The sequence below is a fragment of the Colossoma macropomum genome, unplaced genomic scaffold, assembly GCF_904425465.1.
Source record: "Colossoma macropomum unplaced genomic scaffold, Colossoma_macropomum, whole genome shotgun sequence".
Taxonomy (NCBI): Eukaryota; Metazoa; Chordata; class Actinopteri; order Characiformes; family Serrasalmidae; genus Colossoma; species Colossoma macropomum.
Genome location: NW_023494798.1, coordinates 7,594,448 through 8,171,163, shown reverse-complemented (window position 1 = coordinate 8,171,163; position 576,716 = coordinate 7,594,448). Strand labels below are relative to the sequence as shown.

Genomic DNA, 576,716 nt, shown 5'->3' with positions numbered 1-576,716 from the left:
TGTTGGGGGGTCTCGGTGATTGTCCTTCCGAGAAAGATCCCAGCGGGGTCCAGATTGATCACTCTGTGGCCGGCCACAGTTTATCACGTAACCTGTGAGAGTGAAGAGAAATGGTCATTTTCATTTGCCAGCAGTGAAGAAAAAACTAGAAGAACAAAAAAAAAAAAACAACTCTGGTTCACCTTCCATCGGAAAACAATAAGAAAAGTGAAGTCTGGGAGGTAGAGTTCTTTTTGAGGGTGTTTTATTGAGTTGTGTTTTGTGGTCAGAAAAGGTGGGTAGAGTAGTCTAAACCCATACTCCAGAAAAAAGTACTGTAACTTCAAAGACATAATGACTGAAGTGGAAGTAAAAGTAGCCTAGTAAAAAACAACAAGTAAAAAAGTAACTTATAGAACTCTAGAGGAACTTCTTAGTACATCCAGCATCATCTGGGGAACTAAAGTTTGTTATCAGCATGGGGACTGAAGTTTCTTAGGCTCTATTCTTCTCATTTTGCAATCATTTTGGTCTAAAATAAAACACTAAAGCCCCAAAGTGAGAGGTGTGAGTCCAGTTATATAACCAACAGAACAGAATGAAATTAGCCCCCAAACAGAGAATTATGAATAAATATGAATGGCTAAAAGTTTCCTCATATATGTATATATATATATATATATATATATATATATATATATATATATATATATATATATATATATATATGTACTTCAGTAGAATTAATACCATTCAGAAGTGTTTTCCATTCACTCACTAGTCAATACAGACCATATATGAAAGTAAGTTACTAAAACAGCCTGTTTTTTCACAAAAATCCATGTATATACATATCTCCACCTATTTCACCTACAACAGTTTAGCTCCACCCATGTATAGTGATATAGTTATATGGAGTGTTTTAGCCCTCAGGCTCAACACAGGACAACCAAATCAGAGTTTTTTTGTTTTTTTTTTTATTTTTGATAATCATGTATTTATAGATATAGATATATTTCTAGAGGATGAAGAGAGAAAAATGGTAATGTAAAAGTTAATCACAGTACTGTGTAAAAGTCAGAGACCACCCTTCATTTATTTAATTTTCAGTTAAAATGGCCATTAAATACAAGCTATTCATTTTCGTTGTCATGAAAAATGAGGTAACATTTTATTTGGATAGTCCTTTAGACGCTTTGTAGAAACTTAATTTACTTTTGAGTCACATTCAACTAAATATCTACTTAATGAACCATAATTTTCTTTAACTCTGGCCCAAATCCTAACCCTAACCCGACCACTGTTTAGAATCAACTGAGTTCCAGCAGATCATTTTTTAAACTATTTGAACAATTGAATGCAATATAATTTTTTATATCGGTATTTAGTATGTCCACCTTTTCAGAAGACACCACCACCAAAGCTCTACGTATGGAAACTCCTACTTTTTCACTCGTTTTCCTTTGACTTTCACTTTCCTTACGAAACTGGGTTTTTTTGTAATTGCACACTGCAAAACAATGCGCACCACTACTGCATCTCCAAAATGACAACTTTACAGGAGAAGGAAAAAACATACATTACTTTTATTGTAAGTCAATGTAACCAGACCTCTTTCCAAGTAATTTTGGGTCATTTATTTTGGTCCATTCATTATGAAATTTAAGCACAACATAAAGGGCTACAGTCATTTTCACATTATGTAAAAAAAAACCCTAAAAAACGCCAAAAATTTTATTCTGACAGCAGCAATCTTATTATTATTTTTCTGTTGGATTTTTATCTGCTAACTTGTTGAGTTAACGACACCCTCCTACCTCTGGAATGTTTGGTCTGATCAAGAATGGTGTGCTTGTGTAGAGGTTTTTGATTTCACGTCTGTTTTTGTACAGTTATTGTTCAATGTCAAAGAGGAATGAATGGGGCTACAAAAGTTTGTGCACCCAAGTTATGTCATGAAGTCCATTAGCAACACCCTATTAACTATGTGGGCAACCATAGCAACCACCTTGTAAGCCCCTAGCACCCACCTGGAAAACCATAGCAACACCCTAGCAAGCACTATGGAGCTGCTAAAGCTGTGCAATCACTGCATTTTCTTCAGTAAATGCACTTTTCGAATCCTACATCTCACCTCCTCAGAAATATCTCCTGTAAAAGTAATGTAAAAGTAAATGTAGCTAATTACCACCCACTTCTGCTTAGCACTATGTGATTGCAAGTCATGCAATGATTCAAAAGCAGAATAGGCCATCCAAGGTTCATAAACTTCTGGAATAATATTACAAATCCAATTCCACACAGCATATCTCATACTTTGTAATCAAGCCCTTGTAGACATTAAGGCTCGGGGTGTCCCAAAAGCATCATAGCCCTAGACTTTAATAAGACGATAGGGCAAATATAACATGATATATAATTCCAAAGCTCTCTCTCGACCAGTTAAGGTTAGCTTGAGGCTATGACGCTTTAGGGAATTTTATGGTAGAACCAGGAAAAAAAAAATCTCTTCACAACCTGCACTAAATTAGTGACCTAGTCCACATGTGTACTTTCCTAGCTGCTGCTGGGTCTTAGTCTTACCTAGTCTCTCACCTGACTCTAAATTTGGTCTAGTCAAGCTAACTAACCCCTTTGTTTCTAAAATAGCCCCTTTGGGACTGGTTCCTCCACTCTTATCAGCCTGGAAAGTGGACGGCATGCAAAGTCTAGGGCAGACATCCACCGCTCCATTTTCTGATAAAGCCCGTTGCTGGTGACCCCTCTTCAACCCCTTTAAAAGCATGCCTCTCAGGAGCTTATCAGAGCCTCGCAGCACCTGTAATTCCAGTCCGGTTTGGAAAACTCTACGAAAGCGACAGTGGGGGTGATACCCCTGAGCTGGCATCACACACAGCAGGTGGCATACATACTAAGTACCAGTGACTACTTCAAAACATCAAAATGAAGGCTAACCATTACGAGTCTAAGCTAAAATGTGAAAAATGTGGAGAAAATGTGATGAAAATGTAGATTTCAAATTTTCAATCAATACCACATTTTGTTGAAAGTTGACAGGAAATGTTTTATGATATGTGTTTGATTAAGTTGTTTATAGTTCTGTTTTGCAAAAAGAACAACTTTCCTTCACATTTTTGCATAATTTATTTATTGTTTGACACTAAACCAAATGGAAAGAGATTGAAAGTGGAACATAACCTTATAAAAGGGAATAAATATTGAACATACTATGATATGCAAAAGTTTGAGCACCCTTGGTCAAATTACATTTTGTTGAAGTGAAAAAAAAACATCATCTACAAACATATTTCTGCACATATTATGTACAATTACTGTTTATTTGCTGTTTTTAAAATATTGGAGACAAAATGTGGCCTGTGCAAAAGTTGACAAAGTACTTTTATATTTTATGTTTTTTTCCAATATGTTAAACTGCACATATAAACAGAAATTGTGTGTTAGAATTTGCAGAACAATGGCCAATAATTTAGGTTGTTTTCTGTAGATGATGTTATTTGACTGGGGTGTTGAAACGTTTGCATGAAACGGATGCCCAGATCCCATTTCAAAGAATCATAATCATAGCTGATCCATGCAAATTTTAATGGCTCAGGTAATTGGTTATATCAAGCCCTATCCAGTTCTGAATACTTTCTTTTTATCTTCTACTTACACGACTGTCACAGCTAACCAGAACAATAAGGCAAGTAAACATGGACCTCTGACTGCCAAAAGCCTTGGGAGACCATAAGGTTCGAAGTGGCTCAAAAACTGGGAACAGTCCATTGCAGATGCAAGCACATACAAACCAATAGCTCTTGCATGTGTAATGACTAAAATTAAGGCCATGCCACTATATTATTAAAAACAACTAACACCAAAAATGTGCTGAAATATATATTTTTTTTAGATATAGATTTTGCTGTTATTTTCAGAGTGTGGGGATCCTCCATAGACGATTATGCATCCATCCCTGCAGTGGGCAACTATGTTACAAAGGACCATTAAAGCATCTCCAGCATTAGCATTTTGACTATGTCAACATCTTATTTCTGCTACCAGCCACCAGCACCATGTAGAAAATGAAGTTTGCACCACATTTTTTAATTGCAAAAAAAACAAAACTATCATAGAAACATACAGTTTTATTGGTTATACTGCTTCTGATTTTAAACCAGTGTTAGCAGAAACAGCACAAACAGAACTAAGAGAAAGCAGCAGGCTACTTCTTATGCAATATGAATATAAGCTGTTGGCTGGATATTTTTGTTTGGTGGACTATTCTCAGTCCAGCAGTGACACTGAGGTGTTAAAAAACTCCAGCAGCACTGCTGTGTCTGATCCACTCAGACCAGCACAACACACACTAACACACCATCACCACGTCAGTGTTACTGTAGTGTTGAGAATTATCCACCACCCAAACAACACCTGCTTGGTGATGGTCCTGTGGTGGTCCTGACCATTGAATAACAGGGCAAAGTATGTAGGGAAATATATTTTCTACAGTCTGTAATTGTAGATACATGGGTTATACTACAGAAACATCCATTTTTGTGTCCCTACAGATTAGAGTTTACAGATATATGACACTTGAAAAACATGTTTGGGTTACAATTTATTTATATTTCAAAATAAAACAATGTTATTTTGACAATTACACCTTCTTGAGCCTTAATTTATTCCAAGCACCACAGAAGTGCTCGTCCCCACAGTCATGTGTGAAGGGTGAGGCCATATTTTGAAGTAAAAAACATGTTTTTCTGCTATTTTAACTACAATAATCTATACATGACCATGGAATATTTAAATCAAATGACGTAAAGAAAACAAATGCCAAATAAATATTATAAAATATATAATGAAAGTCGTTGTCCCCAGGAGTCGAGTCACTGGTGTTACCGCATAACAAAAAATCTATTATTTTCTGAGGATCTATGAAGAAAACCACATGGTGAGTCCACTGTGTCTTTCAGTTATCAGAGATTTTCTCATTCAGCTCATGATTTCATATGAAGCTTTTAGCTGACGTCACTGGTGTGACCGACTTTATTCTGAGGTAATTGAGAAAAAATAGAATACAAATGGATTAATTTACATATTTTCGTGGATATTCTGTGATTGACGACATGTTGTTTGATGTTCTGTAGCAGCCATTTTGCAAAATGCATTTTTCATTAAAAATGTCTCTGGTGTTACCTTTATTGTGTGTAACACCAGTGAGGAGCGGTAACACCGGTGACTCCTATGGAGAGATAGAAAAGTGGACGTTTTTGTAGAATGACCCATATACAAGTAGGTGTATGTTATGAAGTCAGTCAGTGTGCATGTCTTGTGTTGAAAAAGTATTTTTTTTCATGAGCTCTTTTCAATAGTATAGCAGTACAACAGATGTTGCATGTTTTGAAGAATGAAAAACTATCCATTACATGTTATTTTCACGTTTCTGTCTTTGATTGTTTGACATTGAAACAAATAGAAAAATGTTACAAAACTCAAATCTGTTCATACACAAACAAACTGAAAGCAACTACATACTTAATTACGTAATTATATTTAAACACTGGCAAAACTACAGTAATAACTCTTAACATATTGGTTAATGCTTTCTGTCTCGTATCTTTCTTGATCTGTGTTCCCATAAGAGAATATTATATTGTAACTTCACTCAGTTGAAAGAAATCAGACAGTGAATGAAAAAATCGTCTAATATCCACTCCACGGTTTGTGGCAAGTGCTGGAAAGGGAAATTAAGAGAAGCTGTCATTGTAATCAACAAAGACGCCTGGGAGAGGTAGGCAAAAGGTGTTTGGACCCCCCATGGGATAGGTGGGCCATCTCCAGGCCTTCATCCTCGCCTCATGCACTAATGTGCCTAAGTGGTTTTTTGGCTTATGTGATTATGGACCTTGTGGCTGCAATGACAATCACCACATTGGCAGGGGACTGTCTCTGTTGGGGCTGGTGAAGAGCTTTACGTTGAGGGGACAGAAACAATAACTCACTGACTCCCCCCACGGGAGCAAGCCACTGCACCTTCTAATCTGATTTAGACTGTGGTTTTGAGTGGCCAGTTGAGAGCTTAGTGCAACAAAAAAGTAGCTTTTAACTGGGGAGGCCTCACTTTACGGGAAAAAGAAGTGCTATATGGAACCATTTGTAACCTTTACGGTGATTTCATTTTATCTGGAAAGCTTCTGTTTGGAGGCATAAAGGATGCAGTCTGATCTGTGAGGTTTTTATAATGGGTGAAAATAAAGGTTGAACTCTGTGATTTGTGGATGGTTGGCTCTGTAGAACAGGAATGAAGAGTAGAGGAATAAAAAAAGAAGGAGAGAAGTGAAATAAATGCTGGAATTCGTTACATGAAGCTGAGACACATCACGTATCATAGCTACAGGATGGCACTTGGAAGGAATTTATCAAGAATTTCATACTTTCTATGACGGCTGTGTGAATAGGAAACTATGACTACATTCCTAACTATGTATAACATTCATTAAGTATGATAAACATGGCTATGAAGATTTGAAAGCTTTTGTTCCAAAATACATAAATGCTACTTCCATACATTTTCTTTCCATTCATTTAGTACAGTACAATGCAAAAGTCACCGACCATTCTTATCCAATTTATATTCCTCTTCTACTTCTATGTCTTTTCCTTACTCTTCTGCTGAGTTTTTCTCTGGAATGTTCCATCTGAATGTGAATGATGTGGCTGTTTATAGCTTTCTGATTGGACCTCATTATACAGTTTTCATACAATGATCACTTGTGTTATACATCATGATAACACAAGTGCACTAACAATTCCCAAGCATCCATTAGTAACAAGGATCCAATAGTAACAACCTATCCCACACTCTTGCAACCACCTTGAATACCATAGCAGCCACCTAGCAGTGCCCTAGCTACCACTTGGGATGCTATAGCAACCACCTAGCAACACTTTAGCAGCCACTTGGGATACCTTAGCAACCACCTAGGAACACCTTAGCAACCACTTGAGATACCATAGAGACTGTTCAACAATACCCTATCAATTACCTTGTATACCACAGCAACCAGTTAGCAACACCTCAGGAACCACCTAAAGTACAATTGTAACCATTTAGTAACACATTAGCAACCACCTCAGAAAAGCTTAAGCTGCACAATCGCTCCAATTTTCTTCAATAAATATATTTTTCTATTTAATATTTCCTGTGTCCCCCAACAAAAGTTTCCCAAAAGTGTCACTGACAATATGGCCTCTATTATGCTGTTGAGCCAAATGGTTCTCAGGGCTATACTGTGCTGGCTGCGCCAGTCCGGACTCATGTGACTGGTTATGGTTTCTTTTCTGAAGAAAACTGGACTTTAATTTGAGCGGTCCTTTGTAGATGATTAATAAATACTTAATAGATTATCAGTAACACATCAACATATCAGTGAAGTAACAGTCGTGAAGCATCTAAATACACTGACGTGAATATCTTGAAGATGTTCTGTCAATACATTACTTACATTAAGTAGATGTTTTTTTTGAAATGTGACAAGAAGTAGACTTGTATGACATGAAGTAGACTATATGGTACTTACATTAAGCAAAACCTTACCAAATCCTAACCCTAATTCTGGCCCTAATCCTAACCCTAACCTTAACCTCAACCCAAAACCTAATCCTAAACCTAACCTTAACCAAAACCTATTCTAGTTGTTGTCCACTTATAGAATCATGTCTGCAGTGTGTCTATAACAGCTTTTTGAGGTTGTTGAGGTGGTCTGTATTTTAGCTGTTACATGTTCAGTGACCTCTCAGGTTAAACATCTACTGATATGAATTTGGACTGCTCAACTGAATTCAGCAGATTATAAACAATTTTTATTTACACAGTTAATTAAAAGTCTCTTGATAAACTACAGAATGTATTCACTGCTGCTACCTCAGTGATATGTTGTTGATATTTCACTGAGAGTCTGTTGAGTGTTTATGTCACCCAAAAAGGACCACTCAAAATAAAGCCGCCAAAAAGATACATCACCTCCCTTCAGGGGCTCCGTAATTCTTCATCGAGTCAATGCTGAATTAAATAAAACATTCCTAACATATATGGTTGCTACTGAATGTTTATATGTGTGGTTGATTAAAATTAAAAGCTATAACATCTATTTGTTGTTTTACTCTAAAACTCTAGTCTTTGAGTGATATGCCAACCATTACCATGTTGGGGCTGGTTGGTACAAATTTAATCATGAATGCAATAATTTCCAGAAATATTTTTGGACAATAAAAATGTCTAGCTGAGGTGTTCAGCTTTCGTTTATCTCTATTTGAGATACTCTAATGTTTGGAATGGCTAGGATATATAGCAAAGAGTGAAAACTGTGTAGGAGAACTTAGATTTCCCACCTCATGAGGCCTCTTGAGGCTCTGGGCCTCCAAACAGCTGCTTATAGGGCTCTTATTAATAACAAAATAAACAGAGAAATTCAGTCAGAAATATGCTGCTAAACCTCCAATCAATATGGCATTTGTGTTCATAAGTGGAAGAGGAAATATTTTGATGATGATATTATGATTTGAAATTAGTAAAGTAGATAACTTTATTGTATTTATCAGTTTATAGTCCAGTGCTTTGCTGAAAGAAAGTATGCCTTTTCCATTTTGGAAATGGTCAGAAATGCAGACATAAACCTGTGAATATAGAATAGAAATGCAATGTAAATGTACATTTTATATACCTATGTTATTAATTATGTAATTGCACAATTACATTCAAATAACATAGCACAATGACAAATGCACATCTAAAAGGTAAGAATTTTAATGCATGCACTCTACAGACTCTATAAAACATCTATAATGCATGCAGAATCTGCTTATAAATGATATATAGAAATTTATGAACGCTTATGAAGATAACTGCGGGCAGTATAGGCATGTGCAGGCAGCAGTGAGCCTCCAGCTGTGCACATAAGCATTCGTAAATGTCCATGCAGGATTCATGAGTGAGTTATGCATGAATATTTGTATGAATATTTAAAGGCTTCGAGAGGACGTTCTAATAAAAGGGTTACCCCATCCTTTTCCAGAACAATTGTTTTTATTGGTTTTCGAACAGGCCGGTCAAAACTAGTAATAAGAATGAGTCATTAATACATACATACATTTACACATATCTGCCCTGATGGTTTTATTACCTGCTCCCTGAAATATGAATAGCAGCTGATTTATGGTGAGGAAGCAATAAACCTTTGCTCCTCGTCCACTCACTCATATCTAATGATATTTCTAGGAGGCTGTTTGCACTTCATAACAATAAAAGTGGTCTAATACAATCATTGGGATTCAAGCGGAGGCAATGGGGGACGAAACACACTCCACTCATTAAATAATTGCCGGTGTCTCGTTCAGCTCGCATAATGATTACACTAGCATCTAATCTGATCTTTAATGCAGCTCCGTGAAATTCCTTTACAGAAGCAGGTGCGAGGGGAAACACCTGGTAGCTCATTCTACAGTTTTAAAGGAATACGCTGGTGAAAAACTCCAATCCCTTTCCCAAAAATGTAATTTTTCCCAAATGTTCCCAACCAGCCATAATATGGGGTATAAGTTTGAGCTTTAGTTTTGCACTTGAAATATGATGCTAATGTAGCTAACAAGCAATGGAAGTTTATGCTGTGTTTGATCTGGAAGTGGGAAGTAGTCAGAGATCAGAATCGTTGTGTTTTCAACCTGAACATGCTTAAGGCCACAAAGTTATAAAGGGGAAATATTTGGCCGTCTGATTGAAAATAAGCATTTTTAGCAACCAGCTTGACAGCAAATGTTATAAATGTAACGTTCGCGATGTATTTACCTTCTAAGACACCAGCCTGTATGTTATAAACTAGAATACTGCAATTCAAAGGTTGGGATTCCTGTTTTCAAAGTGAATAAATAAATAAAATAAAAAGTTTTGTGCAAAAGGCTGAGCACTTTAGCCCCAGGCTAGATTAAACAATTTGGTGATTTTTGAAGTGAAAAGAAGTAAACACTTGCAGAGAACATTTTGAAAAAAAAAAAATACACTTTTTTGCTAAAGTTAATGTACTGTTACTTTATATCTGATGAACTTATAAAAGAGAGAAAAAAGAAAATAGTAATAATGGCATGTGCAGACTTTAAAAGTCTTAGAACTTAATTAGTTCATTAGGCATTAATTGACTCATTAGAACTGGCTGATGACAATTCCAGAGCATAATAAATTGTCTGACTCTTCAGAACTTGTGCTAACACTCAACAACTATGAGCTCATCAAATCAGCTCACTAAGGATCTGATAATAAAGCTAATTGATGCCTAAAAAGCAGAGAAAGCTATAAAAAGATATCAATATGCTTTCAGCTTATAATTTCCACTGTCTAAAATATTATTAAGAAATGGCAATTAAGGGGAACTCACTGTGGAAGTCAAGGCAAGATGTGGAAGACAGGCAGAACAGTGAGATAGAATGCTTGTGTACTGGCCAAAAAGGCAAAGCAAAACCCCCATATAACAGCAAAAGACCTGCAGGAAGGTTTAGCTTTGTATATCAGGGGGATCAGCAGGGATATGCAGTCATATGCAAAGGTTGTTGATTAATGTAAAAATAAGCACATCCTCTACAGAGAACACACTTCTGCACATTTTCATTACACAATTACTAAACAATTTTCCTTCCTAAAAAAACAAAACATAAAATGTGGCCTGAGCAAAAGTTATGGCACATTTTAGATTGTGTTTTGTTTGTTTGTTTGTTTGTTTGTTTGTTTGTTTGTTTTTGTTTTGTGTTTTTTTTTCTTTTTGTCCAATAAGTTTTTCTGAGCATTAAAATCGGCAGAACAATGTCATATTTGTGCTTGTCTATTTTCACTAAATCAGCAAAACATGTAATTTGACCAGGGATGTTCGAATGTGTATCAACAGCACCCATTACTTGTTAGCTACATTAGCCTTGAGCTCCAGCGAAAAACTAAAGAAGCAAACTTCAGACATCAATATGTCTTGGATGATGGATTACATTTAGCTAAGTATCTAATGGAAATTTGTGTAAATTTGATGTTGTGCCAAATCATCTCTTTAAGAGCAAGACAGAGCTCAGAGAAGCTAGAAAGTAAACTTTTTTCAGGTACTGCAGTTGTTTACAATGCATGTTTTTACAGAGTGAAGCAATAATTGGTGCAGGTTGTTGGGTATAATGACGCTGAAAGGCAAATGCAGCTTGCGAAAACGAAGATGGACCGACCTTGCGCCTCACATTTTTAAGGCAGGTGTATGGAGAAAATGCTCCATTCTCCCGCGCCTAATAAACATCCCTCATGGTTGGACTTAATGATATCTGCCAGAGAAAATGAGTCGTCATTAATTTAAGTCACCAGTCAGCAATTTTGACTGACCTTGGGAGACTTAGTGAAAAGAGTCGGCCCTTTCTTACAAAATAAAATAAAATAATAAATGAAAAGAAAGACAGCTTTTCAACTCCTTTTTCCTCATGGAACACTGGCCATTCATAATATGCGTTCTCTCACCCTCCCTGATTTCATTAAAAGACGGTCATTGTAAGAAAAGAGAGATAGAGATGGAAAAATGCATAATTCATCTCGCCTCCAGATGCTTTCAGGACTAAACTTTGCCAGTTTGACGGGACACAAACTCTCGGACGGCGCGGAAAGAAACAAAATAAATAAATAAATAAGAGGGGATGGTTTAATTAAAGTGCCGATTCGGAATTAAGATTCCTTCGGATTACTGGACCCTTTGAGGTCAGCAGGGAAATGTGTGTGTGTGTGGAGGGGGGGGGGGCAGTCTAAGGCTGCTTAATCTTCCTCTTTCTGGGTGGAGGCTGTAATTAATCAAGGCATAACTAGTCAAGAAGCATCTGCAATCTCACAAATCTCAAAATAAAAAAAAAGAAAAAGAAAAAGACAAACAAAAAAAATGCTCCTTTAATTCCGGCCTTATGTTTTATGACTGCAGCCGAGCTTTCACTACGTGCTCTTTTCTCTCCTTAACTTTCCCTCCTTCCCCTCCAAAATCTCCCCTTTCTTCTGCCACCCACGCATCTCTTCACCTTTCTCGCTTTTTTTTTCTCTCTCTCTTTTTTCTCTGTCTTCCTTCGCCGTGTTTTTAAGGTCTGATCTATATTCAATGACAACTTAATGAGCATTTTCCCGAGCCTCTTCACGTCATTAGAGGTAAAAGGAAAGAAGAAGAAGAAGAAGTAGAAGAAGAAGAAGAAGAAGAGGAAGAAAAAAAAAACTCGAATGAATAATACATCAGAGGGGGAGACACCCACGGTAGCGACTCACCAGGGCTGCACTGGTGGAACCGAGCAAGGAGGAGGCGAAGCACTTTTGTTTTACAGGCCCGAGTCTTCCTGCTAATTATCAGGCCCTGGCACGCACTCCGCTCTGTGACGGAGTACGACCGGCGGAGCGAGAGAATGGAGGCGAAGTAGAAAGAAAGGGAGTGGAGGAAAACGCTAGCATGAGCACAATAGGCATTTCACTTCGGCTATTGTCTTCTGGGAAGCCGTGGGGGCCTTTTTCGGAGCCGTGTGTTGTCAGTTTAAACCCTGCTGGGTCTGTCGAGTGGTCTAATGTACCCTGTTTGCGCGCACACACACCTCTTCCTTTCTCACACTGGTTCCATCAGCCTAATTGGCCCACTTCCCATCGGCAAGGTGCCATGGCCCGTTTTAATTGGCTCCCTCTCAGGCATGCCTGCGATCCCATTGGACGGTCGCACGGCAGGTCGCCATGGACACGTTGAGGGAACCGCAGAGAATCCCAGGACAAAGGGGCCATCAGATCCTTTCTTTTGCCCCTGGCTTGACCCCTTATACCCCTTCATAATGATTCCATTCTATTCCAGCTCTTTAGGAAATTATTCAATGTATCAATGCCATCCAATTTGATTAGAACATGCTGAATTCACAAACCTGACTTGTATAACAGTGAATTGCAGACAACAATAAAAAAAAAAGCTGTGGTTTCGAGTTTTACATTTGAAAAAGCCTAAGAATTAGTTGAATCCTGCTACATAAAAGTCTCCCAGCAATCTCACAGGTATGGTAGACTGTTGGTGTTTGTTGGGTCGAGGTGCTCTGATGCTTTTAGGTTGGAAGCTTATATTTAAGGGTAGCTCTGATACATAAAAGCAGGTTGAATTACAGCCTTATTTCAGTAAACAACATCAGTAATGTCTCTTGCCAACTTCAGAAGGTCCTGCCTGGTGAAAAAAGAGCACTCTAGATCTGTGTGAATAGAGAGAACAGTGGAAATGGGGGCAGGCAGTTCTGAAAGGATTGACCATTCTAGAAAAGTGTGAACGGAGGGGAAAAGTATAAAACAATGGGTCCCACTTTATATTGTGTCTCTAATAACTGTGTAATTACATGTGAACAGCATATGCAACAATAATGTTTTAGTCACTGTTAGAGATGGATTACAGGAGTACAGCCTATGTAATTACATATGTGTATCAACTTCAGTTTGATACACATTATATATATATATATATATATATATATATATATATATATATATATATATATATATATATATATATAACCTACATAACAACCAAACAGGAACTGTCCACTTATTTTAAAGTGTAACTTTAACACTACACAACAGGAAAGTGGGACCAAACAATATCAGTGTAGAAGAACATCTACATCCTTGTGACTGGAGGGGGGGAAACACTCCAGAAAAGGTTAAAAGACACAACATTCTAAAACAGTGTGAATCGGGAAAACTTTCCACAACCATGTGAATAGAGAACACTCTAGAACAATGTGAACTGGAAAAAAAAAATAAAAATCTAGCAGAGTGTGAATGATGGAGAACATTCTGAAACATTGGGAATGGGTAGATAGCATTCTGGAATAGTGTAAATAGGGGAGAACATTTAAGAGTAGTGTGAATTGGGAGAAGAATCTAGAACAGTGTGAATGTAGAAGAACATCTACATCCTTCTGAATGGAGGAACAACACTCCAGAACAGGGAAGAAGACACAACATTCTAGAACAGCGTGAGTCAGGAAAACTTTCCTACAACAATGTAAATGTATAACAGAGTGAACTGAAGAAAAAAAAACCTTTCTAGAGGAGTGTGAATGGAGGAGAACATTCTAGAACTTTAGGAACATTCAAGAGCAGCGTGAATTGGGAGAACAGTCTAGAACAGTGTTAATGTAGAAGAACATCTACATCCTTATGAATGGGGGGACAACACCTTCGAACAGGGAACAAGACAGTATTCTAGAATAGTGTGGATTGGGAAAACTTTCTACAACATTGTGAATGGAGAACAATCTAGAACAGCGTGAACTGGAAAAAAAAAAAACTTTCTAGAAGGGTGTAAAAGGTGGAGAACATTCTGAAACACTGGGCATGGGTAGATAACATTCTGGAACAGTGTAAATAGGGGAGAACAGTGCAAAGGTTGGAAAACATCTAGATGATTGTGAACTGGGGGAACAATATACACTGTAAGCCCAGATAAGCCGAATTTACTTAAATAATTTGAGGAAACCGGTTTCCTTAAAAATATTAAGTAATGTGTAATGAAAACTTGAGTTAGAATAGCTATAATTTTTGTGTTAGGCTAACTTAAACACATGTTTGTGCAACTCATAAATTCTAATTATTTTAACTTAACATCTTAAAACTGCAATTTAACTACACGTTTCATTAGGAAATTGAGATTTTTTTTTTTTTCTAATTAAGTGATATTGACCACTTTGACAAACACTGAAGAGTTAACCTTCACAGTGAACATGGCCACTGACCAAAACAAAGGCCCACTCATCAACAAAGAGAACGATAACTTTCACTCTTAGCCAACAACACAATGTCAGGCAGCTGAGTAAAGCATTTATAAAACACATACGCCTGAGGAAAGGCAGCCTGGGTGGAATGAAAGCACACTGACAGTGAGTAAAACAAAGGGAAAGAAACACTCAATATGCTAATAGATGGAGCCAGGAGCCAATGGGAAAGAAATATACGTTTAATCTAACAAGATCGTGTTAACAAAACAAATATGTAACTGTATTTTACAGCTTACTTAGCCTCACTCAGTTTCACACATTTGTTCAGCAACTTTAGTGAGAAAAAAACAATTAAAACCAGCAAAAATGTCATCATTTTTTGAATGTAGGGTTTCAAACGTTGCCATAGCAACAGACTAAACAAAATAGCAATAAGTTCATTCAACTCAAAAATGCCATTTGAGCGTCCAAAATCATCAAAAACGTCCCCTTAACTTAAAATTGTTGGGTAATATGTGGGATATACTGAGTTTTATGTACAACAGACTTAATTTATTTGAGTTAAAACAAAGTGCGGGATTACAGTGTAGAAGAAAATGAAAGTGATGATCATTACAGAACAGTGTGAATGGACAAGAACGTTCTAGAGCCGAGTGAATGGAAGAGAACATTGTAGAGTCTCTCAGCATCTCAGATCAACCCAGCATTTACATCGGTCGGTGTTTGTTTGGTCGTAGCGCTTTGGCCTTTGGTACCTTGATTTTGGATGGAATGTTGGACGAGCTAGAGCCTGGATACTTTTGTAGGTCGGGAAACTCACATTCATGGTAGTTCTGACAGCACATAAAAGCAGCTTGAGTTGCAGTCTTCTCTCAGCAAACATCATCCGCAGTGCCCCTTGCCAGCTTCACGAGGCCCTGACTGGTGGCAGATATGTGTTTATTTGCCACGGCTGTCTCATCGGATGAAAAGCCAGGTCTCACGCCCCCTCAGCCCGGCTCTCTTAGGGTATCCGGCAATATAATGCTGTCATACCGGAATTATAGGAGGTGCCAAGGAAGTGTCAGTCGCTACAGAGGCGGAGGAGCTGAAGGTAGACACTCGGCGTGTTTCCATTGTCGCCCATTGACAGCGATGTCACAGTGATATATGCCTCAGCCCTAGCTGGCCCGTCTCCGACACCCCATAATGAGCGTCTGCTAACGTGTGTTACCCTGTATGCTACAGCTCGCCCTGTCTGAGCTAATGAGCTTCTACAGATAACACACTTTCTCTCTCTTTCTCTCTCTCTCTCTCTGTCTCACTCTCTCACACACACATGATCCGACCCTGTCACCCGGGAGCATAATGAATGCTCTGAAACACCTTCCCTTCCTTCATTCCTGGAGATACTGCTGCCTCCTGTCCCTAGCGTCCCCTGCCTGTCCCCTAATTGTTCGCATTTGTTTGCGCCAGCGCGCCGCCGATTTTTTTTCAGAGGCGGCTGCTATACAAATTCCTGGCCCCATTCCAGCTGCCTGAAGCCGCTCCGGAGTGTCCATGGTGACACATTTTCCACCAAGAGTCCATTTGCTTGGGCTCAAATGTGGCATTGGGTGAACTTTTTGCCACAGTGCCAGCCGAAAGTTTGGAAACACCTGACTTAATGTGTGCTCACAAACTTGAAGACATTTAGTTATGGCCAGTTCCATCTGCTATCTAGGTCTTCTCCATCACACAATGCTGCTAAACTGTGAGACTGAAAGACAACACATGCTTTGTCCCCATTCACACTGTTCTAGTATGTTCTCTCCTGTTTCCACTGATCTAGACTCTTCTCCCCAATTTATGCTGTTCTAAAATGTTCTCACACATTCACACTATTTTAAAATCTTCTCTTCCTATTTATGATGGTCTACAATGTTATCTCTATTTGTGCTGTTCTAGAAAATTGTCCTGGAGAAATATGTTTCTCCATTCACACTCTTCTAGAATGTTCTCCCTATTCACAATGTTCTAGAATGTTCTCTCCTATTCCCACTGATCTAGACTTTTCTCCGCAATTTATGCTGATCTAAAATGCTCTCACACATTCTCACTGTTTTAAAATCTTGTCCACAATTGACACTGTTCTAGAATGTTCTCTTCCTATTTATGTTCTTCTAGAATGTTAACTCCATTTGTGCTCAGTTTGTTCTAGACAATTGTCCTACATTCATACTCTTTGAGAATGTTCTCCCCCATTAAACTGTTTTAGCATGTCTTCCTTTTTACAATGTCCTAAAATCTATGCCCCATTCACACACTTCTAGAATTTTCTCCATCCATTCACGTTGTTCTTGAGTCCTTTGTCCATAGACACTGTTCTATACTGTTCTTGCCAGTTCATGCTACTGTAAAAAAAGTTCTTCTCCACTCACATTCTTCTAGAATGTTCTCCTCATTCACTCTGTTCTAAAATGTTCTCCCTATTCTCACAGTTCTAGACTCCCCCCCCAATTCATGCTGATCTAGAATGTTCTTCGACCATTCACATCATTCTGGAATGTTCTCTACATATCTACATAAACACTGTTCTCCCCAGTTCTTGCTGTTCTTGAATGTTCTCTCTCATTTACAGTTTTAAAATATTGTCCAACATTGAAACAGTTCCAGAATGTTCTCTTCCTACTCGTGTGCTTGAATGTCCTCTCCATTTAGAATCAGAATCAGAATCAGAATCAGAATCAGAATCAGAATAAGAATCAAGCTTTATTGGCCAGGTATGCTTACACAAACAAGGAATTTGGTTTTGGTTACAGGAGCTCACAGTGCACAGTATCAGAACACTCAGAATACAGAGTATTTACATGTAGTGAATAAAATAAAATAAATATAAAATAAAATAGAATAAAATACAATAAAATAAATGTAAAATAAAATAGAATAAAATACAATAAAATAAACTAAAATAAATAATACAATACAAAAAATAAATAAATAAAACATGCATTCCTACCATCACTCACTCATACACACACACACACACACACACACACACACACACAGTCATATCTGTAACCTTTGCATTGTGCAAAGTATGGGTCTAAGTTAAAGTGCTGAGTGCAGCAGCAGTTAAAGGGATGTATAATAGCAAAGAAAGGGATCAATGAGGTGACAGTCAGATAAGTGGGGTAATATGGCAGGTAATTAAGATGCTAGAATAAACACTGGTCTGAGATGGTAGTTTCAGAGGATGGAGTTGAGTGTGACACTATATACCAGTATTTTAGAAGTGCAGTTTAGAAGCTGTAATATTTTAACTGTTTAACAGAGTGATGGCTTGGGGGAAGAAGCTCCTTTGTAGCCTGGGCTGTCTTGATCCTCATCTGGCCGAAAGCGCCAGCCTGAGGGAAGGAGCTGGAACGGGTGGTGTCCGGGGTGGGACGAGTCAGTGAAGATCTTCTCTCCATGCTTCCTGGTTCTGGAGGCATGCAGTTCCAGCAATGTGGGCAACTTAACCCCAATAGTCCTCTCTGCAGACCGGATGATGCGCTGCAGTCTGTGGAGGTCATGTTGGGGCAGGTTGAACTTTCTCAGCTGACGCAGGAAGTACATCCTCTGCTTGGCTCTCTTGGTGATGGAGCTGATGTTGCTGTCCCACTTCAGGTCCCTGGTGATTGTTGTGCCCAGGAACTTGCAGGACTCTACTGCCACCACAGTTCTGTCCAGGATGGTCAGTGCTGGCAGGGTTGGAGGGCTCCTCCTGAAGTCCACTGTCATCTCCACTGTTTTCGCTGTATTCAGCACCAGGTTGTGGTAGCTGCTCCAAAGGACCACCTGATCAACCACCCGTCTGTAAGCAGACTCATCACCATCTCGTATGAGGCCAATGACTGTAGTGTTGTCTGCATACTTCAAGATTTTGACTGAGGAGTACAGTCATTCGTGTACAGCGAGAAGAGCAATGGTGAGAGTACACAACCCTGTGGAGTGCCCGTACTGATCATCTGGGTGTTTGAGGTGAACTTTCCCAACCTCACCTGCTGCTCTCTGACAGCAAGGAAGTTGGTGATCCACTGGCAGGTGGGGGTTGGCACACTGAGTTGGAGTAGTTTGTTGTGTAGCTGTCCTGGGATGATCGTATTAAAGGCTGAGCTGAAGCGCAAGAACAGAAGTCCCAAACTGCAAACTGCAGGGGGTCTAGCAGAGGATCAGTGATGTTCTTCAGATGGGAGAGCCCCAGTCTCTCAAAGGATTTCATGACTACAGAGGTCATGCTGTTTTAGCAAATTCTCCTTCATTCAAAATGTTCTATAATGTTCTACCCCACTTATGCTGTTCCAGCATGTTTCAATACTCATAAATGTTCTAAAACGTTCTTAAATGTTTTCACACTCTTCTAGGATGTCCTCCCATCCACATTGTCATAGAACATTCTCTCCCACACTGTTCTAGAATGTTCTTCTTCCCATTCACACTGGTTCATTTGGCTTATGTGTTCTTATCAACATATAAAATATGAGGCAATTGCTGAGAATCGAACTCACAGTCAAAGGCATTTTGACCTAAGAGATTACATTTAAATGCTGGGAAATCCAGGGCTGTTTCTAATATGTTTCTAGCACAAATACAAGTAAAGTAAGACTGATATCTAAGTATTTCTAAAACAAACAAGCAAAGAAATAAACACAATTAAAAATCAATAATCAACTGTGCATAAGAAGACATTTCTTCTTAAAACCTACTCGCACAGTTTTCCCTAAAAGTCGTTCACCAGTGTTTACTTATTCGGGATTTGTTTTTAGGTAAAAACAGAATCTTCACACACTCAAGAGCACAAAGGTGTGAACAGTTCTGTGGTTTAAGAACATGTCAGGAATCTGATATATACTTTTTTCTCAGGACTTTTCTCAAGAACATATTTAAGAAAATACCTATGACTATATTGGTGAATGAGGCTCAATCATTTTAATTGCCCCCCCCAAAATACATTTTCAGCAGCCAGTAAAGTTTCATCATTTATGAATCTTCTTAATGCCAGATCTTCATGAGGAGCTGTGTACATGTATGTTATTTCATAGCTTTGATGTCTCCACTGTAATTTAAAAATGGGTAAAATATAACAAAAGAGCAAAACTCTCTTATCAAAACAAATAACCTTCCCAAAAATGCATTCTTTGGATTGATGCTACAGAGTACTGTGAACAGATATGAGAGAACATGACCTCGAGACCAATAATAAGACTTGTTATTCAGAAGTCTAGAACTCTAGTTATTCAGCAACACAGTTATGCATGTGGCAAATGACTGAAACCCATGTGCAGGGGTCAAATCTGCAGCTCAACAATCAGTCATAGACTTTCCAGATCATTACAGCGCTTGCTGAGAGCCATTTAGCATAATGTGCACATGCACAACACAGTGTATACATAGTCATATGCAAACATTTAAACATTCCCAGTCAAATTACATGTTTTGTTGATTTTCGAAGTAAAAAAAAGTTAATACATCATCTGTGGCAGCAGTTCTCAAATGCATACTCCCAGGGGTACACCAAATGATGTTGGGAGAACCTAAAAAAAATACTGATGTTTGACATCTGTGCTTCATTTCATCTTCATTTCATTCCATTAGCAGAAAGCGCAATTACACAAGTTTCTCCCAGATACAAACACCACAAACTCTCCTGAACCAGAGAACTGGAACTGCTACAAGTGGATCTTTGAATGCTGAGTTCAATCAAAAACCAATGCCAGATTTCTTGATAGCTTTGTGTACTGGCATACATGGATGAGTGATGAGTGAGAGGGATATTTATAACATCTAGCATATGAAAAATCCTGTGCTCTAATACTTCGGTATTTCACGCTTTATTTATTTATTTGTATAAGCAGTTGAGCTGGAGAAGGTGTTGCACTCTGACCTCATCTGCATGTCCTGCATTCAGGAGAAACATTACAGTTCATTTGTCCACTGTTGTCTAACTGTAATAAGTGAGTATCCTTTGCTAACTGTTTAAGGTCTGTATGATCTTTGTCAGTTGAGTATTTGAGTTAGTTTCACTTTCAAAGATGTGCTTTAGTTCTCAGTGCTGTTTTTAGCACTTTGTTGTTAGCATTTTGTTGGCATGTTTGTAGAGCTGCTTTGTGTCTAAATTGAAAGAGATGGTGTCACTGTTTGCTGTTATGTGCCGTTCAATTTATAGCCGCGGACTTTTTCACCAATGCATGTGCTCTTACATTGACCACTACCTGTGCTGCTGCCTTTGGGATAACAAATGAGGAAAGTCCGTATCTAACATGATTACAAATGTTCATATCTAACATTACTTATTCAGAACTATTCATCTGGTGTGAGGACTCATTGTCTCATATACATGCTTGATGTTTTAAGTTGGAATTATTTCACACAGTCAAAAGTCTTGCATATGCATCATAACAATAGGCGCAAAGGTATGCAGCAGGAAGTTTAATGTTTGAGAGGGTATAGGACTGTCAAAAGTTCGGGAACCAGTGTTTGATGGGGAAAAATCTTGCATTTTCCTGCAAACTTTAGTACGCAATTTCTGTTTATTTGCTGAGTTTAGCATGCTGGAAAAAAAATAATAACTAAATTATGAAAAAGGTACCATAACTTTTGCACAGGCCACAGTTTATGCTTTATTATTTCAGCAAATAAACAGGTATTGGGAATTAAAATGTGCAGAAGTGTGTTCTCCGTAGAGTCAACCTATTTTCACGTAGAAAATCAACAAAATGTCATTGGAATGGGGTGCCAAGACTTTTGCACATGGCTGTAGCTTGTTTTGGAACTGTTTTTAATTTTTTCCTAAAAAAAAAAAGTTTTTTCTAGAACCACATGTCTGAAGCTAAGAACCATTAAGGCACTTTAAGAAACGTGCTACTAAATGTTCCATGGACACGATTCTAAAACCACGGCGTCTGAAGTATTCAGCTGTAGCTGCTCTAGCTTTAATCATAACTTCTTGAATGTGGAGAGGAGGCAGGAGGGGTTCTGCCAGAAAGCTGAATGGGTTTTGTGATTTTAATGAGCGTTTCTGCTCAAATTGCCTGGAATCTGATTCGTTTAGCGGAGTGTCCTCCTTCCAAATGGCAATCTATCAGGCTTTGAGAGCGGCTCTCCTCGGCCGCTGGCTCGTGGAGGGCCGCTTCGCTTCCAATCCCACTGCACCCTGATGGATCGTGCTCCCAGATTGTTTTTTCCTCCTCTCTCTCACTCCCCAAACATGTTCTGTTTTGCGCAGAATGCCGAGCACAGCAAACTTATCAGTCCAGCTGAGGGAATCAATCACGGTCGCTGCCTCTCTGGACTCCGAGCCCTTGTTTGCGAATCTGTTGTCTGTGGCGCCTTGAAAATCCCTCTATATGATTGCCGGGCCCCTCAAGGTGCAGGCTCTTGGAGTTATTTTTCATTTTTGGTCTATCTATCTGTCTCCTTCACTTTATCTCATTCCTCCCCACCCTCGTTCGACCATCTCTGCTCCCTACTGTAACATTGATCTGGCCACTGTCAGCATGATCAGTCTTCTGCACATCAGTCTTCGGCGGAAATTCAGTCACTTTCGTATGGAGCTGATTTTGTTCCAGAGGTTTTAAGCAAAATCCTACAGTCCAAAAGCAACTTATCCCAAAAATGAACCAGATTAGGGAAAATATTGATATCAAGTGCAGTTGTGTTTTATGTCATCTGTATATGCTGACTTTATTAATACAATAAATTAAGCTCATGAAATTAACATTATTGGAATGTATCAAAGTATCAAATTGTACTAATTCTTTTGCATTCACTTAATCACATTTCATTTTTCGTATTTTTTTTTATACTCATACCCTTTGGTTGTCTTTTTAGTCATTTATTTGTTTATTTATTTATTTATTTATTTATTTATTTACATTCCTATTTCCAAAAAAAGCTGTGACACTGTGCAAAATGTAAATAAAAACAAACTGCAATGATGTGCAGATCATTTAAACCCTATATTTCATTGGAAATAGTACAAAGACAACATATCAAATGTTACAACTGTTACAACAAATTTCATTGTTTTTTGAAAAAAGAATTGACCATTTTGAATTTGATGCCAGCAACACATTCCAAAAAGTGGTAATGAAACAGTGTTTTTTGAAACCTGTTGTTGGCATCAAATTCAAAATGGCTACATATTTTTCAAAAAACAAAGTTTCTCAGTTTCAGCATCTGAAATGTTGTCTTTGAAGTATGTCCCTTTAAAAATATGGTTTGCATGATTTGCACATCATTGCATTCTATTTTTATTTACATTCTGCACAGTGTCCCAACTTCTTTGGAAATGGGTTTGTATTTATGTATTTATTTACTTATTTCATTATTTATTTCCATTTGAGTTGCAGAACAAGCATTTAAAGTGTAGTATTTCACTGACCTATTCTACATTTATCTTGTGTTTAATTGGATTGAAAAAAAAACAATTATATGATACATGCAAAAAACATTAATACAATAAGTAGTGATTTTATATTTGTCAATGTGTTTGTTGAATAATTTCCAAATCTCTCTTCCTGGAAGCTCATTATTAATTGTAGTTATCATCCAACACCTGGTTTGGCTAATCAACGCTTCATTAAATGATATCAATGTGCTGCTGATGGAATTTAAATCCACATGAAGGTGAAGATGTCAAGGAAAAATCTGGAGCAAAACATTTTTTCCTCAAACTAATTTACATGATATTTTTGAAAAATAAACAAAAATGCTGCCGTTTTACTTTATTTCTTTTTATTTGCATTTATTCTTGTAATAAATTGTTTTTCACAGGCACAAACTACTGCTGAGATAAATGGTTTTAAAGGGAATCTAAATCTGTGTTTCCTCAGATGAACAGTAAACATGTAGTAAGTAAACCCTTTGAATAACGTTCCAATGACCAATCAATGACCAGTATATTTCACCATATTTCTCTCATCTTGATGTAAACTAGGTGCTCCTGATCTTGAGTAACACTTCCATAATCATTCTCCTGACCAATCACAAGGCTGATATCTCTTGCCCCACCCACATAAAACAGTTTCAGAGTCAGAGAAACTTGAGCTAAAGCTAACCCAGCATAACCAAAAGCTAGCAAGCTACAGCACCCAAACAGTTCTCAGATAGATCTCATCAGTGGTTTTAAGTGTTTTAACATATTTACATTTTGCATTTTTCATTCAAGCTTTGCTGATTGTTCAGTATAACACTCAAGTTTAGTGTCATACAAACATTTTTAATATTTAACATTTTTCACTATGTCCCTTCTAACTTTAAATAATGTGCTTAGTGAATAAGACTTTACACAACACTGTATATTTATCAAAAAATTACAAATGATTTTTTAAAAATATTTACTTTGTCCACTCTGCCTTTATATAGCTTCTGTTTTTTTCAGGAGACTTGCTTTCAGTTCATTAAAGAAATATGCAGGGAATTTTTTTCACTCCTCTAAAGTTCAGTCTCATAAGTTGGTTGCATTTTCTGCTTCTCTTGATCCGAGTAATCCCAAACACACTCAGTGTTGTTGAAGTCTGGACTCTGGGGTGGCCACTTCAGTCCAGTCTAACACCAGAACCTTTTTTGTTTGATTTACAAGTGTCCTTTTTTGTCCATTTACTTTTCTTAGTAAGGGCTTCTTGATGTCTACACATCCTTTCAGACCCATAGTGTTGAGTTATCTTCTCACGGTGGAAGAAACACCTGTGGATCTATTCAGATCTGAAGTAAGAGCGCTTGATTTTTTTTCCCTCTCTGTCAAAGACCAAAATGTCCAGTACTGGTTATCTGATGGGGACAGTTTTCATGTCTACCAGGTCTTGCAAGGTTGTTAGGAGTCCCATTTTCTCTGTATCTCTTAATAATTTCTTGAAGTCCAGTTTTTTTTTTTTCACTTATTTTCATTTGATTCCTTTGATTTTCCTTAAATGTATAACTCGCATACGTAATGACTGTTTTAACCAGAAATTAAATAAATTAGAAATTGCGAAGTACTGTATAGAAATGACCTCCAGACCAGTCCAGACTGAAATCAACCTTAATGTGAATGAGTGGGCTACAGGCTTAATGGATGGTCATAAATAATTATTTTAATGGTTGTGATAGAACAACCAAAGAGCTTTATATTTTGAGACTTGTTTACTTAATACATCAAATTCTTTTATTTAAAAAATGCCACATCCAAACAAATAGCCACAAGTCTACTTCACCAAACAAATTTTTTCCATTTTGTAATTTATGAGAATAATCTTTCCTTTTCCGGCTTTATTTTCCCTCATGAGGAGACTCAGGCTCTTTGTGGCTGCCTATGATTAGAAGAACTCTGACAAAAGCAGCAACACATATTTGCAAAGGGAGAGAAGAAAGGCTCCTTGAAAGTTAACTTGTCACTGTCAGGCCTGATCTTCTCGCCGCTGAAAGCCAAACACAACAACATCCCCTTCCTCTGGTGGGAAACACAGCTTAGGCCACGTTTTGTTTTGTTTTTCTTTTGGCAAAGCAGTTCTTCTCAAGTTCTCCGGGCCCATGCGGTCGGCTGATTGAGTGGCCGACAGTGTTAGATCTCAGACTCCATTAAGATACCCCTCCTTTTGAAGCCGGTGGGGCTACTGTGTATGCCCTCGCCCCCTGCAGCCCATCGATTTCGCCAACACTCGCAATCCACTTCAGCAAGACTGGGTCACTGTTTAATTGGTTCTTTATCAGTAGATTGCTCTATATGTTCTCTCTCTCTCTCTCTCTCTCTCTCTCTCTGTGTATGTGTGCCTGGCTCTCTCTTTCACACTTAGGACAAGTGGGTAAGGATTGAGGGTCCTGCTTTTGACATGTGAAAATAGCATATGACACACTAAATTTACATCCTGGCACTAATTCATTTCTTCAACCTCAAAATATTTGGAGTTGAACCCTGGAAATGACTGAGTGTGCAGAATGATCTCACTTCTGGTTTTATTGTTAAATTACATGCTGTCAAGTAATTTAATCATGGCTGTGTGAAGTTTCCCTTTTGTCTCAAAAATAGTGCTCTCAGTAGCCTGTCAGCTAACTGCTGTTCGTTTTGACAGTAACGTTGATAATGTCACTTTCAAACCATATCAGTCTAAACCAGAAGGCCTTAACCAGTAAGGCTTTAATGGGTCATTCCAACAAAGTGGTTCCACATCAGGACTGCAAAAACCCATTTTTTTAAACTTGGGATACAATTGCAGGGATGCACATAGACACACATTCATAGATGCCACACTGGGTTCAGTCACGTTCACCAACAGCACCACCATTTTGGGGCGGTCGTCTTCGCTGCCAGACAATTGCAGAGCAGCAGTTTAAGAAAGGTACCATCCAGAATTATACTATTTAAAGAATGATGCACTCCGAAATGGGTTTGGATTACAAAATGTCGAGAACACAGCGATCGACACTCATGTTGATCAAGTGTGGTGTATATGAATAAATATGGTTTGAGATTAAGAACTTGGTATAATTGTTATTCCTCTGGTGTTAGAATAATCTTATTTCATTTAATAACCTATCGAGCAGGGTTCAGCAACTGCCCTGTTGTGGCTCCCTATCAGAATTAGATTTGTAGGTACAAATAAAATAATCTTCCTTCGCAGTAAAATAAAGCTCTGATGATCGTTCTAACACAGTTTTAACAATAAATGGTCTGAAAGGTTGGAGTTAATGTACATCTGCTAATTCACCAACCTTTAACTCTGAAGGTTGGCTTGCAGACAGCTGGTCACCATAGCAATGCAGACAAGAATCTAGCTAGTAGCAAATGAAAAGGCAAAGAAAAAGATTTAAGTTGAAAGACTAAATTGACTTATTTGCATTTATAAGCACTCCAGCTGGTTTGCTGATACTTTTAATCTGCAATGAGAAACTGCAAAACAATAAAAAGTCGCAAAGCTGAAGTCAGTTTCTCATTTGCCAGCTTCATGTTCAAATTTTCCCGTTCGACCTTAAAAGTGCAGCAGTTGCCTGAGGTGCCATTTAAGGTGGAATGGGAACATTCAAACAAGAAGCTGGCGAATGAGGAGCTGACTCCAGTCTCATTGAGAGACATTCGAACGTTGAGAGACATTTCTACTAATCTATTTTTGAGGAAAAGTTTCCTGCTGGTGAGAAAAGCAGCTATAGCTGAGCTTCAGTTTAAAGCAGTGAATATATATGTTAGACTACACGTTGATATATATATATATATATATATATATATATATATATATATATATATATATACATTAGACTAGGGCATTACCAGCACATATTAAGACATATCTTCAGCCAAGATGATAAAACGTTACATAAATAAAATGGACTTAAAATGTTGTGGCTCCCTCGGTGGTTAGATTTTTGTTGAAAGGACAAAATGGCTCTTCTTAACATTTGGATGGTGACCCCTGATGTAGAGGGTCTTTTCTTGATGTGGAGCAGTACTACTATTTTATTTACAATCATTGTCAGTGCTGGGTGTGCATTTTAAGCGCCAGCTTGGTTTAAACATCGAGGTGTCCAAAATTGAATTTTACATCCGACAAAAGATGTTTAGTTTAGTGGAAGCATATTGAAGAGCAGGAATCATGAGTGAATATATGTAAAATAATTTATCACATTATATATTATTTTGTGCATGTTATATTTATATATCGCTGTTGTCGGATCTCCTCTACCTCGTATCTCCATTTTTGATGTTTTTAAGTTTTTGACATAATTTGAAAATGCCTGTTACCCTTTACACTGTATGTTAATTTCACTATGAATGGCCTAAAAGAAAAGACCCAAAATGACTTGGAAAAAAAGTCTGGTTCCATTGACTTACATTAAAAATAAAGTAGGTTTTTTCCTTCTCTTGTAAAGTTACCATTTTGGAGATACGAGGGTTTCTTCTGACAACAACGATATGTAAAATATTTGTTGTTGTTTTTATACACTTTTCAACATTTGTGAAAAAGCAGACAATTTGATTGCTTTGCATTTCATTCTCACTGTATTAGAAGCAGATCACATACCAGAAAAATGGTACGTGAATAGCTCCTAATGTTCATCCCAGCAGTCACTGGGCGGAAGGCAACAGCTATATATACATAAAATGTGCAGCATACATTAAACTGGAGTGCATGAAGATTAGAAGTGATTCACACATTTATGGACTTGCTGATGTCTGTGAGAATAGTGTGTATCTACCAGAGCTCATGCTAAACGTGTGTCATTACAACATCAGCTGCAGACTGAATATGCTTCCTGCTGCAAAAGAGAGCAATCTGTGCAACTTTGACACCTATGTGTTATTTTTCATTTATTTATAGCTCTCCGTATGTGCCCAAGTGTAAACAAATTGGGAATATAGAGAAATCTGCATTGCACTTTTGATTGAGCTCTACCACAGGACTGTAAATACACTTTAATTTTACATCTGGTAGTTTGTTTTTTCTTTTTTTTTATGACTGCTAGTTTAACATTAATATTCAGATTTTTAAAATTTAGATCATAAGCATAGTGATTGTGATGTGTTTGATCTGGTGTATCTTTGCTCAAGAGAGATCCCATCACTGCCTGTTAGCGTCAGATAAATGTAAATTTAAATATTCATCATGTATCAGCGTCCTCATTTAAATTTTGTTAGAAACAAAAGCGCAGTACAAAAATAGCTCCATGTAAATCATATGTTTAAATAATCATCAACATGCAGAAATGTCTGAGGGTTAAAACGAAACAAATGGGTGAAAATTGAGTAATATAAAAGTTATGGACGCCTTAATCATAAGAACATATCATACTTCTCATATCTCAATACATGTATTGGTTTACAAAAAAGATCTTGACCTCTCCAACACAGTGGACATGCAGACATGTTGCCTCTGAGCAAGAAAAATAGACAATGGGGATGCAGCTTCAATTTCTGCTTTAAAATGCAGGGGTGTGGCTAAAATAAGGCTCCACCCTTCGACTAAAGGTCTTTGTGTTTCGATAGTGACATGTAAATGTGGGATGTTTTTTAATTAAAGAATTAAACTAAATCTTTCAACTTCTTGCTAAAAGTAATCAAAAAGATATTTTTAAAAGATGATCATTTCATAAATATTTAGCTCAATGATATTTTAATTAATACCTTGGGTTGAAATAACATAATTCTTGTTAATATCTAAAGGGCTGAATATATATTTTATATATAATATTTGCTTATGTTTGATCGAAAAGAAATGCTTTTTCCATGTGTTATATATATATCTGAAATAATTTAATGCCTTAAATAATTCAACATGAAACTGAACTTAAAGTCACATAAAACTTTTTTAATTAAAAAGCTATTTGAATTAGGGATAGATTATTATTGCCATCCGTGTTTGGTCACGGCTGAGTACAATGAAGTGGGATCATTTCATGATAACCACAGAAATTAATAGCCACCTATATTTTATTTTAAAAAAACATATTTTTGTACTTTCACACAATAAATAACACAATTTGAGAAAAGCAAAGACTAAAAATGATTGACACATAAATTGTACATCCTGTAAAATGTGATGCAGGATTCACCAGGGGTGACTTCTTCCCCTTGGTAGGTGGGCATCTTTCCCCAGTAATGTGGCAATAAGCCACTTTTAAACTTTTCCGTCCTACAAAAACACAACAATCTGCTGTTCCTGTTCATTTTGCTGTACTTTATGAAACTGCATAGGCTAAAACTCACATACAGATATGGTTTAGATTTAGAGTAAATCGACATTGGGCCTCATTCGTCTTCCTAAATTTTATTTATTTTTTCTCAAATTTATTCTTGAGAAAGGTCCTAAGAAAAAGTCTATGTCATGTTCATGATGTGTTCTTGAACGGCAGAATTGTTCACATTTTTTGTGCTCTTCAGTGTGCGTAGATCCCTAGAACTAATCCCAAATAATAAAACTGAATAAGTGGCTTTTAAAGAAATTTTTTTTTGGTCTCACTTTATTTGTATAGCCCACTATAGTCCCATATAGATCATCTACAGATGTTCAAACCGTTAACAAAGAATCTGTTGAAACTCAGTTGATTCTAAACAGTGATGGGGTTAGGATTATGATTTAGACCAGGGTTAGAGCTAGGACTAGGATGAGGGTTGGGTTTAGGTTTTGGGTTGAGGTTAAAGTTAGGGTTAGGATTAGAGCAGGTTTAGAGTTAAAGAAAATGATGGTCAATTTAGTAGATATTGAGTTGAATGTAACTTGAAAGTAAATTGAGTATCTACAAAGCATCTAAAGTGGACTATCCAAATAAAGTGTTACCAACATTTCTTCTTAACAATGGTTGGTAAATGAAGCTCATTGTTCTTAAGGGGGGCATTTCCCCCATTTCCCCCCTGCAATCAAAATCACGCTAGGCTGTACTGGTGTCAGTACGATCCTCTGACACACATACTCCAGCCCAGGAGCTTCAGAAGCTTCATCTTAGCCAGAATAGACAGAGGACAGAAAAGAGGAGGGTTTTTATTGGAGCTGTGCGTATTCAAAGACATGACAAGAGATTAGCTCCAGTAATCTGCATAATATGAGAGGATGGAGGAGTGCATTAGCATGTTAGAAGTGATACATGTAGCTTTGCGGGACAGCTTTCTTTATCCCTGACGTGCAATCGAACTAACAATAACCACGGCAGGTAAATTAATTAGCCCCACTGCTGAGCTCTCAGAACTCGCTAATCTGCAGACTCCGGTAATTACATTAATTTCTCCCACTTTAGCAACACAAGAAGCCGTATCTACTAACATGCGCTGTTTAGCGTCGGTAAATTTAGAGACTGCACAGATGGTTCGAGTACAAACCTAAAGCTCCACCAGGATCACCGCCTCCTTTGCTGCACAATTCCAGCTTTGCTAGCATTCACGAGTGTAGTCTGCATTAGCATGCTAGCCCAATGCCCATAAGCAAGAAGGTGCATTGAGACATTGCACCTCTGACATTGCCTTAGGCTGTGTAACAGATGCATACTACACTGAGGGAAAGACATAGACACAACCACAGTCAAGGCACCCTGACCTCATGTACACATAAAGCACAAAGGAGCATGGCTACATGCTAGAGTGGCTAAATCTGATGCTGCCTCTGGAGATCTAAGCTCCTCTAGAGGTTCTCCTCCAGGGCATGGATGCCTAGACCTGCTCCTGGATATGTACACTCCTCTGAAGCTTAGCTGCAATCTGATTTTCACACATATGGTTATTCATAGCTGGTTGTTTATCTTTTAGGGTCCACACTGAAGGAACGTTTCAGTCAGAAATGCTCCAAGCAGTTGCTAATAAGGAATGGCTACTATGTTCCAAATATTGTTCAGCCTTGTTATCATGCTTGGTCAAGTCATCTTTGAATGGGTCATTCCGGCCTAAAACTTTATAATGTTGTTTATAATGTTGTTTGTCATATTATGCAGTATTCTGTAACACAGCATTGTGTCCCTCAGCCTCATTTATTTAGCAGAATCCACAATTTTACATAATTTCTATATTTTCGTTCATTAATATTCTCTCACTGCAATACCCAGCATGCATTACACAGATGCATCATACTACCATTGGGGATCATTGTGGTGTCAACCAGTTCTTGCTGTTAGCCTAGCCGCCAAGCTATAGGTGAATATATCTAAGCTAGCATTAGCATAACTTAAAATCATGAAGAAAACTGCTATTCTTATTTCATTCAGCAAATAATGGACACCAGAAAGAAGTTTTATACCCTGTAACCAGAAAAAAAGAGCTGAAGTGAAGTAATATATTTAGAAAATCTGGCAGCTACCTTGCTAACTTTAGCTTTAGCCAAGCTACAAAGCTATGGGCTAATAAATATATCCAAGCTAGCATTAGCATTACTTAAAATCATGAAGAAACTGATATTTTAATTTTATTCACAAACAATGGATACCAGAAACAAGTTTTGTACCCTGTAACTAGAAAATAAGAAGCTAAACAGAGATAATGTATCAAGAAAACCAGGCAGCTACCTTGCAAACCTTAGCTTTAGCCAAGACACCAAGCTATAGGCTAACAGATATATCCAAGCTAGCATTAGTGTAACTTAAAATCATAAAGAAACAAGTTTTGTACCCTGTAACCAGAAAAAAAGAGCTAAATTGAGATAATGTATCAAGAAAACCAGGCAGTTACCCTGCTAACTCTAACTTTGAGCTTGATCACCTTAATGATGAATCATTGCTGTATTTGAGTGATATTTTTTCTCTCCACTGTAATGATGATCAGTTATGTGGCTGCAATAAGGTATTCGGATTGTTGACGAGTGACGGGAAGAGGGATTGTGAGATCAGCCGCAGGCTGGGACAGGCGGCGGCAGTAATGCCGTCACTGTACCGGACTGTAGTGGTGAAGAAGGAGCTGAGCCAGAAGGCAAAGCTCTCTGTTTACCGGTCAGTCTATATCCTGACCCTCACCTATGGTCATAAGCTGTGGGTAATGACCGAAAGAATGAGATCGCAAATACAAGTGGCGGAAATGAGCTTTCTTTGCAGGGTGGTGGGCTACATTTTACTTGATAGGGTGAGGAGCGCGGCCATCCAGGAGGAGCTCAGAGTAGAGCTGCTTCTCCACATTGAGAGGAGTCAGTTGAGGTGGTTCGGGCATCTGATCCGGATGCCTCATGGTGGGGGTGTACCAGGCATGGGCTACTGAGACAAGACCTTGGGGTCGTCCTAGGACCTGCTGGAGGGATTATAAGTTGGCCTGGGAGCGGCTGGGGGTCCGAGGGAATGAGCTAGAGGAAGTTACGGGGGGACAGAGTCACTTGGGATTCTCTGCTCTCCCAACTGCTACCACGACCCTGGATTAAGTGGTTAATGATGATGATGATGATGATGATTCCTAGCAGTAATGCTAACCATCTGCCTTCCTTCTGCATTCAATACAGCAAATAAAAAATAAAAACATTTCAAAACAGCTCACTCTCACAAATCTAGTAGCAATAGTGGCTTTTCAAAAGATCTGCCCACCTTCAGTACACATCATCAGAAGGGGTTTTTCCTTTAAACCAGAAAATCTCACATTTAAACCAAAAAATCTCACCTTAGAGACGACGTTGGGGCTGGTGTAGGATAAAAATAAGCATGTTTACAACAGAACTATTTTTAGTGTCTAGAGACTGTCCATTGTCCAGGAGCAGGGCCAGTTACTCATACACTCAATTACTCCAGCTTGGCCATTAGCATGGAACATTTAATCTGAATAGAAGTTATCAAGAGCCGTCTGTCCAGGCAAACGGCTTTTAACAGCAATTTAATCAGGACTAACCCTAATCTGTACATGAAAGCAGACCCACACACAGCCCCACATAGCAGTGACTTGGCCAGAACTTTATTTGAAGAGCCTGGTTACAGGTTGGTGGGCCCAGCCAGCAAGAATTTTCCACAGGTATTGCTATAGCGAAGATGACCACCACCAACTAGCCAACTTCATTAACTAAATCTAACTAAATCATTAGCTAAATCTTTAGAAAATTACCCAGACCTTTACAATAGGCAGAGAGAAACTTTTGAATATTACATAAAAAAACAGTCAGATCATTTGACTTGTCTGCATGATTGCTTAACCTCACATTAACTAGCCAATGTTAGTAACTATAGCAACTGGTAGCACATCACAGCAAATTAAGGCTAATTAGAAAGAGTCTTACCTTTTACAGCACTAAGAATAGATGTTTAGAGCAAATGGTTGAAAACTGTGTTTTCACAGCATTACACTTTGTTTCCTTTATCATCTTTAACTACTACTACATATGAGCTAGATAAGTAGCCTGTAGAACTAGCATAGCTAAGCTAAGTTCTCACCCTCAGGACAAACATCAGGTGCAACATCAGGTATATTATCAGATGACCTAAGAAGTGCTTAGTGATTAACTGTAACTATTACTGGTAGGCCTACTACGAAAAAGTAATGTCTGCTCGCTCCTCTATGGGATTCTAAGAATATGTTAGCGCAATATTTAACATATTATCTAATAATATGTTAACAATTCACATGAACATGTTTTGGCCATTCTAGATTTAAGTCATATGTTTTATTTAAAGCTTGCAATAGACATTAACGGTAACACTTTCTATGAATGTCACATTTGTAAGCATCTATAAACACATTTATAACATGTTATAATGTATTCATAAGGCATTATAAACATGGTTATAAACATTTATAAAAAAAGAATGACACTGAATTACACTTTATAGCCATGTTTATTATACATTATGAATTATTAATATAATGCATTATAAATAGTGTTAATAACATGTTATAATTTCAGTGCCAAAGAAGTCAGTCCCAGCTTGGAGAGTGTAAAGTAAAGACAAATACCAAGCTAACGGTGGTGTACATTGACTTTCCCACATTGGGTAAAACACTGATGACAGCACTGGTTTAAACTCTGACATTTGAAGCCTGTAATGTGCTTTATTATGTCTGTTTTAGTGTTTCAGTAAATCCTTCAGTAAATACTTCAACTTGAAGCCTCACTTTTAACACTGGAGGAGGCTTTAGTACAGTACGCTTCACTTTACTTAGAGCAGACAAATATGACTTATGAGCTCTTATAACTTGTTATGAACAGTACTTATAATGTATTATGTTAACAATTCATAATGCATAATAAACATGGCTATAACGTATAATGCATTTTTATAAACATTTATAGCTATGATTATAATGTCTTATGAATGCATTATAACATGTTATGAATGTGTTTATAGATGCTTACAAAGGTGACATTCATAGAAAGTGTTACCACATTAACTTATATTTGACCTTGTATGTCAAAGCTTCACAGTGACTCTTTCAGTATAGAGCACTCATTTCTAATATCTGACTGAAACCTGGTTAGGCTACAGCTCATATTCACAGTTAGTCATGTATCTAGGACTCCAAGAAGGTTTAAAGTATGTTTTTTTTTTTTTTTTCTCATAAAATTAGTTGCATTGGAAATCAAAACTTTAATAGTGTTAGTTCCTACTTATGTCAGTGGTTAATCCAGTGCATTGTTACTTCTGTTTGGTTCATGAAGGCAGGCCTGGATCATCTCATGGGGTTCATAGACATGTGCCCAGGGGCCCAAGCCACTAGGGGGCCCCATGGGCAATAGTGAGAAAATCTATACAGCTGCTTTGACTCATGGTGGAAACTTACTAGCACAAATTTGTTATGTCTTTCCTGAAAGTCCCATTGATTTTCTCTTTAAATCACTGCTTAGCAGCTGTTCCACTATCCACTATTACTTCAGTTAAGCCTTTGGGTTTCATTTAGCTGTGTGCTAGTGCTCCTTTGAATGTACATTGAATTTGAAGCTCCCGATATTTAAAAGATGTGACCTGTAAAAGTATGACCTGACATGAGACAGAGTAGATGATGCCCATCTCCAAAGCCAAATATGAAATGTCAGCCACCCAAGTTAAAGAAAAAAGGTTCCTAGCGATGTGAGAACTGTCTGTTCCCATGCATAAATTCATCAAAGGTAAGATATAAATAAAAAAGAAAACAAAAATATGGTTGAACCATACACTTGAGCTAGGGTGCTTGTCGATTTGAGCATTTTAATCTTGCTACTTTCTTCCATCTTTTAATATGTCCATTTCAACTGTCCAATTGTAATTTATTCATCTTCATTTAGGTAAATATTTTGCTTGTCAAGAGCGAATGCGTGGTTTATGAAATGTTGCAATGGTTGTTGGATTAATTTGAACCTGTGCACTTGTTAGTGTGTAAGCAATCTTGCTATTGTCTTGTATTGTCGCTTATAGTGGTGTTGTGATCAACACTGCGGTATGTTGCCATTGTGGTGCTGCATAACCCTCATGTAACCTGCTATGATATCTTCATTCCCTGAACATTCAAAAAAAGGTAGGCAGGCAGGTGACCACCAAACATTGGTCCCCTGGGGCCATTAGAGGCCTGCCTGTATGCTTAACCAATGGGAGAGGTAGTATCTATTTTAAAATGATCTGATTTTCAAACAATTAAATAAGAGTAGAACTAGATTATGTACTACAAAAATGATGATTATAGAAAGGAAAAAAAATAAATATTACAGACTTATTTACAATGTCTCTGAAGGCCTAGAAGGCTCTGAGCTTTCTCTCTGGTACATACTGGTCACATGTGTAGCAAGTCACAAAACCTTCAGAGGGGGAGCAACAGTTACCCATTCTGCAGAGTGAGGAGGCAGTTTCTCATAGCTATAGGGCAAAAAGGTCAAACGTGTTACGGCAGCGGGTTTCGAGCTAATTTAACATTTCTTCCAGTCAAGTGATTTTAATTTACTTCCTCACCACTTCTGCCTTTGATTCATGTCCCTGGAAAATTTCAAACCAATTAATTTGATGTTTATCAGATTAATCATTCTGCCTAAAATAGCTAAACGAGCCTATAATCAGCATGTTCATTGTGTGCCGCGTCGGATGGATTCTGAAGAACAATCAAGAGTATCCGTGAAAATATGGGGAGGAGGCATTTCACTGAAAAAGTGTGGTTTTCCCGTGCGCCCGTGTGGGCGGGCGTGCTGGGCTGGTGTGTGTTTGAATTCCAACGTGGTATGATTGATGATGTCAAACTTCTCTGTAAATGGTATGGTCATCCATCAATTACTTCAGCTGGTTCTACACAATTTTGACATACTTTAATTAAAAGCCTTCATTTGCATGTACACAAACACCCACATACACACACACACATGCACGCATGCACAAATCTATTAAAGACCCATATTTTGGCGTGATGAACCCACTTTAAATCTTGTTTTGAGAGGGTGGAGGGTAATTGGGTGGAATATTGTCAACATTTGGATAGAGAGGAACAAGAGAGAAATCCAGACTAATTACAAGTCAAAACATTAACACAGAGTAAGGCCCAGCTCTTTTAATTACCTATATTTGTCAGCTTGGGCTGGGGAGAGCACATGACAGGCTTTTCATGTTGTTTTTGGGAAAGTGTTTAAAAGATTTCAAGCTATTTCAAGCTATTCGCCCACTCAACCCAGGCGTCAGTTTTTGTGCCCTATACTTTCAGAGTTATGCCAAGGGTTGCCAGGGAAATTGCTAAATAAGCCAAAGTCTGCATTTGCTGCCCAACTGTCATAACCCACATTGTGGAAATTAGAACGTGGTCTGATTGATAACAGCTTAAAAAAATATATACTAAGGTAGAACTACATCATAGATATATGAATCAGTGGGCTACAGCCATTTCTGTGCTTGCACAACACCCATTTTCATACTTGCACTACATCCATTTCCATGGTTTCATCTACACATATTTCCATGGTTGCAATACACACATCTATATAATTGGACTATGTCCGTTTCTATGGTTGCGCTACATCCATTTCCATTGTTGCACTACATCCATTTCCATTGTTGCACTACATCCATTTCCATGGTTTCATTCACACCTATTTCTGTGGTTGCAATACACCCATCTAAATAGTTGCGCTACATCCATTTCCATTGTTGTGCTGCACTTATTTCTGCTGTTGCACTGCACCTATTTGCACGGTGATGCTACACCCATTTCTGTGGTTGTGTTACACCCGTATCTATGGTTACTCGACTCCCATTTCCATGGTTTCACTACTTCTATTTCCGTGGCAATTCTTCACCCATTTCCATGATTGCTCTACACCTGTTTTCATAGTTGCACTACACCCATTCCCATGGTTAAGCTATACCAATTTCCATGGTGACATAACCCTATTTCCATGGTTATGCTACACTAATTTCCATGGTTACACTACACCCATTTCATAGTTACGCTACACCTATTTCCATGTTTTCTCTACACTCTTTTCAATGGTTTAGCTAAACTTATTTCACTGGATCTGCTACAACTGTTTCCATGATTGTGTCACACCTCTTTTATATAGTTATATAGTTAACCCATTTCCATAGTTATGCATTTCCATGGTAACGCACCACTTGTTTTTTGTGGTTGTGTTACACCCTTTACCATGGATGCACTTCACCTATTCTCAAGGTTGTGCTACATCCATTTCCATGGTTGCACTACTTCCATTTCCATGGTTTCATCCACACCTATTTCCTTGGTAGCAGTACACATATCTGTATAGTTGAACTACATCCGTTTCTATGGTTGTGCTACATCCATTTCCATTGTGCTGCACTTATTTCTGCTGTTGCACTGCACCTTTTTGCATGGTGATGTTACACCCATTTCTGTGGTTGTGTTACACCCAAATGTATGGTTACTTGACTCCCATTTCCATGGTTGTACTACTCCTATTTCCATGGTAATGCTTTACCCATTCCCATGGTTGCTCCACACCTGTTTTCATAGTTGCATTACACCCATTTCCATGGTTAAGCTACATCCATTTTCATGGTTGCGCTACATCAATTGGCATGATGATGCTACACCCATTTACATGGATGTGCTATACCAGTTTCAGTGGTGACATAACCCCATTTACATGGTTATGCTCCACCTAATGCTCCTCTTAATATAGTTATGCTGAATCCATTTTCATAGTTATGCCACACCCATTTCCATGGTTACACTACATCCATTTCTATGGTAATGCCAGATGTAACAATTTCTAAGACACCCAGTTCCTAATCGACAGCTATTATTGTAATTTTTGTAGATGGACAGTAAGAGTAGATGCCCAGTTATGCTCTTCTACAAAGGTACAATTCTAGCTCCTATGGCTAGCTACCTAACGGTTGCCTAGTGGTTATCTAAAGGTTAGCTACCTAACCTTTTAGTAGAACTTTTCTACATATGCATTCCCAAATTAATTGTGATAAATAGCTAATGTTACCTGTTGCCATATATAAAGAAACTATACTCTTGCTAAGCACACACAGTTTCACTTGGCAAAACAATACCAGTTGAGACATTGTAGTCCACTTCTCTGAAACCAAATTAGCAATACTTTCTCTCAAACCTCTATTCAGACCTCCTCCTAAGAATATAATATTCTCCACACGATGGCTGCAGGTGAATTAATTGTACGCCTCTTTATTCCCCATGGCGTCTATTCCTGTCTCTTTTATCTTATATGTGGTTCAGCATGCTCTGACGACTGCTCCTCGGAGGTCATTCCTGGAAAAGAAAGAAAATTGCACAATCTTGAACTTAATGAACACAACTTGACGCAGAAAGGTTACAACATAACCCCTCGCAGTTATATTTTATGTGCGGCTGGGATTTAACAACAATTGCAAGGTAAATAGGAGCCATTCGCCTGCGGCCCCGCTGTTGACTTTAAGCTGTTAACCCGCGACTCTGTGGGGGGATGTAAGGGGCTGCGTTGCACTTAGAGAGATATTCTGCTTGATTCGGGGCAGTGTAAATGTTGACACAGGTTACCGTGGCGACCTCCTCTATCAGCAACCATCTCCTATCTGTGCTTATATGAGAAAACCACAAGCCACGGTGAGGTTGGGGGTTGGTGGAGGGGTGGTGGGCTTGGTGGTGGGAAACACATGGCACATCATCTCAGCTCTCAGAGGTGATATATTCTCAGCTCCGGCTTCGATATGCGCAGAGCCGTGCATCACTTTCTTCGTAAAGGGTGTCGAGTGGGGGACGAGAATGAGAAGGCAAGAGATGGATAGAGATAGAGAGAGAGAGAGAGAGAGAGAGAGAGAGAGAGAGAGAGAGAGAGAGAGAAGAGAGAGCGAGAGAGAGAATGAAAGAGTTTGGGAGGGAGAGAGTTCGAGTAGGCCTTGGCAGAAGGTGACTCACTGCTGATTCCAGTGCCCGCTGCCTACGCCGCTCTGGCGCCGCTCTATTTGTGGCCGAGAGCAGCCGTGTGGAAAAACCCATCATCTGGGCCAGTAGATGTGGAAATAGAGTCCTCGGCAGGGTCAGCCCAACCCAGGACCCTCCTGCAGGGCTGGCTGTTGGGACAATAGGAGCTTTAAGCATCAACAGCTGCACTGATAACTACACTGACCGGAAAAAATGTGCTAATTTGCACAAGTGCTGATTTGATTTGCTGCTTCCTGCTTCCATAGCCTACAGTAAAAACTCTGGTGTAGTATCAACAACTAAGATTTATTTAGTGTTTATGACAGGAACCGGGGGTTGCAACATCTTCAGCACAAGTATAATGATAACGTGACCTGTAAACCTACTCAGGTGTTCTAACATTTTGTATGTAATGCTGCCAATGGTAAAATAATAATATGTACATTTTCTCTGGGGACGAATTTGCTTTATAATGCCCTGCATTTACTTCTTCACCACAATAAAATGTTACCCCAGAACTAACAAAAACAATGTTGCTAGCATCAGACAGAATTTTCATAACAGTTTCATGTAATAACTTCCTGTGATGTAGCTTTTAGAGGCAATGAATGCTTTAGACGTCTGGTTTCCATTACCACCACTGTGACAAGTTTCTTTATAATGCATTTCACATCACTTTTCACTGCCTTTGTTTCCCTTTTTAAGATTGATTCATGTAGAAATCATGTAGAAAAGTAACTGTAAATTCATGGTGTACTATAGCAAAATAAATAAATAAATGAATAGATAAATAAAATGTTGTTAAAATAATTTAAGCAAAAAACAGAATGCAGTGATGTGCAAATGCTACAGTAGTAGTAGTAATAGTAGTAGTAGTAGTATGTAATTACATACTTATAATGGATAAACAGCTGTGTTGCAACAACTATTCTGAATATAACGTGTTTTAATTATTCATTATGATAAACTTCAAGACATGCTCATGTAATTAGATAATCTGTGCGTACGTATGCAGTTATAAAAGACAATACAAAGTAGGACCTTTTTTCCTGAATCACATTAGTGTTAGAAAAAAATGGTAAAACTGTTTGAGGTCTATGTTCATAGGGACTTTATTACTAATGCATAGGCAATTAAAATGTACTAATAAAGCAATACTTAACTTTTTTTTACAAATGATGCCAGTAACCACAAGATGACATAAAATGCTTTATGAAGTAAATTATGTACTGCATTAACAGCCCTTAAACGGAATAGACCAATATTTGTTCCAGTCATAACACTGCAATGAAGCATCATTCCTAAACATTAGAATCTGTTTACACAATGTCATATACTTCAGAAAACTTCATAAAATCACTAACATGAGCTGTTCATAATTGCAGCTTCATGTTCAAATTTTTTTTAGTTTTTTTAGATGTTATTCATTGCTTATGCATGCTTTATGAATTCCTTAAGTAGGTAGCACTGTACACCATTATTCCAATAGGTATCTGTTGTAGGTTTATGTCAGCTGTCGTGATAAGCTTGTGTATGTGTCATAGCCTTATAAATACAGCTCCAACATGTTTCCCAGATGCATTTCCAGTTGCCGTATCCATTCTTAAAACAACTGATACTTAAAATCCCTAATGATTTCCAGCCAGAAGGATCTACAACTCTCTGCCTGCTATTTTCTCCAATGTGCCTACATGAAAGCTATGCTTCCACCTCAGGGTGAAGTTCCTCTAGGCTGCAGGGCCTTTTTTCTGATGCCACATTCCAGCCTGAAACATTTGAATTGCTAAATGATTAGCTGGAGTGGAAGCTCGCGGCTGAAATCGATAAGTCATTGTGATGCAGGGGAGCGCGGCCAATTAAAGCAAAGCTCAGCCTCGGACGAACAAAGTGTGGGATCCATTGGAGTTGCAATGCATTTATGCAGTCATATTAATTTTCCATGTGGGATTTATTTTAGACTTACCTGTGTTCAATTGTCCACTTCACCTTCTGCTGGTTTGCTGCTCGGTGCAGCCAGAAAGGCTTTTGAATGCAGAGGTAGTAGACGGGGGATTAGACACAGGTGAAAGAGTTCAGGGTTTCTATGTGGCTGTGTTACAACTTTGGCAGTGTTAGTTTATTGATTGCTAGACGCTTGGAGATGAGTTCATCTCACCAGCATTATTTCAGTCAATGCGACAGAATGATAATATGAGCTTGATGAAAAAGCCTGTAATCACATCACGTTTGAGTGAAGGCTCGCAGTTTATAATTAGCATCAAAAGTGCTTAAAGCTGTTGAAATAATAGAAAATACTGTAAGTGTAAGTTTGCCTTATGTTTCAAATAGTAATAAACTCAACAATCCTTTGTCTAGAAAAAGTAAATCCAATTACAGTATAAATTATTTATTGATTTGCCCAATTTTTGTCTTTTTCATCATTTGTTCTCTCAATTCAGTCATTCAACTCTGGATTTACTTAAATAGACTCAGCCTTACTTGCACATGCACCAACAGTTCTTTGAAACCTGCCATGTTTCAAGCCACTGATGATGCAACATTGCCACTATAATATTGATTCATGTGCTTTAACGGAAGAGTCAATAGGGGAAAGCTTTGGATGGTACCCTAGATGGTTGCTAAGGTGTTGGTAGGCTACTGCTATGGTGTCCCAGGTGATTGCTAAGGTTTTGCTATGCTGTTGCTTTGTTATCTCAAGTGGTTGCTAAGATGTTGACAAGCTGTTTCTGTGGTATCCCAGGTGATTGCCAAAGTGTCGCTAGGCCATTGTGATGGTATCCCAGGTGGTTGCCAAAGTGTCGCTAGGCCATTGTCATGGTATCCCAGGTGGTTGCCAAAGTGTCGCTAGGCCATTGTGAAGGTACCCCAGGTGGTTGCTAAAGTGTGTTTTTATATGTGTGCTAGTATGTAAGTTATCCTATATGTAATGCATATGACATCATTTGTGGCTGTTAGACTCAACATTCCGCTGTCCATTCCTAAGAGGAATGAACTCTGTACGAAAACCGTAGCTACATATAATACAATGACAGCATATAATATCTGCATAACTTAATGATAAAGATGTACACAGAGTCATTCAGACTGTTTTAATGTGAAATTCTCTGCTTTTGATTTGGCCACAGTGGTGGAGATAGGAACCAAATTTCTGAAACATTTAACAAAGATATGTCAAAGAAACTTGGGTCACACTTTATTTGGATAGTCCACTTTAGATAGAGATTAGATGCAAGTCACATTCAACTCAATACCTACTAAATTGGCCATAACTTTATAACTCTAAACCTGGCTTTAATGCTAACCCTAACCTTAACCTCAACCCAAAACCTAAACCCAACCCTCACCCTGGTCCCAGCCCTAACCTTGGTCCAAATCATAACCCTAAACCCACCACTGTTTAGAATCAACTGAGTTTTAAAAGATAGTTTGTTAACAATTTGAACATCTGTAGATAATATATAGTGGACTATCCAAATAAAGTGAGAACAAAACTTGTAAAATAAAATATGAATGAATACACTGCATGATGACATACAATAGTATACAACAGTTTTGATATAAGATTTTGGCCTAAAACATTCATGACAGAGAGGTACATGCAGGATTTTGTTCACAGCTCAACAACTGAATTATGCAGAAAGCATAATAGCTCAAGAATAGCTCAGAGACCTTCCCTAATACTGTGTTTCTCTTCTGGAGGGAAAATGAGTTGGAATTCCCAATTCATTTTGCCTTTATGCACCTCAACACACTAGCAGGAGAACACTAAGCAACTGACTTGACAATGCCACTATGCAGAGGCGGTGGAATGGTTCTCATTTTCCCAAATGAATTATATCCAGCAGCTCACAGCACAGCTGAGACTCAAACTTTAGCACCTGTAGGATATACTTTGTCACTACTGTTACACTGCTGTGACCTGGGCTGGACATTCTTAGACATATACACATCTAAGCCTTTCTTTTATGATCTGGAAAAAGCTTAAAATTAGCTTAAAATTTGTGTAGCCAAATTGGTCGCAAATAGCAACTTGCAGCATGCTATTGCAATGAAACATACTATTACAGATGAGTTGCTTGTGATTGATAGATCATTAGAGATGAGTTCATCTCACCAGCACTGTGTCAATCTTTCTGGTAGGATGATAATATGAGCTTGATGAAAAAGCTTGTCATGTTTGAGTGAAGGCCCGCAGTTCATAATTAGCATCAAAAGTGCTTGAGCTGTTGGAATAATGGTAAACACTGTAACTGGCTATTTTTCCTTATATTTCAGATATTAATAACTCAACAGCTTTTTGTCTAGAAATAATAAAACTGATTATATTATCTATGTTAATTTGTGACACAGTAGAAAATATTCCCTCTTCTTATATCTGTGAAAATCAGAACCAAAATATTAGATTCCCTCTGAACTGAGTGGGTATTATATGATTGCTCTCCAAAAAAAGCCTTAGTATCTGCATCTCTTTTTTCTTTTTTTTTCCATCATTTGAGCTCAACAGTCACCCTTTAAACTGTGGGCAAAGTTTGTGCTGAATGGACCAATATAAATACTCAAAAATGACTTGGAATACAATTTCTTTACCTCAACTTACACTGAAAGTTAAGAATATTTTTGGCCACTCCTGTAAAGTTACCATGTTGGAGATACCTGTTTCTTTTCTGACCAATCATGAAAGGAAATTCATTAATGTTAATAATGGTTTGCTGACTGAAGATGCCAACTGATCCTGTTTTGGAAGCAGAATTTTTTTGCCAGTCCTCCGTTATACAAGTCATCAGCTTGTTATTTTTACCACTCATAATGCATCAGACATTTTCAATTCAGACACTTCTCAGCTGCAGATAGTCTAGCACTCTCTGATTTTGCAGCTGTGCTGTGGCAACATGCAGACTGTGGCTTGATGTCGTCATGTTAAAATGAGCATGAATGTCCTTGAAAAAGACGTCATTTAGAAGGCAACGTGTAGCTCCAAAGTGCCTTTCAGCATTGATAGCGTCTTCACAGATTTGCAAGTTACTCATGTCATGTGCACTGATACACCTCCATAGCATGGCAGACCATGACTTTTGAACTTTACATGGTAACAGCGTAGATGGTCATTTTCTTATTTGGCCTGGAGAACATGATGTTCACTATTTCCATAAACCTTTCAAATGAAAGGTTGACTCATCAGACCACAACACACATTTTCCTTCTGCATGAGTGTATGTCAGATGAGCTCAGGCCAAGGGTAGCCAGCAAGTATTTCTGGACTTTATTGACATATGGCTTTCTCTGCGCAGAGTACAGTTACCCTGCGTTCACGTCATCAGCGTCTTTTTGCCCCTTGTTGCCCAAATAGCGATAAAAGTTTCAGAACTCAAGCTGACTGTTGGTTGCTATGGTTTCACTGATGGCAAGCACAAAATAGATGTATAGTGCATTGTTGTCTGTGTTGTGGCAAAAGTACTGCTGCCATTCCTCCACCTCTAGTAGGAATAAATATCTAGGAACCATAAAGGCACATAGTGTTTCACAGTGGCAGAGACAAAGCAGGTACCACTCTGCTCAATTCCCATTGGTAATTGTTTCACTCCAAATTTGCATAAATTCACGTCACTCATTTCAGCCAGCTCATGTCACCAACATTCGTACCACCGCCTGTTGGCAGATGTTAGCTGATGCTAGCTTCACTGGCCCCAAAATGTTTGCATTTCTTTTGGAAATGCTCTTTTGTAGTTTGTAATGCCTTCTTCCTCACATTAGCTGAGATATTACACATCTCCTTTAGTGTCTTTGGTTTGATAAATGAGTAACAATTCACAGTTTCCACCAATTTCAATGTGCTGTGGCACATTGTAAAGTTTTTCAGAGGTATCCTGAGCAGAGTTACAGTTGCTAGGCTTTGAATGAACAACTGGGTAAACCAGTCTGCTGCAGCACCACCCTGAGACCAACCAGTGCAGCATCTCTAGTTAGTTAAGAATATTAGAGACATAGATTTGATGATTGTGGTTGAAGCAGGCTAAGCAAAGGCCTTTCCCTGAATTTGTATTTGAGTGTCTTTTTATTTTCCAGCATTATGTTAAGACAAGCTTATTTTCAGAATGGTCATATATTTACAAAATACAATCACACTGCTGAAGTATAACACTAAATATTTTGTATTTGTACTGTTTTCATTTATATAGCAGGCAAAATGGATTCACTTTAGCTTTTATTTGAAGAAGTAAAACTGCTGAAAGATAATATTCTGATTCCTGAGGTCAAGCATTATCTCAGAAGCATTTAGCAACAACCAAATCGACGGATGTGAAAAAACCCTACAAAGGCATGAATATATACATGCATGTTTGTGCATGTGATACATATGATCGTACTGTATATGGTGATTACATATTTCACACCTTCACAGATGTCCAAATCAACAAATTATATCAGTTTTATAATATCTTTCTATGAATGTCACATTTGTAAGCATCTATAAACACATTTATAACATGTTATAATGCATTCATAAGGCATTATTAACATGATTATAAACATTTATAAAAATGAATTACACTTTATAGCCATGTTTATTATACATTATGAATTGTTAATATAATGCATTATAAGTAGTGTTGATAACGTTATACTGTCAGTGCCAATGAAGTCAGTTCCAGCTTGGAGAGTGTAAAGTAAAGACAAATACCAAGCTAACGGTGGTGTACATTAACTTTCCCACATTGGGTAAAACACTGATGGCAGCACTAGTTTAAACTCTGACATTTGAAGCCTGTAATGTGCTTTATTGTGTATGTTTTAGTGTTTCAGTAAATCTTTCAGTAATACTTCAACTTGAAGCCTCACTCTTAACACTGGAGGAGGCTTTAGTACAGTACGCTTCACTTTACTTAGAGCGGACAAATATGACTTATGAGCTCTTATAATTTGTTATGATCAGTACTTATAATCTTCTGACAAACACCTCCGGATGAGATTTTGTTTGGCTTCCACTACAAGCAAAATCATTGTAAGACTAAACTGCTACAAATAACATTAAATAAACTGTTTTCTTTTTCTTCTGGTTATTAAAAAGCTAAACTTGAAAATGTGGACTTGAGCCAAAGCACGTTTCATCTTCATCATCTACAGAGGGTCTGGCAGATTAAATCACCTGCCAGTCATCCTTTCTAAAGATGCACTTATGCACAATGGAAAAGTCCATTCAGAAAGCTATTAAATGTTTCAACATGTCATAATATACTTAGCTCTAAACATCCCAGTCACGTCCCCAGAGTCCAACTGCTTCTGAATGAATGGCTGTAGTGAGCTAACTGTCATTAGAGCCCTGTAGCCTATATATACAAGTTATGTTAGCCGTCCTCTGGCCCTTCATCAGTGCTCAGTTTCTGAACATAGAGCTGCTCTTGGCTGGACATTTTTGGGAAGTGGACCACTCTTAAGCTAACCCAGTGGCTGATACACTTGTATCAGTACCACGTACTCTACCATGGCAGTGTCAAAGCTGTGCTGGGACCGGTCCACTACTTGAATATCTGGGAAACAGCAGTCCTGAGGTCAGAAACTGACCAGTGATGAACGCTGTAAAGGGTGTTTGACAATCTGTATATGACCACAGATGGGCTACAGTCTGTAATTGTACATTTATATAGTGGACCTATAAGGTAGAAGCTTATAACCACAATTGTGAGGAGGTACAAAGAAATTTCTAATAAAGTGGCCACTAAGTGGAAGCACAAGGTGTTTCTAATAAGGTGGCCAGTGATTGAAACCACAAAGAATGTGTTTCTAATGAAGTGACCAGTGATTAGAAGTACAAAGGATGTGTTTCTAATAAATGAACCTAGACAGTGGAACTAGATGTTCCTAATAAAGTGAATGGTAAGTTTATCAATCTACACTGTAAGCTGAACTGTAAACTGAAAAAAGCATATCATATAAAAAGTAAAAAGTAATTTAACTGTTTTTATTCATCATTACATTAAAATGTAGCACAGCAAAATAACAGTTTAGATGACAAAAAGCAAAGTTTCCCAATTAAAATCGTAGAAACATTTTGAATCACCTTTTTTACTGTTAAAATAACTATTTATCTATCTTTATATTCATGCTGTTATCTTCACTGACTATCCACCTTATTAGGACCTTACCTCGTATCTCCATTCATTCATTCAATGTCCATTTTATCAGGTCCATGTACCAGATTGGTGCACTTTACCCCATTCATTATTGGTCAGGACCCCCACAGGCCCACTAACCTGAACAGGTACTATTTGGGTGGTCAGGGCATTTTTCCACTATATGAAGAGCTGTGTCCTCCTCTGTCTCTGTAGCACTTTTCCATTTGACTGTAAACTCTCTAAACACTATTATATGACAAATAAGTGCAGCAGAAAGTAAACTATGATGGTATGTTGATGTTGTGTCAATTTGTTGTGTGCTATTTTTTACTAAGATAACTACAACCTTCACAAGACTAGACTAAGGGTTTATTTACTCATTTTCACACTTTCCTTGAAAAATATATATATATATCTATATCTATATCATATCTATCTATATATATATATATATATATATATATATATATATTATACATGTGATTTACATTAATATAAGTCATATAAGTCATCATAAGTCATCATTATTAATGACTTACATTAATATATAATATTACATTTATATATATATATATATATATATATATATATATATATATATATATATACATATATATATATATATAAATCTTGTATCTCCATTTTTGTCATTTTTCAGTTTTTGGCATAATTTGAAAATGCCTGTTGCTGTTTATATTGTAAGTAAGTTTCTTGATGAATGGACCAAAAGAAATGGCCCAAAATGACTTGGAAAGATGTCTGGTTCTATTGACTTACATTAAAAGTAAAGTAGGTTTTCATTCAAAAGTAAAGTTATCATTTTGGAGAAATGATGTTTTCTGCCGACAACATATACATATGACCACAGAACAGTACGATAAATTATTTCATATCAGCCAATATGTTAAGCTAAGGATAACAATCAAGCGCGTTAGCTAATTAGCCAAATTAGACACTTTACAGTAGTATAAAATGACCAAAAAGGAAAGTGCCATCTCCCAAATAGGTGGAAAAAGAAATAGAACTGTCTGTCTACAAGTAAACATCTTTGTTTACTCTGCCCAAAGTCTTGTTTTTGTTCTCACCAAAAGTGCCTCAGCGTCAGTCCTGTGGCTGCTGACGTCCGTTCGCTGACAGTATCGGGGCATGTAATGAACTATCCATTCCTGCAGAGTGTGCCAGGTGTCGACCCGCGGAGAGAGAGAGCCTCGCTCCCTTCATCACGCTCAGCTCCGCCAATGGCCTGAATCGGAGGGGCACACAGGTAATTACACACAGGCCCGCGTCCCCATGCTGGACTACTGCTCCTCATCTATCACTGAGAGCGCCCAAGATGGGGGCTGGGTGTGGAGGATGAGAAAGGAAGAAGGATAAAGAGCGAGAGAAGGTCACAGGAGAACTATTGTGGCCTACACACATAAACAAAGAAGAAAACAGGATTTCCTAGTGAATAGATTTGTTTGAATTAGGAATGGGATGGTATAACATCATCATTATCACTGACCAACGCTGATTTTAGTATTTTGACAGAATAGTGACAAATGCAGTGAATATGTTGGGATAGCTGCAAGGTTATGACTATTTTTCTCCATGAATTAGCTATTCGCTAAGCCCTGCTGCCTTGATTATGTCTGACAAATTGATTATGTCTGACAAATTATGCAGTTCTCAGTGCCAATGGAAGAAGATTTGTCCTGTGAACTTGTGAAATTCAACATTTCAGGAAGGAGCAGACAAAAAGGTCCCCAGTCTTCTTTTGAAAACTGCATACATAACATCTATTGGCAGTCTATTAGCACGAAAAGGATAAAGATAGAAGCTAAGACTGACAGTTTAAAGCAATAGTTCAGTGCAAACATCAAATTTACACAACTTTCCACATATCTCAGTTGTACTTGATCAGCCAAGACATGGTTGGTGTCCAATTTTGCTTCTTTAGTTTGGATCTGGAAGCAAAAAGGTTTTGGTAATGTTAGCTATGAGGCTAACATTGCCAATACACTGCAAAAATATCTTAGCAAGTATCTTAGTAAGTGTAATCATCTTAAATGTAGTCAATAAATCTAATATTTCTCATGATGAAACTGTTGTTAGAATATTATAAGATTATTTGACCTGTTTCTGCACATTTTTACTTCTTTTAAGTGAGTTTATCTATTAACAGTTTCTTATTCCGTCAGCAGATTGTTTTACTTTTTTTTGAGAAATATTGAACATCATTTTGCCTATTTGAAGAAATAATGCTTAAAACACAGAAAATGATCTGCCAAAGGAATAAGATACCTTTATAAGATATGGCTCATTCTACAGAAATGTCCACTTTTCTATCTGTCCATAGGAGTCACTGGTGTTACTGATCCTCATTGGTGTTACACATAAGAAAGGAAACACCAGAGACATTTTTAATGAAAAATGTATTTTACAAAATGGCTGCTACAGAGCATCAAACCACATGTTGTCAATCATGGAATATCCACTAAAATATGTAATTTAATCCATTTGTATTCTATTTTTACAGTTACCTCAGAATAAAGTCGGTCACACCAGTGACTTCAGCTAAAAGCTTCATATGAAATCATGAGCTGAATGAGAAAATCTCTGATAACTGAAAGACACAGTGGACTCACCATGTGCTTTTCTTCATAGTTTCTCAGAAAATAGGTAACACCAGTGACTCCTGGGGACAACACCTTTCATTATATATTTTATAATATTTATTTGGCATTTGTTTTCTTTATGTCATTTAATTTATATATTCCTTGGCATTTGTTTTCTTTATGTCATTTAATTTATATATTCCATAGTCATGTATAGATTATTGTAGTTAAAATAGAATTACCTCAAAATATGGCCTCACCCTTTACAGATGACTGTGAGGATGAGCTCTTCTGTGGTGCTTGTAATTCTAGATAATTGATTAAAAAAAACAATATTGCTAAATTAAGGCTCAAGAAGGTGTAATTGTTAAAATAACTTATTGTTTTATTTTAAAATATAAATAAACTGTAACCCTAACATGTTTTTCAAGTGTCATATATATCTGTAAATGCTACAGACACAAAAATGGATGTTTCTGTAGAATGACCCATAAAACTGCTTAAAAACAAGTAAAAAATCTAGAAATAAGCAATTTGTACAAGAGTCTCATGATGAGAGATATTAGATATATTGACTACATTCAAGATGTTTACGCTCACTAAGAAAACATTTTAAACACTAAACATAAATAGACACCCAAATGTTTTCTGTAAGTACATCTTTAATCCTTCTCTCAATCCACTCAACTACATGCAGGTCTTCATTAAGGTGCCACAGAGTTGTAGGTGGTTTAGTGCAGTATGACTTACTGGGACCTGTGAAAATGAACAAAGCATTGCCGTGTAGTTGAATGCTTCAGGCAGCCGTTTTGGACTGTAGGTGTTGTGCTGAAGATTGAGTAAAGTACAAAAGTACAAATCTTACCTAGTAGGTACCTGTGTACAGGGTGTCCCTAAAAATCGACATAATTTGAGATGCGAATATCTGAGTAACTACATGTCCTGGCAAACTAAATTAAATAGGCTTCATGTTGAATAATACAATATTTATTTATCAAAATTCGAACAAGAAATTCAGAGGGATGTAGATTTTATAACTGATTTCACAGCTTCACAAATGTAATATCTTCCGATACTGCTGGTCGTCCAGATCCCTTTGTCCTGCACAGACAGCCTTCCTCTTTGAATTTTTTGTGCCATGTCCAAACCTGCTTTCCAGCTGGTGCATTTTTATTGAATTTTCTCGAAAATTCATGCTGCACACTCTTGTTGGACTGTGTTCGAGCATATTGTAACACACAAAATACCTTTTCATTTCTAGTGAACGCCTTCTTCAACCTGCAAAAAAGAACATTAAAAAGTAAACTTGGTTAGTTTTTACACATTTTGTTAAAATTTGAGATCATTTGAAGGAGAATTGACTATGTTATTAGCCTACAAATGATGTCAATTTTTTGGGACACCCTGTATTACTATAGTACATTACATTGAAACTTTCTGTGAGTATATTTGCATTTACCACATTCTTATGCTAGATATTTATGATATATTTTACTAAGTTACTATGTTATAATTATTTCAGTGTAATTTAGTTAGACTGCCTGGGCACTGATGGCCATTTTACCTAAAATAATAACACAGTACTGTAACTTTCTCAGAATTTTTATGCTACTCGAAATAATGATCTAGTATTCCTGAGTTTGTACCTCATAGGGTGTTTTCACACTAGCGCTTTTTCCAGACTCAGGACCACTTGCTGCAGGAAAAGGATTGCTGTGGACAAGAAAGCACTGTTCTCTGCGCTGATTGAGTGTTTGTATCCAAAGAAAATACTAAAAAAGCAGCAGACAGATAAAGTTAGTGCAACTATTTTGCAAACCTGCATGCAGAAAAGTGACGTCTGGAATTGTGCAATCGATCAATATCCCTGACCTGCATATTCTGGTGTTTGTTCTAGTTTAAACAGCAAATCAAATAAGACCTTCTCACATTTAGCAAGAAAAACAACAAAACACACCGGGCCAGGATTGGGAACCATCCCATTTAGCCTACTTCAGATATATGGACAATACCAACGTCTACATCACTGTTCTTTTCTACAGCCACGCTTTCTTTACTCGGTTTATCCACTTGGCAGTGGCTTTATGACTTCTGTTTCACATTTAAACTGCTAGATGGAGGGTCTATTTAATTTACTGTTATTGCTATTCGCTCGGTCCAATACATATTATCAGGAGACTCGGCAGGTCATTTATATACCTCATTAAAGAGCACACTTTCCAATTTTTTTCTCCACACTTTATCTCTCACTCTCTGGATAGAGGGCAACTCTTGTTGGAAGAGATGGGAATAAAATTATTCTTAACATTTCACTTAGAACAGCACTATTGCTTTTTTTATTCTTATGCTAATTTCACCATTAATGCCAAGGCCATGCTCGAGAGCGGCAATATAAAAAGGGTCTATGTGAACGCTCATATATGTGTAAGTCTATTTCCAGACAGTCTGTACCACTCAGTAATATTTTTAAGGTGAAAAAGAACATGGGGGAAACTCTTAAAATAGTCAACTTCAGCCAGAAACTGAAGGAGCCCGTAAGTTCAAGGCTTGTGCTTTTATGAACAACACTGAATACTGGCTTAAACTAAACAATGAGAACATTTGTCCTTATGTAATCTAAAAAAATGGGGCTAAAAAGCTTGTGTACACCTCTGTATGTGAAAGCTAGTGAGTGCTGCATCATTAGGCTAATATATAGTCTTCTGTTAAAATGAAATAATACAGAAACTGATTTGTGGACAAAGTAATAATAAACTATTGAGGTATTTAGATTTATTCATCATTAATTAACATATTATCATTACTACGCCACCCTCCCCTGTCTCCCCTCATTCCTCATCATTAGTGCTTCCAACTGTGTGTAATATGTTACTCCTCCTTTCCCAGGTGGTTTCTATTCTTGTCTTTGGTATAAGTAGCTCTTGTGTATCAGCTGGTGTCATTTCCTTATTCCAATATATGTTTTTGTACTATGCTTAATTAAAATAACTCACACCAACATCCGTAATGGTGGTCTGGTCTTCTGTCGCAAATGGAGGTATCAAAGCAGGATGGATAGGAGTGTTTATTCAGGTTGTTTATTAACTAGTATCTCCCATTCTAGGATACTGGAGTGCTTTTCATGAAATAACATTTCCTATTGTAATGTAGAGGAGTAAACGAGAAGTGTTTGCTGAGGTTGTTTATGGACTAATATATCCTATTCTAATGAAGCTGGTAAATAATTTGTGGGCATATATATATATATGATAGAAACTGGATTGATTTCACTTTATATGTTGCAAAATTGTTGCAGACTGTTGACACATAGGTACATCAATTGTAAACATGACAAAGAAAATCACTGCTGTCAATGTTTATGAAATCATTTGAAAACCTAGAGGTTTTTAGCATTGTTTTGATTGGAGTTCACAAAAACACACTGCATTGGCAGCCAAAACCTTTTAAATGTTTGAGCTAGATTAATTGAAAGGTTTAGTGAGTTATGAAATTTTTGGTTCTAGAGAAAAGAAAGCTGATTTTGAGAAAATAAAGGTTTAGGTTTCTTTCTAGAACCAACGTAACATGCAGGTTCTTTATATTTTAAAACTTGAAGATTTTTTATACTCCACAGCTTATTTTCAAAGGTGTTTCTCTAAAGAATCATCTATTCAAATGTTCTCCAGGGAACCAAAAGTGGTTCTTCTATGGCATCACTCCAGAGACCTCCTTTTAGCACCTTTATTTACAAGAGTGTAATAAAAAGTTAGATTAATATGTTATGAAAAAAACATCTGGATTGTCTTGTAAAGGACTGAAACACTTTTATATGGCATGTGCTACTTCACAGTCTTTATTCAGCCTTAAATCTGAAGTTTGAATCCATGGCTCTTTAACAGTGTTTTGAGGAAAATAGATAGCAACACCCAGTAGCTAAAGAATAGCTGACATGAACTTTTACTTCAAGGCCTCAAATAGCCATAGCCATTTAAAGGATGAAAAGCTATTATACAGGAAAAATGTTTCAGAGATGGAAACTGTGTCCAAGAATTTCTTGTTTCAAAGTACATCTGAGCTCTTGAAACCATAGCAGAGCAATTTCTAAATGTCAGCTGTTTCACAGAGACACACACGCAAGACAAATAATGAAACAAATGGAGAAAATATAAAACACATTTATTTTATTTCTGTTAATATATTAAGGTTTATTGAAAGAGCAAAGGACATAGGGGATGAGAGGGACATAGAAAAACAAATTAACCAAAAGCTCGACTAAACAGGTAAGTTTTTAGCCTAGACTTAAAGATGGAGGCTGTATCTGAGTCCTGAACACAGACTGGCAGGTTATTCCAAAGCTGGGGGGCTTTGTATGAAAAGGCTCCTCCCCCTGACGTAACTTTATTTATTCTGGGTACTAATAATGAGCAGCACCTTTGTGATCTAAGTGGGCGTGTCGGTTGATAATAGGAAATAAGGTCACTGAGGTACTGAGGATCAAGGCCGTTCAAAGCTTTATATGTCATTAGAAGAATTTTGTACTCAATGTGGAATTTAACTGGCAACCAATGTAAGGTACACAAAATTGGGCTAATGTGGTCGAATTTCCTGGTTTTGCTGAGAACTCTGGCTGCAGCGTTCTGGACTAACTGAAGCTTGTTAAGGTTTTGGCTGGAACAAAGCAGAGCGTTACAGTAATCTAACCTGGACGTGATAAAGGCGTGAACTAACGTTTCTGCATCCTGTAGCGACAGTGCATTTCTTAATTTAGCGATGTTACGCAGGTGGAGGAAAGCTATTCTGGTAATATTGGTAATATGCTCATCGAAGGCCAGACTGGGATCGATCGTGACACCAAGGCTTTTTACAGATGTGCCTGGTGCAATTGAGAAACTATCGAGATTAAGAGTAAATGTAGGCAGATTATCCCTAGCAGCTTTTGGACCAAGAAGAAGGACTTCTGTTTTGTCCGAATTTAGTAAAAAAACTAGTTCAACTGCTTCTTACTACATGAAGTAATTTTTTTCAAAGGTTGAACTGATAAGACTTTTTTTACAGTCCACTCTTGAGACTTGCATGCCTGACATTCAAGGTTTGACTTGAGACATGCATCCCTGAGGCTCAAAACTTGATTTGGGCTCACACCACTAGAGGCTTGGACTTGAACCAGATGCTTAAGACTTGCCTCGGACTGCAGAAACCCAAAATTTGAGATGCAACTTGGACTTGAACTCCAAAAACTCAAGACGCGACTTGAATTCGAATCCCAGAGACTAAAACTTGACTTGGACTTGGACCACAACAACTCGTTTTGGCCACTAACTTCAGAAACTCAAGATTTGGACTTGACCTCCAAAAACTTGAGACGTGACTTGGACTTGAACTCTACAAACTCAAGACTTGACATGGATTTGAATCCCAGAGACCAAAAACCTAACTTGGACTTGGACCACAGAAACTCCTAACTCAACTTGGCCACGAACCCCAGAAACTCGAGATCCAACTTGGACTCAAACTCCAAAACCTTGATACCTGACTTGGACTTGAACCACAGAGACTCAGCACCCAATTTAGATTCACACCCCAGAGACTCGAGAATTGACCTGGATTTAGATTTAGAATCTTGTGACACAACTTCAACATGAAGCCTAGAAACTTGAGGCCTGTCTTGGACTAGAACCTCTAAAACACGAGACCTGACATGGACTGGAACTCCAGACGTTCAAGACTCACATGACTGTGAAAATCTCTGGTTGTCAATGGTGGGACTCGGGAAGTGGAATATGATGTTGTTGGTTAATACTGGTTTTCTTTGCCAGCTGATGCATGGCGACAAAATCAGATGTAATCAGATGTTTTCAAGGCAGGCAAGTCAATACACTTTGATCAAAGACTATGGAAACATAAGAATTGTGCATGAATCTGCCTATTATGACCAAAGACATGGGTAAAAAGGTCAGTTTTTATTTTAGGTTGTCTTCAGTCAGCTGTAAGAATGCAATGAGCTGTGAACTAGTTGGTATTCTGGTAGTCATGTTCAGAAGACTCATCTGTCTCTGCTTGCTGAAAGCGAGGAAGGGCAAATTTTGTTTTTATTCTGAATGTACAGAGTGAGTAAGCCAGTGACAGATGGCACAGCCCTGAGTCTGCATGTGGACACGTAGTTTCTGTCATACGGGTGGCTGACAGCAAACAAACTATATGAGGGGTGATGTGTATAACACACACGCTCTCTTGTAAATTTCACCAAATCTGACAACACCCTCCTCTTGCCAGCTGCTGAAGGCAGTGCTTGCAAACTGCATGTTGGCCTAAAATTCTCTAGGGCACTTGGTAACATGCAATTTGTTTACTACATCGCAATATGTCATTTAGAGTACACATGTAGCGAAATTGCTCCTTTCTTAATGGCATGTGGGAGATACTCACTCGGTAAGTAACAGGGTCCTCTTTTGAATCTGTATCATCTCTGAAATACTTAACAGCATATTTTTGACATGAATATGCCTATTCATTCCCTGTCCTTCGCCTGCTGCTCATGTGCAGGGTATCATGCTAATGGACATGGAAATAACATCACATTCCGACCTCTCAGGGAATCTATTGCGGCCTTGAATTTGAACTCAAAATGTAATTTGTCTGTCAAGCCAGATACACTAGTAATGAGCTGTTATACTGAGTCACTCTCATGCTTTGACCTCAATCAGAGAAGAAGAGAGTTCGCTAAATTTCACAATTGCGTTTTTTTCCAGAACAGAAAAGGAGGCAAAACATCTGCAATTTGATGAGTATGGTGAGTCACCTACAATAAAAAAGGAGCCATTTCCATTTCAGTACTGTTATTCTGAGGCTTAGTGAAAACATGATTTACCTAATGGGTTCATTTGTGGGCTTATATTCTGCTTTGAGCTTCTTGTTATTAGTTATTAATGGGCACCACAGTAAACTGTCTGTCTCTAGTTTAAGAATGGTTTCCAGATTCATTTTAAGTTTCAAACTGAGCTTGAAGACCAGTTTAGGTAGCGCAACAGCAAAGGCTTTCAAACAGTTACGGGTCTACTGAGCTTCACAATGCATACAATTATCATGCTACCATATTAATGAAGTTAAAACTTGTCTTAAGGGAATAAGTGTAAGGGCCCAGCCTGTGCCGCTGGCCACCAGCAGAGGGCGATGGCAGTGAGGCGCCACAAGATCAGGGAACTCCAATTCACAGAAGCCCTTGGGCATATTAGACCCAGCCTGACTCACCTGTGGACTTCTCTACTGAAGACTGTGGCAAACAGCAATGCTTTGTTACACCTTTGTAGAGGGGTGACCGGTACGGTACTTAGCCCAGGTGGGTATTTAAACAAAAAGAAAAGAAAAGAGTGCTGGAAAAACAAGAGAGAAATTGGCCCAAAGCTATTTAAAAGCCAAAAAGAAGGCTTGAACAAGAAACGGCTCCAAGCCATACAAAAGTGTTTGCTCCACAAAGAATAAACAGGTGAAACATAAAGCTGGCCTTCCTCTCATAATTACAGAGGAAGTGTCTTTTTTGGTTTCTGATTATCTTTTATTTCACTTTTCTATCTCAGCCTTTGTTTGAGCACACTGCTTTCAGCGTCCCCTTTGTTTGCCTTTTTTCCACCGTCTTTTTATTTCCCATTTGTTAAAGTGTTTTACCTGTTTCTGCCTGTGCTTCCCGAAAGCACAGCGGTAACTCCTCAGACTGCCAATCAGTACATCGGCGGTTTGGGCCTGGCTCTGAGCCACCTCAACCCCAACATGCATACTCACCCAATTCACACTCCCTTACCTCAATAAATTCATTTAATACCCTTTCTCATGGGTTTTCCTCTCTGCACTTGGGTCTGCCTGCCTGCCGTCCTATAGCAATAAGAGGCCAAAACACACAGAAAGTGCTACAAGAAATCTGTATACTTTATGTGGACACTATCCTAATTATTGAGTTCAGGTGTTTCAGCAACAGTCACTGCTAACAAGTGTATAAAATCAAGCACATATTGCATTCTCCACAGACAAACATTTGCAGCAGAATGGATCAAACTGAAGAGCTCAGTGACTTTAAATGTGGCACTGTTATAGGATTCCATCTGTGCCAGTTTGTGAAATTTCTGCCCCGCCAGATCTGCCCATTTTAACTTCAAATGCTACTGTTGTGAAATGGAAGTGTGTAGGGGCAACAACAGCTCAGCCACAAAGTGACAGACCATGTAAACTCACAGACCATGTATCTCCTGCAGAGTTTTAAACTGCCTCTGGAAGCTACATCAGCACAAGAACTGTGCATCAATAACTTCACAAAATGAATTTTTGTGGTCAAGCAGCTGCACACATCATTAAGCATCAGCTGGACTGGTGTAAAGGACTGCCACGGGACTCTGGAGTGTTGAGTTGTCTTTCATTATCTGGCAGATTGTTGGACAAATCTGGGTTTGGCAGATACCCCGATAATACTACTTATCAGAATACAAAACGCCAGCAGTACAGTTTGGTGGAGGAGGGATAATGGTCTGGGGCTGTTTTTTAGGGTTGGTGCTCAGCCCTTTCCAGCCCGTTCCAGTGAAGGGTAATGTTAATGCTACCATATACACAGACATTCTTGACAAGTTTGGTGTGAAGGAACTCCAGTGGTCTGTACAGAGCCCTGATCTTAATCCTACTGAACACCTTTAGCATAAATTATAACATCGATTCCAAGCCAGGTCTTCTTGTTCAACATCAGTGCCTGACCTCACAAATGCTCTTTCGACTGAACGGACACAAATTCTCACAGACACAATCCAAAATCTTGTGAAAAGCCTTCCCAGAAGATTGGAGGCTGTCTTAGCCGCAATGTGGAAGGGGGTGGGCAGCGGGTCGACCATGTCCGACCCCTCCATTGGGGGTGCCAACTCCACATTAACACCCATGGTTTTGGAACAGGACGTCCAACAATGTCAAGTGTGATGGTCAGGCTTCCACATAGTTTTGGCCATATAGTATATTGTGGACAGAGCCTAAAATGCTAATGTTTGTCCATAAAGTCTCTCACCCTCTCACTAATGTCAGATAGCAATGGTAGACAAGACAAACCACAAGCAGTAGTTCTTCCCTATGTCACAAAGTTAAAATTGCATGACCTCAGATGACCCCTAGGGACGAGGGATATGGTATTCTTCAAAGAATCAAGCACTGCAAAAACAGGCCTCACTTTTGTTACTTATCCTTTCCTGCCTCCTTTTACAGACTACTCCATAGTGTCATCATCTCTTGCAATAATATAACCACGTGTCTTTTATTTACTGCAAGGCCTCGTCCCAGATCCCCAGCTTGTACAGAATTGGGTGCATCCAGAGAAGAGTCGGACCACCGCAGAGCTGTGGAGGAGCTGATTTTTATCTCGCTGCTGAGCAGCACCAAAGCAGCCTCGACGCTGACAGCATCATGATAACCAAGCTTAACAAGTCAGACTGCAGCCAAGACTCTTGCAGTGGAAGTGCTTTCTTGCTATTCTCTAAATGTTGTTTTTCTTTTTCTTTTCTTGAACAAAACTTTTAGCCGAGAGGTGGATGGGTGGAGAATGAGTCTGAGGTGCTTATTCCTTCGTTATGTCTCCGTCTCCAGCAGCTGCACAGGAGTAAAAAAAGAAAAAGAAAAAAAAAACAGCCAGAGAGCCAGTCGTGAAGCAAAAAAGTGAGCCTACTAGGAGTGGGCGGGGTAGGAGCCGGCGCAGCGGAGCGCTCCCACGGTCCGTGGCTGCCAAATATAAACCTGCAATTAGGGCCGAGAAAGGAGCGCGGCAGAAATGCCACGTCTTGGATGTACCTGAGCTCAGAACAGGAGAAAAAGCACTCCTGTGGCGTCCCGGAGAGTTCTGGGAGAAGGCGCGCCGCTCCCCATCTCAGGGAGAGGGGATTAAACGGTTCAAAAGCAACAAACAAACTCTCGGGTGGTAAAATAAGTGAACCGTATTTCACTCCACAGCTCAGAAAGGAAAAGAGAATTGGGTGTTGAGAGCTTGGAGGAGGAACAGAAGGAAAAGATAATGAACAAAAGAGTAGTAAGCTTAAGCTGACACTGTGGAAGTCAAGATTATGCTTTATTTTGCTGTAAAAAGTAGTTAGGATGTTTATATATATATATATATATATATATATATATATATATATAAATATATATTATAATATATATGTATGTATTATAATAAAGGTGCCAAAAATGATTCTTTATAGTGATGCCCTAAACACGGGGTCTCGGCCCACTTCAAACGAACTCTGGTTCCGTTCACAGCTGATGATCAAAGGAGGGAATTCAACAACAGAGCTGGCTTTTCTTCTCTTCTAGAGGCACGTCGGCGTGGTACAGTCAGCATGGCGACTGTTTTAACAACTGACTTTTACAGATTCTCAGCACAAAGCTGCTGTTAAAATTATTATAAAATAATGGCAAAGCAAATGGGTTGGATTTCAACTCATGGATTGTGGAGCGTATATTTGAGTGGTTAAACTCAAATTGCTAAACCACTGACAAAGAAGCAGATGTCGAGTAAGGTTTATGATTATTGTTAATTGTGACAATGCCAAACCAAAAGCTTGGTGAATGAAGTGTGGTTTATTTCAAATGAATCACAAAACCCGTCAAAACTATAGAGACATCTCAAGACCAAACGATTACTCTTTTGGAAAAGCTAGTGGAGTGTTTTCAGTGAAAACATGATGGACCGCAGCTCCAAATCACCGTCCACATCTACCTCATACATGTTTATTCTTTGTTTCTCCTCCTTTGTAATATCACTACAACCAATTTTAACGTTTTAACATACCTGCAAATTTTACATACCTACTGACAACCAGAAAGACCAGCCTGATCTTTTTTAGGCCCTAATTCTCAGCTTGTTTATTTATTTATTTATTTATATTGTTAATGTTGATTGTGGGCCACTATGCTTTGTAGTCATACACAGGTGGGACTTGGGGTGGAAAAGGTTGAGAATCTGTGCCCTAAAAGAACTGCTTTTACTTTCAGTGGATGAGTTTTCAACCATTTTTGTAAATGAGTGAGTGTAAAAAACCTTTTTAAACAAGTCCTCAGGGTAACCAGTTAGTCCTTTCTTCTACGTTCCAGCTCCAAAGCCAAGAACACAGAATAACTAATACAGGTGTTTATGAGCTGGAACACAATTTTATGGACTGTTATTGGGCCTCCTAGGACTAGTTTGAAAAAAGAGAGCCAGCCGTGAATTACAAAAGCAAGCTTGACAAGAGTGGGTGGAGTGGGAATCTGTGCAGTAGTTCAAAGAACCTTCTGCATAAACTGAGGGTTTTTGTTTTTTTTTTTTTCCTGAAATTGTACATCCAAGCCAAGAACCATTTAGAAACCTTTCTTTTTAAAGGAGAATTCCACCAGTTTATTCAAATTTCTGCATAATTCAACCATTGAGATGTAAACAGTTACTTCAAGTGGCTTGATGAGGAATAGTTTATTGTAGAGACATTTTCAATGGTGGTGATCTTACCTTCATGTAGCTCTCCATCACAAATATATATTTAAAAGATAAAACAACTATATTTTAGGCCAAAATCTTCTCAAAACTATTGTCCAACAATGTCCCAGGCATTGGTCACTGTCTTTGTAACCCTTTCTTGTAATAACTTTCTGTAATAGAGCTTTTAGAGGTTTGAAACACTTTGAACGTCTAGTTTCTATCACCATCACTGTGAACAATTCTGACTGTATATTATTATGTTGAAATTATGATGAACTTTTGGAAAAGAATGTAGCATTTCTTTCAGGATGGACCAAAAACACACGAACAAAATGAATTATCTTTTGAAGAGGGCATCGTAGAGCAACAAAACTCTCGAGTGGTAAAGTAAGCAAACTTTATTTCCCTCACACAGCTCAGAAAGGAAAAAAGAAGAGGTTGTCAGGCGAGAGTTGGAAGTGTAGATATCGAACAAAATAGTAGCACATCTAAGCTCGTTCTCTGGTGAAGAGAAGTGTGGATGAGGGTTCTGAATTACAAGAGCCCAGCCAAAGCATAGAGACGAGCAAACTACAGCTTTAACTTTAACTACCCACTCAGCTTCATGTGCTTTATTTGGCTGTAATTTGTGTAGGAGGAGGTGATCTTATCATTGTTTTATTCAGGCAGACCATAAGCTGCGGAGAAATGATTAGCTGTATTTTACACACATTGACACATACACACTCAACCTCATAAACAAGAAAACAATCTGCAATCCCACACGAGGCAGAGAGAAAGATCGGTTGAAAGAGTGGTTGATGGCGAATGAGGCCTGGAAGACAAAGGTGCTTTTCCAAGCCACAGCTGTTCTGGGAAAAATGAAAGTTAAAAAGATGCCAGTGTTTTTCTGCCACAGCGGTTTCTTCAAGGGTTCTTTGGTAAAGAAAATGGTTCTATATAGAACCATGAACACAAAAAAACCATTTGAATGATTAAAGGGTTCTTTGCATCATGAAAGAGATCTTCAGATTGATGGAGACTGTGCAGTAGATGGATCTATATAGAACCTTTTTGAAAAGCGTTCTATATAGCACCAAAAGGGTTTGTCTATTGTAACAAGCTTGACATTGTAACAATAGCAGAACCATTTTGGGTGCTATATAGAACCATTTTCAAGCCATGTACAGCACATTCTTTATCAATCTGAAGAATACTTTCAATATGCAAAGAACAGGTTCTTTGCATTCATGGTTCTATAGAGAAGCATTTTCGGTAACACTTTCTATGAATGTCACCTTTGTAAGCATCTATAAACGCATTCATAACATGTTATAATGCATGCATAAGACATTATAAACATAGCTATGATTATTTATAAAAATGCATTATACATTATAGCCATGTTTATTATGCATTATTAATTGTTAACATAATACATTATAAGTACTGATCATAACAAATTATAAGAGCTCATAAGTCGTATTAGTCCGCTCTAAGTAAAGTGAAGCGTACTGTACTAAAGCCTCCTCCAGTGTTAAGAGTGAGGCTTCAAGTTGAAGTATTTACTGAAGGATTTACTGAAACACTAAAACATACATAATAAAGCTCATTACAGGCTTCAAATGTCAGAGTTTAAACTAGTGCTGCCATCAGTGTTTTACCCAATGTGGGAAAGGTAATGTACACCACCGTTAGCTTGGTATTTGTCTTTACTTTACACTCTCCAAGCTGGGACTGGCTTAATTGGCACTGACAGTATAACGTTATCAATACTACTTATAATGCATAATATTAACAATTCATAATGTATAATAAACATGGCTATAAAGTGTAATTCAGTGTCATTCTTCTTTATAAAAAATGTATAACCATGTTTATAATGCCTTATGAATACATTATAACATGTTATAAATGTGTTTATAGTTGCTTACAAAGGTGACATTCATAGAAAGTGTTACCACATTTTCTTTATTAAAGAACACTTAAAGATCTTTTTTAAGAGAGCGAGGGTTGCACAAAGCCAAAACCACCTTCACCAGCTTAGAAACTAGCACACACTCTAAAAACAGGTACCTAAAGAGTTATATGAGATGCCATAGAAGAACCACTTTGTTTGAAAAAGCGTTTTGTGACGTGACGATTTGTGATGTGACGATCCCATAATGTAAACAGTCTGTACCAATTAAATAGTTGTTCCTAGACACTTTGCAGAAAAATATAAAATTTAAGTTGTGAACGGAGGATGTGGTAATTTATTTTCACTCTGAAATAAAAAAATAATCATTTTAAACTTTTGCACATAACTGTAAAATCATTTTTTTCAGAATTTAGCACCTTTTCTATTTATCACATACTTATTTTTCCTTCCATCCTGCTTTCAGTTTTTTTAAGAAAATCTGCAGCAATATTTTTCCACACTTCCAAAGTTCAGTCTTAGAAGTTGGTTACATTTTCTGCTTTTCTTAGTCAAAGTAATCCAAACCCATTCAGTAATGTTGGTGTGGACTCTGGGGTGGCCAATCCAACTTCTTTGCTTGATTTGCATATGTTCTTCTATTTTCTTTTCTCAGTGAGGCTTCTTTACAGCTACACATCCTTTCAGACCCATAGCACTGAGTTCTCACAGTGGAAGGATGAACCTGTGGATTTGAATGAAATCTGAAGCAAGAGTGGAGCTTGATTTTATCCTCTTTCTCAAAGACAAGGTTCTTTTTTGTCATTATTATTAGAAACTCATGTTTTCATATCTACATACTTAAAGATCAAAGTTCTTCAAGGGTGGTTTTAGTAAAGAAAATGGTTCTATATGAAACTATGAAGACTTAAAGAACCATCTGCATGCTTAAAGAATTCTTTTCAGGGTGACTGATGCTTCAGATTGATGGAGAATGTGTTGTTTATAGGTCAATATAGGTCCCTTTTCAAGGAGAATATATACAGAACCTTATACAACACATTCTGGGGAACCATCAGTCTGAAGAATTATTTCACCATACAAAGAACTGTTTAAGGATGCCAATGGTTCTTTGAATGTTTATGAATCTATATATAACCACTGTCTTTACTAAACAACCCTTTAAGAACCATCTTTTTTAAAACTGTAATTGCCTCAGAAATACCGCCTGAAATATGAAAATTCTGGGGATTTTGTTTTTTGGTACAATTGCAATTACAAAGTATTTACATGTGACAGTCACACATGCCATTTGTTGTTATTTTCAGTAGACCCTGGGTTACTCAGATATGCCATTGTTTGACGTGTAAATGCTAACAGAATTTTGATATCTTTATGATTTTAGGTTATTTCTGATCAAATGTTTACCTAGCACCTGCTAAATTTAGCATTTTTTAATTATAAAGATCTTAAACAAGTGCAGTTGTAGTTATCTTTGCAGAAATTGTTAGTCTGGAGTGTCTGTGAGCTGAAAGTGCAGTAATTTTGATGGTGATTCATTCTATTGGTTATTATGAGTAAAAATAAACAATTAGCGTAAGGCGGACATGTTTTTTTATTGAGTTTCTGTCCTCTTGGATTCATGCTCAGTGCTAAAACTCATACACAGTAAGACAGCCTTTGTTTTTAATTAAAAATTGAGTTGCATATTTAATGACATTTTTAATACTCAAAATCAATGTAAACTGAAAGCCGTTTGTTTATAATATGAAGGCTAAAAGTAGAGATGTAATATAACAGTAGCGAGTGGGTTTGGGTGATTTTGGAGCTGGATCTCTGGCTGATTGATGGTCACAGGTGGATGAAATCACTCTGGATGGTGAAGCAGAGTCAGATGATGATCTGATGTGTGAATCATGTTGCTGTTTTGTTGGAATATGAAGGCCAAACAGCAGAGCAGTAATATCAGGTTTTTTGGGTGGTTTTCCGAGCTGAATTACTCACTGATGCTGATGTCACAGCTCGATGATGTCATGCTTGCTAGTTAGGGGCGGGTCTGCTGAATGTCCTGATATGTGGATCATGTTTATCTTAAACTGTTCTGAAGTTATGAACGCTAGAAGTGACCTACCATTTTCTCTGGGTCCTAAGGGTTAAAATAAAAGAACAAAACAAACAATAAGGTTCTCTGACTTGACTTCTGCACAATACTGTAGGTTTAGGCTGCTCTATCAATCAGTAACTATTGTTAGCAGTGTGAGTGGGTCTGTTCACTTGGCCTGGAAGAATGACAAGCAATTTTGTGCCTTGTTTGAAGAAAAATAAATTGTTTTCTACTATGCCGTAGTAAACTGTAGCAATTTGGTACCCTCAGAAAAGTTCTACATGGCCACACTGTGCCCATTTTGTCCATTCTTATCCTGAAGAGTTGACCATGTGACACTTCAGCTGGTGTGGTGCATTTAACGTGATGTCCCTTTAGGTCCTATTTCCTTCCAGAGCAGCCTGGTGGAAAGTGGTTCTGTAGCTGCAGTAACCTCTAGCAGATGGCAGGGGAACTGAGGGACTGAGGGTAATAAAAGGCTACATACTTTAACACACACACACATTCAGAGCCTTTGGCACAGCAACTTTGACAGCAGCCACTAAAGCGCTGTTGTTTTGAGGAAACATCCTCTCTAAGCTGATTCATCAGAAGAATAGAAAACATATCTGATCTCCTCACAGTTTGAGTTAAATATTGAAATCTTTATAGCTGATATTTTTGGCTCCCAGGACTTTAAAAAAACGTCTCTCTGCACCAGTAAGGCTCAGCTTACTACACTTTCAATTTCAATGGTTATCATCATCATCATCATCATCATCATCATTATCATGTTTATTTATATAACACGCTTCATTTAAACTAGCAAAGTACTGTAACTATATTGTTTTGGTTCTTTGAGAAAAATATAATAACTAAAAATTGATGCAGCACTTTTTTTGTTCTTCCAGTATGTCATTTGGTTGTTAAATTAAACAGGGCATACATCAGGAGTCTGAATAAAATCAGCAATGATGCAGAACCTAAGAAAGCGATCCAGTTCATTGTCTGGACTTGTGGACCGCAGATTAAAGATGCAGAAAACACGGAAAACCTTGGAACCTCAACTTCACACTCCCTACGGTCCCACCCTCAGTAAAGGCCTGGAGCGGGCCAGGGCGAGGGGCAAGTCTGCTTTTCTGAGATAAAGAGGTGCTCACCGCACTCCCCCCAAAAACCAGACGGAGCTTTCTGCTCAGAGCCGACTCTGGCACTGACACCGAGAAAGCGAGAGAGGAAGATGAATGGATAATTGGAAAGAGAAGAAAAGTAACTGAGAAGTTGAGGAAGAAAAAAACAAAGGCAAAGAGGCAGAAAGAGACAGAGGGTTTATGGCAGGTTGCGAAAGGAATGAGCGAGAAGTTCAGCTCACTCAACTTCAGAAAATGAGAGAGAGAGAGAGAGAGAGAGAGACAGAAAGAGAGAGAGAGAGAGAGAATGACAGAAAGCCAATAGAGCCTCTGATCTCCTTTAACTGCTGGCCAATTCCAACCACCTTTCCATCCACAACGCTCTTCTGGCTGAGTGCAGAAACTGCCTGCATTCTTTTACAGAGACAGAGAGAGAGAGAGAGAGAGAGAGAGAGAGAGAGAAACAGACAGACAGACAGACAGATGGTGAGGGGAGGGGACAAAGGGATGCAGACAGAGGAGAGACAGTGATAGAACAGAAGTAAGAGGGGGAGAGAGAGAAAGAATGAGAGACACCGAGGGAAAGAAGAGAGTGAGGAGGGAGAAAGAGAAAGAAAGACAGAGAGAGAGATAGAGAGACAGAGTGGGGGGGGGTGAGAGAGACATTGAGTGAGGTTGATTGAAAGAGAGTGAGAAAGAGACAGAGAGATGGAGCGATGGAGATAGAAACAGGTAGAGTAAAGGAGTGAGAAAGAGACTGAGTCAGGGTGATCGAGAGAGAGACAGATAGGGAGAAAGAAACAGGTAGAGAAAGGGAGTAAGAGAGAGACAGGGAGAGAGAGAGAGAGAGAGAGAGAGAGAGAGAGAGAGAGGAAACAGAATGGGGGGAGCAAGACAGAATGAGAGAGAGAGAGAGAGAGAGAGAAAGAGTGATGGAGGTAGAGTGAGGGAGTGAGAAAGAGACTGAGTCAGGGTGATCGAGAGCGAGAGAGAGAGACAGATAGGGAGAAAGAAACAAGCAGAGAAAGGGAGTAAGAGAGAACCACTGGGTGAGGGTGATCGAGAGAGATGGAGAGAGAGAGAGAGAGAGACAGAAAGAAACAGAGTGGGGGGAGCAAGACAGAATGAGAGAGAGACACTGAGTCAGGGTGCTTGAGAGAGAGAGAGAGAGAGAGAGAGAAAGAGAAACAAGTAGAGTGAGGGAGTGAGAGGGAATGACTGTTTCTGAATCTCTGCACAAAAGCTGTGCTGGACCTTCATCTCTGCCGGCCAGGAATATGAACAGATTTGTCATCGTATCTGAGTTAACAGGTAAAAAAATTACTGCAGCTTTGATCCACGGCAGAACGAGCAGACAATCCATGTGGATGAATGTCTGTTTGGCGAAAAATGTTTGGCTCTTGCCAGAATCGATGCGGTTCAGCGTGCTGCCTGACTGACTAATGCTCTTAACTGAAAAACTGTCACAATTAAATTTTACCTTTGATGACCAAATAGGTGGAGACTGGAATTTCCCCAGCAATGCCAATGATTTATAAACTGGGTTTCTTCCTATATGCAATCAAAAAGGAATAAAAAGGTTATCACTACAGTCATGATTTATTTATTGCTATTTCACTTTTGATATTTCCTCTAGCTGTAAACTAAAGACATATTCAGACCGTTTTGCTATTGTTTACTATTTGTAGGGCTTATTTGAGAATATCCGCCTAGGAAATTGCCCATGAAGGTACTATAAATTTTGAAGGAACAATGCCATGTTGTCTTGCCGTCATTGCCCTGGTGTCTTCAGCTGCCAAACTTCACTTCTCTCTGCTCTTTTGTGAAGTCAGCCTACATGCCAAGCCATGTCCTTCTCTCATTGATTGCACAGTTTAATGTGTTAACTTTTCCAGCTGACTTGCCAGACACCTGCAGCTAATGTGCTAATAGCACACCTTTGAAGAGGTCAGGTCAAATCTGCGTAAACCTGCTAATGTGGGGGAACCCAGAGGAAAGCGAAATCCAAGATGAGATTTTTTTTTAAAGCTCCTCTGTATCTCCTTGACTGCCTATACTATTTATAAGTTTAACAAAATTGAGCAGGTTTCACAAATTTGAGATTTACAACCTCTTCCCATTCAAATGTCCTGAGTTTGGGCAAAAACAAAAGAAACGTATTTAGAAATAGGTTGAATAATCTTAAAATGTTATTTTTATATCACTTGTACTTCTGAAATGTAGTATATGTCCAAAAGCATGTGTACACGCCTCCTAATGATTGAGTTCTGGTGTTGGCAGGTGGATAAAATCAAGCACACAGCCATGCAGTCTCCATAGACAAACACTGGCAGTGGAATGGGTCATATTGAAAAGCTCAGTGACTTTAAACATGGCACTGTCATAGCCTGGCACTTTTGCCACATGTCAGTTTGTGAAGTTTCTGCCCTGCGAGATCTGCCTCGCTCAACTGTAAGTGCCATTACTGTGAAATGGAAGCATCTACGTGCAACAACAGCTCAGTCATGAAGTAGTAGACCATGCAAACTTGCAGAGCGGGGCTGTCGAGTGCTGAAGTGATGAGCGAGCTAAAATCGCCTATCCTCTGTTGCATCACTCTCTACAGAGTTCCAAACTGCCTCTGGAAGCAACATCAACACAAGAACTGGAGCTTCGGGGAATGGGTCTCCATGGTTGAGCAGCTGCACACAAGCCTAAGATCAATATGCACAATGCCAAGTGTCAGCTGGAGTGGTGTAAAGCACACCACCACTGTGCTCTGGAGCAGTGGAAACGTTCTCGGAAATGAAGAATCATGCTTTACTATCTCGTAGCCTGACTAATGAATCTGGATTTGGTGGATGCCAGAAGAACACTGCCTACTAGAATATATACTGCCAGCAGTAAAGTTTGGTTGAGGAAGGATAATGGTCTAAGGCTGTTTTTCAGGGTTTGGGCTCCTTAGTTCCAGTGAAGGGTGATGTTAATGCTACAGCATATAAGGACATTTTAAACAGATTTATGCTTCCAACTTTGTGGCAGCAGTTTGGGGAAGAGCCTTTCTTGTTCGAACATGACTCTGTGCACAAAGCGAGTTCGATAAAGACATGGTTTGAGGAGTTTAGTGTGGAGGACTCCAGTGGTCTGCACAGATTCCTGACCTCCACCCCACTAGACACCTTTGGGATGAACTGGAACATTGATTGTGAGCCAGGCCCTCTTGTCCAACATCAGCGCCTGACCTCACACATGCTCTTTTGATTGAACTGGCACAAATTCTAACAAACACACTCCGAAATCTTGTGGAAAGCCTTCTCAGAAGAGTAAGGGCTATCATAACCACAGAGTAGGGGGTGGGAGGGGCAACTCCATCTCAATGCCCATGGTTTTGGAATCCGAAGTCCAACAAGCTTATATAGGCATGATGGTCACGTGTCCACATACTTTTGGCTGTAAAGTGTATACACATGCCATCTGAGGAAGATTTTCAACATTCTGAGCTCAGCTTAAGTTCTGCAATGGTTCTGATGAGTTGCACCATAATGAAAAATGTAACACTTGGTTTTAGGCATCTATACCTGAATTTCTGAGTGCCTCTGCTCTCTACAGTGGAAAAAAAGGTATTAGGATTATATCTGGATAAAGCTAAGTCAATAAAAATGCAGTGTAAACACACCCAAGATGCATTTAAAACAGATACAAATCCAATCGCTCAAACCACTTCAGGAAGTGCTTTAAGATGCATTTGAGCCACATGTTCTAGCAAACACATCCATCTCTCCAAGACACTTTCAGTAACCAGACCCTTCCCAGTACAACTGAAACTCCTCCCCATGAAGTACATCACTGGGCACTTGATCCATGTATATGAGGAAGATAATCATGTAGGACACACATGGTTTGGCACAGGATAAAAATGAAATGCTTAACAGCAATATGGACAGACACTCCTGTGAAAATCAAACTGCAGATGACCTAATAAACAACTGGTAAGTGGTTGCTGCATATCGACTGGGTTTGCGTATTCCATTCCACACAGCATTCAGATTTCAGTCTGATTAACTGGAGATGCATTTGACTACCAAGTATATGTGCATGTGGCTGAAATCCTATCAGGACAAAATCTAGACACTAGTCACATAAAGTGACCAGATGTAAACAGAATCATTTTTTTATGTAAAGCATGGAACATGGCTTTGGAACTCAGTTTCATAAGCATGTGTGGCAGTCTAAAGTTTCTCCAGTGTGGTGCTATTAGCACACTTGAGGCTGTTATGTGCAGCATTTAAAGAGAAGAAACACGAATGCATACATTTTTGGTCAAAACATTTTAAATGTTTCTTAAAGTTTTCAAAAAATGTGTTACTAAGTATTGTTTTATTTAACATTTTTCATTATGGATTTTCATTAAATCACAATGTGCAAACGTAAACATACAGAGAGATTCACTTGAAAGAGGCCCTAAATATTCTGTAATAACTCTCACTAGGATGAAGCAATCTGAACCAAACAATGTGCAATGTGTTCCTCAGTATATGGAGCTTCGAACAAGCCGGGATGCCCCTGCGTCGGAGCGATGTCGGACAGCCGTCGTGACATTTAACCTCCGTTTGCAACTGTGCATACCCCCCCCGTACCCCTTCATGTGTCTGGCAGAAAACGGAGATCACATATAGCATTGCATGTAATGCAATCGATTACACCTACGTCAATGTATGTAGCGTATTTTTTTTGGTTCAGGTTGCTTCATCATAACGGGAGTTACAACAGAATATTTGGGGCCTCTTTCGAGTGAATCTCCCTGTACATAAAATCACTACTTCTTTATTAATGTTAATTGTACCTATTCTAATAGTAGTGTTCTGAATTGAAATCGAATCAGATTTTCAGATGCCTACAGATTCCCACCTCTAATATACATGCATGCATAGGCTTATATAGACAAATCAACCAAATTAGTTCAAAGTCAGAGTTTAAAAAACATGTCAGACTTTTAACTGACTTGGGATTCAGGCTCAAATTCTTTCGCATTGAGAGATCCTATACTTTAATTATGTTTATTTTATTAAAACAAATGACTGAACATTCCATTTTTGTCACTCACAAAACGATTTTAACACCTTCAAAACTCAATCAAACTCTATCAAATGTTTCAGTAGACAATTTGAGCTAATTATGAGCATAAAAATGCTAGCCAGTACATGGCTTGCAAATACCACTTTAAACAGCTGTACACACACAAAATCATATTTTTTATTAAAGTACAAAATGTTTCCTTAATTGCAGAAAATATGTGTTAGTGACAATTTTTAACGCTCCACACTGATTTTCATGTTTTGGGACTAATTTACTTTTAAACAGTGGGATCTAACTGCTCACTATGTGTGCTTTAAACTGTGGTGGTGTGGCTAAAACAAGGCTCCACTTATTAAAACAGATGATAAATATTTTTAGCTTCACTTTAAAAGAAATTTAGAAAAAAAAAATAAAACAAAGGGTTAGGTATTGGGACAACCACCCTATAAATCATTATTTTGCACATATTTAGTATATTGCTGCGTTGCGCTGGTGCGAGTGGATCAGACACAGCAGTGCTGCTGGAGTTTTAAAACACTGTGTCCACTCACTGTCCACTCTATTAGACACTCCTACCTTGTCAGTCCACCTTGTAGATGTAAAGTCAGAGACGATAGCTCATCTGCTGCTGCACAGTTTGTGTTGGTCATCCTCTAGTCCTTCATCAGTGGTCACAGGACGCTGCCCACAGGTCGCTGCTGGCTGGATATTTTTGGTTGGTGGACTATTCTCAGTCCAGCAGCGACACTGAGGTGTTTAAAAACTCCAGCAGCACTGCTGTGTCTGATTCACTTGATGATGTATATTGAAGGTGGGAGGCACTTTTAAAAAAACTGCTTTGTGGTGGATTTTTGGAGGTGGGCTGGTTTGATTATTTATTTATCTTTTTTTAATTCCTTTAGTCTAAATAGACCATAAGTATCCCTGTAAATATGTAAGGTCTGAATACTTCTAAATACTAATTCAGTAGAATGGAATGGTCCATATAGCAGTAGGCCTATAGCACACATGCACATATGGCACATATGTACTTGGGCATACAAATTCATGCACAAGCAGCACATATGCACAGACAGTCTTCAGTGACTGTAGCTCAATATGTGAGTGCTCGGTCTTTATGCTCAGACAGCACTGCTTTAATTTTCCCAGCGAAGCCCGTCCTAGCAGCCTCTCCTCCGGGGATATCAGTATCCAGCTATAGTATTAGGAAAATCAATGGTGGCTGAATACATGAGTACAAATCTCTCTTCCAGGGCCATTCGAGCTCTTTGATTCAGAGCCACAGTGACACACACGCGAGCTGCCGTGGCTGTGCCATCGACATCATTATGTTTTATGGCCAGCGGGCCACGCGACCTAAATAATAAGCAAAGAGTCACTTTTCTTTTGGATCCGGGCCCAGTTTTGTCAAAAGCTCACTAGTGTCATAAGTAACTACGAGAGATAGAGTGTTGTAGGTGATGTAAGTGGTTGCGCTACAAGAGTGACCTGCAGAATATTTTTACAGCAGGTAAATTGTGGCTGGACTAGCACAATGTTGCTTTAACTTAGCACTATTGATGCAAACGTAGTGGCCGTTTTTTTAACCAATGTTAAAGCTGCAGCCTCGAAGAAATGATATGGAAACAGGCTGTGTTGTTATTTAATTTTATAACTGGATATTTGTTAATTGGTCACACTTCATTTGGATGGTCCACTATCGATGATCAACAGATACTTAAATCATTAACAAAATTTCTGGTGATACCAACAATATGGTTAGGTTTAGGCCTAGGAGTAGGTGTAGGTTTTGCCTTGAGGTTAAGGTTAGGTTTAGTGTTAAGAATAGACTTGATACTTCAAGCTCAGTTGCATTTAATAGATTTTTAGTTGAATGTTACTTAAAGCCATTCGGAGCATCTACAAAGCATCTACAGTAGACCATCCAAATAAAGAAAAGTGTTACCTGTTTATTAATAAAAATGAATCAGATTCAGCATAAACGACATATTCAGCATATTCAGATGCCAACTCTCGGGCAAGGTTTCCTTTTGATGACTCTTCCATGTAGATCATATTTGTCCAAGCAATGCTGCACAGTAAACAGTGCTTCATTGAGCACTTCCAGTGCACCTTCCTTTGCTGCCATTTGAAGGTTTTGATCTGCCTTTCTGGCCAACACCAGCAGGTGTTTTGGTCAGTCTTCTAAATCTTGTCTTGACCTCCACAGTTCCCCTTAACTGCCATTTCTTAATGACATTTCAGACAGTAGAACCATTCACCATCACTCATGAGGTCAGCCAAACCTTCCTGAAGGTCCTTTGCTGATATGTGGGTCTTACTTTGCCTTTTTGACCAGCAAACTAATGACTCTATCTGAGAGTCTTCTAGATCTTTACTTGACCTCACAACAAGTGGACTGCACTGTCAGTGAAGAACAGGGTAAAAGGGGGCTAACAAAGTATGCAGAGAAACAGATGGACTACAGTCTGTAACTGTAGAACTACAAAGTGCACCTATATAGTAAGTGGAGCTGATAAAATGGAGAATAAGCGTAGAAACAAAGAGGTGGTCATAATGTTTTCGGTGTATGTTTTCAAACTTTCACAAAGTTTACCTAACACATTAAACTTATTGCAGAAAAGCAAAGATATTTCTTTTTTTTTTTCATGATAAGAGAGTTGTGTGTATTTGTATCTGTATTTTTTTCTCCTCTGGTCTCCTTGTGTTCTCCTTGAATTCCTCCAGTCGACATTTGTTGCAATTAAGTTAGAAAATAAGAAATGTTTTGTAGTCGAATGTGTGCAGAAGGAGAGCATCTTATGCATATTAGAATCTAAACACTAAAGCAATGTGAATAAAAAAAAACTGTCTGAAGTGTCTTCAAACTGCAAATGTCATTGAAAGTTCAATAGCTGAAGTACTGGAAGAACTTCAGAACTTCATTAGCCTTAAGTTAGCTGCCTAGACTATTCAACTCCTGTAAACAAGATTGTTTTCATGGGCCTGCAACCTTCTGAAGTCCTAATCATAGCTGATATTGTGCAGACTGAGGCAATACCCTTGCAAACATGTGCTGGGGTTTAACCCCGCTCAATGTCCTCTCCTCATTACGTATTCAGCTGTATTGATCATCCATGGTAGAAACACTGTGATGCATGTGATACATTATTTCTAATGCCTCATCATTTCCAGATGCTATTTTTATTTTCATGAACTAATTCAAAGCAGTGAACGAGTGCGAATTACCCTCAGGCAGCTTCGCTGAACTATTTTATCTCTTAGACTTTGTCATGGGCCTTGCAGACCGAAGTGAAAATGTCTGAGCTTTAATTGTTATATTTAATTTACTCATGAAAGCTACAGAATCTATTAAAATTGATTTAATAAGCTCAGTCTGCCAAAGGCCTCCTGCTCATGCTATTTAGATATAAATAAATATGTAAACTGAGAAAAAAATACAGATTTAAAGTGTGAACAAGCAATACATGAATAAGTTGGTTTACAATAAATAAATAAATAAATAAATAAACGACTAAGTGAAAGAAAAAACTCATAATGAAAAAAAAATATTTATTTAAAAAAAGTATATGGTATAACGTATGTATGAAATAAATAAATGAGTGAATAAATAAAAAAAATAAATAAATAAATAAATAAGTGAAAGCAAAAAACTAATACTGAAAAAAGTTTATTTGATAAATACATCGATAATAAAGTGAGCAAATAAATAACAGGAAAGTAAATAAATAAACAAACATATTTAAATAGTTAATACGTAATACAACAATAGATGGATAAATGTTTAAGAAACTAAGAAAAAATATATGTGGGGTATGTATGAAATAAATAAATGAGTGAATAAATAAATAAATAAATAAATAAATAAATAAATAAATGAATGAATAAATAAACAAATAAATAAATAAATAAATAAATAAATTAAAGTAAATAAATAAATAATAAATAAATATATTGGATGGTGGATACAATAGTTAGTAAGTAAATAAATAAAAACAGTAATAAATGCAATTTATTTTCATTAATTAGTTCAGTTTAATTTAGTTCAATTAACTGAGACATTTTATTTATATGACCAGACCAAACAAATCAAAAGTCAGCTTTACCACCAGAAAGAAAAAACATCAAGCCATTATGTCCATGGTAACCTGAGAAGCATGAGAAATCATTTAATCTTAAAAAAGAGAAAAGAAAGAGAGAAAAAAAAAAACCTTTAAATGAAGGCAGACTGCCTGCTGCTCGGCAATGGAGTGTGCCTCCATCCCTCTGCATGTCTACATATTAAGCCATGTTGCTCTGTGCTCATCTGCACAAGCGCTTGTATGTGTGTGTGTGTGTGTGTGTGTGTGTGTGTGTGTGTGTGTGTATTTTAAATAAGTGATTTAGCGCAAATTCATTATATATCTTAATTGCATTTATGTAATTAAACACGCAGCTGTGACTGCGCCGAGAGCGTCATTATCCTCCTCGCATTCGCTTAGCTGTATTTTCCTCGGCCTGCAGGAGCTTAAGTTCCACACTGAGATGAATTGCAGGATACACAGAAGATCAAAGCAATCTCGGCATGCAATAAGAAATACATCCCCCCAGCTAATTATTGATTAGTTGAAAGCTGAAATGCGTTTGCCTCGTGTGGGTGTGTGGCTCTCGCTCTTAAACCCCAGCAGGTGAGGCATCCAGGCATCATCAAATGAAAAATCTCATGATCAGAACCTTTTTTTTCCTGTTATGTGTGGATGATGAAACGCATTTCCTACCTGATTTGCTCTGCTAGTTCACAGCACTGGCTAAATTGCATATTCTCTATAAAGAATTCCTCCCGCTTAATCTTAGAACTGCAGGAGCTCTGACTCGCCTCGTGTGGGCTGTGCAACAATTGAGATTCTGGGAGCTACTTCCACCGTCGGCTGGATAGCACCTTAGTTACTCCACCTGTCATTCTGTCCAAAAACGCTCCTCTTTCCCGCTAACTACGAGCGCTCACTGATGGAAACAAGCTGACCTGCATTGCAGCGATTCTGCCAGTTCTTTTCTCCTAAACTGAGATTCACCCCAAGTGTGCAATATTCACCCAGTGTGTGCAATATTTTGGCATTGTCTTATCAAAATCTTGTAAAGGAGGTACAAACAGCTCAGCAAAGCAATCCACAAACACTATTGTTATCCGACAGGTTATTATTAGTGATTGCGCATCGTTATCTGATTTATATTCTTCTTCTTTTTTCTTCTTCTTCTTCTACCCATTTCTTATTCTTCTGCCGGATTTTCGTCCCACAGTTTTGGAAAATATCAACACTGTTCCATCTCTGAAATGTTCAGTATGTTCAGAAATGGTGTGATTATATGCAACTTTTAGATCAAATGTATTGTTTTCATATAATTATCATTAAATGATTTTCTCATAAAGAGTGAAAGGGGGTGCAAACTTTTGTGCCCCCAGGTTATATCATGATGATAGAAATCTATTAAACACCCTACTAGCCATCTGGGATACTGTAGAAACCACCAGAAACCATGCAACACCCAACCAGCAACCTGGGATACCATAGCAGCCATCTAGCAACATCCTACCAACCACCTGGGATACCATAGAAACTGCATAGCAACACCATTCCAACCACCTGATATACCATAGCAACCACTTAGCAACATCCTAGCAATCTCCGGGAATACCATAGCAGCCATCTAGCAACACCCTAGCAACCACCTGAGATACCATAGTAACTGCATAGCAACACCCTAGCAACCACCTGAGATACCAATGCAACCACTTAGCAACACCCTAGCAACCACCTGGGATACCACTGCAACCACATAGTGACATCTTAACTGGCTTTAAGCTGTGCAATCACTCTGCATTTTCTTCAGCAACTGTACTTATTTTTCTTGTTATTTTACTGTTAGATTTTTGCCCACAGTTTTTTTTTTTTCATTTTGACACCGTTCCTACTCATTTTGATTGGACATACAAATTTGTGTCATTTTTTCCCCATAGGAAGTAATAGGGTGCAAAAGTTAGCGCACCCAACTTATGTCATGTTGATAAAAGTCCAACACCATGTAAACCAAGGGGAGAACCATAGCAACCACTTTGCTTTTTTTTTTAAATAAACTTTATTGAGTTTTTGTCACAATACAAGAAGCAAAAAAGGAACAGAGCATAGAAAATCACAGTATTATAATTTTTTAAAAACATTCTATAAATTAAAAGAGTTCCACAAGTCCGAATCCTTAAACAAAATGCTCATCGTCTTCGGTCTTTTCAGTCAGATTTTTTAAAAAAAAACATTCTCATTTGTAACAAAAAGTTGATCTATAGTCATCCTGCAACTCGATTTCCAGAGTTTTGACTTCACCATACAGAATACGAACCAGAACAAATCACGTTTGTCCTTTGTCATCATTTCATTAAAAATCCCATAATATACAGATTTCATATTTATTTCAATGTTGAGTCCAGTAGCTTTAACTTTATCCTACACTTCTAGAGAACGGTAACACTTTAAAACAAAGTGCTCTGAAGTTTCCTCCTCTCGGCGGTTCGGCATGGGGCACAAGGTTGTCTTAACGAAACAGCCCCACTTCACCACAACTCTCAACGGACGTCTCCTCACTGCTATCAACCAAGATGAATCTCTCAGCTTTTCTGATATTTTTTTGTTTAAAAAATTATTTATACACTCTTCATTTTCTTCCTCTGTAAGGTTCCTAAAATCAACCATATTTCCATACACTTTATTAATTATTAAAATGTAAATGCTTTTATTTGAATCTTTTACCCAGTCTATATCTAAACTTTCATGCTTGTTAACAAAATCTCCATACAGTAGTTCATAATATGGTACTGATATTCTAATTTAGGTTTTATTTTCTAATGTAAACAGACACAAGGTTGCGGCCCCAGGCCCTGGCTGATGGATCTTCCCTGCCTTCTTCTCTGTACTCCTCTATTTCTCCTGTCATTCTTTCCTCACTCTACTTGTTATACTTATTAAATTTTTTATTGCATTTCTCTGGGATCTTGTATTGTCTGAGTTCATCTCTTGCTAAGCTCTCCTTGTTTTTTACCAGTTCTGTGCCGCTGTCTTCTGCAATACACAGAAACTCTTAGTTGGGCCTCATGAACTGCTGTGATTGCTTAGCACTGCTTTAAATTGATTTACAAGAGTAATTAATTATAGGTACCAAATGTAAAACAACATCTCTGTTTTTAAGAGCCTATAGGCAACAGATTTGTGGCAAACTAGTGTAAACCATGTGATCCATATATCTGGATTATAAAATAATATAATATAATAAAGCAGTCGGTCTCCTCAGTTCCCAAATACTTACAGTGTTGTTAAAAGAAGAGGTGATGTAAACAGTGGTATACATGCCCCCGTCCCAACTTTTTTGGAATGCGTTGTTGGCATCAGAATCAAAATGGGCATATACTTAATAAAAAAAAAATAATAATAATAATAATAATAATAATTTCTCAGTTTCAACATTTGATATGTTGTCTTTGTGGTATTGTCCTTTCAAAAATATGGTTTACATGATTTGCATATCCTTGTATTCTATTTTTGTTTACATTCTGCACAGCATCCCAACTTTTTTGGAAATGGGGTTGTAGACAACACACTTTTTTGGATTTGAAAAAAGCCAGAAAATATTTTTCTAGGTAAGACATGAGCCTATACCTTATTGAGTATTTTCATAATTTGTTATAGTAAAATTAAACAAACAAGGTTGATGTAGTTGAATTGCCATCTTTACATTGATGCCTTGATGCATTTTTGCACCCTGGCTAATCTACACAACATTATGTTTCAACAGAACAAAATGCTGCACACCAATACTAAAGCCTCATCCCATCTGTGAAGCATGGTGGAGGTAGTGTCATGATGTGGAGCTGCATCAGGCCTGAACGGCTAGTTGAGGGACCGATTTCATTCATACAAGGAAGTTCTATAGCTGAATATTGTGGTGTTTATAGCTAATAATAAGAGGTTTGTTAATGTAACATGACAATTATCTAAAAAACAAGAGTAAATCAACAAAGTGGCTCAAAGAGGAAAATTATGTATTTTGAAAAGTAATGTCAATGCCACCATGATATGTTTGGTGTTATGTTTTTGTCCTTTTGAAAAGGGTTCTATATTGCACCCAAAGGGTTCTTCCATTGTTACAAGCTTGACACAGTAACAACAGAAGAACCCTTTTGGGTGCTTCATAGAACAATTTTTCAAATGGTTCTATATAGAACCATCTACAGCACATTCTCCATCAGTGTGAAGAACCCTTTCATGATGGAAAGAAGCCTTTAATCATGCAAAGAACCATTTTTTTTAACAAAGAGCCCTTTAAGCACCATCTTTTAACCCTGTAATGTTCTGCTCAAGCATGTTTTGAGTCATTATATAGGCCACAAAGTGCAATCTCGACCCTTTGGTAGATGTGAATATTTTAAAAATTGTGGGGTCAAAATTGCTTTTATTATTGCCCAAAACAAAACAAAAATAAAATAAAATTCCATTGCTTTTTTCTTGGTGAGAACATTTAAAGGGTTAAAAAGTGTAGTACCAAAAATTGGAATGTTTGGCAGGAAAAAAATTCATCTATAAAATTATTAAATGGGTGTGAATCTTATACAGAATATGAACTTATTAGGCTACAATAACTATTTTAAGTCCTAACAAGCTTGAAGTGTTTTAAAATAAAGGACTAATGAGGTCGATAATTCACTTTCATCTTGGGAGTTTGTTACCAGACTATTAGTAATAGTAATCAGAACTGGCTTCAGAGAGCTTGAAAATGACAATGTGTGCCTGCAACAAAGTTGGTTTAAAGGTGTAAACAGTGGCGCGAGCACCTGATATTTTACAAATGAAAGCCCACAAGGAACAACACTTCCTCAAAAACGTTCTCAAGAAGTAATCAGTTCTAATCACCCTGATTGCTCTCAGCAGAAAATTAATCTAATTTTCTTCACAAGCAGCTGCCAGTTATTTAAGCACTGATTTCTCTCTCTCTTCTCTGGGCGGTGATTAATTAAAATGGGGGACAAAAAAAGTGGGATATTTAAAGATCTGCTGTCAATAATTCAGGTCAACTGATTATTGCACTATTTTTGTTAATAAGAACTCTATTTTAGCCAAACACACAACTGTGCTGGCGTGGATTGAGTCAAGAGGTAAAGGGGACATCCCTTCTAGGATTTTCATTTTGTTTTCAAGGCAACGATCACAATGCATCATGGGAAAAGTATTCTATTTCATCAAAGTAATTGTAATTTGTTTGTAAGCTTGTACACCAGGGCTTAATTTGTGCTGGAACAAGCTGGACCTGCATGCTGCACCTCCCAGTTTAGATCCCGCACCTATTTTAGTGAATATAGAACCTTGTTCAGATATCAAATACACTCATGAATCATCTCTAGAGATTTCATGTTTTCTAAAAGATAACTTATACAGCTATATGTAGCATAATTTGGGCTGGAACGTCGCCAGTCTAATCCCCTGAGCCGACAGGACATGACTGAAGTGCACTTGAGCAAGGCACCTAACCCCCAACTGCTCCCCAGGTGCTGTGGATAGGGCTGCCCACCACCCTGGGCAAGTGTGCTGACTGCCTCCTAGTGTGTGTGTGTTCACTAGTGTGTATGTGGTGTTTCACTGCACGGATGGTGATTTTGTGGGATTAATAAAGGGTAACTTAAACTTGATTGTTTTACTTTCAACTTCTGTTTGGGTGTGCAGTTACAAAAATAGTCATTAAAAACAACACAAACGCTGTTTATCACTTGCAAATGAGCCCACTAACGCTGTCCCTCAAAATTACTCAATAACTTGATAAGAACGCTGAGATAAACCACTGTCTTGAGCCTAGTAGCAGCACTTTTGCTGTGGTTTTGTATAGACATGACCAATTTGCAGGTCAAATCTCAGCTGGCAGCTACAATGAAGCAACTTTGGGGAATCTATTGGCTTTGACCTCAGAAGAGGAAAAAAAATGAAACAGAGATATATACAGTTATTTTAAAAAATCTAAATTCTTTTTGCATAATGAAGCTCTCTGACATAAATTTAATATTTTCGCTGTCCAAAGCATCTCCTTTACAATAGAGGACAAAAATTTGCCTTTCCTTTTAATATAAGTTAATGTGAATAGATTTTATTCCAAGCATTTGTGCTGGTCCATTCATGATGAAATGTTCACACAGTGCAGAGAGCTGCTGCCTTGTTCAAATGATGTAGAAAAAAATTGGAGATACTTTTTGTTTGGACAGCGATGATAAGCACATGATTTCTTTCTATTATTCTGGCCTTCAGATTTATTGAGACATGTTCAGAGTTGGACAACTGTGCTTATTGTTTTTATGTAATTTTATGGTCTCCTTGGTTACTTTTGTGCTTTAAATAAACAATGTTTATGCAGCCAGTATAAATGTGGCAGCAATGTTTTTTTTTTTCCTTTTTTATGATGTACTTGTACCTGTTCTAAGGTCTCAACACTTCTAAACACAACTTCTCATAGTTCTAATAAGTGGAAGGAATTTTGGACAATATCAAATTTGGGTCAATGTCAAAAATAGAATTCCCAATATATCATTTTTTTTCCTACATATTAATTATTATTTTGATATTGAATGTAAATTTGAGCAGTCAATTTGAGTGAGCCAATGACAAAAGTGGGTGGGCCTATACCCACTACGTTCAATCATCCTGCAGCCACTGCTTGTGACACTGATTTACTGATTGATCATGCATTAGAAACTGTGTTTAGTTTGGGGAAAACTATGTTTGAGAAAATGTACAGTGCTTAAGAACACACATTAGTTGTAAGATCCAGCATTATAAGTAAGGATCACACTTTTTTGTTGTTCTAGGACCCCCCTTGCCCCACTTACCTGCCAGATCCATCATTATTCAGTGTCCCAGGACCCCATCATTTACAAATTAAGCTGTGTTGTAGACTATGAACAGCTTGTGTAATCTCCATGGAAATGCATTGCCAATAGAATGGGACACTTTGGAGCAGTCAGATGTGAGCCTACGGACACCAGATCCAATGCTAAGCAACAGTTAGAGGGGTAGAAAGCCCCCCAGCATGGAGCAGTGGACCTGTGTACATGACCTCACAAATACTCTTGTGGCTGAAAGCGATCAAATCCTCACAGCAGTGTTCCAACATCTAGTGTAAAGCCTCCCCAGAAGAGTAGAGGCTGGTACCGCAGCAAAGGTGAAACAAAGGGTGGGACATCCTTTCTAGGATTTTCACTTTGTTTTGAAGGCAACGTTCAAAATGCATCATGGGAAATGCATTTCATCACAGTTATTGTAATTTGGTTGTAAGCTTGTACACCAGGGTTTAATGTGTGCCAGAACAAGCTGGACCTGAATGTGGCACCTCCCAGATTGGATCTGGCACATATTTCAGTAAACATGGCACCTTGTTTAGATGTTAAACATCTTCTCTACATATGTCTTAAGAAAAATCTTAAAATATGTCCTATAATATTAAAATTCCTATTAATAACCTTGATTTCAGAAGAAACGCTGGATAAGCAGATGTCTACAAACTTTTGGACCTACACTGTGCACCAATCAGGCATAACATTATGACCACCTCCTTGTTTCTAAGCTCATCGTCCATTTTATCAGCTCCACTTACTATATAGGTGCACTTTATAGTTCTACAGTTACAGACTGTAGTCCATCTGTTTCTCTGCATACTTTGTTAGCCCCCTTTTACCCTGTTCTTCAGCGGTCAGGACCCCCGTGGACCGCAGTGCTGCTGGACTGAGAATAGTCCACCAACCAAAAATATCCAGCCAACAGTGTCCTGTGGGCAGCATCCTGTGACCACTGATGAAGGACTAGAGGATGACCAACACAAACTGTGCAGCAGCAGATGAGCTATCGTCTCTGACTCTACATCTACAAGGTGGACTCACAAGGTAGGAGTGTCTAATAGAGTGGACAGTGAGTGGATACAGTGTTTAAAAACTCCAGCAGCACTGCTGTGTCTGATCCACTCAGACCAGCACAACACACACTAACACACCACCACCACGTCAGTGTTACTGCAGTGCTGAGAATGATCCACCACCCAAATAGTACCTGCTCTGTGAGGGTCCATGGGGGTCCTGACCACTGAAGAACAGGGTAAAAGGGGGCTAACAAAGTATGCAGAGAAACAGATGGACTACAGTCTGTAACTGTAGAACTACAAAGTGCACCTATATAGTAAGTGGAGCTGATAAAATGGACAATGAGTGTAGAAACAAGGAGGTGGTCATGTTATGTCTGATCAGTGTATATTTAAATCCCATTTTCCGCTTTATTCTTATAGCTGTTTATGTTCCCAACAAAAATGTAATAGATATGCAGATCAGTTAGATCATTTTCGTTTCATTCATGTCCATCTGCCAAAATGGATCTGAAAAAAATAAAATAAAAATCACAGCATCTTCTGTCTCCTTTTCCTCCCACCATGTCTCACTGCAGTGTAGCTGCCATGGCTTACTAATGCTGATGGATCAATAAAGTTTATCTCATCTTAACTTTATTGTTATTGCTGTTAATAGCAGCCCTGAAATGGTGTTCCAGTGAATGTTACTCAAATTCTGATTGCGTAATCATCCAGTTCGATTGAGTTCTAGGAGACTTTCCCGAGACTTTCCACACAAGTCCGTCTGTCAGAATGAACTCCTTATTTAAATCACTTTGCACAAAACCCACCTAGAAGTGTTCTTTTTTCTTCCTCCCCCACCACGTCTCGCTGCAGTAGGGCTGATACGGCTTACTAATGCTGATGGATCAATAAAGCTTCTTGCGTAATCTTAACCCTTTGAAGTGTGGAGCTATTACCATTGTGCTTTCCTATTTCAATGTAATAATACTTTTCATTGTTGATTACATACTTAGTCACATAATGCATTACATACACATGTCGTTTTGGCAAGTTTGAGCCTGCATTTCAGATTTTTATTTGTTTAAATGTCAAATGACAAATGCAGCAAAACTAAGGTATGTTTTTTGTTGTTTTTGTTTTTTCTTTCAACATAACAAAGCTGCACAGAACTTTTCATGAAATATGACTAAAATAAAATAAATGTGGCATTAACTGAAAGTTCTGAATGCTCATTCCTGACAAGTGAGAAACATTTTAACTACATCATGCTTCTGTTATGGCTGGCAAAACCAGCGACTTCTATTGTTGTTAATAGCAGCCTTGAAAATGCATTCCAGTGACTTTCTCTCAAATTCTGATTGTGCAATCATGCAGTTGATGGGGTTCTAGAAAACTTTTACATTCCACACTTCTGTCAAAACAAACTTTTTAAATCCATTTGCGCAAAGTATAACATCTAAATCTGTACTATAAACTGTAGTTTATGGATTAACTGTATTGATCCTTTCCATGAATAAAAATGGCCCCATATTGAGGTTCATTGAAAAAGTATTTCCATGCAGAAAGACTCCTAAGAACTGAATAGGTGGAGATGTGTAAATATGTGTGTTGGGCTGGGCTTTTGCTACTTCAGTTCCATAAATGAAATGTGTTGAATAACAGTTCATGTATCTGCTGAATAACAAGTCTTATGGCTGTTATACACCAAGTATGACATGAATACACAACACAAGAGTGCAAAGTATTTGAACCCAATTTTTTCTTATCAAATTTTAGTTTTTAATAAAAAACAAATCAGTTTTAAGTGTTTTTATTTATTTATTTATTTATTTATTTATATTTATAATTTTATAATTTTATAATTCATTGCTGTCCCAAAATCAACTATTTCTGAAATGGTAACTTTACAGGAGACGGCAAAAACGTTCTTTACTTTTAATGTAAGTCAATGTGAAGTTATTTTATTCCAAGTAATTTTTGAGCTCTGCTGTTGGTCCATTCATCATGAAATGCTCACAATATATAAAGGACAAGCACTGTGTTTAAATGCTGTAGAAAACTAAAAATGGACAAAAATAGAGATACGTTTTTTCTTTGGACAGCAATCATATCTATCAGAAGGTTGTTGCTTCCCAAAAAACACCCAAGCTGAGACAGAATTCTTTCCCCTTTGGAAGCATGAAGGTAGAACAAAGAGTTTCCCTGCTTCATTCAGGAGCTAAAACTTAGTTAACTCTTTTTCACACAGCTTTGATCTCTACGTAGATCAGTTTAAGCTGCCTATAGATGTGGCTCCATATGAGAAGAGGCACAAAAGGGTGGAATGTCTTCAAGAGCAAATCATTTTCTCTTTTGCTCCTCACAGAACAAGAAAATGGTGACAATGGACTGCTCTCCATCTTGGGAAACCTAAAGTAGTGTGAATAGCTTTATGACTTTGTTTAGAGGCTAAAACGTCCATGTAGGCTATAATGGGGATGTTCAAAGCTCAGGTCTTTTTGATGTTTGCGAAAAGTTCTACTTGCTGGAATGCAGCTGATTCCTCTTCTTGGTTGTCATCATGCCAACACCATGATTGGTCAGTGGGTTCATATCACCAGCGACAGTTTGTAAAAATCACTTTTTGTGTGAAAAATACCAACAGTTACATAAATGCTCGAATTAATTTACTGTCATCTGAAAAATTTGCAGAAATGAATAATGATCTGTGTGTACAGGCCTTTAGTATATAACAGAGGTGTGGACTCGAGTCATATGACTTAGACGCAAGTTACAAATTCATGATGAAAAGTACAGCAGTATCATTCTGGTGCCTCACTGTGGCTACAAGAAAGGTGGAACAAAAAATACAAGTAAAAAGCCAGTTTCAGCTTCGTTCATTCTGCCGTCTTTTCTTTTAAATTCAATCCAAACTAGTGGTTGTTTTTCGTTCGCTAGGCTATTTTTAGTGCTGAGCTAGGTTTTTTTTTTTTTATTCCATTCTCCCAGTGATCCCAAATATTATTACCTTCAACTATAAAGTTTTTTTTTTATGCAGTAGTACTTCAAAAATTATTTTTAATGTGTAGTTGTACTGTTCTTTTTGTCTGTCATGGTTATCCATGTACCATGATTTTTCTTTTTTTTTAATATTTGGAAAGGTAAAAAGAAAGGTAATATGCATCCACACACCAATAACATGCTGTCATTAAAGTTATTCACTGTTACAATCGTTTGTTGTGTTCTGTGTTGAAATTGCATTAAATTTGCTGAAGAATTCACTGTTGTTTAGACTCAGACCTCATACCTGCCTGTATTGACTTGGGCCTCAACTTAAGACTTACCTGTATTGACTTGGGACTCGACTCGAGACTTACCTGTATTGACTTGGGACTCGAGACCTATCTGTATTGCTTGGAACTTGACTTAAAACTTATGTGTATTGGCCTAGGACTTAACTTAAGACTTGCCTGTTTTGAACTTGGACTTGACAAGAGACTTACCTGTATTGACTTGAGACTCGACTTGAGACTTACCTGTATTGACTTGAGACTCGAGACTTACCTGTATTAACTTGAGACTTGACTTGAGACTTGCCTGTACTGACTCAGGACTTGAATCGAGACTTGACTGTTTTGACTTGGGATTTAACTCAGGACTCTAGGGTCAAGACTAGTGACTTAGTGACTTGTTCCCACCTGTGGGATGTAATAACCCTAAGTCAAATTTATTCTTATTGCTTATTAATTGCACCCCTAAATACCTGTTTAAGCAAGTTTTACTCAAATCCTAATTGTGTAGTCATACTTTTTAAGGAGTTTTTAAAGACTTTTCCATTCCACACAAGTCCATCTGTCAAAATGGACTTTTCATTTAAATCACTTTGTACAAAGTACAGCATCTAGAACAATTTGTCCTTCCTCCTCTTTCCTGCCTCACAGTAGTGGAGCTGGTATGGCTAAGTAATGCTGATGGATGATCTTAGCTTAGCTTGTCTTTCTTCTTGTTAATAGCACCCTTAAAAATCTATTTCAGTTAGTTTTACCCAAATGTGATTATATAATCTTGCCGTTAAGGGAGTCACAGCAGACTTTCCCATTCCACATAAGTCCATCTCTTCAAATTTAAATCTAATTGCACAAAGTACAGCCAGAACTTTTCGTTTGCCTTTCCCACCACTACGTCTCGCTGCAGTATAGCTAGTATGGCTTACTAATGGTGATGGAGCAGCTCGCTCACAGTGCTGACCTAATTGGCAGCACCCCCATCGCCGTGGAGGAGGCCGTGCTCAGCACAATGCTGCCATTGTGTCCGTCTGAAGCCCTGGGCTTGTTGTCATTCTGTGGCAGCGAGCGATTCTCACGTCTGGGATGGAGGGAGGGGGGAGTTCCCATCCATCCCCGTCTCCGTGTCTTCAATCACTCCAATTGTCCAAGCGGGTGACCCGGGCACAGCCAAGCATTCTGATTGTGTTTGTAAACAATATGCATGCACTGAATCCTGGGGCCTAATTAAGACATCGGAAAACGGCGGTTGGCTGGGAAGGCGTCTCGAACTGGAGAATGCAAGCTTCTGGGACCATACAGAGCACAGCATGCCAGTGCAGATGACAGGAAGACAGGACTGGGATGGTTTTATAAATAGATGCCAGAGTCGATTTGTGCAAATCTCAATCTGCCCCTGCTTGGAAGGAAAAAGTCGTAAAGAAACAGCAAGATGCTGACTGTTAAAAGAAACTTGGAGTCGCACTCTGAACAGTGCATGAAGTTCTTCATATAAAGAGTCTGAAATAAAACTGTGGAGTTTTGAGTACAATACTGTTGCTGTCACAGCAAAATCTCAACTCCAAAACGTTAACTTTAAGGTACTGTGCAGAAATCAGAGACCACTTTTTAAATTCGTTTAATTTCCAGCCAAAACAGCAAGTTTGTTATTCAGGAAAAATCTGCAGGGATATTTTTACCACACCTCCAAAGTTTAGTCTTAGAAGTTGGTTGCATTTTCTATTTTTCCATGATCCAAGTAATCACAAAGTGGCCAGTCCATTATTCTGAGAACACCTGCAGCTTCTTTGTTTATTTTTCTTCTTTTGTTGTCTAGTTCCTTTTCTCAGTAATGGTTTCTTGACAGCTACACATTCTTTGAGGCCCATAGCATTTTGAGAGAGTTGTCTTCTTAGAATGAAAGGATAAATGTATTTTCTTTTAGATCAGAACCAAGAGTTGATCTTTTTTTTTTTCCTCCTATTTCTCTGAAGTACCGTTTGTCTGATTACCGGTGTTGGTGGTCTTGCACGGTTGTTACAAGTCCCTATTATCTTCTATCTTCTCAGAAAAATGACTGACTTGTATTTGTTTTGACTGGAAATGAAATACACGAAGTGTGGACATTTGGTCTGTACTGAACATTAATAGAAGGAGATTTTAACAAACCATTTCCATTGGTCTATTCATGGAGTGTTCACACGTTAGGTCAATGACATGATTATTTTGTGTCCAAGTCCAAGATTTTCCAATTAAATAATTTAACAAATCAATCACATTATTTTACTATACCTCTTTTCTGGAGTACATTTCAGCGCTTCCAAAGCCTAAAAATATGAAGTGGTCCAGTCATATATAAATAGTAAGTTTTAAAAGAGTCCTTTTGTAATATTTATAAATGAAAATGAAATACGAGCTTATGCTTAAAACTTGTAAAAACATGATGGCAAAAAGGTCAGATTTAAAAGTGGAAAAAAATCTTTGTCCAGAAACTGTCCAGATTTTCTCACGTCTTGTAGCACAAATGTCCCTCTCCAATACCCTACCCACTCTTCCTTAACAGAGACTAGGCATTGCATTATAAGGGAGATGAAAAAATACCTTCCTGATTTTAAAAGATGGTTCTTTAGAAAAGAGAATGGTTCTATTTAAACCCGTGATTTCTATATAGATCCAATTCATGCTCAAATGGTTCTTTGCATGGTGAAATTCTTCTTAAGAAAAAAATGAGAGTGTCTTTGAAAATGGTCCTATAAAGCACCCCAAAAAAGGTTCTTCTCTTGTTATAAGCTTGATATCATAACAATAAAAGAAACCTTTTTTGTTTTCTATATAGAACCGTTCTTGAAAAGGTTCTGGATAGAAACATATACAATGCATTCTCCATCAATATGAAAAGCCAGTTTTAAATAGAACCATTCCCTTTACTAAAGAACACTTGAATAACCATTTTTAAGAGTGTATGACATTTTATGGGTGGTAACATTTGATGATTCTGTTTAATCTTAAAATCCCAGGCTTATTACATGACAATTACAAAGTTGTTATTCTGTAACTACATGGACTTCAATTCAAACTCGTTGAGTTATTCTATAGTTATTGAATTTTGTAATAAGTGGCCTGCTGGTGGGCCCTGGCCATGTAAGCGGCTAAAAAAAATATTTTTTGGCAGTGAAAAAGTTATGAAAAATGTATCAGAAGTTGTAAATACAGCAAACAAACAAACAAACAAACAAATAAATGTTTTATGAGGTTTTGAAATGACAGAAATACAATGTTGATTATCTAATTACAATAACCCGTTAAAATATGCAAATTAAATAAAGGTCTGATGTTGATTCTGCGGTACTGAGGCAGCAGTTGTTTTGTGTGTCTTTCTCTCTGCACTTTGTGGTTTTGGCGATGGATGGATTTTTATTGAGTTCTGAGTCATGCTGTAATCAATATGTTGGTACCACAGGGCATTTCAGTCATTGTTCCTAGCAGAGTTATTTTGATGTTCTCGCACTAGTTCTGAACTCCCCTCACAAGTTATTTTCTTCCTTTTGTTTTTATGCACATATATTTGTATAGAATAACTGATAGATCCTGACTATATGCTAATTTTTGTCTTATGTAATATGAGCTTACATAAACTATGTCTACATTCATAATAACAACTCAAACACAAACTCTATCACAGTCTTCTTGGGAACAAATGGTTGTAAAAATTGCAATATAAGGCAGAATGAGGTTCAGGTAGGGAATCGAAGTCCTGGAATCTTTTCATCTACACCCAAGATGAGATGTTTTGTGGGAAACAATGACAGAAGAATGTGTTCATTAGATGTACAAACATCCCATATACACTCTTCAAACTCAAAGTAGACTTGCTTTATGTGAAAGTTCTTCAAACCCTTTAAAGGTTCTTCACATTTTCATATCTCTGTTTTAAAGGGGCCTAAAAAATGGCTTTGTCCCAAGAACACTTTGTGGCATCATTTTTGTTTTTAAAGAGTGCAGGTCAGCCATAAAGGGTTCCATGAAGAACATTTAAAAAAAATAGTTATTTAAAGAATCATTTTAATTGAATCGTGTAACTACGAAAAATATTTTTTGAAACATTAAGGAACCTTTCTGTACCAATTAGAACCTAAGCCTAAAACTGGCTCACTGGATATGCAGTCACATTCAAAAGTTTAGGTGCTCCTGTCAAATGACGTTTTGTTGGGTTTTGTTTTCTAAGTGAAAACGTTACACATAGTCTGCACAGAACACATTTTAATTCACAATCACTGTTGATTTGCAGAGCCTAATATAGTGAAAAACACATGAAAAAATAAAATATGGCCTGCGGAATGTGTTATGGCACACTTTAATGGTTTATGTTTGAACTATTTCCAATATGTTAAATTCCAAAAAAAAAAAAAAAAGAAAGAAAGAAATTTTGCACTATACAATTTACAGAAAACTTCTGTTTCCTGTAGAGGAGGTGTTCACTTATTTTCTGCTAAAAAATCAACAAAACCTGTCAGTCCATATGACGGTTTCTTTATTTGTGACTAAATTATTATAATGATAATTATAATGTTACAATAAATTATAACTCATTGACACAAATTAGCAATGTTTAGGGCAAAAATAATATATGAATGTAACCACTATAATTAATAGCTTAGAAAAGTCACTTTCTTGCCTGTGGATTCAGGTCTTTTCTCTCAGCTCTGTCAATAAGTTTTTAGTTTGTTTTGTTACTGGTGATGTACTGCTGTCTAGCTGTAGCGGTAGCTGTCTTACCTCCACATCACTGCTCTCAAAAAGAATTTGTTGTATTCCTTTCAGAAAGTCTTGCTTACAGAATTAGATATCAGCTGTTTTGAAGTTTCCAAAAGTCACACTGAAATGTATTGCTCGTGTACCATTATGTCAGCAGTCATATTTACCAAACAAAGCCTCAGTGGTGTGGGAGGGTCTCTAAAGCCTAATCCCTGCTTTGATTGGTTCTGCTAGAGGGTGTATTCAAATGTTGTTTTTACTTATTTTTATTGCATATACATCTCTCTCTCTCTCTCTCTCTCTCTCTCTATCTATATATATATATATATATATATATATATATATATATATATTTTTGTTATATCTGTTATATGTATTATATGTAATACAAACAGGGGTGCCCAAAACTTTTGCATACAACTGTATATTTGACAATCAAAAATGCACAAAATGAAAAAAAAAAATCAATAACTTTTTAAAATAAAAAGCAAATACATATAATAAAATAATAAGTATGCACAAAGTTATAAATTCCATACATTAACATACAAATGTTAAATTACATCTTAATACAAGGGAACAATATACATGACGTAAAATTATAGAGCATATATTCCCACTTTTGTGGCTGATATTATCCTGCAGGATATGCAGCCTGTAATTTACTATTCTTTCACAATCCATGATACTTTATAGCTCAAGGACGGAGCGTTCAGATATTCGAATTGACACATCATTAAGCTGAAGTGTGATCTCCTCTCTCATCTGAATTCAGCGTGGCCCTTACAGATGTGGAGTGATGAGTGATTTGATTAGAGCTCCCTGGGGGAGCTGGATCTTTGCTAATGAGCTGCAGTGGTCTGATAGAGCAGGTTAATTATGAGGCCACAAGGTTTCGGTCTGTGGGGACGCGTCGACTGCCGCTGACCTGAGACGAGGGTCACTAACTACGTACTGCCACTGAGGAGGAAGGCATTTAAAGTGTTTTGTGGAGTAAGGGAGAACTTCCACATTGAACAGTGGCTTAAAAAGACTGCTGAATATTAGAGTGTCTGAGATATTTAGAATGGTCTTATGACAGAATATGGCAAAGGTAGATGATAAATTACTTTTGTAACAGTACCTGAGTGCATTTTTCTTGTAACTAATATTCTAAGTGTAATTAGTTACTTCATTGCAATTAACTGACTTTATCTCTAAATATTCTTAGCTACTTAATATTTTAAATTAAAGCATACTTTAAAATAGAAAACTGAGGGGAAAAAAATGTGCCTTTATTTGAGTGGCTAGCTAATCTTAGCTAAATAGCCACTGTGTTCTTTTACTGTTTTTGTTTATTTTGTCAATTTAGAACTCGAGCCCTTTTTTTTACTCTTAAAGCTATAGTTTGTCTTTGGTTTCTCCTACCTGCTAGCTAGCTAACGTAGCATCTGTAAGTTAACATTCAAAGTGAACTAAAGAGGATAGCTTAGATAGCCAGACCTACTGAACCTACTGCTTTTACCTTATCATTGCCTTAAAGGGGGGATTCCTGGTCTGCAAAAATGTTTATGGAGGTGGCCATGTCAAAAAAACCAGTACAACACTGACCAGAGCATCACACTCCCTCCATCAGCCTGTCTTCCTACAGTGCATCCTGGTGCCATCAGTTCCACAGATAAATGGCGTACACAGACGTCATTGTCCACATGACATTAAAGAAAATTGGACTCATTGGACCAGATGCTCTACTTCCTTTGCTCCATGGTCCAGTTCCAATGCTCATGTGCTTATTGTACATGCTGTCAGTGATGGACAGGGGTTAGCATGGAGCTACCCAGCCCCATACTCAACATGATGCAATGCACTGTGTGTTCTGACACATTCCTCTCTTAACCATCGTTAAAAATATCTGTGTCTAGTGCCACAGTAGTCTGTCGGTTCAGACTAGATGGGGCCCCCAAATTCCTGTCACTGGTTTGTGGTTTATCTCTTCAAGGACCACTGTCTATAGCAGACCAGCAGGAATGTATGAACCTTGGTTTTGTAGATATGCTGCAACCCAGTCCTCTGGAAATGATAATCTGACACTAGTCTATGTGGTAACACTTTCTATGAATGTCACCTTTGTAAGCATCTTTAAACACATTTATAACATGTTATAATGCATTCATATGGCATTATAAACATGATTATAAACATTTATAAAAATGAATTACACTTTATAGCCATGTTTATTATACATTATGAATTGTTAATATAATGCATTATAAGCAGTGTCAATAACATGTTATACTGTCAGTGCCAATTAAGCCAGTCCCAGCTTGGAGAGCGTAAAGTAAAGACAAATACCAAGCTAACGGTGGTGTACATTACCTTTCCCACACTGGGTAAAACACTGATGGCAGCACTAGTTTAAACTCTGACACTTGAAGCCAGTAATGTGCTTTATTGTGTATGTTTTAGTGTTTCAGTAAATCCTTCAGTAAATGCTTCAACTTGAAGCCTCACTCTTAACACTGGAGGAGGCTTTAGTACAGTACGCTTCACTTTACTTAGAGTGGACACATACAACTTATGAGCTCTTAACAGTTAACAGTTAACAATTGATAATGCAAAATAAGCATGGCTATAACATGTAATGCATTTTTATAAATATTTATAGCTATGTTTATAATGCCTTATGAATGCATTATAACATGTTATGAATGTGTTTATAGATGCTTACAAAGGTGACATTCATAGAAAGTGTTACCGTCTACGTCGCTTGGGTCTTCACGGCTCCTCAGTTTGTTGACTACAAGAACCAACTATTCGCTTACCATCTTATATATCCAGCTTGTTCTTTCTCTCTAGTCACAAGATGTAAAAATGCACAAATATTTAATGTTTCATATATTAGCACATGGACATAGATGTTTATAATTAATGAGTTGAATGCATGTTAAAAACGTTGTGAAATTTTCTTTGTGATTCAAATAGCAGGAATGAATCCGATTTCATGATGAAGTATTTTGATGTGCACCTGTTAAAGAGTTAAATTGTTTAATTGACTTCTTGAATGAAATTAAAACAAACTAATCCAAAACAAAAAGTAATCAGATTTCATTATTTCAGTCTTTTGGATTAGGTTGCATTTAACATTTACAGTAAACTGCACCAGTTCTGGCACACTTGCTTCGAAGTCTCCACTTCTGTTTTTTACAAATCTTTTATGCATCAAATTGTCCAGCAATATGGTGATGCAATACACTGGCACAGCCTTAATGATCATCTCATTTGCAACATAAGCATGACTGAGCAAATGCTGGCAAATCTTTGCATTCTTACGTTCAAAGCCTTGTCGCTCTCCACAGAAACATCACAATCCCAAACACATGGTCTTGATAACACGGCAACTTGAGAGTGTTACCTTTCAAATGGGAGTAAGATCATGACTGTAGCGCAAAGTGTGTGGGAACAGTCCTCCTTTTACTTTGGGTATGCAATGAAATAGCCTCTATTAGAAGGCAATTGAACCTTTTTATGATGGCTTATCTAGATGATTTTGACCACACAGCGCACTGGAAGCACGACCAGAGCCTGTTTCCTTTCAAATAAAATGTATGATTCTGAAAATGAAGCCGGAGATTTGCAGGAGCAGTTGAAGTGATTGGGTCTGACTGAGGACAAGAAGCCTCATTGCCATGAATCGACTTTGCCAGATTGCTTAGCCTCCTCGAGAAAACAAAAGAAATCATTTAGAGGCTAATGTATGCACCACATTCCTGACAAAAAAGGTTATCAATATGCACACTCCATTTCAGTTTATGCTGCTCTCTTGACTGTATGAATTTCAATCTACTTTGTTACATAACGGCATTTAAATATTGGTTCTCAGATCATTTTCATAATTCAGCCCAGCACTCGACTGTATACCCAGTCTATTCGGCAGTGGAAACTTGAGCAGAGGCAGCTCAGCGGAGGACAAACGAGAAAGGGGGAAGAGAAATATGAACAGGAGACAAAGCAAATGTGGAAAATATCAGAAAATGGATGTGAATATTTGATTTGTTGAAAGGAAATTGAAAAAGCATGATAGGGATGAATTGGCTAGGCAGTTGTTTACAGAAGCACACATACACACACACACACACACACACACAAAACACTCTCCTAGGCTTTTTCATGCTGAAAAACAGGAGAATGTGATGAGGCTTGTGCTGAAAGTCAGGACATTTAAAAAAATGCAGTCAGCAGGGTGGGGGTTGATATGGTGACATTTTCATCAGTAAGTGTGGTTGGTATTGGAATCTGATTGAAATTTTGCTAATAAGTGGAACTTCTATTTGTGCGTATGAGCAAACAAAGGACTGTGATTTTACTCCCGGAGACTGTAAGTGTTGTTGAGTCCTTGAACCCACAGATGTTTTAAGGTGTAACATACTAACATGTATGTGCAAAGGTCCAGAGAGGATATGAAGTAGTTGTAATTTTCTGTTCTGATCTCAGGATTACAAAAATGGTTTTCTCTAGATAAGCATTGGGAGTAATGTTAGCTAGCATGTCTTTTTAAAGAAATGGGACAGGAAAATGGGACTGAAAAAAGACTAGGAACGTTGATGCTTGGATATAATAGGAGCATCCAGGAAAGGCCTAAGCCTTTATGAGCTTTATGAGTTGAGGCTTGCTAGTTTACTGAAAAATTCATCAGCTAATAATCAAATAATGTCAGAACCATAGACCTTATTCACCAACTGTTTCTAAGAAATTTCTTCTTAAAACCCACTTATAGAATTTTCACAAAGACTCTGACATTCACAGATGTTTTCTTATTTGATATTTGTTCTTAGGTTAGAATAGAATCGTCACACACTCAAGAGCACAAGGGTGTGAACGGTTCTGCAATTTAAGAACACATCATGAATCTGACGTAGGACCCTTCTCAAGAACAAATTTAAGAAAAAAATTAGGAAAATATTGGTGAATGAGGCCCAAATGTTCCACAATGAGCAACTGTAAGGATGCACACTTTACAGTGCATGATATCATCAAATGATTCAGGGAATCCTGCAAAATATCTGTGTGTAAATGTCAAGGCCTAAATCTAAACTGCAACTAAACCTGACCTTAGATTCCTCAGATGACCCTGCATCAATAACCAGCAGGCTTATGTGTGAAGGATATCACCACATATGTTAACCAAACCGCTGCCAATAAATGGCAATCATCTGTGCATCCACCCATACAAGTATATATATATATATATATATATATATTATATTATTATATATATATATTATTATATATAGAGAGAGAGAGAGAGAGAGAGAGAGAGAGAGAGAGATTCACTCAAAAGACCCCACATATTCTGTTGTAACTCCTGTTATGATGAAGCAATCTGAACCAAAAAAATACACTACATACCTTGAAGTATGCATTACATGCTGAAACTGATCTCCGTTTTCTGCCAGACACACAAGGGGTACGGGGGTATGCACCCAGAGATGGCAAACAGAGGTTAAATGTCACGATGGCTGTCTGGCGCCTACCAGCTTGTTCGAAGCTTGTTTCGTTCAGATTGCTTCGTCCTAGAGAGAGTTATTGCAGAACATTCGGGGCCTCTTTCGAGTAAATGTGTGTATATATAATATATATGTATATATATATATATATATATATATATATATATATATATAAGCTCATTTAAAATGGACTGAGGGGAAGTGGAAAAGTGTTCTGTGGTCCAACAAACCAACATTTGAATTCTTTTTGGAAATCATGGACACTGTGACCTCTGGGCTAAAGTCCAATCAGCTTGTTATCAGCGTACATTTCAAAAGCCAGTATTCATGATGGTATAGGGTTGCATTAGTGCACATGGCATAGATGACGTGCACTTCTGTGAAGGCACCATTAATGCTGAATGATATATACATGTTTTGGCAACATATACTGCCATCCAGATGACGTCTTTTCCAGGGAATGCCTTGTTTATTTCAGCAAGAACATTGTCAAACCACATTCTGCATGTATTACAAGGACATTACTCTGTATTAAAAGAGTCTGGGTGCTAAACTGACCTGCCTGCAGTCCAGACCTGTCACCAATGAAAACAATTGGAGGGTTCTGAAATGAAAAATCCAAAAACGAGCCCCTGAACTGATGACCAGCTGAAATCCTGTATCAAACAAGAATGGAAAAACATTGCACTTTCAAAACTACAGCAGTGTCTCCTCAGTTCCCAAACGCTTACAGAGTGTTGTTAAAGAAGAGGTGATGAAACACAGTGGTAAACAGGCCCCCGTCCCAACTTTTTTGGAATGTGTTGTTGCCATCAAATTAAAAATGGACATATGTTTTTCAAAAAACAATAAAATTTCTCAGTTTCAACTTTTGATATGTTGTCTTTGTAGTATTTTCATTTAAAACTATGTTTTATGTATATAAAGCAATTCCATTAAGTAAATTAGCTGCAATGTTTTTTTTATTATTATTATTAAGTAAAAACATCTCAAGGCAACATGTCTAAGAGTAGCTTTCATTTCTTAAAAGAAAATTGTCTATAAGTGCTCTGAATTTGATTTCATTAGAATTATCTGGAAATAATCTTTATAATTAATAGCAAATTAATGGAAATATTAGACAAATTGTTCTTATTTAAAAAGGAATGACAGACAAAACATTGCCATGGTTATAGTCGCCATGTGGTCAGAAACACACACATTCCTCATCAGGCAGAGCAGAAGAATTTTTATAGTTTTAATCTGACTTTATTGATCATCAGCATATCTTTAGGGATGTTGAGTTTTGATATTCAGAGTCAAGTTTTCAGACCCATTAATAAGCGGCAAAAACCAAGTGGAGAAGATGAGGGCAGAGTTTTCTGTTTACTAACGAGCTAAATCATCATTAGTTGAGTAAAGAGTTTAAATAATAACACTTTTTCACTGTGATGATTTAATAGAACATTAATTAGGATCAGATGTCTTGATTCTTGCAATGAGAAAACTTGAATATACATTACATTTATGTATCAGATCTGTGTACAGAGCACAACAATATTAGAGTTACTTTGTCTGTAATGGCATTTTTATATTTCCAGAAAAAAAAAACTTGAAGTTCACTCACAAATGTCCTTTGGAAGCACCTCTGCTTTCCCTGCCCTTGTCAAGTCTGTGCACAGATTTCACATCTGAATTATACATGCTGTAAAACTTAGATGAGAAATTGCCTCAAGATTAATCAGGGGGACTATATATATATATATATATATATATATATATATATATATATATATATATATATATATATATATATATCGCTGCTGTCGGAAGAAACCCTCATATCTCCAACATGGTAACTTTATAGGAGAAGGTAAAAACCTACTTTACTTTTAATGTAAGTCAATGGAACCAGACATTTTCCCAAGTCATTTTGGGCTGTTTCTTTTGGTCCATTCACCATGTAATTTACACACAATGTAAAAAGTAACAGGTATTTTCAGATTATGTCAAAAACTGAAAAACGACAAAAATTGAGATACAAGGTTTTCTTTAGACAGCAGTAATATATATATATTATATATATATATTATATATATATATATATATTATATTATATATGGTAAAGAGTTTAAATAATAACACTTTATATATTATATATATATATTATATATCATATATATATATATTATATATATATATATATACATGTGTGTGTGTGTGTGTGTGTGTGTATATATATATATATATATATATATATATATATATATATATATATATACACACATTACTGCTGCATGGATATATAGTATTATCATCCTTTACAAGCTAAACTCATGCACAGATATGGTTTACCTTTACTATAAATATGCTTTCTCCTTAAGGGGGGCATCCTCCCTCCCATTTACCCCTACATACATAAAATTCCAGCCTTTGCAGTTTATGCTTTATTACATCAATGTTGAACTGAGCAACTGTGGCTAAGTAATGCAGCTCCATAAAACACACTGCTCCAGAACAGAACCTTCAGCAGGTCACCATTAGCAGCACTAACAGCTGCATGTGGACCTATTAGGGCTGACGGGAGCGTGTCTACAGTGTAGCGGTGGGATACGTGGTGTGGGTGTAAGGGCTTGCTCTGGGCCTGTTTAGCTACCTTGAGACATCTGCTTCACAGCGTTTCAAACACTGCACGGCCCTGTTTCAAACAGGCGAGGCAAACAAGGCAATCCACACGAAAGCAGACGAGGCGGCACGCTGGAGGGGAACGGCGAGGCCTGACTGAGTGTGTCTGACAGCACGGTGCAGCAGGCAGGTGAAGAGCACGCACCAGCAACCGCGCTCCAAGGTCCCCTTGAAAACATCGACCTGTTTGCTGACAAAACCCCCCAAAAAAGAGACACATCACATGTTGAACACAACTGGGCCAAAATCCCTGATTAAAATGTCGAATCTGTATATTATGTTCAGCAATCCTGTGGAGCTGGGACGCTCTGTTGGAGAAATACACTGCTGTCCCAAGCTTGGAATTGTGTTCTTTTTTCAATAATGTGATTCCAATACTGTCAGTAGATGTCTACCACAGCATAGTGGCATTGAAATGAAATAATGTGAGCTCAAAGTGCAGACTTTCAGATTTGATTTGAGGATTTTCCATCCAAATCACATGAACAGTGTAGGAATAACAGCCACTTTTATACATAGTCCTCCTCCATTTTTAGGAGCTCCAATATAATTAGAGAAAGTAACACAATCATCAATTAAATTAAACACTTTTAAAGACGCAAATCTTTCCCCCCCTTGGAATCCGTAAACACCTCCAGATGCTATGTGTCTTCCCTGGTGATGCTGTCCTCAGTTTCTGGTTGTTCTTGGAGAGTTTTACCTTCAGTTTTGCCTTCAGCAAATGAAAGGCCTACTTAGTTTGAGCTTCTATTTGTTCCCTAAAAAAGTAAAGTATTGAATAAAATATCTTTGGTGTCCAGTTTATGTTATTTCTACATTTTGTATCATCATTAATTAAAATAACATTATTACTATGACAAATGGTCCCGAACTTTTAGTAGTATTTCCACTGTTTTTGACAAAAACATAATATCTCCCATATAATGTAGGTTTGGTGTCGTAAAATTGCAATAAGTCAAATGGAGACTTACCGCAATTTCACTTTTCCTAAGGGAGATGGAGAGTGAGCCTGAAGTGACATAAATAATAAATATTCATGCTGCATGCCCTCCAAAATCTTTTTTGAGGACCAAAGGAAACCATAACTTACGGAGTGCGTGCTTGACATGCATTTTTAACTGTATTTCTCATCATGATGGTTGGCCACCTTGTGTGAAACTGATGAGCACATTAGCAGCATTGCCAATATGCATAATGATAATGGGCATCTAATGCAATGCGGTATGAGGTTCTTATTACTAGGAAATGGATCGGGAGTGGACGGAAAGGAGTCTGTCAGGGCCGAGGGAAGAGAAGCGGCATCCGCTCCGTCCTCTGCTTCATACCATCACGAGGCACAGATCCGCAAACTCGCATGTCTGACTCATCTGCGTCCGCCTCGATTCTTTGCATCTCGGATAAATGAGAAGTTTGAGTGAAAGTTCTTAGCGAAACAGCTGCGAGCAAGCCTTTCTTTCAGCTTTTTTCAAAAACAACTCACTCAATAGTGTAAGTGCATTATGAGAGAGTGCAAACTGAGCTCAGCATGAAAATCATTCTCTGCTGTAATCTTGAGGTGGGCCCACTATGGAGGCAAATCAATAAGAGCCATGCCTTTACCCAACAGCATCAAGTCGTGGGCTCACGCATACGAGAATAGATTGGCTCCGGCCTTCTGTTTTCTTTTCTTTATTGCCAGGGTAGGAGTATGCAGAACGCTGGCTTTGGGGGGAGATTTCTCATCGGTTTTGCCCAAGCTCTGAGGATGCCTTCCTGAGCTTGAAACACAAACCGCGCACAATGATAATAAACTGATAAAGGAGTCCTAATCAATGGCGCCAGAATCTAATAAGCTTGACCCCTGTGGCAAATTATATCGATTTTCTGGGCTGCAGAAGGGAAATGGAAACTGGCCACACACAACAGAAAGGGTTCACATTAGTATTAATGTGCACTCAGGCTCGCAGATTTGGCATTCCACTTGGCGATTTCCAAAGTTGCGCCGTTATTGCACCTACCTTCCATGCGATCCTCCATCACAAAGCCTCTTGCTGAACACTGCTATTTCAGTGAGGCGTCTGTTTACTTATTTATATATTTCCTTAGTTATTTATTTTGACTATTACATAATCTCCACGCTGGGTATTACAGTAAGCCTCTCGGATCAAGAATTACAGTGCTGTCTGGAAGTAATTGGACAGTGACGATTTCTTTGTCGCACTGGCTCCCTTTCTTGTGTGAGATAATTACCTCTGTGCCAAATGGCCTCAGTGATGAACTCGTTTGAAAGCCAAATATATCAGTGACGCTTTGTTTTTTGCGTATGCAAGAGTTACTTCAGTGCAATCCTGGCCATGTCCACTCTACAGTTTATGTACAGTGGCTGTGAATATTGAAATGAAATACCATGAAATAGAGCTTGAAATATTGGCCTGAAGTATCAACTATTCATGTCAGATTTAGACATTGTTTCTCATATATTTGTTGGGGCCAGGCTCAAATTTCATAATTGGGTTTCTCATAGCCATTCTAACATCTTTAATTGCTTTTGACCTGCATTTCACTGTTGTCGGAAGAAAACCTCATATCTCCAAAATGGTAACTTTACAGGAGAAGGAAAAAACCTTCTTTACTTTTAATGTAAGTCAGTGGAGCCAGGCTTTTTTCCAAGTCATTTTGGGTCAGTTCTTTGGGTCATTTCATCATGAAATGTACACACCATGTAAAGGGCAACAGGTATTTTCAAATTATTTCAAAAACTGAAAAACAACAAAAATGGAGCTACAAGGTTTTTTTTCCGACAGCAGCAGTTTACTTATGATTTAGTTGGCACAAAGACCCACAAATCCTCTTTGTGAATGTTGTTTGAAGGCATTGATTGATTAAAAAATGCATTTAGGAGGAATTTAAACTTTAAAGTTGAATGTAAAGTTAAATGTTTTGACTTGCTGAGACAGAGTTGTGTGAGGTCACAGTTCAATTTTATCAAACTACTGTTAAGTTGGAACCGGACATTATTGGGCAGCAGTTAAGTTGGGACAGATTTTTGATGTGCTACAGTTAGAATACAATACAATAAATATAATATAGAAAAAAATAAATAAAAAAAGATAGCCAGATGTGGAATATCTGTATGTATGCAGTAGACATATACTGTAAAAACTATATTATACAGAATATTACAGAATGATATTACAGAAAAAAAATTACTTTATACAGTATTGCAAATAAGCATTATGGTACAGAAGGAGTTGTACTGTAATACTATAAAAGAGGTTTGTTGGTTCAGTTTAAGTCTAAAGTGTGAAGTGTCCAAAGTAGTTGATGAGCACTACAGCTCTGGGGAAAAAGCTGTTAGCGTGTGGTTGTGCTGGCTTTGATGGGCCTGAATCTTCTACCAGAGTGGAGTGTCTGGAAGAGGTGATGTCTAGGATGAAAAGGGTCAGCTGTTATTCTGCCGGCACGCTTCATCACCCTGCTGTTGTAGATGTCTTGAAATGTTGGCAGATACATCCAATGATCCTCTCAGCTGCCCTGATTATGTGCTGTAGTTGGTCTCGTTCTTTCGAGGTGCAGGAAACAAGCCAGATGGTTATGAATGGTGTGAGGATGGACTTGATGAATGCTGTGTAGAACCAGATTGTCAGACTCTGCAGCAAGTCGAATTTCTTCAGCTGTCTCAGGAAGAACATTCTATGCTGAGCTTTCTTGGAGACCGTGTTCCTCTCCCACTTCAAATGCTTTGATATGGTGGTGCCCAGGAACTTTAGTGACTCCACAGTGGGAAACACAGAGCCACTGATAGTGAGGGGAGGTAGGGAGGGTGGTCCACCCCCATCTCCACTGTCTTTTCCGTGTTCAGCAGCAGGTGGTTGCGGCGGCACTAGGAGACCAGCTGCTCGACTTCCTTTCTGTAGGCAGGCCTATCCCAATTGGGGGGCACCATGGTGGTGTCATCTGCAAACTTCAGGATCTTCACAGCTGGTTAATTAGAGAAACAGTCATTGGTGTAGAGGCTTAAGAGAAGGGGTGAGAGCACACAACCTTGTGGTACTCCAGTACTGAGGGTCCGGGCGTCTGACATGTTTTCCTAGCTGCATCTGCTGTTTCCTGTTTGTCAAGAAATCCATGATCCGATTGGCATCTGGCACTAACAGCAGGGACAATTTGACCTGCTGCAGTTCTGGCACTATGGTGTTGAAAGCCAAGCTGAAGTCCACAAACAGGAATCTAGCGTAGGTTCCAGGACTGATGAGATGTTGTTGTATGAAGTGCACGGCCAAACTTACCATGTCGTCAACAGACCTGTTTATCTCTGTGTGCAAACTGAAGGGGATCCAGCAAAGGGTTTTTGATGATCTTCAGGTGGGCTACCAGGTAATCAAAGACCTTCATGACTACAGTGGTCAGTGCTACTGGCCTGTAGTCATCTAGTGCAGTGTTCTTTTTTAGGGGACTGAAATGATGGTAGATATTTGGAAGCATGTGGGCAGAGTTCAGTGTTTCAGAGTTCAGCAGAGTTCCAGTGATTTGTTGAAGATGTTGGTAAAAAATAGGTGCTAGTTGGTCACAGCAGTGCTTTAGGGTGGATGGAGAGACGAGGTCTGGTCCTGGGGCTTTTCTCATCTACTGTCTGCTGAATAGCCTGTTAACATCCTGCTTGTTGATGGTGAGATGAACAGGGGCCAGAGGTGAGAGAGCCAAGGTAGGGGAGGAGGGTGAATGACTGGTAGAGAAGGCTGAAGAATGTCTTTTGTGCAATCAAACCTATAGTAGAACTCATTCTGGTCATTGGTAAGCTGGCAGTTGTTCAGGAGAAAGATCTTTCTCACCTTGTGCTTAGCAATCTCTTCAAGGCCCTTCCTGACTGATGCTGGGTCATTAGCAGCAAAGTAGCTTTTCAGTTTTTCTAAATATTTCTTTTTTTGCTGCTTTAATCCCTTTCTCCAGCTTGTTCTTGGCCTCCATATAGAGAATTCTGTCCCCACTCTTGATTGCTGCCCCTTTTTCCCTCAAAAGCTGTCTGAGGTCAGCTGAAAACCATGGTTTACTGTTGCTGTATTTCACCAGCGCTGTAGTTGAAATGCAGCGGTCCTCACAGAACCTGATGTTTGACCTCACAGTGTCAGTATATTATTCTAGGCTCTCTGTTGTCTCTTCAAAAACAATCCAGTTTGTGGATTCAAAGCAGCCCTGTAGCTTTTCAGTGTCTCCTTTGGTCCACCTCTTTACTGTTGTGACAACAGGCTTGCTTGTTTTGAGTTTCGGCCTGTATGTGGGGATGAGATAAACAAGACTGTGATCAGAATGACCGAGACCAAGATCCAAACTGTTCCCTTTTTTGTGGCACAGGTGACATACTGTCTGTACCTGGGCATTTCTTTAGTTAGATTTATGCTGTTAAATTCTTCCAGAATGCTAAGTAATGAGTCTGGATTCTTTCTTTCTGCTTTCATTTTCTGACTGGCCAGCATGTACTATGCATCATTTATGCATGCGTCCAGTGGATTGTAAACACTAACCAGAATGAAAGAAGGAAACTCTCTGGGAGAGTGGAACGATTTGCAGTTGGTGAAAATTTACTCTAGATGAGAAATGCATGATTTTAACAGTACTGTGATGTTTCTACACTAACCTTCATTGACATAGAGCAGATTCCTCCGGTTTTCCCGGTGAGCTATGTCTCTGTCCAATCTGTGCAGCTGGAACCCAGGAAGGTGCAACATGCTGTCTGGGGTCAAATCAGAATGCCAGGTCTCCATAAAGCAGACGACAGATGCACAATAGATGACATTAAGAAATAAAAATAAACAAAAAAATTACAAAGTCTCCTTAAAATGTATATATTGTTCATAGATTATCCTTTGTTTAATATGAATATATTTGTAGAGAGGATTTTTTTTCTCCTTACATAGGTCCCTCCTGTTTCTATATGTTTTGTATATTTTATGTATATTTAATATATTTCAGTTTCAGTATTTTCTTGCATTTTTATTTTTACTTTGTTTACTTTCTGTAGAGTGATTAGCTGAGCCTCGCCACAAGCATTTCAATGCATGAATGTCCTGACTGTTGTGCAAATGACAAATAAACTTGAAACTTGAAATTAAACTCTCACCGACAAAAGCCACCTTGAACGTGAACTTAGGACGTAATTTTGTGGGGCCACAGTTGAGTTGGGAAAGAATTTTGTTGAGCCACAGTTGGACTCAGATTACAGTCAAATTGAGACAAAACTGGGCTGGTTTACAGTCAAGCCAAGGGAGAATTATAGTTAAGTTGGGACTAAATTGTGTTGTCCTACAGTTAAGTTACAACAGAATTTTTGTAGGGCCACAGTTGAGTTAGGACAGAATTTTGTTGAGCTAAAGTTTGGGCTCAGACAGAATTGTGTTGGTTTATGGTCAAGTTGAGAGAGAATTTTGTGAGGCTGCAGTTAAGCGGGACTGAATTTTACAGTTGAGATTGAACTGAATTGTATTTAAATTGTATTGGGCTACGGTTCAGTTAGGGCACTTTTTTCAAGCTATAGTTGAGTTAGGTAGAGAGCTCAGGCAGAATTTTGTAGGGATGCACTGACATGGTCATTGTGGGCAGATGCTGATATCCATTTTTTCAGGTACATCTGCCCATGCCACTGCCAATATATAAACATGTATTAGCATTTATATATATTGCATATTATGTTTATATATATTGCATATTTAGACAGAAGTTTTCAGGCTACAGCTGGGTTCGAATAGAATTTTGTTGGGCTACAGCCAAGATAAGACAAAATGTTGTATCACTGCATGCAGGCAACTTTGTCAAGATTAAGTTACTGCAAATTTAAAATCAGTTTTTACAGTGTGGTGTCCAGAGTGTAAGCTACTTCCTACCAATTAGCATCATGCATACCTCAAGCCTAAATTATGCTACACTTGCCTAAAACCACATAGAGTTATTAACTAATCTTGGACAAACTTGATTATGTGGTTTCTGACAAGTTCTGCAACCATTTTGGACGCTGAAATTTGTACTCCATAAGGGAATGCACTGTAAATTTGATTATTTCACCAAACTATGACTATCAAAGTCAAAACACAACTAAATTATGCAGAGGCGATTTAGTAATATATCAAAAGATTAGAACTTCACATCTAGAACCCCAACTTATTGCAGCTAGAGATCTAGGATTGGTTTTGCTGACCTGCTACTGACCACTGTTAGATACAATTAACCCCAGGTGTTAACTCTAAGTCATAGTACCCTTGTATAAACATTTCTGTGTGGAAAAGTCTTCAAAAAAGCAAGAAGTATTCAGTGGCCAAAAAAGAACAGAAGGAAAGGTCTCCATGATGCTACTGTGTGTATAATTACCATGGTAATCACTAAGTTTGAGGTTTGTTTCCTTAGTTTTGCACTGGAGATATAAAGCTAATGTATCTAACACGTAATGAAACTTTATACTCCACCAATTAACAATTCAAAGGGCTTATACAGTTTCTGACACTGTATGATGTAATGTTTTCACAGAATATAGACGCTTGCAGATAAAGGAAAATTAGCAGGCTTTAATGTTGAATTTGGAATCCAAAAATTGTTATCAAAAACAGGCAGAAGGTCAAAGCACAAAAAACCAGAGATCCAAGGCAAACAATCCAAAAGGCAAATCCAAAACCAGAGTCAGAGAAATGGGGAAACAACAAATCATACACGGGAATTTAATCGAAAGAAGGCTCAGTAGTTTTCAGACGAAACAATACCACGTGACTAACTACTGCTAAAGCCCAGGCTTATAAGCTAAACTGATAGAGTCATGTGATCATAAAAACAGGTGGAACACATTAGAATTCGGGTGATCTTGAATGCTGATAGGAGCATGTGTGGGAACCTGTAGTCAGCTGATCTAACGGTGCACTCTGGGAGATGAAGTCCGTGTGTGTTTCAGGATGTGATAAGGTCATATGATCTTGAGAGATTGAGTCCGTTGCTTAATTCGTGACATATGGCATACTGTTATCTATAAACATGGACAAAAGTACAAGATTCAATTTGGCTGCTATGTCTGTTCTTAGCTATGTTATGCACTTTTGCCAAGTCATATATTGTCATAAATCTCAAACTATTCTTGTTAACACGTGAACTCTGCCTTAAACATGTCATGGCAGATCTCATGTACCGTCATAAGCTGTCATGAAAGATTTTGTCTGCTAATACAACAGTATCATGTTAGTATTTCTGTTGGTTGTCATGGCAGATGCCATAATGCTTTATGTCATGACAGCTTGTCCTATGCAAATTTTTGCTGTGTCCTCTAATTAGCTTGACATGGCTATGCTGGTGTTATGTAGCAAAGTTCAAGCAAAGTTTTACCAAAGTCTATTTGAGTAAATTGGATTTTCTTGCTAGTATATTCCTCTATTTCAGCTCTGGTTACCGAGAGCAGGATAGAGCACTCCTGTCACTTGTGCAGAGTGCAATTTGAACATAACACCTTCACACAACCCTACATTTCACACATCCTTACTTCCACTGACAAACTAGCTTCCCTTTGTCACACTACACATGCAACACATTTATGTAAACCAAGAGGTAGACAAGACTGTGTGCTCAATAAATCACATCAGATATAGAAAACACAGCATTGCTGGTTTCAGAACAGTTTAAATTGGATGGGTGCTTCCCTGAAAGCTGTACCTGTTTCACTTACAGTTTTAGAGATTTTGTTTAATGGATGTTTGCCCAAGCAGATTTTAGTTTTCATCATGTATACAGTTTTAAAATATATATTTTTATGGGAAGGACCTTATTAAAAAGAGATATTAGCCTCAGTATGTTTAGTTTCCCATCAGTAAGTGCTTATATATATATGTTATATATATGCTATGATATTATAATTACACATTTTTTCTCCATACTGTTGCCTCTTCTCCCTTTCCTGCCTCCTGCCTCCTTTTCTAGATTCTGAAATCAGGTACGGCTCTTTTCCTTTATGGATCTGTTAAAGCCTGAAGTGTTTTCTTAAGCATCATAGTTATGTCACTGCAGCAGAGTAATGTCAGGGGCAGATCATGGTCTTGTGACCATGGTCAACACTCCAGCAGGAATGAATAAATAAATATGCGACAAAACCTCAGATCTACAAAATGGTAACTTCACGGGCAGAAAAATGTAAGTCAGTTTGAATAGAATTTAATAGAACAAGACGTTTTTTTCCAAGTAATGTTGGAGCATTTTTGTTGCTCAATTCATCATGAAATTTTAACAATTAATTAAAGAGCAGCCAGCATTTTTTTGAAATTCTGTAAAAAGTAAAAGAACAGAGATACAAGGTTTGGTCTGACAGCAACGAGATGTATATGTAATTTTACTGGGGCTGTTCTGGGGCAACTTTTGCAAATTACTATCCTATTGTGTCTACATCATAACAGTTTGTGTGTTTGATATATAGAAATATAGTGATATAGTGGTGCTTGAAAGTTTGTGAACCCTTATTTTCTATATTTCTGCATACATTTGACCCAAAACTTCATCAGATTTTTACACAAGTCCTATTAGTAGCTAAAGAGAACCAAATTAAATGAATTGTTGCTCATTGTTCCCCTGATGGTCAACATTCACATTAGCCACTGTGAGACAGGCCTTTAGTTGCTTAGAAATCACCTTGTGTTCCTTGAGACCATAACAATGGTCTTGAATTTCCTCCATTTGTACACAATCTGTCTGCCTCTCACACATTTGTAATATTGAATCATTTCCCCTTAATAAATAAATGACTAAGTCTAATATTTCTGTCTCATTTGTTTTATGTGGTTCTCTTTATCTACTACGAGGACTTGAGTGAAAATCTGATGAGGTTTTAGGTCAAATTTATGCAGTATTGTAGAAAATTCACAAACTTTCAAGCACCACTCTAAATGAAGGCTGGTTTCTGACTTTTAAACAGTACAGTATGTTTCATATGAGGATAAAAGAGAAGAGAAGAAACAGGGTGTCCCTATCCAATACTCAAATGTTGTGTTTATTTCTTATTATCAGAATAAAATCATGACAAAAACATGTAGTGTCTTTATTCACCATTGATTATGGTGTCAGTGATGACCTACACTTGAATAAAGCATATAAAGATACATTAATAGAAAGCACAGTTATTATGATTGTCAGACAATGGATCGCATTGAATATTTAATAGTTTAAAACCCAAAGGGTTCATTTTTACACAACTTAGTTACAAAGTAATAATGACTGAATTAAAATCATTTTTATTTATCTGAATTGGAATACTACGTCTTTAAGACTAATAAGTGAATAATAAGCCTTGAGTTCAAGGAGTTAAAAGGACGCTGGCCTTGAGTGCAGAAACAGCAAAGAAGCTTCCATTCAACCCAGCAGTATTAGCACATAAATGTGACTGCATGCTGGAATATATTGACTCTGCCAGGCAAATTATGTAAGAGTGGAGAAATTCACAGTGCAGCCAAGCAGAGAAAGAGAATATGAGAATATAAGAGTCTATGAGTAGGAGTTAAAGGTTAATGAACAGGCGGAGATCGAGTATGCCATGTCGAGGGCTGCGCTGTGCTTCTGCAGAATGTTCCAGAAGAGACAGGTGTAGGACAATGTAGAAACACAGGCCTTAACCTTTTTTTTACTCTGACGACCTTTGAATTCTTGGGTTAAAGTTGCTCGATCATGTATATACACTCTTAAGAAGCATGTAATTCGAAAGATCAGTGAATGGTTCATTGCTTCCAGACTGATTGAGTCAACTAAGGTAGAGCTTCATGAATTCCCCTCCTCACCTTCTTGAATGGACTGGAGGTTTTATGAGGGGGTTCTGAGAAAACAAGCCACAGCGAGGTGATAAAAGACGGCAGGATAATCAGTTGCATTTCGCCACAGATTGTAAAGTAAAGCGATTTGTTTGTGACAGCGCTGTTAAAGGAGAGTTAGTGTGTTGTATAATAATGTAATAACAGCTATTGACTGTGTCTTCGGCTTGTTTGCAAGTGCCGGTCGCTAGTCACCGCTGTGGATGCGGTACACGGGAAGCACGATGTATTGATCTCTGGTCAGTTGGAGACTTTAGATGAAAAAAAATCTTTATTTTATCCACGTAAAATATAGACCGATATACACTGATCAGGCATAACATAATGACCACATCCTTGTTTCTAGGCTCATTGGCCATTTTATCAGCTCCACTTACTATATAGGTGCACTTTGTAGTTCTACAGTTACAGACTGTAGTCCATCTGTTTCCTCTGCATACTTTTTTAGTCCCCCTTTTACCCTGTTCTTCAGTGGTCAGAACCCCCATGGACTCTCACAGAGCAGGTACTACTTTGGGTGGTGGATCATTCTCAGCACTGCAGTGACACTGATGTGGTGGTGGTGCGTTAGTGTGTGTTGTGCTGGTCTGAGTGGATCAGACACAGCAGTGCTGCTGGAGTTTTTAAACACCTCAGTGTCACTGCTGGACTGAGAATAGTCCACCAACCAAAAATATCCAGCCAGCAGCGTCCTGTGGGCAGTGTCCTGTGACCACTGATGAAGGACTAGAGGATGACCAACACAAACTGTGCAGCAGCAGATGAGCTATCGTCTCTGACTTTACATCTACAAGGTGGACTGACAAGGTAGGAGTGTCTAATAGAGTGGACAGTGAGTGGACACAGTGTTTAAAAACTCCAGCAGCACTGCTGTGTTTGATCCACTCGTACCAGCACAACACACACTAACACACCACGTCAGTGTTACTGCAGTGCTGAGAATGATCCACCACCCAAATAGTACCTGCTCTGTGAGGGTCCGTGGGGGTCCTGACCACTGAAGAACAGGGTAAAAGGGGGCTAACAAAGTAAGCAGAGAAACAGATGGACTACAGTCTGTAACTGTAGAACTACAAAGTGCACCTATATAGTAAGTGGAGCTGATAAAATGGACAATGAGCTTAGAAACAAGGAGGTGGTCATAATATTATACCTGATCTGCATATTTCAATGGGAAAATGCACCAATAACTGGCATTTTAGGAACCGAGGAAGTAAGTAAGCCAATTGGAAACACTGAAGATACCACTAAAGAGAGCTCAGTTTTGATTTTTCCACTTATTTCAATGAGCTATGAGAACTAATTAATATCAAATTAAAACATGCTCTTGTTATTGCCAACAACAGCTCTGACTTCGAAGGATTAAAAACACGCGCAAATGCCCACAAAAGGCATCGCATTCTAAGCCTGATCCCTCTGTTTCCTAGCAGGATGAGATGTGACATTTAGATAGCACAGGCAGAGCGGCAAGCTGCATCACACTGGCTCTGCAATCGTCCAGCACTGATATAAACAATGACCATTATTTGACTTGCGGCAGGAAGACAAGAAGAAGGAGAAAAAGAAAGAAGTGTTGCCACGTCCTCCTCCAAGCAGACCCTTATTATTTTATTTAAGAACAGATGAAGGCCCCAAAGGAGCAGGATGTTTTAAGGATCTGTGATTAATGAAACATTAATCATGAATTTTGTAGGAGAACAGGAAGGCTTGTCACTTTCTATTTGGGCCCAGTGGAAGAGCACGGGCGAGGGGGTGGTGTGGAACGAGGGAGAGGGGGACGGATGTCAGGGGAGGAGGGCAGAGAGGGGGCGTACCAGTGAAAAAAAAAGCCTTTGTAATTCATACAATGTTGTCTCTGGGAAGGGCTTTGAAGATAGAGCTTTTTTATTTTGCAGCAGATTTTTTTTTTGCTTTCTGAGATTTTACTGAAGGAGTGAATGACAATGAAGTGAACACTCACTGGACACTTTATCAGAAACACCCACCTTGTTCTTCCTTGCTTCTTTATGAGAAACACAGACCTTATACTTCTTTTCATTGGTCACCTTGTTTTTCCACTCACTGTCCACTTTATTGGAAACACCTACCTTTTACTTCCTCTCACTGGCCACTTTATTAGAAACACTTAACTTGAGCTTCCAATCAGTGGCCACTTTATCAGAAACAGTTTCTTCATGCTTCCTTTCATTGGCCATTTTATCCTATGTTATGCTTCTGCTGACTGACCACTTTATTAGAAACATCTACCTATCCTGTTCTTCCACCTAATGGCCACTTTATAAGAAACACCTGCCTTGTTCTTCCACTCACTGGCCACTTTTTTATAAAACACTTTATTAGAAACATCTACCTTGTACTTCCACTTGCTGGCCACTTCATTAACACCATACTTAAAAACCTAAAACTGACTCATGGGCCAGTTTATTAGGAACGTGAATGTCCTTTCACTGGCCGCCTTATAAGAAACATTTGTCTTTTTGTTTCACCCACTGGCCTCTTTATCAGAAACACTTATCTTGAGCTTCCACTCAGTGGCATTTTTATTAGAAACAACTATCATGAGCTTCCCCTTACTGGCCACTTTATTAGAAACACAACTTGTTCTTCCAAACATTGGCCACTTTATCAGAAACAGCTTCTTCATGCTTCTACTGACTGACCACTTTATTAGAAACATCTACCTATCTTGTTCTTCCACTCAATGGCCAGTTTATTAGAAACAATGCTTTGTACCTCCTTTCATTGGCCACTTTAGTAGAAACACTTACTTCCAGTCACTTGCCAGTTTAATAGAAAACACCTAACACCTAACTTGTTCTTCAAACATTGGATATTTTATCCTACTTTATGCTTCTACTGACTGACCGCTTTATTCAAAACATCTACCTATCTTGTTCTTCGACCTAAGGGCCTACCTTGTACTACCTTTCATTGGCCTCTTTATTAGAAACACCTGCCTTGTTCTTCCACTCACTGCCCACTTTGTTAGGAACATCTACCTTGTATTTCCTTTCATTGGCCTCTTTATTAGAAACACCTGCTTTGTCCTTCCACTTACTGGCCACTTCATTACAAACACCTTGCTTGTATGTACAACTGACTCATGGGCCAGTTTATTAGGAACACCTATCATGTATGTCCTCTCACTGGCCACCTTATTAGAAACACTTCCCTTGTACCACCACTACTGGACACTTCATTGCAACTCCAGCTTTGCACTCACACTTGCTGGCTCCTTTATTAGAAACACACACCTTGTACTTCCACTTGCTGGCCACTTTAATAGAACCACTTACCTTGTATGTCCACAGCTCTGTGGTCAGAAACTGGGGTAGAGGATGCCTAGCACAAATTGTGCATCAACTGAGGGGCTACAGACTCTAACCATACACCAGATACGAGGTAGTGGTTTTGAATATAGTGACTGTAAAAGGAAAGTAAACAGACTCTGGTCTTGCAAACCTTTTCCCATATAGGCAATCGTGAAGGAACACAGAAGCATGAAGTGCAACAGTAGCTGTGTATACAGCAATTTCCAGCCTGAGTGCCCAGTCCTCTTTTGTTGGCAAAAGCACAGTATTTTCACTACTACAAAGGAAACAGATGCCTGCACAGGATTCACTAAAATATTTGTCTGATCAAAGGGTCAAGCCAAAAAGACTTCCTTGTGTTCCTTATATGACAAAATAAAGCAATATGTGATTCAGCATTGTAACAACACTGTATGCAATTGGGTTGGGATCTAATAATGAAGATCACAGCATATGCTTTACATAAATTTCATATTAAAACCATCCAGTAACACCTCGAGCTCTGTGGATGGGAAATTGATATCCTGGAAGTGACCACTCCAAACAGGATACAAAAAATTCATCAAAGGATAAAGGTGGTCAGACTAACTTTGTGCTGATCTTCAGTGACCCCTCCCACTAAGGCAGGAGTGTCCAATCTTATCCGCAAAGGGCCAGTGTGGTTGCAGGTTTTCACTCCAACAAAGCAGGAGGTCACCTGATGAAATGTTTGAAGACTAAGACCAGCTGATTAAACAAGTGCAGTCAGGTGAGCTCCAGCTTGTTTGGGGAGAAAACCTGTAGCCGCACTGGGCCTTTGCGGATAAGATTGGACACCCCTGCACCAATCGAACCACTGAACTCAAACCATAGCAGTAAAATGGCTACCATAGAATAACTGGACCCTCTTACTGTAGGGATCAAGCATTCTGGCCTTGGTGTATGCCATCATGCACTTTCTTGTGGAACTTGTGGAAAAAAAATGGTGAAGAATGACTCGTCTGACCAAATCACTTTTTCCAAATCTCAGTCGACCAGTTCCAATATATGTTGCACCAGTGAACTTTCAGAAATGCATTCGTCTTTCTAATGAGGCGCTTGTACACTGCATCTCTACCATAATCTACCTCTGTAGTTGTGTACAGACTGTTCTTGCTGATCACACCCTGCATTGACATCCTCAGTCACCTGAGGAACAGTTGCCCTTCTGCTTTTCCTTAGATATCACACTAATGCACAAGCATCGTCGTCACTGCATGTGGTCTTATCAGTCACTTTAATCACTGTTTCTATCAAAACAATAGCCAGTTGTGACTAAAGCTTAGTGCCCCAATAATGAACCTTATTTCACAGTCACGTAGATGTTCTCCTCTTGATCCAAAATTAGGCCTGCTTAGCATTTTTAGACATCATCCAGTGCATGGTAGGATATTTAATTGCTGAACTGTATTGTTTGGAAGCATCTGCACTTCTTAGGTTTCGTCGCTCATTCATTCAGGTATTTTTCTGTCATCCATCTATATGTGCAATGTTGTTTCTTTTGGATTTAGTTTCAAGGTCATTTTAGAGGAATGTCGGATTTCTCACACTCTGTTTGTTCAGCACAAACACCAAAAACAACACACAAGTGACTGGAAAGAGGAGTCTTCGAAGTATTGATGCCTTTGAGTCAACACTTGTGTTTTAAAGGGTCTGGTAAGAGGGGATATGGGGGAAGAAGAATCCAATAAAGTAAACATCACAGCTGGTAGTCTTGTGAACTTCTGTGATTTTACAGCTCCAGAAATTTGACAGTGCTGGCACCATTGAGTGACTGTTGATAACACAGCGGCACACTTTGAACGAACAACACAACTAGCAAATGCCACCACTGAATACTAATGCGGAGAACAGTCCGTAGCCCGGAACACGGCCCTGCTCTCGCTTTCTTTCCTTCCCGCTCCTTCTCACCCTCCATCACCGCCCACCTCCTTTTCTCTCTCTCTCTCTCTCTCTCTCTCTCTCTCTCTCTCTCTCTCTCTCTCTTGCATGGTCTGTCGGAGGATGGGGAATGGGTAGTGGTGCTTGCCCTTGCAAAACACTCATGTACACACACACACATGCGGGTGTGCCTTCAGATATATTTGAGCCCAGATCTGCTACAACTTGCACACACCACAAATACATACACATACTTGAAATTCAGCTCGCGTCTGTAGTGGAGTTTTACCCTCCCCAGGCGATTTAAATCTATTGAAGCATTAAATGCTAATGAAAAAAAAGTGAGAAAGAGGAAGAAGGAAAGGAAGAAGAAGAAGAAGAAGAAGAAGAAGAAGAAGAAGAAGAAGGAGGTAGGGATAGAAACTGAGCACCAGTGAGTGAAATATTGAAAATAAGTTCACTTTACGTTAGCAATGGCCACCTCTGTGGTCATCTTTGAGTTGCCACTGGCAATAAGACAAGATCAGTGTTGGCCCATATGAACCAATAATCAGAAATACGTTCGTAATATTTCCTCTTTCTCTGAATAGGCCTAAATGCATTTGCATCTGCTTCACATATTGTGCCCTATCAAAGTGCTTAATGCCTAAACTTGAGCACCATCCATCACTGTGCAAGGTAGTAATGGGGTGGATCACAACGAGAGGTCTCCTGAAAATTTGAGACCCTACCTGAACCTGCTTGCACTTACTAACAGGGAAGCATTACTGCAGACATGGTTTTATAGTGCTTTTCTTTGCTGTTAGGTGCTTGAGTTGAGCGAGGAAACATGTCATGCTGGGATAAAATACTATTTTGCACAACACATAAGTATATTTTTTTTGGAATTGCTGATGGAATTACTTGGCAGAGAACAGCATCCACCCTCCTCTGATCAATTGTTAGCACCACTGCAATGAAGTTCCTCTTGCTACACTGTCAAAGGGAAAATGAAATCCTGCAAGGTACAAACATTGTAAAGGTACTCTCAAAGGTGCAACATGGTCCATAGCCCCTTAGAATCCCAGGCTATTTTTTTGTTTGTGGGAATAAGTGAATCTGGTCATACTTGTCAAGTAGAGTTGCTAAAGAACAGAGTCACATCCCTACAAGATAGGCTTCCACTGGCTACTAATGGCTGTGGGGGGATTGGTAGAGGGTGGGGCATGAGGGGTTTAGCATTGAGTGTGACTAACTTTCCCCATTCCTTTGCTCCTCTCCACCCCTCAGGACTTGGGAACAAAGCCATGGGAGGCCAGGGTCCAGGAAAGTCATTTCCTTCTGACGCCATTCCACAGGGCCACCAATCCCATATCTGCCCTGCCACAAGACCTCGCAGCCACTTAAATGGCGGCCTGCCATCCCAGCAACCCCTGCTGCACTTCTGAGCCAGGCTAGAGCGGATTGGTCATGCCTAGCCAAGCGCGTGACATCAAAGGCCAGGGCCGGGCCTGAATCTCCTACCCAAATCGTCCCACGCTGAGGGACGGACCATTGCAGCTAGCTGCCACCAAGACTAAAGCCTCTAAATACCATAGATATTAAACAGAGAACAAGCCACTCTTACTAGCTACAGTGGAACATCATGTAAATAACAGAAATATCAGCAATGACAAGACTGCATATTATTCATCACAAAGAAATGATGAATAAACAGATTTGTGGTTTTCATAAATCAGTGATATCAGATCACAATTAGAATGAGATTAGGGAAAGTGACACTAGTTGATGGCTTGGTCTAACCTTAGCTATAGCAAGCTACATAATGATGAACATACCAAGAAACTGAGCAAATTACATTTATTGGGTAAACTATCAACTCACCTAGCATGGTATGGTTGTTGTTGTCTAGATAGCAAGCTTACAACTTTCATTCACATTATAGTTCAAGTGCAGTTGTGTTTAGCTTACTAGCTAGCTGGTTAACATTAATGTTAGTGACAGTCATGAGATCATTTAAACCATATATTTCAATGAAAATAGTACAAAGAGAAGATATCAAATGTTGAAACTGAGAAATTTGATTGTTTTTTGAAAAATATTTGCCCATTTTGAATTTGATGCCAACAACATGTTCCAAAAAAGTGGGATGGGGGCAACAAAAGTCTGGTAAAGTTGTGTAATGCTAAAAAACACCTTGTGGTTGAGTCTTGCAGAAGTAAAGATCAGGAGGGGTTCACCACTCTGTGAAAACTGCACAATCAAACAGTGTAACAAATCAAGAATAATGTTTCTCAACGTAAAATAGCAAAGAACTTGGGAATTTCATCATCTACAGTACATGATATTATTAAAAGATTCAGAGAATCTGGAGAAATCTCTGTATGCAAGGGACAAGGCCAAAAACCAGTATTTGCTGGCTGTGATCTTTGGGCCCTCAGGCAGCACTGCATTAAAAACAGACATGATTCTGTAGTGGAAATCACTGCATGGGCTCAGGAACACTTCTGAAAACCACTGTCTGTGAAAACAGTTTGTCGCTGCATCAACAAATTCAAGTTAAAACTCTAAAATGCGAAGAGGAAACCACATATAAACAGGATCCAGAAATGCTGCCACCTTCTCTGGGCCCGAGCTCATTTAAAATGGATTGAGGGGAAGCGTCCTGTGGTCCAACAAATCAAAATTTGAAATTCTTTTTGGAAATCATGGACACTGTGTCCTCTGGGCTAAAGACCACTCAGCTTGTTATCAGTACACAGTTCAAAAGCCAGTATTCATGATGGTATAGGGGTGAATTAGTGCACATGGCATGGGTGACGTGCAAATCTGTGAAGGCACCGTTAATGCTGAACGATATATACATGTTTTGGCAACATATTCTGCCATCCAGACGACGTCTTTTTCAGGGAAGGCCTTGATTATTTCAGCAAGACAATATAAAACCATATTCTGCATGTATTACAATAGCATTGCTCTGTATTAAAAAAAAGTCTGGATGCTAATCTGACCTATCTGCAGTCCAGGCCTTTCACCGCCAAAAACAATTGGCTCATTATGAAATGAAAAATATGACAAATATGATATTTATGATGTTGATGATAACAAAAGCATGTTGTACTTTGATATCATTTCTCAAGTGAAGCTCTTTGAAACAAGTAAATAATTACTGTCAACAGTAAATGATCAGTATTACAAATGTGTTCAGTAGTGGAAAAATAGATTTTCCAAAGCTTTTCACAGGTCAAACTGTTAGGTGTTTTTTACTGTTTGAGGGATTGTGCGCAACACATAATGCACAAAATGATACTTTTCTTATAAATTTGCAATGTTTTTGTCATTTTGTCATTAAAAAATCCAGGAAAAGTAAGAAGTACAAATTACAACCTTTTCATATATAATATTAATGAAATGTTAATGTATGTCAAGTTATGACTATGTAATTATTATGTAATTGCATCTAAATAATATAGCAGATTGATGGTAATAACTCCAGACTTCTAAAAGTCAAAACGGCTGGGCTGTCAGATGTGCTTTTGTACAGTGTACTCCCGTCTCCCTGCCTGTGCCCATCAAACGGCGTGGTCATGTTTTATTACTGGAAAGCCGAGTCAGACGCACCCCCCCACCACCGCCTGCTCTGTAGCGCTCGACGTATCAAAAGCAGAAACATAATATGACAGGGATTTATGCTCTTATTCGATGGCGTGCCCACATTTGCACAACAGAGGCTGCGATGCTCGATCTGGCATTGATTTCTTTTGATTTATCCGTGCCCAGCGTCGGCAGGAGTCCGTGTTCATCGAGCCCTATGCTGGCTCTCCCCATTGTTTATGAAGGGAGGGCCCAGGCTGCCTATTGAAATACAGTAGTAAGGCAAATCAACGGCCTGAGCCTTTCCCCAGGATGCTCATTTAGGCGTTGACCAGCTCAATAACATCAAGAGCACTCTGCACTGTTTAAAAGAATGCCCTCCTATACACTTTCGCTTCCAGATATATATTTTTTTCTTCATTCCCCACTTTTTTTCCCATTAATTCTTGCTGACCAAGCTTGCCTCAACCCCTTGATCACAGCACAGAGTCCGTGCACAGTCTGGCCAGCAAGTACAAGGCAGGCCTTTGGGGCCGCGCATGAGAGAGAATTTAATTTCACCTCTCAAGGCACGGGTCATTTTGATTGAGCCTGTAATTGAATCAAAGGTACTTACGTTAAGAGGCGACCCGTGCATTCACTGCAAGGCTGTTGACACAGAAAGCAAAGGAGTCACACAATGCCCAGAGTTACTGTACTGCTTGCTATTCATGTCACATGCAGGGAGGCAAGAATGCATTTAAGATAAGAGACCATCACTGCAACTGTATCATAAAAAAGAAATCTAAGCAGCAGTTTTGCTGCACCCGGACAAAATGCTGAGAGATGCGAATTAGGCCCACTCCACAATGACTTTTTGGTGAATGCAATGAATGACTTTCTAACAGATCTTTGAGGTCTATTCATAGGCCTTGGCTACAGAAATAGAGGCCTGGAATAAGTGAGGCTCATTGAAGCAATGAAATCAGTTGTGTGCCTATGAAGTCATTCCATGAAATTTTGCAGTAAAGGATGTCCAAAACATGAATAACAGTGTTAAACTGGGTTCACAGGTAAGAAAAGTCTCCAAGAGGCCAAATTCCTCTGAGCACGTGTCGTCTTTTTGTAGGTCACTGTTAAGCATTGTGATTAGCCCTGGGTTTAAGCTATTTCCGTCTCTTGAAAAAAGTGAATGTTGTTTTGGAAAGTTCCAAAGTCTATGCGTTTTGTCTTACATCCATCCACATAATGTATTGGAATTGAAACATTTTATTAAGCACAGCATACAAGAGGTGTGATTATCATTTAGACAAAAACTCTTAGAGCTGGAGAAATTGTTTTGGGACCATCGCTGATTGCAAATGGACATGCAGTCTTGGTGGTCTAAGAATTCCAAGTAATTTCATTAAAAAATCAAATTTAACTAATTTTTCCCTTACCACAAACATAGTCAATCAGCCAAACATTTTTCATATCCAAATTTGGTGACACTTTATTTTGAGTGGTTCTTTTAAAGGAAACAAACACCCAACAGAGTCTTAGTAACATGTCAAAAAACACTTGAGGGTTAGGATTAGGTTTTGGGTTGAGGTTAAGATTAGGGTTAGGATAATGTCCTCATCACAGGTCCTCATCACGATCTTGCCATCTCATTTGAGAACTCTCTGATTGTTCCGTCTGAAGAGGCAAGAAGTCTTGGTGTGATTCTAGATGGCCAGTTATTGTTCTCAGCTCATACTGCGAACCTTACATGGTCATTAAGGTTTCTCCTGTACAACATCCGGAGGATTTGATCCTTTCTCACTCGAGAGGCCACCCAGGTGCTCGTTCAGTCTCTTGTCATCTCAAGGCTTGACTACTGCAACTCTTAGCTGGTCTTCCTGTGGCCATCATACCTCTGCAACTCATCCAGAATGCAGCAGCACGGCTTGTCTTCAATCTTCCTTCAGTCACGTCACTGCACTGCTGTGTTCTCTTCACTGGTTTTCTGTAGCTGCATGCATTAGATTTAAAACCCTGATGCTTACCTACAAAGCCAAAAATGGACCAGCCCCCCCCCTACCTGATGGCAATGGTCAACTCGAACTATACCTCGAGCCCTTCGAGCTTCAAGTACAGCTCGGCTCGACCCACCATCCTTCAAGACACGTGGAAGACAAGCATCGAGACTTTTCTCTGTCCGGCATCCAGGTGGTGGAACGAACTGCCACTGGCTGTCCAAACAGCAGAGTCTTTTATGGTCTTCAAATGCAGACTGAAGACGTCTCCTTACACAGCACTTAAGTGAGCACTGAGTTAAGTATTGATTGTAATGCATTGTACTGAACTTATTGAAATGTGTTGCACTGCGCTGTGATAAATCATCTTCCTTTTTCTCTCTGTATCAACATGGGCTTTTGTTTCTAGCAGTGTCTGAGCTCAGGACTGGCTTTCTCTCTAACTTATTTGTAACTAGCAAAGATACTTTCTCTAGATAGACAAAGCACTTTTTGTAAGTCACTATGGATAAGAGCGTCTGCTAAATGCCGTAAATGTAATGCTGTAAATGTTTTGTGTTGAGGTTAAGGTTAGGGTTAGGATTAGGGCCAGGGTGAGGGTTAGGTGTTGGGTAAGGTTGGGTAAGGTTAAGTTTTGTGTAATGGAAGTATTAGATGTATCAGAAGCATTAGAAGATGTTAATGATACATCTACTTAATAGCGAGTAATAGTGAGTAAATTGTCAATAGAACATCTAAAAGATATTTACTTCAATGTATTCAGATGCTTCACTACTGCTACTGCACTGCTAAGTTGTTGATGTGTTACTGATAATCTGTTAAGAGTTAATTAATAATCTACAAAGGACCACTCCAAATGAAGTGTTACCCCAAATTTAACTTCTTTAGTTCTGTAGTTCTGGAGTTGAGCCAAAGTCTAATGTAACTATCAAGTAATCAAAGGTTAATTATCAGTGCAAACTGCCTGCCTAAATCATCACATACTTATTATAAGTAATCTCAAATAGACTTGCTTATGTGGTTTCAGATACAGGCTCACATGCTGTTTTCTGCAAAACAAGTTTTCAGGATGGTTGCTTTCAGCAATGCATACATTTGTCCATTTTCATAGGTATGTCGTACAGTGTAAGAAACCAATCAACCATGACTTTTGAGATATTTGAGACATTTGGGGCAGGAGCTCAAGGGGAAAAAAACAAACAAACTGAAAAACATGAAAAACGTAATTTGATTTACAGCATATGGCACACACTTTTATCCAGAGAGATAGTCAAATCAGGATTCAGATGAAGGCAATGAAAGATAAGGTTATAAATCTAATTAAATATAGACAGCCTAAAATAACATACTTACATGCTGTTGTAAGAGCGGTCTTACCAAACCATCAAACCAGCATCTCATGCAAGGCAAGTTTTTACCACTCTATTTCACTTTTATACAAAGTTAAAAATTCTGATATACGTCTCGGAGCAGATTAAAGAACTCCAAATTCCTGTATTGACAATAACAAAAAACTCAGTTTAACATGTTCTTTGCGTAGATTAAAGTCAGTACTTTGTTTTGTTGTTTAAAATGAGTACATTATGGAATGTGGTGCTTTTTGAACAGACCTTATCAGTGCATATTCAGAATTTAACACGCTGTTGTGATCTGATCGAAGTTACAGGAGGTCAAATTTTCATAGATGGTGGGTAGACTCTCAGAAAAAGGTGCTGAACTGTCACTGGGGTGGCATCCTTAAGGATATGCCTTGTGCACCTTTAGTTAGGGACCATAACTGAACCATAATCTATTGCAATTATGTGAATTATGTTCATTTGCAAAAACAACATAACACCATCCTTTAGCTGACTGTGGTGAGTTATTCTTAACTCATAGCACATTCTGAACCCTAAATATGTTTTGTCATAAAAGTCTTTCATTGTCAAGGAACTGCAAGTTTATGTTTTACACTAAAAATGGTCAAACGCCAGTGTTGTTCTTGAACAGAGCCTGATAAATCCATTCAGCCAATCAGTGTGCAGTATTCCTGTCAGGTGATGCAACACTGCCGCAAACTGCGTTAGGCAGAATTTTTTTTTGGGTTGGGGATAAGAGGGACATAGTTAGGAAAACAAATTAACCAAAGGCTCAACTAAACAGGTACGTTTTTAGCCAAGACTTAAAGATGGAGGCTGTGTCTGAGTCCCGAACACAGACTGGTAGGCTATTCCAAAGCTGGGGGGCGTTGTATGAAAAGGCTCCTCCCCCTGACATAACTTTATTTATTCTGGGTACTAATAATGAGCAGCACCTTGTGATCTAAGTGGGCGTGTCGGTTGATAATAGGAAATAAGGTCACTGAGGTACTGAGGAGCAAGGCTGTTCAAAGCTTTATACGTCAGTAGAAGAATCTTGTACTCAATGTGGAATTTAACTGGCAACCAATGTAAGGTCCACAAAATTGGGCTAATGTGGTCAAATTTCCTGGTTTTGCTGAGAACTCTGGCTGCAGCGTTCTGGACTAACTGAAGCTTGTTAAGGTTTTGGCTGGAACAACCAGAAAGCAGAGCGTTACAGTAATCTAACCTGGACGTGATGAAGGTGTGAACTAACGTTTCTGCATCCTGTAGCGACAGTGCATTTCTTAATTTAGCGATGTTACGCAGGTGGAGGAAAGCTATTCTGGTAATATTGTTAATATGTTCATCGAAGGCCAGACTGGGATCAATCATGACACCAAGACTTTTTACAGATGTGCCTGGTGCAATTGAGAAACTATCGAGATTAAGAGTAAACGTAGGCAGATTATCCCTAGCAGCTTTTGGACCAAGAAGAAGAACTTCTGTTTTGTCCGAATTTAGTAAGAGGAAGTTACTTGACATCCAGTCTTTAATGTCTTTTACACAGTCCTCTATCTTATTAAGTTCAGTTTTGTCCTCTGGTTTAGCTGAAATGTACAATTGTGTATCATACTGCTTCTAAAGAGAGCACAGTGTCTAATAGAGACTGTTTTTGTCTCTTTACCTATTAAGCACTTGATCTACTTGTTTTACGTTAAAGAATTAAATTTAATGGAACTTATATCCATTACAGGAGCGGCACGGTGGTGCAGTGGGTAGTGCTATCACCGCACAGCAAGAAGGGCCTGGATTTGATTCCTGGCCAGGTGACCAGAGTCCTTTCTGTGTGGAGTTTGCATGTTCTCCCCGTGTCTGCGTGGGTTTCCTCCGATTTCCTCCCACAGTCCAAAGACATGCAGTCAGGCCAATTGGACATGCTAAATTGCCCCTCGATGAGAATGTATGTGTTTCTGGCCTGTAATGGACTGACAGCCTGTGATTTGTTTAGCTTTGAAACATGAAATGACCATTGGAGTTATCTGCTTTCACCCCAAAACAAACGTTTAAGAAAAAAAAAAGAAAAAAATTCAAATTTTAAAGAAAGTTTAATTTTAACAGTTACCTGTATTTGTGTCATTTTTACTTAATCAATACAACCCAACTGCAGTTTGACTGAGTCATCTATCTTTGCAAATAAGCTCATTTGTTTTAAGTAGTATTGATTTTATACACCCTACCTTGTTAGCCTTTTTGTTTTATTGTTCTGTTATAAAACATTATTGAAAAATTACAGATATGTACCTTTCTTCAGCAAAAACTTTTTTGAGGTATGCAGTTGGACCTCTTACATTTACATTGCTTGATGAAGCAAAATTTACAGTACCATTTTTTTCTTACAGTCTACTTCTACTAGAAAGGATGCCCAAGAGGGAACTGACCCACTGGCTCTATTTCTGGGGTGAGCATGAGCCTCACAAATTGGATCTTGAATGATGGTGGAGTGCATATAAAATGCAATTATTATATATGGTGACCGGGAGGGCACTTGTAGGGTCAGAGATCAAATGAGCAGGAGCTCAAGCCCCTTCTGGGATCAATCTGTGCACATGCCTGAATTTGCACAAGGGCTAATTGATATAATATAAGCTTTCATTACTTTTGCATTGTAGCTCCAATGCAAAACTAAAGAAAACAGTTTCAGATACTAAACATGTCTTGGCTGAGTGACTAAATTCGGGACCAATCTAATTCTCCCCCAAACTGTCGCTTTAAAACGAGATGTCATGCTATTTTCTTCAGTGTCGTGTCTACATCGTGTATTTGTTGTGTTACTGTAAGTTGCAGTGGAAAACAAACAGCATGCCAAGGGGGCACAACTTGTAGCTATAAGAAACAAGAAGGGATGCAACATGTAGATGAAGAAACAATTTATTTAGGCAGGCAAAACACAACATCAAAAAAGTCACTCGCAGCACATCGCCTGCAGTGGCTTTTTAAGGTTGCCCTCCTGTTATGAAATTACTTAATGGCCAGTGTAGAAACTGGATGTAAAGTTACTGACTAAACACATTGGGCTTGCCAGGGGGCGTCAGCTTGTTTTTCCTTTTTTAGTTCCCTTTGAAGCCAAGAGAGAAGCTGAGAAGCTCCTCTCCACCCCAGTTTTCTCTCTCACTTGTTTTCTGTATTTCTTTTCTTATTTGTGTGCTACCGTTAGCAGGGAAGGGTTTGGAGGTTTGGAGCACACAGTGTCTGGAGAGCAGGACAGAGCACTGGAGGTGAATTGCAATACAAAGTGTTTTTGTTCACTTCTCAGTCGACTCCCTGAGGGGACCCCCTTACAAAATCCGAAGGGGACCTAATTCACCCTTTGTGAACCTGCTATTGAACACCTCCAGTTGTCTCAACTGACCTATTCATGATCCGCCCATAAATATGCTCTTTACTTCAAACTGTTGCCTGGTTAAACAAGTATTGCAGAACAAGCTGAACCCCTTAACAATCCAGGTTTATTTCATACAAAGGCTTATAGAAGTGTGTAATAAAACTTCAGGGCAGCCGGTGGGCCCGTAGCTTATTAAGGGGTTAATAAGAAATTATAGCAATCTCCTGTTTTTAGAGGGTGGGGGGGGCAGGTGGGCTATGAATCACCTTAGTGTCTTATCTTATCAATGCATAATCACCTCTGCTTCTTAGCAGATTAAGCCCCGTCTCATTTGCTTAAGGTTATAATTAAATCAAACCCAGAATGAAAACACAAAATGCTGTAGTAGGTGACATGTGACCTGGGATTTCAGTCAGTCTATTGTGTTCAGGATAAATGGACAAATACTAAGTGTCAGTTACCTCCATAAAAATATTAAAATTATCTTCTAATTTTTCCCCAGAAATGACAATAAAAGCAGTGTTTCGTATTTAATTTTTTCTCTCTCACTTTTTAACCATTCTGCTGGGTGGGTGTGGACCCCAGTGGACTGATTGACAGCCTCTGCTTCAAACGTAACCACCCAGTTAGTCAGTATGGCATGTTTTTATGGCCAGATTTCTGTGTGTTAGTCAGCGAATCAAAGGTTTGCATTTTAACTGTACTGCCAAAACGAAGCTGAAATAGATTCTTACTCACCAGCCTCTTGTTTGAATTTTCCCATTCCACCTTAAATGATGCAGCAGTCACATTGTGACAACTGAGGCTTCTTATTCAAATATTCCTGTTCCACTTTAAATAGGGCCAGGATGTGACTGCTGCACCATTTAAGGTGGAACAGGAAAATTTGAACAGAAAACTGGCGAATAAAAAAACAACTTTAGCCTCATATTATTTACTATAAATTTGCAAGTCCTACATATAGAGAGTGACCATTCTCCCTCTTGCATCCAGAAACTCCTAGTCAATGTCTGTGGTACTGTTTGCGATTGGTCATAGTGTCTAAAGGGAGGCGCTAAAGAAGCCAGGACAATAGAAACTCCAGTTCAATGGCCACACCTTTGTTAGTTCCCAGGAATCACCAAATACGTACACTACTTACAAGTGACAAAGGCAAAATACAAAATAAAAGCTGAAGCATAATGTACAAAATACATGAGGCTCAATGAAGCCTTTTTTAAGCTATATATCTCCCTTAAACTTGGGGCTTGACAACAATAACCACAGATTTATGCTATGAGTTCTGTCCTCACACAAATGTCACTGTTTAATGACTGCAGGACTCTAAGTAAGACTAGTCTGTTCAGTCCACCTCTTTCCAGCTTCAAGGAAGCTCCCTTCTGAGTTATGCACTCCTCTTCCCACCAAACATGAGTGGGCTGTACCACTCAGCAGTGGTAACTTCTTTTTCTATTTATAGGTTCATAGAAAGAGCTACAGAAAACCAAACCGCTCCCTCCCTTGTGGAAAATGCCACATATGTCCTCCCACATTTGACAGTTTTCAACAAGTGCATGCCCTTTTGAATTTCTTTAGAAGGTCTAAAGGTAAGTATACATTTTCTTTATTGTTCTCTTTTATGGTTTTTAATATTCAATATATTTAATATTAATGTTCATTAATATTCAATGTATTTTAAAAGTAAAAGTATGCACCGCCTGCTCATTTAAATGAACATTTGTGTCCATATACTCTGTTATGTTTTCCAGTGAGGAGGTGTGGCCTCGTTAACCTCGTCTGGCAATGGGGGCTTGGTGGCTATAGCATTACGTCAAGTGGAGCAATGTGGGAGAGTCTGTTGATTTCACAATTCATGAATAACGGATATATGGGAGCTTACGATTCACTAGTCAATTAGTGTTATCTGTGATGTCTAAGATCATGCCAAACAAAACAAAAACAAAAAGAGACTTCATTTTGTTCTCTCTGCACTGCCCAGTAACGTTGGACTGAAGTGGAAGTATGAAGATAATCACATACTTTTTGCTAAAATACATTTTGAGCAAGGAGGAAAAATACTGTGCTGGGCCTTTAGGCTTAAAACAGTGAGTTCGTAAAGAGTTTATTAGAGGATAACAAATATCACTAACTCATGTTGACAGTTTTATTTCATTAAATCTACACATGTAGAGTATAAAGTCTGTTTTTATTGGCTCGTTTCTGCATTGCTTCTGCATGGAGGAGCTTCTTGTCCAGTATATGGTAGCCCTCACATCTCTACTTAGCAACCACTACTGTCCAGCATTACTATCATCAAGCTTTTAGTTCTCTGCATTTTCCAGATAAAAGGAGATTTTAGAGACGCTTTGATATCGCAACCGACTGGAGTGTTTTGTTTTCTAACCATTTCCAAAGCTGAAATAAACAAAAAAAAAGAACACCAGATTTGGATTTGTCTGCCTGTGAACCTCACGATCAGCTGAACTCCTTTATTTGCTGAAAAGTGAGTAATGCACCACCTTTTATTAGGTTTCAACTATTTGTATTGTATTTCGCTTTGCCACTACTGTGGATTGTGGTCTTCTTAACAGTTTTGTGCACTCTGCCGTAGGCCTAATGGTTTTGTTACAATAATAGTCTCTAAAACATTTATTGGAACTCATGTCTTCTAATCAAAAAAAAATGCCGCTATTTTCTGTGCAATATTTTCAATGCTCTAGTCACCTGAGCACTTTATCACTATTCACCACTGTCAAGTTTATATTTCCTGTCACACTGTGCAATAATACCATCAACAAGAACAATATATCATATTTTTCTATACAATGTGCAATATATTTTAAATATTACATCTTAAATTGTCTTATATCTGTCTATGCTGTTTAGTATATCTATGTTCATTTATCTTTATTTTATATTTGTTATATTTAGCTGTACACTGCTTGTTGTATACTCTGAATGCCAGTGAAGTTCACTTTGACTTTGACAAAAAACCTCAGCGTTATTCAACTTTAACATTAAATCAGTATTTAAGTTTTGTTTATAAATCGCTGCTGTCCAAAGAAAAACAAGTAAAAATAGTCCAAAAATAGTCTCCAAAATAGCAACTTTACAGGAGAAGGCAAAAACACTCTTACTTTTAAATGTAAGTTAATGTAAAGAGATTTCATTCTTAGTGATTTTCATTCTTAATGATTTTAAAGCATTTCTATTGGTCCATTCATCATGAAATTTTACTCAACATAAAGGACAGCTGGTGTGTTGAAATGATGTAGAAAACTAAAAATCAACAAAAATGTAGGTACATGGTTTCTTTAGAGAGTGACACAATGTAACTAGTTTAAATGGAAGTGGGTCACTGTGCCAGTTCTGCTCTTTTCACCTGATGCATACTTTTGACGTCTGTTTGAAAAATGCTTGAAAAATGCTTTTTGTAATACATTTCATGATTTCTATCATTATATCATAATAAGCTGCTTCCATCCTTCCATTGTGAGAAGACAACCCAATGCCATGGGTCTGAAAACATTTTCAAATCAAATGCATAAGCTGCTGATGTTCTGGGAACAATAGAATGGCCACCTCAGAATCCAGACCTCAACATCATTGAATGTGTTGGGATAACTTGAATGAGAAGCAGAAAATGCAACCAACTTCTAGGATTGAACTTTGGAGGTATGGAAATATCCTGTACAGAGATATGTGTTATCTTATTTCCACTCAGATGATTAAAAAGCCTTGTGCCATTCTCAGTCCATCAGTGACACTAGAAAAAATATCCAGCCAAGAACAGCTCTTCAGTCAGTAGCTGTCCATTAATGTGGAACAGATGGGCTGTGGTCTGTAACTGTACACCAGCAAGGTCGTGATTCTAATAAAGTGACCAATGAGTAACACATTCTGTACATAATATGTTGTATTATCTGTGTTTCTTGAAGTTGAAGAGAACAGATTGAGATGACTTATATCCTAAAATATCACCAAAAGTTTCATGCAGCACAGACCAGAAACTCCCAGCTGTTCAAAATAATCTGCCAAGGCCCTGTTTAGTGTGCCTGAGAAGCTATGTTCAAGAGCAGAAGGTGCTAGAAGCCTACTGAGGTTTACTTCAGCGAAACATGTGTGTAAATGCCCAGTTTTAAAACAAAATACACTATTTTCGAGTATATAGGACTTGTCCTAGACAATATGATGTTTGATGGAAGTAGCGATGCCATTTGGAGCCTTCTGTTAGAAACCATATGCACATGGAGAAGTAAATAGATTTGCAGCCAAGCTTTCTCTATAAAGCAAATAGCAAGGCTCAACACAAATAGCAGAGACATAAGGCTGTGTGAATTATAAAATGAATCTCTCTAAAGAACAATATCTGGCTAATATTGCAGACCACCTAAAATGGTCAGTTCAGAAATTGGTATATCTATCAGTTTGTTAGGGCTATACTAGGCCTGATGGGATTTTTCTAGAATGTTTTCCACTGCAGGACCTTGACGTCTACTCACATTACTCATTTCAACCTGGCAAATCTTTAGGAGCCAATAAAAAAACAGACCAGCAAACCAGTTCTGTAGCAAAAGCATATCTATAGCATGATATAAATAGCTGTAGATTGATAGACAACAGGCTAAGTTGTGCCCCTAACCGATTTTTGTCCCATATAGTCATGACAACATCACAATTTAGCACTATTTAGTGGAGAAACCTCCACTTTAGCTTTCTTTCATCAATTTACCATAATGATAATGCAATGCTCATTTCTCCAATATGTGATTTCCTCCACACAGTAACACACAGTCATTTTTCCACAGTGGGTTCAGCACTATTTGAAGATTGATCTTGTAAGCTTGTGCGTTCCACTCACTGTGCCTGTTTGATTCTGTTTCATTTCATCTTGCCTCTTGTCCAGTCTCTTGTCCACTCACATGTCTGGTCCAGTGTTTTGTCTAATGTTTGTCCTGTCCAGTTCCTGCTTCATTCTATCCCAGTCTCATCTCAGTCTTTTCTGTCCAGCCTCTTGTTTGTTCTATCCAGTCTCTGGTGCAGTCTTCAGGCCAATTCCCTGTCCTTTTTTTATATCCAGTCCCCTGTCTTTTCTAGTGTCCAGTACCTTGTTCAATCCCCTGTCGAAGTGCCTGTCCAGTGCCCTGCTCAATCCCTTGTCCAGTCCGCTGCCCTTGTTTGTATTTCAGATCATTCTTCACTCTGGCTCCCACCACTTTCTCTCACCTCGGCCATTATGTCTTGTTTTTATCCCTTGTCTGTTCCTGCCTCAGTCATTCTGTCTATAGCCACTTGCTGTTGTTGTTTTGGTTTCTGTCTCATCCCTTGCCCTGCCTCTGTGTTATCTGTCTCGCCTATGTCTTGTCTGTAGCCCCATCACCTCATCAATACTCCCAGGTGTGTTTTGTCTGTCCACAGAGTATTCATTCCCATGTGCTTGCTTAGTGTTTTTATCTGGCATATTGTGTCAGTCTGTGTTTGTGCCTTTTGCCTGCTTTTGTGTTTTTTATGTCTATTTTAGTCTTTTGCAGTGTTTTATTTTCAGTATTTAGTTCAATGTTTATCTATTTTCATTGGATTTACTTTCTTTTTATTTTTGTTTGTTTCTTTGACTATGGATTTTTACACTCTACCTGTTTTAGCTAATCAATTCTTGGACTCAGTGAAAGCTGGAGTAAATACATCTCACTCACACTCACATTCAAGCAACATTCTTTACATTATAAGTTGCAATTTTACGGGGAATCCTAACGTGCTTCAGTTCAAAGCCTAAGACTGAATGTTTGTAGAGGAATCAGCAAGTATGTCAGCTAATATGTTGTTTAATCTAGTTCTAGTTGTTAGGAAAATAAGGTTAAACAAAGCCAGGATCTTCCATAGAATATGTTTAGTACTGTTTTAGGACAAACACTTCATGTACATACTGATTCCTGGTTCCATCTACAGTGACATTTCACTCAGTTTGCCTTAGTCTCTGGAAATAGACTGTTGGGACATTGTTTGTGTGGTACACTACGCAGGGTTCATGATTCTAACACAATTCCATGTTCAACAGCCACCACAGTGTTCAGATCCAGCCCAAGTCATGTTCCAATTTGTTTTTTTTTTAGATTTGGCACTTCAGCCTTGTGAGGATCTGGCTCCTAAAACGCAAGATATAGACCCATACCCAGCTCCAACTGTAGCTCCAGCCATAGCCCTAGGATTGAGATTTGCATCCCTAGGACCCAGTGGAGTCTAGCCTTAGCACCAAAACTGGCTTTTAACAGATCAAACCCATTAAAAGCTTTTTTGGGCCTCAAGCCTTAAGGACTTTTGGTAGCCTTGGGATCTTGACTTTGAGGCCCAAAGGTCCCATTATGCATCTAGCATCTGTGACCTCCATAAATCCAGGCCTTGGAATTTTGGCTTTGAGACCTAAAAACTAGGACCTAGGCATCTATTAAAAGCTCTAAACCAAACCTCATTCGATTCTCATTCTACATTCACAAGTTTTAGTCTGCACTTCTGACTTTTCTGTGTTTCCTTTGATGTCAAGAAATTGGCAATTGTATTTTTTTTTTCAAACAATAATGTAATCAAATTCTATTCTTGATAAAACATCCTGTCTTTCATACAAATGCTGTATGGATTGAAAGTTTAGAATCTGCACTTTCAACCAAATTTTGCCGCTGGTTGCAACAAGCTAGAAGTGAGAAATAATTAAACAAAATGGAAGAGGAGTTGTTTCAAGTCATATATGCCATGGGGAAGCTAGGAGGCTCACATTAAAAGACATTAAATGGGTCAAGCACATTTTTTGATAGGGATGATTCCAAAACTAGCAAAAAGTAAAGAGATGAGTGTATGGGAAGCATCTCAATGACCCAGAAATGAGTGATGTTTTATCATATATGTATTTGTCAAGATGAGAAAACAAGAAAGGTGACATTATGAACGATGACGTTACGTGACTTTAGAAGTGTATCACCTGTATTTCTTGTGTGCTTATGTGTTCGATACCTAGTGTTTCCTGGTATAGGCTAGATTTTTTCTGAATTGTTTAGTCTTTGCCCCAGCTTTTGCAAAACATCTTTAAAAAAAGTTTATATGTAATTGTTATATATATATATATATATATATATATATATATATATATATATATATATATATATATATACATAATTGTTTGTCTTTTAATTAAAGTATATTCCTTGCACAGCTATGTTGGACATACTAGTCTTCCTGCAATGCTTTAGTGTTGCTTGTACTTCTTGTACTGTTGGTCTTCAACCAGCTATTCAATTCACTGTGATTAGCTGGAGACGGATGGTTTGTGTCATGCCTGAAAGGCCTCCTAGAACATGCTTAGTAAAAGCAAGCTCTCTCTTTTCTTGCCATTTCTTTTCCTCGCTGAGATTCTGAAGTGGTCTTAAAGAAATACTTAAGGATTTTTCATTCTAATCTCTATCTAACATGTCTGTATCGTTATTTCAACTATTACCACTGGCAATAGTTTAGACACAGTTCAATGGAAAACCAGAAAACTTGGAATCCACTTATAATAGAGGGCAAAGCGCAGTTTTGTTTAGTGGTATGATTTTAGTGTAGATGCCTGAACCTGAAAAGATTTTACGAATGCTTAACTTTGCTCCAATAAATGTTAGACAACATAACAGCCTGAGTGAGACATTCTCTCCTGTTTGTCTCATCCTAAGACCTATACTTTTAGACTGTAATGATTGGCTATCACATTGTTTTATGGATCTGCTGCATATGCTTTGTAGATGCTCACCTTGTCTTTAACTGACATTCAACTAAATATCTATCAAATGCAACTGAATTTTTAATTGAATATAGTAGATTCTGTTAAATCTATCTGTAAACCTAAACTTAACGCTTACCTTAACTTCAGGTTATAAAGCTGCAACAAACTGGATTGGAAAAGCTGTAACATACCTTTAATAATTGGTACGTTTTTTTCTTTGCTCTTATTGCAAACTACTTTGAACTAAGGGGATTAGGGCCCAGTTTCCCAAAGATCATCTTAACTGGTAGAGAGAGAGAGTGTTCAGTGTGATGCTTGCGCTACCATATAAGAATCATCTCTGCGCTAAGATGCTTTTAGTAGATCCAGCCTTGATCATTATTTTGCCCTGCAGAGCTTTTTTCCTGTGTTTGTTTTCAAATTATTTCCCAGAAATGCTATGTATAGAGTTCTGTGCAAAAGTTTCAGACACTTGAGAAAAATATATTTCCAAAGCTATTTTTCCTGCACAGTAATTGCCTGTTTGCTTCAAAAAACACATACAATAAATAGAATTGACATTAATATTATACACTGAAGAGCCAGAACTTTATGACCACTCTCAGATGAAGTGAACAACAATTTAACAGTACATTTGAAGGTCTGGGATATATTAGATGGTAAGTGAACAATTAGTTCTCATAGTCAATGTGTTGGAGGCGGATATATGAACAGGTGCGAAGACCTGAGTGACTTTGATATATAAGGGCCAAAAAATTGTTATGGCCAGATGGCTGGGTGGGGAGCATCTCTAAAATGGCAAGGCTTGTGGGGTGCTCCCAGTCAGCCATGGTGAGTCCCTATCATCAGTGGTCCGAGGGGGAACAAACCACAAACTGAGGATAGAGAGTTGGGCACCCAAGGCTTATCGATGCATGAGGGAAACAAAGGCTCTCCCATCTGGGTCCAAACTGAGAGAAAGGCTACTGTGGCACAAGTCTGAAAAATTTTAATGATTGCTACAGAAGCTGGGGGTTTATGGGAGTATGGGTCTGCGTAGCCACAGATCACGTTAGGGTGCCCATAGTAACTTCTATCCACTGATGAAAGCACCTTCAATGAGCATACAAGCATCCCTTGGACTTTGGAGCAATGGAAGAAGGTCGCCTGGTCTGATCAGTCCCATTTTCTTTTCTATTATGCAGATGGCTGGGTACAAGCTGTTTACCTGGGGAACCTAGGGAAGTGATGACACAAGGATGCACTTATGGGAAGAAGACAAGCCAGGCTGAGGGAGCTGAGGGATATTCTGGGCAATCTTCTGCTGGGAAACCCTGGGTCTGAGCATTCATGTGAACATCAGTTTGACACAAGCCACCTACCTAAACACTGTTGTGGACCAGGTACGGTGCCCTATTTCAGCAGGATAATGCACCCTGCCACACTGCACATGTTTTTTGGGGAATGGTTTGACTTCAAGGTGTTGCCTTGGCATCCAAATCTGTGGGATGTGCTGGAACAAGAAGTCTGATTCACGGCGGCTGCACCTCACAACTTACAGGACTTTAAGGATCTGCTGCTAATGTTTTGTGCAAGATACCACAAGGTACCTTTAGAGGTTTTGTAGAGTCCATGCCTTGGTGGGTCAGAGCAGTTTTCACAGCATGTTGAGGACCAACTGCATATTAGGAAGTTGATCATAATATTTTAGGTCAGTAATGTAAGTAGTAATTTTATGTATGTCAGTGTGTTCGCTTAACCATTTCCAAACTTCTACTTTCATGATACCAGGTTTGGCCAATCAGTGCATCATTAAATTAAATCAGCTGAACCAGAATTTACAAATCCATGTGACAACTGGGCTACCAAGGAAAATTTGGGCACCAAACTTTGCTCTTTAAACTAGCTCACAAGGTATCAACAACTTATTGAGAAACAAGAAGTTCTTGTTAATCTTTTACTGCATTGATGTTAGTTTACATTTATTTTAATGATTCATGGTGTTTGTAGAAGCAAAAACACATTTATTGCCCAGATAAATGGTTTAAAACAATTTGCTTGGGTGCCTAAGACTTTTGCACAGTACTGTATATTATGTGATATACTAGATCCTATTTCATAGCTGTCTAAAGCTTGCATTGTGTTTGAAATACAAATGGGCCTGAGACATGTTGCATAATCAACAATAATATGTCATTTTAATATTTTATGAAAACAAGTGATTCATTCAGCACCATTATTATTGAACAGGCGGTACTGGCAGCAATGGCGGTTCACTTTAAACACCGTTATGAATTTGAAATATGATTATGAGGCTCCTAGTGCAGCTGTAGAGAGCTAGCTGGCTAATGAAAAAAAGGACTTGACCCTTCAGTACTAATAACTCTGCTATGATCTTAAGCACACTGGTTTAATTTGCATGTTGTCACAAAGGCCACTTAGAGTGCTTGGCAAATGCTGACACAAAACCCACTAACTTGGGAAAAAAAGTTTATGTATAGTGGACCAGCTTTTCCCTTTGGATTCTTGGGCATGTAATTTTATGGAACCACATTTGAAAGAAAGTTATTATTTAGTAACAGTTTTTTTGCTCTGTGCTAGCCCATTTAAAGCCTTCCTGACAACACCATGCTTATTTACGCTGTTATATTCAGTGGTGGGTAGCAGCCAGTCACATTTACTGGACCTGCTGGATTAGTACTTTCTTTCATATTTATAATACTTCTCAAGTGTAGCTTTTCTCAATTTAAAGGAATTTTTGGTCATTAACATTCCTTTTATTGAGCGGGGAGCCCTCAGGGCCTTCTAGCCCTTCAGAGATGGCCTAATCACTTCTGTGAGATAAATAAATGTATGTCTTTAAATTTTAGCTTTTTTAAAACAAAAGGGTTAAATTCGTGAACATTTCCAGTGAGAATTTTAGGTAGTATCTAGGTAGATATAAACAAGCCAGCTCTAGACCTTTAGGAGCTGGACTGTTTGCCTAATATATCAGATTAACTTTGAACATAATCAGGAATTGCCACTGAAAATCAACCAGTCAAGTTTGATTTCTAAAGGGTGGGACAAATTTTGTAAGGAAAAAATGTCTGGAAGTTCAAGATAGGTCACTAACTGTGCAGAGTGGTAGCTTGACCAGTGCATTTCAGTCAGATTTTCAGTCAGAAATGGCAAACAGTGGACACTCTATGCCACAATAAAACCTACAGGGTTAAGGCTCATGTTCCCCAGTAAACTGTGTCTAGTGATGTCCCTGGCCAGACTAATGTCTGACTAAATGCAGCGTTTGGCTACACAACAAAACCTGCTTTGAAACGACATTAACTGAAGTTATTTTTGTATTATATTTACATAAAGTTGTGAAAAAGGCTTCAGGTCACAGCTGATCTCGGCAGAAATAGCCCTGTTTGGTACCTGCCTTTTTGTGTCATGTTATCCTTGAGGCTTATTAGTTTAGAAGATACTCATTTAGTGCAAGTAAAGCGGCAATCAAAGCCCTTGCCACCAAGTCTGTAATTAACCTGATGCTTCTATTGGCATTTCTAAAAGGGATTGAAATATTTGCTTTAATGGCAGTGTAAAATTAGGCAGCATCAATTTATCACAGGTGTGATAAAACCTCACACTGGCCATTCAGATGATAAAAACAAGTATTTTGTGGTTAGTGATGTGGTAATTTCCATACCACTTGCATGTCTCTCTGTGTTTCCTGAACTGTAGGCCTCTTTTCTTCACTGCTCCCTCTGAATACTTTGCCTGTTTGCTCAGCTCATTACACCAAATTTGTTTACGGTCATTAGAGTGTATTGCCATAGTGATTGCATGCTTTTTTTGCATGGGCAAATGTATCCAGGATTGTTCTTGCTGCTTTCAGAAGCAGCTGCGGTGCAATCAGTTGAATGGCCCAGATCTGGCATGCAAAGAGCCTAGGCTAAAGTGAACCTACTCATGGCAAAGACCTAACCAAGGCATGGAAATGTATCCAAACTCCCTGGAAGTGGCTGCAAAATGTAATTAGGTAGAAGTTATTCATTTTCAGCAGATGTTCCTAAGGAGATTAGATACAAGATAATTCACTTGCATAATGAAGGGGAAAATCAAAGGAAAATAGGTGAAAAAACAGAAGCTTCCAAATCTGCAATTTAAAAAAAAAAACTGGGCAACAGGAAAAAATCAATATCCACTCTTGCTTCAGATCTGAAAAACCCACAGGAGTTTCTGTCCATCCTTCCACGGTGAGGAGACAACTCTATGGGTCTGAAAGAATGTGTAGCTGTTAAGAAGTTGTTGTATAGGGTGGTGTAGAGCATACTGCCACTAGACTTTGGAGCAGTGGAAACACATTCTGTGGAGTGATGAATCACACCTGGCAGTCTGACGGATGAGTCTGGGTTTGGTGAATGCCAGGGCAATGTTACCTGCCTGACTGCATTGTGCCGACTGCAAAGTTTGGTGGAGGAGGGATAATGCTATGGGGTTGTTTTCAGGGGTGGCCTAGGACCCTTAGTTCCAGTGAAGGTACATCTTAATGCCTCACCATACCAAAACATTTTTGGACAACTGTATCTTCCAACTTTGTGGGAACAGTCTGGGGAAGAACCTTTTCTGTTCCAGCATGACTGAGTCCCAGAGCACAAAGCAGCTCCCTAAAGGCATGGCTGGGTGAGTTTTGTGTGGAAGAACTTGACTGGCCCTCACAGAGCCCTGACCTCAACCCCATCGGACACCTTTGGGATGAACTAGAACAGAGATTGCGAGCCAGGCCCTCTCATCCAACATCAGTGTCTGACCTCACAAATGCTCTTTTGGATTAATGGGCAAAAATTCCCACAGACACTCTCCAAAATCTTGTAGGAAGCTTCCCAGAAGAGTGGAATTTGTTATAGCTGCAAAAGGGAACCAACTCCACCTTATTGTTGCCTATGGATTTAGAATGGGATGTCATAAAAGCTCTATTATATATACGTATTAGCCATTGATGGGGTCTCTGAAGGGTCTCTGAAACTTTGCACAGTACTGTACTTCTACTTAATTTGTTTTATTGGAAAGGTTCCTTTGTTTCTAACAGTACTGTTATTTGACACAGGCTACTCAACCCACCTCTGCTTCTTGTTTATAAGAGTATGCATAATGATTAAAAAGCCTCATTGACTCTAAAAGATTGTGAGTTTATGTCTAGTGGTTATTCTTTTCAAAGTTCAAAACAGTTGTTTACCTAAACAACACCTGCTCATTTACCAAAGCAATTAATTAGTGAGAATTTATTGTGTTGCATATTAAAATGAAGTCAGTACAAGATGTGATTCATTAATGTTCTAAAGCTTCTGCATTCATTCATTGTATTCTAGCAGTTAAGAAGTGATAAATTGATCAAAATGATTAATTGTCACACCCCAAGTGGATGGGATTTACCCAGAGGCAGGTGGCCAATTTGGCCCTGTTTTCTACCTACACTAACATTTTTTCCTGGAATTTTGTTGTTTTCAGAGTTTTTCAGAATGCATTAGTTAGATTTCAGTGAAATGTGCTTTTAAAGTATGATACAGCTCAAAAAATACCTCCTACAGTCAGGGCCAGGTTTGGAATACAGTAGGCCCTGGGCAAGATTTTATTTTGGCTTTTTTTAATGGCTTTCATTGCAGTTTCTTTAAATTCTCTGTATTTTTTTTCTATGATTTTGGTGCAGGCCACTAAATGATGTAATGCAATGACTAGACATAATTAGAAGAACTGCACTTTTACAAGAAACTAATGATGAGGCAGCAAATGCAAAACATTGCAGAGAAATTAAATCACACAGAGCAGTGGTCACCAACCTTGTTCCTGGAGATCTACCCTCCGGCAACCATAACTGACCCCACCTTATGCATCTTATTATTGCTTTCTGGAGTCCTTAATTAGCTAAGTTAGGTGTATTACAGGTGGGTTGGAGGTGAAACCTGAAGGAAGGTAGATGTCCTTTTTTGTGTCTGTAGCATTTACAGATATATTACACTTAAAAACCATGTTAGGGTTACAGTTTATTTATATTTTAAAATAAAACAATGTCATTTTAACAATTAGACCTTCTTGAGCCTCAATTTAGCAATATTGTATTTTTTAATCAATTATCTTATTATTCCAAGCACCACAGAAGAGCTCGTCCCCAACGTCATGTGTGAAGGATGAGGCCATATTTTGAAGAAACAAAAACACATATCATATCAGTCGTGTCACTGGTGTTACCGCATAAATAAAATCTTTTATTTTGAAATGAAAATCACACTGATGATGTCACTTTACTTCCTTTTACCTGTTTTCTGAGGATCTATGAAGAAAAGCACATGGTGAGTCCACTGTGTCTTTCAGTTATCAGAGATTTTCTCATTTAGCTCATGATTTCATATGAAGCTTTTAGCTGACGTCACTGGTGTGACCGACTTTGTTCTTAGGTAACTGTGAAAAAATAGAATACAAATGGATTAAATTCCATATTTTAGTGGATGTTCCATGATTGACAACATGTGGTTTGATGCTCTGTAGCAGCCATTTTGTAAAATGCATTTTTCATGAAATAAAAAATGTCACTGGTGTTACCTTTTTATGTGTAACACCAGTGACGATTAGTAACACCAGTGACTCCTATGGACAGATAGAAAAGTGGACGTTTCTGTAGAATGACCCTTCCCTGCTTAATTTATCATCTTTCAGTTCTTTATGAATATTTCTGCTCCGTAGTCACCATCATAACATTAGCAGTGACATTTACACTCTTTGGAAAGGGGAGGAAGGGCTTGTCAATTCAGAGCAATGATGGGGAGGCCATAGGCAATTGCTTATTTTGGCTATTGTTGATGTTGGCCCTACACATAGATTCCTACAGAACATAGAACAGCAACTATTCTAGAAAGTTTTGTACAATTAACAGTCTGTTAAAGTTATATTTCTGACTTGTGTGAGTTGCTCATGAGTGTTTTAATGTTTATTAAATCCTTTAGCCTATCATTATCAGACACTAGCTTGCTAGCTAGCACTAAGCAACACCAGCTTCAGTGTTCATCAACCTGAGGATTTAAGTTTCAGTCAGCTCCATAATGTCTGGAGTCACCATTTTTAACTGTGGTGGTCAGGATCCTCTCTGTACAACCATCCTTTCATTTATGCCAAACCTACCTTAAATGTTTGTTACCAAAAAGCTGTAACCATCTGGTAACCATCTTGCCCATAAATATGAAGGGTTCCAATAAATATGGGGCTGAATACATAACTACAAGCAATAAATAGCAAGTCTAAGATTACAAGCAGTCTGCTTTTTGTTAGGTCTTGGTACAAACAATGGAAATGTACTATCAATGGTCCAACTCTGGAGCAGCTTCCTTAACATGAGGCAAAGGTCATTGTGATCAATGCCAAGTGCTGCTCATAGGCGTGTGAAGTCCCCCAGCATTGGGTTGTGGAGCAGCAGAACTGTGTGATCTGGAGTGATGGCGCTCCATCCAATATCTTTGGGATAAGTTAGAGGGGAAAAACAGATCATCCAACATCAGTACTCTCTGCTCCTGTGGCAGAATCTTCACAGCAATGTTCCAACATCTACTGTAAAGCCACAGAAGAGTAGAAGGCTTTATACGCCTGGATTTGGAATAAGCATTTGATGAGCAGATGTTTACCAACTTTTGGATATACAGTGTATTTCCAAGTCCAACTAACCCCCCCCCCCAAATGTTTTTTAATAACTGTTTAAAACAACCCTGGAAATGTTTAATATTTCGGAATGTTCCTTTAAGGATGGACTGCTTGATGGTCACTGCGCACAGATCAAATTATACAGTCTGTCAGACTGTAAAGCTAAATTTGAGATTATTGTTCTATTAGATGGCTATCCAGTGAGCAAATCTGTATGACTATATTATATTATTTTTACCTGGTATATGTGAAAACTGAATAAAATAAGGCATAGAAATTGGCAACATCTCATATACACGTTCAGTAAATACCAGTCTGCATATTTATGGAGCCTGTAATGTGTGATTATAGTTGTAATATGCTGAATTATTCAATGTGACTTTCAGTGCAAAGCTATTTTAATAGTGCCAGCATGGCTAATTCCTGCTTACCTTCGTTGTTTGATTAAGGGTGCAATTAAAATTAAGACTGGTTGAGCTTTAGTTTGTCTTAAGGGTCAGAATAGGTCAATTTCTCCCTGGTGATAGCAGCCTACTCACTCAGCCTACACGTGTTCCACCTTCTATAATTTGGGTCATGGAGCATTCTTCTCTTTTTAGTGCACACTAACATGAGTAATATGTGTTCGCAAATATATATATATATATGTTACACACATACACCAATCAGGCATAACATTATGACCTCCTCCTTGTTTCTATGCTCACTGTCAGCTCCACTTACTATATAGGTGCACTTTGTAGTTCTACAATTACAGACTGTAGTTCATCTGTTTCTCTACATACTTTGTTAGCCCCCTTTTACCCTGTTCTACAGTGGTAAGGACCCCCATGGACCCTCACAGAGCAGGTACTATTTGGGTGGTGGATCATTCTCAGCACTGCAGTAACATTGATGTGGTGGTGGTGTGTTAGTGTGTGTTGCGCTGGTACGAGTGGATCAGACACAGCAGTGCTGCTGGAGTTTTATATATATATATATATATATATATATATATATATATATATATATATATATATATATTTACTTTTATACAGGATGCAGTTTTGTCAGGTATTTGCCAGTATCTGTGGTACCACTAATGTCCTGCTTCAGGCTAGTGACTATATTGATGGCTGATGCTTCAGAAGTCATTGCCATTGATTCAAGAGATTCTTTAAAACACTCTCGTCTCTAACCCCTTTCTGTGACACCAAATGTGTTCTTGCTAATGCGACTAATCTTTGGGGTGTTTTGTGTTGAAATGAGACTCGACTGACTCCTATTTTGTGGCCAATATTCTTTTTTCTCATACTTGAATGCTGTACAAACTTTTGATTTGTGCTCTATTCTGAAACTCCCTGCGTCAGATCTCTCCTCACTTGACTATCCCCAATAGAGGATATTAAAAAGCTTGGCCCGCATCAGCATAATTAATTAAAATTTAAGGAGCGAGCGCCTGGCCATCAGGAAACTTTTCAGTCGAAAAGCACAAAAGCAGCCCTGTCAGAGCTCCCTGACAAGGCCGCATTGTTTCGAAACACAGGAGACCGGTGGGCTTTGTTCCAAGCGATATTGGCTTTTTATTAATTAAACCCGCCTCTCAGCTCTGGGTTGACCGTGGAGCGGGGGATGGTTTCTCTTTCAGGCAGAGAAGAGCTTTTATTGTCTTCATAAGTGACTCTTTTCCCTGCTTTTTTCGAATCGGAAGTGTGGGAACGCAGCGAGAGGGGGCTGTGATGGACTGGCCCGGGGGAGTCCATTAACAGGTCAGGAGGTGGCAGGGAGAGCGCGGGCTAAATTCATTAGCGCGCCACAGCTAGCCTGTGAGTGGATTGAGTGGCGGAATGAAGCGCTGTGATTCAGGTGTGTGTTTCCGCCTCGTGTCAGCCGGGCCGCTCTTAATTCAACTTGATGCCTCATCTTCATCCGCTCTCTCAGTTCGATATCTCGCTCTCACGCTCTCTTGCTTTTCATTTGGTCTCCTCTCTGCTGTACCAGAGACATCTAAATTAAGCAACGGTACAGCATGACTATTAATTGTTCACTGTCATTCAGAACATGTCATTGCGATTCTTCAAGGCTGCTATTAGACAAGTTTGACATGCGAATCTTCTGAGAACACATTCGGTTCTCAGGCTGCACTGACCATTTATTGCTCATTGAAGAAATCCAGATCCTGACATCTGAGAACTTCTACGCAAACTTCAGGCTATTCTCTGCTAGTCTAAAAGTGGTCTTGCCTAAGAAAGCAAACAGTGAACACTACACATGTCTTTGGGGATAACAGGAAAATTGAAGCATTTCACTGATTCCTTTACCTATTTCTTGAATTATTTCAGTGGAACATTTACACGACAGTATCATACGTTTGGCAGTATCGCAAGTTGGACATAATAAGACAAAACTCTAAACCTGATTAATTTGAGCTTATGTTACTCCTTGTAGTTGAAAAAGAACATGCCTTGTAGATCTTGAAAATAAAGGTGCCAAAAGAGACAAGGCGATGCCCTGGAGGAACTATCTTTGGCTCCTTGAAGAAACTTTTGGTAACACTTTCTATGAATGTCACGTTTGTAAGCATCTATAAACACATTTGTAACATGTTATAATGCCTTCATATGGCATTATAAACATGATTATAAACATTTATAAAAATGAATTACACTGGATTACGCTTTATAGCCATGTTTATTATACATTATGAATTGTTAATATAATGCATTATAAGTAGTGTTGATAACATGTTATACTGTCAGTGCCAAAGAAGTCAGTCCCAGCTTGGAGAGCGTAAAGTAAACACAAATACCAGGCTAACGGTGGTGTACATTACCTTTCCCACATTGGGTAAAACACTGATGGCAGCACTAGTTTAAACTCTGACATTTGAAGCCTATAATGTGCTTTATTGTGTATGTTTTAGTGTTTCAGTAAATCCTTCAGTAAATACTTCAACTTGAAGCCTCACTCTTAACACTGGAGGAGGCTTTAGTACAGTACGCTTCACTTTACTTAGAGTGGACAAATACAACTTATGAGCCCTTATAATTTGTTATGATCAGTACTTATAATGTATTATGTAAACAATTCATAATGCATAATAAACATGGCTATAATGTGTAATGCATATTTATAAATATTTATAGCCATGTTTATAATGCCTTATGAATGCATTATAACATGTTATGAATGTGTTTATAGATGCTTATAAAGGTGACATTCATAGAAAGTGTTACCAAACTTTTCAATGAATGGCTCTTTAAAAATGCATTATGCTACCCAGTTCCTCCAATGTCTCCAACCAACCTGTAAACTCCAACTCCCATGATTCATCAGGTCCTGACATCCTAGCCACTTGCCCTCTACTCACCAATCACAAAGAGTTGCAAAGATTTTCTTCCCCCTATGTTCTAACTGCCTGCGTCCAGTTATCTCTGCATCCATATATACCTGTTCAGTGTCTCTTGTCTTTTGCATACGCATTTTTTTTTGTTTTGTTTTTTTGTTTTTTTTTCCCTGTTTGTGCTTATTGTGCTTTTCTCACCCTTTTATGCCCCTTGTTTTCTCTTTTGGCTCCTCTATTTTATTTTATTTTCAGGTTGTTTGTTATTCTGTCTTTTTACCCACATATGGTTAGTCACTTTACTCTCTTTACTCACTCCTTATGTACCCGGTTATTGCTCTCTGACCTGGCCTTGTTTATTGACTACTGTTCTAGTGTGCCCCTTTGAAAATAAAACACACTTATTGCTTTACCTCTACGAGCATCTTTTCTTTCTGCCTTTCATGACAAAATGTCACTTCAAACCACTCAAATTAAAGTTTTTCTGAAAACCAAAAGTGGATCTTTTTTTGCAGCGATGCCATGGAAGCCCTCACCAACCCTCCTCCTAGAGATCTACCTTACTGCAAAATGTCACCTCTTTCTCAAATCCAGCGCCTTTCTTTCAGCTAACCAAGGACTTCTGAAGAAAATAATTAGATGGATCAGTTGGAGTTGATTAGGTTTGGAGATAAATTCTGCAGTGAAGTGGATCTGTGGGAGCAGGGATGGTGACCACTGCCTCAGAAGAACAATTTGAGATGCTGTCTTGATCAAAAATGGGGACCATCTGGGAACCCTTAAGGAATAGATGGAGAATAATTGCCCTAAAGTAGAGGTCTGAGTGGGACTATTTTGTTTTTCAGTCCTGCCCCTGCCCGCTACTGCAAGATTTTATCCTGCTCCCACCCTCAACCGTAACATTTTGTCCTGCTCCCACCCACACAGTTCCGTCAAGACGAACTGACATCCAATATCTGACATTATCTATTCACAAATGCACTATTCTCTGATGAAATAACACAGCGGTCATTGTCTTCAGGCTCACTGTCAAGTCATTTCACCAAATACCATTTATTGCCAGTAAACACAAATCAGGAAACGATTATGCAAATTTGCGTGTTGTTCACATGATCAGTTGCTGTGCAATTTTTTAAATGACTTCATTCATTTTAACCGGTTTACTGTTATCCTTTTATATTGTTTGAATATATGATTTAGTGATCAATCTATTTTGTTTACTCTGTTCATTCATTTGTGGGATTTCCCTTAATGCATGCTTTGGCTCGCTCCTGCCTGCAGTGGGCTGCTTTCCTGCCTGTGCAATCCTGAAAATTCCACAGGAGTGTATGAATGGTTCTTTAAAATAAAAAAAAAAATCCTTTGAAACTACACAACTAAAACATCCTTTCATAAACAAAACACGGATCTTCTTTGAAGAGAGGAACCATTTTTGGTTTCTTAAAGCTCCAGAACAAAACCAAAGAAGCAAACTTCAGACACTTAACATGTCTTGGCTGATTGAATATATTTGAGGTAAGGGGAAATTAGGCAAATTTTCAGTTATCACTTTAGTTAATTAGAGAAATGTTTCTACCTTGGTTGTTTTAGTTTTAAAATTGATTGATTTTTGGGTCTTGCGCTCTCTTGCAAATTAAGGTGCCAAAAGGGGTTATTTGGAACAAATGTCAGACACCAAGCATGTGTTGGCTGATCAACTACTTCTTGGGTTTGGGGGTTCAGTTTGGGGTGGGGTTGGGGGGATTACTATGCAAAACTAAAGAAGTAAACTTTAGGCACAAAACTTGTCTGATCGCATTTGGGGTATTTTGGAGTAACACCATTAAGGAATCACTATTGGTTTTCTAAATAACCTTTGAATAAAAATTTCTTAAGAAAACTCAGTTGAATTGAAAGTAACCACTTTCGGTTCAATTAAGCTCCAGTGCAAAATTAAAGGAGCAGACTTCAGACACCAAACATGCCCTGGCTGATCAATTGCTTTTAGATTGAGAGGAAATAGCGCAAATTAGATTTTTTGCTACTGCTTTACATTAATTTAGAGGAATTTGTAAACCTTAAGATTCTCAAATGTGCTCATGCTGTCATAATAAGGACAATTCGTCAAGGTAAGTATGTGCAGCAGTGGCATTCTGTCATTTTGATGAATTATGGCATTATCTTGCATAGACAAAGTGGTTTTGAGCATGTGATCAGCTTTTATGGCAAGTTTGATGACATTTGCTGATGTCACGTGAAAGCCCAGGGTCATTTTTCAGGTTGTGCTGGATTGGTGTTGGCAAATCTATTAATACAGAAAGTGAATTATGCTTGCAGAACTTCTGTAGAGCTAACGCCTTCTTAATGATCAAGGCTATTGAGTCGGGATAACAGTCAGGTGTTCTGCCGTGATAGAGCCAGTCTCAGAAACAGGATTCCAAGCCCATATTAATGATGAGATAAGGAGCGGATCAGTATGAAAATTAATGAGCAGTTGATGTGATACACATCGTTACAATGGCAATTAATCACATTCTTTACTTTATTGCCCTTTCAGAGAGCTAATTATCCCTGATAATTTGCATTTAAGCATGGCCGGTAGACGAGAACTAATTTTACCTGGGATCTGTAAAGGTAAACAAATGATTTAAAAATTGATTTATCATGGAGGGAGGAAGACATACATCACTCTATGTCAGGTTGCTGAAGCCTGACAGAGCCTGTCACAGAGTCTGGAGCCACTGCACACTGTAGATAGTGAAGTAAAGGGGAGATTTTGAAGCACTTGTGCTCAATGTGGGCAAGGAAAAACAAACTGTCCAATATTACTTTTGGTTCCAGATCTCCGTAAATGTTCATTTAAGCAAATGTATCAGTAGTGGGAAGTCCACTCCCCTCATGATATAAAAGTAGACCAAACAATGCCAGCAAAACACCCTCAACAGCATCACAACTATGCCTCCTCACTGGCAACACATGCACTTACCTACTTGTGGAGGATATGGTGAAGGATGACTCATCTGACCATAACTTTTTTCCCCATTTTAGTTGACCAGCAACTATGCTTTCTGCACCAACTCATATTGTGCCTTTGTCTTTGTAATGAGGAATGTATGCACTGCAACCCTACTATAGCTGTCTGTGTAGTCGTGGACAAACTGTTTTTGGTTTGAACAATTTGAATGGCTTCTACAGTTAAAACAAGCACAAAATTCACCATAATTTTGCTCCATTTTCTTTAGATGTTTGTTCATGTTGGCTGTATTTGGTTTCTATTGTTTGTAGTTTAATTAATTTCAAACTAGTGGTTCAGCTACTTTGAGTCACTATTTATTTCAATGCATTCAAAATCACAGAGCTGACTCTTGGTTTGTCTTGCTTGCCACAATTGGCAGTTCTGGCTGACAATAGTCATCTAACCTGTTAGTAAGCTCTGTTTATGCTTGCCACCTAGCAACAAGTGGAATACTGGGGCTTTCAAAAATGATCCAAATTTAATCTTTTTTTTAAACCATAAAATAAATTAAATTGAATGAATTTCAATTCAATAGTACTTGAAAATTGGTTGCTTTTTATTTTATGTGTAGTTAAACTACTATTTGTGTGTCATAGTTATCCATTTTCCATGGAAGTGGTCATCTTGGAAGGGTAATAAAAAATAAAGTCTTTAATGTTAACTTAGTATATCGCTGTTGTCGGAAGAAAACCTCGTATCTCCATTTTTGACGTTTTTCAGTCTTTGACATAATTTGAAAATAGTTGTTACCCTTTACATGGTGTGTAAATTTCATCATGAATGGACATAAAAGAAATTACCCAAATTTACTTGGAAAAAAAGTCTGGTTCCATTGACTTACATTGAAAGTAAAGTAGGTTTTTTCCTTCTCCTGTAAAGTTATCATTTTGGAGATACGAGGTTTTCTTCCAACAAGTGATATTATTCTATGCTACTAATATCCATCCATCCATCTTCTAAGCTGCTTATCCTCCTGGGTCACAGAGGGTGCTGAAACCTATCCCAGGACTCACTGTAAACACCCTGGACAGGTCGCCAGTCCATCACAGGGCAGAGATACACATTCACACCTGGGAGCAATTTAGTATCTCCAATTGACCTGACTGCATGTCTTTGGGCTTTGGGAGGAAACCAGAGACACCAAGAGCAAACATGCCAGCTGGGGAAATCAAACTCAGGCCCTTCTTGCTGAAAGGGCAACAGTGCTACCCACTGCGCTGCCGTGCCACCTACTACCAAGGCTATATTACCATTTCCATTGTTTTTTGTGTTCAGTGTTAAAAAGGCAAACATTTTTTGATGAAAGCACTGACTTGTTTACAGATTTGCTTCTCTCAACCCAGGACTCGACTTCAAATCTAACTTGGGACTTGAATTGAGACTTGGCTGTCTTGATTTGGGGACTTGAGCATCAAGATTGGAGATTTAAAGAAGATTTACACTGTACAATTTTTGTCATGATACTGCTGTGTAAAATTGCAAGGTGTGAAGGAATCCTTTGATCTTGAGTCTCTGAGCGTTTAATGTGACGTGCTTCTCAGTGGCCAATTTAGTGTCTTTGCGTCCAATGATAGCCTGTGAAAGAGAGAGAGGAAGAGGGAGAGAGAGATGGAGAGAGCTTGAACATGATAAATTAAGGCAAAAAACTTTATTATTCACAAGTAAGAAGTTAGAATACATATGTTAACATGGCCCAGCTTTCAGCTCACCAATAGATTGAAAAGGCAGAACTGAGGACTATGCAGTGGACGGAAAAAAATCCCTCACTTTGGAGAATGAATATTCCCTGTTGTCCTCTTCACCAGCCATGGACGACTCCAAACTCTGCCTCTTCACTTTCTAATGTGTGTTTTTTTTTCAGACAAAATATAACATCAAGACTTTTTCTTGGTTGTATAGCTTTAAAAAAGAGAAGGTGTGCAGAATGTTGTTTTCTTGCATCTCAGATCCATTGACAGAAAATCTTTATCATGTAATCTGACCCTCAGCATGACCCTTAGTGCGGCATGAAATCTGGCCATTTTATTTGCAGTGTGTTATGCAATAAATGTGTAAGACGGCTGTTATTGCACACTCTGCAGTGGGCTTTACTTGTTACCTACAACTCATTGGCTTGTTCCCACCTCTAGTCTAATCATCTCATTGACAATGTCAGTCATCTTGGGAATGGTTGTGTTTCTGTTTTTCCTACATATTGCATAAATGTGCAAACATCATGGTCATTCCGCTACAAATTCCAAAACTACTGATGTTCTTCCAACAGATCTGAAAGCAGAGTTCAATTTAGTTACTCTTCCTGTTAAAACACTAGCCAATTGAGCAGTCTGACTGAAGTTCCTTCCATCTGCACTCCAAAAATGAACCCTCTTTCAGAGTCACTTAGATCTTCTCCTCTTGCCAACTGTTGAAGAAGCTTGATGGCCACATAGATTGATGGTACTTGGGTGTACCGCACCTGTTTGAGAGACATGGGCCACATCCGTGCCAGATTAGGGCCATAAGTAAACCACACAACTGGGCCTAATATGGGCCAGAAGCTGACCACACCAGACTCATTTCAAATGGCGAAATTATTCTGCCGCAGATTTGGCCCACATCCCACCCCCATTTTCATCCAGCCCACTTGCCCACTTGCCACAGGTGTTGATGGCACTTGGGCAGACCGCTCCCGACTGTTAGATGTGGGCCACATGCGTACCAGATTAGGGCCACAAGTCAGCCAAAAGTGAACCACACAACTGGGCCTAATCTGGGCCAGACACTGGGCCATATCTAGAAAATTTCAACACAGCTGATGTTCTTCCCTCAGATCTAAAAAGCAAAGTTCACTTTAGTTACTCTTCCTATTAAAACAGTAGCCAATTGCACAGTCTGACTGAAGTTCCCTCCATCTGCACCCCAAAAAATGAACCCTCTTTCGAAGTCACTTAGATCTTTTCCTTTCCCCAACTGTTGAAGAAGCTTGAGCTCTCATATGTGTTCATATTGTAACAGTTTGGGTGAGTCATCAGGGAAAGTGCATGCAGCATTATGTCAGTTTGATGAATTACTGTGCTATCCCGCATAGACAAAGTGGTTTTGACCATAGTGTTGCTGTCCAGAGAAAAACAAGTCCAAATGTCTCCAAAATGGCAACTTACAAAAGATTCTTTACTTCTAATAGAAGTTAATAAAATAAATTTTATTCCAAGCAATTCTGGGGCATTTCTATTGATCCAGTCATCATGAAGTCTTCACACAATGTAAAGGATATCTGAGCCATGCCCCGTTTCCCAAAAAGTTGGGATGCTGTGCAAAATGTAAACAAAAACAAACTTCAATGATGCACAAATCATTTAAAATTATATTTCATTAAAAATAGTACAAAGACAACAAATAAAATGTTGAAACTGAGAAATCTTATTGTTTTTTGAAAAATATATGCCCATTTTGAATTTGATGCCAACAACACATTCCAAAAAAGTTGGGACGGGGGCCTGTTTACCACTGTGTTTCATCACCTCTTCTTTTAACAACACTCTGTAAGTGTTTGGGAACTGAGGAGTCCAGTTGTTGTAGTTTTGAAAGTGCAATGTTTTCCTGTTCTTGTTTGATGTAGGATTTCAGCTGCTCATCAGTTGCGGGTCTCATTTGCAGTATTTTTCATTTCATAATGCGCAAAATGTTATCAGTGGGTGACAGGTCTGGACAGCAGGCAGGTGAGTTTAGCACCCAGACTCTTTTAATACAGAGCGATGCTGCTGTAACACATGCAGAATGTGCTTTGCCGTTGTCTTGCTGAAATAAACAAGGCCTTCCCTGAAAAAGACGTCATCTGGATGGCAGCATATGTTGCCAAAACATGTATGAATCATTCAGCATTAATGTTGCCTGCACAGATTTGCAGGTCACCCATACCATGTGCACTAATGGCCCCCTATACCATCATGAATACTGGCTTTTGAACTGTGCACTGATAACAAGTTGAGGGGTCTTTAGCCTGGAGCACACAGTGTCCTTGATTTCCAAAAAAAGTGGTTTTGACCATAGCGTCACTGTCCAGAGAAAATCTCCAAAATTGCAGCTCTATAGGAGATTACAAAAGATTCTTTACTTTTAATAGAAATTAATAAAAGACATTTTATTCCCAGCGATTCTGGGGCATTTCTGTTGATCCATTCATCATGAAATCTTCACACAATGTAAAGGATATTTGAGCTCAAATGATGTCAAAAAATGAAAAAAAAAGGAGATACCTGTTTTTTTGGACAGTGATAACATGAACAGCCTTTATTGCACATTTGAAGATTAAGGCTCAATTTAGCATTTGGAGAGTAACTGAATGATAATTTCTCCTAGATCTATAAATATAATGCATTAGGTGTCACTTTTTAAATTAACAGCTGAATGCGATCTGGACTGATTCAAACTCTTCTATTTGATTCTATTCGTTTTTTTCTCTGCTCATATCCGCTATTCAGATTTTGCCCATGCATAGCATGTGCAACATGTCTTCATTCATCAACAAGACATTCCCTTTACTTAATAAATATCACACCTTATCCGTTTGGAATTTTAATTGTAGCTGCTGCAGTATCATGGTCCGCAGCTCAAGCTATGATTTGTTTTTCCAACCCAATCTTTAGCACTAGCTGTCAGAACTGTCATTTAGAAAGTGATCAGATTAGACGTGCATGTTGGGGCGGTGTGTTCATTTTCTGGCATGTCTACATTGGTTGCTATAGTAATGAAGTGGGCTTGGGCAAGGTTGCCTGCTTTTACGTCTTTCCACCACAACTGGCAATATGGAGCGAGCTGGCAGAGTGCTGGGGATTTGGCCCTTACTTATGTTCTGTATGGCAGGGAACTGGCCTTGGTGCTGAACTACTATGTTCTGCTTTATTTTCAGCTGCCTTCATCACCGTTGAATCTGTCAGACCGGATGAATTACGCTGTTATCTCGGATAGATGAAGTGGGATTGACCATATGATGAGATTTGTTGTCAGGTTTAGATGTTTGAGACCCAATATAACATCAGATTATATGGGCTAGAATACCTGTATATCCACTTCTCACAGATCGATATTAGTTGATGTGAGTTCTGCTAAGTAAGAATCATGTTTCAAAACATCTGATGAATGTAGTCTGGATGAGATTAAAATTGGGAAAGTATGTGAAATCATAATGAAAACAGAAGTGAGTGCTAAGTAAATTCTTTTTGACCTGTATTATATTGAAAACAGTAGAGGATATTTTGTTGTATCTTATGAACTTAACTGTATTTTGTAAATTTATGCTTATTTTACATTTGATGCCTGAAACACGTTCCAAAAAAGTTGGGACAGGAGCATGTGTGATATATGTGCTATATCACCTTTACTATTAATGACACTTAATAAATGTTTGTAGACTGAAGACACAACCTGATCTAGAAGTTTTTTTTCTTTGTTTTGTTCTTTTCTTTCGTTCATATTTTTCTGTTATATAAGTCTTTAGCTGTGCAATCATACAGGGCCTTTGTGGTTGTATTTTGAGCTTAAGACACACATTTTCAAAGCACAATAGTTCTGGACTGCAGGCTGGCCAGTCTAGCACACACACTGTCTGATTATGCAGCCATGCTGTTGTAATACATGCAGGATGTTTCTTGGTGTTGTCATGTTGAGATAATCATGGACGTTCCTGAAAAAGATGTTGTCTAGAAGGCAGGATATGTTGCTCCAAAATGTGTTCAGCATTAATGGTGCCTTCACAGATGTGCCAGTTACCCACTAATTACCCCCTCCATACCAAGACAGACCTTGACTTTGGAACTTTATGCTGGTAACAATCAGGATGGCTCTTTTCTTCCTTGGCCCAGAGAACAGGACATTCAGTTTTTCCATAAACAATCAGAAAGGTTGACTCGTCAGACTGCAATACACTGCACCAGTCAATTTTGGATGAGCTTGAACCCCATGACATCGGTGTTTCTGGATGCTGTTGGTTAATGACTTTCACTGTGCATAGTACAGTCTTAGTATCCTTAGGACTTAATGTCCTTGCATTTGTGGATGTAGTGACATACATAATTGAAAATGGTTTATTCCTGAGCCTAATGTGATGATATCCATCTCAGAACCATATTGTTTTTTTTTTTAATAAAGGGCTGTCTGAGGAGTCAAAGGTTATGGCCACTTATTTGTGGTTTTTGGCCTTGTACTTTATATACAGAGAGTTCCCTGAATCGTGTGATGATGTTGTTTTTAAACTTTTGTATTTTTTGCTGATGCATCACTGCTCATAGCGGACAAGGCCTTTCCTGGATGTTTTCCTTTTATATCTAAGCATGATTGCATCACCTGTTTGAGATGTTTTTGAAAATGTTACAGTGTTCCTAGTCTTAAATTGACCCTCAATTTGATTCTCATTTGTTTGGGACTGGTTTCAGGCATCATTTTCAGAATAACAGTATGTTTACAGAAAATCAGTGAAAGTAATAAGGAAAAGATGAAAGTCCAGAGAAGCCATGAGCTGTTGCTATAATTGTCTGCATTGTTATCTTGAGATAACAAGTCAATTATCTTGTGAAGATAATAATTTTGTTATTATGAGATCACAAGACTATGAATTCATCTTGAGATAACAAATAGTTAACTTATTTCAAGAAAACGTTATCTTGAGATAAAACAATGATTTACTCATTATCTCAAGATAACTTTAGTTATCTCAAGATGATAATTAACTTGTTATCTCAAGATAACAATCCAGAAAATTTAAATATCCTCATGGCCTCTCCAGACTTCTGTAATAAAACACTACTTTCTGTTTTTTTTTTTTTTTATATGCATTTTATCTACTGTCCCAACTTTAGGTTTATACTAATTATTAAACCTAAGAGCTGATTTACACTCATCATTTCATGCATCCCTAAAAAACCATCAGCATAATGTCCAGATCAGATTAATGTTAATTCTATTTACACCTGGCCACTTAAACTCGTCTCTGTTGCAGATAAAAATCTCATTTGCATTTGCATTCATTTTTTTTTTTTTTCTCATTACATGTAAATCCATGACAATATTTTATTTATTTATTTATTTATTTAAATATTTCTCTGCAGTGATGGATTTTCTAAGAACTAAATTGAGGAAATGCCTCTAGTGTTTATGGAGATTGTGGTGTAAAAAGGCCACAGGAGCATCTTTTTTTGTTCAGTCATGATCCGTTTTACCTAATAATCTAGTCTGGCTTAGTAAGTAAAGATCATGTATGTGGCTTGAAGAAACATATACATTTACACTTGGCTCTGCTGGGTCTCCAACCCCCTACTGAAGCATTGACTGGACAGCAATGCATTTTTATGGCATTTACACTTGAATTTTTCTTAATCAGACATAGAGTGGAATGACTTGTGGAAAATATGTATTTGAGAGTTTTTGAATAATACTGCAATTATGAATCTTAAATTAAGCCTTCTCTGCCAGGAAGACCAGCACCTTCATTTTTGGGTTTGAGGTTTTAATGATGAATATACACTGTAAATTGTAATAAAATGAGCACATTAAGAAAAAGTCAGGAACCTGAGTCCCTCAGAATTCCCAAGTGAAGTAGCTCATTTGTTTCGTAATGACAGTACACCTGAGTACTGCTAACCGCTAAAATGTCAGTTAAGGAAACCTAGAAACTTTTCAATTAATTGCGCAGTTTTTCCACTTTAACCCAGTGTGGATAAAATATATCACTGGTGTAATAAATGTTAACATATTTCCCAAAAAATCAGTTTAAAGATGCATATTTTTGCACTGACAATGTTGTAGAGGCAGGTTCCTTTTGAACATTAAAACTAAAGCGCTCCTCTGTGGCTTCAACCTTGTCATCTGTGCTACTTGCCTTTCAGTGTTACCGTCCAAGTATGCATACCATAAACAGGATCATAACTAGAATGTTTTCAGGTAAATTTGGGAATAGCAATCTAGCAGGTGTCATCTCTCAGTTTAACTCAATTATCTTTGCACATGAGTAGAAATTGTGGTAATAAAACTAATACAAACTGATTTATTCAATAGTTCTACATAATCAAATGATTTTGGATGTAAATACTCTCAAATGAATGCTAACAATTGTACTCATATTCATAACTTCACTTCAACTCCATGGTCTGGTGCAGGTAGCATAACAATAACTTTGTCAATGTCTAAAAATGTATGGACCTGACTGTAAGGTTGTGTGTCAACACTGATGATGTCAAACAATATCATTTCAAATCGTTGATTTTACACATAATAAATTCTCTCTCTCTCTCTCTCTCTCTCTCTCTCTCTCTCTCTCTCTCTCTCTCTCATTAGCTTATTCATGTCATAAAATTGTAACACAGAACAACAAAAAAATTGCAACAGCCAAATTCAAAATACGAAATTGACCAACTGCTGTTTGTCAGTATTTCCTATCTTGGCTGTTTCCAATCATTCATCCTTCGTTTTAACAGCTGCCTCTGCCAGCATTTGTTCTGAATTATTAACCTGCTGTATTATTAGCTGCATGATGAGGGTATTATGTTTCTCTTTCCTTGACAAATTGATAAAAAAAATGCAGATCAAGTCAAGTCAAAGTTTATTTATATAGCACTTTTTACAACAGGTGTTGTCACAAAGCAGCTTTACCAAAAAAATCTGGGTCTAAGTTCCCATGAGTGTCGCCAGTGGCAACAGTGGCAAGGAAAATCTCCCTAAGAGGTAGAGAAGAAACCTTTAGAGGAACTAAGACTTAAAAGGGGAACCCATCCTCCTCTGGTCAACACCGGATAGCAAACAGCGTTAGAATAAAATATCAGAATACAAAATGGGGAAAAACAGGTGGAGCAATGGTTAATTAGGTAGTTTGAGTTCATGCAGCAGCAGCAGCAGCAGCAGGAGGAGGGTCAGATCATGCAGTTGATGTTTACACAGCTTTGTACAGCATGAAGCTCCATGATCAGCCAACGGAGATGGAGCTCTGGTGGCTCCCATGTGGCGACTCAGACAAAACTCAGGAGATCAGGAGCTCAAATAAAGGGAGAGAGAGAGAGAGAGAGAGAGAGAGAGAGAGAGAGAGAGAGAGAGAGAGAGAGAGAGAGAGATTGATTTCAGAGAGAGAGAGAGAGAGAGAGAAATTGATTAACAGGACAGGTCCGTTTATGGAGAGATATTAGAGAGTTAATAATGCAAACAACAGATATTAGCAAAATGATTGTGCAAACAGGAAAGTTTTGAGTCTAGTTTTAAATGTAGAGAGTGTGTCTGAGTCCCGAACAGAGGTTGGGAGATGATTCCAGAATTTTGGGGCTACGTAGGAAAAGGCTCAACCACCTGCTGTGGTTTTCCTAATTCATTGAACTGTCAGCAGGCCTTTATTTTGTCAGCAGGCTGTTATTTTGTCAGCAGGCCTTTATTTTGTCAGCAGGCCGTTATTTTGTGAGCGGAGCGTACGTGTGGGTTCATATGACTTAATTAATTCAGTAAGATACTGCGGGCCCATTTAATGATTTACACGTTAAGAGAAGGATCTTATATTCAACACGAAATTTAACAGGTAGCCAGTGTAATAAACGTAGGCTAAAAACATATTGCAGATGACTGGTTATAGCCAGAATTATGCAATACGTGAAACATACCAGCTGCTAATATTGCTAACTAGTATAATATTGATTTGTGTTGTTTGTTACTATGTGAGATTTTAGTTGACTTGTTTCTTGTAGCTGTAATGTCTGGAAATTATGTTTCACCTGCAAGTAGTTGCATGAAAGTTTCATCACACACAGCCAGCCTCAGATTCCTCGGTAATCTCCTGGAAAGTGTGTTAGAGAGTTAGAAATGATAGTGGTTCTCAATCATCCCCACTTACACCAGAAGCGCATTAATCTCATAACAATGTTTTATAGCTCATGTCTTTTGGGGGATGGGGGAAGATGCTCTAACTCTGCCTGAGAGCAACATGTGATCGGTGCCCCTGAGGTCTACCATATTAAACCCCTTATTCATCTGTTGACAGAGGAACTAGGAGTGAACCCAGGCCCAAGGAAAGACACCATTGTGCTGCTTTTGCATGCTAGCTGATTCCAGACTGAGGCTCTTGGCGAGGGGCTAATTAGTGGGCTTTGACCCTCTCTGACTGTGACTGTCTGCTGTGGAGTGTTTGTGAGGCTTCTGTTCGATCGGCAAGGGCGGCCTTGATGGAAGCTAAAGCAAGATTTAAAAGCAAGCCGTGGTGCAATTCTCACTGCGTAGCAGGTGCTAACAGATTTACTGACCTATGCATAAAGTCTGTAGCAGTTTTCACGCTTGCACTGTATTGACAAGCAAAAAACGTCTAACTATTTTCTGTTGGTCTTTGTTTTTGGCTTTTACTTTATGACAAGGCATCTCAAGTTGCATTGCCTCTAGAGTTTTCTCTGCTCTGTTTAGCTTGCGAGCATGCTTTTATTCAGTGCAGGGCCGAGTCAGAATGTTTCATAGTGGTGGTGAGAAGAACCAGATGTCAGACTTATTTAATGCCTCTGAAAGCTCACACAGAAAGGTATTATGTCTAATGCTGACGAATACGCTGCCTGATGTCCCAGTAGTTTTGAGATGAGATATTGGGCTAAAACGGCTTTGTGGAGAAGTACATGCAGGGAGTTCTAAGGCTGAACAGTGCCCAAAGAAAACTTTCAGGTTTTCAAATTTAACACCATTCTGTCAATTTTCACATTACATAATTCAGCTTTACATCAGAAGACACATGTAGGTTAACTAGTCATTTTTATAACAAATAAAATGGCTATATTTGTGTTGTAGACATTGTAACCCCTGGTTTCTGTTACCTCTGCTATAAAGAAACAGGTACATTTCTCTACATTTACCTTTTTCCACATCACCACACTCTGAATGATATTCAGTTTGTATGATTGAATTAGGCATTGATGTTGAAAAATCAATGAAATCCCGATTGAAAGCAGCCACAATATTGAACCATGCATTGTTGAGGCTCTTGCAAATAGGATACCTGTTGACTGCCTTGGTAAGAGTAGCATAGTATGTCCATAATATACACCCAATGGACCAAGAAATACAAAAAAACATATAATCTCTCAAAAAGATACAGATTTTATGGAGCATTAAAATTATAAATTTGAAATTATTTTAGAATTCTAGTGTTTTACAGTTTTATCATTTGTTTATATTATGCTTCTTAGACAAACACCTCATACACCTTGAGTACAAAATTCTTCTACTGACATATAAAGCTCTGAACGGCCTTGCTCCTCAGTACCTCAGTGAACTTATTTCCTATTATCAACCGACACACCCACTTAGATCACAAGGTGCTGCTCATTATTAGTACCCAGAATAAATAAAGTTACGTCAGGGGGAGGAGCCTTTTCATACAAAGCCCCCCAGCTTTGGAATAGCCTACCAGTCTGTGTTCGGGACTCAGACACAGCCTCTATCTTTAAGTCTAGGCTAAAAACGTACCTGTTTAGTCGAGCTTTTGGTTAATTTGTTTTTCTAACTATGTCCCTCTCATCCCCCCTCCCCTCTACCGCCCCCCTTCCCCCTCCCCCTCACTTTCCCTGAGCTGAGCGGCTGCCTGTCCTAAGAGGGTCTGACCTGAGATGCGGCCGGTGCACTGCACAGTGGTGTTAAACTGTATCCACTATACTGTTTTGTGTCTGTCCTCTTATCCGGTGTCGACCAGAGGAGGATGGGTTCCCCTTTTGAGTCTGGTTCCTCTCAAGGTTTCTTCCTCCTTTTGAGGGAGTTTTTCCTTGCCACTGTCGCCAAGACTTGCTCACTGGGGGCTTGGACCCGGATTCTTTGTAAAGCTGCTTTGTGACAACACCTGTTGTAAAAGGCGCTATATAAATAAATTTGACTTGACTTGACTTGACTATTCAAAAAAAAATGTTACCATAAAGGAGTCATCTGTATTTTTATATTAATAATGTCATCAAATAATCTTACCTATGTATTTATTTTTTTCATTGTCAATTTTTTTACGGAATTTTAAAACACGGTCCTTTATAAAATGTTAAAACTTCATGATGAATGGACCAATCAAAATGCTCCTATATTATTTTGGGGTAAAAAAAGTTACACTAACATCTCAAAATTAAGGATGTTTTTTTTTCTTTTCTGCAAAGTTATTTTGGAGATATTTGGTTTTGTCATGACGATGGCAATATACAAAATGAATAATAGAATCGAATCATAGAATTTCTATATTTCTAGCAAATGCCTAAATTTGGGGAAAAAAAAATAAAAACTGACAATGTTTATTTTCAAAGATGAAAAACTATTACATTTCTAAAAAAAAAAAATGTTCATAAGGTAAAACATTACATAATGTGGTTTTGTAATGTTTTCAAATTAACACCAGTCAAACAAAATGTAGTAATCACAGCTTTCTGTTTTTATTGGCATTTCAGACACTACCCCAACATTTTTGGAATTAGGTTTGTACCAGTCTATTCTTTTTTCACCTCAGATCGTTCAGCTCAAAAACAGCGAGTTTGTGAAAAGGTAGCAAACTGATGTCAAACATGATAAATGATGTTGAAAGTTTTATTTCATTATATTTACAAGAGTAAAGCATAAAAATAAACTTGAGCTTGATGTTTATCGGCTTTGCTGCTATTGAATGTCGGCAGCGAGAGCCGATAAACGTTCAGTTCAAGTTTATTTCATTAAATTTGAGTAGAGCATGAAAATAAACTTGACATTTATCGACTGCATTCTAAAGCAGTACTTTGCTATGCGGCAATACACAACACTGCGCAACACGGTGCGTCCACTATACGATGGCCTTAAGAATCATGTGTATGAATGTTATACATATTATGTATATGAATGTAAACATCTTAAACTTTGATTTCAATTTGCCAAAACAGCATTACAGCAACTCTCTACTTACAGAAATTGGAAGAAGTGTTCAAAGAAGTTTTGTGAGGTTGTGCCTTCAGAGTCTCTGGCCTTCTACCTGCAGCAAATTCCTGACCAGCTTTGAGCTAAAATCAAACTTTCTTTATGTAACAGAATTCACAGCACCTCCATACTGTATATAGATCGTACCTCAGCAGCAAGAGAGCACATTTTGAAGGTCCAGCAAGTTTGAATTTGATCCATAATCTCTCAGAAGTGTCGAATTCGGTATGAGTAAAACATTCATTAAACTCTCCTGAGACTGTAGAGGGGACTGGACCAAACAGAGCCTTGCAAACGATGTACTGGAACAGCATGTAATATGCTTGTTAACCATATTTTACCAAACATAGTGCACATATGTTCAGAAACAGTCTTTGTCTCCTGTAACTCATTAAAATCAGCCCACAGGGTAGTTGTACATTGTGTATGTCCATGTTGGCCATAGCAAAATGGATCAGCATGTGAAATTTGAAGTTTCTGTGCGTCTCAGACATTTTACTTCATGTACACACTCAAATTGCAGGTGAAAACATGAGTTTCATGCATTGATGCATTCTCTAGGTTGAACAATGTCAGAAAAAATAAATAAAAATGAAAGATAATGCATAATTCTTTTATTTATTTATTTTCAGACTACACATACCATTTCCAAATACTTAGTGTAAACTATATCAACACTAAGATGAGTTACACATGTATTCAAATAGCTGCATTCAACTCTATGAAGTAATGGGCCTAGATTAGGTCATATTAGTCATGACACATACTTTGACATGGACACTTACTCATGAAATGTCTTGACAGGCTATAAATTAGGTATTGTTGCAGGAAAATGTAGTGCAGTACACCATAACACTTTTGTTATGTCTGAGTTTTTGGAACACACTGCTGGACTGAGAACAGCCCACCAACCAAAAATATCCAGCCAACAGCGTCCTGTGGGCAGCGTCCTGTGACCACTGATGAAGGACTAGATGATGACCAGCACAGACTGTGCAGCAGCAGATGAGCTATCGTCTCTGACTTTGCATCTATAAGGTGGACTGACAAGGTAGGAGTGTCTAACAGAGTGGATAGTGAGTGGACACGGTGTTTAAAAACTCCAGCAGCACTGCTGTGTCTGATCACTAACACACTAACACACTACTACCACGTCAGTGTTACTGCAGTGCTGAGAATGATCCACCACCCAAATAGTACCTGCTCTGTAAGGGTCCATGGGGGTCCTGAGCACTGAAGAACAGGGTAAAAGGGGGCTAACAAAGTATGCAGAGAAACAGATGGACTACAGTCTGTAACTGTAGAACTACAAAGTGCACCTATATAGTAAGTGGAGCTGATAAAATGGACAATGAGCGTAGAAACAAAGAGGTGGTCATAATGTTATGCCTGATTGGTGTATATGCTGTGTAGCTACATACAGAAGTCTGGAGTTAGATTTGTGAATAAAGTAATTCAGCAAGCAAGTGTTCTATGTTTCTGTTTTGATCTTATCTTCGAGTATTCCCACGGCTGTAACTTACACATACGGCTCATTTCGTGTATGTTTGCAGAGATGCCTTGCTAAGCACCATAGTGCTAGCCCATTTGTACATTGTTTATTAATGTTTGTTCTTAAATGGATTTTCACAGTGCGCCATATGCAACCGCCAAAACCCAAAGGTACACATTGTCATATTTCTGTTTATGTGGCTGGAAATAAGTTGTACGTGATAGTTTTAGCACTTTTAATACACTTTGGCTGTGACTTGGTCTGTAGAGGCCTAGAGGTCCAATAACTACACGAATTTCATTACAATGCAGAGGCCTTCAAGAAGAGGGGAAGAGGAGGGGAGATGTGTGTATCTGTGGGGGGAAACGGCTCCAGTGATTATGGTATCGATTGCTTTTTTTTTTTTCTCTTTTTTCCACAAGCAAGGCTAGTGTTTGTGTCAGCCAGTATTGGAGATCGGATCACATCCTGGGCATTTTCTCTGTCCCACTGTCATTGATTAAGCAAAGCCCAATTAGTGGGGAGGCCTCGTCTATTCATAACTCTGCAGAAATTGATTCGTTCTGTTCGCAAACAGGCTCTCGTGCCAGTAGGGCCTGAGGGAAACGTATTTAGACATTTAAATTGAAGCGCTCGCTATCAACATCGTAACAAAGTATTGAGTGATGTCAAAATATTCCCCAAGGGGAGGGTTTTCAAATCTACTCGGTCAATCAATACGCAAGGTTGCAAATGCCCCATCCGTGGAAAAATCTGAGCGCTTGATTTGTCATTCGACTTTAAAACGTAGACGATGCTGTTATTAGCGGCCATAAACCTCTGTAATCGCGTCGTCATTTTGTAGCCGTTTGCAGTATGAACATGTGAGGCCTCGAGATCTAAGCTGCTTTTGTCTATGAGAAAAATGAATGGTGTTCTCGGAATTTGATGTTATATGTTAAAAGTTTTGTCCTGTACATTTTTTTTTCTCCAAATATCACACAAAATATGAATATTCCTACATGCAAGCTAATGCTTATTTGCATGGAACTGATATCATCAGTAACCTCACCAAAATCCCCCATGCAAATCAATGAGCTTTGTCAAATGTGGTGGTTTAGTTGCTTTGACAGTAGTACACAGTTTGAGTAGCTGGTGTTGTTATACACTCTTAAACAAATGGTTCTTTAGTAAAGATAGTGGCTCTATGTAGAACCATGAACACTCAAAGCAACATTTCATGCTTAAATGGTTCTTTGCATGGTGAAGTGGTTCTTCAGATTGATGGAGAAAATATTGAAAACCCACAAAGTGCTAATTGGCTGCAAAACTTGAACTACTAAAATGTAATTTTCACATATGCAAATTGAAATCCAAAGTTTACTCTAAATAGAAATTAAATTCAAACATGTAATTAGAATCTTGACATGTGAAACTACTTCTCACTTATTTAGATTACAAGCTAAACCTACTTACCATACAGGAAGAGGATTCACTAAGTGTGGAATTTAATGCAGAAAAAAGAGGCTGTTTTAAGAACAGTGCCAGTTAAATCTGAAATCCATCCATGTCAAACAAGTTTTCGTCCTCCTACAGCAACAGTTAGCAAGTTTACCAGGTAAAAATTGACACGGAGTGGTTCAGGTGTTTTTTATTTGCAGCAAAATGTAATACTGTGAATCACTGCTATCACCTGTAAATGAGATAAAAATGCAGAAAAAACATGGCGATAATTCTCATTAATGAATGAGCAAATGTGTTTTACTCAAACGCTGATTAGTATAACGTCATGCTAAATCTGATTTATGTGGTTTATGAATCTGGCCAGATTTTTGGGGGATACACTGTATGGTGTGGGAGGACAAATCAGCAGGTAGATTTGATTAAACGGTTGGACTAAACCTGGCTATACTAACGCAGTGTTCGAGTCACAAGATCATGCTATATAGGGACCATCCATAGCAAATCCCACCGGTGGGACCACACTTGTGAAAGGGTTTTTAACATATTTAAACAAAAAACAGCAGCAAAACCTCTGCACATCTAAGAGTTCATAGAGTCCAGCTGTTTTTATTAACTTTATACTTTAGCAGCTATCTCTCCGCTTGCCTTAGCGCAATGTCATGCAAGCGTCCCCACATTCACTAATGACTATGAAATGAGCTCACGGTGAAGGCGGCACACCTGCAGCTAGAAAGCGGCGCAAGTGAATCGACGGCAGCTTAAACCGTTGGAAAACTCAGACGAGAGAAAAAGCATCTGTAGAAGAATAGCCATCCTGCAGTTCTCTCACAGCATGAGCCGTACACGAGGGTAAAGACACTGTGGGGTGGATTTCAGAAGTTTACGAGAGATGAAATTTCTGTTCCTTGAACATAGTTAGTGATGTTGAGGTCTGGACTCTAGGGTGGCCAGTCCACTGTTCTGAGAACACCAGCAGCATCTCTGTTTAATGTTCCCCTTTTGTTTTTTGAGTATCAGTAAGGGCTTCTTGACAGCTACACATCTTTTCAGAGTTGAGTTCATTGAGTTGTCTTCTCACAGTTGAAGGATGGACAGAAACACCCATGTTTTCAGATCTGAAGCAAAAGTGGAGCTTGATTTGAACACCTTGCTTTTTTTTTTTTTATTGAACTCCAGTTTTGGAAACTCTTTTTACTTACCCTGGACTTTCCTCTTCCTCATGAAAATGGATTATCTTACATCTCCTCGGACATATTTCCTGTAAATTAAATAACTAGTACTTATCTTGTGCTGTTTTGACTGGACATTAAACATTAAAAAAATGAAGTGGTCTCTGACTTCTGCACAGAACTATACATATAAGCATCACACCTACAGTAGCTTTATGACATCCCATTCTAAATCCGTAGGCATTTGGAGTTGGTCCACCCTTTGCAGCTATAACAAATTCCACTCTTCTGGGAAGCTTCCTACAAGATTTTGGAGAGTGTCTGTGGGAATTTTTGCTCGTTCATCCAGAAAAGCATTTGTGAGGTCAGACATTGATGTTGGACGAGAGGGCCTGGCTTACAATCTCTGTTCTAGTTCATCTCAAAGGTGTTGGATGGGGTTGAGGTCAAGGCTCTGTTAGGGCCAGTCAGGTTCTTCCACACCAAACTCACCCAGCCATGCCTTTATGGAGCTGCTTTGTGCTCTGAGACTCAGTCAGTAAAGGTTCTTTTCCAAACTGTTCCCACAAAGTTGGAAGTGTACAATTGTTCAAAATGTCTTGGTGCTGAAGCATTTAGATTTCCCTTCACTGGAACTAAGGGTCCTAGGCCACCCCCTGAAAAACAGCCCCATATCATCATCCCTCCTCCAAGAAACTTTACAGCTGGCACAGTGCGGTCAGGCAGGTAACGTTCTCCTGGCATTCGCCAAACCCAGACTCGTCCATCAGACTGACAGATAGAGAAGCTGATTCATCACTACACAGAATACGTTTCCACTGCTCCAGAGTCCAGTGGCGGCGCTTTACACCACTTGGCATTGTGCATGAAATGGATACCCATGCCACATATACATATATATATATATATATATATATATAATTGTGTGTGGCTATATGAACATTGCCAATGATGGAGGCCATGTCTGAATGATCTGATTATATTTAAGTGTAATTGAAAACAATAACAAATCAGACACATTTAGCACTTTCAGTGTGAAAACATCTGTTAATGAAATATGTTACCATGAGAAAACTATTAGCAAGTCTGCTTGGTTAAAATGACAGGCAATCTGTGCAGAATTACAAGTGCCATATCAACAAAGGAAACTGGTCACATTCCACACACTGGTACTGATATTAACATTTTGGTAACACTGCTGCATAACATTGTCATAACCATGCCTTAAACACATCATGTTAGACGTCGTATGCTGTTATAAGTTATAAGTCATGAAACATTGTGTTCAGTAATACACCAGTATCATGTTACTATTACAAGTAATTGTCTTGACACTGACATAAGATTTGGTGTCATGGTAGCTTATGACTCATGCTATTTGGTGATTGTATTCCCGGTAGCCATTATGACATTAAACATAATGACCTGTAAAGGTAACATAAATCTATTATATTACTGGACATAATCTCATGATCTCATGATTATGTTCAGTAATATTAAGTCTAAATATGATGAAAATTCATGACATGCCCAACAACATCTGTTAGCGCATGTTTATAGCATGGCTATATAAATTTTATGTAGCAGAGTTACCAAGTTTTTAGGCAGTTATCTGCTAATACAGATGTAGTGCTGGGACCTTATTATTCCTGACAAGATCTGACAAGGTCAGTATATGATTTTCCTCAAATTCTTATTACAGAAGCAAATCTTATCTTCGTTTAGCAGTTATATCTTATAAAGATATCTTATATCTTTAGTAAATTTATTATGCTACCTGTAACAGTGTTCTTAAAACAGTTACACTCTCTTTTGAATAGAACAACGAATGGTAGAAACAGAGGCTTGAAACAGAATTTATGACATTGATGGAGTTATTCTAAAGCTAAGATAGTAACTTCAACGGAATAAACATTTAGAAAAACATGGATTCAGTATCAGTTTTATTTGCCAGTATGTGTCTTGTACATTGGCACATATGAAGCTTCTGAAGTCAAAAACACAGTACAAGAAGGTGCACAATGAAATAGATGCAGGTAAGATTCATTAGAGAAGGGAAAGATTATTATGCAATATGCATTTTAGATCAAATAGAACAACATGCCTCATTTACAATCCACAAAAATACAACATAAATTACAGTTGCTTACAAAACAGTACAGTTTACAAAAGACAATATTGTTGTATATGCAGTAGTAGTAGTAAATATGTAGAGGGTAATAGTCCTGCATTCATATTGAAAGGATGCAGTGATGGCAGATATGTATTAATTTACATAATTCAGACATAATAGCAGAAAATGGAGCAAAGTTAATTTGTTGTTCTTGACCCATTTGTGCATTTCAAGCTGGTTGATTAAAAAGCCTTTTTATTATACAGTTATGGTTTCATGTTGCACTATAACCCATAATAGACCATCCATGTCGCGAATGCCAGCATGCAAAACTTTGATCATTACGTTTTTCTTCATTATCCTGTAATTTTGTCTTTAAATACTGTTATCAGTAGGACTTCTCCTGTAGCTCGTCGGGACACTCTCATTTGTCAGAATAAAAGTAGCTGGCGAAAGGATGTCCTGTTGGGTTAATGCCAGGCTGCCAAAATATATAAAAATATATATATATTAAAATGAAATAAAGAAAACAAGAATTCCTTTAAAGAGCCATATACTGTACATCATGTGAAACCAACTTTTCCTCACTTTTTTTATTTTTATTTTTTTTTAATTTTTACCCGATTTTCTCCCCAATTTAGTCGTCTCCAATTCCACCCGCTAGTTAGGACTCCCCAAATCACACGATGCTATCAACGCTAGGAGGGTGAAGGCTAACACAGGCTTCCTCCGAGACCTGTGAAGCCAACCACCGCTTCTTTTCGAACTGCCGCTCACGCAACGTCACTGGACAGCCGAACGCGCTCGGAGGAAAGCGCCAACCGCCAGATCTGTTACGTCAGCTAACAGACGCCTGCACTGACTAGCATCGCGCTGGGTGATGGGGGGAGAAGGAGGGGCCATCCTACCCACCCAGAGAGAGCGAGGCCAATTGTGCTCTCTCAGACTCCCGGCTACGGACGGCTGTAGCATCACCAGGGATCGAACTCGCGATCTCCTGATGATAGGGCCAACGCTTAGACGGTTGCGCCACTCGAGAGCCCCTTCCTCACTTTTTTTAATGAAAGTGCTATTGAGATAAAGTGTTGCTTGACTCACTATATAAGTAAATATGTAACTACTAAGCTACTCAACGTTAAGGGTTAATAATGCATTAATGTGATAAACTGTTAACATGACTATTCTCTTCAACAATGCATTTTGAAGCCCAGCTGCTTGTGCACTGTATGTTGTTATGATAGAACCTGCAATTGAAGCTCTTTCAATCAAATACAGCCTCTGTATGGCTTTTAAAGCAATATGATCAGCAGCTTTGTCAGACTACAGTAGACAGTGCTCTTTGGCTAAATCAATGAGCAGCAAACTAACAAAAACAACAGCAAAGTGGAAAACTCCAGGACCCCTCAAGAGCCTTCACTGTAACAAGAACCCATGAGCTGAATGAATGAGCCAAGGCCATTTAAGGAGTTAAATGCGAGAAGTCAAATCTTTCTTTAGGGCCAAATTTGAGCAAATAAGTGTGATTCATTACTTTAATTCCTTAAAATCCCTGTCTTATTACATACTAAGGCTTTTTATTCAGTAACTACAGGGACCTCAGTGCAAACCTGCTGAGCTATTCTTAGATTACAGAAGTGTATAACTAAAACTTTGGGCCCACCAGCGGGACCTGGCCATTTAAGGGGTTAATATTTTGACAGCCCTAGTTATTATTAGAGTTAAAGCATAATCAAGAGGAAAGCTTGATTATGCATTTTTTTTTTTTCATTTTGCACATCTGATCACAATTCCTAAACATAACTGTCTAGACATCACCTCAGACTTAAGTGAAAAGCTTATTGAAAAAGGCTTGGAAGCAATGAGATCCATATTAAACTCAATTAAAATCACTAAATAAGTTAGACGGGAAAGGCTAAACTGCAGCACCTTGGCCCTCCAGGACTGAAGTCTGAAAACCTTGCTCTAGGCAATAGTCAGAGAAAACTTCCCGCTGAAAAAGTGTTTACTTGCTGTTGAAAATTGGGGGCTTCAGCACAAAGGATGCTGCCTCTACGATGTGACACGAATTTGACCTAGAGGAAGGGCTGGAGAAAAAGAGCAAGAAGAAAAAAATAGGTAGCTATTGCCCTGAGGTGAGGAGAACAGGTCTGAGAGAGGCCGCTATAGGCCTGACCTTTTTCCATTAGGCCAGGAAAACTGAAGCTGGGACTGCCACCTCTAAAACTGCTTTCTCCATGTGCCCCCTCTCACCTTCACTGCTACTTTTGGAACCTGAGAGCAGTAAAGAAAAGAGCAGTAGCTCTTGCCTTGAACTTAAGGTTCTAGAAAACTTTTAGCTATATAGACTCTACATTATGTGGAGGTTTTTTAAACTTTAACCTCTTAAAATCCCAGGATTATTATATACTACGGCTTATTATTGAGTAACTACAGGGACTTCAGTGCAAACCGGTGGTGCTATTCTTAGGTTATAGAAGCGTGTAATAAAACTTTGGGCCTTCTTGGCAGATCATGGCCATTTAAGGTGTTAAAGATGTTGTTCTGATTCACATGTCTCATTTACAAATATGATCCACCAATAACTGTCCACTGAAAGGTTTTTAGGAAGGTTCCTCTATGGCCATATGGCAGAACTCTCTTTACCACCTTAATTTTTACCATGTGCTATCCACAAATGGAGTAGATGTCTAAAGTTTCATTCCTTTTTATTTTTGTACCCAATTTTCTCCAGTTCCACCCACTAGCTTTGTCTCTTCCTCCCAAGACAATACCAAGCTGGGAAAGAAAAGGCCCACAATGACCTGACAAGAGGTTAACACAACATATGGTCGTGCCACTCGAGGGTTAATGTGCGATTCTCATTTTAATACATGACTGTACTCTGAGAGACGAACGAGAAATGAAAAGACTTACCTTTAAGTCCACCATGTTACATTTACTGGGTAACTTCTGATTATACAGAATATACAGAATGGGTTTCCCATGTTCCTTAGGGTGTTAAATAGTTGGGCTGCAACAAATGCACTATTGAAGCTTAATGAGTTTTTATCAGATGAGGTTCCATAACGTAATCTGTAAGGGATTTCTGGCCAGTTTGGCCAGTTTGCACAATGTCAAGTATCTGTGATTTCCATACGATTACCATAGACAGTTTAGCGCTACATTCAATAACAATAACAACACAATACAATGTCTATAAGCAGGTTTTGCTATGTTTTGTTACACATATCATTAGCTAGATTGGAGAATGACTTCTGTTACTGCAGAGCTCCAGGTTCTGATTATTACATTAAATGATAGAAAACAAATTTTCACTTCCATTACAAAATTTTATATACACCCCCAAACTAATTCAGTCTGAATAGGGCTAAAGTCGACCAGTCATAGGCAGTGTTAATCCCTATTAAATAGTCCAGACAGCCTTGTATCATCACGTCTGAGCTTAAAGTACTGCTGAAAGCATTCTTAGCAGGGTAGGCACCTGACTTTTAAAAGCATTCTTTCCCATCACTCATTGTTAATGCCCTTAAAATTGCATTGAGAAAAGTGGAGTAGCCATAAAAGTCTGCAAAAATGGCTTACACCACAGTAATTTGATAATATAACTAGCTATATAAAACCATCTTTCTTTGTTGCTCTGCTGTAGTCGGCTTCTTCGCTCTTTAGAAAGCCCAATGCCACTAAACTGCAAAAGCATATTAAGTCTATGTTCATTATTTCACAACGACATTATCCTCCCTAATAACTGGAAGCCAACATGCTGTTTATATTGGCTCTTTTGAGTGTAATGCGGCATATTTTCTTGAAGCAGCAGCTATCGTTTTGAAATAAGATGATTTAATGTCTAAATCCTCTCTCATAAGATACCCATAGCAACAGACACCAGCATCAACGTCCCTAATCATCAGGGGTCTTCCCATGCACCTGATAAAGAGCAGCGTGCTGTATCAGGCTTAGTCTCTTCCTCACTCTCCCTCCTTCGTCTCCAAATGGCTGTGAAACGGTCGAATTTCTGGCCCTTTTGGTCAGCATCTCAGGGGACCCACTAAGAAAAGAGTCCGCCAGCCACGGCATGTAACATTTCACAATTTAACCTCCTCAAATGATAGTTCAAGGTGGATTATAGCACATTATTATTAGGAGGACACTGATTTTCAATTTAAATGTAAATCAGGACCTTTTTTCAATTATTTTAATGCTGCTGAACTTCTGGCTGAGGAGAGGAAAAAAATGAAATGGGCCACAAACTTTGAGAGGATCTCTTAAAATGGATGGAAAGCCTTAGAGAAAGAGAAGAGAGAGCAAAATAGTGAGACACCCCAGCCCAGAGTGAGTTCAACAGTAACAGATGGACACAACCTGTTGAATTAAAGCACTAAGCAAATGGACCGTTCTGTTTCTTTATAAGGACGTCTGTCCTTCTTGAGTTCTCCATTTAAATGTAAAACCCTGTTCATAATGCTGTTTTTTGTGCAGTTTGTAAAAAAGCCCAAAAAGCCTGTGCGTTCTAAACCTGCGCTCTTCGCTTGCGTTTTCTATGAGCCTAGCAGCTGAATTATGAAAAAATAAATACATCGCTTCTCCAAAACTTTTGGATAAAGCAAAATAAAGGAGGCAGTAGTTTTTCAGTATGTGGTCACGGAATGAACAGATCTATACAGTTGAAAGCTTTTCCCTCTATAATTTGTAACTATGATGAAAATATGATACTTTCATTCAAACCATACTGGTTTTCTTTTCACCTTTGCAGGGTTTTACTTACTTCCCTACGTAAAGCACATTGAGATTTTGCAAGTAAACTAAAAGTGCTGTATGAATGAAGATTTGTAAAAGACAGAGAGAGAGAAATCACTGCTAAATTGGTCATGGAGTGGAGCATGCACTGCTCTTCGCTGTAGAAAATGGTTTAACCAAAAAATAATCCATACACTGTTAGAAATAAAGGTTCTGTTCAGGTACATCTTTCATTCAAGGTACAAACTATGTAAATGTACCCTCAAAGGTACAACAGTGGTTTTTAAATAAGTTTTTCTATGTGAAAAGTACATATTTGTACCTTTTCACAGCTGAATGTTTTAAAACAGAACAATAAAATAACAGCCTGGAGGCGAGACGGGGTGTGTTGTGTCAAAACAACTATATGATATAATTTCAATGGTACTGGTATAATTATGGTACAGTTATGCTCCCTGACTAAAGGTACTCAGGTGTACCTTTGAGACCCTTGAGGGTCCCACCCCAGTGACAAGAGGGGCACTGCCCCAGTCACAGTTTCTTAACTTTTTTCTGAGAGTGTATGGTAACAACCAAAATTTTTAGTTTAGATGATTAGAAGTAGTATGGTCCATCAATGTAAGGGCTTTTTTTTACACTAGAGTTTTATTCCAGACCCAAGACCACTTAGCATCATGAGTTTGGTGCGTTTGCTCAAGTGTGAAAGCTTTTTCGACCCTGGGAGTGGTCTGGAGGACCGTTCTCTGGTCCTCCTAAAATCAGTGGTCTGGGGTTCACTTCCACCGGACTCGGCTGCGCGTGTGGAAGCTATCTGCTCCCAGAACTGTGTACAGGTTTGCGGATTGGTCAATTTTGTAACATGACTGCTTTGACTTATTGTGTCACTTCCCTTTTCTAGTTTCGTGAAGGTGGGGCTCCTTAGTTCAGATGGAATTCTTGTATGGAAAAGCAAACCAGTGATAATGAGCCCTCCCCCGAACCAGCCCAGAATCAGTCCTGGGTGCAGACTCAGGTATTCGAGTGTGTGCTGCCCAGGAAGTCTTTTTTCACATTTTAGACTGACATTACTGCATGAGCCCCAGAGATGATGGACAACATGGAGGAATCTAACTATGCCTTCATTCCTGCATTTTTGTTTGTATTTGCAGTACTTTGCAAGTCAGAGAGCAGTCAAATCAACCAATACTAATTTTTCAGTGTCAGAAAAAACACAGAAAACATTTATTTGACCCCTTAAATGGCCAGGGCCCAACATTGGGCCCAAAGTTTTATTACACACTTGTATAACCTAAGAATAGTTTAACCAGATTGCAATGAAGTCCCTGTAGTTACTGAATAATAAGCCTTAGTATGTAATAAGACTGAGATTTTAAGGGGTTAACAAAAATTACACAGTAGCCTCAACAACTAAATACAATATCAAATTTTTCCATAATTAGTGTATTCACTATTTGATCTTAGTGCAGCTTCGGTTGTTTTCAGGTTTTTAAAGAAATCTGCAAGGATATTATTCCACACTCATAAAAGTTCAGTCTAAGAAGTAGGTTGCATTTTCTGCATCTCACACATTTAGACACATCCGTCCATAAAATCTTCCTTTTCTCAGTGAGGGCTTCTTTATAGCTGCACATCCTTTCAGAGTGTGAGAAGGATGGACAGAGTGTGACAAGGATGGACAGAAAAATCTGTGGATTGTTTCAGATGTGAAGTAAGAGTTTTCTCCTCTTTCTCAAAGATTAAATCTTCAAGTACTCTTTATCTGACGGACAGTTTTGGTGGTTTATCATGCCATTTTCTCTGTATCTTTGAATTATGTTTTGAACTGCATTTCTTGATTTCTGCATTTTTCCCTTTACTTTCCCCTTCCTTATGCAAAAGATTTGCCTTCCATTTAATCTACTCATAAATATATATATATATATATATATATATATATATATATATATATATATATATATATATATATATATATATATATAAAAAAACCTTCCCATTTTGACTGGAAATAAAATGAATAAAGGGTGGTCTCTGACTTTTGCAAAGTACTGTACCTCACCAATTTGCTTCCATCAACTCTTCACAGACAGCCAGATGTCTATTTATCTCGCTCTTATTCATAACGCATCTCATCCCTGGTAAGCTTTTTAAATGAATCTTTTGCAACCTGTAACTTGATATAATCATTATTTATAATAATTATCTGAGATGAAAATATGTGGGTTGCACAGTAAGAGTTCTCTGGAATCTAATGTAACCATTTTATTTGGCCAGTGTTGTGTCAGACTGCTAAATATGATGTATAATTATTGAGCTCCAAATAGGAAGTCTAATGCAAACATTAAGGTTAACATGAAACATAGTGGGTGGAGTGGCATGTCTTGTACCAACTTGTTGCTCCTAAGATTCTAGTTATGCCACTGAGCTGAGTTTATCAGTATCAACACCAAATTCCATGATGCTGAAGCAGATGAGCTAAACTGTTTCTTCAATTACTCCTCCTTTCCTCCACTCTTTTACATTCTTCTTGAACAGGAGAAGTGCAGTAGCAAGCTGGGGTGCAGGAAGGTGTCCCATTTGGGGGTTGCTAAAAAAATGTAAGTGTCACATCTGTAACATAGGTTTAATCCCATTTTTACCCCTACCCCTTGCTTTTGAGTGTCTCCTTACCCCTTGGAACTGAGTTACAAGAAGTAGTGGTTGAAATCCTCCCCTATGAAATGGGACCCTCAAATAAAAAAGAGCATCACTTTATTAACAGCTACTAGCGATGCTCTATAAGCGACCCTGCCAGTCTGCAGTGACAGCAGAGGAGGGTAAAGTTCAGCTGCTCACTGCTGGGCTTTAGTTACATTTAGGGCATCATATGCCTTCAAAGAGGGGGGCAATTATTTATTATCACCTACCCCTAATTCTGCAGTGATATGAAGCTGAAGTCTGCTGTTCCACAGCTTCTCGTTCGAATTTTCCTGTTCCACCTTAAATGGAGAAGCAGTTACATTCTGGCATTTCAGGCATCAGAACTGCTGGACTATTTAAGGTGGAGCAGGAAATTTAGCTAGCTAGCTACTGAGACATTAGCATCCTATCCATATATTAGCAATTGTTTATGCTTGTTATGAAGAAAAGAACCACAATGCATTGAAATGACATTCAACTATAACAAAGTACAGTGGTTATCGTATTTATACCTGAGAAATACTTTCATTTGTGGATTTCTTAGGTCGCTTGTGCAGCCATCTTGCTGTTTTTGAGGGCCTTGTAGCCCTAACACTTCACCCTACCCCTCCATGTCAACAAAAATTGGGACACCCTACCTCTAGATGTCAACACGCAAAACCGAGGGCTAAGAGCTAAGTGATAGGGGCAAGAGGTGAAATGGGATTGAGCCATACTCTGTGACATCATGCAAAATTGATCTGCTAATTTTTTCTTCTGTTTTACTTTTTTTGGACAATTTACATCGAAACAGAGTTGTTGGAAGAAAACTTTGTATCTCCAAAATGGTAACTTTACAGGAGAAGGAAAAAACCTACTTTACTGTTAAAGTAAGTCAATGGAACCAGACTTTTTTCCAAGTCATTTTTGGGTAATTTTTAGTCCATTCATCATAAATTTTACACATAATATAAAGGGTAACAGGTATTTTCAAATTATGTCAAAAACTGAAAATGTCAAAAATGGAGATTTTGTTCCGACAATAGCGATATGCTATAATGTGGCATTACATGGCAATATTCATATATAGCTGACACATCAAACTGCTGCTGCTCACTCTGCTTTCTTGTTCTTGGTTAGGTTTCCCTAAAAGCATCTTAGCACAAAGACTGTTCTTAAATGATAAAATGAGCTTAACACTTAATACTTTCTCTCCCAGTTAAGAAGATCATAATCACCTTAATATTCTTTTGGGAACCTGGGCACTGAATGAACTTTATGCAAATCAGTTAAGCGGCAACTAATCAGAGTGCTGATATCAGGCGCCAGGGGGCTGCTAGGGGTAAAAATCGTTCAGCACCCAATTAGGACCCCCTAAAATTGTTGATTGGCCTTTTCATACAAATTATGTGCATTTTATTAGACTACCAGTTCATAAATCCTTTCCACATCCCACAAGATATGTAGACATGTGCAAAACTCATGCATACCTAGGCTGCTGATACAGTATCAGTCATTTTAGAGTACTCTCAATCACAATAGCAACTGAGACCCTAAAAAGCTGACCTTTAGTCAGTCTCTTAATATATATTCACTACTATTGTGAGATTGCCACAAGGGATTATTAAAGTCATTTAAACACAGATCATTCTTATTCTTCCTGGAAGACAACAAAAAAGGTCAGAACTAAACAGCTATAGTACCTACTGCTCCCACTTTGAGGCAGTGTCTTCATCAGTTACACCCCTACTTCAGTATATTGCCATAGCCTGGTCATCTTTAGAGCTACAAGGACAACTACAACATTGCAATGATTGATCACAGGGCCACCCAATCAAATGAGTATGGGATATTTATTAAGCTGCACTTTTAAAGATAATGAAGTTCTTGTTTTCTGTAAGTGCTGTCACTGTATTGGTATCATGGCCCACCAAATCAGTAGGTTTTCCGCCAAGCTCCACCATATGTTTATCGGCCCCCCAGTCACTGCTTAGAAACTGTTGCTATCCACCAATGTGTACCCATCCCAAAGCCAAAAAGCAGATTTTCATGTCTTTGTCAGCAGTTTTTGGTGAATTTGGTACATACGGTGCTCTTTAACTAGCCTAGAAAACTAAAATGTTCTTTCTAAATTCCAAAGCCAATGTTTTACATACTTAAATGCATCGAGTCATCAAAGGTAATACATATGTATTTTTCCATGCCTGCTGTGGCAGTATACCTTAACTAATGGTGTCTATGCTTAAATTGTTGTTAAAGTTGGCCTATTGTTTTTCTTGTCTTTGTGTGTCACAGCTATTAGACTGATTTTAATGCAGTTTTATCATCTTCATCGGGCAGTAAAGCATCGGGATGCATGCTTTATAGTGAAGGGTGCTGTTCATTAGTCAAACGTTGGCAGTATTCATGTACACTGAAAATTTTGTTTGCTATTGTTTTGTATCATTATAAGGTAGAAATAGTTGAAATAGTTAGGATGATGACTGCACTGCTGTTAGCAATAGGCTATAGCCTGATATAATGAGATTGTGGCATGTAGTGCATTTTTAAATCGTACCATATTAGCCAACCCACTTTTTCACAGGGCTACTCAGAAATTTATCTCTGCCTATGCTACTGGTCTGACCACTTTATGGATCAGTGAAATACAGCACATTTAGTTGTGAAAAGCAGAAGTACATGCAGAGTTGAAGACTAGTTGATGAGCAGCAAGCCTCAGATGTGCACTCAAATATTGGAAACTTAGATCTTCTAGTGTGGGGCCAGACTATGGGTCAATATGGATTAATAACTGGCCACCACCTCCAATGGCTGTAAGTATAGCACCTCCTTCAAATGCTTCAGCATTTTCATAGCACCCCTGTAAGAAAAGATTCTGGCACAATCCTGGCATCCTGGCTGGTATTGGCACTGTGACCAATTGTCCCATATCTGTAGTCAAGCTACATGCTTTATTTATTTATTTTTTAAATTATTTTTAGCAGTTGCAGTTAAATAATGCTGAAACCTGAGTGTCCTGCACCTCCTTGGTACCCCAGTATGGAAGTGTGGAGGATGGACGGAGGGAGAAAAAGAGCCCTAGCAAAGGTTTCCAGATGCATCCGCTCAGGCAAGCACACAGATGCCCCCAATTTTGGACTGGTTCTCTCTAGAGGGAGAACTTGGAAAGAAAAACTACATTTCTTTAGTCCAAACTGCAATTATTCCAAGATTGCTTTCTTTTTTCTTTTTCGTCTTCTTTCCTAAAGTACGTAGAAAAGTGCAGTCCAGGTTGTCAGCGTTCGTATCCTAAATCCATGGCCTACAGTAAATCTTCCCGGCTTCTGAGGGCCTTTAATGACCCGCCTTGTCCCCTTACATCACTTCCAATCTGATTATTAGAGGCGGCTGAGGATGGGAGGCTAATTGAAGTGTCACTCAGTGCCCCAGCGCATTCCTTCCTTCTTCCAGCCCCTACGATGTAGAATCATCCGTTTGAATAAGGGCTTGTCCAACACCCTCGGAGAGATGGTCACTGATTGTGAACAGCAGGGAGTCTTAACTGTAGAATGAGCGGCAAGCAGGGGCCTTCACAGTGTGGAGGAGATTAGGGACAGTAATCGAACTCCACGGACAGTGACGTATAATTATGTGCTTTTGTAGAGCGATAATTAAAGACAGTCCGTCATTTTGAAAACGCCATTGGAAGGCAAAACCATGGCCTGCTAAATAAAGTAATCTCCTTTTTCCACCATTCCAATAAAGTTTGCTAAAAAACCTCATTGATTTGGAGCTATCCAAGTCTTTGTTCGCACAAAAACCAAACCAAATTAGCTAAAGCTAATTCTAGAAGCATTAGAAATGTACATGACAGAAAGCTATGAAAGCTACCATTCCACTGACTTCGGTTTCTTCTTTAATTGCACTTGCAGCTACTGGTTCAGTGGCTTTCTAGTTCTGTTAAAGTTTGTACAAGAAAGAAACTCAAAGAAACTCAATGATTCGAAAATATCAAAAAGTCTTTTCCACATAAAAAGCAAACTAAATTAGAATGAGCTATTTCTAGGAATGATGGTATATGTGCAAGGCAGGAGTCTCTAAAATCCACCGTTCTCCTGCCATGGCCTAATTTTTCTGTGGAATTTGCAGCTACTAATTCAGTGGCTTTTCCATTCTGGAAGAATTTGCAAAGGAAAACTCTTATTGATTTGACTGAAATCATCATACAAAATCCCAAACTAGAAGTCTCTCGCATTGGGTTCCCCAGTAGAACAACCACCTACAATTTTGAATCGTCAGAATCACACGTTCAAATCCAGGAATTGCTGCAACCAAGAAAAATATTACCAATATTTTCACTGATACTAATATTTTATGACTCTCATGCTTCACAAATCTTGAAAAGTTCATTCTAGAAGCATTTATAAATATCCCAGTATGGAAGCTGTCTCCTAAAGTGACCTCAGTTTGCTCTGGAATTCCATTTGCAGCTTCGAATTCAGTGGTGTTCAGCAAAGAGTAGATGAAAAAAGAGTGAAGATAAGCACAGTTTTGTAGGTTATTTTCTGTCTTTGTAGACATGGTGAATGAGAGTCCTTTTTTTTCTTTCTCCAGAGGCCATTAATCACACAAGGGCAGAACCACGTGCTGTGGCAGCGGGCTCCTCTCTCCGTCACACAGGCCAGACCCAAATAAAGCTCCCATTGCTCTGAGACCAGTGCCCAGAAGCTCCCAGGATTAGCGTCAGCGAAAAGTAACTGATGTTTGAAAACAAAAAGCCACTCATATGCAGGCCTCATTTGTGGTAATGAAGGGAAGAACAGGGCAATACCATGTTTGGCAATAATATATTGGCACAAACTCTGAGACTGAATCAGTGACAGATCTGAATGTTCAAAATATACATAAATCAGAATCAGTTTGCCAGGTATGTGACACCCACGGTCTATTAGCAAATGTTCAAGAGAGCTGGGAATAACCTGAAGGCTCTTGTATATAAAAGAGACTTTAATTAAACATTCATAGACTTATATTAGTGAAACTAATATTCCATCTCTGATTTACCAAACCAACAAAAAAGAAAGAGTTCTTAACTTCAGTTAGCATTCATATTTTTATATCAAGTAATTCTGGACAATTTTTATGGTCCATGCATCATGAAATTATGTCTACATAATATAAAATGCAACCGACACAACATAAAATATGAAAATTTCAAAGGTCTTGTTATGACAGCACTAATTTACTGTACTGTAAAACAGCTGTTCTACATTTATCCTTTTCTCCAGCAGGTTATGTGAGGTTACCAAATTCCAGAAATACTTGCGCCAACTCTGATTCTGTTTCCAAGTGATGGAAGGTTCCAAGAGTTTGACATAATATCCTTTTTTACATATCGCTGCTGTTGAAACGTAACCTCAGATCTCCATTTTTGTCATTTTTCAGTTTTAGGCCTAATTTCAAAGTACTTTGTTCTATACATTGTCTGTAAATTTCATGATGAATGGACCAACATAATGACCCAAAAGTACTTGGATAAACATCTGGTTCCATTGACTTTTATTAAAAGTAGAGTATGTTTTTTTTTCTTATTATATATATATATATGTATATTTTCAGCAGGAACAAAAGCGAGATGGAGCTAAGTGAAAACACAAGCTGGAGTCTAAATGCAGATTGATGTGGCATTTTACCTGCACAAGTTCTAGCAGAATTCCCCTTCAAATTACCAGGATGGCTGAGGTTAGAACAGAAGCAAACATATTACTGAAAAAACAGTGACATCTTAATTACAAAGCGGAATGTTTCTGCAAAGATTTCTCTTTTTAATGTGTTGGATTTTCAAATATTGCAAGGAAAAAGACAGCAGCAATGTGCATTACATACACAATGAATGTTGTTTATTTTTTACACGATTCTTCAGAAGCATGATTCTAGTACAGCTTGAGTGAAGCTGTCACTGTATTAAGTTGATCCCAAAAGGAATTTTTGGGAGCATCGTCTAGCCCTTAAGGTTCTATTGTATATTCACATTGACCTCTTTTACATTGATTTCACATTGTATTTTTTTTTTCTAAATATCCAGATGTGATAACACCTGTCAGCACTGTACATAGCACTGGTCAAAAATTTGTACACACCTGACTGAATGTATTTCACAAAAGTCACGAGTTGTTGGCTCTTACAAAGTGCCTGATATATCCCTGACCTCCTCTGGTGAAACATGCCTTTAATTTTAGAGTATTTCATTTCATTTCATACTCTCAAATGTGGAAAAAAGAGGAAGAGTGAACATTTTTAACAAGATACAACATGTAATTACATCAGTACATTGTGCATGGCTGACCATCATACACTCTTGCATCTGTTTGGGCCTTTTGCTCCAAAGCTGTTGTACCAAAATTACCATTCAACCTCTGCAACCATTTTAAAGCAAATTGATTGGGCAGCAAAGTGTTTATGGCCGAGCCTTCTTTACACTACCTTTAATGAAAATGTGAAGGTCGCTTATTTCTCCTTGGCAGTAACGCTGCATATAGTGTAGGGACACTCATATCTGAACTACTTCTTTTTTGGAAATACTAAGATAGGGTGCATTCGCAACATCCTAATGGGATTGTTCACACCTGCCTGTCCTTCAAAACAAAAAGAAAAGACTTTTGCTTTGAAAATGTGATTTACATAGAGAAGGAAACAACAAAGGCTTAATCCAGACAATGAGGGCAGACGCGTGTTAAGGCAGGGAAAAATATTATTTTCTAGCCGGTGCGCTTTGTGAATACGTTCCAATGTAAACAACAACCAAGCAAATGCTCAAAACAATAATCTGGCAAAGTGCTGGCAACCGCCTCATATCTCTTCAAGATGTGGCCGACTTTCATTTTCTGTCCAAAACACACTGTGTGATTGTATATCAGAAATGTATCATCGTATTGTTTAAAATTGCACGGCTTCACAGGGAATTAATTTTATTCCAGCAAACATTATGAATGTATTTTAACATAGTTTGGTTGAGAAAGAAGGGCAGATGCATTGCATTCAGTATATATCAGAATTTGTGGTCACACTTTATTTGGATGGTTCCCTGTAGATGGTCTACAGATGCTTCAATCATTAACAAACTTTCTGGTGATCCTCAGTTAGTTATCAACAATGTTATGGTTAGGTTTAGGAGTAGGTGTCGATTTTGCCTGGAGGTTAGGGTTAGGGTTAGGTTTAGGATTAGGTTTACACTGAATAGAATCTCTTAGGCCTTATTCACACATGTTACCTCTGTGTGGCAGATTAAGTGCTACAGCTTGAACGTGCTGGATTTCATAGAAACAGCATTTGGGCTACGAAGCGGAGCAGCGAGAAACTTATACAGACATTCCTTTTACCCGATGGATAAATGGTCATTTCAGTCTCTCTACTCAATAAAAATATCATTTATAAATGTACATAATACATTTGTTTGTCCTTGACAGCATTCTGACTTGTTATTAGGCAGAAGCTTCAAGCCTGGTAGATCAAGTGGGAATTCTGTATGCAGCACGGAATGTTTAACTAGTATTTCATCATGAATTATTTTGAAATAGCATTTTTAAGTTTGTATATTTTGATTTTCACTGATTTTCATGGCTTATTTTAGTACATTTTGCAGAATGACATACACAAATAAAAAAAAAACAGGCACCAGGTTTATTCTCTAAATACCACGCCACTTCAGGGTGGTGTCTGGGACACTCTGCCACTTCGCATGGCAACTTGTGTGAAAGCGCTGAACACTTAACACAGGCGCTGAAATTGAAAGCAAGACTTTCCACATTGCTCATGCCACACAGATGCAGCATGTGTGAAAAAGGCCTTACACTCAATTTGAGGGTCACTTTGCATATAAAAGATATTTAGATGAATGTTATTTAAGGATAAACTGAACACCTGCAAACCACCATTGTTACTGAATTTGTTGCATGTATATCAGTGTTCATTCCACAGCTTTTGCTCTGCCTTGGGGTGTTTCTAAGATAAAGCCTAGTGAACAGACTTTGTAAGGGCCTTTTCCGTAGCATCATTAGCATCAGCATGTGTGTAAATAGCCAGTAGTTTGCATCAGCATGTACACTGCTGTGATATCAGTTGAGCTAAAACTGTTTGCTAGCTGTTTGATTGTGCAATCTGTATGAGCATGCGAGGCAGACAGTGGAACACTTAAAAAAATATGCCATTTTGCTGATCCATATAGGAGTTATAAATGAGATTAGACAGTGATTACCCAGAAAATCTGCTTCACCTCAGCCCTTTGTTGCAATGGCTGTGATTGGCTAACGTCTAACTGTCTAACAGCCTCTGTAATAGGAGACAAATGCCAGACAATGGTGTCAGCGGTGACAGGCTAGAGAATCATTGTAGCTTCACAGATTACCCATCTGCTCAGGTTCCCAATTTACCCCGAAGGCTGAATGGAAATCCCTAAATTGACCAAATTGGCTAAGATTGAGTCTGCTAAACTTGTACGGACAAATGAGATTTGAACCTGAATCCAGTCGGCGGCTGCAGATTAATTTGGACAGCGTCCTCCGAGTACAGAGTAAAAACTCAATTCTCTGTTAGATTTATGGATCACTGGCACTGTTGTATCTTTCTGATGCAGAATACAAAGACAGCTGCAGAAAAAGCCATACGGGCTTTAAGTCGAAAGAAAGTGCCCTAGCATTACCAAAAAATGGACAGTCGCCAGCAGTGTTTGCACTCGTTCTGTGCCCATTAGTCCTGATATAAGATTGCTGGTATTGCTGTGTTCCATGAAAAGGAATGCTTCTACCTTCTGGTCACTTTTGATTGGTCAGTGACGGATAACTTCTGTTTCAGCAACAATAAACAAGAAGGAATGCTCGTTCTTGCTCAGAGGCTTTCTTTTCTCAGAGATGTTTTTATAGAGAGCTCTTAAGGACCTCATCTCTCTTTGTCTCGTTTTCTGTCTGGTTCTGTTTCAAGGAAAAATGAATGTTCCTTGTTTTGAAATAAGTTTGATGTACTACATAAACATTGTGAAAGTTTCAGGAACATACAGTTCTCTTCACAACACTGCCAAAAAGCCCATTTTCAGTGAATTGTTTTACGTACTTTGAACTAGGTAAGCAAACGTCTAAGGCCCCCCGTGAGCCAAGGGCCCCAGGAACAAATGAGATACACTGTGTGTGTTGATGGTAGATAACCTATTTCAAAATATGTTGCATATACAGTCATCTGAGAGCATTTGAGAACACAAAAAGAGATAGAAAAGCAAAAAGTTTTCCAAATTCCCAAAGCTAACTTTGTTTGTTTCAGTCAGAACTGAGTGCTGCATGGGCTTAACAGACATTACATAAATGCTAGTAATGACTAGGGCGGCATGGTGGCGCAGTGGGTAGCGCTGTCGCCTCACAGCAAGAAGGGCCTGGGTTCGATTCCTGGCCGGGTGACCGGGGTCATCTCTGTGTGGAGTTTGTATGTTCTCCCCGTGTCTGTGTGAGTTTCCTCCGGGTACTCTGGTTTCCTCCCACAGTCCAAAACCATGCAGCCAGGCTGATTGGACATGCTAAATTGCCCTAGGTGTGTGTGTGTGTGTGTGTGAATGTGTATGTCTGTCTGTCTGCCCTGCGATGGACTGGCGACCTGTCCAGGGTGTATCCTGCCTTCCGCCCAATGACAGCTGGGATAGGCTCCAGCACCCCACCGCGACCCAGAAGGATAAGCGGTTTAGATGATGGATGGATGGATAGTAATTACTCCAAAAAATAATCCATCACTAATTACGTCTCTTAAAATGTAATGTGATTACTTGATACAAGTACCTATATGAGCTTGTTTGACATCCTATTCCAAAAGCTTGGATATTGATATGGAGTTGGCCCCGTCCTATCTTTGCTATATAATTCACAGAGGATGACCGTACGTCCTCTTTTTCTTGTATATTGCTGCTGTCAGAACAAAATACAGAATATGTATCTACAAAATGGTAAATTTGCAGGAGAAGGAAAAAATATTCTAAACTTTGAATGGAAGTTAATGGAACTAGATTTTTTTCCGAGCATTTTTGGAGCATTTCTGCTGGTCCATTCATCATTGAATTTTGGCACACTGAAAAGGTCAGCTGGCATTTCAAATTCTGTAAAAAGTACAAAGCGTCAAAAATGAAGCTACAAGGTTTTGTTCCGACAGCAGCAACATGTCTTCTTTTTTGGGACAAAAAAAGATATCCGGTCAGGATTTCTAAATTGCCTAAAATGTCTGGGATTTGGCTCTGCTTTCATACTGACATTTGCTTTCTACAGACCACCCTCCTGCTCCGAGGGGTACTCCATTTGGAACCCAAAATATGATCACCACTTACAGTTACAGTTATATGCTGCTCCCCGTAAAGGTTAGAATGAGATATTCCTGCATCTTTAACTACTGTATTGACCATTTTACAGACCCAAAGTGAGCCTCATGAAAAAAAGCCTTCAATAGACTGCAATATTAGCATAACTTCCAGCCTTGTTTATTTCTATCAAATATGTGTACACACGACCACAGATTGACAGCCATCTGGAAGATTTAGGTTGCTGAATTTGAATAGTTGTAGCTCTTATTTCATCATACATGGGAATAAACTATTACAATGACACTGGAAGTTGGTTAACATTCAGGCTTCTTTGTTAAAAGACACGTTTTCTTATGGCCACGTTATGATGACTGACACAAACAAGTACAGTGAGTCATTGTGTAGGAGACGAGTATTCAGCTCGTCAACATAAAGCGTGGTTAAAGACTGAAAGAAAAAAGTTATGTATGCGTGTGACCCCAATAGCAGCAGAGAGAGGGGCTGAAAAGAGGCTTTCATTGTGTTTGGAAATAGGACTATATACTGTGGGCACAAAAGAAATGGCATCGAGAGAAGAAAAAAAAAAGTTGTCAGTCTAACATGAAAACAGCAGCAATTAGTCCACAGTGTTGATGAGCGAGGGGAGAGAGAGAGAGAGAGAGAGAGGAGTGCTCCCACTGTAAACAGAAAACTCTGCAGTATATTTCAAGCCGCTGCTTTGCAACTGCTGTGAGAAAGGGGGACAATTAGGCTGTTAGAGCATTATATGCCAGCCAGTACACAAGAGACAAGAAATGAATACATTATCCGTTCGCTAGCAAGGCTTATTTGATCCTTTCGAAGACGCACGGATGACCTAATTGCATTGTTACATACCCTTGTCCGGTGTACTGTATACAATCAGCAACTGCAATGACCGGTAAACCACAACTGATGAGAAACATAACAACCTCGCTGTCATCTTTGCTGTTTCATTGTTTTTCATGTTAGGGGTGTTTTTTATTTATTGTTTTTTTTATTTATTTATTTTTTTGGGGTGGATTCTTGTCCACAGTTTGGTTCAATTGATGTCCAGATGAATAATTTAAAGCAATGATTAATAGCATTTTCAGATTCAAACGCATAACTGCATCTCTCATCTGAGACGAGGAACAAATTTCAAAGTGCGTGTCAACTTACAGAGCTGATGGGGGAAAAATTAGAAAAAAAAGTCTGCTTTGGAAAATATTTGATGTTGATGTGATCTCTGCGCAGTGTACATTCAGGCTGTGCTGTGAACTTTCAGTGCTGATGTGTGCATGTATTTAAACTGAATTTATTAGAATGTATACTTCATTTTGCCCAGCATCTCAGATGGTTTATGTTGAAGGTGGTTCTTTCGAAGGAATACTTCACCTAATCTCTATCACTGGCCTGAAAAATTTGGATAATCAATTATTTGTTTAAGTTCTGCTTAAAAGTTTAAGCTTTACACACTTTATTTCGAGTGGTCCTTTTTAAATGAAACAAGCACTCAATGGACTCTCAGTAACATGTAAAAAATATATGAGGGTTAGAATTAGGTTTTGGTTGAAGTTAAGGTTAGGATTAGGATTAGGGCCAGGGTTAGGATTAGGTTTTGGTTGAAGTTAATTTTAGGATTAGGATTAGGGCCAGGGTTAGGATTAGGTTTTGAGTTGAGGTTAAGGTTAGGATTAGGGCCAGGGTGAGGGTTAGAATTAGGTTTTGGTTGAAGTTAAGGTTAGGATTAGGATTAGGGCCAGGGTTAGGATTAGGTTTTGGTTGAAGTTAAGGCTAGGATTAGGATTAGGGCCAGGGTTAGGATTAGGTTTTGAGTTGAGGTTAAGGTTAGGATTAGGGCCAGGGTGAGGGTTAGGGTTAGGTTTTGGGTTGAGGTTAAGGTTAGGATTAGGATTAGGGCCAGGGTTAGGATTAGGTTTTGAGTTGAGGTTAAGGTTAGGATTAGGGCCAGGGTTAGGATTAGGTTTTGAGTTGAGGTTAAGGTTAGGATTAGGGCCAGGGTTAGGGTTGGGATTAGGTTTTGGTTGAGGTTAAGGTTAGGATCAGGATTAGGGCCAGGGTTAGGATTAGGTTTTGGTAAGGTTGGGTAAGGTTAGGTTTTGTGAAATGGAAGTAACATATTAGCAATACATGTACTTAATGTAAATAATGTGTCAACAGAAGATCTACAAGATATTTACTTCAGTGTATTCAGATGCTTCACTACTGATACTTCACTCATGTTGTTGATGTGTAACTGATACTCTGTTAAGAGTTTATTAATCATCTACACTTCAAATAAAATGTTACCCTTTTCTTAAGTTAACTCATCTTCTGCATAGGTCCCTCAAATCAAACTTCTTAGTTTAGTCAAAAGTTCTCACAACTCACATTATTTAGTTCTGCACCTCAGAACTAAATGTTGAGGGTTTATTTCATCTAAAAAGGACCATTCAACATAAAGCATTACCAGTATTTGTTTCTGTGTTGAGTATTTGAAAGCTTAATCTTTTATAGGCAATGAAAACTGCAGCCCAGGCACATGGACAATCCTCTTGCTTGGCATATATAATAATTGTACTTTATATGGCCATTTTTCAGGTTTAGTTAGGGTGAGGCTCAGCACAGCCTTGCATCAGGAATAGAGCCTGTGGGTTGTTTCAGTTTCCAAAAGCTTCATCACTCTTTGGCACCCCACAGGAATAGCACTGACCACCTGTGGAGATTTCCCTTCAGTAACTCTGACCTGCCATGAATGCATGCATCACCACATAGTTGGAAATTCTACTGATGAAACACTGATAATCTCAGTAAGAAGGCATCGCATTTCATTTCATACGCCATTTTGAACAACAACCAAACATTGGCTACATTCAAATTACAAGCCTCGTTGCTCAAATCTGAACTCTCCAACATGATGATTAACACATGGTTGAGTAAGTGACTCAAGTCTGTCATTCATGTGAATGAACTAGCATCCTGAAATGACCCGCATGTGCATATCATAATCAGTAATGTCACGTAAATGAATCAGGTGTGCCATAATGAGCAGAACAAGCCTTTGCTGTGAAGACAAGTAGCTCTGAACAGCTCTCAGCAGTTCATTATTAGGGCGAGATAAAGGCAAAAAGGGTGAGATGCGCTGCTTTTCCACTGTTTACAGGATTTAACTTTAGATTAGCCGCTGCTGCCATAGTAACGCTGAATGGTAGTGCATGCGCAGTGGAAAAAAAGGATAAGAATTCCAATTTGAGCGTTCTCAGTAAGGTCGCATGGCCACGAATCAGATGCATGTCTAATTTAAAAGCACATATGAAAGTGGCTCAAGTCAGATTTGAAAAGATCAGATTTTTGTGACCACACAGCTCTGAAAACATGAGATCTGCAGAACATTAGGGCAAAAAATCTGATAATTTGCAAAATCAGGTTTTTTGTTATTGTGAAAAACAGCTTTGTTAGGCTCCTAACTACAGTTATATACTGTACTCTTAGCTGTTAAAAAGCAGAGTGGGTAATATTTCTGCTTTGTAAACTGAAGGTGAGAAGTTCAAATCTCTGTATAGGTGCAATTACTTTTGATTGCCTTTGGAAAAGCTCTTAGCACTAAGCATAGTTTCCTGTGAAATATGACTGTTACAATGTCTCTCTTGATAAGAGTGTTTGAAATGTGTTGGAAATTTAATATCATTTAATAGCCTTTTTGCATACGCTGTCACATCATTGCATTGTTGTTGTGTGAACTGCAGATGAAGGGCAGGAAGTGATTTTCTACATAGGAGGCAGCATCACAAGCTCGCAACATGTCTATGGTTTGCACTGTATATGGTAGCAACCGAGAAACCGACCAAAAAACACCACCAAAAAGGTTTGCAAAGTCAAATAATGTATGCAGTGACCACTTGTCAAAGGCCCATTGTGTTTCACGAAGTTCCAGACCTTTAGTGGCATTACACAGGGGTTAATGTGAAGAGGCACCACGGTGTAAAATGTTGTTTAGTTAATCCACAGGACAATAAAAGAAAAGAAAGTCTCCCTGGCAAAAACCAAACAACAGCACCTTAGTACTGAGGTCATGGACCCAACTGCTAACAAAAAAGTTGTTTACTTCCATATTGTTGTCTGCTTTCATTTGTTTTCTTGAGCTGAAGGATGTCTGGAAAACAAGGTAGTTGCTTACTGCTACTGCCTCAATAGCAGGCAGGTCTTTCAATTCAGTTGAAAACACGATTCCTCTTCATATCTTCGTATCACGTCCAGCATATGTTGTGATTTTCTGTATGTACCTTTCACTTGTAATATTATCTGTGCTAGTATAGTCTGGGCTTGCCTCCATCTTGTCCATCCCGCTTTTCACTTCTTGCCCTCCTATATGGATTTTGTACATTATTGGAATCACGTGACTGCAAACGACATGATCACTTTATGGTCATGTTGTCCTGTTTTTGATGTGCACAGACCTGCTTGAGTATCATATAATTCTTAAGTATAGCATTAGCTCTGTCACATAACTGTTGAATATCAGCTCGTTTTCTCTGCTATTTCTTTTCAAATTAAACAGTTTTTACTGCAGGATTCTCCAGTCTGCCGTTCCCCTCATTTGTTTCTGCCCCAGTCCAGTCCGTCTCCGGTGCTATGCACTTTTGTTATTGTTTTGTTTTTTGTCTCCTCCCTTGTCCTGTCCCCTTTTGATCATCCTCACCTGAGTTTAGTTTATTAACCCACTTTTTCCAACAGCAAGTAGTCCCTGAAATGTGGTATCACATCTTGTCACAAAGCCTGCAGGATGTCTACACTGGAAACATCAAGTGCTCACGTTCAAACGTAAACAAACCACAGACCTACAAGAAAATAGCTTGAGACTGCAACTAATACAGGGTGAGGATCCTCACTATGCTATTGTTTTGGCCAGCTCTGCTGTATCTGCAAATCATCTAAGTATACTTATCTATAGTTATTTTATCTGTGACACAAAACAAACAGTAAATAACTACAAGTTCCAGCATTTTCATCTCTAAGTTGTTTCCTTTCTGTTAACATCCTATTAGCTGGAAAAGTTGGAGAGATCCCTCTTTTTCTCCACTTCATGGTTGAGTTTCCATCCCTGTTTTTGAAGTAAACTGGCAAAACATCGCAGCGCACTGTGCTTTGTCACTTGCAGCTGGTGCAGACAGCTTCATTGATTATAGTGGGAGTGTTTTTGTTTTGCCGTTGTCGCTCGTTTTGCCATTGTTAGGATATATATATATATATATATATATATATATTATATATATATATATATATATATATATATATTCATATTGGAGACACAAGGTTTTTTTTTAGTTGTATTACTTATATACTTCATCACAAGTTTAGGTCAAAGCTTAGTGTTTTTCCGTTACTTCATGTTTGTTCATCTTGTTTGAAGGAATTCCCTGCACTCTGTGTTCCTGCCTGCCTGCTTGTCTCATGTGAATTATGTCTCCTCTTCTGCCTTGCCAGCCCCAACGTTACAAGATTAGCCTCTGCACACAGTTAGTACAGTGTAGGAGATGCTTGCCAAGTACTAGGCCACCAAGATTATTACATTTTTATGAATTATTATTGGAAACCTAGTTCAGAATTCTATAGAAAGTGACAGTCTATGATATGACTAGAGTTTTTGCTTCACTCCTGCACAGGAAGAACTCAGGAAGACTCCGAATTCCACGGATTCTTCAAATCTTCGATATAATTAAATAATTGAGATGTAAGTCATTCAGAGTGGTTTGATCTGAAACGCGGTGTTCTGGAGAAAATTGTTTACAGTGGTGGTGATAAGAACCATAATTCTGACAAATTTAACCCTTTGATGCACAACATGCGTCAAAAATGCCCCGGCTATTAATTAATTTTATCATTCAGGATTCCATGAATTTCTCAACTAACTTGTTTTTGATCATCACAAATCCTTATGTTGACTTTTTTCTTACTTTCTGTATAAAAATCTTTTTTGTATTATTACATCAAGTTTATATACTTGGGTCAAAAATGACAAATGACACAAGTGGGATTAAAAAAAAAAAACATACAAAATAATACATTTAATATTTGAAATATGTTTATTGGTTACTTTGTCACACACTATATACATATCACTGAACTGTAGGGTAACAGTAGTGAACTGTGGTAAATGTGACTGAAGAAAAGATAAATATAGCAATAAACTGATGAAATAAGATCACATGGATACAGCACAGATTACAATCTTAGTGCTCACATGCCTCACAAATAACAACTACATGTTTGTGCTCTTTGCACACAGGCTTATTTATTTACTCTTTCATTCAGTCACATCCACCACAGTTCACTACAGTTCACTGCTGTTACACTACAGTTCAGTATCAGTGTTATTGATTTTCAGTGATGTGTATATTATGTGTCAAATGTGACAAATGAACATGTTTAACATATTAATTGTATTATTCTTTAACTAAATCACTAATAAAGCAAGAAGAGAAAAATGAAGCAAGAAGAGAAGAATGAAAACAATAATTTGTGGTCATTAAAAACCAAAATATTTAATGAACACAGAATATTTAATGATGAAATAAATTGATTTCAAAAGATATAGCAAAGAAACACTCAGTCATGCATGAAACAACATTGGACACTAACAAGGGTCCTTTTTGACCCATGTTGTGTATTAAAAGGGGTTTTCATGAAAAAAGGGGTTGTTCATAAAAGAGTGAATATCTTTAAAAGCTACATCACAGAAAGTTATTATATGAAATGATTATAGATGCAGTGCCTTACAATAGTTTTGAAATTAGGTTTTAGCCTTGATTTTACCCAACAAAAACTTTTTTGTTTTGTGAGTTAGCACTATTTCACCATTTTAACATTATATATAAAAACTCAGAAGACGTGTAGGCTCACTGAATATTTTGGATAGTGAATATAATGGCTATGCTAGGACTGTAGATATTGCAACCTTTGGTTTCTATCTGAGCTGGTAAATTTCTCTATAAAGGACTAATGCACATTAAAGCACTCTGATAGACTGTATTGTATCTCAGTAACTACATTACACAATTAGTGTTTGGGCCCATTTAGAAATACTGCTCATTTAGAAAAAAAACACTACGGGCCAGCCCTGCTTATATCTGCCGCAGCTTTAGCTTCTGGTTACCATATCCAAATTTTAAACACATTTCCATGTACATGGAATGAACAGAAAACCTGTTCAATTAAACCACACTCATAATAGAAGTCAATGGGCAGATGACGATATTTTCCATTGATTTATATTATAACAAACATTGTATCTCCAAAATGATAACTTTACAGGAAAAGGAAAAAAAAACTACTTTACTTTTAATGTAAGTCAGTGGAACCAGACTTACAAAGTCATTTTGGGCCGTTTCTTTTGGTCCATTCTTCATGAAATTTACACACTGTGTAAAGAGAAACAGGCATTTTCAAATTGTCAAAAACTGAAAAACGACAAAAATGAAGATTTGAGGTTTTCTTCTAACAGCAGTGATAAGCATGTTTTAAGTGAACATGTTTTCTTTTCTTTTCTAAGTACAAGAAAAAATATTGTCCTCTTCACTTGCTTGCATGCTAGAGATGTGGCAGAGATTTGGTTGAAAAAACAGTGCAGTATTCCTTTAAAAAAATGAGAGCAAATGCAGCACTGCCTGTAGACTCACAGCTGGAATTTTCCCAGGGTAACCCTGGACCGAAGGCAAAAGGTGGGACCAGGTCTGCGTGAGCAGAAGCTGAGGATAGAAGCTGTTGCTCACTCTGCTTCACTTTGCATTTTCAATTGGGACCACCGGCAAAATACTTGCAAAGTGAATATTAATGTATGCTAATGGCCCACTGAGTCAGCAAATTTCATAATATTTTGCTTTGATGTCATGCGGCACAAACATCAGCGTTTTCATCCGCAAATGATCAGGCCTACCACCGCCCGCCCCCACCACTTGCATTCCCTTTTGCCCCAAAACACACACACACACACACACACACACACACACACACACACAAATTTATTTAAGAGATGTTATACAAAAACATTTCATTTGCACCAACTTTGTTGCTATAACACGCAGCTAAAGCAGAGCCAGCAGCTACTGTTTTTTGTTGTATTCAGTATAAGAAAAACATGGTCCATATACACCAATCAGGCATACAATTATGACCACCGTCCCGTTTCTGCGCTCATTGTCCATTTTATCAGCTCCACTTACTATATAGGTGCACTTTGTCCACCTGGGTGGTGGATCATTATCAGTACTGCAGTAACACTGACGTGGTGTTGGTGTGTTAGTGTGTGTTGCACTGGTACGAGTGGATCAGACACAGCTGTGCTGCTGGAGTTTTTAAACACTGTGTCCACTCACTGTCCACTCTATTAGACACTCCTACCTTGTCAGTCCACCTTGTAGATGTAAAGTCAGAGACGATAGCTCATCTGCTGCTGCACAGTTTGTGTTGGTCATCCTCTAGTCCTTCATCAGTGGTCACAGGACGCTGCCCACAGGACGCTGTTGGCTGGATATTTTTGGTTGGTGGACTATTCTCAGTCCAGCAGTGACACCGAGGTGTTTAAAAACTCCAGCAGCACTGCTGTATCTGATCCACTCAGACCAGCGCAACACACACTAACACACCACCACCACATCAGTGTTACTGCAGTGCTGAGAATAATCCACCACCCAAATAGTACCTGCTCTGTGAGGGTCCATGGGGGTCCTGACCACTGAAACAGATGGACTACAGTCTGTAACTGTAGAACTACAAAGTGCACCTATATAGTAAGTGGAGCTGATAAAATGGACAATGTGTGTATAGTCGTATATGTCTCTTAATGACTCATGTTGCATGCCACTTGTCTACCATGTTAAAGACATGTACACTGAAAAAAGCTGTCATAGTCTTTAATTAATGGGCTTATCTGCTGTTGCACGCTGTGAACCAATATGGCAATCATTTTACCACTGCGAAACAAATTACCACCACCTCTATCAGGATATGGCTCATTGGAAATCAAGCATGCGTTTAATATATTGTTCTCCACGCAGGCAATTACTGTATGTTTATGTTTGTTGGCCAGAGATTGGAAGAACAATACACTTGACATTAGCCCATTCTGCTGGAGAGACTGAGCGACAGCTAACACTGCAGAAAGCTGTGGCAGAAAATGAGGACTTGGCTGTCATTTGATGTTTTGCTGATTTTGATGGGTACCATGAGGATCTGGATGCAGGGGCTGTTTGTTTTTGGCCTGTGCAAAAGGGCACCACCTGGCAGATCACATGTATAGTAGTGTACAGTATTATTAATTTATTTATTTAGCAGGTAAATGCTGATTTTTGACCAAAAACCCCAGCAAGCCTGGGTAATGTAAAGTCCAGTAAAAAATACACACTCATATTTTAAAGAAAATATATTTGATGTATAATACATATAATACCATGACCCTACTCATCGAAAAAAAAGGACTTTTAGTACCCCAAAAAATTTTGCATAGGCCAGTGTCCAAAGAAACTCGTCACTGTCCAGAGAAAAACATGCATCTCCATTTTTGTTGATCTTAGAAATGCTCTTGGAATAAAATACTTTAATACTGCATTAAAAGTAAACAATGTTTTTTCCCTCTCCTGTAAAGTTACCATTGCATATATATAAAAATGGAAAGTTAAAACAGAAGTTAGGACACTGTTGGGTTTGTCCTAAAGTTAAGACTTTATACTTTACACCTTATACTGAAATTTTGTGTAGTTAGGATGCTTCTGTAATACTGTTTTCTAATCTGGAGTCTGGATAAGATTGTAAATTTAAGACATGTTGTTCTGTAATAACTACTGTCCTAAATTTTGTTCTATCTGAACTTATCATGTTGACTAAAGAGATAATATAAAATTTCAGAGTAAAAATGTTTCTGTTCACAATATCTACACCACAAATATAAGATTAAATGGAATAACAAATTCTAGTGGACCTTTCAGCAAGATAACGACCGTTAAAATCCACACAGAAGTTTTGCAACAGGCCTCTCTCAGTTTCCAGATTTGAACCCAACTAAAAACTTGTGGTGTGTGTTGAAGAGGCCAAGCCAATGTAAAGTGTTAACCAAGAATGTTTTCCTCCAGAACATTGCTTATTTTCATGAACAGTGTCAATCATTCAAGAGTCGGTGGTATACTTTGCTTATAGACCTATGTTTATTTATGTTGGCTGTATGTGGAAACATGTTCAGTAATCATTTGAAATGAAAGAGTTTCATTCAAAATGCTGTTAGGAAGTTTTGATAAACAGAAAATAACAGATGATATTATGCACATAGCCAAAACTGCATTTGTATTTCTCTAATGAAGGTGGCATTTGTCATAATGTAGCACTGATTTGCCTTTAAGTCCACTTCTGACACTATACAACAAAGTATATCATTAAAATAGTAATACTAATTATAAAACTGGTGTTTGATGTGATTTGAAATGAAACACTTCATCTATTAATTGTATGTGTTTATTAATTAATGACTGAAATTCTTTACTATTGTTCTTAAAACTTTAGTGAACAAATCCTCTACAGCAAACATTCTTAAATATGACATTTCTATGAATTTTAGCGCACAATTAGTGAAACATATTGGAAAAATACAACATAAAATGTAAAATGTGCCTTTGCAAAGGACACTTGTATGTTAACCCCTCAAATGGCCATGGGATAAGCCTATTAAATCCATATTAAATGATTAAATATGTTAAAGTCAGCAAATAAATGGTAATTGTGCAGTAATATTGTGCAGAGATATGTGCGCTGCAGAGGATGTGTACCTGTTTTCAATCAAGAAAGCATGTGAGGGTGCTATAAAGGTGTATGCAAAAGTTTTAAGGATGCGGGCAGTACTGTATGTCAAAGCCTAGCAATAGCAATAACACTATCAATCACCATTAAGGTTGATTAGAATAGGGTGATGAGGTAATGATGAAGAGCTGTAGATAAAAATGGCTGGGAAAGACATTCATCCACTCAAAAGGTGAAGGATAACAAACTTGACTTATGCAAAAGCCCCTGACCCATGGGGTCACATTTATCTAGAGCGCAGCCTGCTGAGCCAGCCATTCGTTCGCCTGCAACCAGGCCAGGCTAAGGAAAGCTAATCTATACGACCTTTGCATATCACAGGGCCTAGTTTGTCTTCGCTTGTCCTCATGCTTGAATGGAAATGTTAGTCAAATTAGGTAGAACACAATGACGCTGCACCTCAGATTAATTAGGAATTGTACTGCAGGTGAGGTGACCTAGGTGACATCCAAGGGTCCAGAGGTGAATAAGGCAGAGCTGATCATTTTGCTGAGACATCTTCTCCCTTCCAAATAAATAAATAAATAAATAAATAGTATACTTGAAGTACACTGACCGGTCACTTCAGTAAGTGCACCTACTTTGTACACTCTTTGTCCATTTTTTCAAGTCCATTTACCAAATTGGTGCACTTTGTAGTTCTACAGTAACAGACTGTGGTCCATCTATTTCTCTGCATACATTGTTAGTCCCCTTTTACCCTGTTCTTCAGTGGTCAGGACCCCCATGGACCCTCACAGAGCAGGTATTACTTGGGTGGTGGATCATTCTCAGCACTGCAGTGACACTGAAGTGGTGGTGGTGGCACGTTATCGTGTGTTGCACTGATGGATTTAAACACTGTGTCCACTTACTGTCTACTCTGTTAGACACACCTACCCTGTTGGTCCACCTTGTAGATGTAAAGTCTAATCTATTTTGTGTTGGTCATGCTCTAGTCCTTCAGCAGTGGTCACAGGACGCTGCCCACAAGATGCTTTTATTTGGATGTTTTTGGTTAGTGGACTATTCTCAGTCCAGCAGTGACACCGAGGTGTTTAAAAACTCCAGCAGCACTGCTGTGTCTGATCCACTCGCACCAGCGCAACACACACTAACACAGTACCACCATGTCAGTGTCACTGCAGTGCTGAGAAAGATCCACCACCTAAATAATACCTGCTGTGTGGTGGTCCTGTAGAGGACTTGACGATTGATGAATAACGTAAAAGGTGTACAGTTTAAAGGGACACATGGACCACCCCACAGTCTGCAATTGGAAAACTACAAAGTGTACCCATATATATGAAGTGGAGCTCATAAAATGGAGAAAGAGTGTAGATGTAAGGAGGTGTACTTTACAAAGTGGCTGGTACATATATGTATTTTATTAAGTACATCTACTTACATCTATACATACATACATCTTCTAAACCGCTTATCCTTCTGGGTCGCGGTGGGGTGCTGGAGCCTATCCCAGCTGTCATTGGGCGGAAGGCAGGATACACCCTGGACAGGTCGCCAGTCCATCACAGGGCAGACAGACAGACATACACAGTCACACACACTCACACCTAGGGGCAATTCAGCATGTCCAATTGGCCTGACTACATGTCTTTGGACTGTGGGAGGAAACCCACGCAGACACGGGGAGAACATGCAAACTCTACACAGAAAGGACCCTGGTCGCCCGGCCGGGTATCGAACCCAGGGCCTTCTTGCTGTGAGACGACAGTGCACTTTGTAGTTTTACAATTACAGACTGTAGGGTGGTCCATCTGTTTCCACCCTTAAGTGTATTAAAGTATTTTAAAATGTGTCTGATTAACACAAAACAAATTCTTAAATAACTTAAACTAACAACCAGTCAAATGAGTTATGTTATACCAAAAAGTGTACATTTAAAATACTTCATGTAGTAGAATTTATCTTAACTATTACTTAAGTTGACTTCATTGCAAAATAAGATAAATTTAGAAGATAAAAGCAAAAGTAAATGAATAAATAAAATGATAATAATAATTTAAATAAATAAATAAATAAATAAATAAATAAAAGCCATTCACTTACTTGTTTAATGTACTTACATTTGTTTATTGACATTGAAATATAAAATGACATGTAAGTGCACTTTACTTGCAGTTATAATTAACACTGAATATATATATATATATATATATATATATATATATATATATATATATATATACATAACTACATAAATAAATTCACTTAAGCACCTATACCTATATACCTGTTGTCCTTTACATTGTGTTCAAATTTCATGATGAATGGACTAACAGAAACGGCCCAAAATGACTTGGAAAAAAGTCTGGTTCCATTGACTTACATTATAAGTAAAGCAGGTTTTTTGCTTCTCCTGTAAAGTTCTCATTTTGGAGGTACAAGGTTTTCTTTCCGACAACAGCGATATATAAAATCACAGTGTGTTTTAAATACACTTAAAGTGTCATAATTCATCCCAAAATAATGTTTAAAATAATATTTAAAAAATACATTTAAAAAGTGTATTTTTCATAAAAAACACACTTTTAAAACACACTCCAATGCATTTTTCTTTCACAAGGGCTACTCAGCTCAACTCTACAGAAACATAAATCTCCATTAAGCTCAAAGAGAAGCCTTTAGTTATACAGTGACTCCTCCATTTTTAATCTCCGAGCTGAACCAATCCAAGGACGTCTCAATCTTTTGCTTTCTGACCGAGCGCCTGACAAATCAATTGTGTTTGGCTTAGCCAGACACCCTTTTTGTAGATCCTGGGTTGATCAGAATAGAAGAAATCAAATGGGCTTTGTGCTTCTGATTGTCTTCCTGCAGTCACAATTGCAGACAGAAAGAGAAGATGTTAAGACCTGCTTTGAATAATAATTTGTGTACTTGCTCATTGCTTGCTTTCCTCCAGCTGCTCGCAAAAGCACACATCTACCTTCTTCGTCAGCACTCCTTCAGCCCGTTGCCTTTCTCTTGCGGCACGTTCTAGTTGGTAGCGGATATGTAGGCTCCAGACAAATCAACAGACGTGTCACTTTCCATTTGAGTCAAACTGTGACTGGGCCGTCAATCATCTTTAAATACCTCTGTCTCACTGTGGGGGCCTCACCTCGGGCCTCGGCTCATTTCACGTCCGTCCAAAAACAAAACATTACCATACACTTCATCAGGTGATGCCTGGAGTCGGGTGCTGTGCATCACATACCGTCTTCCAGCCCTGATTCCAATGCTATGGGTTTTGTGTACTCTTCATGGTTTGCAAGCGTTGCTTTCATTATCGATTGCCAGGCTGGAATTCGAATTTGTTAACACTTGTATGAGCAGCAACCTCCTCATGGCCTCATCCAAGGTGTGGGGGTCACTTTGCTATGATGGCATTTTAAGGCCACTGTTAATAAAAATAAAAATAGTAGACTTTGAGAATAAAGTCGTAATATTTCGAGAAAAAAGTCTGAATGTTTTGAGAAAAAAAGTCATACTATTTAGAGAAAAAAAGTTGTAATATTTCGAGAAAAAATGTAATATTTCGAGAAAAAAGTCATAGAATTACGACATTAAAGTGCCATTAATACCAGGAAAGGTTGCAATATTGTGGCCAAAGTCTTTGCAAAGGGAAGGCAGCACCTCCTCGTGTTAAAATAAAGGGCAATGAGGAGTTGGTGGAGTTACACTTTCATATCGATTCACCCATAAAGAAACACTCAGTCTCCCTGTCTCTCCTGCACATCAGCACCAGCCTGTTATTAGTATAAGAACCGGCTGAAACGGCTGAGCAGGAAACTGTGTTTATCTAGAATAAAGAGCCAGACGGACTCGGAGGAAACTGTCTGTCTGTGTTGTTGAAGGAGAATCTCAGGCAGGGTCGTCTACACGGCTATCGGCACTACATCTCTCCCCATTCAAAGAGGGCATGAAGTTTCACAGACAGTGAGAATGATGATCAAAATGATTGATCCAAAAAGAGACAGGAGTGAGTGGAACTCCAGCACCAGTACAGCAACCGAGACCCCAACACGTTATGGCAGCCCCCTACAGTTAGCCCACTTTATCCTCCAAATATTATGACTTCTCCACTATTTTTATTTTTATTAACAGTGGCCCTAAAACGCCGTTGTACTTTGCTGTCATACAACAGTTTTAACAAATAAATGTTCTTAAATGTCGTATATATGTGTAACTGCTAATTCACTGATCTTTAACCCTGAATATTGGCGTGCAGACTGCTGCTCACATAGCTAGCAACGCAGATAACAATCATAGCTAGTAGCTAACAAAAAAGCACAGAGAAAGATTTATGTAATATATCATTTGGAGGCGAATTGACTTATTTCCATTTATAATCACTCCATCTGGTTTCCTCATCTGTTTAATCTGCAATGAGAAACTGTCAATCTCTAAAAAGACCTGAAGTCGGCTTTTTGTTCTCTAGCTTTTGTTTGAATTTTTTAGTTCCACCTTAAATGGTGCAACAGTTAGCTACATAATTAGCTACATTCTGGTGCCTCAGGCACTATTTTAGGTGGAATGGGAAAATTCTAACAAGAAGCTGGAGAATGAGAAGCTGAAATCAGCTTCATAAAAGTCAAATGTTGAGAGACATTTTACATGAAACTATTCTACTTTTGCAGCAAAGTTTCCTGCCAGAGATGTGAGAAAAGCAGCTATGACTGAGCTTAATCTTAAAGCAGAGCAAAATAAGTCTTTTAGCCTGTATTAGGACATTAGTACATACTGAAGCATATTTCCAACCAATATGGTAAAACGTTACTTCAGTAAAATGGACATGTAATGTTGGTGAAGGTGGTTTGATTTTTGTTGAAATGGGACAAAATGGCTCTTCTTAAAATTTGGGTTGACGACTTCTGGCCTAAAATCACCATGCATGATGCTAAGCGTTGACTAGAGGAGTATAATACCCTCTACCATTGGGCTGTGGAGCAGAGGAACTGCATTCTCTGGAGTGATGCAGCTTCAGCCAATACCTTGAGGCTGTTCACGATCCAGAACTAATCATCCAACATCAGTATCTGACCTCACTAATGCTCTTGTGGCAGAATGCAAACATCTTGTATAAAACCTTCCCAGAAAAGTAGAAGCTGCTACTGCAGCAAAGAAGGAGCCCCTATTAATACCCTTGATTTCAGAAGAAACACTGGGAATGTATGTGTGTGTCTACCAACTTTTGGATGCATGGTGTATCATTATTCAGTGCTAAACGCTCCCACCAGGAAGTTGGGTAGTGTCTAGTTTCACTTACAATAAAGGGAATTTCACTGATTTTTCAAGATATGCTGCATAATTAAATCTAAAAGCTCCCTCATAGAAAGCTATTATATGGAATACACTGCCTGATGTGTAGTATTGTTTTACAATAGTTTTCAGAAAGGGTGTTCTCTGAGTAACTAGTGTCCACAGATTTGACATCATTTTGCCATTATTAACATTTTAAACTTTTAAAGACTTATATAGTGAATAAAGATGGCAAATAAAGTTGCTATATTGGTGTTGAAGACATGGCAACCCTTCCATTTTATCATCACCTCTGTAGAGGAAACTGAGTTGGCTTTTCTGCAATTAACTATTTCACATCAAACCACTCTGAATGACTTTTACATCTCTGCTATGAAATTATGCAGAACTTTATTTTTAAAAAAGTCTAATTCCTCTTTAAGAAGAATTTTGATGGATTTGTACTATTTGACCCCTTTCTACCTTTCTCACTTCAGTTTTAGTCATTTATAAATAATTTTTAATTCCTTTTTTCTTTCGATCTTTAGCTTTTTATCTTAAACCAAAGTTTCCCCATCAAAATGAGAAGAATACAGTGTTTAACCAAAGTCAGATCCTACATTGATAGATGGCGGATGCACTCAGAAGTTCTGACTGAACCTCTTGGGGACTGCAGGGAATATTTCTTGAAGTGATTTTTGACCTGAAACTTTTTTAGCCCTTTTCAAGTTGAAGCTGCTTTTGTTTCTACTTGAGAAGCTATTTTACTGAAGTAAGAATATTTTTCTCTAGGTGGGTGGAGTAGCCTAAAACCATATCCCCCTAAAGTATTCAAAGTACACTTTTGATTTTATGAGGAATGAACGATCAAGAAAAGCAAAGAAAAAAGCCTGTCAAATTTAGTCTACATAGCACATGTCTATGTGTAATCTAAGTGACCATCACAATTGAAATAGCAATTGGTGAACTTGGTAGACCTACAAAATTTTTGAGGAAAAAATGTATGTAAAATATAGAGTATTGTGCAAAGCCTTACACATATATAAAAACACCATGAAAAGCATTTTATCTAAGCAGTAGTTCAGTATTCATTTGTTTGAATGTATATATATATATATATATATGTCATTATGACCACCTCATTGTTTCTGCACTCATTGTCCATTTTAGCAGCTCCACTTACTATATAGGTGCACTTTGTAGTTCTACAGTTACAGACTGTAGTCCATCTGTTTCTCTGCATACTTTGTTAGCTCCCTTTTACCCTGTTCTTCAGTGCTCAGGACCCCCAGGGACCCTCACAAAGCAGGTACTGTTAGGGTGGTGGATCATTCTCAGCACTGCAGTAACACTGATGTGGTGGTGGTGTGTTAATGTGTGTTGTGCTGGTACAAGTGGATCAGATACAGCAGTGACACTGAGGTGTTTAAAAACTCCAGCAGCACTGCTGTGTCTGATCCACTCAGACCAGCACAGCACATACTAACACACCACCACCACGTCAGTGTTAACTCTGTTTACTTACTTTATTAAATAATTACAGTGACCTCTCAATGACTCTTAAACTGTCCAAAATGTCTTGCATCAAGTCATTGTCTGTCTACACTGTGAAGCTGATACTTTGAAGCATGTGGTAGAATCTGATCTGTAAATATAACCCTACACTTTAGAATGCATCCTGCTGCTTCTGTCAGCAGTCACTTTAAATTCAATTAATGAATTTAGTCAAAATCAACAGTAAATTCAAGGGAACCAGGTATACTGGCAGCCTTCACTATGTCATAACACTACCTCCACCATGCTTGACAGATGATGTGCTTTGGATCATAAGCAGTTCCTTCCCTTCTTATGCTCTTTTTGTTACATCATTCTGGTATATGATGATCTTTGTTTCATTTGCCCATGAGTTGTTATAGAACTATACATTTCATTAGCACTGACAGTTTTTTGGACTTCTTATTGAGCATTAACAGCAACAACAATTGCAAATGCCACACTTGAAATCAACACTAAATCATTAATATGTGGAATAATGATATATAATAATAATAACACACATCTGGCCATGGAACAGTTGAGTAGTCAAGTGTCCAGTTATTGTTTTTTAAGCCTGTGAAGATGGGGCCAATATATATATATGACAATAGCTTTCATTCGCCCAATTTGGATGTAAATTTTGAGGTCATATTCATTAGTTAATTTTAGCTTCAATATAAAACAAGTATAATATTTGTGGACATGTATTTTTGACCTAAGTCAACTCAACTTTTTTTTTAAAAAAAAAGACTTTAACATTAAAATAAATTCAAATATTTAATAGATTGTGATTTTCTGGGCATTTGCACAGTGCTATATGTACTTTAGTACTTCAGTATAGAAGCTGGAGGAAGAGTTTCAAAATAAATTCTCTAGAAACTTTATAATACCCCAGAATTTGAGCACCTGTGCCTCAAAGAGTCTCGGCACATCCCCTGGTCCCCACTCACCTCAGCATTACATTTTCTGCTCTCTTTCTTCCCCTCTTCTCCCACCCTTCTCCTCCTCCTTTTATTTTTTACTGAACTGATGCTCAATTTGTTCCAGGTAATTTTTAAGCGTCCGAGTTTCAAAGGTCACTTTGTGGCTCCGTGTAATTAATTAAATTAGTCCTGGGCGGGGGCCGTGAGATGTATGTGTTGTGCGGCACCTTGAGATGAAGGCATGAGAAAGTGCTGCATAAATAAGATTTATAGCCCTGTTCACCCCAGCAAGAGAACACTGCGCCGGCTGCCCGCAGAATGCGGCTGAGCTGCCGAGACCGGCCTAACACCGGGATCAATTTCTCACGGCTGCGTTCGGCCCTTTTGTCTTTAATAACACTCCTTTGGCATTTATGTATTTTTGCCTGACACGTTTATATGGCAATTTGTTAATGAGGAGAATCCCCAAAGTGAATGCGAACAGCTTGCATGATGAACGCTCCAGGTTACAGTTTCTCAGTTAGCAGGACTCATATGTGATGATTAGCTTATGCTGAGATAATGGCATAAATTCAGTATTGGAGTGATGGAACTTCCATACCTTTTGGCCACTGTGCAACTCAAGCATGAATATTTCGTATGTAGGGCTATAACTATTAGGCTAGTTGACGAAGTCAATTAGTTTATTCTAGGGGTCGGCAACATGTGGCTCTTTTACTGTCCTGTTGCGGATCCACAGCAGAATTAGACTTTAGGTGAAAATAAAATAATCCTCCTTTGCAGTAAAATAAAGATCTGCTGATCGTCCAACACAGTTTCAACAATAAATAGTCTTAAATGCTGGAGTTAATCTACTAATTCACTCTTTAACCTGCATAGCAATGCAGGTAACAGTCTCGCCTACCCAGTAGCTAATGAAAAGTCACTCCAGCTGGTTTCCTGATACGTTTAATCTGCAACGAGAAACTGTCAAACACTAAAAAGTCGCAAGGCTGAAGTCAGCTTCACGTTCACCAGCTTCTCATTCGAAATTTCCCTTTCCACCTTAAACGGTGCAGCAGTTACATTCTGCTGCTTCAGGCACCATTTAAGGTGGAACGTAAAAATTTGAACAAGAAGCTGGAGAATGAGAAACTGACTTCAGCTTCGTAAAAAGTCTAGAGTTGAGAGACATCTTTCAAGACTCTTGCGGAAAAGTATCCCACCAGAGATGTGAGAAAAGTAGCTGTAGCTGAGCTAAAGCTTAAAGCAGAGCAAATTATGTCTGGATCACTTACATTTTTTAGCCTATACTAGTACATTAACACACACTGAGACAGATCTACTGCAAAGATGGTGAAATGTTACTTCAATAAATGGACAAAAAAATGTTGTGGCTCCCAAGGTGGACTGATTTTTGTTGAAAGGACAAAATCGCTCTTCTTAACATTTGGGTTGCTGACCCCTGTCTTATACCCTTGTGAAAAGCTGGAGTGTAGAGCTGGAACTACAAGGCTAACATTGCCAACAAACACTAGAAGTCAACCCAAACAGTTTTACATCTCAGAAACTTCTCTCAGGTTGTTCACACTGCATCCAAATCAAATAAATCAATTATTAAAAACACAAAAGTAAAAAATGCTGTAAGTCCATTTCCTGTCACTGCCGAAGTAAGACTACATCCCTGTAACTTATGGCCACATGCTAAGCAGTTACTTCTTGTTATTTGGAAATAAAGTCTAAAAGATCGATGTGTAACATTAAGAATTATCATTACTGAAACAAACTACAATTAACATTTTTTGTGTTTTAATGAAACATTTCAGTCTAAAATCTAAGTCAGTAAATAGTTCATTTCTAGTAGCCTTTAGCCATTTAGCTTAATTTCCTTCATTGACGACTCACTCACATGCGCCCTCTAGAGTTCTGCAGTCATCTTTTTAAGATTAAGCTTAAGTGACTCTTATTAGTCCCACAACGGGGAAATTTCACCTCTGCAATTTAACCCATCCGTGCAGTGAAACACCACATACACACTAGTGAACACACACACTAGGGGGCAGTAAACACACTTGCCCGGAGCAGTGGACAGCCCTATCCAGCAGTTGGGGGTTAGGTGCCTTGCTCACAGGCACTTCAGTCACATACTGACCTTCCGGTCACAAGGCTGGTTCCCTAACCTCCAGCCCACAACTGTATTATGGTGGAAATAGGAAGTGGCCAGGCTCCCTTTAAACTGGCTGTGATGGAGCAAAGAGAGAAGAAACAGCATTCTTATTTGATTAATCAACAAATAGTCCATAGATTCCTCAATTACAGAAAGTGTAGAGTGTAAGATGTTGGTGGGGTGCATGAAAGTCAGTGAGTATTATTTGCTAAATTCATACCAGTTTGCTGAGCTGCTAAGCCTTTATTTTTCCCTATAGTGGTGCTGAGTGCTGCTGATGTGTCTACTTGATGCATATGATTCTCTCTCAGTCTCTCATATTCAGCATGTGTGTATCTATTGCAGTGCATCTGTGTCACTGACATCATATCGCTGGGGTCAAAAATGGACTCGGTCGTGCAACCAAGCCAATCACCAAGAGGTCAGAGGGAGATGCTTCTGTGTGGAAAAATGGCCCATGCAGCCAGGAATAGGAATCATAACAGTCTATGCAATATTCAAATACAGGTAGAGTGCTTGTGTGTGAGAGAGAGACAGTTCATTTCCATGTTTTCTAGTAATCTCTGTGCTATAAACCTCTTTTAGAGCCACAATGTGTCCTGACCACCTCTTAAACCGCTACAAAGATAAACATTTAGTAACTTCAGTATGAAAGGACATTGCAAAGCCCTTGTAATGGGCTTATTTAGGAGCAGTTGATAATTAACTGACTGCTCATTACTGACCTTAACAAGCCAATAACTACTATTAATTACCTGCTTATTACTATGTTCTCACACTAACGCTATAGAATTAAGTGTAAGCTATGTCACAGCATGTTAACTGTCTGTTATTGTGGTCTTATTAAGCCTTATGAAGCCAATAGCTGGTAACTAATTCATCAAGTCAATAACTACTAATTAACTAGCTGCTTATTACTATGTTTATAAGAAGTAACCAGGGTGACTTAACATGTTAGATGTCTATTATTATACCCTTTCTTTCAAGCCAATAGCTGGTAACTAATTCATCAAGTCAATAACTTAATTCATTTACCAGCTGCTTATTACTGTATTATTAAGAAGTAACCTGGGTAAATTAAGCAACATTATTAGGCCATTATTAAACCAATCAAGCCAATAGCTGGTAACTAACTTATCAAGCCAATGACTACTAATTAATTGGCACTGATTAATCATTTTGAGCCAATAACTGGCAAATAACTCTTAAAGCCAGTAACTATTAATTAACTATCTGCTTATTAGTATATTACATCATCAACTAAGGTGAATTAAGGCACAATCTATGTCACTGCATGCTAAGAGTACATTATTTTTACTTATAAACCCTTATCAAGCCAATAGCTGGTAACTTACTTATCAAGTCAATGACTACTAATTAACTAGCAGCTTATTACTATATTATTAAGAAATAACCAGGGTGAATAAAGCAATATAGTTTATGACACAACATGTTAGATGTCCATTATTATGCCCTTACTAAGCCTTATCAAGCCAATAGCTGGTAACTAACTTATCAAGCCAATGACTACTAATTATATGGCACTCATTAATCCTTTTGAGCCAATAACTGGTAAATAACTATTAAAGCCAATAACTACTAATTAACTCTCTGCTTATTACTACATTATAGCAGCAACTAAGGTACTTTAATCCACAATCTATGGCACAACATGTTATGTGTCCATTATTATGATCTTATTAAGCCTTATCAAGCCAACTGCTAGGAACTAACTTTATACTACTGAATGTTGTACTTAAGTTTCAACACCACAGGTTATTGGTCCTGTCTTGATCTCAGGGAAGGACAAAAAATGATAAAGAGGATCCTTTCTCATTATATTTTGTTTTATATGACTGTTGCAGATTGTTGTACATGAACCCTGCTACGTAACATTATTAATAACAGTCATCTGTCTTGACAATTACTGGTAATGGTAACCTGATATTTTTTTTTCTTACTAATCATAAACTGCCAGTCAAAATATGTCATTCACACTGTTTACTCCTTAATAATGTAATAAATGACAGCATTACTTGCCAAACACTGTTTTATTAAGACATGCTAAGCACATTGCAAGGGTAATATAATGTCTCCCTATATTGTTCCCAACATTTTTCAATAGCAGACCCAAACTTCAATTGTCTAACACTTCTGACCCTGATGTAAATACAAATATTGCCATTTCACACTTCAGAAAATTGGGAGGACGTAGGAGTCCTGAGAACATGGCAAACATGACACAGGAAAAAAAAAATCAAACAAAGAAAAGAAAGCGTTCTCATGAAATATTGATTCCTGTCTTTTGTTTCGGCAGCTAGACGGAGCGGTCTGTGGGCATTTTCTTGTTTTGAAATCTGCTCAAATGAAAGCATTGATTGTCAGAGCTAACAAGATCTCGAGGCTCGAGACCACATCGAGAAGCTTACGAATAAACTTTCCCACTGCTTCAGAGAGCACCTTGAATTGGCATTCTAGCCGACAGGTCCATATCTCACTGCAGCTTTAATGAGAAAAAGACGAAGAGAAAGGGAAACAGATGGGCAGATGGACAGCAAGTGAGCAATAAAGAGATCTTTCAGCAAGAGCTGGCAGAATTACACGATTAAAGGTGATTATGTGATTAAAATGGTAATGCTTTCTTTTACAGTCTCCTAAGTTCTAGGTATGAACCAGGTGTACAAACTCTGATGTAGTGGAGAATAGGGGTTGTTGACACAGTGTTGAGTAGGAGGATCTCTCACAAAAATGATTTAATGCATATGATTGCCTTCTTGATCAGCATTTATCTGTTCAGGTAAAAGCTCTGAATCTGTTAAAACTTTTAATTATTCTAATTCTAATGTCTCCCTGAGTCAGGGGTCGGTAACCTAAATGTAAAAAGAGCCATTTTGTCCTTTCTACAAAAATCAAACCACTTTGGGAGCCACAACATTGTACGCCCATTTTACCATCTTGGCTGTTAATATGTCTCAGTATGTGCTGATGTCCTAGTATAGGCTAAAAATATATATATAATATAAATTAAATCACAGACTTACTTTGCTCTGCTTTAAACTTTAGCTCAGTTATAGCTGTTTTTCTCGCATCTCCGGCAGGAAACTTTTCTGCAAAAGTAGAATAGTTTCTTCCAAAATGTCTCTCAACGTTTGACTTTTACTGAGGCTGAAGTCAACTTCTTATTCACCAGCTTCTTGTTTTAATTTTCCCGTTCCACCTTAAATGTACAGCAGTTACATTTTCGGTGCTTCAGGCACTATTTAAGGTGAAACGTGAAGATAAGAAGTTGGGGAATGAGAAACTGACTTCAGCTTTGTGACTTTTTAGTGTTTGACAGTTTCTTGTCGCAGATTAAATGTAACAGGAAACTGGCTGGAGAGCCTACGAATGCAAAAAAGTCAATTCGTCTCCAAATTATCGATCCCTGTCTTAAATCTTTCTCTTTACCATTCCGTTAGCTACTAGCTAGGCGAGACTGTTGTCTGCATTGTTATGTGAACAGCAGTCTGCGCACCAATCTTCGAGGTTAAAGGTTGATGAATTAGCAGATAATACCAGTGTTTAAGTCCATTTATTGTTAAAACTGTTCTAAAACAATAGGCAAGGCTTTATTGTACTGAAAAGGAGGATTATTTTATTTTTAAATACAAGTCTAATTCTGCTGTGGAGCCACAACAGGGCAGTAAAAGAGCTGCATGTGGCTCTGGAGCCACATGTTACTGACCCCTGCCCTGAGTGAATACATTATAGACATGTTTTAAGGAGCTACTGAAACTCTATTAATTTTAGTTAGTAGAAATGGCAATCAATGGTGAGTACCTACTGACAGTGGTCCATGAATTGGTTACAAGGGTTGGATGCCCAAGGCTCATTGATGCATGAGGGCAATGAAAGCTATCCCATCTGGTCTGAGCTGACAGAAGGACTACTGTGGTGCAAGTCATAGAAATTTTTATTGATGGTTACCAGAGGAATGTGTCAAATCACATGGCATGGCACCCTGTTGCTTATAGGGACTGCATAGCTGCAGACCAGTCAGAGTGCCCATGCTAAACACTGTCCACCCTTAAAAGTTCCAAATCCTAGGAGTCCCATTCTGTTTTACCTCACCTGGACACCCAGGTATGTATACATTTACATGGGGAAATGAGGGCACCAGGATGCAAAGTGGAAAGAAACCAAGCCAGTAAAGGGAGTTTGATTCTCTGGGCTTAATTTTCTGCTGGGTCCAGACATTCATATGGACAGCAATTTGACATGTACCACCTACCAAAATATCATTGCAGACCAAGTACACCCTTTCGTGGCAATGGTATTCCCCAGTGGCAGTGGTTTTGTTCAGCAGGATAATGTACCCTGCTACACAGCATATATTATTCAGAAATGGCTTGAGGAACATGATGAAGAGCTGAAGGTGTTGCCCAGGCCAGTCTTGCTGAAATATGCAAGGCCTTTCCTGAAAGAGACGCTGTCTGGATGGAAACATATGTTGTTCTAAAACCTCTATATACTGTTCAGCATTGATAGAGCCTTTCCAGATGTGTAAGCTGCCCATGGGTACTAATGCAACTCCATACCGGAGATACAAGCTTTTGAACTTTGCACTGATAACAAGCTGGATAGTCCCACTCCTCTTGAGGACGCAGGGCACGGCGTCCATGGTTTCCAAAAAGAATTTCAAAGTTTGATTCATCTGACCATGGAACTCTTCCATTTTGCCTCCGTCCATTTTAAATGAACTTTGGCCCAGAGAAGAAGGCAGCGTTTCTGGATTGTGTTGACAAACGGCTTCTTCTTTGCATGATACAGCTTTAAGTTACATTTGTGGATTGCATGGCAAACTGTGTTAACAGACAGTGATTTCTTGGAGTGTTCCTGAGCCCATGCAGTGATTTCCAGTACAGAATCATACCTGTTTTCAATGCAGTGCTGCCTGCCACCTTTGATTTTTACAAGGATTATTTATTTTTTATTATTTTAATGACAAACAATTTTATGTGTGTACAACTGTACGTGTGCTGGCTAGCGTTTTTGAGTTATGCTACCAAAAGTGTCACTACCAAAACATTTTATTTCATGTAGTATTAAGTTTTGGTAGCGACAAAATGTTCAATGTTCAATCATTTGTTTTAATAAAATAAACATATTTAAGGCATAGTCACTCAAAGTAAAGGATTTTTAGCCTAAAGTCAGTCCAAGCCCGAAATATGTTTGGAAGTCTGACTTTGAACCAATTCATTAAAAAGATCCATATATGAAGGCACACAAATAGCCAGTATAATTTTAAAGGTGGGTAGAAGAGGTTAAAATGTTTATGTAAAATTAAATTAGCATTAATTTTGGTACAAAAAAAAGGAAGCAAATTTCATAAGTGGACCTCAGGGGGAAACTTACATACAAGAGAAATGTAGGAAAGCTCCACGTGTTCTCTGTATGGTTTGTTATTGCTCAGGTTTTATTTCAGCTCATTATGTTTGGATTTCATTTCATTTTATTGATTACTTGATTACTGATCAGAATTAATAGTGGTTGCCCTACTCTCAAATCCATCTGATTTCACAGATTTCAGCTCTTAAACTTCAAAAACTAGTTTCTCACCAAACATCCCCGTACACACACCCAAGAATTTCAAGTGTGCCCAAGCCGTGTGATTATTTATAAATAATTTACACAAATCCTAAGGAGATTTCTTTGCCCAATAGGACTTTAAATAACATGGTTGTTACTTCCAGCAGTGTTTCGTAGACTTGGCCTACCCCGTCATGAAGAACGGCTGATCCAGGAGGCAGAAAAGGCTTCATGAAATATTTAATGTGTGAAACGTTGCTTGTTAGCAAGCCATGCATTACAGAGATTAACAACATCTACATTAGAGGTCAATCCAATGATGGACTAGAAATCTATTTTTCTCATTTCGAAATGCGCAGCTAACGAATCTAATGGGACTCGGAGCTGAAGTTTTGTGTGCGCACTCCTCCTCCTCTGTCTCACCGCTGACCACGGTCACACTGATTTAGGCTCAGAAGGCCCCGTCACTCGGGCTGTGAGTGGGCAGCGTGCCAGAGAGGAAAGCTGCGCTTTTGTTTGTTTGTGGGTCTGTTCTGTAAGGAGCCCAGGGCCCAAGCTGCTGCCTGTTAAGGCTAATTGGAGCTGCCCGCTCGCCTGCCCCCCTTTTCTTTTTCGCCTTTTCTTCTTCTTCTGCTTTCTTTCTTTCTCGCTCGGTGTCTTTCTGGCTAGCATTTTTTCTTCTTAGATTCTCTTCTTCTTAGATTTTCTCACCCCTTGTTTCTCTTTCTTTCTTACTGATTTTCTTTTTGCTTTTTTTTTTCTAGAGTTTTTCTTTCTTTCCCAATTTCCTTCTTTGTCTTCTTTTAGTTTCCTACTTTCTTGGTTTTAAATTTTTACCTCTCTTCTTTCCTCCATCCTTTTGTTTTTTCTTTATGTCTTTGCGTTGTCACTATGTTCTTTCCGGTTAGCAATTTGTCTACTTTCTTTTTGTTTTTTTTTGTTTGTTTGTTTTTTTGTTTTAGATTTTCTTCACTTTCTAAGCCCCTTTTTCTTTTTTCATTTACTGTTGCTAATTTATTTTTTTGATTTCTTTCTTTCTTTCTTACCCCTTTTGCATTCTTACCTTCCGACATCTCCCTTCCTTTCTGTTTCCTTTTAGACTCTTTTCCTTTTCTTCTATTTCCCACATATCATATTTCTTTTTACCTTCTTATTTCTCCAACCCTTTCTATGCGTTGCATCTTCTCTCTCTTTCGCAGCAGCCCCTGTTCTCCAAAATCAGCTCCTGCCTTCTGCTACGCTCAGCTCCAGCCAGGGGGCGGGGCCTCCCGGCAGCCCCACCCCTGTCTTCCACTGGCTCTTCCACTGAGCGAGTGAGAGAGAGAAGGGAGAGAGAGGGGGATAGAGGGAGAGAGGGAGGGGTGAGCGAGAGAGACACTGATGCTCGGAGAATGGAACGGCAGAGTGTGTGAAAGACGCGAGAGCGTGAGAGAGTCTCCGGCACATCAACAGGAGAGAGTCTCCCCTTCAAAAGAAAGACTGAGAAGGAGAGAAAAAGAGCAGCCAAGAGAAAGAACAAGACCTCAGAGTGCTAAAAGACAGAGGGTGCTTCTTCATTAAGAGGATTCAGCGAGGGACTAAGATCAGCGGCTCCGCTGCCCGAAGATTGCTGCGCGAGTGTGCGTGAGTGCGTGAGAACTTCCTAAGGTCTCGCACACGCCCCCACCCTCCCAACCAAAAGCCTCAGAGGTCACTGCCCCCTTCAGCTGAGATGATCAGGGGGATCCTCCTGCTCCTGTGCCTGACAGGTCACGGTAAGCTGCCCGGGTCTTGTTTTCGGACGCTTGGCGCTGTCTAGCGTGTCTGTTGTTTCTGTTGTTAATGCATTCGCGCTGTCCAGGAGACTGTTGGTTGAAGTCTCTTAGAGCTAAACTTGATAGATAACATTGGACTTAAGGGGTTCAGAGCAGCTCAGTTACTCAATTCAACAGCCAAAATGAATATTTTCAGTGGTTACGTTGTTTGTCTGTTCATTTCAGTCTGTCCCTGTGCTTATTCTTATTGATTAAACCAGATTTAGCGCAATCACAAGCCACGTTAGCTTAGAGACTTACCCAAGTGTGGCAGGCACTTCATCATTCCCATGACACAGGATACGCACATGTGCGTGCTATGTTTTGGTCCGCACTCTCTTCTTCCCCTGACCAGAGCACGATAGTGCTGAACAATGTGTTTAGGTATAGGGTTTTTGGGGGTGTAGGAGGTGGTTTCTTTCTTTGAAAGCTAATCATCGAGCCCCCCCATGTAGGGCTGGCCACTCTGGGTCAGCTTGTAAAAGTAGCGGTCCAGCACTAGGGGTGAATATAGACGGCCAATTGTTTCCCTTTTTCCGGTGGCCAGCGACCCAAAACAGGACTATCAGCTAATCCTAAAGTGTGGCAGGGTCGTAGAAACCCTGTGGCTTCTATTCAGACCGTGACCCTCTTCGCTCTGGACGAGCAGCACAACCGGACCCTTTCAGAGCGCGTGTGCATGGGAGAATGTGTATGCGCAGGCTGTCCTCTTCAAATCTGGTATTAACAAAAAGCCAAGTTGAGCCTTTTCTGCTCCGAAGGCGCATAGCTGTAGAGCTTTGACAGTTGGGGATTGGGAGCGAGGGGGGGGCAAGCCACCCCAGCAGGTCTTCAAAATACTTGCTTGCTCATGCTCTCTCTTTCTTTCTCTCTCCCTGCCTCGTGCCTGCCCGCCTGACTCCAAGAAGCCGCGATTACCATACAGCTCACACAACCCAGAGTGTGAATTTAATGATTGGGCTTATCAAAAGTTTCGCTGTTTGTTTTCAGGCGCTCATTATTTTCTCCACTAGCTACACTACCTCTGTGATATAGTCTGACTTAGTGTCACAATGAAAACTGACTGAAGAATCTTTCAGAAGTTCGTTATTCTACTGTTTACGGAGTCTCAAGAGGTTGCCGCTTTTTATGACCTGGTTTTATGTCCGTGGACCTCCTGCCAAGCTCTTCTTCTTTTTGCGCTGTCATTTTAGGTTATTTATTTGCTTATTTATCCATCAGCGGGGAGCAGATTGAAGTGCTAGAACTTCTTTATTGTCTTTATAGCAACTCAGATTTGCTAGGGCAGTGACTTGATTACAACCTGTCCCCTTTGTTCATTGGTTCTGCATGTTTGTCGCACAAGATCCAGCTACTCAGCTAATAACCAGAGTTATAGTTTTAGTTTTTTTTCCTATTTATAGTTGAAGCAGGAAAAGAGTAATGTGCAGAACAAGGGACCCTCAAGAACCAGTATTGGGGATTGTTGCTTACAGCCCCAGTATGACCGACAATAATTTCCCAGGACAATCAGCCTTTTCATTTAACCAGAAAAGATGGCCAGACAGTATTGAACGGCATTTTCTAAGCTGCAGAATGCTAGCGTGTCCTTCGTTGGCTTTCTTAGAATCTTTGAGAAAATTTGTGTGGGCAACTTTATCCACTTTAAGCATTGTAAAAATTATATTGCGGCATGTGTATGAAGAATGTTGTAAGAATATTCAGTAATGATGTGAACTGTGAGCTATTTTCTACATCCAGTATTTTTTTTTTTATTTACATACCAGCCAATACATAAACACTCATCAAGTGTACAAACTGGGGCTACTTCGGGATGAGCATTAGGAAAATACTGTAACATATTACAAATGCAGTAGATTCTATAAAATTCAGACATTTATGAACAGTAGCCTGGCATTGCCTGCATGTTTTGCTCTCACAGAGTATAATAAACATCACCAAGTATCAGTTTGAAATGTCAGCCAAATCTAAATATTGGTTGAAGGCTGTTGTATCTTTTAAGACAATTCTGATGATTCTGATATCAGTGTGGCTCCTAATATCTGGACTTATTTCCTGTTCTAAGTCATTAAGAAGTGAAATGATCTTGTTTTAAAATAATAATGCTTGAAAGATAAATGATCTGCACGATAAGTGAACTGGAGAAGCTCACTTTATGTACAAATGTCTCAAAGCAGGTTGAATAACCTATTCTTACAGATATAGTGCCCACATTTACAGCAGAATTCTTCTGATTGTTTAATGTTTTTTTTTTCAACGAGACGGTGGTTTGACGTAAAATGGCACACTGTTGAGAAAATTATTAGCACAGATTTCTTTAAAGGGGTGGTGATAGCAGGGGTGGTGATGTCTACAACACAAACATAGCATTTTATTAGGTATACAAACTGACCCACATGTCTTGAGTTTTGTAGGTACTGCTGAGAGTGGTAAAATACTGGTAAATCTGAAAAAAAAAATAGTTTTCTTTGAGGACTATTTTGCCTTTTAACTCCTATCTGAATGAAACGATCCAATAAAACAAATGTTAACCCACAAATGTGTGGCAAAACTCTTGCAAAACAATGTAAAATAATAGCTTTCTATGACAATATTAGAGGCATTAAAGACAGACATCTGGCTCCCATCACCACCACTGTGAACAGTTCTAGAATAGACCATTTCACGTCAAATCTATTCGAATAAGTTTAGTATCTCAAGGCAGAAATAATGAAAAATAGTGAAATTCCATTTTTAGGATGGTTTCACTTGCTGGCCTATCATTATTTTCAGTGTAGAGACGATGATCCAGTGACGACCAATTAAACTTCCTCAACTGCAGTTACAAAGGTCCCGTTTTCAGCCACCGCTCCAGCTCAGAGCGTGTGCTCTGGGAGCGTCCGCAGCGCAGCCAACTGTGTTATTGTGGTAATTTAAGGAAAGAGCAGCCCAGGCAGGTAAACACCAGATAACAACCTGAATCTGCATGGCCGGGCTGTCCCGCGAGGCCCTGCTCGCTCGCGGCTAAATTGTGTTTCACAAATTATTGCTCTGTTTATGGAGGCAGCCACTGTCAGCAGAAAGAAAGGGAGACCTTTTGTTTGGAGTGAGAAAAAAGAAGAGAGAGAGAGAGGAATGCTGAGAGAGAGAGAGAGAGAGAGAGAGAGAGAGAGAGAGAGAGAGAGAGAGAGAGATAGTCCAATAGCTGCTGCTGGAGCATGGAAAAGTCAGTATTGAGTTTTTGTCAAGTACTGAGGGTATATATAGGGCACCTTCTCTCACAGTCACACAAACACACACACACACCTGGTCGTGAGAAGTGACTGATGGGGCACAGCGGGCCAGAAGCTTGCCGGAGTCAAGCACAGAGTACCGACACACCGCAGGCAGAGCCGTCTGTCCAAAGTCTCTCGCTCTCTCCCATTTCTCTCTCTTGCTCTATGAACACCCTTTTCAAAATATTTTCTCCACTCTCGCATCTTTATTCGTCCTTTTTATCTACCTGTTCAGCTCCCTCGTTTGTGTAGCTGTCAGTTTATCTCTCTTTCAGAGGCGCTCTGTAATTCTCTCTTCCTATTCTGGCGGCATAAACTCGCACTTGGTAATCTACGAATGTTCGGCTGACACAGTTAAAAGAGTTCTTGACCTCTTTAGTGAGCGTGTATGCACACACACACACACACACACACACACACACACACACACACACACACACACACACTCTACCTCTCTCCAAGTGCATTCTTTCTCTCCTCTCTCACAGCAGACATGCTGACAGGAGCGAATCCGCTATCCACTGGGGGCAGTGCTGCACAGAGCACCTGACTCTCTCTCGCTCTCTCGCTTTCTCTCTGTCTCTCTCTCTCTTTCTATTTCTCTTCTGTTATTATATCCTCTGTTTTTCTCTCTATCAATTGCAATCTCTTTCTGACCCCCACACTCTCTCTCTCTCTCTCTATTCTGCCATTATATCTCTCGCTCTCTATTTGTTTCTATATCTGACTTTCGTTCTCTCTGTCTCTCTATCTCACTCTCCTCCCTCTCTCTCGTTCTCTCTATTAATTTCTCTATCTCTCTTGCTTGCTCTCCCTCTCTCACTGCACTCGTACTCTTTCTCTCTCTCTCTCTCTCTGTCTTTTGTCTTCTGTTATTACATCCTCTATTTTTTTCTCTTTATCAATTGCTATCTCTCTCCCCCTCTTTGACCCCCACATTCTCTCTCTATATCTCTCTACTCTGCCACTCTATATCTCACTCTCTATTTGTTTCTATATCTCTTACTCTCTCTCTCTCTCTCTCTCTCTCTCTCTCTCTCTCTCTATCAGATATTCTCTTCATCTCTCTCTCTCTATTTTGCTCCCTCTCTCTTTTGCTTTCCCTCTCTCTCTCTCTCTCTCTCTCTCTCTCTCTCTCTCTCTCTCTCTCTCCCTTTTTATTGTCACTACATTTTTGTTTCTCTCTGCTTGTTGCTGTCTCTATCTCGCTTGCTTACTCTCTCTCTCTCTCTCTCTCTATATATATATATATATATATATATATATATCTATTCCTCTTATCTGCTCTCCCTCTCTCACCCGATTCTCTTTCATCTGTTACTATATCTTCTATTGTCCTCTCTATTTGTTGCTATCTGTCTTGCATCCCCTTCACTTTCATGCTCTCCCTCCTTCTCATTTGCTCTGTCTCTTTCTCTCTCTCAATCTCTTTCTTTTGTCTTTCTTTCTGTCTCTCACTCTCTGTTCTGTCACTGTATGTTCTGTCTTTTTCTTTACCTGTTCCTGTCTCTTTCTCGTCTGCTCTCTCACCCCCTCTCGCCTTGCACACACAGATTTTCTCTCTCTCTCTCTCTCTCTCTCTCTCTCTCTCTCTCTCTCTCTCTCTCTCTCTCTCACTCTCACTCTCTCTCTCTCTCTCTCTCTCTCCCTCTCTCTCTCTGATTCTTCCCACCGCTAAGCCTTAGTCTGAATACTCCACAGCCTGGTAATTAAAATGTCACTTTTGGCTGTTTCGGATTTTCTCTGCAAATCTCTGCTGCATTGTACAAATACAGAAAGCGAAAACGCATCAAACATCTTAATGTTGCGGATCTCTCTCAAATGCCACGGAGCAATTTCTCCCTCATCCTGTTGTTGTCACGACTTAGTAAATAATCATTTGCAACTTCTTAAAGCTTTTCAAAAAACAACATCATAATCCAATTCTATGTAATGGGTTTGATATCTCAGCCATTTGGTTGACATTGATTCATTATAGTCCAGCATTGCTGATTAATTTCATATCCACATCTGCTATGCCAATGTTTGTAAAGACCATCTTGCAAATGGTCCCTTTATCTATCATTCATCTACACCATTTTTCCTCAGTTGCTACTCAAATGTCTGTAGTTGTTTGGGTTTATTTTTATTTCAGTCTTTACTAAAACCCCTTAGGATTTCGTGCCATTCTTGAGCCTCACATTGGCTGCCCAGAGCACCTGCCAGCTCCTCTGCTGGTCAGTTTTAGAGTGTTGACCTGCTCTTTCTAGGGTTGCTTCTGGTGTGGCTCCAAAATCAACCCCTTTAAATCATTTCACTGCACACTTGCTCCCATTCCTTTTTTTGTGTCACCCTAGATTATGTCTGATCCCATCCCAGGCTCTCCTATCCCCGCTCGGTGGAATTAATCATCCGCGGCTTCTCCAGAAGGAGGGTTGGTCCTGGATGACGAATCCTACCTCCCCTCCCCTTCCTCAAGCTTTATTCCTGGGAATCTTCTTTTCCTGAAATGCTAAGACCATGCATGAAGCCGCCATATGCTGAAAGCAAGATTTCATTTTTTTTAGCTTATTTTTAGCTTACAGTAGGATGTCTTGAAGGAAAGAACAAAAAAACACTTCTCTGCCTTTATGGACAGCAGTCATCATATTATTGAATCGCTGGACACGGAAACATATGACTGTCGCTTTTAATTGTGATTTACAATCAGTTATATTACGCTCCTGTGCTTTTATGCATTCCTTTTTCAGCCAGACGGATGTGAGATAGACTATATACTGCAAAGCTACCGGCTCCCTGTGATTTGCCAAATTCAGGTCAGGGGAAAGAAGCACATTCATTTGGACTTACTTCCTAAAAACCGGCTTTTGCTGGAAGCTGTCCACGTAAACAGAGCGGGTTTACTGGACATCATTAAGCTGGAATAAAATCAGTGCTCTTAACTACACTAGAAGGTCCTTGCTGCCCTCTTCCTTCCCCCTTGCTCCCTCTCTCCCTCTCCTCCTATCCATTCCCATAGCCTTTGCAACCCTACCCAGACCACCCCTACCCACCCCTCACTGCCCCACTGTTGGATCGCTTCCTGTGGAATCTGTACAGGATTGCTGGGTTTATCCAGATTGGTGCGTTCTTCACGAATCGGGCATTATCCCAGATTACACGTCTGCTGGGCGCAATGTTAAGTAATTCAACCAGATGCTGCTGTGATCACAGGGTCACCTGCTGCCCCCCCTCCCCCGAGGGGCTCCATGTTTACTTCTATCTTGTTCCTTGAGGATGAATGGCGAGGAAGAGAAGGAAGGGAGGGAGTCGGCTCTTTCAATGAGGCTTGCAGGGTGGCGAGAGGGCAAGGGTATGGGGCAAGTGTGGCCTCCTCAGGACACGGCTGGGATTTCGGGACAGATTACGACAGGGATTAATGGCTTCTAAATTGCAGCCTAATGCACAGGAATAAGAGGGACAGAGAGATGTTTTTTCTCTGCTTAGCGGGCTAAACTCTTGTTTGTGCTGAGAGGGGGAGGTGCAGAAATATACTAAAATGGTAAATAAAACCAAAGGCATGAGCCCCTCATTTTGTGAGTGTTTACCAGCTCTATTTTCGTCCTTCTTTTCATTGCCAACCTCCTTCTGTGAAACAAACCTCTGAATCACCGTTCCTCTTTTCAGAGAGCTTGTTCGGCCCAGTGCGCCAGCCCACGGCTTTATTTAGACTAAAAGTCCACTCTCATAGTGAGCTCCCCAAGCAGAGCTGTGGGCAGCAAGCGGCAAAAATAATCAGTTTGGATATTGTTGTCCGAACAGTCTGAACGTTATTGCAGGGCATAAATCACTTGTCGCTGCATGGCGGATTGGGTATAATGTTGTGTGTGCTGCAAGGTGATGGCTACACTGGCCGAGTAAAGCGGCGGTAAATGGGCCGACAGGATTGCTGGTGGAAGCAGGCGAGATGTATTTCACGCACCAGTACAGCGAGTACTTGAGGAATTGGGTTGCCGATCCGATAAGGGCCGGCGAGTGCTTTGCTGGAAGTTTCTGGGACAGTACAATATTACACCTGGATGAACTCGGCTGTCTCACTTTTGTTCTCTCCCTCTCGCTCTAGACCTTCCCCCGTCAGTCTTTCACATCAACGTGGTATAGCACTGGGATATAATATCTTTTGATTTAGGGACTTTTGGTTCTCTAAAGAACTGGGATTTGTGAGTGTGAAGTACCTTTTAAAGGTTTCAGTAAACTTCGAATAAGATTAAGGCTGTATATTCTTAAAAATAAAGTGCCAATGCAGGAGTTCAGTGCCAAGGAAGAACAATATTTTGGCTACTTAAAGATCCGTTCAGTGGATATTTCTTTAAACAGGCCTTTTTGCAAAAGAGATACGTCTGAGTGAAGAGTGACTTTTAAAGTTTGAGGAACTGCCATCAGTACAAAACAAAATACATACATACATCATCTAAACCGCTTATCCTTCTGGGTCATGGTAGGGTGCTGGAGCCTATCCCAGCTGTCATTGGGCAGAAGGCAGGATACACCCTGGACAGGTCCAAAACAAAATAAACAAAGTAAAATATTAAGTTAAAAAAAGTTTGAAGAACTTCCGTATAATAGAAAAGTTTGAGGAAAAACTCTTAAACTGGTATAGAATCTAAAGAATAATCATTAGTGGTTCTCAAACCAGGCCTTAGGGCCCCCAGATGGTCAGAATTTTGCTCACATGAGGCCCAAAAGGGGCCCTGAGGATTACTTGAGAACCTTTCACAGGTTCTTTAAACCTTTAAAAAGAAACCTCCTCCATATTCACAAATCTCTTTTTCAAACACGGTTCAAAAGTGGTTCTTCTACAGAATTGGTCAAATAACCGATTTTTTAAAGAATGTACATCGATTTTCATGTACCTGGTTCTTTCTACAACCATTATGTGGAGGTTGACCAAATTAGATTTGTTACACTCAAACATCTAATTTAGAAAAAGGGTTCCGTAAAGAAGGTTTTTAGATCCACAAGTGGTTCGTCTATGGTATCAATCAAACCTTTGTGGCACCTGAAGTGTTTGAGGGTTCTTTCTAGAACATTTACATCATTTGGAGGTTCCTCGAATGTACAAAAGTTTCTTGAAGCTCACACATCTCATTGTTTAAAGAACCATCTATTAAAAGTTCTTCTATGGCATTGACATTGGTCAAAGAACCCTTTGTTGCACCAGTATATGAGTTCAAATCTTTACAATATTTTATATATTTCATTCTCTAAAGCACCATCCATGAAGATGTTTTTGGGACCAAGAATGGTTCTTCTACAGCGTCATGCAAAGACTCCCTTCTGGCTCCTTTATTTTATAGACTGTACACAAATGCTAATCATGCTTTTAACTTGTGCCAGTGCTAGAAGAAGTGCTTAGCTTGTGGATAAATATGTGGGCCTGTCTATTCCAAAGCAAAAAATGCCGTGTCACAGAGCAAAAAGGGCCTTCCCACAGCAGGGCCTGAGCCCTGCTGCTTAGATCACCCTTACACAGAAGACCAGAGGCACCTTAGATCCATTTATCAAAGCACCAGAGAGGCAATCACATTATCAGAGGGAGAGATTTAGCATTTGTATGTGTGTCTGTCTAAGTGTCTAGTTCAGGGCTGTGTATGTGAGTGAGGTGACATGATAGGCGTGTATCGGAGGGATCGCTGGAGCAAGAACTCCTCACAGTGGGAGATTGGGATAATTGTTGAAGTAGGAGCTGCAGTTTGAATTGCTTCATTTGATCTGCTGCAGTTATAAACCACATTTCATCAGCCAGAGCACATCTAAAAAAGCTAAAGTATCCCAGGAAACTTTAGCCCAAACTTTGACCAGTCAACTGTTTCTTTCACACATCACAAGGCCTGCTAGTCATCATGCTAATGGTGGTTGTGTTAGCCTGTGTGTCTAATCAGAGCCCAATCACAGCCCCAGATCTCCACCATGCTAACACAGCTAATTAACCTGGTGAAGGTAGGATTATCACACAGACAGAGAGGCAGAGCTACAAGTGACCTATCTCTCTGGCTATTGCACTCTCTCTTCCTCTCTGCTGGCTTGGTGCCACATTTCGCTAGTCTAATTAGGGTGTTTGTTGCAGGAAATGCACAAAACACCAGGCAGGAAAGCTCATGTCTGACGGAGCTCTGCAATATGGAAGCACACGCTCAATTCCTTTTATATCCTCATGGCTCACCAGGAAGCCCCAGGACCTGTGTTTTCTGCCCTGGCCTGTTTCGGCCACATGCATGTAAGCATTCTTTGTTGGTAGACAACAGATTGCAACCACAGCTCCTGCAAGTCAAGCCTAATACATATAGGAGGAGCAGCTGAGCAAGTACTCTTACTGAAAGCTACAGTTAACTCATACACCGATCAGGCATAACATTATGACCACCTCCTTGTTTCTACTCTCATTGTCCATTTTATCAGCTCCACTTACTATATAGGTGCACTTTGTAGTTCTACAATTACAGACTGTAGTCCATCTGTTTCTCTGAATACTTTGTTAGCCCCCTTTTACCCTGTTGCACTGCAGTAACACTGACGTGGTGGTGGTGTGTCAGTGTGTGTTGTGCTGGTATGAGTGGATCAGACACAGCAGTGCTGCTGGAGTTTTTAAACACTGTGTCCACTCACTGTCCACTCTATTAGACACTCCTAACTTGTCAGTCCACCATGTAGATGTAGAGTCAGAGACGATAGCTCATCTGCTGCTGCACAGTCTGTGCTGGTCATCCTCTAGTCCTTCATCAGTGGTCACAGGACGCTGCCCACAGGACGCTGTTGGCTGGATATTTGTGGTTGGTGGACTATTCTCAGTCCAGCAGTGACACTGAGGTGTTTAAAAACTCCAGCAGCACTGCTGTGTCTGATCCACTCATACCAACGCGACACACACTGACACACCACCACCACGTCAGTGTTACTGCAGTGCTGAGAATGATCCACCACCCAAATAATACCTGCTCTGTGAGGGTCCATGGGGGTCCTGACCACTGAAGAACAGGGTAAAAGGGGGTTAATAAAGTATGCAGAGAAACAGATGGACTACAGTCTGTAATTGTAGAACTACAAAGTGCACCTATATAGTAAGTGGAGCTGATAAAATGGACAATGAGCGTAGAAACAAGGATCATAATGTTATTCCTGATCGGTGTATATTTTTGTTTTTGTTTTGTTTTATTTCCCATTGTTTTGTTGCAGTTGCTTTTCTTTGTACTCTCGGAATGAGATCAGACCTGTCTACATGGATCACTCCATACTGGATCATTATATACTGGTGAAAGACCGTTAAAACACAAGCAGGTTAAACTGAGGACCCAATTACATTTGGTCAGTGGGGAACCCTCAGGGTCGTCTAGGCTTTCAGAGAAGGCCTAATGAAATCTGTGAAATATCTGTTTAGTTTATTCGTATTTTAACACAAACATATGTAATATAATATGTACACTGTTGTATTTAGACTGCAAATCTAGATTATGAACTCTAGATTGCAAATATTATAATATTACTTTTCAAGTTTTGGTGGGAAACGATTTAACACCCAAGAGAACATTATCTAACCAGTATTTTCTTCTTATAGGTAAACGCTACCAAACTAGCTCTCCTTTTGGCTAAGCATTCACTGAAGGCCATTTTAGATTAAACACAAACATAATACTAAGCGACAGTGAAGTCATTTTTGAGCCCAGTTGTTGGGTCCAGTTTCACAGGAAAAAATAAAACGCCAAGCCTTCGGGAAGTCCGACATACATCACTGGCATTTAAGATAAGTGGTAGTATAATCATGTTGCAGTCAATGTAAATGGAAAACTGCAGTGTGGGTCTATGTTAGGACTGTTTACTAAACAGTCACTGTAAAACTGCTACATAAGAGTAAAATGTACGTTAACATTATGTAGTTTATTTATCCTACAGTGGTCATTTTGACGCCTAACTGTGCCTAATTTTGGAGCAGCACAGCAGCCAGGTATACCTAGTTATTCTTGTGATTGAACCTGCAACCTTCTGGCTGTTGGCTAATTGACCTCTCCTACCACTAGACCTTCTGGCCGCAACAACTTCAAATGAAACATGCGATGTCTCTTACAAACGTTAAATGTTCATTTTTATTCTGAATCTACATCTGAATTGCCATTAACTGCTTACACACTACTTGAATACATAGGGATTAATCAGGAGGTGTTTTTTTCCTTGTGTTGGTCCAAGTTTTGACCTTTAGATCCCAAACTGAAAGGTTGAGTCTAGGTCACAGTTCAACACTGCATTTTGTTCTGACATCAGTAATATCTTAATGTTGTCCTTTTACACATATTCAGTAGCCAAGTAACAATACTTCTTCTTTTATGGTAAAATACTGTATTTTATTGCTCTTTCCTGGAAAAGAGATTATTAATGACAAACAAACAGTGACCTCAAATATTTGTGTCTGAGCAATCTGCCTGGGTTTTAGCTGTGCTAAGATATATAGACATTATGGTCTTTCAGCTGTAACATTCCACAAAGTTAGAAGCAATTAAATAAATATTAAACCATGTTATAAATAAGCCACTAACCTTTGGAACAAAAGGATCTATTTTTGCAAGCATTAATAGGAGTGATGCATGCTGGGGCAGCAGGGTGCCAGGTCCACCTACATGTCCTTAGCTGTTTTATTTTATAGCTGTGAGCAGCTTTAACTCTATCCATCTATCTATCTATCTATCTATCTATCTATCTATCTGTTTCTCAGTAGATATAAATAGATCTGTCTATACATACAAAAATGTGCCAATGAAAATAAATTTCTATTTGCATTCCCCAAGCTTGGGTTCAAGTGCAATTTTTTATGCTGTGGCAGTATTCCATGCCAGTGTGGCGGCGGAAAAAATGCTAATGTGCTATCGGGGGCGGTTAAATGATTTGCTATCCTTTCAAGCTCTCTGGCAGGGGTTTCAATCTGGCTGGCCTCCCAGGCGAATCGACACTGGTCATTGCTCAGTCCTCAGGGGACATTAGAGCAAATCAGCGAGTCGCACAGGAGCCGCTGGCGTGCCGCTCTCAGGCTTGGCCGTGGCCCAGGTCCTGCCGGCCCGACTCCTACCGGCCTGACCCAGAGCAGCACTGCCTGCCTGCCTGCCTGTCGATCTCCTACACAGGAACCTCTAATTTTATCAGCTCCCAGATGACTCAGAGAAAGGCTGACTAGAGAAAGGGTTAACTATGCTTCTGTAGAGTCGAGCCTTGCATGCACATTGCTGGATATCAAAGAAGAGATGGTTAAGGGGGTGGAAGGTTCTCATGAATGCTGGCGATAAAACCTGGCTTCAAGATTGGATTAAGAGCAGAGTGCCCCCTAAAAGAGAGTGCAGTTTATTAGAGCCTTATCTTGAGTGATAATGTTACCATGAAGGGCCGTGTAATGGCGGTAGAGTGGACTGTAGCCATATAAAAGATACAGGGGCCATGGCAGAGAGGGAGATGATAGGCTCTGAGTGTGTGCTGTCAACACTTAACGCCTGCTAGGTCGGCAGAGTACAGGAAGAGAGCAGTTTTATTGCAAGAGAGAGAGATAAACCAAAGAAAAGTGAAGCTTGTGGAATTGTTAGTGCTAGAACTGTCGATGGTGCTATTGCTAATGACCCATCAAGGCTCAGGTCTCCACAAATGGAAGACCCATTTTATCTTGACCTTATGGGCTGTAGCATTTGGAAAATCCAGACAGTTTGTGATCTGTGAATGTGTTTGAGGAAAACATGAGTCTATCCATGAGGCTGGTGATCTCCGGGAGCACAGAGAGTGCAGCGACGAGGTAGACGATGAAAAAAAAAGGCAGAGAAAAGCCTCCGAAGAAAAGGAAACAGTATCTGAAGGTTTTGGGTAGAAGAAAGCAGAGAAAGGGGAGAAAAAGCAGAGTGTTTGAGGTATTTAGGTAAGCCAACAGCTGCAGTTTTCCGGCAAGCCTCGGAGGGATTTTCTTCCCTTCCAAAGGCTATGTTATCTAATTGTTGTCTGATTAAGTACATCAAAACACAATACCTCCTAAGGTAAACAAAGCTATCTCGTCACAAAGCTGGGGGAAAAACTCAAAGGGAGAGGGATTGCTGTGACAAATTAAAGGTATCTGAAAACCGGCAAGGTAATCCCTGCCATTGATGTGCGTGTGTGTGCGCCTGTATGTGTGTGGATGCGTACCAGCAAATGGGAATGAGATTATGCCACTCATTCTTTGTATGCTAATTTTATTACTACATATTGTTTCGGTATCTGACACATAACAGCTTTAGCTTGTGGATTAAAATGCCTTTTCATGGGAGCCCTGGCCGTCTTTTATGTTATGACTCCTGCATGCTTTCGCTCTGGGGATTGAGAGAAGGAAAAGACAACTAAAACGGTTGATATTTTGTGACTGCTGTAGCATGCTGAAGCACTTGGTCTCACATGGCCTGCCGATGGTGTCGGAGAGGACTAGCGCAGAGCCTGGCTGACACTAACACGGCTCGCCGCTTAAAAATGCAGGGGAGGGCCGCTCTGTTTTTAAATCACAGTCCTCTGTGACACAAGAGTTTCTGCATGGTCCTCTGCGACACAAGGGTTTCTGAGTTGTCAGCTGCGCTCAAGCCTGGAGCCCTTAACCCACAGCGTGACATCGTAGATGTCGCTGCTGTGAATTATTTACTCATCTAAATGTAAAAGGCATTTTTCCAGGGGGACTTCGCCCGCCTTTCTCCTGCTTGCGGAATTTGACTTCATTCAACTATGGCTGGTAAAAAAGTGTCTCCTGAAGTTTGGCGCTCCTTCGGACTTCCTCCACTCAGCATGCTGGGTTAATGGTTCGTGATGTGACACGTTGGCAAGGCCATTTGCGTCTGATGATTCTTGCCATTTGCTGTTATGCTTCCACCGCCTGTGAATGGCTAAGACGTTCCCTTCTCTCCTTCTGTTCCTCTGAACAAGATTTTTGGCATACAGACTATGCTCAGACTTGGGAGCCCTAGAAGAAAACACGCCCTGAAAGCACAAGGACATCAGCTAATGAGCCCTCTGCGCGTTACATGACCCGCTTCCATTGTGACGGCTTCAAACAAAATATGAAGGGGCTGCCCTAGCACCTTTTCCCGCCTGTCTGTGCTTTCGTTTGACTGTGCAGACGTACCACTGTAGGCCGGGATTAAAGTGTCAGCTACGAAAGTGACTTTCAGAGGCCCCTTCTTGCCTTTTCTGTTTGAAGGCTGGAAAACAAGCGAGCTTTCATCTTGTAAAGCAGCAACAAAGCCAGAAGACATCCAGCCAGTGAGATGAGAGGCAGAGAGCAGGCATTGTGGGACCCCTTCTTTATGCTTGGGCCCTTTTTGAGGCATCCTCGCTGGAAATGGCAGCTCCTTCATAGTGCTTTCCATCACCTTTATGAGCCTCATCTGTCTGCCGCTGTGAGGGTGAAAATGGAAAAGCGGACCCCATCAAAAGGACAGGGTCCAATTAAAGGGGCAAGCGGCCGGAGTGTGGAGCGACCGACGAGAGGCACCCTGATGCTCCAGCCACCATAATGAGAGGGGACGATGAACAAGAGCATGGTCAAGCTGAGCTGTAATTCTTTCTCCTCACCATGAAGGTAATAGCTGTTGGGTAATGTGGACATAAGTAGTTTATTATTATTAATATGATGGTTTCCATTTCTGTTTGTGAGATCTTTTGGTAACACTTTCTATGAATGTCACCTTTGTAAGCATCTATAAACATATTCATAACATGTTATAATGCATTCATAAGGCATTATAAACTTAGCTATAAATATTTATAAAAATGCATTATACATTATTATTATGCATTATGAATTGTTAACATAATACATTATAAGTACTGATCATAACAAATTATAAGAGCTCATAAGTCGTATTTGTCCGCTCTAAGTAAAGTGAAGCGTACTGTACTAAAGCCTCCTCCAGTGTTAAGAGTGAGGCTTCAAGTTGAAGTATTACTGAAAGATTTACTGAAACACTAAAACATACACAGTAAAGCACATTACAGGCTTCAAATGTCAGAGTTTAAACTAGTGCTGACATCAGTGTTTTACCCAATGTGGGAAAGTCAATGTTGACCACCGTTAGCTTGGTATTTGTCTTTACTTTATACTCTCCAAGCTGGGACTGACTTCTTTGGCACTGACATTATAACATGTTTATAATGCATTATATAACAATTCATAATGTATAATAAACATGGCTGTAAAGTGTAATTCAGTGTAATTCTTTTTTATAAATATTTATAACCATGTTTATAATGCCTTATGAATACATTATAACATGTTATAAATGTGTTTATAAATGCTTACAAAGGTGACTTTCATAGAAAGTGTTACCGTCTTTATGCTCTCCAAGCTGGGACTGACTTCTTTGGCACTGACATTATAACATGTTATTAACACTGTTTATAATGCATTATATTAACAATTCATAATGTATAATAAACATGGCTATAAAGTGTAATTCAGTGTAATTCTTTTTTATAAATATTTATGACCATGTTTATAATGCCTTATGAATACATTATGTTATAAATGTGTTTATAGATGCTTACAAAGGTGACATTCATAGAAAGTGTCACCGATCTTTTCTTCATTTTCAGGGCACACATATGAACTGCAGGCCTCAGCCTTCAGTAGGCCCATGATTATATGATGTGTGCGGCATAAGGCTTAGAAATGGTTAAACGCAGCAGCAGCAATGAGTCTGTGGTTACCACCCACAGGCCAAAAGAGAGAAAGGGAATAGTTGAAGCTGGGGACAGACAGAAAGAGAGAGCGCGAGCGAGCAAGAGGGAGAAACTGAAGGAAAGGAAAGTACAGAGGGGAGCTGTGGCTTGCGGAATTGTTATCGCTGAATTAATGATGGCACTGGAGCAGTGGTAGGCCCAACAGAGGCTTGAACCAGATTTCAACCTGAGTGGATTTTAGCCCCTTGAGGTGAGCCAAGCGCAGCACGTCAGCGGCGTGGGCCGGCGCCATCACACAGCGGCCCTGAGCAGGGCCACCGAGACTTCCCTCGTCACTACTCACCGCTCCCCTACTCCCAAATTATGTAGGACAGCTATCCATGTAGAGGAACGCGCTTGCGTGGATGTGCGTATGCGTTATTTATCTGTGCCAAATCAGAGCAACGGTCCCTAATAAATTAGAGCGACAGACCACTGTGAACAAACACCCTGGTGCAAATCAAATGAAAATGATCAGGGAAGGGGAGAGGGCTGAGGTGGATGAAAAGATGGTGGGTGGTAGAGCCGATGCAAAGGCAAATTACCCACTTTGAGGGAGAGAACATTGTGTTTTGATTCCTGCCATTACTTATAATGAACATGGAAGAAGGAGTGAAAAAATCTGTCCTCGGGAACTCCTTATGCCACCTAGGACTGAGGCTAATGATTATTTCTATGATTGGCGAACCTATTAATGCCATTTTCTTTAATCGACTATTCTAAGTAGAAGACTTGCACATGGAAGTATTTGTTTTAAATGTTTGTTCATCATCAAACCTTTGCTGTAAAACTCTTGTGAATCTGCTTTGCACCAAAAAGAAGCTTCTCTATTAAGGGCTGGGACCTCATATTCCGTTTTGTATGCATGAGCATTCTTCACTGCGATCCATTGAATTCTGAGCTCTGATATGAAAGACAGCATTGGTCGTTTGAGTTAATAATTTCAGCACTGCGCAAAAGTCAGAGATTGCCCTTTCTTTTATTTAATTTCCAGTGAAAGCAGCCTTTATGTACAAGTTATTCATTTTTCAGTGTCAGAAAAAAAGCAGAGAGAAAATTACACAAAGACCTCCAACACAAATATAATACCAAATATGTCAGTATTTAATTTGTCTCAGCTTTAACGTCTATCCTTCCATTTAAAACCAACCACTTAAAGCTGTGTCCTCCCAACAAGCTCCTGAGGGTGCCATGGACTCACCTTAGCTGCCTTGCCATCTAACATTGCTTAAGGAGATGTTTCTAAGGAGATCAGATAAAGTGGGCAGTCATGGGCTGGAAGTTAGGGAACCAGCCTTTTGACCGGAAGATCGCCGGTTGGATCCCCCCATCCAACAGTACGTGACTGAAGTGCCCTTGAGCAAGGCACCTAACCCCCAACTGCTCCCCGGGTGCTGTGGATAGGGCTGCCCACCACCCCGTGCAAGTGTGCTCACTGCCCCCTAGTGTGTGTGTTCACTAGTGTGCATGTATGTGGGTGTTTCACTGTACAGATGGGTTAAATGCAGAGGTCTAACTCCTTTGTGTGCAAATACATTGGCTAATGGTTCTGAATGCTATTCTATACTAAAAAAAAACGTTGAATTGTGAGAAGCAGAGAATGCAACCAATTTCTGCAGATTTTTGTGTAAAACTTTGTGTCGTCCCTGATTTTGATCGAATCGCTGCAACTGATCTGCAGCTCCTTTGTCACTGTTATGTGACAAACCATTCCTTCTTTTATAGTGTGCTGAAACAAGACAAAATGCTCTCAGTGCTTCCTGTGGTATCCTCTAATTCAAAATGACCATATTTATCTGGTGAACATTATTCTTTAAGTAATGCAATGACAGTAAAGAACTATGTTGACTTTTTTTCATAGTCAACATTGTCTATGTAGCCCTAATGCCACCTCCATCCCTCCATTCCTCTGTTGCGCTGCAAACATCCATCACTCCAAGGAAGGCATCTCTGCCTGTGCATCCCTAGCTATGGAAAGCCTGCAAGCATATGTCATTAAAATGCCTAGACATTTGTGGAAGAAGCTGGAGGAGAGCTGTGGTTTAGAGGCAGGGAAGGGGGTTGTCAGGCACAATCATTGTGAAGGCCACTCCTCTACACCCAAACTTTCAACTCAGAATAGGTGGGGGGGAGCCAAAGGCGTAAGCACCTCCAAAGAGAGAGAGTGCGCGAGAGAGAAAACAAGCTTAGACCTAGTGTCTCTGCCTCTCGCTAACTGCGACTACTGACAGGTGTGAGGACGATTGTGTCTAATTGAGAGGGAAAGGCGCTGTGGGCCATATGGAATAAAGATACACCGGCCAGACCCGGCTATCGCTGCCAGAGCACAGAGAGGTCAAACGGCTTAGCTGTGAATGCAGGACAATTAGGCGGGAAGAATCGCTCGCTGAGGCGGAATGGCTGCCGGGGGGTCCCTGCACGCGTCAGTCTAATTCGGTTTCTAATAACCTTTCCACGTGTTGCAATGCAGCTGCATGGCCTGCAAGTGAAGCTCTTTTCATTAAGAGGCTCGGGAGAGCGTTTGGAACAGTGTCTTGGGTAAATAGCATCAGCTTTGAAGTGTTTTTAGGTTTGTTTAGATCAGTTGTTCTCAGTCCCAGCACTGTGTTGATTAGCAAGGCCTTATTTATTGACTGCCTCGGAGAAAGAGTGTCGACCCAAGTTTGGCTTTTGCCTTTTTCACCCTAATGAATGCAGTCACATGGAAAGAGGGGGCCTCTTCTTCGATCAGCATGCTTGCTTCCGTATTTATCATGATGACTTGAGGTGCTAAAAAATACATCCAAGGTACACCGATGGCAGAATGGGACTGTTCTTAAAGAGTACGTTTGTATTCCCTGTTGAAACTCTTCTCTTGGAAAAGAAACAAAGCGAACAGCTTTTTGTTCCAGCATAAACGCTATGTTAAAGTAAATGAAAGAAGATGGGTGCAGTAGATAAGAAACGGAAGATAGGAGCAAAGGGAAAAGGGTGTGTATCCGTGTGTGTGTGTGTCCATGTGTGAGTGCCAGTGCATGTGCGATGGGGCTCTTTGCGAAAACATGGCACCGTGAAAGGTGCCACAGTGAGTTTGTCACAGCTAGCGTAAACTCGCGGAGCGAGGGAGTGCAGCAGAGAGAGAAAGAGGGAGTATTTCCTAGGGCTCTGAGATGCTGTCATACTGATTAAGTCACACAGAGAGTAGAGGGAGAGTTGGGAAATCAAATCAGTGTGACGCCACAGAGTGCGTGTGGCAGCACATGGAAAGCCAACCACAGAAACAAAATAGAAAAAAAAAGACAAATAAATAAATAAGCAAATAAAAAAAATAACTAAGTCAACAGCACTACTGATGCAATGGCGGCGCGACAGACGTGAACTTCCACCCCGCCCTGGAGGTGTCTTGGCTCTCAAGGGGGGCTGCCACATGCCAGCACCTCCCCACCTTTGCCTCATGGCTACATGGTCTAGCCCTACTTCAAAGTTCAGAAAACGCTTCCTGACAGGAAGGCTCCTCCGTACATCTCTGTCACAGTGAGGGAAAAGATAGCTAATGGTTCTGTGGATCTCCAGGGGCCATACGTGCATGTCTGGTCAGGTCAGGTTGAGGCTTGAAACAAAATGCAGCCAGGGGCCTTGTTGATGTGCTATGATTGCAAAACATTTCTTTGCTAATGTCTAACTGCACTTCTGTTCTCCATGCTTAGATATTTCTATTGACAAGCAATAATTATGGCAAAACTATCTGGCAAATGAGTCTTTTGAGATCCCGGAAACTTTGGGCCAGATGATGAACTACTGCCCTCTTGCTGTAGAAGTTGAGCTAGTGTGTGTTCTGCTGCCCTACTGATTTACTTTGATTGTGAGTTCAGTCTGCGGTCTGGCAGGCTGTGAAACCTGATGACTTGTGCCTAGGACAAAGCGTGAGCTGTTGAACACATCTCAGGGAGTGCAAAGAAAAAAAGACAGAAATCGGATCACTTAGAGAAACATTAGAGGATGCAGACTGGCTCGTGCCTTCTCGTCCACGATTGCCCCGTCCTCCAAAATACACGGGTCAATAAGCCAATCTCGGCGGAGGGCACTAAGCAATAATAATGTCTAAACGCCTTGACATTTTCCCGGAGAGGTGAGCAAGTTGAATTAAGCGATTTAGCTGGAAACTGTGCTTGTGACCGAGGCGCCGTGCCCTCAAGCTTAGGCTGATAGCCTTCTCTATCAAATGCTGCTGTTCAAAACGCCAGCCAAAGATTTGTGAATTGCTTCAGGTAAACTGGTGGACTACAGAGCGCTCATTGCTCTTAAACCGAGCGGCTTTCTGGAGAACAATAGAGCTTTGATAAGAGCAGTTCAGCAGAGTCACAAAGAGGGGCTTTTAAACGAGTCACGCTAGCATGACTTTGACAGCAAATGTATGATCTGGGTTTTAACGTAAGCGCGCTAGGCTTCATTTAGTTGGGAACAGACTGGTCTTTGGTCTTTAAATGAATTTCAATGTGTCTAACAAGAGGCTGTTATGGTTGACTCTCTATCAAAAGACACACGCACACATGCTCAGTGCCCAGTACCCATACAACAGCACTTGGGAAGTAATTTCACTGTTGGCTTTTTGGCAGCTGTGTTTGTGTACAGCTCTCTTTTTCAAGGCAACTCAACTTTACAAAATAGGCAGTCATATTAAATATCATAGAACAATTTCGTCTGAGTTTTGACCTGCTGTTTGCTGCAGTCGGACCAGACAGACTACTACTCAGAAAACCATGCTGGAAGAGAGACAGGAGTGGCGAAGGGTAAAAAAATCAAAAAGAAATGTTTTCCTCACTTCAGCTCCACTGAGGACAGTGATTACCAAACAGAATATGGCCTCTTTGGGGTTTCTGGGCTTCGAAGCCATATAAGCTTGCATACATACACAAAGGAAAAAGCCAAGGAAGGAGAGTCTGTGTGTCTGCATGTAGGAAAAAGATTTGATCAGTTTTAAGTAGATCCAGATCCCCCTTTAGAGACTCTGCTGGGCTGAGCGGGTACCCCTTTAGGGACAGAGCCCTGTCAGATGGCGCATGTGCCGGCATGGAGATGCCAGTGCCGGGGACCACCACACGTCTCAGTTCTTCAAGAGGCCTCTTCTGACAAGTGTCCGTGTGCTCCCCCCTGCCCATCCACTGAAGTGTCGGGAAGAGCAACAAGCCTGGCAGAGCCTTGTCACCCACAGCATATGTCAAACTCACAGCCCTGGCTGGGGTCAGGGGCCAAGCCCAAGCCAGCCAGGGCTCTGAGCAATCCTGCCAATGGCACTTCCGCAGTAGTGAGAGAGGAGGTCGGCAAAGTGGCAAAGGAGCTTGGAACATCCAAGTGTGTTTGTGTGTTACTGTGGGTGCCTGTCTGTGGGGTGCCAGCAGTCATTGAAGAGACGACAGATTTGGGTTTCACTGATTGTTCCAAGTGAAGACCAAACCAGTGACATAACACTGTGTGGTCAATGTACTGAATTTGTTCCATTCATGAATGGCCTTAATTTTATTAACATCAAATGCTACAGATTATTCCTTAGTTACATATATGAAGCTAATACCCAGGGCAATTTCTAGCTATTAGAGGTATACACTGTTGTCCAGGGATTGCCATATAGTAAGTTTTATCTTTGCATACAAAAGAATTTTAATGAGTTGAGCTCCAAGATGCCACCCAAATGTTCAAAAACAACACTGGTTATACCTGAAACACAGCAGCTTAATGTGGATAAATTGGCTATAAAACTGTTAGAACGTGAGTTTCAGAATAGTTAATAAAGTCTAGTGCCCACCATTTGTATTTTTGAAGTATTTAACCAGAGTTGGTCTCGGTAAACAGTGCCTGGACTTGAACAAATGTAGGCTTAGGTTCCTGTGGGTCGAACCATTAGCTAATTAATGTAATAATAACACTATCAATAAAAAAAAACAGAGTTTCATCAAGTCAAACATTTGCATTTGTTCATTTTATAGACATCTGTATGCCAAACCACCTACTGAGTCCATATGTCCTTGTTGGTAAGCGGCCCCCATATAACAGAGAAAAAAAAAGTAGGAGGTTTGGTTTATGCACATTTATCTAAGTATACATCTAGTTGCTCATATATTTATCTATTATTCTCTTTGAAGTCTACCCAGCAAGAGGGTGCAGCTAAAGTAACCTTAAGGGAAGAAATTGCTTCAGCATTTCACTGCTTAAATATAGCCCAAGGACACATTTCAAATTGTATATAATGGTCAATCCTTTAAAATTTCCAGTACATTTGTTTCTATTAGCAATGTCAGATGATATTAAATAATGCACCCTGACCTTTAAATGGTGCTCTACAGAATGTCTGGCCCTGCAGTTGTTAAGCCTGATGATAAGTGTTCAGAATAAAAACCCTAAAAGCGTTCACCAGTTGGGGGCATCTATATTGATCACTCTTATGGCACCACATGATGCTAATGGAAATGCTTGTGTGTAGGAGGCTGAGGTTGATGTTTGCAGTAGATGATGAAATAAAAAAAAAATTGTATGTGAATACAGAATTATATGTTCTCAGACATATGATTGAGAGGGGAATGAGCCCTGGTGCAGATGGTCTTTCCTGGGTTTTTCAAATTGCCGTGGGAGTGAACCTTTTTGTCGATCTCATGACAGATTGGTGGAGTGTACAGTACCGGCTTGGATTTCAGTAATGGTGTTTTACTCAGAGCTTGTTTTAGTCTTTTGGTAACACTTAATTTGGATGGTCCACTGTAGATGCTCAGTTTATCTTTAACATTTAAACAAATGTCTATTAAATGCAACTGAAGTTGAAGTTGTGTATAAAAGATTATATTAAAACCTATGCCTAATCCTAAATCTAACCCTGATGTTAATGTTGTTAATAGTCAACTGAGTATCACCTGAATGTGTGTTAATAAGTTAAGTATTTATAGATCATCTATAGGGGACCATCTAAATAAAGTGTGACCCAATTGATTGTTCCAGTCAGTGTGCAAGTGGTCACCTTGGCCCAATCCCATTTCTTATTTTTACCCCTATCCCTTTTCCTCAAGTGTCACCGCATGTCTTGAAACTGAGTTACAAGAAGTAGTGGTTGAAATCTTCCAGCATGGATCCTCAAATATAAAGAACATTACTTCATTAACAGGCCACTAGCGCTGCTCTGTAGGTGACCCTGCCAGTCTGCAGTGAGACCAGAGGAGGGTAAAGTTCAGCAACCTCACTGCTGGGCTTTAGATACATTTAGGGAATCATATGCCTTTAAAGAGGGCCTACAACAATTATTTATTATCGCCGACCCCTAATTCTTCGGTAAAACGAAGCTATAGTCAGCTGTTCGTTAGCTTCTCATTTGAATTTTTCCATTCAACCTTAAACTACTGCTGCTCTATTTACAGTGGAATGGGGAAATTTAGCTAGCCAGCTACCAAGAGATCAGCACACTATAAGCGATTTTAATGCTTGTCATAAAGAAAAGAATCATAATACATTGAAACAACATTAAGCTAAAATAATACAATGGTTATAATATTTTTTTCATGGAGAAATTACATACATTTGTGTATTTCTTTGGTCGCTCACACAGCCATCTTGCCAGCATTTCTATTTTTCCTCATAACACTCTGTTTGACACGAAGCCCGAACTCTTTGCCCTACCCGTGTATCTCAACAAGAACCGGGACACCCTACCCTACTAGAACATGTAAAACAGAGAGCCAAGGGCTAAGTTGTAGGGGCAAGAGGTGAAAGGGGATTGGGCCTTTGTGTACAGTCTTACCAAAATGAGTTCCATATAATAATGTACTTAAAATGGTTTTCACTTATAACAATAGTGGATCCCTTTTTAGTGCTATATAGACCCACTTACATGAACAACCTTTTAAAATGTTCTACATTTAACCAGGCCAGAACTATCACGGTTCTATATACTGTATAACCATTACTAAAGCGTATCACCTTTACTAAAGAACCTTCCAAGAACCCCTCTTTTAAGGGCGTAGGGTGACAGTGATCGATCCTAATGGAGTGTACATTAGATTGGGGAAACGATATAATAGCTGGTTTGGAATGGTAGTGCAGCTTCATTGATGTATTCAATCAAGACGGCAGATCGTCTGCTATTATAGTGGTGTCAAGTCATCTGGGATTTATTGCCAACCTCCAACAAACCTTCTTCTGTGTCAGTCTTTGGTCCTGACCTTACTTTATCACAAACTGGCAATCACCTGCACACAAGTATGGCTGCCCCCCATCCACATGAAGATGCCTGTCATCTTGTCATGCTGATAGTGTACACATCAATCAAACTCCTAACACTCTGCCCTACCCTGGTCCTTTCTTTCTAGATCAGATGAGTGTATGTTGCTAAAATGCGCAGATGGAGATGGAGTACACTCTGGTTGTGTGTGTTTTCCTGGACTGTCATTATTTGTCAAGAAGTGGAAAAAATCCATTTGCTTTTCCACTTGTCATATTTTTCAAACAGCGTGACTACGCCGCCTGTTTGTAAACAGCCCTGCTCGGATGGTTAGGATTTTTGTTTGTCACAAATAGAACAAAATTTATTTTGATTGTTAACATCACAGAATTTGTGACGCTCGTATCTCTCAAAGCAGTTGTCATCAGATGTACCAAGCAGTCTTTGATTATCGCAGCTGACTTACGTTCACCCTAGACAAGTGATGTCTATGCAAGATTTGTGTACGGCTTTATGCAGACTGAATGGTTTCAAGCCACTGTTGACTGTACGCACCAGCCAGCACATGGCCATTAGCCATCTGTTGTGTTGCTTGAGTAAAAATTATGTGAACGGTCCTCACTGGGCAGTGGATTAAAGTGTGCCTGAATGTATGTGTGTGTGTATGTATGTGTGTGTGTGCCTGCCCTACAGCTTTTGAGTTAACCTCATGTAGCTTTTAAATGGTGCACTCAGATTAGAGGACCCCACAAGAAGCCCAGACACAGTGCAGATTAACTGTGTTTTAATGGGCTCCAGTGGGAACGATTGCATGACCCATCCATGACCTGGTTTCGGGGTGCGATATCACTACCGAGAGGAGGTAGATGATTCTGAGCTAATGTCCTCCTCTGTTTGTACACGATTGCTTAAATCCATGGTCAGGGATTTAAGAACAATACAGTGGACAGCTTGCAAATTTTTTAAAACAGTGATTATAAGAGTGAGGGGTATGGTCCCAGATGGAACATTTTTAGGGATAACACTGAATGTAAAAACTAACTTTGGATTATTATTCTAAAGCATGCATAAATAATGTACTTAATCCTGTCTTCGATCGGTCGTAGGAAAAAACAAATAAGATTCAATCTCAAATCAAGAAATAATGTGTTTGGTTTATTGGTTTAACAATGTAAACAAAAATGCCTTCATAAATCCCTGACTTTAATGTATTAATCTCTTCCTCTTACATACACGGTAATGATGGGTTACTTATAGACACCCTGTTACTTGTCGTCACAGGGTCTTAAGTACATCTGATCTGCTGACTCCTTGGGATGGTCATGACCTGAACTACTAATTGGCTTAAGGCCTGAGAACACAACCCATGAAAACATCAAGCTGTCTAGTCTATTTACCTAAGTCTCTATTGTTTTAGGAGACTAGACACCTGAGCACTTGACCTCTGAGAGAAATGATAAGGTAATTCACCTAGAGAAGGATTAACCAGAAATAAAGAGGGGAAAACTAAAAGAGTATGTTTGGAAACAGAAATATAATAGAATGAGAGAGTAAATGTTGGGACAGATGATGTTTTTGAGAAACAGCGTTGTAGACAGAGAGGAGAAAAGCATCTTAAATATTTCCCATTAGCAGAGAAGGGGGGGTGGGGTCTTTGATTCAGTGTCCGAGATGAGCTGGCCTTCCCGGGAAAATGAAACAGGATGATGGGAGATCAGTGACAGCGCAGTAGGATAATCACACCCAAATCACCACCATCTGCCCTCAATCTCCCACGCCCAACGCCAATCCCCTAATCCCCTCAATCTGCAGCACTCAGCTTAGGGTTGCTGTAATCCATGTATCCACACAACAACCCCAACCCATTATTGAAGAGCAACCCCACCCTACCTCTAAAGATTCCCAACCAGAGTTCACCTCCTGCCTCACATACTTTCTGACCCTTGAGATGATCTTTTATCTCATTACCTTCCACAGTTCCCATGGCTTGCTACTCAACAAGGCCTTAAGGAAAGGAGGTGGTATGTTAGTGACATCAGGCCTCATTTGGGAGCCTTGGAGTGGAGTTTGTGGAAGACTGCATTAGTGTTAGCTTTAAGTGGCAATGTGTAATATAACTTGGTAATATAAAGAGAATTTGAGGTACTGCATTGTCAGAGTCGTCCAGCTTTGTCAACTGGGAAAAGTGAACTAGAAGCTCAATATACCATGCATGGACCTGTTGTCCTAACATTGGTACAACTAGATAGATGTTGCATCAGGATCAATGTCACAGAAAACAAGCCAGTTCCCTACTAATAATCCTGAAAACTATTTGTTGTTCTTTCTCGACATCTACCAGAGTGAAGGGCATTGGTCCACTGCCGGGCCAGATAGAAAGAGAGGTCCTAGTGAGAAAAATCCTGTGAGACAGTGAGCTGATGAATCCAATCTGCTATAGGTACCACCACCTCCCAACTCCCCCACCCCCCACCCTCTTTGTTATTACCTAGAGTTGTGCCTTAAGATGGTTGATCTGACCGTGTGTAAGGTCAATGACCAGTTCCAACCGCTGCTTTCCCTGCCAACACACACATACACACACCCTGGGAATTGGTGCTGGGAAGGTTACAGTGCAGGCCACTAAAACCTGAGAAAATGGAAAAAGAAGCAATTTCCTCCTAACTCCTCACTGTAGCAAGGTTCAGCCAGGTCGACAGAATGATTTCTGATTTCAGAGAACACAGAATGACCCCTTCCACTAGCCTTTGCATGTGAAACTTTTGCAACTCAGCCATCTGACCTTGCTGTTAGTCCGATGTCATCTTCTTTGCCTTCTTGATTCCAAACACATATGTAACTTTCCTGTGGTCCGGGCTGAACATTGGTGGGTTCACCCTTCTTCACCAGGACTCTCTTAAAATGAGATAGTTGCTGAGCACTCACTTGAGGCGAGTCTCTTTGCACTCCGGTTACTCAGGCTGGTCTCTTGAGGCCCAAAGGCAGTTTGATGGCCTGTCGGGTGAAAGGGGTAAGGGCTCTGGAGCTTTCTGTAGCTAAGAGATTCTGGAGGGATTCTCTGTGTCCATCACTCCATTGGTGGGATCCCCCTCATCACTCTGGCTTGTTAATTGTTCAATTTGTCTAATGCATCATCTAATTTGTTGTCAAAGCCTTCTGTTTTTATACATGTCTAAACTGTCATTCTGGAGTCACTTCAACAGGCAGCCTGATGGGCTTTTGATAATGCTACAAAGTATTTCCTTGAACAACCTCTTGAGGGTATTTGATTTCATTTATCTAGGTAATATGAGTTAAATGTAAATTACTGTCCATTCCATAGAAGAAGAGAGGGACAACTGGAATTTGTTTAGGGGTGTCCATTCCTTATCATGTAATGTGATGTGTACATTTGCAAGGACATCTATGAGTAAAATTACTGATAATGAAAGCATGGCCCGTGCACTGTTGTTGCTGACCCTGATAGTAAGTCCAAACTGTGACAATAATTGTTTTTAACTGGGCCATAGGTCCACATACTGTGTCTGTGACAGTATACTATTTGCTTTTGACACCTGTTTAAAGGGACTGAGTAAAAATATAGATTTTTTGCAGCAGCAGCAGGCATGAAAGTAGCTTGAACGTTAAGTATTCATGGGACTCGAGTGCTTTTCACAGGACAAGCGTCCTAGTTTACTTTCGAAAATGTTTATCTAATTTAATCTCAAATTCAGAGTACATTCATTATTCATGGCCTCGTTTTTTGATGGGTGACACATAATAGATTAATTTTTATCTGTTGGATAGCACATCAAGGGAACTTTGGCGCACAAACTAAGTTTACTCAGGGACATGTTTAAATATACCCCACTAAATACTACACTTGCTTGAAAAAGTAAACTTGGTCTTCTCCTTGACTCATATATATGTGCGCTATTTATCATCAATCCTTATTGCGGATATTCATTCCAATTCTGTTTGGCCGATCCAGATATTCAGAGTAATAGCTCTCAGGGGCTTTTGGTGCTTTGAAATAAGAGTTGGATCAGAGGCGCTGTCTCCTCGGTTCAGAAGGAAAAAACAAAGTTGGAAAAGCGTGGCGTTGTCCTTGCTGAACAAAAGAGCAGAGTGAAAAAACAATTGGGCTTCCGTTGCTTTCATCCCCCTATGCTTATGACTGCGGACGGTAATGGAGTCTGGCGCCTATGCGCTTCGAGAAGCCTTTCAAACGCAAGGAGCCGAGAGCATTGAACTTAAGTGGGATTAAGCTGGGGGGGAGAATAAAGACGAATTTGTTTAGGGACGTCCTTTCCCTCCATCCTCGTCCTGAGAGCATCTGTGGTAGAAAGGAGCTTCAAGGCTCTGCTGAAGACTGTCATTATCCTTTTGACATAGCACTTAATCCCTCACATTGCACAGTTATGAATATTAAAGGAAAGTGTGAAGCAGGTTTGTGTGTGTATGTGTGCTGGCCAAACTCTTGCACTGGCCAGTCAGTTGGAGAGAAACTGGATGCAGGGACATAACAGGGCAGGCCATGATCCCAGCCTCACCCAGTCCACAGAGCGAACAGAACCGTATGAGTGCCTGGAAGAAATTTGGACCACGTCCTACTTTATTGTGGTGCCCTCTTTGTGTTTTGCTCTTATTTTGGGCTTAAGAACAAGGTTGCTGCTTTTCATTAATCAAGCTTATTCTCAGCAACTTTCCAATAATACATCTTAATGTTCTTTTGGTGGTGTGGCAGGGCTATTTACATCTGAGCTGCAGAGGCTGGACAACTTCAAGGATAAAGATCATATCAATAATGACACTGATGGTGAAACTATCTGTGTTGGCTCTAGTGTCAGGAGCAGAGGTGGGAACAGGTCACTAACTTGCAAGAGTCAAGTACAACTTAATAAAAAAAAATATATATACATATATATATAATATTTATATTTGAAGATAATTTTTAATGATTTTGGGAAACATTGTATGCACAGGATTAAAATAAAAACTAGCTCAGACATCTAAAAAGAACCAATAGTTTGAAATGAATTTAGATGACAATAGAAACCAAAATGACTGAATGGAACAAAGTTTACAGAAAAGACAACAGAATGATGGTGAATGTACGAGGTTGAAGTTGACTTTTTAGCCAGCTTCTTATTTGAATTTTCCATTCCACCTTAAATGGTGCAGCAGTTGCATCCCAATGCCTAACTGTTGCAACATTAAAAGTGGAATGGAAAATTCAAATAGAGTTGGCAGATAAAAAGTCAACTTCAGCCTCATGATGAGTGTTGTGCTTGTTTTACTTGCAGAAGCTGTTAAAATCGGTCAAACAGAGAGAGCTGTGTTTCTTTTGTTATGTAATCATGAGGAAAATGATCAGTGCGCCTGTTAAGTTTCTCTTGTAAGACTGGAGTTTAAGAGCTGTGCTGGGCTTATTGGTGCTGTTGACGCTTCGCTTGTTTCCAGCTTATGAAGGCAAACTTGAGCTCTAACGCTTCTCTCGTCTTCTGAAATAAAAGAACCGGAGCATAAGCTCAGTAACAGACATCTGACGATGTTGTTGTTTATTCAATTTGTGGTAGGAAACAAACTTATTCACATTCAAATAATCGACTGTGTAAAGAGTGTCATCTGCAGTCAGACTCTCCATGTTTCTTCCACTTTGAGTCTTGAGTCTTTGACACTCAAATCTGAGTCAGAGTCTGAGTCACTGGGGGTAATGTCTGGTGTCAAAGTCGAGTCACAAGTCTTTCTCGATTTTCTCGAGGTGAGTCTAAAGTCATCAAATTCAATAATCAAGTCCAAGTCATATGATTCAAGTCCACACCTCTGGTCAGGAGGCTGTGAGTATGATCCCAGATAGATGGATAGGTGGAAGGCCGTACCTCTCCCCCATCACTCAGCACAAAGCTAACCTACTAACAAGCAAGTGGGATTTGACTACAACCTAACTGGGTAAAAATGAGGAAAATGATGCTGACAGTTAACAAAAAACAAAGTAAAATGAAGAAAAGCACAAATGAATGCATGCTTAACCTTTACTGTCATTTTGAGGCAGTCAAAAGGTCTGGCAAAAGGTCACGGTCACTGTCAACAGAAACTTCTAACAGGACTGACAGAACAATGACGATGCAGAGATGAAGGCGCCGATGAAAAACGCTCCCTCTGGCTGCGTCACTTGTTAGGCCAATGTGTCCAGATGGCATGCCCTCCATTCTGATTGAGTCCTCCTCCCCAGCGCAGAATGGGAGCAGATCATGGCAAGAGATCATACCCACTTAATTGTTTTATGTAAAAGGCGCCAGAGGACTCCAGCTTTTATTTATTTATTTTCTTTTTCGGGGATTTGGTGCTGTAGTTATGGCCAATCGTGCACTTTATGGGTGGCTTTCTGAGTTAAGCAGCTTGGGCTAGAACAGCCTGGGGTAGGGAGAAGGGATAAGTGTAAAGTGGTAACATGTCTCTGCAAAATGTATTAGTTTTGGTGCCGATGCCTAATGCAGATGCCAGAGGGTCATTAAGTAGCAGAGAGAGAGAGAGAGGAAGCAAGAGCAAGTAAGGATACAGTGCATGGTTCAGTCTTTTCTTCAGGAATCTCTGGAAGGATTCCCAAGTTGCATAATTCAGATAAATCCAATTTGTAGTATCTCCTGACCTGATCTTGGTGTCCAGAATCCAGCCTGAGACTAGTGACCCTCACCCCTCAGCCCATTACAGTGACCTATTTCGTCCAGGCCACTGTTTCTACAACCGTTTGCCCTCATTTATCGCATTTTAAGCCCAACTTTCAGGGACTTGCTCAAGCTGGGTAAAATCTCATTCAGCCCGAACCTGCAGGAGTAAGGGATCGGCTCAGTGACGTAAGGAGGTCTTTACTGTGCCGTCTGGGATGCATTTGAATGGGGGATGAAAGAGGGAGCTTAGACTGGCGAGCTCACACGCCCATCCCAGTGCACTCTTTCCTCCAAACACTGCTTCACGCTTGGTGATTATGCTCAGTGCCAGAGAAGCGAATATGACTACAGTCTGCCTGCATTTTAACTTTTGACAAAAATGCTGAGGTCCCATGCCCATGGATGCGGTCAGCATTGCTTTTCACTGCATCTGGGCACTATTGCTGCTCCTTGCCAAACCCTAATGATTTATAACATCTGTAAGACATGCATAAATTCAGTTTATTGCTCATAACTTGCACACGAATATTGCTGTTGTTGGAGCAAAACCCCATATCTCCAAAATGACAACTTTACAGGAGAAGGAAAAAACATACTATACTTTTAATGTAAGTCAATGGAACCAGACTTTGTCCAAGTAAATTTGAGCCATTTTCATTGATCCATCTATCATGAAATTTACATACAATGTAAAGGACAACAGGCATTTTCAAATGATGTCAAAAACGAAAAAATGAAAGGTACAAAAATTAAGATACGAGGTTTGGTTCTGAGAGTAGCGATATGCTGACCATGCTTAGATAAATTGACTACACTGTGATTCCATTTGGATTGTAAGTCAGGACATAGGATTTTTTCTAGGGCACCCATTCTCAAACTGGTTCTCAGATGGTTCTCAGGTGGCCCACAGTTTTGCTGAATGGCAAATTCCAAAATATAGGGATCTAGCAAACATGTGGACCATCTGATGACCTGTTTGAGAACCATTGACCAAGAAGGCACTGCTGTGAATTATGGCCTGATGATTCTTTCCCTGGTTTCAGTTCTTACTTCAGGTATTAAAACCAAATTCTTCTACCAAGATTTATGTCCTAGTAAGGTAGTGGTCCATTTCAATAAGCGGTCTTCAGTTCAGCCTGATATCTGCCATTGAACGCATCTAAGAAAACGTGTGAAATAATGAAGAGGCTGGGTTTTTCTCAGCTCAGCACAAGCATCTGGGTAATATTGACTTGGAAAAAAGCTATCAACACAGGTGACTTTATCGTCCTGAAGCACCAAGCATGCACGCAGGGAAATAGGATCACTGGCGAGGTAATGGCACTTGACGGATACCGAGGCAAGCTAGTACACTTATCTCAGCGTTATGTGAAAAGGAGCTGTATATTTTTGAAGTGTGTGTGGAATAGAGGAGTAGCTTTATGGACCACATCACAACCGACCCAGCGCTGCACTTAAAAGTAATGACCGTTTGAGATTCGAGCGCTATCTGCTAACTATCTTCTCTCTTTTTCCTCTTCTCTTGCTCTCAAGAGGCAGGCGACAAACACTGATAAAACTCGCCAAACACTTACCACCAAAGCCTCGATTTCTTTCCATCTTATCATATAAAAAACACGCACATACACACTTTATCTTTGACAAAGGGTGATATGTGTGCCTGTTCCCTGTTAAACAGCGCCTGAATCTCATCTATTCTTGCTTGCAGCCGTTGGTGGAATGAAAATAAGCTGCCACGGAATGTTTTTTTTCTCTGTTTTCCCTGATCTCACCGCAGCCTCACACTCTGACTCTATCAATAAGATTTCAATTAAACTCCAATTAGAACACTTAAGCTGTTATGTTACAGTCGTCTCTGCCCATGTACAGTGTTCTGTAATCTTCAGTCTGCTTCAGTTTGGGCTCTTTATCTTCGGCCCTGTTACTCTCTCTGTCTTTCTTTTTTCTTTCTTGCTTTTTTTGATCCCTCTCTTCTATCTATCTATCTATCTATCTATCTATCTATCTATCTATCTATCTATCTATCTATCTATCTATCATCTCCCCTCCCTCTCTTTCCTTCTCTTTTTATTTCTTTTTCTTTGCTTGTTACCTTTTCTTTCTCTAGTTCTATCTCTAGTTCTATCTCTAGTTTTTTCTTTCTTTCTTTCTTTCTTTCTTTCTTTTTTCTTTCTCGCCTTTATGTCTTTCCTTATTTATTTATCTTTTCTCTCTTGCTCGCTCTGTTTTTTCTTTCTTGATTCTATCTCTTCTTTTTTTTCTTTTTTCTTCTTCTTCTATCACTCAGTCTTTCTTTATCACACATATCTCTTTTTTCTATTCTCTCTCTCTCTCTCTCTCTCTCTCTCTCTCTCTCTCTCTCTCTTTCATTCTTTCTTTCTTTTTTTGTTCTCTCTCTCTCTCTCTCTCTCTCTCTCTCTCTCTCTCTCTCTCTCTCTCTCTCTCTCTGTTTGTCAGCATAGAGCTCAGTCAGACAGGGAGAATGTGTGATTATGAGTTTATGTGTGTGTGTGTGTGTGTATGTGTGTGTGTTTCTGTGTGTGTGTGACTGTGTGTGTGTGTGTGTGTGTGTGCGCAGTACTGTCCCTCCTCACTCTTTCTCATGCTTAATTAGTGGGTGGGTGTCTCCCCTGATTGTTCATCATAATTAATCACAATTACATTACAGACGGTCAACAGGCTCATCACCCTCCTCATCAACCAATCACCAACGTACGCTTTAATAATCTCATCAACACAGCATCCCAGATCAGTGGTTGCCAACCCTGGTGGTTAGTCTTTGGTAGTTTTATCAGACCACCCTACCAAAAATTTAAGATTTTTAATTGAAGGTGGGCAGTGTCACAAAATATGGGTAAAGACTCGATATGGGCTTCAAACGCAAGTGAAAGGCTCTTTGATTTCTACATACACACTTAAACATAAATGTTCCTGAATTATCTGTGGCCTGGATGTACGGTTCTAGGAAAACTTGAGGGAACCTTTACATAATGTGGAGGTTCTTAGGTTTTAGAAAGAATCTTCACACTTGTACATCTCTTTTATGGCAAGGGTTCTTCAAAGAACCATCTCCTGCAAGGCTCTTTACGGAACCAAACGTTGTTCTTCTTTGGTTTTATTCCAAAAAGCCCTTTTTTCCTTTCATTTGGCATTTTGTGTTTACATATGTAGATAATAAAGAGGGGTTTTTGCAGACACACCATCTGTGTTGATGGAGCATTAGGACATTTTAGACCAAAGGTCTTTAAAACTGGACCTCAAGTTTAGTTGGACGTCTAGAGTCATGCCTATCAATGATACTGAAACCCAGGACTGGAAGCTGGAGGTCTAGATTTAAAGACTTCTAATAGAGGTACTAAAGATGTAGATGCTTCCACCAAAGGCACCAAAGGTTCCTCAGTTTATCTGTATTTAATTTAGGAAAATTAACATTCGTACAGTTTAAATTCAAAGATAAACACCAATCATGCATAACATTATGACCGCCTCCTTGTTTCTACGCTCATTGTCCATTTTATCAGCTCCACTTACTATATAGGAGCACTTTGTAGTTCTACAGTTACAGACTGTAGTCCATCTGTTTCTCTGCATACTTTGTTAGCCCCCTTTTACCCTGTTCTTCAGTGGTCAGGACCCCCATGGACTCTCACAGAGCAGGTCAGATGGACTACAGTCTGTAATTGCAGAACTACAAAGTGCACCTATATAGTAAGTGGAGCTGATAAAATGGACAATGAGCGTAGAAACAAGGAGATGGTCATAATGTTATGCCTGATCAGTGTATGCTGCCACAGTGCTTAACAGTGGGCTGATTGTGTGTCCTAGAGCAGGGCTAAATTGTAATATGTACAGGGCGAGAGTGCCCCATGACAAAGTTTAGGAACCACTGCTAGAAAATGTTACTCCAAATAGATGAAACTGCACAGAGAGGAGCTTCAATCTGTCACAGTTAGATGACTGTGCAGTAGTAAAGACATTTCGTACACCTCCGGTCCACCTCTTCATTTGGGCGTTCGAGCTGTTTGACAGGGAGTGATGTATCTGGGATAGCTGCGGCTCCTTCGTTTCCACCGTGTTATTTAACAGCAGGGCCTGCTCTGTTTGATTGAAGTGCTCAAGAGATTATTTTTTTCACCCTGCTATCTGTTTACAAACCCCCAGTGATAAGAGGAATGACGGAGTGAATAACAGAGATGTTTCAGGGGAGAATCTCAACTGCTTAAAACTGCTGCTCTCAATTAAGACGGCCATTGTTTTCCCTAGACTAGGGGCACATGAATATGCAGCCAGTGTGTGAGACCACCATTTATATAATTTCCAGTCAAAACAGCCATTAAGTGCAAGTAATTCATTGCTTCAGGTCTGGAAGAAAGCATAAACCAAATGTATAACAGGAAAGGACATTTTGGAGATACGAAGTTTTATTATTTTTTTTTTAAACAACAGTGATATATATATATATATATATATATATATATATATATATATATATATATATATATATATATATATATTTAATTGATGTTTTGACTGGAAAATAAATAAAGTTATGTAGTTATTTGGCCCAGTATTTTTTTTTTCTCTTAGATGTAACTTTCAGGTCTTTCTTAAAGATTGTGGGTTTAAAGGGCAGGTGTCAGACATGTTTGTAGTGCAATGTGGGGGTCAATGTATCAGGCATGGGAGCATGCCTTTCACACACACACACACACACACACACACACACACACACACACAGACACACATCCTGCTGGGTGATAGTGCTGCTTTGTGCTTGGACTGTGTTGTTTAGGTGCTAAATGCAGGCAGAGAGTGCAAATGCTAACCAGCCACACAATGAATTGTTGCTTTGCCTTTGATTGTGGTTTTGCAGAGACCACCTTACACACACACACACACACACGCAAACACACACACAATATATATATATGACATGGACAAATGGATCTGTTCTTTCTGCTCTCTCTCTCTCTCTCTCTCTCTCTCTCTGTCTCTCTCTCTCTCTCTCACTTTCTAATCTCTCTCTCTCTCTCTAATCTCTTTTTGTGTCTATCAATCACTCTCTCTTTTCATCTCTATCACCACTCTCTCTCACACTGTCTCACTCTCTCTCACTCTCTCTCACATTTTTTCACCCTTCACCAGTATCTCTCAATCTCTCTCTCTTTCTCTTTCTCTCCCCCTCCTCTCTCTGATTCTTTCTTTTTCTGTCTTTCTCTCTCGTCTCTATCTATCTATCTATCTACCTGTCTATCTATGTCTATATATCTGTCTGTCTCTGCCCTTTGTTCTTCAGCTGTATCTCTCAGTCTCTCTCCTTTCACCTTTTTTCTGACTCTCTTTCTTCCTCTATCTCTCTGACTCTCTTTCTGACTTTCTTTATTTCTCTCTTTCTCTCCTCTCTCTTACTCTCTGACTCTTTCTTTCTGTCTCACTCTCATTCGCTCACTGATTCTCTCTCCCCTTTCTCCATTTTTCTAACTCTCTTTCTTCCTCTATCTCCCTGACTCTCTTTCTCTGACCTTCTCTCTCTCTCTCTCACCATTTTTCCTTTACTTGTATCTCTCAATCTCTCTCTCTTGTTTTCCTTCTTTTTTCTGACTTTCTTTTTTTGTCTCTATCTTACTTTCTCTCTGACTCTCTCTCTCTCTCTCTCTCTCTCTCTCTCTCTCCTTATCTGTCTATTTCTGCCCTTTTTACTTCACCTGTATCTCTAAATCTCGCCCTTTTCTACATTTTCTGACTCTCTTTCTTCCTCTATCGCTCTGACTCTCCTCTCTTTCTGACTTTCTTTATCTCTCTCTTTCTCCCCTCTCTCCTACTCTCTGACCCTTTCTTTCTGTCTCTCTCTCATTCGCTCACTGATTCTCTCTTATCCACTCTCTGATTTCTCTCTCTCTCTTTCTTTCTGACTCTCTCTCTCTCTCTCTCTCTCTCTCTCTCTCTCTCTCTCACCACCTGTGGCCGACACAGAAAACACAAATAGCTGCAGCTCTTCTCTCTTGGTGGAGTATTCCCTGACGATAATGCAGCATCAGACCGAATCGCTGGATAATTCATCATCATAAGTGAGCTCAATATGTGCAATTAGATGACACGGGTTCATAGTTTTAACCTATTCACCCATCCGAGCCCCCATCAGCCTTTTAATTCTCCATCTCTTCTCCTTCCCTCTGGTGTGTCTGATAGCTGACAAGACCTATTTTGCTGCCCTTCTCTGTCTCGCGTTCTCTCGTTCTCTCCCGGCCTCCTTTCTGCACGCATTAATCTGAGGCACTCGGCATGAAATTAGGAATCGATTATTGTAAGTCCTCTGTGCTTGGTTAACCCTGTTCGGCTGTGTGTGCGCACATACAGTCCTCCGCAGGCTGTACATTAATTTCTCTGAAATCCTCGCAGGTGTCACCTCTCACGGACCACAGAGGCCAGCCATTCTGAAATTAGCTTGCTGGATGACAGCAGGGAGATTGCTACTTCTTTAGCTGCTATAATGGAGGAACCCGAACGTCCATCTAAATTTCCTTGGATTTGCTAATGGAAGGCCATGACTTCCATTTGTCTAGGGCTGTCATTATCGGCCATATTTGTTATATTGGTGATTAATTGAGTAATCAGTTGGACTCAACTGACCAATACCCTTTCACAGTTGCCAAAATACTTTAATGGGAACAGATCAACTAGAAACTAGAAAGGTGAACCTTTACTATTAGAGTTAGGCCTTCAGTTCAGGCCACAGATATCAAAGCTCGGTCAAAGAATGTGATAATGCTAATTTCTGGTCTGGCATTCTTAATGGTATGCTAGCGCTATGTAAGCTAACTCTTGTGAACATGAGTATTTTGACATTCAAAACTTATAAAAGACATTACATATCTTCTGTTTGAAGCTTCAAACAGATGCCAGCATATACACTGCCTATAAGAAATATAGAGGTTTTCATGTTTTTTTTTTTATGTATTATCTTAAATCATGTGAACAGATCTCCTGTTGTGAATTAAATTAATTACAAATATAAAACACAAAGGATCTGATTGCATAAGTATTCAGTCCCTATAATCTCCTAAATTATCACTTGTGCAGCCAGTTGGTGTTAAAAGTCACATAATTCTTAAAAGGAGATTAAAAATGGAGATCTGAGGGGGTGAATACTTTTTATAGGCACTGCATTCTACTTTGTATGCTACAGTTTTATAGCAATGCTTTCTATAAAGTGCCTTAACATAGATAGAGTTATTTTCTATTTCTAACAACTAACTGGAACCTGGTTAGAACACATTCCACATTTAATGATAATCTAGGACGTCTTGAAGGCCAGAATTGGCTTTTTTCCTCATGGCATTGCTCTCACCGATTGGAAATCAAAATGTAATTTGTTGATTTGGAAACAAAAGCTCCTAATTATGTTGGTAGTTGATGTGTAAGGCCTTCTGTCCAGTTCCTGAAGGCCACACCAATTTGAGAGCTAGCTTGGAGAGCTGAGTCTACTGACGTACCATGAAGAAAAGTCCTGATTGAGTTTTCCATTCAGATTTTCAAGACTTTAGCACTTTTGTTTCCAACTACAAGCAAATGAACTCAGATATTTCAGACCTGTTTTTAGTTCCCAGAAATCAATAGGCCATCAGTGAAAGGCCTAACCTGCTGGTGATTTTGATCAATTATTTTATCAAACTGAGTAATCTTAGTGAATCAGTTAATCATGACAGACCTACAACGAGGCAGTTCTAGTGGAATTGGTACATAGAAAAAACTTGTAAGATATTTTACCCGAAGTTCATAAAGTTCATAGAGTGGCCTAAGTTCATAATCCTTTTGGAATAACCTGGATTCCTGTATGAATGGCTCCTAAAATATAAATCAGTCGTTTTTCTAAGCCATAATAGAAAATACAGTGATATTGACAAACACCAAACATTTTACAGTGCTTTACGTTTATTGAACATGGTTGAAAAAGTCAAGGTTGTTGATAGAAAAATATGTGAAGCTTTTACTTTCATAACTCATACTTCCACACTTCATGCCTCTTGCTGATAATCAGTTCTGTGCAGTGGTGAAAAGGGTATTTTGGCCCGTTTGTTTAAAATTTGATCAATTTTTTAATTTTAAAGTCATAATAAGGCAAAAAGAGCTTTATTTTCCATAAAATCCACACAATATTTTAGATTATTATTTCATTGATGAGTTGGTTTTTACAGTGAACCTTCAGGACCTCTTGAAAAAAAATTAGTTTGAAGCATTTGCTGATGGAGTTGTAAGGTTTTGGAAAATTGTTATTGGTGATTTTATGGACCTTCAGAATATCCTGTCTCCTGTTTGGGTCTGAACGACTAAAATTTTAATTATGATTGAGGCAAAAATCAGTGGCTGCTTGCACAAAATATGAAGTCTTTGTCTTAAGAAACATTCAAGGAATTATTTCAATATAAATGATCATTTAAGTAAACAATTTTGGAACAATCAAAAACTTAAACCCAGGATCTAAAAACCATAACTTGTAATTTGGGGATTTTGTTCTCCTTCCACTTTAACTTGCAAGCGACGATATATCACATTTTAGCAGATATTCAAGTTGTGCTTTCAAATTTGAAGACATGGTTTCACTGTTAAGGATGTGTTAAATTTATTTCATTTAAAAAATTAACATCACTTCAATCGGGGTGCCAAAACTTTTACACAGGACTGCAAGCCTTATATTTGACTTTTTAGGACACATTTTAGGAGCCATTCCTGCAGAAATTCATACTGCAAAGGGTTTACAAACATTTTTAGTCAATATTTGACTGTATAGACTTATGCAAAAGTTTGAGCACTCGAATAAAAAAAAAAAGTTAACTTCTTTTCACTTGGAAAATCAATGACCCACTGGACCGGGGGCTCAGTTGAGCTTCACCGGGATGCCAAAACGTTTGCACTTGCAATTTATTCAATGTTTAATTAATTTTTGTCTTTCAAGTCAATCATGCAATATTCCATACTTCAAAGGGTTCTCTAACTTTCTTTTGCCAATCTGTATCTTAAATGCATCAAGACTACAACCATATGCTGAGCTCAGTTTAGATTTCTCAGTCAGTCCTGATCAATAACCTTTAGCCGCGCATCATCTGTTTGCAGTGAGCGTCGCGTGCGAGACCCTGGTTGCTCTCTGCTTATATTCAGCTCCTAATGTGAAAGGGCAGCGGATGCTTTACTTACGATACTTCACTTCAAAGAGCTCGGCTGGGCATGAGACAGTGCCGCGTGCAGCGAAAAGGGAGTCGATCCTCGCGCTATAAGTGGAGCCTTTGAAAGGGCCCTGAGGGAGAGGAGAAAAAGCATGGGGAAGAAAAAGAGGAAGAATTTGGTGTGAAAAATGTGGACAAGGCTCATGACAAAGGCGTTTCATCCCTCCGAGGGAAGAGCCGCTCTAATGAATGGCTCCCTCTATACGTGGAAGGAGCCAGCCTTTGTGGAAGAGTGGGTATGCATTTATGGGTGGGCTGTGCAAGTGCAGGTGTCATCTGGGCCTCCTGTGCTGGCTGGCTGGCTGGCCCTCTGGACCCCCTACTCAGAGATTAAGCATGTGTGAGTGTCCAACATTAGACTGGACCAGAAAGGGTTAAAAAGTGGCCAGACAGCATTTTTTTTTCTTATTCTCCTCCAACTTGACCCCCCATTTTGAATTAATCTGAGCAAAATCTGCAGTGGGGGACAATGATAATCAGCCTCAATCTTTTATTAAGGCAAAGAAGATAAGAAGTGCAGGGCCACGTCTGATTAGACACACTTTACCGCGCCGGCAGGCAGCAGGAGGCCACCTGAGTGAGGTCCTTGCAAGGAGAGCTAGACACGCACTCATGTGGGCTCTCACACTTTGCTTTCATCTGGCTCAACTTTTTTTTTTTAAGTGTCTGAAAGAAGTGGCCACTTTTGATGAGACAAGAGCCTCTGGCAGACTTACTCTGTGTTGGTGGCCGTGTTAAACCAAAAAAAAAAAAAATGACTTTTTTCCATGGTTAGTTTATGACCCTGGTCACACAGTTTATCACATATCATTTAAAATATTTTTCTTTTTCCATATTCTTTCAAACTTTCAATATTTTAACCCCTTTAACATTTCACACAAGGGCTTATTATTCAGTAACTACAGGCACTTCAATGCAAATGAATGGAGCTATTCTTACATTATAAAAATGTGTAATAAAACTTTGGGCCTGCCGGTGGGCCCATGGCTCATTAGGTGGTTAAAAATGTCTGAAATGTCTCTAAAACATCATCTGATGTTTGATTATGTCATCAAAGGGGTGCGCTGGACAAAATGAAAAATATAACTGTGTCCATTTCTGTTGTAATTATGGCTACTCGCAACATATGGTGCCTCAATAGCATCTAGAGTGAGATTTTTAGGCTTAAAGACGAGCAAAACTGCCTTCTGATGGTGTATCGTGAAAGTGGGATGAACTGCAAAACTGCAAGCTAGTACTTGAAAGCTGTTTTTATGTGCCACCATATCAGTCATCATGCTTTACCACTGTGGGGGGACTAATGACATATTTGAGTAATGCATGCTAGATATTGTAGTGAGAAAACATTGATGGACAAAATGGAGGCTAAGGACAATCAAAAGAATATTTTGAATGTACTAAATAATATCACATAAAATGAAAATAACTACTTTGTGTAACTACTACATGTAACTACTGCTAATGTATGTACTGTTATAGTTGAGTTACAGTAGAATTGTCTGGTATAATTTGTGTGTCTTGTTCATACACAAGCATTTACATACACTACAGTCCATCTGTAATTGAATCCAGTAGTTACAGTGGTGTTGCATGTATTGTTATTGTGTAACTACGTAGTTATTAAAGACTTTTAATATAAATTGGAACCCAAAACTCACTTTGGCAGTAATCATTTATTTATTTATTTATTTATTTATTTATTTATTTATTTATTCATTTACCTTCTAGTCTTCAACATATTTCATTTAACCAGTTCTGATAATCACTCAAAAGGTTAGAACGGTTTTGCTCAATTTTCACTTCACAACGTTAATTTTCCTACATCACAGCACTGACATGCTATTTATTTCCCTCCCATTCTCAACAAAACAGCATATTTCACACAATCGATAGTGATAATCACCCTCAAATCTGCAATCTATTATTAATTTAGCAGAAAAAAAAAATAAAAAATCAGTCAGTTATCAATCACTTTGTGACTTTGGTTTGAGTTAGTTGTGACATTTTTCATGACTTTTTGGCTCAACTCTCAACACTGACTCCATCATTCCTTCCTGGAATTTGATGACATGCTACAGTGGGCCACCACATATCTGACTAAGGTTTGATTGACAGGAACCTGGCTGGCCATCAGCAGGTAGGAGAAGTTTGGCTGGGTTGTTCTGAGCGGATACCCAGTGGACCTTATTCAGATGGAGTTCTCGGAAAGCTCCAGTGCACCGCGACTCCATGCAAATGCAGCAGAAAGCGGGCTCCATGTCTCAGTGAGGCATGAGGTAAATCTCATGCTCCACGGCCCCCACTGGCCACGTCCTTCTGCACAACTGATCCCACCTCACCCCTAGCACTCTGTCCAACCACTTAAAGCCTAAGCCCATTACCGACAGGGGTTTAGACTGGCACATAGAGCCTAAAGTGGAATGTTTCCTTGCCGAAAAGCCCTATATCTTGTTATCCCTGGTTCACTAAGGGTATTCTAATCAATATAGTCAAACCCAGCACCGTGCTTTTGTGAAACTTCTTTGTGAAGCTGCCATTTCCAAACATTTTCCCGCACAATGGCCAGGCCTCTGCAAATGTGGTTGTGCTTTTCTTCCCCGAAAAGTGCATGTCTGAAAAAAATGGACTTAAGTGGAGGATATCTTAGAGGATGGATACTTCTATACATTCTACTGGGAAATTGTGGTGAAAAATATATAAATAAAAAAAATGAGAGTAAACAGTATTTAGATTTGGTTACCTGAAGCTTTTCCCTTCGCTTCTTTTCTTGGAATTGTCATGCGTTCATTGTTTCTTTCTCTCCATACCCTTCACCCACAGCCCCCCATCTGTCTCCCTCTTTCTTTCCCCCTCTCTTCTTGAGTTGACTGCACTTTGAGGGTTTTCAATAAGCTCCAGGAACCCACTCTTTCTCCAGCGGTGTGCACTGACCCCTGTCTCCTTTCCCTCTTTTCCTGGATAGAATAATTCTGCGTATGCGCGGGCCTGATATTTGTCAGCTTGAAGGCTATGGCGGGCGCTGTCTGTCAGCGGCCGTGACGGCGGCGCATGCTTATTTGCTGTGCTATTTTGGGTGCTGATTGACAGCCGGACAGGCTTGACATTCTCGGCAGCGTGGTGGAGCCTGTTATTATGCGAACATTAACATTCTGATAAACACATGGTCGGCCATTGAAGAAATAATTACATGCCATCACTCCTCCGTCTCCAAGAAGTGTATATGTGTGTATGTGAGTCTACACATGCTTGCATATTTTAGGCCTATATGAAGTCTTTTAGCTGTTTTTTTTTTGTTGTTTCTCCATTTTCTCATCATTCTTTTATAGTACTGTACAGTCATGCCTATAAAGTAGCATCATTCAGATTCATTCAGCCTGCATCTTGTAGTAGTTTAGCATGTTCACTGCTCTTCCATGCCTAATTCAACTCATGAAGGACTTTGTGATGGGCTGATGAGTTGATCCAGGTGCGTGTAAGAGCTAGAAAAGTGGTACTGAAGAGGGAGAGGTACAAGCTGTAGTGCATCACTACTCCACATGTACAGTCCATTGGTAAACATACAAATGTGTGTATGTGATTGTGTATGCATTTAAGACCAAAATGTTTAGTCTTTCAAATGTAATTATATAGTTATTATGTAGTAATTATATAGTTATTACACAGATGTGCTTTTTGAATTGAATTACATTTCATTAACACACTGTATCAACAAAATATTCCATGTTTCAATGTCAAAAAATGACATTCAAGTCATGGTAATATCCTCTTCTCCTCTTCTACAAAAACATCAAGTGTATAATTGATTGAAAGCATATAATTCACACTTTCTAACACTTTACACACATTTCACCACTTTGAGTGAAAAAAAAAGAAAGAAATTTTTCTCCCTTTCCAGGTAGCCGACCCCTAAGGGTATAAAGGTCTAAAGGCCACCCCAGCCTGAATCCAAACTTCATTTAAGATCTTTGTTTGAATAAGCAAAAGAACACAGTTTAGCCTCAGCACAAAGCTAACCCCATGAGTTCTCATCTCAGAATAGCAGCAGAACTTGGCCCACCACTTTCCCCTTTTCACCGAGGAAGCAGCGTTTCAAAATGCATTCTGAGCCAGAAAGATTGGCGGCAGAGGCAAGAATAGAGAGAAGCATTCAAACCAGGGAATACCACTGAGAGGGAGAGAAAGAAGTCTGCATGCTGGGGTCTTGGCTGAGAGTAACCACAACACACATCATAAAAGGTAATCTCAATATGCTCACAGCGGGCATAGAGGATTTGCCATGCCCTCTCGCGAATTAAACTCAATTCCTATTCCTGTCCCTAATACCATTCTTACTGCTAACAAAGAGCTGAATATCTCCATGTGATTATGAGACTAACTTGAATGTGATTGCAGCGTTGATATGACTGTTCGGTATTCATTTAATTGTGAGTCAGATGGGGAAAGCAGTCATAATATCACTTCTTTTTCACTTTGGGTGGCGAGGTGCTCTTTTTGATTAAGTAGCTCTCAGCCATTTTGTCATTGATGAAACAATACTATCACCTTGTAGTTACCTTGAGCAATCTCTGCAAAGTTACAAAGGGCTGCCTGACCATGGTCACTAGGCTAGGGAGTTTCTCAATGTGCAAAAAACTTCAGTTGCTGAAATCATTCCGAACAATGAGAACAATTCCGAACATTCCCCAGGCTCTTCGTTAGCAAGTTAGTCCAAGTATACCTGTTTCTGTTTCTGATTTGGGATCTAAAGGTATAGAGTTAAAGTTGTCATTAAACATGAGTAACTACCCAACATGTGTCTGTGTTTATTGTCCTGAACTGAGATTGTGATTCTCAACCAACTGTTCAAAACTAGTGCAGAGGTTGGAGTGTTATGGAATGTAATTAGAACAGCACTTGTGGGCAACTGAGTGGCTTTCCTGGTGCCTGCATTTTAAAAGGATAGTTCAATCAAATGCTAATGCGGCTCACCAAACAAAAGCCAGTGTTTTTGTTTAGGATGGCTTCTTGGCTTCGTTTTTTGCCAATTGTCTCCTTAATTATAGCTCTCAGTCCCCATCCCTGATTGAATCTTGACTTGTTGTATGGAACCAACCAATCAGACAGTGTGAAGAGAAGCACATGCTTCCTCTGAGACATGCAAGCACTCAGCTCAGTTTTTCAAACTGTTGCTTTTACATCATCATAGTGATTCTAACACTGTCAGAATAAAAGATTACTGTACAGGTACATTTTTCGTTCATCAGGGTGCAAATAATATCCATGATCCTTAAGGTCCAATAGATTCAAGGTTCAACCACTTAAATAAGTCATAAAGGTATACTATGTTCATTTTCCCAGGGGAAAGGTGCATACTCATAGCTTTTCATAGCATTTTAAAATGGAAAAATAAAAGGCCTCAAGTGAAGACAGCTCAATTTATCCAGCTAAAAAAATATAACTGCAACAAAACAAAGTACAATTATGTTTCCTACTAAAGATACTGACGACGTACCCTTGAGGGTTTAGGCCATTATTTCCTAGTTTGGTAAGTGTGACATAGCAAATGCCTATGATTGGTCAGCCCTGCTCTAGATGGACAGGGGAATAAACTGGGAGAGTAGCTGGACAGGCTAGGCCCAAGCTCTGCAAATCAGGGCATCCAGTTTCCAGTCCTGTCTTTTATAGTCATTGGAAGGTATGAATTAACTAACAGTGATAACAAAATATAGGACCAGAAACTGGACTTAAGGTCTGGATTTCAGTCAATGTTAGGCTCTTGAATGGCTGTGTAATGTCCTGTCACTAAGAATCATACTTCCAGGTGATAGGACACAAGACTCTTAGCCAGTTGAGCCACTTGAGAGCCTTTTCCTCTTTATAAGTTCTATATTTCCCCTCTGAGATCTTTAGTTTACTGAAGTTTCCTCAAATGAATTAGGAAGAAAACCTGGTCAGCATTGTAATATCCATGGATGCATACAGAATTAGACTCGAGGGGGAAAAAAAAAAAAAACAGCATTGTGTCTCTCTTCTTCAGCGTCAAACATAAAAGGAGATTTTCACGAGTCAGCATGACTGGCCGTACCTTCCTTGGACCTGATGAGAGCTTGAGACCTGATGTTTAACTGCAAAGAGAAAAGGGGGAGTAAAAAAAGTGCTTACAGTTGCAAGCCAAGCATGAGGTGTCAGCTTGCACTTAAGCAAAGCTCCAAGTAATCCACGTTGAAATTGAACAATAGCAAACCTTAGAGAGGACTTGATTTGCTGAAAGAGTGTGTGCATACCTGTCCATGAGTCAGCACTTTTCCTCCCTTTCCCTCTTGTTCTTTAGTATTTCTCATTTCATCCCTCCATCCGTGCTGGCTCCTCTCCCTCCAGGGCTGCCTGTCTCCCCCTTCAGCCCCTCTGATACTGTGACAGAGTGAAGAGTGTCAAGCCTGACAAACGTCCCGCAGTCCTGAGGGAGCGCTCTAGGTAATCGGCTTCCCTCCAAGTCGGATCGCTACACACTGCTTGACTGTTTAGTCTTTCAGAGGCTCCCGTGGGTGCAAATCAAAGGCGGCCAGTGCCGTCTCCCCTCTAGTCGGCCGTCCGAAAGCGAATTGTATTCCCTTGGGAGTCTACGTTGAAGGCAGGGTATAAATTGCATAGTGGCTATACTGTCATCGCTGCCAGTGTCTTTCTATTTGGTTGTGATGACGTACATTTTTGAGAATCATGAGACCTGTACAGTCAGAGTGTCCTCTCAAATTCATGGATTCCAAAGATAGGCACAACAGTACACTAGATATGCACAGTTGCACACATAGAATTACACATAGGACTTCTTTTAACTATGCATATGAATAAACCCCTATTGGTAGAAAACCAATTAAGAGATGCACAAACTCCCACTTAGAGTCATTTATCACTGAATGTCAACTATGATGCTCATTGTCATGTCTTCTCCCCCTCTGGGGAGACTGGCTTGGACTCTCCCTGCCTCTGCCAACTCTTCTCCTTTCCCACACCCCTGCAGCGCCTTTTGAACTCATGCTACTTATACTCCTTTGTTTCCACTGTGTTTTTGCAAAATCTCTGTGCTGCTACCTGTGTACCTCACCTGAGTTCTGATCCTGTTTCTTGTGTTGGATTTCACTGGTTTTGACCCTTGCTTTTCTTTCTTATTTTGACTATGGATCTGCACCCCTGCCTGCCATGACCATGAATATCTGAATGCCCCTAAGTCACTTCATGATTGCAACCTGCCTCATTCCCTGCGTTACACTCTTATTGATATAGATAATGCAAAGTAAAGTGATGTGATGATGAAATGGCTGATTGGTTGACCTTGCCTTGGTTGAAGCTGTGCCACATTTGGATTGCTAGTTTACAAGTAGGAACAGCAATACTAAGAATTCATGATATTTCCAATTTATTTTAATTGGGGAACCATTTTTAATAGTTCTTATATGTAGTAATTCAGTTGTCAAAGGTTAAAGATAATTTTCCATTGAAAAAATTAATTAAAAAAAATGTAAATTACTACGTTTTCAAATTTAATTCTTACATGTAAGAATGTAAGGTTGTATTTACAGTTGAGCTCAATATTTCTCATTCTCATTATTGTCCAAAACAAGCAGTACAGGCTACCGTGGTCTTTTACTGGGAAGTTGTTAACTGCACAAGGCCATTCGGGGATGTTTCTTTATGTAAATGTGCCTGCCAATGCAAAAGAGGAGCAGTACAGAATGTATAGAATTTATCATTGTTCCCTGCTTGTATACTGTTAGAAATAAAGGTACAGTACAGGGACATTTTTCTTTCATCAAGGTACAAACAATGTAAATGTTCCCTCAAAGATACAACAGTGATTTTAATGTCCAGTTGTGCACCTTAAATAAGTTTTTTCCAGGTGAAAAGTCTGTATTTGTACCTTTTCATAACCGAATGTTTTAAAACAGAACGATAAAATAAAAGCCTGGAGATGAGACGGGGTGTGTGGAGTCAATTCAACTTACAAGATAATATAATTTTGATGGATTATTATACAATTATGTTGCCTGATTAAAGGTACTAAGATGTACCCTTGAAGGTACCACCCCAGTTTAAGAGGGGTACTGCCCCAGTTTTCTGTGAGTGTAACTGTGCTTACACACATTTGATGTATGCTAGTTTAATGGATAAGACCATCTCCCTACACCTACAAGAACAAAGGTTCAATTCCTTATCCAAGCAGGAATGCCACTGCTATACCACTAAGAATCCTTACTCAAAACTTGCCTACCAAGTTGCTCTAGGTAAGAGCATCTGCACATAAATGTCAAAGGTCGCACCTAAATGGGCAAAAATCCTGAGTTTAGTTAATCGCCTTCATATCTGGTCAGGTCACCTTAATACCCCTTAAAAATTGATGATATTAAAGGGCAAATGCCCTTGCCCCCTAAATGCCGAAATTGAAGGTTGAGGGCCCAACGTGACTTGACTAACAGACCAGGCATTCGGTACCTTCTCTCATGGACAGGCCCTTTTCCTTGATGCCCCTCTTCCGGGCTAGAGTGCTCAATTATTCACCCTTTCTGCTGCGCCCTTTGAGCACACATTAGCCTTGTTCTTTTCGCCGCCTTGGCTTTTTTTTTCTCCAAGAGGACGCCTTGTCCGTTTAAATACATGGGACAAGGAGCAGGGCTGTCACCTCCACTCTCACTCTGTGGCATCCGGGGGCTGGACCAGGACGAACGAGTGCTGTGCAGGCGTCAGCTGAAATCAGCCGCTGATGGGCCCTTTCAACATCATTCTTAAGGCAGCAAAATGCAAGCGGAAAAAAAGAGCGAGAGGGATAAGCCACTGTCCATTTGTTTGTTTGATGAGTGCGGTGGGAGATGATGGCCCTGTAATTGACAAACAGAGTGCGAGGCTGGTTTAATTAGCCTCAACATTTTGTTTTTGTTCTTGTAGGTGGGGGGAGAGGGGGAAAAAGAGAGAAAGAGATACAGGATGTGCTGGCGTAAGCTAAATCGCAAGCAATGATATGGAACATGGAGGGAATGCAGAGGAAAAGAGCCTCGATCCCTCAGAAATGCATTTGCAGTGCTTAATAGTTAGTAATTGATTCGTATCCTGTGAATTGCTGAGGTCCCAGGCGCAGAGCTTCCTTTGGGAGGAAGAGTGGTGCTGTGAGCTAATCATGGCTTTGGATCTACCGCCAAGGGATATGAGAGTGTATGTGTGTGTGTGTATGAGTGTGTGTGTGTGTAAGTGTGTGTGTTTGTACACTGAGGGATGGAAGTATAAACAGAACATCCTTAAGGGCCAATAAAGCCCAACTTCTTGTCTAATAAGGTCATTAAGAAGGAAAACTTCTGTTCCTTGCTCTATTCAGTTCACTATTGCCCTGCTGAAGTTTGGTGTGTTGTTGTAAATGTTCCAGCCAATAGAGCGGGTCTTAACATGGGCTTTTTTGGGTTTTAGTGTTCAGGCTTCCCTGTCCTGTGTGGCCTCACTATTAAAGTTTAAAGTGGCCCAAAACTCAATCAACCAGAGCAGGTTTTGGTGTCCGGACTTTTCTTCAATAATTGTGCTCTGCTATATACTTTTATTCATCTGAATACAATCCAAGATATATGTTAAAAGTATAACAAAATAGAAATGGGAGCACCCACAATGCAGCATCTGTATCCTTTGCCAGAACTCCACATCAACAGGTTTCAGACTATTTTAGCATCACCCTCACCAGAGACTAGTGGTACTCTGATAAGTAACTCTATACTTACATATTTGAGATTATATTTTTCCCATACATTAGCAATAACTGTTCTATTTAAAGGAGATTGATAAGGAAATGTGTTGTACAAATTATGTGCCTTGAAAAGAAGATGAGGTCTCCAAACACTAAAAGGAGAAGCAAATACCAACATAACAAGCAAAAACTTGAGTATTCAAACTATTCGAGTGTTAAAAAAAAGAGTGTTAAAAGAGTGTTGTTAGAGATGATATAGGCATGCAGTTTAATACTTGCTTAATACTAATTCATGCACTCTAGGCTTCCATTGCTTGTTAGCTTCATTATCCTCTTAGCCCCAGTGGAAAACTAAAAAAGCAAACTTCAGACATCTAATATAATCGGCTGCAAAGGGAAAAAACTGCGTACATTTGACTTTTCACTTTAACTAGCCCAGCGGCCCAAAGAGCTTCGGACTCTGCCCCGGATTTTTGCTCTGGCAGTGAGATGGCCTGGCCGGGTGCCAGCATCCTGCACCTCAGTGCTTATATATAGCTGCCTCTTCTGTCTGTCTGGCCCCAAAACTACCTACACACACACCTTCGTCCCAGCATCCCCTCCTCAGCAAATTCTTCCCTCGCAGGTAGGCCAGTGACCTTTCATCAGTCTCCGCTCTGTGTGTCCTTTCTGAGGCGCTGTAGCCTGACCTTTCGGGGCCTTTTAGCCCTCAGTAGGTAATCAATTATCAGCCGGCTAGATTAACCGTGCTGAAAGGTGAGAGGGATTGAGAAAGTGCTACGGTGAAATTGCTCTGTTTTAATGATTAGCTCACTCTTGGATAGCCGGTCTGAATTGATGAAGAAATGGCTGGAGGCGGGGAATCAAGGATTTGCCCTTGAAATCTTGAGTGTCTATCGTTTCGCTTGAAGTGGACTAATTATCACTATTTCTTTCATTGGAAAATCAGGAGACAGATATAGAATATAGTTATGAGGACGTCAATATAAACAATTTTGTATGCCAATGTTATCTCTGTATGCTAATTTCACCTTCAGAATTCATTATGTCGCAGAAACATTGCTTTAGTAAGGTTGATGACCAGCTAGCCCACTTCATAGTTAAGTAGCTTAGCTTGTTGCTAAGTCATTAGAAAACTTTCCCACTATTACCTTAACAAGAGAGAAAGCCTAGTTACTATAACATCAGGATACTCTGCTGTGTAAAGGCCAAGTAACCGGATTTACAAGGCACTAGGTGTAGATTTCTAAGGTAGATGGTTGAAGAATAAATATCGCTGATGTTGGAAGAAAACATTGTATCTCCATTCCAGTTTTTGACATAATTTGAAAATGCCTGTTGCCTGTTACATTTTGTGTAAATTTCATGAAGAATGGACCAAAAGAAATGGCCCAAAACGACTTGGGAAAAAGTCTGGTTCCATTGACTTACACTAAAAGTAAAATAGGTTTTTTTCTCAGAATTATTACACACCAAGGCTTACTATCCAGTAACCACAGAGACCTCAATTCAAACAGATTGTGCTATTCTTAGGTTATAGAGCTGTGTAATAAAACGTTGGGCCTGCTGATGGTCTCATGGCCATATAAGGGCTTGATCCTGAATTACAAGAGCACAAAATGACATTTTGTAACCTTTTTTTCAGAGGCATCAAAAACCACAGACATAGTTACCACAGGCCTGCCTCCCAACTGAGGTGACCTAGGCCCCCCAGGCCCCCCTGTGCAGTAGGTATTGTTTATACACTGCCTACTGGAGTGCATTGTACTGTTTTCAGACACCACTTTAGACTTCCAAAGTAGAGCTATAAATATAAAGAATATAGCATAGTTTGCCGTAAGCCTATATATGTATGTGTACATATGCAAAAAAAAGAGACAGAGAAAGTGGTAGAGCAAGAAAGTGCCTGCACTTGAATTTTGCTTGAGAAAAGTTTGGGAGGTAACCCTCTTTCACTCTCGCTCTCTCACCCTCTTACCCCATTTCCTCATGTCCTTCTCTCCCGTACTTAATTCGTCTCAACTAACTGTACAATCAAGGGCCGATTACTCAGTCTGGTGACTCAAGGAGAGACAGAGAGAAAGATTTGGAGAGGGAGAGAGAGAGATTTGTACAGAGAGAGAGAGCGAGCGAGAGAGACAGATCACTCTTCCTTGATAGCGTATGCCTCTTGCCTTGTCCTTCTTGATGAGCTTAAGTATCAGACATTTGGGAAGAGAGGGGAGAGAGAAAGAGGGAGAGGGGTAGTGTCCCTCGCTCATTGTTGCCTGTCCGCGGCGAGATTGCGGCGTGACCTCGGCTGAAAGAAGGCCGCTCCCTCGCGGGTCCAAAGCTTTTTAAGTGAGACGCCTTCAGCCAATCAGAAGCACTGAGGGACAGATTTCACTCTAATTGCTGCAAATCATGCTGCCATGAAGGAGATGCAGAGGGTGCGTGTGTTGTAGGAATTTAAGAGGGTGTTTGAGGGAAGAAGATGGGTGCGTTTGTGCACGAGGGAGCATTTGTGTTGCTTTCTGGGATGACTCATGTTTGGAGGAAACATTCTATGCAAGTTTTATGCATGTTTTAGCAAAGAGCTTGAGCTGTGGAGTCTGAGGTGGGTTTTGCTGTCTGAATCACAGAGCTGTGAAGCCACGCTTGCGTTGTCGCTGCAGAGTGTACTTTAGGTGGCTTACACAAAGGCATGCAGCACATACAGAAGGAAAATGAGATGTTCCAGACCCATTTTCCACTCGACTAACTTCCTCTGACCTGCTCCTTGCTAAACCTACCTTGGGCCTTCAGAGGTCCACTGTATAGATGTACAGTTACAAACTATAGGCCATGTTTTGTTTGATCTCTGCTCCATACTTTATTGGTCAATTTCTAACTACAGGACCTCTGTTCTCCAGATATTATTTGGGCAGCAAACTATTCTCCAGCACACGACTGAGCCAACAGTATGTGACTGAAGTGCCCTTGAGCAAGGCACCTAACCCCCAACTGCTCCCCGGGCACTGCGGATAGGGCTGCCCACTGCTCCGGGCAAGTTCGCTCACTGCCCCCTAGTGTGTATGTTCACTAATGTGTATGTGGTGTTTCGCTGCATGGATAGGTTAGATTGCGGAGGTGAAATTCCCCAGTTGTGGGACTAATAAGGGTCACTTAGTCTAATCTAATCTAACACAGCCATGACAATGGTAGAGTGTGGTACAAGTATATCAGGCACAGTGGCATTTCTTGGGACGCTATACATCGAAAATGTTCACAGAGAGACCCTAGGTGGGCTTAAGTCCCTGCTATCTGCAATGAGACTCTACTTTCTTGATCAACATGTATGATTATTGTATTTTTTAATACCTCCCAAATTGATAAAGATGCATTTCAGTGAGAATAGAACTCGTGGGTCGTTTTGGCAATACTGACCACTTTTGGAGATTTCCATTCAACTTTGACCTGTCAAGAATGCATATATCACCCAGCACTGGAAAAAAATCCAGACTATGTCCCATGAAAGTGGTACATTCTATAGGGTTATGTTGATGCAAAACAAGTTTTGTTTAACCCTCCCATATAATGGAGATCCACACTTGGGTCAAAGATCCACCACAGTAGGAAAGAGACTTAAGGACGTGTTTGTTTTCCTCTGAAACATTATTGGACTGTTTGTCCTTATATAAGTGCCTGAAATATTCTAAAGAAAAAATAAATTTAGTTCATATTCAGGTGGCCCTCCTGCCCACCAAAATGTCCAGGGACCTGCTATGCTTGTAAGTGTCGCTTCGAGGTTGAAAGTCATTCACAACCCAAAATAATATCCAGCCATGAGGGGCTCTATGGTCAGAAACTGCTTGATTTGTTCATAATACATGAATGTCAATATTTTATTAATTTATTTATTTTTCAGTAGAAGGGTTACAAAACAATATACATTACTAAATACAGATTTTATGTCAGTTGAAACTATCCTAATTCTAGTGATCTAATATTTCTTATTTTTAGATGGTTTTGCATTATCTAGCTTATTTTAGGCATTTTTATCTGGTTTAAATCATTTTATCAAGAAAAATTATCTCACTATACTGGCAAATAATTTCGCTGGTTTCAAGCACATTTCTTAACAGAAATTATTTGCCAATATAGTGAGATAAATTTACCTAATAAAATAACTTTAAACAAGTAAACAAGTGTTTGTGAATAAGTTAAATAATCTTAAAATAAGCAACAATGTGAGTGAAATATTAGATTTATTGACTAGATTTAAGATAATTTTACTTGACAAGATACAATTTTTGCATGGTGTTATCAGACATATTAAAATGGAAAGGTTTCCAGTGTTCCAGTAAAAAAAAGAAAAGATATTTCTAAACGAGTCAATCGTAAAAGTAAGAAAACTCCCCAGTGCCGTAGAAGTAGTCTTGAGAAAAAGATAACTTGTGTTAATTATGCTTTCATTAGGTCGAGCCATCGTTTTTAGGGTTGTAACGATATGTGAAGTATGTGAAGTAATATATTGATGCTGAGTCAATTACATAAAAATCATAAAAAGTAGAAATTGGCACTACATATTCCAGAAGTAGCATTATAAAGAATATGCAATTAATGTCTGTCAACTTATAAGCATAAGCACAATTTTAACTCACCTAACCATTCTTGCACAAAAAATACATCTTTCAACATTGGTTTGAAATGTCGGTCAAATCTTGACATCTGTCCGATGTCAATACGTGTGTATGTATATATATTTTTCTCTCATCCGATACCGATATGATTCTGATATCATTGTGCATCCTTACTTGTTTTGGTAGCTGGAACAAAATAAACATTGGCATTGGCAATCATTGTTTTTTTATTGCTTTCTTAAAAATATATTGCATCATGGTGCAAAACCGTAATACATATCACATCATGAAATCTGTGTCATTACACCGCATGTCACAGTTTGAACTATCAAATTATAGCACCCAGCAAATGGTCAACCATCTCTTGCACTAAAGCCCCAGCATGAACCTCCAAGACAGCAGATGTACTTTTTTTTTCTTTCATATTTTTTGTGAAATTAATGAACACACTTCTGAGAAGGACACTGGTCACTTCATTAGCACAAGTGTGCAGACTTGATTAGGCAGTCATTGGTGCGACCCGGCAGGCCTCCTTGGCTGCGTTTGATCAGCGATTGCCGGTTCAAGTATTTGCCGGGCTAACTGAAGTATACATGGAGGAATATTTGTCGGAGATTGATTTTGCTGATGGCGCTTTTCAGCAGGGGGATGATAAGGCCGTGGGCGCTATCGATAACATCAGTAGTAGCAGGACTACACAGCGGTGGAGGGCTGAATTTACTGTGAAGGCCCACCGCATACTCCTTCATTTCATATCGCTATTGATTGGTTTCTCCTCACAACACACACCCCTGAGATTCAAGGCACAGAGCTACATGTTCTCACACACACACACAAAAGAGCGAATGAACAAAGGCATGTGTTTTTGAATACTCCTTTTGTCTCTTTTGGACAGCGAACAAACTTCTGCAATGCACCAAAGGTCAGCAGATCTCTGCTTTCCTATATTTATCCCTGTCTCTCGCTCACTGAGTCTCTCTCTCACTCACACATTCTCTCTCCAGCACCCCCCCCCCAACCTTTCTCAAGGCTCTCCTCCCTCGTTTCATCACTCTGATGAATCTGCATGGCTTCTCAAGGAGAGCGGCCCGTCCACCTCGGCTGAGCCAGCGGGACGGGAGACAAACGTGCTGTCGGCTGTGCGCGATTTTAGCGTGATGCGCGCTGACAGGCTGATTAGAGCAGGTTAGAGCATCAGGCTCTCCTGTCACTCAATGCTCTGACGTCCCTGTGACAAAGTGTTTCAGGAACTGTGGAAGGCGATGGGAGGCAGGGCGGGAGGAGGCAAGAGAAGGAAAGTTATTCGGCTGGAAGCCCCCTAGAAAGGATGGCCTTCTGTAGAAGTGTTAAGCTAACGAGCTAATTCTGTTAAGCTAATTAGTTTAGCTTACAAGTTCGCACCCACTAAACTCTTCAGTATTCCTTTTGCTTTTGAGACAGGCTTACGGCTGTTTAATGAAATAGCTCATAGCGTTGGTTGCTATTTTAAGGCAAAGCCTTAAAATTTGCTTAATAACAAGCTAATTAGGTCAACTTAATAAGATAAGGTAACACACTCACACCAAATAATAATGTGATATTACAAAGCAACACCAGAACAGCTTAGCAATTAGTATTACTGCTGCTTTTAAAACATGCTTATCTAGTACATAAAAACACTCATAGCATTGGTTGCTAGATCAGCAAGGCCTCAAATGTTGCTAAATACTTGAGAAACTAATGGCCCTATAGTATAAGTGTAAAGCTAACAAGCTAATTAGGTTGAGCTAATGAGTTTAGCTTAGTTAAACTAATGAGTTCACACCATGTTATAACATGACCTTACAAAGCCACACTAGTACCACTAAACTGATACTTTTGAGACAAGATCAGGCCCAGATCAGGCCTTTGTACAGAAATAAAAAAGAGCATAAACTGAGTGTTGAGTGTTATTGGCTGCTAAATCAGCCGGGCCTCAAAACCGGATCTTTTCCACTCACAAAACTGTTGGCACTGTTATATAACTGCTAACCTAACAAGCTGATTAGTTAATCCCGGGTTTCGGCATAGTGGGTTCATAGAGGTTAGGGAACCAGCCTTGTGACCGGAAGATTGTCGGTTTGATACCCTCAGCTGACAGTACATGACTGAAAAGCCCTTGAGCAAGGCACCTAACCTCCAACTGCTCCCTGGGTGCTATGGATAGGGCTGCCCACTGCTCTGGGCAAGTGTGCTCACTGCCCCCTACTGTGTGTGTTCACTAGTGTGCATGTATGTGGGTGTTTCACTGCACGGATGGGTTAAATGCAGAGATCTGATTCCTCCGTGTGCAAACACAGTTGGCTGATGGTTCTGAATTCAATTCAATAAGGCTAATAAATTTAGCTAACAAGTTTACACTGATTCTTGGAGTGATATTGTAAATCACCACTAGTACAGCTGACGTACACTATAATTATGGTTCCTTTGAGACAAGTTTAGCAATAGATTAAGTCTAACAAAATAATAAGAGAAAATAACTGATGTCTGAGTGACATTGCTAAACTAGCAGGGCGTCAAATTTTGCTTTCTGCATCGCAGAGCTCAATGACTCTGTAGTATTGCTGTTTAGCTAACAAGCTAATGCTGAAGTTAAGTTACTAAGTTTGGCTAACAAGTTTGCACGGACTCTTATTTTGACAACAAATCCAAACTAGTACAGCTAGATGGACAAATTACTTAAGCTAAGCTAAAAATGTAGCACTTCTGACTTATAATGCACTGCATTAGCTTTTGAGAGAAGACTAGGAGTAGATCCGGCTGAACAAGCGAGGTCAGTGAATGACACTGGTTACCTAATTAAACGAGACGGCCTTGTAGTATAACTGTTAAGCTAATTAAGTTAAGCTAATATAATTACAGCTAACACGTTCACACTAACACTTAGCATGACATTGTAAAGCAACAGTATTAGTGCTGATCTATGCTAGATTACATTTGCTTTTGGGATTATTAAGATAATAAATTCACCCTGACTCAATGTGACTTTAGTACCATAATGTATACAAATTACTGCTGATTTTGAGACAAGAACAAACAGTAAGCTCTAAACATTGGTTGCTAAATCTCAGCAGGGCCTCAAATTTTGCTTTATTCCCTTCACTTCATCCTAATAAAACATCGCAAAGTAACTGTAGTAGAGCTGGTTTGTGCTACATTACAGATGCTTTTGAGGCAACTGAGGTCATTGAGTGTTATTGGTTGTTTTTTGGTTTATTTTCTTGTAGTACAAATGCTAAGCTATCATTTAGCTGCTAATGTTATATTACAAAACAACAGTTGCACAGCTGGATTATACAGCTTTTAAGGCATAAACAAAGCATTGGTTGCTATATCAGGGCCTCAGTTTGTGCTATATCATTTTATATTGACAGCAGAATTTGTATGTGTTGTACAGCATGAAGTTTCCTCCTGTTATCTGCAGTCAGTGCATATACTACATATAGTGGTCTTCAGTTATGTGCAGTGTCATTCAATTGTGAATCATGCAGCATGTCCAGGGTGTGATATTGAGGCCATTCTCTGGTCTGTGCGCCCAGCTTACAACCTGAGACGCTCAGGCCACAAAAGCATGCTTATTGGATTTAGGCTGCAGTTGTGTTGGTGCCGAGTGGCTATTTTGCTGTAGATTACAGTGGCTTTTCTCAGTGCGCTTTTGTGCTGTGTTGTGACCTTGACCAAAGCTTCTATGGAGCTTTGTTGAACAATGAGACTGCCCATCACTCATCGCTATCTGTACTGAAGAGATTTTCGCATTTGTTGGTGCGTGTGCATGTTGTTTGGCTATGTGCCGACATGCGTATATTTGTGTGTGCATGAGCATGTAAGCCTTGAGCAGCCTGGCTATACGTGTACGCGCTTCACAGAGGCAGCGAGGACGAGTAAAAATCCCTTGTTCTGCAGTGACTGTGATTCATTCCCTTGTTCTTTCTCTCCGCCAGCTTGGGCCATATCTCAAATGTGGCACATTGTCACCGTTTGTGGAGGGAATGGCTTTTCAATCCGGCCTCATTAATAAAGCGCCAGCATCTGGTCTGATAATGAAGTTTCTTCTGGACTCTCTTTTCCCTCCCCTGCTCCGTCTGTCCGTTCAAACTGTGCCGTTATGTCTGAGGTCCGCAATGCGAGTCACTGCTTTAAGTAGGAGTGGGCTACATGATGACTTGTTATTGATTTTTTGTCACTTCTAAAACACTGACCACTCCATGTGTTCTATCTATTATATAGAGCCCATGAACAGCAACCAGTGTATAGTAACTGCTTAACCTTAATATTTGGATATTAGCCCATTATGAGAATATTTTATTAGTATTGGTTGATTTTTTTTCTCTACGATTCTTCTTAAATGGATTATTTTTGAAAGTGTCACTTAAAAAACGTAATATTATATATATATATATATATATATATATATATATATATATATATATATATATATATATATATATATATATAATTTCCTCAGGGCATTCTTCATTTATCAGTGTTTTCTCACTATAATACCTAGCATGCACTGCGCAAATACATCATACAACCATTGGGAAACCCTGTGGTGTCACCTAATCCTGATTGCTGGCTTAGTCACTGATCTGTAGGCTATCATATGCAACTCGTATCTTGATTGTAGAAGGAAATTATAAAGACAACATTGATTCTATTTTCATTCAACACAAAAAGATGCCAGAGATGGGTTTTTTACCCTTTTAGCCAGTAAATAGAAGCCAGGGTGTCAAGATATCCAAGTAGCTACTTTGCTAACTTTAACTTTTAGCTTGCTGTCCTCTGAGTGATGTCTGTCATTTGAGCAACCCATTCCCTCCACTATAAGGATGATTTGAAGACAGATACCACAGTCATATGGTTGCAGTATTTGACCTCCCAGCAGTAACATTAACCTTCCTTCTGCATTCATCAACTGATATATATTTCAGAACAGCCCTCTCACAAAATCTATCCTGAAGCAGTTGTAGTTTTTCAAAATGCCATCAAAAGGGGTTTTTCCTGTTCTTTAAACCTGGAAAATCTTACATTGGAGACTACCACAGTACCAATGGTGGACAGTAATGCAGTAAATGTAATTCATTACTGTACTTAAGTCATTTTTTCCTGTATCTGTACTTTACTGAAGTATTTCCATTTTGGGTAACTTTTTACTTTCACTCCACCACATCTCAAAGTCAAATATCTTACTTTTTACTCCGCTACATTAAGTTCCTTTTGGCTTATGTGTGTATAGAAACGAAATGAAAGAAGCACGAAGCAAGAACACCAATCAGGGCACAGCGCACACTTAGTTTTGAGCTTGTTTTGACCTGTTGGTCATACCGACCCAGTGCAAGCACACGGTTCAACATCAGTCCAGCAGCATAAAATTTTGGGAGCATATATTCCAGCATAAATGATGGAAGAAACTCCTGACTCTAACCTAACTTTGTGTAAATAGACCATGAAACAGAAATATGTACACATATGCAGTTGTGACTGTTTCTTTTTTCTGAATTTACACAAAAACGTTCACTTTATAGTAAATTTGTTTTTGCTAGTTTATGTTTATGAACAGATGCAATATAGTAAAGGAAAACTTACTTGTGAATGTGTTTAAAGCAATTTTTTATTAAATTTAGACTTATAACTAAGTTGCAAATAAATCTTAAACTGAAACTTTGCTTGTTCGCAAACAGTTATTTCAGAGCCACTCGGTTCTACCTAATGGAAATTGTTTGACTTAAGTGTTTTTTGCTTTTGATCATTTTAATCAACATCAGTGTCAGACTAATTAATGACATTCTATTAAAAGATTGGTTTACCAAGAGTGACACTTGATTATTCTCGCCTAAAAAATGAGTCGATAAAGCAAGAGTCTTGTTACAATAATTAATCTTTTAGTACTTTCATTTTTGATACTTAAGTACATTCGAAGACAAATACTTTTGTACTTTTACTCAAGTGGAGGTCTGAAGGGAGGAGCTTCTACTTTTACTGGAGTAATATTTTACCTTGGGTATCTCTACTTTAACTCAAGTACGTGGTTTGTGTACTTCGTCCACCACTGCACAGTACTACTGTAAAATGTATGTTTACAACAAATGGTTAAATTTTTCATTTCAGTCCCTTTAAGTGTGCTAATATTATATTTTCAACACATTGCCCAATGTTAGCATTAAGTTGTGCAATGAGAAGTCCACCTTATTATTTGAAGCCATGCACAGAAATCATCAGCTACTGTGAGAGATCCTTAACCCAATAAGAGATTATGAAGCCATAGCAGGCTTATGAAAAGTCTAGCAGCTTTACAATTTGTAATAAAAGTCTATACATATATATCTATATGTGTGCCCTAACTTCATAAGAAGTGTCAGCCAAGCATGCTTCCTTGTGGCTATGTGGGGGGTTAATATGAAGTAGACCTCACATCAGGCTAAACCCACGATCCTCTCTGTCCACTAGTCCTTGAGGGGCTTCTACAGGCACTTGGCTAAAGCATTTCCTCTTTGCCTTCGTCTGAAATCTCACATATCCAATGCAACCAATGGCAGCTTTGGCTGAGGGAGGAGGCCAGAGCAGGCCTTGCATAAACGAGCATCCATCATGCCTCCTTCTGTGACCAGAGGGCATGGAGCTAATTGGCACCATGTCAAGCTAGAGGCCAAAAGGACATGGTGCATAGAGAGAGAGAGAGAGAGAGAGAGAGAGAGAGAGAGAGAGAGAGAGTGAGAGAGAGAGAGAGAGAGAGAGAGAGAGAGAGAGAGAGAGATTAATAGAGAAGCTGAGCAAAATCTGGGGAAGCTGTGAGCAACCGGATAACCAGACATGTTGCCTCCAAGCCCCTGTTGGCTAGTACTGTTCTGCTAGTATCTGTTGACGCAGTTGCATGTCTGTTTTCAGTTGCTGTCCGTGGCTGTGTTGACCGGAATATGCTGTGTTTATATATCCATGCTGAGAGATCAGAATATTGTAGCATTTAGACTCCAAGATAAATCATTATGTCCAACTGAATCCCAAGTCAAGCTATACTCCCTTGTTCTACATACTGGCCACTTTTTTTGGAAATGTCTGACCACAGAGTTGCTCTTGGCTAGATTTTTTTCAGGTGATATAAGGTAGGTGTTGCTAATAAAATGACCAGTGAGAGGAATAAGAAGGTGGGTGTTTCTAATAAAGTGGTTAGTGACGGGAAGTACAACATGGATGTTTCAAATAAAGTGGCCAGTAAGGGGGATGTAAAAGGAATGTGTTTCTAGTAAAGTGGCCAGTGAGGGGAAGTATAAGATCAATGTTTCTAATAAAGTGACCAGTGAGGGGGAGTACAAGGCAGATGTTTCTGAAAAACTGGCCAGTTAGTGGAAAAACAAGGCAGGCGTTTCTAATAAAGTGGCCAGTGAGTGGATGTAAAAGATAGATGTTTCTAATAAAGAGGCCAGTGAGGGAAAGTACAAGGTAAGTGTTTCTAATAAAGTAGCCAGTGAGGGGAAGTACAAGGTCGATGTTTCTGGTAAAGTGGCCAGCGAGTGAATATATAAGGTAGGACAGTGAGGGTAGCATCTCCTGTGCACAGTATAGGCATATAACACAGATGATTTCGCTATTTCTGAAAAGTTGTCGGTTGTGATCGAGGCACATAGCCTTCAAACGATCCACAGAGTGTCTCCGAGAAGAAGTCACTGGATGTCAAGTCAACAATGTCCAACATTCAAAGAGAAAGCAGTGCTTGCAGAGTCCCTGGAGTGACTATACGTGCTCTTTTTATTTTTTTAAAAAGAGGGACAGCCAAACAGCATTCCACAGAACTTTATTATTATTTTTTTTTTCCAAATTATTATGACAAAATAAAAAGGGAGATCTTTTTTTTTTTAAGTTTAAAATTCAAAGCAGGCACACCAGCCACGCAGCCACCCACATGTTTCTAAAAGCAGCCCGTCATGATCTACACATCCAAGTGACTGAAAATAGTAGCACAGAGCTCGGCGTCAGCCAATTAGGTACAGGCATGTGTCGCAGCATGTTAAACTTTAACAAACGGCATGTTGAACGCGGAACGCTTGGAAGCAGAGCAGGTGTGTCTGCAGCTGCTGGAGACCTGAAGTTCTCCACTCGCGGTTTTGTGCTGTGTCATCATGCTGTAACTGCAGGAGAAGCTTCTAGAAAAAAGAAGTTAGAAAGCGACATAAGTCTCTTCTAGCGTATCAAACACAGAGCTTCTTTTTCCCTTCTTTGAAAGTTTTTTTGCACATCTTATTTTCTGCCAGGCCTGTCCCTGTGCGGAGGAGGGGAAGGGAGGAAATCCCCGAAAGTCTGCGGAGAGGAGAGAGAGTGTGGGATTGTGGGATTAAGGGTCCACATTCGCATCGGTTCCCCTCTTCCTCAGCTTACCTCACTCCCTCTGCCTCTGTGGAAACCGCAGAGGGGCTGGAGCCGGAGCCGCTTGCAGATTTCCATGCATTAGCTTCTCTCGCTCTTTCACTCTCACTCTTTCTCTCTTTGTCTCCATTTCTCTCACTCTCTCTTTCCTTATCTCTCTTTTTAGTCTCTATCCTTCATACACAGTATCTCTCTGTCTCTCTTAATATCTGTCTTGCAGTCTCTCTGACAGTGTCTCTCTTTCCCTTGACTTTTTTATCTCTCTCCCGTTAGCTTCCACCCACTCCTCTCTCTCTCTCTCTCTCTCTCTCCCTTTAGCTTTCTCTCTCCCTACCTCTCTCTATCTCTCTCTCACAGTATCCTCCTCTCTCTCTCTCACCTGTTACCTTTCTATCTCCCTCCCTTTAGCTTCCACCCACTCTTTCACCCTCCCTTTTTCTCTTTTAGCTCTCTCTCTCTCTCTCTCTCTCTCTCTCTCTGTCTCCTGTCTATCTTTCTCTCTCTTTCACCCTCTACTTTCCATCTCTCTCTCTCTCTCTCTCTCTCTCTCTCTCTCTCTCTGTCTCCTGTCTTTCTCTCTCCCTCTTTCACCCTTTACTTTCCATCTCTCTTCCTCTCCCTCTCTCTCCCTTTAGCTTTCCTTCTCACTTACTATACCCACCACCTCTCTCTCCCCACCACCCTGAGCCCCAGGTTGGCTTATCAGGGTGAGCAGCTGCTCTGGCGCTCGCGGGACCTCATCAAGCCCGAGCCGGCGGAGAAACCTACCTGCTGGCGCTGGGCCATTACCACCGCAGTCCCACAACACCCCCCTCTTCTTCTCCTTGGGCCTAGCGACAGCCACCCAATTACCAGAGTCTAAATAAATAAATAAGAAAATGCATCAGCACGTGCAGGAGATTCAGAAACGATGTGCTGATCCGGACAGACAGGGATGTTTATTTATATATTTCTTTATTTCTGCTACCCTCAGTGAGGTGGTGGCAGGCGGGACATGCGTGGGTGCTGCGGTGGGTGGCAGTGCATGGTGGTGGGAGATACTCACACACACATACACACTCACTTCTTCAAACGGCATTAACAGATCAGATTTAAGATGGCTCTGCGCTGCGAGCGCCTTGGGGGGATAAATTATGATTAGAGGGTGGTCTCGTGCGGGTTTGGAGCCATGAGGTTGAATAACAGGATTTGGTAGCTCTTTGTCTGTGTGTGTGCACATCCCACCCTCCGTCATTCCATAGAAATAGGGTGCAGGGAATCAAATCAATTTCGCTGGGTCTTTGCGTTGTTAGCCGCTTAGAAATGAGATTGTGGAAGGAGCCAGAAAAAAGGAAAGGACGTTCCCTCGACCTTTCGGAAGTTCAAAGATTCCTGGGTGCATTTTTGTTCCCCCATCCCGGATATACATTTTTAATCAGGACATCAAACGGGCCGGCCTGATTAGGACCCTGATCACATCGAGAGGCAGGATTTTCTATCAGTGGGATGGAAGTGCTGTCTCTTTCACGCAAACACTATACACTACATTTTATCTTCTCTCTTAAAGGAAGCTCAGAAAAAGCCTTTAGATTTGTAATCCCGTCATCATCGGAGGCACCTGGTGGTTTCTTGGTCCCTGGAGAGAATCCTGTTTTTCCTGCTGTCAGATTTCTTCGAGCTTCCACATAAACAAAAAAATACTGACTTCGGTAGGTGGTGCAAGTGGAAATAATATTAGTAATAATAAGCTTCTGCTATAACAGGCAAAAGTTTTGCAGATAATTCTAGTTAACTTTATTGGCCAAATCAATTCATGTTCATCTCTCGCAACCTTGTTGTGTTGTTTTAGTGCCTTATTGTTTAATGAATGAAGAGATACATGCAGTTCTTGAGTTTTATTAATTTATTGCAGTCTGTTTGGTCAATATTTGTTGTTTTTAATGGTGCAATCCCACTTTAATTATTCTTTTTTATTATGAATTACAATAGAATTAACAGAAAATGGATAAATTCATCATTAAATTGTTTATGAGCAATTTGAATGTAATTTTATGTATCGCTGCTGTCTGATCAAAACCTTGTATCTCCGAAATGGTAACTTTACAGGAGAAGGAAAAAACTTACTTTACTTGTAATGTAAGTCAGTGGGATCAGAATTCTTTCCAAGTAATTTCTGGCCATTTCTTTTGGTCCATTCATCATGAAATTTACACACAATGTAAAGGGCAACAGGCATTTTCATATTATGACAAAATCTGACAAAAATGAAGATACAAGGTTTTGCTCTGACAGCAGTGATATATATTGGCCCATGTCAAGCTTACGGCCCCTGCTATCCTACTTTTTCCAGAAGAAACCTGCGGATTACGGTTTGGTCCATGTTGTTAAAAGTCTCAGAACCACTGTCATAGAGGAACTATGTTAGATTCCTTAACATCTTTTAATAGATGATTCTTTAAGAACCATTTTTGTAAATGTAAAGATAAAATGAAAATGACCTTTTTAAACTTTAAAAGAACGTCCATGTAATGTAAAAGTTCTATAAAGTTGTTTTAGAACCTTTAAATCCTTAGGACCCCTTTCATTGTGTTAATGTTTCAAACCCATACAAAGTTCTTCTCACTCCCAAATTCCTTTCTGGATTCTTTGTAGAACCAAAAATGTTTCTTTTTAATCATTACTCAAAGAGCCCTTTTTAGAGGGTAAATCTGAGTTAAGGTTAGATTGAGTGAGTGTTTAGTCTAGGATTAAAGAAAAGTTAACTTGGTTTAAAGAAATATTTAATTCAATGTACCTTAATGAATTAAACGTCTCTAAGTGTCTACAGTGAACCTTTCAGAGAAAGTGTTATCAAATGTGCTTTCTAAATAAACTTGACTTGGCTTGCCGGGGCCGATTTGAATGCAGTCAAATATTGAAAATCATGTTTTCCATGCCTTTACACAGCAAATGGACTGCGACAGCAGTGCCATTTGGTTTCCACTCCATCAAGTCTGTATGGGTAATGCAGATTTCACACCCATCTGCATGGCTTTGCTGACGTTTGGGGTCACTGTTGGCAGGAACTACTGCTAAAACAAGGGAGGTGTGCAGATCACATGATGTCCGTGGATCATCTCTCTTGTGGTGTGACATTCTGTTTGTGGTCCAGTATTCAATTGTGTTGATGAAGCCTCCAGCCAATCAGCTGATAAGCACTGTCTGAATCATTTGCATGTCACAGGTGATCTGACCTTTGAGTTCCCGATTAGCATAAATTCAACCACGCTTTTATTGTCTCAAGCGTCTGTGCAGAGCATTGTTTTCTTTGATTCGGTTTATTTATGATTAGTGCTTTTCTCAAATTGCATTGTGCATGTGGGAGAGCAAAACAGGAAAAGGAGAGTAATTAGCTAAATCGGTACAGCACGAAACACTTATGGCAGTGCCGAGTGTGAAGGGGAAAAAGGCACTTATCCTCACAGCAATTATGTTTACACATTAGTTGTATACATTTTATGATGAGCTGCAGAGGGCAAATTGTTCATATGGTGTAAGATTTTTCTTTATTAAAAACTATTCACCGTCAGATGCGCAGACCATCTTTTAAGTAGAATGGAGGTATCATGGAAATCTTCTCCCATTAAGCTGTGGATTGCAAGTAATTGGGCATCAGATTGCAAAATGCTAATTGATGGTGCCAGAACTGTGAGTGAATCACTCCGTCAAAGCCCTTTGCTCTCTTTGGAAAGTGGCGAATGCTGTTAAAGGCAAGTGGCCTGTCAGGTGAAGGGGGCACGGTAGTTCAAACGGTGCAAGGAAAGTGGGACAAACCTGTGGCCACGCCCCATGGGAGGTTGAGGACATGGGAAGATGAAGAGAATGGGTTGAGATGTAGTTGAGAGAGACTGACAGAGATTGAACCATAATTGAGATAAAGAGAATGAAAGAAAAAGTAGAAGAAATTACATACTGAGTTTCAGAGTGAGCTTGAGAGAGGATGAGCTGAGATGTAGTTGAGAGAAAGAAAGAAAGAAAGAAAGAAAGAAAGAAAGAAAGAAAGAAAGAAAGAAAGGAGAAGATATGGATGAACCAGATCAAAATAGACAAAGAATGCATTGAGCTGTTGTTGAGAGAAAAGAATGAGGTGACAGAAGGATGTGAGTAACTTGAGAGAGAGGGACAGGGAGAGAGAGAAAGAACGAGGGAGAGGAAGTGTCCTATGCTTGAGAGAATGTTGAGAGGATGGTCAGAGTGGCCATGAAAGAAAGTGAGGCAGTGGTATTTGAGGTAAGTTCAGAGGGAGACCTGTCAACTTTGATTTATGACGTGCTTCTCCCGCCTCCACTAACTTGTCAGCATCCACATAAGGGAAGGCACTAACAGCTCACTGCGCCGTGATTGGCTTTTTTTTTTCCTTGAGGCCCATGAACAAGGTGCCCCTCTTCCTCTGTGACTATCTGTGCTCACGTTTTTAATTAATTCATCACTCACTCTTTGGCTCTCTCTTATTCCCTTTCCCTATCTTGGGCAGGAGGAAGCACTTGACAAAGGCTTCTAGGCCTCTTCCTACTTGCTTCTCTCTTCCTGCCTGGTCCAGCTTTCTCCCCTGTCAAAAACTGTCCCTCTGCTTGGCTCTGTCAGGCTGACATGGTACATCAGGTATGATTGCTAACGATAGCTGTCCTGGGATGCTTGCTGAAGCCACTAAGAAGCATCTGTCTATTCCTTTCCCTTGAGATACAGCCCCTGGAATGTTGGCACAAATGGATGAGTTGTCATGCTTCTTCCTTCTCCCAGGCCTCCGGTTCTTTCAGAGCCAAGATAAGACAAGTTGTTTTGGCTTTGTTGGCTCTAAATGTGCCGGTGCAGGTGGGATCTCTGCTTAGTTGCTCAAGAATGTCACTATAATTTTACCACAAAATGGGGTCAAATCTTAATTGCAACAGAATGAGATGCAGGCCAGAGCACTTGGGCTAGCCTTTCAGGACCTTCTTAGACAAAGCCTGGGTACCATCTCTTGTATGTCCCTGTGCGAATTCACAAGAAAACTCAATTGGTCAGGTCAATTGGCGAGTACAGAGCACAGCAGATGCCTGGAACCCCCCCCCCCCCACCCCCCCCACCCCCCCCCACCCCCCCCGACCCCTGCTGCATTCTCACAGGCTTCTAGCAACTTGCAATAGACAGGCTATGAAGATGTCAGCCTGGCATGCTAACATATGTGTCAGTTACAATCCGTCAAACCACCACCAAAGTCAGGAGTCTGGTGATTTGCTGAATTGAGAATAGAAATTTCCAGAAGCTGGTAATTAACTCTTTCGCCCGCATTTTTCCTGAGCGTATCACTGGCCATCCCCTGTCCCCTAACTGTTCACTTGATTTATCAAATCCAACACCATGTCCACCTACATGGTTAACATAATTCCCAAAACAACTCCCTTCTAAGGCCATTGTAGCACACACACCATGATATTTACTATTGATCTTACTATGTCCCCGTGGCACTGCTTGCACACATGATCCACCTAATAGCTATAACACCAGCAAGTGTGAGCTGGACAGTTTGAAATGCTCTACTTTGAGTCCATGTGCTGCAGGGATTGCATGTAACAGCGTGGGGTCATGAGGCTGATAATGTTTGACACAACAGCAGTTTCCAGGCTCAGGCCCCAGTGGGCCGACCGAAGGCTCAGGCCTTCCCCCTGCTCCTTTTCACCTCCCTGTCTTAATGCATCATCCCAGGCCTCTCGTAAATCTAAGAAGATATTAATCTGTCATGCTAACTTAAGGTTCAGTTACAATCCATAAGAGTGTTAACATAATCATGAATCTGTTTATGGCAACCAATAGCGTATTGCAACTTGGAAAACTTCATGTGAAAGTACATTTTATTTTTCAGACCCCTGCACAAACCACTTGTTTGCTTAAGATGGCAAAAATGATATTCAGGGACAGGCATCATTCCGCAGACTTCATATTGCTCTAACGAGGTTTAAAATCAGAGCTTGGTTGCGACTTTCTGAAATTAGTTTTTTGTGTTATTGTGTTGGGCCTGAATCACTGGTAACACAGCACTGTGCTCAGCTGCCTGATTCAAACTCCTCTAAATAAGTCATGCAGCCTAACTCAGAATTCAAAACAAGCCATTATCTTACAAATCTGGGCAATCGTTGTCAAGAAATACACCTACTTTCTTTTTACTTTTCTCCATTTAAATTCTCCTGCCTTCAGTGGACTGGAGAAAATAGATTTCTTAGAACCAGAATGTTGGTTCAGTTCCCTTGTTCATATAACTACATTGTTAGAAGTAAAGGTTCTGTGCAGGTACATCTTACGTTCATCAAGGTACAAACAAGGTAAATGTACCCTCAAAGGTACAGCAGTGGTTTTAAGGTCCAATTGTGTACCTTAAATACGTTTTTTTTCCAGGTGAAAAGTTCGTATTTGTACCTTTTCATAACCGAATGTACTAAAACAGAACAATAAAATAAAAAGCCTGGAGATGAGACGGGGTGTGTGGAGTCAATACAACTTAGAAAATATCATTTCAGTGGATTATGGTTCAGTTATGTTCCCTGACTAAAGGTACTGAGATGTACTCTTGAGGGTACCACCCCAGTGACAAGAAAGGGAACTGCCCACAGTGTCAGTTTAGTACCTTTATTTCTGAGATTGTACACTTAATTTAACAGAAGAGGCACAATTGATACAGGATCTGCACTCGTACTCAGACGTTTTCTAATTGCATGGCTTAAAAAAGCCATCAGATGCCAAGGAGTGGACTGATAAAAGTGTCTAGTGCTACCTAGCCTAGAGGATAAAGCTGTTCCTTGGTGCTTTTGGTTGGGTTCCCAGCCCAAACGCAGCAGGACTTCCTTTAATTTATGTCTTCTGCAACTCTCTTCTTGCGAACTGCTTCGGGTGCCTGGCAGCACCTGTCTGTCCAGACGAGACGGGTGTCACTTGTTATCAGAGCTGGACAGGTTCCAGAGGCAGAGGGAGGATGTAGGGAAGGCAAAGAAGGATGGAATGGGAGGGCGTTTTCTTCGGGACAGCGATTTATTGATTTGAATAAGCCTGTACAAGCTAATGGGGTGCATCATTTTGTTTCCCCCCCACTGCACCCACAATCCATCTCCAGTGCAGGCAGGGTGCAGGACTGCGTGTCATTGTTTGGGTGATTTATGGAGCACCCTGCATAGGGGCCAGTTTGTCACTCATAGTCATCTGCGGATCACAGTCTCTACAGTTACAGCATCCCGACGGGAGCTAGACAGAGGCAAGGATGAAAGACGCGACTGAGAGAGGGAGTAGTTTAAAAAAGTCAGGCAATCTGCAAAGAAGGGGACAGGAAATGGTGGTCAGTAATTATATCGGATAGGGACATGCTTTAAGGATCCATTTGCTTTCACTCTTTCAAGAAAAAGTTCTCCTCTTAGCTTGCCAAGAACGGGGAGAAAAAGAAAAAAACTCACACTGGCTCTCGTTCAACTTTTCTTTCAACCTCCCTGTTTTTCTGGAGGGGCGATGAAACTGTTGGATCTCTCAACTCTTGCTTGCTCAAGGGGTGTCAGGGTGTTTGCTTGAGTATGAGGGAGTTCTAGAAAGGCAATGGCAAAATAAATATTGGATGAGTACGTAAGACTATGATAAGTAGCATTTGCTTATGCATGAGATCGGAATCATATGCTTTTGGAGGTTGTATAATTGTAGGTCACTGGGAGATCCTCACAGGGTACATTCACAATCTCATAGGCAGATGTTTTGATGAAAGTCTCTGTGGAAAGTGTATTTTAGTTTTCTTCTTTACCCCCCGCCATGCAACCAGCCCCAGAAGAACACTACACTCACACATACCCACTTTCACGGAGGTTGGCAGAGCAGGAGGGTGTAAGCGTGGGCGTGTGGAGAAGGTGCCAGAGAACGTAGCGGCGTAGTACATTCCAACCCATCCATCTAGGTTTTTTTATTGCCGGCTCTCGCCGACCCTTGCCAGGCATTCCTCACCATGCTGGAAGTCGTTCAGAGCCGTAGTAGCCCACCTGTTGGCCTGCACTGTTCCCTGCCTGTCAGCTCTAATGCCTCGCTGCCTCAGGATGGATCCCAGCGAAACTCATATTAATGCAGAGTGAGAGGTAGCATAAGCACTCTGCTTGCTGGCTTGTTGAGATGCCAACAGCCTCTTTACTAAAAAGCTCGCAATCAGTCAGTCCAGAATTGTACATATGGCTGTGTGTAAAGTGCATTAGCCTAGCCTGGATGAACCCAGCCATCATGAGCGCCACAGTGATGTTTGGATGTGGTGCAATTTCACTGTTGAATTGAGCTTAGCGAGTCTGATTGGTTACGCACGCCATACGCGAGGAAGAAGGCAGTAAATCCCACCTCATCACATCCTTATAATTATTTGATTCACTACAAGAAAATGACTTACATTCCCCAGTCTTTAAATTCTGGTTTAGCACTGTTAGCTGCTCAAATGCAATTGGTGCCCAATGTAAGCAGAGCCTGCAAAGTAAATGAACAATATTTACCTACTCACAGGGTTTAGCAGTTTTGCCATTTGCTTTTGGGTTATTCTCACGAACACGACAAATACTGGGAATTGAAGACATTGAAATGACTAAAATTGGTTGTTTTTTTTCTGTTTTTGGGGATTCGACTAATGAAGCTAGGTTGAATAAAAATAAATAAATAAATAACCTAAAGATATGTGGTTTATTTTCTTTAACATATTTTTTCCTACTACAACACTGCAAGGCAGTGACAAGTGCAAGGCAAGACAAATTAATAAACCTTTCCAACTTTTCATTGTCTGTGTACTTTTTTTGGTCTAGTTTTTTAAAGCTAATTATTATAACATATATAGATGTATGCAAAAGTTTGGTGCCTCAGTTGTTGCGATTCTAAGTGAAAATAAGTACATTTCTTCTATACAGAGTACACATTTTAACATACAATGACTTATTTCCTGAATTTAACATATGAGTGAAAAAAAAACAACTTTTTTTAAGTTTAAAATTTTAAATTAATTATTATTTTTTAAAATGCATTAACCTGTATTAAAGAAATTGTGCACCCGCACTGTTTGGTCTTAATGCAACATGTTGGTAGCCATTGATTGTTTTTTCTTTCCACTTGTACAGCACAGCATTTTTCTTATTTCAGTTCAAATCCCTATAGTTACCAAGGAAAACATCAAAGTAAGAGATTAAAGAGAGGTGGTTTCATGAGAACGATGCTGTTATTATTTAAACAAAGTATTACTAATATTGTGTCGGGATAAGACAATATCATTACTCTCCAAATGAAACACCTCTGTCTATTCCTGAATGAGCTTTGTGCCTGTAGGACGCTGCTTTAGAACTTTTGAGGAAAGGAAATGTGATTGAGAGCTGCCGAACTGGGTTTCTATAGCATCTAATCCGCTCTGCTTCCCTCATCCTGCTCATGGAGTGTGTTAGCAGAACTTAAGCTGCTCACGAAACTAGACGCGCAATCTCTGCTCAAATACAATATCTCCCATGCAAACATGCTGTCAGCTATGGCTGCACATCTGCTGTCAGTGGAATGGATTTGTAAGACAGGAGACTTCAGTCTATAAATATTTCACATGGACTTTTTCTCTACTCGCACACTGATTGGCTGTGAGTGAAGTTAACTGCCTGGACTAGTGGAACCTGGCTGAAGAGTAAGTTCCCATAGGAAGGTCCTCAACACTGCATAATTCAGTCTTACGCCTGTTCTTAAACACTGATTGGGTGAGTTCTGAGGAGATGACTTCTCAGATAATTTTAATGGTTAATTCAATGGTTGAAATGTTAACATAGAGGAAGTTACCACTCTTTACAGTGGTGCTGACTGGAACTAGACAACTTGATGACTACAATGCAAATATAGCCATTTTATTTACTATCCAAAACCAAATTAGCAACAAATCTGGAGAAAAAGGGTTCTTTGCCGTACCATGTTCTAACCAAATATGGTTTTCGAAGGTTCTTCAGTAAAGAAAATGGCCCTATATAGAACCATGAACACTCGAACGCTTTGCATGCTTAAAGGGTTCTTCAGATTAATGCAGAATAGTTCTATATAGAACATTTTTAAAATGGTTCTATATAGCACCAAAAGGGTTCTACTACTATTACAAGCCAAACAACCCTTTTTGATACTACACTTAAAAAAGTTGGTTCTTTAAGGGTTCTTTAGCAAAGAGAATGGAATCTACATAGAACCATGAACACTGAAAGAACTCTTTTTCATGCTTAAAGGGTTCTTTTCATTATGTAAGGGTTCCTCAGATTAATGTAGAATGGTTCTATATAGAACCTTTTTGAAAAAGGTTCTATATAGCACCAGAAAGGGTTCTTCTAGCTTGACATCACAACAGTAGAAGAACCCTTTTGGTGCTATATAGAAGCTTTTCTGGAAAGCTTCCATATAGAACCATATACAACAGATTCTCCATCAATCTGAACAAACCTTTCACAATGCAGAGAATCCTTCAATCATGCAAAGAGTTCTTTGAGTGTTCATGGTTCTATATAGAACAATTACAATAATTCTCACTCAGGAAGTTTCTCAAACCACTCTGAATGCCTACATCTATTAACCATCTAAACGATGAAGAGATTTGCTATAAATGATTTTGGAAAATGGCAAACCGTGCAGTGATGTAGTCCTTCAGGCCTGAAGTTTGGGAAACTTCCTCTATTCCTTAGCACAATACGGATTTGTTGTTTTCCACCCCACTTCCTGGAGAGCTACCCTCCTGTGGAGTTTCGATCCGACCCTAATCTAACACACCTGAGCTGGCAAATCAAGGCCTTCGGAAGCATTTGAATACTGAAGCAAAATGTGTTAGATTAGGCTTGGAACTGCACGCGGCAGGGTGGCTCTTAAGCACGACGGCCGGAGATGCAGTACCTGCTTTGAAGTCTAAACAGCAATCAAATCCAAGCAGATCTTTTTCACTCCTAAATCGAAGCCCATTCGTACACTCAAGACAGTAATTTCGGTAAACGATCACGTTGCATTTCTAAACCCTATAACCCAATCACTTAAAGATAAAAACAGATCTGAGCATTTGGCCAGCTTTCTAAACACTGCATAATGTACAATAGGAGACTTGCAGTACTTGAAACATCCACTAGAGGGCTGATCCAACAACCCAGTCAGACTGAGGGAATTTAAATGAGGCTGGTGTAATGGATGGAAGCTGAAGCTTCACTTCTCATTTACTTGGTGTAGCCAGAAGGCAGATGATATCTCAGCATCGGGAATACTTCACTCCTTATATTTGGTGAAAAGTTTTCCAGAAAAAAATAATAATATTAAAAAAAAAAAGTTAGACTTCTAGAAACTTGGCTAATTGCCCCAGCCTCATTTTTCACCGGAGGTGTACAGCTGCACGGGAGATGAAAAACGCATTTATGAGATATGATGCCATTTAATTTGAAAAAAAAAAAGAGAAAAAGTCTGATGTTTCTCCCTCGCTGCCTTGCTATTTACTCATAGGCAACTACTTTATTAATGTGACGCGCCCGAGTGCTTTCGCCGGCAATTGGAACGCTCCCCTGAGGCTGCGCTCCGAACCCTGGAGGAGCCATTAGTCCAGAAACAGGCGGCCTGTGTCTCCCTCGCTGCACGCGCTGTTAAACTGTTATGAGAAGGACCTTACAACTTCTTACATGTGCTACGTACATGATTGAGCATTTCTAGCCAGAGGCTAACGCAATTATAATGGAGTTTGTTGGGCGTGCAGCGTAAAATACAACTAATAAGTGTATTAATAATTCAGCAGTGTTAGAAATGAGAGGAAGGCTCTGTGTTCTCTGTCCAGATATAAGTGTGCATATGTGGTCATTTATTTAGCTTTTTGCAGGGATCAAATTTAGTCAAAATTAGGTGTTAATTTATTAATTAATTTATTTATTTATTTATAGCTTGTAAGATTAAAGTTGGGGTCGATGCATCAGTGAAAATCCCCACAAAAGCAGTTTTAGGTGACTTACCATATAGGAGCACTTTGTAGTTCTACAATTACATCTGTTTCTCTGCATACTTTGTTAGCCCCCTTTTACCCTGTTCTTCAGTGGTCAGGACCCTCATGGACCCTCACAGAGCAGGTACTATTTGGGTGGTGGATCATTCTCAGCACTGCACTGACACTGACGTGGTGGTAGTGTGTTAGTGTGTGTTGCGCTGGTCTGAGTGAATCAGACACAGCAGTGCTGCTGGAGTTTAAACACCTCAGTGTCACTGCTGGACTGAGAATAGTCCACCAACCAAAAATATCCAGCCAACAGACAGAGTCCTGTGGGCAGCGTCCTGTGACCACTGATGAAGGACTAGAGGATGATCAACACAAACTGTGCAGCAGCAGATGAGCTATCGTCTCTGACTTTACATCTACAAGGTGGACCAATGACGCAGGTGCATCTGATAGAGTGGACAGTGAGTGGACAGAGTGTTTAAAAACTCCAGCAGCACTGCTGTGTCTGATCCACTCGCACCACCACAACGTCATTGTCACTACAGTGCTGGGAATGATCCACCACCCAAATAATACCTGCTCTGTGGGGGTCCTGTGGGGGTCCCGACCATTAAAGAACAGGGTGAAAGGGGGCTAACAAAGTTTAAAAAAAGTTTAGCTTAGCATGAAATGTTAGCCATCTCCAACACTAGAAAAAATGCTTCTGCTTTAAATTCTTTTCTTTTCAAATTCTTTGTTTCTTTTTGTGCAGTTGCCTTAACACGGTTCGGTTTCACAAATTTGCTTAAATTTTAATAGTGAACTAGAAATAATTCAGTACATTTTTCTTTTTCGTTTTACTTCTCGTATCCTTTTGGTTTTCTATTTTCCAAAAAATTCTAAATCTCCATGTGGTCTCAAACCTTTGGACGCCACTGTACACAAACGCATGCAGACCAGTGGCTGAGTTACTCCACAGCTTTGAACTCTTGCCTTCACCCTCTGAGCATCACTCGGCATCAATAACACCATCATTAGCAAAGCTTGAGCAAAACTCTGCTGGTCTTTGGCTTAACCCGAGGAAGGACAGTGGGGTCGCAATTGACTGAAAGCATGGCTGAAATCCACACAGTTACTTTATTACGCTATACGTTCAAGCAAGGTTCAGCATTCAGTCCTCCTTAAGCTTCAAGAAAAGCATTTGGCTCCTCGTAGCCATGTCCTTTACCCTTTCACCTCTGCTCAACGCCTCCTTGCTGACCCCTGGCGCTCTTTCCTTCTCCTTTTCTCTTTCTCTCTGACTGACTCTTGCTTATTTTGGTTCACAATCCAATAATTTGTGCTGTAGGATCTGTAGAGGAGCGGCGCCAGAAGAGCTAGCGATAGCGTCTAATTAGTGGCAGCTGCTGAGGGGAGCAGGGTGCGGACGCTGCCAGAGGAGGCTTGACAAAATTGTTATCAAATGCAATTAGAGGCAGACGGGCAGGACTTTTAGAGGCTAAAACACAGGACAAGCTAACAGAGAGGATATACATTGAGGGCAAGAGTTTTGCTGCCTCTGGACATATAACGTGGTTTATTGAAGTAAAATGAAAATATATTCTCTACAGTGAGCACATTTCTGCACATCATAATGCACAGTTACTGTTTATTTGCCGAATTTAACATAGAATAAAGCCCTTAAATGTGGCCTTTACAAAAGGTAAAGTATATTATATATTTTACATGTTTTATTTTTTAAGAATCAGCAAATAAAGAGAAATTATGCTTCAAAATGTGCAAAAAAAAAAACAACAATTCTTTGATTTGTTTACTGCAGAGGATGTGTGAACTTTCTCACTTCTTTACTTTGGTGGGGGTGCCCAAACTTTTGCATAGAGCTGCATGTACTTTACCATTCAAAATTTTGGAATCACTTGTCACAATGTGTTTTGTTATTTTTGACACAGTGATGATTTCTAGAATGTAAATATTACAAAAATGAATTTTATTCAATATCCAAAGCATGTTGAGAACAATACATTATTAAATGATGAATAATATACTATAAAAATCTACTTGAAATTATTTTAACAATCATCTTTAAGATTAGATCATTTGAAATCTGAAGCATTCTGTATATTGATTTTATCAACCCCTTAAATGGCCAAAACAATTAGGGGCTCTAAACTTTTATTACATAATTCTATAACTTATTAATTGCTCAGGTAGTTGCCATTGTAGTGATCATAATTAATGATATAATATTAGCATAATGTTAAGTACTAGTCATTTTAGAATCATCATTCTCTTATTTATTGATTTATTTTTTATAGCTTTTTAGCTTTTTTATGTTTTATTCATATTATTTTACACATTGTTTTCCAAACGTTTGAATGGTTTGTGCTTGTATCTGCAGCACTGTTTAAAGGTTTGGAATCACTGCTTTAAATAATATAAAATCAATTTTAAAGCCAAGATAAATGTATTGAATTGATCCCGGTATGCTTATCCTAACAGGGCACTAGAAAAAAAGAAGAAATTGATAAAAAAACATTTGGTAAAATTTGGCAAATTTGCAATTTTGACGGATCAAATCTCAAGGCAGATGGCTTAACAGAAAATGAATGTAAATACATAATTACAGGATAGTATTTCTCATATTTTCTTCTCATCATTTTATAAAATGTCATTTGGTGGAAAGTACCTTTTGGCAAATAATTAAAAATTACATATCCATAAGTGACATACACTATATACACACATATTTGTCAGTATAATGGGTACCCCTTGCCCTCCCAGGTCAAGCACACCATGCTACACTAATATCAGTCCTTGGGCAAGACTCCCAACTCTGGATTAAACTGTATGTGGCTCTGGATAAGAGTGTCTGCCAAACGAATAAATGCCATGTAAATGTATGTATGTATGGGGGGCGTGTTGTGTCTTGCCCGTGGGCCTGTAGAATGTGTGTGTTCAACAAGGGAGTGTGTTACAGGCTCAACACCTTCATATCTGTGTGTGTGAGAGGTGTGTTTCATACATGCCTACACACACACACACATGCTCACGTCACACACGCGTCAGGCATCAATGCATCAGCAGATGGCTGAGTGGGAAGAGAGAACTGATACACATTCATCAGACACACACACACACACACACACATACACACACACACCACATACACCACACACACACACACACACACAGATTCATCGCTGCCTTCAGAAACTCTCCAAATGTCTCTCTCTCTCCTCTCTCTCTCTCTCTCTCTCTCTCTCTCTCATTTCTCTGGATGAGGGTCTAATGACTCTGCCATGGCTTCACACTCTCAGTGGGGGAGAGGGGGTCTGTCCTGAAGCAGTGCAGTGCCCTCCTGCAGCGGACACAGGCTGCTGGAGCGGATGCTAGGAGACACGGCACTGCTCACACACACAATCGTTAAGAGTTCTAACGAGCTGCAGAGAGCCGGCACAGCGGTCAGAGAGGCCAGACTCATGCTGATGAGAGTCTGGACCAGGCGAGATGGGGCTTTGGTGGAAACTGTAGTTTTCACATCCCATAATGAGCGTCAGCCTTTAGGCTGGGAGCGTGAGCTTGCCGCTGATTGGTTGTTTGACACAGGTGTAGATGATAGCGTGGAGCGTTAGAGTAGACAGGCAGAGCATGTTGGATGGAGAGGAAAAGTTTATGAACCCTTTGAAATGATGAAGTTTTCCACTAACTAGTGGTTGTTTCTATTATCAGTCAATCTGTCTACTGTTACTTGATTAATCAGATCTCTCTATTATGACTACTGCTGTTTTCTCTCAGTTCACCAAAAAAGCCAATAGAAGCCATGTCACCCCCTATGCTTCCTGTAGTGTACTGCAACATTCCAGAATGATCACAGGCATCAAATTAATAGTGCTTTTTCATATTTAAGAACGTATGGATACGTCATATCTTTTCATAAGCAATGTCCTCAGTGACTTCTTGACTAATCATTGCAGCCCTAGTAATCTTCATCATAGTCATAATGATAAATTCAACCAAGAAACTGAACAAAAACTATGTTCTTTAGCTAACATACAGGTTATAACTGCATGTACAGATATTAATTGTTTAAAGTACTTATGTAATTTTCTGAATAATATTGTAGCTACATAAAATAGTAGTCCACTGTAATCGCTGCTGACAAAGGTTTCAGGGAAATATTATATGTTGAACTTGTGAATTGATACACAATACACTGTCATGGTTGGAACAGGAAATTATAAAAGTTATTCAAACATACAGTAAGATTGACATGTAAGATAAAACTTGATGGTCAAACAACTTTATCAAAGCAACAACATAACCTAACAAACCTGTTAGAAGCTCCGCCCCCTAGTATTAGAATATCCAGAGACTGTACAAATAAAAAGTCTCACAATATTCTTTGGCACTATCAGCTAATTGTTGTCAAATCTGGCATTTTTACCACTTTGACATGAAGTTTGACCTGTACAGTCATCTGGGAAATTTAGCTGATTTTCTAACTTCTCTAATTTACCACATTCTCTACAGAGAACAAACTGAAATGTGGCTTTTGTGACTGTTTCTTTTTATTTGCCGAGTTTATCATATTGAAAAAATTAAACAAATAAATAGTAAAGTATACAATATAAAATGTGCCATAATATTTGCTCAGGCTGAATTTTATGTTTAATTTTTTCCCCCAATGTGTTAAATTCAGCAGATAAATGCTAATAGTTCACAAACATGCAGAAGTGTGTTCTCTGTAGAGAAAGTGTTGACTTATTTCGACAAACTAACCTAGTTGTTTTTAAATACTGTGTCCACTCATTAGAGTCGTCTATGTTGTTGGTCCACCTTTTAGATGTAAAGTCAGAGATGATAGGTCTGATCTGTTGCTGCACTGCTTGTATTGGTCATCCTCTCGTCCTTCATCAGTGGTCACAGGATGCTGCCCACAGGACGCCGTTGGCTGGATATTTTTGGTAGGTGGACTATTCTCAGTCCAGCAGTGACACTGAGGGGTTTAAAAACTCCAGCAGCACTGCTGTGTCTGATCCACTCAGACCAGCGCAACACACACTAACACACCACCACATCAGTGTTACTGCAGTGCTGAAAATGATCCACCACCCAAATAGTACCTGTTCTGTACTGGTCCTGTGGGGGTCCTGACCATTGAAAGACAGGATAAAAGTGGGCTAACAAAGTATGCAGGGCACAAGATGGACTACAGCCTGTATGTTTTGTATGTAAGTAAGCGGGGCTGTATACATGGACAGGTGTTTGTGCGTGAGGTGAGGTGGTTGGCCATGGAGGCCCTTTCGGGCTGGGCTGGCCTGTTCTGGCCAGGGCTAGAGACTGACAACAGATGTGAATTGTCAAACGCTGTGTTTGGCTCATTAGTTGCTCGTCCACTTGCACTGAACCCAGCTGTCGCTTGGCCCTGGGACCACAGGGTTGTGTCTGTGCTTGTGTGAGCTTATGCATTTGTGTTTATGTATGCATGAATTTCTGTGCACCCTCATTTGTATCATCTCTGGACGATAGTTTCCTTCAATGAGCACACTTCATAAACTCATCTGAGACACCCAACCTTAGTTAATGTGTAGTGCATTCTATAAAGCTCTATGATGTCCAGATCTGGGACTTAAACTCAGATATCAGATATAAGCATTGAAATGCATGGAATTTGCCGATTTGAGGGAGATTATTATATGTTAAACGTTTGATGTACTGTTCTTATACCATTTGGATCAGACCCAGTTTAAAGGCAGTGTCCACTTTCTATGTCTCTTATTATGGCAAAAAATAAAAAAAAAAGGACTGCAGAATGCTAGAGGGAGCCTGCAAGCAAGTCCTCAATGAATGGGGATATGTGGAGCTAAATGGAAATAAATGTTTCTAGCCGATTATTCAGAAATTTCCTTTAATTTTGGAAAGTAGAAGGAAATATTGCATTAAAAAAAAAGAAAACTTACCAGTACATTGAGCAGTAGAGATGCTTGCCATTGGCTGAGTAAAGCGATTAACACTGAGTGAAAGCATGACTCTAGATAAGGTACTATTACAAAGACCTGTAATGCATTCAGATTGAAGTAGTTTATGCTATTCAATGTTGAGATATAAATACAATTACAAACCTGGAAGACATTTGTGTAGAATGTGTTTCAGGTGTTTCATTTCATACATTCGCAAAATAAAGTGAAACTGCCTGAAAGCATTCGTGAGATCCTGCTGGTGTGGATTTACACCGGTTTTCTCCCTTTCAATGAGACATGCATGAGACTTTTTTTTACCATTTTACTAAATTTTACTGAAGAAAAATGAATAAAATGGAAAAAATAAAGGAGAATATGGTAAAAAATAATGGGGATTTCATAAGACCTTACTCGACCCCCAGAAGTCATTAAAAAGAAAAAAAAGCATGTTGAAAATCTAAATTATTTACTTGCCACTCATAACTCTTTGAAACAAGCAGAGACATTCTGCCAAACGTGCCTCTAAACTCCACATTTTTTGTTTGTAATTAGAAGAGGACATTTTATTATAAATTAATTTTGATAGGGCTGGTATTTTTGCACCTTGTGCATATAGTACTGTTTTGCAGAAAGTAGATTATAGGTGACTGTAATTGCTTGCAGAACTTACAGTTATTAAATATATACTTACATAACTACATTGGAATATTAAAGCCAATGGGATGTTTTAGTCTAGTCTTTGTAAGCAGGCTTCCTTTACACTCTCCCCCAGCACCATTCTCTAAGTGTTATAACATTTGGCAGCACTGACAGCCTCTATGTGAATCTTTCAACTGCTCAGTAAAATATTCAAAGCCAATAAAGTTTTACAGGCCAAACAAGGAACTGCTGAAGTAGCCCGATGCTTTTTATTGCTCCGTGTCTCAGTGGCGCGTTCACAGTTGGTTCTGTCCTTTGTGTCTGTGCGGGAGTCAACATACAAATACACATACATAACAACATAGTCATAACAACAAGGTGCTTCTGATTACAAGCGTACTTCATCCGCATCCACTGCCCTCCTCTATCTGTTTCAGCTGGTGTACTCATGAAGCGCTTTTGCTCTCCTCTACAGGGGGCCGCGCGGATGTGGCTGGGGGGAGGGGGAACACAGACTGTGGGGGGGGGTAACACATGGTGGCGCGGTGTTCTGTGGAGTTGCATCGTAGACGTAGGATGCGTACTACAGTCTTTTTAGGGTACGAGTGTAGTGAGGAGGGTGGGTACAGGTGCAGAGTTAAGGGTTAATAAGTTGAATGGGGGGGAGGAAGAAATGAGGGAGAAGAAGGGGAAGAGTGAGGGTAGAGGGAAGGAGAGGAGGGGAAGTGAGAGAAAAATTGTGGAGATTAGAGGATGGCTCTTATTTTGGTTATCATTTAGTGGGGAAGAGAAATTGATGCTAAATATTATGAATCAAAATATTTGCTCACAAATATGAATACACTATTCAGAGCCAACAGTGAATGTGTTCTAAAAAGATACAGACAGAGATCCACAGAAAACACATTACGTTTTACCTTAACTGACTGATTTTTTGGACCTATGCCATGCAAGACGATACCATAAGGTACGACTCTAATATAGAAGCCACTCATTTTCAATGTACATCACACTCTGCTTATAAGCGAGGTAAGGTTGGACCTTTTCACAACCTGATATTAACATATGTCTTGAATGATCTGACTGTAAGTGGACAGTACAAGTTTAAGGTGGGAATGGGGTCCAATCTGTTTCAGAGACAAACTGTGATCGAATGTCTCAAACAACTGGAGGTGGTCAGGGACACATATGACATAACATTTGTAATGTGAATGCTGAAGCATGGTGCATCCCCAACAACAAGCGACCATTCTAATAAAATAAATCATCATAGCAGAAACAAAAAAAGCACTGTAGTTTATTTCTTATCTTGTTTATAAGTTGCCTTAGCAGTCAATGAGTTCTATAGGTTAAAGGTTAAAACCTAATTAATTTGGGATGTGCCAACCAAGCCGCGTAGCCTGGGGCTTATGGTATGCAAAACTAGAACTAGATTATCTGATTCCAGAAGCAAACCTCCTTAATTAATGTAAGTCTAATGTTTTATTTATTTATTTTTTTATACACTTGTTATCATCCAGAGGGAGCTATGTTGACCTACCCTGGTTGCAGAAAGGCAAATGCCAGTTGCTCAACAATACATTTTCAAAATGCACTATGGCATGATATGAGTTTGTAGCCTATTGCTGACAGCAATGCAGTCATCATCCTACATATTCCAACACCCTGTTACATTATTAACATTGTAGCCTGCATTAACAAGAACATAGGTTAATATAAACCCAACAATCAACGCAACCCTTTTGTAAAAAGCGTACATGTGCTTTTGACAAGCACATTTAGCCCACTGAAGATGACATCAATTAAAAACAGTCAGGTGAGTTGTACAGAACAAAGATGAGGAAAACAACACCAGCAAACTTAAATACTGAAATCGTCAAGCGTTATAGGCTAAAGCATACTGCCACAGCAGGCATGAAAGATGTTTAAGGACCATTTATATCTTACCTTTAATGGTTTTGTGCACAGAAGTAGACAGTTCACAGAACACCACTGGCAAAGATGCAAGTTTTTTTCTTAGACTCTTGTTGACATTTTTTTTTTGGCTTTGGAAATGGGCATTCTCTACTTTGTTAGGGTAGCAGGTCTCCCTTTTACAAATGGCCCAGGCATATCTTTTGAATATTCAAATCCAAAGTATCTTTACAAGAATACTGGGGTCATGGCTAAAAACAAACCTAAAAGTTTGACCGAGGTAATGGCAGATACCTGAATGGTTGCTAAGCAGTGAATGGAGGCGAATATGAAGCAATCATCCAAGAATGATCCGGAGAATAAAGTTCTCACTGCTAGTCAAGACAGCTGCTTAAATTTTGTCTTAATAGCTTACGAACACCCAGTGGCATGGGATTGGTCTGGGCCTACTTCCAGCACATTTTTGTCTTGGTATATTTTAAGGAAATATTTCCTCTAGGCATGATATCCGATCACAGGTGGTAAGTGAAGACACATTCAAGACCCATGGAAATGCCAGGTGTAAACAGATATGCATGCTGTCCATTCAGGATTGGAAACAGTTGTACATATATACAGATATATGTACAGATGTTTTGAGCAGTAAACAGATACAGATAGCAGTGCTGCAATACACCCACAGGACCACAGCAAAACTGACTAGACATCTTTTTGTTCTCTTTGTTTACCCGGACTTTGTTGGCAAGGTCTTTCTAACTTCAGATCACAAAAGTAACAGCTGAGAGTCTGACATCCATTGTCAGCCCATAACTAGAGAAGAATGACTAAAATCCTAAAACATACACATACCCAAACTTTCAGCTTTCCAGATGGGGAACCTTTTAGCCTCCCATTGTTTTTTGGATGCCAGGATGATGCTCTTGAACGGGAGAAAGCGGAGCAGACAGACTGCAATCCTGCTGGGAGAGCCTGTGCGACTGATGGCGGTGTGTCACCGGCAGAAAAGTGGTGGAACCTGCCGTCCTGAGTTTTTAATGAAATCCCTCCTGTCTAATTATGTGAAAAAGCACAATATGTTTGGGAAGTGCTCGGCAAAGGGCTCCTGACAGGCTCTAAAGGGCCATCGACAGCTAAAGAGCGACAAGCAGGGTGCAGGGAGGAAAGGATGGGGGTGCCGAGAGAAAGAGACAAAGGGAGAAAGACAGAGAAAGTGAAATAGTCACTGGGGCATTTTGCTGTAAACCCACTTAGCTCATTCACATGACATCTTAATGAGATGAGTGCTATGGAACACAGCACATCTGCTTTGAGAGGTGTGGGCCATGCACACCATTCATCTACATTTAATCACATTTGCTTCTATCATTGCCTTCTCTAGCATCTCCAAGCTGTGTGTATACAATAGTAACTCCACCTAGACTCGCAGTCTTTTTTTGACAGACCACACAGCAGGCCAAGAATAGTCAGTGTCCCTAAGTGACTGATTCAGAATTTCAGTCAGTTCTGGCGGTGACATCTGGGGACGAAGGCAATATGAACAACATTATTTGCTGGGACTGCAGTGATAACAATGGATAAAGTAAAGTAATATTTCAACACTGAGCACAGCAATAAATGACTCTGAAAAGGGACCACTGTTCTCCCTTGATTCAAACAAAGCTATCGGACTGTGTCAGCACATCCACGTCGATATAGAGGGGGTATTAGAGTAGGGTTGCAGTGCGTAAACCCTCATTACAAAAACAAATGCATGTTTGAGAGTTCAGTGGTACAAAAACCACTGGCACTGGCACTGGTTCTCGATGATTGCCTGCTTGCTTGACCCTTGCACTGAGAAGGTGTGATGGCTTTTATGCTGTCATGGGCATTTTGTTGGCATGCTTTGTGTCCACTAGAGGAAATAGTCCCTGCAAATCAGTATGTAAATACAAAGTTATTCACACTGACTTTTACCTGATGATAAAATATTTCTATTCTGGTCTCTTTCAGAACGGCAATGCCCCCAATCCACAAGGCATGAGGGGTCACCGAATGGTTTGATGAGAATGAAAATGATCCAAATCATACAGTGTGGCCTTTGTCACCATATATTTAAACTTAACTGAGCACATATGGGAGATTTTCGGATATCTTTTGGAATAAGTCTTCCATCCTTCCTGTACAGTTCCAGACACTTGTGGAATCTTTAACAAAAGCTATTCTGGTGACTCATGGCAGCCCAAAGAGTCACTAAAACACTTTATGTTGATTTTTCCATCTATAGGTAGTGTTGTTTGAATCACTTAATCATCACATCCATGAAATGCCATTTTCTTCAATGTTGTCTAGCTTTGTTTGGGAATAAATATTTACAGCTAGCTGTGACAGATGGATGGCTAGCAAGGAAAACAAGGCTTGCTGTTTCCCGTTCTAATGACTCAAAGAAAGCAAAGAGGATTTCCCTCAGAGGAAGCGTGGTGCATTTCTGCTTTCTCTAATGGCTGGGTCTTTGTCAGCTTTAGGCTGCTTAACTTTACCTACTACTAAGAGTTGTTTGCGAAATGCAACAGTCCAGATTAGCTAATCAGGGGGTGGAGACAGAGTTAGTTTAGCAATGCAGCGTGTATAGAACACTTCATACAAAGGCAGAGGGAGAGCAAGAGAGAGAGAGAGAGAGCAAGTTGAGGTGACAGAAGAAAACAAAGCTTTGCTTACGGAGAGCTCTCTGTAATTGAAAATATCTCCCTTACACAAAGAGCCCAGGCTCTAATGGCCTTCATATGAAGAAGTCATTTGGAGTTCATTAAAAAGTCATTTGCCCAGAGTCTAATGAGGGACCGGCGTCCAGGGATGCACGTCAGGGGCACCAAAACAATAGTGTTTACCTGCTAGAAAACAGCCTCAGACTGTAATAAGCAAAAGTGAGCAAGAGAGAGAGGGACTGATTTGAAGGGGGGGGTGGAGGTGGGGGGTACTGTTTCTGGGATGGCAGAACAACAGAGGATAGGCGAGAGCGTGGCTGGCATTGCCAACATGTTGGCACCGGGGTCTGTGCCAGCCCTCCCTCGTCAGCCTTGCTCCGATGAGCTATTGTGTTCCTTTTCCGATTGTGTTTGCTCGTTCGCTTATCTCTTCTGGCAAGGACATGACTGGCGCGTGTCGGCAGCGTAGAGCCGCTTGGAAATATTACTATTAACATCATCCCAGGTCACCGACATGCTGTATGGTCGTGGAGAGAAAGAATAGGAGAGAGAGAGAGAAAAAGAGAGGCAAAGAAAGCAAGAGAGAGGTAAGTTTTAGAGAGTAACCCAGTACAACATGGGCCAATTAGCCAACACTCTTTCAAGTAAACGAGCCAAAAATAGCTATTTTGAGTGAAGTCATATGAGAAGCAAGTTTGGTTCCCTAAAGAACCATTTAATGGATGAATTGTTCTTTAAAGAACCTTTTTTTTTCAAAATGTGAGGGTGAAGTCTTTCCTAGAATTGTATGTTCCAGCCAATGACCATTTAGAAACCACTATTTTGTAAGGATGCCATGAAGAAAACACTTAAGAAGCTTTCAATTGAGTGGTTTCAACTAGGTTCTTTAGCAAGCCAAAAATGGTTCTTCTGTGTCATTTCTCCAAAGAACTCTTTTTTCAGCACCTTCATTAAAATTGAGCGTTGGGCAATTGTATCAGTCTTTTTTTTTTTTCAAGCTACACCTTGCTGTGCTGACGTGGGAGTGAGATCCGAAGCCAGGTGGCTAAAAGGAGATGCCTTGGTCGGCGCGGTCTGCCAGTGGATCTGTTAATTAGGCTTGCTAATGGCAGTAATTGTAGCCATCGGTGAACTCAGCTGCTGCGGTTAAATGCCGGGTTGGACACGGCTTGCCAGGGTTCATGCTGGCTTCAGTGCGGCCTCTGCTTGTGGTGTGAGTGGGCTGTGATGGCTTATCAGGGGAAAGGAAAAGAAGCGAAAGGGGAAAGGAAAAGAAGCGAAAGGGATGAGGAGGGAGGCATAGTATGTATGTGTGTTGGGGGGGTGGGGGGGTTGAATTACTCATATGACCTTAGCTTCAGGCACTTAGCAGCTGCTCCCAGCCAGTGGTCCAGCTGTTTATAAGTAGCCTGGCTCTGGCTGAGCTGTTAGCACTGCACTTTGTGGTAATTCCCCAATCGGCCACTAGGGGCTAAGCCACACTAACTGGCCTTAACTAGAACTGATCGATTATGCACTATGAAGCGTAGTTTAGAAAAATAATTGCCTACCTTGGAAGAATATTGAATAGAGCAGCAGTCCATAACACTTAATTATGACCAGTTTTGAACATGTAGATGTGACATTAGGGCAGATTCACAGATCTAATGTGTAAAATAAATAAAGGACTTTGGCCATTAAAATGTTGTATGTAGATGAGTCATATGATTAATGGCTAACTGAGTATCTGAGTACAACCCTTACATACTCTCATGGTCACTGCTTCAGAAGCCAATACATACACAATATGCCACTTTGGACCATGTTTCCCCTTGAATACTGTTATTAGCAGAAATATCTGTATGTTTTTAGATGATGCTTTAATTAGTTGAAATGATTAATGCATAACTGCATCAAATGAGTCCTTGGACTTCACTACAACGTCCCTGAAAAAGCCTCTAAAAGCCCTTCATTACCTACATCATATGTAGACAACATGTAGCATGCCAGAAATGTCAAAATACCATGGTTTGGAAGTATAGAGCAGTACTATACAGGCCAGTTACATAAGCTTATATTTAATAAGTGCCTCTGAACAAAACGTCCGCTCTATCATCAGGTCCCCCTCATCCATTGCCATTGTCCAGCTTGTCATTGTCACGGTGCTTTGTAAGACGAAACCTGTTCCATCAGAGCTCTTTTGTCGGAGAACTTTGATTAACGAGTCCTGTGAGTGGCGTCTGAGGTACTGAGGAGTTTATGAGGACATGGCGACCTTGCTGGGTTCTCGTGAAGAGGACGTCACAAGGAGAACCTCGTCTTAGCTCAAGCATCTATCCAAGAACTGCTCAAGTGGCTCTCTGCAAAACCACAAAAGATGCTGTCTGCATACGAAGGACTTAGCGTCTGAAGTGATATGGTGTTTTCGTGTCTTTCTAAGAATAAGAAAATATGAAATGAATGTGACAATAAGGTGAGTGATCTGAAAGCCTGGAGCCTTCAAAAGCTACTGTGGTTTACATGCCTCAGCCCCTACATGCCCAGTTAGGACTTATTAACACTTATTTACCTCCCCAATATCTTCCTAACATCTTTACAGATGCTTCTTCATTCTTTATTTTTTTTTAATCTTGGCTGTGGGCAGAGCATTCATCTGTAATTGACCATGCAGTGGATTGAAATATCATGATAATACAGTTAGCGTGGGAGGAGAGGTGTATTTGTGTGAAAGAGAGGGATATTATCCTACTACAGAATGGGACAGATACTATGCCCTCTGATACTAGGAATTTCATAACATCAACCAGTAGTCAAGAATTGATTTACCACCTCAAAATGAAGACACTTGCTGTAAGAGAATGGGGGTCATTAGAAAGGCTGGTTCTAGCGGACTGTAATAAACCCATCTAATAAGCTGTTTGTGGAACAATACCTGAAATAACGAGGCAGTCTTGTTCGCCCTGTGAAAAAGTGATGATAATAAGCAAGGCTATTGGTGTTGTGTAGCAAAGGCTAATAAGCCTGGCTGGCTGGCTGGCTGGCTTATTCGTGCATGCTACTTGGACTCATAAACATAGCGAATAAGGGGCTTCTACAAATTATTTTCAGTGACCTTGTAGTTAAATAAAAGAGGTCTCAACTATATGAATCAGTCAGCACAAAATCAGAGAAACACCACATGAAATACTCATACTCACTGGCCATTTTATTAGAAACACCCACCATATTGGTGCAGTTTGTAGGTTTACAATTACTGACTGAAGCCCATCTGTTGACTTACACTTTGTCAGGCACCCTCTACACCATCCATCAGTGGAAAGGGACCACCACAGGACCACCGCTGACCATGTTTTCATTTTAGGCAGGGCGTGATTACAGATGAAGCGGGCCATCTATAATGCATTATGTCAAGAGACATCTCTAAAGTGAGGTTGACAATGGCCACACATTAAGATCTCATTCCCACACCTTACTAAGTCATGGCCATGCATTATTTTATTTATACAGGATGTCACCAGCAGGGCTCCATATGTTGCAAAAATAAAGCATTGCAGAATATGTCTAACACCACGATGTTACATGACTGATGATTGCTAGCCATTGTAATTGTTGCCATGGTGATAGCAGCTACTGAAAATTGGTGATCTGTCTATGATTTGGTGGATGCTTTGATTTGCTTAAGGTGAAAATTGCACAAGGATGCAAGGAGCTCCCTTGAGTTCATCTTGTGCTATAAGAGTGCAAGACAAATTACATTTTGTAACATTTTCATTGCCACCGGGGGTTGTTTATTCTTTTGAGCAGTCCGAAATCTAGAGGGCCCTAGCTTCCAAGTGACAGGGGTATTCTATATGGGGGGGGCATAGCTACATCCTTCATCTGGTCAGTAGTGGTCTGATGGTGGTCTCTTCCAATTGATGGACAAGGTAGAGGGGGGCTGATAAGTTACACAACAACAGATGGACTACAGTCAATATATGTATAACTATAAAGGGCTCCTATATGGTAGATATTTCCGATAAAATGAGTATTTTGAATGATTTCCACTGTTCCACCCCCATATTTTAGCTAGTACATTCAACGTGAGAAGAAGAGTGTCCAGAGTGGTCAGTGGTATAATACACATATATTTGCCTCCAATCACATTCTCATTTAACCTACAATGTGGACTGTGATTCTAGAAAAGGTGCCTCGTTTCTGAGATTCTGTCCATAACCATAGCCTGCCTGAACGACTGGCCTGTAAATGGAGATGTGGAGGCAGTCCACGGGTAACAGATGATGTGTTTTATTCTGCTAACCCTCTTCACACACACTACATAAACTGGCCAGCCTTGTGAAGCAGCCATGGGGGAATTAGCCATTGACATTATAAATAACTTTCCCAGTTCGAGTCAATAAGTAATTTCACGTTACTCCGCTATCGAGCGCCGTAATCACTGGAAAAAGTGATTGAGGTGGAGGGAAAGGAAAGGGTGAGGACGGAGGCTTACTCGAACCTTCACGCACACACATAGCTGCTGTACTGTGCTGCCGTGTGGAGCGAAGCCCTGATCATGTTCATCTGTCCTGCTGTCCGGTGCTCTGACAGGGCAGTGTGCGTGGGGCCGGTGATGAACATGTCAGATGTAGCTGATTAGCTAGCCGTTAGCAGGTCTCTCCTGAGAGGGGCTCAGAGAGAGAGATGGAGGAAGATAGACAGGAGATCGGCTGGAGTCCACATTTTTCCAAGCCATCCTGATCTCATGGTATTAGAGAAAGCATTGACAGTGGACTTATTAGAGATTTCTTGAGCAGGTCGCAACTAAGGCTGTCACTGTCAATTATATTCAGTATTTGAGATGTCTCAGCCTCAGACGCTCCGCCCACATGTCTGTGGAGCATCTGAGACTGGTTGTGTGCTACAGTTATCAGGATTTTATCAGGTACCTTCTGATTGGCTATTCACACATTCATTTTTTTGCATTTCCATAAACCAGTTTGTATGTCTGATGGGAAAGAATCTTTTTCTTACCAAACTGAATTCGGTCTAGTCACAAATAGGTGACATTAAATAGCCTTTTGGAACAAGATATATGGCGCCATTTTCATGAAGGTGCAAGCAGCGTCTGATGCAAAGGTCACTAACTCTGCTCCAGGAGATCTACTTTGCTTCTAAGCTCCAACTTTGATTGTCCTCCACTATCAAACTGTCTACTTTCTGCCTTGAGAAGTTCTCGATTGGCTGAATGAGGTGTTTTAATTGTGGGTTGGAGGTAAAACGTGAAGGAATGTAGATCTCCAGGAGAGAATGGGTGACCTGGTTGAATGGTTTAAAGCTGCCGCATTGTAGTTTTGGTTGGGTGCAAGTGTTTTTTCACCTGTTTTTCTGCATCTGTAGATGTACACTATGTATATCACAAATGGAATTATTCAGTTTAACTCAATACTTAAGCCAGCAGAACTGACTGAATTTATTTGTAACAAATAAAATGAGAATGTGGCTCTGTTTTTTTTGTAGCTGTGCTTTGAAACTGACCCATCAACGTACATCATAAAATATAGTTTGTGATTGGTTGTTTTGCCTGTGAGTCAAATGGCCCTTTCTTGTCAAAGCAAGTGGTTCTAATTCATTAAAGGGACTACAACTTTCTGTTGGTCCACCTGTTGGATGGATATTTTTGGTTGGTGGACTATTCTCAGTCCAGCAGTGACACTGAGGTGTTTAAAAACTCCAGCAGCACTGCTGTGTCTGATCCACTCAGACCAGCGCAACACACACTAACAAACCACCACCATGTCAGTGTTACTGCAGTGCTGAGAATGATCCACCACCCAAATAGTACCTGCTCTGTGAGGGTCCATGGAGGTCCTGACCACTGAAGAACAGGGTGAAAGGGGTCTAACAAAGTATGCAGAGAAACAGATGGACTACAGTCTGTAACTGTAGAACTACAAAGTGCACCTATATAGTAAGTGGAGCTGATAAAATGGACAGTGAGCTTAGAAACAAGGAGGTGGTCATAATGTTATGTCTGATTGTTGTATATGCATTGTCACCAAGTGACAACTAATTATTGCTAGCTTATCAAGCAGGTACATTTTGATTATCCTTTAATCAAGTAACCAAGTTTAATTGAAAAAGCATGACAGCCTCATTTTTAACCAAAAGGAAAGCCATAAATAATGTGATATTTTTGTGATATCTGTTGCTATGATATTATTTTTGTCAGTGTGCTTTACATCTCACTTTTTCATACAGATCTGCAAATTAGTTCCTTGTTTGACTTGATTTCTGTGTCTTAGTCTCTGTGTTTGATGACCAGCACAGAATTATCTGCACACCAGAGCAGCTCTCGGCCCCAGCTTCTCGTCATGGTGTCCAGATGGGACAAAACGGAAAAAGATCAAGATATGGACTGTTGTCTTAAAGATCGGTGGCTGATATTGAACGCGGAATTGCTTTTCTAAATCCCTTTATTTTCTCCCCGGATGCTGTGAGGACTTTGAGCTGTAGATTAGTTCAGTAATCTCTCTCCAAAGACTCTGTTCCCTCCGCTACCCAGCAGCCACTAAAAAAATTCTGAAAACCCAGTGAATGCATTTGTACTGGGGGAAAAAAAAACAGGCTTGGTTTAAGAACCGGGAAACTGTGTGGTCGTTAGTGCCTTTGTCAGCCAGTTTCAGCACCTTGGAGAGCTCACCTTGTCTTATTTCTCCAGTTTACTTGTTAAAACGTACAAGCTGTTGCTAAGTTTTCAACAAGATTGTAGCTTGTTGTCTAAAATGTGCAAATTAATTGCCTTTTTCTCTGTTTATACAGCATTGTTCTCACCTTGTGTGTGTATTCTTCAGTGTTTGCTTAGATGGTGGTTCCGCCACAGAAGGACTACAGGTGTTATCTGCCCAATCAATTCTGTTCATTCTTATGCTTTCAGGAATTTACCTGTGCAGGCTGTGTTTCTTTGCTTGGGCATATGACACTGCAGCTTTCTCAGGAAAATAGATTTGAAGAAAGAGGACTGTACCAGAGTAAAGGGTTGCGAGATTATGTTGCTGTAAGAATGGAGGACTGTGTGTAAGGTTGTAAATGGGGTGTGACATTCTTAAACTACAGGTATATAGAACTATAGGGATGTAAAATTACAGGACTATATGGAAAAAGGTCTGTAAGATTATGATACTATAGGGATGAACGACTAGAGGGGTGCAAAATGACAGGACTACAGAGACATAGCACTATACGGATGTAAGACTAAGACACTTTAGAAATGTAGGACTACAAGGGTATGGGATTATGAGACTTTAGTTAAGTAAAATTACAGTGTTTAAGATTATGACACTTTAGAGATGTAGAACTATATAGGTGTGGGATTATGGGACTTTAGTTACATAAGATTACAGTGTGTAAGATTATGACACTATAAGGATGTAGAACTTCATGGGTATGGGATTACAAAACTTTAGTTATATAATATTACAGTGTGTAGGAATATGGTACTACAGGGATTTGTGACAATATCAGTGTAAGATTACAGGACTATAGTGGTGTAAGATTATGGGACTGTATGTATATAGGATTATAGGGTATGAGATTATGAAACAAAAAGGATGTGAGTTTATGGGACTATAGTGATATAAAATGAAGGGGTGTGACATTACTGAACTATAAAAGTGCAACATTTCAGGATTATAGGGCTATATGAATGTGTGGTTGAGATTATGGGATTGTAGGAACATGAGAGTATGTTGCTATAGGCAAGGAGAACTGTAGGTGTGTAAGACTATAAACGGGCTGTGAGATTTAGAAATTGTATTGATTAGTGACATAGTGTCTTGATAAACAGAATCAAGTGTGGACAATTATGCTACTATAAGATTGTGTGAATGTAGTGATGTGAGATTACAGGATTATAGGGATACAAGACTATGGGATGTGAGATTATGGAACTATAAGTGTGTGAGATTACAGACTATAGTGATATGTAAGATTATGGGACCTCAGTGATTTAGGTATGTGAGATTATGGTACTATAAGGATAGGAATGTGAGATTACAAAACCATAGGTGCATATATATAGCTATAGGAGTGTGGGGTGTGGACCAGACTAAAGGTATATATTGCTAAAGGGGTGTGAGATTACAGGACTAAAGGGATATAGAATTATAAGTACATAAAATGAGACTTTGGTAATGTAGGACTAACAAGGAGTAAGACTATGAAACTTTAGTGATCTGAGACTATATATTATGGTGCTGTATGGATGTAGGACTAACAAGGTGTAAAATTATGGGACTTCAGTGATCTAGAACTACATATTATGGTGCTTTAAGGATGTAGGATTGTAGGAATGTGAGATTATGGGACAATAGGGATGTAGGACTAACAAGATGTAAGATTATGGGACTTTAGTGATCTGGGAATAAAGATTATGGTGTTGGATTATGGTGCTATATGGATGTAGTACTATAGGAGTGTGAGATTTTAGGTCTATAGGTATATCGGACAAATAAGGCCCACGATTACAAGACTTCAAACCAGATTAAATGGAGCAACTGGCTTACAGACACCTGAGCTATATGTTACAGCTCTCATTACGTTCTCTGTACTTCTCTGTGCTTCTAAAATGGAAAGTAGCCTACCCAATTTCACCACTGGCCTGGTTTGTGAGGAGCAATATGATACATTTTTTTTTTTACTTGAAGACATTCTGTCTGTCACATCCAGTGTCTATAGGAAAATCATATTCCAAAATTTGCATTTCCATATTGTTTATTTGCATCAGATATGGGTGTAAAACTATGAGGGTACAACTTTTATATTGTAGGCATTTGGTTGTACACTTTTCCAACTGGCTATCCATCCCCTCTGCCAAAGACAGGAGAAGAAAAGGATGAAGAGGTGATGGAGAGGAAAAAAAGGAGGGGGTGGCCATATTATCTCTTCATCTGGCTACTGCACACGAGCTCTCTGGCTGTCAGGCACAGCAAGCTGAGATAACAGCGATTCACTCTCTATCTCCCTCTCTCTCTCTCAGAAATGATGGAGTGGCAGTGGGGATGGTGAAGGATAACAAGGCACGCTGGGATAGCACAAACACAGTCAGCACAACAGTCATCAACAGCTCCCTCGTAACCTCTGCGCGCACACACACCTCGCTATAAACAGAGGCATAAACCCAACTTCCTCACAAACGTGCACTCAAACTCTCCATATCCAGAGACACATTAAACACCATCCTGTAAGCGGAGCGGCTTTCTCGCGAGCCGAGCCAAGGGAGACATTATCAAACGCGCAGATGGAGAAGGAGAGAGGAAGGTGAGGGAGAAAGAAAAGGGAAAGAGAGAGAGAGAGATGGAGAACACACACTGACCGAATACTCGAGTGCCCATTAGACTGAGAACACAAAGGCTGTGGAATGGCAGGCAGGCAAGAAGGCTGTGGGGTTTTTTTTTTCCTTCTTTTTGGGCTGCTCTGTGTGGCCCTCACTTTAAGAGAAGTGGCAAGCGAGGTGAACGAATCTGGAGCTTCTCAATGGTGCAGAAGAGCCTTCAGATGAAAAGGATGGGCCTGAAGGAAAGCAAAATCCAAGATTAAAGTTCCTTTCTATCTCCCAGACAGAAATGGAGCAATCTGGAACACCAGTTGAAGATTGAAGGCCTTTTCTCATCTATAGAAATGATCAAAAGTACAGAGTAACGAGGCTAATGCAGCTAGTATGTAGCATTGGGCAAGCTGCATCACACAGTTGCCTCGAGCCATGTTAAGTTGATAAGTAAGCTCAAAAAGAGTTGACACACTGTTATGCAGCGGTGAACCATGACTCTTAGAGGTAGGCCTTCTGTTCAGGCCATGAAGGTGAAAACTCAAAATATGGAAAAATATATATATACTAGCATCCCTGTTGGATTTCTAATGCTGGTGCACATGATCATTTTAGCCATTCTAGATTGATCCAGGACATTTGATGCTTGTCAAAGATATTGCATATGTTCTATTTGATGCTACTAACAGACATTAACACACATTTTACCTGGTTGCCGTCAGTAAAATGCACTGCCAGAGACCTGCTTTTGTTTCAGAAATGCTAAGAAATGAATCCTGATTAGTCCTCCTAACTAATTTGCAGTTAGTGACATATATATTATATATATATATATATATATATATAGTATATATATATATATATATATATATATATCACGGTGTACCCTCAAGGGTGTATATATATAGGGCGGTGTACCCTCAAGGGTACATCTCAGTATCTTTAGTCAGGGAACATAACTGTACCATAATTATATTTTCTAAGTTGTACTGACTCCACACACCCCATCTCACCTCCAGGCTTTCTATTTTATTGTTCTTTATTTAAATATTAGGTTATAAAAACGGTACAAATATGTACTTTTCCACTGGGAAACACTTACTGAAGGTACACAGTTGGCCCTTTAAACCACTGTTGGACCTTTTAAGGGGATTTTTAAATTGTTTGTACCGTAATGAACAAGTAAGGTACCTGCACAGAACCGTAGTGTAGAGTGATGTTTTTTTCTCTTGAAATTAGCCCCACCATTTGTAAATCAAAAGGTTGATTCATTGGTCACTTCCTAATGATGTTGGTAGCTGGAAATAAGGTCTTTGGTCAGGCTCCTGAAGGCTAAACCAGTAGTTGAGCTAGTTTGGCTGTATGGACCTAGATAACACAATGGGGAAAAAATCCCGACTGAGCAATTTTCCATTGGGCATTTTGGGATTTTAACCTTTTGTTTCCAACCACGAATTCGCAATGAAATGAGTACTACTGCACAATTCAGGCCAAAGAAGAAGCAAGAACCACTTTGAGAACCTTTCAATAGATGCAGAGAAGCATTGCTGTAAATGAGATGTGTGAATATGAAGAACCTTATTAAATTTCAAAGACGTTACACATCACTTAAAGGTTCCAGGAAGAATCCTTAAAATGTTTTAAATAGTAATAACAAAAAATAAGTCAGGGGTGACAAATTCATTCATCGTGATCGACCAGTCAATCACACAGTGCATGTTGGTAGATCGTGCCTCATTTTAACAGGCTATCAAATTTGAACACTTTCTTACTGCTTCTGGTGAAGTCAATGTGATTGACTGACGCAAAATGTGGCCACCGTCTCATTAATTTACAGCTTGTTACCATAGCTACACCACAGCTGCCTAAAGCAGTGTTGTGAGTTTGCCTCTTTAGCAATGTAGAAAGTTTTCATGTATCAGTAGCAGTTCGTTTAGTGCCATTTTTGCGTTTTCCTTTTGTAACCTATACTGACTCTTTCAGACGATGAGTGTGAGACCTGCACAAAGAATCCAAAACCTCACCTCTTCCTCCAGAGTCGGAGGGGGACTATTTTTTACAGTGTCAAATTCTGACTCTGTTTGCTTGATTTGCCAAGTAGCCATCGCACTTCCAAAGAAGGGGAATGTCGAGAGGCATTTTCAAACTATACACAGAAACTATGACGATGAATTCCCAGCTAAAAACGAACTCAGGAAGAAAAATAGTGGTCCAAACTAAACCGTCTAAGGCAAGGTTAAAGTGATTTTTCAGCCAGTTGTCCTGTAACGCTGATCGATATAGGCCACTGAAGTGCATTAAAAGTTTCAAAGCTTTTGAAAAAGGATGAGGCCAACTTTTAATTAGTAGATTATGATGACCTGTCCACTGGAAAAAGTAGTTCTCAAGCCAGAAAAGGATGGGCACCCCTGCGTTAAGTTGTGTGAAGGTTTTTTAAACATCTACAAATTTCTTTAGACTCACAGGTCTGTTTTTCAAACATAGTTCCTTAGGGAACAGTGCCAGTGAACATTGCTGTATAGTAAATAAATAAGGTCTATTTGCAGGGACTCAAATACCAAACACACTTTGAGACACGTGATATGACAATTTAGGCATGCAGTTTGCACCATGCTAATTAGCGACATATACACTTCCATTACCTGTTGGCTACATTTGCCTCATAGCTCCAAACTGAAGAAGCAAACTTCAGACACCAAACATGTCTTGGCTCATCAGTTACATTTGGGTAAGGGGAAAACTGTGTAAATGTTATTTTTGTGAAGCAAACAAATATGAAAGCTATGTCCGTCACTAGCAATTAGCACCCAGGTGGCTGAAACCGCCGGCGCAGGCTTTTGATGCATTAGCGGCAGAGAGCCGTCACCAGGCGCTGACAGTTTGTCGTTCAAAAGGCTGACGTGCGGCTCTACTGCCACTCACGTGTGCCCCATCCCCAACACACACCCACGCATATACAGACACGCTCCTCTCTCCTCCTCAGAGCCCTGTGGTGCCTCATTTGTCACGAAGGCCATGCTCACAAATGAAACTTGGCAGCCTTTCATTTTGATAGATGTGTGAAGTAGAGAAGTGTGTGTATCTGCATGCGTGTGTTTGCGGGGGCTCAGTGTCAGAGAGTGTGTTTGGGTTCTGCATGCAGGTGGATGTTTATTCACTGGTGCACGCTCGCTGTGCCTGATTTCCTGGCTTTCACAGAAAAACACAAGAATTAAACTCCCTTTCAGTGTAAGAATGATGCACCTGGGTAGCCTTGATGCTACATACAGTACCAGTCAAAGTTTAGCTTATTTTTCAGATTTTTTTTTCACATTTGAAGGCAGCTATTAAATATATGGGAGTGTGCAGTGACCAGAAAAGTATGGAAGAAGTCAAAACATTCCTTTTCTTAACCCCCTAAACGGTCAGAGCCTGCTGGCAAAGTTTTATTACACACCTCTATAACTTAAGAATAGCTCAGCCAGTTTACACTGAGGTTCTTGTAGTTAATTAGCCTTAGTATGTAATAAGCCTGGGATTTTAAGGGGTGAACCCTCTGGGGTCTAAGGGCAATTTTTATTTTTAATTTTTTGGCATATATTCTTAAATGCGCATACAGCACAATACTCATATGTCATCATATGTATCATAATGCTCAGAACAATGTCAGCTCTCTCTTTAATAAAGTCCCATTTGACCTAGAGCACTGTGTAAAGTGATTCGACCCTAAAGCTGAAAAGTTAAAGTCCAGTTTTAGAAACTCTTGATGTTCCCCTTCTTTGGAAGTGCGATGGCTACTTGGCAAATCAGGCAGATGCATTCAGAATTTGACATTGTGAAAAAAATGTCCTCGCAAAAATGGTGCTACATGAACTGGCAAACGATAAATGAAAACTTTCTAGATTGCTAGAGAGGTACATTCACAGCAGTGCTTTAGGCCAGCTGTGGAGTAGCTTTGGTAACAAGCAGTAAATTAAAGAGACAGTGGCCACATTTCAGGTCAGTCAATCACGTTGACCTTGAGTAAGAAAGTGTTCAAATTTGATAGGCTGTTTGAATGAGCAATCTACCAACATGCACTGTGCGATTGGCTGGTTGATCGCAATTGATGTGATTTAATGCATAATTATAATACATGAAATAATTACAGATACACTGCATCCTGCCTGAGATACTGTTCTACGATCATTTTGAAGTGAGTTTTTTTTTGCCTATAACTCATTTTTGTTTTTTTACATATAATACATTAAAGGTAAAGTAGTAGATGTAGGCCGATTAAAGGCAAAACAGTATTGAAATAACTGAACTTATCTTTCCAGATTTACCACTATTTAACTATTATCTTTCATTACACATTAAAACCCGAAACACCAGTATAGCCTCACTTGTCACTTCAGTTGGTAAATGAAACATATTTGAATTGTAACCCATGACTGCTGATTCCTATCACCACCACTGTAAAGAAATCTAGGTATGTTTTATCTAGAATGCATCATTTCATATGAGGTCACTCTGAATGGTTACATCTAAATAATTTCTCCAAAGCAAGTTGGAGAAAACAGTGGACTTATCTTTTAAACTCATGCTCATTATTGTTGTAAACACTCATTATCCAGTAACTACTATGAATTGTTCACTAACTAGGAAACTACTGTGTTATAGTAGTTTGAAATATGGGTCTTATGACAAGTCAATAACAGTTCAAGGTGTTAAAGAATGTGACTAATTCAGTATCTGAGCATTGTGCTCTAATGAGCAGCATGTGGCATGAGGTTCAAGCCTTCATTAGTGGACGTTTGAGCTGAGGGTCATTTGTCAACGCAGCGGCTGAATCGGATTCTGCATACGACAGGTGCTCTAATTCCAGCACACTTTTGCTGGTCATTAAATGGGGCTTGTGTAGAAGGTAACTGGCTACTAATCACTGCACACTACACCACTATGCTGACCTTATATTTCTCTCTCACACACACAGAGTGAGAGAGTCACACACAGTGCAAAGGAGTTCAGAAGCATCATAGGGTCATTAGAGAGTGGTGTCTGACTCTGTAAAATAGTTTGAAATAAAACATTAAAGCAAACCTTGAGAATATGTTACAGAGTGCATGAGCTATACAATTTGGACCAATGAACTAATATGTGGTATAATGTATTGAAACTGGGATGTGGTGGGTCTGTAGATGTCCATTTATAAAGCTTGTGGTAATGATATTGGTTTCGGTTCTCAGTGTATCATATCATTGCACTTGAATTGACCATCCAATCTCACTGGCCATTATATATATGTTGGGACAAAACCTCATATCTTCAAAATGGTAACAGCAGAAGGAAAAACATACTTCACTTTTAATGTAAGTCAATGGAACCAGACATATTTCCAAGTCATTTTGGGACATTTCTTTTGGTTCATTCTTCTTGAAATTTACACAGAGTTTATACAGAGACAGACAATTATGTGAAATTATGCGAAAAACTGAAAAACAACAAAAACGGAGATACAAGGTGATATATATATATATATATATATATACACGACATGAAATTAAACAGAAGCCTCCACCTCCAAAGTTCAGTCTTAGGAGTTTGCTACATTTTAAACAAATAAGCTGCTGTTAAACAATAGACTGATGTTTGTCTCCTTTTCTTAGTTACCTCTTGACAGTCACACATCTTTTTCAGGCCCATAGCACTGAGTTGTCTTCTCACAGTAGAAGAATGGACAGAAATAGATGTAGCCCATCTGTTGCCATGTCCTCTCCCCTAGTCATTTGGGGTCAGTATTTGACCAAATGACCTTTGCTGACCAGATATTATTTGACCATTCTCAACAGGGCAAAAATTTCCAGCTAGAAGTGGCTCTGTTGTCAGGACTCCTGACAAAAGGCTAGAAGATGGCCAACACAAACTGTACATCTCTAATTGTGCATCAGCAAGGTGAATCTATGAGATTTATTAGAGGTTTCTAATAAAGTGGCCAGTAAGTATTTAGCAGGAAAGAATAGTAGACTGTGTAGATTTGAAAGCCTGGTAGAGAGTATACACATTTAAAGTCCAACTAACAACCATTTCTTCTGGTTAAGGTTACACTGTCTGGTGTATTTGAGTAAGCGTGCACAAATAAAGCTTTGGCTGGGAGAGAAATTACCATCATCACTATATGAATCAAAACAAAGATAAACAAAGGCAGACAACAGAGCCCAATTTCATGTCTTTCTTGAACTGAAATTTCCAATTACTGGAATCAAAACAAGTTCAGGGACTCCTATTGTGCTTCTCTTTCAAAGCATCAAGCTTTTATCCTTTCAGAACATCCATAACTTCAAACTAAAATGAGCAAGATTAATGTGTGTGTGTGTGTGTGTGTGTGTGTGTGAGAGAGAGAGAGAGAGAGAGAGAGAGAGAGAGAGAGAGAGAGAGAGAGAGAGAGAGAGAGAGAGAGAGAGTATACAGCACGTTTCCATCATTTTTATCAGAAACACCACCCGTATAGGTACAGTTTACACATTTACAATTACTGACTATGGCCCATTCGTTGCCCAATTTATAAGCCCCGATCTACCCCATCCATCAATGACAAGGGACCACCACAGAACCAGCCACTTACCAGATATTACTCTGGTGGTGGCATAGTGGTGTGTATGGCACAGTTATGAGTATATTAGTCACTGTTGTGGTCCTATGCTGGTTACTATTAATAGATGGGATGGGGGGCTGATAAATTGTACAACCAGACTACAGTCAGTAACTGTAAACCTACAAAGTGCACCTGTGTGGTAGGTGTTTCTGATAAAATATCCAATATATGCAAGTATAAGGTAGGTACATTATCACAGTATTGGATATTTTGAAAGGTGAATTGACAGAAAATTGTACCATCAGCAATGCTGGCACAATGTAACGTTCCATGAAGATTTCAGTTTTCACAGTTTGTCTCGTCAGCCACAATGGTGGGATTAAGTGGGCAGAGAATGCTAGTAGTGGAAGTCTATAAATATCTATTCAAGTACACAAAAATTGAATTAATATAAATCTAAAAAACACACACTCGAAACATTAACATGTGTTCAAAACACTGACAAAATAGTGCCTAATGCCATTATTTTGGTGGTGGCATGGTTGCATAATACTTTATTAACTGTACAAGAAAACTGTTGTTTTGCTGCCTAACTATGCCCAGTCTAGGATCAGCAGTGGGGATTGGAGTGGCTTACCCAAGGGCATTCCCAGTTGGTCTTGGGATTTGAACCTGCAACCTTCTGGCTCACCTCTCCAACCCCTGTGTGGCACTGATACAAGTGTTCCTGCAAGCATTGTGATGATCCAATGGTGGTCATTTTCCATTGATGAATGACATAGAGGGGGGGCTGATAAACTCCACAGCAACACATTGGCTTCAGTACAATAAATATAAACCTATGTGCATCTCTGTGGTAGACGTTGCTGATAAAATGGCCAAAAATGCAGAATACCACAGAAAGTTCAAAAGGTTCAGTTTTCCCCAACTTCTTCCGTCAGCTGCAGTGGAAGGATTAACTGGGTATTGATTTTTGGGAAAACACAGACACTCGTAGCTGATGTCCTTGCGTACCTGTTCAGGTACAAGAACATACATCAGCTTTAGAAATGTTAGCATGTATTCAAAAAGCTTTCTAGGATAAAATAGTGATCCTCACATGGGCACGGATGCTATTGTTATTCCAGTAATGCTTTTACCATGGCAATGACAACATTTACATGGCAGCATGCTGCTGTCGGTCGCAAACCATTGCCAACTGCAAAAATTCTGTTATGAGGCATGAAACACAATTTTCAGCACCAATATCTAAACACATGACAAGATTTGCTTTGGTTTCTGAGGTTAAGGTTATGGCTGGGTTAGGTGCAGCACAGCAACAGCAACAATAAGCCATGTAGTTGTAGATATTCTCTTTAGTCATAGTCTTCTTCTTCATGGAGAGCCATAGAGAATTTAAAGATGGCACATCTCAGTTTGCGGAAAACAGCAATATGTACACAAAACAAAATCAGGTGGTTTCGATTCGTATGTGGCTCGCAGAAGTTACTGGTTTGAAGTCTTTACCATGGAGTCAAACACTGGAGACCATAATTTTAGCTTCTTTTAGATGCAAAAATGGCAATACAAATAAAACTCCTCATGCTATGATCACTTACCATTTGAAATCAATGGATATGAGCATCTGCTGAAAATGTAAATGCAATGTTTACAGACATATATTGAGCATTTAGTGTGCAGTCCATCCCCTTGCTTTAGTGAAAGCCTGAACATTATTAAAAGTAAGCTACTGACCCCTGTTGCTTGGGCTCTGGGTGGGCAACTGCTATGTATTTAAGAAAAATAAAGCTGTCTGTGAATGCAAAAGAGAATATGTGGCAGTATCTGTAAATATCTTTATAGTTATTTATAGCTGGTGTTGTTACTTGGTTTGTTACTTGGTTTTAAGTTAGATATATTAACCAGTGAATGGCTGCAGTGCTGTGTTGTGATTGTGTTGATCAGTTCGATTAGTTTAAACAGTTTTTGCATTGTAAACACCAATGTTAGTGATATTACTGCTTATAGCTTACTAGACAATACAGACACTAAACATACTTTCAATTTCTGTTGTCTGATGGCTGTTCTTACATTAAACTGTCCAACACAAAGAATGTAGACTCTCCTGGTCATGAAAATGGTCATACAGTGACATCATATGAGACAGATGGATTAGAAGTCAATGGAAACACCCCACAAAGACATGCATCTAAACCTCAAACTGCACCCCATGTACTACACTGCATGTACTCTTTCTACATTCAGAAAGCTTTTATGCTAGACACACTTAATGGAGGTGGACTCTCCTAGAGCACACTGAGTGCCCTTTTCTTCAGGCTATGCAAAAGTCTCTCTTAGTATCTATCTATTGAGTTGCTGACCGGAGTTGCTCAGGCCAGAAGTCGGTGCTTTCTGAATAGGTCTGCACAGCCTGTGGTGAGCAGGTACTTGTAAGGAGCCGGACAATTCAGACCTGGATGCTTTTGTTCTTTTGCTGAGGGGCTCGCTGAGTGTTTTGTTTCTGGACTGAGATGGTTGAGTCATGGCTGCATGCAATCCACTCCTAATGAGGACCCCTGTGCATGTGAGATCCATACAGGTGTTGATTATGGCCAAAGTCCAGATCAGAGTCAGAATCAGTCTTATTCTTCCAGGTTACAAATTTGAGGTATTTGTCTTGAGGGGTGCATGTGTTAACATGTAACATGACAGGTTGAAATGGGATCCAAATCGAGGTCTTGACTTTTGCTAGGCCAGCCAATCACAATCTTCCAGGCACCAACTATCCTTGTACTTTCCTGCAAGGTACACTCATTGGTCACTATTTAAAGCAATTACATCACAACTAGCAAACTACTCAAAGATGACCAAATTAGCCAGTCATATATTCCTAAACCCTCACTTTCTTGCTTTGCGTTTACACATATTTACAAGGCCTGTGAAGTATAGGAAATGTGTGGAGAAGAAAAGTGCAACCACCATGGATAAGTGGGTAAACTACATAACACCGGAACAGGTAATAAGCGGCTGCAATCTGGCCCATCCTCCTGGGCGCTTCGCTCTGATTACATCAATCATGGCTCGAACGCGAGAAACTCTGAGAGCTTTTAAAGCCCAATCCAGTGGCCACTCTGCCTGCCCCTGGCCCCTCTACACTACCCCACCATCAGTCGCCGATTATCCATATCAAAATCACACTGGCTCTCTTAACGGCTGCTTACGGCTGCCGTAATGACAAATCAGACCTGAGAGCACAATTCAGTGGGCCAGGCGGCCTCCCCTTCACGACAGGACTCATTTCTGCAGATCGTGCGTGTGTATCCCTGATGAGGGCCATTAGCTGTAGCCGGCGGGGTTTTTGGCAGCGCGGAACCGAGAGCTATTTATTAACTCGCAGAGGAGCTTTCTGATCACATTAATGTCCCGACGCACACCGGAAGAAAGTCAACATAGAATGCTTTTTTTTTCTTTCCTTTTAATTTCTTTTTCTTTCTTTCATTCTTTCTTTGTTTCTTTCTTTGTTTCTTTCTTGCTTTCTCTTTCTTTCTTTCTTTTGTCTTATTTATTTATTTTTTTTATTTACTCAATCACTTTGGTTGTTTATTTGTTTAAATAATTAATGTTTTCTTGTGTATTTCCCTTTTATTATTATTATTCTTATTATTATTAGTAGTAGTAGTAGTGGTGGTGGTGGTAGTAGGTCATTTGTATGTTTTTTCTTATTTTAATCTTTTTTTAAAGAATGTATTATCTCTTATTTATTCAATTATTTTGTTTGTTTGTCTAGTATTTCATTTCGCATTCATTTTATTTTTGTATCTATTTATCTTTCTTTTTTCCTGTTTTCTTTATTGAAGCGGTCTTGTGTTAATCCTTCCATAATGAAAAGCAGCTTTGCTGCATATAATGCTTGGCGCTCTAATTTTCCATTCCTCCAGAAGAGCCCTGGGGTCATGACATGAGGGGAGAGTGAGCAGAAAGCCCTCAGCATGTGTGCACAAGGCATGTTAAACTAAAAGATCTGGTTTTCCACGCAGTCTTCACGCATTAAAAACAAATCCAGAAACAGCTTTGCTGAAATTCTTTGTGCACAGTCTTAAAAAGGAAGGTTCTTCAAGGATTCTTCAGTAAAGACAATGGTTCTACATAGAACCATGAACACTCAAAGAACCATTTGCTTGCTTAAAAGTTTCTTTGCATCCATGAAATGGTTCTGTAGAATGATGGAGAGTGTGTTGTATTTGGTTTTATACAGAACCATTTTGAAAAGTTTCTATACAGCACCAAAAGCTACTTTCACATTACAAGCCTCATTGCTCAAATCCGATTTTTTGCTCAAATCCGATCTCTCTGGCAAAATGGTTTAGGTAAGTGATTCAAATCTGTCATTACTGTGAAAGAACCGGTGTCCTGAAATGACCTGCATGAGCACATCCTACTCAGTAATGTCACGTGAATGAATCACGTTCATCATCAGCACAAACTAACGAGCAGAACGAGCTTCACTGAGAAGATAATTAACTCTGATCAGCTCTCAGCTTCATTATTAGAGCAAGATGAAGGAGAAAAAGGTGAGATGTGTTGCTTTCCACCGTTTACAGGCTTTAATTTCTGTTCGCCGCTGCTGCCATGGTAACGCTGAATGATGGTCACGCGCAGTGAAAAAATCTGAGCATCACATTAAGGTCGCATGGCCACAAATCAGATACGTATCCGATCTAGGACCACATATGAAAGTGGCTGAGGTCGGATTTGAAAAGATCAGATTTGTGTCCACACCGCTCTGAAAACATCAGATCTGAGTCACATTAGGACAAAAAATCGGATTTGTGCCACTTCAACCTGGTAATGTGAACGTGGCCAAAAAGGGTTCTTATATTGTTACAATGTCAAGCTTATAACAATAGAAACATTCATAAAACATGCCAGTCCCCCTTCCTTAGTAGAACTACAGAGGCACTCGGCTTCATTTACATGGAATTGTTGGAATTGTTATCCTGGAAAAGCTTGTAAAAATAGATGAACCCTTTTTGGTGCTAAATAGAACCCTTTTCAAAAATGTTCTACATAGAACCATATACAACACATTCTCCGTCAATCCGGAGAACGATTTCATGATGCTAAGAACGTTTTAAGCATGCAAATCATTCTTTAAGTGTTCAGGGTTCTATCGAGAACCCTTTTCTTTACTAAAGAAACTTTGAAGAACCATCTTTTTTTTGGATTTATCCCTATTTTTTTCCCCAAAGTAGTCTTCTCCAATTCCACCCACTAGTTATGGCTCCCCCAATCACACAATGCCACCAGTGCTAGGAGGGTGAAGGCTAGCACAGGCTTCCTTCGAGACCTGTGAAGCGCCACCACATCTTTTCAAACTGGCGCTCACGCAACGTCATTGGACAGCCTGAGAGTCTGAGTGATGTGGTTATGGGGGGGCATCCTATCCACCCAGAGCGCAAGGCCAATTATGCTCTCTTGAACTCCCAGCCACAGACAGCTATAGCATCACCAGGGATCAAACTCAGATCTTGCGATAAGGCCAACGCTTAGATAGTTGCAGACCCACCTTTTTTCAAGAGTGCATATGACTCTGGGAGTGCAAATCATAAAGCCTACCAAGATTGATCTCCCTTGCCTGGATCTCTGGGGCATTAGTGCAGTCTGCCATTCGGAACAGGCAAAAGCCCCTGATATAAGCTTTTATGCAGGACTAATCAGAAATGCTCCTGATCAAAAGGAACTGGGCCACTCCTGCACTTCTACATGAACGTGCTTAGCATTTTCCTATTCCTCCATGTGCTGATTCTAGTGCCTTCTCTCCTCTATATATGATATCATTAAAGGTTTAACTGAAGCGGTATTCATTAGAGCAAGGAAACTAAATCTGTGAATCATTCAGCGCAGGCAACCTGCTCAGGTGATGAGATGAAAAGCAACCGGTGACTTGATTTCTCGGATTCTGCCCAACCACAGAGAGAAAGAGCGAGAGAGGGAGAGAGAGACAGACTGCTCCCAAACATGAGGGAGCCTTAAATGTGCAAACTAAAAGACGAAGAGAGAAAAAAAAGATTTTCCGCTTTTTTTGTGCCATCAAAGGTGTTTATGCTCCTTTGGATGTTGAATGCTCAGATTTGCTTCAGAGGGTGAAAAATATATGAACAGAGACTAGTGAACAGACTCAGCATGCACCTTCCATATAAATGAAGCCGAGTGCCTCTGTAGTTCCGTTAAGGAACCGGGACTGGCTTTTTTATTCATGCTTTTAAAAGAGATTGAGTGAAGGTACATACCTCGGAGAGTGTGTGGCTTGTCTGTGTAACTAATGTGCGCTGGGGCCAGCGGGTTGGATCTAGACGTTGCCATCCGCACTTCTACCGACAGCAGAGGAGTAATGGGAAAACAAAAAGCAGCGTGTGGTAGAGTCAGGGTGGCGCGTGGCAGCCTGCTCCTGGCTGTGGGGTAATTAACCAGAGCGGCGGAGTTTCGGGGATTATTCCAGGAGGGGCGTCAAATTAACGGTGTGCTAATGAGTTGAGGCTTCTTAATTTGTTCTTTTCCCGTAATTTTTGTCTGGATAAGTGGGCTTTATTCTTCCCCTTGCTGTACTGGCAGCCGGCTGCCTGGTCGGGGGTTCAGTCTGCAAATCTGGCCCTAGGATTATGGAGCTTAGATCAGTGCCAGCTCCAGGGAATGTTTTGTATTTAAGGGATAAAGCAGATCACCTTTTAGTTTTATTATTTTTCTTGATTTTACCCTAGTTGTTTCCTAGATCTTAGTCTTTAGAATTCTAACTCACTGTCTAGAGAAGTGTCTATCATCTCCAGGTCTGGGGATCCACTTCCTTACATAGGTATTCCCTGCTCCAACACACTTGATCCATCTTATTGGGTAATTATCAAGCCCACCATGACCTAGACCAGGTGTGCTGGGGCAAGGAATATGTGAAAGCATGCAGGACAGTGGGTTTCCTGGTCTGGGATTGAGGAACACTGATCTAGAGTAGTGTATGGTGGCTTGAGGACCCTTACAAGGTTTTTGGTACATCACAGCTTCCAGGTACTCAATTCTTATTTGCTTGAATCAAGTCTGCTCGGAGTTGGTAACAGGAAAAACTGTAAACTATGTTGGGTCCCCAAAGAACTGGATTGGGAACCATTGATCTAGACTTCCCTGCAACATGATACCCACCAACTTAGGCAGGAAGGTAACCATGTGCTATGCAATGTTATAGGGCACTTGGAAGAAAGCATTCTCCAGTTCTGGATATCTGACCTGACTGGTCCCACAGTTTGCTAGCATTGTTCAGAATGAACAAAGAAAGAAGCCATCCTTCCCAACCAGTGGACTCTTTGGGCTTATTTACACTTAGGCACTTTATATATGCTGATTGGATAGTAGTCTTTCAGGGTTAGATGTGATCTTGTATATAAGAACATCTGAAGAGTACCATGAGAAATTCTGGACTACATGTGGGTGAGAACATGGACTTCTTAGAGTGGGAAAGAAACTTTGAGAGTTTGAGAGAAATTATCAACCAGTCCATTCAGTTTCGAGATGCATTGGACATGCAGCTGAACTAAGTGCAAGTGCGTCTGTTTCTTCAAGCCACTTCCATAATACAGTCTTCAAAATGGTACAATGTCGGAACTGTTTGCGTACAAAGTTCTTCTGTTGGTAAGGTTTGTAAAAACTTATGTAAGTTTGTCCTTTTGTCCACACTGAACAAAATTCATGTGGGCTTTGGCATCAGAACTTCCAAAGAATTCCTGGATTTGGATAAAATGTGGGAAAAGTAGCATTGATGCAAGTTGTATTTCTATCTGTCCATTTGTGTAGGCAGGTGGATGCAAGGATAGGACACAACCTTCTTAGCCAACTGTGCCACTCAGGAGCCATTTTTACTAGGTTGGGAATAGCAGAGATTGTTTGAAATACTGAGAAAGCGATTGCAGAATAAGTTGGCCCAAGTTGAGACCCGATTCTCCTTGGCTTGGCTTGTCAGCCCGGCCCAGCAGCAACAGGGCTTGCGCTGCTTAATTGGGAGTGGCACTCAGTGTTTCCATGGGCGCTCTCAGGAAGCAGTGTGTTTTTCCAATGTGTCAAGAACAGAATGGAGTGCTGATGGAGGCACGTGTTCTCCTGGGCAATCTAGCCCTGACCTGGTCTAAAACAGACTCAGACAGGCCTATAGAGAGAAGACATATGTGGTCATAGAGGAGGCTCAGGAGAGATATAAGTCTAGGTAAACATGAGGAAAGAAAGGAGACTACATATGTTGTCTCTAGCATTCTCTCTCTCTCCCACTGTCTTAAGCTCTCTCTTTCGATTTTTGCTCCGCGTTTTCTCTCTCTCACTATCTCTCTCTTACTGCCTGGCGGACGCTCAAGGCTGCAGCATCCGAGAGGACTTAAGGCTTTCAATTAGGGTCAGAAGGCCTGAAGCAGGGTGTCCAACAGCAGAGCACTGTGCCGATGCACAGCACCTGATGCCTAATAACGCAAACGGACAGAGCTGCTTTTAATTCCGTGGCCTGGGGCCAGGCTCCTCGTCCAGCACAGGATGGAGCAGGCAATGGGGAAACGCCCTGCTCACACCTCCAGGCTCCATCCACAATTAGAGCCTTTCTCTCCTTCTCCCAGACCACAATGTGTTAATAATGCACCGCTAAATCAGCTAACAGGCTATAGTGTGCTCGTTTCAAGTGGTTGTTGCAAGAGAGAAGAGAAAAAGAAGCTTCACGCTAGGGGTGCTGAATATGTTATCAATAACTCTTTGGTTACATATTTATAAACTTCCCTCTAGACCTGTAACAAGCAGCATGTTGAAAGCAAGATTTGAGAAAGTTTAATGCACAAAGGGTGAAGATTATTGTCATTTATGGCATATCATGAATATTATATGTTATTTAGATATTTTTTCTTCATTTTCAAAGAAACTGTTGCAATGTTGGACAACAATTTTAGACCACTGGCCAACATAATGGTATGAAAAATTGAGGTGCACTCAGTTGTCAAAACAGCTCAACTGTTTTTTTTTTTTAGATGTTTTCATGTTTCGTTTGCCTTTAAAATGGCATGTTTTTGGGATAAAGTATTATATGTATATATATATATTTTTTTTTATCATGTACTTTCAAACTCATACCTTCGATTAGCTACAACATAGTCTAGCTCTGTGTACTTGTATCTACTTTTTTCCCCAATTTAGTCATGTTCAATTCTACCCTAGATCTGCAAATATAGCCCAATGCTACCAAGCTGGGAGAGCAGGGGCTAGCACAGGCTTCCTCCATTATATCAAGGGCCCCATATCTTTTTTTGACCTGCTGCTAATACAACATCACTGGACAGCTCAGTGTGTTTGGAGGAGAATGTTAACTGCTTCTTATATAAGGTGACAGACACCTGTGTTGGCTAGCATCATGCTGATCATGCAAGCATCATGCAAAAAGAGACCTTGGCCATTTCTCTATGCAGAGACGAACCTCTCTCTGATCTCTATTGTTGCAACTCTGCATGACCGACGGCTTTAATGGGAGTGCTCTATGAATAGCAGGACTGGTAATGATGTGAAGACATTCCAGACATTCTGGGGTTAATCGGTCAAGAGCGTGGTGCTGTAATAAAAACTGCAATGAGGCACCCCAGCTCGCACAGTCTCCAGAGTCAGCCAGCCACAGACCTGTGTTTGACAAGCAAATACACTCTCCTCATTTTCCTCAAACACTCTGCAAACGCGGGGGTTGGAAGGGCTGAGAGAGCGGGTGAGCGATACAGAGAGAGAAAGACAAGGTAGGTTAGATCAGAGAGTGCATGCGTATCATTGCTCCAAGATAAGTAGGGATGGAGGCAGAGAAAGCAAGAAATGGAAGGAGAGAGAGAAAGAGAGAGTGAGTTTCATTTGCACTGTCTGGGGTCAGCTGTGCTTATTGAGATCATCGCCATTCTCCTGGTCAGTCCGCCCACATGCAGGACTTACATCAGCTCCATAAAGCAGGAGCCAGAGGCTGTGTGTGTCCATTTGTGTGTATGTTTTCGTGCCTTTTTCAGGACAAAAAAAGGTCTAACTTTGAAAGAGAACATGGACAACTTTCCATACCTTGTCAAGACCAGCAAAATAGTCATGACTTTTTTTACAAAAGCTTTCATATTTTAAAACTCAAAAGGGCAAAAGTTTCTTTTGTGTTACTGAAGATGAGGGTAAAACTTAGAAAAGTCTTATGACTTACAGGTAGTTGCTTATCATCACAGCCATTTTTGCGCAGAGAGTTTACCAAATTTATTTGTAGCCAATTCCCACCTTCTAGCTTGCCCATCACATGATGCTCCCTATTGAGAGTGAAGGCTAGCACAAGCTTTCTCCAAGGCACATGAAGCCAAACACCACATCTTTTCGAATTGCCACTAATGCAATATTATTGGACAGCTCAACACAATTTGAGGAGAACACTTAGTGCCAATTCTGTTATGTCAGCTAACAGATGATCTTGTTGGCTAGCATCATGCTGGGTGATGGGCGGGAGAGAGGGCCATCCTACCCACCCAGATAGAGCAAGGTCAACAGTGTGTTCTTGGACTTGGAATGGCTGTGGATCGAGCTTGTGATTTCCTAATAATACGGCCAGCAATTAGATGGTTGTGCCAGTTGCCACTTTGCTGCCACATGGACGGATTTGCCATTCGAATGGCATGATGAAAGGGCCAATTGAAATGAGATGGAATGAAACTTTACATTTAAAGATAAGAACTGTTCCTTTTCTTGAAATGCTTATATTCAACCGTGTCCTGACAAGGTATAAAAACAAAAGTGCTTCGGTAGTTACAGCACTACCCATTGCCCTACACATGTCCTTCCTCTCCGGCTACATTTGCCTTCAGGTGGCGTGATGCAACCTCCAGCCTCTCGGAATGTTTTCGGCACCCGTGGTGCATCTCTCCTTGGCTGGGAATGGGAGCAGCTCGTGAGACACAGCCCTAACCGCAGTAATTGGGCAACATTACCCTCTGATGTGTGTGGTGCTTAGTAGTCGGTGATGAGGTCAGCACTGGGAACAGCAGAGAAAAATGGGTGTCCTTGCCTTTGGGTGTGTAGTACATTCACTCTTAGATACATTCAGCGGGTTATATTCTTATAGAACTTGCACACATACAGGCCGTATTTTCTCACTTCATTAGTGTTAGGATGTAGGACTTTACGGTAAGCAAGGTTAGAAATACAAAAGGAAACTAACAAAATTGGATTATTTCTATTATAATAGTGCAGTGGAGCTACATTTACACTCAAATAAGTAACTAATTCACCCTTGTATTTTGCACACCAGGGCTATGCAGTCTTATTCACAAAGGGCTGGTGTGGCTGCAGGTTTTCATTCCAACATGTTCAGTCATTTGAAGACTGACCAATTGAGTAAACAAGTGGAATCAGAGGTGCCCACTGCAGATAAGATTGGACACCCCTGAGGTGTAAGGGGAACCAAAACCACAGTCACTAAAACCTGATTACTTAGACTGTGGGCCTCTTGTAGCTCACCATGAAAACATCTGCCTTTGAATACAAAGGTTGTGGGTTTAATTCCCCATCATAGATGTTGGATGTTTTTGTGCATGTACATGCTGTATGTAATTAACCAAGATGTGCTTATTAGTGGTTGGTATAGTGTAGTGGGTAACACCTCTGCCTTCAAGGCTGTAGACTGGGGTTGAAACACCCTACACTATACCAATAAGACTCCTTGGGCAAGACTCCTAACACTACTGTTGCCTACCTGTGTAAAAATGCTCAGGATAAGAGCATCTGCCAAATGCCCTAAATGTAAATGTTATACAAATCAAGCTGAAACTGTATCAGGTTAAATATTTAGGCAAAAAAGAAACTTTTTGATAGCACCCTAATCAGTGGGAGCATGTAACATCAACAGTTACATGAACAAAAAGCTTCAGACAACAGGAAGACCAGTCACATTAGGATTCCCAACCAATTCCTAACCAATACTCAATGTAAATCCAAATTGAAATGCAGTATGTTACATAAGGACATGTGCTATTAATTTGGTGATTGGCAATTTGGTAAATTAATAGTTTGATTGTAGAAAAACAGCAAAAATATCTCTCAATTCTGAAGGTTTATTTTATTACTGATCGACAGGTGTTGAGTCCAAGATACATTTTAGTCAGGTTCAACTCAACCTGACTCCTAGAATCAAGCTTGTGGGTCAGTTTGGGCTCTACATGCGCCACTACTCTTGGTGACCCCCTCAATCACAAAACTATCCCTCTTGATTAGAGTGTTTGCAGTAAATTAATTTAAGTATTATATATATATATATATATATATATATATATATATATATATATATATATATATACTGTATTTGTATATTTTTTTATCTGACCCCTAAAATGCCTCCCTAGAATTAGACATATGGTCATCATTTCTCTCAACCAGTATTTCATGCTGCACTGCAATTGTCTCTAGTAGGTCAATCTTCCTCACTAACCTGGACTTGTCTTAATTAAATTGCTGTAGGCTTATTTTGGATCATAGTCTGGGTCTTAGTCTGACAAGTTCCAGTCTTGGTCCAGATTACAGTCTTAAGAGCAGTGGTCAGGCAGTGGTCATACCCATATAACTAAAGCTCTACTCCAAAGTCCTTCCACTGCAGCCTCAGGACAAAATACTGTTTGATTTATTAAATATGAGTTATTAAGCATGACCATGCGAGTGTTTTTGTCTCGGCCATGGAGAGAGACAGAAAGAGAGAAAGTACCATGTCTGGCCATAGCCTTAGGCACAGAACCACTGACCTCTATATCACCCTGGCAACAGAGACACACCCAAGGGGGTAAGTGAGAGAGATAGAGAAGAAGAGTTAGCCCTGGGGTCTTATCTCCCACCTCTCTCTTCCCACGGAGACCAAAAGAGACATGAGTAGACACTGGGGCCACGGACGCTGTGTATCTGTGCTCAAACAAACTCAAGCAGAGTTCCTCTACTGATCTTTCATGTCTCTGGGCAACCGTTGCTCCCATGTTTGGAGAGTTACGAGGCCAGGCAAACAAAGAATTTTTAAACTATGTTTCATCACTTTCGTAAGAAAACAGTAACATTCTTTACTTTTGTGAGTCAACATCCATTAATCTCTTTGCACGGGATGAAAAATCTTAATTCTGCTTTTGTAACTATTATCTCCTGAAATGGCTTGATGGCATGATTGATTCAGACGTCAATAAATTAACTTTTAAACAGGTGATGTTTTGAAAAACAAAGGCGATTTTTGAGACAATGACATTACTGCGTTTGTCCTCAATTTCTGGCAGGCAATATGAACTCACTCGACCAATCACTGTTGTCTCTACAGAATGACTGTATCAGTTGTGTCTTAGCAGCTGGAAGACAAACCTTTGGCACTAGCATCTACAAAAGCAACTCAAGCCGAATTACGACATCTGAGTTACGTGCAAAGCATTCAGAGTTTTGGGTCCTCGATGAGGTGGTGACAGACAGATATGCCATTATTTCATATGTAAATGCTAACAGAAAATCAAAATCTAGAACAGTTTGCTTAGCAAAATTTTATGGTCACAAACAGTTGCATAATGTAAAGAGCTGCTGGTTTTTGCAAAGGTATTATTTATTTATTTATTACTGTCTAGACCGCTCTCTGTTTCTCTCTTTTATAATTTGGCCATCCTTACATAAGCCTTAAACCTCCCAAACTTTGACTTTGTTTTTTGAGGCATTTGCTATTAACAGCATTGTATTGGTGTGTGTATTTCTACTCAGTTCAGTTGTTTCTCTCTGGCACGGCATAATTAGATATCCAGCATGTTCCTTTTGTTCTCTGGGCCTGGCCGGAGTGTGAAAATTGCTCATCATGAAGTCTCGCCGGCTTCCGGCCCTCTTTTCTTCTCTCCTTGCCGCTGCATCGGGATGCTTTAACTGCCTCCCAATTTACCCAGCATCACTTTAGCTAATTGGAGAAAGGAAGGCGAGGAAAACAAAAATTCCTAAACAGCTCCCCAGTGGCAGCGTCCGGCATGACAGCCCTCGCTTTTAGTGCGACTATAAAACGTATAATTAGGAAAAGAAAAAAAAAAAAGAGTCAAGTACAGCAGGATTAGACTGCATATGATAATTAAGCCATATGCAATCACATTCCTCTTACTGCAGAGCAAAGGTTTCCCCTTGCTCTGAAAAATGTCTATATGCATATTATGTAATAAAGGTGGCAATTAATTTTATGGTAATCAGAGACCCATTTTCCCAAGGTTAAATCTATGCTCTAGCCATCACTCTCTTTCTTTCTCTCTCTCTCTCTCTCTCTCTCTCTCTCTCTCTCTCTCTCTCTCTCACTTTCTGTCTCTTCATACATATATATTACATTTAGAGCATCATATACTTTGAAAGAGGTTGATATGATAATTATGTATTATCACCCACCCACAATTCTTTGTTGATATGAAGCTGAATATATTCACCAGCTTCTCGTTCAAATTTTCCTGTTCCATCTTAAATGGAGCAGCAGTTACATTCTGGCACTTCAGGCATCAGTACTGCCAGACTATTTTAAGGTGGAATGGGAAATTTAGCTAGCAAGCTAAAGAGACATTAGCGCACTATTAGTATTAAACACTGTGTCCACTCACTGTCCACTCTGTTAGACACCCCTACCTTGTCAGTCCACCTTGTAGATGTAAAGTCAGAGACGATAGCTCATCTGCTGCTTCACAGTTTGTGTTGGTCATCCTCTAGTCCTTCATCATTGGTCACTGGACGCTGCCCACAGGACACTGTTGGCTGGATATTTTCGGTTGGTGGACTATTCTCAGTCCAGCAGTGACACTGAGGTGTTTAAAAACTCCAGCAGCACTGCTGTGTCTGATCCACTCAGACCAGCACAACACACACTAACACACCACCACCACATCAGTGTTACTGCAGTGCTGAGAATGATCCACCACCCAAATACTACCTGCTCTGTGAGGGTCCATGGGGGTCCTGACCACTGAAGAACAGGGTAAAAGGGGGCTAACAAAGTATGCAGAGAAACAGATGGACTACAGTCTGTAACTGTAGAACTACAAAGTGCACCTATATAGTAAGTGGAGCTGATCAAATGGACAATAAGCATAGAAACAAGGACGTGGTCATAATGTTATTCCTGATTGGTGAATATAGGATGAGACCTTATGCCCAGTTGTGTTCAGCCATAGAGATGAATGAGAGCAGTTATGTGGCTCACTTAAAGGTGTATGTGTGTGAGTCAGAGGGAGAGGAAGATGGCCTTAACCATTCTCACCCCCCCTCTGTAATTTATCATGCTGTTTTACGCTCTTATGTGGACTCAAGAAAAGCCGTGCTGAAAATGTGGAGAACCTCCTTCTCTGTGGCAGTGTCCTTCAGTATTCAAACTCACAAATCCCTGCTGATTTAGGCATTAATGATAAATTACTCCTACTCAGATATGCGTTGAAAAAATAACAATGACATTTAAAGTAATGGCATCGCCATCAGTTTAATTAAGTAGATGTTTCATTAAAATGGCATCGCTATTTAAGAGGCACTTGTGTAGGCCATGCTAAATTACTGATCAGGGTGTGTATGATATTGTCTGTTATATACATAACAGAGGTTATGATGAATTTAATTGCTTAACCTTTAGATGTATGGTGTTATGCTTTTTATATATATATAATAATTAAATACTTGAAATGTGTCACTGTGCTATTAACAATCTGAGTGTTATCTCAAAATAAAGATTTATTTTCCCAAAATGTCATTATATATATATCAAAAATGATGACTTATTGTTCTGTCCTACTTATTTACTTTGAAAATAAAATGTATACAACTTATGAAAAAAAAAACAATTATATTTTCAAGATAGGATGCAATTTCACATGTTAAAATTGTAGCAATTTTCAAAAGAATATTAAAAATTGTAAGATAGTATTAACAATTATTACAACACAATTAACATAATTATTACAAATTTAGTAAAACTTTTGACATAGTAAGTCATTGCTTTGAGAAAATAAGTAATCATTTTGATATGATCTTTATTGGGAGAATTTAAGTCATTGTTATTGTATATATCAAAATGATCAGAAAATACGTTTTTGCACAGTGCCATCATAAATGTATTTTATTTTCTACTGTACATGGGAGGAATGGACTCCGGACACCCTTCATTCTTCATTCAGTCCACATTGGAAACACATATAAAATGGCATAAAGTTTTTACATGAACCATATGGATATCAAGTTCTATGCAACAGCCTTTAGAGGCAAATCAAGAAAATTACAGTCTAAAATCAGTGCTGGGTGAGCTATATGACACACACCTCTCTGTTCAGGTTCTTACACATGCACATACACTTGCACACATTATGTGGAAGTGGGAGAAGCAGGGAGAGTGTTTTGGGGTTTTAACTGAGGAGGTGTTATAGCTCTGATTGGTCTCAGTGTGTGTACCGTGTGTATAAGGTGCGAGCGTGTGTGCATGTGTGTGTGTGTGCGTGTGTGTGGCGGCCTGGGAGGACAATGATGTTAATGCAGGATGGCAGAGCCGGCACTACGCTGTCTAAACACATCCATCTCACCACGTCATTCTGACACTAGCTCTGAACAGGTCTCTCTCACATGCTACTGCACACACACACACGCACACACACCTCATACGCACACACATACACCCATAAACATACACACCAACAGACATTTGTGTTTAAATAATGTCAGGATATGTTGTCATACAAGTGACCCACAAGTAATATACATGTAAGTACCTACGTGTAATAATGTCTCCCAAAAGTACGTAATTACCTATATGTGATAATACTGTTATTCTAATATGTATTATATATACGTACAGTAATGGGAAAAGCTCAGAGACCACTTTTCATTTATTTCATTTCAATTGAAAACATTCAAGTACAAATTATTCAAAAATAATGTGCAAGACCTTCTAAACCTGGTGGTCCCAAGACCTTGTGATCCCAAAACTATCACCATTTAATAAACAGTACTTAAAGCTTTAATCTTTATCTTTAAAAGACTCTTCAGATCTGAAAACATCTACAGGTGTTTATGTTTATCCTTCCACTGTGATAAGAAAACTCAGTACCATGGGTCTGAAAAGCTGTTGAGAAGTCATTACTAAGAAAATGAAATAGACAAAAATTTGCAAATCAATCAGAGAAGCTGATGGTGTTCTCTGAACAATGGACTGTCCACCCTAAGGTCCAGGCCTGAACATCACTGAATGTGTTTTAGATTGCTTATATTGTAAGCAGAAAATGCAACCAACTTCTAAGACTGAACTTTGAAGGTGTGGAAAAATATCCCTGCAGATTTCTTTGAAAAACTGAAAGCAAGTCTCCAAAAAAGAATGAAAGGCTAAGTACTAAATAATAATGACTAAATGCTCAAAAAATATGACCTCATACTTTGTGCAAGAAAGACTTTTGTGAAATTTAGTGTTAAACATACACATGCTGAGCACTTTATTAGGAACACATAAACACTCATTGTCCATTATATCAGCTCCACTTACCTTGTGGTGGTGTGTTAGTATGTGTTGCGCTGGTACGAGTGGATCTCCTGGAGTTTTTCAACAATTCCGTGTCACTGCTGGACTGAGAATACTCCAACAACCAAAAGCATCCATCCAGCAAAGTCCTTTGGGCAGCATGCTGTGACCACTGATGAAGGACTAGAGGATGACCAATGCAACAGATGAGCTATTATCTCTGGGTTTACCCTAACAAGGTGGACCGACAAGGTAAGAGTGTCTAATAGAGTGGACAGTGAGTGGACACACCTCCAGCAACATTGCTGTGTCTGATCCACTCATACCAGCACAACACACACTAACATGACACCACCACATCAGTGTCACTGCAGTGTTGAGAATGATTCACCACCCAAACAGTACCTGCTCTGTGAGGGTCCATGGCGGTCCTGACCACTGAAGAACAGGGTAAAAGGGGGCTAACAAGTATGCAGAGCAACAGATGGACTACAGTCATGGTGATTTTGTTGATCCTGATATTATATCCTGTATATTCAGGACACTTTTGGTCCTGAAAATCTACAAAAAGAAACACACACAGACATGTATCTGTACCTGTACTTGGAATAGGTTTAAGGTAAATTGTAGCACCACACAGCTTTTGCCTTTAAATAAAAGGCTTAGCGTTTGCATGCAGACTCTGAAGGTAAGATCTACAGCACAAAGAGGCACGATCTGAATGTTTGTTTGCTTTGATCATTGTATTCTGAGCGCCTTTTCTGAGACTGCACGACTCGGGCTGCCTCAAAACTGAGGCCGTGAAGTTTTAGTTGTGAAACTGGAAGGCGTTTTTGCCTCGTAGCGCTCGAGACCGGAGCGGCCTTTTATCTTATTCACACACACACACACTCTGGTCTGTTTTATACCTCCCATCTGCTCAGCTCCTGAGTACTTACTCCAGAACAGCCTGGGGCAGAAGTGGCGACTCTTTCAAACAGAAAAAGACAAGCAAAATGGGCCTACAGTACTTTCGCAGCAGCCTCTGAACCTGATCTGTAAGCCGTGTAATGCCATCTATCAAGCATCAAACATCTCTTACATTATCCATGTTTGCCTTTACAATTGAAATGAGTGCAATATACTGAGTGTGGACAGTTAAAGTGAAGTTTTTCAGGTGTTTGTAGTGACGGCAACACTCTTTGGTAACACACTGTAATGTAATGTAATGTAAACTCATTTACCTGATTAGGTAAAGAATAAAAAAAATCTGTTTTGAGTTTTTCAACTTTTTCTGCACAATATTTAGTAATTGTTGCTTATTCAACATAATGTATTCAGTGACATGGCTGCAATATGCAAATGAGCCTTCTTATCAATCACTGGATGTTGTGATCTAACCAATCAAAGATGGAACTTCCCACAATCATACATATTTTTGGCCTAAAAATACAGGCCAGTCTTTAGGTACATCATATCATGGCTAATCTGGTTTTAATATATTAGTGGTGTTCCACAGTTCAGTGGTAAATCGTGACTATTAAAGCTAGGCCTTCAGTTGATGCCATACATGTCAAAACTCAAAACACACTTCTATGATAATGCTAATTTCTCCTTTCACCTCTATGGGGTTTCTTATTGTATGTGAGCACTAAGCTTACAATGGTGCACTTGAACATTTTGTGGCTGGTGTAGACTAAACACTGATATTTGAAGCTTGAAAAAGACATTATTTGTTTTATTTGCAGCTTAAAATAGACGTAAGCATATATTTTACTGTATACAGTAAAAAGTCAGTAAAAGGTCTAGGTAAAGAGCTGCTTTCATTTTTTTTTTTTTTCCATTTCTAATAACTGACTGAAAACCGGTTAGACTAGCACTTGTATTCACAGTTAGTATCATATCTAGGATCTCCAGAAGGCCCAGAAAAAAAAAAATGGCCCCACCCATTGTAAATCAAAACATGATTGGTTTATTTCACTGTCACTCCCTAATTATTTTGCAGTTATCTAAGGTCTTTCATTTAGCTCCTGAAGGCCCAACCAATGGAAGACCCAGCTTAGCAGGATCTACCTTTTTCACAGAGAAAAACAATCCTGATTGGCCAACTTTCCATTGACTGTTTCAAAAAGTTAATGTATCAACTCTGGCTGACCTGAAATACAACAAGCAGGATGATTCTTTTGCATAAAACATAGATATTTCTTAATTCTCTGTAATCATTTGTCTTTCTCTGAAGGCCTAGAAGGCCTTGAGGCCTCACCATGGTCTCAATCATCACAAGTGACTTTTCTCAATACAATTCAGACGTATTTTTACCAAACTGTAAGTTACAATAAAAAGTCATAACCATCAAACAAGAAACAGATGACCATAGCTTTAATGTTCTCAATCCTAGTCCAAGAGATCCTTGTTCTGCATGAATTAGTGCTTTACTTGTGTAAATATTCCAGTTTTTCAATTCCTGGCGACCCCTCAAAACCTACGTCAGGAAAAAAAAGATGCCCCCTTCTTACTCCCCCTTGCCATTTGCATTCAGGAAAATCTACACTGTAGCCTACGCAACCTTCTTTTGTGAGAGCAGCATTGTTTCACAACCACGCAACACACTGTTTTGAAGAGTTTCTTTTGTAGTACCTTGATTAAACCTGAATTACGGGTTGAAAGGTATTACCTTGAATTAGAAGATGGCAATTTGAAAATGACAACTCCACGTTATGCTTGTTCCCAAGGTGAAGTGTGTAGGCCGGGGAGGGCATATTTATTCTTAATTGGGGCTTAATTGGCTGCAGCTCCACACTTACAGCTAATAAAAGAGAAAGGATTTTCTTTTAAGGCTTAATTTGGTGGTGTGAGGGTAAAAGTACGAATTGTGATTAAAAACTTGGCAAGATAACAACTGAACATCTTGCATTCTGTTCTTGCATCATTTTAAACAATGCTGTGTGTTTTAAATTAATGCTTGTACTTTTGCTACTGTTGGTCAGCTTTTATGGAAGAGATCTGAACCTCTTTTCACTTCATTTATCTTCTTGGCGGGGGGTCAACAGACACCTGTCTGGTGGAGGGACCGGCTTTGTAGATCTGAAGCAACAGCAATGTCATGCAAATGTTGGAGAGAAGAGCAGATTGTGATAGCTAGCTAGGCTAACAAACATTAGCCTGACTTGAAATCTTCTGCCTAAAAGTGAAAGGAGCCTACTTTTTATGGGTAAGCATTATTTAGTTTGTGGAGAGTGACTGTTCCTGTTGCCATTTCAGGTGAGAATTTGAATATACAAAGGAACTGGTCTATAAGACATTTACTGAGTCCAAAACAGTCAGAAAAAGTACTTTACCATATGATGTAGCCTACTCTAACCCCCCTGAGCCATAAGTGCCATGTTTTGTGCAAAAAGCCCTTCAACAGCTAAAACCACTGTGCTTTTAAGAATGGTAATAAAAAGCACCTCTGTACTTAAATATCGCTGGCTCTTCAGGCCTCAGGGAGGAAGCCAAGAGGTGTGAATGGGGCATCCCTGGGGTATGAGGCCTTGATCCTGAAGTGGGCTTGGACTTAACAAACACCATCCCATCCACGGCACGGAAGGAGCTCTGACACGATAGTGTTTTAAAAGAATCAAACAATACGGGCTGAGTCTAGGCCAAGCCCCAGGCACAGGCATATTTAGTTGCTGAAATAAACATGAGGCTGTGCATGTGTGCGTATGTGTTAGTGAAGCTCGCGGGAAGCCCTAACCCAGCATTGTGCTCTCCTTGCCAAAAGCAAACTCACAAAAGAAACGTACACAGGCATGGTTCTGTTCTCCTCAAGTTGGGCTCCCCCTGCCAGGCTTTATCGATCAGCACAACAATGAGGTCGGAGGGATATATGAATCACATCCGGTGCTTCTCTCCGGACTTGTGGTGCTGGCCATAAGCTGCTCTCTATATCTCTCTTCTTTTTCTTCCATAGAAAGCACCAGGGTCTCTCTTGCAATCCTTTGCGATACAATAGAGGACATAGGCCGGACAAGCTGAAGGTACCCCTTCTGTCTCCCACCATTAGCGCACAGCCCTTGGACAGATGGAAGCCAAAGCAAGCTAACCAGCTCTCTAGACAACTAAGGCTGGAGAGTTGATTGACAGGATGAAGTGTGCAATTACCTGTCAAGGGATGAATAATAAAGGAGGACTGGACAGCATGGGCTCGAGTGTTATTCTTCAATTCTGTCTGTCCATCTGTCTAAATCTCTCGAAACAAACTCCTCATGCCAGCCCTCGCTTTATGTCAAAGGCGCAATCAGCCTGACGTCTCGTCCCTTTTGTCTGTGCTCAGTGTCGGAGTTTCCTGGAATGGACCTATTTGCCCAGCAATTACAGAACAATGCTATGAAAATTTCCACGGAATAGACAGGGCATCAGAGCTTTCCTCTCAGTCCACAGCAACTTCACTAACTTGGCACCCTGATGCCTGGCTGACGCTGCCTAACTGTGACTGGTTTCATCTGGGCCAGAGCTGCACCTGATGTGTCCAATCGCAGCACATGGCCACTCAGAACAGCTGGACGGTGGCATGGCCTGACTCCAGGAGCACAAGATGGCTCCGGCAGATGGCCAATTACATCTCATAATGCCTAATTGTAAATGATGAGGCAGGTGTCAAATTAGCCATACCTGCAAATATCTAGCCAGGTTAGTCCACAATGCTAATGAGTAAAAGGGACCTCTGCCTGCGGACCAGAACAGGAAAGCTGTTCTTTTCCTTTTCAAATATATTCGGTCATATTGCATTGTTAAGATTTTGCTTGACCATTTGGTTAGAACAGAGACGTTGGCCTTCTCTGCAGGCTGTCGGGATTGTGAGATGATTCACCCAAGGTCGGAGTCTGCACGGTGATGCCGAAGACGCAGAGCGCCTGTTAGTCATCAAAGTCACCTCCTGTCTGGTGGCGGCGGACGCCCTGGCCCGCTCCCTGCGATTTGTCCCTGTCTCTTACCGCACGGACGTTCTAGTCAGTCCTTGGTCGCTCCGCTCAGGTCGGCATGACCCTCGCTAGTTGTGTCTCAAACACGATTAACTTCCCTCACCCTGCCAGAACCGTTGTGCTTGCCTCACTTAATTAGAGCCAGCCTGTCCTCTACATGAGCTTGGACGGTGACAGGCCTGCCGCTGACCCTTGTGAACCCAGCCGTCCTGATCCTCCCTTATCTCATCACAGAGATGAGCAGTCAGTGGAGCGACCTGCTTCCTTTGTTGGCAGGTTGGAAAGTTAAAAGTCCGTTAGATGCTGCCGCCTCGAATGTGTACACAGATCTGCTGTTATTTCAACAGAGCGCTACAATAACCTGTGACCCCCATTAACGGCTGTCGTTAATAAAGCGGGCGGTTGGAAGCATTACGGCTCATGAAAACCAATTAGGGCGTTTTTGACCCGCTGGTTTAACAGCCTGTCGCAGATGTAGTGCTTCGCAACAACAGTGACCGCGGAATAATAGTGCGAAACAGGGTGGGGGTGGCAGGGAGGGAGGGAGGGAGGGGAGTGAGGCAAACAAGTGGAGCGGCCCACCCGCTGCAGCCGGCAGGAGGAAGCTGAAGAGCTTTAGAAATGTCGATTTCCAACACGGCAGGCCAAAGGGCAGGAATGTAAAAGCGTGGCCTCATGGGAGATTTCTTGGCCCTTTCCCCGCAAAATCGCACCAGGCCCGGTCTGAAAAGGAGACGTTTAGTGCCGTCTGCCTACGCGCAGTAAACAATGTCTGATCGACGTGTGTGGTTGAAAAGGCTGCGATAGGGGAGAGAGAGATAGAGGGAGGGATAGGGAGAGGAGCAGAGAGATGGAGGTGGAGGTAGGGGTGGGCTGTAATTGTGGAGGTGGCGGGGGTTGATGGCTGCCTTGGGCGAACAGATGCAGAGGGGAGAATAGTGGCAAACTGCACAGAGGCCCCTGACACAACACAGCCGCAGAGATGGTGTAAGTTAAAAGGTGAATTACAGCTATGCTAGAGCCAGGTATGTGTATGAGAGAGAGAGAGAGAGAGAGAGAGAGTCCTGTGGAAAGCAAAAGAAATTCAGTCTGGCTAAAGGAAAACAAATTGGACCAAATTTAGACCAAATTCAGACGTGAATATGACTCATACCATTGTTTCAAACTATGCTAATGACTAGCTTATTAGTTTATGTGCTTTTGTCTGTTTTCATATCATATTGGTGTTGAAACTTGAAGCTTGCAGAATTGGGAAAACAGTATGTCATACAGTTTCAGAAGCCACATAAGCACCTCTATTTGAGATTGCTTAACAACTCAATGCTGTTTGCTAGTGAGTTTATGTTTGCTGGTGATGATTAGCTTGATAATACTGATGATACATAATACTGATGCACTCTCACACATCAACATTTCTATTGTTTTATTAAAGTTTGTGGTCTCCTCAGGATCTTCTCAGTTGCTCAAAGTAGCTCCAGCATTAGCTTTGTCAGTAGCTCATCTGACGGGCCATGTATCTTAACTCTTCCCACAACATTCCCCTGGTTTAATCGACGTAAACATAGTTTTCGGAATCTCTTTTGTATTTAAATTGGCCTACATTCATATTTTGGCTATTCTCAAATAGAACGTTTAAAGCGAGTTTATTTTTGAATAATTGTTTTCAGATGCACAATGTGTCCCTATTCAGGAGCTGCATCCTTCGAAGGACATGGTCTACGAAGGCGTTTCCTTCGAAGGCCACTAAGACCCGCGAAGGCTGAACCGAAATGAGACGGTCTGCTGTATGGTGGATTTTCTGTTTGCGTCACAGCACCGCTGTTCCCACCCTTACCATTGCGTCACAAAACGCCACTCCTGTCAAGTTCTCCAAAGATGGAGCCAGAAACTTTTATTTATTTATTTATTTTTTCATGTATTAGAGCTGGAGATGCTTCACTGTTGGCTACTGATGAGATGAGGGCTTTTTTAGCATTTGTATCATTAGCTATTCCCCACAGTTTAAACCCAATAATTATATTAAAAGTGTACTCTATTGCCGTTCGCTCCTCCACCACCGTTCGCTCCTCTGCTGATGCCGCCATGTTCTCAAATCCTTGCCGGCACACAATAAACCTCAGGATATGTTGGCTGGCGAAGGATCCACCCATTGGATTCTTCATTGTCATGGCAAAGAAGGACACATTTCTCGGCTGCATATGAAGGAGCCTTTAAAATGGGACAGCCTAGTCGCGCCACTGTGATGCAATCAGCCTTCAAATTCAGCCTCCGAAGGATGCAGCCCCTGAATTGGGACACAGCTGTAGTCTTCACTCAACTTTTTGGTCTGTTAGCACAAGTGTTATAGTATCCTGACCTGGACATTTGATGGACTTTGCAACAAGAACTAATGGAGGCAGAACTTGGTAAAATTTTGAAAAAGCACTAAATTGGTCACTTTCAAGCTTTAATTACTTGATAGCTTCATTCCTTGAAGGTGAGGTGAAACTAACGAAGCAAAAAATTCGGACACTAAAAAACGTCTTGGCTCACTGACTGTATTGAGGATGATAGACAAACTGTATAAACGACTACTGCAAGTGTGTCGATCAGCAAATTCAACCAAAAACCTGTTTTCAGTGTCTTGGCAGCTGCTGAGGTTCGATGCACATGCTTACATAAGCACAGTCAGGTTGTTTACTGACCACAGATACCCATGTGTCCCTATACCCTCAGGTCACTGCGGCTCTGCTTAAGTAAATAGCAGCCAGAATGTTCTTCAGGAACCTTTGCGCACGGCTGTGGAAGAGCATCACGTCTGTGTTCAGGGCCCCAGGGCCACTCTCTGCACCCCAGATGAGTGGCCCATATTGGGCCTCACTGGCCCCGCGGAGCCCAACATATGGAGGTAAAGTGGTGCCAACGGGGCAGCAAATGGTGGACCGTGCCCATCTGAGCCCCTCTGTCACAGCACACTACCCCGGGCATCTGCTTCCTCTGACCACAATCAGGCCACTGCAGCAGAGAGAGAGAGAGAGAGAGAGAGAGAGAGAGAGAGAGAGGGGGGGGTAGGGAGACCACAGGAATAAAGATTCACAACAGGCAGGTAGAGTGGAGGAGAAAGATGAAAAGAGGAACAGAAAGAATTGGATGGAATGAAAGAGAGAGATGAACAGAAAGACAAAGGATGGAAAGAAAAAAAACAGTGGAAAAGGGAAGTAGTAAGGGGGAGAGCTTGAGGGATAGAGGAGAGGGATACATTGTAATAGAAAACAAAGAAAGGGCTGGAAGGAAAAAGAAAGAGGAGAATAAGGTGGGAGGTTGAAGGAAGAGGCAGGGATGGAAAAAGAGAGGGAGAAAGGGAAGAGAGATAAAGAGACAGAAAGAGACAGAGAAATAGAAAGGTAGAATCAAAGTAAGAAGGATAAAGAGAAAGGGATGAATAGAAAGGGAGAGGAGTGAGAGAGAGGGAGTTAGAGAATGTACGATGTATGTGTGCATGAGAGAGCAAGAAAAAGAGAGAGAAAGAGTATGAAGACAGGCAAGGAGAGGTAGAGAGAGAGAGAGAGAGAGAGAGAGAGAGAGAGAGAGAGAGAGAGAGATAGATAGAGTATAAAGACAGATAAGGACACTGAATACACTGAAATAGGAAAAAAAAAAGTGAAAGGGAGAGAAAGAGGAGGAAAAGGTGGCAGGTGTGGAGGGAGGGGAGGATAGAAAAAGAAAGAGAAAGGGAGGAGAAATGGAAAGAGACCAATTGACAGATAGAGAAGTGGAATCAGTAAGTGAGAAGGACAAAGAGAAAGGATTGGAGAGAGAGAGAGAGAGAGAGAGAGAGAGAGAGAGATAGAAAGAGAGTCAAACAGGTAGGGGGATTCAGAGGGAGAAAAATGAATATATAGAGATAGACTGAGATGGACAAAGAGTTGGAAATAGAGAGAGAGAGAGAGAGACAGAGGGAGAGAGAGAGAGGGAGAGTCCTTCCATCAGGTAGCTGACTGCGCCAAGCTTTCAGGCACTTCAGCAACCCACTTTCTCCAAGCACTCATTTTCAGAGTGCCCATAAAACAAAAGGAAAAGCACAAACACACACACACACACACACACACACGCACACACACACACACAAACACGCACACACACACAACCTGTGAACGATAATCATAAGCAGAATGTTTATCTTGTGCCAGCATTATTGTTGACATACGCTTCCATCTCCTCATAAGGACTAAATTGGATTTCTGCTAGTGCGTTAGTAAAGACTATGTGTTTAGCGTTAGCTTTAGCGCTGTGTGCTGGGGTTCTGCCTCGTGCTGCGCTGCCACAGGGCACACATTAGCATCAGTGGCTCTGCTGAAGAGCTTTATCATAAAGCCAGCATCAGTACGCAGAGCTACAGCACTCCTCCATGAAGACCCCCCAGCTATAGCCGTGCTGGAAGCACACTGTACCACATTAAGCCTTTTTATTATTCTCCAGCGCTGCGGACCGCCTGATTTAACACTGCCACTGTCGGATTAGCGCGGCTGTTTCATTAGCATGCCGAGGGCAGTTCTGGACAGCGCATGTGTGTGCATGCATGTGAGGCCAGTGTGAGACGGTTGAGCAGTGTGTGTGTCTGTGTGTGTGCGTGTGTGTGTGTGTGTGTGTGTGTGTGTGTGTGTTTTCAATGATAGCCAATGGGCTGCAGATGATGGCATTACAGGAAGTGTTGGATCCTGGTGTTGTGTTTGTCATATTGATAGTCCAGGCTCAGACACAGAGGCACTGGTCCACAAACAATGATATCCTTAGGGAGAGAGAGAGAGAGAGAGAGAGAGAGAGAGAGAGAGAGAGAGAGAGAGAGAGAGAGAGAGAGAGAAAGCAAAGAGTGAGTGTGTGGAGGGAGATAGAGAGAAAGAAAGAAAGAAAGAAAGAAAGAAAGAAAGAAAAAGAGAGTAAGAGCAAGTGTATAGAGAAAGAAAGAGAGACAGCTGGTGAAAGTGAGTGAGAGTGAAAAAGACAGAAGGTGATAGAGTTAGTGAGAGAGAGAGAGAGAGAGAGAGAGAGAGAGAGAGAGAGAGAGAGAGAGAGAGAGAAAGAAAGAAGGAGAAAGAGAGGGAGAGAGCTGGTGAAAGTGAGTAAGAGTGAAAAAGAGAGAGGGTGATAGAGTTAGTGAGAGAGACAGAGGGAGAAAAAGAGAAAGAAAGAAAAAAGAAAGAAAGAAAGAAAGAAAGAAGAAAGAAAGAAAGAAAGAAAGAAAGAAAGAAAGAAAGCTGGTGAAAGTGAGAGTGAAAAAGAGAGAGTGTGATAGAGTTTGTGAGAGAGAGAGAGAGAGAGAGAGAGAGAGAGAGAGAGAGCATGAAAGAGAAAATGAGTAAAGAAGAAAAAAGGGAGGTAGAGTTAGTGAGAGAGAAAGAATGAGAGAGAGAAAGAGAGAGGTAAGAGTGTTGAAAGAGAGACAGAGAAAGACAGTGACGAAAAGGAGAGAGACAAATTGAAAGTAAGAGTGAAAGAGATAAAGAGTGAAAGTGAGAGAGATGAAGAGTAAGAGAGAAAAGAGAAGAGACAATAAGAGTATGATAGAGAGAGAGAGAGAGAGAGAGAGAGAGAGAGAGAGAGAGAGAGATGGAGTGTGTAGTTATGTTTCTGTGAACTTTCTTAATGCATATTTTAATGTATTGAATAAAAAAGCCTTGACAGAAATGTAATGTATTAAATAAAATTGACTGCATAACACATGAGAATTTTGCTTACGTCTGATAACGGTTTGCTGATAAAAACACACGTGCTGAAATCTGGGTGGAAATAAAAATAGTAAACGCGTCATATGATTACTCACGTCTTCCATCTTGCCTGGTCGTAGCTACAAAACATGACAGAAGGCAGCAGGTACCAGTGAACTGATATTAAAAATGTACCTTCATCTCATGAATGATAGAAACATAACAGTGACATCAGACAGTAAACACTCATAGGACACTGTTTTTCTTTGCTGTTGTCGGAAGAAAACCTCGCATCTCCATTTTTGACGTTTTTCAGTGCCTGTTGCCCTTTACATTGTATGTAAATTTCACGATGAATGTACCAAAAGAAACGGCCCAAAATGACTTGGGGAAAAAAAAGTCTGGTTCCACTGACTTACATTAAAAGTAAAGTAGGTTTTTTCCTTCTCCTGTAAAGTTACCATTTTGGAGATATGAGGTTTTCTTCCAACAACAGCGATATGGACGATATGGAAATACAAAAATACAGCCATGAAATCAGACAAAACAGCAGTGACAAGTAGCTCAACATCAAAGTTTGCTCAATATACCTCTGTTTTACAGATGTGATGTAGAGGAGTTTATTTTTTCTACAGTGCTGATAGAAACTCATTACTCACAGAATTTATTTGTGATGTTTCAGTTATTGGCTTCAATTTAATTCGACAGCTGGATGGAAACCTGGCTTATGTGTCTGAGACAGAGAGACTCTGCCGTTCTCTCTCTCTCTCTCTCTCTCTCTGCCAGTGTGATCTCTCTGCTCTCTCCCAGGCTGCGCTGACGCTGTGTTAAATCTCTCCATTCCACGCTTTCTTACTTAATCATTAATCACCCTCACAGATACCCACACGTGCCACAACAGACGCGTCCACAAGCTCCGTTATGAGGCAGAAGCAGCAGAAAGAAAAGGCCGAGTCATGTTTGAGTGTGCGAGCGGCCCGGCTCGGTGTGCTGAGGGGGAAATTTAATTTGTGTTTGATGAGTCAGGCTTCATTATTTCTACACAGCTCTCAAGCTGGCCTGATAAAGCGTCACTCTCCAGAGGGAGCGCAGCAACTCACACACACACACCACAGACTTCAAAGCAAGTCTCTCTCACAGTTTCTCTCTCTCTATCTCTCTTTTTCTCTAACTCACAATCTCTCTCCCACTCAGTCTGTTTTTCTCTCATCTCTATCTGTATGTCTCTCTGTTACTATCTCACTAACTCACAAATTTTCATCTATCTCTCAGTATCTCTCTCTCACTCTCTCTGTTAATCTCTCTCTCTCTGTCTTTCTCACAGTGTCTCACAAACCTACAGTCCCTCTCAGTCTTTCTGTTATCATCTTGTCTCATCTCTCTCTCTCTCTCTCTCTCTCTCTCTCTCTTTTCTCTCAGTCTTTCTCTTATCATCTCCTCTAGTCTCATTTCTCTCTCTCTCTCTTTTTCTCACAGCCTCTCTCACTAACCTACAATCTCTCTCAGTCTTTCCGTTATCGTCTCGTCTCATCTCATCTCTCTCTCCCTCTCGCTCTCTTTCTTTCTCCCACTTTAACTAACTTATGTCTCTCTCACTGACAGTCTCTCTATTATCCTCTTGTCTCTCTCTATCTCTCTCACTCACACATAAAGTCTCTCCACTAACTTAGTCTCTCCTTTACCCTCTTGTCTCTCTCTCTCTATCTCTCTCTCTGTCTCTCACCAACGTACAGTCTCTCTGTTACCCTCTCTTTCTCTCACTAACCTACAGTCTCTCTGTTATCCTCTCGTCTCTCATCTCTCTCTCACACACACTGTTTCCCGTTTTATTCGCAAGAACTTATTTAGCTTCAGTGTGGCCAAAACATCACTGAAAAAAATGAACAAACTAACTAAGTCTAAGTTTCAATTGTGTACTTTTTTTTTAAAACAAAAGAACATAAGTATGAATAGCAATTTAGAGAAAAACATGAAGTGAGAACAGAAGCTGGTATATTATGAACAAGGCAATAACATCTAATAGATCTTGCTCAGGCAGATCATTCTCTCTCTTTCTTTTGCTCACCCTCTCCCACACCTGTCTCCTAGTGCCTGAGGCCTTGTACGTCCCCCTCTAATTGTGCCTGGTGTAATTGGTCAGGGCAGAGCCAGGTTAGTGGGCGGCAGGTGGAGGCTTACGGAGTGCCTATATGAGTGCATAAGAGTATGGCAGTGCTGCGACACCCTTCTGAGCCCAAATAATTCAGCACATTCCTTTAGCAGGGTATGGTTTGGTTCCTGTGGTGAAGGCCTGCTTTTGACCCTCAGATAGATGGATGAACCATGTTAGACCTTTCGTTCTGGTTCCATAAAAAACATGCACTTCTATACTAGACATACAAACCTTTTGACCAGCATTTATTTAAACCTGAATTTGACTTGTGTAAAAGGTAGAGATGTCCATGTGCCTCTTTAGGAGCTTATAAACATAAAGCACATAAAGTGTAGTATAGCATAAGACCAAAAGATGGACATACAAACACATGTACCCACATTCTTACAATCATGACTTAGATACACAGAGAATTTAAGGCTGTTTTAGCAGCTACATTGGCTAACACTGGCTGCTCTGCAGGCCGTGAATGCACTGACCCCTCTCCAGTGTCTACGAGGCCTGATTCCCATGCTAATGCGCTCCCTGCATTTGGGTGGCTGGATAATTAGGCCAGTCTGTTGATGGGTCCGCCTCAAAGCCTGCTTGTCTCTTCCTTAGACGGCCTTTGAGTCTTCCTCACCCTCCTCAGGCGCATGCAGACCCGCAAGGGTCAAAGGCTGCCTCGGCCTGTTTGTTTTCTCTCTTTCTCGTCTGGCGATCATATTTTGCTTAGTTTCTTCTACATGGTCATTTGACAGAAGCTGTCATCGCACAACTGGTTCTCAAAGTCATCTCCAAGAACACACCAGTCTTTAAACCTTAGAAGCCACTGTTACCCTCTGCAGTAACGAAAGCATGTTGTGATTTTATAGTCATTATTTCTCATTCAGAGTTTTTCAATTTATCCATTTGTTAAATTTATCCAAATTTTTTATTTTATTTTATTTTTTTTTGCCAGGTTTTTATTAGGATATCCAAACAAATGGAAAAAAGCAAACCTGTCAATACAGCATACAGATTTGTTATGTCACTACCAGGGTAATTAGTTATGAAATTTGAAAATTATTTACAGTATAATTAGTATAATGTAATGACAATAACAACTCTAGATTTCTAGTGCAGCTTTCACAGATCAGAATATCTCTCTCACCATTTTGCACAAATGGCAGGGTGTGAATATGCGACGCTCTTAGACTCCCGAAAAACAGCGAATCCATGTCCCTGCAACCTCTAATTAAGATACTTTCCTTAATGATCTATCAGGCGAGACTCTCTGACATGCCAAAGTGTGTGTGTGTGTGTGTCGCTGTGTTTCTAAAGCCTGCCGGCCTGGTACGCTCTGGGTAATGGCTGACATTTCTTCATTTGTGCATCTAATTGCTGATTTGCACACTGGGCATTATGACTCCTGAAGCCTGATCTGTGCACAGTAATATGGACAGGGCTTGGCCCTCGGTCTGATCGCACTCTTGTCATTCTAGCCACACTATTTTTAGATTGTGTTTCCACTTTTTCTTTTTTCCCTCACCCCCCCTTGTCTCTTTCCCTTCACATGCTTTATTTATGCTCCGGCGTCTCATTCCTCGCTGCACTGCTGGCACCGCACCAGAACAAATCGTCACTTCAGAGTTACAAACCTGTGCATGCGCGTGTCACTCACGCCCGTCCCTGCACCGCATCATTCACACACTCCACCGGCTCCCGCCAACCCTTTTAGTGACTGTTTGCTTGGAAATAATGTGATCTACGCTGGCAGGAACGGGCCTAAGCTTCACGTCCCGAGACGGAGAGCTAAAAGAGATTCTGAATCAGCGAGAGCACATTAACAGTTTTGGCTTAGCGAATTGAAAGCATCGATCACAAACAAGACAGCGAAAATTGTACCACGTGTATGTCGTCTTGTTGAGCATTCCTGCCTGGATATATGATTCATAATGCGTTATCCTGGCCTTGTGAAATATGCCTGTATTTTTGACTCATTTTCACACACGGACCCTTACTTATGCCGAATGGCATAATTACAAACTCGTACTAAAGGAATAGTCCACATGTACTCAGTTTTGGCCTCTCCCAAATGTAGCTGTTCAAGACATTTGCTGTCCAAACTTTGCTTCATTACATGCACTGGAGATGTGATGCTAATGCTCAAAGCTAATTAACAGAATTAATTAGCATTGTGCAAACTGCCTTAATCTTCACACAACTGCCTCAAACTGTGAAATTCTAAAGTAGTCACTTGACATGTTCATGCGTTTTTTGACACCGTATGATAAACTATTATTTATAAAAATTAACAAAAAATAGGGACAAAATTCCGGCTTCAAAGTGGCTGCTACTACATTTCTTAGCTACTTTTGTCCAACAGTGTGTGTGGGGGTTATCGAGTCATGTGGTCCACAGCAGAATAACAAAAACATCTGGGTGCAGGACATCTGTTGTTTCCCCAAATGAGGACATGCACATGTGGATTACTGTGCCCAGACCCATTTCTAATGGCAGCCAGAGTGTCGTATGATTTGCGGCTCCTTCTGTCCTTGTATGGCAGTCATATTGAGGGCAACATGACCCAACACCCCTCTAAACCACCCCCCCCCACACACACATACACACACTACAAAGCGAGTCAGAAAGCATCTCTTAATTATGCCGAGATAACTGTGTCTCAGTGCTTGTCAGCACCGCCAGCGGGGCTAATGTGGAGGAGAGCTAAGGGTGTGTGTATGTGTGTGTATGTTGGAGTGTGTCAGAGTTGCTCCATCAGGGCACCGGGCGAACGTTAACTAGAGCTGACGTTAATGGCTGCCATAATGAAACACTCAGGCCCTAATTAAGCTAGATTTCGGTGGCCAAGGAAGGGTGCAGGGCATTGGCATTCCCCATAGCTCTCTCACTCTCGCACTCTTTCCACCATAGAAACATGTTCCAAAGCACAATAGCCTCTCTCTTAATGACTAAAGTCTGTTAGCAGAGCATGTTTTCGCATGCCAACATATGCTCCGGAAACAAAGCTTTGATCGACCAGACTTTACCGTCAGCTCTTTCTCCTTACTTCTACCTCGCTAAATCTGTTCCCTCGATCCTCGCGGAGCCAGCCTGATGCCTTTCTCTGGCAATAAAGGCAAATCTGTCCTCTTTGAGATGTCATTATGTGGCAAATGGGATCTGAGTGAGGCTTTAGAAACATTAGGGAATCTGAGGTTCCACTGAAAGAAGCTGACAATCGCTTGTGACACGAACAATCGTTACACTTTCTTTTGTTCTACAAATCCCATCCGGGCCTGATTAAAAATCATGATATGCTTACCCTCGTCCCCACCATCCCGCATTCACCATCCTTTCCTCAGAGGCAATCTCTTCCTGGCCTATAACAAGTACAAATGGGAGCCCGAAGTATACGGAGTGGCACAAAGCAAGAGAGGCTGGGTGGTATTAATTTGGCAAAGTGACATCTCTACTCTCTGGAGCGTTTGGCGAAGTACTATTCGAAGTTAGCTTTGCACCATGCCTTTGAAAAGATTGTTCTTGAATACAAGTACACTGTTAGAAATAAAGGTTCTGTGCGGGTACATTATTCATTCATCAAGGTACAAACAATGTAAATGCTCCCTCAAAGATACAACAGTGGTTTAAAGGTACAAATATGTACCTCACGTTTTTTTTCCCAGGTGAAAAGTACGTATTGGTATATTTTCATATCCTAATGTTTTAAAACAGAACAATAAAATAAAAAGCTTGGCGACAAGACAGGGTGTGTGAAGTCAATACAACTTAGAAAATATAATGTCAGTGGATTATGGTACAGTTATGTTCCCTGACTAAAGGTACTGAGATGTACCCTTGAGGGTACCATGCCAGTGACAAGAGGCGTACTGCCCCACTAACAGTTTAGTACCTTTTTTACTGAGTGCATATATTATATAGAGAGGTACATGGGTTAATTATGAAATATATTTGCTCTTTTCAACTATTTTTTCAACTATTTTCATTCTGTGTTTGTTAGTGTTGCATTAGTACTGCAATTTTTCTTGTTTTTTCCTTGTGGGCTTTCATTCCCAGAACTGAAGTTACTCTGCTCTTCTTTTTTTTGCAAGAAACAATCAGGGTTACAATTGTGCAACTAAGTTGTGTGCTTAAGAGAATAGGAATAATAATAATAATTATTATTATTAGTAGCAGCATTCTTATTATTATTGGCACAGAAAATGGTTTTGAAGCCAATGGTTTCTACCTGACATTTGGTCAGTAGATGACTGTTGTAAACCACAGCCATTTCTGATTTGCATCCAAATATAAATGTGAGTAATTTGGTTCATTAAACTGTTGTAAGTACAAATAGCAGTGTCTCTGAACACGCTTGGTCTTTATTCAGTTGAAGATATTCCACTCTTGACAATTATCCTCTGCAGCATAGCTGTTAAGTAAAAAACAGTTGCTGTGACCTTTGGAATGACCTTTGATGTTGTTTTGAGGTCCATGTTCTGCAAGAGAGCGCTCAAAAAAAAAGATCTATCTGTCAGGTTATGCTCGGCTGTGCTTTTGGGCTTGTAAAAGTAGACTTTTCTGTAACTGTGCATGTCTCCTAAGCCTTTTGAAGGACAAGAACATTCATTTTCCTCATGAAAAAGTCAAATCTTTTTGTCTGCATCTGGCTTTTTTCATTTAATTGGCGCTTCGGCAACCTTCCGTGCTGCACGCAAGAATCTGCCTTCGTGTAGGTTGTTTGTTCTGTACATGTTTTTGTGCCCCACCTTCTGTTTTCTTTTCCTTTGCAACCAACCCCATTTGCTTTCATTACATTTCTGACTCGGACCCCAAAATATCTATGACTTATCTTCCCTTCTTAAAAATCTTAACTGAAAATCTTTCTTTTTTTATCAGCATTCTTTAATGTCTACCTCATAGTGTCCATTACATGGCTTTTTTTGTCATTTTGTTGCTGTTCCCGCATGTCTTCATGTAATCATCTGAGCAGGGTATGGCCGCTGTTGGTTTTGATCTGCTCAGGTCCATTGAGGTCACAGTTTAGTATGAGGTTTCGCTCATGACAGTGGCTGGTGTTGCTTGCGAATCCTCATTAGTAGCCATTCTAGCACCAGCCAAGCTCAGTGAGAGAGAGAAGAGGTGATTCCGGCACTTCTTTCCCACCGGATCAGAGGAGAGTTCCATAAAACGAGCCTTCCTGGGCCAGCGGGCGTGGAACGCCGAGCTGTCATATGGAGTAACGAATGCACTGTGTGCCATGATGTTTAATAATGTTTTGATGTATTGGTCGTGGGGATGTGACGGAAAAGTAGCAGCGCAGAAGCGTGTTCAATTATAAGCGGGGAACTGCAGGGTGTGTAGGGAGATGGAGAAAGAGAGCGAGAGAACATAATGTACACCCAGCGTGTGACCCTAGCCTATGATGAACAATCCCATCATGTACGGCCTTACATTTGACACCCCGAGCCTATAGATATGTCAAGGACGAGATTTATACCAAGGCGTTCGTGTATGGGGTGTTTGTTTGTGTATGTGTGTACACGGAGGCGCTTTCTCACGGGCACGCATGCAGAGATATGATGCCCCCGGCGCCCTTTGTGTCAAATAGCCATCAGCCGTAGCGCGTGTCACTCTATTAACCTTCAGTCGAATTCATCTAGCGCACACTCGCCTTCCCAGCATGCCCTGCAGAGTTACGTTTTTCCACACGCTGACAGAAAATGGCACAACTTCTCTCCCACAGGCACTTGTGGTGCCATAAGTTAAGTGTGTGCGCACATATTAGTGTGTGTGTGTGTGTGTGCGTGTACGCTCTGATTAAGTTTTCCTCGCTGCATCCTGCCACAGTTGTGAATGACCACAGGGGTCTTTCCCGAAGTCTGCCGCACTCGTGTTAATGTGATTCCGCGGAGACCCTCGCTGTTTGCAGCTGTCCACTTCCTCTCCTCCGCTCCGTCTCCCTGTCAGAAACCCCCTCTCCGCGCATCTAAACAAACAAACAAGGGCCAACGTATGGAGTGCGCTTTGTGCGCTGTCTTCTACATCGGGGAGAAAAATTGCTTGAAAAGTATTGCGCTCGTTCATCCAGTAGACCTGTGTGTAACGTTTTAAAGAGAAACGTTTCTGATTTACACAACTTTCCAATAACAATATAAGCAGTCAATCAGTCAAGACACGTTCGACACTCTATGACATAATATTACCTGTAAAAATGATTCAAAATATACCATATATAAGAAAAACAGTGGTAGCATCCGACATTTTTAACCTTGAATTTTAGTCTGTGTTGTCTATTTTTATAGATTACCGTATGTTGTATAGTGAAACCCATGTCTTTATGAGATTACTCAACTGAGGTGAGGTATAAGCTTCCATTACTTGTTAGCCACAGTATCTAACATGTATATTAACTATAGATATCATATCTTAACTAATTGACTGCATTTAAGTTTGTTTTTGGAGAAAAAAAAAAAAAAAACTTTAAAAAGCTTTAAAAAGTTTGGGGAAAAAAGAGATTCTCACAATCTCACAATCAATATATGGTAATTGTGAGAAAAGAGATTCTCTGGTCTTTCTGTGTTTTTGCCTTTTTCTTGGTTTCCTAGTGCTGTGTGCTTTCGTTTATCTGACATGTGCTTTTGTTGTCATGTTGGCTCCTCCCCTGTCCTGCCCTGTCTTCACCTGTTCTTTGTCTCCCTGCCCCGCCCTCTTATTGGTCTCAGGTGTTTCTCGTTTTCTGTTGGTATTTATACCCCTGTGTTTGCTCAGTCCCGGGGTCTTGCATTGTGTCTATATACCCTGTTGTGGTCTCTTGTGTAGTGTTGGTTTACTTTGTTTTGTCATGGATTTATCTGTTCCACTCACCACTGGCTCTGTGTTTTTGGACTTTGAACCTCCTTTAAATAAAAGCAACTCGCACTTGCATCCTGCCTCAAAGCCTCCTTCGTTACACATACATTCTATACAATCATGCTACTATGTTTGTGTATAAAGATTGTAAACAAACATAGGATGTTGTGATCTCTCCTTATACACTTATTGTACACAGTGTTTGTATACTTTACATTGAATAATAGCATTTTAGTGCTTTGATATGCACTTTTATTTTTATGTGTGATTAATGATTCGCTGGTATTTGTGTTTTGTAGCATTTTCCCGGTGCTAATATTAATATTTTCCCTTTCTCTTTTTCTCTTTTTCATGATAATTCATGGACTGCTTCTTCAACTGTGTAGGTGAGTTATCATTTATGAAATAAAATGCATTTTCATTTGTCTATCTATCTATCTATCTATCTATCTATCTATCTATCTATGTGTGTGTATGTATGTATGTATGTATGTATATGTGTATGTATGCATCCATAATCCACACATCCTGATTTCTCTATGCATTTCCTAGCCAATTCTTTGCTTCACTGCCCATCTTGAAAGCATTAAAACATTATTTTTTTTTCATCCAGCTGTTGTCAGTGGAGCCAAGTGGTTGGTAATGTGAGCATGTTTAATGAGCTTACTTATCATTTTAACATATATTACCACATAAATTAGACCAAACAAAATTTAAGGGACAGAAATGCTCTTTGTTGTATTTACCAAGTCAACAGACAACCGAGGATTCTAGGCCAGAAGTCTCTGACCAGTTTCCAAGCAATTAATCACTTCTCCTTTTTTTAATTAAAAAAGTCTGAGGTGTGCCTGGCCACCGTTCGGCTCTACTTTTTTTTTCACAGGCTTATCAGCCATCATCACAGAAGCTTCTGCATGCAGCTTCATCCCAAACCCTCTCCCTGTCAGCATGACCCCTCTGTTATGAGGAAAGAGACCACAGGCAGGCAGATATAATTAAACGCAGAAATCCTTCCGACGTGCACAGACGGTGAATTTGAGCGTGCCGTGCTTATAACGTTCTGTCTGCTTGACGCTTCTGAAGGTATTTTTAAGCGATTGGAAGCTCGATACAAGTGCTAATGGCTCCCGGGCCTGTCTGGCCTGTGTTGCTTTTTTGAAGGTTAAAACGGGATGAAGGAAGGGCACTCACACTAAAGAGATAGCGCTAATGCAGAGTATGTTCAGCGTGTTAATGAAAGCATGTGTCAAAATCACCAACCTTAGTTCTTGGTGTTGAATTAAGACTCTGAAAAGCACGTGTGAAAGCATATGGTTTTGTTCTGAGTAGCTGTTTAGCCCAGATTAGTTACATTGTGTGTTGTTACTGGAGATTTCCAGGTTATGCACTTATACTGGCTACTTTATTACAAATATCTACCTTGTATTTTCACTCACTGGCCACTTTATTAGAAACATCTACCCTGTCCTTCCACTCACTGGCCATTTCATAAGAAACATCTACCTTGTATTTTCACTCACTGGCTGCTTTATTAGGAACATCTACCCTGTCCTTCCACTCACTGGACACTTTATTAGAAACACCTACCTTGTGCTTCCACTCACTGGTCATTTTATCAGAAACACCTACTTTGTGCTCTCATTCATTGTCCACTGTCTTAGAATCACAACTTTGTATTTTTACTCTCTGGATTCTTTATTAGGAACACTTACCTTTTACTTCTACTTACTGGCCATTTTATTAAAAATAAATACCTTGTACCTCTGCTCACCGGTCACTTTTGTAGAAAAAAAAATAATAATAATAATAAAATAAAAAAAAACAAAAAAAAACCTCATATTTCCACTTACAAACCACTTTATTAGAAACATCTACTTTGTATTTCCTCTTATTGGCCACTTCATTAGAAACACCTACCTTGTACTTCCACTCACTGGCCACTTTATTAGAAACATCTACTTTGGACTGATTCACTGCTAGGTTAATAACAAAATATCCACCCAAGAGCAGTTCCATGGTCAGAAACTGACCACTAATGAAAGTCAAAAAGGTCTACAGACTCAAGGTAGGGCTACAGGGTAAGTGTCTCTAATAAAGTGGCTGCTATCTGCGAGCTGTTTCAGTGCAGCGCTTATGAGAGAGCTTTACAGTCCTTGACATAAGATATTGTACTTTATTCTAAAGCTTAATAGGGAGACTGAATTTAAAGCCCAGTCAATAGAAGGGCCCTCAAAATCACCACTTATTTTAACGCGATAAAGGCGTAAAGTTTCCTCTCTTCTCTCTATCTCTCCTGCACACACATACACATAGTTTTGCACAAGCCTCTCTCCATCACAAGGCCAAGGTGGCTTATCACATGAGTTACAGCTTGGCGACAGCTTAATTTTGCACTTTTGCCTGGCTGCGGCGCCCGCTCACTGGCCCTGGGTAAAGCTGTGTTAATTGGAGGCTGAGCAACTCGGTTATGACACCTGCTGTCAACAGGACCGGGTCAGTAGCTGAGGTGGGGATGGGTCACTTCGAGCTGTGATATATTAATTGCTGCAGGGGAAAAAAAGTCACCTCTCAGGTGTATGTATGTGAGAGAGAATAGAGAGAGTGTCTGTGAAGGTCTAAACGACAGAGAGAACGCCTGCAGGATCTCTGTAGCCTCTGTAACTCTCACTTTTACCTTTACACTCTCGCCGTATGTTACAGTCACACTTTTCGTTTATGACAGCACTAAAAAATTTTTTTTATCCTCATTCCTTTTGCAGGCTGTTTCTCGCACTTCATTTAACACGCAGATCCAGGCCTACACTTTGCCTCACACTGTTAGTTTCCTTTCAGGGCTAATAACACTGATAGGGCCGCATACTGTTTAATGGTCCTAACGCTAGCATCGATTTTAGGGCAGCTTTATGATTGCTATAACTGAGTCTGAATACCAAAGCTTGATGGTAATAATGGAAATCTGTACTTAATCATTTTAAACGGGGAATTCAATTGATTTTTCACAATTCCTACATTGAATTGCATAATGCACCATTCTAGCGCAACTTTGAGAGCAGTTGAAGCAGTGATAGTAGCCAGATGACTGAGGGGTTCAATGCTTGTAAGAACTACCACCACAGGAAGCTGTTACATGCAATTGCTACAAATCTGCTGTCTGATGCCTGAGATGTTGTTTTCCAATAGTTTTGAGATAAAGTTTTGACCTAAAACTTGCTTTTTAAAATCCCTTAATGGCAGAGGGTTACATGCAGGTTGTTGTAAGACAAAATAGTCCCGAATGATAACTTTAGATTTTGCCATTATCAACATTAAACATAACATCAACATAAAAATGGAAATTAATTAATTAATTCACTGGTTTTGGAGACATGATGACCCCTGGTTACAATTCCCATAATTTGAAGTTCCTCTACAACATATAAATGACTTCTTGTACATCTCAGTGACTGAATTATGCAGAAATTTTAAAATTGGTAGAGTTTTGCCTTAAATATTCTACTGTAATTTGGAACTGGGCTCAATTGCTGTCAAAAGGTCTCTAGAAAAGAAAAATGGTCATGACAACGTATTAAGATCTTTGTAATTGCAGTATAATAGGATTTTTTTTGTTACTTTTTTGTTAGAAACACCTGCCTTGTCCTTCCATAGGTAAAGCCCATTTGTGGTCATGCACAATTTGTCAGCCACCCTCACCCTTTTCATGATTTTCATCATAATTTCCATAATTTTTGAATGTATTAGGCAAAGTGGTGTTACTGGGGTTTCTCACACCAAGAGCAGCTCAGAAACTGACCACTGACAAACTGCTAGAGGATGGCTAAAAAAGATATAGCATAGCAAAATACACTATAGTATACGCTGTTAGAAATAAAGGCACTATGATGTACATTTTTCTTTCGTAAAGATACAAACAATGTCAGTGGGTTTAAGGTCCAATTGTAAACCTTAACTATTTTTTCCCAGGTGAAAAGTATGTATTTATACCTTTTTATAACCTAATGTTTTAAAACAGAGCAATAAAATAAAAAGCCTGGAGATGAGACGGGGTGTGTGGAGTCAGTACAGCTTAGAACATATAATTTCAATGGATTATGATACAATAATGTTCCCTGACTAAAAGTACTGAGATGTACCCTTGAGGGAACCCCAGTGACAAGAGGGGCACTGCCCCAGTGACAGTTTAATACCTTTATTTCTGAGAGTGTACTACAGTATCTAACCATTCACCAACAAAATGGTCCTGCAAAGTAGTGGCCAGGGCACACTGCATATCTCACAATATAAATGCATGAATACAATAAACACAATTCTTAGCATATTTAAAATAATATACTTAAGTTTTGTTTTTTTTTTCTCCTCATGAAAATATGCTCTGAAAGCCTCACCTTAATGTAAATATTGCCTTAGCATTGCCTCACAGATGAATTGACTCAAATGGTTTATGAAAAACAATTACTTGGGCTCATTTGAATTGCCCGCTTGATTTAGCTTCGTAACTTACAGTAATGAATGGAGTGTCTAAGATTAAATTAAATAACAACAAATTCAACCAGCCGAGGTAATAGATTTCCATAAGCCGTTCGAATGGCTTTGAGTAACTTGGAAGGTGCAGCATGTGTGCTTGGTTGACTGCACCTCGCAGAGAGAAATACATATTTGTGTTAAGGGTAAACAAGCCCTGTAAGGACAAAAATATAGGTGTGCACCTTCTCTCCTTACGAAAGATTAAAGTGGCATTGTGGCTTTGGGTGCAATGTTTGTAACTACAGGCTAGTGTGGCTTCACACCAAAGCCTTAGCCACTGTGGCAAACTGTCAGGAGTGCTGGAGTCATGGTGGCTCTGTGCCAGAGGGAGCAAGAGAGTGAGCAAGGGAGCGAGCCATCGCTCTAAGACTGCCTGGGAAAAGGTCACTCTGCCGGAGCAGGACGTGTGTCTTAATGTGGCTCTGTCTGACCTTTACGTACGGGCGTTAGATCTGTTAGTCCAGCTACAGCAGGACATGGAGAGGGGTGGATCACTGCCCAATGTGCCTTGGCTTTGTTGCAGAGTGATACTTGCTACTATGGCTTTGTTGTGGGCATAGCATCTAAGTTATTCTGAGGATAATGTAACAATCTAACTGCGAGTAGACGAACAAGTGGATATAGTTATCCATAGGATTCTAAAGTGTACCCTACTATAACATCGCAGGATTGCCCAACAAGCACTTAAATGCATACCTTAGGTTGGTAGTGATCTGTGACATCACATCCCCCCTCTATTTGTTGCATTTTTCAGTGTCCCACATTTTCAGTATCCTTCAACTTTTCGGTTTTGGACAATTTACCAACAGCAAGTTGCTTGAACTGTCAAAAAAAAGTATCACTATTTGCCAGGTTTCGAGGTACTACAAGTGACCAAGGTACTATATATGTTTGGCAAAACACTCAACCACATAAGGGTTAAAAATACCTAAGACAGTGGTTCCCAAAGCTGGTTCACAAAGCTGCCCTGCAGTTTTTCCTGCCCCACTTCAACTCAGGAATGGCTTGATAATTAGCTGTTGAGTTGGATCAGGAGTGTTGGAGCAGGAAGACACCAAAAGAGCAGGGGTACTCCAGGAACACTGTTCAAGCGTAAATGTAGCTCCTTCTGCTTATTGTGGGATGGATCTCAAAACACTAGACGAGGTCCTGGAACCACCAAGTGGAGTCAAAGCCAAAAACATGAGGAAACGGTTTTTGGGATCGTGCATCAGGGGACCTAGGGGGATAGTGTGCTCCTGTAATGAGGAATACCATGCCTCTAGAGAGGAGCGCTGATGGCACAATTTCCCACGCTCTCCTTGGCCGAGTGGAAGCCCAAATGCGGATGCTTGGCGTGCCGTATCTGAGCGGCATTCCCAAAGCGCTCTCATTAAAGACAAGCCATTCTGCAAACAAGGGCTCGTTCTGGTGGCTGCCCCCCTCTTGCTCTCTCTCCCTCTCTCTCCTCTAATCAACTCCAATAGACAGTACCATTGTGACTCGAAGGTGGTGGCGGGCATGGTGAGAGACGCGTGTTAATGAGATTGGAACAGCAGGGCCTCTCTTGGTCATGTGGGTTCAGGCTTTTTTTTAGGGGGGATGCTTTAATTATCATTAGCTGTGGCTGAGGCAGACAGCTGGTGAACCCAGTTGGCCTGCCGAGGTAAGCAGCGTGGCCTGTCTGAGGCATCACTGCCACCCCTGAACCCCTGTCACCACCCGCCTCAAAGTCGTCCCGGTGTGCCAGATCCTCTGGGTAATTAGCTTGTTAAGTGGCATCACGGCCGACGTTCTATTACTAACAAGTGTGTGTACTTTAAATGGAGAATCCCTAAATGCCTTTGCTCATGTTTGTATGCCTGAGTGGACTGTGGCTATTAAGCAAAGCGATGGTTAATCCACCTAAGAGATGTGGATTGACAGGAGCGAAGCAGACATCCCATTAGAACTCTGCTACGCTAAGAGGAAAAGACAGCAGCTCAAAGCCCCTTCTACCGGGAGCTGGATTATTGCCCAAGGCATTGCCCACAGCTACAAAAAGTTCAAGAGGCAGGAAGAAAGCGAGAGGGGGAAAAAGTCCAAGACAGAAGAGCTTCCTAAGGCTCTGCCCATCAGAAAGCGGGGTGCCGAGGAGCTCTGGTGGTCCCCATTTGGTGCAGAGAGGGAATAAATGTGGGATAGTGAGATCACCTGAGTCCTCCCGTCAAACAGCGCTGTTTTTCTCTCACCCACTGGTCTAGACACCTGCAAGCAAGTTGAGGGTGCATGATCTGGTTATAAAGCACTTGTTTAGCAGTCTTGGGTAACTAGACAGTAAAACAGAAGGACTTTTAATGACACATTTTGAGTTGGAAAACCACTTGAACTGGACCACACTTAACCAAGCAGTAGCACTGATGTGCCTGATACATTTGTGCCAGCATTCCACACAGGAACATGCTACTACCATGTCAGTTTCCATGTCTGATGAGAACGTCCACCAGCCAAACAGCCAGTCTTTACCTTGTTCATCATATTCTGTTTCTGACCACAGGCCTTGTTGAAAAAGATTAAGAATTTCTGACAAATTGTGCATGACTTGATTCTGAAACCAATCCTCATGTCTCCAGATATTTGCTCCAAACTAACTTGCATCACTTGACCTGTCTGGCTGGTCCTTGACTGCTGATTTGAAAAGCACTGACTTTATTGGACCTGTTGGATACAAGTATAAGAATATGTATTATGGTTAATGTTTGCCACGTATGTGGTTCTAATTGGTCACTTTGTGGTGAGAGGGTCATACTTTCAACAACTACAACCGATAGACTAATAAGCCACCCTTCTAAACAGCCATGAAGAAATGAAAAAAAGTACAACAGACCCTCTGTGTCTGAGCTATTTTTATTCATGGGCTCGGCCATTTAATGTCTCCAGCGAAGCTTTTCATGGTGAGTTAATAGAAGCGCCTTCATCCACCGCGCCGCTCTCCGAGGCTTCCTGCTTCCTGTCATTGCATAAGCCTCTTTAATTTACGTGTTTATTTCTTTTTCCTGCTGTGTTTCTGGTATTTTTTTTTTTCTTTTTTTAAGAAAACGGTTTAGTTCTTTTCTTTTTGATAAACAGAGATTTATTTGAAGGTATTTGAACAAAGCAGGACGAGTCAGAGACCACTAGGCAGAAAAACCCAAACGAGAACAGACAAAGCGATCCGACAATCTTGGCACCATACTAGGAGCGTTAGCAAGCCTCCGATCAGCACCAATAAGGCCTGCAGGATCTGGAGGCCTGTAGTGTGCCATGCCAGTGTGTGGCAAAGGCTTTCGCATCATGGCTCTCTCATTTGTAGTCAGCGCTTGAGGCTGCTAAATGCTGGGGCCTACGGAGTCCCACACAGCTGCACTCTTTTATGGTGCTAATGCACTGTAAAGGACAGAAAATATGAACGCCAACATTCCCAGCCAGTTCCTTCTCTCTTTTATATCTTTTTCTCGCTCTCTTTTTTTCTTTGCCACGCGTTTGAACCTCCATTTATTGATTTGAAAGCAGATGCGATTTTACAGCCTCCGCGGAGCCCCAGAAACGTGGCACTTTGAAATGCAAATTTGGATTTGATCGAGTGGCATTTGCAAGATGGCCATAATGGTACGTTGGGTGTAACGCAGCAATTGCGCGCACTTTGTATCATGGCGGTTTTAGTGCGAGTGTAAAATGGGCTGTTGGTAATAATTTGGAAAAGTCAATTCTAGCTATTTGTACTGAGCTAATGACTTCAGCAGCAGGATCAGGATTGCCAGTATAATTCCTGTGCTGTAATGGACTCTTCTACCTTTCCTACTTATGTGAACATATACACTGCTCTTCAGAAGTTTAGGAACTCATTGCCTTTATTTTAACTTGAATTTAATTAAATAAACATTACACAGCTATTTGACAAATAACAGCTGATACTATGGATTTATTTATGGGTTAGCTGTCAGTACATGTCAATCAAAGTGTCTTTCTTGATATAAGGAACAGGTTTTGCCTAAACATGATTTGATTAACTATTGTTTAAGGTAAAAATTAAAATTATTTGCCCCAAAGATAACTCCAAAGTACTGTGACATAAGTGTGATATTGTTTTCTGTGAAATAAGGCTGCTTTCTCTTTAATTTGTTGGGTTATTGAGAACTGTCAATGAAAAAACATATTTTTTTTTCACATATTTCCACAAATTGTTCTGGAGGTACTTACCATGGTGGTCATAGTGGAGAGGTACATGTATGGCATTGTAAGACCGCAATAGTGGCCGTACCACTATTTCATCACTGTTAATATTCTATATAATACTGTCCCATCTCCATTTTTGTCATTTTGCGACATAATTTAATATTACCCATTGCCCTTTACGTTGGATGCAAATTTCATGATGAATGAACCAAGAGAATCAGCCCAAAATTACTTGGAAAAAGGTCTGGTTACACTGACTTGACATTGAAAGTATAGTATGTTTTTCCTGCTTCTGTAAAGTTACCATTTTGGAGATACGAGGTTTTGTTCCAATAACAGTGATATATAGGTTTACTAGTGATTTCTGATATTAAACCACCTGCATTTCACATTAAACCACTCTGAATGACTTTCTCTCAGTGATATGCATATATTTGGAAAAGTAAACTGAATGACCCTATAAAGAAGAGCTTTGAAAAGCTAGTCTTCTCCAACTTGTTAGACAGCATACATGAAAAATGCTCCATAGAAACTTTTCTGTCTTTCACATCCTTGTCCTGGGAACATTAGTCATCTCGCATGCCTTCACCACCCACTGTGTATAGGCAATACCAGTATGGACATGTCCAAACACTATTCAATAAGCTCACCTTTCCCCCTTTCATATGCACTTACAGAGAAGGGAGCACACTCAGAACATAATAACCTGCTCACTGGCATAAGATGGATTTATTCCATATCTGTCTCAATAGACACCCCGTCCTGGAAGCGTGCCATAACGCACCTCCTGCCTCCAGGACAGCTATTTCATGTTCTCCATCACTCATTCCTTTCTGATGGAGGCTCTTCTCTCCTCGCAGCCCATAATAACACAGAGCCTGCTGGCAGCTTCCCATCAATGCTACTGTTCTTATGAGAGTGAGCTTACTGTGCTACTCTCTAGGGGGACTGTAATGTGTATAGAGGCCACCCTGGGGTAACGCGATCTCAGGACGTGGAATGTGGATGGATGCAGGCTGGGGTCATAGTCTTTTGGATGGGGGAGGTAGGTAGTAGATGCATGTATTCAAATGAATTCTTAGTTATAATTACATTCAATTTACATTTTATATCAAGAGTGATCATTTTTTTGTCCCTTAGAATCAGTGACTGTGGATTTTGGATACATTAAATTTATATTACATGATAAATCAAATGTAATAAAATAGTTACAATGTGTAATTACATTTACTTTCAAATTATATTCTTTAAGGCGTGGTTTCAGACTGAATGCTTTTGATTTTTCCCCTTTGTTTTGACTTGTAAAAACATGGGAAACATTTTTTCTTTATGCAAATTTTGGTGACACTATTTTGAGTGGTCCTTTTAGATGAAATAAAAACCTAACAGACTCTCAGTAACATATCAACAGCAAATAAATGATGTAGCAGCAGTGAATACAGTCAGTAGATTATCAAGAGACTTTTAATTAATTGCATAAATACAATTTGTTATAATATGCTGAATTCAGTTGTTTGGCACTTCATTTGGAGTGTCTATTTAGGGCTGATTTAACCTGAGAGGTCACTGTTTAATACATACCATCTCAACAACCTCAACAAGCTGTTCGGACCTGCTGCAGACACCTTTTTATAACTGGAGCTGCACTGGATTAGATTTTGGTTATGGTTAGGATTAGGATTGGGGCCAGGGTGAGAGTTAACATTAGGTTTTGGGTTGGGACTAGGGCCAGGGTGAGGGTTAGGATTAGAATGCGGTTTAAGGTTAAGATTAGGGTTAAGATTAGGGCCAGGGTAAGGGTTAGGATTAGGTTTTGGCTTGAAGGTAAGTTTAGAGTTAGAATTATGGTCAGGGTTATGGTTAGGTTTTGGGTACGGTTTGATATGGTTGGGTTTTGTGTAATGGAAGTACCATATAAAGTCTGCTTCATGTTCCATATCCACAAAACATCTACTTAATGTAAATAATGTATCAACAGTATATCTTCAAGATATTTACCTCAGTGTACTCAGATGTTGTCTACTGTTGCTTCACTGATATGTTGTTGATATGCTACTAACACTAAGAGTTTAAGAGTTTATTAATCATCTACAAAGGACCACTCAAAACAATGTGCTACCCAAAATTTTTCTTTTTGTTGTACAAACAACAAAAAATTTTGAACAAATTCAAATTATGACAAAATACCTTATTTTTTGACTAATGTGACATAGTTGAAAGTTTAGAATCTGCTCTTTCAGAAGAATTTGTTTCGAAGAGCTATGAGGGAGCATTAGTCATTATAAAAATAAAATGATAGCGTGCTTATCCTTTCACCAGCAATAAGCCTAGACATGCAAGCCCTTTCTCCTGCATCATCACCCAAAGAGGATGATGTGTCATCACTTTCTTCTAAAACCAGCCTTGGCTTGGACAATAGAAGCACACAAGAGGTGGCACTGACCCCTAACCTCTCCCATTTCCTTCTATTACAATATATGAAGGCCTTGTTCATTAGGCTTCAGGAATACATGAGCATTAGTCGTGCCTTGAGTCAAGATTGGCCGGCATTTGCATTCGCATCCATGCTGATGCTGACGAGGGATGGAATCCGTGACAGTGAGCCGTCTTTAAAGATGACATGGCGCGATGATAATGTTGAAGATGCTGCTTTGCTTAATACCATGACAAGCTGCACGACACCGCAGTCAGCCAAAGAGCTGGCTGAAAGAAGCAGTTAATTTCACAAAGCAGCAGAAAAGACCAGCAGGGATGTGAGGAAATAAACAAGACGGAGATCATTACAGCGAAGCGCATGTGTATGTGTGTGTGCACATGACATTTCAGCTCTAAAATCAACAGTAGCCGTGGCGACGATGTTGTGATTTAACCCTGGCGCTGGCTACAGTGAGCTGTTACTCAGAAATCAAGGCTAAGTGGAGGATTCATCAGCATCCCTGCGGGACGGCGCTTGCCGGCGCTTGTGACACGCTGCCCGCAGCTGATTGGGACAAATCCTTATCTCCCTCCAGTGTCAGGTCTCATTCGCCAAGCCGCTCCACCGTGCAAAGAAAGACAAATGTTTTGATTAGCGGTCCCTCTCGACTTCGCTGCGGACAGGCGTTTACAAACGAGACTGAAGCAGCCAGGGATGAGATGTATGAGCAGTGGGACAGTAGGAATAGAAGGGTAGCAGGATGGGTAAAGCGAGATTGTCTCAGGATGGACTCTGCTCAGCAAAAGTTTGGGCATAGCTAACTTTCCAGAAGATTTCTAAATGAGCATAACTTTACATATTTACCCTGTGGGTTCAATCGACATGTCAGCGCATCAAATTAGATGTTTCTCTGTGTTTCAATTCATATCTTTGCAAAAATGCAGAAATATGGTTCAAATATGATTCCTGAATCTATAGAGTCTGACCTGTTGATTCCAACTTATCGCAAGATTGTACATTATTCACATCTGGAGTTAGGAGCCAATGAAGACACACACCATCTGCCACTCACTGTATGTAACTGGTGGACTTTTGCCTGTTATTGGTGAGTTTGTGGGTCCATCTATATTTTGCGTGAAACTGATGGAGCCTTGATGGACACTCAGGAAACTTACCAATCACGTCGGAAACCTTCCATTTTTCGTTCTGCCTTTCACTGTGTGTACATGGTGGATTAGTGTGTCTGTCATCTGCCTCTCACTTGTAATTGGTGGGTTTGTGTGTCTGTCTGTATTTTGTGTAAAACTGACCAGTGGACATTGAGGAAATCACTAAGGACTTACCCATCACATCGAAAACCATTTTTTGTTCAGTAGCCTCAGGCACAGATGTAAAATTGTGTGTTAAGAGTTTATAGTGGCTGGATTTGCAGCAGTGGTTTTGAAAAGCAACAATGAGAAGAAAATGTATTACTTCCCACTACTTTTTTTGAACCTAAGACTTTGCTAAACCCATTTCAAGCACCAAAACACATCCACATCCACACAAGTAAAGCTATGTTTTCACAAAAGTCATTAAGAATTTCTAAAACTGGACTTAAATTTTTTTAGCTTTAGGGCCAAATTATCTCTTTACACAGTGCTCCAGGTCACATTATTCTGAGCATTTTCATGTATAACTTGTGTGGATCATGTTGTATCCAAGTACCTTTAAACGGGAAATTAAGGAATATCAAAAATATCAAGAAAATGACCCCTTTTGACCCCAGGGGGTGAACTTATTAACCCCTTAAAATCTCAGGGTTATTAAATACTATTGTTCAGAAACTACAGGGACTCCATCGCAAACTGGCTGAGCTATTCTTGGAGTATAGAAGTGTGTAATAAAACTTTAGGCCCTTCTGTTGACCCTGGCCATTTCGGTTCAAGTGTTGGACTTTTTGAAAGGTCCACACTTCAGTTTCTCACTCTCATTACTTTATAACTTTACAAACAGTTGCCCCATTTCGACAGTTGAACTATACTAAAAAAATAAATAAGATTCATTGAGTTGGGCAATTATTTTTCAACAGACAATTCCAAGACTGTCAAGTTGTTCTTTTAAAATGCAGTTGGTTTGTTTCAGATCATTATAGTTTGACTAGTCTGCAGGCTTCTCCAGATTTGCATCCGAAATGCCATCCACGAGACAATCAATGAACACAAGCTCTTCAACACCAGCGTAAGAGAAACAGCCCTAGATACTGATGTTTCCACCTCTTTACGGATCCCTCAGTGCGGTCTGGTTGGAACACTTCTCCAGGCTTTCTCCACACAAAGAGACTACCGTCAGTTTGATGTTTTGCTGAAAGTGTTTCTCCAAGAAATATTAGTTTGGTAAACATTTTATGAAGTAATCTAAAGAACTTCATTAAAGTTTAAAGTATTTAAATGTGTTTTGGGGCCACTGTACTGAATAAGTCATAGGAAATTCTGCATAATAAGCCTAGATTTTAAGGGGTTTTATTGGATGCTTACCATTTTGCTAAAGTGATAGAAGCAACAGTCAAAAGCACTCCTCACACTTTATCCACTTATCCATCATGTGACCACCACACACCCACCAGAGAACCCTGCATACTTTCATGGCTCTGTTGTGCAATGTTAACGTACAGATGCGCAGGGTATGAATAGTTCTGCGTTCAGAGTGGTGACTGTGCACTTTTAGAAAAAATAATAATAATAATAAATAATAATAATAATAATAATAATAATAATAAATAATAATAAATAAATAAATAAACTATCACTAGGGAGGGACCCCTTGCATCACTGGGGTGGTGCTCTCAAGGGAACATTTTCAGTATCTTTAGTTAGGGATTGTAATTATACCTTATTGCAACCTTCTATTGCAATTACAGGTTACATCATGTACTGACTTAAAAGTTACTTCACAACAAGATGCAAGTACATACATTTCCTCTGGGAAGATCAATGTATTCTGCTTTTAAAACTCATTCAAGTTAAACAACTGGAGATTGAGGTGACTGTTGTACTTTCTAGGGTACATTTACATTGTTTGTAACTTGATGAACACAAACTGACCAGTAAAGTACCATTTTTTAGATGACAGTGTATTGGACCACTGCCTGGTGGAAAAAGGTCTTTGAAGAACATGAACTGGACGGTTGCTAGTTGTAGTGAGTAGCTGTTAGAAAACCTTTGTAGGTCTATCTAAAGATTAACAGTTAAAATCTAATTTTTCAAAAGAAAGCAAGTCATCCCCAAACTTACACTCTCAGAATGAAACTGTCACTGGGGTGTTTCCCTTCAAGGCTACTTCTCAGTACCTTTAGTCAGGGACCATAATTGTACCATAATCCATTGAAATTATATTTTCCAAGTTGTATTGACTCCACACACCGTCTCGTCCCCAGGCTTTTTATTTTATTGCTCTGTTTTAAAACATTAAGCTATGAAAAAAATACTAATATATACTTTTCCATTAGGAAAAACTTATTTATGGTACACAGTTGGACCTTGAACCACTGTTGTACCTTTGAGGGAACATTTACATTGTTTGTATCTTGATGAACGAGAAATGTATCTGCACAGAACCTAAGTCTGCATGTTTTTTTCAGAATTGGGACAAATAGAGAGGCGCATTAAGGAACATTTCACCCAACATGCTAAGTGCTTTGACTGCAAGGACACTGAGATGTTAATGTGTCTTTTCTTTAAAATTAGGGAAGATGATGCATAACATCATAGTGCTGTTAGGGAGATTATGGCTTGTTAAAGCAGCACAAGTAGATATTGTTGCTGCTACAGTAGACATCTTCTGGCCTTCACTGGATTTGTAGGTCATCATTTGTACTCAGTAAAGAGGTAGTAATTCAAGGTCCTCTCTTTACATTTATTCTTCTTTAACTGGAACTAGTTATTCCTACTTATTCTTGGTAAGCATAGTGTTTTTTTTCTTCAGTCTGCCATTAACTTAGCTTATTCCAGCACAGAGCAGAATCCTAGTTAATCACCCAAGAACGTTTTGCCCTTGTTACGTTCTTAACCAAATGGTTTGGTTCAATCCAATTAAAAAAAAAATGCCCTTACTTTTTTTTTTTTTCTGATGCTGAAATATTGACTGAAAATGAAATAAATGAAAGAGGTCTGACTTTTGCACAGTAATATAACTTGTTAACTTGTTAGCTAACATAACTTGTTGGCTCCATTAGCCTTAGTGCTCCAGGTCAAAACTAAAGAAGTCTACTTTAGATTCATTTCTGATTAATTTCTTTTGGAGAAAGGCAAAAATTGTGTAAATTATTTTTTTCCCTGATCCAACAGTGAGCTATCCCACCTGGATGTAGATTTTCAGCTCCTCTGACCCCACTTGGCCCACTTCGGTCAAGTTTCTCCTGAGGTATTTCTCCAAAGCTGCTTTTTAATGTTCATCCGATTTTTTTGCAGGGATGATTTTTTTTTTCTTTTCCTCTTATTTTTGTATTTGCTTGTGAGCCACAGGCTCTCTTTTTGTACTCCAGGCAAGAGAATCGATCTGAAATATCAAGCATCTCAACTGCCCCTCATCTTTCCTCTATTGAAGAGCAGGTTCTCGCAGCCCTCGCTGTGATGGAAAGATGTTTAACACATAGTCAGAGCAGTAGCATCTTACCAGAGTGTTTCATAGCACCTGGAACAAAATGGCAAACTGATCGGACGAGATAAACATACTGACGTTAAATCACACGTGTGTCGGGAAAAAGTGTCATTATGTATCATTACATCGTAGCGATGGACCTGTCGTGACAATAAGTCTTCACTATGTTGTCAAGGCAGATTGCTTTGTGTCTTTGTACTTCTTTTTCTACAGCAACAATGTTCGGTGTAGGAGATTCACACTTGTTTCCCCCTTCTCGTCTTCTATAGCGAGGAACTGTCATACGCTGCCATTCCTCAGCGCAGCTTGTGAAGAATGAGCACATTTCTGTGCAGCACTTTTCAGCACAACTGTTAGCAATCAAAAGACATACACTTTTAGAAAGGCTGAAGCATTGCTGCAGACAGTTTGCAGAGTTTTGAAAGCCTTGACTTGTCACCTTAGATATATCCTCACTGTAACAGTTCAGACTTCAAAGTTAAGATGACCTCCCTGAAATAAAAAAAGCAAATAATAATGGTGCGATTGATTGAACTATCATCACTTTAACTGTGAATTCCACTCTTTCCAGTATTTTTTTTTAATTTCCATTTTTGTAAATTGCAATGGCTAAACTGACTAAATGTCTGGTGAACCAGATATCTGAAGCATTTAATGCCTCTAAAAGTTACAGGACAGAACAGTTATTACATGTAGAACATACCAATGTGTTGCCTTACTCCTGAGACACTGTTTTACTATACGTTTTGGCCTAAAATATATTTTTATAATCCTTTCAAGGTGGAGAGATATATGCAGGTTGTTGTCCCTCAAAGAAATCTCAGATTATTATTTTCCCATTACAACACATCCTCCTGCCTCTGACATTCGTAAGGACTTCATTTCCCAGAATTCTGGGACATCATATGACCCAGGAACTTCCACAATCCACCAGTCAACGTTCCGGTTAACCTGAATACTAACCTTTGTCACCTGTGATGTATGTCATACGACCAGCTGTAGTTTAGTATATAAGCCTTGGCTGTAGCATAGAATAATTGTGAGGTATTGGTTCTCTTTGTTGAGCTAATGAGCGTTTATGTCTGTATTTTGCCTTCTGTGTTTCCTGACCATGTTTTGTAACTTTGCCTTTTTGTCTTTGCCCTTCCGAATCTGGTTGCCTAATATTGTTTCTTAAACCTTTTTTAAGTAAAGTCTCATTCCTTGTCTTTTACCGCGAGCGTCTGGCTGGTTCTGTTCCGTTACAACCATTGTAACAAACCTAATAGGCCTATATAAAACTCATGTAGATGAGTAGATTCACTGCAATATTTGTGTTATATTTGTGCTGTAGACCTCACAACCCCTCATTCCTACCATGACCACTGTAAAGAAATCCAAATTGGTTTCTCTACAATGCACCATTACACATCAGACCACTCTGAATGACTTTGATTACATCTTAGTGATTGAATTATGCAGAGACCTTGGTGAAACTATGAAAAAATATTACCTTTTTCTGAAAAAAATGGTGGAATTCCTCTTAAATTAAGGTCAAAATTATCTTAACTGTTTACTGTTTACTGCCCACCTTTTCCCATGTGTTATATATCTGTTATTGTCATCAAACAATGTTCAGTTCATTAAAACTAATGTTGTCTAATTTGTTACATTAATTCAACATTAATTCTCCATTAAAGCAATGAAACGGTTACAATGATTAAATCAGCTTATTACAGACACTAAACCATCCATAGATGCTAGATGCGCTACAGATTTTATGAATAATCAACCATCAGATATTTTTCTGCCAGTATTTATAATGAGCTTGGTAATGACTGATGTGTCATTTCTAACACCCTATACATGTCCACCAGATCTGCGACAGAGTTTTTACCAAGGCTTATCTCCCAGATCTTTCCTCTGTATGGTCCAAGAGCTTCTGTTTAATATTCCTTGTAAAACTATGCTTGACCACATTAGCCTGTGAGGTGCAGAGGAGGATAGGTTGTTGAGTCTCAGTTAATCTAAGTGTTTTTCCTCATGCTTTTGGGGAGTTTTCAGTCATGGTTCCAATCAATGTTTCTTCCCCATTTTCTTAGGAAGTTGTCTGGGTTTTCCCGACAGTAGTTTTTTCCTTATGGTCTTAGGGAGTTTTTCATTTTAAGTCTTGGTTCCTCTCAGTGGTTCTTAGAGAATTATCCTTTTGAATCTTGCTTCCTTTCAGAGTTTTTCCTTTTGAGTGATTCTTGTACTTAGGGAGATTTTTCCGGCCACTGTCTCTCTCAGTGTCCCTGAAACAGGGGCTTGATTTCAGGAAATGTCTGGGACAATATGTGTTGTAAAAACCACTACATAAAAAATGAACCAATATATTCAGAAACATAATGTAACAAGCCTTGTTCTTGTACTCTAAGAGGAGTACCCCTGAAACCATCTGGTTCTGCAGATCATGAAATACAACCATTTTTCTTGATGATCATTTCTTACCACTTTGTCCTCCTGGCAAGGCTCCTGGTTAAAAAGAAGTCTTAGTAGAGATTTTTGAACATGACATCTTGTTAACTTCAGATTTTTATACATATTCAAAGCCCGACTGCATATTTTACCAGTCTGCTCACCTCTTCTGACATGGAAAAAAAGAAACTCCAGGGTCTTTTAACTCCTACCACTTTGATCTGCCTTTATAGTTAATCTTCGTCAAAGCAACGGAAATATATGGATCACAGTTCACCACTGTGAATGTGAAAACCACTGTTGAATCTATGAGTTTGCTGGGATAACTTACGGAAGTGAGCATTCAGAAAGTGTTTTTGCCTTGTTGGATGGTTGGATGGTTCAACAGCCTTGTGTGATTTTTACTGATCGTGAAGCTTTGGCTGAACTACAGAGGCTCAGAAGGTTTGAGTTAAGAATCCATCTGGTCAACTTTCTACCTGAACAACAAAGAGAACAGAGAAAGCAGCTATATGCTTTTACATCTAACTTGCTTTTTTTTAATGGTTGTTGTTTTTTTTTTTTTCCCTTGTTTTCTTCAGATCAATACTTGCTTCGAGAAGTGGAGATGAGACGTATTGCTTTATAGCCTGACTAGAATAATATGCAATTCTCTTTGAAAAAGAGTTACCTTGGAAACTGGACTTTTTTTTCCCCCTTCACTTCTTCTGATTTGCAAAAGAAACAATAATTGGAGGTCAACTTGTATTTTTGCGTTTTATTGCACACTTGCGTCTAAAACCAGCAACTCATCAGATACCCGAGCCACGTCGAGAGGGAAAAAAAAAGAATTTAGGATTAATAAAAGCAAGGATACACTGTGACACAAAGCCATTCCGCAGCTTATGAAGCCTCCGAGCGCTTTCTTTGTACGACTTGATGAGATCCGGAGGAAAGATACGGGCCCAAAAGAAAAAAAAAAAAAGATTCAATAAAGGCTTATGATATTTGATGTCTCCATGAATACCTCTCTCTCTATCGTTCTCCCAATGGTTTATGGGTCGGACGACCCTGCCCCACCCCCTCTGCCCCGCCCATCCTCCTTCAACTCACCCCGAGGCCTCCTCTATCCGTCGTTTTTCATTTTTAGCACTCATCATCATGGGCAATCCGTCTTTATTTTGCCTGAGAAACCGCCCTGTTGTGCATAATGCCTTGTGTGACTGCAGGCATAAATATGGCAGCTATTGCAGGCCGCTGATGTTTATCCACGTGTTTGCGGTGGCGGAGACAAATCTTCATTAGCGCAGGAGTCATTGCGCCGCAATCCGGCCGGCCGGCTCGTGACGGCTTATTTGTTTTTTTTTACTGGAGCATGTGGGATGGGAAATGAGTTTGTACATTCAGATCAGAGGAAAAATGAAGGACCCCCCCCCCAGTACGCACACAAATAAACCCCCACACACAAGCCTCATCTTATATTACTCACGCTGCCAGCATACAGTGATTATTTGACTATTAGACTGTCTTTGCCAGCTGTGCCTTAGGGAGCCAATACGTCTCTCTGGCAAAAGGGAAAAAAAAAGAAAAAGCAATGCCAGGTTATTATATGAGAGACTTATGTTTCCAGAAGTTCGAGATTTTTCTTTAACAATTCATCTAATGATTCTAAGGCAAACCTGCATGTCGAGCCTTTTCAGTCTCCTGATAAACTACACCCACCCACGCCTCATATGCTTTTGAGATTCTCCATATTTCAAAGCGAGCGCTTCTGTGAGGCATTTTGTGACGGACTCTTCCAGTCTGCATATTTGCAGTCTGGTTGTGGCTTATTGTACAGCTTATTTTAAGAATTCATTATATTTTTTTATCTTTTTCACTGCTGTTTTAAGGGACGACACATTTCTAAATGCCAGCCATGCTGCGTATCTTGCTTTCAAAGAAGAAGGATGTTTTTTCTTAGGGGTGGATTAACACATTTGATTGACATGTAGGTAAACTCAAGATAGCGATCTGAGAGAATTTGAAAGACTGAGATGATAAACATTTCAAAACTTTTATAGTACTGATCAACATCATATGCCACCTTTCGTTTATTTAACTTGCAGTCAAAATGGCTATTAAGTACAAGTCTTTTCTTAGCATCAGAAAAAAAATCAAAAAACATGCAATATATTTAGCAGAAAATGACAAAGAAGCTTCAACAACTAAATAATATTCAATGTTTCAGTATTTAGTGTGTCTGGGGTTTCCATTCTTTTCAGTTTCTAGTTTTAGTTTCTCAAAGAAATCTGCAGTTTTTCCACATTTCCAAAGTTATAGTCTTAGAAATCCAAACACGTTCAATGAGGTTGAGGTCTGGACTCTGGGGTGGCCAGTCCATTGTTCTGAGAACATCAGCAGCATCTTAGTTAGATTTGATTTTTGATTTGTCTTTGATTTTCTCAGAATCATCCTTTTAGAATCATATTATTGAGTCTTTTCACTGTGCAAGAAACACCTGTGGATTTTTTATTTTTTTTTATTTTTTTTTTTTCAGATCTGAAGCAAGAGCAGAGCTTGATTTTCTCCTCTCTTTCAAAGAGGAAAGCTTTAAGTGCTGTTTATCTGATGGTGACAGTTTTGGTGGTCTACCAGGTCTTAGAAATCCCACTGGGAGCTCTTGTTAGGAGCCAAAATAAAAATAAAAAAGAATAACGCTTCATCTGTTTTCACATTCAAATTGTAAACTTTGGGTCACGTGTTTTACAGCTCCGTTTGTTCTAATACATTTGGATAAGTGGCAAGAGAGGGTACACTTGGTATGGATTGGTCCTGTAGATAATATGTGGTGCTCTTTCATGGATGTTCAGAACAAAAATGTTTTTTTCAACTTAAAAAGACAAAGCATATTGCACTGGCTAGATAAGTGTTTTATAGTTACAGTGCAATCTGTTCCATAGACATCAGTGAAGAGAAGTGTGCTTGATAGAGTTTAAAATAATGCCCCCTTACAATATATAAATTCAATCACACTATTATTTGGTAGTTACATTGTAATTACACAGTTAGTTACACAACAAATTACATTTACATTTAATTTACATTCTTTATTAACACGGTCAAGCCTGCATTTCCAATATTTCATTTCTTTCAATGATAACAATTAGGATTTTACAAAACAATATGCACAATAAACCACTCATCTTTTCATTGAATAATATTAAAATATTCTTTACCTTGTTCTTACCTAAAAAAGCAAATGTATCACTGATTGAAAGTACAGAATCTGTACTTTCAACAGAATTCATTGATGGGCAATGAATCATAAAAACTAATTCATAGCAGTCCAAAAGGCCATTAACTGAAAATGTTTTATTTTATTTATTTTTTTTTGGCGGTTTCCAAATACACACAAACTACTAAAATGTCATTTCCAAAACAAACGTGAATGGACGGAAATGAAAACAATTACAAGTTTCTTGCCATCAGCACCATTTAGGTTCCAGAGAAATGCGTTTGCGACTCAGGTGCAGCGCACCCAGGTGCAAGCGGAGTTCATTTAGAAAGTAAAGCACATCACAGCAGCTGGAAACTTGAGTGCTTGTCCATCATGATGGCCCACTTCTCTGGCACTATCAGATTGCTCTAGATGGAGAAGGGCCAGCCTTATAGACTTCTATTTATTTAAACAGAAACAAAAATACACTGACCAGCCACTTTATTAGAAACATATACCTTGTACTTCCACTCCCTGACCATTTTATGAGCTTCACCTGCCTACTGTATAGGTGTAGAATTACAGACTGTTGTCATGCGGCATGTGTCAGCTGTCTACCTCATTCACTACTGGCCAGTATTATAACAAATTCAATACATATTTGAGAAATTAGTCCAAAAGCTGTTGTGTTTGAATACAGAATCATTTACTCAGCTACCTTTTACGATAAAAGGATACATTTGACTGTGCATTCATTTACTTTTAGTTATGCACTGAAATGTCACCACTCCATCTACTCATGTATTAATGCCTTTCAGCTAATCCATTGCTGACAGATAAATGGAATCCGAAATGCAGCCGTGGCAATGACCCAGCCACGAGTCCCCACACTTTCTGTTATGAATTAGCTTTCAGAGATCAATTCACTCAGTATTGACCCCAAATTCATTATGAATTATGCATTTGTTAATCTGAAATGGACTTTGGCTGGGAATGAGTGTGAAGGTCAGGGGTTTTTTTGCACCCTTTGAGCATGTGTGTGTGTGTGTGTGCATTTGTGTGTTTTCATAGATTTTCAAGACAAAATGACTGACTTTGTAAATAAAAGCATTTCTTTTTGGTTAGTGTGGTTAAGGTCAGTATTAGGTTTATGGTTAGGCTTAGGAAAGTCTCCATAATAACATACTCCAATGAGCCAAAACATTGTGACTACTCAAAGCTGATGGTTAATGTTCATTGTCTCGTAACAAAGGCACATGTCAAGGTCTGGGATGTACTGGATGGTAAGCAAAAAGTCACTTCTTGTAATTGATGCTTTGGATGTGGGAGAAATGGGCAGGCATGAAGATCTAAGCGACTTGGTCATTATGGCCACAGAGATGGGTCAGAGCATCTTCAAAATGGCAAGGCTTTTGGGGTATCCCTGGTCAGCAGTGGTGTATACCTACCAAAGTGTGTATACACCACACCATCCTAGGAGGGACAAATCACGAATGAGTGACACGGTGTTGGGTGACAGAAGGGCTACTGTGGTACAAATCACATACATTTTTAATGATGGTTATGGGATGAATGTGTGACAAACTCAGTGCATCGCATTCTGCTGCGAATGAAGCTACAGATTGGTCAAACTGCCCATGCTAACCCTTGTCCATTGTTGTCCACCTACAATGGGGATGCAAGCATTAGAACTGTATCTTGGTGCAGTGGAAGAGGTCCAATGAGTCCTGTTTTCTTTTATATCACATGGACAGCCAGGAATATGTGTACCATCTACCTGTGGAAGTGATGGTGCCAGGATGCACTTTGGAAAGAAAACAAGCTAGAGAGTGTGACAAATGCTCCTCCCGTTCATCAAGTTGACACATGCTACCTACCTTAACAAGCACTGCAGACCAGGTACACCCCTTCAGTAGTATTCCCCAATGGCAGTGACCTCTCTTAGCAGGATAATGTGCCTTGCCACACTCCACATATTGTTTGGGAAATGTCTGAGGTACATGACAAAGAGTTCAGGGTGTGGCCCTGGCCTCCAAATTCCCCAGATCCAAGCATTTGCGGGGTGTCCTAGAACAACAAGTCCAATCTGTGGTGGCTCCATCTCACAACTTACGGGATTTGAAGGATCTGCTATTGAAGTCTTTAGTGCCAAATACCACAAGGCATCTTCAGAGGTCTGGTAGAGTCCATACCTCAGTGGATCCTGAGCAACTTTGACAAGGGCAAACTGGATCGTAGCATCTCCAAAATGACATGGATTGTGGGGTGTTGGGTGTGGAGTTGTAGCTGTTTTGGCAGAATGTGGAGGACCAACAGCATATTAGGAAGGTGATCATATACACCAATCAAAAATGTCCACCAATCAAAAATACCCAGCCAACAGTGTCCTGTGGGCAGCCTCCTGTGACCACTGATGAAGGTCTAGAGGATGACCAACACAAACTATGCTGACACACATGAGCTGCTGTCTCTGACTTTACATCTACAGGGTGGACCAATAAGTTAATAGAGTGGACAGTGAGTGGGCACAGTGTTTAAAAACTCCAGCAGCACTGCTGTGTCTGATCCACTCGTACCAGCACAACACACACTAACACACCACCACCAGATCAGTGTTACTGCAGTGCTGAGAATGATCCACCACCCAAATAGTACCTGCTCTGTGAGGGTCCATGGGGGTCCTGACCACTGAAGAACAGGGTAAAAGGGGGCTAACAAAGTACGCAGATGGAGAAACAGATGGACTACAGTCTGTAATTGTAGAACTACAAAGTGCACCTATACAGTAAGTGGAGCTGATAAAATGGACAATGAGCGTATAAACATATAAACATATAAACATAAACACATATAAATAACACATATGGGACATAAGTATGACTTGACAGTATATAAAAATAAACTTGAGTGTGTGTATGTGTGTATGTGGGTGGGGGGTGGTACACAAATCTCCAACAAACAGTAAACCCAGGTGGCTGTTTACTTCATTTAGAGCTCCTTCGTTCCGGCTGATGAACGTTTACAGACAAGCATAACTATCACAGGCAGCGAACTGATAATGTGACTCATTTGAAGCTTTTTACAGTACAGCCTAATGCTCCCAGCCCTGCCCTGCCAGAATTTAAAAAAAGAACAGAGAAACAAACAAAATTAAATCTAATCTGACCTGGGACGATAAGAGCACACCTCCTCAGTCTGGAAGCTGTGCTGATTAATTGATGCGCTTCTTGCCGCCTTTCTGCAGGATTGTCAAATTAGTGATTGCGCTGCAGATAATTAAGCGCGTCAATCAAGACCGTGGCAGTGGATTAGGGCAAACGTTGAGTGATCGGCATGTGGCGATGAAGGCCGGGGGCATGACTCCGACTCCCGCGGGGAAGGGCGCCTGTGTAAATTTGCCCCGTCAATCAGCTCGGCCCTTCTTCACCCAGCTGTGTGGGCCAAGGTTGAGGCAGCCAGTACAGGAGGAACGAGAGCAGGATGGGAAATGATAACTAAATGGAGAGACCCAGTAATGTTGTGTTGAGAATAATTAGAAATACTGAGATGGCTTGTGCTTTTAAGGTTGACATAGTAAGACTTTCACATATTTATTTGCTACTTTTATGAAATATAATGTCAATGCATAAACAAAAGTAGTTGCTGGTATTTTTCAGATTTCGCTGTTATTCAGTGTGTTATTTAGTCTGATATTTGCCTCTATGTATCATTTTTATCATCTTTGTATCATTTTTCCAGTTGTCACTTTTATATCATTCACTTTTCTATTGTTGTTTTATATCGTCTTATATTGCCATATGATCACCATGTTAGCTGGCTTGTTAGCTAAACTAACAGTTTACTAGAAATGATAAACATTTTTTTGGTGTGTTTTTTGAAACTGATTTTGTTGGTTATAGAATTTTTATAATTATCTTTGTATCATTTGTCTAGCTGTTCCTCTTATATTGTTCAATAGGCTGTCATTTAAATGCTAGCTGACTTGCTAGCTAGTTAAGCCACCTGTTTACCAGGAAAAAGTAAGACAATTTTTTTTAAGCTTTGCACAGTTCATCTTGGTTTGTCATAGAATTTAGAATCATTTAGAATTTAGAATATAGAATCATCTCTGTCATTTTTCTAGCCGTCCCTTTAATATTGTTCGAACAGCTATCATGTTCAAGATAGATGGCAAGCTAGCTAGCTAACCTTACTGTTTATCAGAAAAGTGTCAACTCATTGTCAACAAAACTCACATTTGATTGTTGTATCATTATCATATTTGAATCACTTTTAAGCTGTCAGTTATGTGGTTCAAATAGCTGTCATTTCATCTGGCTAGCTAGCTAAGGCAATTGGTTACCAGAAAGCAACATATTAGGTAAAATTTGCATAGTTTGATGGAGAATTGTCAGCATGCCTGTATAAATATTCTAGCCGTCACTATTACATTGGTGAAACCGCTGTCATATTAATGTTAGCTGGCTAGATAGCTAGCTAGCTGAGCTAACTGGTCACTAAAGAATAAACAGTGTTTTTTTATTAAGCTTTAGGATGATCACATTTATTTGTTGTTTTGATGTTAACTTTTAGCTGTCACTATCATATTGTTCAAACAGCTGTCATATTCATGTTAGCTAAATAACTGCTTCCCAAAAATAAGCAACATTTTTCATTAAGTTTTGTAAAGGTCACATGTGGTTGTTGTATCATCAGCTCTCTATAATTAAAATCTATGTGCAAAATGGAGTAGCAAAAAGTTTATTCCTTTAAATCAGTTATAAACAAGTTATAAAACACAATATAAAACTGCCACTGTAATTTGAAGTACAAGTAAAAACTCAGAATAAAATCACTTTTCTGATATGCTAGCCAATTTTAGATAATGTCGTTATTCCACATCATATTAGGAACTTTTCTGTACCTTTGAATAAAAAACATTTCTTCTACAGTAAAGACTACTTAGAGTTTTGGTGCTGGACTGTGCTCCTGGTCACTGGGTGCTGCCTGGCTGTTTGAGCTGAAAGGCATTAGTGATGCAGGGGAAGATGAGGCCTCGATAAGCACAGCATTTGGAGTCCACAGCAAGAGCGCTGATTGATCCAGCCATCAGACCAGGCCCAATGGGTAGAATTCAATTAGGCTGTGCTGGCCTCTGATAGAGTAATCCATATTACCCTCATTTGTGTTTACTCTAGCTCCCGGGGTGTGGATTAGCTGATGCCCACAAGGACTCTGTCGTTTATGATGTCCTCGAATATGTTAGTATGGCTTAGCCCGCTCAGGTTAGCACTGAAGTAGCAGCTTGTGCTGAGCTAATTTTATGTTTGTGGTAAATCTGTGCTAGATTTAATCAGAAAAAAAAAGGTTTTGGAGCCAAATAATGGTATATTCTAAAGAATCTGTATCAACTGTATTAAGTAAAATCCTATTAAGAAAAAAAAAATGGAAAATTAAAACAATCTCTTGTACTGTCTGCAGTGCCACTGTAGATATGGAGAACATACCATGTTCCAAATATTTGACTAAATACTTTTATAGAACTAACACTTTATGCTGCTTCCTCCATCCTACTTCCATGGAGTCTGCATTGATGCTCAACCAGTGTTGGAGGGTTTAATAGCCTACTCCTACTCTCCCCTAATTGCTTTGAGATATCCCTGAATATGGCAAGCCCACCACAAGAATACTCAAATGGAAGAGGAGTGGATAGGCCAAGGTAGTAGGGGCTGAAATGAAACTCGGGGTTCAGGATATCCCTGAAAAACTGCTAAGGTCATGGTTAGGGTCATGGGCTCACCTAAGGTCATACAGCAATGGTAATGAGCTAATTAGTTGGATCAGGTATGTTGGGAGCATGGAAAAAGCTAAAAAGTCCAGGGCAGTGAGCCTCCCATACCAGACTTAAGAAACACTGATAAGGATACTGATAACAAAGAGACAAAGCACTGAAACAACAAGGACCAAACTGTTTAACAGCTATGCATTTGCCTCAAGACTAGCCTTGGTGAGCTAATTAGCTAGCTAAGGAAACCATTTTTGAGAGTGTCCATATTCAAAATAACAGAATATCTTAGTTTGTTGGTATATCTGAGGTACGGATATTAGTGATATTTTTTGTAGAAACAATTTAACCTTTTCAACTCCTTGGAACCACCGGTGGTTCCAAAATGCACTTTGTCATATTCTTCATAACTTTCATATTTCATAAGATACATTCAAAAGGTGGGTGTCGTATGAGAGCTGTAACTGTCTTCTTTCCAGTCAAATAGATGGGTGATGTAATTTTAAACCCTTATAAAAAAAAAAGGCTGAACTCACTATTTTTTGTCGACTGAAAGTCGACCCATTTTTCCACAAATCTGGGCTATAAACTATAAACAGATGGCGTCTCCTCAGTGATCTACTCTATAAAAAGTATTTTTATAAAAAAATACAAAGAGCGTCTAAGATTTTTGGTTTTCAGTGATAAATTGTAAGCATGTAGCAATATGTGTATGATCATAAAACACATGTTCTGTTAATTTGTGCGGAGCTTGTACAAAAAATAAATAAATAAATAAATAAATAAAATAAAAATTCACAGTTATTTCAAGCAGTTACTGAATAATTTGCCTTACGATTTGGTCATGTAAATTCAGATGGACAAACCAAAATATGCCCTGGTCAATAAGAGGTTAAAGAAAACAAGGAGCTGAAATATGGGGCAGTGGGAACATGTAAAGCTACATTGAAGGAAAATAGGTGCCAAGGAATATAGGTACCTGCGAAAATATGGAAAGTACCTGGGAAAATACGGCTGTTTCTAAAATTACAAAGAAGAAACACTAGTCCTGTGGAACAAAGGGCCCTGGAAGCATGAGGTTGTTTCCTAGACATCCCAGGGTGTAAACAAAACTCCTGGAGCATAGAACCCTTGAAACTTACAGCCCTTGGAACATAGGAATGACTCCTAGATAAACTAGCTGCCTTTTTTCCAAACATGGTTAAACTACCTAAATGTAAAACTTGACTTTGTGGCTATTACACAACAGCACATTAAAAGCTGAGGTATGAAAGCAGTGTATTCAAGACGGCCATTTCAAAATGGTCTAAAAGAGCGATGCTTTAGCAAGTAATTGGCAGCCCGGCATATCTTTCCCAAATTGAGTTGGTTGTGGTACCTTTAATAAACTTGAAATTTGCACTGCAATTTTGTCATCTGCAAAAGGCGAAAAATATCACATTGGGGTCGGAGACAAAAAAGAGCCTTGATTGAGACGTTCGTAATACATGGGTGGCAATGGAGGAAAGAAGTGGAGCAAACTAATGGATTGGACAGCAATTTGCGATGTCATTCCCCCTCTGCCTGGGCCTTTACAGAGACAGCAAACACAATAAAGGGGAGATTTGTTCTTTCTTCTCCTTCTTTTGTTAGCATAGCGGACCATTCCGCCTGAAAGCAGGAGAGGGATTAGCAGGCTGCTCTCTCCAGCGGCTAGCTAAATGAGCAGCCTCTCGCTAAGGGAGAGGGGCGAGGCTCTAGCCTCCACAAAACTCAGGGGTGTGCACTCAATGCTAGGCCACAAGAGTGAGATTAACTCACACTCTCCCCAGTGCTCCACTCCACACTTAAGAGACCCAAAACACGCGCTGAAGGGAGGAAATGGACTCAGGGAGCTAATATTATTGCCTGATTAGCTTAGCGTGGATGCATGCGACGCTGAGCGACTGTTCCAGTGGCGGTCCTGTGGAAGCGCTGATTAACAAGCTTGAGTGGCTGTGCCACCGCGGCTTCTGATATTAATTTCCGTTCTGATTCACGCAGCGTGAGCAGGGAAAGCGGCCCATGAGCGGTAGATGAAAATGGCACCATCAAATGGTAAACAAATTACCTTGGAGCGTAACAAAAGTGGTCCAAAAGTAGCTGCCTTCAGCCAGCCTTGGACCAGCGACCTCCTGACCTCCAACAGCCTGGTCTGGACGATATACTGTCATGGATGGAGAACAGTCCGATAAGCATGGCTAGCATTCAAAGTTCTTTTCTTCTGCTTGCTTGAATAGGCAAAACATAGCTCTCCTCCATGTGAGTACAGATTAAAAGTGCCATGCCTGTTCATGTGAGGCACACGCAACGGTGGACTTAGCGCACCACTGGTTATTGACTCCCTAATGCAGAGGATGAATGGAGCCATTTGAGCCTTTTAAAGTGTTCTTCACTTGAAGTCATACTGAAGTCATCTCCAAATGCTGCTGTCGCATTGATTTTGATATGAAAAGAACGTGATCTGACAGTTCTGACTTCGGAGGCTTCTTACTCAAGCAAACAAGTGATAAGTTACAGGCGTAGCCTTTGTGATGCCACTACTTTGATGGAGCACATATTTCCAATTGCAAAAATAACGGTTTGAACTCATGATGCCATTTTATGTTCAGAGCTCGTTAAGCAGTTGGAGCAGACTGCATCAGGCAGCAATGGCAGCAAGCATGGCAGCATCTTCTGTCTTTAGAATAGCCTGAGTCAACATGGTAGCAGGTGGAGAGCTCAAATTTCAGATATTGATGTGGTTTGGTGTGTAGAATCAAACAATTATAATATACAGTTGTAATTAATTGCATTATTTTTGCCTCTTCTGCTCAAACTTTTACTTAAAGACCCTAAGAAAGAAGTTTTACATCTAAAAAGCAGTGCATTTTTGGACTGATGTGTGCAATATAAACACATCCATATGGATATTACAGTGGAGGCTCTCGAGGATAACTGGAGCTTTCCACATTGCTGTTGCTTTTGTTAGTTTGCTGATTGTTGATTTATCAACATGTCTCTCTGGAGCAATTTGAACAAAAGAGCTACAACCTTGGAATCTATCATAGCAAAATGCAGTGTGTAAGCAGCTGAGCTCCACCCTGCACTGCTACAGTTTGGCAGGTCAAACTGGGAAAATGTTTAAACATTGTTAAAAACATATCGCTGTTATCAGAAGAAAATCTCATATCTCCAAAATGGTAACTTTACAGGAGAAGGAAAAAACTTACTTTACTTTGAATGTAAGTCAATGGAACCAGACTTTTTTTTCATATAATTTTGGGTCATTTCTTTCAGTCCATTCATCATGAAGTTTACGAACAGTGTAAAGGGTAACAGTATTTTCAAATTATTTCAAAAACTGAAAAACGTCAAAAATGGAGATACAAGGATTTCCTCCAACAACAGCGATATATTATGTTAAAATGTTACTATTATGTTAACTTTGATGGCCCAATAGAATTTCAAAATCTTTGTGGTTTCCCATTTTATATATTTCGTGCAGCCATTAGCCACCAGTAGGTGTCACCCAAGAAAACACATGGCAACATTAAATTTGCAGTATAGCAAAGTGGAGTGGAAGGGAGTGACCATAGGATTGATCTGGTCACTATTCTCTAAAACCACCCCACTTGCAACTGCCTCTTATTCCATGTGTTTAGAAACATAGGAACACCTTAGTGGCGCTTGCTAAAAACACAAAAATGTATTTCAAGTTGTTGCATCATTTTTTTTCCAAAGCTCGTTTGACAATGATTTGGTTATTAGCCGTTCATGCACAGATCCGCTGTTAAAGTGTGATTTTATCGACTTAACTGCAAGAGTGAAAAAAGAACAGCAGGTTTTCACACTTTGTGTGTCTCCAGAGTTGACAAGGTATCACCACGATGATACTAATGAACACGCAAGGAAAAAATTACATACTATGTGTCACAAGCAGCGCTTTGATAAGCCTATGATTATTCAGTAATGGTTGATGTCATTCAAGCATGGGATTTTACCTTTGAAAGTTTATGAAACTATGAAATAAGCCGCTGAGTTTTTGAGGACAATTCTTTTTGATTTTCGTAGACATTTTCTGATCCATATTAATGCTCCTTACTGATTAAATAATGTTGTTTTTATAGTTGCTCTCAGAGCATGGCATTCCGAGTAGAACTCTTCTCTTTGGTTTGAGCTGAAGAGGAGCCTGAGGGACTGGCGAACTGTCAGTCTGCATCTTTCTCAAGTCAAACCACGCATCTCCACAACTGACTCACTCTAATACATGCATCCATGCACTTGGACACAGCCTGGCCCTGCTGACAGTGGACAGACTAGTGTCCAAGTGGCACAGATCTTTGCTCATCTGCTTGCTTATCCAGAGAAGGGGTTTGGAGGTTCTTCTACTGAGGAACCCATTCTTCAAGAAAGCACAGAATAGGTAACAGTGGTTGGTATAGTGTAGTGGGCAAAGCCTTTGCCTTCTGTGCTGTAGACTGGGGCTTAATCCCCTGCCTGGACAAGCACCCCACACTATACCACTAAGTGTCCTTGGGCTAGACTTCTAATATTACCTTTGCCTGTAAGTCACTCTGGATAAGAGCGTCTGCCAAAAGTTGTAAATGTAAACAACAAGATTACCAGCCTGGCGTAAAGCTGGACCTTCTCAAAGCTCCAGAGAAAGTTCCTGGACTTTTCGTTTCCTGTTTCTCCATGCTTCATCTCTTCCTACCTTGCACTTATCAGTTGTTTCAGTCCCCACTGTAAGCGACACATGTTCTGATGGAGATCCTTTGCACATTAGAAAGGTTCTGCACACTTGCACATCTCATTTACAAACAAGATTACTCAAGGAACCATTCACTGAAAAGTTCCTTAGCAAAGCAAAAATTGTTCTTCCATGACATCACTCCAGGGAACGACTTTGGCAGCTGTGTTTTAAGTGTGTAGAGCTTTACCTTCTCATAGGTCCAGAGAAAGTTCCTGGGAAAGTTCCTCCCTCATCTTCTTTCCCCCATCTCAGTCCCCACTTTGAACTATGTTTGTTCTGCTGAAGGTTCCTTCAATTTTAGAAAGGTTTTCACATTCTCACACATGGTTTACAAAGTGGGTTCTTTAAGGAAGCATACATTTGACGGTTCTTTAGCAAACCAAAAGTGTTTTGGAGAGCGTACAGCTGGACTTTCTAAAAGGTCTGGACAAAGTCCCTGGACTTTTTAATGTAGCTGTTTTGTCATACTTTGGGTGTATTCTGGAATCAACAAAAGTTTCTCCAAATCTCCAAAGGTTTGCATTGGAATTACATACATTATGGACTCATTAAACATCACATTTTTTTTTTTGGGTGTATGACTTGCTTACATTTTAGTTCACATATTAGAAAATAAACTGGTGTTAGTTGTTCTTCCTCTTCATTCACATTTGCTCACTTAGCCAGACAGGACTTTGGAGTTTTTTCAACAGAGGCACCCATTGTTCCAGAGAGCAAACGGTATAGAAGATGGGGTATATAGGTATTCTTTAATTAGCTGTCTTTGTGGAAATCTAAGTACAGAGAGTGAGAGGCGCTCCAGGCACTCTATAGTAACAGACACCATTGACAGGTCTGCAGTGAGAAAACACACCGTGAATACCAATGGGCAGACACCCACATGCACACACACCTGCTCTACCTGTAAGGCTGATTGTATCTTGTGGCCTTCCAGATGAGTACAGTATGTCTAGACAGTCCCTTTTCATCTGTTGTTTCTTTGCAGAGACCTTTTTTCTCACTTGCCTTGATTATCACCGTTAATAAGGCGTCAATAAGAGGGATTAGTGTTCACACGCAGCCAGAACCTGAGTCATAACGTGTGTATATACATACAGTAGACCGGCTGCTCTGCATGCTCTGCAATTCACTAATCACAGTTTCTTAATTCCAGCCTCATGCAGGCATTAGCACTGATCTCTCAGCTCTGGGAGTAGACTTGCAATGTTTTAAGCTTTAGAAGTTTTTGTTATTGCTTGTGTTAAATCAGTTCTTTTTTACTTGTACCTCATTTTTAAGAAAGCTTGGTAAAAACCTAATGAAATGGAGTTTGACTAGCTCAACTTTTATATGTTTTATTCAATATTTTTGTATTTGAGGATAAACTAGTTGATATATGCTAAATAATATTATGAAATTCTCTACAGTTATTTTTTCTTACCAGGTTTTTTAGGAGTCCAACCACTGGTGCTGGAGCCCTTCTTCTTTTTCTTATTATTTATTATGTAATTATGTAATTACATTTAATAGTTTTGCAAAGCGACAATAACTTTAGCCTTCCAGGGGTTAATCTCTCCCAGAGTCATCGCGAGGCTGAGCAGAGGAATCTGCGCTTCTCCACTCGGTCGAGCACCACGCTCGACTGGCTGCGCAGCTGGTGCTCTCACAATATGAGGGAGGAAGAGGAAGAGGAGGAGGGAGGAAGAGTAGGGAGGAGGGACGAAGGGCTTGAGCCAAGGCCGGCCAGGCCAGTGGAGCGGAACGCTGACAGATGCGACGGTGGCTTGAAAGAATGCGAGAGAGAGAGACAGAGAGAGAGAGGAGAGAAAGAGAGAGAGAGAGCTTGAGAGAACGTTCCTCCTGTGGAGCTCACCCCCCCACTCTTCCTCCCTCCTCCTCCCCTGGTCCCAGTCCCCACTGTGACCTACATATGCATTCTGCTGCTTGAAATGTTTGCAGTGAGTGAACTAGGCTTTGCATTTAGCCGGGCAAGTGGACACACCAGGTGGCGTGGGCAGAATGTAAGTCGCTCTGGGATGGACATTTAGTCCTGACCAAAGCGATCTACCTCCTTCTGCTGAAGCCTCTTCAGCCTAGCTACCCAAATCCACCTGATCAGTACATATAGGGGTATAGTCTATATACACGTACTGGCTTACTAGTCAAAAGACTTACATCATTAAAAATGTTTTTCATAATATTAAAGCTATTTTGATCTTGATTTTGATTAGACTAAATGTTTAAAGACAAGTATGAACAGTAAAACTGATGTCTCTGAATAAATCATGTCCAAAACAAAACTGTTGCTTATCAACAAGTAGTTTTCAGCAGCTAACAAGGGCTCAGCATATGTGTAAACTGAAGAGCAAAAATGCTTTGTTGAACTGAGGGACTTCCTCAAACTGATGGAAATTGCATTTCATAGCAACGGTAAAAAAAACAAACAAAAAAAAATGAATAATATTAGAAAATAGGAAAGGCTCCTTTGGTGTCTGTGCAGTCTTTCATTATGACAGCAAGAATGCTGTGCTGGAACCTTATTGTTTTTGTTAGGATTTTTCTTGTTAGTATTGTTGTCCTTTTTCTGCACTAAAACTAATTTTGCAAAGCAAACCCTAAGTTTTACAACTACAAAATCTAGTCAGTAGGTATCTCTAGGCAAAACTTGACATTGATTGGCCTTCAAAGAGTGCTACAGAGATTTAAACACGTTCAAGCCATATTACCCCATTATTCTACAGATAAGCAACAGATGTCTTGTGAGTTCAATTCTTTCAAACACAAATTGTGTCTTAAATTTAATGGCTTGTCAAAGACTTCTTTGATTAAAGTCTATTATATTGGGGCTACTAAGGATACTATACTAGGGTCAGAAGGTCAATCTGACCAAAGCTTGGCAAAAGTCTTGTCTGAAGGCCTTTTATCAACAGTCATGATGAATAGATTTTTTTTAAAAACTGCCTTTCGTTTATCTTCTGTGTGTGAAAATGTACTGCTTTTAATGCATAAGATCCCACTGTGCAGAACAGTGCTTGGACCCCGAAGATTGCAACTGGCAGATATATTTCCACATTGGATGCCTTCACTGTTGCTTCCACTAAAAGGGCTTTGCTAAAGATGTGCTCTGCATCTGTCTCATCCAGTAGTGAATCTTAAAATAGAAAGAAACGCACAGACTTACCTGTGCTGAATAAAGCAAGCTTCTATGTCTCGTGAGAAAAGTTTTCCACGTTCAGGGGGAGCCTATTGATATTCATAAACAGTACTGGCTCTCTTGTTTCTTGCTGTTATTTCTTTATTTACTTCTTAAAAGTAATTAGCTGTTAGGAGTAATCAGAATAATTATGGGATGGCGTACAGTAATAATTAACGATGAACGGGTGTCCTGATGTTCAGGGAGGTGAGGTGGTGGCAACCCGCAGAAAAGCATCTAAATTTGGCTAATCTGTAGTGGTGACAGGGGGGCTATGACTAGGTGGTGGAAAGAGGGTATAGAGCAGGTACAAAGCAGGGAAAACACAGGGGGGTATTACAGCCGATTGCACACACACACACACACACACACACACACACACAGAGTACACATTAATTCAATCAGTGCACAGCTCGGGAGGGATGACAATGCCAGTGATTACAGAGACAAGGCAAAGAAAAGAAGGAGTGCTTTCCTGACATTCTTCATGATTCCAAACCTCTGAAACACATTCAAGTTTGTATTCATGTCTTTGTTGGGCATTTTCATTAGTGTCTGTATTACAGTAGCTAAATAACACACAAAAGCACTTTAGCATTTTGTTTTAGTGGGAACCAGCCGAATGTCCCCATAATGTTTTCAATCATTCTGAGGACAGTTGGTCCCCACAGAGCGATAAATACATCCCCATTCATACACATTTGTATTCCTGTCTTTCTGAAGTATTTCCATGTTGTTTTGTATGACTGTAGCTAAATGCTCCTGTGCTAGGCCTAACTCAAATCTAACCTTAGCCTTAGCAACCACAAGCTATTTTTTTTCTTTTTTTTACATTTTCTAATAGCTGCAGCCAAACATTGCCATGTATCACACATTATCATGTTTTCCATCGTTCTTGGCACATTTGGTTCCTACAAAGCACTAAACTAGTGGCACACTAAACTAGTATGACTAGTGTGTTTGTTTTGTCTTCCATCGCCTTCTGTATGACCATAGGAAAAAAAAAATGGGCTGGGGAAAGTTGCCCACAAGGTAATTTGTTTTTATTTAATATATCATATTTGTTGTGTTTAACGTCTGCAAATATTACTAGTTTTTCATCATTGCATTTTGGTTGGAAACAAAACAGTTAAAAATGGTTTTCAAGGCCCAGAAGAAAACAATCCAACCAGGATTTATTTTCTCTATGGTATCTAAGTAGATACAACCAAGTTAGCTGTCCCATTTTCTTGGACTTCAGGAGCTAAACTGCAGATCAACTTGTTAGACTGACCACCAACATAGCAAGGAACTAACAATGAATTCAACCAATCATGCTATTTGATATACAATGGGCAGGGCCAATTTCATGAGAAAAATGTCTTTAGGCCTTCTGGAAGTCATGGATACGTCACTGACTTCCAGTACGGGTGGCATCTCAAACAATAAGTTTCAATCAGTTGTTAGAAAGAGAAAACAGTGACATCTAGGGCTCTTTACTGAAATAAGTGTAGAACAGATTAAAATATACCTTAATGCCTTCACAATTTTCAAATGTCCATGTTTAATCTAGAACAGCTCAAAAATGTTTACATGAATCAACACTAGCTTAGTGCTATGATACTTTTTGACAGGACTTAGTAGAAATTAGCATAATTATAGGTGTTTTTACCTCATTTTTGACATAGTTTTGACAATTATAGCCCAAAGTGAATGACTAGCTCAAATAGTCACATGTTCCACTGACACAACATCACACATCATTCTGGGGACATTTTCTGAGGTCCCCACAAGGAGCTAAATACACATTTGCACATGTTTATATTGCTTCCCTTGAAGGATATTTCAGTGTTCCGCATTATGACTGTAGCTACATGCTGTTGTGTAGCACATAATCAAACCATAAACTCAGGAATCAAATGCTAATGTTTTACTTCTACAAATAAAATACAAATAAAAACTGAATTAATTAATTAATTATTTTTGTAAAATAGCAAGTTTTCCTTACGGGGTCTGGAACTACACTGAGGCCATTTCTCTCCACAAAGCAAATGCACACACACAAAGAGAGAGAGATTACAAAACAAACAAATAAATAAATAAATAAATAGAGCTCCTCACAGGCGAAGCCTCCTAGGCTTCAAAGACGAAGTGCCCAATATATGCCTACAGATTACACACACATTTTTTCTTTCCGCGTCTTGATTTAATAATAGGGATGGCATACGCGTGGATCCGCCGCGGAGAATTTGTATAAATCAATCCCTGAATGTGTGTTTACCTCTTAACAAGCCATGCATCAGGTCCCATTCGAAGAAGGACAAGAGTAGGACTGATGCTTTTGCTAATACAAAACCTCCACAGCAATTACAGGCGCATTGTCACATTCCTGTGATCAATTAGTCCTTTTTTCTCACATTGAGAGAAGTGTTTGTTTTTCTGTCATTTTCCATACATCTCTGTTTTTTTCTCCCACTTGAATCTGCTATAAAAAGGTGTGTAAATGCAATACAGTGCATCATGTTATGATATTACTTTCTTGTCTGATTGTTCTAAACTTTATCATGTCTCCAGTCACTTTGTTGCACCTATAAATATAAATGCACATCTGGACCCAACATTATAGACATATTTGCAGGTTCTTTAAGCTTCTTTTAAATGTTCTTCCCACTTGTGCATTTAATTTACAAATAATGCTGTCTGTTAAAAAGATTAAGGGAACCAAGAGTGGTTCTTCTATCGTAACCTAAGAATCTTTCTTGGCACCTTCACAAATAAGGGTCTAATAATGACTTATTTACAGTATCCAAATCCAAATGTTTTATGCAAAAAACAACAGATATTGATGTGATTTCAAACCTTTGCATAGCAGTGTAATAGTACCTTGTTCTAGGGACCCAGAATAAAGCAGTGCAGACAGGGTCAAAATAACCCAATCCTGGACAGTTCCATATAAGAGACAGCTGAATGCTCTGCCACTGCTGCCATTAATGCGCTCCATTACATTTCTCTGCAAGCAAGCATTTCTCCATCCAGCTCCGTATGGGGCTGACAGCGTGCAGATCGTTCCATTTCTTTATGTATCAGTGAGTGTGTCTTTGCAACATAGTAATAAAGGCATGTTGTGGCAGGAAATGAAAGACATTCATTCTACTGTATTGCAGCAACTTCTTTTGTACAAGAGGCAGCTCTGTAAACAAAGCCAGACTGAAGTAAATGTTAGATAGACAGAAATGGAAGGTACTTCTGTGGTCTGAAAGAGCCAAAATCTAGATTATTTCAGTTCAGGTCAATATTATTTTTACAGCATTTTGAAAAGAGGGAGCAGCTTCCCATTAATTTGGTTTAAGGCCTAAATTTTGATCTCAACTTCAGTAGAGTCCAACAAAATTCTGGACAAACCCAACTACACTTCAACATCATTTATTTTTTAATAAATTTGGTGGTAGCCTGACAAAATTCCGTCCCAACTTGATAGTAGACCAACCACATTCTGTGTGAAGCCAACTATAGTCAGACACCCTTGTGAATCCCAATTTAACCTGACAAAATTGAGTTCAGTTGGGCCTGACTGTAGCATGACAGAATTTCAGCTGAAAATTCCATCACAACCTGATTGTAGTTCAACAAAATTTTGTCTAAACCCAGCTGTAGCCTAAAAAGTTCTGTCTGAACTTAAACATGACCTAACAAAATTCTGTTTAAACCTGACAGTAGCCCCCAAAAATAGTGTCAACCTGACTGTAGCCTGGCAAAGTCTATCCCAACTTGACCGGAGCACAACAAAATTCTGTGTGAACTCAAATGTAACTTAACAGAATTGTTAGAACCTGAGAGCAGCCTAAAAAATTCTGCCCCAACTTGACTGTAGCCCAACAAAATTCTATGTAAACCTGAATGTAGGCTAACAAAATTGTGTCTGAATCCTACAGCAGCCTGACAAAATTGTGTCCCAACATAACTGTAACCCAACAAAATTCTTTCCCAAAAAATTTCGTCTGGACCCAAAAGAAGCCTGATAAAATTCAGTTTGAACTGACTGTAGTCCAACAAAATTCAGTTCCAACCTAACTGTACCCCAATAAAATTCTGCTTGAAACCTGCCTTTACAACATTCTGTTCAAACCTAACTGTAGCCCAACAAAATTCTGCCAGAACCCAACTCTAGCCTGACAAAATTCAGTCTGAACTTGACTGTAGTTTAATAAAATTTGGTCTGAACTTGACTGCAGTCTGACAAAATTTGGTCTGAACTCAGCTCTAGCCCAACAACATTGTAGTCTCATAAATTTCAGTTCATTTTCACTCGGCTCTTTGGCTGATGCCAGTGCAATCCACATGTCCACAACGGTTGACAGTTTTTCAACTAGGAGATGGGTGGATATGTGCTTGTCTCAGGGATGCCTGAATCACTTCGCCTGTGTGCTGGAGGTGTGAAATTGTCATTTGCCATGTAAAAAGTCCTTAAAGCTCCACATTCCTAAGGATAGTGCCTGCAAAGTTAGCTCAGCTACAATGACAGTCACACGCCCACATACATTAGAACAGGAGGCAGCTTTTTCAAATGCTAAAACGCTTCTACCACTGACATTAAGAACAACATTTACGTCTGCTTGTCATGACGAGACACAAGAAATGACACAGAGGTTAAATTAGTCTCTATCTCTCTATCTGTCTGTCTGTCACTGACACCTCTCCTAAGAGGCCCGAACGCCACACGGTATCTCTCGTACGACTCACGGCTAATGTAATCCACTGAGTGAGCAGCAGTACTGTGTGTGTGTGCGTGATTTTGTGTGTGTGATTTTGTGTGTGTGTGCCTCTGTTACATGATGTTGACAGACAGGTAAGAGACTCACTATGCTATTAACATGAGATATTAATTTTAATGCATCGAAAAGCTTTTTCAGAGCAGAATGCTTGATGGAGTGCTAGTAATGTTAGCCTGCGCTTAAACTGACATGAGATGTTTCAAGGCAAGCTGTCAGAGATCCAAGTATTTAACTGACTCTCTCTCTCTCTCTCTCTCTCTCTCTCTCTCTCTCTCTCTCTCTGTTGTAACAGGGGTGCTTGCCATGTTTTCCCAGCAGCCCCAAGACCTGGTAGTGGTAGCTGGTCAGCCTGTCACGCTGCCATGCTCAATTCCTGGCTACCACGGTGTTGTGCTGTGGATCAAAGATGGCCTGGCCTTGGGCGTCGGAAGAGACCTATCAGGTAAACCAGTAAGGTGTGATTATCAACGTTTCTTAAAATTTTAGTGTTAAACAAAACAGGAGGCTGCCAGTGGGGAAAGAATCTGTCTATGTTTTCTGTTAATTTGTTAATTTGATAGCAAATTAACAGCTCTTACCCTTTCCTCTCCATTAAGCCAGACTCTCAAATCTCCAAAGTGCTTTTAGAGGGAACTTCTGGTAATGAGGGTTCGCTTAGCTTAGGTACACATTAAGACGCAACATTGTGTTCTCTCTCTCTTTTCTTTTTCCTTTCTGCAAAATGACCTGTGTAATTGCTGTCAGATGTTAAAAAAAGACTAGGAGTAGCCTACCAAAATATAACCCGCAGACCCTTGAAGTACTTTTAGCTTTTAGATAGCTTTTGAAGTGTGTCTCTTCCTCGTTTGCAAATTGCCACTTGCATTGTATCGGCCTAATTGTTTGATTCTGTATAACGCTGGTTGGATTGCGATCCCTGCACTCTTTTGGTCCCCTAATGCATATTCATAAATGTGCTGAGCAAGTGTCCATTTTCTGACGAACAGTAACAGTAAAATGCTTATAGGAAGGCTTTTGCTTATTTTTAACTGGTAAGCTATATAAACTATGAAATACTGCAGATGAATTACCAGAAAAGTGTTAAAATAATTAAAACTAATGAAGTAGCCCCACTTAATGCTTTGGATTTCTCCTGATCAGCTTCAAGAGGAGCCACCTGGGATGTTTGTTTGTCCAACATATAATAATGAATATACTTAGGCCATATTGGCTTGATGGGGGGCATTTCAAAAACATAATTTAATTGTAAGATTTGTGAGTACAGGGTGATTTAAAAAGATTTATCTGATTCCAAAATGATTTATTTCACTTGTAAATCATTACAGAACAATGTAGTAAACTGTAAATGGTTTAAATCAGCATAAAGCATGTAATTTTACAGGTGCTCAATATGAACCCCCTCCAGCTATACGGACAACATCAACACCATAGTCAAACTCATCCCATACTCGATTGAGCATGTCAGGTGTCACTGTACTCACGGCTCTTTTAATGCAATTTCGGAGATCATCCAGTGTTGTGGAACCAACGCCGAACGCTCTGAGCTGTTGGAGGTTCACTGCTGATGAAAATCACGTTGCACAGTTATGACAGATTCACTCTTATTGAAGTGGAGAACGCAAAATGCTTTCTGCTTAGGGGTCACCATCTCCTCATAGACTGAAGGGAGCCATCTTCTGGTCACAGTCAGAAACTCTATGACCCCCTCTTTGAATTGGTATGTGATTGGCTCCTAGGCGCCTCACGGTTGTGAAAATACGGTGCTTTGAAATCAGATAAATCATTTTGAACCACCTTGCAAATTCATACATTGTTTCATATTACCTGTTTTTCTGAATTAGAGATAAATGTCAAGCATTTGAGAATAAGAATTTAATCAAAATATCTCCACAATGCTGAAAAACAAACATTCAGTCAAGTGTGTCCACACTAACATAGACACGAGTGCAGAGCAGAAAGTGCCTAAATGTGACCACAATATGTGCACACACCACATTGCTGAAATAAATGATCTAGGGCTGCAGAGAGGACCATCTACTCACTGTGTATGCTAGTGAGGTGCAGGGTACTGAGGTCAAAAGAAAATAGATGGTCAAAAACAGGAGTTTCAAGAAAAATAGGAAAATGGGACCTGGAAATGCAAGACCTGGTAGACCACCAAAGCTTTCGCCATCAAATAAACAGCACTTAAATCTTTCATAGTTGACAGAGAGGAGAAAATCAAGCTCCACTCTTGCTTCAAATCTAAAATCTACGGCTGTTTCTGTCCATGCTTCCAATGTGAGAAGACAACTCAATGCTATAGATCCGAAAGAATGTGTAGCCATCAAGAAGCTGCTACTAAGAAAAAAAAAATCAAATACAAATGTTATAAACTATGATTGAACTGAAGAGATATTTCCAAGAAGCATCAAAACACATTTTTTTTGGCACTGAAAAATGAATAATTTGTACAGTACTATAAATGAAGTTTTTTCCAAACAAAACATTCTATATAGAGTTATAATTCTACTCTGGCTAAGAAAACAGGAACAGAACTAATGAAACAAGAACACAGAATACAGTTTGTATGCATGTTGCAGCCACATCAAGGCATAATGTGAAAGCTGAAAGCGTTGATAAATTATTCTATTGACAAATATCTAGCTGCTGTGCATGCTGTTACTGTCTCCTAATACCACGTCTTTAAAATATTACTGCAAATTTACACCTTTTTTAAGGAAAATTGCACACAAAACCAGTCATTAGTAGTCATTCCAGTCGATTCATTAATCAGCTGTACTTCCAATTTCTCCACCCATTTTCTGCAAGATCCTTGCAAGTTCTGCACAGTCTTCTGTCAAATGCATATGTGTGAGGGAAAGAAGTTGATTTTTTTTTTTTCATATTTTCATTTACTTGGACTACAAACTGTATGTGGGCTCATGCACATACTGGAGTTTGCACATAACATGCGAGCAGAATGTGTTGGATTTGCGCATGAAACCGCCCCATCATCAGGCCCATTGTGTCTATTTCCAAATGACAAAAGCTTTGCTCACTTTTAAAGACAGTTTAAACATGACACTGGGATTTGTGGGGCGAGCCGTGGGCTGCCAGGTCACACAGAGGGCGAATCGCTTCCCCTGTCTGCGGTCGTACCTTCGCCTCTTGCCCCAGAGCTCCTCTTGCTAAGCAAGATGCAAACCCCGCTAGGCCTTCTTAGAGCCAAGAGCTGGAACGAGCCGTGCCATTAAATATGTATTCCGCTGGAGATCCTGGGTCTCGTCGCCTCTGACCTTCTGCGGCAGCGCCTCTGTGCCATCTTATGACTGATAGTGCACTTTAATTAAACCTCAGTGGGTAACGGCAACCAAGTAAATCCCCTCAGCTTCCCAGGTCATGGTTATCAGGCTCCCAGGGGCTGGCCACGGCTCTCTTTAATGCATAGATGTTCTGCTAACCATTTGTACACAACTTGGGTTGTTAATTTCCTGTGCTAATATAAATAGACCACAAACAAAAACAAATATATTGGGTAATATTTTCATGTTTTGTTCGTCACTTATATGTAAAACAAGTAAGAGGAATGAGGCAATGCATTGTTGGTAACACACAATATGCACTTCATCACTGCCTTAAACATCTATAAAACAGATTTACGATAGTTTTATGGTAGTTCTGGCTTAAAGCATATGGCGGAGGGGTAAATTTAAGGCATGTTAGACAAAATAGTCCCCAAAGAAAACACTTTAGATTTACCACAAGAGAAGAACAAGAGGGAAGCAAGAACATTTGCAATTCTGTATCAACTCTCTGTTTAACAGTGCTAAACAAGAGTGGATAAGGGCCTGCCCTTCCTTGCCTCCTTGCTCTTAATTCAGATTGATTGTGGACTTGCTCATGGCATATATGTGTATGATTTCTTGTTTGTTTATTTGTTTGTTTGGAGTTGCTAAGAGCTGCTGCTTGGGACAAAAGAGCACTCTAAAAGCCAGGCATCAGGGACATGGGTTGTGTGCGCGTCACTGAAGCGGAAGGCACTTTACAAAATATCGCACCACAGCTGCTCTTTTTAGCACTGCCGCATGCGTCAACAAGTAACACTTTCTCCAATAAAGAATAATGACACATCTACGATCGCGTACGCCAGGCGAGCAGCCGTACGCATAAAACAAAGTGTGGCACCTTGTATAGTGCAATAGATTTCAATATCAGCCCACTCTGCTGCTCACAGAGTGTGCTTCTCTCTCGCTGTCTCGGAAGGCAAGTTTGCTCCAGAGCAGAGGAACAGTGAGCAAAATTTGAGAAATCACACGCAATTTGCTTTAATAAATCAGAAGACAAAGAGAGCTGATTTCCATCGGTCCCCCACGTTCGCTCGCCAGGTCCTTTTGTTTTTCCACCGAGGCTCTAATCAAAGGAGTCTGCTCAGGGCCGCTACAGACTTGCACATGTACACAAACTCTATGAATATGCATTGTGGGCTGTGTTTGCACTCGGCTAAATGGGAACATCCAAACAGACAAAAAGAGAGTGGACTTGGGTTTTGAGGACACACAAAAGAGAGATGTTGCTTTTGTGAGATTGTTTGGCTTTCACCAGTGATAGAGGATTAATCAATGTGACATGGCTTTGAACTTAGTAGATCCCACAGTTCTGGCATTACCAATGAAAATCAGATATGACAAAGAGCAGCTGTGCCCTAAAAGAGAGCACAGGACCATTCTTACCTTAGTTTTATGACCCATGACATCTTGTCAAATTCCAACTAGGATGCTTTCACATCTAAATATTTGGAGCAGACTAATCAAACGTTTCTTTAGTCTGGTCCATTATGACAGATTGAACACTCTGCCCATGCTCATATTCTTGAAGCACAAACTGCTGCTAAAAATGCCAGATAAAATGGCAACAATAAGATAATATAGAAGCATTTGATTTTGTCCCATTTTTCTCGAATAGTGTTTCAGTATGTTAGGCCAGGCATCAGTAACCTTCATTCATCTTAATGTGTAGGATTGTACATTTTATTTAGAATATATTTGAGGGATAGATCTGAATTTTATACTGCGATAGGCTAGATGAATGTGAAAGTAACAGAGCACCAGCAACCTCACCAAATTCTTTATCAACGAAATAAAACCAAAGAATGTTTCATCTGATAAGCTTTAAAATGCGAAACCAACCAAACCAAATGAAAACGATACAGTGTCACAAAAACCCAAACTCTGGTGCAAACTAGGTGTGAAAACAGCCCTTACTTCCACACTATGGTCTCTTACATTACAATTCTCCTCTTTGTTTGGAACATTCAACGATGTTCTCTCAACCACCACAGGTTCTGTTACAGTCCACACTTCCACACCTTAGATTCATACATCAGATTCTTTCTCCTGATTCGAAGCAACCCATGAGATCCACTCAAATTCCACTTAGCTTCTGCCATGATGTATGGTTCCACATCATGGTTTAGGAATTATTCTCCTGATCTCTTCTGGTTTGGAGCATCCAGAGGTGTTTTCTCAACTTCCATTTTGCTTTTGCTTTTCCCCGTTTTTGCTTTTCCCCGTTTTTGTTTTTCCCCGTTTTTGTACTAACAATGTTTACTATCCGGTGTCCACCAGAGGAGGATGGGTTCCCCTTCTGAGTCTTGGTTCCTCTCAAGGTTTCTTCCTGTTTCTCTTAGGGAGTTTTTCCTTGCCACTGCCATCACTGGCAACACTCATGGGGGTTTGGACCCGGATTTCTTTCTATAATGCTGATTTTTTTTGTAAAGCTTTTTTGTGACAACACCTGTTGCAAAAAGCGCTATATAAATAAACTTTGCTTGCTTGCTTCTGTCATGATCTATACTTCAACAAGGTGATCTCTTAAATTAGAATTCCTCTCCTCATTTGGAACTTCTGTGCAACATCCACCTTTGCTTTTGCCATGATCCATGATCATGTCAGAATCTGTCGTCATGCAGCTTATCAACACATTCTCTGTGTCTTCTTTCCTCTCGAAGATGCTTCAGGGAGATACACCTGTTCACCCATGCAGTCGTTAATCACCGATGCCCTGTCTCCACTTCCCCTGCCATTGATTGGCTATAAAGACTCATCCATTCCCGCCCTGATGGATCCATTACCCCTAATGGGGCTATTTTGCATTGTTTGTTTTCAGTGACATATGTTGTCTTCAGGATTCATTGTGATCAATGTGAGCATCGTTTTATTCCCTTCTCTGATCTATTGCACTCTTGCGTTGTGCACATTGCTTGGGAATTTATGCGCAACTCACCCAGGATAAGATTCATCTAGGTTGCCTGACAGAGATTGAAGGCATGCCACGTTGGTTTGTCCTGATCCCTTGTGCTCACAGTGGCCTTCTTGGATAAAACCCCTATTAAGCTTGAGTCTTGGTCAGACAAAGATGCATATACTTTGGTGCTGTCTCTTGTCCTGTATTAGAGGGTGCAAATCTGTTCAGGTACAGTAGCATGACATTACCTCATTGCCCTTGGAAGCTGTAGCTAGATTGTAGCATATGTTAAGATGCAGTTTGGCTCGTGACAAGGCCACATATGAATTTAGTATGCATGAGTGCGGTGCAGAGCTGACTTTCCTCAAGCCCTTGTTGGGTCAAACTATTGTTGCCTGTGCTGGAAAAGGGGTCATACCTTATGGTTGCATGATGAATGAGTAGGCATTGTTAAACTGTGTGTATGCAGATGATATTCAGGATGACCTTGAGTCCACAACGCACTGGAAATTCTCACAGAATTAAATTACATATTCTTCTCCCTCGACAGATGAAGGAAGACTTCAAGATTTGCAGCCAGGCATTAAGTGCTAATAGATGCTTCAGGAAATCCATTGATCTCTTGGCAGGAGAATAAACCACAATATCGAGCAGAGTCAGTGGCCATTAATGTTATTTAGTGAGTTCCACTTGCTTTGACCGGCCATCAATATATAGTGAGACTTGACTGGTTTGTGTCGTTAAACACATCGGCTGATATTTGGTGTCTGTCTGCAGTAGCGCAGCTTGCTTTGTAGGAAACCATAGATGGTTTATGAAAAATACATCCCTTGACTAATTTGAGCCTCCCATGGTTGCAGTAAGTGCAACATAGAACACTAGTCACGTGAGCCCTGGCTATTGTGATGGGTTATTAAATGTTTGTTTTTTGGGTCATTCTGTTCCTCTGCCATCATCCCACTCGCTGAGAGAGATTAAAAGCTATATGTGGGCAGATAAAACACACAGTGCCATAACTGGCTACGCCTCTCCCCTCGATGGGGAAAATGAGGGGCACTTCATGGTCTATTAAAGGTGAATGGGATCCAATGAGGCAGCAGGCAATAATTGGCATTTTGTGGCGCAGTGGTTTCAACAGTCCGGCTCAAGGACTTAAAAGCCATTATGCCCAAAGTCTGGTCTATTTTTTCCCTTTTTGATGACAATATGTTAAAGTACATACCTTTTTCAAGCTTCACTGCTACGTGCGGTGTAGGCGATGGTGAACAGGGTACTGCAGGAACAAGCAGTAGACTGCACAGTGCACTCAAAGAAACAGGTGACTTCGAAATGGCCTCTCAGCTGGACGATAGATGTGTTCTGAACAAGGGAAGACTTAAACTGTCATGTATAGAGTCCTGGGTCAGAGTTTCGGATCTTTCAATATCCTCAAGTACGAGCCTCCGTTTCAGAGTGTGGAATAATAAAGATCCACTTGCTGTGAGGTATGGCTTATAGAGGCCTGTGGAGCAGGTGGTGCCCCACGCAGCGAGACAGTTATGTCACTGGGAATTTGCTGGAGCGAACATGACTCATATCGATGGACGGTGCAAAATCAATATTCTACCTCCAGGCATTCATTGGCAGACTTCCAAACGAGGTGGGGAGGGTCAGTGGAGATATTAAGTGGTGAGTACAGAATGACATCCGAGGTGTAAATTTAGCCGCACAAAGCCGAGGCGTTGGATTAAATTCTCTTGCTTTAGAAAAACAGGGCTAGATCATCTTTAAAACTGTTTTATGTGTGGCTCTTTTTCTCTCTCTTCGCGGTAATCAATTATGAGTGGGCCTTGGAAAAGAGAGCCTGTGCTTGTAGCGCTGAAAGCCTGCACATTTCTCGAGATGTTCCTGAATAGCCAATCTTGTTTAAATTCAGATGCCTCTTATAATTAGGGAAGACTGATCCTCGCGAGAGCTGTGGAAGTCATTCACATGAAGAGGGCTGTGAAACGTGCTGTAAAGCTCTCCAGAACGAAGTTAGTCCTTATCTGCTTTATTTTCCCCAATGGACCAAAGTGTCTGTGCTCACTCCCTATTCAAACTTCGAGCTAATAGTCAGCTCAAGGGTTTTAAAAGGCATCTCCATCTCTGCTTCGTGTTGTAAAACAGTCAGTTCAGCCAGAAGTACCCTGCCTCTTTCTTGATATATTATTAACCATGAATCTCCTTCCATATGCACCAACAGAACAGATATCAGTCTCTTTGGCTTTGGGCCTGTCAGGGCAGTATAAAACAGGTAGATAGTCATCAATATGCTTATCACAGGTTTTTTTTTACCTGTAAGAGAGTTTGAGAATACTTTCTTATTACAGGCGTTGTTGCAAAGCAGCTTTACAGAAAAACCTAGTTCCAAGCCAATGGTGACAGTGTCTAGGAAAAACTCCCTACAAGCAAGAGGAAGAAACTCTGAGAGAGAGACCAAGGCTCAATCCCATTTCACCCCTTGCCCCTACCACTTAGCCTTTAGCCCTCTGTTTTGCACGTTCACATCTAGGGTTAGGGTGTCCTGATTTTTGTTGAGATAGAGGGGTAGGGTGAATTGTTAGGGCTACATGGCCCTCCAAATGGAGGCTTTTAGAGACACTCCAAATGGAGTGCTATGAGAAAAAAAAAAACAAAAACAGTAAGATGGCTGCGTGAGCAACCAAAGAAATCCACAAATGTGAGCATGTTCTCTGTTAAAAAATTCCAATAAACATTGTATTATCTTAGTTTAATGTCATTTCAATGCATTATGGTTGTTTTCTTTATAACAAGCATAAAAAATTGTTAATGCTAATGTCTCAATAGCTAGCTAGCTAAATTTCCTGTTCCACCTTAAATAGTCCAGCATTATTGATGCCTGAAGCATAAGAATGTAACTGCTGCACCATTTAAGATGGAACAGCAGCGAGGCCCAGCAGTGAGGTTGCTCTCTGCTATCACTGAAGACAGGCTGGGTCGTCTACAGAGAACCGCTAGTAGCTGTTAATGAAGCAATGTTTTTTTTTTTGTTTGTTTTTTTTTTAATTTGAGGGTTGTCCCAGTTCATAGGGCAAGATTTCAACCACTACCCCTTGTAACTCAGTTCTAAGGGGTTAGGGCGACACTTGAAAACAAGGTGTAGTGGTAAAAAGAAGAAATGGGATTAGGTCCAAGACTCAAAAGGAGAATCCATCCTCCTCTGGTCAACGCTGGATAGCAAACAATGACAAAAGAGCAGCATGAACAGATAATAAGGTTTTAATATTTGTGTAAAATATTGAAATATACAGTGTATGTTCTTACCTAGAGAGTACAATGGATCATCTTGTAGGGTTATGTTCAGGAGCAGGTTACAAAACATAGATATACCTGACAAGGCACTGGGATCAGACAGGCCTGACAAGATATTGGAGTTGATAACAAATGGTTGCTGTTGCATCAGTCACCAAGAGTAACTTCTAGCATTTGTTATTATGGAATGAGAACAATTGAACTTCATTGGATGTTAAAGTCTGTGAATGGTAAACCATCCCCATCCATTTTGAAGGCTCTAATACCCACTTCCAAGTGTACTCAGCAAACCACTACAGAAGAGACTGATGCTGGCGCTGATGATTGAATGTGTTGTGCTCTGTGCTCCAGGTTACCCTCGCTACACCGTGGTTGGAGATCACAGTTCCGGGGAGCACCACCTGAGGATCCAGAGAGTTGAGCTGATGGACGATGCTGTCTTTGAGTGCCAAGCCATCCAGGCAGCCATGAGGTCCCGTCCAGCTCGGCTAACAGTACTCGGTGAGCCATTACTTCAGGATTTCCACACAAACTTGCACCGGAATTACTGAAAAAACCCTTTAACAAAATGTTAGGTTGAAACCATAATCCACAAATGAATGAACAGTCTGCAATGCTTGCATTATTGGCTTAAATGTTTCTTGAAATTTCTGCAGTTGTGTTTGTACCTGGTACATTTCACATATGACAGATAATGGAGTATTTGGTGTGGCACAAAGGACCTGACTTACAGATGCAGATATATATATGTGAATGCCATTTTTCTTCAATTTACTTACCGTATAGGTGCATTTTGTAGATCTACAGTTACAGATTGTGGTCCATCTGTTTCTGTGTGTAACTCCTTATTCCCCCTTTACCCTGTTCATCAATATTCAGGACCACTGAGCGTGTACTATTTCAGTGACTACAGTGACACTGACATGGTGGTGGCCAGTAAATGTACAGCTACACATTATTATCCTTCCAGGAATTTGGTTTAAGAGAATAGAATCTATACACAGGCATCTCAAAAAAGGGAATTCATGGTGCTGCTTGTCCAGGCCATGCGCTACTGTCACAAGAAAATCAAAGCTAAGCTAATACAAACCACCAGGCATCTAATCACATCCTTCGGTAAAAGAGTCTTCTTATCAAAATGCTTATAGACCTTATTGCTTTTAGTGAGACACTTTAAATGAACCAAAACAGACACCTAGTTACATTTAAGATTAAATAAGATCCAAAATTATGCCCGGTTATGAGGCCACTGGAAAAAGAATAATGTCCAATATGAAAAATAGATTTTTCACTGACCACATTCCCCTGCCGGTGCCATAAGTCCTCGGTTTTAATTTCCTGCTGCGAATCCTGCCATCTTCATTATTAAACTGGAGAGGTCATTGGATCTTAATTAAACTTTATTGGGTTATTATTCAGCGTTGCTGTTTCTGCATTATTGGCCAGCCACTGTGGTTATCTATGTTCAGGCTCCAATCAGCCACCTGGTGGGTTTATCTACAGCGCAGAGAGACCACACATACACATAGCATCTACACCTCCATGTCTTATCTCTCCTCCTGGTGGTCAGGCTTGTGGTGGCGTGTAGATGGGAGGGAAATGTGAAGAGAGAGAGAAGTAGAGCGATGGAGAGAAAGAGAGAGAGAGGTTTGTGGCTCGGCCACCACAATGCGATTCGCCTTATTGATCTTCTTTAATGAAAAGTGAAACTAATGATCTAAAGGGGGAGGAGGCAGTCAGGGGGGGTAGAGGGACAGAGGAAAGACAAATTGTGGTCCATGCTTGCCCACTCCACTGCAAATGGGTATGAATGAGTAATTATACATGCCTCAGTATGGTCTAAATAACACACCTCAGCTGCCACCCCCACTCCCACATCCACACCCACTGTGCCGTCTAGTTATGCTCCTTCAGCCACCAGAGGGAGTGGAGGGAAATGATTGGGGGAAAAGCGATACGCATACACTTTCCTTTCCTGTCTTTCTTACCCTCACTTGGTTTTGATTAATTGGGTCCTGATTATGGTATTGTTTTGGGGCTCCCTCAGCGAGGCCTAGTTAGTCTAATGAACCACCATCAATTTAAAAGTACGCCATGCTCCAAGGGACTCATCCTGAAAGCCTCAATCTGCCTGGCTTCAATCCTTCATGAGTAAAGTTAGTCACTTAGAGAAAAGAGAGTTACCATTAATTAGACTTCTGGAGTTTAATTAATTATTATTTTTTTTTGTTATCAAAGGTTTAAGCAAAAGTGCTGGTTATTATTATTATTATTATTATTATTATTATTATTATTACTTATATTATTATTATTATTATTATTATAAGTATTATAAGTACACATTTTATCATCGTCATTATCTTCTTTACGTAGTCTTTATATAGTCATCCTCATTACCATCTTACCATCATCATCATCATCATCAGTAGTTGTAGTAATGGAGTAATGGAAGTATCATCGTCATCAGCAACAGTACTGTCATCAGTGTCATCACAAACCATGACCATCATCACCATCATCATCATCATCACCATTATTATTATTATTATTATTATTATTATTATTATTATTATATTTTTGTAATGTTAGTATTTGTTATTTTTATTTAATAAATAAATAGTGTTAAGATTTTTAGTTTGAATCTGTTCAGCCACTCTTTGGCCCCTGCCCATGCTGTAGCTACAGCACTAGGAGTCCATGTGTGACTATCACAGTAACCTGTGCAGTAATATATGCGAGCCTGGGATCACAGCCATCTCCGGGCTGTCTGTTACCGTGGCGGCGGATGGCCCAGTCTGAGGAGTAGTGATGACAGGCACGGGAGTGTGGCAGCTCCTCTCCGCTGCATTTTACCTGACAGGCGGTGAAAACACCTCAGCCTTCCCAATTCCCCCTCATAACTCCTCCATCGCTCACACCGTGATCTGCCAGCTCTGCGGCAGACGGCGGAGGACAGGCACTTCCAGCCGATGCTTTGATATTTTGATCGCACATCGCTAAGTTTAGGCAATGAAATGATAACAGCCCCTGAATATAAAGCCCATAAAACTTTTTCATTTGCTCTCTGGGATATTAGAGAGAGAGTTAGATCACTACTTGCCAACTTTTTGACCATCTTGAACTTTCCGTAAGATTAATGTTGTTCTCGGATGATTCAGCTTTTTCATTTTTCCACTTTCAACAAGAAAGTAAGAATCCAATATTGAGGCCACCTCTTTTCTTTTTATTCCTCACAAACTTTGTAAAAATATGATGAATAGAGGGTTTTTATATTACTTCTGTGACCTGTGAAGGAAGGTTGACAAGAATTCTCTCCACAAGCTATCCGGAGCATAAAATTCATGGTCTTCCATTCAGGAATCCCTTTATCAACCTCTTGAGTCCACAGCCATGTGGAAAAGTTCAAAACAGCCCCTTGTAGGGTGACCTATGAACTTCGGACTGTATTTTAGTGGGACTCTGGGATTCAACTTGACCTGTGGTGGCGCCTTTCGGCTTCATTCTGAATGAAGGCTTCCTTCAGTGGGACCCTGGAGGCTAATTATATGTCCAGGCAGCCTTCTCTGCCCGATCTCCAGTGTCTCCCAAGCGTCACTTGAGGACAGATCGCCTTCAGAAAAGTAGAGAATCATGTGCTCTTCCTTGCAGTGTCACAATTCCAACACTTTGCTAGCATTTTCGTTTCACCAGGGGGGAGCCAGGAAAGTGGTATCTGCCTGCACAGCACGCAAAGATTAAACCATTATTGATTTCAAGCAGCTGACATTTGTAAAGCTCTTAACAATTTGTCCTTGCGTTCCTCTTCCGATGAACCCTCTAGGCCGGTTTAATTTGCTTTTGCATCTTCTTCCCCTCCTCCGTATCTATTTCACCCATTTGAACTAACTTATTAATGCACCGCCATGCCTCTTTCTCTTTTTTGATGCACTCTAAGATGAAAGACAACATAAAAGTCATGCAAACTAACCCCACAAGTTGTAATACACTCCCAAGCATTCTCTGGTAATTTAAGTTCTGGAATTGCCCATTAGGAAATATTTGCCTCGGCAGATATTAACTCTGAATGGAACACAAGGGCTGAACCTACCTCGCTGGTTTTCATTAGCTGTTGAGCAAATTATTAATTAGAACGGCGTAACTATGGCAAAATCGAGTGTCCTTGAGGGAAGAATAAATAAGAGTTTTGGGCTCCTCGTTTTTCACAGCACTCGGAATCCTCTGCACTTTCACTGTATCGTTTGATAAACAGTCCCGAGGCATGAAGATTATTAACTTTTAATTGCAAACTTTGAGCGACAGGACACAGATCCCGTGCTAATCATATGCCTAGTTGAGAGTTTATTAGAGTGAACAAAGGACTCTAATCAAACCAGAAGAAGCCCTAAACAGCCCAAGCATTGTTTCATTTAAAGTTTTAGTAGTAGGCAAAGTCTGCAAAATTGTCCTGACCTTAGCCTGTTTTACTCAATGTGCTAAGTGGGGAAAGTCGTGATGCAGCCTAGATGCTTGTTTGCACTACGAAGTTTCTCTGAACTTATATACTAGACCTCTAGAAATTGTTTGGAAGTGTGAATTTCACACAAAGCTGAATTGGTATTTTAAAAATCCCTGTTCATAAAAGGTATCATTGATTCCACCTAGCCCTACGATGGACTGTCCAGGGTGTATCCTGCCTTCCGCCCAATGACAGCTGGGATAGGCTCCAGCACCCCACCATGACCCAGTAGGATAAGCGGTTTAGATGATGTATGAATGTATGATTCTACCTATACTCAGAATAAGAGACTGTACCTCCTTACAGTAGTGTAACTAGATCTTTTACATCTAGATGTCTATTAAATCCCTCTTATTAATAAAACATCTCATCCATTGTAACTGTTTCCAGGGGGATACTTCAGAACATGCAACATCATCCATTCTTTAGTTCTAATTCTTAAATAGGCCGTTTAATGTAAACAATTACGTTAATTTTACACTGCAAAATAATTTCAAATTAAATTGTCAAAATCAAATTGGCAAATGAAATCATTGTAAATCTAGTCAGCATATGTAACATTTCTCATTATGAGATGTTTTAAGGATATTATAAGATTGTTTATGACTATACATATGTAGATATCATCTTAACCACTTATCCTTCTGGGTCATGAGGGGAGCTGGAGCCTATCCAAGCGCTCAGTGGGTGGAGGCCAGAAAACACCCTGGACATGTCATCAGTCCATTAAAGGAAAGACACACATTTACACTTAGGGGGTAGTTTAGTATCTCCAATTCGCCTGGACTGTGGAAGGAAACCCAGGCAGACACAGGAAGAACATGCTCCACACAGAAAGGAGCCAAAGGGAACACTGTCAGGGAATCAAACTTAGGACCCCCTTGCTGTGGTTGACTACCCACTGCACTACCGTGTCACTTGTAAAAGAGTTTAACACTTTTTTAAAATTTATTTTAATTTTTTTTTCCCACAATATGTTAAATTCAGCAAATAGACAAGCATCAAAATGTGCAGAACTGTAAGCTCTGAATTCAGAATATCAACAAAACATGGAATTTGACTAGAGGTGTCTAAACATTTGCAAATGACTACATCTAGAGAAATTGTTTTCTACTAGCAGATCATTTAACATGCTTCATGCCTTATTTCTTGAATCAATTTCTCAATATAGATTTACTTAAAACAAGTATTAAAACATCTTGAAATAAGTACAATAATCTTCTTACGGCAAATCTCATTATGAGAAATGCTAAAGCTTTACATATAATATAGCTTTAGCTATATTGGCTAGATTTAACATGTTTTCACTTGACAAGACATACTTTTTTGCAGGGTAGATGCTACTAGGTGGAGTGGCATTCCTTGAGAACATAAACTTTTTGTGTGACATACTAATAACAAGGAAATAATTGGCCATTTTTCAATAATTGAAAGTTATTTTTGTGTGTTTGGGTGGGCATTTTTTGCACCTGGGGCCTAGTTACACCACTGACTTCTTCTCAATAGGGATGGTTATATATTATTTTTTATTATTATTGTTAATATACGTTGCATTGACTCTATTCCTTAGACTATAGCCTTTTTAGGTTAAGCTAAATTTTAGGTTTGTATTTTAAAAAATGGAAAGGTACAAATGTCCTGCACCTGTCCCCTGTTAAAGTGAATAGAGGGCACCTTTAAAACTCATTTAGGGTGTACAGTTGGACCTAGTGGACCACTTTTGGAGGGTTTATTTACTTTGTCTGCACATAGTATGGTGCAGTACCCTTTTTCTGACATTGGCTATGTTTAGCAAAGACTTAAGAATGATGTGTTTATATGCACACTCTATTCAGTCTTATGAAAATCTCTGTTTACATGCATCTCTACAAGTAATCTGATCCAAAATTGTGCCCATGCATACAGAACCACTTAGTGTAGACGTTACCGTCACAACAAACATCGCGTGAGTCCAGTCAGAGTGAGATGAGCAGCAGTGAGCAGTGCTTGTGTTTTTAATTCCTTTAAAATGATGTCAGACTCAGGAAAACGTCCTTCACATGTCCTTATTAAAGAAGGCCGAGAGGAAGACGTCATGTTCAGAGACACATAAGCTGGACGTCCGTCCCACCGCCGTCTTTTAAAGCTCAGAGCATAAACTTTGTCTCCTCTGCAGACCAGTTTCTGCTCCACCATGTTGAATGTTATAAATTTTCACTATGACACGATGCACATGCGCAGAATGTACCTAAACTTTCCGATTGGGAATTCAATTGGATACAGGCGTTTACATGGTTATTGTTTTATTTAATGGACTATTTATAGGATTACCCACCTCGTTCAGTCGGATAGAAATTGTATTCCGAATGGCCTCAATAGGACTAGTCTTTTCCAAATGAGGTGTACACGTAGACATATTCAATTCTGATTATTAACAGATTACTAAGATGCATGTAAACATGGCCACTGTAACCTATTCATACAAAGTGGAATCATGAAATCTTGCTGACACAAGGCTCTTCATTCTCATGACCATGTTCTCCACCTGGTAGAAGTGGTTAGCGAGAGCCTTGATTTACCTTTGTTTTCTTTTTTCCACGTTGTTCCTTCTCCCTCGCACTCGCTCACATCCAGAGAATTGTCTGGAGGACGCTGAACTCCACTGTTCTTTGTGCCCTTTGAACATATGATTTATACTATCGCTTGCAGCTCATGCCTCCCACGATCTCTTATATACCCGTCTCTTAACTGAATCGAATGTGGAGTGAATAAGGTGATGCGCAGCGTTCTACACTTGCACATATGTCTGGAAATCAGATCCTGACAGATGCTGCCTAAACGGACTATTAGTTTTGCTGGGAGTTTCCTCCCGGTGTGCTTTCGAGGGCACGACCCAAGCTGCATCCACTTCCACACATCTGGGCTCTGAGTGGCAGGAGCTGCTGTGGCGCAGGTGTTCTCCTATTTACTGTGGAAAGTGACATCATCAGCACTTCGGGAAGATGTGCTTGTCTCTATTTTAGACAGGATGACACTTTATTAGAAACCCATATCTTGCAGCTACACCTTGCAGGAGTAGACTGAAGTCCATCTGTTGATGCACAGTTTGTGTAAGCACTCTTCTAGCAAGGTGTCAAATTCTGACCAGAGAGCTTGTCTAGACATTTTTAGGTGAATGGCCAGACTTATAGTATCATTCCAGTCTAGGTTTTTTATCTCCCAATTTGTCTTTTAATGCTGAGTATCAACCAATACGAGAATGAAGGAGCTTAAATGTGTCTTCCAATGCGATGATTTGACTTTACAAACAAAGATCAGAAATGTCAAGATTGTGATCTTCTCTGCAGGTTTTTATGGATGTGAAATCTGGACAACAAACAAACAAAAAGTAATTTTGGGCCGTTTGTTTTGGTCCATTCATCGTGAAATTTAAACACAATGTAAAGAGCAACAGGCATTTTCAGATTATGTCAAAAACTGAAAAAATGAAGATTTGAGTTTTTTCTCCAACAGCAGCAATTTATGTATGTACTATAATCCTTTTCCTATGGGACAAAAAATCATGTTTTAATGAACACTGTACAAAAAACATGTGCAATTGGTCCCTAAAGCACTCTTCTCATATAGGCTGATCCTGCAGAGTTTCATGTGCTTAACTTAAAAACTGAATTGAAAATTTTAGGAAAAAAACATAGAATAATATAGAAGAACAGTAAGACGGCTGTGTCAGGCTAACTTGATGGATGACTGTGGTACATGATCACATGCTACAGATGTGACAGATGATGGAGAGAGGACAGATCGCGTGTGTTGTTTTTTAGTTTGTGTTTTTAATCTCTTGTGTTTGGAGTGTTTGGAGAGTTTGTCTCTTGTGTTGGGGAAGTGCTTTAGTTTATTATTTTACCTGCACACTTTGTTTTACAAGAGATTGATTATTTGTACCACCTCGGGTTTCAAACCGATAAGAGGGGCATACCTATACATTCAGATCAAGTAGAAGTCTACTCTGTCTAGTTCCCTAGGTCAGAGGGCAGGCACTGCCACTGATTACTGGCCAGGGAGTAGAGTGGTTAGCTTTTGTTTCCTTTTTTGTAGGTTAGTTAAGTACTCTTTGTTTTGGAGTGGACAATGTTAGGTTTTGTTTTGCTCTTTTCTTTTGTGCCGTCCACAGTTTGACTCTTCCGGTGTGGTTAAAAGTATCATAGCACACCATTTTATTGTGGTTTTAATAAAATGGCTTCAAAAGCTCTAATGGCCTGTTCCTCAAGCTTTCGCTCCATCGTCACCAGTTCGTTTTGTTAAATTTCACGTCAGTGATGCTACAGTGCTCTATCACTGTTAGAAATAAAGGTTCTGTGCAGGTACATCTTTCTTTCATCAAGGTACACACAATGTAAATGTTCCCTCAAAGGTACAACAGTGGTTTTAAGGTCTGATTGTGAACCTTAAATAAGTTTTTCCAGGTGAAAAATTCGTATTTGTACCTTTTCATAACCGAATGTTTTAAAACAGAACAATAAAATAAAAAGCCTGGAGACGAGACGGGGTGTGTGGAGTCAGTACAACTTAGAAAATATCATTTCAGTGGATTATGGTTCAGTTATGTTCCCTGACTAAAGGTACTGAGATGGACCCTTGGCAAAATGTAGTAGTATAGCCCAATCAGAGTCTTGCTCTTAGCCACTGTCCAATTGACAGACTTTATTAGCCACATCCTGTAATGACTGTATTGAAGCCATGCCCCCTTCCACAAGCCTGGCAGTGCTCCTGCCTTTTCTCTTCCACTTTAGCTTTTATTCATGAGATAAATAACTTATTTGTTGTGTTGATTTTCCTACTCTGACCTTCTTCCTCTGCTATATGTCAAGCTGGTGCATTCAGCGGAGAAGGCAATTTGGGTGGGCATCACTCATGCATAGAGCTGTTAAAACCTCATATATCCAGAGCTCAGAGCTCAGAGAAAGAAAGATGGTGAAAAAGAGTGAGTGAGAGTCGGAGAGAAAGAGAGCGAGAGAGACAGAGAAAGAGAGCGGACAGAACAGTGAGTGCCTGCCACTGAATCCAGTCTGCTCCAAACAGGTGCGTTTGTGACAGCGCTTGAAGAGAGCTTTGATTTGGGCCAGTGAGCCACGTATGGCTCTTGTCTCCATTCCTGCCGTGCTCTTTTTTTTTCCATTCTGTCTGTAGCCACATCTACTGCAATCTATCTTTCACAGCGTCATTGTTCCAGATATGTCAGCGGCACTCGGCCTGCCTTGCTGCGTCTCTCCCTTCTGACCACAAGTTTCACTCACCTCCAGGCTGACCCCCATAGGGCTCACAAAGACCCTTTGTTCTCTCACACATGTTTGTTTTTGGAACCAATCCTCCAAAATTGTGATTATTTACAATAATAAATACAGAAATATGCAAAATCTTGGGTGCCCATTTTGCTGATGCTGAAAATAAGCCAGCACATCCTCTACAGGGAGCTTAAATATGGCCTTTTCCTCCACAATTTCTATTTTTGGAGATATATGAACATTGAGGAAAACCATTAAACAGAAAATATGAAATGTGCCATAACTTTTGCACAGGCCACATTTTGGTTTTGTTTTTTCAGGTTGCAAATCAGCAAATAAACAATAACTATGTATTAAAATGTGCAGAAGTGAGGAAATAATTTTAACTTAGAAAATCAACAGAACACTATTTAAGCAGGGGTGTCAAAACTTTTGCACAGGACAGTAAAGCACATTGTAATTTATATATATTACTTTTCATTTGCGTTTAAACATTCTATACCACTTTTGTAAGTATAAAAGGGAGATATTTTATTTATATTTCATTTTTAAATTTAAATTTAGAATTTTTATTTGAATAATTTATTTTTATATATCAAAACAAACAGAAAAATAGGCCAAAGAGCTAACTCTTACTTATAAAAAATGCAAATGTAATTTGCACACATTTTATTGCATAACTATGTTTTTAAGTATGTTATTTTTAAACCAAATCTATAATAATTTGTTAAAATAATTCATTAAGTCAAGTATATGGAAAACCATCTGTAATAACTCCAGATTTCTCAGGGTAAAGATAAGGTTCTAAAACATTTGACATAATTGATTTAAATTTTTCACATTATTTTGTGTATTTAATTGCAATTAATCTTATTTGCTGATTTGCTTAAATTTGATCCTAAAAAAGTGCTTCTTGTCCAGTGAAGTCTGCTGAATGTGCTTAAAGAATCATTTTCAAAGCCATTTAAATGCATTCATAGAAAAACACAGCGCACAAGCAGCAGGGCTTCAGCCTGCACTACTACAGACAGTTCAAAAGGTCAAGCTAGGAAAATATGCTGTTGATGTTTAAAACTTGCTGTTAATGCATTATTAATGCATTAATTTTGAGATCATTTTTTAAAGACCATATCACTGCTGTTGATGACAGCATTTCACTTCCTTCCTGTAAGATTCCAATGCAATTACTGAGGCATCCACTGGATACTTGGAAGACTCTGTCTATGTGTCAATCTATCTCTCTCTCTCTCTCTCTCTCTCTCTCTCTCTCTCTCTCCCTCTCTCTCTCTCTCTCTCTCACTCTCTCTCTCTCTGGTTATTGAGATCTTACTGACACAGGTGATTGAGATGCTTTATGTTTTAAGCTCATTTGAAGGAGCCCAGTTTATTGGACTAATATTTTACTCACTTTGTTTAATTACAAATCCATTTGCCTTCCCTGGAATTTATGGTTTTATTTAATTAACCAGTAAAAGTGAACAGTCCTAATATTAACTGCAAGACGGCTTCCAAAATCTCTTCTCTTCTCTCTCTTCTCTTCTCTTCTCTTCATTTTATTTCCTCTACTGTTCAGTTTTCTCCTCTCTTCTGTTCTCTTTGGTTCTTCTTCTCTTTGGTTCTTCTTCTCTTCTGTTCTCTTCTCTTCTGTTCTCTTCTCTTCTCTTCTCTTCATTTTATTTCCTCTACTGTTCAGTTTTCTCTTCTCTTCTGTTCTCTTCAGTTCCTCTTCTCTTCTCTTCTCTTCTCTTCTCTTCATTTTATTTCCTCTACTGTTCAGTTTTCTCCTCTCTTCTGTTCTCTTTGGTTCTTCTTCTCTTCTGTTCTCTTCTCTTCTCTTCTCTTCTCTTCTCTTCATATTCTTCTCTTTTCTCCTCTATTGATCAGTTTTCTCTTCTCTTCTTTTAATGTGTCTTCTATTTATTTCTCTTCTCTTCTCTCTCCTCTATTGATCTTTTTTCTCTTCTCTTCTCTTCTCTTCTCTTCTCTTCTCTTCTCTCTCCTCTATTGATCAGTTTTCTCTTCTCTTCTGTGTTTTCTCTTTATTTATCCTCTCTTCTTCTCTCTTATTTTTATTTCTGTGAGCTCCTTTTTTCTTCTCTTTCTTATATTCTCCATTCTTCCCATCTCTTCTCTTTACATCTCTTCTCTTCTTCATTGTTCTTCTCTATTCTGTTTTGTTATCTTCCCTTTACTTTTCTTCTTCTTTCTACGCCTCTCCTTTTCTCCCTTCTTTTCTCTTTACATATCCTCTCTTCTCTATACATCTCTCCTACACTATTCCCTTCTTTTCACTTCACTTTTCTTCTCTTCTCTTTTCTTCATCTCTCTTCTTTTCCCTTCTCCTTCTTCACCATTTTTCATTTCAATTCTTTTCCATTCTCTTCTATTCTCTTTTATTCTCTTCTTTCATTCTTTCTTCTTTCTTTCTTAGATTTCATTACAGGCCACTGACATGCTATTGCATTCACACCTCTGATAAAACTCAAGCCCTCCACAAACCAGCCTTATCTTGGGTTTAGAAAGTTTCTGCAGTGTTATTAAAGTCCTGCACTTTTTTAAAACGAACTCCAATTTAATCTCTTATCGGCCGACAGGGAATAAGTTAATGAACCCCTTATAAATACCTTCCCACACCTCCCTTCACCTTAAAATGGCAGCTTAAAATACCTCAAACTAGCTTGCGCAGCATGATCAGCCCATAGACTTTCAATCATATAATCTAATAGGCACTTAAGCATTCAAGTCTGCTAAATTATGTGTTTGAATTGGCTGGATGTTCAAGAACAGATGAGTTACAAGCATCACTTGACTTTTAATTAGTTTGCCATCCCGGAATCGTTCTTTGGAAAGTAAACCCACCCACCCACCCTTCGGTCCACACAAGCTGTAGCTTCAAAAAGAGCAAGATTTCCACTGTTTCAATTTTAATATGAAAAACGGAGAAGAAAGGCATAGTAGAAGAGGGATAGGGAGAGAGGAGGGGGGGGTAATATCCCTTCAGAGCGCTGAGTGGAGGGAACGGAAGGGATTGAAGGTAGCCAGTCGGTAATTAAAGAGGGACGATCAATCCATGCTGCTGACCGGCTCATGAGGAATCTATCGAGTGGCCGCACTAAAGTGCTAATTTGGAGCCATTAGGAGCTGCCGAGTTTGCAAACACGGCTGTAATGATGATGGCTAACGCGGTTAAGGGCCTGGCCCTTTGTGCATCTGTCAGAGAGAGGATGCCTGCAAGGGACTGCAGATGGAAGATAGACGGCTGACAGGGCCTTCCCCCGAAAAAGTCCTGAAATAACTGTTCCTGCTTTTAATGACCATGACAGGGACAGAAAGGGTCGTCCAGGCTAGAGGGGTTGGTGCAGCGCCCCTTTGTCACATATGCCAAAATATCTGTGGTATCTTGAGGCGCATTTTTGAGGAGACATTTGAGACAGAAGACACAGTGTTTCTTTTTTTTTCCTTTCTTCTTTTTTCTCGAGTTGCTAGTTGCTGGTATTCCCTGTTAGCACTTTGATAATCAGCAACTTCACATAGTGTTAACAGAGGTTTGGCACCAAGGCTGTGAAAAATGTGACTCTCACTCCATCTTGTAAAATCATCAGTTTAATACAGTTCATGAGCTCCAATTCTAAAACATAAAGAATACCAAGGTTTCATCGTCAGACAAAACAAAACAGACAAACATCTTTAAACATTACATTGATGATACACGCTATCATGCTATATATGTGTTGGCTACATTGATGATACATGCTATCATGCTATATACATGGTTACATTGATGATACATGCTATCATGCTATATACATGTTGGTTACATTGAGGATACATGCTATCATGCTATATACATGTTGGTTACATTGAGGATACATGCTATCATGCTATATACATGTTGGTTGTTTATTTCAAAGAGTTGTCAGCACTTTAGTGAGGATGTCCGGAGAGGCAATGAGCTGAATATTGCTGTAATATTCTGAATTGTTATCTTGAGATGATGAGTTAATTATCTTGTGATCACAAGATAACAACTTTATTATCTTGAGATCACAAGATAATTAACTCATTATCTGAAGGTAACAATTTTGCCCTCTTAAGATCACAAGACAATTAACTTGTTATCTCAAGATAACAACTTTCTTATCTCACAATAACTGTTATCTTGAGATCACAAGATAATTAACCTGTTTTCTCAAGATAACAACTTTGTTATCTGTTTAAGCTTTAGCTCAGCCATAGCTGCTTTTCTTGCATCTCTGGCAGGAAACCTTTCCTCAAAAATTAGAATATTTTCTCATAAATTTCCCACAAACATTCAACTTTTTATGAGCCTGAAGTCGCTTCTCATTCTCCAGTTTCTTGTTCGATTTTTTCTGTTCCACCTTAAATGGTGCCAGAATGCTGCACCATTTAAGGTGGAATGGGAAGCCAGCTGGAGTGATTATAAATGCAAATAATTCCATTCTTATCCAAATTATCGATGTTTATCTTAAATCTTTCTCTTTGCCTTTTCGTTAGCTACTAGCTAGGTGACACTGTTTACTGCGTTGCTATGGTGACCAGCAGTCTGTGCGCTGATCTTCAGGGTTAATAGGTGAATTAGCAGAGCCAGTTCTTTTGAGATCAATTTAGCAATTGACCACATGAAGGAAGGAAGCAAGGAGAAAGAAAGAAAGTAAGAAAGAAAGAAAGAAAGAAAGAAAGAAAGAAAGAAAGAAAGAAGAAAGTAAAAGAAAGTATTATTGCTGAAAATAGTATGTACTAGCTATCTGAATGCATGATGTTATTTCTATTTCATATTTAAACAAAGGAAAAAGAAAAGCAATGAATGGATCATGGCAGCTCTATTCAATAGCTCTTTTGAAGAGAGCTAGATGTTCTCAGTTACTGTTTTTCAGAGTCAAATAAAATTAAGACCACTTGTAGCAAGCCTTCAAGGCTGCAGCCCACCAGCTCCAAAACTCCTGACGTCTTCAGTTCGGCCTTTGCGCTTCTGAAGAACTTTATTATGCTTTGAAAAAAAGTTTTCAAAAAGCTGAGTTTTGTCAAAAAGTTTGAAGTCAGGCAATGCTAAGATCTGTAATCTTCCATTTAGTATTTATACATTTATGTTATGCAAAGTTTTCTGCTTTTAATGTAAGATTACTTTAAGATTTTGAACATTTGAACCTACACGTTGCTAAGATGAATCGAAAGTGATCACTCTTGTGTGAAAAGTGTGTCTATCCCTAAAGCACCTATTAATATATTAATACACAGTTAATATCACTGCTGTTTTCCACTGAAGATCTTGGTCAAATATCCCTATCAATGCACCGCAGTACTGCATACATTTTTAACTATGCCGAATCTTAAAATCTTAAAATCTCACATAGCACAGCTTTAAATAAGGAAATGTCTAAGGTGTACTTTTCACTCCGTCTGCTGTTCTTATCAATATGACAGCTCTGAGTAACACCGTATTTTAAGGTGGCCAATTAGCGTTTCAGCAGTCATTGGATGAGCTCAGGCAAGTCAATCAAGTGGGATTCCTGAGAGTAACGGAAACAGAATTGACTGTAATCTCTCGATCTGTCCTCAGTCGCTTGTCTCTCTCCCCTGTTTCAGGGTGAAGGAGCAGGTGATGAGGGCACTTCACCCAAAAGTATTAAAGCACTGGCACTGCTAATGATATAAGCTAGCTGCTTGGGTTTGGCAGAAAGAAAGAAAGAAAGAAAGAAAGAAAGAAAGAAAGAACGAAAGAAAGAAAGAAGGTAGGAAGGAAGGAAGGAAAAAGAGAACAAAAGAAAGAGAACAAAAGAAAGAATGAAAGAAAGAAAGGAAAGAAGGAAGGGAGGAAGAAAGGGAAAAGAAAGGAAGAGAAGAGACGAGAAGAGAAGAGAAGAGAAGAGAAGAGAAGAGAAAAGAAGAGAAGAGAAGAGAAGAGAGGGTTTGCTGTGTGGAATGACTGTGTTGGGGTTTCTCAGGGAGCTGAATGCACTTTCAGCAGCTGAACTCTCCGACCCCAACATGGAAACCCTGCAGTCTCACACTTGGTCATGGCATGTCACACACACTGAATCCCTCATGATTTAATTGCACATCCGAAAGAGAGAGAGAGAGAGATGGGGGAGTGGGCTGTAGGTGGTTGAAAGGTCCATGAATGTCTCTCTCAGAAAACTCAGAGTGGGCCACTGTTAGAACACACACACACACCCACACACACACACATATATGTGTATATATACTTTTGTATGTACAAGTTTTAAATAAATAAATAAATCCCAGTATAGCTTAACCACAGTATAACTTAGTGTGTGGAAAATATGTGATGTAAATTTCCTGAAACAAAAACATTTTGATATAAGCTTTTACAGCATAAATGCTTAAAGTGCATTTGTTTAAATAATAAAATTCCAAATTGTAAAATTATTTCATAATTAATGTGCAAAGCTGCATCACTGCTAAGAGGAACTATTACAAAGAGTTTAAAATTGGAGAGTTTTGATTTATTTAATACTTTTGGTCACTGCATGGTTCCATATGCGTTATTTCCTTATTTTAACATCTCCACTATTAATCTTGATGTTGAAAATGGTAAAAATGAGGAAACCCTTTGGATTAATAGTGACCAGTATCGTTTACAGCATCGGTATATAGAGTATAAACACACTATATTGTAGGCAAATATCATGAACACTGAAAGAGAGCTGAAGGAGTTGATTAATGTACTCCTAGTTAATCACTGTATCACATCAATATTACCTTTGAATGCTCATATTACTTTTTCCCCTCTGTTTGTCTCAACTCTTTAACTATACACCCTAAATTCCTTTTCTTTGTCTCTCTCTCTCACTCTCTCTCTTACCCATACTTTCTCCCTCTTCTCTCTCTCTCTCTCTGACTCCTACTTTCTCTCTTTTCGCTCTCTCTCTGTCTGCCTCTCTCTCTCTGTCTGCCTCTCTCTCTCTCTCTCTCTTCCAGCTGTTTTTTGCCTCTGATTTTTCCTCCTGCCCCAGATTTGCTCTGTAACGAGCTTGTAGGCCAATCAATAATTCAGTGGAGTTTGAATAAAACGCGGGGGGGGATCAGGGCCCATGCATGTGTGTATGCATATGCGTGTGTGTTTGTGTGTGTGTGTTTGTGTGTGGATGCGCATCTCGGTGTGTCAGTGAGAAAGATTGAGTGTAATCAGTGCCATTCATGAACCTGCAGTGTGTAGGTCTTAACCGCTCACACTTTCTCTCTCTCTCTCTCTCTCTCTCTCCCTCCCACCGCTCCTCCGATTGCTTTTCCACCCCGTCAAACTCCCTTTCACTTCAATCCAACCTCCGCCACCGTCACACACACTCACACTGATGCATACCCACGCTCACACACCACTGCGTTTTCTTCCCATCTCACGCTGATCTAATGGCTTCCATGTATATACAAATCACACCTGCTCTCATTAAATAAAGATTACGTTAAAATGCTCTCAGCCCTCAGCACGCCATCTTTTCCGCTGTATTTTCTAGCGCTATCAGAGCAATGTTTTTTCTTTCTCTGCCTGTCTGCTCAATATAAACTGATATGAATCAAAATAAAAGAGTTTCTAGATGTTCCCACAAAGTCCTGGACTATTGTACGAGTTTATTGCTTCCCTACTAAGGCTGCACAATTAAAATGGCTTTTTCGGCTTTGTGATGGTGATGACATCATACGTTCATATCAACTCGCTTGCCAATTTATTAGAACCCCTGTCCTTGTAGTTTCTTACTGATGTACAGTTAGAGACTAAAGCTGATCTGTTGGTTTGCCTACATTTGGCCTATTCAAATTGGCCTAAATTTGTTGACTAGCTCTTCATCAATGGTCAGCTTTTGACCATAGGGAGTGACGCTGGCTGGACTTTTGGGTGGTGGACCACTCTCAAACCTAGCAGAAAAAGTGAAATGGTCAGATGAGTCATCCTTCACTATGTTCTCCACAAGTGGACCAGTGCATGTGTGGAGTAAATCAAGAGAACAGCACAGGTCCGAATGCATGAGATGGGATCTTGAGACTAAGTTATGCTGTGGGGGCATTTTACTGGCATGGTTTTGGTCCACTTGACCCCGTGGAGGGAAAGGTGACTGCAAACCAATGCATGTACTGCAAGTACTGGCATGAGGGGTGACTAAATGGGTTTATAAGTGTAATGTTGGGCCTTATTGTATTTGGAAAGCCCACAATAGATTATCTATAGATTCTCAACAGTTTTAGGATTAGCCTAGTACCAAAGTTAGGTTTAGGACCTGGTGGGGGCTAGGTTTAGGTCTTGGGTTCAACATAGTGTCAGGGTTAGGTTAGATCAAGATTTGGTAATGTGTATAGGCTTGGTTTAGTGTAGTGGGGAACACCTTTGCCTCCTATGCTGTAGACTGGGGTTCAATCCCCTGCCTGGGCCAGGATCCTATGCTATACCAATAAGAGTGCCTGGGCAAGACTCCTAACTCTGTTTGTGTATAATGATAAAATTGTAAGTCGGTCTGAATAAGAGCATCTCCCAAATGTCATAAATGTTTAGCATTAAGGTAAATTTATTAGCAAAATATATGTTAAATTCAAGGTAAGTGTCTACAAAGCATTTACAGTGGGCTGTCCACAGTAACCAGATCTGGACATTTATGGTAGATTAGGACCAACACTGGATAGTGCTCTTCACCATCATGATCAAAAACACCAACAAAAAGAATATCTATCAGAAGAATGGAAGCACAGTGTTGCATCCCTCTTGTAAAGTTCTAGAGACTATATATCCAAGAACTCATATCACTGATTTGTTTGACTTGATATAGTTCCACCAGAAGACCCGGTGATCGAAGGAGGCCCTGTTGTAAGCCTAAGAGCCGGAGACCCACTCAACCTGACCTGCCATGCTGACAATGCTAAACCTGCTGCCTCCATCATCTGGATCCGAAATGGGGAGGTGCTGAATGGAGCCATGTACTCTAAGGTAGGTACTTACTTTGCTGTGGTCTTCTGGGGGGTTACCATATAGGCTCCCTTAAAAAGCCTTAAAATGTTTTTTTCATGATGTCCAAAGAGCCACTGATACTGAGTACAGGCTTTGAAGGCACATTTCATGCCACTGAAGGAAAATCATTAAAGATATTCAATATCATGAGGTTCAGACTAAATTACCAGGACTGCGCAAAATGTGACGTCAATCTGAAATGCCTTTTTCACACTCGAGCCCTATTAGCAAGTGTGTCCTTGCGGTTTGTGATTTTCTTTACAAAAGTGGCCCGAGGTTTCCCTGAAGCTTTGTGTTAAACGGCTACTCGTGCTGAAAGCAGTCTGTGGCTATGATTGCTCGCGCCATCTGCACTCCTTCAATTTAGCCCTCAGCTCCGTTTGATTGGAGCGAAATCCCTGGAAATCCAGCTCTCTGCCGTGCTGATGGAGAGATGTTTGTCCTTTTCACCCTGCTAAATGTGTCAACACAAACAAGCAGATGGAGGGATGAGACGAGGCAATAGTGTTTTCCCAGAATTCGACTGCACTCCACTGCGCCCGCCGCTCATAATAGTTCTGCATGTGGAGCACCACCTGAAACGATCCATGCTATGTAGCGACAGAAGAGTGTGCTCACTTTGTGTCAAGTCTGGGATGGAATTGGATCAAACAGTGGCCCTGGACTTTTGTTCACACTAGCCCATTGCAATCGGAGATCAACCGGCTAGCTCGCTAATTTGTTATCAGGCTGCTTTACAGATAAGGTAGCAGGGATGTGGCAAGTGGGGGTGCGAAAAGGGCTGCAACACACCCAGATTCCAGGATTAATTGTGAGAAATAAAAGAACTCGCTAGTAAAGACGCATATGTGCTTGTTGTGCTTGTGGAGTTCGTATTTTTATGGTTTATTTATATATTTTCAAAGTCTACAGTAGCCATGCACTGGTAAAGTAGCATTGTAGTACCCTTACAGTGAGCTGAATTGCTTCCACTGGCCACTTTGGGGGTGTAGCACTAAAACCAAAACAAGTTTAAGCCCCAATCCCATTTCTTATTATTACTTCTACCCCTTGTTTTCGAGTGTCACCTTGCCCCTTGGAACGGAGGCAAGGTGACACTCAAGAACAAGGGGTAGTGGTTGAAATCTTCCCCTATGAAATGGGACAATCCCCAAGTGTCCAGAGTAATAGTGAATGGAGAATTGCATACTATTTTAGAGTTGTTCAATTGTCTAATTTTGCTATCTAAACTAAAACAAATCAACTGATATAACAATGTCTCACATTTTGAATAATTATTTGTTTTTTTAAACCATTAAATCTCTAATTCATTGTGCATTCAACTATCCAATCTCAGAGTGCATGACATCAGTATTGCACAGTGCCAGTACAGCTAACCTCACCTGCAAGTCAGATAGCAGTTATTTTTTCCTATTCGTCCCTGAGTTTGACCAGTCATAGGTCCCTCAATGCTCAACTCCATGTCATATGGTCTGCAGCTAATCCCACCCCTGCCAGGATCTCCCTGTCATCCTGCCTCATGACCCATAGACGAGCCCCAAAGCAAGCACAGCTCTGAGCCTTCCGGCCTCTAATCACCACATCCTTGTCATTTCCATATAAATGAGGAACACCAGCCGGACCCTTCCCTCCAGGAGCCTTGCCTTCCTCTCATCCTGTTATTGGCTTTTTTTCTGAACGAGCGATAAATGGCATCGATCAGGCCGGTGCGAGCAAGTTAGCAGTTTACTCATCATCTGTCAGCAGCCTTGCATACACATGGCTGTTATCTGATATTGCTAATCAGATGTTGCTATCATAGCCGGCCTGGCAAGTGAGGTGGTGCTTAGGTGGTGGGTGGGACCTGTGGAATGATGGATGGAACTGGCCCGGCCTCCTCATATCTGTTCATAGCATTAAAAAGCAATGCACTCAATTAAGACACAATCGCTTAGCCTGAGTAATAGAGGCCCCTATGGAGTATAATCAGACTGCTCTCACTAACCCCACACTCCACAACGTCAAGCACATAATCAGGACAAATGAAGGCTGGGACGTGAATGAGGTGTGCGTTGAGCACGTCTTTCTTTAGGGATGGCCTTTATGACACCCACGCTTCCAGAGTTTTTTATGATTCAAATGATCAATTATCCCTCGCACTTCCCTTATTAAGGTGCGATTATGGGCGGCCGTCGAATGCCAATACCCAACGGGATAGAGTGAGAGCACTAATTGAAGTATTGGAGATCAGCAGATAAGGTGCAATAAGGACGGCTAACTCAATTCCCCAGTCAATGAGGGAAAGTAGTTTTACATGGCATTTTGCAACATTCCAGGCTTTAGTGTAACAAAGAAGCAACATGAGCTTTGCAGTAGAGTTGACAGTGACTATCAACACAATGTAAACAGATATCGAACAGTGACTTAAGCTAATCTCAGACCTTAGTTCAATAGCTGGTTATATACTGATCAGGCATAACATCATAACATTATGACCACCTCCTTGTTTCTATGCTCATTGTCCATTTTATCAGCTCCACTTACTATATAGATGCACTTTGTAGTTCTACAGTTACAGACTGTAGTCCATCTGTTTCTCTGCATACTTTGTTAGCCCCCTTTTACCCTGTTCTTCAGTGGTCAGGACCCCCATGGACCCTCACAGAGTAGGTACTATTTGGGTGGTGGATCATTCTCAGCACTGCAGTAACACTGATGTGGTGGTGGTGTGTTAGGATGTGTTGCGCTGGTATGAGTGGATCAGACACAGCAGTGCTGCTGGAGTTTTTAAACACCTCAGTGTCACTGCTGGACTGAGAATAGTCCATCAACCAAAAATATCCAGCCAACAGTGTCCTGTGGGCAGCGTCCTGTGACCACTGATGAAGGACTAGAGGATGACCAACACAAACTGTGCAACAGCAGATGAGCTATCGTCTCTGACTTTACATCTACAAAGTGATTAAAAACTCCAGCAGCACTGCTGTGTCTGATCCACTCAAGGTCATAATGTTATGGCTGATTGGTGTAGGTGGTAGTTTTACAAATGGGGGGGAGGGGTAGAAAGACTTTTTCGAAGATTAGAGGTTTTAGAACAAGCAACAAGCCACATGAGCTTTGCAGTGCATTTGATAGTGGCTATCAACACACGGTAAACACATACTGAATAGGAACCTCGGCAAGGTCATGCTGGTTAACCAGCATACCAGCATCCAAAACACATGTGCTTTGGTGATAATCAACATAACATCATCCATTGCTGCTGACCATCATGCCAGCATCCAAAGTACAATGTGTGCTGGTTTTTCGAGTGACTATGCTGTTTCAAACTGGTTTTTGTAGCAGGGTAGATAAAGTATGACTAATCCAATAGCTGGTTATAGGAGGCGGTTTTACTTTAGGGAGGGGCAGAGAGATGTTTTGGGAAATTAGACTCTTTACCAAGAGCAACAAGCCAAAAGAGCTTTGTAGAACATGGCACATAGGCTATCAACATGAAGCAAACAGATATAGCATAGTGACTAAGCTAATATCAGGCCTAGAGAACGTATGACTAGTTCAATAGCTGGTTGTAGAAGATAGTTTTACATTTAGGGGATGGGCAGAGAGACATTTTGGGAGATTTAGAGGTTTTAGCATGAGCAACAAGCCAAATTGGCTTTGCAGCACATTTGTTAGCGGCTATAACCGCATGGCAAGCAGATACCAAATAGCGATTAAAGCTAGCTTCAGGCCTAAAGAAAGTAATGGCTAGGTTAATAGCTGGTTATAGAAGGTAGTTTTATATCAGAGAAGGGGTGGAGAGATGTTTTGGGAGATAAAAGCAGAAAGATGAAGAGTCCTTTAGGAGGATATAGCAGATATAATCAGTTCTGTAGCAGATTGCAGGACACATGATCAGACCTGTATAAGGCTACGGGAAATCATCTCTATAACACACTACTAGAGGTGAGAAATACACTCTCCTGCTTGTGTGTGCACAACCATCCCTCTAGAGAAACACTCTTCCTCTATAAATTACTTGTGTCCTTTTCTGTTCTTATATCCTTCCACAAGCCTTAAAAGCTTTTTCTTTGTCTCTTAAATTTCTTTATTTCTACTAACCTGCATTCATATAATTATAAGCATTATGTCCACCATGACAGAATCTACCATGGGCAATATTTTAAAAACCCAGGATAGTATTTTCCTTGTTACTCAAGATCTTAATTCAGTAGCAAGTCTCTGTTAAGCTGCACTGAAGATTTAAAATATTTTATATTTCATGGAATTACACTTTATTTGGTGCTATTAGATGGCATACATAACACCAAGTGGCTACAGTCAACCTTATATTGTATATTTATGATTAACCATAGATATGCTTTCATACTGAAAACATGTATGCAGCTTTTGTTCATGCATTTAGCCTCCCTAGCATAATGATATTTTTTGCTGGTACCTCTATAGAATTCACTATTGTATGTTAGCGTTTTACATACTTTGCAGAATCTTTCAGTTATTTAAGCAGAAAGCATAATATTAACTCCTGATAACTTCTTAGCCTATAAGCTCTATACAGAGCTGATTGCTGACACATTCGTATGTAGTTTTTACTTTCTACTTCTAAGAAAAGTATATGTGAATACCAAGCTAATGTGCTGTCTTCACAAAAGAGTGATGTGGCACACTTGAGACCAGTGCCAAACTATTAGAGCCCTATACCCTTAAGATAATGCTGATTTCTGCTAGCATCTCTATGGGATTCTAGTAGTATGTTAGTGCTAAGTTAACACTAATTTACATTAACACTTTTTTGGGAATTTTAGAATATATGAGAACATTTGAAGCTTGTAAAAATTTGGAACAGACATATTAACATATTTTCCCTTATATCCCCAGCATAGAACTGCCACCTCTGTTTTCCATTTCTAACATCTGACTGAAACACATTGGCCAGGCTATCGTACTTGCAGTCAGTGATGTTTCTAGGACATCTAGAAGGCATTGAGTGTTTTTTTTTTCTCAAAAACCTGGTCCCATTGGATTGCTTGATTCAGCTGATTCTATTTTCTAATTACATTAGTTGTTAATTTAACACAATCGGTCTTCAGTTCAGCTCTAAATGGGCAATGGGAAAGTTTGTTTGGATGTATCTACCTAGAGATCATGGAGAACACAACTCCTCTTTGGAGAATTTTTGGTTGAGCATTTGAAAAATTGAGCCTAATTGTTTCCAACCAAAACACAACAATAAAATAAGAGCATTAATAATACTTGCAGAGTTTGAATACAACAAGCTTGATTATTATGTTATTTTTTTTTACCAAAATTTTCAGGCTTTATTCTTAGAAACTAGGCTTTCTCTGAAGGTCTAGAAGGACATGAAGGGTTGCATTTGACACAGGCAATAGACAGTATGTTAAAGGTCATGTCCACACAGCAAAATGGAAAACATCAACAAAGAAAACTTGTTTTAATAAACTTTTGGGGATTTTTTTTAAATGCATTCAAATCCTTTGATTTGATTGTATTAGGGCAATATGTGCAGTTTATTTGACCTTTTCTATTAACATCAGCCTGTTTCTTCCCATTGTCATGCTTGTTAACCTTGCTGGCATTGCAACACTGAAATTAGAAAGGTGGGAGATGGGAGAAGTACAGAGGGATTTAATTAATTGCACCACAAAATGGTGGAAATTAATCAGAACTGGAGGTGTGGGCATTAAATTGGTTAATCAAAGAATAGCTTCCATCCTCAGGATTGTAGGGAAAAAAAAGACTATACCTCCTTTTTTTGTGAGGAGCAGTAAAACAAAGCTGTTGCAACTTATCACATTTTTAAGTGAAATTAATATGTGGTAATAGGCTGCGGTATGTGCGGCTGGGGTGGTCTGCAATTAGCGCCGCTGATTTGATATAACCTCAAGCCACACGGCGTGTTTGGATATATCAAAGGCTTGTTAGATTAACAGCAGAATGTAAACGTTAGCCGAATTATTAACTTCAGCACCCCTTGAGGTCTAATCATCATTCCAGTTTTTTTCTTTTAGAAGTCAGCCAGTCAGCCTTAATCTCATCCATGCTACATTTTGAAGGGAAAGAGTGATGCTCTATTTGGTTCAGTCATTTCATTGTCGTTGCTTAAAGAGTGAAATTAAAAGAAGAGAGATCTGTATGTCTGCTTACATGCATTCGTCCCTTATTATACAGCACTAAAATACTAGCAATTTGGACAAACATGTCAGGGCACAAATAACAATCTTGATCATTAACGATGGCCAGGCTTAGAACAAAACTAGTCAGGGCTGTTTATGTAGATTAAGATAATTATGTCATAACACATCGACCTTTTCCTGACACTTCTTATTTGGATCAGGCCCTTCTCATTTCTGCAAAAGAGATATCACCCCCCCCCACACACACACCCTTAGCTCCTATGAAGAAATTCTTCTGCCACGCGTCCATATGAGAAATGATCAGTTTGTAATTGGGAGCTATTCTGGTCGCTAAGCACCGAAGCCTGAAACGTTGCGATATTAATGGCTTGAGACAGGCCTCGGGCCGCAAGCGAAACAATGCGCACCGTGTCAGGGAGCATATTGCATCGCCACATCCAGCTGCTGACAGGCCGTGGCTCACGCTGAGGGCTCAGTGTAGGCTTTACCATCCTCAGCTGATTCGCACTGCTCTCCTACTGGAGGCAATGAACACCTAGTGCACGGCTTCAGACACCGCAGAGCAACTAGCAGGAGGGGTTCGGGCCTCAGATTAAGCCCAGTGCAGGGTTAGTGGTACATTTTGGTGGAAAATCTGATCAAAAATGTATATATTTGTATTTTATTAATTAATTTTAAGCAAAATTAACACATCATAAAAAACGTATTTGTCTTTGCCTTGCCTTACAATCAGTCCTTTATGTACAATGTCTTAAAGAGGCTAGAAAGCTGACACTTTGGCATAGCTGAAGAGCTTGAAATCCTGCATTTCCCCCTGCTGTAACTTTTCAGTTTACTTTATTCTTCCTCTATGCTTCTTTTATCTTAAAGCATTCGTTAACCAACATCTAATTATGGCTAGAAGTGTGGTTACATTGTAATTTTGTTATTTAACCCATGCTATCATTGCACAGACTCTTTGGGCCGGTTCAGGTAAGTTTCAAACAGAATTCTCATGAGCTCTGGTCAGTTTCAGAGTTTCTCTTAACTCTGGTCAGTTTCAGACTTAAAACTTGATGATGCTTGGGTCAGATTCAGATTGAAAACATGGAGCTGTGGGTCAGACAGAATGTATTTGGGCTTAGATCGGACCGAAATGTCAGGCCCAATTAAATCTCCAAACTAAAAATCAATTGGCCTAGTTCAATGGTCACTGTTTTCCTACAAAAATTAGTCCATACCTTCATTTAGCGTGCTGCCCTCTCCTTAATTAACACTAATGCATCTGATCCAGCCAATCAGGGACTGTTAAAGAAGTTAATTAGCTGAAGCAGGTGTGGCAGATAATGGTTCGAATAAGACTCTGCAGGAAGGTAGATCTCCATAACTGGGGTCGATGACCACTGGCCTAGCTAGTTATAGCCTTAGCCAGGAATTGATAGTGTTTTGTAAAAGCAACATGCCATTAGGTCAGCCACAATGGATTGTTTGCTTAATATCAGATACAAATTGTCATTGATATGATGTTATTAAATTAGCAATATAAGCTCATCAAAATGTTATGATATTTTTAATTCAGATTACATCTGAAAACACCCACAGATTATAGGCAATTAGAGACTTAATAGAAGTTAGAAAAATAGAGAATATAATCTATTGAAAGCTCTTTGCCCACCATAAGAGGGCAAGGTTGAAGTTATGGGAGAAATATTGTACACAACACACTCGTAACCTAAATGATGGAATCAGTCTGCATTGGAAACCTACTGTGTTGTGCTGATTATCTTTAACCTGTGGCTGAAAGAGCAGCTCTTTGTGCTGTGTTTGCTGTTTCACTTTCATTTACATTCCGCCCTCACACTGTGATTTTTCGAAACAGTTTATTTATACCTCTGATTAGTGTCAAAAAGTGTATTTATTTCATGACGCCTTGTGTAATAGTGTTGGATCTTAAATATCATTAAGCAATGAGTAACATCTTGCTGGTAGGCTTTGCTGAATGTTTTTTCTGCTGAACTCTTTGACACGTTCCTTTTGCTAGAGGAGGGCAGCAGGAATCTAGTGCTGTGGCCTTCTGTCACCCATCTCCAATAACCACACACTCCTCTCTCCCTTCTTTTGACACTTCAATACACACCCCCCACTAGAGTTTCCCCCCTGAGTGGGAAGGCAAACACCAGGTTTCATTCTGATTCTTTTCTTCGTATTTTGTTTTAATAGAAAAGGAACTATGAAATAGCTAGCAGGTAATTACTACTATTAGCGAAGCCACTGTCAATAGCTTGTACATGCTAATAATTAGCATGTAACTATTACTGTTCAGTACATTATTCTGGGATTTTTTTGTGCTGTGTGGGTTGGGGGGAGGGGGGGAGGGCGATAATGCCTGGGCTTCTGGAGAGCGCGAGCCACAGATTGGGTCTCAAAGCACCTCCCACGCAAGTCAACGCTTTTGGCACTAATCGACCACAAGAGCTAGCACGTATAGTGCTCAGGCCCTCGGTTGGAGGGGGTTTTCAACAGGAAAAGTTCTTTTTTTCCTCAAGAAACAAGACAGAAAAATCAACCCGAGTGCAAAGCACTGTAGGATGCACACATAAGATAATCTCTGAAGATTTCTTTGCTGTTTGCTAAGAACAGGTAGAATGTTTTGGTGTTAGCTCACCTGGCTATGACGAACAAATGGTGGGACAAGTTTTAATTCAGTTATATTTTATTCAGTATTTGTCAAGCACTGGTTAAGTTCAAATTTCAGTAGTGCAATTTTAAATCTGGCATGTTGGAGTCGAGATCCACAAGACTAGTATGAAAATAAGGCATTACCCTAAGCCAGTGGTCACAAAAACTGGGTCCTGGAGGTCTTTCCTGTGTAGCCAAGTTCCAATAAAATTCTGCCACTCTAGCTAATTCACTTCTTCAGATGTCCTTAACCTCTTATTGACCAGGGTATATTTTGGTTTTTTCCATCTGAATTTACATGACCAAAGCGTAAGGCAAATTATTCAGTAACTGCATGAAATAAATGTACATTTTTATTTTATTATTATTTTTTTTTGGTAAAAGCTCCCCTCAAATTAACAGAACATGTGGTTTATGATCATACACATATTTCTATATGCTTACAATTTACTGCTGAAAGCCAAAAATCTTAAACGCTCTTTGTATTTTTTTTATAAAAATAATTTTTACAGGGCAGATCACTGAAGAGATGCCATCTGTTTATAGTTTACAGCCCAGATTTGTGGAAAAATGGGTCAACATTCAGTAGACAATGTGAGTTCAGTTTCTTTTATTATAAGGGTTTAAAATCACATCACCCATCTATTTGACTGGAAAGAAGACAGTTACAGCTCTCATACGACACCCACCTTTTGAATGTAGCTTATGAAATATGAAAGTCATGAAGAATATGACGAAGCGTGTTTTGGAACCACTGGTGGTCTCAAGGAGTTGGAAAGGTTAATTTGAGTTACAATGTACAGAATCTTCAAGAGGACGATTGGTAGCTGCTGTTTAGGATGTTGTTTGAAGTGAGTGATTAATAAATCCATTACAATGTAATTAAAACTTTTATTGATGTATTTTTGTAGATCAATGATGTGAGGATGACTGTCATTGTTCATTTTTATCCCCCTTTTACTGTAGCCATACAATGAAATTTGTCTGTTTTGGAGGTCCCTATGCTTTTTTTTTAGGGGTTTCTCATCTCTCCCCTTTTTGCCCCTCATTGCTCACTCGCAGCTCACCACAGAGAGCCAAGAGTGTCCTGGTCAATGTGATAGCAATCTTACATTGATTATATTACAAAATATCATATTCCTATTCCACCAATAGGATGGCCACTATGCCATGAGAGACTACTGTTGTCTCTAATGTGACATAACAGGTGGTACTGTTAGAAATGTTGAGTGTTATTCAGCTTTTCATTGGTGAGGGTCAAGTTTAGGTCAGTTTAAGAGATGTTTGTCAGGCTACATTCAGGTTTGGATTTGAAACTTGGTGCTATGGTTCAGGTTGGAGCAGACAGAAAGTTGTTGGGCTACATTTGTAGTCTTGTATAGGGTGATTAAGACTGACCTCAGTCAGTCAACCATTGGGAAAGTTGGCAAAGACGTCAGTAATGCCATTTTACGAGAAAACAGAATGAGCAACAGAGCAGAGAGAGAGAGCCAGTGACGGGAATCTTTCCAGTGCACTCGTGGTTGCAGTGCACGGAGGACCATCTCTCTGCAGTAGAGGCCCAGTGTGGGAGCTCACTGGCACTGCCAATTTGTTCAGCTGGGTGAGCTTCCTCTAACCCCCGCCATCCCAATCTCTTTCATAATGTCTCTCTATTTCTCTCTGCCCTCCCCTTCTCCCTCTGTCTTTCGCTTTCATGCCCCCTCTCTCCCTTTCTCTGAGCCTTTCTCTCTCGGTGTGATGGAGCGAGTGGATTCTGTCGAGCGCTTCCAGATGGCACTCGACAGTGCGGCGAGTTGCGGCCAGGCCCAGAGTACCAGCAGAGTAAAAGAAGATTGATTTCCTTTGTGGTGCATGACAAGCCATATACTGGAGCACCACTCTCCAACCTCAAAAAAGGCCTCCAAAACAGACAGTTTTTTTTCTTCAATCTATCAGCCCTGATGTGGAGAGACAGCAGATGCATGGGGGTCTCTGCTGTCTCCAGGGTATCCAACACAAAATGTTATGCCCCGAACCCAGGCCTTGAGTCGGGGCTTTGACTGATGGTGTTTGTGCTTGCCGTGACCCCTTGTGCACGCTTGGTTGATGGTTTAACTTAACTATGCCCTTTCATTTCGACTCCCCCTGCCCCTCTGGTCATGTTTCCTCTCCTTGCTACTTCCAGACCCTTCTTCGGGACGGGAGGAGGGAGAGTACGGTCAGCACCTTATATATTTCGCCGTCCAACATCGAGACGGGGCAGAAGATCATCTGCCGGGCATCCAACAAAGCCATCCCCAATGGCAAGGAGACCAGTGTCACCATTGACATCCAACGTGAGTATACAGTACTGACATTCATCATGGCATTCACATACACAATGGACGTCCAAGATGAGTAAACACCACTGACATTCAGCATAAGAATACACCACTGACATCCAGTGAGTATACACAGTGTTACAATATCCTTACTCCCAAGACCAGGATTAGGAACACTTTTTTATAGAACTATCTATCCGTTCATCCATCCATCCATCCATGCATAAGTAACCCTCATGCTTAAGTAGCTTTACTCCCAAGACCAGAATTGGGAACACCTTTCTATGACCCTATCCATCCATCCATCCATCCATCCATCCATCCATCCAACCATTCATCAATCCATTCATCCATCCATCCATCCACCATTCATTCATTCATTCATTCATCCACCCATTCATCCATCCATGCATAAGTAACCTCACTCCCATGACCAGGATTGGGAACACCTTTCTATGAACCTATCTATCCATGCTTCCATCCATCCATCCATGTATCTATCTATCTATCTATCCATCCATCCATCCATCCATCCATTCATTCATCCACCCATTCATCCATCCATTCATTCATCCATCCATCCATCCATGCATCAATCTATCCATCCATCCGAACATCCTTCCATCCACCTATCCATCCATCCATCCATCCACCCATTCACCCATCCATTTATTCATCCACCCATTCATCCATCCATGCATAAGTAACCTCACTCCCATGACCAGGATTGGGAACACCTTTCTATGAACCTATCTATCCATCCTTCCATCCATCCATCCATGTATCTATCTATCCATCCATCCATCCATCCATCCATCCATCCATCCATCCACCCATTCACCCATCCATTCATTCATCCACCCATTCATCCATCCATTCATTCATCCATCCATCAATCCATGCATCAATCTATCCATCCATCCGAACATCCTTCCATCCACCTATCCATCCATCCATCCATCCATCCATGCATAAGTACCCTTACTCTGAAGACAAGGATTGGGAACACCTTTCTATGAACCTATCTATCCATCCTTTCATCCATCCCTCCATCCATGCATCTGTCTATCCATCCATCCATCCATCCATCTGTGCCTAAGTAACACTCATGGATAAGTAACCTTTTCTATACCTGATTAAACTCTAGTGAAAGAGTGAAGAGTGCTGGGAAGCTCTGAAGTGAAAAGGTGGAATCCACTCAGGCTTTAATGGGGCTCTAAACATTCACCCTGCAATGCTGAAACACTCCCATTCATTGTCTAATACACTGCGCCTCAGCTGATGTGAATTTTCACTCAAAGTCTGATGCATACAGGAAAGTGGGTTTTGTGTGTGTGCAGTGATGTGATGAATGTAACATCCGTGGGCAGATTGTTTTACAATGAATCGAATTTTTTGTGGATAGTAAAAAAAAAAAGCACTGCTCTTCGGCTTTGTTCAGATTTCACTCCTCTCTTTTATTTGCATCTCGTTCCATCAATCTTCCCCCATTTATGGAATCCCACTCACGGCAAGCAGAAGACGGAGAGGCCGCAAAACTTGCAGAAGGCTTGGATTGTCAGAGAATCTTTGTTTTTTTTTTTTTTGTTATTATTCAGAGAACAAAAGCAGTGCTATATTTCATTACTCCCACCCACTTTTAGCACTATTAACTATGACTAATAAAGCAGAAAATGCTATTTAGAGATCTATTACTGTTGACAGCTCCATTCCTTTTAGGCTATATTTGCTAGGAGAGACTTTCACTGGCACAATAGTTAGTATGAGAGGGAAGGTAGTTAAAAAAAAGATACAAGAAAAGTGTTAGCGTTAAGTAACCATCAGAATATTTTTCATTTTTTTTGATGTGAGGAGAGGGGAGGGCCATCCTACCCACCCAGAAAGAGAGAGGCCGATTATGCTGTCTTAGGCTATCGGCCCAGGTTGGCTGTAACATTGCTGGTGATCAGACTCTCAACCTCCTCATGATAGGCCCCCATAGATAGTTTCTTCATCCGGGAGCATGTTTCCCGTGTCTCTTGCTTGAAAACGATCCCCTATTACTTACAAAAAAATGTCGTCTTGTTTGCTGTGAATGCTCAATATCAGAGAATCTCTGAAACAAAACCAAGTTAGAAATTGAGTTGCATGCATTTTGAGCTGTCTTCGGTTCCCCAAGTGCCCACCTGGAGGTTGATGGATGTTGGAAATTCATAATCAGGGTAATTCCGATGTGACGGTGAGCAGGTTCAGCTGCAGGGGAGTTCTAATCATAAATCCTGCATCTCTCTTCTCACCTTCAGGTACCAAAAATAAGAACAGAAAAATACGCTTCCTGCTCCAAACTGTGAGCACCAGCAGGTTACTAATATCCGCCGGCAGTTGTCTTTGTCTCAGTCACAAACCTTCTCTCTCTATCTCCCTCCCTCTCTCTCTCTCTCTCTCTCTCTCTCTCTCTCTCTCTCTCTCTCTCACTCACTTTCTACCCCACTTTTCCTTTCTCTCTTTCTCCTCTACTCTCTCTCTCTCTCATTCACACTTTCTTTTTTTCTCTTCTTTTCTCTCATTCACCTTTTTATTGTTTCTCTGCCCCATATTTCCTTTCTCTCTCTCTCTCTCTACCCCAATTGTTCATCTCTCTCTCTTTATCTTTCTCCCACTTTCTCTCTGTCTTTTTCCTCTCCCTCTCTTCTTTCTCTCTCTCTTTCTTTCTCTCTCTCTCTCTCTCTCTCTCTCTCTCTCACTCACAATCTCACTGTCTCTCTACCCCCTCTTCTCTCTCTCTGGCTTTTCATTGTTTTCCCAACTTCTCCACTTTTCCTTCTCTCTTTTTCTTTTTCTCATTCACAATCTCTGACTCTCTACCCTATCTTTTCTATTTCTCTCTCATTCTCTCTCTCTCTCTCTCTCTCACTTACTTTCTCTCTACCACACTTTTCCTTTCTCTCTCTCTCTCTCTCTCTCTCTCTCTCTCTCACTGTCTCTGTCTAATTTACACTTTCACTGTCTCTCTAACCCATCTTTTGTTCTAATTTTCTCTCTTTCTTCCTCTCATTCACATTTTACTGTATTTTTGCCTTATCTTTCTTTTCTCTCTTGTTCTACCTCTCTCTCTCTCTCTCTCTCATTCACAATTTCACAGCCTTTCTACCCTATTTTTGTTCTCGCTTTCTCTCTCTCCCCCATTCTTTCTTTCTCTGTCTCTCTCTCCCTTTCTCTCTCTCTCATTCATTGACAATTTCAGTCTTTCTACCCTATTTTTCCTCTCTCTCTCTCTCTCTCTCTCTCTCTCTCTCTCTCTCTCTCTCTCTCTCTCTCTCTCTCATTCACGATCTCAGAGTCTCTCTTTCTCATCATTTCTGCCTCTCTCTTTCTCTCACTCATTCACACTTTCACTATGTCACTACATTCCCATCTTCTCTGTATTCCGTTCTCCGTCTTTCTCTCTTTCTTGCACACTCATCTTATCTTTCTCTCTCTTACAGTCATACCTCACTGTCTCTCTCCCTTGTCTTCTCTCTCCCTCCCCCTCCTCCTCCTCCTCCTCCTCCTCCCACTCCCCCATGCCCTGTGGACATGCTGAGATGGTGAAGCACTCCACCACTGTCCAGCTCCCACTCCCACTCCGCCGTTCCCCGTTTTAATTAAGCCGCGCGAGAAATCAAACGCACCGTAATTGAACTTTGATTTGAGCCTCCAGTTCACTAAGTCTTGCCGCTTTCTAATTTCATTAAAACTGTCTTGCACGCTCTCCACAGAAGAGAGGAGGCAGAGAGAGAGAGAGAACTAGGGGGAAAAAAATGAAAAAATATTCAAAACGCATCGCTGAGACAGAGGCTTGTTGAGGAATTTTCAAAGCGACTGAAAAGAATGGCCCTGGGAGAGAGGTGGGTGAATGCGAAAGGGCAGACATGCAAAGAGGATAATGAGGTTTTCAGTATTACATGTAGTTACTTACCCAGCACCGCTTCATGAATGACTGAATGAGTGCTGGTCTAAGAGGGCCCTCATAAAAAAATCACAAAGCGCAGACGAATGCAAGGAAATGTGCACTTTCCAGAGATGATGATACACTGACATGTGAACTCATCTAAGAATTCTTTTAATCAGGTAATTGAATAAACTGTGAGTAAAGAAATGAAGTGTGCAGAGGTCAAACAAGCTTTTGACTGTGATGTAGAGCCACCAAGAATGATAGGATACAAGCAGTTGACATTGGATCTCCAATTAAGCAAAGTAGTGATGTAAGTGGAGCTAAAAGTTTATAATCACTGGTAAAAAGTTTTCCATAATAAACTACTCTTTCTAATATGTTATTCATGTGCAACATCATAGCATTCAGACAATTAGTGGAACACTATGAAGCTGTATATGAAAATTTGGACATTTTAAACATGTCCAGAACATTGCATGGAGATAGAGAAGATTCCAAAATGGCAGTGAAAGCTGATCAGTGTCCAATATGAAGTTATATTACATTACATTAATTTCCATAAATTACCACATTTCAAAAGTGGAGACCAAATCTCAAGGGAGATAATTTGAAAAACTGACTGTAAATTGATAATGACTTATATTTACCATTTAATATACAACTCCATTTCCAGAATAATTGGAATGCTGTGCAGAATGTAAATAAAAATAGAATGCAATGATCCATGAATCACATGATATGCAAATCACATGATATGCAAATCATATAAACCATATTTTAAAAGGAAAATACTACAAAGACAACATAACAGATGTTGAAACTAAGAAATTTTATTGTTTTTTGAAAAATATAAGCCCATTTTGAATTTGATGCCAACAAGAGATTCCAAAAAAGACACTGCTGTAGTTTTGAAAGTGAAATGTTTTCCATTCTTATTTTTAGTTTCATAATGCTCCAAATGTTTTCAGTGCTGAAATAATCAAGGTCTTCCCTGAAAAAGAAGTCGTCTGAATGGCAGCATATGTTGCCAAAACATGTAATGCCACCCATGCCATATGCACTAATGCACCCCTGTACCATCATGAATACTGGTTTTTGAACTGTGCACTGATAACAAGCTGAGTGCTCTTTAGCCCAGAGGACACAGTGTCCATGATTTCCATCAAATGTTGTGTCGGACCACAGGACACTTTTCCACTTCCCCTCAGTCCATTTTAAATGAGCTTGGGCCCAGAGAAGGTGGCAGCATTTCTGGATCCTGTTTAAATAAATGCAATAAAAATATAAAATATGTCAAATGAAATAAAATATAAAATAAAAATATCAAATGAAATAAAAAGTTCATAGCCAATAATGCCACCAAGCTCAGAGGGTGGAGGCTAACACACGCTTCATTTCCAGTTATTCCCTGTTAAGTGATGGAGGGAGAGGAAGGGCTATCCTACCCGGTCTACATAGTGCATGACCAGTGTACTCTGATATAATGACCTCAGGGCCTCATTCACCAATATCTTTCTAATTTTGTAAATTTGTTCTTGAGGAAGGTCCTAAAAAAAATTCTATGTCAAATTTATGGTGTGTTCTTAAATTGCAGAATTGTTCACACCTATGTGCTCTTGACTGTGCATAGACTATGTTCTCACCTAAGAACAAATCTCAAAAACAAAACAAAACAAAAAAAAAATATTGGCAAATGTCAGAATCTTCATGAAAACTGCATAAATGGGTGTTAAGTGAGTAAATTTTTTTTCTTAACAATGGTTGCTGAACGAGGCCCGATGTTTTCACAATGTAGATATCCCAGATTCATTTGGAATTTCAAACAATTCCCCTTAAGCCAGGTTTCATTTTATTTCATAAAGAACTATATTAAGCCTGGCTCGACAACCCTGAGCTCAACCCTTGCTAGATGTTGCACATAGCAAGCATCCAGAACCTGGCCCGAAACTCAATATTGTAGGCACCATTGGGCTCAACTCGAGTAGCAGACCTCTAATTCCTAGCATTCTTCGTGGCTAGCTTTCGGCTTTTATGCACAAGCAGGTGTTTGATGAATAAGTGATAGGGAGCGGCTATGGTAGGAGACCAGAGCCTACAGGGCCATCGGGCCATCCTTCAGGCCACATGGGGGCCAGGTAGCGCTGTTAATATTGATAAGTGACAGCTGGGTGCGGCCTCAGAGCGAAGGCATGCTGGAGATGAACAGTTGGAGGTCAGGACACACACAAACATGCACACTCCCTCGGAGACAATGAGTGGGCTTTTGGATACATGTAGGCCGCATCTTTGTGGAACATGAACAAACCGCAAATGCTAAATTATTTCCAAGTGAAATTAATGGCGCATTTAGGGACACGAAATGAGGCCAATGCATATTTATATGGGAACAATGCACAAGCATGCATTTACATGTGTTTTTGAGTGGTAATTTATGGGTTTCATGACCAGCTCATGTACGCTGTTTAATGTAGTGTACAGGATAAAGTAGCACATTCTGTATGCAGTCGAATAATGAACCTAAACATGGTTCTTTTGAAGCATAATTGTATTTCTACAATTTTTCTCTGTTGAATGTCAGTAACTACAATGTAGGTACACAGATATGCAGTCTGAAATGTGTAGTTGATTATGCATGTGCAAATGAATGAATGTTTTGACATCTTTCTCTTGCAAGGTGGATTTAAAAGAGCATCGCACATGGTTGCTCTTGTGATTGCCATTTTACTAGACATTTGAGTTATATTTTGATGTCATTACATAGTCATTACATAATTATTACATACATATGACAACTTTGAACATTTACAAAACATGCCAACAGTTTTTTTTTTTCTTTTCTTTTCAAAAACAAGACACAACTTCAGCTTTTTATCAAATTTAAGTCATGATAAGATTATCTTTGCATTCATTGTCTTTTACTTAAACACAAATGTAGTATCAATTGAAAGTTTAGAATTGGCACTTTGAGGAAAAAAAAATCTTGTTTTGAAAAGGAAATGGTTAATACAAAATGACAACACGCTTTTCTTATTGCTGGCAATAACTGCAGCATGAAGAATTAGACCATAACAGCACGCCCTCACTTTGACATCCTCTGACAGGGCTAAGGCAGGGCAGGATTGATGGGTAATCCCAGGTGAATGACAGCTATTCTTCCTTGCCTGTCTTCTTCAGGAGAGGGACCTGGGTTTAGACAAGAGCCCTGGGGAAACTGAGAGAGAGAGAGAGACAGACAGACAGATAGACAGACAGATAGAAAGAACGAGAGAGCTGGGGCCATGGGGCCTTGTCCTAGTTTAGCTTGCATCTTGCAGCCTATGTAGCAAACTCCTTGGAGCATTCAGTATTAGGCACAGCTTTGGTTTGTTTATTCAGCTGAACGGAAGCCACTTACACTGCAGAGGGGAACTGGTGAGGGACTGATAGTGATCTGATGTGACTGACATATCACACTCAGATTGAGTAGCAGATCCACACTGTATCTACAGTACTGTCCAAAATCTTAGATCTGAGAAAATTAAGTTTCAAATATATGCAAACAACTTTTTATTGAAGCAGCCCAGTATTTGTAATTAGCATTCATTATCTAATTGAGCTTAGACTGAGCTTCTGAGGCTGAGACCAATGTTGTGTTCAACTTGGCTTGGCAGCGTGAAGTCAGAGTTTGCACTTGCATCATTTTGGACCTCCAAACAAAGTGGGAAAAATGTGGACGCCTTCATGAAAGTGAATATTGTTAGGAATAAGTTGATAAAAAAACAGTAATATAAGTGATCTCAAAAACAGTGAACTTTATGTTCATTGATATAGATTTAGTGAGCTACTATGTCTGTATGCTAACTAATCTAAAGCTACTATCTTTCAAAATTAGAAAAACTTTATTAGCAGCCATGTTGATTTGACATCATATGCTGAGCTCGGAGTTCAGAACACCATCCCAATTTTCCTGATTTTAAGCTGGATGGGGGGAGTAGTTGCTTTGCGTTTAATTCCAATGTATCAGTCGAGTGCAGCTTAAGCCCAACCAGGGGTTGGACACTGTCTATCGTACACTAGGCCGGTCAGAACCAGGGCCATTTCTGATCATTCAGGTGCCTTAAGCAATATCCTACCGCCTCGAGCCAATGTATTAATGTGAATTCAAGTATAAACAATAACCACAGAAACCACAGACTCACTGCATCCTGGAATTCTCTGATCATGTTGCCAAATACTATCAAAACAATAAATACTCATGGCTCCCACTGCTGGCTTGGAGGCCCTAAGCAATGGCTTATACCACTTATAGTTAGAAACAGCCATGGCCACAACTATCAAGACTTTGTCAGATACATTCTGATTGGCTTTCCGTATGTCAGTGTTTAGACTTTTTTATAATATGTCCACCAGGAATCAAACTTTTGGCAGCAGCTCTGTAAAGATTTATTGTGTTTACAAACAAAAAAAGCTTTAAACAATGTTCTCAAATGGCTTTTGCACAGTCTGAAAAGACATTACAACATGTGGGTAAGAAAACATGAAATAATCAGTGTTTTCCAAACAAAGGTGGACAGAAAGAGAGAAAGACAGACCCACAGACAAAGCAAGCGAGTGAATGTTTGTGTTTCTGTGCAGCCAGGCGTCTGCTCATGTCGCTCTGTTCCGATACATCCCCTTAATGATGCCCTCGCTCGATGGTCACTAATTGACCGGTTGGTCTAGCCCGATATTGTCATTGGCAACAAATGTAATTAAAGGCTTTTTGGATTTCTCCTGAGTCGGTGGAATTCCTTTTCTGCACCATCAGAGACAAATCTCTCGGCCTTCTGCTCACTGCATAGCTTCACAGCTTGGCTCGTCAAATTCGACGCATTTTATGGCCTGATTTTCTCCCATTACCACAAAATCTCTGGGGATTCGGACGCACCTCTGCATTTCTGCTTACCATAAGCCCCCGCAGCAGATTGCGACCTGGGGTTAAGCAAATTAGCATCTAAATATGAAATTTAGTGGGGGGGGCAAATGAGGCATTGCATTGTTAGCCAAAAGGTGAGAGCCTGGCACACTGTAGATGGAGATCAGGATTTAGACATGGGTATTAACTCACAGATATCCTGATATAATAACAGTAATCAGGGATCATTTTGCTGTGATACCGCTGCATGGCACTGCTGCGATTCCACACTTATCCGCATTCTCTGGTCCACTCGGCAATCACTGGCAACCATTTCGCAATCTCATGGAGTTCAGATACAGACCCTCTTTTGATGGAATTGGGTGGAGAATGAAAGGACGTATGCAGAAATCAAATTTCTGTATTGTAGGAACTATTCAAATATAGAGATGTGAAAGCAAGAAATCTTTGCAGCCCTTTTAGCTCTTTCACAAAGGACACATTGAAGACTTTGTGTAGTAGAACTTGTCGGCTTTCATTTTGTTGTTGAGTGATACTGGGCCTCGTCTACTCTGACCATCCTGGTACTAGGTATTTATTGCACGCACGTGTTTCTCATGTATAGACCTGTATATGTACTCTCTATACTTCTTCATATATGTCAGGTCTTGATTTGTCTTGTGTTTTTTATTGCGATTGTAGGCTATTGTTTCTATGAACTCCTGTTACTTATATGTCCATAAGGTAAGGATGTCTAAATCTGGTTCCGGATGTCCAGAATCTGGCACATCTTGGTCATTTATCTCCTCAAACATACTTTCAAACAGACCTGAGGCCTCTCTCACAAAGCAGGATTTCTTGCTTATCTGGGTAAGATTAGTTTGATCCAACCCTGAATTTTCATTCTCTTTCATCATAAACAGCTCTTGGACCAATGAGAGGAAGCTTCAGATCAATAGGGGACAATCTGATAATGACCTTATGATGGAGGTGGTCCATCTGTGGCCTGAATCACATCAAAACTATCACTTTTCAGCAGAGCAAACAAATCATGCTACATAGATATAAAACTGTAAAGCAATTATTACTCAACTATGCACTAACATGTTGGCAGCAGTGGCATGAATACTTTGCTTTCTACATATTTCTATTGATTTCTTTCTCCTTCTCCTAAAATACTAAGCCTCTTGTGTTTCATGTGATTGGCTTTTTATCCTACATGTCACTCAATCATGTGCATGCAAGGATTTTTCATAGTTTGAGTGTCTAAGCCTGGATTAACTCTAGGCTGACACATATAAGTGGCCATGTCTGCTATGTAATCTATAGTCCCCTTGTAATAAGGTGGTTTCTCAATGCTGCTGTTAAATTTATTTAATCTGAAAGTCATATCAACCACATTTTATCATTATTCTGATTAAACAAATCAATAATAAGCACTGATCAATCTAACCTGCCCTCTGATTGAGCTTGTGTACTTGCTTGAAAAAGACTGTTTTGGAAGATGGGTCAGTGGTCACTAACTGCTGAGTTGTCAGGTGTTTTTGAGCAGGGAAGTCACTACCTTACAAAGCTACAAGCGCTTACATAGCTGCTTAACCTGTCCATATATTCAATGATGCCTTTAAATGATCCATTCAACCCCTCATAGAAGTGATGAGGCTTCATTTAGCTGATGAAACCATGTAGCTGTTCTTGCAGAAGGACTCCACAGTTTGCAGCCGTTGCAGTCCCCATCCACTCTCTCCCCATCTTTCACATGCAAGCTTCTCTCATGGGGAACAGCTGGCCACTATGACCCAGCGCGTGGGGGGAAACTGAGCTTTAAGAGAAAGGACGAGTCGCTGCATCTCGTCGCCTCCCGAGAAGCTGGCCGATTGTTCTGAAACGCCATCTGCTCTCTGCTTTGAACTTCCGATCAAAAAGCTGTCAGCGCACCGCCGCCATCATCTTCTCGTCTTCCCCCCTTTCGCTTCTCCGTTGTTGTCGAGGCTGTCATTATGGCGGCTGTGCTTCAAACCCCTGCACACTTTCTCTCTCCAGATGAGGCTGAGGAATTAGCGCCGCTGCATATTGATGGCCTGTCACGAGAGGCTCAAACCAGAGAGCAAACTCATGCATTTATACATCAAAGTGACAAACAGACTTCTTTATTAAGCCACTGTCTGTCAACCGGAGCTTGGGTTGAGGGGGCCACATCGTGCTACTGCCAAGGAGCCTGCAGAGCATCTCATGGGGATCTAGATGACCAGCACAACCCCTACTTTGGTCCTCTGGGGCCAGTCATCCTCGGAAAAGGGGGCAAGATGTCATTTGTCTTATTCTTTAAGGCACAGTTTGCGCTGGATTAATTTTAGGAGAGGAGATAATGTAATTTGTAAGGGATCTGACTGGCTAGTTTGTATGGGTTTTGTAAGTTCCTCAAATTCCTGGATAGCCCAAGTTGAAACACCATTGCCTGAATGATATCACTGGTACGTGATAGGTGCCATAACTCAGTAACTGTAACAACACATTGCATGGCCAGTTTATGTTGTTACATTATAGGTCAGTTTCCCAGTCAAGGACTTGGCCTAGTCCTGGACATTATTTTAGCCATTTTGTATTTTCCTCAAATATTACAAACTAGGTTGAAACACCAAAGCCTGGATGTTCTCATTAGGGTTACATGGTAGGTGCCTTACTCAAAACTGCCATGACTGTTACAAGGTTTTGTTTGTACATTATAGGTCAGTTTCCCAATCAAGGATTTGGTCTAGTCCTGGACTTTATATTCCATTCATTGGAGAACCTCCATTCAGAATCTCATGTAGTCTGGTATTAGGCTTAATCCATGTCTAGGAAACCGATGATAACAGGACTATGATTACAAAGCAAGCTTTTGGGGTTCCTGCTATTACTGGCATTGGCATTAAAGCATTCTTTTATTGCATTGGTAATATGAAACACAGTAATAAGAAGAATTACCCGTGGAGCCTGGAGACTTTTCACTTTTTCCCCTTCCAAGCGCTCTGAATCGTCAGGTGCCAAATGAGCTTGGAGGGTAGATGATTTTACCAATGCAGACGAAAGTGCTTCCACCCGCATGGCTGCCTCACGGCCTGTCTGTGTGCCCACCTCATGGTCTGCCCAATTAGTCGGTGCTAACGCTACACAGGTACCCCGCTTGGTAACCAGGCAGATCGCAGCATGGATCAAGCTGGCTGCCGGTGGAGCAGGGCATCCCTTGGGTTTAGGAATGGCACTCAATCCTGTGCTGGCAGGTAGGGACATGGAGCAGGTGTATGAGTGTATCTGTGTGTATATAGTGAGCCACGGTCCCTTGCACAAGCAGAAGCAGATGAGCTTCAGGATGGCACCTGGAACACCTTCCTACTGGGAATGCAGCAGCTGAGCCCACCCAATCCAGCTGTGTACCTTCAGGGTACAAATACTACAAGGAGAATGTACAAACACACACACACACACACACAGGAACGCATGCTGTAACAGCAGAGCCCTCGGGATAGACAGCTGAACCCCAGCAGCCAGTGCCATCCTCATGCCACTCTCTGTGCCCACTGCTTTCCAATGATGGAAGAGGAAACAGCCAGTAGAGATTTTATTACTGGACGCACACCACATGGAGGCAGGAGTGCATCCAGTAATATGGGAGGCACCTGCATTAAACTCAGTCCAGATTCACTCTTTGCTTCGCTCTCTCTCTCCTTCTCTCTCTCTCTCTCTCTCTCTCTCTCTCTGTCTGTCTCTTTCGGCTCAAAATATACTATTATATTGCCAAGGCATAATAATAGTGAGAATAGCAACAACAACAACAAAAACAACAACAATAATAATAATAATAATAATAATCAGCACTTTTTGTTAGTATTAGTATTCTCATTAGCATTAGAAATATCGTTCTATAATGTGTAATAACAATACAAAGTCCTATACAGTTACATAGTTATAATCATGGATTTAATACTAAATCATCATCATCATCATCATCATCATCATCATCATCACCTTTGTTATTATTAATATTTGTTTTCATAATTTTTAGTAGCAGAAACAGTATCATTATATTGATTAGCATAATAATGCCATGTTTTAATTACATGATTATTACATGATTATGAGCCAAGTCCAGCAAATTATGATTAAAATGATTTATTATGTAATGATAAGGGTCAGTGGTGTAGGAGTGAGGTTTTTGTAAGTTACTGTAACTCATATTTCCTTTGTCTCTCTCTCATTCTCCTTTTCTTCCTCCCATGTGAACACCGAAATGCTTATGTGCGCTGTTTGACGCTTTCTCTCTACTTAAGTATCTGTAACTGCATAGCAATCAGGTTCCTTTTGCTTTCTTTCTCCCAGTGATTTCACCATTATGGTTCAACTACTGTAGCTCTACTGTAACACATTTTATGGATAAGGGTCTAGTGCGTGTAGTTGTAAGGCTGGTTTAACCATTTGCCTCACACAAAAGGCTCTCAGAGAATCCTCATGTATCATGTGTTCTGTAGACCCATTGTATCAATAGTTCTTTTATAAAGCCGCAGCATTCACGGCACAAGGGGAGCACAAGATGTGTCATTCAACTTTTAAGCAGATATAAAGAATATGTGAAAAAGAATGGAGTTGAAAGAGCTGTTTGAACCAGAAGCCTCAAGGTTGAATAGGAGGGAGTGAGCTCATGCTCAGGTTTAAACACATCTCTTATTTTCTCCTGTGCCTTGGTGATACAGTGAAAAGCATGGATAGGACGTGTGTCATGAAGTGATATGTAGAGCGGAGAAAACCTTTAACTAAATGGTACTATTCACATGGGGTCAATCTCAAGTGCAGTCTTGCATCTTTTGATTTTGTAAGGACATAAAAATGTTGCTTAATAAATGAAGTCATCATTTATTTAATATGAGCGGCTGATGTGCTTATTTTTGAGCACAGTTATACACTGATCAGGCATAATATTATGACCACCTCCTTGTTTCTAGGCTCATTGGCCATTTTATCAGCTCCACTTACTATATAGGTGCAATTTGTAGTTCTACAATTACAGACTGTAGTCCATCTGTTTCTCTGCATACTTTTTTAGCTCCCTTTTACCCTGTTCTTCAGTGGTCAGGACCCCCATGGACCCTCACAGAGCAGGTACTATTTGGGTGGTGGATCATTCTCAGCACTGCAGTAACACTGATGTGGTGGTGGGGTGTTGTGTTGGTCTGAGTGGATCAGACACAGCAGAGCTGCTGGAGTTTTTAAACACCTCAGTATCACTGCTGGACTGAGAACAGTCCACCAACCAAAAATATCCAGCCAACTGCGTCCTGTGGGCAGCGTCCTGTGACCACTGCTGAAGGACTAGAGGATGACCAACACAAACTGTGCAGCCTAGATGAGCTATCGTCTCTGACTTTACATCTACAAGGTGGACTGACAAGGTAGGAGTGTCTAATAGAGTGGACAGTGAGTGGACACAGTGTTTAAAAACTCCAGCAGCACTGCTGTGTCTGATCCACTCATGCTAGCACAACACACACTAACACACCACCACCACATCAGTGTTACTGCAGTGCTGAGAATGATCCACCACCCAAATAGTACCTGCTCTGTGAGGGTCCATGGGGGTCCTGACCACTGAAGAACAGGGTAAAAGGGGGCTAACAAAGTATGCAGAGAAACAGATGGACCACAGTCTGTAACTGTAGAACTACAAAGTGCACCTATATAGTAAGTGGAGCTGATAAAATGGACAATGAGCGTAGAAACAAGGAGGTGGTCATAATCTTGCCTGATCGGTGTATATTGTTATATTTGTTTCTTCTAATTAAACATTTGGTAACTTTAATCTTCACTTGTGTACATGGTGATTGTTTATCACATTGTCTGTACTATTTCTTTTGTACCTGACTTTAATGTCTTCAGCTAATCCAGAGAATAATCGAAAGGTTTGTCCTTGGATAAGCACTTCAGCCGTATTTAAGATTTGCTTATTTACTGTATTTTTCAAGTATTTTCGCAAAGCCATTTAGTGAACTATTCCTCTGTTGTTCAGATTGATTTTCAGAGGTCTGCAGTGGTATCCCAGAATAAAATGAAAGAACCGTCATCATATTTGAGATGTAGATGAACTCCTCTGTAGATTCCAGGGATATTCTAGATTTAAAAGACTGCAGGAGTACTCCAGGTGAACTCTCCTGGTATTTGCAGTGGTTTTCTGAATAAACATTTTTGAAGATAGCAGGGGTTTTCTAGATGACCTCTCCTGGAGATTGCATTGGCATTCTAAGTGATCTCTTCTAAGGATTCTATTGGTATAGTAGGTGAACTGTTTTGAGGATTGTAGTGGTATAGTAGGTGAACAGTTCTGAGGATTGTAGTGGTAGAGTAGGTGAAATCTACGGAGGGTTGCAGGGATATTTCACGCACACTCTTCTGAGGACTGCAGTGGTATTCTAGGTGAATTCAGTGGTACAGTAGACGAACTCTTCTGAAGATTATAGAGACGTATTCTAAAGGGAACTCCTCTGAGGATTGCAGTTGTATTTCAAACAAAGTCATCTGAGGATCACAGTGGTATTCTAGGTGAGCTCTTCTGACAATTGTGGTGGTATAGTAGATGAACACTTCTGAGGATTGTAGTGGTATAATAGGTGAACTGTTCTGAGGATTGTAGTGGTATAATAGGTCAACTCTTCTGAGGATTGTGGTGGTATAGTAGCTGAACTCTTCTGAGGATTGTAGTGGTATATTAGCTGAACTCTTCTGAGGATTGCAATGGTATTCTAGATAAACTCCTCTGAGAATCACACTGGTATTCTAGGTGAACTCCTCTGAAGATCACAGTAGTGTTCTACATGAACGTTTCAGAGGACCAAAGTAGTATTCTAGGTAAACTCCTCTGAGAATTGCAGTGATATTTCAAGCAAAGTCTTCTGAGGATCACATTGGTTTTCTAGATGAATTTTTCTGAGGATCACAGTGGTATTCTAGGTCAACCCTTCTAAGGATCGCAGTGGTTTTCTTGTTGAACTCTTCTGAAGACTGCAGTAGTTTTCTTAGTGAACCTTTCTAAGGAAGGTTGGTTTTATAGGTGAATTTTTTGAAGAGTGCAATGGTTTTAGTTGAACTGTTAACTGGTTGGTGTAGTGTGTAACACCTCTGCCTTCTACGCTGTAGACTGGGGTTTAATCCCCTGCCTGGGCAAGCACCCTACATTATACCAATAAGAGTCCTTGGGCAAGACTTCTAACACTACCTTTGCCTACCTGCGTAAAAAATGATCAAAATTGTAAGTCACTCTGGATAAGAACGTCTGGTAAATGCAAAAAAATGTTAACTGAGTATTTTAGTTGTTTTCTACAAACTGTTAAAGATTATTCTGTTTTCCTACTTTAACTAGATTTTCTAGTTATTTCTAGTTATTCTAGTCATTTCCTAGGCAATAGCATTCTACATGAAGTGTGCTTATGATCATGCTGACTTTCTACAGTAACTCTTCCAAAATTGTCTCGTGAAGATCACCAAGATATTCTAGATTGTTTATCGCAATGGAACAGAATTGATACTCATGAGGACTGCAACTCTTCTACTATAGCATTCGGACACAAGAAGAAGACATTTTATTGGTATTTCATGACTGACAAGTTATGTTTTTTTCTTGCAGACTTGCCGCTTGTTAACCTCTCTGTGGAACCCCAGCCAGTTTTGGAGGGAAATCTGGTGAAGTTTCATTGCTCTGCTAAAGCCAACCCACCAGTGACTCAGTACAGGTAAGAGTTTTCCTTTAACTCTCCAACAACTTCACTGAAAAAAAACATTCAAATCATTCCCACAACACAGTGTATACTGCCAAGTATCTCATGAGCTGACAATAAATCTTATCTAAGTTGAGGTAAGGCTAATGTACCATCAGCTCCATCATCGTTAATGTGTCACCATCTGTCAAAACGAGCAGAAATAGAAAATTATTAAAGCATGTCTATCCATTGCAAAGTGCGACTTGAGATGTGTTTTGGAGTTGGAAATAAACTGTCTGCGTGCTGCTTATGAGCCAAGTCCAGCAGCAGACAGCCTTGCAGCCACACTGATCTCATCCATAGAGGATTACCATTCCTCCTCAAACAGATGGGAATAAGAGCGAAATAAAAGTTATTTATTTCTGTGAAACCTCGCCGTGGCCTTGCAGAGGATGCAATGTCAGGGCGGGTTGTCAGAACATGCTTTTCAGTGCGGACTTTAAAACCAACTGAGGGGTGAATGGAGCAAAATCAATAGTGCAGGGAACTGCTCAACAATGAATCTGGAGAAGCACTGGGGAAATGGGATGGATGTATAATGCGCTCACAGCTGGTCATATGGTGCAGATTCCATCTGATGTATTTGTTCTTTTTAACCCATAGAAGTCACAGTTATCGCAGGAAATAAAAGCCTGTTGAAATTTTACATGAATTATTTCTTACTTGTAACTTGAAAGCAGAGAAATTCTACTAAAAGTATGGGTTGCAAAACATAACTGAACCCTGCTAAACCCTGATCTTAAACCTAACCCTTGGGCCAATCCTACCTCTAATCCTGACACTGTTGAGAATCACTGTTTCACCTGATAGTTTGCTAATAATTTGAACATCTATAGATCTATAGAGCTTTTCAAATAAAGAGGTACTGAGTCTTACTGTACTGTAACTCCTTCAATAAGTTTTATTACACACTTATGTAACGTAAGAATAGCTCAACCACTTTACACTGAAGTCCTAGCACTTACTGAATAATAAGTCTTAGCATGTAATACACCTGGAATTTTAAGAGGTTTAATTTTTTTTAAAGACTTTGAAGACTTTAAAGAGTTTAAAGACTTCAATGAACAATTAAACAATTAAAAACTTTCTTGTAATAACATTGTATTTTCTTATCTTTAGTCATACTTTGTAGCCTTTGTATCATACCATAAATTCTTATAGCCTATTACTGAATAACATTTGTCATTTTTTGGATTCAGTAGTATAGTTGTTGAAGAATTTCTTATTAAAACAAGAGCTTCATTGTTAGTCATTTTTTAAAGAGTTTATAGATTATTTATAGAAGTAATAGTTTGTTACACCTCTATTCATTAACACTATTGTGTTTGAGAGCAGAAGAGGAGAGTTTATAAAGGAATAGTTTATTTTGAGAGTTTATATATGAATAGATTTTATATACAATGTAAATGTAACTCAGTGCGTGACTGTTTAATTAATTCAATAATTATGTCATTGTGTTTCTGTGCAAAAGCCAAAAACCTCCCTTCAGTTAGCAAAAGAAAAGAAAAAAAAAGCAACCAACTTTTTGTATTTCCTTGAAAAACTGCCAGCAAGTCTCCTGGAATGAATGGAAGGCAAAGGGTTGACACACTAAATAAAAAAAAAAAAGTTTTCTATTTAGTTCTTAAAGCTTCTATGTAGTTTTTGGTTCAATATAGATTTTCTGTCTTTATTATCCTGATAGTAAAACATTTACTGGATATAAATGGGGACGGACTCTGACTTTGTACAGTACTGTACATAATTACGTGCATAGAAAACATATGGAGAATAAGAAGAACAATAACTTCAGACTTCTCTGAATAAAAAAACTGATCCTGAACATTTGTGATCCGCGCTGACTCCTGAGATTTAGCAGAAGCTCTGCTTTTTTCAAGAGTACTTTGAGGGAGCGAGAGAATATATAACACACCATATACCAACAGCTGACAGGTCAGGGACTGTGCTGAATAGCATTTACACTGGAAATCTGCAAACACACACACACACACACACACACACACACACACACACACACAAACACAAAATCTAACAAAAAAAAAGTTGAGGAAGTAATAATATGTAAAAACTGGCTTCTCAATTCAACCTAAAAAAATACTTCATAACAAGTAAATTAACTAGTTTTATTGAACTTAAACAAATACTTTGAATCAACGATTCTTTCAATTCACTCAATAATCTGATCGTAATCAGATTTCTGTAGTTATCTGATTTTTCAAAAGGGTCAGGTAAACAGCATTCTCTGATTTTTTAGATTGGAATAAGGTCGAGAAATTTGATTAAGAAAGCTGATAAAGAGGCTGGATTTTAGCTCAGTAGTCAGCTTTCTCAGTGCATGTAAACTCTTACTCTGATTTCTTTCGGATTTCTCAGTCTGCGCATGTGTGAAAACAGACGGCAGTACCGGAAATAAGTTTCGCAGAGTTGCTGCAAGACGCAGCAAAACACTTATGGAGTGACGCTGAAACCAAATACATGCTTGAGGAAATGAAGGACTTAAATATTTTTCATCTTGATGTATGTTCATGTCAGGTAAAGTGGCCCCAAGTTTAAAAAAAAGCCATGGCATGAAGTTTGAGTTTTACATTATGTTTATGTTACGTCTTCTTCTGTGAGTTTATTGGCGGGTTGTACAGTAGAGATCTGATTGCTGCCTGACTCATGTAGACCTGGAGTTTTCCCATTGTCTGATTACTCAAGTGCATGTAAACGTTTTGATTGAATTATTGACAAAATCGGATTTTCTATTATCGGATTATTAAGTGCATGTAAACACACTCACTGTTATTTTTGAGTTGAATAAAACTAGTTTAGTTGCTTTTTACTAAATTAAGTCATTTTTTATGTTGATCTGACGAGCCATTTTTACAGCGTATTTTACAGTTTGTTTGGGGCTGTTTCATTATAACGCATGCTTTGATTGCAATCTCTGTTCAGAAACATGCGACTGGTCCGCACTTATGGGCAATTTGTGGTTTCGCCCCCCCGGTGAGTTGAGTGCTATGGTTTATATGCTCTGGCTGATAGATTCCCCATCATTAGCGGCGACGGTGGTTTACTACTTCTCTCCTAGCGAGATTCGTGCATCGGTAGGGTTCCTCGCCCTCAGGCTACAGCTAGAAGGAAAGATGGAGATGCAGTGAGAGAGAAAGATGCAGAGACTTTAACTGAGAGGGATATCTGACAGGGATGTGCAGCTGGAGAGAGAGAGACTGCAACTGTCATTAAAATCACAACAACTGCATAATATATACAGAGACATGGCACTTTAAGTAAGTGAATGCTCTTTTATTGAACACAGCAGCAGTGGAGAACCCCCAGTCAGCACTAGCTGACATGGCCAGGGAACAGACAGGTCACTTCTAACCACACATTTCGACGTGGTAGCCACTTAGCACTGCCTAACTACCCCGCAACCCAGCACAGATTAGCACGTGTAACGTGTTCACACCTTCGACTGAAATACAACTTATTTACACAGTCTTTCTTACTGCGCTCCTGTTGTGCTCTCTGCATCGCCACACTGCATGGCCCCACCTCCCACACGTCCATGGCATAAACAACATAAATATATCAAGAAAATTAAGAGCAAATAAAAGTAAAAGTAAAAAAATGAGAAATATTAAAGATTCTGACACTTTTTCTAGGTCTTTATTCAAACTGAAGCAAATTTGTGTCTTTTTAGATCTGTTGAAATTCATATTTAGACCACTCTCAGTTTCATTAAAACAAAAGGTTTTCTTGCCAAATGCTAAACATTTTGAAATGTGTGTATTTTATGAATTCATGTTTTATTTGTATTTTGGTGTTTTAAATATTCATTTTTTATTTTTATTTTAAAAATTCATATTTCAAAGATTTTAATTACATTTCAACAAATGATATGATCAGCATAACAATCTGAATTTAATTCAAATTGAACACCTCTGGTCAAATTACACATTTTCTGAAAATAAATGAACAAATGTAAAAAATATAAAAACAATATATATTTTTTTTGGTTTGTTTTTCGTGGTGAGTTTAACATGTTGAAAAAAATAAAAACATAACATCTAACATGTGTTCTATGCAGAGGATGTATTAACTCTGTAGCAGATATGCTAATTTTGTAGGGGAGATTATTTCCACTTAAAAAAAAAATAAATAAAATTTAAAAACATTTTAATATACTAGGAAAACAAACAAACAAACAAACAAACAACAACAACAAAAAAACAACTTATTATGCATTCAACCTAACTAGCTATGATCTAGTTTTTCTAATTTTTTTTCCCATAAAAATAATTATTTTGTTGTCCAACGTTATCAACGCAGCACAAGTGACCAAAAACTTTCCAGGGACACTGTGTTGTATTTTTCTCGATGAAGATAGTCCAAGAGGGAGAGAGGGGGGTTAGTGGGTAGGGGGCTGGAGAATGGTCAGAACTACACCATACAGTGGAGAGACAGGACATCTGCCGCGTGCTGCATTCACTCACAGCTAATTCAGCCTGTCTGTGTATGTCAGATAAGAGACCACTCAAAGGAACAGCCTCAGTTCAGACTCTGAGCCCTATCCATCCCAGGGCAGTGCAGTGCTATTATATTACCCTCCTCCACTCATTCTCACTTTCTCTCTCTACCACCTCACTCTCAGAGGTAGCTTTTCTGTAGAGTAGAGTGTAAGTAGAGTGCTCCCAAAATATGGTACACTTAAGGTTTGTTGACCTGATGAGGATGAAGTCTAGTTTCTGGACCGCATCAGGTTTTGAATAGAGATTAAAATAAAGTCCAAGATGAGGCTAAATCCCTGTCTGGGAAACTGAGCCATGAAGCTGTCTTAGTAGCTCATTGCTAAGCATATTCAGAAACATAGGTCTCAACTCTGTAGGAGCTCAACGGCCTCTAATATCCTTCACCACAAAAATATTCTATAGCCTATTATGATAAGGACAACACCTGTTGACCTTGCTGATTCTGCCCATTGTGGTCTCCACTTTTTGGCAAATTTTCTTTTACTTTTTGAGTTTCAGCCACATTTTCAGTTTTCTATACTACACATTTCTATATAGTACCAGATTCAATGACTTGTAACAATAGTGGAACCCCTTCCAGTGCTCTACAGAACCATAAATTGTAAAGGTTCTTTAGAAAACCATTTTATAGTTTGTCCATGATGGAGAAGAAACATTTAACCTTGTGAATAAGCGTTGGTAACACTTTCTATGAATGTTGCCTTTGTAAGCATCTATAAACACATTCATAACATGTTATAATGCATTCATAAGGCATTATAAACATGGCTATAAATAAAAATGCATTACACGTTATAGCCATGCTTATTATGCATTATGAATTGTTAATATAATACATTATAAGCACTGATCATAACAAATTATAAGAGCTCATAAGTCGTATTTGTCCGCTCTAAGTAAAGTGAAGCGTACTGTACTAAAGCCTCCTCCAGTGTTCAGAGTGAGGCTTCAAGTTGAAGTATTACTGAAGGATTTACTAAAAAACACTAAAACATACATAATAAAGCACATTACAGGCTTCAACTGTCAGAGTTTAAACTAGTGCTGATATCAGTGCTTTACACAATGTGGGAAAGTCAATGTACACCACCGTTAGCCTGGTATTTGTCTTTACTTTACGCTCTCCAAGCTGGGACTGGCTTAATTGGCACTGACAGTATAACATGTTATTAACACTATTTATAATGCATTATATTAACAATTCAGAATGTATAATAAACATGGCTATAAAGTGTAATCCAGTGTAATTCATTTTTCTAAATGTTTATAATCATGTTTATAATGCCGTATGAAGGCATTATAACATGTTATAAATGTGTTTATAGATGCTTACAAAGGTGACATTCATAGAAAGTGTTACCAAAGCGTTCAAATATCCAAATGGTTCTTTGTGTTGTTATGATTCAACATATAACTTTTGCCTTTCCTAAAGAACCTATGAAGAAATCCCAGTTTTCCCTGTGTACCTTTGGGAAATTATAACCAAAGAAGTTCTTGCTTATGTTTAAAAAGCATCCAGAATGAGGAGAGGTAGTTTTACAAATCATAGACCTGTAGATATAGATTTTTCTGTTACAAAATAAAAGGGAATTGCAAATGTTAGCCTGCTAGCTACTTACAAATACACATACCTCCTCCAGGCTGGCAGCCCATGAGGTCTAATAGGGGGAGAAGTGAGTGATACCTGCAAAAATAGTGCACCAAGATGATACCTAGGGTGCATAGGGTGTTGTCATGTTGTATGGATGCCTTGCATATCATTGCTGTTGTGATAAAATCTTTATAAGATTTAAATGTGAATGGACAGTAAAAGAATGTTTTTTTTTTTTGTGACAATATTTTGAGTCATTTTTAGATGCAATAAACACTCAACAGACTCTCAGTAACAGTAACAACATATCAGTGATGTAGCAGCAGTGAATAGATTCAATATATTTTTAATTAACTGTGTGAATGAAATTGTCTATAATCTGCTGAATTCAGTTGTTTTTCACTTTATTTGGTGTCCAAGTTCATATTTGTGGTTGTTTAACCTAAAAGTAACCGAACATGTAACAGGTTTAACTCAGACCATCTCAACATCCTCAACAAACTATTATAGACATGGTGCTGATATGATTCTGTAACTGGAACTTACCTGGATTAGGTTTTGGGTAAGGTTAGGGGTTAGAATTAGGGCCAGGGTGAGGGTTAGGATTAGGTTTTGGGTGGAGGTTGAGGATTACACATCTACTAAATGTAAAGTTATGTATCAACAGTACATCTTCAGGATGTTTACCTCAATATATTTCAATGCTTCACTGATGCTGATTTGTTGTTGAGTGTGTTACTGATAATCTATTAAGAGTGTGTTGATCACCTACAAAGGACCACCCAGAAAAAAAAACGTGTTATTTTTTCTTCTGAGTAATTTGCGAGCATCTATATTCATTCAAATTTGTTAAATAAATAAAAAATAAATAAACAGTGAATACAACAAAAATGAAGATACAAGGTTTGGTTCTGACAGCAGTGATATTTAGGTTACTATAAACCCCCAATTGTTGGCATCTATGTTCAGTTAGAATATCCAGTCTCTCTCTTTCTTAACTGATTATGGTCCCCATGGCTAGTACTGCCATTGATCTAGGTGTGATTCAGTAGCGTCTCTCTCCTGTGAAAGTAATAACATTCTTGATTGGCACTTGACTTGATGTATGTCACAGCGGGAAATATCAAGCCGGAGTTTGAATTAATAATAACTTTCCAGCAGGGACCTGCAGACCACAGTGCTTTGAAACAGCGCCGATATCAGGGTGTTTCATAAGGACGTGTCATTATTTTGTGACTGAAGGCAGAGAAACTGTGTGATTGTGATAATGGGGAAGCACAGAGAGAAGAAGGTATCAGTACATCACGTTCGGTCCGAATATGAATGTTCTGCCAGAGAGAGAAGACAGAAAACAAAGAAAAGTCATTTTACAAGGGAACAGGCATGGCCTCCCACCTCGAACGGAAAGTCTCTGAATCTCTTGCGACTTCAACAATTATGTTGCGGGTGTTTTTTTTTGTTAGTTTGCTCTGTTTGCTGCTACTTTTGTCATGTTGCACATCTCCATGGTGATGTCTCGGAGGCGCCTAATGAAGAGGTTTCCCTTCCCCGGCGCTACAGTGCATCGCCTGCAGAGCATTTGATGTGTAGACGCCGAAGCCGCCGCTTTGTTTTTCCAGCGACCGCGGATCCTCTAGTGACTCTACCCGTGCCACCGGAACATTCGTTCACGGCAAAAAACAACAAAAAAAGGAGGCTGCGACAGAAGCAGTCGATGGCTCGGAATAGGATCCGAATGCCAGGGGTTCATGTGAGGGAGTGTGTGTATGCAGCTGGCTGAGCGTTAAAGAGCTCTGGCTGTGTGTCCGGGCTCTGATGTTGCAATAAAAGGACGCCCGGCAAGCATGTGGTAAAGCGGAGAGCCTTTACAGCCAAGAAGATAAACACATCCCAGAGATTCTGGAACAGTGAGAGAGAGAGAGAGAGAGAGAGAGAGATGCAAGATAGGAGAGACAAAGGGAAAGAGATGTAGAGTCGTAGAAAGAGTTTAGAGACAGGAGGGAGAATGAGTTAGGAATGACATCCTCATCATCTCTGCACGTGTCCTACTCTACTCAGAGGAATATTGAAATGCCATTCATGCCGCTGTAAAGACGAGCGGAAATATCAAATCCATCACCGAGCTATTCTTTGTAGCTGCTCCTTCCTCGCAAATATTATGCAAGTGCCAATCAAAAAGATCTTCCTCCGTAGACAAACATTTCACTTACTCCCTCAGTGATATTGAAATGGCTCTGGGACTGAACAACATGAAAAAGAATCCAGGAGCAAAAACAAATATGCCGTCAAACGCGATCCCAAGCAAGACTCTCGAAACGGCACTGTTAGTCACCCAACACCCTCGTACTTCTTTCAGGCTTTGTATTGTATTGTACTGAATTGTATTGTATTTATCCCATAGAAGCCACATAAACAAGTCTTTCAAATCACATCAATGCACTGTTAACTGTATAAGTTAGCAGGACTCAAAATAGTTAAGGCAATCAGTTGTTTGGAGGTGACTACTCTAATATTTGGTAGCAAACTGCGGCGATAAATCAGACCCACTAACTCAAAAGATACGTTATGCACAGGCATACAATGAAACACAAGCCACATTAACTTCTGTAAAAACACTCCGCTGAGGTTAAAACTACATGTACATTAGTATCAAACAACACTTATGAACAAACATTAGACTGATTCATAACTAACAAACAGTGAGTTACTAAACAGTCAGAAATACCCTTTTCATGTGGTTCCATTAGTTTTGTGTGCTTGTGTCAGTGTAATCAGAGACTGTTTAGAGGTTAGCCACAACAAATTATTAACCTTTTAATTACTTTATGAAGATACAAGGTTTTGCTTTGACAGTGATGTACAAAGAGAAAAATAGAAATATTTTAATATAGAGTGCAAAACTACAGTAATATTACTGTAAATCTATTTTAGGTATATAATTTAAAGATACATTTGAGCTTTTGCTATCAATGGCAATCAAAATAAAAAAAAAGAAAAAATCAGTCACAAGCCAATTAACCTACCAGTTCCCAGGGTTGAACACAAAAACTGAAACCCTAAAAATCATTATGGTCCAAACCTAACCCTCTCTGCCTTCTGACTGGCTTTCTGCCAAGTAATATGACATCAGATGTGAAATTCATATCATTTAAGTGTCAGTAAATCAATCATGATCGGTTCTTTTTAGTTACCACCCCAAACAGGACTCTACTAAATCAAATGTTAATAGTTTTCTTGATTCAATCCAATTCATGAATTTTGACATTTGGGTTTACACTGTAAAGACATACAAGTGCTTGTTATAGGGTGGAGCTATGTCACCAATTTGATTGGTTGCCACTCAGCTCATTTGCAAATTGAGAGAGTAAATTGAACTGGGTAGGAGTCAGCAGTTTAATCTGTGAGTTATATGTGTAAATTGTCATATTTCACCATATTAGAACATGTTCTGTTTTACATTATCCCAAAAATTCACATGAAAATTCACTGTACACATCATATGCTGCTTAAAATTTCGGCATGCCCAGCACAAAACCTTTCAGTATCACTGGTTTGCACAGCACTAATTGGTGGGTCTAAGTTTAAGTTTCCATTATCTACGTCAACCTCACAGCTCCAGTGCAAAACCAAAAAAAGCATCTTGCCTGATTAACTACCACTGGAGTAGCAGAGTAGTGGGAAATTGTGCACATTAGTTCTCCTCTTCCTGTGATCAATAAATGAATTGTCGAGTATCCTGAATATCCCTCAGTGGCACAGGATCCAGCGTAAAAGTTTACCCAGGCCCTTGGTGTGAACAGACCCTGTTTGTTCTGGACAGAGCCCAGAGGAGCTCAGTGATAATGGAGCCTCTGGATCTGACAGCATGCAGCAGTGGGTCCTCCAGAGCTGGCAGAAGCAACCCACCATTTGGGGCCCTCTTGCTGGCCAAAGCAATCAGCCTGGCCATGCCTTGATCATAACCCATACCCACTGCTGCTCGGTCCTACTCATGGCCCACTTTTCATCATGCCACTTGAACAATATTAACATTCCGCTTGAGTTTCATTTTGTACTACAGTGAATCTCTCAAATCTGAGATTAAAGAAGCTCAAGCTCTGAGGTAATGCTTTCTTTATGGTCCCTCTTCTAGGTATTAATCAAGTAAGTGTGCACAAACAAGTACTAGATAGTTATTGTGGGTAACATGATGGTAAATTCTGACTTAATTACACTGAAATTACTACCAGGTTAAAGATTTTATGCTAAGAAACGAAATTGAATAATACCTCATAAGTATTTTGAGTAACAAGGTGGAATAAACATTGACACTAAATGTCAATTCCATTTCACAAGCTTAAGAAGGAAGGTACATAGGAATCACCTTCAAGTACCAGGTAAGGTAAGTACACAGATAGCTTTCTAAAGTAAATGACAAGTACCTAGTAAAACCATATTATGAAACAGTTAGTTCCGGCCACGCAAGCTGATTGGTTGAGAAGCGTTCTAACTGTGCTGTTTTTAGCCATAACAGCACATTTTTTTTCCACGAACAATGTATCACTCCGCTGAGACACCGTTGCTAAGCAACAATTTGACAGCTGTAGGAGATGCTCAAGCCATTTGAACGTTTTTACTTTTTACTTTGCGCACAAACCGAAAATGAATACTTTTAAGATCACATTTGACCGACAGCCGATTTGGTCAGACTCTGAAGATGAGACGACACTAAATTCCCAAACTATCATCACCACTGAGCAGCTTTTCAGTCAGCAGCTGTGACAGAAGAACAGCTAAACAACCTGGAATCAGCCAGAAATGAACCAACACCATTCGCCAAACTAAATGGGCTGTAAGATGCTTTACAGACTGGCTGGAACAAAACAACATCAATACTGATCTGGCAAAAAATTCATTTCTGGCTAATTCCAGGTTGTTTAGCTGTTCTTCTGTCACAGCTGCTGACTGAGAAGCTGCTCAGTGGCGATGACAGTTTTGAAATTTAGTGTGAGGAGCTGGAGAACGAACTGCCGGCTATGCAGTGAGTGGGCGGAGTTCGTTACTCTGATGTAGCAACAAGCTGCTTGTTAAGGAACTATAATTTGGTGAAGGAACTGCGAACATTAAAAATATTAAATGCCGCATTCACGGCCCAGTTTATTAATTCATTACTTTATTTATTAAACTTTTATATAAAAGCAATAGAACACTCGAGGTCATGTGTTATCATGAATAACATCACGGCTGTGATGATCTACGGCAACCAAATCACAGCGGTGATGTTATGTCATGGTAACACACTCCCTCTCATGTTCTATTGCTTAAATATTAATCATTGTTTCCTTTTATAGCTTAGATTTAGTTTGATTTATAGGTAATGGACAGGCAGGTACTATAAAGGAAACTGTACTTATTTTGTATATATTACTTAATCTTTTTTTTATGTCATATTACTTCCTGGTACTTTTTCCCCCAAGATTGTACCACATCCAGTTAATATTTAGAATCTGTTGGGCCTTTCACTGTCTTGGAACTTGCATTCATGTTACCGTAATTCATGTAATAATTACCAAGTACTTTGAAGTTTGTCCTCACGTTAAGTTACATGGTTATAATACCTTGAACTTCAGAAAAAAATAAATAAATAAAAAACAAAGCATTACCCACTCTGATGGTTTTAGTACACTATCAAATGAACAGTCTCACAAACATGAAAATTATTTGCTAAAAGTAGACCAAGATAATTTGTTGTAAAATCTGGGAGCTGGGCTCTGGTTCTTTCTCGTTTTCATGATGGAGGTAATCATGACGCGCATGTGAGTTTGGAACCTCTTAAGAGCTGCTTCTTGTGACGTTCCTCAGATACTGTTTGTCATTATCACGCACTCCTTTTGTGAGCTGTGCTCTTGAGGAAATGGGCTTTGAAGATGGAAGGAAAGATCACAAAGTGTGCCGCACGCATCGGCAAACACACTGCTCGTCCGGAGGGACCACAGCTGTGACTGATCACGCTAACTCAGACAACCGCGAACGTTATTTCATTTTAAAGCTCATAACACGAGACAACGGCCGCTAACTTGAAAGGCTCCATATGCGTCGCTTGATAAGCATCCTCGCAGCCCGTTGTAATAACAAAGCTATTTAGAGCCAAATGAAATTATAGCACTGTCTATCTATTGATCTGATTACAAAGCAGGGTGCGCAGTAGCCTTGGGTTTAATTTCTGAGCTCCAGGGAGGCAGCGGAATTCTCTACGGCAGACACGGAGCAGGTGACTGCTGTTCTAATTACTCATAAATAGAAAGTTTCAGGCTGCAGCACAGCCTCTTTTCCAAGAGCAATTATGTCTGGGGCTGAGGCGACACACACTCCCATCTGCCCTGATTTGAATATTTTTGGAATCGCAGGTGTTCCCAGGCACGTTCGGCTGACAGAGAGCTCAACTGGCCATGCCGTTACTACAGCTCCCATTCAAGCAATTATAATTCCTCGCCGTTGTTTTTTTAATGTAGTTTTAAATGACTCTTTATCAGGCCTGGCACTGGGGCCAGAGTCTTCCGCAGTTAATGAAAGTGCCCTACTGCTCCTACCGAGATGGTAATTTGTGAATTTTCACAGTTCTGGCAGTGAGGGATCATTTGAGTCTTCAAATGTGGAGAGGGGGGGAAGTGTATTTTTATATTTATTTCTTTTTTTTTTTTGTTTGCAAGGCGAACCTTCATGCTGTCTTTTTCTCAGCTGTAAGCTAACTGGCAGTGAACATATCCAATTTGCTGAGATGTTTGCCCAAGTGTCGCGCAGAGACACTCATTCTTCCGTCCCCTTTGCCTCGTACAAATGTATCCCGTCTCAGACACCAACAGGGACTCACCCACTGCTACCCGGCAGACAGAGCTGGCGACGTTCGGGGAAGCATTACGGCAGCAGGGACAGGAGAAGAGGCATGACGCCCCGGGATACTGGCTTTCAACACAAACGAAGCGTTTCCTCGCCGAGAGCCACGTCGATTTATTAACGTCAGCTTCCTGTGCGCTGTGTACAGTTGGTGCCATTTGCTAACGTCAGTGGGGTGCTGCCTATTTGTCACTTTGAGATTTTGTTTTTTTCCCAGCCTGGCTCTGCTCCATGTAACGGGAGCGTGTGCTGTCACCCCGCAGCCCAGGCACCGAAAACATGCTGAGGCCAGCAGAGATCGCTCACTTCAATGTGTCTCATATAACAGTGTCATAATTCCCTCGGAAAACAGACACAAAAGCCGCTGGTCCATAGGAAAGGCACTTGTCATCGTGTTTCAGCCACTAACCTGCATCAGACAGGCAGCCATCAAGCCTTGTTTATCTCTGTGATGGAGACAGTGTGGATCAAGATGGTGGTCCCCTTGCCATTACCATGGTAACTTCTAAAGTGGCTTTGTGATTTTTGTGACACTATGGGTAGCCACGTTGAGTGCTCATTCCATTCCATTAAAGAGAGAGGTGGAGTTATTTTGGGATTAATGGGTTTTTTGTGAGCATGTGGGCCTGTTTTTCTACCATTTTCCCAATGTCTACACAAAAGCTGAACTGCTGTTGTGCTTTGGCACTTTCAGTTTCTTGGAACTGTAGTTTTTCCAGAATAAACCCAACTGCATCTCTGCTTATTGTCTGCAGATGGGCAAAAGGAGGCAACGTGATCAAGGAAGTGTCTGGAGACACCTATGAAGTCATCGTGGACCACTCCTTTTTCACAGAGGCTGTATCCTGTGAGGTCACCAACCCTCTGGGCAGCACGAACATCAGCCGTAATGTGGACGTCTACTGTGAGTTTCCTTTCTCTACTCGCTCTATGGCAAAAGCATTTTCAATTAATGCCTTCGTTTGCAGGCTAATTAAACTGAAGTAAGTCTATCCAATTTTAAAAAGGAATCATTAAGCATAGTTACAAAACATAATTCTCAGCCGCAGTGAATATTGAAAGGCTGGCTTATTGGAGCTAATCGACTTGGCCCAAGAAAATCGAACACTATATTCTGGTCATTGACTGTGAGAAGCAGAGTTTGGACCTGTGTCACATTGATTTTGCTGATTGCATGTTTGTGTTCTGCAGTTGGCCCACGGATGGCTGCGGAGCCACAGTCCCTACAGGTGGACCTGGGCTCAGATGCTGTGTTCAACTGTGCCTGGACAGGAAATCCATCTCTGACCATAGTGTGGATGAAGAGAGGATCTGGAGTGGTAAGTTCCTCTTGTCCACGGTAGATTTAAAATAAAGCCAGCTATCAATTTTGAAATGTTTTGCAGACTTCTTCAGGCCATGCTCTGGAAATCTGCAGATGCAGTGAGTTGAGCCTAATCTTATTGATTATATTAGAACTAGATTATAAATCATTAATAACTCATATATAAATCAAATTATGCTATTTTGCATTGTAGTCCATGTAGTTACTGAATAATAAGCCTTTTATTAAATAGTTCTATAACAAAAGATTGACAGCTAGTTTGTTTTGTGGTCCATATTGTTACTTAGTAATAATCCTTTTATTACATATTTCTATGACCTAAGGATAAATCAGTGTGCATTGTAGACCATGTAGTTACTGAACAATAAGCCTTTTAATAAGCACTTCTATAGCCTAAGATTAACTAAGCTAGTTTGCATTGTATTCAATGTAGTTACTGAATAATAAGCCTTTTATTAAATAGTTCTATAACAAAAGATTAACAGCTAGTTTGCTTTGTGGTCCATGTTGTTACTGAGTAAGAATTATTCTATTACATACCTCTATGACCTAAGGATAAATCAGTGTGCATTGTAGACCATGTAGTTACTGAATAATAAGCTTTTATTAAGCACTTCTATAACCTAAGATTAACTAAGCTATTTTGCATTGTAGTCCACATAGTTACTGAATAATAAGCCTTTTATTAAATAGTTCCAATACCAAAGGTTAACTAAACTGTTTTGCATTGTAGTCCATGTAGTTACTGAATAATAAGCCTTTTATTAAATAGTTCCAATACCAAAGGTTAACACCTCATTTGCATTGTGGTCCTTGTTGTCACTAAGTAATAATCATTTTATTACACACTTCTATGACCTAAGAATAAATCAGTTTGCATTGTAGACCACGTAGTTACTGAATAATAAGCCTTACATTTCTGACTTCTATAATCAAGAATTACTCAACCAGATTATATTGTTGGCCATGTAGTTACTGAATACTAAGCCTTTTATTACACACTTCTATAACGTTAGAATAAGTCAACGATTTTGCATGGTTGTCCATGTAGTTAATGGATAATAAGCCTTTAATTACACACTTCTAGGCCTAAGAATGACTGAACTCTGGGTAATTATGACAAGCTTAAAAAACATTAAGGTATCTTTCACACTACACAACCTATTCATTCCCTTGTATGCAAAACCTTTCACTAAATGTTTTGTCACAAACTGTCAAGAACGTCCCCATTGATAACTCACTGATCTCTCAGCCTGCATACAAATATCCTCAGATCAGGAACTCCTAACCATAATGAAGTAATGGAGACAGTGGTGTCCTGTGAAGAAGTCTGGTCAGAAGTTTGAGTAGGCAAAGATGGCTCCAGATCAGCGAGAAGGGCCAGCTTTTATCCGGAACCGTCTTTAATGAACATCAATTACTCTCTCAGCCCTGCCCTGTTCTCTTTTGCATATATTAAAGACATTGATGTTCAAACAACCCTCTTCATCCAGCCTCAAAGAAGACCTTGTTAATGACAAAATGCCTTTGTCTTTGCATTCTGTTTCATCTATTCATTTTCATCATTACTGAATAGATGATTATCATTATTATTTTATCATTATCATTATTATAACTCCCACTCACTCCAAGGGAACTTGTTTTTCTTTTATAATTATTAATAAAAAATACAGTATATTGCAAAGTCCATGACATAATCATTTTGAGGAAATGGCCACTAATTTGTTGACTGATGACGGACACGTATAGATAATTGCATACAGGAGGCGTAACATATGGCCTGATTTATAATGGATCTTAGATTATGTCCTTGTAATTTGCAGATGACAAGGGCTTAGTGCATCTGTACTTTCCATTTAGGCTTGTTCCCTCAGCAGGGCTCCACACAGAGACATCAAACTAAATGTTACATCATATATATACAATCACTGAGCATTTTATTTGGGGACATCTTGTTATATTTGCACTCATTGTCCATTTTATCAGTTCCATTAACCATATAGATGCACTTTGTAGTTCTAAAATCACAGACTGTAGTCCATCTGTTTCTCTGCATACTTTGCTAGCCCCTTTTTTACCCTGTGTATATTGTGTGTTGCACTGGTATGAGTGGATCAGATTTGGCAGTGCTGAAGGAGTTTTTAATCACGGTGTCCATTCATTATCCACTCTATTAGACACTCCTACCTTGTTGGTCCATCTTGTAGATGTCAGCGACAGGTCATCTGTTGCTGCACAGTCTGTGATGGTCATCCTCTAGCCCTTCATCAGTGGTCATATATATATATGCAAACTGTCAGACTGTTTTCACTGTAAGACAAAACAGAAGAGTTTACAATATGTATTCATCATGCAATCTGCCAACTAATCATTGCTACTTTATCAAGATGTTAAACTCTTTTAACCCCTTAAGTGGTGCCTTAAAAACTCAATTTTGTATTGCAGTCAGTCATGTAATTACTAAGTAATAATTATACATTATAATCTTCAGAATAAAAATTTTGACATGCATTAGAATGCCCTTAATAGCCTTATCAACTTAATAGTTTTTAGCTAATAATAACCACTGTGAATCAACTGCATTGCTAATATAATCAGTGTATTTTACAAGTTGTAAGCTTTACACAAATTATTTTTTTACTCAAATCTTTAAGTTTTCAGAAGAGAAATTTGCAGGCTTGAAATTAATTTGTCTGTGTACTAAATGAGGCAACTAGCTTCCCATTTTTTCAACATGTGGCTGCTCATTACTACTGTATTCAGCAATAAACTTGAGTATTGGGCCTACATGGAGTGTGTTTATTATTGAGCCCTTTATTTTAATCCCTTGTTAGTTAAATTGCACCTCATTAGATTTTTCTTTTTTCTTTTCAAACACTAGTTGGGGTGTTTCCAAACTAAATCTCTTTTCACTTCTAAATAGAAACATCAGCTTCATGGTGTCAATGCTCTGTAGTTATGGCTTAATAAAGTAGTAATGAGCAGCAAGCTACTAGTTTGTTAAGGCTTAATATAAGGGCATATAATTTTTACCAGGGCATATTTGTGAAAAGTTATTAATGAAAAGACTATGGTTTAAGACTTACTTTCATGCAATGTCATTTCAAAGCATGTGTTAGCTTGCTCATACTATGTATGTAGCAATATTAAACTTCTAAATGACCTCACAGTTCAGAAGATCCAGTGATTTTGTGGAAACACAAAAAATTATCCATTTTGGGACATTTGTTTATGCCAGAGTACAATAGCAGCAAATTATTAGGAAAAAACAATGATTTTTCCCATAGAGAAATTATGTTTACACTCAGAGTTCCTTCTATGGCCATGGTTTGGGGCTCCAGTTGAGCTTTCAAGGCTTTGCCAGAGTGCTAAGTTGAACAAGCTGTCTAATTTAGAGTCATGATATAATGTTAAGTTTTCAGTTTAAAACCTACAGCACAGATCTGGACTGTATATATCACTGTGATCGGAAACAAAAACTCTAAAAAGGTAACTTTACAGGAGAAGGAAAAAACATACTTTATTTTTAATGTAAGTCAATGGAACCAGACAACCACACACCAATGTCATTAGGTTGAATGGGATTTTTGCCATTGTTCTGTAAAGCTTGTCCAACCTTTCAAGGGTCGCTACAAAACAGTACATTGGTAAGCAGAGCATGGATAGGTCAATTCCATTATTGCAGAGATGGAGAGCGACTGGGTTCTGTCTGTGTCCCTGCCCTGTCATCCGCGGGGGATGGAGGTGAAAGTGCCGGACTCATTGCTCTCCCCAGCGCCTGTCATCTGCCATCTAACACACTCCCACAGTCCCCTGCTTCCACCCCAAATTGGATTTTAATAATTGAAAAGGAGAGCCTTTACTAAGCTAAGCTACCCATCGTTGCTTTCTGATTTAGTTTGACATTGACCCAGGTGTGCCCTTCTCTCTGCTAACGGGGTGACCTGTGTCTTTCTGACCTCAGGTGCTGAGCAACGAGAACATCCTCACTTTGAAGGCGGTGAGGCAGGAGGATGCTGGGAAATATGTTTGCCGAGCCGTGGTGCCTCGAGTTGGAGCTGGAGAAAAGGAAGTCTCACTTACGGTCAACGGTAAATGTGGCTTTTTCTTGGTTTTGATTTTTTTTTTTTCCTCCATGAGGTTCGTAGGGTCAGCTGGCAGAAGGTGGAGGCCGTTTGTCATTGTTATAAGTGTACGGTAAGCTGTGCATTCACGCTTCACTTGAAATCCAACCGCCATTAAAGAAAACCACCCCCACTGACCTTGATTATCGCCTACTTCTCCGGCCGTAAATCAGCTAATGATCAGGTGCTAAGCCCGGATTAGTCACACTGGGAGGAGACAGGACCCGGCTAATGATGCTCGCTCGGGATCAGCTAACCCAGCACCTCCAGAGCTGCAGTCTTGCTTGAGGCTCTGGCTCAAGTTTAATGATTTAAAAGAGAATAGGCTAGAGGAATTTGGGGGTGGGTTTTAGAGGTGGTTTACCTTTGCTTGCGGTGCATCCACTTCTCAACTGTTCTTGTTATGACGTCAGATTCTAAAATTAGCCAACCTGTGCGGTCAGCTGTAAAACAGATCTTTGACATATTGGTGCTAGAATGTCCCCTATATGTGCTTATACATTTCAGTAGTTGTTGGTTCAACAACAGTGCTTTATCTTTTTAGTAGATTCCACCTAATTTTAATACAACTGAGCAAAAAACAGGTTTGGAGGATGGGTTGAGGCTGGAGAAAACTTGGACTATTTGGCCTGAGGCCACCATTTGATGATCCTGAGTACAAGTATTCAGGAGGCATGGCTTCATTAACTTTAATTATTGTGATATTGAATTCTATTAAAAGCACCCAACACTATTCAACCCCTTAAATGACCAGGAAATGTCTTAGGCCAGTTCGCATTGCAGTCCATGTAGTTACTGAATAATAAGCCTAAGGGAGTTAGAAGCCTGGGATTTTAAGAGGGTTAAATTCATATAATATCAGTCATATATGGGCACAAATGGACTACCAGTGTAGTGGTTTTGAATCCTCATTCTTTTCCCTGCTCTAATGCACCTGACTCAACTCAGTATATTATAAAGTACATTAGACATAGGCTTTGACTTTGAGGCAAACTTTTTATGTATACTTTTCGTCATGTTTCAGAAGGCATGTGAGGGAAAAAAAAGGTGCATTAAAGCTGATTAAATTCTGCAGGGATGGCGGGAGGCGCTGGAACCAGGGCAGAGACAGACTAATGAAGGCTGGAGGGTAGTGGGAGAGCGGCTTCTCCTCGATAAATGACTTCATTACGCCCGCTTGATATTCAAGCAGTGGGCATTAGCCACGCGACAGCTTTCGTTCTCCAGAATCCAACACGGCTTTTGTAGGCCCCTGTTCTCTCTCTGCTGCCACCCGCAATGGACTGCCGCTACGTCTCGAGCTCAACATAAAAGACAAGTTCAGCCGTCGTGCCGGTTTGTTTGCACTATAAAGGGGGAAATTCACTAACAATGTAGTTTAGTGGCAGTAAATTATCGGTGTTGTCACCAGTAATGCTATTAGGAATGCATAAATAAGCATGGGCTCCTGAATTACTTAGAACTGAGCAGTTAAAAGATAAAATCTCACCTTTTCAAAGCCCCAAAGCTCAGGGCGACAGGGAAAAATAGATAATTGTTATTGTGAATTTAACAGCTTTGAGTTTCCCATAAAAAACAAAAAATAATAATAATAAAAATTAATGCCTATTTTTACAAAACAAGTATTGGCCCAAATCTGCCAGAATGCAAAACATTCGTTATAGATTTTGCTGTTGTTGTCAGTCTGACCCAAGGTAGCGTCCAGGTACTTCAATATATGAATATATTTATATTTCTCAATGTCTGATATACAAAAACAGGAGACTTCTTTCAATCACACGACTGACAAACCTAAAAAAAAATATGCAATGTTTACAAGGTTTCCGAAGGTCCCAGCCTGCTTAGCGTTAAAGACTGTGTTCCTCTCCTTAGCTGTTTTCATTCCATACATGTTTTATTTTAGCCACTCAGCCTGGATCTGTCTCCAACAAAAACAGCATCCTTTTGTACCTCGTCAATAATTTAAATGCACTCTTTCTCCGACTCGCCAAGAAGGACATCCAGTGAGATGTGTCAGAACCCATCACTCGTTTTGAATGCAAATCTTTTAGCCCAGGATTTGACGTGGCTCTTTTGGAGCTTTAATTTGAGAAACATGTGGCATGATCATTATTCTGTACACTTCCAATCATAAGTTTGTTGACAGATAGATTTTCAAAATATTTGAAGGCAAACCAAGTGTTTTCATAAGAAAAACAAGCATAAATATACGTGAGAATATTTACTACCTTGGACTACTCTATCCTACCCAGATGGAGCTGGATGGAGATTTTGCCACATTCAGATTCAGATAACAGTAACTATATTTATTTAATGCTATAGGTTTCTGTATGATGGCCCACCTTTATTCACAAAAGTCGTAAAGTCAGATTTGGTGACCAGCTAACATTTATATGATAAACAAAAGTTATACAGTGAGATTACCAACTAGTGTGGTTACTGGCTAGTATTTGGCTTGATAAAGAAAAGTCAAAATCAGATAACTAGCTATTATGGTGACTGGCCAGAATTTGGCTTGATAAAGTCATAAATCAAATAAGCTAGTATTTAGCTTGATAGACAACCCCTAGTTATTTGGACTCTACAACCCCCATAGAGTCCAAATAACTAGCTAACATGGTGACTAACTAATTAATAAAAGTTGTACTGTCTAATTATTAGCTAGCATAGTTGCTGTCTAGTATTTGGCTTGATAAAGAAAAGTCAGAAAATCAGATAGCGAGCTATCATGGTGACAAACCAGAATTTGGCTTAATAAAGAAAAGTCATGAAGTCCAATAACAAGCGGAAGTGGTGACTGGCTAGCATTTAGCCTATTAAACAACTGTCATAGAACCCAAATAACTAGCCAGCATGGTGACTAGCTAGCATTTAGCTAGATAAACAAAAGACAAAAAGTCTGATAACTTTCGAGCATGGTGACCAGCAAGCAATGAAAAATAGAATTGATGACAAAAGTAATAAAGCCTGATAACTGTAACACTCAGACAGGATAGTGAGATGCAAATGCAGAGAATCTTTAATAAACAAAAATCCACAGAGCAAAAATCAGAATACAGACAGGCAAAATAGCAAAATACAGGATAACAGCTCAATAAAGTCACTGAGAGTGGCAATACCTCGCAAAGAGGCAGAGTGAAAGTCCTGGTTATAAAGAGTGGCTGATGAGCAGATTGTAGGCAGGTGCGTGAGTGTAGGAGGAGTCAGCTCTCAATATTCCAGAGAAGCTGATCTCTGAATGAAGGAACGGCCAGTAAGTGTGACAATAACTGGCTACCATGGTGACTAACTAGCATTTAGTTTAGTAAACAAAAGTCATAAAGTCTGATAACTTGCTAGATTGTGACCAGCTAAATTTAACTTAAAAAACAAGTCATAAAATCCCTGCTAACATGGTGACTAGCTAGCATTTAGCTTGATGAACAACCATGGAGTCTAAATAACTAGCTAGCAAGGTGACTAACTAGATTTAGCTTGATAAATAAAAGCTATACAGTCTAATTACTAGCTCTCATGGTGACAAGCCAGAATTCGGCTCGATAAAGAATTAAGTAAAGTCCAATAACAAACGAAAGTGGTGACTATCTAGCTTTTAGCCTAATAAACAACTGTCATTCAGTCCAAAAACTAGCCAGCATGGTGACTAGGTAGCATTTAGCTTGAAAAACAGAAGTCAAAAAGTCTGATAACTTTCTAGGTTTCTAGGAAGCAATGATGAACAAAATTGATGACCAAAGTAATAAAGTCTGATAACTTGCTAGATTGTGACAAGCTAGCAATAAGTTTGATAAAAAAAAGTCTGATAATTGTGGCCCTCTGTGTACAATATACGTCTGTAGGCGGAGCTTCTTTAACTTGGTTCAAATGGATTGGAAGCTTGGACAGAGAAAAAGTGAGTCTCATAGACTAAGTTGTGAAACATTGTTATGGTTCCCGATCAGAGAAAGAAGATCAGAGCATGAGAAAAGATGTGAGAAAGCTCAAGAGGCTGTGTTCTTCCAAACCATCCAAACCTGCTTTTTTATGTATACAAACAATTAAAACGCGTGTTTTGAATTTGTCAATATCGCCGCTCTCCTAGTTGCATGTCACCCGTACCCTGAGCTCCCGCGGCGGCCTGGGACTCAGTCGAGAGAATCCGAGCGTTCCCCCGAGCCCGATGTAATTTAATTATAGTCAAATAGCTAGCAGGGGAGGCAGTTAGCGGAGAATGTGTTAATGGATACATATTACTGTCTGTTGTTGCGTAGTCCCTCACATGGGGAGCGCTTGTTTGCGAGTGTTTATTCTCAGTCTCCGCACGAGGTAACGCTGGATCGGCTCAGTATGCACATTCGTTTTTGTTTGCCTTTCTGCTTGAAGGGGTATCAGTGGCTTTTTTCATGCTCGCTTTTTCTAGGTAGGAGGGCGGGGGCGCGGTGGGATCATGTTTGTCAGCATCTGTGTGTGCGTACGTGGTAAAAGTCATTACCGGAGTCATTATTACGTCGCAAATTTGTGCATGCAGGCATTCAAGCATGTGCCGTATCTGTGTGAATGGAAAGTACATTTACCCATTTGGGCGGAAATGAAACATGTTTATGTTCAGCATCGCAGATGTTTTATCTTAAAAAGGTGGACTATGTTTGTACTTAAATGGAAAAAGTGAGCCATATGTTTGTCAAAACTCTGTGTCATTAGTGTGTAGTGTCCTGCTGTCTGCTTTCAGGAAGGGATGAGTGCAAGGCCAAGATGGTCATTTTGACCAGTTAGAATTTTTGAGATGTGAAAATGTTTTAGCATTTTAGTCTGACATTGTTCGGAGATCAATATCACAAAGCACAAAAACATTAAGTATTTCATTGTAAGGCAATTGTGGTCATTTTGACCGTGTACTTTAGAAGTTTCATCAAGCTAGGCTCTTTTTTACCACACAAGTCAGTCGCTATTTTGGTAATACTGATTCAGTGGCCTCGACTTGAAAGGCCAATGTGGTCAGTTTGACCATCTGCAACAGACATTTCATCTGGGCGGGCTCTTTATTGAACCTTATTCAAGTGAGTCAGTTGCTATTTTGGCAGCACTGATTCAAAAGTTATTTTCAAGTATTTTACCTTAAAAGGCTACATTGGTCATTTTAACCATATATAACACCATATTTCCATGAGTTGGACAATATTTTGGCAGCTCTAATTCGGTAGACTCGCCTCATCTGAATATTTGCACCTCAAAAAGCCATAGTGGTCATTATGACCATATACATTAGTCGTTTTATCTGGAATATCTGGAAGCAAATAGTTTACAAAGTATAATCCAGAACAGAATAAAACAATATCAATAGAGGGAGCAGGTCAGACAATACGAGCCATGGTTGAACACCCAGTGAATAGGTTCTAAAGTTTTGGTTGGTTGCAAATATATGGGAAGTACAATGTCTTGACAAAAACAAGATATTTACGTTCATGATTTTTGATTAGCTGTTCTTTGTGTTCACATGTGAAAGTAATTCATTTGAAACCCAATGATTTTTTAGGGGTAGATGCAATTTCAGTTTAAGCCTGTATTGTCTGTGATTGGACCTTAGACCTGTGACTGGACCTTAAAATTAAGAGTAAACCATAGCATAGCATAATTGACTAGGCAACAAATCACCATCATTCAGTAAACATGACTGATATGTATTTTTACATTCCAACATAAGAAAGTATTACTTCTTGCTGTACCTTAAATAAGCATGTACAATTCAAACAACCAAATGACTTCTGTGGCTATTCTAGTATGTAATTTCAGCGTTTTAAGCTTTTTAAGGAATACTCCAGCAGTCCAACTGCATCCTGAACATATGATCACTTACCACGAACAACTGTTTCACCATTTCCCCTCAACTTTTTAAATAGAACAGAAAACCAGACTTTATCATGGAAGCCAATTCTGCAGACACTGAAGCAGACCTATTCTATTTCTATTCATTTTTAGTTTATGTTTTAGTTTATTTTTTTAAACACTAGCTGATTTAAAGAAATCACAATCAAATAATATAATAGTTAGTAGTCTACATTTTGAAAAACTACCCTTTGGTTTGAAAGTTGCTACTACAAATGTGTGCTCCTGCTGGTGTAGGTTCATGGCTATTTGTGGGCTAATATCACCCTCTGCTGGAGAAATATCAGACTGCCACACATGCTCAGAAAAAGCATTTGTTTCCAGTTGTTATGGGGTCAGGGTGGGGGGAATCAGAAATGTGCTTTGGAAATCAACTACAGGCCTGAAGAATTTCTCAGATGGCAAGGAAATCTCCACCAGTGACAGTGGAAAACTGACCATAGCATAACTGCTTATTAATGCCCCTAATTAATTGCTTTAACAGTAAAATGGAATAAAACATTATATGTACATATTATTTGTAAAATAACCTTAAATCAAGTTCTCTTTCCCAACACAGTGATCATCACCATTGAAGCTTCATCATTGGGTTACTTATTAATCATTGACGATATCCGATTACGTTGGCCTGTCACCCAGGCCTAAGTGTGTTCTGAGTTATAAGTTGGAAATATGCTGGATACAGGGTTATGAGACAAGCCTGGGCTGCAGGGTCCCAGCGGGGGCCCACTTTTGTTTACCACATTTGCTCTTCAACGGTCTATCCTCCAGACGTTCACACACAGTGAACATTAGCAGTCAATTTCTTCCTCTAACCTGCAATCAGCACCCAGGAGAGACATCACCATGGATTCATGATTTGGTAAATGAGGGGATAAGGATAAGGACAAGGCTGAGGAGGAAAGCAACTCTCTGGTGCATTAGCAAAGACACATACACACTCTCACACAAACACTCCAAAGCCCAAAGCAGGGGTCTCTTATAGACAGCCCAATCAAAAACTTTCATCTGAATGCGTCTGGTTGTGATGCGGTTTTGTATCACTCCCTTTCTCAAGAACAATAAGGGACAGTGGGACGTTTTATAATTTACTTCAGTTGATACTTTTCAGCTTTGTTATAATGGGTGATTGTTGTTTGATTGCTCTGGGCAGTTAGCCACTGTAACTCTTTATTGATTGGTTGAGTCTTAAGTTTAAGAAAAAAAAAAAAAGGAAAAACAAAGTGAATGGGAAAACAAAAAAAGACAGAATGGTAAGTTAACTCTGTTTGGATGATTTAGTTTTCAGAAAGAACTTGAGGGATAAAACTAGAGTTGAATGTTGTATCATGCCATGTTGTATGTTCTCACACTACAATACCCAGCATGCATTACTACAACTACAAATACATCTTATGACCATTAGTAGTAAACCAGTGTTGAATGCTAGTGTAGCCACTGGTTAATAATCCTACGATTACAACCAAACTAGTAGTAGTGTAACTCAGACATGAAACAAAATAGACACCAAAGTAAGTTGGTGGTACCTAGATAGCCAGCCAGCTTCATTGCTAGCATTAGCTATTAGCAAGTCATCTCTCTCATTGATTTAGTTGTTATTGTTATGGGAGGGCAGGGAGGTGGACCCAAGTGCAGAGAGGAAAACCTGTGAGAAAGGATCTTAAATGAATTTATTGAGGTAAGGGAGTGTGAATTGAGTGATTGTGCATGTTGGGGTTGAGGTGGCTCAGAGCCAGACCCGGACCGCGGATGTACTGATTGACAGTCTGAGGAGTTACGCTATGCCTCCAGCAAAAATGAGAAAATCACCTTCATGAATGCGAATAAAAACGGCGGGAAAGGGCAAACAAAGGGGACGCTGAAAGCAGCATGCTCAAACCAAGGCTGAGATAGAAAAGTGAAATAAAAGATAATCTGAAAGAAAGACACTTCCTCTGTAATTATGAGAGGAAGATCAACTTTGTTTCACCTGTTTGTTCTTTGTGGAACAAACACTTTTGTATGGCTTGGAGCCATTTCTTGATTAAGCCTTCTTTTTTGGTTTTTAAGTAGTTTTGGGGCAATTTCTCTCTTTTGTTTTTCCAGCCCTCTTTTCTTTTCTTTTCCTTTTCATTTAAATACCCACCTGGGTTAAGTACCATACCGGTCACCCCTCTACAAAGGTGCGACAAAGGGCTGCTGTTTGCCATGGCCTTCAGTAAAGGAGTCCACAGATGTGCCAGGTTGGGCCTAATCAGCCCGAGGGCTTCTGGGAATTGGAGTTCCCTGAACTTGTGGCACCTTGCTCCCGTGTAAAATGCAGCTTTTAAATGTTCATTCCATTTCTTGTAGATGGAGATTTATTCAAAGTCTCTATCACACGTAAAAAATAGTAATTGCCTCCTAAACCGAGTAACTGGTTGTGCCACCCTTGGCAGTAACAACTGCAATCCGATCTTTGCGATCGCTTGTGATGAGTCTTTTACATGACTGTGGAGGAATTTTCATCCTCGCTTCGTTGTAGAATTGTTTTAATTTGGCTACACTGAAGGGTTTTCGAGCATGAACTGCACATTTAAGGTCTCAATGAAATTCAAGTCGGGACTTTGACTCTGCCTCTCCGAAACCTTAGTTTTTTTCCTTTGAGCCATTCAGAGGTGAACTTGCTTGTGTGCATTTCAAAAAAGCCTGACCCCTGAAATGTACTGCTTAATGCTTGTTTTTCAAAAGTTCCTCCCACCTTCAAAATTCATAATCAGAAAGGGTTTTTCCAAATCTTTACACCACAAAATCTAACTCTAGAGACTACTGTAGAATTAGAGTAGCACGTTTGCAATAGAAAAAGCAAAGATTTTTCATTTTGGTTGGAGTGTCAGAATAAAATGCAAATGTAACCCACACTTTTACCAAAATGTCATAAGAATTTAAGGCATATTAGGACATGACCAGTAAAACCCAATCAGACATTTAAAACTTAAAAATGAAGCATACACTGGAGATGGCTAACAGGCTCTCCTTCAGCTCCTGCTGCTTCCCAGATTTGTACTGCAGCCTTCCACTGTGTAAAGCATTCCTCCTGCACCTCTCTTTCTCTCGCCCCATCACCAGAGCCCAGAACCCTCAATGCTCTGTGGCCACACGATAAAGCCACCTAATTATATTCCTCATTTGCAGCCTGATCCACCGGGCTGATTCTCATGAGCCACGAACAGTGGCCTCTCCTTCACTGGTGGGGAATGATCTGAATGTATTTGCCATACGGACACACACACAGGACCATATCTTAGCATCTATATTATGCTAGCAGGCATTAGTGTATGCACAATATGCATACAGTCTTATAGTATGCACATATACAGTACACATATAGTGAAACAGTATGCAAACCAACTAGCCAAACTGCCCTTGAGCGAAGACATTACCAGAAAGAAGCACCAGTGCTGATACCTAGAAAGATGGGCACAAAATGCAGAATTAAAACGTCGAATAAGTGCAGTAAAAATGACTAAAATTAATGCTAGATTAGTGTTCATTTAAATACTTCACAAAGAGTTGGGTTTTCGGTCAACATTTGAAGACAGTGAGGTACTCAAGGCAGATGTACTTGAGCTGTAGATATGCAATCAGATATGGAGGGGCTGGTCCATTTGTGGCTTTGTATGCAAGCATCAGGGCTTTAAATCTGATGTGGACAGTTACAGGTAACCAGTGAAGGGAACACAGCAGTGGGGATACATGAGTGAGCTTAGGAAGATTGATGACAAGCCATGCTGGATCAGTTGCAAAGGCCTGATTGTTCACATAGTAAGACCATCAAGAAGTGTGTTGCAGTAGACGGTTCAGACGGTTTTAGATGTTGGTGCATTTTCTGTTTCTCACAATCCAAATAATCCCAGAAATTTCAACTCTTCAGTCCATGAAAACTCAGTCCATCTCTTAATGTCCAGTTCTAGTGTTCTAGTGCAAACTTGCCTTTTTTTAAATTTATGAATTAATTTATTTTTTTGGTTTAATTTTTCATTTCTCAGTAACAGTTTCTGAATAGCTACACACAAATAACTTTGAGATCTGAAGTAAGAGTGGAGCTGGATTTTCTCATTTGTGAGGGGCGGCACGGTGGCATGGTGGTGTGGCGGGTAGCGCTGCCGCCTCACAGCCTGGGTTCGATTCCTGGACGGGCAACTAGGGTCCTTTCTGTTTGAAGTTTGTGTGTTCTCCCTCCTCCAACAGTCCAGAGACTTGCTGTCAGGCCAATTGCACTTGCTAAATTGCCCCTAGGTGTGAGTGTGTGTGTAAGTGTATATGCCTGTCTGTCTTCCCTGCAATGGACTGTCCAGGGTGTATCCTGCCTTCCGCCCAGTGACCACTGGGATAGGCTCCAGCTCCCCCTGTGACCCACAAGGATGAGTGGCTTAGTGTCAAAAGGTGAAAACTTTAAGGTCTCTTTATTTAATAGTGGTGGATTTGGTGGTCTGCCAGGTCTTGTTGGTTGTTAGGAGTTTCATTTTTCATGTATCTTTCAAATCCAGTTTTAAAAGAACTGAAATGTGCAAGGCAGCTAAGGTGAGTCTGGGAAGTTGATTATGTAAATGTTATTTCTCTTTGAAGGAAAACAATGTCAGTGACTCCTTTGGGAAACATCTGTTGGGGGAACACAGCTGTAACTGGTTGGTTTGAAGACTGGAAGGATGGAGAAGTGGCATTAGAGTGCACTGAGGGAAATATTACTGAAATATTACAGTTATCTCAAATACTGGGATATTTGATATTACACTGTATGTTGTGTAATTTGCTGGTATACTTTTTGCTTCATGGCCATTTTGACTGGAAATGAAATAAACTGACTTTTTCACAGTACTGTATGGTCTACACACATCCCAAATCCTCCAGCAGGCTTCCATCTTAGCATCTGTATTATGCTAGCAGGTGTTAGCGCAGCATGCATATAGTCTGCATACATTGGCAGCAAAGGCTAAAACAGTGGCGCTAGGGCCTTATCGGTATGGCGAATAGCATCCGCCTGCTAGCAGCTGGCATTTTCATTCACTCAACTCTCCATCTGCCTTCCCTGCATCTAAATGCTAATTTATTCTAATAAGAGAGAGTTAATAAACTGCAATTACAAATCAGCAGAGAGACACCATAGACTGTGATTGGCAGATGCGTGATTGGAGGAATGGCAGCTAAGCTTGTGTGTTCCCTGCTTGATTATTTACGGGTGGATTGGTGGGAGGAGGTGGAGTCGGTAGCCCATTAAACAGGAAATTCCTCCTAATCAGTGCCAAGAACGTTTAGTACGTTTAGCATCCATTTCCCCTGCTAGCTAGCTTATTTAGCACTGTTTCCGTTCATTGGGTAAGCCATGCATCAGGCACAGTTCAAAGTTCAGCGCTCTGCTGTTAAAATTGAACGTGGGGAGACATGGCCAAGGCTGTTATTTCTCAAAAATGGCTTTTTTTCCTGTTAAACCACACGAGCTCCCTCCTGATTGCAGCTCATAGAAGCAGGGACGCCTCTGCCGGTCAACGGCACGACCCTTATCTCCCTGAGAGATATCAAGTCTGCTGTGAATCAGTTCTTTTCAAGATTGGAAATGAAGACCAGGCTCATGCAGTCTTTCTTCTCAGACTCACACACACACAAACACAGCCCATGGGAAAGGTCTTCTATACAACCTAATCAAACCCGGTACCGTATGTCATATTGACTGCTTTGTCTAAAAATTGATCACCCGACTTGGAGACACCAAAACCAAAACATCGGCTAAAAGATTTGAACCTTAAATTGGTATTTTTTCTTCATTATATACATTGTGAGGTTAAGTCTAGCATTGTGCACTCCTATATCACTCTAACCTTGTGAGTGATTATGTTGTGATGCATGCATGTTTCTATACACCTGCTATGGATGTGCATAAATACTCAAGTACATAGTTAACCATTCGAGTTGCCAGCGTTTGAATACTGAAATCTCTGTTTGAGTACTCATAATATTCAAACTAATAATTCACTTATACCAGGTATGTGCTATTAAGCGTACCTGGTCAATAAAGCTTGATTCTGATTCTGATTTTGCAAAAATGGCTGTTAAAGTGTCTTTGAGTCATATTAGCTAAAAGAAAATGACAGCTGCTGTTTCAACTCAATGACTCGGCCTCTTTTTCCTCTTTGTCTTCTTCCAGTGTTCTCAGTGTTAAATAACAAAAGCGTGTTGGACTTGATGTGAAGGTTTCAGTGCGTTAAATTCGTAAAAATCAAGTTGTTATTGACAAATGTCTTTCAATCAAACTGTCCCTAACACTAGAAACTGGGGACCTCAGGCAACCTGCATGTACAGTCTAGGGAATCTGCTGACCGCATTCTTTTAGAATATTGCTTCACTGCATCATAATGCATTTGCTTGTCATCTGCCAATGGCTACCTTATTAAATGACCTGTACAAATCACTTAGAAAATGACTAGTAATCATGTGCTATTGTGAACACTGGGTGAGGAATCACTACTGCCATTTTTATACACTGTTCAAGTGTAATTAAACATTTACATAGTTAATTACATAGTAATGATATAGTTTATTACACAGGGAATGATATTTACATTGGATTTACATGTAACAAGTCTGCGTGTCTGACATTTTTCCATTTATTTAAATTTCAGAGAGACAAAAAAGGCAAAATGGCTGTTTTTCTTTCTGCAAAGCTAAATTACATATACAACAGTACATTCAAATTATAATAAAATATCTCTTCATCTACTTACAAACACCAGTGTGGTATGGATTGAATGAACTTTTGGAAGAACTTGACACTTAAAAGTGAAAAATAAGTAATATTAAATTACTTAGCTCTTGCTATTGTTGATGACTGTGGCATCTTATGCTGAGAAAACTCAAGTCAAACTGAAATTGATATTCCTCATGTTTCTACTCCTTCTGAGTACTAGTAGCACCACACAGTTCTGCCACGTCCCTGCAGAAAACATGATGATTCATCTCAGTCCAGGCTTGATGAGCTTCAGGTGTGATTTTGCTGCACCATGACATCCAAAACAGTGTGGTACTGGGGGAGCTCCAGGCTTAGTGTTGAGAAACCACTGACTGCACTGGAGTCTAAAAAAGCTCTGCATGTGTGGCTGTGCACTGCAGGAGTGTGCAGTGTGTGATGAGTCTGCTCTGTGTGTCTGCAGGCCCTCCGACCATCTCCAGCACCCAGACGCACCAGGCCCCTCATGGAGAGAAGGGCCAGATCAAATGTTTCATCCGCAGCACCCCGCCTCCTGACCGCATTGTGAGTTCACTCGTCTCTCTCTGTTTACAACCCCCACTTTCTCTCTTGCTCACTTCAGTCTCTCTTGTTGTCTTTCTCTTTCACTGAAGTGTCTCCCAAAGAAGATTTATACTGTAAATCTGAAGTGTTCAATATTTAACCCATAGAAGTCTGAAGTTATTGTTATCCTCTCTCTCTCTCTCTCTCTCTCTCTCTCTCTCTCTCTCTTTCTCTTTTTCGTACCTCTCTCTTTCTACCTCACTTTCTGTCTTTCTTTCACTTTATCTCTATCTCTGTCTTTCTTTCTCTTTACGCTCTCTCTTTCCCCCTCTCTCCATCTCTCCCTGTACCTCACCCTATCTCTCTCACTTCCTCTCTTTCTTTGCCACTTTATCTATCTATCCCCCCATCATTTCACCCTTCCCGTCTTCATCTCTGTTTCACTCTGTGATGAGCTCTGTGAGAGGAAAACAGCAGCGGGTGGGCGGATTCTATTGTCTCACGACTGTGGCGACTTCATTAGCTTCGGCAGACCTAGTCCAATAATGTACAACGCACGCATGACTTACGATCCTCGTAATAAATGAAAATGCATCCTAAATCATTTGTTTCCTGCGTTGGAGCGAGTGGGTATTAGGCGAGGCAGGCTAACGCTCTTAAATTCTCATCTAATGCTCGCTTATGCTCTGTTAGCGCACATCCGATTAAGATTTATGACTGCTAGATAAACAGTCTCCTCTCAAGGCCAATTTTTGATTCATTACTTAGTCTGTGTGTGTAAGTGTGTGTGTGTGTGTGTGTGTGTGTGTGTGTGTGTGTGTGTGTGTGTGTGTGTGTGTGTATGTGTGTGTTGAGAACTGCATCTGTAATCACAAATATTCTTAACACATACTACTCCATTGAGATGCTAATTTCATTTTGTGTGCAATAAAGCCCTTATGCGTACACAATAACACGCTTATAGGGTTTATTATTTATTCATTTATTTATTAAACCTAAGACTCATCATTCACAAACTGTTATAAATTATTTGTAAATACTATGAGAGTATGAGGAATTGAAACGTGAGCCAACATGTGGACATACTGAATTGTAGTAAGTCCAGTTATTACTAGTTATTATTACTTAATTACATAGCGAAGTACATAACCGCTTTATCCAGCTAGGATTGCATTAGCAGTTTGGAGAAGCCCAGATAACCCTGTACCCTGCATCTTTCTCTAGCTCCCCTAGCCACTCCCTAGGCCAATTTAGAGATATAATCCTTCCAGTAGGTCCTAGGACAACCTTGGGGTCTAGTCCCAGTAGGCCATGCCTGGTAAACCCCCACCAGGGGGTGGCCAGGGGGCATCCTGATCAGATGCCTGAACCACCTCAACTGGCTCTTTTCAATGTGGAGAAGCAGCTCTACTCCGAGCTCCTCCTGGATGACCGAGCTCCTCACCCTGTCAAGTAAAGTGTAGCCTACCACCCTGCGAAGAAAGCTCATTTCCGCCATTTGTGTTCGTGATCTCATTCTTTTGGTCATTACCCACAGCTCATGACCATAGGTGAGGGTCAGGATGTAGACCGACCAGTAAACAGAGAGCTTTGCCTTATGGCTCAGCTCCCTCTTCACCACTACAGTCCGGTACAGTGACCATATTACTGCTGCCGCCTGTCCCGGCCTGCGGCTGATCTCACCATCCCTCTTTTTCATGTTTGTTTTGAAATGACAAAAACATAGGAAAATTGTAAAGAATGATGTTTTTCTTCCTGCAAAACAAGACACACAATGATAACACCTTGTCCTAATATCAAGAGAGCATTCTTATAAATATTCCAAAATTGATGCAGTTCAATGTATCATTGTATTTTTTTTCATCCTGACCACTTTTATTTGAAAATAGCCCAAGAATTGCATTCACTTTACTTACCATTTTTCAGGCCTGGTCATGGAAGGAGACAGTCCTCGAGTCCGGAACGTCCGGCCGCTACACAGTCGAGACGGTCAGCACAGAAGATGGCGTCCTGTCCACACTGACCATGAGCAACATTGTCCCTGCTGACTTCCAGACCATCTACAACTGCACGGCCTGGAACAGCTTCGGCTCCGACACTGAAATAATTCGCCTCAAGGAACAAGGTGGGACCCAAGGTTCGCCAGGTTCATCTTCTCTTCTTCCACTCATGACTGCTAGCATTAGCATTGCTGCACATTAGCACTTTCCTCTGCATGTTAGATTGCTTCCTGTCATTGTAGACTGTTGATTTGTTTATTTTGGGGATTTGGAGGCATCCAGAATAATCCCGGATGCTGGGAAATAACATCATTTGTTGGCCGAATTATGCTAAGTTTATCATGCTAATACTTTTGTATATGATTAGTCATTCTTGCTTTGTAAATCACATTAATCTCCTCCTAAATTAATTTCTTCTCGTTTGTTTAATGAATTTGTTTCAGGGACATGTCGGCAGCAAGTTTAATTTATCACGTAAATGCATTAGCTACACTAAGCTCTATGTAATTTCCCGTCGAGCCACTTAACGGCCGCGGCAGTCTGGCATTGTTTACTGCTTCATTCTGAAGTCTCGCGCTTGCCCCATCCACATGAGATCCATTTTCTCCCTAGAACGGCAAACTCTGGTTTCAGCCCACCAGCCTTGGAATAAACAAATGGATTGTTGTTTTTATTGGAAAAGGACAGAGATTAATGAAGACATTAAGCAGATATTGTGGAGGAGGTGATGCTGGGTTTTGGTACGTTGGTTCGCTTAAAGCAGCAGGATGTAATTAACGAAGCGTAGGTCTCAAATATAGTCTTCTTGTTATTATCGCTGGACAGTCCAGCATCCTACAGCTTGAAAATGATCAATATTATCAACAGATGATCACATCTTGGTTTCTTGCTAACATTTAGAAAGGCTGTATAATTGATTAATGAAAATTAATTTGACTTTGGAGTCATGGAAATAATGTTTAAGCTTCCATTTAAGCTGCTAATAGAACAGAAATAAAACATATATCACAATATTTCTTTTTTAATAACACTTAAACCCTGATAACATTGACATAACCATGCCATAAACATATCATGGCAGATGTCATATGTAATAGTATCATCTTACCATTAGAAGTATTGGTCATAACAGATGCTATAATGTTTGCTGTCATAACAGCATATTTCACATGCTAATTGTTGCTAAGCATAAGTGCCATCATGTTGTTTCTTACTCCTGCTGACCATATGGATAGTGTTTCTCCAAAATGTCCTGTCTTCTGTTTGGGTCTTCAAGCTTCTGAATGGATGGCTCATGATTCCTCTGACTGTATCCATCCATCTTGTTGCTGGTCATCCTCTTTCTTTTTACCTTCAGCTCTTCCAAGTATAATGGTCTTTTCCAATGAATTAGTTCTCACAATGTATGTTCAAATAAGATGAAGGATAAAAGGTGAGGCTTGATTTGGTTGAGGATCCAATTGTTTTCTTTGCAACTGTCAAAAGTCTTTTCCATCACCAATGTTCAAGGCAACAGTATGTTTCCTGTGTCTATTGTTATTGTCCAGGTTTCACATCCATAAAGAACCACTGGGAAGATCTTTGCCTGGACAGTTCTGATCTTTATTTGTACACACAAATTGTTACATTTGAATATCTTGTTCTGCCCAATGTGCCAATATGTGTTGTATTTCTTGTGTTAATAATCGATCTGAGTAGACAACAGCCGTCCACCATTTTCACATCTTTCTCATTAGTGGTAAAGTTATTGGGAAAAGGTAAACAGTTTGGCAGCAGAAGTGCCAGACAAAACCCATTAATTAACAGTAAAATTATGTTTTCTAAAGTTTTTTTTTAATGATGGTAAAAATCTGTAAAATTACAGTCAGTTAATTTCTTAGAAAACTGCCTTTCACTGAAATCAGTTTCTCTAGTTCCACTAGTTATTCTGAGATACATTACTTTACCATAGTAATGAAAGTAATACCCATTCAAATAAATGTGAATGTCTGTAAAATAAGTTCATAATTTGTTTTGTGAATTAAATTGTATTTTTGTGAAATTACCAGCAGTGTTGAAATACAGTGAATATATGACTTATTTACATGCATTTAACTTTTTCCGTAACACTTTCTATGAATGTCACCTTTGTAAGCATCTATAAACACATTCATAACGTTATAAAGCATTCATAAGGCATTATAAACATGGCTATAAATATTTATAAAAATGCATTACATGTTATAGCCATGCTTATTATGCATTACGAATTGTTAACATAATACATTATAAGTACTGTTCATAACAAATTATAAGAGCTCATAAGTCAGATTTGTCCGCTCTAAGTAAAGTGAAGCGTACTGTACTAAAGCCTCCTCCAGTGTTAAGAGTGAGGCTTCAAGTTGAAGTATTTACTGAAGGATTTACTGAAACACTAAAACATACACAATAAAGCACATTACAGGCTTCAAATGTCAGAGTCTAAACTAGAGCTGCCATCAGTGATTTACCCAATGTGGGAAAGTCAATGTACACCACCGTTAGCTTGGTATTTGTCTTTACTTTACACTCTCCAAGCTGGGACTGACTTCTTTGGCACTGACAGCATAACATGTTATCAACACTACTTATAATGCATTATATTAACAATTCATAATGTATAATAAACATGGCTATAAAGTGTAATCCAGTGTAATTCATTTTTATAAACGTTTATAATCATGTTTATAATGCCTTATGAAGGCATTATAGCATGTTATAAATGTGTTTATAGATGCTTACAAACGTGACATTCATAGAAAGTGTTACCACTTTTTCTTTTAATAACTGGCTAATGACCCTTACATTTTACAGGATTCTATTGCAGTGTAATTTAGTTAGCCATCATGACTTCAAACATTATGAATGGCAACGGTAACTTTGCACAGTTTTATTACTGAACAAAGTCTGTCATGATAGCATATGACATCTGCCATAGCATGTTATGTATCAGAGTTGAAGTAAAGAGTAGCTTTCCTGAGGTTTGAAAAGCTGGACCAGAGGATAAAAGAACCAGTAGTACCACATTGAAAATAAATGCAAAGTCTCAAATATTTCACTGTACTAAATACAGTTAACCCAGCTCAATTACACTCTCTTTGCAAGACATGCAACACTGAAGATATCCACGATATACTCTGAAAGGTATACTGTCATGTAATGTGATGTAATTTATAACAATAATGGTAAATATTATTGTATCACCCACCTCTAATATACCATCTCAATACTTCATAAAGGCAGTCAAAATGAAATTCGTCAGACATAAAAATGTGTATGGGCTTTGATTGAAATTGTTAACAGAGAAACACGTCCAAGTAGGATCACACAGACTATATAAAGGCAGCTGAAATGAAATAAAGATGGATTTGACTTGAGAATCAAAACAAAAAGGACATAAACAAGCTTTGATTGAAGCAGCTAACAGAGAAACGTGTCCATGCAGCATCTCACATAACTCCCCAAAGCGGCAATAACTCATGTATATCACTTTATACCAGCAGTTGATTTCTTGGCAAGGTTTTTTGCTGCTGAAAATTACCTTTCTTGGTCTTTTCAAAGAGTAATCTCAAGAGTCGTGTGTTGACTGAAACGACACAGCAGTCATCCAATTTGATACAGCATTGTTTAGGAGGTCTGTATTTATGAGTAAATGCTGGGGTTATGCGCGGTGTAATTATTTGCTGGATTGACTTGCCTTGTCCATGCTGTGTTATTGTAGGAGGCTATACTTTGTCGTCCGCAGAGTCGCTACCTGTTGCTGTAATCATTGGCGTGGCAGTGGGAGCCTTCGTAGCCTTCATCGTACTCATCGGCACCATAGGAGCCTTCTGCTGCACCCGCTCTCAGAGAAGTATGTCCATCAGCAGTTCACTGGCCATCTAGCTGATCCACTACAGTGTTCCTCAGACAGACAGAACAGTGTTTAAGGGTTCATGTCATTCCAGGCCACTCCTGAGATTATTTTACGTTGCCATTTTTCTATATATATCACTACCCCTCTGTTTAGCCTCCTTATTGTACATGTTCGTCTTGTGTTCCTTCTGCCTCGACCATCCCTCCTCTTTCATCATCCAGTGAACAAGCTCATCCATGCATAGCTTCAGGTTAAAGTCAGGTAGCGAGGTATACAGCAATGCACGCTTGTTGTCGGAAGCGTTTTTTCTATTGCTAGCGTTGAGCATGTTGTTGTTGTATACCACAGAAGACGCTCACCTGGTTATGCCCTCCCTCCCCGCCTCCATCTGTGCTCAGCAGAGAGAACTTGCAAGCAAAATTAAGACAGAAAGTAAGACCCTGTTCCCTGAAAGTCACCAATTACCATTGCAAACAGTGCTACTGAAATGCGTCTGGACTTTATGTGTTACCTTGTGGTGCTTCCTCTTGGCAAATGCTAAAAGAGTGTTAGCATACAGGGATTTGCTAAAAGATTGTTGCCTTAAGTCAAGCAATGTGAAGCGGCATGAATTACATATTATTGGTATTGTTGTTTGTGCAGTTGACGATCCAGCTGAAGTAAAGTATGCGTCTCTCATAGACCTCAAAGGCGTGGTGTCGGCAAAGAACGACATTCGCGTGGAGATCGTGCACAAAGACCACAACGCTGCACGAGAAAATGAGGACCATGCCGCCATGAAGCAGCTGATGGTGAGTCTCATTCTATCGTCATCGAAGTCCAAGACCACCTTCTCTGGCCAGGGATGAGTATGATTACTTTGTCATATTTGTGTTAAGCATTAGAGGTTTGAAAACTAAAATAATGAAATAAATTATCTTGAAATAATGTCATACTATTTTTTGACTGAGTATGTGACGTAGCACTGCAAAGAATGAGGACACAATCAGGTGGTATTGGGTCTCTCATCGGAGATGTTCACAAATGGAGTCCAATTTGAGACCTGAGTCACTTGCATTTGAGTCCAAGTCAAGCCTTGAGTCTCTATCCTTATTGTACCCATTCCTCTTGTGTTCCTTCTGCCCTGACCATTCCTCTTCTCTCATCCTTGAGTCCAATTTGAGTCCTGAGTCACTGGGGTTTGAGTCCAAGTCAAGCGTTGAGTCTCTGTCCTTATCTCTATCCTTATTGTACATGCTCATCTTGTGTCCCTTCTGCCTGACCATCCCTCCTCTCTTATCCTCGAATCCAATTTAAGTCCTGAGTCCCTGTGGTGCAAGTCTGGGTTGACTTTTGAGTCTGTGTGATGCGAGTCTAAGTCAAGTCCTGAATCTTTGTGGCAGAGGTCCAAATCAAGTCTTAGGATGTGAGTCACTTGGGGTCGAGTCAGGTCAAATTTTGAGCCCCCATCCTTATTCTACATGTTCCTTGTGTTTCTTCTGCCCCATCGTGCTTCCTCTCTTATCCTTGAGTCCAAGTCAAGTCCAGAGTCTTTGTGGCACAGGTCCAAATCAATTCTTTGGGGTTTGAGTTTCATCTGAAGTCACTTGGGTTCGAGTCCAGGTCAAGTCTAGAGCCTCCATCCTTATTCTACATGTTCCTCTTGTGTTCCTTCTGCCTGACCATCCCTCTTCTCTTATACTCGAGCTTGAGTTGAATCCCAAGTTTCTGTGCTGCAGGTCTGAGTCAAGTCCAGAGTCTCTGTAGTTCAAGTCTGAGTCGAGTCTTGAGTCTCTGAGGTGTGAGTCCAGAATGAGTCCCGAGTCACTGGGGCTCAAGTTTGAATTGAGTTTCAAACCTCTGAGGTGCAAGTCAGAGTCGAGTCTCAAATCTCTGAGGAGCGAGTCCAAGTCAAAGCTTGAAAATGACTTGCAAGCAGTTAACTAGTCTGTAGTTTGAATAGCAAGTATGTTAGCTAGCATAATAGCTAAACTAGCTGAAGTTTAAAAGGATTAGCTAGAGCTAAATTAACCATTGCACTGGCTAGCATTCTTGCTAAACAAATTACATGCTAACCAGCCATCTTTATTTTGTTATTTTTACCTCTTTCCTTCAAACATTGCATTCACTGCATGTAGTGCTGCATTCTGTCCATCAGACAGAATTTGAAGCTGTGTTGAATCGACTTTTTTGTTTTTATTTTTACCATAATTTTTCTCAGGCTGAAATATTGCAAGTCTTCATTAAAAATATGAATATTTGTTTAGCAAAGTTGATTGTCATGCCCATCTCTACCTCTGACCCACCTTTCTCCCTCTGCCTCCCTTCCTTGGCCCTTCCCCCATCTCCCCCCAAAATAAATAACTCGGCTCATTACGCCTTTCCCTTGTCACATCCTCAGATAATGAATGCTAATCATCTGCGCCACAACACTAATAACACCCATCCAGAGCTAACGTTAATGCTGAACCCATGAATAATGCAGTGTGTGTGTGTGAGTCCGTATGGAAGTGTGTGTAAGCCCTGATGGCCCGACGGCCTATATTTAGCCTCCAGTCTGCCTCTCCTGGGACGACATGGGCCCAGCTAGACGAAGCCATGGAGATGCTAGCGATCAAGTGGCCTAGCGCCCTTTTCTGTACCAGCTCCTGGAGAAACACTGTCAAAACATACGACGCCGCATTCTTTAGAAATTCCTCTCCGTGTCCTACACTCCCCCGAGGCCTGGAGAACAGCACTGAGATCTGCTTAGAGCTCGAGATATGATTATGCCTCATAACACAACATTATACGTGGGACTTGTACATAAGGCTAAGGCACTTAATGAAAACGGGAATACCTTGAAAATTTGTGGTAATGAGATGAAAAATATTCATGGAAAATTGCCACTGCTTAAATTAGACTTTCTTGGCAATGTCATTAAGTAACTTCACGCTGGAAACTTGCCAGTGTTGTAATTGGTAGGGCCTTTAGGAAATCCGCAAGCATTTCGAATACAAGCGAGCTGTGCTTTTGTTTCCATCCTCAGATCGAACGCGGAGAGTTCCAGCAGGAGTCTGTTCTGAAGCAGCTGGAGGTTCTGCAGGAGGAAGAGAAAGAATACCAGCACATCAAGGTGGGCCTCTGCAGGTTGCTACAGAAAGACTTTGGCGAAAAATCAAATCCATACAAACGTAGCTGATCAACCAAGACATGTTTGTTGTCTGAAGTTTGCTTCCCTAGTTTCTCTCTGGAGCTGCTAACGAGTAATGGATGTTTATGCCTCACCAATTAGCAGCATGCCTCACAATCGTGTCTTGTTAAGTAAGCTGAGGTTTACTTGCTTGCAAGTAGTTCCCCGCATTATATTACTATCTATAAAATGAACTGAAAACAGTGAGAAAAGTCATCCTTAAGCTTTAATTTTGGATTCACTTTGGTCAGTTTTAGAGTGTTTAACACAAGAATATACACCAATTGGCCACTTCATTAGCTACACCTACTAAATGGACTCATTGTCCATTTTATCAGCGCCACTTACCGTATAGGACCACTTTGCAGTTCTGCAATTACAGACTGTAGTCCATCTGTTGTTAGTCCCCTTTTACTTTGTTCTTCATTAGACAGGACACCCACAGGACCACGACAGAGCAGGTACTATTTGGGTGGTGGATCATTCTCAGCACTGCAGTAACACTGACGTGGTGGTGGTGTGTTAGTGTCTGTTGCACTGGTGCGAGTGGATCAGATACAGCAGTGCTGCTGGAGTTTTTAAACACCTCAGTGTCACTGCTGGACTGAGAATAGTCCACCAACCAAAAATATCCAGCCAACAACGTCCTGTGACCACTGATGAAGGACTAGATTATGACCAAACCAAACTGTGCAGCAACAGATGTGCACCTATATGGCAAGAGGGGCTGATAAAATGGACAGTGAGTGTAGAAGAGGCGGTTTTAATGTTATGGCTGATTGGTCCATCTGTTTAGCGTTCTTTCAGCCTGTTCTTCAATGGTCAGGACGCCATGGACCATCACAGAGCAGGCATTATTTGGGTGGTGGATCTTCTCAGCACTGGTGTATGGAACAATTTCAACACCCCTGGTCAAATCACGTTTCACTGATCTTCTAAGCAAAAAGAAGTTCAAACATCCTTTAGGACACACTTAAATATGACATTTTGTTGGTCAAAAAAAATTAAGCAATTATGTGTGTTTGCTTAGTTTCACATATTGGGGAAAAAACTATAACATATAAATTGTGCCATAACTTTCACCACATTTATGTTTATGTTATTTATATGTGTAATTCATGAATTAAACAATTATTGTTCATTAAAATGTTCAGAAGTTAAAACACTCTAAATGAGCCACAATATGTTAAGGCATATACTAGCCTTTCCAAATATGTTTTAAAATTATATTATATCTTCTGAGCTTGTTACTAAGGAGCCTTATAAGAAATTGGTTTTCCACCAACTGAGCTCAAAGTAACCCTAGCAGTTTGCAGTAAACATGCCTCAGTTGACCAAAGTGGTATGAAAATGGGCTTCAACATAATTTAAGGCGATTGTGTGATGACCTACACAGTTTTCACAGTGCTAATTGATAGGTTATAAACTTCCATGAACAAGTTATCCTCATATCTTCAGTGCAAAACTAAAGAAGCAAACTGAAGTAGTGATGGAAAAATCCATAAATGTACTTTTTTTTTTACCAAATTGGTTTTGTTTAAGGTTCCTCTACTCTTAAGGTTCCTCCACACCTGGTTTAATCACATCCAATTTAGGGGCTGTGTCACTGTCACAGACAGTATTGATTATGTAGTAAAGGCCATTTTCTCTTTTAAGCCACTGTAGTGCCTGATTCTAAATCAAAGCCCCATCTCAGCTCCAAAAGCTACTTCCGCTTGGGACAATCTATGTTGTAGCTTTCCTTAGTTTTCTTTTTTAAATAAAATGCAACTTTCACCAATACAGTTACATTATGAAGGATTAATAGAGCCTTCCAACTAAGGCAAAGTAGTAGCGAGGGGTTGCTGTTCTTGGACTGGAAGCGGACATTCTCTTAGTATGTTATGAGTGATTTGTCAATGGCCTGTTTAACCTGTTTGGATCTGCTGCCACTTTAGTCATAGTGAAATGGATCAGCCTGCAGAATCAAAGCTTTGTGTGTGACATATTTAGTTGTCCACTCTTTGCCTATATTACAGCTTCCATCATTTTATGAGACTTGATATTCAAAGAAATTTTTCACTTCTCCAAAGTCTTAAATGTTGTTTTTGCTTCTTACGATCCAAGTAATTCCAATTACAAATTAGAATTGATCAATTTGATATTATTTTAGTGTTGGAGGCTTTTAAGTAGTTTTCTATTTCTTTTATTCATATTGAACATTTAATAACTTCTACATAATGACCATTGTGATTGGAAATTGAATAACCAAAACCACATTAATCGTTACTTTTTGCACTTTTCTGGTCAAAAATGTAGTTTTTGGTTTGTGGCACAAAATAAATAAAAATCTATGATTTTTTCACTTTGCTGGATTTTTCCACATCAATTAAATGCAACAACAGTGCTAAGAAATCTCATTACTAAACAGCAGAAATAGCCACTTAATTCTTTATAGCAACATAATTATCAGTCTAGACCAGCAATTAAAAATGATGATCAAAATCATTTTCTGTATGCAATATTTTTTTATTTTTTCTCCCTTCAAAGTCCAGGGTGTAAGTAAAAATGGTCACAAGCAAGCAAACTCCAGTAATGATGGCTCATTATTTGCTTTCATTTCTGGTATCCTGAAGAACAGTTTGATGAACTAGGAAATAAAGTACAAATTTAGCTGAATTGAGAAGCAGTTCATCCTGTTTAATACTCGTCTGTTAAGCCTTGCCAGAGCCAAGGTAGATTTGCAGTTTTATAATGAGGGTTTCCACAGTTTGTCATTAAGTCACTTAGAGAAGTGTGATTTTTTTTTCCCCCCTTTTTTTGGAGCAAATGTATTCACCCACAGCCAATAATTTCTCATTAGCAGCCATGATTCGTTGATCAGTTGCTCTGAAAAAGCACGTCAGGAGATGAGATATAAAGTGAGAAAGTGTGCCAATTTGGATGTGCCAAGTCAACAATGCCTAAGCGAGATAAATTCCGTTTAGTCGCTGCATGGCCACTCAAGGGAAATCGTGCCCGTCATTTCTCCTGAGCTACAACTTTTCACATTACCGGCCAAACTTTTTTCAATGGAGTTTATGGGGCACGGAAAAAGTCTCATCACGGTAGATGAGGTGTGACTGGAGCTGACTGATTGCCTTCTTTATATGACCAGAGTCTGTGAAAAGCTACCCTTAAAAGGTAGCTCTTCATAGACTTTAAAAAAAAGCTAAATGTGGTCATAACTACGTAATTTTGCTATTGATCCAAACAAATAATGGTCAAATACTGGTTTCAGAAACTCTTACCTTGTAACTCCAACTTTCTGTTGTGCAGTTGGAGACTGTAGCCCATCAGTTTGTCTTAGCCATCCTCTTGTTCTTCATTAGTGGTCAGTTTTGTAGGTAGTGGACCACTCAATTTAGTGGTGGCATTGGTGTGTGAAAACCCCAGTAGTGTCTGATACATTTGTTCCATTGTCACATATACTACTATGCCACTGCTGTGCTGAGATAGTCAATCTTCCAAATAATACATGGTCACAGTAACAGTACTGTGGTCTGAAACTGACCACTGAATGGGGAGAGGGCATCTGACAAATTATTCATGACAGTCTCCAAATTGACAATCCATACAGTGTCAGAAAAAAAAAAATGATACTGCACAGAAATGTTTTTGTTCATCAAAGTTCGAGCAATGTAAATATATATGTAGAAATAAAAAGAGATATAAATAAAATGTAGATATGACAGTGGTCTTAAAGTCCAACTGTGCACCTTAAATAAGGTTGTCCCAGGATAAAGGCATGTTTTTTTTACCTTTTTTACCTTTTATAACCTAAAAAATAATGGAAAATATTATACAGTTATGATACAGTTAACTAAAGGTACTAGACACACCCTTGAGGGTACCACCCCAGTGTTATGATGGGTGGTACCCTTAAAGGTACATCTTCAGTTCCTTTAGTCAAGGAACATAATTGTACCAAATTCCATGTAAACATATTTTTTAATTGACTTATTCTCGTCTCCAGGCTTTTTATTTTATTGTTCTATTTTAAAATATTAGGTTGTGAAAAGGAACAAATATGTTCCTTTTGCCTGAGAAATACTTATTTAAGATACACAGTTGGACCTTTAAACCACTGTTGTACCTTTGAGGGTACATTTACATTATTTGTACCTTGATGACTGAACAGTGTACCTGCACAGAACCTTTTTTTTCTAACAGTACACTCTTAAAAACAAGGTTCAATGCTCATAGAGGTCTTCAAATCCAGAACTTGAATCCAGTTCCTGATCATTGGTAGGTATGACAGTGGATGGCCAATGAATCAGTAACATCAATAGTTCAGTTTACTACAAAAATCCAGAATTTGGGATTTTAGAACCAGATTTGAAGACATCTACCACATTTGGTTTCCTAAAAAACCTTCAATGGATGGTTCTTTAGAGCGAATTTGTGAGTGTGAAAAACATCATTAAATTATACAGAACCTCATACATAAGATTCTAGGGAAAACCCTTTAAATTAGCGTAGAATAAGGGTAGCCAAACCTGATCCTGGTGATCGACCACCCTTTATAGTTCAGATCTAACACTCCTGATGCTAATATTCAGATGCTTCTGAAGGCCTTCATTAGCTGGATCAGGCATGTTAGACTGAGATTGGAGCTAAATTCTGCTGGCTGGTAGATCTCCAGCACTAGGATTGAGGAAACATCTGTTAAAGAACCTTTACATTATGTGAACGTTTAAAAGGTTCTTTACACAAATCCCCTTCACAAACATGGATCTATAGGGAACCAAAAGCTCCTTTGGTATCATGCTTTTGTGAGTGTAGGTGGACCTCATACAGTGGCCAATGAGTGAAGGTAGGTGCTTCCAGTAAAGCAGACATGCTAAATTGCCATGCTATAGTCAGACAGCTAATCCATTGGTAGTTCTTTCATGTTATGGCTGAGCATTTGTCCTGTTGTTGCATTTATCCTGAAATTGTCACCAGTCCCCGGGGCTTCTAACTGTCATTTTACTCATTTCTCTTGGGCTTTTCCTGTCTGTTTGAATGCATGTTTAAAAGTAGCACTGAGAGCAAGAGACTGAACAACCGAGATACAGAGCAGATGCATACACACAAACACGCACACATACTCTCTTGCAGCCCCCCCCGTCTGCTAAAGCTATGGCTGACGACGCCTTCCTAAGGTTGTCATAGCAGAGTCATCTGGGAGTGATTATTTTCTCTCCCACGGGCTCCGGCCCCCGACGCGCGCTCACAATGGCATCCGTGTTTCACACCACCGCCTGGCTTCTTAGCAACCACGCTCAGTCAGTGCCACGGCAACGACTTCCGTCGTCTTCCGCCGAGCTTTGATTATACCTTTTCATGCTGTATTTGGAAGGAGACGATTTTTGGTCCAATTAAAGCTGAAAGCAAGCAGACTAACGGACAACTGTTGCACTTGTTTGCAGTGCCAGGGTGTGAATCATCAAGGTTCGTTTAATTAGCATGGAATGAGATTTTTTGGGTTGTTTTTATTTTATGTTCCCATTGTGGAAGACGGTTTTGCAACCTTGAGCCAGGCAAGTCTCAGTCGCTCTCACTTAGTTGTCTGTTTGCTTATGTTTATTTATTTATTTTTATTTTTTTTGTTTATTTATTCATTTTTGCCATTTCATTATGACTGCTTTACCTTGGAGTCCAGTATGAAGTATATATCTAAGTCTATTTCGCAGGGGCATGATCCAAAGGGGAAACGAAAGGGACACATTTTTGTAACTTTTGTACTCATTTGTACTCATTAGTACTTGAAGTAGTTGTAACTGCGCTGTTGATGTAAACGACTGGCCACTTACTGTAACACCTATCAGCAGTGGGGAACCAGTCAGGGCCTTCTCTGAGTGATTTCTGTATAAAATAAATAAATAAACAGAAATAATAAATAAATTAAATACATGTCTTATGTAATATTATCAACATGCTTGTCCTATGGCAACTCTGCGAGTGTTGTATTACTACTGTTATGTCATTGTACAAAAGTTCAATGCAGGACATTGTTTATTTTATGTTTTATCCATGGTTTATAGGTCGATACAACCAAGTAAGTTCTCCTACTGTTTAGGACTTCAGGAATTGAACTGAAAGCCAAGTGCATCAGATTAATCAATAAAATATTAAGAAATTGGCAGTTGACCAGTTAGTTTCAGTAAGGTCAATGGAAAAAAGTGAAATGGAAAAACAGTGTCGTATCTGTGTTTAATCTACAATGACCAAAAAACATTAACCTGAATTGCCATTAGCTTAGCATTAATACAACTAGAATCCCACAAAGGAGCTAGCAGAAATTAGTGTAGAGGTATTTGTTTCCTAGTGTTTGAGTTTGGACATTAATGACCTGAAATGAAGGCCTAGTTCTAATATTCTTAATGTACCACTGTCTACCAGAGATCTGGAACCAAAACAAAATCTAGGACCAAGATTTGAAGTGAAGGTCCTGAGTTGAAAACCTATAACACCATCAGCCTACACCTAGAAGATAGATAGTTCCTCATTCAGATAGGAATTCCACTGCTACTTGCTGAAAAAAGGTGCCATGAAGAGTTCTTTGTGTGAAGCCACAGAGGAACCAGTTTTTGAAAAAGAGACTTGTGAGTTCAAAGGTTAGGGTTCCTAGAAACATTTTATCTGGAGGCTCTTTAAACTTTGAAAATGTTCATCATATCTGACATATCTGATGTACAGCAACGGTTCTTCAAAGTACCATTCACTGAAAGACTTTTTAGAGAACCAAAAGCTGCTTTTCTATGTCGTGATATTTTGGCACATTATCAGAATGCATATCTTACATTATAAGAATGCACATTCTTGGGCAATATTACCAATTATAATTTGATTTGTCAGCTAAATATGTAAATTTAATTGTTAATTGCTTTTCCTTTCTTGTTTAATGACATCAAGGATCCCACTAACGGCTACTACAGTGTGAACACATTCAAGGAGCACCATGGCACCCCCACCATCACCCTGGCCAGCAACCAGAATACGGCGGAACTGCGGCGGGACACGGCCAACACAGGCGGCAACACGGTCGGCAAACAGCGGGTCCCCACGGGCATGTCCTTCACAAACATCTACTCGACGCTGGGTGCTGGGCCCAACCGGCTGTATGACTACGGGCAGCGCTTCGTGCTGGGCATGGGCAGCAGCTCCATCGAGCTGTGTGAGCGAGAGTTCCAGCGCGGCTCGCTGAGCGACTCCAGCTCCTTCCTGGAGGCACAGTGCGACAGCAGCGCCAGCAGCTATGGCAAGCAGGATGGCTACGTGCAGTTCGACAAGGACAGCAAGGCCTCTGCCTCCTCGTCCTCGCACTACTCACAGTCGTCCTCACAAAACTCAGACCTGACGCGACCCCTGCAGAAGCGCATGCAGACGCACGTGTGACGCCACCGCCCAGAGGACGAATGACTCATCAGGAACCAGAAGCACATGACCTTTCGTTGTTTCCTTTCTTTTGTTTCTATCTTCGAAGGATGGCTTTGTCACAAGAACCTCGTCTGATTTGTCGGTGTACTGTATCCCAGCTTTAAAAGCCTTATCGTTTTCACGGCCCTACTTGAGTCTGAGAATTCTCAACGCTCTATTCTGGGTGATTCCTGAAATGAAAAACCTTAAACCCTTAAATGTTGGCGTGCCGCACTGAAGTAACGTTTGCCAATGTAGACAGCGTAGGCTACCCTGAACTGAAAGGTAGTGCTGTCCTTTGACGGCTTCTCTCTAGAGCTCCAAAGCAGGACAGAATGCTGCCGGACCAACGAAATGCAAGGAGACTGACATTGCCAGGACACCCAAATAGGATGTCTATGAAGTCTAAATTGCTGTCATGTTCTACAGACCGCAATGCCATTGGCAGCTTCAGAAAGACATTGGCTTCGTTCTCTTGTACTCTCTCGTATTCTCTTGTACTCTTGTACAGCAGAGTGGCTGAAGAGAATCTGTATGATTTGTCAGTACCTCTCTTTTCCCCTTGCCCCACAGCTATCGCACTTACTTCTGTGTGGATGGAATACAACTTATAAAAAAAGAAAAGAAACAAAAAAAGAGTTCGCCCACAGACTTAATCACTGTCAGTCAGTATAGTTGGATTCCAGCCCTCTCGGCTCTTCCGATAAGGGGTTACAGAGATCTCAGCTGGAAAATGGTTTTGTGCGTTCACAGCTTGCCATTCAGAGATAAAAGAATATCACTGTACATTATTCATTCTCTCTTTACCCCTTTTCAGTTCGAACATTCTTTTTTCCCCCCTCTTTCAACTTGTTCATTTGATTTCACTGTCTTTATTAAGGACTTACACTGGAGGACGAATGGATGATTTATTCTTTTCTACTTTGCCTTGAGTGGATTTAAAACACGCAAATGTTCCTGTTGTAAGTGAGGATAAAGGGATGTATTTTTATTATTATTATTATTATTATTATTATTATTATTATTATTACTATCATTATTACTGCTGTATTTGTGAAGATAATGCTAAAGCGTCGCGATCACTGCAAGACAAAAAACAACTCTGTCTTGTTCCAGAGGCTTAGACTATAGACCACCGGTGATACGCTCCACTCAGTTTCACCTGGCTCAGTGCCGCAAATGCTCATGTGGTTTTTTAAGTCTTAGCATAAAGCCACATTGTTTACAGTGGAACCGAGTGACGGCTGAAGTGGTCCCTGCAGATGACCCCTAACTGACAGCAGGTCGGAGAGAAATATCCCTTGTGTATCTATAGCCATTGGACTGTATGGCAGCATACCTGCTCACTGTTTTAAGTGATCTGTCTGCATACTTCAATGTACAATTCCTACATATGACATTGCTTTATTGATTTCATGTTTTGTATTATAATTGCTTTGTTCTTTTTAGTTGAGAGCACTTAAAGTTACTACTGATAGCACTTGAGCAAAAACCCACTGTACAAAACAGCCACAATCCAGATAAACAGGGAAATGAAGCCAAAAGCAGGACACACACAAACGCGTGCTGCATGCCAGATGCGGGTAAAGCAGCAGAGTGAGCACCATTCGGTAAGATTAGAGTCTCATCTATGAGATATGTATATGTATTTGCTACGCTGTTTTGCCTCAGAGGCTGCAAGCAGGAGCAATTTGAGCAGTTCCCGGGCTCGATAAAGCTAAGTCGGGAACACCAGATAAGGATAAGGTCCACACGGGAGGTCGGATTTCTGCTTTTTGGCAGCCGGCTGAACTCATGTCTGCGCTTAGATTAGTCGCAAAATATTGCTGTTGCAGGGGCCTAAAGGGGAAGTTCCCCACAGAAGAGTGGGTTGTCAGCTCCCCATAAGCGTCTTATGTAAAGCATTCACAATGCCGTAAACAGTCTATGTATTTTGTAGACTTAGATAATGACGCATAGCTTTGCTGTCACAAGGAAGCCCAAACATGTCTAGGCTTTCTACTGTTTGGGCCTAATTATCATAAAGCTTTAAGGTGTTTAGGCTTGTTTTTTAAAAGCTTCTAAAGCTATGATGAGCCTAAAGAGCTAAAGAGGACAGTTCGATATCACATTATGCAGAAATAGAAGTAGAAGAACAAGTGAAAACACATTTCCGTTGTTCCACTTATTAGGAAGACATTGACAGCATTTTTCTTTCTGTCTCTCAGCATGACTTCGCATTCTGCCATAAAGGCTCAGATGGAATGCAGATGAGACTCTAGAGGCAAGGTGTCCTCACACCATCTGTGAATGGCTTTTGAATGGTGTTATGAATGCTTTATGTCAGAATCTTATTGTAAATCATTACAGTCTGGAGTTCTTTCACTAGTGCCACGTTTCAAATTATCTCTGTCTGTTCTGACAAAGTATTCATTAGATGTTGATTCAAGCTATTAATTTGATCCTTTGTGGACTTTCTTGAAAATTCTCCTGGGTTGGTTATTTCCTTCCTGAAGTGATCAACATTCAAAGTTTGTTGAGATGATCTCACTGCTGAGTTGTGAAGATATAGGTTCTCAAAGAAGTCCATAAGGCCTCCAACCTGTACAAAGTTTGGTTCTTTTTAGCTCCCAACAAATCTGAACATTCTCTGGTTGGTGTTTGAAAATCTTACACATAAAGGTGCCACAAAGGGTTCTTTGGTGCAGTGCAGTAGAAAAAAAAACAAAAAAAAACAATTCAGTTTCATGTAGAACTTAAAAAAGATGAACCATGTTCAAAATTAGATGTTGGGAGTTAAGAACCTTTCAAACATTTAAAGAACCCTCAAGTCATGTAAAGTTTCTATTTCAACCGAATGATTTTCCTAGAAATGTACATCCAAGCCAAGAACAATTTAGGAACCATTGTTTTAAAAGTGAACCCCATCCCAGCAAGTGCTCATCAAAACTCATCAACACACCAATTGTCTTGTTCTCAATCCCATTTTTTGTCCCTACTCTATCACCCCAACTTAATTCATGAGGAGCTTAGGCATTAACTGATCAGTCTAATCAAGTGTTTTTAAAGAGGATTGGCCAAGGAAAGTGTAGAGTCAGTCTGCTCAAGTCTCAAGTCTAGAACATCTTGATCAACACCAACCACAACAGCCCCTCTCCTTCACCAAAGTAGGAGGACAAGTCTGGGCATGACAAATGAGTCAACAGATGCTCTAAGCACTTTATAGGCCATTATATTTGCGGCATTTTAGTGGGCTTCATACATGAGTGCTATTGGATGGGTCTAATTTTACAAAGAGATTGGTGCCCACTGTGAGGCTTAAACACAGCAAGGCCTGTTTCAGTGCTGATAATACAGCTCAGCGCACTTCATGCACTGTACATAAATCCCTAATGCTATCTGTATATAACTTTGCTGTTATTTTCTTTTGTTCTTTAGTCGCTTCGGATATTAAAGGGCAAAAACTAAATTTCATGCCATTGACACTTGTATAGACAATCACTTCTTTCTTTCTTTTTCCTTTTATTATTTATTGCTTTCCTCACAGTCTGCAGTTGTTTCCAGCCAGACTTTGCCTTAGCTTAGTTAAGAACTGGGTACGGTGGGCTGATCTGAGTCCTCTCACAGACATCCCTCAAACGCTACTCTAGCTTGCCAGAACATTGAAGCGGTACAAGATAACAGTTTAAATGGTCAGACTTTCAGAGAACAAGATACGTCCTGTTGGTCTGTGATAAAGACCGTTGGAATTTCCATTGTTCTTCCCTCAATGACAGTTGCAACTTTTAGATTTTACACTTTTAATGAAAAAGTTGTGGTACTGAAAGAACGTCTTCAAAACCAAGTAGTTCTTCTGTCAAAGCTGACTTCATAAGTTCTGTCCTTTGAGCGCACCTTGTTGGAGTCATTGTGAATGTGGGCAATGTGTTCAATTCAGGAACCAAGCCAGGAACTGGCATATTGTACCCGATCTTGCAATGAATTTACTGAAGTTATGACAAGTAGGTTTCATTCGATTCCATACAAATGAGGTCCAAACTTTATCTGTTTTATAACTATGAGGTCATGTATCTCATGAAAATTGTATTGCATATGAGCTTCATGACTATCAAGAGGTTATTTGACAGCTGTTAAGCTTTGTTTGCATTACCTACAACTAGCCAACAGTGACCCTTTTTACACCTTAACAATCATCTTGAGTGATCTGATCACAAGTGGACGGTGGGACATACAGCCATTTACATCTACCATTTCTATACTGTTGAATGTATCTCCAGCGACCATTCATGATTGGTTTTGTTTCTATTGCGATGATGCAATTAGTCCTTCGTTGCTTTTGGGATGCACAGGGACCCTTTAGCATTCACAGTACAAACATGATTTGATCATATCCATTCCTGCTCACCTCCAACATTGGATCGAGTGCTGTCCCCTTATGATCGGATCACTCAAGACGTATGTTAACAATCAGACAATGCATACGTTTTTGTGTCAGCAAATCCAAAGCCATTTTTGAATCTTGAAGCCTTTGTACATTCCATACTCCTCAATTCCCTTGACTGTAGTTACAACAGCACAACAGCATGTGACTGCAAATATCACCATATGGAGCAGTTTATGTGTTCCACAGGGACCTGTACGCATCTTAAGAAAAAAAAAAATCCCTTCCTTTTAAATCTCCTCATGTTCCCAAAGCTGTCCAAGCCTCCCGCTCAGCCCACACACACGTGCACCGCAAACCGAGCATTGTGTGGCATCGACTCAGATTCATCGGATTATGGAGTTATGTGTTTGAATAGGGCATGTGTACACTTCGCTTATCACACAATGCCTGGGTTCCAGGCTGTCCATCCTGTCTGGTGATGACTGGTCAAGTTGCTGTTGTACAAAATGTAACAGCCATATATATTTTTTGTTTGTTTGTTTTTTTCCCCACCATTTCAAACACCTGTTTTTATGAACATAGAATTTTTGGTAAGACTTTAGGGCAGTGTCCACTAGGCTGCATGACCCTGTCATGACATCAGCTGACAACTGTAATAAAACTACATAAGCACTTATAAAGTCTTATTCAAATAGACATAATCTGTGACAAATGCTTGTCAACTTTGATGCCAACTTAACATGACCTCAAATTACATTGATTATTTCTGACATTGATTTGTGCCATGACACCTTTTGAGCTGAAATCATATTAGCTGATTCAGCAACTGTGACATACCTTAAATCATTTAAATGGTAGCACTTATTTTGGTTCGACCAACTTGACTTGGCAAGTCATGTCATATTACGACACAGCAATGACAACCTGATAAAAAATAAATAAATAAATAAATAAATAACAATGTACAAACTACTCTGAGTTGGAGTCATGAAACTTCTGTACGAGGTGAAAACAGGCAGAGATTTCAGCGGATATAATGAATCAGCTTCAGATCGTGAAATCAAGCTCCAGCCTCCCGCATCTCATTTACATATAATTTACATGAAGCATACCCTAAATTATGCAGACGTTTCAGTAGGGAGCCAATAAAACAGCAGAATTCAGCTGTTTGTGAGCCAATGACTGTGCTCGTAGGGGGCGTTTGAGGTTCAGCAGTGAGTGCGCTGCTTCCCCTCCTGACCAAACTTTATAATCTTAAAAATGAACAAAATATGAAATGAACAAAATGTCTGCATTTTTTAAAGAGGGTAGAAACAACACTATTGTGTAGTATAATTATTTTCATTCTTATTATTGGTGCTATAGATGATACTGATAATTGTTTTGGTAAGTTGGCATTTTTTTAAGTTGTTAAACTATTACAATCAAATTTACACATAATTCTATCACATTTGAGTTCAATCATACAGATGTGTCAAATGAAACTGTTGAATACCAAAATTGTTACTGCTATTATTGTGAAAATGTATCTGTTAATAAAGTTATCACCAGACATGGATGTTCTGTCAACTTGATGTCAAAATTGGCAAATGCAACCTTAATGACAGATGATGGCTATTGGAATAATTGTTTATGAGTGTTTATGCAGATCAATATCAGTTGTCATGAAGAGCGAATGTAGCCTAATGAACTCTGCCCTATGTATTGCTCCCATTACGTTAACATAATATCATCCTTCTTGACAAAGCTACCATATCAATGATGGTTTTCTTGCAATAGCAATGGCTAAACAGAGAGATAGTGATGCTTTATGGCCTTTTGTTTCCTCCTCTGATGTTTCATCCCAGTCATTGAGGAAAGCTGGAGGCTGATGAAATGGTAGACATATCAGCAGCCTTATTTAGTCATATTGTTACATACATGCCTTCCTTCATGATGAACCCAGTGCAGACAGAGCGCGAGCGGCAAAGGTTGTGCTTCTAATCATTTCCGTGCCCAGTGGCGATATTGCATCAGTGAATTGTGATCTGCCAAACTGTTTCTCTTCTCAATTCAGAAAACACAGAAGAAATGTATACACGTATATATAAATATATGGAAGGAGTGTCGTGACTGTCCAGTCCCGGCCTTGTTTCTTCTCGAGAGTGATATTGTACAAACAAGACGATGAATTTCAGAATCCCGCCACACTGTAAATGCCACACGCACTTTCTTTTCTCTGCCAGATGTTTTTGTTTTTTGTCCTTTCCTCAACAAATCAATATCTCGTTAGTCTTTCAATAACATGCTACCGTAACGAAAATGGTGTACACTGAAGTCGCGAAAATCAATATCTAGCGGTTCAAAAGTTATATACAGTACATGTCATGGGGTTGAATAACGAAGGGTTAACCACTACTTTTCACACAGTGGTTTCCTCTGTAACCATGAAAAAAAAAGAAACACGATGTATTTTACCTGTAATGGTCTGTGATCTTTTGATGCTTTTGCTCTGTATATTTGGGAAAGAAAAAAAAATGAAAATGATTGAAACAAGAGAACGCTGACTGAAGTTGTTATTGTGGTCTGTAGGTGGGTGTGTGTGTGTGTTTGTGTGAGTGCCTGTTTGTGTTTTCCTCTGAGAGAGAGAGAGAAAGAGAGAGAGAGTGAGACAGAGAGAGAGTGCACACATTTGTGGCTGACGGTGTTGATAATCGAAAGGCCGGCTCTAACCTCACCATCTGTTAAATTTAGAAATTATATTACAGTGAAGATGAACTTGAGAGAGGGCTACATGCAGCATGAAGGAAGAAAGAAACAGGTGCACATCAAAGCGTCTCACGCACACTTACCGCAGTCTTAAAAACATCATCTGATAGACAACACGGTTTGCTTTATGAGAGCCTTTTTTTTAAAAGCAAAAATTGAAGTTGAAAGGTCTTTGGCAAATATGAAAGACTCTGATAGAAGCTGTTTCTTTCCCTCCATACAGCTGGAGTTCTCTCCAAAATAATAGTGTGAAAATTGAAAGGCATAGTTCAACATTGTTTGCAATTTCTACTTACACAGTCAATTAGTCATACATCACTTCTTCCGTCTGCAGCTTGCATTGCTTAGTTTTCCTGAGAAAAAGAAGGGAGGCAAACTTGAAGTGTTCAATCCATATTTGAAATTAATTTGAAATATATTTTTGTTATTTGTAGTAGTGTTGTAGTCCTTGAGTCCAGTATTGGTCTCAAGACTGGTCTCAAGACCATAAACTGAAGGTGCAGTATGTGATCCCGAAGAATGATTGTTGATATTAAACAGCAAAACAAATATGCCTCTCTCTTTAGTGCTCCTTCAGAAGATCATACCCCCCCACCCCCCAAGGCATGGACACACATCACCATCTTCATGGCCTTAAAATCCCTCACAAACTTGGTGTGGACAAATGCCATGCCATAATGTTAAAGCAAGCTAATGTTAGCTGGGTTGTCAGTTAGCAAACTTTCACCACAATTAATGCTGCAATGCTAACCAGTTGCTATCACAAACATTAGCAAATGGGACAATACAATATTAACCTATTGGTTAAGTTAATGTTACCCACCTGTCAAGCTGAAGCAACCTCCTCATCCCTTTTCAGTCACCTTCTTTTTTTGCCAGCTTCTTGTTTAAATTTTCCCATTTCACCTTAAATGGCTCAGCGGTTACATTCCAACACATCAGCTTCTTGTGCAAATTTTCCTGGTCCACCTTAAATGGTACTATAGTTGGCCTATATTCAGGTGCCTCAACAAATTAATGGTAGCAGTTGCTAAGCCACTTACACACATGCTATTTACATAGTGTAGGAAGAAGGTCTGCGCAACATAATTCAGATTTCATCCAATGACTCAGAGGCTGACACGTCTATTGTTTTCCTCTGAACACTTTTGAGTGTGGCTTATTGCACATTACCTTACCTGCTTTATCTTAATAAAGGAATAAGCCACAAGAGGCCATGCATTACCGTGATTTGATCAAGGGGAAGGGTGTTCTTAGGCACGATGTGAAAACTTCCTTACCTGTGATAATAATCACAGTAACGCACTGCTTCAAGGGGCTTAATGTTTTTTATAAAACAGCGGCCATTTTTTTTACAAAATTATTTAAGTTATTATCAATAATCGACATGAACAAGTATTTCGCCAAGAAATGATGTTTTTTTAGAGTATAGTATCGTTGCCAAGCCACTGTGGACCACTGAATGAGGAAAACGTTCGGTCACCCACCGCTGTATTTTCCGGTCATTTCATAATTTTTTTTTTTTAGTTTTTCTCAAATTAACATATGATAACGCAGCACTGTTGAATGCAAAAACTTGTGCTTTGTTAGCATTTTTTGGTCAACAAATTACCACCACGAGTCTTATTTAGCACCAATCCAGTGGCGCCCTCTTTTCGCGCTGGGGCTGAATCTCAAATGGCTCCCTGCTCCCTACATAATGTATTATGTAGGAATGTAAATACTGGATCCTGCACCCTACCTGTGCAAAATATAGCTAAGAAATAGTCATTTGGTACTCAGACACATCCCCACTTGATAAATGATGCACTATTTGGCTGTAGAGGCTAGAATTTAGCACACTATTTAGGGAGTATGGAGCTGTTTGGGATTCAGCCTGGGTTTGACGTGACTTCTGACCAAAACATGAACATTTGAAGCGTGTAAAACATTCGAGTGACATTTTTTAGACTTTTTTACTGCCATTTTACAGTTAATCATACCGTAAGTACTTTAATTCACGCCTGTGACATTAATCATGAAGTTGTTTAGGCTGTTGGCTCTTTTAGCCTGTTACCTGACAGCTTAGTTCTACTCAAGAACGTAAGTTACCAGCCCCTCAGTTTAAGCAAAAATGGGTCCTTACTTCATCAATATACTCTGTGGTCCATGTGAGGAGCATGAGGGTCAAATCCTATTCCATTAACAGCACAAGGGTTTTTTGTGCCATGGCACAGTAATACACAATCCGGTTGTTGTGAGGTGGTCATAGGTGTCTGTATATTGTGGAATTTATGTTGTATTGTAATGCAATAAGCAACAAGTGCTTTCAATAATAGTGTGTTAATTACAGCTGTGTTAATGGATCTACTTATTGGCCTGTTTTTTTACAGATTACAGTACATTTGGTTAATCTTACAACTCACCTTGCTATCACATTCTGAAGCACTTGCATTTATTTCTGAAAATGAAAATCAAGTTAGTGGTCTTTCTCCAACTGGACGGCTTCTTGAAGTTAGAAAATCCACCACCAATAAATAACATTGCCTGCCGATTGAAATCAATGACCGTAAACTCAAAGGTAGGTCAATGCTTAGTCACTGATGCTGGTATGAAAAGCTTTATTATGATTCATAGTCTGTTCTGAGAGCCTACAGGTCTAAACTAAAGGCTATATTTTGATCCAAACATATTTATATACAGTGCTGTGAAAAAGCATTTGCTTCCCAATTTCTTCTGTTTCTGCCTGGTTTGTCACACTTCAGTATTTCAGAGCATCAGGCTACTTTCAACTAGACAAGAAGAACTTGAGTAAACACAAAATGCTGTTTTTAAATGATGATTTCATTTATTAAAGGAAAAATGCTGTTCAGCCTTACCTGGCCCTGTGTGAAAAAGTATTTGCCCCATTAGCTACTACATCAACCACTTAACCAAATTCAGTTGACCATCGGGTTCAGTTTTATCAGCCACACCCGGACCTGTTGACTTTAAACATCACTCAAATAAAACCTGTCTGGCAGACTAGAAGGTCTCAAAACACATAATGCCACTTTCTGAAGAGATTCAAATACAGATGTGAAACAATGCCATTGAATTCTACCACTCTGGAAAGCCATTGCTAAGGCTCTGGGACTCCAGCGAACCACAGTGAGAACCATGGTCAACAAATGGAGAAAACTTAACAGTGATGGACCTTCAGTGATTTCACTGCTTTGGCAACTCATCCAGGAGGTCCAAAAAGAACCCAGACAAACATCTAAAGAACTACAGGCCTCAGTTTTCTCAGTAAAGGTCAATGTACATGATTCCACAATAAGAAAGACACTAGGCAAAAATTGCATCTATGGGAACGTTGAAAGGCACAAATCACTGCTGACCAAAAAGAATGCAACGCTCATCTGATATTTGCCAAAATCTAGATTACTTTTGGGATAATAATCTGTAGACTGTATCAGTCAAAAGTGGAACTTTTGGGGTCCCGTTACATCTAGAGTAAAGCTAACGCTGCATTCCACCATAAGTACATCACACCAGCCGTCAAACATGGTGGTGGTAGTGTGATGGTCTGGGGATGCTTTGCTTCTGCAGGACCTGAACAACTTGTCATAATTGATGGAACCATGAATTCTACTCTCTGTCAGAAAATCCTGAAGGAGAATGTGTTATGCAGCAGGACAATGATCCAAAACACAGAAGCAAGTTCACCTCTGAATGGCGCAGAAGAAACAAAATGAAGGTTTTTGAGTGGCCGAGTCAAAGTCCCGACTTGAATTCCATTGAGATGCTGTGGCAAGACCTTATCCGGGCAGCTCTTGCTTGAAAAACCTCCAATGTGGCCTAATTAAAAACAATTCTGCAAAGAAGCGTGGACCAAAATTCCTCCACAGTGATGTAAAAGACTCATCGCAAGTTATCACAAACGTTTGATTGCAGTTGCTACTGCCAAGTGTGGCACAACCAGTTATTAGGTTTAGGGGGCAGTTACTTTTTCCACATGGGTTTTTGAGCTTTTGAATTAATCTTTATCTTCCATAAACGGAATGATCATTTAAAACCTGCATTTTGTGTTTACTTGTGTTGTCTCTATCTCATATTAACCTTAGTTGGATGATTTGAAACATTAAAATGTGAGATTTTGCCATGACATAAATGCTGACATGTTTGCCCACTAATTGAAGTGCTAGTTCACCTTCTGGCACATAAGCTGGCAGTAATGTTACTGCAAGTAACTTAAGATGTAATGAATTATTTTAAGCCAACGGTCTACTCCAATTGGATGGCCTTTTTAAGTTATAAGATCCACCATAATCAACCAATGAATTACCTACCAATTGAACTGAGTCAGTGATGCTGGTATGAAAAGCTTCATTATGATTCACAGTCTTGAAAGCCTACAGGTCTAGTTCTTCAACAAGACCAAGGCATTGTTTTGATCCAAACATGTTTATATAAAATATCATCATAACATATTACGATGCCATAACAGATGTTGGAAGCTATGAATGGCAGCACCGTGTGAAGAAGCAGTGCTTCTACCAAGATAATCTAAATCCGGAGCTCATAAAGATTATATAAGGTTTCACCTTAGATTCCCTGCTGGCGGCTCCTTGTTTGTATGTGTGTTGGGTCGCAACTGGCAGGTGATGCAACCTTTGTGTTATTTTGTGATATTCAGCAACCAGAAACGGGCATTCATAAACTGCCCTGTCCTGAACTGTAATGTAATGTATTCTCATCTTTGCTGACTGACGGGCAATAGCTGTGTTTATTGTTGCCCCGCTCTGTTTTTTGGCAGGTCAGATTTGCATGACCCAGTTCATGTTTGGACAGATGGACAGATTTATCAGTGTTCATGTTCGCTCTGGGCTCAGCTTGTTGACTGAAGTGATCAATAGCAGAAGCATAGCTGAGAGCAGATTTATGCAGCACGCAGCCGGAGAATGTGTAGAAGGCCAGCAGGGATGAATGTTAATAGGAGACGAGACAAAACAAATAAGCAGAAGCTCTTAAATGAATCTTTCTTAACGTAGTGGAATATATATATAAAAAAAAAAAGACTAGTGACCAGTGCTTTGTTTTTTTAAATGTGTTTACATGAGTTCTCAGGCCCTCTGTTATGCAGCAGCCCTCCTTTGTGGTATTGCGTATCTCTACAGGGCACCCATGCTGGAGGATTGTTCTCTGAGTGAATCGCAAATGATCATGCGTTCTCTCAAATGAGCAGTTCAAGCAGGGTTTTTAGGACTCCTTTTTTGTTTTTGCATATTTTTTTTCTGTCGTGAATTACCTTGCCTGATAATTGGATTTGAAATCCAATTTGACAAAAAGCGCAAAATTGGAGCGGATGGCAGAAGCCACGTTTGAAGCACCAAAGCACTCCATTAGAGAATTATCTACAGGCGGCTATTACATGGCATGAGCGAGCGAGTGAGATGCGGACGTAGTGTTAGCATTAATCCTGGACACGGAAGCCTTTTGACAGTTTTCTCATCAAACAATTTGGATTTATTTTCCTTCTCGGCGTGACTTTTCACAAGGCCCTTAACAAAATAGGATATTAGCGTGAGCTGTTACCTGTAGGCGTGTGGATCTCATTGCATCCAGCTGCATAGAGCAACTAATGGCAGTTCAGTTCTATAAAGGCAGCACAGGTTTGCTAGATGAACCACACCAGGGCTGTGATTACTGGAAGTCAAACTTTGTCATTCTTTCCAATCATAGCCATTTATTCAATGAGGAACACATTGCAATTCATTCTGAACACAGTGCTGTGTTAAACGTGAAACTGCAGATAAGCAGATAAGTGACAACAGTACAAAAGACAATGAAGTTCATATAATAATAAGACGAATATAGAGATGAAGGATATGTTGTCTAAACCAGTATACTATTATACACTGATCAGGCATAACATTATGAGGTTTTTAAACACCTCAGTGTCACTGCTGGGCTGAGAATAGTCCACCAACCAAAAATATCCAACCAACAGCGTCCTGTGGGCACTGATGAAGCACTAGAGGATGACCAACACAAACTGTGCAGCAGCAGATGAGCTATCGTCTCTGACTTTACATCTACAAGGTGGACTGACAAGGTAGGAGTGTCTAATAGAGTGGACAGTGAGTGGAGTGTTTAAAAACTCCAGCAGCACTGCTGTGTCTGATCCACTCGTACCAGCACAACACACACTAACACACCACCACCACATCAGTGTTGCTGCAGTGCTGAGAATGATCCACCGCCCAAATAGTACCTGCTCTGTGAGGGTCCATGGGGGTTCTGACCACTGAAGAACAGGGTAAAAGGGGGCTAACAAAGTATGCAGAGAAACAGATGGACTACAGTCTGTAACTGTATAGTATATAGTAATATATACCTATATAGTAAGCGGAGCTGATAAAATGGACAATGAGTGTAGAAACAGTTGATTTGAAAAACAAATTCCTGAAATTATATCAAAACTTAATACAATACAATGACAATGTTAAATCAATGTAATGGATCTTTGATATTTCCATTTTGGCATGTTTTTCATGTCACTGTTTAAAAGCAATCTGACGCATGCATATCATTTCACTGTTTTCGCTTTTATGACTGCATTTCAATGAGGTTTATGTTTGAAGTACCGCATGGCTGAAAGCAATATAGCTGTGCATTCATTACACTTGGATTGAACAAGTTGGATTGTGTTCAGTTCTGATCTGCAAATCATCATGTATTGTTTTTCAGTGAAACCTTGTAATAGAGTTTTTCTTTTCATGCTGGCATGTATTCGGCATGTCACTATGGAAAAATAATACCATTCATTCATGCATAGCATTTCATGTTTTCCACTGTATTGATTGCATTTCAGTTTGGCACAAATTCCTCTCCATTGGGTTAACATTACCTTTGGTGTAATTATAAGAGAAGCAAAACAAAACAGAACAGTCCTTTCAAAGCAGGCTATGGAATTCTTTCAACATAGAATTCATGGGTTTGCTAAAGTGGAATTCTGGCCTAAAACTACCGTTTCATATTGCCATGTTTGCATCATATCTCTCAGCCTCAGTTTAACACAATTGATGGTTTTATAGTGCTTTCATTCATCAGCTGCTCATCCCCAGAAATCCATCTCAAAGCAGTTGTAGTAGCAGTTCCTCCCACCCTTAAGATATCTTGGGAAGTGAGTTTCCTATTGCCCTAAACTGGAAAATGTCACTCTAGAGGCTAATGTGGCAGCAGTGTAGGCATGCTTACAACTGATGATAGATAGATAGATAGATAGATAGATAGATAGATAGATAGATAGATAGATAGATAGATAGATAGATAGATTCAACTTTGTCATTGCTCAGTACAAGTACAAGGCAACAAAATACAGTTACCATCTACCAGAAGTGCAAATAGTAGCAATAGTGCGAAACAGACAGTGCAAATGTGCAATAACAGGCATAAATATGATGTATCTATGAAATATATAACTATAACTATGAACAATATATACACAATTACAAATATATCTATGAATGATATATACATGTATATCACTGTTGTCGGAAGAAAACCTCGTGTCTCCATTTTTGTCGTTTTCCAGTTTTTGACATAATTTGAAAATGCCTGCTGCCCTTTACATTATGTGTAAATTTCATGACGACTTTCTGGTTCCATTGACTTACATTAAAAGTAAAGTATGTTTTTTTCCTTCTCCTGTAAATTTACCATTTTGGAGATTTTGGAGATTTTGGAGGTTTTCTTCTTACAACAGCAATATATGTATATACACATAATACTATAAATACAATATATAAGGTATGTTATTTACTGTTCGAGTAAGCAGTTATGTGCTGTATTCTATATACACTGAACTGTCTGCTATATGGAAATGCAAGGAGTAATGAATAATAATATTGTGTGCCACATACAACTCTGAGTATTAGTGGAGTGGTATGTTCAGCAGGGTGATGGTGGAGGGAAAGAAGCTGGACCTGAGCCAACTGGTTCTGCTCCAAATGCTTCTGTATCTCCTCTAGGATGGGAGGAGGTTAAACAGTGTGTGGCTGGGGTGGGAGGAGTCCTTGATGATGTGCACAGCGCTGGTGGTGAATGTTTCTGATGGCAGGGAGCCATGTGCCAGTGATGCGCTCAGCGGTCCTCACTATTTTTTGAAGGGCCTTCCTGTCGGCCTCAGTGAAGCTGCTGTATCACACTGTCACACAGTTGGTCAGTACGCTTTCGATGGTGCAGCAGTAGAAGTTTGTGAGAATCTGAGGAGACAGATGTTCTTTCTTTAGTCTCCTCAGGAAGTAGAGGCGCTGCTGTGCCTTCTTAATCAGGTGTGAGGTGTTGAGTGTCCATGAAAGGTGTTTGGAGATGTGTACTCCCAGAAACTTGAAGCTGGAGATATGCTCTACATCAGTACCATTGATTCGAACCCAAACCATACAAACTAAAATTATCTGATACCATGGTATTGATACCATTATAAAGTTGCATACAGTGATTTTGTATATACATATACATATATGTATATATATATATATATATATATATATATATATATATATATATATATATATATATATAGTAAATTGTTTATTTATTTATAATTTAGTCCCCAGCTAACACTGTCAAGAGTTTGCTGCTCCAACATTAGCAGTTACTAAGACTTAGTTTGCAGGACTAACAAATAGTTTTCCTACAATCAATCTAATAACTATTCAGTCAGTCATTACGTAATTAATTTACTGTTAAGCTTTAGTTTTGTTTTGCTGTGGTCTTACTGAGACTTGGGGCCTTAGGGTAGCTCAGTTGGTGAAAGGTAGCAAGGACACAGGAACAAAGAAGCGGGAAACACATGGCAACAAGTTTGGTGCATCCATTTTTAATTGTAGAGAGCACAACTGCATTGGCTACGCAAAACCATTTTGCTTTCCATGGTTTCCTTTCATTCTGTCTGAGGAAACAGCAAGGCTTGTGGGTACCAGTGGTGCAGTGGTGGTACCTACCGAGAGTGGTCTAAGGAGGGACAATCCACATACCTGTGACAGGGTACTGGGCTCCCAAGGCTCATCGGTGACCATCTGGTCTGAGCCGTCAGAATGACAACTGTGGCACAACTCACAGAAATTTTTAATGATGGTTATGGGAGAAATGTGTCACCACACCGCATTGTGCTTTGTTGCAAATGGGGCCGGAGACCAGTCACAGTGCCCATGCTAACCCCTATCCACCACCAAAAGCACCTACAATGTGCATGTGAGTCACTATCTTGGACCAATGAAAGAAGGTTGCCTGGTCCGATGAGTCCTGTGTGCTGTTTACCCAGGGAAGTGATGGCATCAGGATGCACTGTATAGGGAGTATCATGCTCTTGGCAACATTCTGCTGAATCTGGGCATTCATGAGGATGTCAGTTTGACACGAGCCTTCTACCCAAACATTGCTGCAGACCAGGTACATCCCTTCATGGCAGTGGTGTTCCCCGAGGGCAGTGGCTTCTTTCAGCAGGATACTGCACACATTGTTTGTGAATGGCTTGAGGAACATGATGAGTTCAGGGTGCCGCCTCCAAATTCCCTAGATCTCAATCCGATCAAGTATCTGTGGGATGTGCTGGAACAAACAGGGGATCCACTTCGCAACTTACAGGACTTTAAGGATCTGCTGTTCATGTCTTGGTGCCAGATACTATAAGGTAGCTTCAGAAGTCTTGTAGGGTCAATGCCTCAATGGGTCAGAGCTGCTTCAGTGGCAAGCAGAGGACCAACTGCATATTAGGTCACAATGTTTTAGCTCATTAGTATATGTGCAATAGTTGCTATTCTTCTGTTATGTTTCAATAAACAGAAGCCACATCACCCCCTACCTCTTGTAGTATACTGTAGTGTACACTAGTGTAGTGCACTGCAATCTGCCAGAATGTGTCATATGGAGCTATAGAGCACAGAATATTTAAGGAAATAAGGAAATAAAATACATGTCCACAAATTTTCTCAACAACAAATCAACATTATGGACTAATTGCTGTACATGCTAAAAAGAGATGCCTAAGTTTTCCATAGGTTTTCCCCACAGCTGTCTGTGGAATACAGAGGGCTATTTGCTCAAGTCCATCATTCAGTGTGCAAGTCTGTGGGGAGCGAAGCAAAAGCAGGAGTACAGTAATCTGCTGGAGATTCACACCCCCACCCCTCTCAGGGACTGAGGAAGGGGGCTGCGACCGAAACGTCAATCTTTTATAAAGCCTGGTGAGGCTGCAGTCTCTAGGCAGCCACCCATAAAATGCCCCCTTTCCCCCGTCATTTATTTAGACGCAGCTGTTTCAGCAAAATGCTTGTTCAGTAAACATCTGTCTTTTGCTAAATTATGAATCTTTAAATTGGATCTCCTCCTGGCTAAATTATGCACAAAAGGGCCGATTTACAGCCTGCGCGTTCAGATGCTCGGAGGCGTAGCAGTTGTTGCCTCTCCGTTCGGATGCACAACTTTTTGTACGAGCTCTTAATTCAGGCTAACAAGTGGAGTCGCAGATTTATCACGATGAAGTATGCAAGAATTGAACACGTGTTGGAAAATCCTTTTCTTTGCACAAGATGTGGCTTGATTTAAGCCACCAAAAACTGATTTATTGGTCTCTTCCCCACTCTACCCAATCCCTCCCCCCAGCCAGAACTGAGTATTGAATGTTGGAGAATAGATAAATAAATCCACCATCTTGATGGTGAAGGGCCTGCTGTCTGAATCCGACGGAGCATCTTAAATGGATTATTGATCCAATGACCTTTCTTTAGTTTAAGGTTTTCTCTTGTTTGTTCCCCCGATGTTGACTTAACTCACTCTATAGACAGCAAGATTGATCAAACATTAGCTCCCCGTATTAGACTGTTAATTACCCGGCCCTGTTTGCCCACAATTTAAGCAGGTGACATGAGGAGACCTGCTCTATGGGGCCTTAAATCCACAGGCTTGCTGCTTTCCCTGAATCCAAGCAGGAGAGAGCCAAGCAGCCTGGCAATATGAAACATTAGCATCATAATTGTTTCTCAAAGTTGGGAGAAGGGCTGTATTGAACTGATCCCATTTTGTCTGCTGATTCATTGCCAAATTGATTCGGGGGACGTTTTCAACAACATAATAATGCATTGTCCTCGACGCCTGAAATTAGAAAACAAAATTAAATCAATACAGTTTTGGGCGGGGGTGAAAGAAAGGCAATAGTAATTTTGGAGGGGGGGAAAAACACTGTGGCAGATATGCCGCTTAATTACATTTTCCATCGTGCGCAGCGGGTTGGAGAGGGCATGGAGGAAAACTCGAGTCGTCTTGTCGCCATTTCGACATAAATTAAACTCTCCGAGCTCAGGAGGAGACAGCTTTGGTCCAGTTAATCAACTGCCTGTACTGACGTGACGAATGCAGCTCCACAACAAAAAAACGGCCTCGCAATTTACTGTCTGCCTATCGACGTTTTGCGAATGCCGAGTGAGGACACCATGCGGTTCATGTGCTTCAGAACAGGAGTTACAAAAAAAAGGGAGTGAACTTCAGCGCTATCGCTTTTCTAATTATGTTTGCGTTTGCACTTTGACTGTGAAAGCCGCCCACAAAAGGTTGTCGCCTACAAATTTATTTATTTATCTATTTTTTGCTCTTGGAGTCTGTTCAGTGGCATTTCAGCAACACTGTCGCCTCTCATGACTGTGCAGAGTGTGGTTGTGTGGTTTGCCAGAACACTCAGGCCCTGGCTGGGTTCCGAATGGCGCACTTTCATGTACTGATTTGTTGGCTACTACATTATAAAAAAGTGTAACCTTACCTGTCCACCAGTACTGCACACTTAAAAATATCCCCTGAATCAATGTGGCAATGATCAGCACTGACTGGTATGACCTGCTGGCCTTCTCATATGAACACTGACCTATTAAAACTTTCCTGTGTTCTGGTTGGTGCATACAAGTAAGACCAATGGCTGGTGTAAACCTATGAGCCTGTCACTACTCAGTACCATAAAACCCATTCTATATACAGGTACATACAATGGCGTTTTAGGGCCACTGTTAATAAAAATAAAAATAGTAGACTTCGAGAATAAAGTCGTAATATTTTGGGAAAAAAGTCATAATATTTTGAGGAAAAAGTTGTAATATTTCAACATTAAAGTGCCATTAATACCAGGAAAGATCACAAAATTGCGGCCAAAGCCTTTGCAAAGGGAAGGCAGCACCTCCTCATGTTAAAATGAGGGGCGGTGAGTTGGTGGCGTTATACTTTCATATCGATTCACCCATAAAGAAATCTCTCTGTCTCTCCTGCACATCAGCACCAGCCTGTTATTAGTATAAGAACCGGCTGAAACGGCTGAGCAGGAAACTGTTTATCTAGAATAAAGAGCCAGACGGACTCGGAGGAAACTGTCTGTCTGTGTTGTTGAAGGAGAATCTCAGGCAGGGTCGTCTACACGGCTATCGGGGGCTACATCTCCACACTATTCAAAGAGGGCGTGAAGTTTCAAAGACAGTGAGAATGATGATCAGAATGATCCACAGAGAGACAGGAGTGAGTGGAGCTCCAGCGCCAGTTCAGCAACCGAGACCCCAACGCGTTATTGCAGCCCCCCTACAGTACAGCAACCGAGACCCCAACGTGTTATGGCAGCCCCCCTACAGTTAGCCCACTTTATCCTCCAAATATTACAACTTTTTTTCTCGAAATATTACGACTTTTTTTCTCACAATATTATTATTTTTTTCTTGAAATATTACAACTTTATTCTCAAAGTCTACTGTTTATATTGTTATTAACAGTGGCACTAAAACGCCGTTGTAGGTACAAGTACTACATTCTACTGCCATTCTAATAACTGATCGGCCACTGTGTGTGTTCTGTCTGCTAAAATGCCTGTATTAATTCAAAAGACTATATTAGTACTGCTAATGCTTGGCCTGCTATGATTGCATTTATGATGTAATTTGTAGACGGTCCCTAAACTCTGAGCAAAAAAGGTACAATTTCATATGAAAACTAAGTATATTAATGCCGGCCTTATCAATATGAACTGAAAATAACCGTGTTCCACTCTTATATGGCAGCGCCTAAAGGTTTATGCTATTTGTTTGAATGTTAATGCATATGCAAGTATTTGTTTTCTTCTTTGAGGTGGCGGGTATAGGGAGGTGTTAACAATAGGGAGCTCATGCCTTTAGGGAAAATGCCACTGCATTTAGGGTTTTGTCATTCTGTGTGGATCCCTGACTCAAGAGGATTGGAGCCTGTTTGTCAAAAAGTAATGTGTTATGAATAAATGTGTAGAATCCAATGTGTGCTAATGTGCAAGGCAGTATGTATTACATTAAGAGCTGATTAGGAGCTGATTATCTAAAAATAGTGGAGATGTACAGGTATTAACATTTTGCACCCATAATCCAAAATAAGTTGTTAAAGGAAAAATGAAACTTTATTGCTTGCAAGACTTTCTTTTCAAGTTTTGGAACTGGTTTGCTAATTTTAGCTCACTGAAGCAGTAAAATCTGGCAAGGTTACATTCACAAAAGTTTGATTTAGATCCATTCAATTGTAGAGTTTTATGGAGCAAAAAGGGAATAAAACGGGATATACAAGTTTAAAAAGTTGAAAAGTTGAAAAACCTGAACAAAAAGCTGTAGAATCTGGTAACATGGACAATTTGCTTAAATACCTGATTCAAATATCTTTAGGAAAATAGCTCTGTCAGTAAACATAAAACAATTTCTAAAATTTTGTCACACCTCCTGCCGAGGACACCTCCTGAAGTCAAGTCAAGTCAAGTCAAAGTTCATTTATATAGCGCTTTTTACAACAGGTGTTGTCACAAAGCAGCTTTACAGAAAAATTGGGGTCCGAGCCCCCATGAGCGTCACTAATGGCCACATTGGCAAGGAAAAACTCCCTAAAAGCAAGAGGAAGAAACCTTGAGAGGAACCAAGACTCAAAAGGGGAACCCATCCTCCTCTGGTCAACACCGGATAGTAAACAGCATTAGAATAAAATATTAGAATACAAAAACAGGGAAAAACAGGTGGAGCAATGGTTAATTAGGTAGTTTGAGTTTATGCAGCAGCAGCAGCAGCAAAATCAAGAGGGTCAGTTCATGTAGGTGAGGTTTGCACAGTGTTGTACAGCATGAAGCTCAATCGTTGTCAAAACGGTTCAGAAGGCTGAAACAGTCCAGAAGGCAGGCAAGCAGTGGGCACCCAATCAAAGCAGAAGAAGCAACAGCGTCAGAAGCACAGGATGGGGAGTTGCGCAACTCTCCTGGTTCCCTTTTTCCTGCTCACTTTAGTCAGTGCACTGTCTGGAAAACTCCATTTCCCATAATTCAGTGGGAGCTCACATGACTTCTCCACCATCACCTTCAACATCAGACATTCATTCCAGTGCTCCACCTAACGAGAGTTCTGAGCCTTCATACCTGTTTTCCATAACTTGTAATCAGCCCAGGCTTTAGTTTAGCTCATTGCATAGTATTGCCAGTATTTTCTGGTGCATACTGAGCGTTCTTTGTCTGTCAGCCTGATCTGTGAATGACGTGTTTTTGTGTTTTTTGACTTGTGTTTTTTTGTGTCTGCTATGTTGATTTGATTGCTGGAAATTATTGATATATTGCTTTTTTTTAACTTGGACTGGTTACTGGATTCTCTCTGGAAGTCCCTTTTGTCTTGGTTTTTGTGCTCTCTGGTGTTGACCCTGGCCTGTTTCTCTATAGATTGCATGCAGTTTGAATGTAGTCCAGCTGGTAATCAGGATTATTTATAAATATACCCACATTCACAGGTGTAGTGATGTAGATGTATGGGATCCGGGCAGTTTTCATCTACTATTTTATTCATTCTAACACCATTTTTACTTAATCACTTTTTTGGCTTACCAGTAGCCTTGAAATATAGGATTTAAGATGGAGCTACCCTTTTGCTTTTTGCACAATGGACTTTTTGGACTGAAACATAACAGACATAGCTGCAGTGGTTTGACACAGGCCCTCAGTCTAGAGGTAGATCGTAAAGGAAAATGTCTTCTAGATGTATGTGTCAAAGCCATTGAAAAAGGGAATTGTCGTGGCACTTGTTGACACAGAGGCTTCTCGGGAAGTCATCAAAACAGTCCTTCAGAGTCTTTTCACTTTAACATTGAAACCTTCAACAAGCTGTGAGCAGGAAAACGTTTTTTTTCTTCCCTCCCTACCGTAAAGCAGCTGAGCGGACAATTAAAATGCGCTTGCTGGGTTTTGTTGCTGAAGGTTGGTTATCAAACTGAGAGACTCTTTTGTTGTAGAATAAAATGGGAGCCGAGTGCTGCACAAGGACAGAGAATGCCCTGCCGGTTCTCCACAATGCAGGCCAGTGGAACGAGTGATTACACTCTAATTACTGCAGACCTGCATTTACACTGAAGCTCATGGAGATGCAGAGCTGTAAACATAATGGATGTTTATCTATCAATATTCCATAGCATGTTCCTGGGTTCTGTATTGTGGGTCACATTAGGAGGTTATAGTTATAGTACATATATATAATTTAGTTTAGAAATTTATACTCATACTCTGCTAATAATGCTTACAGTTAAAATGAAATGTTTGAACATCCTTGGTCAAATAAATGTTTTGCTGACTTTCAAAGTGAACACATGGTAACACTTTGTAGACTAGTATTAAGAAGGTAATTACATGGTAATATCATGTTTGTTTATATATATATATATATATATATATATATATATATATATATATATATATATATATATGGTTACTATTAGTGCTCATTATAATGTTTCCACTTCTTACCCATCATGTATATAAATGTTACAGTATCATGGACACAGTTACAGGCTGTACTTACAGTGAAACTAAATGGTATTAGAACTATAAAATGTAAACTTCTAAATGTAAATTTCCATCTTTTGTTTCTGTTGCTGCAGCTCACATTAGGCGAAAACATCAGTTCTTCAAAATCATGTGGGTAATTGCACTTTTATTAGAACTAAATTACATAATGCTTGTTCTATTAGTGTTACAAAAAGCCCACCTACAAGTGCTGTTACCCAGAAACAGATGAGATAAATATACTGAGATTAAACAGAATCAGGGCTGGAAAATACAACAACACATTCCTTTTGTTTTAGCTGTTAACACAATACTCTATCACTATTATTAAGCACAGATCAAGCAAAAGACTCCAAAATAAGGCCAGTGATTGAAAAACCTCAGACCACACTACATAAATCTTTATACAACATGTTTATCTTTTGTGTTCTTAATTTAATAACTTATTAAATAGAAAATTAGCATATCATCATTGCCCAAAGAAAAACATGTATGTCCATTTTTTTTTCTACATAAATTGAACATGATAACTGCCCTTTATATTGTGTTAAAATTTCCATGATGAATGGACCAATAGAAATGCTCCAAAATGATTTGTAATAAAATATTTTTATATTACCTTATATTAAAAGTAAAAAAGTTTTGTTTTCTCCTGTAAAGTTACTCTTTTGGAGATGCCTGTTTTGCTGTGGACAGCCATGATATACTTTTTGGCTGTTTGATTATGCTATTACCCAGTTTTAACTAATCTATAAAGTGCTGCCTAACATCCTTTATAGGAAACTTAAATATGACATTTTCAGCAGCTTTTAGCACACAAAAGATATTTATTTTATGACATTTGAGGTAACACTTTACTGTAGGGTGCTCTTCATTAGGCTACATGACATCTACATAAGGTTGTCATGACAACTGACATACCTCTACATAACTGTTTGTAAATGCTTATTACAACAGGCATCATCTGTCATAAAGGCTACTTTAGCTGACTTTGATCAAATTTGGCCAAAATTGAACCTTTATAGCAAATGGTGCATTTTGGAATAAACGTTTATGAAAACGTATGTAGGGCTATGTAAGTTATCATGACTAGCTTATGTAGGTGTCATATAGTCTTATGAACAGCATCCTACCGTAAAGTGTTATCACAGTATACAATGTGCTATAACTTTTGTACATAGCAAATTTTTTCCCTCAATATATAGAATTCAGCAAATAAACAGTACTTGTGCATTACACTGTGGAGAAGGATGTGTACTTATTTTCATTAAGAACATCAATAAAACATGTATTTTAATTAGAGGTGTCCAAGCTTTTGCACACAACTGTATACTGATGTTAGCATAATCAATATTAACCAGAAAACAAACTACATTCCACTCCAAATATGACAGCACCTAAAGGCTTATGCTATTTCTATGTATGTTTGTATAAGCAAATGCAAATATTTGTTTCCTTGTTTGAGACGGCAGGTATAGGGGGTGGTAACAATAAGGAGCTGGTGCCCTTGGGGAAAATGCCACTGCATATGGGTTTTGTCATTCTGTGTGGTCCCTCAGGTAACAGGTCTCAGGAGGATAGCAGGGCATTTGCCAAACAAACAGCAACAACATGTGTTATGAATAAATGTAGAATTCAATGTGTGCTAATGTGCAAGGCAGTGTGTATTACATTAAGAGCTTTATTGCGATTCCATTCTATGTGGGCAAATGCAATAGCATTCAAAACTATAACTAATTATTATTTCTACAGTCTATTAACCTTTTGACTATTGACTGTAATAACAACTTAACAAGCCATTATGCTTTTTGTGGTTTTCTCTCTATCACCACAGCGACATCATTATTCAGTTTGCGCTGAACTTTGAATATACAATAAAAAAAAAATAAATCTGTTTCTGCAGGTCCCCCACTGGCCATTTTGCTGGCAAACAAAATAGCGACTCTAAAATAATAGAATCAAATAAAATATTTGTCCCAGTAAATCAATGGGAAATGTTAAGCACAAATATAACCAACATTACTAGAATATCTGTCCTCCATCTTCATAATATTGCAAGATTAAGAAATGCTCTGTCTCTACAGGATGCAGAAAAGCTGGTTCATGCATTTATTACCTCAAGGCTGGATTACTGTAAAGCCCTGCTGTCTGGATGTTACCATAAATGCCTCAACAAGCTTCTGTTAGTCCAGAGATCTGCAGCCAGAGTCCTCACAAGAGCTTATTTTGACCATATTTTATCAAACCTCGCCCCTCATTACTCAGTGAACTCATCTCTTATTATGAACCATCATGCCGACTCTCAAGGTGCTGGTTCACTATTAGTAGCTAGAATTAATAAAGTTACATTTAGGGGGTACAGCCATTTCATTCAAAGCCCCCCACATTTGGAATAATCTTCCAGTCAATGTCTGTGTTTACATGCAAAGATTTTTGCCAATCCGATTGAATACAATCTGATTACAGATTCAGACTGAGGTGTTTATATGCACACTCTATTCAACAACCTGATGAAAACGTTTATATGCTCACTACAAGTAATCCGATGCAAAATGACGCGCATGCATGGAGTAGCGTTTAGAGTAAATGTTACCATGACAGCGAACATCACGTGAGGTCCAGTCCGCGTGAGATGAGTTTCCAGTTGGCGCGCTTGTGTTTTAATTGCTTTAAAATGAGGTCAGACTCAGGAAAACGTGCTTCACATATCCTTATAAAGGAAGCGGCGAGAGAAACATGTCGTGTTCTGAGATTCATAAGCTGGAAGTCCGTCCCACCGCCGTCTTTTAAAGCTTAAACTTCGTCTCCTCTGCAGACCAATTTCTGCTCTGCCATGCTGAATGGTACAAACTTTCGCCATGACGCGACGCACATGGGCAGAACATACTTACACGTTCCGATTGGAATGTAATCGGATTCAGGCGTTTACATGGCTATTATTCTTCTGTTTAACAGATTATTTAGAGGTTTACCCACCTCGTTCAATCAGATAGAAATTGTATTCCGAATGGCCTCAATCGGACTAGACTATTCCGATTGAGGTGTTTACATGGACCTGTTCTATTCCGATTGAGCTATTAGTCAGATTATTAACGGATTATCAGGCTGTATGTAAACGTGGCTAATGTTTGGGGCTCAGACTCAGTCTTTAAGTCTAGGCTAAAAACCTACTTGTTTAGTCAAGCTTTTGGTAATTAGTTTTTCCCTGTTAGACTAAAGGTTCAGATCCAGGGGTTCATGGTCATAGATGATTATGGTAAATGGGGAGTGTTGGTGCTGTCATCCTGCTGCTCTTACACACTCACTCAGGTTTGTTGACACTGAGAGTGTTGGTGCTGTCATCCCGCTGCTCTCATGCACTCACTCAGGTTTGTTGATGGTGGGACGGAGGGCCGCCGACATCTCAGGAGGCCCTCATATCTGTCACCTTCTAGCTCTCTCTTTTAGTTAGGCTGTAACAGCTCGACCTGCCGGAGCCTCTGCTGCTCTCTGTTAACCCTGTAAACCAGCCTTACCAGAACTAGCGGTGTGTGTCTTTGCCGAGCTGAACAGCTGCCCATCCTGATGCTGTTGCTTCATTGGCCTGATCAGGTGCCCACTGATCACCAGCCTTCTGGACCAGTTTCACCACCATGGAACGTCTGCTGTACAATGCTGTGAAAACCTCACTTGCATGAACGGACGCTTCTGGTGATGCTGCTGCAATTTTTAATCATAGCCATTGCTTTTCCTGCTTTCCCCTTTTCCATATCTTACACTTAGATTGATGGTCAAACCTTATTCTTTGCTGTTTTTGTTAGCTATCCAATGTTTGTCCTTGACATTGTTGGTATTGGTGACGTTCATGGAGGCTCTGACCCAGATTTTTATATATATATATTTTTTTTTCTCTAAAGCTGCTTTGTGACAATACCTGTTGTAAAAAGCACTGTATAAATAAACTCTGACTTGATTTGACTTTACTCACCTATGAAAACAAATAATTTTCCATTGAAATATTTTCCATCGATATTATTAAAGGAGTGTTATTGAATGTTATTGAAAATGCATAGTTCAACAGATGGATGTTGCATTTTATGGCTATTCTTAAAAGGAGTTAAAGACTACAATGATTTGAATGAACCGTACAGTGTGTGGAACATGAGGATATGGGAACTGTGCCAAATTCCTTTTGAGCAGTTCTTCATATCTTCAAGGCTTTGAGAAAAAGGGTGCCATTGTCTATTTCCACGTTTCATTTGGTTATTAAATTACTGTGAAATTGATTTAAACAGGACTACTATTACCAAACTAGCTCTGGGTTTTGACAAAGTATAGAAGGTAATTTGCTGTGGAATTATTACTCAGTAGACTTGTAAAAATTACAGACCTCACAGATTTGTATTGGATTAAATCATGGATCTCTGCAGTAATCACTCAAATTACAGCACCTCTTAAGGTAACTAATTCAACTCAAATAGGGCTTAAGCTTCATCCAGATGTACACCCCTTCATGATTTTCCAGCCAGATGTTTCCTCACACTGGGGAAAAAATGCCTTTTAACAATCTGCTACTCAATGTATTCAGTTTTCTAGCACACGTAAACAATGCATGTTTTTAGAAGAGTATCTTAACCATTTATTTAGCCTGGGTGGCAGAACTTCATCTCCATCCTCTCTACACTGGGAGAGCATTGACAAAAAAAAAATAAAATAAATAAAAAAAAAAATCAGAAAAAATAAGATCCCACAGGCTGATTAAAGGGGCAATTATAATGGCATTTACGGGTTTAAAGCATTACTTTATGTTCACATATGCACAGTATTATCATCCTTAAGTTTTTCTAGAAAATGACCACATATGGTGCAAACAGAGAGAATACAACCCACTAGAGCTCAGCGAGAAATCAACCTAGAAACTTGCTTTCTGCGTTAACTTTATTGCTGTCTGGATTAGAGCTTGAAATACCTGTTCAAAACTGATAAGACATGATAGTTCATGCCAGGCTCAGTCAGGTTTGGACAACATATATGTTTACCCAGCATCTCCCACTGCTTTAGTTTTTCTTCTTTTTGTCTCTTATTTATCCTTCCTACTTCCATTACCTTGTTTTTATTTATTTATTTGTTTTTTAACTGGAATGCTGGAGTCAGAATTTAGCACTGGGGATCACAAAGCCCACACTGTAAGAAATCTGATGTGAATGGGGATTGGAGAGGACAGTTTAGTACAGCCAAAAATATATGGCAACACTTTATTTGGATGTTCCACTGTTTTAGATGTTTTATAGATGCTCAGTCTATCTTTAACTAACATTCTACTTAATTTCTATTAAATGCAACTGATCTTGAAGTTGTGTGTGAAACGTTCTATTAAATCTAACCCTAAGCCTAAATCTAACCTTAAGCCTACACCTTATCTCAAGGTAAAACCTACACCTACTCCTAGACCAAACCCTAACCTTAATGTTGTTGATAATCAATTGAGTATCACCAGGAAGTTAGTTAATCTAGTTCTTTGTACAGATGAAGTTTAATTGGAATTTAAAGTTGATTTTAAACCGCTTGTGTCAAGTTTGGACAGAAGTTTTTTGAGCTCAGGTCAGTTTCGGACTCTTGATGATGTGGTTTGGTTTCAGGTATGGTTTAGACAGCATTTTGTCAGGCAAGGTTTTGGCTCAGCCTCAAAGCTTATTGATGTAGTTTGGGTTTGGTCAGATTTGAGCAGGAACGTCCTGGGCTGTGTTCAATTTTGAATTAAAATTTCAGGCCAGATTAAAGTTTTGGGTTAGATGTGAGAGTTGAGAGTTTTTATTACTGAGGAAATGTGTAACCATTTTCATTATAGTGGCATTACACATCATTATGGCCCTATTTAAACTACTAAAACCCAAAGCTGTGGACTCTAATCATATGATTTGGACTCAAGTCAGACTTGAATCACAAATTTGATTTGACAAAACCAAAAAGACCTGCGACTCAACTTTGACTTGAACACTGTTTTTCAAGTGAATGGATTGGTTTCCTGCCATAGGCACACCACAACTGCATCAAATGTAAATCTGATATACAGCAATGTCATCAAATGTCAGCTATGATGCTCATGCTTGGCTTATGTTATTTCAGAAGACTCAAGAACTCAGGATTGGCTCTATAAGTTAGAAACAAGCAAAGCATCAGTGGCATCAGTAAGCCCTCGGTCAGCACTTAAACTCCTGTCTTATTGGAGAAACTTACCAAGCAATCTTACCATTTTCCTCATGAAAGTCTAAGAAAAGACAAAGATCTGTCTCTATTTGAGTGAAGTAAATGAAGAAGCACAACCTTCACCACAAATCTGAAGCTGGCTTCATTTGCCAGCTTGATATTTGAGTTTTCCATTCCACCTTAAATGGTGCAGCAGTTACTTCTGGTGTCTAATTGCTATGCTAATTAAGGTGGAATTCGAATTTGAAGCCAGCTTTAGCTTCATATATTCACCGTCATTTTGCTGTCTTTTCTGTAAATTCTGTACTGCATGGTCATTTTTGTTTCTGCTGCTTGTTGTCTAAATTTTCAAACTACCAGTTGTTCTATGTCATTAAGTTTTTTTAATAACTTTCATTAAGTTACTTTTCAGGTGTAGTTGCACTTTCTGTACACCAAGGGTACACAACTCTAGTCCTGGAGGGCCACTGTCCAGCACAGTTTGGTAGTTGCCCTACTTAGACACATTCACTAAACCTGGCAATTAACAGATCAGTTGAATTAGGTGTGTTTGAGCAGGTAAATCACCAAACTGTGCTGGACAGTGGCCCTCATGGCGCAGAGTTGTGCATTGTTGGTGTAAACCATTATATCTGTCATGGTTATTTGTGTACCATGGATTTTGTAGTTTATTTGGAATGTTTAAAAATAAATCATAATATACAACCATACTACATGAACATGCAGTCATACTGACTTATTCAGGGCTTGAAGTTTAGGACTCTGGACTGAATTGACTGGACTAGACTTGAGACTTACCTGTGTTGACCTGAAACTGAAGACTTTGCTGTGCAGGACTTGAATTAAAACTTGACTCTCTTGATTTAGAACTTGACTCTGGACTCAAGTATCAAGACTTCAGACCTACTTGTTACTTGCTTATCACCTGCTAAAACCTGATACTGTAAATTGTGGAAAATTGAATTCACTCATACTTCAAGAATTCACAAAAAAGATTTGAGGCAAATTGTATAAAAGTACTTTTTGATGTGGGTCACAGTGTGAACAACCATGATGCAAAGTAACGGATGGCAGAGAGACCGTGAACATGTGTGGCACGTCACTGTGCCACATTGGACTGTATTAGCCCCCCTCACCCCCCTGGTGGTGGCAGATGAGTCCTGCCTGCCCACACTGTGCAGCTGTCAAAGCCTCAGTGACTCATGCTGCACTGGCAGTTCTGAGCCTGCTGGGCATGGGGAGGGGGTTTACACTGGGTCACAGATGTGAGGAATACAGCCAGAGTTTCGCAGGCTTGGGGGGTGGAGGGTGCAGGGATCATTCAGGGTCGTTGGACAGAGGCCTTAAGGGGGTTTCCAGGGTCTGCGGGTTAGACCCGGAGCTCAAAGGAGGCCAGCGGAGGGTGTAATAATGTCTTAATTGCATCCCGGCTGGACGCTATCGAATTATTGACGCGGGGGCCGAGGAGGCGCGGCTAAGCTGGCGGTCAGGACAGCTTGACTCCGGAATCTATGAGTCATGGCTGACAAACAGAGTAACCTTTAGCAGGGACGCTCGAGATGAGCAGCTGCTAACTCTCCAAGATTTCTCCAGCTCCATATCAAATGGTGGCACATGAGTGGCATCTGCTGTGGCATCTTAAAAGGCTGTAAACCTCTGACCTCAACGTGATCCGGTTCCACTGCAAATTTTTAGGAAGTGATTCAGTGAATCCTGAGTCTCACATTTCAACAGGACACAATTAGATTTGATTCAACTGAACATTAGCAATATAGCGATTGACACATCTCTCAGCCAATCACAACCGTCTCTATGCTTGAAGCAAGGCACAAACTGAACTTCATAAACCGAATTTCATAAAATGCAAAATGGAACGATGTGAAATTGGATATTTTCTATAGCCAACCACTTAAATGGCCTGGGCCCACTGGCAGGCCAAAGTTTTATTACACACTTCTACAACCTAATAACCTAGCTCAGCCAGTTTGCATTGAAGTCCCTGTAGTTACTGAATAATAAACCTTAATATGCAATAAGCCTGGGATTTTAAGAGGTTAAGCAAGTTCAAGCAGAACATTTTAGTCATCTTCTTGTACTCCCATATCAATGTCATCTGCAAATTTTAAAACATTCAGATTCCTGAGGATTGCTTTTGTACCATGACAGTAACTTTTTCAAGAGCTCCTTGATTATTGAGTTGTGAGTATAACAGGCTATAAATTCACCAGTATTAGTGGTTTTCAGAGCTAGCCAGGCTAAAGGTACAGCCACCACACAGTGGGGTTAGCTGTAATGCAGTGTTACAGCTGAGCCTCCCAAAATAAGCAAAACGTGAAGCCCATATACCGAAAAATAAATTTAACAAAGTCTAAGTACTTTAACAATGATATACCAGACGTCTTATTGACTGTTACAACTACAACCGTCAGTCTGTAACAGTTAACCCCACTTATGGGGTTAGTTGAAACATTTGCACTCCTGCCACTTTCAGTTGAATTGTTCAGAAATGGAAGTTGCTAAAAACAAATGTGTCCATTTTATTTTGCTGCAAAGAGATGCAGGATGCTTGTATCGAACAAAAATCCTATTAATCTTGCTTAAATATGTTCGAAATTATTCAGCTAAAAACAAAATGAGTTAGGTTGTGTCCCACTCTCCCCTACTTTCTCCATCAAGTGAAGAAAAACTCCAACAAAATTTCTCAGAGCAAACCAGCAGTGAGAATGGTGGTGGCAGTAAATTGGTATGTGCTATGCTATGCTGATCATCTGGAGGGTGGTGCTGTTTCTATTCCATTCCTGGACCTGAAAATGTTTTTCGATTAAAATATTGCATGTAGAAGACAACTTTAACATTTTCAACATTATTAACGGCCTCTAACGTGAGCTAAATTTTATTTCGGCTACTGCATTTGTCAACATTCATGTTCCTTCAAAGCTGCACTATGTTAGGTTCAGGGATTTGGAGACCTCTCTGGTGGAAATGGATAATAACACACATTGTGCAGAAGAACACTCTGTGACATAGATTTTTCTTTGGACCCCTTCTCCAAGAGGATGAATTTCATAATTGCTAGTGCAGAAGTAGAAAGTATTAGTATTAGTAGAAGTATTCAAAGAGAACTCAGTTAAAACTTTTTATGTGATTATTATTAAAAAAACTTATTATTTATGTGGTTTGACTGGTGTAAACATGAATAAGGCATCAAAAAACTAGCTAAGAAATGTATAGGATGAGAAATCATTAAAGAAAGAATCAACAGGGCAGCGAATCAACAAAGATCTACCCATTTAGGAAAAAGTGGGTTTTGATGAGGCACGATGATTGTTTAGTGGGCATTGCTCCTTGATTTAGATTTTTCTTCTTTGAAGTAAACCTAAAATCAAAATGGACCTTTTTTACCTTGTTATTTAATGTCTTTGGTCACAATAAGAACAATCCATTGTGTCATTCATTTAAAAGACAAAATTTTTGTTTCTCCATAATATTTGATCAAAGTAGTGATTTCGGCCTGTCGCTAAACACCATCTGAACTTTGGTTGCATCACCATGATCCACGAGCATATACCAACCAATGATATCTTGAAATGTTTTTCCTCCTGCTCTACCAACCTGCCCAATCTAACCCAATCGTAGAGCAATGTATGTCTCCAGACAACCTCCTTTCTTCTCCTCACTTTAGTCTCTCATTTTTTAGTGTTCAGCATTGTTGTAGAATATTAATTTATGACTTATTTCAGCTTGTTTACACTGAAAACCTGTGTTCATGTTATCAAGAGTGAGCTCGTTCAGATATCTGGCAGTAAATAAGCTGATTTCTGCTGTACCGCAAGGCTGAAAGGCTGTGAGGGAGGTCAGCAACGTGCACAGATATACACGGACACATAAACAGTCCCACTCTTGCTCAAACGTTATGTGATTACACTTGTAGATGGATTTCTTTAACCTCACGTCTTTTTTTCCCTTGCTTTTGCAGTGGGTCTAAGTGTAAGAAAAGCGTGAGCAGCATGGATGCTAACAAGCTCACCTGCTAACTGCTGTTTTGCATCATCAATATCTTAAATAATAATAATAATAATAATAATAATAATAATAATAGTAATACACAAACTGCAGAACATACACATCAAAATGTTGAACTACATCCATTTTTGACAAAATCAGGTTATTTTAATTTTTTTTCTTGGCTTTTCTGCAAAACAGACAGATCCTGCTGACCATCAGAGTCTAACTGACTCTCTGCTCATTCTGGAACATCCACTTTTGGGCAGTGGATGGGCAGTCATGGGCTGGAGGTTAGGGAACCAGCCTTGTGACCGGAAGATTGCTGGTTCGATCTCCTGAGCCGACAGTACGTGACTGAAGTGCCCTTGATCAAGGCACCTAACCCCCAACTGCTCCCCAGGTGCCGTGGATAGGGCTGCCCACCGCTTTGGGCAAGTGTGCTCACTGCCCCCCAGTGTGTTTGTTCACTAGCGTGTATGTGGTGTTTTACTGCACAGATGTGTTAAATGCGATGGTGAAATTTACCAGTTGTGGGACTAATAAGGGTCTCTTAATCTTTTCACCATCCAATCAAATCCTGAAGACTAAAATCATGTCCTGCCCACAAGAAACACATTATGTATAGGAGGAAAAATGAATGTCTGCACTGACATCTTGTAAAGCCAGTTTATTTTTGAACAATGTTTTCAAATGTGCTCCTTTTTAGTCTGGATGCTATCAGATGACCTGAGCTAAAAGTTTGATGGACATAGAAACTAAAGCCTTGGATACAGTACATGACTTTTAAAGTCTCAACAGATCATTTTTTGCAGATTTTTTTGGGTGACTGAAATATTTGGGACCACACACTAAATGATTAGGAATCACACACGCTGCGCTGTTGCTGAACCGAACAGAACTCACTGAACTCACGCGTTCTCCTGTTACTAGGAGATGCAAATAAGCGGCTGGTGTCGCTGTTTTCTCTGCTGTCTGCACCAATACAGTAAAGAAGCAGCAGATAAACATGTTTAAGTGAGTATCATGGATTTAAAAATGTGATCAGTGAGGTATTTAAAATGATTTAAATGTACATAAACTCAATTGTGCTCATGCATTAAACTCAGCTAGCAGAAAAGCTTCGCACCACAGTTTTCTTTGTTTACTTGCTATATTTTCTTCTTTCACACTCTCAGTTTCCATTGGCTGTTGCAGGTGTCTGTTCAGATTGAGTCGTTGATCAGTTTACGTTAAAGTACACTCAGAATTGGGTTGAAAAAATAAAATGTTTGATAAACTCTGACTGGTCTGAAACTCAATTGGGAGGCCAGAAATCTGAGTCTGCTCGTTTTGCACACTACTCGACTCTCTCCAACTGTCGACTCCGACTGATGCAAAAATCTGCAGACTAAAGCCAACTAGCACAGACTTGGCCAGCCTGAGAATCAGGACTAAAATCGGGGTAAAAGTCATGTAGTGTAACCCCGCCTTAGTGGTGGAATAAAGACAAAAGAAATTGAATTTGGCCAAAACCCGATCACATTCTTCACTAAACAAAAACAATACACTAAACCTTTTTTATTCAGCATTCTAAAGTGAGTGGAATTCACCTCCTCCAGATCAATGCATACATTTTTACACCCCGAGCACCTTAACAACTGATGGTAGTGCATTCTATAGGCCGCTCGCACTGCTGTTGTTTTTCCCCCTAGATCAGCACAGCTATTCTGAGATTGCTTGATAAAAAGTTAGTGCTCAAGTGATGTGTATACATCAGCACCACTGAGGTAAGTGCTGTCTGTGGATATTGGAAGACTGCCGCGGTTTTAAATTGGACTCTAGCAGTGCTGCTGTGGCTAAAGTGGCATTAGCGACAGCTCTGTCTCCGCAGAGGCTTTCGGTCCCGCTGGTTTTGAGGCTCAGTGATTGTAGGAACAGTCAGTTTGAGAGTTCTCTGGAGTTGCGCTTCTGCACCACTGATGTCAAAGTCTTCAAAACACTAGCATAGTCCCTCACAAAACGCACCAGAGGCCTGGATGTGACCAGCTCTTGCATATACAGCAAACACACACAGTTGTGATGTCATCGTGTCAGTCATTTGCACCTTCGTTTCCATTCCTGCCTGCACATGAGCCATTACTGCCCTCCTGTGGCCAAATAGCAAAAGATGCAACATGTGCACATCATCTGAACAACCAGAGTTAAGCTCAGTCTCTATTTTTATCCCCAAGACCAAATAAAGCTGTGCTACTAATATATTAAGAGTCAAGACTGCTAACCTTTGAAACCATTGAAAAGAGCACTGCAGAGAACACAGGCTAAAACATGTACAGCTATAAGAGAAAGTCTTAAATAGTCTTATTTAACAAACAACACAATGTTTTACTGTGCCATTTCCTTATTGAATAAATGGTTTAATAGCCTAGGCATTAATGGAATCAGTATATGAACCTTTATATTTACCAACTAGTGGAATTAACTAGAGTTTTCCAGAATCTCTTTTGTTGAGACATTCTTGTTGATTTACTGCCATTCAGTAGCCAGGTTTCCATCCAAGTGTGAAATTCAGCTCGAGGGAATTACTGAAATGTCAGCAGATACATGCAAAAAAGTCTGCATTTTACAATAATAGACAATGAAACGCCCTACGCCATTTCTGTAAGAAGAAATAAGAAGAAATTCTGAGAAATATGAGTGAATTTTCAGAGAAGTCATTCATTATGAACCACTTCTCATTTTGTATAATTGTATGGCTCCTTTCTACGTCATAAGAGCAAGGAGATAGAAAGCACAGTCCAGTATAAAGGTCAAACAAATCAACAGCTGGCATCTTAAGTCTGTTTACAACCTAATATTACTGTTATGCTTAGTTCTTTGACAAGACAATGATGTTTTAGTTATAGAATAACAATAATAGAATCATGTGCATCAATTTAATTCATTTCAAACTGATATTTGAGATGTATTTACTGTACTCCAAAAGAGGGTTACTGTAACTAAAATGGAAGCATTTTGTTGATATGGCTGCAAATCTGAGAAAATGACCGTTCAAATGCTATATAACTGGACAATAAGCACTTATCTGCTCAGAAAACACTAATATAAGCATAAATGCAAATAATTATAGTACAAAAAAGAATGAGTTTATGTATGTCAATGTTTTCACTTAACCATTTCCAAACCTGTCCTTATGGCAGCCAGTAGTATTTGTCATCTTTATCCAGTACCTGGTTAGTCTAATCAATGCTTATCATGATAACTCAAGCATGCTGATGATGGAATTTGCAAACACACTTTGTTCTTTCAACTAGCTGACAAGATATCAAATACTATTTTTGAAATTAAGAAATTATTTTTACTGTATATAATTACTGGCATCTATTCTAACGATATAAGGTTTTTTACAAGCACAAACACTGATTGACAAGATAAATAGTTTTAAACCATTTGCTTTGGTGCATAAAACTTTGGTACAGTACTGTAAGTATTATACTTCTCTGAAATGGTAATCCAGGTAGATGTAATCCTAATTTCTACATTTAAAAATGTTTATGTATCGGTATTAGCAAATATAGTGAAGTCCAGAGCGCTAGAGAACATGCTTCTATTTTACATTCCTTTGTAAAATATTAAAAAAGTTATTCATCACGTATTATACCATCAACACAAGTATCTTGCTCCCTTTTGGTTTCATGATAGCATGCACATGATATAAACTCCACAAGTTTGTACAAAAACCTCTGATGCAAAAATGAAATCCACTTGAGAATTGTCTGAATTCCTATGTCACTGGAGGAGATAAGACTAAAAAAATCAGACCTTTCTGTACAAACATGGTCACAAATTTGCTTAAATGTAAAAAGTGACCTTGACGTAGTTTAGAAACTTGCATATTTTCTCTTCATGTTACATGTTTTGTTGTTATTTTTAGTTTTTCAAAATTCTAAAATTTCTTGTTGTTTATTTTCAGGTGTAAGTAAAAACAATTCAAGATTTTAAATGTGGTCTCAGACCTTTGGACACCACTATATTTTTTCTATGAAAAGTATCAGATAACAGCCTACAATTCACAAATTGGTGCATCCCTAGTTTTATTTCTTTATCAGTCTTCTATTATCTGCTGCCTACTGTTATGTATTGTAGCTATAGTGAGGCAAAATAGATTCGCCCATATCAGTCATATGACAATATTCTGTTTCCAGTATTTATTCAGCAAATGTGTTTGTCATTATTTATCACATCTTGTTATCTCTACAAAAATGCTACCCACCTCAAGTGGATGCAAAAACTTTAATTTTAACTAATATTTGTACACACACACACACACACACACACACACACACACACACATACATACATACATACATATATATATATATATATATATATATATATATGTGTGTGTGTGTGTGTGTGTGTGTGTGTGTGTGTGTGTGCGTGCGTGCGTGCGTGTGTGTGTGTGTTTCCATAAAGTCATTTTTATTAAATAAGTTACCTGACCAAACTGGTTGGTCCCTCTATGAAGCCCTGAAACAGCAAAACAGCTCCTCACAATGATACTACCACCACCATGCTTCTAAGCTAGGGTGAGATTTGGTATCAGTTTGCAATGTTTTATTTACCTCCTCCAAACAAAAAACTGTCTGCATTTGCCAAAACTCTCAATTTTCCATTGAATATTTTTCCAGTAGTACTCTGAAACATCCAGCTGGTGTTTAGCTGTAATGCTTAATTTGTGGTAATCTCCCACAAATACAACTACTATTTAGAGCTGTTCCCATGGTAGATTCATAAACTCAAAAGATGCCAGAGATGCCTACACATGCTAAGCAGATGCGTAAATATTATTACACACCCTAGAGTTCTTTGTCACTGGTGTGAACATGTCATTACAATTATACTTGCAGGATACCACTGTTAGGGTGCATTTATACTTGTAACTCGGTTTCCTTGGTCCTGACCAAAGCAGAAATTTATGCATTTTAGGTCCAGTTCACTTAGCATTCACACATATTTATGACATTGTACATTTAACATTGAACCAAAAGATGAAGTCATATGAATAAAAGGTCACAACTGACTGGGCAGGTTTTATGATGCACAATAACTATGATAATGTCCAACCAACTTTCTAAATCATGCTATTCTCTGCTCTATCTGGGCTCATTGGTTTTTATTTATGTCTTGTTTTGGTATGTCTTGTGATATTAGAACAATAAATCACAAGATTCCCTGCATTACCATGGTGAAATCCCTGTAACACAGCCTCGAGTGGCTTACTGCTTCTACAAAACAGAGAAACCTTGGCACTTTGATACATAATAGAATATATATATGCAGTCAAATGTGTGTATTGAGTGTTTTATAATGACTTCATAAGTAACTCAGCCTTTAGAAATTTAAAATCTGTTCTATAATTACAGATTCAGAGCTTCTGCAGAGATGATTAAATACATGCACATATTAAAACAGCATCAGTAACCCATATTTTCCATGAACCGAAGAGGTTATGCAGAGAGGAGATGATGGTCCATTCTGGCTTTGGTTTCAAAGCAAACCAAGACCGACCTACCAAGGGTTTGTTTTAATTAAACCAAACCAACCAAGTCTGAACTCACCTTTGGAAAGAGCAGCGGTGGTGCTAATTCTATCTACTTTATAAAGGCCCAAGAACTTAGAAATACTTCTGTAATTCTTTCTTAAGACCTTCAGTGACTTTTCTTTGAAGGTCCTCAACTATGTTGTGGTTGAAAAAAGCTCTGATGTAAAGAGCAAGATTTTTTTTTTTTAATTGTATATGCAGGTGACTTCACTTTGCTGTCTTTTTCAAAACAACATTACTCACACCTAATCGATAATATGGCCTAATGTTGCATGTGCCATCTTAGGTCCACCTTAAAGTGGATAAACCTCATTCCACTTTAACCACATCAGGTCAATTACCACATTCAAATGAGTGCGTAAGCATCCGTGTGCTGAATGCCTGCGATTGAAAGCACATCGCTGCAAACACAGCAGCCTAATCGGAAGCCGAGATCACATATCATATTTCATTACCCTGATCCATGCACCCTTACATCAGATAATAAGAGAGCTGCCGAAACACGGGTTCAAAGTAAAATAGCCTAGCAAGAAAGGTGCGCTTTGATCAATATGAACTGTTGCTTATGGCAGTAAAAGTGTGGCGATGGGCTAATAATGGCTCAGCTGCACAGAGCAGGGGAGAAAAATTCAATATCACACTTTCTTTCATGTAGCAAGCATGTACGCATTGCTCCTCTAGAAATAGATTGTGTGAAGATGACTGAATTCTAATGGAAATTGCATTAGCTCATAATAATGGGATGTCGAAAGGGGGCTTATCTAGAATGAAATGTTTTTTGCTCTAGATGATTGCAATTGCAGAAATTGGATTTTGTTAGGAGAGCAAGCAGAATGAACAAAAGTGAATGTCTTAACTCCAATCAGGAATAAACTAAAGAGTGATGCAGCCACACCAACCCTAGCCTTGACCGCAGAATAAAATAAATGTGTAGTTTCGCTTTGTATAGTGGTGTAAAATGTGGCCTTGTAGCGTGCGCAACTAAATCAGAGCCAAAGCTCTACCAGCGTTTGCTTTTTCTGAATCAACTCAACCTTTTCATGTGGGCTAAACTGGATTTGATGGAAAGGCACAGTAGTCGAGGAACCGCTGGGCCACACAGGTGACTCGACGCTTGAGTTGTATTTACAGTAGTGCTTTAGTGTTGCGGTAAACTTGTATCTAGTCTATTTTTGAGTTTTTGTTCTTAGAAATTGAGGGGCACTGGGTCTGCACAAAATTAGGCCCATGTTTGAAATTGCACAGCTTAAGGTTTTTCAGGTTCTAACACCCCTACAAAAGAAATATTTCTACAGTGTTGTCAGAGCCGGCTTTAGCCTTGGTTAGACTTTTTGGGGTCCCCCCATCTTTCTATCTGATATACTGTAAAATGAGAGGATAACTAATAACAATGATTTCCAAAGATGTCTAACTTATCACTGGCTAAATGAGTGTTGCTGATTATTTGAATGGTTCTTTGGGGTTCTGATAAGTTACACTTTAAGTTACAGGTCAGCATTATCTGCCCAGGGGTCTGTCTCATATCGCAGTGTTTCTTGCTTACTCCGCTTTAAGCTAAGCTTGGTGTAACCCTGGTGTCAAGAGTGTTGCTTTTTTATGATTATAAATACTTTACTTTCAACATACTTTAGGTAATGAGACATTTTTCCTTCTTTCATGGTGACTTCTCATATTAAATGTAACGGACAATCTGTCATATACATGATCACCAGAATATTTCACTGCCTGAGTATCTATCCCTGGATTTTCAGAGAAAGCTGTTAACCACTGTTGTAAGATGAGATGAAGAAAGTAAACAAGACAAAACATGATGTAAACACCATAAAAAAAACTAAAACATGACTTTATCTTTTCAATTTTTCCTCATTATCTCTTTTTTCTTCTACATTTTTTGGCTCCAGATGTGTACCCTCTTTTCTGAGACTATTTAGGACTCCCCCAATCACACGATATGACGAGTGGTAGGGTGAAGGCTAGCACAGATTTCCTCCAAGACCTGTGAAGCCAGCCACCACATCTTTTCAAACTGCCACTCACGCAACATCATTGGACAGCCAGAAACTTTTGGAGGAAAGTATCAACCGCCAGATCTGTTACATCAGCTAAAGAAAGCCTGAACTGACTGGCATTGCATTGACCAATGGTGGAGATGGGGGCCATCCAACCCACCCTAGGGTGGGAGGCCAATTATGCTCTCTCTCTCTCACAAATGGCTGTAGCATCACCAGGTTTCTATCTTGCGATTTCCTGATGATATGGCCAACACTTAGATTGACATGATTAACCAGTTACTTTTTTCCCCATCACACAAGCATCCTAGACAACAACATGATGATGCATTAATAACCCAAAAGTCATTAGGGGTCCCCCTGGTGGCAGTGGACCCTAAGCAGCTACTTATGTCACTTATTAGGTATAGCTGGCACTTCTGTAATCTATCATATTTTCACCTCTGTGTAACATTCCTGAGGCATTCCAGCCTAAAGCTAGAGTTTAATGTATTCGTTTTCTGCAGAACAGAATTATATCCCTCTGCCTCATTTACATAACCATTGGGAATCCCAATGGTGTCGACCAGTCCTGACGGCTAACCTAACCACTGATATGTAGACTAAAAAGTTCAACCAAGCTTGCATCAGCATCACTCGCGGACGCAGTGTCCGAAATGGTTCAAAAATCTGGACCCCTATATAGAATGGCATTATTGAAAACAGAAAAATTTGCGATGGTAGTGAACAATTTGAGACATATGAGTTTGCTCATTACTGTGTGCAGCAGATTCCATCACAGAAACGCTATAAATATCAGAAAAGTCCACTATAACTGCTGAGTTTGACCACACACATAAGAAGAGCTTACTTACATCTGTAACAGGTCTGAAAAGAGGTCTGTGGAGATGCTGCCATTGTAGCTGGGCTTGGTAATTCTACTCAGAGCAGTTGTGCATGAATCTTCAAACCAAACAACGCAGTGTATTATGGGTAACCCCTATCTCTTAGGGTATATCTGTTGTACACTTTGTATTGTGGTACACTGTAGGATTAAATGAGTGCACTGAATCTTTTGTTTTCAGACACCACTACAAATTGGCGAAACCCCAAAATAGTACACTGTATGACTCCGTTCTGATGGAAACATGGGACAGTTTCAGACACAGCCACAGATACAGATCTTATCTTTATTCGACACAAAATGGATGCTGGAGACAGTAAGTTTTCCAGATCCAAGTAATCATAACTTATATAGAGCAGTTGTTATACAAGTGACAGCGCAAAGTGCTTTGAAGAGAGTTGATGAGGTTTAACAGTAGCAGAAAAAAATTAAAGTTAAGATTCATTTTCTTCTATGATAGATTCTGTGTGCTTTTTGACCTCGACCACATTAAAAGGATAAATATAAAAAGAGATGTATACATTTAATTCAAAGTTAAATTAAAGAGATGTGTTTTCAAATATTTCTTGAAAGTGTGTGCTGAGCTTGCCAGTGTGAGAAAAACTGGAGTTCCACAGGTTAGAAGCATAATAACGAAAAGAGGCCTCTCTATATTTTCTGTATATTACAGAAAGTTTTTATCTGCAGATCCAAGGTCAAATGTTGGAACATAACCAGATTCTAAGAGGTAAGTAGGTGCTTTAAGGTCATTTAGAGCTTTAAAAACTAGCAGCAGAACTTTAAATTCTATCCCCAAAAACCCAGGCAGACACCACAGTTCTTTAAACAAAGAAGTAATGAGTTTTGTTTTTGTTAGGATTTGTGTGGCTGCTTGTAACAAATGCCAGATCAGTTTTCTCTGCATCACTCTGAAATAAAAAAGCCTTAATTTAGCAATATTTCTAAAAATGATAAAGAATATATCACTTCAGGTTTAGTATATGAAGCAAAACAGCCTAGTTTCTCACAAAGCAGCTCTGAAATTTAGCATCCAATACCAGCATTTCAGTTTTTCCTCTTGATTTAGTAAACTTTTGCGATGTCCACAGAGAAATATCTTTATCCTGTCAACAGTGATAAATGTGTAATTGTGTGTCATCAAAATAGCTTAAACTGATATCACGTTTCCTGGTGACTTTATCCAGAGGTAAAGAAAAAGCCCTAAAAGTGAACCTTGTGGAACGGATAAAAAAATGCAAGTGAAACCAAGAACTGTTTATTAATTAAATATGATTGAAACGGTTTTTAAACAATGCCTGAAAACCCTAACTAGTTCCCAAGATGGTAGATTAGAATCTTGTAATTAGCAGTACAGAAAGGTACTGAGATCCAATAAGACCAAAATAGAAAAACTTTGTGCATCACCACTAAACCTGAGGTCATTCACAACATGTACCCATGGTAGCTTCCTTGCAAGCTTGTTGTCCATCCCATCTGTTGAGTCATTTCTGTTGTTGAAGAAATCCATTAATACAAATATTATATTATACTATATTATATTATATTACATTATATTATACAGGGAGATTCACTCGAAAGAGGCCCCAAATATTGTGTAATAACTCTTGCTAGGACAAAGCAATCTGAACCAAACAACATGCAATGTGCTCCTCAGTATATGGAGCTTCAAACAAGCCAGGATGCCCCTGCAACTTCCGGGTGCATAACCCCCCGTACCCCTTCATGTGTCTGGCAGAAAACAGAGATCACTTCCAGCATCGCATGTAATGCAATCGATTACACATGCATCGAGGTATGTAGCGTATTTTTTTGGTTCAGATTGCTTCATCCTAACGGGATGAACAGAATATCCGGGGCCTCTTTCGAGTGAATCTCCATGTATTATATTAATATAACAGCTGTAATATAATATTCAGCTGTCTAACAGTAACACCATTTTCCTCCCTTCTGCATTCACCAGCTAACAAAACAAATTAAAACAGCCTGGCCACAAAAAATCACCTCAAAACAGTGGTAGGTTTTGAGAAGTTCCTCCCACCATCCAGATACATCATCAGAAGGGGGTTTTCCTAGTTTTTAACCTGAAAAATCTCACCCTAGAAACTACTATGACATCTGCGGGAGCCGAGCAGGTTTACAGCAGATGTTGCATTGGTACCATTTTTATTAAGTTTATTAAGCTTATTAAGTCATCATTTTAAGATAATATGAAACCCTTTTTCACTGTCACTGTTGTGAACATGTCGTTAATGAGGTAGCTAATTAACACAATAGCACTGGTTGCTGTGACTAGCGTGATGTTTTTGAGACAAAATGACTGCAAATGGAAGCACGAATGAAACTCTAGCATGCCACACTTGCCCAGACTGAGTCCAGCATGAGTGGAAACAGTGTGTTGGATGCACATAAGCCTCTATTTACAAAGCAAAAACATCCAAATGCTAAAGATATGGACTGTTTTTCATTCAATATCCTGTCCTATTTACGTGTTACTTGTTTTTCAGCCCAGAACCTGTAAGGTACTGTACACCGGTATTCATTTCATGCAAACTACCTTAGCCCTCCAAACAGATGAGACAGGCCTGTAAGCAGCCCCACATACTAAATATGAATAGCGCTAAAAAATGAAGCCACCCATGTTGCCCTGCCTCATATTTTAAAAATGCATGTGTTTACACGCAGTATTCATGAAGTTTATGTATGAGACTACTGCTAATACAATCTCCGTCTCATTCTCTTTCATGACTTCTCATTTTCTTTCTCTCCTTCTCTTTTCATTCACTGTCTCCGGTTCACCTTCTCATTCTCTATATCACTCGCTCACAGACACAATAAATGATCAGGCTTTATTGTGCTTTTGGACAGCGCAAAAAAAAAATGTGGTTCTGTGAGAGGAAAAATCCAATATCTCACAAGTGACACTATCAAAGTCCCGACTAGTCACTAATTCAATCCCGAGTGGAGAAGGGGGTGGGTGTTGGGAGGGAAGAGGGGGTGTGAAAGGTGCAGTAGTGAGGTGAGAACTCATAGAACTCAATACAGCCAGAGTACTGTATGATCTCTGTGTGAGAAAGGAATGGAAGAGAAAGCCATCACTCCCTATATTGTGTCTCTAATAACTGTGTAGTTACACAGGAACAATGCATGCAACACCAATGTAACTTCACTGTTACAGATGGATGACAGTAGTATAGCATGTGTGTGTGCACCAGTTTCAAGTTCTACTCATGCAATTGCAAGTTTTCTGGTAGTTATAACAGGATGTTTTCTCTTATGTAATTACACATACATAATATGGGTGACGTCCAACATTCCTAACATTTTGCTGTAGTAGTAGTCTGCTTGTGTTGTGACATGGTGATGAAAGTTCTGGCTTGAAACAATTCTGTAAATTAATAGCATTTACAGTGCTGTGAAAAAGTATTTGCCTCCCCTTCCAGTTTTTGCAAGTTTTGCAGTTTTGTCACACTTCAATATTTCAGATCATCAAACTGCTTTTAATATTAGACAACGATGACCCAAGTCAACACAAAATGTTGTTTTGAAATGATGATTTCATTGATTGTAGGAAAAAAGCTTTTCAGCCTTACCTGGTCCTATGTGAAAAAGTAATTGCCCCTTAGCTACTTAATTAACTAGTTAACTAAATTTAGTTGACTATTGGGTTCAATTTCAATAGCCACACCCAGGCATGATTACTGCCAGACCTGTGGAATCTAAGCATTGCTTAACCCTCTACTGCATGGCATTGCCATATGGCAACAATTACTTTTTCTTAATTTGACTGAAAAGCAGTTCTGTGTTTTCTAATTTAATTGTGGAAAAAGGGTCTTTTACTTTGAAAGGACAAATACTTCATGACATCACATGGCCAGGAATTTTTATTATGATGTTGTTACCATACATTCCAAATAGCAATTGAAATTGTGTTCATTTCCAATATTTGTAAATATTGGGTCATACATCTCACTCAGTATGAGTTGGATTTGTTTGTTCTTGTTTTCAATAAAAGGATAAAAGGATGTTTTTAGAAAAAAAAAAATGTATGGTGCTTTATTTTTTTAGATTTTTTGGTGCTATGGTACGGTGTTATGGTACGATTGTGCATTGTTGCCAAATGGTAACAATTTACCAAGTAAACCACTACATTTTTAGAAATATTTTTTTTTCAAACATTTCCATTTTTTAAGCAATTTCAAATAACAAAAAAAACAAATTAAAACATTTCACCATGTTTAAGTAATAATTCGTGCAGTAGAGGGTTAAATAGAACCTGTCTGGCAATGTAAAGCAGCTAGAAGCTCTCAAAAAGCAGCACATGATGCCACTTTCTAAAGAGATTCAAATACAGATGCAAAACAAAGCCACTGACATCTACCAATCTGGAAAGACTTACAAAACCATTGCTAAGGTTCTGGGACTCAGCAAACCACATTGAGAGCCATTTTCCAAAAATGGAGAAAACATGCAAAACAGTGGTGAACCTTTCTAGAAGTGACCGGCCTACCAGAATTTCGCCACGAGCACATTGACGACTAGTCCAGGAGGTCACAAAAGAACCCAGATGAACATCTAAAGAACTGCAGGCCTCACTTGCCTCAGTTAAGGTGAATGTGCATGATTCCACAATAAGAGACACTGGACAAAAGTGGCATCCATGGGAGAACTGCAAGGCTCAAACCACTGCTGACCAAAAAGAACACAAAGATGCATCTCGCATTTGCCCCAAAACATCTAGATGACCAAGACTTTTGCAATAATATTGTGTGGACTGATGAGTCAAAGATGGATCTTTTTGGAAGACTTAAGACCCAGTACATCTGGCATAAAGTTAACATTGCATTTCACCATAAGAACATCATACTAACAGTCAAAGATGGTGGTAAATATAGTTCAAAAAGTTTGATGAACTTTGATGGGGCACAGCCAGTGCGGGTCAAGACTGAGACTTTAAATAGTCAAGTCCGAGTCAAGAGCAAGGCCAGGAGTGGCCAAGACCAACACAAGACAGAGAGCAGATTGAGATTTTCAGAATATAAAAACTAAAAAAAGATATATAAAAATGAATAAAAAGAAAATCTTAAATTTGTTTGTAGTTAATTGTTTATTCAATAGCATTCATTACACATCATACATAAATGTTATATTTTCTAATATATTTCATAAACTATAACCTTAAATGATATACAGTCTAAAACATGAGTAACTATTATTGTATTATACATTCTTAAAAAGAAAGATCTTCAAGGGCTCTTTAGTAATCTCAGTAGTTCTATAGAGAACCATGAACATTCAAAGGACCATTTTCATGCTTAAATGGCTCTTTGCATGGTGAAATCCTTCTTCAGACTGACGGAGAATGTCTTGTGGGCTGTTTGAAAAGTATTCTATAAAGCACCAAAAAGCGTTCTTTTATTGTTATGATGTCAAGCTTGTAACAGTATCAGAACCCTTTTTGGTGCTAAACAAAACCCTTTCGAAAAAAGGCTCTATAAAGAATCATACAACACTTTCTCCATCAATATGGAGAGTGAATACATAGCACTAGGCTTGATGTGTGTGAGAACTGAAAACGAGTAACTACAGGTCTGTGCTGTTTGTTTAAATGAAGTTTTGAAACTCAACACTTTACTCCGCCACTTGGAGACTAAACATATTGAATATGTATCTAAGCCTGTCGAATTGAACCAGAACTTCATTTGCACCTTTCCTCTTTTCAGCCTGACATCCAGAACTTGGGAGCTGTCCAACTTTACCATCACAGTGACTAGGTGAGTCAGAAAAACAATCTGATTGGTGAAATCTACTGGACTGCAACACCTGGACAACCCAAGATACGGAGAAAAGACTGTTTTATTCTGTTTATTCTGGTTTTGATGGTATTCAGTAATAATTTAGTTGCTAGTTATCTCAAACTGAGCCATCACACTCAGCTGGACTCAACAACAATTTGAGTTCATCTTACTGACCAAGCCCAAATGGTAGTGCTCGTTTATGGTCTCAAGACTGGTCTCAAGACCAAGACCAGACTTAAATACTATGACTCTACCTTGCAACACGTCATGGCCATAATTTATCTGTCAGGATGCTTTATTAATGATGTATTAACGGCTCTGTGAGTGCCACTGTTGACAAATGTGAAATCATTGGAATACTCTCTATTGTAGTTGTTGCTATGGCTATAATTGTAGACTAAAATAATAAATAAATCAATAAAAGTTGAGGCAAACGTGACAAATACCCCCCTGCCCAAAGTCCACATCAACCCCTGGTAAGAAATAACCCCCCCCCTCAGATTTTTCTGCCTTCTGTTACCAGTTTTTCTTCAGATAGAAAATAGATTGGAAAATAAAATGCGGAATAATTTCTCAAACAGCATGAATCAAAATTTTTTTTAACACACCACTTGTGGCTGTGATGTGCTAGAAAAATGACAGCCATTCCTCAAGAAGCAGAGCTAATTCCGCAGAACTATGCTCTGAAAAGCAGAGTTTCTGTTCACATTCTCACCAGCTTTTTATTCACGCAAGTGTTCCTTCATGGAAACCTGCCTGATTGAGTTTGCTTCTTCCCAGGAGTCTAACCAAGTCTGTTCCAGAAGCAGATAAAGATTTCCACCCCGGTGTTTAAAAATGTGCAGACCCGATCGCAGCCGCGATACACGCCATGCCGCCGCCCGCGCTGTGAGGCTGTAATTTGCTGTGACCTTCTGGCTTTGTATTAGCACACAGCAAGGCTTTAAATTCTGTCTCTCTCTCTCACACTCGCTCTCTCTCTTCACCGCCGATGAAGAAAAATAACACTGTCTCTTCCCTCAGAATGGCCTGTGCAGACTCCGTAGGCTTCTCTGGCCAGAGGAGAATAATCAATACCTGAGGAATAGCCGACGTGCCGTGCCCAGGCTTTTTCCCAAGGACGCAATGACCACTCTGACTTTGAGACGCAGCGTCTGGCGGAGATGTGCTACGTGCTTTGTTTTACAGCTAACGGCTACTTTAGACTGTACTTGCAGTGACATATTCTAGACAAGAGATCAAGATGCCCTCAGGGGGATTTACATACGTTAAAGACAAGGTTGTATCTGAACATTTGAAGGCCCTGAGTGACATCCTACTTTTGGGGGTGGGTGGGGGGAGTTGGTGGGGGGACATACCAATGATAGTTTTTCTATGACAGAAAAGAAAATAATTACTTTAGTTTGTTGATAGAATTTCAGAAGTTATGGTGGTCCAATGGTTCAATTGGTCAATTAAGCAATAGTAAAATTATACATAACATATTAATTGAAAAATAGTTCAACTGTACCGGCAAACTGTGACCATTAAAGTTTTCCTTAAGTTGTGGCTACAAATGTCAAAATGTCAAGCAAAAATGGCCCAAATCAGGTACACCAGAACACTCGGTGCCGGTATGGTCTCGGCCACAGCATGGACTGATAGTTCTGGTCTGAGTCTGGCAAATGCTCAGCCTAGACACGTTTGAGTGATATAGCTGATGCGCAGCCCAACGGATATGACCCTAGTCCAGTGAGCCGCAAATAAATTGGGATGGCCAGGCTCGGCCTGAGATTGATCTGTAAGTATGCTATAAGTCCAGACTTGGCCCAGATTTGGCTCATTACTACTTCCATTCTGGGTCAGAATAGCTTACTGTGTTAATTTCCTACCACTTCCGAAGAACAAAGAACAGGATAGAATCAGTTTACATGTAGAAAAAACTGCCCCTTTAGTAAATTATAAACTATGTCTGCAAACCATGTGTAAAGTCCAATATAATGCAATATAACGCGTTAATAATAATTGTGCTTTTCATAGCAAAATTTCTCTTCAGATATGTAGCAATTGCAATGTATGACACAGAACACAAAATCAAGGAGTAAACAAATGAAACAAATGTTTGTTAGTAACTGGGAATTGGCAGGTAAGTTTCTAATAAATTCAACATGGGTATCGCAGTTCTGTAAACTCAAAATTTGATTTGACTTTTTTTGAACATTTTTTTGTCAGCACTGATGGCTATTTTGATTTGTAAAGATCAACAGAGCATCGATTTTACGCTGTTGCCTGAAGAAAACCATTTATCTCCATTTTTGATGTTTTTCAGTTTTTGACATAATCTGAATTTACCTGTTACCCTTTACATTTATGTAAATCTCATGATGAATGGACTAAAAGAAACAACCTAAAATGAGAATGGAAAAACGTCTGGTTCCATTGACTTACATTAAAAGTAAAGTATGTTTTTTCCTTCTCCTGTGAAGTCACCTTTTGGGAGATATGAGGTTTTGTTCCAACAACAGAGATTTACATAATTTTTAGGCAGTTACCAGTATCGGCCTGAGTCTTTCATTTCTAAATTTGGGCCACATACGTCATGCCAAACGTGGCCTGGGTTCAGTTATCCAGTACTTAGTCAGCCCACACTCGGCCCTGATGAAGTCACCTGAGTCTGACAGTATGCCCGATGTCCCACACCCCAGCTACATGAGGCCCGAAAGTACACTGCTAGCTGGATATCACCATCACTGTGAACAATTCAGACTCGACAGTATTCTACATTTGCACTAAGTAACGGAATGTCTTCCATCTTAACCATTTAATTGTGCTAAAATTTTGAAAAATGTTTAATAGTTCATTTTAATAGGCTTTAATAGTTCATTCAGTTCATTGTTGTCTTGAAGTACTTTGTACAGTCAAAGTTCATAAAGGTGCAAGTCAGACAACATTCTCATTGAAATGCATCCAGATTCCTGTGAGCATTTTTTTTTTTTCCATACTGCTGTTGGAATAGCAGTCTGAATGCTATTCATGAGATGCTATTCAGCGGCTTACAGTGAGCGAGGGAGTAAGCAGAATGGAGGAGAGAGGGCACGCGGGGGTGATTGTAAGCAGGTGAAAGGAGCAGGCTCTTGTCCGTGGCTGCCTATAATTAAACGCAGACGGCACGGCACATGCAGCGGAGCATTCCGTAGAGACCTACCTGTCTGTTCGACGCGCACTGTCATGGATATTCAGTAGTGTAGCGCTGGGGTTAATTAATAGGGCCACCACCTCCCTGTCCAGACAGCACCAGCAAACACAGCAACTGTAATGAAAGTGGCATCACAATTACTGTCCCCGAGACCACATCACTAGCACAACAGTGGAGAATTACAATGCAGCTGCCCAGTTCCCTTACTAGAGGGTGAAGGTTCACCCATACAGAATGTCATATACAGCTACAGCGAACATTTATTTCCATAATCAATTAACATACAACATGCGATATATTTCATTGTTCTGTGCACACACTCACATAAACACCTACATTTGCATAGGCTCAGGTACAGAATCCAACAAAAAGCTAATTTTTCTGTGTTAAGTGTGAAAATATGAATAAAGACTAGTTCTTTGGTCGCCAGTATAAATACTACTAGCTTCTTAGCTTCTAGTCTTGCCTTACGTTAAAGTCTTTACAAAGTAATAATTCTAGAAATATTAATCAGCACATTAACATACTGTTCTAGTTTACATTCTAGTGCACTTATTTGTCACATAATGGTGCTTAGCAACTTCATCTTCATCTGGAAGAGTAAAGGATTTGCTAAGTGTATATTAATATTTCTTATAGCAGCTCTACCTACTTTTGCAAGATGGAAAATGGGAAAAATGTAAAACCTATTACATACACCGATCAGGCATAACATTATGACCACCTCCTTGTTTCTACGCTCATTGTCCATTTTATCAGCTCCACTTACTACATAGGTGCACTTTGTAGTTCAGTTACAGACTGTAGTCCATCTGTTTCTCTACTTTGTTAGCCCCCTTTTACCCTGTTCTTCAGCGGTCAGGACCACCATGGACCCTCACAGAGCAGGTACTATTTGGGTGGTGGATCATTCTCAGCACTGCAGTAACACTGACGTGGTGGTGGTGTGTTGGTTTGTGTTTTGCTGGTACGTGTGGATCAGACACAGCAGTGCTGCTGGAGTTTTTAAACACTGTGTCCACTCACTGTCCACTCTATTAGATGCAACTGTGTTGTTAGTCCACCCTGTAGATGTAAAGCCAGAGACGATAGCTCATCTCTTGCTGTACAGTATGAGCTAATCATCCTCTAGTCCTTCATCAGTGGTCACAGGATGCTGCCCACAGGACACTGTTGGCTGGATATAACCATATATCATATAAGAATTTTAGGCCGTACTCACACTATACCTCGTTGCCTTGTACTTCCATGCTTGGGCATGGTTAGCAATCATGCTAGATGCTGCGATCCAGCTGAACTGTACCCAAGCCTCTCTCTTTAAGTGGGCCTGAGCACGGTTCAGCATACCGTGCCAGGGCATGGTATGTGGTAAATCACATTAGTCAAAGGAATTAGACTTTGGGGGTCTAACGTGCTCAGGCATGGTGCGGATCACCTAGTATGAGTACACCCTTATAGCATTAAAGACTATTATGAGAACACCTCATATGAAAATTGCATCTATAAGACGTTATCTGGCACACATAATGCCTGCCATAAAATTGTGTATTTGCTTATAGGGAGTTATAATTACATGTGTAACACTTTATAATGCGAGAGTACTTCACAAAGTCAGGTTTCATAACACAAAATTTGTCTTCATTAAAACATGCTATACACTAAAACTGGTACAAACACTATACATCAGGGATGCAAATGAAATTCCTGGCAACCCTTTTCATTTTCAACCCTGGACATTTTTGTGGTTTATCTACTCTACACACCCAACTACATGCTTGATAATTAGCTAATGAGTTGAATCAGGTCTGCTTGATGATACAAAGGACAAAAATGTACATAGTATTGGGTTGCCAGGACTGGGATTGGGAAGCCCTGCCCTACATTTAACACTTTATATAGCCTTTTCCCAGATCATTACAATCTTAAGTAGCTTTCAAATGTCAAGGAAATTTCATTTCAGAGGTTAATATACCTTATAGAGCACTAGATGTATAAATATATCAGAACCTTGTTAAAATATAAAATGTAAAGTGCAATATCTCTAGAAAATTCCCTCAAACAGAAATTATATTGCATTACCTGACACCTGACATTGTAAAGTTATGCTCTTGCTTTAGAAAGTGCATGCATGTGACTACAGCTACATATAAGTAAATACACAAGCTTATGCTAGGCATTATGAGGTGTTGTGTTCCATAAAACACCTTTTAAAATACATTTGTATAGTATTGTGAATACAGGATTCATGGGAAGTGTTACCATTGTTATTTTTTAAGTCAACATGTCAACAATAAAAACACACAAGGACATTGTTTCACAATCAACATTATAAACATTGTTGCCGTAGGTCTGGCATTTAGTGGGGCAATGCCCCACCAATCAATCATCATGCCCCACTAAACCTACTACTTTCAGACTTCCCACTGGGTCCGGGAAACTTAAGGGGTTAAGTAATCACATAATTTAAGTTATATTTATTTTTAATGTTATTTTTAAATGAGATGTGCTGTTGAATTGTAAATACTGTCACATTACAGAATGGTTTTAAAGTCAGAACTTGTTAGGTTACCACGTCACAACACAAGCATACTACTGCAGCTAGCTAAATGTTGGTAAAGTTGCCATTTTCAGTGCATATGCAGTATACTCTCACAAGGTAGATAATTATATGCCATTACAATCAGAAAAGTATTCAATCCAACTTTTAATTAGTCGTCTCCAATGATGGTGTAGTAAACAGATTTACAATACAAGAAAACCTTGTATCTCCATTTTTGACATTTTTCAGTTTTTGGCATAATTTGAAAATAACTGTTGCCCTTTACATTGTCTGTAAATTTCATGATGAATGGACTGAAAGAAGTGTCCCATAATGACTTGGAAAAATATCTGGATCCATTGACTTAAATTGAGGGTAAAGTATGTTTTTTCCTTCTCCTGTAAAGTTACTATTTGAGATACAAGGTTTTCTGCCAACAACAGTGATATGCAACTGTTAGTGATGTATTTACTAGTACAGAGGGATTACACAAGTACAGCTTATGTAAGTACATAAATATCAGTTTCAGTTTTTACTCATGTGCAATATACACAACATATACAAGCTTATCTTGATTGTTGTAATAACATATTTTCTTTTATGTAAATACATGTAAGAGGGTGAATTTTTCCAATCAATGTACACTGTGTCTGCACAAGAAATGCCGACTTTCCTAACATTTAGCAGTTAAGTTCTGATATTGTAATGTGATTGTGTCTACACAGCAACTGCAGATGACTAAGCATGTACAAGTTTCACTTTAAACTAACTGGACAGTTATTGTGTAGTTTTTATGCAGGTAGGTAAACTTACAGACTGGTAATCCATATAATTTTTGGGGTGGTAAAACACCTATATTTTAACTAATTAGCCACTTTTAAAGGCATTTCCATCTGACCTAATTAAACTCTGTCTGTTACAATAAAACAAGTATTGTGAAACAGAAGTTCACCCTATTATGCATGTTTAAATACCAAAGATAGTAATTCTTAGGATGTTACAACATGCTGTTGCTACTATTAAGATACATTTGTGTATTTGCATGGGTAAAAACTGATGTTGATACATGTTTATTTACATAAACTGTGCTACTATAATCCATCTGTAACAGTGAGTATATCACCGGTAGTTACATATTTGATGCATGTATTATTGTTCTACTGCACAATTATTATAGACACTTAATATAACATGGGTCATTCAAGGGCATCAAAATCCATGGTGATCTTAACTGGAAAAATGTTGGTCACTTTAAGACCCCCTTTGTCAATGCAGTGTCATTTACTAGTCGTCTTGTGTTTATTTATGTAATTTAATGCTCATGCAGTTCTTACATAGGTAGCCTTCATATAAAGTATTAATACTTCCTCTGAGCATTGTGATGCATGTCCATACCAAAATAGTATGTGGTCGTTTCCAACTGTTGTGGTCAATTATTTATTCTGTCTCAATATATGAAGTTCCCTAGTGTAGGAACTTTGACAATATAGCCTTGAGTTTTGAATTTTCCAGCTAAGATATGCAAAGCAGTGCATAATCATGACCAACAGATCAAATATGAATATTTATGTCTGCATATTTATGAGTGAAAAAGAGTACAGAATAATTAACTTTGTGTATGCGTTTTGCACGATGAGTCAAACAGGCAGTTTATCATGGCCTTAAATTAAAACATATTAGCAGTCTAGGACTTAAAAAAGAACAGTACACCTGTTGCAAAGTCGACATCTAGTTTAAAATGACTGGTTTATCTGTTTTGTTTGTTTGTTCGTTCCACTGCCATACTTACCTGGGCACCTCCATCTAAGAGCAGGCTGTGCCTTGAGAGTGTATTTACCTCAAATATGGCTTGAATTTTGTGATATTTTTGTGTGAGAACATTTACGGGGGGAAATGTGTTTTATATTATGTGGTATTGGCTAGCGCAATGAATCCTTTGGGTGGAATTTAAACTTTTTCTGCCTTAGACTGAATCTATATGGTCAGTGGAGATGATGTAGTCAGATTCAATGCCTTTTTTGGTAAGTATTTCTAGACCATGTTCCATCCAGGCATTTGATTAGAGTTAGCTGATAAAATGTAGCTATGGTCTCTATGGTCCACTGTTGACTGAAACTCATTTTTTTTAGCAAACATAAAGTAATAGCACCCAGTTTACATCAACAGTGATAATGTCTCAAAATGTAAGGCCTTTCAAAATGTAGAAAGCAGTTTTATGAAGGTTAGTTTGAATAGATTTAGCACCTGACAATGCACATAAACTCATGATTGGACTTGGAGCTGATCTACCAACACTCACTAAAGCAAACCCTACATTAATAAAGAGACTTTTGTGATTGACTATACAGGCACAACGACCCGTTTAGTTTCTCTGTCTCTATTTTATTTACTTTTCTCTCATTGAGTGTGTTTATGGGAATTTTCCTATCAAAGTGCAAAATATTACAAGGACATTGTTACAATGAATCAACTACTCTAAGGCACCAGTGCTGATAGTAAATAAAAGCCTATTTCGTCCAGGCAAAAATAAGTGTGTGCTTTCTTCCCCATATCTGCCAGCAGAATGTCAAATTTGATCTCTCAATTTTAAAGAATTATAACAAAAGAATCTTATTTATTCCATGTTTTGACCTATTATCGCAAAATGAAAAATACTTTCTTAAAAGGCAATAACTCATCAGCATACCAAGCTAAAAGCTTAAGCAAATGATTCAACAAGAAAGGTCATTATTTGCATGTACAAGTCAAACTCTGCCTTGTTAAGTCAGACTATTAAGAAGCTATTTTAAGAGGAATAGTCAAATTTTCCAGATAACAAGTCTAAATGTGGTCAAACCACCATAAAAAGAGAGAAAAAGTGATTATGAACATATTTTATTTCCTCTAATCTGAGAAAATAAGCTTCCATACAAAAGGAATGTGAGAAAAACAGTAGTTTATATTGCATTGGTCATATGTTAAATATAAATATAATAAAGTTTTGCCTATTTGCATGAGTTATTAGTAGATAACCTGCCTAATTGGCCACTCCCCTCAGCACAAAATACCTGCACACCATCGGTAATAGTGCCTCTTTAGTACATCTGCCTCAATAAATGGATCAGTTATAAGTTTTTTTATGGTACAACACATAAAACACAACGATTATTGTATCATTTCAAATAATTTTAATAATTCTGATAACTGTGCACTGTTAAAATTTAAGATGGATAGTGGATTAATTGGGAATTCCAGCAAAACACACACATGCAATTAATTAATTAATTAATGCAATCTTTGAAATGTAAATAAAGTCATTTAGAGTGGTTTAATGTGAAATGTTTAAGTGGGGACAGGAGGTGGTGATAGGAACCGGGTCTCTATATCTACACTGCAAATGTGGAGACTTTATTTGCCATCCAGACAGTCTTGTGTTTTTGTGTGTAATGTTGATAATGGTAAAAGTTTTCTTTGGGGACTACTTTGCCTTAGAACACCCTGCATATATCTCTCCACTATTACTGAATGAAAAATATATATGTTGTAGGGCAAAACTAAAATCGCAAAACTATCGTAAGACATCAGACGTTGTATTCATTACCATTTAAGGTCATTTCCATGAGCTTAGAGACTCATTAGACACCTTGGATGATGTTTCTATCAGCACCACTGTGAACAACTCTGACTCTAGAATAAATAATTATTACAAATAATTTCACATCAAACCACCAACTGGGTGAATTCTTTTAAATAGGCTACTTCTATATTTAGTCTCTCTGCAACATATCCAGACAATGCAGGTGCGATGTGCTGGTTTATTTGCTAATTTGTGAAAACTATGATGGAGTGAGGAAATGGCGTTCATGTCCAAAGTGTGAGCGTATTTTGAGTTTTTGAAAAAGTGCTGAGTGGATGCTGATTGAGAATAAGTAGCCAATCTGCAGAACTTGCAAAAAGAAAGTTTCTCCAAAGAGAGGAAACACTGTCAATTTATTCAGCCATCTACCCTATAGTGAATGCAAGATGAGTTAACGTAAGTTTGGTGTCTGTAGAGACTTCACCATGGATATTGCCAGTCTTGTCTTGAAAATATCACTGTTTTGTGCAAGAGTCAAGTTTAATTGATGAATCTTGACCACTCAAATGGTGACAGGAAGTTTTCATACTGTCCTTTGCTTACACTGGACTCCACAACAGCTGTAGCTCAGCAGTAAAGAATTCCTAGAAGCTGGAAAGGAATCGGCAATGCTGCAAGTTTCCAAATGTCTGAGGCATGAGCTGACAGTGTGAGCTGTGTGAGACTAGCTGATGGCCAGCCCTGGCCGGTTTGACCTTATCCCTCCAAAGAACTCCATATCCTCTCAGGGCTCTGTCATCTGTTCCCTGCAATTTCAGCCAGAGACTTAGAGAGAGGGAGAGAAAGAGTCATAGGAAGGGAAAGTGCTTGAGAAGAACCGAATAGATGGGAAGTGAGAAAAGATCCTTGAAGGATATTTCATTCTAACTCCATTAAAACCAGTGCAGTCCTTTCAGCTGCCTCTCAAAGGGTTGTTATTCGCCATAGAGAAACTATAGAGTGACACATTGCTTCCCAAATGTGAGACTTGTTTTATTGTTATTGGGAATAAGTCCATTCAACCACGTTTCTATGAAAATCAAAACACAGCAGCCCCTCATCTCATGCAGAGTGGTCAGAAAACCCATCACAAGGCGTGCCAACCAGAAGGCATTGTTCACAGGAGAAGTTCAGCTCAACTGCTGAGAGCCTGAGATGCTGCCTTCAGATCCGGTGATGAGGTGGCATTCTGGTCAGCAAGAACCAACCTGTCCCATGGCATCAAGCTGTCAAAACGCAATTACTCCCACAAATTCTAAGACCACTTCAGCAACGCAAGAGACAAGAAGCGCATATAGCAGGGCATACATACCCCCACCAAATGCCTGTGACACAGACGGCAGGGAGGCGGACCCAAGTGCAGAGAGGAAAACCGTGAGAAAGGGTCTTAAATGAATTTATTGAGGTGAAGGAGTGTGAATTTGGTGATTGTGCACGTTGGAGCTGAGGTGCTCGAACCACCAATGTACTGATCGGCGGCCCGAGGAGTTACCGCTGCACCACCGAGAAGCACAGGCGAAAGTTATGAGAGATGTGATTATGAGAGGAGAGTCGACTTTATGTTTCACCTGTTTGCTCTTTGTGGACCAAACACTTTTGTATGGCTTGGAGCCGTTTCTTGTTCAAGCCTTCTTTTTGGCTTTTAAGTAGCTTTGGGGCAATTTCTCACTTGTTTTTTCAGCCCTCTTTTCTTTTCTTTGCTTTACTTTACTTTTCTTTTTCCTTTCCTTTTCATTTAAATACACACCTGGGCTAAGTACTGTACCGGTCACCCCTCTACAAAGGTGTGGCAAAGGACTGTTTGCCACAGCCTTAAGTAGAGGGGTGACCGGTACAGTACTTAGAGTAGAGTCCACAGGTGTGCCAGGTTGGGCCTAATCAGCCCAAAGCCTTCTGGGAATTGGAGTTCCCTGAACTTGTGGTGCCTTGCTGCCATCGCCCTCTGCTGGTGGCTGGTGGTGGAGGCTGGGCCCTTACATTTTCAGTCACAATGATGTTTTAGATGATTTGTTTCAGACAGTCACAGAGGAAACTGGAAGGCAGTTGATTAAATCTTACATAGATGGACTGTATTACTAATGAGGATCTGAGCTTAGCTTTTGGTTTGTACATTGCTGATTTTGAGTTGTGCTATTCTTTGGGCACATCTTGTAAAAAACGAAAAGTTTGTGCTGTATGTTAATAAGAAAACTTTATTGTCCATTAAATTTGCATGAAATGGAAATTTGGCTTTGGCAATCTGGCTCATAAATACATAGACAAATACTTAAAACACTTACAGCAACAATGCACATGAACTATGTAGGGGGATTATTTATCATGTCCTTATTCAGAATGGGCACAGCAGAGGGCACAAATTATTTTTGGTACCCATTCTTTCTAGCTAGCGGGACCTTAAATATCCTGCACAATGGCAGCAGCTGGAATGATGAATGAAGGGGTCAGTAAGGTCCTTGTAGACCTGGATTGCCTTTTTGGTTATGGATCGGATGTATAAGTTCTGGAGTGACAGTTGTTTGTCTCCAGTGATCTTACTGGCCTGGTTGACCACCTGAACCAGCTGGTTTCTTTGCTAAACTGAGAGGTTCTCATACCAGGACACACTGTTGAAACTGAGAACCCTCTTAACAAGTGACCTATAGATTATAGTCAGAGTATGTCTGCTGGTCTTAAAAGCCCTCAGCTTCCTGAGGGGAGATAACCTCTGCCTTGCCTTTTTGTAGACATAATCTACATTGTTCTGAAAAGTATGTCTGTTGTTGATAATTGTTCCCAATTTTTTTTAAAGTGATTGACTTGTTCCACTTCCTGCTCTTTCATGATAATTGGTTTGAAGACAGACCCTACACCATCCTACCCCCAAAACAAAGCTCCTTGGTTTTGCAAACATTAAGATCAAGGAAGCTGCCATCAAATCAAGTGGCTACACGGTTGATGCACTGAGAGTAGGAGGTAAGGAGGTAAGGTTGGGTAATTGCAAACTTACTTCTCAGACACAGGTCAGGTTTAACATCAGTCTATCTGGCTTGTTTGAGATATAACAGTGAAGTAAACACATGAATATGAAAAGGTCCTCAACTTGCTGCTTTTGGACACTGAATGTCTGGAACAAGATGGGCTGTCTGTAAAGAAATTTAATGAGCGGATTCAAGGCACTGCTCTGTATGTGTCAGCAGACAACCTTGGTGCCCATTCTTTGTCTGAATTCCAGGAAATGTTTTTTGTTGACAAGTTCTGTCGTTTTCTGGCCTGAGGACATACAAAAGCATGAAGTGAGAGAATAAAGGTTCCAGTACTGGACAGAGGAAACCCATAAAAATTTACTTTAAAAACTGAAAGAAAATGAGGATTTTCAGACAGTGGATTGGATGAAAAAATTACTGTACTATACACAGACCTGCACATTTTATCCCTGTCAAGGGATTTCCACCAGATTTGCTCCATGATCTCTTTGAAGGGGTAATACCAAATGAGTTGAATGTCTGTCTGTGGAGTGCTGGTTTCTCTGTCCAAGAGCACTGGTTTCCAGGAAGTACATTACTTTGGATGAACTTAGTATTGTTATTTTTTCTTTTCCATATGCTTTTTCAGACATAACAAACAGACGTCAGCAAGTTTTCAAGTGTTTCCATTTAAAATCATCAATCAGAGGCAATGATCATGAGAATTGCACTCTTTTAAGACTCTTATCCTTTGTGATAGGCAATAAAATTCCTGAGAATGACAAGGCATGGAAGGTGCTAATGCACTTAAGGTAATCCTTGCTTCCACACAGTTTTCTGAAGAGATTTTATGGCAGCTTGAGTCAAAAATATCTACCCACTGAAACTTACTAAAAGAAGAATTTCACTACAAGCTTAAACCTAAGCATAGAGATTGCCCCCTCCTCTTCCTGACCCCCAGCCTGTACACCATCCTGGTCAGCACAAGTCCCGTGGGTTGCCTGCAGCCAATCCTCTCTTAGGGCTGTATCCTTACACAGAGGCTCCCCAGAGAACCCAGCTCTGGCTGGACTGTTCTCCCCTGGTCCTGGCACCAGCCGAACATCAGTTCCATGGTGAGACTGAAGTGGGATGTGCAACTGCTGCAGCATTCCCTTTTTGCCATGCACTGGCCACAAGAATGCATATACAGCTCTATGTTGTCCTCCTGGGTGTGGCAGAACGTGCTCATAGCATCCAATCCAATGCCAATGACAGCAGCAGCAGCTCTCCTCTGGGCCGCCTTCTGTTTTCTCCATTGTTCTTTGCTTTGTTGATGCTGTCAGGGGTGCTGCTTGTGTGTGCCACCCACGACCCTCGGGAATCCATCCAACGGCACTGGCACTGCATGTTCAGCTCTTCCAACAATAGAGGCTTCACCCACAAAAAGCTGTGCTGCCCTTGGTGTGACAGAGCAACTTGCCCTGGCTTCATGATCATCACTTCAATGTGGTTCTGTCTAGGGACGCCTTGAACATTGATGGAGATATGGAAGAAATCTAATATGTTTGTTCGCTGCCTGTGCTGTTTACGTTTAATGATCTCCATATCTTTCAAAGGTAGACCAATCAGAACTTCTGTGGCATTTTTCCTTTCATACTACATGTAGTTGTTGACCTGTGTGTGTCATGTTGTAGACCTGTGTGTGCACAAGCATAAAACAAGCATAATTGAATAGCATAAATGAAAGAACATAGAAGGCAAAGCCAAATGAATAAATAAGCTTTTAGCTTAAATCACCTTGGGTTGCTTTGCAAGGTCGCTGATTGATATGCATAGCCAAAGAATTGCACATTAATATCTCATATTATCTTGAATGCATGTATAAGTTTGAACACGCATACATTACACATCTCTCATATTATTATAAATACATATACATTATACATATTAGTTGGCTCTCATCACATCGATAGCAAAGAAGGAATAGACTCACCACTGCTCACCAGCATGTTATGTACAGGTCTGTTCTTCAGGGTTGCCTTAGCCTACCCTAAAGACCCTTCAGTTAGTCTACATCACCCTGAGTGCTTGTCATAGTGTGTGGAGATGCAGAACAGGCTTGTGTAAGCCTCTCTAAAGCCCAGCGAGGTCTGTCACTCTATATGCAGAGCACTTGGAGGAGTCTCTAAGCCTTCATACCAGCTCCAGAGTGAGGGAGCTTTCAGACTGCCCACTAGCCACCTGGACATTGGACAAATAGAGGCAGGTGTGCTAGATAGCAGGGTGTTTCACTAGGGCAGCAATGATAAATTAGTGCCAATATCTCAGAGTGAATCTCTTTATCACTCCTCATTTTTCTCCTGTACAGTGACAACCAAGTAACAAAGTAACAAGGCTGTTGAAATATACATATAATGAATTCAGCCAAAAAACGTTTTGATTTAATTTGGAGGATTAAGCTATTATTGAGCAGTCTGAACTTAAACCTACTCCAAAACAAGGTTTGTTGCACTTAAAAAATGATAATCTAGACGTGCTGGAGGCAGATAAGTGGAGTAAATTCAGTTGATTAAATGTCCTGGGCTATAGATATTTCTACTGTTTGGCTAAAAAGGATCGTAATTCAAGTCAATCAGTTTGTATGTCGTCATTGATCCAAAATCTAGTGATATATCCCATGAATTCACTGGAGGACAAGCTACACTGAGATATTGGCACTAGTGTGCTGGTCTACGACCCCAGTGAACCAGTGCTGGAGCACTCCTTCTTATGTATTACTGTGTAAAACAGTAAAATATGTACGGAATTACATTTACATTTAATTTACATTCTGTATACACAAGTTTGAGTCTGCAGTTCTGACCTTATTCTGTTTGTTTAAATGTAACTTTAAAATGCAACTTTAAATGATGGCACTGCTGTGATAGGGTAAAGTGAGAATAAACAGAGAAATACTAATGTTTTGATTATTTACCCCCCCATCACACATCTTGCACATCTGGACACTCCACACCTAGACACTTTATTTCAGTACCAATATATGCACATATTTATTCGGTATTGTTATTATATGCTGTTACCTGCAGCTGTCTATCTATCTATCTGTCTATCTATCTATCTATGTTTGATTAGTCCAATAATAGTGGGCTGAGTTACACAAATGAGGCCTGCATTGCATACAGCAGAATTTCTGACTTAGGTAGCTAACCCCAAAAAGAAGCATGGTCAATAGGCAAAGAGCCGATGGACGGTCTTCACTTTCGGGTTGAGTTTTCAGGAATCAGGAATTCCTCAGGAATCTGAGGAATCTCGCTTTGTGAAACACCCCCAACTCAAAACAGCTAGTCACAGCATGAGGAAATCTAGTTTCTAGGGAGACTGAATTTTTTGACAAGACAGTCCTTAGACAAGGGCAAAATGCTTATTAGATATAATTAAGTTCCTTCAACATTATTTGGTTGTGCTAAGTGGCATAAGAACAGTTGCATCAAATTTAGTCTAGAAAAGTGGGTTAATTTTGCTAAAACATTAATATTTATGGTGGTTCCATGGGAGCAGATGGAAAATTGGCCAATTACCCAATTTTTAGTGTAAAGAAAAAAAAATATGATAGTATTGTAATCAACTGAACTGAGAGGGATTTCACTGGGAAGGTTTTTTTTTTTTTTTGGTAAAAAACCTAAAGACATCTAGACCTGGATGTTGTCCAACCATGCTAATATATCTTACATCTGCTATTGATTAAAGACCTAAAGACATCTAGGTCTGGATGATGTCCAACCATGCTAATGTTTCTCCAATTCACAGTAGCTGATTCCATGATTCACACCATGAATACCCAGGTTGATTATTTGTGTTTTTCTAGCTTTAGTTTTGTCTTCGCTGTTGGAGCATGTCAAGGAACATCTAGCACACCAAGAACCAAGCACTCATGCTAATATGATGAATTCAAAACAGTCATATTCCTTGTGTAAATATTGCCTTGAGAGGTGGAATGCCTGTTTCTGTGCACCTCAAAGGCTACACCTCAAAGGTGACTTCCACACAGGGAGCTTATTGACCATGCTCACCCCAGCTAAGACCTCGTCAACAGCAAAATAATTAATGCAGCTTCCCTCTGGAAAACAAGCACTTTTAATAAGCTATGCACTGCCCTTCTCACATTTGTGTGGGAGCCTTTGGTGTGCTCTGGTGCTGGATGTGAGCTATCAGAAATAGTAACTGCCAGAGATGCATGCTCGTGACCAGCAAAGTGTGTGTGTGTGTGTGTGAGGGAGAGAGAGAGAGAGAGAGAGAGAGAGAGAGAGAGAGTTTGTGGACATATCAGTAAGCCGGCGCATGCAGCTTAAAAACTGTTGAATTTTAAAATAATGAAATACACCACCTATTTTACTGATTTTGATATACAGTAGCATGCAAAAGTTTGGTCGCCCCTGGTCAAAATTTCTGTTACTGTGAATACCTAAGCGAGTAAAAGATGACCTGGTTTCCAAAAGGCATACACTTAAAGATGACACATTTCTTTAATATTTTAAGTAAAATTACTTCTTTATTTCCATCCTTCAAAATAACAAAAAAAAAGGAAAAGGGCAAAAGTTTGGGCATCCTGCATGGTCAGTACTTGGTAACAACCCCTCTGGCAGGTATCACAGCTTGTAAATGCTTTTTGTAGCCAGCTGAGAGTCTTTCCTTTCCTGTTTTTGGGACTCTTGTTCATTTTTCCTTGCAAAAGACTTGTAGTTCTGTGAGATTATTTGGCTGTTTTGCATGCACTGCAATTTTGGGATCTATCTACAGATTTTCAGTGATGTTTAGGATGAGGGCCATGGCAGAACGTTCAGCTTGCCTCTTGAAACAATTCACTTTGGGTTTTGAGGGGTGTTTAGGATCATTATCCTTCCATAGCAGGATGCCATTCTCTTTGCATCTTCACCTGTTTTTTTTTATACAGTTGGTGTGATGTTTGCTTCGAGAATTTTTATGGTATTTAATTGAATCCATTCTTCCATCTTCCAGTGAAATGTTTCTGCCACTGGCTGCAACACTAGTCCAAAACATGATCAATCCACCTGCCCCCTTACTTAACAGAGAGGTTTTCCTTTCCTTTCATGAAATTCCGCACCATTTTTATTCCAATATACCTTTTCTCAATCTGGCCAAAATGTTATATTTTAACTTCATTGTTTCTAAAATGCATCAACCTTGTTTAGATGTTCCTTTGCAAACGTCTGATGCTGGGTTTTGTGATGAGGATGCAGGGAAGGTTTTCTTCTGATGATTCTTCCATGAAGGTCATATTTGTGCAGGTGTAATTGCAAAGTAGAACAGTACACCATCACTCTGGAGTCTGCTAAATCTTCTTGCTGGTCCTTTGCCATTAATCTTTGGTTTGGATTTGCTTTTGTCGCCTGTGAGCAGTTTACTTGATCTTCCAGATCCTAGTTTGACCTCTATTATTCCTGTTAACTGCCGTTTCTTAATTATATTATGAGGAATCAGGTACCTGAAAACATTTTGCTATCTTCTAGCCTTCCTACTTTGTAGGCATCAGTTATTTTAATTTCCAAAATGCTAGGCAGCTGCTTAGAGAAGCCCTTAGCCGCTTATTTTGAGATTTGAGGAGTCAGAGCTTTGAAAGCTTTGAAATTTGCATCGCCTGGCTTTTCCTGAACAAGCTACATCCCTAACAAGCCAATTAAGGTCTGAGACCTTGGTAAAAGGTTATCTTGGTGCTCAGATCTCTTGGGGTTTTCAAACTTTTGCATGGTGCTCTTTACCTCTTTTCACACAAACACATTGTACAAAAAAATACTAATCTTTCTTAAAATGTTGGAAAAAAATGTTTCATCTTTTATGCCTTTTGGAGATTGGGTCATCTTTTACTCACTTAACAATTCACAGTAACAGAACTTTTGACCAGGGGTGCCCATACTTTTGCATACTACTGTAAATTTGCTAACAGAGAAGAACCATTTCTGGTTTCCAAAAGAACCTCTCAAAAGATACCAAGTAGAGTCTTTCTGCAGGACCCACAGTGGCCATTTCACTGGTGGAATGGAAATTGACTAAAAATCTCTTATTAGAACTGTTGGCTCTCCATTATTAGATTAACTAGGACACTGTTGTCTCCAGCGAGCAATGAGAGTTGAGAATTGAATTTCCTGCTGTGAAAACGATTCATACCTCTCCGATGGCCGAACTGAGATAAAAGGCCGTAAAAGGTGCTCGTTCAGTCTCTTGCCATCTCAAGGCTTGACTACTGCAATTCGCTCTTGGCTGGTCTTCCTATGCGGGTCATCAGGCCCCTGCAAATCATCCAGAATGCAGCAGCATGGCTCGTCTTCAAGTTCACTCATGTCACTCCACTGCTGTGTTCTCTTCACTGGCTTCCTGTTGCTGCCCATGTCAGATTTAAAACCCTGATGCTTACTTACAAAACCAAAAATGGACCAGTCCCTCCCTACCTAATGGCAATGGTCAAAGTGGTCAAAACTCAAACTGCTCGGCCTGACCCGCCATCCTTCAAGATGCATAGAAGACAGGCATCAAGACTTTTCTCTGTCCTGGTACCCAGGTGGTGGAAAAAATCCCAACAGCAGAGTCTCTCACGGTTTTCAAACACAGACTGAAAATGCATCTCTTTTAACAGCCCTTAAGTGAGAAGTAAGTTAAGTACTTATTTAATTGTGTTGTACTGCACTTATTGAAATGTATTGTGCTGTGCTGTGTCTAATTCTGTTTCTTTTTCTCTAGGAATCCACATGGGCTTTTTTTCTAGCAATATCTGAGCTGAGGAGTAGCTTTTACTCTAACCTGTTTGTACTAGCTAAGATACATTCTCTAAGCTGACAACAAAGCCCTTTTGTAAGTTGCTCTGGATAAGAGGGTCTGCTAATTGCTGTCAATGGGAATGTAAAATGGACAACTGTAGCTTTCTGCAAATCAAAAAATAATGTGCACCACTGCACAAAATCACTGCACCCCTTAAAAGGCCAGGGCTGCCAACAGGCCCCAAGTTTTATTACATGCTTCTATAACCTTTCAGCCAGTTTGCTTTGGAGTCCCTGCAGTTACTGAATAATAAGCCTTAGTATGTAATAAGCCTGGGATTTTAAGGGGTTACAAAGAATAAAAACACTTTCATGAATGTTGACTTGCTTCCTCACAGATGATCCTGTTCACTTCCAGTTAGGGGTGGATGATGGGATGATGATGAACAGTGTTCTTTAAGTACTGACAACATCCACACTATGCTCAGAAAAGCATATGGTGTATCACAATAATAAAATCTATCATGATAAAATAATCATATTGCCCACCTCTACTTCCAGTTTTGTATATTATAAACATTGCTATCATGTTTTCTTTGGAGAAAAAACCTGAGGGACCTCCAAAACAGCAGGAAATTGCATTTTATGGCTACCGTGGGTTAAAAATTGTGATGTCACAGCCATCCATGGTAGGATGCCCCTCCCTTCCTTCCATCCCTCAGCACAGTGCTAGCCAAAGCAGGTGTTTGTTAGTTGATGTAACAGAAGAGTTCTCCTCCAAGCATGTTGAGCTTTTTTGCAGTTGCCATCTAGTAAACATATTGAGACAGCATGATTAAAAATTTTAACCAAATTTTACAGCATTATACCTTTCCTTGATCATGTGAATCCAGTGATAGATCTCAACTCTAACAGAAGCTCATAAAAATCATCCATATGTTCTTTAGGATGCACACATATACATTTTTTGGGATTTATCAAATGACATTTTTGCATGTTGTAACATTTTGCTATTTAAGCATGTAAAGTGCTGCAATATGCAAATAAGACATTTAATATTAACATTGAGATAATGGCCTTTAAACAATATATCGTGTAGACCAAAAACTTATCTATGAGGACTGAGGTTTTGCACTAAATTAACTTAGAATAAACTTTAACAGAGTAAAAAAGTCCAGACTTTAACATCACTGAATGTGTTTGGGATTGCTTGGATTGTGAGAATCAGAAAATACAACCAACTTCTAAGACTGAACTTTGGAAGTGTGGAAAAATATCCCAGCCAATTTATTTGAAAAACTGAAAGCAAGTCTCCTGAAAAGAATAAAAGCTGGAATGCATGGCCATGGAAAGGTAAAGCATGGACACATTCAATTTGGAAAAATAATATTATAGTTGGTTATTGTGGTTTCTGTATAATTTTCTGTTATGTACAGTTAGCTTTTTTTTCGGATGCTGAAAACAGAAGATTCTGTACTTCATGGCCATTTTGGAAGTAATAATAAATAATAATGAAATAATAAATAAATGAAAGGTGGTCTCTGACTTTTGAACAGTACTGTAGATATATGTAAAACTAAGTGACCAAATAAATAAACAAGCGCACAATAAAATTCAGTTAAATTCGATAAATAGAAAATAAAAATGTTAGGGAGTGGTGGATGACGTGAGTCCCGAGCCCCGCCTCTAGGGCACTGCCTCCTGTTCTGCAGCAAAGCCACTAGACAACACCTCCCGTTCAACCCAGGCGGCCAAGCTGGGTAGCAAGGGCGGTGACAGGGGGGCGGAGCAACAAGCTCTTTGTCCCTCTCGGCTGACCTTAATGAGGGCCAGCTGATGCTGATCTGGCATTGGCACTGTGAGCATCTTTAAAAAGAGCAGAGAGGAAACCCAAAGACAGAAGCAGCAGTGACAGACTGAAGAGCTGAAAAGCTTGGTTTTGAGAAAAGGACTGAGAAGTCTAGCTTTGAAGCCACTAAAAAAGTGGTGTACTTTGGTTGTGAGTATTTTTGTTTCTGGTTGGTATGAAAATAAACAATATGGCCACTCCAGACATTTCTCCTGCCTCCAGCATCCTTCCTGAGCCCAGGGTAGCACAGGCCGTGCTGCGGTAATATACAGTATTTTCTGCATGCAGGTCATTTAGCGTCCACCTGGCCCAAAACATGCTGCCACTTATACCTGAATACTGGATGCCTTCACAGCCCCCGGCAGACAGAGCCTGCACATGCAGCAGTAGCTGAATGCAAGATACTTGATAACAGTTGTTGCTTTGAATCTTTAGGTGTGCTCATCATCAGCAGAGGAGGAGACGCTCGTTTCCGACTGCTGTAGGAGTTTTGCATTCTCTCCGTTCATCTCCTCCTTGGACCACTTCAGCGAACTGTCTAACAGGACTAATGTGTTTTTGTTCTTGTTCAACCATTCCTCCCATGCCTTTCTGCTCCCCCTAAAAACAAGCTGTCAGAAAAAATGAAACGAGCCATCTCACTTTTAGCGCATCTTAAATGTTACGCTGGTTTTTCAGCTAATTGGTGACATGTTCATCGGCTGTGTAGATGAAAGATGCCTTAAGAACTGACAATTACGATCCATCGTAGTTGAAAGGAAATAATTAACCCCATAAGACGTGCTGTTCCCAGCTGCGGCTGTATTATGTTTGAATTGGGGCCATGTTATCGCTGTCTTTCTTTCACGCTTACAACACTATCTAAATGGACTTTTAAGATCTGAGTTCTTTGAACCAACCGATGACAAATACTATGTTTGTGCCAGCTAGAAACTTGGAATTTTAGCAGCTTGGAACTTATTTCCCACTCAGGGTGATCAGGCAAGCTGAACTGTTTGAAATTGGGGGAAAAAAAATAGCTTTTACACCAGAAGTAAAGAGTTCTCTTTATTCTCTTTTATGCCTTTATTTATTTAGAAAGAGACGGTTGTAGATTATGGTAATTCACCATTAATAATAACATCAAAATCAACACAAATTTCATAGACAGATGAAAGGTTTGCCTTGCTTAAAGCATGCTATTATTTCTAAGTCTTGCTTTGCACTAGTAGCACCTGTGTGTTATGATTCTATTATGGAATTACAAGTAGTATTTATGAATTGGATTCCTGTTAAAGTGGATTTTTTCCTACTTGGGTTGCATCCCCTTTCAAAGTGGGAATTACAGGTTGGATTGCTGTTCAAGCAGATTTTACCCTACTTGGGAATCTCAAAATATCTTAGTGGGAATTTAAAATTCTTTGGATCAGTTGGATCTTTCCTGCTCATGAAATAATTCCATAAATTCTACCTTTCTCAGTGGAAATTCCAAGTTTCTTTGCTGTTGATTATTTTTTTCCCTGCTTATTATAAACTCTTTCGTTCTAAGCATGAATTACGGATGGGAGGGCTGTTCAAATTGAACTTTTCCTTCTCTTCAGAACCTCCAAATTTCTAAAGTGACAGTGAGTTCTGTTCCTGCTTCCGAGAAGCCCTTACTTTCTCAGCAGTCAGTGTGCATCGGAGGGCTGTTCCTGTTCTTGAGAAGCTTTGACTTTGAGTGGGAATTACAAAGTGGACTGTTGCTTAAGTTGAGTTTTCCTACTTTCATAAACTCTGGCACTTCCAAGTGGGAATTAAGAGTCGGATTGCTTTTCAAGCGGATTTTACCTACCTGAATGTCTAAATCTCTTACTGTGAATTTTAAATTGCATTGCTATTAAATTGGACCTTTCCTGCTCATGATAAACTCTACCTTTCCAAGTGGAAATTCCAAGTTAGATTGGCATTGAAGTGGATTTTTCCTGCTCCTTATAAACTCTGTTGCTCTGACCACAAATTACAGACGGGAGAGCTGTTTAAATGGAACTTTCCCTTCTCTCGAGAAGCTCCAAATTTCTAAGTGGGATTATGAATTGATTGATTTTGAGAAGCTCTGAATTTCTTGTTATGAATCATGAATTGGTGCATCATTAAATAGATTTTGAGAAGTTGGAGTTCTGTTCCTGCTTCTGCAAAGCTCTTACTTTCTCAGCAGTCATTACGCATTGGAGGGCTGTTCCTGTTCTTGAGAAGCTCTGACTTATAAATGGGAATTACAAGCTGGTGCAACATTAAGTGGATTTTTCTCTCTTTTGAGAAGCTTTAACTATATAAATAAGAATTACAATTTGAAGGACCGTTTAAGTAAATTGTTCCTACTTTGATGTAAGAAACTTCCCAGTTGAGTCTTCTGGAGACCCATATTCCGTAGTTCTGCGGAGTGTACTCCAAGCACATAAGGCTCCCTTATGGTTCAGAGACCAAGGGCTTGTATTCTTCAGGCCATCGCCTCTGCCTTAGCCCTCCATAGAGCCCACAGCAGGGAAAAACAAGCACGTTTTCAGGACAGCATGGCACCTGGGACACTCCGATAGGGTTCTGTGTGCCTGTTCTACAGTAGAATGAAGACATGCAGAGGGACGGAATGAGAGGAAGGAAAGGGGGGGGTGAGACAGAAAAGAGAAGGGAGGTGGATTATCAGAGCCACAGCAGCCCGCTCCCTTGGGTGCAGAGAATTTAGTCTGATCGTATCCGACTCAAGCATCTGCAAGCTGTGTCCTGACCCCTGTCTCCATGGGCTTCCGTGAGCAGGGCTGCCACTGTCTGTCTCTGCAGGAATGGAAAGGACCCGTAATCTGAGCCTCATTGTGGAAGAAGGCAAACACGGTTAAGAGCAAGAGCATCAAATGTCAGTGTCCTGGACGCATTCCATATATTCCCAACTGAGAGCACCATTCCATTCATGTACAACATTATTTGAGACATTCTACCAATTTTGAAGAGCACATGAACATGATGTCGCGAACATATAATTGTTTTTTTTTTAAATGATACACCAATCAGGCATAACCTTGTTTTTACACTCATTGTCCATTTTATCAGCTCCACTTACTATATAGGTGCACTTTGTAGTTCTACAATTACAGACTGTAGTCCATCTGTTTCTCTGCATACTTTGTTAGCCCCCTTTTACCCTGTTCTTCAGTGGTCAGGACCCCCATGGACCCTCACAGAGCAGGTACTATTTGGGTGGTGGATCATTCTCAGCACTGCAGTAACACTGATGTAGTGGTGGTATGTTAGTGTGTGTTGTGCTGGTATGAGTGGATCAGACATAGCAGTGCTGCTGGAGTTTTTAAACACTGTGTCCACTCACTGTCCACTCTATTAGACACTCCTACTTTGTCAGTCCACCTTGTAGATGTAAAGTCAGAGACGGTAGCTCATCTGCTGCTGCACAGTTTGTGTTGGTCATCCTCTAGTCCTTCATCAGTGGTCACAGGACACTGGATATTTTTGGTTGGTGGACTATTCTAAGTCCAGCAGTGACACTGAAGTGTTTAAAAACTCCAGCAGCACTGCTGTGTCTGATCCACTCAGACAGCACAACACACACTAACACACCACCACCACATCAGTGTTACTGCAGTGCTGAGAATGATCCACCACCCAAATAGTACCTGCTCTGTGAGGGTCCATGGGGGTCCTGACAACTGAAGAACAGGGTAAAAGGGGGCTAACAAAGTATCAGAGAAACAGATGGACTACAGTCTGTAACTGTAGAACTACAAAGTGCACCTATATAGTAAGTGGAGCTGATAAAATGGACAATGAGCGTAGAAACAAGGAGGTGGTCATAATCTTGCCTGACCAGTGTATATTATAGAAAACATTTTTTTTTAAAAATGCCACATGCACTTTACATTGTGCAATGTATAAAAATGTGCAAAAGTTCTAATGCACCATTAGAAATGGCCCAAAATTACTTGCAACTTTGGAATAGACCTTGGAATCTTGCACATTAATGTAAATTGAAGTTAAGATTGCTTTTTCCTTGCCCCATAAATTACTGTTTGGGTATAGGATTTTTGTGATGAAGCTGAAAATATGTTTTAATATTCTCTGCATGTGTTCTTTGAAAAATTATGCTGGGACAAAAGAAGGTACCCTGTTGGCAAAATGCCTCAACATTAACATTAAACATGGCTATACACAACACAAAGCGTCTTCCATGGAGGCAGGTAAAGTGGCTCATGAAGGCTTTTATTTCTTACATATTGGATTAGTCATAATCAGAACAATAACAATTTTCATAAAAATCTTAAGGGAAGTGTGCGCGGGGGAGGATGCATCACATAAGTTGTAAATAACGCCATTCATCATTTCTTGTTTAGGATTTTACAACAAAAAAAAACAACAACAACATTGCCGATTGCTAATGCAATCAACATGACCATTTATCTGCAGGTTTACATAAACACTTTAGCATATTTGTCGAAGAAATGCGCGAGACTGAATCTGTGCTCAGCTGAGAGATGTATGAGTGTTCTCTGGACGGCCTTCGTGTAGCCATAGTTACTTTTCAGGAGAGAAATCAGACAGCTCATATTCTTTCATTATTTTTTTATTCTTTGCTCCAAATATGTTCATGATGCAATGCATCATTTGAGCCTCCAATTCCAGGCAATAAACATGATTGCCTATTTTCAGAGAGAGAGAGGCAGGCAGGTTTTTCACTGTAAGGTCGATCTCATGAAATTCTCCGTAATCAGTCATTGAGCCTCATCCTCGGCGGATACATCGCATTTCTTAAGCAAGCGTGGCTCATTTTCCTCCAAAGCTAATCAGAGGTGCTTATATATACATACAATTTTAATGAGTTTATACTTTTCTAAGCATTTTCTCACTCCAATACTGTTACGTATCATCAAGTATATTTGCAAAGAATCTACTTTTTTTCTCGGTTGCATTTTAATAATTTATATTTATTTCCTTTTTTTTAGCGTTTTGGGTTCAGTTTCCTTCTGTTGTGTTGGTTTAGCACCTGAAGTCTGTCTCACAAAGCTGGATATCTTGTTTAGCCAGCTAACTTTTAGCTTAGTTCAATCTACCCCTGGATTATCTGTCTCAGAATGGCAGAACACTTAGCATGGCAACTCTTGCTATATGCCTAACCTAATCCAGGCAGGTTGAGTTCAGGATTACAGATAATTAACAACTCTTGGACCAAGATCAGGGCCAAGATTCCGACCGTGGAGGTGGACCTCTCTGTTCCTTTTAGATCCCTTTTCTTCCTTTTGCAATGTTTATGGGATCAGCCACGTGAACAATATCTCTTTTAAGCTGTGGAAAGAATCCATATTGCATACAAATCAGGAATGTAGATGAATTATTACTTAAGTGTCAGTGGAGAGTGTGGCTTTTTACTGATATTAATGTTTTACTTTCGACATACTTACTTAGTTTGATCTCTTTTGAAAAGTAATTCCACTGAAAGCTTTACCTAATAAGCAACAGAAGCAGCTGCTTGGGGCTACCACCAGGGGGCCCTCTAACTACTTCTGGGTTATTACTATATCATTATGTTGTCTAAGATGCTTGACTGAGGCAGTAATAAAGAATGTAGGCATCTGGAGCCAAAAAACTGAAAAGAAAAAAGAACATGTGCGTAAAAAGTCTAAAGATAAACATATTCTTTGGTATTTTTGCAGTGTTAACAAGTATTTGGGTAACAAGAAATAGTGGATCTGACATCTGTCGAACTTTTTTTTATTTTTTTGTTTCACACAACCTGACAAACACAGATGTGGTTAACTTGTTTTACAACAGTGGTTAACAACTTTGTCTGTAAATCCAGGTTTAGATACTCAGGCCTTGATGAATCCTCGAGTGCATGCACATGAAAGCATTGCATTTATGAAAAGTGGCCAGTCTCGTGAAACATGAGGAGGAGTCATCAAAGAAGGAAAGAGAAACCACTCTCTAAAGTTTAACTGAATAAGCAAGAGTGACCTGGATCCAGACTGCATGCTATTATCATAATTTCAGTTGCAACACATTAGAACCCCAAACAAGCATCTTTAAACATACTTTAAACATACATCATTTAGGTGTGAAGTCATTGTTACTAGTTAGCACATCATTTTACCTTCAGCAATGCAAACGAATCATGCTTAGGTGTCCCCAAACGGCTATAGCTGGTTCTAGGTATATAGCTCTTCCTGTTCTCCATAAACATCATGCTTTCATGTTCACATGCATGAGGATTAATCATAACTTGAGCATGTAAAATCTAGGTTAACAGCAAAAATGTGGGGAAATGAGTTAACATTGGTTGCATTTGTTAGGTTTTGTGAAGCAGAAACTCATGTAAGCATCAACTCCTCATTTTGAGCTTAATTTTAAACCCCCAAAAAGAAAAATAGCACCTTACAATCTACAGTTCCTACACTGATAGTGCTAGGTACACTAAGAATTCCCACTACAGTCACAAAGAGAAGATTTGTCCTGCCACTTTTCCTCTTGCTGCTTCTTTATAGCTACCTTTACTTCTGCTGAGTCATTCTTTCATTGGACTAACAAGACTTTCATTTGATGATGGTTTCAGGTTACTTTACCAACTTCTCAAGCTTGTAACATTAATCATCTGAAAAGATGTGCTACATACCTTGCTTGCGTCCCTGTCCAGTTCTGAGACCATTCAAATGCTTCCATGTTTTAATATTCTCCAGTTAGTTTGTGACTAAGTGTTCACTGTTAACTCTGCCAGCCTCTCGCTCTAATCTGACTATGTGCAATCACGCCAATCATGTGACCACATCCTGTAAGGAATGAATGTGAGAAATATCATCAGTGTGACGCTGGGTGGCCAACATCCACGGGCTGGTTTAATTTTGGTTGAGAATAACAGGCGGTTTGAGCTCCGGAACAGAAGTGCATTGTTGTTAATGTAACATGTGTTAGAAGCTGATGACTGTGTACCAAAAGTGACGAAAATGTCAGTGTGACTTATTGATTTCAACACCAAAAGCATGTAATCAGCAACGGGAGAACTTATTTTTGGGTTTCCACTCACATTTGTCACTGTATCATGTACTTAATGATGTATGTCTTATTCCTTGTGCTTGTGTGTCACTTTTTCCATATAATTTTCTGTTTTTCTAACTTGCTAATGCATTTTAGACATGCTAATCCCCCACAGCACCTTCCCACAGTGCATTTCCACTCAGTGACATCTGTGTCATCTGAGTCAGATATCTGATTGGACCCAGCATGATATTAAATTTATGTAAATTAGTGCTTTTCACTTTGTTGCCTGACTATATGCATGCTTGTCACTTTTAGATTGATTAGATCAGATTTCAAAGGGGCATTTAAGCCTAAAGCTAGCCTTCAATATTATGTTACATAATACTCTCCAGTGCAGCATTGCAACCCTCAATGTTATTGTTTTGACAGAATTATCCATTAGTGTTCTCCCACCGCACTACACTACAATACCCAGCATGCATTATGCAAAGACATCACAACCACTGGGAAAGAATACAGTGCTGAACAGAACCTGACCAATGGCTACTGATCTAGAGGCTAATAAATACATCTGTGGTGCTAGCTAGCATTAGTGATACAACATTTAGCTCAGTTGGTTGTTAACATGAATACTATGTCAACAAGAAAGTGTTATATATAAGTATTATTCATATTGTATATTACATGTTATAATGCATTCATAAGGCATGTTTATTATGCATTATGAATTGTTAAGATACCAGAGATACACAGTCTCACCTTGCATAGTGCATACAAATGTATATAAGTGTGATGCATGTCTATAAATATTTATAGCCATGTTTTTAATGTCTTACGAATGCATTATAACAAGTTATGGATATGTTCATAGATTCGTTTAGACATTTCCATAAAAAAGTATTATGTATTCTTTGTAAAGGGAATAATTCTGTTGCAGATTTATTAAGCTAGCAAAATTTAGTGAATATTTCAAATAGCCCATCCCAAATACTTCCACCCTTCAAAATACATCATCAGAAGGGGGTTTTCCTAGTCTGTAATCCAAGAAGAGTCACTTTAGAGACATGGCACTGCTGTAACAAGCAAGCAGACATGTTCACAACAGATGTAGCGATGGTAAAATGCTTCTCTTTGTCCAGAGTTTCTCTTTAATGGGAAAAATAACCAGTAGGCAATTGTGCTATAGAATTGAAATGACTTTAGGTTTAAAATAAGAAGCAAACCACATCAAAAAGTAGCCATGAGACGAAAACAGGCAGCCATGAAAGGCAGCTGGATGGACATCCATCCGAACAGCTCGTTAGGGTCTGTGGAATGACCAGCGGGAGATTATGAGCAGAAGAGACAGGGTCGGTTCACCTGCTTATTTGGGATCAGAACGTTAAGACTTCCTTCCTCCTGCTGAGCCCTCCATGTGCAAGACTGGGCAGCCAGAAACAGAAACACACTTCTGAGTTGCCTGCGTAAATGGGCATCCATGTCCAAAAGACGCTTTTATCCTGACTTGCCCTGGCCTCTGACTTTTGGCCTTTGTTCTCTTTCTAGCCTGACGGGCTCTCGTGCCAAGTTCTGGGCCCTGGAAAGATCAGTAGATTAAAGAAAAATAGCAAAGAATAAGACATTTGTGAGGACTGTATCACTGGTGGTGATAAACACAAGTGAAGAAACGTGACTGTTGGTTTAACATGGGTTGGTATTTGTGTATATTGCCCATGTAGACAAGGCTAAAAACAAGTCAGTGGTTCTTGTTTCTATAAGCCCTGGGGGAATCCCTCATTTTCCCAGCTACAGTCCAGATTACAAGGAGTTTCATCATGGTTTTATAAATTGGAGTTTTCCCTCTTCTCACATTTGAAATTTCGATCAGAGGCCTGGAAGCTTTACTTTCTTATTTTTTTGCTAATGCTGAGGCAGTCTGCTCTAACACTGCATGTCTCTTTCCCTATCTCTCTCTCTCGTATTGATCTCTGCATGTCTCTCTCTCGGTACCTAAGTCTGTCAGCTTGTCAAGATGCTCTCTTCAGTAATCTACTCTCTTTCCTCGGTGGAAGGTCTCCAGATGGGACATCAGTGCCCTCTCTCGGAGCTTAGTGAACAAAAGACGAGATGGAGGAAGAAGTGCGAGACAGGAGAGATGGAGAAAGGAAGCAGTGGTTGTGGCTGCTGTTGCTGCTAATTACTCTGCATGCCTCATTAGGCCACAGCTATTGAAAAGAAAGAAAAAAAAACAGATAGATGGATACAAAAGAGAAAAACTGAGTGGGAGGGGTGAGGAGAAATGATAGAATTCATCCCCACAACCTGCTGCCTTCTGCATGCAAAGCCTCAGCTACTTAGAATGCACAGCTCCTAAACAGTAGCAGTGGACAGTCAGATGAATCTCTACTAAAGGCTGATTTTAGACTTTTGTGAGGGTGCATGTACATATATTTGTTTACAGAAACATAGAAGCAGATTATGTGTCGTTACATCTACCAAAGGCTTGTAAACACCTCCAAAATCTATGCAATGTCATGCAAATCTCTCTGTGCTGAATGTCAAGCAAGAATCTGAGCAGAGAATCAGTATTAGAAAAAAAACAGAAAATGACAGAAACTTCAAAAACTATTTACTCCAACTTTTGCCATCATTAGAGCTTCCATTCTTTCCAGGACACTGAAGACTCCGAAGTTCAGTCTTGGAAGTTTGTTGTATTTTCTGCAACCCATACATATTCAATGATGCTGAGGTCTGGACTCTGGGGTGATCAACCTATTGTTCTAAGAACATCAGCAGGTTCTTTATTTAATTTGCAAATTATTTATTTTTTTTTCTATTTCTTTTTTTTCAGTAGTGGCTTTTTGACAGCTACACATCCTTCCAGACTTTGTGTTGTGTTGTCTTTTCATGGTGGAAAGGTGGACAGAAGCAACTGAAATTTTTCTGATCTGAAACAAGAGTAGAGCTTGAAGTTCTACATATTAACCGGGTAAATGTGAAGTACAAACTCCAAAGTACTAGATATTTATTTTCGGTAACATAACACTAGGCAAATCCTAAGAAAGCTTACATTGCACTTAAATTCCAGACAAGTTCTCGATTTTTTTTGAGTAGGTGTGGGATACAATCTTCAAAGTACTGTGCAATATTGATGGTAAAAATAAAATGATGGTAAATTTCGAGAGTTAACCCCTTAAGCTGGGCCTACAGTACAGGATTTTAAGACCAATTTGCCCCTTGCAGCACAATCAGAAGCAATTTTTTAGGTCGGGAGCTCATTTGGAAACAACTGGTGGTGCGAGAGGAACAATGAGTGAAACCTTTGCCCTCGGATTGAGCTCTGTAGTGATCAGAGGCCCCCTGATATTATCAAACACGTTTATTAGTCATATTATTATATTCACAAGCAGAGAAAAGGCCAAAGAGATGCACATCCACACTGCCTGAACAGCGGAATGCAGAGACAGAGCAGCTGCATGTAAAACACAGGCAAATAAGAATCGATATCATGTTTATAATGTTTGGATCCAGATGTCAGGTCACTCTCTATACAGTTTCAGCCAGTTTGTAGTGAAATATTTCTCTAGGTCTCATTGTAATATCAGCATTTCTCAACCCCATTTTAATCCCCAGTTTGCACATTTGCTGCGCATAAAACACAAACAGGTTCGGTCCAGTAAGTTTAGCTTTGTTTGTGCCATGTGATCTGAGGAGATCTAGGATTTTGAGTTCTTATTCGTAGCCCAAACTTGTTACGTGTGTTACATTCTCTCTTTGCCTTGCCCTCTCGACAGCTCATAAGTCGTATTTGTCCACTCTAAGTAAAGTGAAGCGTACTGTACTAAAGCCTCCTCCAGTGTTAAGAGTGAGGCTTCAAGTTGAAGTATTTACTGAAGGATTTACTGAAACATACATAATAAAGCACATTACAGGCTTCAAATGTCAGAGTTTAAACTAGTGCTGCCATCAGTGTTTTACCCAATGTGGGAAAGTCAGTGTACACCACCGTTAGCTTGGTATTTGTCTTTACTTTACGCTCTCCAAGCTGGGACTGACTCCTTTGGCACTGACAGTATAACATGTTATCAACACTACTTATAATGCATTATATTAACAATTCATAATGTATAATAAACATGGCTATAAAGTGTAATTCATTTTTATAAATGTTTATAATCATGTTTATAATGCCATATGAATTATAACATGTTATAAATGTGTTTATAGATGCTTACAAAGGTGACATTCATAGAAAGTGTTACCAAAAGACCTAAGCCCCAGTTAATACCTAGAACCTAGCTTAAGAAACTGTAAAAAGAAAGTGTTACCACACAAACGTGGACACAAGCTCTCTGTTTAGCTTCAACTTCACCTTGCCCAGAAGGTCTTCCTTGCAATTAAGTTGTCCTGGGAAAGTCACAATCTTTAAATATAACAGTGTTCACTAGCTAGTAACTTACTGCCATCTGAGCCATTCCTTCTCTTTCATGGTATTACCTTGCCGGTCTCTGCAGTTACTGATGAGGCTAACTTTGGCAGCACTTTGTTTGCTAACATTAGAAATGAATAGAATGTAGGTAACCTGATGGGTGATATCAAGCACTGGTAGATCATCTATGGTGCCAGCTCACAAGACGAACCATGATGGTTTCTGCAGTTGTAATACCAGGGTTGGAGCGAGACCCAGAAAAGAACTTGCCATTTTTAGATTTCTTCTTTTTTTCTGCACATTATAATTTGCTAATTAAGACACTCTGAGTGCAAGTGCATGTGAAGACACCTGCCTTAATGTCTGTGCACAATATTTGCACATTCACAGACACAAGTAGAATTCACCTAATTTGATGGTGTTGATTATAGACTCTGCCTAAATAATCTCTCCAAGCTCTGCTCTTGACTGTAGCTGTCAAGGGGCGGCTCATGTGAGTGTTGAAGAACGTCCGTGTCTCTGTTCTCGTCTTGTACTTACACTTTTAAAGTATCTGGACAGACCTCATTTGCCATGCCGTAACTGTGAGTTTGGAATACCGCAAGCCTCTCTGCATAAAACGCTTAATAGCTCTGTGAAAAACCCGCCAATGATTGGCTTCCATCACGGCCGGCACTTAGGACTTCACTATAGCTCACTCATGCTCGTCCTCTTCCTCATCGCTCTGTTTGGAACGGCTCACTTCTGCCCATTACTCTTCTCTCCCGACTCTTTTTACGGCTTGATCACACTGTTAAACCTCTGGCACACTCCTCCGATGGAGCACTAAATGGCTTTTTGCTCCAAGACCCCCCTCGCTCTGTCAGTCAGAACTCTCTCTCAGTATATCCTTCCCTCATAACCTTCTCTCTGTATCACTCTCTTGAGCTCACTCTCTGGTGCTCTTTCGATCTTGTCCTCTCTTTTCTTCTCCTTTTGTCTTTCTTGCCCTGCCTCACATTTGAGTCCCTCTTGTCGCCTTCTGAGCTGAGGCAGTTTGTCCTAATTGTGTCACTTATAGAGAGAGTGGTCCAAAAGCTGGACTCTGCCCGCCACTCCCCGTCCACTGTCCAGATCTGTCAGATTTACGAGGCCGCGGATGCACCTTTGACTCATAAGGGACTGTGGTTGAAATTGAAATCTATAAACGTGCGTATTAAGTGGCATATATAACCCGTCAACCATATGGCAGGAATCCAATGAGGGAGCTGGTGTGTGAGACGTGCATCATTTCAATGGAGAGTTTTAAATCGGGCTTTAATGGTTTGTGAGCAGATGGGCATATCCAATGCTGCAGAAGTCTCAAGATCCTAGCGGTCGGAATTAGAAACCAAGAGGAAACAGCGGAATTAGGCCATATCAAAGACCGAGGTCTCCTTGGCAGCATTCTCGGCCAAGAGTGAGTTTATTACTCGTATGATCCTCGTTCCCCCACAGGGCCTTATCTTTTTAATTTTCTCCTCACCAGGGTCGAGTCTGAGTGTTCCCGCCGTTCACAGAATAACCTGAGAAAAAAAAAGCGGCGGCCGAAGTGAGGCCTCTTCATCCATTTGTTCCAGGAGGGAATAAGGCGATTGGCTTTGACAGAGGACAGTAGGGGCGAAGGCAGTGTTTTAGGAGTGCCGTCTTGAGTGCTGCAGAAGATTGTGACGGATTCCCTTTAATAGGAAATAAAGTAGCGATGCTCGCAGAGGTGTCTGGGTGAAGAGGACTTAAAGCACTGAATACGTGATCACGTGTGCTCTGGCAAATGGCATTCGGCTGTCAGCGATTTCCAGCAAGGAGGCAGAGGACTTCCATCTGCTGTTGCTGCACGGCTTTTAACTTCTGCTCCTAAACTGCGCTTAAGACAGGCAAGCAGAGCTGATCAAAGCTGATCTTTTCCTTGAAGTCTAAACAGCCTTAAAAAAAAAGAAGGAAAAACTGTCACAGAATTAGATCTCTCCCTGTTCCGATTTGAACTGCTCTCTAACTGATGCAG

At 39.7% G+C, this 576,716-nt stretch overlaps 1 protein-coding gene across 1 annotated transcript; it reads left to right on the top strand.

The window, feature by feature from the left end:
- Positions 1-212,157: 212,157 nt before the first annotated feature.
- On the top strand, positions 212,158-495,041 carry kirrel3b (kirre like nephrin family adhesion molecule 3b). The gene is made up of 16 exons (XM_036585496.1): positions 212,158-212,559; positions 391,457-391,606; positions 401,035-401,184; positions 419,235-419,392; positions 430,376-430,526; positions 446,949-447,054; positions 460,815-460,963; positions 461,251-461,378; positions 465,348-465,474; positions 478,533-478,633; positions 480,539-480,749; positions 484,376-484,483; positions 484,835-484,918; positions 485,129-485,277; positions 487,494-487,580; positions 494,556-495,041. The coding sequence occupies exons 1-16, from the start codon at positions 212,517-212,519 to the stop codon at positions 495,036-495,038; spliced, it is 2,385 nt and encodes a 794-aa protein (XP_036441389.1). The 5' UTR covers positions 212,158-212,516; the 3' UTR covers positions 495,039-495,041.
- The last annotated feature ends 81,675 nt before the right edge of the window (positions 495,042-576,716 follow it).

Excerpts from the sequence above, each read along its gene's own strand:
- kirrel3b (XM_036585496.1), top strand. The coding sequence starts at position 212,517 with ATGATCAGGGGGATCCTCCTGCTCCTGTGCCTGACAGGTCACG. Across the intron at positions 460,964-461,250 it reads CCGTAATGTGGACGTCTACT|TTGGCCCACGGATGGCTGCG; the intron begins GTGAGTTTCCTT and ends TGTGTTCTGCAG. Across the intron at positions 487,581-494,555 it reads AAGAATACCAGCACATCAAG|GATCCCACTAACGGCTACTA; the intron begins GTGGGCCTCTGC and ends AATGACATCAAG.